This window comes from Balaenoptera physalus, assembly GCF_965194825.1.
Source record: "Balaenoptera physalus genome assembly, chromosome: 20".
Taxonomy (NCBI): Eukaryota; Metazoa; Chordata; class Mammalia; order Artiodactyla; family Balaenopteridae; genus Balaenoptera; species Balaenoptera physalus.
In genome coordinates, this window is record NC_138901.1 from 55046184 (window position 1) to 55600022 (window position 553839).

At 45.4% G+C, this 553839-nt stretch overlaps 20 protein-coding genes and 5 long non-coding RNA genes across 61 annotated transcripts; 11 read left to right on the plus strand and 14 right to left on the minus strand.

The window, feature by feature from the left end:
- Positions 1–3353: 3353 nt before the first annotated feature.
- PLD2 (phospholipase D2) lies at positions 3354–15758 on the minus strand. 4 transcript variants are annotated; one of them, XM_082440452.1, is made up of 25 exons: positions 15593–15720; positions 14928–15037; positions 14709–14839; positions 14461–14603; positions 13937–14042; positions 13779–13844; positions 13597–13655; positions 13357–13449; positions 13112–13264; positions 12348–12497; positions 9183–9266; positions 8962–9040; positions 8072–8182; positions 7721–7891; positions 7211–7337; positions 6900–7018; positions 6686–6799; positions 6441–6545; positions 6130–6218; positions 5910–6023; positions 5683–5732; positions 5283–5417; positions 4895–5048; positions 4397–4511; positions 3354–4147 (listed from the first exon to the last, which is right to left on the minus strand). In XM_082440452.1, the coding sequence occupies exons 2-25, from the start codon at positions 15034–15036 to the stop codon at positions 3923–3925; spliced, it is 2802 nt and encodes a 933-aa protein (XP_082296578.1). In that variant the 5' UTR covers position 15037; positions 15593–15720; the 3' UTR covers positions 3354–3922. The 4 variants fall into 4 exon arrangements, with proteins under 4 accessions (XP_082296578.1, XP_082296575.1, XP_082296576.1 ...); XM_082440449.1 differs by lacking the exon at positions 15593–15720 and adding an exon at positions 15736–15756 and having other exon boundaries at positions 3783–4147; XM_082440450.1 differs by lacking the exons at positions 5910–6023; positions 15593–15720 and adding an exon at positions 15736–15757 and having other exon boundaries at positions 3783–4147.
- Positions 15759–16029: 271 nt separating this feature from the next.
- Positions 16030–23634, plus strand: LOC309649896 (uncharacterized protein C17orf114). Of its 2 annotated transcripts, none has more exons than XR_014257346.1 (2): positions 16030–16160; positions 22027–22113. XR_014257346.1 is itself a non-coding variant. In XM_082440506.1 (2 exons), the coding sequence occupies exons 1-2, from the start codon at positions 21516–21518 to the stop codon at positions 22197–22199; spliced, it is 246 nt and encodes an 81-aa protein (XP_082296632.1). In that variant the 5' UTR covers positions 21507–21515; the 3' UTR covers positions 22200–23634. The 2 variants fall into 2 exon arrangements, 1 of the variants encoding a protein (XP_082296632.1); XM_082440506.1 differs by lacking the exon at positions 16030–16160 and adding an exon at positions 21507–21588 and having other exon boundaries at positions 22027–23634.
- Positions 23635–23784: 150 nt separating this feature from the next.
- PSMB6 (proteasome 20S subunit beta 6) lies at positions 23785–25825 on the minus strand. The gene is made up of 6 exons (XM_082440498.1): positions 25668–25825; positions 25177–25244; positions 24717–24848; positions 24472–24601; positions 24129–24273; positions 23785–24003 (listed from the first exon to the last, which is right to left on the minus strand). The coding sequence occupies exons 1-6, from the start codon at positions 25767–25769 to the stop codon at positions 23861–23863; spliced, it is 720 nt and encodes a 239-aa protein (XP_082296624.1). The 5' UTR covers positions 25770–25825; the 3' UTR covers positions 23785–23860.
- Positions 25826–30921: 5096 nt separating this feature from the next.
- Positions 30922–35510, minus strand: GLTPD2 (glycolipid transfer protein domain containing 2). Its single transcript, XM_082440494.1, has 4 exons — positions 33210–35510; positions 33039–33103; positions 32616–32782; positions 30922–32516 (listed from the first exon to the last, which is right to left on the minus strand). Exons 1-4 carry the CDS (start codon positions 33313–33315, stop codon positions 32000–32002), a joined length of 855 nt encoding a protein of 284 aa, XP_082296620.1. The 5' UTR covers positions 33316–35510; the 3' UTR covers positions 30922–31999.
- A 127-nt stretch (positions 35511–35637) lies between these two features.
- On the plus strand, positions 35638–36731 carry VMO1 (vitelline membrane outer layer 1 homolog). Its single transcript, XM_082440499.1, has 3 exons — positions 35638–35911; positions 35990–36105; positions 36366–36731. The coding sequence occupies exons 1-3, from the start codon at positions 35726–35728 to the stop codon at positions 36661–36663; spliced, it is 600 nt and encodes a 199-aa protein (XP_082296625.1). The 5' UTR covers positions 35638–35725; the 3' UTR covers positions 36664–36731.
- A 1149-nt stretch (positions 36732–37880) lies between these two features.
- TM4SF5 (transmembrane 4 L six family member 5) lies at positions 37881–44351 on the minus strand. The gene is made up of 5 exons (XM_082440500.1): positions 43987–44351; positions 38978–39058; positions 38465–38601; positions 38049–38232; positions 37881–37974 (listed from the first exon to the last, which is right to left on the minus strand). Exons 1-5 carry the CDS (start codon positions 44158–44160, stop codon positions 37960–37962), a joined length of 591 nt encoding a protein of 196 aa, XP_082296626.1. The 5' UTR covers positions 44161–44351; the 3' UTR covers positions 37881–37959.
- Positions 38486–72245, plus strand: LOC309649900. 2 transcript variants are annotated; one of them, XR_014257351.1, is made up of 6 exons: positions 38486–38624; positions 38985–39137; positions 47838–47948; positions 54805–54872; positions 68451–68573; positions 72158–72245. It is a non-coding gene; the product is annotated as an uncharacterized lncRNA (long non-coding RNA). The 2 variants fall into 2 exon arrangements; XR_014257352.1 differs by lacking the exon at positions 72158–72245 and adding an exon at positions 71788–71871.
- Positions 67152–72786, minus strand: ZMYND15 (zinc finger MYND-type containing 15). Of its 4 annotated transcripts, none has more exons than XM_082440454.1 (13): positions 71761–72786; positions 71087–71321; positions 70845–71000; positions 70415–70575; positions 69718–69870; positions 69317–69397; positions 69054–69170; positions 68861–68949; positions 68675–68773; positions 68358–68511; positions 68217–68275; positions 67820–67980; positions 67152–67448 (listed from the first exon to the last, which is right to left on the minus strand). In XM_082440454.1, exons 1-13 carry the CDS (start codon positions 72431–72433, stop codon positions 67277–67279), a joined length of 2310 nt encoding a protein of 769 aa, XP_082296580.1. In that variant the 5' UTR covers positions 72434–72786; the 3' UTR covers positions 67152–67276. The 4 variants fall into 4 exon arrangements, with proteins under 4 accessions (XP_082296580.1, XP_082296579.1, XP_082296581.1 ...); XM_082440453.1 differs by having other exon boundaries at positions 68861–68961; XM_082440455.1 differs by lacking the exon at positions 69054–69170.
- CXCL16 (C-X-C motif chemokine ligand 16) lies at positions 72780–76900 on the plus strand. Of its 2 annotated transcripts, XM_082440497.1 has the most exons (6): positions 72780–72864; positions 73466–73623; positions 73980–74118; positions 74425–74507; positions 75718–76137; positions 76588–76900. In XM_082440497.1, the coding sequence occupies exons 2-6, from the start codon at positions 73557–73559 to the stop codon at positions 76632–76634; spliced, it is 756 nt and encodes a 251-aa protein (XP_082296623.1). In that variant the 5' UTR covers positions 72780–72864; positions 73466–73556; the 3' UTR covers positions 76635–76900. The 2 variants fall into 2 exon arrangements, with proteins under 2 accessions (XP_082296623.1, XP_082296622.1); XM_082440496.1 differs by lacking the exon at positions 72780–72864 and having other exon boundaries at positions 72891–73623.
- A 311-nt stretch (positions 76901–77211) lies between these two features.
- On the minus strand, positions 77212–78994 carry MED11 (mediator complex subunit 11). The gene is made up of 3 exons (XM_082440507.1): positions 78735–78994; positions 78408–78538; positions 77212–77720 (listed from the first exon to the last, which is right to left on the minus strand). The coding sequence occupies exons 1-3, from the start codon at positions 78817–78819 to the stop codon at positions 77583–77585; spliced, it is 354 nt and encodes a 117-aa protein (XP_082296633.1). The 5' UTR covers positions 78820–78994; the 3' UTR covers positions 77212–77582.
- Positions 78995–79047: 53 nt separating this feature from the next.
- On the plus strand, positions 79048–124029 carry PELP1 (proline, glutamate and leucine rich protein 1). 3 transcript variants are annotated; one of them, XM_082440447.1, is made up of 17 exons: positions 79048–79260; positions 108361–108425; positions 108807–108912; positions 113538–113687; positions 113929–114000; positions 118642–118701; positions 119012–119162; positions 119348–119477; positions 119625–119712; positions 120174–120262; positions 120342–120458; positions 120578–120725; positions 120867–121026; positions 121735–121790; positions 121934–122140; positions 122278–123735; positions 123880–124029. In XM_082440447.1, exons 1-17 carry the CDS (start codon positions 79198–79200, stop codon positions 123970–123972), a joined length of 3213 nt encoding a protein of 1070 aa, XP_082296573.1. In that variant the 5' UTR covers positions 79048–79197; the 3' UTR covers positions 123973–124029. The 3 variants fall into 3 exon arrangements, with proteins under 3 accessions (XP_082296573.1, XP_082296572.1, XP_082296574.1); XM_082440446.1 differs by lacking the exon at positions 79048–79260 and adding an exon at positions 100814–101261; XM_082440448.1 differs by lacking the exons at positions 79048–79260; positions 108361–108425; positions 108807–108912; positions 113538–113687; positions 113929–114000 and adding an exon at positions 117694–118242.
- ARRB2 (arrestin beta 2) lies at positions 87370–95959 on the minus strand. Of its 2 annotated transcripts, none has more exons than XM_082440490.1 (15): positions 95814–95959; positions 92885–92915; positions 92181–92241; positions 92024–92068; positions 91598–91794; positions 91257–91316; positions 90818–90885; positions 90549–90684; positions 90171–90255; positions 89802–89874; positions 89369–89506; positions 88568–88651; positions 88386–88465; positions 88217–88307; positions 87370–87921 (listed from the first exon to the last, which is right to left on the minus strand). In XM_082440490.1, exons 1-15 carry the CDS (start codon positions 95834–95836, stop codon positions 87828–87830), a joined length of 1266 nt encoding a protein of 421 aa, XP_082296616.1. In that variant the 5' UTR covers positions 95837–95959; the 3' UTR covers positions 87370–87827. The 2 variants fall into 2 exon arrangements, with proteins under 2 accessions (XP_082296616.1, XP_082296617.1); XM_082440491.1 differs by having other exon boundaries at positions 88217–88271; positions 95814–95958.
- Positions 120328–121926, minus strand: LOC309649901. 2 transcript variants are annotated; one of them, XR_014257353.1, is made up of 3 exons: positions 121788–121926; positions 121243–121389; positions 120328–120466 (listed from the first exon to the last, which is right to left on the minus strand). It is a non-coding gene; the product is annotated as an uncharacterized lncRNA (long non-coding RNA). The 2 variants fall into 2 exon arrangements; XR_014257354.1 differs by having other exon boundaries at positions 121708–121926.
- Positions 121978–431464, minus strand: LOC309649899. 4 transcript variants are annotated; one of them, XR_014257348.1, is made up of 12 exons: positions 431144–431464; positions 429216–429296; positions 422940–423123; positions 392859–392940; positions 354342–354454; positions 318744–319339; positions 287220–287815; positions 255707–256302; positions 224435–225030; positions 193153–193748; positions 161633–162228; positions 121978–122113 (listed from the first exon to the last, which is right to left on the minus strand). It is a non-coding gene; the product is annotated as an uncharacterized lncRNA (long non-coding RNA). The 4 variants fall into 4 exon arrangements; XR_014257350.1 differs by having other exon boundaries at positions 430842–431464; XR_014257347.1 differs by lacking the exon at positions 422940–423123.
- Positions 321196–392842, plus strand: ALOX15 (arachidonate 15-lipoxygenase). The gene is made up of 15 exons (XM_082440508.1): positions 321196–327438; positions 329018–329222; positions 329494–329575; positions 329660–329782; positions 329942–330045; positions 330238–330398; positions 331281–331424; positions 331581–331790; positions 333102–333188; positions 333290–333459; positions 333633–333754; positions 334328–334428; positions 334541–334708; positions 334820–342258; positions 389910–392842. Exons 1-14 carry the CDS (start codon positions 327304–327306, stop codon positions 334997–334999), a joined length of 1992 nt encoding a protein of 663 aa, XP_082296634.1. The 5' UTR covers positions 321196–327303; the 3' UTR covers positions 335000–342258; positions 389910–392842.
- On the plus strand, positions 417576–429881 carry ALOX12 (arachidonate 12-lipoxygenase, 12S type). 6 transcript variants are annotated; one of them, XM_082440475.1, is made up of 14 exons: positions 417576–417774; positions 418670–418871; positions 420148–420229; positions 420316–420438; positions 420555–420658; positions 420912–421072; positions 421938–422081; positions 422875–423084; positions 425938–426024; positions 426246–426415; positions 426908–427029; positions 428890–428990; positions 429113–429283; positions 429399–429881. In XM_082440475.1, exons 4-14 carry the CDS (start codon positions 420350–420352, stop codon positions 429576–429578), a joined length of 1539 nt encoding a protein of 512 aa, XP_082296601.1. In that variant the 5' UTR covers positions 417576–417774; positions 418670–418871; positions 420148–420229; positions 420316–420349; the 3' UTR covers positions 429579–429881. The 6 variants fall into 6 exon arrangements, with proteins under 6 accessions (XP_082296601.1, XP_082296597.1, XP_082296596.1 ...); XM_082440471.1 differs by lacking the exon at positions 417576–417774 and adding an exon at positions 417814–418076; XM_082440470.1 differs by lacking the exon at positions 417576–417774 and adding an exon at positions 418250–418557.
- On the minus strand, positions 424574–425931 carry LOC309649903. Its single transcript, XR_014257356.1, has 2 exons — positions 425707–425931; positions 424574–424801 (listed from the first exon to the last, which is right to left on the minus strand). It is a non-coding gene; the product is annotated as an uncharacterized lncRNA (long non-coding RNA).
- A 109-nt stretch (positions 431465–431573) lies between the features above and the next one.
- RNASEK (ribonuclease K) lies at positions 431574–433313 on the plus strand. Its single transcript, XM_082440505.1, has 3 exons — positions 431574–431776; positions 432471–432547; positions 432925–433313. The coding sequence occupies exons 1-3, from the start codon at positions 431699–431701 to the stop codon at positions 433064–433066; spliced, it is 297 nt and encodes a 98-aa protein (XP_082296631.1). The 5' UTR covers positions 431574–431698; the 3' UTR covers positions 433067–433313.
- A 138-nt stretch (positions 433314–433451) lies between these two features.
- BACC1 (BPTF associated chromatin complex component 1) lies at positions 433452–436326 on the plus strand. 4 transcript variants are annotated; one of them, XM_082440501.1, is made up of 6 exons: positions 433452–433639; positions 433827–433921; positions 434558–434659; positions 435339–435529; positions 435758–435862; positions 436061–436326. In XM_082440501.1, the coding sequence occupies exons 1-6, from the start codon at positions 433619–433621 to the stop codon at positions 436123–436125; spliced, it is 579 nt and encodes a 192-aa protein (XP_082296627.1). In that variant the 5' UTR covers positions 433452–433618; the 3' UTR covers positions 436126–436326. The 4 variants fall into 4 exon arrangements, with proteins under 4 accessions (XP_082296627.1, XP_082296628.1, XP_082296630.1 ...); XM_082440502.1 differs by having other exon boundaries at positions 436065–436326; XM_082440504.1 differs by lacking the exon at positions 434558–434659.
- Positions 434602–435332, minus strand: LOC309649902. Its single transcript, XR_014257355.1, has 2 exons — positions 435058–435332; positions 434602–434805 (listed from the first exon to the last, which is right to left on the minus strand). It is a non-coding gene; the product is annotated as an uncharacterized lncRNA (long non-coding RNA).
- Positions 436327–441241: 4915 nt separating the features above from the next.
- Positions 441242–447802, plus strand: BCL6B (BCL6B transcription repressor). Of its 7 annotated transcripts, XM_082440483.1 has the most exons (9): positions 441945–442067; positions 442552–442742; positions 442984–443205; positions 443315–443668; positions 443989–444113; positions 444674–444838; positions 444929–445059; positions 445179–445316; positions 445708–445957. In XM_082440483.1, exons 1-9 carry the CDS (start codon positions 442065–442067, stop codon positions 445822–445824), a joined length of 1446 nt encoding a protein of 481 aa, XP_082296609.1. In that variant the 5' UTR covers positions 441945–442064; the 3' UTR covers positions 445825–445957. The 7 variants fall into 7 exon arrangements, with proteins under 7 accessions (XP_082296607.1, XP_082296611.1, XP_082296608.1 ...); XM_082440481.1 differs by having other exon boundaries at positions 441242–442067; positions 444674–445059; XM_082440482.1 differs by having other exon boundaries at positions 441808–442001; positions 444674–445059.
- A 1908-nt stretch (positions 447803–449710) lies between these two features.
- On the plus strand, positions 449711–453893 carry SLC16A13 (solute carrier family 16 member 13). 2 transcript variants are annotated; one of them, XM_082440488.1, is made up of 4 exons: positions 449711–450578; positions 450729–450872; positions 451868–452605; positions 453307–453893. In XM_082440488.1, the coding sequence occupies exons 1-4, from the start codon at positions 450380–450382 to the stop codon at positions 453504–453506; spliced, it is 1281 nt and encodes a 426-aa protein (XP_082296614.1). In that variant the 5' UTR covers positions 449711–450379; the 3' UTR covers positions 453507–453893. The 2 variants fall into 2 exon arrangements, with proteins under 2 accessions (XP_082296614.1, XP_082296615.1); XM_082440489.1 differs by having other exon boundaries at positions 450575–450648.
- A 607-nt stretch (positions 453894–454500) lies between these two features.
- Positions 454501–457282, minus strand: SLC16A11 (solute carrier family 16 member 11). 5 transcript variants are annotated; one of them, XM_082440476.1, is made up of 5 exons: positions 456983–457282; positions 456210–456417; positions 455798–455941; positions 454865–455632; positions 454501–454777 (listed from the first exon to the last, which is right to left on the minus strand). In XM_082440476.1, the coding sequence occupies exons 1-5, from the start codon at positions 457265–457267 to the stop codon at positions 454548–454550; spliced, it is 1635 nt and encodes a 544-aa protein (XP_082296602.1). In that variant the 5' UTR covers positions 457268–457282; the 3' UTR covers positions 454501–454547. The 5 variants fall into 5 exon arrangements, with proteins under 5 accessions (XP_082296602.1, XP_082296605.1, XP_082296604.1 ...); XM_082440479.1 differs by lacking the exon at positions 456983–457282 and adding an exon at positions 456665–456939; XM_082440478.1 differs by lacking the exon at positions 456983–457282 and adding an exon at positions 456660–456939 and having other exon boundaries at positions 456210–456435.
- A 33187-nt stretch (positions 457283–490469) lies between these two features.
- LOC309649887 (C-type lectin domain family 10 member A-like) lies at positions 490470–502369 on the minus strand. 2 transcript variants are annotated; one of them, XM_082440493.1, is made up of 10 exons: positions 495130–502369; positions 494120–494308; positions 492684–492800; positions 492277–492372; positions 492109–492180; positions 491921–491992; positions 491675–491761; positions 491434–491585; positions 491063–491169; positions 490470–490934 (listed from the first exon to the last, which is right to left on the minus strand). In XM_082440493.1, the coding sequence occupies exons 2-10, from the start codon at positions 494184–494186 to the stop codon at positions 490778–490780; spliced, it is 927 nt and encodes a 308-aa protein (XP_082296619.1). In that variant the 5' UTR covers positions 494187–494308; positions 495130–502369; the 3' UTR covers positions 490470–490777. The 2 variants fall into 2 exon arrangements, with proteins under 2 accessions (XP_082296619.1, XP_082296618.1); XM_082440492.1 differs by having other exon boundaries at positions 492268–492372.
- Positions 502370–513899: 11530 nt separating this feature from the next.
- Positions 513900–527561, minus strand: ASGR2 (asialoglycoprotein receptor 2). The gene is made up of 8 exons (XM_082440495.1): positions 527449–527561; positions 522762–522881; positions 522467–522562; positions 521723–521794; positions 521517–521603; positions 521276–521421; positions 514579–514685; positions 513900–514327 (listed from the first exon to the last, which is right to left on the minus strand). Exons 1-8 carry the CDS (start codon positions 527513–527515, stop codon positions 514171–514173), a joined length of 852 nt encoding a protein of 283 aa, XP_082296621.1. The 5' UTR covers positions 527516–527561; the 3' UTR covers positions 513900–514170.
- Between the last annotated feature and the right edge of the window lie 26278 nt (positions 527562–553839).

A 553839-nucleotide genomic window follows, 5' to 3' on the forward strand; every position in this document is an offset into this window, starting at 1 on the left:
GTATCTCCAAAAGACCCCACTGTCAGCCTTAATGTAAACATCGCTTAGAAGAGTTTGAATGAAAAGTCCTTGGAAAGAGGCAGACATCCTCCTTTCTGGACCCTTCTCCTTTGCACATTCCCACGCACATCCAGTCTTGCTCCTCTCCCACCCACCCCCGCCACGCCCAGTTTACCTTGCTATTGTCCTTGTCCAAGCCATAATCATCACCTACCTCCAATACTCTTATTAGCCTCCTACCTGGTCTTCTTGACTGACCTCCTTAGGTCAATTCTCTATACTCAGAGTGGGTGATTTTTCTAAAACTCAAATCTGATGTAACTCTTCTGTTTAAGATCCCTCACTAGCTCCCCACTGTCTTTGGAGCCTCAAGTGTGGCAACCATGACCCTTCAAGATTCTGCCTGCTTCTCCTGCCCTGTTTTTCAGTACTCCACCATTCAACCTCACATGTTCTAGCCATATGGAAATCCTCTACACGCAGTTCCCGGAACTCAAAAGACCCTCCTCAACCATTTCTTCTCCCCCAGAATATTCTGACCATGCCCATTCTCACTGACTTTTGCTTTGTCCTTCATGTCTAAATCACCTCCTCCATGAAGACTTCCTTGACCCCCTGAGACTGAGTTTGGCTCCTCTGTTTTAGCTACCTGGCTTAAACCCATGGTAACATTTAACACTTTGAATTGTAAATGTTGAATCTCCTTAAAGGCAAGAATTATGTCAGCCTTGTTCAACACAGGGCCTGGCACCCACTAGAGGTTCAGTAACATGCAAGTGAATGAAGGCCTCTGTGTCTGGGTAGGCACTGTGAAATATAGTAACTCAAGGACAAGAGCATGGGATAGTAGGAAAAAACACAGTGCTTTGTGCAAGTCATTAATCTCTCAGGCTCAATTCTATCATCTGTAAAACAGAGATAATAACAGGAAGGTTAGGATAAAATAAAATTAGGTATGTGAAGCACTTGGTATATTCAAGGTCCTCAGTAAATTTACTAATGCCTGACTCAGGCAGTGTTTAATAAAGACATATGGAATCAAAGAATGAGCAAATTAAGATCACAGAGGTAGGACAGATGGCCACCCAAACCTCAAGAGGCAGTCTAACCTGGGGGGTGGGGAGGATAGAGAAACAAGATTGGCCCTGTGCTGATAATTATTATTATTATTATTATTATTATTTATTTATTTATTTTTGGCTGTGTTGGGTCTTCGTTTCTGTGCGAGGGCTTTCTCCAGTTGCGGAGAGTGGGGGCCACTCTTCATCGCAGTGCGCGGGCCTCTCACTGTCGCGGCCTCTCCCGCTGCGGAGCACAGGCTCCAGACGCGCAGGCTCAGTAGTTGTGGCTCATGGGCTTAGTCACTCCGCGGCATGTGGGATCTTCCCAGACCAGGGCTTGAACCCGTGTCCCCTGCATTGGCAGGCAGATTCCCAACCACTGCACCACCAGGGAAGTCCTGCTGATAATTATTGAAGCTGGAGTATTGATGTGTGGGTATCTGAGGTTTCATCAGTCTATTCTCTACTTTTATGTATATATGAAATTGTCCATAATAACTTTAAAAGAGACAATGTGGTAGAGGAAGCCCTGGATCAGGCATCAAGAAAAGTTAAACTATTAAAAATAAGACAAATTTTGGATCCCTGGGGGTTGGACATTTTGCACAGACCCAATCACCCTCAGGGCCTCCCACCCACCTTGGGAGGCTGGATTCATTCTCTTCACCCTGGGTCTAGAGGCAACTCTTCTGATTGCAGGCCCACTGCTTTTTTTCCCTACACTGTGTGGGCCTCCATTCAAGAAACTCCAGGACCAATGAGTGGGGAGCAGATAGACCAGCAGACAGTATGAAGCAGAAGCCCACCTACCCCTGGCCTGGCCCTGGGGCAGCTGCTGCCTTCACTCCACTCCACAGTTAATGAGGTAATGGTCCCCTAGGGAAAGAGGCCCTTAGTGCTGACAATGAGGCTAATTAGCAGAATGCCAATTAGTACCTGGGGACTGGCTATACATGGGAGGGGGAATTTCTTGTGTGGAAGCGGCTTCTTCAGAGGAACGGAGGGCTGGACTCAAAAGAGAGGATGGGAGCAAGGCCACAGTATCCCCTCTCTCCACGTCATCATCCACAAGCACACCCCTCCTCCAGGAAGGCCTCCTAAACTGCTCACTCTATTCCCCTCTGTTTCTTCCTGCTCCTGTGGTCAACTCTGAGATTGGGGAGTGAGGCTGGGGGAACAAAGGGCAAGATCCAGGACTGTGCTAAACTTTTTTCTAATTGAAAAATATTTCAGATATACAAAAAGATATGGAAAAATATATATAAAGTTCATATCCCACCACCCAGCTTAAGAAATAAAAGTCACCAATTCACTCAAAGAGCTCTCTCTGTATACCCCTGTTATCTTATCCTTTTCTCTCCACCTGCCATGGGAGGTAACCCTCCTCAGTCCAGTGTGAACTACATTCTCTTGTAGACTACACCATCTATTTTCTCTCTTCCCTCTGGAGCACTGCCAACCAATAGAACTCTGTGCAATGATGGAAATGGTCTATACCTGCACCGTCCGATATGTTAGCCACTAGACACGAGTGGCTCCTGAGCACTTGAAATATGGCTGCTGCGAGTGAGGAACTAAATCTTTACCTATTTCTAATTGTAATTAATTTAAATGTAAATAGCCAAATGTGGCTGGTGGCTACTATACCGGACACTGAAGCTCCAGGACATACGTGCCTGTCCCACGAGGGTGGGGACTTTGTTGTACTCACTGCTGTGAGTTTAGAATGGTGTCTGGCAAAGAGCAGGTACTCAATAAATATCTAAGTCAATGACTGAATCTTTACAGCAAGCCAGTTATTAAGTATTATTCCCATTTCCCAGTTGGGACCACCGAGGCCCAGAGAAGTGATGTGACTTGACATGGTCACCAAGGTAGTAAGTGACAAGTCCAGGATTTGGGCCCAGTTCTTCCTGACCTATACCCTTATCCACTCCCAGGGGCTTCGCTAAGCCTCTCCCCTTGCAGTCACTTGAGGAACAAGAGGCAGCCCCTCTGGGCCCTTCTTTGGGCGCCTCCCTCACCTGAAGCTGCACCATCAGCTCCACTGTCCTCCAGGAGTCCTGGTTTGGCCCCGCCCTTCTTTTACCCAGGCATCCCTGTGTGAACACCTTGTCTTCCCAGCACCTGGTGACGGAGCTCCCGAAGCCACAGACAAGCGGAGCGGAGATGAAGTCACAGAAAGAAGAAACCAGTGGTGTGGAGAGAGGGTGAAGGGGCCTGTGCTGCTGTGTGTAGGCCTGGGGGGGCAGCTGAGACAAGCACTCAGTTCAGCCAAGGAAGAGGCAAGGACCTTTTCTAGGCTTTTATTTATGAAACGCTTATTGAACTGATACAGAGTTAGTGTCTGTCATCAGCTGGTGGAGGGGGTTAGTGAGCATCCCCCCAGCCCCCGTCCCCTCCCCACCATGGGCACTGAAGCCGGGAGTGGCTCCATCCTTCCCTCCACTTTGGCAGTAATGAACTGGGAAAGGCCCTAGGGCAGGGAGGGGGTTCCAGGGCAGGAAGATGAAGGGAGAGATGGGAAGGCCCAGGGCAGAATCTGGTCCTCCTGGAGTAGGAGGCTGGCCCCAGGCATCCTGGCAGGAGTTTTGCTTCTCCTTTGTAGTAGTGGTTTGAACTGGGCAGCGAGGAGGATGAACTTCTCTGGACCCTCTTCTGCCTCCCCAGCCCGGGCTTGAGAGTGTCCTCTTTCGCTGCTTCTCAAGAAAGGGTCCTCTGTGACTTCTCTAGTCCCCTCTGGGGATGCCTGCCTCCCCCAGGTCTCAGAGGCACTGCCCTCGGTCCTCAGGGTGAGGGGGCAGGGAGCCAGATGAGGTGGAGTCCAGCGGCTGGTGACCTCTCCCGGGCTGGAGCCGCAGCTATGTCCACACTTCTAGGGGTATCATGCCCTCCTTGCTACCCAGGGGGGGCAGCAAAGACTCATCCTCCAGGAACTTGAGGGGGAAGTGGACCAGGTGGCCCTGGACCTGGGTGAGTTCAGACCGGGCCAAGGGAGGGCTGACCGTGGCCAGCGGCTCCGCGGCCACATACTCCCGGAGTGCCCGCAGGGAGCGAGTGGCGTTGGACGGCAGGCAGCGGAAGATCTATGGGCGAGGGGCATGGAAACCAATAAGGCTTGGGGGACTGCCCAAGAGTCCAAGCCCAACTGGGCTAGACGCCCCCATGCCCACCATATCCCTCTACACTGACCCTGAGCCACTGAATCCCATGATGTCCCCAGACCCTCATCCCCTTATGAGGATGGCTGTGCGGGGCTCCTCTCTATCCCAGCCTAGACAGGATAATTCGTGAACTTCCCCCTGCCAGCACCCCTGCCCACCCCCCTTGCCCACCTGCTCATAGATATTGGCATTGCTCTCAGCTGTGTCTTGCCATGACTGGAAGAAGTCATCACAGACAGGGTCTCGGAGATCCAGGTCCGGCCGGGCATCTGCCCCGAGAATCACGCTGCGGGAGAAAGGGGTCCCAGCAGGGCCAGATTAAGATCCTTTGAAAGCCTGAATACCAGAAAATTATAATGTGCCTACCCAGGTATTTCAAAATAGAAGCAATGTTAAACAGTAAAATAAGTGTAAACGAGTCCAACAGAGCTTTAATTTGTCTCTACTTTGGCGACTACTTTAATGCTTTAAAAGATATACCAAGTCACTTTTGAAATATTTGTTTCTCATTTTTTTGGTATCCCTGCTTTGCCGGTACCTTAAACTGGATGAGTCTGCCTCTTGGGAAATCCAGTACTACCTCTAAGCAATCCTCACACTTGCTCAAAAGGCAGACCCTCCCCCTTTCCACCTCTCCCACTACGCTGTAGCACCCCACCCCGGCTCTACCTGAAGCAGTGTTTCCGCAAACTCAAGGCAAACCTGCCCGCCTGATATTCCACACCATTCATGAGGGATGCCTCCATCTCCGTGTCCTCGATCAGCACAGCCAGCTCACTGTCCCGCTTCCCCAGTAAACTCCGGTCATTGATGTTTGCGGAGCCTGGGCGGGGGTGGGGGGGGTGCAGGACACACTGTGTCCTCCTGAGCCCAGGAGACCCCGTCACCTCTACCCAAGAACCAGCCTGTGGGCAACACGCCTTCTTTGGCCTCCATCCCCAACTGGGCCTCAGCTGCAATCTCCATCACCCACCTCCATCCCCGTTGCCCCTGGCTGGGCCCTGCTCCACTTCTCCCCACCCTCCTCTCGTTGCCAGGGCCGAGATCCAGCACTGACCAATGATGACTGTCCGGTCATCTGCAATGAGCATCTTGCTGTGGATGTAGACGAGCTCTGAGACCGGGTGCCTACCCAGCTCTCCGTGTGTGCGAAGCCCACAGATGGAAATATAGTCCCGCCATGCTGTCCCCACTGTGAGTAAGAGATGGGGGGAAGGGGAGTGAGGTGAGAGGTACTCTCCATGTGCAGACAGAGCCCTGTCCCATCTACCTCCTCACTTCAGAAGCCCTGGTCTATATACTTCTCTCTGCAGTGTAAGGCCACCTGCGGGCTCAGGCAGAAGCCCCAGAAGCATGCAGGAGTGATAGCCTCCTTCCCTCCATCCCTGGGGATCCAGTCCCTCAATCGCCCCCTCCCCGGGGATCCAGGGCTTGAACCCCCAGCTCCCAGCACTCACTGGCTGCTTTGAGGCGATGTAGAATTGAATATTCCCCACGACACAGCGTCCTGAGGGAAGAGAATGGGTGAGGGAGGTGGAGACTGGGGAGGAGATGGGGGATGTCAGGAGAGAGGTGGACCTCAAAAGTCCAGCAAGAAGGGATCAGGACGGAGTCAGGATGGAGGCATAGGTAGGATGGGGCCATGGAGAGGCAGAGTCTGGCTGAGGGGGGCGCCGGGGGTCACCTGTAAGTGAAGTGCAGAATGGCCTGGATGGAGTTACCACCACCTGTGGAGATGTCGCCCTCGAACCCGGGGAGCAGGGGCAAAAGCATGTAGACTCGGAAGCACTGCCCCTGTCTGGGGAGGGGTGGAGTCAGAGGTGTGACCTCTCCCCCAAGCCCCACCCATCCAGTTGGGCTTAAACCACGCCCACAATCCTCACACTCTGGCTGGTCCATCTTACTTGTGGGCCTTCAGGATTCTGTCCACAATCTCATCGCCCACCTTGTTCAGCACCGTCCGCCCATCTGAGCAGCTAATGAAGAATTGATTCTGGGCCAGGGACCAATGACAGACATCAGCAGTCCGGCCCCAGCCCCTGCCCTCAGCTCCCCGCTGCCATCCCCACCCCCAGGCTCCAGGCCCTGGCCCCAGGCTTCTGCATTTCTCCAGGCCCAGTTACGCCAGTCCTCAATGACTGATGCCACTGACATCCTAAGTCTCTCCCCTGGGATGTCCCCTCCGTCCTCTGCCCCACCCTCCCCCCAGTCAGACCTCAATGTAGAGGAAGTGCTGGCTCTCCCTGATGGTGTGCAGGTAGGCATTGAGGATGGAGTTCTCCAAGGTCCCCGCTGACCAGCGGTCCACTGACCGCAAGACCTGGGGGAGACGGCGAATATGCTGTGGCTCCTGAGCCCGGGAGAGGAGGGGTCTGGCGGGGGCTCTCAGGTCAGGGAGAGTGGGCTGGGGCACTGGGCTGAAGGGAGGGAGGCGAGGGCAGGCTGAAGTCGGAGCCTCACCTGCACGGTGGCGCACTGCACTCCCGGGAGCATGAAAGGGAGCTGGTTTGCGGTGCTAGTGGACTTGGGCAGCAGGTAGGGGTACGTGGGTATCTTGTACTTGGCCTTGGTGTTCTGAGGAAGAGGGATGGCAGAGTCAGAGGGAGGTGACGAGCTGCCCCAGGCTCCCTCCCGCCCTCCAGCCTCACAGGAGGGAGCAGGAGGGATCCAGCACCTTGGTGAAATTCCAGCGCTGGATGAAGTGCCGGGCAAGGTCCCTGGCGGGTGAGCCATGGACCACCACCCCGACGTCCCGCCATGGCATCCGGGGGGTGGTCTCCCTGTCAATGAAATCTGGGGGTCCCAGGAGAGTCAGGGGAGAGGTCAGGGATGGTCTCTTGGGGACACTTGGGGCAGGGAGGAGGAGGAGCCAACCCGAGGGGAGGGTGCATTACCCTTGACCCAGTTCATCCCATCCTCAGTCCCAGCCCTGCCTTCTGCCCCTGCTCCCAGCTCTCACGGGCCTTGGAGGAAGGGGACCCCTACCCTCAAAAGGCCGATCCAACTGGACCCAGTCCTTAGCGATAAGATTGCTGTAGTCCTTGCCCAGCCAGAAGAGTTGGTTGTGAGAGAGGTCTGGTGTAGCTGGAGGGTCTGAGCATGAGGCGGGAGGCTGTAAGGGGAACACACCCAAGCCAGGGGCAAGGAGAGGTCATGGGGCCGTACAGAGCCAGGCCAAAGAGAAGAAAGGAGCACTGGAAGACTAGGAGACAGAGAGACACAAAGTAAGAATGAAGCAGAGAGAGTTTGATTCCCTGGTCCTCCCCTTCAGATGCATTTGAAATCCCTAGAGGAATGGGGGGGGAGGGGTGGGTAACGGACATGGGGAGGGGACTGGGTCATAGTATATTCAAAGCAGGTTCTTGGGGTCCCAGAAAGGCCAAGGAACCCTGAGTGTGGGCTTGGAATGACTGGAGGGGAAGGCTGGAGCTGGGAAGGGGTGAGGATTTAGGTTAGCTGAGTTTGGGGGAGCTCAGGAAGGCCTTGGGGGATTACCTGGGGGGCAGCTGACTCAGAGGAGTCCCCAAGGTCAGTCAGTCTGTAGTGCAGGTCATCCCAGCGGCCATAGGCGAGGTCCAGCCCCCCCAAGAAGGCCACTACTTGGTCCACCACCAGGAGCTTCTCATGATGGGCCCACAGAGTCACCTGGTCTGGGTGGCGCATCACCTGGAGCAGGTATGGGGGAGTTCATGAGAGTGAGCTTAGGTGGGAGAAGAAAGAGGAGGTGTTGGGGGAGAGAATGGAAAGACGGAAGGATGAGATGCTCAAGGAAAGGGAGGGTTGAGGGGATGGGAAAGTGTGGTGAGGAGGGCTGCAGGGAAGGGGTCTCTGAGGCCTGAGAGTCACCTTTACGTTGGGATGCAGTAGCATCAGAACCTTCTTGCTATAGTCACTGTTGATGGCCAAGGCCAACTCCACTTCCTTAAACAGCAGTACGGACACCCGGACACCCTCCTCCTGGTGGTCAGTGAGGAAATCAGATCCTAATGCATCTCTTGGAATGACCCCTTCCCACCCTCCCAAACCCTTCCCCATGCTCAGGATTCCTGTATATTCCTCCTCCCTGACTGGAGGTCCTCAATGCTCTGCCACTTACACCCTGCTTTGTTGCTTACAGCAAACCTAGATTGAATATCATCTATCTGCTCAACCATCCACACGTCTACCCGCCTACCCAGCATTATCTATCCACTCATTTTCCCCAAAATTTACTCATCCCCTTATCTACCATCTATCATTCATCCATCTACCTACCCACTCTCCTACTGATCCACCTTCCCAACCTCATATCCTTCTATCTATCTCCCTCTCCATCATCTACCCATCAATTCACCCACCCACTCTCCATCATCCACATATCTTTCCTCCCACCCATCAATATCTATGGATGCTCCCAACATAGCAGACACTATGCCTTGTATTGGAACTAGTGATATTAATCAGTCCAGGGAGAGAGACAGACATGTCCACCCTGCAGTAACACAACAGAGTGTAACGGATACTGGGAGGAAAGTCTGTACCAGACAGAGGAAGGGCAAGAACAGGGAGGTGTCAGTTCTCCTTAGGGAAGGGGAGGCGGTGATGTTTGCCAGACACTGAGCCAGGATGGGCATATTTCCTCCTCCTCAAGTTTCAGATTCCCTGCCTTCCCCCATGCTACAGTCCCTTCTAACCAATCTCCACCCACAGGCCACCCCGCCACCATACCTCCCCTCCAGCCCAACCACTCTCCTCACCGCCTTCTTCTTGAGCATAATGTCCAGTCTCCAGTCATCTGAATGGGCCGGACGCTTCAGGTAAATCTCAGGACTCAACCTGGGATTCAGGGCAGGGGGTAAGGGCAAGCTAAGCTCCCGACAACAGTCACTCCTCCCCTTCCACTCCTTTTCTGACCCATAAGCTGATCTGTTGCAGGCCCTATCCTACCGCTTCTTGCTCAGGCTTTTTCCCCACTTACCACCAGCCTGTGATGAAAATCTCTTCTTGAGCTCGCAGGATGGCATCAGCTGCAGCAGCAAAGTAACCTGCCCCATTCACAAACCTGGGGGAGGCCAAGCCAAGGAGGTCAGGGGAGTCAGAAGCCAGAAAGCTCTGGAGAGTGAAGACCGGAGGACAGTCATGGGTCAGAGGTGACAGCAGGGTCAAAGACCAAGAGTGATCAGAGAGGTCAGACAGTAGCAGGTAGATATATCAAAGTGGGATAAATTTGCCAGTATGAGCTAAATAAAATTACAAACTACAAAAGACACAACAAACCAAAGAAAATGACTAAAGATTGGGAAGATTAATACATCACATATAGGGCTTCCCTGGTGGTGCAGTGGTTGAGAGTCTGCCTGCCAATGCAGGGGACACGGGTTCGAGCCCTGGTCTGGGAAGATCCCACATGCCGCAGAGCAACTGGGCCCGTGAGCCACAATTACTGAGCCTGCGCGTCTGGAGCCTGTGCTCTGCAACAAGAGAGGCCGCGATAGTGAGAGGCACGCACACCGCAATGAAGAGGGGCCCCCACTTGCCGCAACTAGAAAAAGCCCTCACACAGAAACGAAGACCCAACACAGCCATAAATAAATAAATAAATAAATAAAATTAAACTGCAATGTGGAACAAAATGCTTGAAGGCTTACATGCAAATGTAAATTATTTTAAAAAAATACATCACATATAAAGAGTTCCAACATATCAATAACAAAAAGACGTGTAGGCCAACTGATCAAAGAATAAGAACTGATATGGGAATTCCCTGGCCATCCAGCAGTTAGGACTCTGTGCTTTCACTGCGGAGGGCACGGGTTTGGTCCCTGGTCGGGGAACAGGGTCCCACAAGCCGCACAGCACAGCCAAAAAAAAAAAAAAAAAAAAAGAGAACTGATAGTTCACAGGGGGAAAATGGCCAATCATAGATGAAAAGATGTTCAACTTCATCACTAAACAAGGAAATTGATATTAAAATGAATAACACTTTTTAAATTCACTAGATTGGCAAAAATTAAAATTGCAGGTTACAGTCAATATTAGCATATGGGGAAGTGAGTATTCTCATAGTTTGTGAGAATATACATTGGTTTTATAGCTTTTTTAGAGGACAGTTTGGTAGTATCTATCAGAATATTAAATCCACATACCCCCAATACCATTAAATGCACTTCGTAATTCTATATCTAGGAAGACATCCTATTATGTGCTTAACCAAAGATTATGTTCATTGCAGTATCGTTTATAAGACTGAAAGTGGGAAATAATGTAAATGCCCAATCTCTAACACATGTGTTAAGTGAAAAAGTAAAACAAAGAAGAGACTGCATGATCTCATTTACATTAAAACAAAAAGTAACATATATGCTAAGCACATGAAAATATGCAGGAAAAGATCTGGGAGGATAAATATCAAACTATCACCAGGATTACTTCTGGGGAGAAAAATGGGATTTTGGGGAGGGGGTGTAGAGAAGAACTAAGGGCCGGGGGGTAAAGCCTTGTGCAGAGAACTTTAATTTTTTACTTAGTATGTTTCCGTATTGTTAGACTTTTAATAACTAACAGTCCTGTTTGATGGTGAAGAGCAGGGTCTTGACCTAGACTACCTGGATTTGAATCCTGGTTCCACTGTTTACAAGGTGTGTGACCTTGACAAGTTACTTAACTTCTCCTTGCCTCAGTTTTCTCACCGGTAAAGTGGAAATAACAACTGTACCTGCTTCACGGGGTTGTTGTAAGTTCATAAACACAAAACACTCAGAACGGTTTCTGGCACACACTAAGTGCTACGTACGTATTAGCTATGATCAGTTCTTATGTTAAAAAATAAATCTCAGGCTTCCCTGGTGGCGCAGTGTTTGGGAATCCTCCTGCCTATTCAGGGGACACGGGTTCGAGCCCTGGTCCGGGAAGATCCCACGTGCCGCAGAGCAACTAAGCCCGTGCACCATAAGTACCGAGCCTGCGCTCTAGAGCCCGCGAGACACAACTACTGAGCCCGTGTGCCACAACTACTGAAGCCTGTGCGCCTAGAGCCCATGCTCCACAACAAGAGAAGCCATCGCAATGAGAAGCCCACGCACCGCAACGAAGAGTAGCCCCCGCTCGCCGCAACTAGAGAAAGTGCTAGCGCAGCAACGAAGACCCAATGCAGCCAAAAACAAATAAAAATAAAATAAATAAAATTTTAAAATAAATAAATAAATAAATCTCTATCCCACCCCTCTAGGTCGTCACAAAGCATCGAGCTGATCTCCCTGTAGGGAGGGTGGGAGGGAGGCTCAAGAGGGAGGGGATATGGGGATATATGTATACATACAGCTGATTCACTTTGTTGTACAGCAGAAACTAACACAACATTGTAAAGCAATTATACTCCAATAAAAAAAAACTCAACACCACCTCCAAGAAAAATTCTTTCCATGACTCCTCTCTGCCTATGATAAAGGTTAACCTCTTCAGCTTAGCGGGAGAGGCACCGATCAGACCCTGCGACCCCCAGACTCTTTACTGACCACTGCTCCTCACGCTGCAACAGTAGTCAGTCTTGTGGTTCCCAGACACATTGGGCTATTTCTAGCTTCTCTGCACAGACTGCCCTTCTCCATTTTCTTTATCTTGCTAAGGTTAACCTCAGGGTTACTGCCTTCTAGAAGCCAGTCCTGACATCCTACGCTGGGGCAGATGCCCCTCCTCTGTGCTTGGTACCCTATATCTACCACCAGCGTGGCAAACTCCCATTGTTTCGTGACTGAATCACCTACTGAGTCTTATCCCTGCCACTGGACCTGGCACATAGTGGGTGCTCAGAAAATGTTTATTAAATGGACAAATAAATCAGAGACATTTGAGACCACTGAGAACAGAGAGGGTCAGTGTGGTGAAAGGAGGTTAAAAAGGTCACAGGAGGTCGGAGAGGTCAGGGTCAGAGATTACCCAGTTTGGGGTTCAGAAAGATCAGAGGGGAATCAGAGGGATCAGCATGATTAAAGAGGTCAGGGGGTCAGGGAGATTTGAGAAGTCAAAGGAGGAGGTTATTGAGGTCAGAAGGGGTCAGAGGAGATAAAGAGGATCAAGGACTCAGAGAACACCAAGGAGGTCGAAAAGGCCACCGACAATTTCAGAAAGGACGTCAGTGTCTCACCACCGGGCCAGGGTCCCAGGCCGAGGTGGAGCGTAGCTTTCGTGCCGGTGCAGCTGTACAAAGTCTCTGCCCGGGCCCCGGGCCAGCTCAGTGATCTCCTGGGCCCACCACCGTGCCTGCCGGTAGCTGCTGCACTTGAGAATCAAGGACCTGGACGGAAACAATGGGTGGACCACAGTCCTCACCCCCAACACCTCTGGCCTGGCTCAGAAACCTCCCCTTTAGCTATCACCTCTTTCCTACCTCCTCCCTTAGTCCCTACTTGACTTCACAGGGACAGGGAGTGTATCTGCCTTATTCACAGTTGGGTCCTTGGCACCTAGTATTGTGCCAGCCACTTAAGTTTGTTTTTTTGGTTTTTTGGTGTTTTTTTTTGGCCATGCTGCACTGCATGTGGGATCTTAGTTCCACGACCAGGGATCAAACCTGCACCCCTTGCAGTGGAAGCACGGCGTCTTAACCACTGGACCACCAGGGAAGTCCCTTAAGTTTGTTGAATGAATAAATGAATGAATGGAGTGCCCTATCTTTTGCACCAAAAGTCCTTCCCCCAGGCTTATACTCAACTCTCTTTCTCTGGGCCCAGCCTCTAAGAGCAGCCCCAAGCATCTGACTAGAACAGTTCTCTGGTTCCAAATCATGGCCGGCTCCAGGGAGGTGGGAACGCCTTCCTTTCTTCCATGGTCTCTTCCACTTAACTCCCCTTAGGGCCCCAGGCTGGCTCTTCACTCACAAGGTGTCTGTCCACACCAGGGAGGCCTTACCTGTGGGAGGTGTCGATCCGGACCCCATACCGTGCCTCTGTGCTCCTTTTCCCCACCTGTACCTTGAAGCCAGGGTCGAAGAGCTGAACAAATGTGATGGTGCCGGTCTTGAGGCACATGTACAGCAGGAAGGAGTCCTTCACCACCAGCCACCTGGAGTGGAAGGGCTCTGACCATTCCTCCATGCCCCTGGGATCTCCTTCCTCACCCCCACCCACTGCCCAGCGGCTCTGCTCAGGCCTCACCGCTTGGACCAGCGATAACAAACTTGGTCTCGGCCACAGAAGGTGAGGCCAGGAACACGGTGGCCAACTGAGCGCTTCCGGATCACCCCCTCCCTGTGGGGAAAACCAGGAAGAGATGTTGGATGAGGCTGGATGAGGGATCCAGACCTCCACCTCACTGTGCACTGCTCTTTCCCTATTCTCATCCAGGGAGAGATCCAGATGTTGGCAGATGGCGGGTGAGGGGTGTCAGACACTCACAGTCCTTTGGATCCAAGGTCTGGTATAAAGGACAGCTGACTGACTTCCAGAAACTCTGTCTGCAGAGGAAGAAAAAGGCTCAGAGGAGAGACTCTTGTTTTCAGCCCCTCAGACTCCACCGACCCTGGTCCTCTGCCCCCTGCTCCATCTCAAGAGACCTGGCACCAGCCTCTTGACCTTACCATGGCGTGGTAGTTGCGGTAGAAAGACATGGTCAGGAGGCAGTTGAGGTAATTCTCCAGGTATTTCTGAAGTAGGGATGGGAAAGAGAGAGAGACAGATGGGACCAGAACCATTTGCACCCAAACACCTTCCCAGAGGACCTGGTGTCCGGTCCCACCTGTTTGCTGGATGCATGTCTGGCGGAGCCCTCAGGACCTGCTCGGCGTAGAGAGGGCATCTCTCTGTTGTTTGCCTCTTGGGCTGGAGAATAGGCAACAGCAAAGCTGTGGAAGGGATGGGGGAGGGTCAATAGGAGGATGGGAGGCTGGGTGCCTTGGTTCCTGAAGCACTGGAGGTAGGGTCTTGGAGGAGGCGAGGGGACCTAGAGGCTGGCAGAAGGAATGCCCCCTACCCTGAGGATGGAGACAGAAAAAGGTGGGAGGCTGCCAAGGGTACTTTGGGCATCCAGCCCTGCTGAGATACTGGCCCAGAACCATGGACAGAAAGAGCTGAGCAGGGAAGGTTTCCTGGTAACCGGGGTCAGAGGAGCAGGCCCAGTGGCCAGAGCTGGGGGAGGAAAGGCTGTGGTCTGGGGATGAGACAGATGGAAAGCAGCAATGGGGGCTGGGGCAGTGACATCCCATGCTGCCCCACCGTGAGGGGGCACCTGCCCTTCACAGGAGGCAGTTTTGTCCCCCTCACCGAGTCAGAGGGAGCAGACTCGTCAAGACTTTGTGTCTCAGGAGGTCCCGATGCAATTCCTGGAAATGACGGAACTTCTTCTTGGTTGTCCAGGTAAAGTCACCGTGAGTGAAGCGGACAGAATACAGAGTGCAGGTGCTCACCTGGGGGAGTGAGGAACTGACTGAATGGATGTTCCCTGGTTGGGTGGCAGCCCCCGCTCTGGCCAGCCCTCCCCTTAGCCCCCTCCCTGGTGCCAGCCCAGCCACCTTGGATCCACTGGTGTATCTTTCAGTGCCCACCACCTGGGCTATGACGGGAACCCCAGGGGCAAACACCAAGGGGTGAATTTTCAGAGGCTGGAGGTCGTAGATGGCCAGAAAGGGGTGCATCCGGTCAGCTGACAGGAGAGAAAGTGGAAGAATGTGGACTCCAGGAGGTCTCAGCCCCCTCCCCCTCCTCTCCCTGAGGGCGTCCTCCCTGTGTACCTGGGTCCTCTCCCTCCTTCAGAGTGTCCACCTCATCGGGCTCCATCTGTAACTGGCTGGAGTCCAGGTCACCCCCAGAGGGGAAGAGGCTCTCGGAGGTCGCCGCCATCCTAGGAATATGGGGAGGCCTCAGGAAGGTGACCTGCTTTGCAGAACCCTGCCCCCCATCGCATCCCCACGGTCTTCCATCTCCCACAGGTCCCCCGCTTCCCCCCACTTGGCTCCCGCTGACTCCCAATCTCTCTGATTATGGCGCATCGGTCTGCAACGCCCTGCCAACCCGCCTCTAATCTCCATCCCCAATCTCGATCCTTCCTGCATCCGGAATGCCTGAGTCCCGCCTCCCGTCCCGTAACCAGGGTGCCGAGGAACACCCGGCCAGGCCCGGATGGCCCCGAAGTGGGGCAGAGCAGAGCAGAAGCCAGGGGAGGGGCCCCGGGGGTTGCCAGGGGTCCCGAGCCACCGGGGCTCCAGCCAGGCCAAGCCAGCTGGAAGAAGGGGTCCAGGCGGGAATGAGGAAGTTACGCGTTCCCCGCCCGGGAGGGAAACCCCGAAATCTGAGCATGAGGCTGAGTCAGGAGGACCCGCAGCCCAAGCTCATTCCCGTCCCCGCTCGATTTCCTGGGCCCGGGATCTCAGCGGCGCCCCCTCCCCGGTCCCCTCACCCGGGCAGCCCGGGCCGGCGGCAGCGCGGCTTCGCGAGCAGAAGAAGCCAGCAGAGTCAGAGCGGGAGCCCACACCCCAGAGGGCCAGGGCGGGGCGGGCGCTCAGGGCCTGCCCTTGGGGGCGGGACGGCCCCCGGCCTCACCTCCTCGGGATTCTCGTCGGTCCTGTCCCGCCCCCGCCGCCCTCGGCCCGCCCTGCAGTCCTGCGTGCAGCCTGGGCGCTGGGGCCGCCCTCGGCTCTGCGGGACGGCGCTACCCTCTCCGTGCATCGGTGCGGCGCCGTCTGCCGGGCTGTCAGTCTGTCCCGCGCCGTCGGTCCGTGCAGGCCCGCTCCTCCCTGTGGGCGCTCGGCTCTGCGCACCCTCCTCCGCTCGGGCGCCGGCCCCCCCGGGTCCTCTCCGGCCACCGATCCCGCCAGGGACCCTGGCGGCACGCGCCTCCGCGGCAGGGACCTGGCTGTGTCCCCTTCCCGGGCCGGCTGAGAACCACATTGGGCCGGCCTAGCCAGCGTTTGTAGATGGAAGGAATGATGAAAGGCCCGAGGGCTGGTGGCCACAAATTCATTAACGTACGCAAGCTTGCATTCTTTCATTCATTCACTATTTACTGCGTACTTTCTCCGCGCCAGACTCTGACCATACAGTAGTGAACAAGACTATCACGGGACTTGCTCTTCTGGAACTAACAGGCTAAGGGGAAACAGGAAAAATTTCAGGTTCTAATAGACAAAATATTTCATTTTTTTAAAAAGTAGATTTCTTAATCTCTTCTATATGGAAGAGTGGGTTGATGGATATTTCTTCATGGACATTTGGGTTGTTTCTAGTTTTTGCCTGCTGCGAAGAAAGCTCCTATAAACATTCCTGGGTAAGTCTTTGTGTAGAAATATGTTTTCGTTTCTCTTGGGTAAATAGCTAGGAGTGGAGTTGCTCCATCATTTTAACTTTTTAATAAACTAGCCAGACTTGTTTGATCTCTAATTGCACACATTTATATAGAGGCAGGGTGAAGAAAGTGACAAATAAAGGCTATTTTTAAATGGTCATTAAAAATCACTTTTTAAAAAATAGATCTTCATTGAAGTATAATTGTTTCACAATACTGTGTTAGTTTCTGTTGCACAACAAAGTGAATCAGCCATGTGCATACACATGTCCCCACATCCCCTCCCTCTTGAGCCTCCCTCCCATCTTCCCTATCCCACCCCTCTTGGTCATCGCAAAGCACTGAGCCGATCTCCCTGTGCTAAGTGGGTGCTTCCCACTAGCTATCTATTTTACATTTGGTAGTGTATATATGTCCATGCCACTCTCTCACTTTGTCCCAGCTTACCCTTCCCCCTCCCTGTATCCTCAAGTCCATTCTCTAGTAGGTCTGCATCTTTATTCTTGTCTTGCCCCTAGGTTCTTCATGACCATTTTTGTTTGTTTGATTTTTAGATTCCATACATATGCGTTAGCATATGGTATTTGTTTTTCTCTTTCTGACTTACTTCACTCTGTATGACAGACGCTAGGTCTATCCACCTCACTACAAATAACTCAATTTCGTTCCTTTTTTTGGCTGAGTAATATTCCATTGAATATATGTGCCACATCTTCTTTATCCATTCATCTGTTGATGGACACTTAGGTTGCTTCCATGTCCTGGCTATTGTAAATAGCGCTGCAATGAACATTGTGGTACATGTCTCTTTTTGAATTATGGTTTTCTCAGGGTATATGCCCAGTAGTGGGATTGCTGGGTCATATCGTAGTTCTATTTTTAGTTTTTCAAGGAACCTCCATACTGTTTTCCATAGTGGTTGTATCAATTTACATTCCCACCAATAGTGCAGGAAGGTTCCCTTTTCACCACACCCTTTGCAGCATTTATCATTTCTAGATTTTTTGATAATGACCATTCTGACCAGTGTGAGGTGACACCTCATTGTAGTTTTGATTTACATTTCTCTAATAATTAGTGATGTTGAGCATCTTTTCATGTGCCTCTTGTCCATCTGTATGTCTTCTTTGGTGAAATGTCTATTTAGGTCTTACACCCATTTTTTAACTGGATTATTTGTTTTTTTGATATTGAGCCACATGAGCTGTTTGTATATTTTGGAGATTAATCCTTTGTCTGTTGTTTCATTTGCAAATATTTTCTCCCATTCTGAGGGTCGTCTTTTTGTCTTGTTTATGGTTTCCTTTGCTGTGCAAAAGCTTTGAAGTTGAATTAAGTCCCATTTGTTTATTTTATTTTATTTTTTTTATTTTTTTTTAAAGATTTATTTATTGATTGATTGATTGATTGTTATGTTGGGTCTTCGTTTCTGTGCTAGGGCTTTCTCTAGTTGCGGCAAGTGGGGGCCACTCTTCATCGCGGTGTGCGGGCCTCTCACTATCGTGGCCTCTCTTGTTGCGGAGCACAGGCTCCAGACGCGCAGGCTCAGTATTTGTGGCTCACGGGCCTAGTTGCTCCGCGGCATGTGGGATCTTCCCAGACCAGGGCTCGAACCCGTGTCCCCTGCATTGGCAGGCAGATTCTCAACCACTGCGCCACCAGGGAAGCCCCCATTTGTTTATTTTTGTTTTTATTTCCGTTACTCTAGGAGGTGGGTCAAAAATGATCTTGCTGTGGTTTATGTCAAAGAGTGTTTTTCTTATGTTTTCCTCTAAGAGTTTTATAGTGTCTGGTCTTACATTTAAGTCTTTAATCCATTTGCAGTTTATTTTTGTGTATGGTGTTAGGTAGTGTTCTAATTTCATTCTTTTACATGTAGCTGGCCAGTTTTCCCAGCACCACTTATTGAAAAGGCTGTCTTTTCTCCATTGTATGTTCTTGCCTCCTTTGTCGTAAATTAGGTGCCCATATGTGTGTGGGTTTATCTCTGGTCACTCTATCCTGTATCATTGGTCTATATTTCTGTTTTTGTGCCAGTACCATACTGTCTTGATTACTGTAGCTTTGTGGTATAGTTTTAAGTCAGGGAGCCTGATTCCTCCAGCTCCGAAAAAGCACTTTTTAAATAAGTGAAATATTTTAAGATAGGGGGTAAAAGGAACTGCCAAACTGTTTTCCAAAATGGTTGTTCTGTTTTACATTTCCAAAATCTATGTATGATAATTCCACTTGTTCTGCAGCATGGCCAACATTTGATATTGTCTATCTTTTTAGTGTTAGCCATGCTAATAAGTGTAAAATAGTACATCATCATAGTTTTATTTGCATTTCTCTGATGACTAATGATGTTGACCATGTTTCATGTGCTTATTGACCATTTTTATATCTCTTTTTAAGTGTTCAGTTCTTTCACTGATTTTTTAAAAAACCATGTTATTTGTCTTATTATTAATTTGTAAGAGTTCTTTATACAAATCCTTCATCAGATATATGTATTGCAAATATTTTCACCCAGAATGTGGCTTGTCTTTTTAAAATAATGGTGCCTTTTGGGAATTCCCTGTTGGTCCAGTAGGATTTGGCTCTTTCACTGCTGGGGCCCAGCCACTCAGCGTGGCCAAAATAAATAAATAAATAAAATAATGGTGCCTTTGGAAAAGCAGAGGTTTTTTATTTTGATTAATTTGTGGCCTATAGACTATTACTCAGCAATAAAAATGAATAAAGTGTAAAATGGTACAGCCACCTTGGAAACAGTTTCGAAATGTTAAGCGTAGAGTTACCACATGGCTCAGTGATTCCACTCCTAAGTATATTCCAAAAAGGATTGAAAATGTATGCCCTCACAAAACCTTGTACATGAATGTCCATAGTAGTATTATTCAAATAGCGAAAAAGTGACACAAACCAAAATGTCCATCAAGTAATGAATGGATAAACAAAATGTGGTGTATCCCTACCATGGAATATTATTCAGCCATAAAAAGGAATGATGTACTGATACATGCTACAACAGGGATGGACCTTGAAACATTATGCTAAGCGAAAGAAGCCAGACACAAAGGACCACGTATTATATGATTCCATTTCTATGAAATGTCCAGAATAAGTAAATCCAAAGAGACCATAGCTGGGACAGTAGCTGGGGAGAAGGACAGGAGAGTGACTGCTAATGGGTACAGGGTTTCTTTTGAGGGTGATGAGGTGGTTATAACATTAGTTGTGATGGTTGCACACCTCTGTGAATATAGTAAAAAACCACTGAATTGTAGACTTTAAAGGGTGAATTTTATGGAGCATGAATTATTTCTCAATAAAGTTGTTATTACAAAAAATACAAACTGTTAATACATACAACATGGGTGAATTTCAAAACCATTATGCTGAAAGAAGCATACACAAAAGAGTAGTACTATATGATTCCATTAATATAAAGTTCTGGAACGGAAAAACCAATCTATAGTGATGGAAATCAGATCAGTAGTTGCCTGTGGCAGGGAGTGGGGAAAACGAGGGACAGTAAAGGCCACACAGGGAACTTGGTGATGGAGATGTCCTATATCTTGATTCAGGTGGTGATTACATGGGTGTATGCACTTGTCAAAACTCACTAAAATGTGTGCATTAAATTGTATGTAAATTTTTACTTCCATAAAGTTAATTTAAAAAACAGATTTTCCAATATAAAATAAAAATTAAATTTAAAAAGAAATAAAATAAAATAGCAGATTTCAGTCAGGCAGCATAGTCAGCAGTGCTTTCCAACCTTTCCCACATCATGATACCCTTAGGGAATGATAATATAGCTCTTGGAGGGCATTTAGAGTCTTTGGTTAGCATACTGTGGACCTGAGGGTCCCAGCCCGGGCTCTGGCTGCCCTACACCTGGCTGAGGACATCAATACCTGCCAGGAACATGCTTGGGAAGCTCAGTGTGGCAGTTAACAGAGTGGACTCTGGGGTCAGAGTGAAGAGGGTGAGGGAAAGTACTGCTCTTCTGATAACTGCCTGTGTGACCTTGGGCAAGCTACCTAATCTCTCAGTGCCTCTGATTCCTCATCTCTGAAATCAGCATAATACTAACACTTACTTTAAAAACAAAAAGGGACTTCCCTGGTGGTCCAGTGGTTCAGACTCCCAATGCAGGGGGCATGGATTCGGTCCCTGGTCCGGGAACTAATATTCCACATGCTGCACGGCGTGGTCACAAAAAAAAAAAAAAAAAAATCATCGATACTATCAAGTGAGATAACATGTAAAAGTCCCTAGAATCTACCTGGCACAGCATAATTAATCAATTACAACTATTTTCATAAAAGGGGTTGAGAGCTACTGGACCATTTGAGAACATAACATTTCCCTAACTAGTAAAGTTTCTTGTTCTAAAAAAATAAACTATTCTTTCAATTTTTTACATCTTGGGCATTCTAAATACAAATGAATCTCATTCTAAAATACAAATGAGGGACTTCCCTGGTGGTCCAGTGGCTAAGACTCTGCGCTCCCAATGCAGGGGGCCCGGGTTCAATCCCTGGTCAGAGAACTAGATCCCACAGGCCGCAACTAAAAGATCCCGCACGTGGCAACGCAGAGCCCACGTGCCGCAACTAAGACCCGGCGCAGCCAAATAAATAAATATTAACAAAAAATAAAATAAAATACAAATGAATCCCCAGCAGGGTCCAGCCTGGCACCAAGTTGTCTGGCATTGCTGCGATGAATTTTCACTGCATCTGTCTGTGCCGGCACTTGTGTGTCTGTCTCCACCATGCCTCCCCTCCTAGTCTTTTCCTGCTTCTCCACGGGGATCAGAGACAACCCCAAAATTAAGGAGGCACAAAAGGATAGGTGTTTGAGTGGGGGATCCCCCACCCCTTCCCTCCTCCCTCTTCTCCCCCTTCCATCTCCTGGCACCTATAATCACCAGGCGGTCTGAGGCTGAGTGGTAGTTTTGCCCACAGTGGAGGGGCTTGGAAACCACACCCCTCCTAGGGCGCTCCTGGCCATTGTCAGCATCCCAGTCTCATCCATTATTGAGATGGGTCTGAAGGGGGCATGGTGTTTCCCATGGTGTGGGTGCTGGAGACAGCGGGGGACTGAAAGAGGAGCAGGTATGGGGGAGACAGAGGAAAAGGTGGGCTGCCAGGCAGACAGACAGACTGCATCAGGGAGAAAGGTAAATGCTCAAATCAGGGAAGGGAAAAGGATAATCTGCCCCCTGTGCGGGAGGTGGATCTATCACTTCGCCAAATGATTGGCTAAACACTTTGCAGGGCCCAGTGCGAAATGGAGAAGTGGGACCCCCTTATTAAAAAAATTATTAAGAATTTCAAGACAGTGACAGCAGAGCATTACACCAAGCATGGGGGCCCTTCTGAGTGTGGCCCCGTGTCCAGTGCATAGGTCACGGGCCAGGGAAGCCAGCCCTGCTGCCAACGTCCCCTCTCCTCTCCCTGCTGATGCTAGCGACACTCACCCCCTAGGTTCCCTGGCCTCTTTCCTCCTCCTGACCCACAACTCCCTTCTTCCCCCTCCAATCTCCCTTTTAGGCCTGGATCCAGCTGCCCCTCCAGATCCAGATCCCAGCCCAGCTGTAGCGCCCATCGTGGCTGAGGGAGGGATACTGTCCCTTGGGTCTGGCGCCTACTTCAGCAGGAAAGCCCGTCTCTCCTTCCGCCACCAGCTGCATGACATAGCATCGGCCAATGACTCCACCATTTGAAGGGGACAACCAGGGGCTGAACTTCCAGGAGGCCTTGGCAACCTTCCTTCCCCGGCCTTCTCAGTCATCCCAGTGTCTGGCTCCCTCAGATCCCTCATGACCTTCTTATTAAATACACTGAGAATTGCCAAGTGCTGTGTGTATGTGCATATGTTTTGGAGAGGAGATGGGGACCACGACACCAGGGCTGTTATGGGGCTGAGGTGGGAAGTGCAGCATGGGGTGGGAGTGAGGACGCAGGAGTGGGGAACAGGAGGCAGCTGATCTCATGCAGCGCCCAGGTGTGCCTAGCAGTAAGTAGGTTTGCTGAAATCAAGCTTCAGAGTTGAATGTGGCGAGAGCAGTTTGGAGCGGTTGCGGGGTAGGCAGGACAGCAAATGGGGCTAGGGAGCGTATTCGTTCCATGAATATCAAATGTCCAGTCCCTGCCAGGCATTGAAAATATATCAGTGAATCAAGCACAAGGAGTTCTCTCTTCTCACTGAATTTGCTTTCTGGTAGGGGAGGCAGACAATAAATAAATAAGCATGGTAATAGGAGATAGCAGTAAGTACTGCTATGAAGAAAATTAAACAGGTAATGTGAGAGCGGGGTGGAGGAGGGTGGTGTTTCTTAAAATTCAGGTGGTCAGGAAAGGCCTTTCTGTTGAGGGATGTAGAGTTCTCAGGACTGTGGAGTACAAGCGAAAGAGGAATCAAAGATGCCTTGAGACTGGGAGGACCGGGAGAACAGGTTTTGCAGAAAATCAAAAGCTCTGCACTGGTTCTTTTGAGATACACATGTTTGGGGTGAGAGATCCTTCTTCACTTAATTCAGGAACTCACCACCTCCTTAGGAAGCCTCCTCTGTACCCCCCAAAATCCCCCAAGGTAGGATTATATTCTAGAACCAGGTTTTCAAATGTGGCTTCCACAGTTCCCTTATCCATAGACTGGAGAAATGTAGATTAGGGCAAGACTGTCGGTCACTGTCAGTGAGCACTTGGCTGGAGTGGGGACCGTCCTGCAGGGGCCAGAGCCCGCTCTCATTTCCTATCCGTGGGGCTGAAAGGTCACTTCCTATCACCTCTCCATGGGAATGGTGGCTTCTGGAGCCGACCCACAGCACTCCCAGTGGCCGCCCTCTCCCACTCAAGGTCAAACTTAAACTCCATGTGCACCAAGGTCCAACTTCCTCCCAAAAGCCAAAGAAGTCACACTGCTGCTTCTGACAAGATGAGGTGACAGAGGTGACTGTGAAGAGAGGGGACTGTGAGCCTGGGCCGGACATGTGGAGTCCTTCTGACTTTAGGGCCAGTAGCCTGCCAGGAGGCAGGAGGCAGGCTGAGGGCAGGTGACTCCAGTCTCTATCAGTATTCTGAGTTCCCCCTTAGGCTTAAACAGGGAGGGGAGTGGGCCATTTGCTGGGAGCCTCCACACCAGGCACACTAGTGTCACAAAGACCTGGATATGCTAACGGAAGTGTGGGGCATGATGGCCTGGAGAAGGGTCCTCTCCGGCTCCCTCAGGGCAGTGGTTGATACAAACAGAAATGGGCCAGAGGAGTTCAGGTTTGAGGTTAAGAAAAGAACCCCAAAGCACACAGATTCTCACTGACAAACTGTTTATTGAATTTTGTCATCAGTATGGGGTGTCTCTTGTTGTATCTTAGAATCCTAGGATTCAGGGAGGTGGTAAAGTGGCAATGGTGAATTTGGGAATCTGGTCTCCCAAAAGTACCTGCCGCTCTACCCCTGATTCTGCAATGGCTGCCAGGCGAATCACCCCTCCGCTGGAGCCATCCCGCTCCATGGCCAAAGCAAGAGCTGTGGAGAAAAGAAGAAAGTTGGGATTGGAGTCAGATGCTGGGATCATGGCAAGGAAAGAGGAATGCTGACCTGGCTTGAGTATGGGGATTTATGCTCACAGACCCAGAAGCCGCAGTTCTCACCATTGGCAGTGAATTGCAGACATTCTTCCTTGGTCATGCCCTCCCGGTAGGTAGCATCGACATAGCCATAGATATAGGAACTCCCGGAGCCCCCGATGGCAAAGGACTGTCTTACCATCATACCCCCCATGGGTACCGAATACACCTGCCAGACGGAGGAAGAAGAGTGTCACCATTTGTACCCTCCCCACAACACACGTATGTTCGCCTGTCCACTGCGGAACTGGTCTGCGAAAAGTTAATAGTAAGTGATGTAGAGACTGGAAAGAGAAGTAAAAAATGCCTGCGGTGGGGAGAGAATGAAAGGCATGGTTCCAATGTTCTCGGGGTTGTGGTATCTGACCTGCCCCCCTTCTTGGGTGTCCCAGCCCGCAATGATGATTCCTGCCATCAGGTCCTCTCGGTATCGGTAACACATCTCCTTAAAGAGGCTGGCTGCCGTGTGTACCAGTGGAGGCTCATTCAGCTCAATGCTAGAAGGTGAAGGGAGTCATAGGGAAGGCAGTGTCAGGACCTGGGAGTCAGACTATTCAGCTCCTCAGGTCCCAACTCCTGTCAGATACTTGCTCCCCCCCTGCCCACAAGTACCTGTGGAAACCAAGCTGATAAGTGACTGCGTCAGCTACTGCCTGGGTATCAGCTGCTGAGCCTGAGCGGCAGCAAAAAATACGGTCGTGAATAGGGGTCAGCTTGTCAGTCACTCGATTGGCGATGTACGACCTGCAGGATAGCAGAATAGTGAGGGAAGGACCCCACCTGTCTCCCACTTTCATCTTTTACTATCCACTCCCTCAACAGGAATTCCAGTATTTCCTGTTAGTTCTCATCTAAACTGAAGCAGGCTGGAGAACAAACTTTTGCAAGAAGTTCACCAAAAGGTGAAGAGAACTACGAAGCAGTAGAAGCTGGAACAAATCCTTATCTCCTGGGAGGGGAGAAACCTCCCTTCCCACAGTAGTCTACGGAGGGTAAGGATGGGCTGGCAGGCAAGGAAGGAAGGAAGGGAAAGGTGGGGAGAAGACCTTTCACATATCTGTCCTGAGCTCACCCAGTGGTTGTTCTGGAGTCGGCTCCCAGAACCACGCCCCCATCAAATTGCACAGCCATGATAGTGGTCTGGAAAAAGAGGAGAAAGGGGTGAGTCTGGGCCTCTCCATATTCTCCAGCATACACAAACCTTAATGATCCGTCTATCCAGTCCCTAGAGTATGAGAAAGTCGTGCGCCACCAACACATCGTCAAATCTCATGGGGTTCTCAATAACCCGCAGAATACCAGAAATCCAATCTTCAAGTTCCCAAAGGTCCACCCTGACCTTAAGCTTTCGTCCTGCAAGATTCCAGAACTCCACGCTTCAGCCTACCTTCTACCTCCTCCCACACCACTCCAGCGTCCTTAGGATACCTCCTCCCCTGCCTGAGCGCATCACACAGACCACCTCTCTTCCCCGCCCCTCCAGTTCTCCCAACCCACTCCAGCCTTATCTTTCCATCGCTTCAATCCTTGTGCATATCTCGTGAACCCCGAGTCCTTCCTCACCCCTGTTGAGACTTCCCGGTTTTCCCAGTCGGGGGTAATGGCCTCAGGCCCCCAGGCTGGTGCTAGGCACGCTCCCCGAGCAGCTACTAAGGTGGCCGCCATCTTCCTCCTCCGGTACGGCCACAAAGCAACTGTCGTAAAGCGCTCCGTCACTCTCTTTAGTCGTGCTCTGAGGCCTTCTGGGGGCGAAGCTGCGCCACGGTTGACGGCAGAAAGGAAAAGAAATGTGTGGTGAACGTTCTTTGCGACCGTGAGAGCTTGATGGCAGCGTGGGTGGCAAACAAAGAAACAAAAAACAAAAAAGAAACAAACAGCTCCAAACCGTCTGGAAAAACTACTTTCCTATCGGTGTACGCGGGACTGATATATCCGATCGGAGTTGCGATTCAAAGAGGCTTCAGGATAGACTTGAGCGGCTCCGATTTAGAATGACCGCACTATGTTTTCATTTCTCTTAGGTATATACTTAGGCGTATATACTAGGAGTGAAATTGTTGGGTCATTTAGTAACTTTTTAACATTTTAAGGAACTGACAGCTTTTCCACAGCAGCTGCCTCGTTTTACATTCTCACCAGCCATGAATGAGGATTCCGATTTCTCCACTTCCTAATTTTTGTGGTGCATTTTTCATTTTACCCATCCTAGTGGGTGTGAAGTGATATCTTCTGGGGTCGTTGTTGTTGTTGTTTTTGCTTTTCTCTGTGATGAGTGACATTGAACATATTTTCATGCGCTGATTGACCATTTGCATATCTTCTTTTGAAAAATATCTATTTAAGTCCTTTGCCTGTTTTAAAATTGGGTTATCTTTTTATTGTTGAGTTATGAGTGGGTTTTTTTCCCTTCACGAGCAAAGCATCAAACTTTTTCTTTTCTTTTTTTTTCTTTTGCTGCACCGCGCGGTTTGTGGGATCCTAGTTCCCCCACCAGGGACTAAACCCCGGGCCCCGGCAGTGAAAGCCCAGAATCCTAACCACTCGGTCACTAGGGAACTCCCTACATCAAACTTTAAAAAATATTGAAGTATAGTTGATTTACAATATTGTGTATAGCAAAGTGATTAAGTTATATATATATATATATATATATATATATGTCCATTATAGGCTATTACAAGATATTGAGTATAGCTCCCTGTGCTATACAGTAAGTCATTGTTGCTTATCTATTTTATGTATAGTACTTTGCATCTGTTAATCCCATACTCCTAATTGTAAGAGTTCTTTTTATATTCTACATACTACACCTTTATCAGACATACAATTTGCAAATATGGACTGTCTTCTCACTTTCTTTTTAAATTAATTAATTTATTTATTTTCGGCTGCGTTGGGTCTTCATTGCTGCGTACGGGCTTTCTTTTTAGTGGCATCTTAGTTGCTCCCTGGCATGTGGGATTTTCCCAGACCAGGGCTCAAACCCGTGTCCCCTGCATTGGCAGGCCGATTCTTAACCACTGCGCAACCAGGGAAGTCCCTGGAAGGGAGATTCTTAACCACTGGATCACCAGGGAAGTCCCAGATTTTGTATTTATTCTTGAGTCAGGTTTGCTAGTGTATGTCTTTTTAGGAATTCGTCCATTTCATTTAGGTTATCTACTTTATTGGCCTACAATCGTTTATAGTATTTCCTTATAATACTTTTTATTTCTGTAAGATCGTTAGTAATGTTTCCTCTTCTTTTTTTTTTTTTTGCAGGATCTCAGTTCCTGACCAAGGATTGAACCCGGGCCACAGAAGTGAAAGCCTGGAATCCTAACCACTAGGCCATCAGGGAACTCCCCCTCTTTCTTTCTTCTTTTTTTTTTTTAAATTAATTAATTAATTTATTTATTTATTGGCTGCGTTGGGTCTTTGTTGCTGTGCGTGGGCTTTCTCTAGTTGTGGCGAGCGGGGGCTACTCTTTGTTGTGGTGTGCAGGCTTCTCATTGTGGCGGCTTCTCTTTGTTGCAGAGCACAGGCTCTAGACACGCAGGCTGCAGTAGTCGTGGCACGCGGGCTCAGTAGTTGTGGCTTGCAGGCTCAGTAGTTGTGGCTCGCGGGCTCTACAGCGCAGGCTCAGTAGTTGTGGCACTCGGGCCTAGTTGCTCTGCGGCATGTGGGATCTTCCTGGACCGGGGCTCAAACCTGTGTCCCCTGCATTGGCAAGCGGATTCTTAACCACTGAGCTACCAGGGAAGTCCCTCATTTTTTTTTTTAATACTCTTTTTTATTTTCTTCTATAAATACTTTTTTTTTTTTTTTTTGGCTGCATTGGGTCTTCATTGCTGTGTGCGTGCTTTCTCTAGTTGTGGCAAGCAGGGACTACTCTTCGTTGTGGTGTGCGGGCTTCTCACCGCGGTGGCTTCTCTTGTTGTGGAGCACAGGCTTTAGGCGCACAGGCTTCAGTAGTGGCAGCACACAGGCTCAGTAGTTGTGGCTCACAGGCTCTAGAGCGCAGGCTCAGTAGTTGTGGCGCACGGGCTCTAGAGCGCAGGCTCAGTAGTTGTGGCGCACGGGCTGTAGAGCGCAGGCTCAGTAGTTGTGGCGCACGGGCTGTAGAGCGCAGGCTCAGTAGTTGTGGCGCACGGGCTCTAGAGCGCAGGCTCAGTAGTTGTGGCGCACGGGCTCTAGAGCGCAGGCTCAGTAGTTGTGGCGCACGGGCTCTAGAGCGCAGGCTCAGTAGTTGTGGCGCACGGGCTGTAGAGCGCAGGCTCAGTAGTTGTGGCGCACGGGCTGTAGAGCGCAGGCTCAGTAGTTGTGGCGCACGGGCTGTAGAGCGCAGGCTCAGTAGTTGTGGCGCACGGGCTCTAGAGCGCAGGCTCAGTAGTTGTGGCGCACGGGCTGTAGAGCGCAGGCTCAGTAGTTGTGGCTCACGGGCTCTAGAGTGCAGGCTCAGTAGTTGTGGCGCACGGGCTTAGTTGCTCCACAGCATCCCCTCTTTCATTTTTGATTTTAATAATTTGAGTCTTCTCTCTTTTTTTCTTGGTCAGTCTAGCTAAAGGTTCATCAGTCTTAGTGGTCTTCTCAAAGAGCCAACTTTTGTTTTAGTTGATTCTATTGTTTTTCTGTTTTCTATTTCATTTATTTACACCCTAATCTTTATTATTTCCTTCCTTCTGCTTTCTTTAGATTTAGTTTGCTCTCCTTTTTCTTTTCTTTTCTTTTCTTTTCAGCTGTGACACGTGGCTTGCAGGATCTTAGTTCCCCAAGCAAGGATTGAACCCAGGCCCCATGCAGTGGAAGCAGGGAGTCCTAACCACTGAACTGCCAGGGCATTCCTTGCTTTTCTTTTTCTAGTTTATTAAGGTAGACGGTTAAGCTGTTGATTTGAGATCTTTCTTCATTTTTAATATAGGCATTCATAGCTACACATTTCCTTCTGAGCACTGCTTATGCTGCATCCCAAGTTTTGGTATATTTTGTTTTCATTTTCACTAACCTCAAAATATTTTCCCTGTGATTTCTTCTTTGACCCAGTGGTTGGTTAGGAGTGTGTTTTTTTACTTTCCACATACTTGTGAATTTCCCAAATTCCCTTTTGCTATTGATTTCTAATTTCACTCCAGTTTAGTTGGAGAATATTTTGTGACTTCAACCTTTTTAAATTAATTGAGACTTTTTTGTGGCCTACCCTATGGTCCATCCTGGAGAATGTTGCATGTGCACTTGAGAAGAATGTGTATTTTGCTGTTACTGTGTGGAGTAGTCCTCCTATGAACCTGCCATACTATTTCTACATACTGCAGCTGGAGCTGGTGCTTTTTTTTTTTTTAATATTTATTTATTTATTTATTCGCCATGTCGGGTCTTAGTTGTGGCACGTAGGATCTTTCATTGTGGTGCATGGTCTTCTCTCTAATTGTGGTGTGCAGGCTCCAGAATGCGTGGGTTCCAGAGCACGGGGGCTCCTTAGTTGTGGCGGGTGGGCTCTGTAGTTGCAGCACGTGGGCTTAGTTGCTCTGCAGCATGTGGGATCTTAGTTCGCTGACCAGGGGTTGAACCAGCGTCCCCTGCATTGCAAGATGGATTCTTAACTCACTGGACCACCAGAGAGTCCCTGGAGCTGGTGTTTTGAATTGAAAATATGATCCAGACAATCCCCCACTTAAAATTAACTCTCAAGATAAAGTCCTATCTCTATAACATAGTTTATAAGGCCCTTCATGTACTCGCTCCTGCCCACCTGTCTGGAATGGTGTACAATTCAGTAGCATGAAGTACATTTACTTTGTTGTGCAATCCCCTCTTTTCTTTTTGACACTCTTGTCTCCAGCCATGTGAACTATTTTTATTGCTCATACATTCATTCAACAAAAGCTGTTGAATGTCTACTAGGTGCCAGGCACAGTTTGAGGTACTGGAAGTACATCAGGGAACAAAGTAGACAGAAATTCCTAGCCCCATGGAACTTACATGTATTAAGGGAGACAAAAAAATAAGTACAATATACAGCATGTTAAATAGTGAATCATATTAAGAAGAAAAAGCAAGGAAGAGAGATAGGATGATATGTGTGTGTGTGTGTGTGTGTGTGTGTGTGTGTGTGTGTGTGTGTTGAAATTTTAGAAAGAATAATCAGGGAAGTTCTCACTGGAGAGACATTTAAATAAAGATCAGAAGGAAGGAGGGAAGTCATTTGTATATTTTGGGGTAAAGCATTCTGGACAGAGGGAAGAGCAAGTGCAAAGTCATGAGGCAGGATCATGCCTGACATATTCAATGAATACTGACGAGGCCAGTTTGGCTAGTGCAATCAGATCACATAGGGCCTTTGAGAAGCTTTTCATCATTCTCAACTGAAAATATGATCCAGAAAATTTCCTGCAATAGGAAGCCATTGGAAAGTTTTGAGCAGGGAAGTGACATGATATGCTTTACATTTTAAAGATCACTTTGGCTGCTCTATTGAAAATACACTGTAGGGACGCCAAGTATGGGAGAGAGAAACAATTAGGAGGCTATTGCAATAATCCAGGTGATAGATGAAGTTGACTTGACAAGGTTGGTAGCAGTGGAGATAGTGAGAAATAGATTCTGACTGCTTGGAGGTGGGTATGATGAAAGAGAAACCAAAGAGTCAGGATGACTGCAAGGGTTTTGGCTTAAGGACCTGGAAGAATGGAATTGTCGCTTACTGAGCTAGTGAGAACTGTGGAGTATTTTGGGAGGAGAGACTATTGGAAGCTCAGTTTTGGACTTGTTAAGTTTGCTATCTCTAGTTGAAATCCAAGTGGAGATGTGGAATAAGGAAGTGATATATAGTATTCTGGAGTCCAGGGGAAAGTGGGTTGGAGTTATAATTTGGGAATTATCAGTGTGTAACTTTGTTTACAATAGTGGGAGTGGAGTCATTTAATAAACATACATTACTGAGCTGAGCACCTGCTTGGCGTGAGGCAAGACGCACAGGTTTTAGCCTTGGGTAGTTGACAGGAAAGGGTGTCACTTACTGAGATAGGAAACACAAGAAGAGGTGCAGTTCTGGGAGGAGGTGACTGGATTCGCCTTGGATGCGTTGCATTTGTGTCTGTGGAGGTGTCCAGGAAAGACACCTGGGGCTGGAGCTTTCTGGGGGCTGGAGCTCAGGGGACAGGTCTGGTCTGGAGACTTGGCATGTAGTTGGCAACTGAAGCTGTAGGAGTGGTTGACATAGGCCAGGAGTAGCGTGAGTCTCTCGGCGGCCGGAAACAGGGATGACACATCTTCCCACGTCTATTTTTTCCTGTTTCCCTTAAGCACCTGCTGTCATCACACAAAACGCCCTAAATCGACGGCTACCAAAGAATACTTTTTTAAAAATAAATTTATTTATTTATTTATTTTAGGCTGCGTTGGGTCTTCGTTGCTGTGCACGGGCTTTTCTCTACTTGCGGCGAGCAGGGGCTACTCTTCCTTGCCGTGCAGGATTCTCACTGCGGTGGCTTCTCTTGTTGCCGAGCAAGGGCTCTAGGCCTGTGGGCTCAGTAGTTGTGGTTCGCTGCTCTAGAGCACAGTCTCAGTAGTTGTGACTCACGGGCTTAGTTGCTCCGCTGCATGTGGGATCTTCCCGGACCAGGGCTCAAACCCGGGTCCCCGGCATTGGCAGGCGGATTCTCAACCACTGCCACCAGGGAAGTCCCAAAGAATACTTTTTATTTCCCACAGCTCCTCCCTTTTCCCGGAGATTGCGGATAGAGGCAGGGTCTAAAAAACCCACCTCTATCGAGGTGAGCCTCCAGGGGTGGTGATGTCACCAAGCAGGCGGGGTATATGGCGACCACGCCCCCGGCACCAGGAGGCGGGGCCAAGGGCTCAACCTGGAGCTGCACCGACCCCTCCCCAGGGCGCTTCCTTCCTCCGGCCAGTAGGCGTCAGGCCAGCTCGAGCAGCCCGCCTTCGGCCAGCAAGCTCTGAGTACGGTTGTAGACGTCCTCTAGGGTGCCCGCGGCCCGGACCAGCGCGTTCCGCGCCTCCGCCTCTTTGGAACCCGGACACGCCAGCTCGAGCAAGCGGCCGCGACCCGGGAAGGCGAGGAATGCGAGGTGGGCGGCCTGACGGACGAACCAGGGGTGGTGCGGAGCCAGGGCCGTGCCGTAGGCGTCGCTGCACTGAGCGCCAGCGTCCGGGCCTCCGAGCATCCCGGTCGCCACCCGGTGGAGGCAGAGCTGGGACCAGCGTAGCGCACGGTGCAGCAAGAGCATCGTCAGTGAGCCCGGGCACCCGGCCGAGAGCCGTGGGGCGATTCCAGGCCGCTCCCACGCCACCATGGTCGCCAGCGACGTGTAGTGCGCGGCCTCTGGGCCGTGCACCAGAGCCTCGAGGGCTGTCACTTTGGCGGAGGCCTCGCTTGTGGCGAAGGCGAAGATGGAGCCGAGGGGAGCTAGGAACCTGTGTGTGTGATGGTGGGAAGGGTAGGAAGGTTTGAGAGAGGGCGATGGAGGCACAAAGAGGCGGGGACTGGATGGGGTCGGGGGAGAGACCACTCACCGGACTAGCTCCCTCCATCCTGCCAGGTACTGCGACAACTCCACATCCCTTTCCGGGTTCAGACTGGCGCGGAACGGCCTCATCATGCGGCCCAGCATCCCCTGAGGGCCCAGACACTGAGGCTGTTCCCGTTCCGGGGCCTCCAAGGGTCCCGACTGTTGCCGGACCTGGGGGTGAGATAGGAGGGGAAAGGAGTGGGAGCAGAACCCCTAGCTTGCTGGGTTCGCCAAGCAGCCCAGTTGGGCGCTGAATAAATTATTCCTAAGATCTAGATGGTGTCCCTCTTGCTGTATTCTCAGCTTCTGACGGGAGAAGGGAGAGGAGGAGGAGGGCCTGCCCTTCATCAGATCCTCAGCCTGGTCCACTTCCCCCTGCCCAGAGTCCTACCTGGAGCTCCCAGTCCCAGCCCTTCCGGGAGCATACCTGGAAAGAAGGCGGTTCCCTGGCAATGCAGGACTGGGCCCCAGGTCTGCAGCCTGAGAGGGCACCTGAGGGAAGTGAAACAGAGCAGCGAGGGCTTGAGGAGAGACCTTAGGTCTCAAGGGCCTGGATTCCCCGGTTCCTCCCAGAGCAGGTGAGGGAAGGGGTACTCACGGAGGCTCCGAGCCCAGAGATAAACAAGCAGTAGTGTGAAGATAGCAAGAGGAATCGCACTGCGCAACCAGCGCCAAGGGACCGGCTGAGGCAGTGGGACCCGCATGGCTGCTGCAGGGACCGCCGCCCCCTCACCAGCCCCTGCCAGGCCTTGTCCCTTCGCCTCTAGGAGGGGAGAGAAGCCGCAGTGCCTGAGGCGCAAAGGGTTAATAATTAACCTACTAAGTCCCCCTCCGCTGTGCCCTTTGCCCGAGAGGGCAGCATCTGAGGAGAGAGGGACTGGATGAAGAGGATTTGGGGGTTCGGTAGCAGTGACACGTCGCTACATTTCCCTTCCCTGTAAGGCCAGGTTGTAGTAAGAGGAAGCCTGGGTATTGTGAGGAGAGGCTGAGGTCAGAACCAGTTTCCCCACTGAGCAATGGTGGACCCTAAGTTGACTCTGGGCCTGAGTCCCCTCCACTGTACATTGAGGATGATAATATGTTCTTTTGCAGGCTTCATGTGAGGATTAAATGATATCACATGTGCAAACACTGTAAATGGAAAAGCTTACCACAATTGCTCCATAAATCTTACCTTTTAAGTTCAAGCATGGAGCACCTGGGATTCAGAGAACACCCACTTCTAAATTCTCTATCCTGTCCCCAGGGGACCTTATCTTATTATTATTATTTTTTTTATTTTATAAATTTATTTATTTATTTTTGGCTGCGTTGGGTCTTCGTTGCCGCGCGCGGGCTTTCTCTAGTTGCGGTGAGCCGGTGCTACTCTTCGTTGCGGCGCGCGGGCTTCTCATTGCGGTGACTTCTCGTTGCGGAGCACGGGCTCTAGGTGCACGGGCTTCAGTAGTTGTGGCTCTCGGGCTCTAGAGCGCAGGCTCAGTAGTTGTGGCGCACGGGCTTAGTTGCTCCGCGGCATGTGGGTTCTTCCCGGACCGGGGCTCAAACCCGTGTCCCCTGCATTGGCAGGCGGATTCTCAACCACTGCGCCACCAGGGAAGCCCAGGGGACCTTTTTTTAAAAAAAAATTTATTATTATTATTATTTTTAAAATTAATTTATTTTTGTCTGCGTTGGGTCTTCGTTTCTGTGCGAGGGCTTTCTCTAGTTGTGGCAAGCGGGGGCCACTCTTCATCGCGGTGCGCGCGCGGGCCTCTCACTATCACGGCCTCTCTTGTTGCGGAGCACAGGCTCCAGACGCGCAGGCTCAGTAGTTGTGGCTCACGGGCCTAGTCGCTCCGCGGCATGTGGGATCTTCCCAGACCAGGGCTCGAATCCGTGTCCCCTACATTAGCAGGCAGATTCTCAACCACTGTGCCACCAGGGAAGCCCCCCAGGGGACCTTATCTTAATCTGCATGCCTGAGGTCTCAATTATATAGTTTAGGCTGTCACCTTTTACATTTTTGTAGTTTACTTTTTTTAATCTCGAGATTGATTCCTCAATCATTCATCAAACCAACCTTTATTAACCACCTCCACATGCCAGGCCCTGTACTAGGCTCCATGAAGACAAATGTGCCTTCACAGAGCTCAGGGTCCATTGGAGAATTTATCATCTGTCTCCCCCACTGGAATGTGAGCTCTGATGAAGACAGGGGCCTTTTCTTGGTGGCTGCTCTATTTAGCGTTTAGAATATTGCCTGGGCCAAAACACATTATTTCTAAATAAGTATATATTGAATAGACAAAGGAATGTGTACGAAGGGCAGGCAAATCAGGGGTGGTACTCCCCATAGCAAATTTGTTTGTTGTTTTTTTTTTAAATTAGGAGTCCCCCTGGTGGTCACAGGGGGAAAAACATTGAGGGAAAGGCTACAGGAAGCAATGGAAGAAATAGCGTCTCCTGTTCTCAGTTCCCTGTCCATAAACTTTTTAAAACTGTTCCTGTCTCTGTGTACATTTTCTTTTGAGGGGAAGGGGTGTCCCAGATTCTCAAGGCGTCGGGTCCCCAATCACTCACAAGATGCTTCCCAGCTCCCACAGTTCATGGATTCTTGCCCTGTCTCACTCCGATGCTCCCTTACATCCTGGAGGTCCCTGGGGTCCCTGTCCAGTGGGATTCTGGAACCATCACTTCCATCCCTAGCCGTGGGTTCCCCATTTCCTAGTGTTGGAATGTTCCCTGGCTTGCTGACTGTGACCTTAGGCAAGTCGCTTGCAATTTCGCAGCCCTAGTTCCCTCACTGGCAGAATAGGAATGGTAATTCTCACCTCCTAAAATTGTTGTGTGGATTAAATAAAACATGCCAGCAAAACGCTAACCATGATTCGTGGCCTATAGTCTGTAAACGTTCGGTAGCTTGGTGGTTATTTAAACCCGTGGGTTCTTGCTGCCCCTCCTCCTCTGGCGCTGGGAGCGTCAGTCTCCCTGAGCTGAGAAACAAGTTTGTAGGCTTCCGGAACGGATTGGTTTTGAGTGTCACTTAATTCAGGTGGCCCTTCCGCAATCGGAGCCCTCTTAGGGCAAAGGTGGTATACACCTGCACAAAGGGCCCGGGCTCACAGAGTCTGCGGGATGGAGCAGGGCGCGGGAGCCAAGCTGCTTCTGCTGCTGTGGGCGACGTGCTTCGGGCGTGCAAGAGCAGATGCGTTGAGCGGCTACACATTGGTCATCGAGGTGACCAACGGGGGCCCCTGGGGCGACTGGGCCTGGCCAGAGATGTGTCCTGACGGATTCTTCGCCAGCGGGTTCTCGCTCAAGGTAGGGGCTCAGGCCTAGGTCTCGGTGGGGACCCCAAGCAGAGGATGGCAGTCTTCTGACTCGTCCTCCGCCGCCCAGGTGGAGCCCCCCCAAGGCATTCCTGGCGACGACACGGCTCTGAACGGAATCCGGCTGCACTGCGCGCGCGGGAATGCGGAGCTCAACACGCACGTGGTGGAGTCCCAGTCTGGAAGGTGGGGGGCAGGGGCCGAGGATCCCCTAGGGTCGGGGTATGCCCCTTGCTCTCCGTTACGCACATCCCGTACCGACAGGCAGGTTCCTCCAGAGCTGTGGGGAGGTTTAGACCTGGGAAGCGGGTGGGAGACTCCCAGCTCCGCACCTCGGTGGAGGTCAGGTGACTGTTGAACCTGGCTGGGAAGCCCCGAGGCCTGGGTCCGGCTGGACGTGGGTAGGGGGCGCCCGCGCAGACCGCGCGTCTCTGCTTCCCTCGCAGGTGGGGCGCGTGGAGCGAGCCGCTGTGGTGTCCCGGCAGCGGCTTCCTGGTGGCTTTCTCGCTTCGCGTGGAGGCACCCGTGACACCCGGGGACAGCACGGCTGCGAACAACGTGCGCTTCCGCTGCTCCGACAGCACGGAGTTGCAGGGGCCCGGTCTGTCCTGGGGAGACTTTGGAGACTGGAGTGAGCCTTGCCCTAAAGGAGTGTGCGGCTTGCAGACCAAGATCGAGCAGCCTAGAGGCCTCCGCGATGACACCGCTGTTAACGACGCGCGCTTTTTCTGCTGTCGCAGTTAACACCATCGCTGCCCTCTCCCAGCCCAAGCCTAGTCCCACCTCCGCTATTAAAGCTTCTCTGTCTTGGCTTTGGTCTCGCTTGTTTTAGGGGTGGGAAACTGCGTAGCCCCATCTTCCTCCTAACCTAGCATTGGGCCAGGCCCAATTAGGATTTGGTCTCAGGAGTCCATGGCAAGCTACTGAAAGTTACCGACCCATAGTTCAGAAAAGACACACTTAAACAGAATTTTGCGTGCAAGTTAAGGAAGTCCCTGCCTTTCTGTGAGCCTCTGCAGACACATCGTCCCCATTAAGAGACCAGGTTGTTTCCTTTCTGAACCACCAGTGACCCCAGATCAAGAAACTTCTACCAAATTAGGAGGTGACAATGCTATATCGTCTTAAGGTTTCATTTTCTAGAACTTAGGAGGCTAACATGTCTTTTCCATAGTTTTCCTCCCCGCCCTCCCCCCGCCAAAACTCAAACAGTGGCTTTTCTGTATGCTGAGTCCAATTGAGGACCTTTGTCCTTGCTGCCCTCTCTGCCTGGAATCTCCCAACTGTCCAGATGGTTAGCCCATCCACCAGATTTCAGCTCCAGTTTCTCTTTCTTGGACTTTATCTTATTAAAAAAGTCCATCCATCAGTCAATATCTATCCCACTACCTCCGTGTTTTAAAAAAGTACTTATCACCAATTAAAATAATCTATTGCCTCTTTTAAAAATTGCCCATCTTCTACCCCTGGAATGTTAAATTCTTTAAGAGCACAGAACTTGCCTGTCTTGTTTACACAGTATTTCCAGTGCACTAATAGTTCAATAACTTTTTTTTTTTTTTTAAATTTATGGCTGTGTTGGGTCTTCGTTTCTGTGCGAGGGCTTTTCTCTAGTTGCGGCAAGCGGGGGCCGCTCTTCATCGCGGTGCGCGGGCCTCTCACTATCGCGGCCTCTCTTGTTGCGGAGCACAGGCTCCAGACGCACAGGCTCAGCGATTGTGGCTCACGGGCGTAGTCGCTCCGCGGCATGTGGGATCTTCCCAGACCAGGGCTCGAACCCGTGTGCCCTGCATTGGCAGGCAGATTCTCAGCCACCTCGCCACCAGGGAAGCCCCTCAATAACTATTTATTAAGGAAATAACAAGCCGGGTGCAAGGGTCCCAAACACGAGAGCCCCAAGCCACGGTGTATCTGGAGACCTTCGGACACTCCTTGTATAGGGCACAATCTGAGACGCGGAAGAGAGCTCTAAATACTTTATTCCAGGGCGGGGGCGGGCCAGGCGGGTGTCCAGGAGCGACGGACCAGATCCGTGGAGCCTCAGTGAGGGGCGCCCTGCGAAAAAAAAGTGAGGACGCAGTCAGGGAGTAAATAGATTTCCTCGACAGCTCCATCCCACACCTTCCCACCTCCTTCTTCCGACAGTCGCCGCAGAAGACACCAATGGACGCGTTCACCAGCTGCACCCCACACAGCAAAATCTCCAGGCAGGAGGCGGCCACCAGCAGCGAGAAGAGCGTCACGTTCCAGGAGACCACACCAGGCGGCTCCACGCACGAGCTCCACTGAGTGCGGTTGAGCAGGTAGGAGCCTCTGCGGGCGGGGCAGGGTCACGTGAGAGAAGGAGGTCACGCGGAGCGCCCCCCCCTCGGGGCTCCCCGCCCCGCGCAGGCGCCGAGGGGCATATGCAAAGGACTCGTTCGGCCCACGTGGAGGAAGCTGTCTCGAAGCCGAGTCCCACCTAGGTTTCTCAGTCCACGTGGGAAAGACAGGTGGGCAGTAGCAGAGAATGGGGGCGGGGGCGCGAATACAGGCTGAGCCTTACGCGGTTTGTTGGAAGTGGTATGCCCAGGAGCCGTCCTTTAAGCACTGTGGTCCAATTCGGAGCCCGGCTCCTGATACCGAGAGGCAGTAGATGGCACCAAGCATCCCGAACGCCGAGCAGAAGACCGATCGCAGCATCTGGATACACAGTGCGAGGAGAGGTGAGTTGGGCCGTCCCCGCCCCACTCGTGGGCAAAGCGCGCCTAGCTCCCCCCGCCCTTTGTTACCGAGCTCTAGCCAGTCTCGTTAAAAATACATTTCCCGTCAAACTCCAGGGCTTGGAGTTCGGCTAATTCTAAGAGCCAGTGGCCGCGGAGGTTCATGGGGATTGTAGTTCCCTCCGGTCAGGCCCACTGAAGCCTAAGATTTGCGGGTGCGAGGGAGCGGTAAGATGGAGCCTAGGACTCTGCAGAGGAGCTCGTGAAGCTGGGAATTCTGTGGAGGGGTTTAGGTGTGATTCTTCGAAGACCGATTCAAAGACCTATGCTGAGTGCCGTCTTAATTTGCATCTTACCCTGCAGCGATTCCCACAGCAGCCTGCACCACAACAGCCTTTGCCCCCTGCCCGGACGGCGGAAATTCCTGGACACAGTACCTGTGGGATCAGAGTCGATGTGATAGCGAGTCACCCAGGTCCCCAACTTGGATCAGTGCTTACCCCGTAATGTGACGAGGTAAGCTTCCTGTGATGCCTTCAGTCATTTGGACTATAGGGAGACCTTATCTCTACTTCTCCTGGAGCAATGTGGGGCTCTGCTTTAAATTTATCTATATTTATGTGCCTACTTATCTCTGTCCAGATTGTAGCCTCCAGGAGGATAGAGCGCAATATCATTATATCCCCCATAAATCTCAGCATATAGTAGGTGCCCAACTGAATGGGAGTCAGGAGGCCTGGGTTTAATGCCAACCTTTTGATCACTTCACACTCCGTGAATTGATTCATCTCTCTGGATCTCAGTTTTGTCCTCTGTAAAATGGACTGTTCTCAGAATTTAATGAAATAACAGGTTGCCTTGATGTCAAGACTTGCTCAGAGTAAATGGTCAATAACTATAGAGTCCCTCAGCAGCAGGAAGGAATAGTGGTGTTGGAATGCCTGGCGAACTGGGATTATGGTGGAGGGTGGAGGAGCATGTAAGACTCTGATGGGAAGAGTGGGAATTCCCAAGATACAGCCCTGATCCTCTTTGTCTTTCTTTCTCCCATGGCCCTCCTCAGAGAGCCCATCCCCTTCCAGGGCATCAGCTGCTCCCTCTAACAATGGTTGTCTCCTAAATTGATGCCTCCAAATTCAAATCTAACTGCCTGAAGGGTATGTTCGTTTGAATGTCTTGGTTTTAGCTTAAGTTCATCCAGCCTCATACTAATCTCACAATTTGTTCCCCCCAATTCATCTCCCTTTGGCTTTCTTGTCTCCATCAGTGGAAATATCCTGCAGGTCACCCCGGCCTGAAAACTTGAATCCTTCACACCTAGCCAGACCTCAAGTCTTTGGAACTTTTCCTTCAATGGTTCTTGAATCTGTCAGTCCTTTTTTCTTCCCCACGTTCAATCCCCAATCACCTCCCATGAGAAGGATGTGCTCAGCCTCCCTACTAGATTTTTGTATCTCTTGCCCTGTGCCAACTCACATTCCATTCTACATTGCTACCACCAGATTAAATTTAGCTTTCAACTGGTCTTTTCCCTGATTCAATCCTTTAGGGTCTCCTCAAAGAGTAGCCCATCAAGACTGAACTCCAGGAAGGCGTTCGAGGCGTCTCACTTCTGGCTCCAGCCTTAACTTTGTTGCACCAGACCAGGTTCTTTGCCCGTCTCCCATCTCTGGAATTCCACAGCTGTCTGGATCTTTGCCTCCCTGTCTTCCTTGTCTGGCACACACCAACAAGGTGGCATTTTGATCTTCTCCAAGGGAGGGGCTGAGAGTTTTAGTTCCATTATATCATCCACAGCAACCTTACAGAAACACCTGCAGAGTTGAATGAACTTTCCACCAGACACTCTTCCCTCTTCCATGTCTCATGGCAGGTCTAGGGCCAGTGCTGGCCCCCTTGCTTGGCCTTTCTGGTTACATCACTTACTCAGAAGCTCCTGGATCCAAAGACACCTGGAATTTGGATTTACCAATTTCAAACGACCTCTCTGTTTGTGGTTTTTTTTTTATAAATTTATTTATTTATTTTTGGCTGTGTTGGGTCTTTGTTCCTGCGCACAGGGTTTCTCTCGTTGCCACAAGTGGAGGCTACTCTTTGTTGAGGTGCACGGGCTTCTTACTGCGGTGGCTTCTCTTGTTGTGGAGCCCGGGCTCTAGGCATGGGCTTCAGTAGTTGCAGCACGTGGGCTCAGTAGTTGTGGCTCACGGGCTCTAGAGCACAGGCTCAATAGTTGTAGCGCACAGGGCTTAGTTGTTCTGCAGCATGTGGGATCTTCCCGGACCAGGGATCGAACCCTGCATTGTGTCCCCTGCATTGGCAGGTGGATTCTCAACCACTGTGCCACCAGGGAAGCCCTGTTTGTGATTTTTTTAAAAATATTTACTTATTTATTTGGCTGTACCAGATCTTAGTTGCAGTACGCGGGATCTTTAGTTGCGGCATGTGGGATCTTAGTTCCCCGACCAGGGATGGAACCCAGGCCCCCTGCATTGGGAGCACGGAGTCTTAGCCACTGGACCACCAGGGAAGTCCCTGATTTTTACTTTTCTAGCCAAAGTGTTTCCTTTTGTTGTCTGAACTCGTCTGTCTTGCTCTCTGCTATCTCGTCTCATTGAAAAGGGAAGGGTAATTGAAAAGGCAGGAGGAAGCACTGAGTTTATAGCTCGAGTCTGTTTACTTTTCTCCATCTCCATGGCCACTGGCCTCATCTCAGCCACTATCATCTCCCCTGGACAACTGTAGTGACCTCAGTCTGGTCTTTCTGCATCCAGTGCTGACCTCCTACTGTTTACTCACCACCCAGCAGCCAGCTATATCCAGCGGGATATGGAGCAACTAGAACTCTCATCCTTTGCTGGTGGGAATACAATTGGCATAAGTACTTCAGACAACTCTTTGGTAATATCTGTTAGCACTGAACATTTGCATACCTTAAGAATCAGCAGTTTTACTCCTAGGTATCTATCCAACAGAAATGCAAACGTACATTCACCTAAAGACATTTACAGGAATGTTTATAGAGCATTATTTAGAATAAACCCAAGTTGGGAACTATCCAAATGTCCATCAACAGTAGAATGTTTAAATAAATTGTAGTAATCCTTACACAATGGAGATAATTGTGTAAATATTAGAAATAATAAACTACAGCACTGTGTAACAATATGGATGAAACTTACAAACATAATGTTGACCTCAAGAAGCCAGAACAAAAGTGTCCACTCTGTATGATTCCATTTATATAAAGTGCTAAACAGACAAAACTAACCTCTGGGATAGAAGTCAGGATAGTGGGGCCCTTGTTGGTGTGGGGTAGGGCCTGGTGGGAGGCACGTCTGGGGTTCTTGTAATGACCCACGTCTTGATCTGAGTGCCGAGAATATGGGTGTGTTCCCTTTATAAAAATTCACTGAGCTGTATATTAAGGATCTGGGCATTTGTCTGTATGACTTTTTAAAAAGGTAAAAAGTCCTTCAATAGTTTTCTGTGAACTTATAATAAAATTCAGATTCCTCACTGTGCCTTTCAAGGGTATAGGTGCTCTGGCCTCTGCCCTCCTCCGATTTCACTTCATCAAACCTCAGCTGCACTGGCGGCCTCTCCAGTCCTGAGATGTGCAGGCCTATTCCTGCCTTACACTTTGTACTCACCTGTCTGCCGTGCTGATTCCTTCTTTTTGTCTTTTGGGTCTCAGTTCAGAAGTCACCTCATCAAGGCCTTCCTTGAAAATGCTGTAAGAAGTGGCCCCCCACTTTGCCTCAGGAGCTCTTTACGACAGCATCCTGCTTTGTTTTCTTGATGGTCCCTACTTTTATCTGAGATCACCTCGCTCGTCTGTTTACTTTGTTCATTCACTATTAATCCAGTGCCTGTTAATCCAGGCCTAGGCACCTGGCACACAGCAGCCAATGAAACAGGCAGCCCTTCCTCCTGTGGGGCGTACACTTTTGCTTCGTTGATACTGTGTGTCTCCCCAGCAGAAACACTGGCTTCAGGGAGTGCAGGGCCCTTGCCTGTGTGCCTGTGGCATAGCATGAACTGTGAATACACTTGAGAACCTTCTCCAGGGTGGCTGAGAGCATGGAGGCCGGAGGGCAGCTGGGAATGAGCATGTTGGGGGGGGCATCCTTGGGGGTCTCCCCAGAAGCAGGCAGGTAAGATCGTGGGGAGGTGGTGGTGGTTTGGGCTGGAGGAGGGGTGTGATGTGACAGCGGCGGAGAGGGTGGGGCTGGGAGGAGTGTGACGTTTCAGAGAGGGTTGAGGTCAGAGGTATGATGTGGAGTCCAGCAGCCATAAATCCATGGGGGAGGGGGAGGGGGAGTAGGAGGACAGACCCGGATGGGTAAGAGGGGATTGCTGGGTAAAGGAGAAGAGGTGTCCCCATTAGCTAACAGACTTGTGGCCAGTGAAAGAGACAAAGGTGAGGCATCCCCCAGAGAATTTCATCAGTCAGCCATCCTGAGAAGTGGGGAACCGTGCAGGGTAGGTCTTTTGTCTTCATGCCATAAAGATGTTAAATTGGCTTGACCTTCCAAAAAGTTCCCCTAGGGACTTCCCTGGCGGTCCAGCGGTTAAGACAGTGGGCACGGTTTCAATCCCTGGTGGGAGAACTAAGAACCCGCATGCCACACGGTGCACAAACAAACAAAACAACAAAAAAGTTCCCTGAATGGGGAGGGGGGTGGCGAATGGGGGTTAGGAAGTCCAGGAAGTCTGTGTCTCCCCTTCCTCAATTTCTCCTGACAGATCCTAGTTTCCAGGGAGCCACGGGGACCCCTTCTCCACCATACTGACCCGGATTCTGAGTTTATCCTTAGTGCCCAGCGCACAGTGGGTATCCAGAAACCTGGGTGGAGAGTGAAGGGACATGGAAGTGGGGGAGGTGACACTGAGCTGATAGGTAGAAAGACTGACCTGCGACATCGCTCCCTGGCTCCAGATGCTGTCACTGTAAACCACACCCACACCAAGCCCATTATTATCTTAACCTGATAACCTCCCATGCAACCAGCTGTTCCTTCTGCCTCAACCCCTGTAGTAGGTGTTCCCAGCATCTGCTCAGCAGGGGGGATGGCGAGGGGCTGGTAGGACATACTCCGTACCCAGGAGGGAACAGTTTCGAGCAGTAAGGCTCCTTCCTTCTCATCCCCCTCAGACATTCAGTTCAGGACCCTGGGGCTGAGAACCTCCCCTACAGAGTGCTCAGTGTTTGGGGGCAGCCTGGGCGGGAGCCTGGTCCCCACCAAGCCACCGCCATCCCTTCCCGGGCAGCCATCCTTTTCCCTCACTCCCTCTCCCTCCTGTTCAGGACCCCGGAGAGTGGCGCCCAGCCCCCTGGCCCGTGTGCCCTGGCCAGCCCTCTCACCATCAGGCCCCCGCCGATGAAGCCAGCCATGAGCCAGACTTGCAAGCTGAGGTGGTCCTTGGTCCAGGTGGTCTGACCGTTGGGCACTAGCAGGAGGGCGTTGGCCACAATGCAGACCAGGGAGAGGAGGATGAGGGAGAGCCCCACGAAGCGGGCACACTTTCCTGTGCACATGGTGAGGCTCTTGGCAAGGACAGGCAGCAAGTGAAAGTGAGCCCGAGGTTCCCCGGTCCAGAGGGAAAAACAAGCCCGGAGCAAAGGTCGAGGAGGAGGTGTGGTGAAGCTGGCAGTAGCCGATGATAAGGGACAGAGGCAGGAGACACGGGGCTGCAGCAGAGACGCGGCAAAGGGGAGGATGTGGTGGAGGAGGTGGGGGAGCCTGACACGCAGAGGAAGTTGCCTGGGCTCAGTGTGTTCTTCCTCTTTTTCTGCACACACCTCTCCACAGAACCTTGGTCGATTCCTTACCTGCTTTGTGACTTAGCCAAGCCCCTTAATGTCTCTGTCTCAGTTGCCTCATCTGTACAAAGGGCATACAGCCAAGGTACGCCCTTGGCTCTCGGGCAGGTGGTGAGGATTAAATGGGTTAGGGAGTTCCCTGGCGGTCCAGTGATTAGGACTCGGCACCCTCACTGCCTGCGGCCTGGGTTCGATCCCTGGTTGGGGAACTAAGATCCTGCAAGCCGCGTGGGGTGGCCAAAAAAAAAAAAAAAAAAAAAGGGTCAAGGTGAGGGTGAGAAACATTTTATAACCAAGGACACGCTAAGCCAGTGTATGGTGCCCTATTAGTCCCATAGGGAGATTTTCTCCTGGAAAGAAACTAAAGATGGTGGTGGAGGTTCATTATCCTTTTGTTTCTTCTTGTTAATGTCTGTTTATTGAACCATCTTCCTGTTGAGACCACCACTGAGGTCTCATTGATTAAAGCATCCATCCCCCTGGCCTCCGTGTTTGATTCAGCAATGGCCACGTGATCCAAGCCAGCCCCATGGGAACCAATTTCTGGTTCTTGTTGTTGGCAATCTGAGGTCAAAGAATTCCTGTTTTTGTTGCGCTGCTGCAGTTGCTGGTGGCATATTGTCACCTGCCTGCTGGAGAGTGAAGAAAATCCAGAGGAAAGACCAGTCAAGAGATGGAGAGAGACTAAATCCGCCCCCGCACCACCCCCCGACTTGTGGGATCTTAGTTCCCTGACCAGGAATTGAAGCTGGGCCCTCGGCAGTGGAAGCGCAGAGTCCTAACCACTGGACCGCTAAGGAATTCACAAGACTAAGTCTTGATGACATCATGTGAACGTGTAGATCCAGCTATGCCTGAAGCCTGATCAGTCCTTGGAAACTTTTGATTATGTGAACCAGTTTGAGTTGTGTTTCTGTCAACTGCAGGGTAAAGAGTCTTTTTTTGTTGTTTTTTTTAAACCTCCCTCTGTTTTGAGCTGCACACGACAGCATTTTTTTTTTCCACATCTCTATTGGAGTATAAATGCTTTACAGTGTTGTGTTAGTTTCTGCTGTACAACAAAGTGAATCAGCTATATGTATACATATATCCCCATTATCCCCATATCCCCTCCCTCCCACCCTCCCTATCCCACCCCTCTAGGTTGTCACAAAGCATCGAGTTGATCTCCTTGCGCTATGCAGCAGCTTCCCACTAGCCGTCCATTTTACATTTGGTAGCGTATATATGTCAATGCTACTCTCACTTCATCCCAGCTTCCCCTTCCCCCACCCTGTGCCCTCAAGTCCGTTCTCTACATCTGCGTCTTTTTTCCTGCCCTGCCACTAGGTTCATCAGTACTGCTTTTTAAAATTCCATATATATGCGTTAGCATACGGTATTTGTTTTTCTCTTTCTGACTTACTTCACTCTGTATGACAGACTCTAGGTCCATCCACCTCACTACAAATAACTCAATTTCGTTCCTTTTTATGGCTCAGTAATATTCCATTGTATATATGTGCCACATCTTCTTTCTCCATTCATCTGTTGATGGGCATTTAGGTTACTTCCATGTCCTAGCTATTGTAAATAGTGCTGCAATGAATATCGTGGTACATGTAGCTTTTTTTTTTTTTTAAATTTATTTATTTATTTATTTATGGCTGTGTTGGGTCTTCGTTTCTGTGCGAGGGCTTTCTCTAGTTGTGGCAAGTGGGGGCCACTCTTCATCGCGGTGCGCGGGCCTCTCACTATCGCGGCCTCTCTTGTTGCGGAGCACAGGCTCCAGACGCGCAGGCTCAGTAGTTGTGGCTCACGGGCCTAGTTGCTCCGCGGCATGTGGGATCTTCCCAGACCAGGGCTCGAACCCGCGTCCCCTACATTGGCAGGCAGATTCTCAACCACTGCGCCACCAGGGAAGCCCAACATGTAGCTTTTTGAATTATGGTTTTCTCAGGGTATATGCCCAGTAGTGGGATTGCTGGGTCATATGGTAGTTCTATTTTTAGTTTTTTAAGGAACCTCCATACTATTCTCCATAGTGGCTGTATCAATTTACATTCCCACCAACAGTGCAGGAGGGTTCCCTTTTCTCCACACCCTTTCCAGCATTTATTGTTTCTAGATTTTTTGATGGTGGCCATTCTGACCAGTGTGAGGTGATACCTCATTGTGGTTTTGATTTTCATTTCTCTAATGATTAGTGATTTTGAGCACCTTTTCATGTATTTGTTTGCCATATGTATGTCTTCTTTGGTGAAATGTCTATTTAGGTCTTCTGCCCATTTTTGGATTGGGTTGTTTGTTTTTGTGATATTGAGCTGCATGAGCTGCTTGTATATTTTGGAGATTAATCCTTTGTCAGTTGCTTTGTTTGGAAATATTTTCTCCCATTCTGAGGGTTGTCTTTTCGTCTTGTTTATGATTTCCTTTGCTGTGCAGAAGCTTTTAAGTTTCATTGGGTCCCATTTGTTTATTTTTGTTTTTATTTCCCTTACTCTAGGAGGTGGGTCAAAAAGGATCTTGCTGTGATTTATGTCATAGAGTCTTCTGCCTATGTTTTCGTCTAAGAGTTTTATAGTGTCTGGCCTGACATTTAGGTCTTTAATCCATTTTGAGTTTATTTTTGTGTATAGCGTTAGGGTGTGTTCTAATTTCATCCTTTTACACGTATCTGTCCATTTTTCCCAGCACCACCTATTGAAGAGGCTGTCTTTTCTCCATTGTATATTCCTGCCTCCTTTGTCAAAGATAAGGTGACCAGATGTGTGTGGGTTTATCTCTGGGCTTTCTATTCTGTTCCATTGATCCATATTTCTGTTTTTGTGCCAGTACCATACCGTCTTGATTACTGTGGCTTTGGCTATCTGGAGTCTTTTGTCTCTCCATACAAAATTTAAGATTTTTTTTTTTGTTCTAGTTCTGTGAAAAGTGCCATTGGTAATTTGATAGGGATTGCATTGAATCTGTAGTTTTTTTTTTTTTCTTTTGGCCCTGCAGTGTGTCTTGTGGGATCTCAGTTCCCTGACCAGGGGTTGAACCCAGGCACTCGGCAGTGAAAGCACAGAGTCCTAACCATTGGACTGCCAGGGAATTTTCTAAAGAGTCTTTTTTGACACAGAGATGAATTCATTAAGCCGTTGCTGTGGACAGAGCCTTGTGCTGGAGAGTACAGGGATTCACAGTTGCATGCGTGAGACCCAGATATGGGCTTTAGGAGAACATGCCTGAGTTAGCTCACTGGTAAAAGGAAGGTGTAAGATACAAGATCCCAGCCTACATCAGCTGACCTCCAACCAATCCACACATTGGTTTCACTCAACCAATGTTGAGTGAAACCAATGTATGAGTGAAATAAATGCTGATATTTGTAGACCACTAAGACTTCGTGGGATTTTTTTGTTCCACAGCAATAGCTGACTGACACAGACCCCATTATCTAGGCCACAGCTGATTGATCCAAGAAGGAGTAGCCAACCCAAAAGCAGACATGAAACCAGAGACCTGTGTGGTTGCTTGAGGTAAGAACTCTGCCCAACAGAGAGAGGTACCCTCACTGAATGATGACTGATCAATGAATTGGATCTTCATTCTTGGGAAAGTTGACTGAAGACAACCTGAGAGTCATCAGAGAGAAGGATGGCCCCAACCTGAGAGTCATCAGAGGGAACTGAGAGAAGTATGAAAGCAGGGAGTGAGCAAAAGCCACAAGGCAACTGAATCCATAAATAAGCAGAAGCCATAGGAAGAGAATTGTGTAGAGAACAGGTATTCAGAAACAGTGCAGGAGGAAGAAGCACTGGGGAGTAGAGGTGGGGAGCCCGGGTCCGAGGTGAGGCAGAGGATGCGTGGTTCTGCTGAGTCACCGGAAGTGATGTTGAACCACTAGAGCAGCTGTGATACCCATGTCGCGGGTCTTCCCACTTAAGCCTGGAGCGGGGATTCAGCCATTGTCCTGATGGACAGGGAGTAGGGCCAAGAGAAGCTGCATATTCATTACAAGTTCATCAGTCCTGAGTCTGAGAGATGGTTCTGCTTTTCAGGGTAAGTAAAGAGAAAAAAAGAAAAGTTGTGTGTGGGGGGTGGTTGTGTATTCATTTCTATTACATTTTGTACAACTCCGTATGCACGGAATAATAATGTTAAAAACATTATAGGGATTCTGAAAAACTTCATCAAAACAAGGGAAAGGGCACATCGTCCTGAAGACTGAAAGAAAGAAACAGAACTCTTGAGAAATATTTACTGTAGGATTTGGAAGGAATTTTCAGGAAGGGTTTCACTAGAAGGAGGAGCAGAGTTCTTTAAGGAATGAAAGACTGAGATGAAAAGGCACCAGGGCGTGTTTGGGGAAGAAGGAGAAACTCAAAAAATGCACAAAGAGAGCTAAAGTCCACGTGAGAAGCACTGAAGAACAAGACTGAAAGTGGGGCAAAGCGGGAGAGGGATACCGAGGACAAACTTGAGCAAGATGCACAGGAAAAGGACCAAAAGATTAGAAAAAAAGGACCAGCGATCAAAACAGCACAAGGGAAGATAAGAGGGAGAATAGAGACGGAAGGTAAGGAAACCAGCTGCTCCCAAAGATAAGAACAGAGCTGGTGGGAGTGACGTCACAGGTGACAAATCTGTGCTCGGAGAAGGCTTCCCCAGGGCGCGGCTCCACTTGAGTTAGTGGGCTGGAGGGCGTACTGTATCCCAGGTGAAGTATTAAAAGTGAACTGAACCCAGATCCATCCTGACGAAATATGTGAATTAAAGAATACAGCTCAGGGGCTTCCCTGGTGGCGCAGTGGTTGAGAATCCGCCTGCCAATGCAGGGGACACGGGTTCGAGCCCTGGTCTGGGAAGATCCCACATGCCGCGGAGCAACTAGGCCCGTGAGCTGCAATAACTGAGCCTGCGCGTCTGGAGCTTGTGCTCCGCAACAAGAGAGGCCGCGATAGTGAGAGGCCTGCGCACCGTGATGAAGAGTGGTCCCCACTTGCCGCAACTAGAGAAAGCCCTCGCACAGAAACGAAGACCCAACACAGCCAAAAATAAATAAATAAATTAATTAAAAAAAAAAAAAAAAGAATACAGCTCAGCAAAGTTAAAAGGCTTCCTAGAAAGGAACAAAAGTCGTTCAGGCTTGAGCCGTCTCTGTAACACTAAATGCCCAGAAGACAAGGGAGCAACATATATAGTCATGACACAAGCTATGAGTCAGTTATTGTACGTGTATGCAAGTTTCCTCTTGCGTGTGAAGGGCAACAGAACTGCATTTCTGAGAATGTTTAGGTTTGGAAATACCACTATGTCTCCTTCTTCTCCTTTTTTTTTTTTTTTTTTAAGATATTTTAACTCACCAAGAGATGAAGTGAAATAAAAACTCCAAAAATGTGTAATCTTGGCATAACTGGAAATAATTTTTATAAACCCAGTTATGACACTGAATATAAGTTTCAAAAAATCCTTTTAAAGATAAAATATATAGTGTAAATTGTAAAAATTATATTAACAGTAGTAAAGATGTCAATCATTTATTGCCGGCCATGACTAGAGTCCATTTTAAGGAAACTTATCAGGTCACAGAAACTCAACTCTACTGAAACAAAAAGAGCATTTATTGGTTCAGGTAATTAAAATGTCCAAAGGCAGAACCAACTTCTGTGTGTGATCCACGAAAGAAATAATTGATAAGCTGGACTTCATTGATTTTAATTAATTTATTTTTATTTTTTGGCCACGCCACGTGGCATGTGGGATCCTAGTTCCCTGACCAGGGATCGAACCCATGCCTCCTGCAGTGGAAGCATGAAGTCTTAACCACTGGACCGCCAGGGAAGTCCTGGACTTCACTGAAATTAAAAACTTCTGCTCTGTGAAAGACACTGTCAAGAGAATAAGGAGACACGTTGCAGATTGGGAGAAAATATTTGTAAAAGACATATCTGATAAAGGATTGTTATTCAAAACATACAAAGAACTCTTAAAACTGAACAAGAAGAAAAAAGAGCCACCTGATGTAAAAATTGGGCAAAAGACTTGAATAGACACCTCATCAAAGAAGATATATAAATGGTAAATAAGCACAGGAAAAGATGCTCAACATCATATGTCATTTCCCTACAATAATGAGATACCACTACACACCTATTAGAATGGCCAAAATTCAAAACACTGACAACATCAAATGCTGATGAAGACGTGGAGCAACAGGAATTCTCATTGATTGCTAGTGGGGATGCAAAATGATACAGGCACTTTGGAAGAAAGTTTGGCAGTGTCATAAAACTAAACATACTTTTACCATAAGACCTAGGACTCATGCTTCTAGGTATTTACCCAAATGATTTGAAAAACTTATGTCCCCACAGAAACCTGCACATGGATGTTTATAGCAGCTTTATTCATGATTGCCAAAACTTGGAAGCAACCAAGATGTCCTTCAGTAGGTGAATGGCTAAATAAACTGTGGTACATGCAGACAATAGAATATTGTTCAACATTAAAAGAAATAAGCTCTCAAGTCATGAAAAACATAGAGGAAACTTAAATGCCTATTTCTAAGTGAAAGGAACAATCTGAAAAGGCTACACACTATGTGATTCCAACTATATGACACTCTGCAAAAGGCAAAACTCTGGAGACAGTAAAAAGGTCAGTGGTTGCCAAGGGTTGGGGGATGGGGAGAGATGAATAGGCAGAGCTCAGAGGATTTTTAGGACTGTGAAATTATCCTGTATGATATTATAATGGTGGATCCATGTCATTAGACACTTGTCAAAACCCATAGAATGTACAACACCAAGAGTGAACCCTATATAAACAATGTTGTTTTTTTAAAATTTATTTATTTATTTAAGCTATGGACTTTGGGTGGTAATGATATGTCAATGTAGGTTCATTGATTATAACAAATGTACCACTTTGATGGGGGATGTTGATATTGGGGGAGACTCTGCACGTGTGGGGGCAGTGGGTATGTGGAATGCTCTGTACTTTCTGTTCACTTTTGCTGTGACCCTAAAACTACTCTAAAAAAATATAGTCTATTTTTTAAAAAAGTGTCCAAGCTAAGACAGTAGATCTTTTTTTAGAAATTTTATTGAAGTATAATTGATTTACAATATTGTGTTGGGACTTCCCTGGTGGTGCAGTGGTTAGGAGTCTGCCTGCCAATGCAGGGGACATGGGTTCGAGCCCTGGTCTGGGAAGTTCCCACATGCCACAGAGCACCTAAGCCCGTGCTCCACAACTACCAAGCCTGCGCTCTAGAGCCCGCGAGCCATAACTACTGAGCCCGCGTGCCACAACTACCGAAGCCTGTGCTCCTAGAGCCCGTGCTCTGCAACAAAGAGAAGCCACAGCAATGAGAAGCCCGCGCACCACAATGAAGAGTAGCCCCTGCTCGACAGTACTAGAGAAAGCCTGTGTGTGTACGGCAGCGAAGACCCAACGCAACCAAAAATAAATAAATAAATTAAAAAAAATGTTACAATGTTGTGTTAATTTGTTCTGTACAGCAAAGTGACTCAGTTACACATACATATATATGTATATAAATGTATGTGTACAAATCATTATGTTGTACACTTAAAATATATACAATGTTATATGTCAGTTATATTTCAATTTTGAAAAGTCTCCCAAAAGATTACATTGTGTTTTAAAATTGAGACAAAAAAACTAATGATAGGGACTTCCCTGGTGGTACAGTGGTTAAGACTCTGCGCTTGCACTGCAAGGGGCACGGTTCGATCCCTGGCTGGGGAACTAAGGTTCTGCATGCCATGAGATGCAGCCAAAAGATAAATAAATTAATTAATTTTAAAAAAAACTAATGATATATTAAGAAAGTCATGGAAGCAAAGTAGTGGGGCAAAAATTGGACGTGAGTGAAGGTGTTAATTTACCACATGATTTACCATGAGGTAAAACAGGAAAGCACCAGCAGTTTGGAAGAAAATCTCGGTGACAGTAGGGGATCAGTCTTGAGAAGTGCTGCATCACCAGTGCCCTTAATGGCAGAGAGGTCAGTCAGAAAATGAATCAGAAGAGTTGGACTCGGAAGAAACTTTGTGAATATTTTAACCAATTTGTTTTACTTACAGTTTTCTTTTCATGTATGCACCAGAATGATTTTCTTTTTGAAGGGCCTAAAATAACTTTTAATTAGCATACAATACATATTTTAAGTGCTTAGAAAGCATTGTGTTATAATTTACCAGGCAGCATTTTTTTCTTAGTGGTACATAAAATAATAGCGTGTATTATAATTGAAGATGTCTTAGTGGAATTCTCTGTGTAGGCCCAGTTCTGGACCCAGTGAATCCAGCACTAAACACTTGACAGACAAGGTCCCTCCCTGTAGCTTATATTACACTTTGGGAGACAGGCAGTAAACTAGAAATTAGAGACTATACTAAGTTTTATGAAGGAAATCAACAATGTGATGTGATGGGGAGTGACTTGGGCCAGTGGCTACTCTAGCTCTTGTGGTTAGGGAACCAGAACCACACTGAGACCTGGGCAAGAGGGGCCCCTACCTGGCTCTCTGCTTAACTTTATGCAGGTCTCCAGGGGATCTTGTTAAAATGCAGATTTTGAGTTGGCAGGGCTAGGAGGGGACCAGAGAGTCTGCATTTCTAACACGCGCCCGGGTGATGCTGAGGCTTCTCTTCCCAAGGACCGCACTTTGGTGGCAAGGCTGCAGGGCGCCCGGTGTATCACAAATGCTGAAACACGAGGCCCCTTTCCCTCCCTTTTGGCCTGTGAGAAGGGTTTTGCAAGGGTGGTAAGCAACTGAGCAAATAGGAATTACGAGAGAGCAATGGGCCAATTGGAGTGGATGGGAGGCTGAGAGTCTGCTGTTGGGGGTGGTGGTGGGTCTCGGTCAACCATATAGGCATCTGGGCAGCTCTGTTCACTCTGCCCACCAGTTCTGGGCTAACCCTCAGGCTTGCAGGCAGCAGCCCTGGTCCGGGAAGAATTTGGTTCCTTTAGCCTCTGGATTACGAGGAGGTGAGCAGGCCAAGGGGGTGAATATGTATGGGCCTGGCCTTGAGCATAGCTTGATTTATACAATAAAATATTTATTTTTTGGTTTTGTTTGTTTTTGTTTTTGGGGGCCGCGTGGCATGTGGGGTCTTAGTTCTCCAGCCAGGGTTTGAACTCACGCCCCCTGCATTGGAAGTGCAGAGTCTTAACCACTGGACCGCCAGGGAAGTCCCATATACAATAAAATATTTAGACTTACAGTACGTGTGCCTTCATTTGTGCTGCTGTCCTAGGCCTTACAAATGTTAGCAGTGGGCCTGCAGGATATAATAATAATAACAACTGACATCATAATACTGTCTCACCTGTATGCCAGTCTAAGTATTTAACATGTATTAACTCCTGTAATTCTCATAACAAACCTATGAGGAAGCGGAATGGTTGTCCTCATCCCTGTTTTGCAGATCAGGAAACTGGAAGAGCCTGCACTAGAATCCTGGCAGTTTGGCTCCAGGGTCTGTGCTCTTGACCATGATGCTCTGTTGCTTCCACTCAGAGAGGGGAGCCTCTCAGAGGAGGCCTGAAGGACGGGAGGAGACAGCAATGTGATGAGCTGGAGGCAAAGCACATTCTGGTTGAGGGAACAGGCAAAGGCTCTGGGGGAGAAGAGTCGTATTAAGGAACCAGAAAGAGGTTAGTGATTAGGATGGGGCAGAGAGGTCCAAGAGGAGGAGACAGGCAAGATGAGAGAGGTAGGCAGGGGCTAGATCATGTAGGGCCTTCTGGGGAGTCTAGAAGGCTTTGGAGGGTTTTAAGCAAGGGAGTGACATGATTTTATTTAATTTTTAAAAGATCATTTTGGTGATGCCTGGCAAATGGATTGTATTGGCAGAGGTGGGGAAGAGTGGAAGCAGGGGGACCAATGTGAGGAGGCTATCACAGTAGCCCAGGTGAGAAATGACGTAGGTGTGGACCACGGGGATGCATAGGGAGAGAACTGGATCACGGGCGAGTTGAATGTGGAGGTGATGGAAAAAAAGAAGGAAATCAAAGATGGTTTCTAAATTTGGGGTTTGGGCAACTGAATGGGTAGTGTTTTTTTTCCCTGAAGTGGGGAAGTCAAAACCATGGAAGTGAGAGGTATGGAGGGAGACCCAGGCGTAAGAGTGACGCTGTTCAGAGGACCCTATGAATTTCGACTGCGGATGTTTTGTAATGTAACCTGGGTAGGGTGGAGGGTGAATGCTCTCTTAGCTTGGTGAAGCCAGTGTTATCAGCCAGATGAGGACCAGATGGAGTCTTCAGAAGGGAAATATTCATCAGATGGTGTGGAGTGTTTGAATTCAGGGTTGCAGATACAACCCTTCAGCATTTCTCTTCTCTTCCCTCTCCCAGCTGAGACCCCTGGAGACTGAGCTCGCTGCACCCACGCACCCACAGTCGCCCTCCACTGTATGTTTGTGGTGAGTAGGCACTGCATACCAGGAAAAATGCATTTGGCTATAATGTTTACAAGGCCCAAGAAGGTTTGGGGAATAGATTCTTTCCATAGGAAGGAAGGGGTGGTGTTTCCTGAGAAAAGGGCATCAACTCAGCAGGGATTGGGAGAGAATTGTGGAAAGAGGTGGAGCGTTGGAAATGAGTTATCTGCCAGTGAGACACAATCTCGGGTGTGGGGCAAGGGACAAGGTCACTAGAGCAGGAGTTCATGCCTGGTGTCTCTCTCCTCGTTCCCTCCAGGGGAAGATATCTAAATGTTGCAGTAAATATTGTTTACCTCCTTATAATGGGAAGCTAGCAAGGCAGAATCCTGAGCAGGGGAGGGTCACTTCCTGGTCAATGTCATCCAAGAGGCATCAGTCACTGCATCCTCATCAGGGACCACTGAGTGTCAAGGAAGAGATGCCCACAGAGGGCAGGGCAGGGCAGGCGGTAATACATCGTGCTCCGTCCCCCTCTATAGGTTCCTCTCTAGAGGGTCGTTAGAGACACTGTGTGGGACCATGAGAGGGGGCTTGCCCATGATCCCCTTTTTCCTTGAGTTATTTTGGGTGATGTATTCGTTCGCTAAGGCTGCCATAACAAAGTACCAGGGACTGGGTGACTTAAAGAGCAGACATTTATTTCTCACAGTTCAGGAGGTCAGAAGTCTGAGATCAAGGCATTAGTAGGATTGGTTTCTTCTGCGGCCCCTTTGTTTGGCTTGTAGGTGGCGGCCATCTCCCTGTGTCTTCACATGATCTTTCTTCTTTACACGTTGGTGTCCAGATATCCTCTTTTTATAAGGACATCCATCATATTGGATTAGGACCCACTGTAATGACCTCTTTTTGACTTTATTACCTCTTTAAAGACCCTGTCTCCAAATACAGTCACATTCTGAGGTACTGGGGGTTAATACTTCAACATATGAATTTTGGGGAGATACAATTGAACCCTTAACAGGTGGGTAAGTCTCCCTTACAACCACAGAGCAAGATTAGAACAATAATAACAATCTCTATCTGTAACTCCCAGTTTTATCAACATTATCTGAGGAGGGGAGGAAACAGATATGCTTAACTTCTTGATTTAACTGGGGAGACTCATAGCATGTTATTTTACTCTTTTTTTTTTTTGGCCATGCCACATGGCATACGGTATCTTAGTTCCCCAACCAGGGATCGAACCTGTGCACCTTTCAGTGGAAGCGCGGGGTCCTAGCCACTGGACCGCCAGGGAATTCCCATGTTATTTTATTCTTGACTTCAAGTCAAGAAATACAAGTTAAGAATACTTTTGGAAATGTTAAAGGAAAACATTAGAGAAATAAAAAATGAGATATATGCCTTGCAAACCTCCAGAGAAGATAAAAGCAAAGAAAATGTAATCCATATAGCAGAATATAAAGCATCAAGGAGGCATAAGAAAGAGAAAACATAAAATAAGATCACTAATTATACCAAATATATGGATCAAAACAATTCATGTAACTATTTTAAACTCTATGAAAAAAATTAATGTTTCCAAATTAGGCTAATCAGCAAAATTCTGTTAACAGTAGTTGCCTCAGGGGAGGGAAACAGGGCAATGGGAGACCAGAGGGAAAGGGAAATTACTTTTCACTTTTATGAAAAGGTACTATTGCACATTTTGAATTTTATTATTATGTTTTGCTTATTCCAAATAATAAATGCATAATAAAATTAAACCATATGGTATAGATAATGTTTTGTTAAGTGTTCATTTTATATTGATATAGGGTATATTTACAATGATTATATAACAGCCATAAACCTTTAGGCACGAAATCATATTGTATTGAAATATATAAAGTCCAAATACTTAGAAATACCCTGGGAAACTATATATATATCTATATAGCTATATAGACTAGAAAATATAATAGTGGTGAGAAACTGTGACGTAACTCAGCAGTCTTTGGCCGATGAAGTAAGAAAAAATACACAAAGGTACAAAGGTATTGAGAATCTAAATGATAATAAGGTGATTGATTAATTAGCCACTCATTCAGCAAATATTTACTGAATGTGTCTGATGTGCACCATGACCTTTGCTGGATACCAGGAATACAGCAATAGATAAAGTCTCCATCCTGGAGCTTGCCTTCAAATGATATTTCTTGAACTTTGTATCTCATAAATGGAGAACACACATTTTTCAATGTCAATGAAACATTTATAAATATTGATAAAATATGAAGTTCTGAAGGAAATACCAGATAACCCCAAACTTGAAATTGTACTGGCCACCTTCTCCAACCACAATGCAATAAACCAGAAATTTACAAATGTTTAAGTAAAAAAATCCAACCTTAAAAAACCCCCAAACAGTCCTGGGACTTCCCTGGTGGTCCAGTGGTTGACTCCACGCTTCTGGGCTTCCCTGATGGCACAGTGGTTAAGAATCCACCTGCCAATGCAGGGAACACGGGTTCAATCCCTGGTCTGGGAAGATTCCACATGCCTCGGAACAACTAAGCCCATGCGCCCCAACTACTGAGCCTGCGCTCTAGATCCCGTGAGCGACAACTACTGAGCCTGCATGCAGCAGCTACTGAAGCCTGCGGGCCTATAGCCCGTGGTCCGCAGCAAGAGAAGCCACCGCAATGAGAAGCCCAAACGCAGCAACGAAGAGGAAGCCCCCACGTAGCAACGAAGACCCAACACAGCCAAAAAAAAAAAAGAAAGACTCCACGCTTCCACTGCAGGGGGCACGGGTTCAATCCTTGGTCAGGGAACTAAGATCCGGCATGCTGTGTGGCATGGCCAAAAACAAAAAAAACAAAACAAAACCCACCAAAACAGTCCTAAATAATTCTTTGATCACTGGGAAAATCTGGATTGCAAACACAGATGATTATAAACAGATGAAAATGTATCATGGCAAAACTTGAAGAATGGTCATAAATGACACCAGATTACTGAGTACTTATGATTAGCACTTATGATTGGTATCAGAGACATTTCATAAATTATCTTATATAATCCTCACAACAGATATGGCGTAATGCCTCTGTTGTAAATAGGCACTCATAAAAATTTGCCGAAGGGGGGTATGTGGCTCAGAGAGATTAAGTAACTTGCTTAAAACCACACAGCTGACATCAGTCAAACTGGGACTTGTACTCATGCCTGGCAGACTCTTGTGCTTGTAATTGCTGTGCTACCATCAACATGATTGATGGACTATGCAGAGGGAAGGAGCTGGTGATTTAAGCTGGCTTTAACTGAAACCTGTTTTCTCAGGCTTTTTGCTTACCTGTTCTTTCTCTCTTTCTTCCCTCTCCTTTTCTTTTTTTCATATGACAAAGGTTTATTGAGTACTTACTGTGTACCAGATATTGTTCAATATGCCGGGGATTCAGTTGGGGAGAGGCAGACAATAAACAAGTCAACAATACATATACAACTTTAGGGAGAAATACGTGTTGTGAAGAAAAAGGAAACAAGGAGGTAGACTGACAGGCTATTTTAGTTAGTGAGGTCAGGGAAGGTCTCTCTGAGGCAGTGACCTTCAGGAAGGGAGTGGGATTTGGGAGGAAGAGTGTTCCAGCGAAGGCAACAGTAAGTGCAAAGGCCCTGGGGAAACGGGCTTGGCCTGCAAAGAATGGGCACAGCAGGCACTTCCCTGGCAGTCCAGTGTTTAAGACTCTGCACTTCCACTGCAGGGGGCATGGGTTCGATCCCTGGTCAGGGAACTAAAATCCCGCGTGCTGCACGGCATGGCCAAAAATAAATACTTAAAAAAAAAAAAAAGGGACTTCCCTGGCCGTCCAGTGGCTAAGACTCCACGTTCCCAATGCAGGGGGCCCAGGTTCAATCCCTGGTCAGGGAACTAGATCCCACATGCCGCAACTAAGAGTTTGTATGCCGCAACTAAAGATACCGCATGCCGCAACTAAGATCGGGCGCAGCTAAATAAATAAATAAATATTAGAAACAAAATAAACACGAGGAAGCACGGGGAAGACAGGTGTGGAGGGCGAGGGAGAAAGGAGAGTAGAGGATAGACAGAGAGGCAAGAGGAGGAGGAGACAGCAAAAGGATACCCTAGCAAAGGGGGAGGAAAACCAGGAGAATGTGCTGTCCCAGAGGCCAACACAGTGCTTCAAAGAGCGAGTGCATTTAACAACTCTGTTAAATTCTGCTAAGAGAGTGAATACTGACCATTGGGCTTGGCATTATCTCAACAGGGGTACTCTTCATCGGAGTGGTTGGGATGTGAATGGAGAAGAAAGGATGACCAGACATTTGAGGAATGCATTTAACATGAATGACCAAAAAACAAACAGAAAAACGGAAATTGCGGGGAATAGATATCATAAGAAGCGCTGGTGGAAAGATGAGGAAGTTCTGAGGATGGGGGCGTGCAGTGTTGCCATCCGAGGCAAGAAGGGGAATTTCAGAGGGCAGAAGAGAGTATTGAGCAGAGAAATCATAGGATGGTTGGGTGTGCTACGAGCCCACTTGTGATTTGTTGTTACACATTCAAAGTGAGATTTGTCAGCACACTTGTTTATCCCCAGCCGTGCTCAGTTGCTCAGGGAAAGTCTCATTGTTGGTGGAGTTTGGTTTGATCCTTCTTGCAGTTTTGCAAGGAAAATGGTGGGACAAGAGCATTAAGAGTGTGTGCGAAGGAATCATTATAGTCATGGACAATCGGACCTAAACTGGGTGAGGTGGGATGTGAAGATGTGAAGAGGGTGATGGACAGTGAAAATGTGGACTAAAGAACCTGAAAGGTTGAAGGATTGTTGAACTGAGGATATCAGAGAGGGGACTAGAAGGATGGATAGTAGTGGGGCGCTGGGAATCAGAAGGTTGGAAGAGGTGCCGTTACTGGTAATGACAGGGCTCTAGGGTTTGGCTATTGGAGCGTGTGGCTGAGGAGGGGGGGAAGAGAAGAGGACAGGGAGCTGAGAGGTTGGGCTGTTGGATGGATTATCTCAATGGATGTCTTAGTTACACAAATGAAGACATGATTAATGATGGAGAAGTAAACATAAGCCAAATGCTTCAGCCCTTGATGAAGCTGGTAGATGTTACAAGATGATTGCCACAGGAAGGGTAATGGCTGGTCTAGTCTCCTGGCATGTGCTTCAAAGAGGCTGGGGTTTTGGAGGGAGGAGAAATTTTCTGGAAGCAAAAACATACGGTAAGAAAGACAACTGCCTCATCTCAGAATTTGTGGAATGTGGGAGAAAAAATATTTCTTCAAAGGGTTGCAAGGGGGTAGTGGCTTTGGAGGAGCACCAAGTTTCTGAGAGCAAGAAGGCAAAGGGAAAACCAAGAGAAGAGGTGGATGATTTGGGGGATCTTGTTGATCTTAAATCCTAGAGGGTCCAATGAGAGGATCTGGGGCAGGAAAGGGAGGAGGTAGGAGATTGAACCCAAGAGGGGATGAACAGAGTCATGTGGGGATAAGTCAAGGTGAGAACAGGTATGTTGGCAAGTGTGGACTTCTGGCGTGTTGACAGTGGAAGCGTATGACTTTGCTTCCTGGGCTGTAGGTGCTGTGCTGTGCTCTTCATGCCCCTCGGCTTTACAGCAGCTCTTTGGCTTCTGTCTGTGGTTCCTGTCTTCTAGGCCTCAGATCTGTGTCCACGAGGCTGGGTTGGGACTAGCACCCCACACAGGCCCATGTTGTCTTCCTCATCCTACGCCTCTACCTCGGACCCTGCAAACTGCCTTCCTCCTTCCTTGGCCGGAAACTCCATGCGAAGTGTCTCAGGCATATCAACTCCCCGCCCACCACGGAGGCCCAGACAGTCTTGGGTCCCGCTTTCGTTCCCAGCTGGGACACTTTCTACTTCCTCCTTCCTTTATAATAGAGAAAAATTAGGAACTGCCTAAATGTCCCACTAGGCCATGTCACATTCATAAAGTAAACTAATATACAGCCATCTGTATAGACAGATGAGACAAAGAGACTGTCTAATGACATAAAAAGTTGTTCATAACATATTATACATTTATTTATTTATTTACTTTTTATTTTTGGCTGCGTTGGATTTTCGTTGCTGCGTGCGGGCTTTCTCTAGTTGCGGTGAGCGGGAACTACTCTTTGTTGCGGTGCACAGGCTTCTCATTGCGGTGGCTACTCTTGTTGCAGAGCATGGGCTCTAGGCACATGGGCTTCAGTAGTTGTGGCGCGAGGGCTCAGTAGTTGTGGCTCTTGGGTTCTAGAGTGCAGGCTCAGTAGTTGTGGCGCACAGGCTTAGTTGCTCCACGGCATGTGGGATCTTCCCGGACCAGGGCTCGAACCCGTGCCCCCTGCATTGGCAGGCGGATTCTTAACCACTGTGCCACCAGGGAAGTCCCCAAAAGCTGTTCATAACATATTGTTTTATTAAAAGAGCAAGCTAGTTAGCATGATGTACAATATGATTAAATTTTGTAAAAATATGTACATTTTGATAAAAGAGACTCTAAACACAGCAAAATGGCAACGGTGGTTATCTCTGGGTGTTGGGATTGAGGGCCATTTGAATTTTCCTTTTAGGGTCTTCTGTATTCTCTAAGTTGCCCAATTGTTGCCTCCAATTCGCCTCCCTCTCACTATCCACCCTCTCAAGGCTGCCATCACCACTCTGTTGAATACTCTCTTGTCTTTGTTGTGAAGTACAGGGGACATTTCTTCACCTTGATCTGACCTGGCCTAAGCAGCGTCTGGCACAGCTGACCACCCTTTCTTTGTTTCTGAACCCTCCTGGTTTTCCGCTGCTCTCAGCACTTCTCCCTCTCCTAGTTGGCTCCTCTTCCTCTGACCATCCTTACCTCCCCCAGGATTCTGTTTTGAAGGCCCCTTCTTCTTTCTAGGGCCCTCATTCACTCTCCTAGTTGTGTGAGTTCCATCTCACACGTCAATTGCCTACCAGAATCTCCACCGCGAGGTCCCATGAGCATTTCAAACTTAACAAGTCCCACCCTGAATTCATTACCTTTCTCTCCCACCCCTTCCAACCGCTCTAACTCCATCCCTCCTCTTCCTTTGTCCCCGCTGAGCACACGGCACTTCCTTCTTCGATCTGGTTGTCCTGGCTGGGAACGTTCAGCTCCTTCTCTGCCCTCCCCTTGTTCCAATATGATTGCTCACCACCTGTTATTTCTACCTCCTCATTAGCCCTAGGATTTAACCTGTTTCTCTCCAGCATCAAGGCACCATCAGCTCTTGCCTGTTTTGCTACCAAAAACTCCTAGCTGATCTGTCTCAAGTCTTACCCTCTCATAGTCTATTTTCCCTCCAGTATAGCAGGAATAGGTTTCTAAAAGTCCTTTAGGGAATTCCCTGGCTGTCCAGCGGTTAGGACTTGGTGCTTTCATTGCCGTGGGCCGGTGTTCAGTCTCTGGTCAGGGAACTAAGATCCCTCAAGCTGCGCAGCCAGGAAAAAAAAAAAATTCCTTTAGTAAATGCCGAGTGGCTATTACGTCCCAGGCACTGTGCTGGAGCATAGTTATAATCAGACAGACAAGGTCTCCCCTTTCATGAAATTCACTTTTTAGTGTGTATTGGAGGAGGAGGGGTAATAAACATAAATAAATGAATGACATAACAAAATAACTGTGATACATGCTCAAAGAAAATAAGAGAGTAATGTGATAGAGAGTGATGGGGGTAAGGGATCCTCGTAAATTTCATGGAAGCAGGGACCATTCTCTTGTTTTTTTTTCCCCACTGCATCTCTAACACAAAGCCGTGCGTGCATTCAATCAGTATTTAGTAAGTGAATTATTAAGGTGGGCAAATTTGTAAATTAAACGTCTTTATTACAAAAGTACTGTGTGTTCACGGAAGAAAAATGAGCAGGACAGCAAAACAACATGAATAAACAAATCCTTAGTAACCCCGCTGCTCGGAGATAACAATATGCTTTCATGTAGGAGATGGCAGGAACTTAGGGAGAGGTTATTTTTCTGGCCAAGGGAGTGGGGAAAAGTTCTCTTTCCCCTCAATCCACCAAGGACCTAGGCTGCCCTTTTATGGCTGTAGGGGATTTACAAGGTATTATCAGGGGGTGTCTACCCTCATCTGGGGTCAAGGAAGGCCTCCCTTCCTAAGGAAGTGAGCTTTAGGCTGAGAAGGAACTAATTGTGCAAGAAAACAGGGAAGTTCCACACTGAGAGAGTGTCGTGTCTTCATTTAGAGCCCCTGGCTCGAGGGTAGAGAGGGGGCAGGAAGCAGGATGAGATCAGCCTGTGGAGGTTGGCAGCGGCCACATTAAAAGGGCCTTGTCATCTAGATCTAACTGCCAGATTATAGAACTAAAGAATATAGATGAACAGATTAAAAAAACACCCAGAGGAAATAATCAGCCAGATCCAGAATGAGGAACATTCTACAGGACAAGTGATTTAGTTTCTCATTGAATCAGTGGACTGAAAATAAAAAAGGGAAGGAGTTCTGTTACAGAAAAAAACAAAAAAACTTAAGAGCGATAACAACCGAAAGCCATGTGTAGATCTTATTCATTTCTTGATTGTAACAAACCAACTGTAAAAGCCATTTCTGAGATAATTCAAGAAATTTGAATATGAACTGGGTATTATGATATTAAAGAATAATTGTTAAGTTTATTGGGTATGATAATGGCATGGTGGTTACATTTTTTTAAAAGCCTTTATTAGTTATAGATGCATATAAGGGAGATAACTGATGTCTGGGGTGTGCTTTAAAACACTCTGGGAAACAGCTGGGGGTGTGTGATATTGTGATGTAAGAAATACATATTTTGGTCTTCATCCCAGGTTCTTGGCTCAGAAGCGTGTAAAACCCTTGGAATTTCCTGAGTGATAAGAGGTGAGAGGAGTGTCTTTTGTTATACATAACAGGCCCCTTTGACTATACCTGAGTTTATGCTAATGAGGTGACTTTTGGTGGGTCCTGGATAGCTTTAGGATTATTCCTCAGGAATAACCTCCTGTGTGTCTGGTTGGCGTACAGCCATCTATGATTGTTTAATAGTGAACTGTGGGTCCTGTATCAACCCAAACATGCTGTTCTATCCTGCAGCACTTATAAACAAAGATACTGCCCCTAAATTAGTCACTCTCACAATCCATTTTAGTAAAGGTCCTTCAGGAAGCTGATGATACCAATCTACAAAATGAAGCAACTCCTTCACAACTATATTCCTGGTTTCAGTAGATCCTTGGTTTTTGCCTTCCCCCCATGCTGACTACCTTCTTGGTGAGCAGAGGCCTTAGAGGTACTTTCTGTTGTCCCAGGCTAATTATTTACTGGATAGCTTTGAGGCTAGTGGCCAAAACTCAGACTGACTCAAACCCAAGCTTAGTCTAGCACCAAAGTCCAAACCAGAACTCTTTTTAAATTTCATTTTAGCTATTACAAATAATCACCAAGGGATTGTATATTTCACTTTTTTTCTTTTTGGTTTGCATTTCCTTATGCATCTAGTGAAACAACTTCCTGGAGTTGAATCCAACTTTAAATTCCACTGGTTACTTTTACCTTTAGTAACTGAGTGCAGCACAGCTGCTGCTCCATACCATGGGTGACCACATGGCCACCCAGGAATCAAAGGTTCTGCATCTCCCATCTTTTTATCCTTTCTCCTCTCAAACCACATATTTCTGTGAGCTAGGGCCAGTCTAGCAAATCTCACTTCTGACACCAACTATTAGCTGTTTTTACTAATAGCACTTTTGACACCAAATAGGTGTTTCTTTTGTTTTTGTTTGTTCTCTCACACCAACCAATTCTCCAACTACCCTGACACCAACTGGGTGTCCTACAGTTCAATCAATTCTTTTTTTTTTTTTTAAACCGGGTATGTATTTATTTATTTTGGCTGCGTTGGGTCTCCATTGCTGCACACAGGCTTTCTCTAGTTGTGGCGAGCAGGGGCTACTCTTCGTTGCAGTGCGTGGGCTTCTCATTGCAGTGGCTTCTCTTGTTGCGTACCACGGGCTCTAGGCACGTGGGCTTCAACAGTTGCAGCACACGGGCTCAGTTGTTGCAGCATGTGGGCTCTAGAGCACAGACTCAGTAGTTGTGGCGCACAGGCTTAGTTGCTCCACGGCATGTGGGATCTTCCCAGACCAGGGATTGAACCTGTGTCCCCTGCGTTGGCAGGCAGATTCTTTACCACTGCACCACCTGGGAAGTCCCAATTCAATCACTTCTGACAGGAAATACCCAGAGTGAGCACAGACTGCCACAGGTTAAGGGCTCAGTCCTAAAAGACTGCCCCCACTTCAGATGCTAATTGCAAGCCCTGGGCCCTCTGACCAACTGACTATAAACTGAGGCTTCCTGTGATCTCCTTCTCAGGTTCAATAATTTGCTAAAATGGCTCACAGAACTCGGGAAAACAGTTTACTAATTATTACTGGTTTGTTATAAAGGAACTGCAAAATGGAAAAGAGGTATAGGGCAAGGTGTGGTGAGGGAAGAGGGGGTAGCCTGGAGCTTCCATGTTCTCTCCAGGTGTGCCAGCCTCAGTACCTCAGTGTGTTCATTAACCCAGAAGCTCTCTGAACCCCATCGTTTAGGGATTTTTATGCACGTTGCTTGGTGATTAACTTAATCTCCAGCCCTGCTCCTCTCCCTTGGAGAGCAAGGGGTGGGGCTGAACGTTTCAGCCCTCTAATCATACGGTTGGTTCCTCTAGTATCTAACTTCCATCCTGAAGTTAAATAAGGGCCCACCTAGAGTTACCTTATTAAACTCAGGTATGGTTGAAAGGGGCTTATTATGAATAACAAAAGATGCTCCTCTCACCTCTGTCACTCAGGTTATAGAAGCTCTTGTGCCAGAAATGGGGCACGCAGACCAAATATATATTTCTTATATTATCACATTATCACAGGGAGTAATAATAAAATTTGAAAAATGTTGATAATTGTTGAAGCTGGGTGATGGGCGCACAGAGATTCATTATGCTGAGTCTTCTGGGCTTTTGTGTATATTTGGAAACTTTGATAATAAGATAGTTATAATAAAAGAGGATGACAGAAAGAGAAGCACCTTATAAGCCATACTAAAGAGTCTGAAATTTTAAACTTTTTTTTTGAATAAGTTTTTTTTTTGAAAAAGATTTTTTTTGAAAAAATCTAAAAAATTTTAGATTTATAGGTGGGGTGCAAAGACAGTAGAGTGTTCCCAAATACTCCTCACACATCTTCCTTATTACTTCTTCTATAACCACAGCGTGTTTATCAAAACTAAGAAATTAGCATTGATACAATACCATTAGCTAAACTGAAAACTTTATTTGAATTTCTCCAGTTTTTCCATTAATTTTTTTTTTCTGTTCCAGGGATCAAACCAGGATACTGCATCGTATTTAGTTGTCATGTCTCCTTAGTCTCTTCCAATCTGTCACCGTTTCTTGGTCTTTCTTTGCTTTTCGTGACTTTGATACTTTTGAAGAATAGCAGTCAGGGGTTTTGTAGACTGTCCCACAGTTTGGTTTTGTCTGGTGTGTTCTCATGATTAGTCTAAAGTTATGGATTTGGGGGAAGAATACTACAGAGGGGATGCGGCCTTATTGCATCATGTCAGGGAGCATAACGTCAACATGACTTCTTATTTCTTGTAAACCTAGTCACTTGGTGCAGGTGGTGTCTGCCAGGTTTCTCCACTATTTTTCCCTTTCTATACTTTGTGATAAGAGTCATTAAGCCCGGCCCACACTCACGGGGACTTTAAAAGTAGAGGAAAGTCATTGAAGGGATTTAAGCAGAGAGTAATGTTTCGAATGTCTGTTTTGGAAGGAACACGAGATATGGTGGCATTTGCAGTGGGACTGGACCTAAACTGCTGGATGTTGAGTGACCAGCAGCCTGACTCAGCTGGAGCTGGTTCTTTATGGGACGTGAAGGATGAGAGAAGGTGGAGTCAAGGATGGCCATGAAGTTTCTAACTTGGACAGTTGGGTGGCTGGGGTCTTTCACTGACTCTAAACCAAGGTTGTGAGTGCCCCTAGGAGGTTGCATGCCTCCCCTGCCCCCGCCCCCTCTCCCCCCCAGAGAGAAGCCACTTTCTGTTTCTTGGTCTTGCTTGACTCGGATCCGGTCCCTCCCTGTTACTGGGGCCGGAAAATGCCTTATCAACACACACATTAGAAGAAGTTTGGGATTACCCAGGAGGGTCAGAATCCCAAGTAAGAGAGGGGACAGCTGTCGAGGAACTGAAGAAAGATGGAAGAAAATGTCATCCGTAAATCCTTTAATCCTCTTTCCATTTAAGGACCCAGTTATGAGCGTTTGACTCAGTGGTTTCAAACAAGTAACTTTATTTACCTTTTCGTGTTCCGCCAACCGGCCTCCCCCTCGGCCTCGCCTGTTTCGTGTTCCTTTCAGAGGCGTGTTAGGGGAGGGGGTGGACTGCTACCTCTCCGCCCTCACCTCCGCCGGCGGGCCCCCCGCCCAGGTTTCTTTTCTCCTCGGCGCCTACGGGCGGGGGCGGGAGGAGCGGTAGGAGTTGGGGCGGGGGGCGCGGGCCCTGGCGCAGGGCGCGCCCAGCTCCCTTGCGGAGGCTTGTAGATCAGGTGGAAGATGAAGGCGTTGCAGTACCTGAGGGGGGGCGTGGCGCCGTCAGGGGCGGGGCCAAGAGGCCGGGATTTTCCCAAGGGGCGGAGTTTGTGGGCTCCGAGTTTCAGGGGGTGGGGCTAAACTTAGGGCTCTGCCAGCCCGAGCGTAACCTGGCTTTTTTTTGCAGAGGGGTTGGGTGGGGGGAGGCTGGGAAACGAGGAGTTGGAGAGATTTTTGTGAGCTGCATCTAAAGAGGGGTGTGTGGGCGTTGTCGAGACCCTCCAGTGGGGGTGGTGGGAGTGCGGGCGGCGAAAGCAGGGTGTAGGGCTGGGCCAGGAGGGTCCCAGGACCGCAGAGACGAGGGTAGAGGTGGGCCTTTCAGGATGCGCGGCCAGAGAGTAAGAAGGCCTTACCAGGGCATACAGTTGTCCGCCGCTCTGAGGCGAAAGGGGGAGCGGAAAGGGTTGGACTGTGGAGGGCTGGTGCCCCCTCCCGTGGCCACCGCCATGGTCTGGTCGTCCATCACACAGCCGTACTCGCTGCTCTCGGTGAAGAAGGCCGGCACTCGGAGGGACTGGGGTGGGGGCGGGGCCTCAGACACTCTCAGAAAGGCTTCCAACCCCACATACCTCCCGAGGACCCAGACGGACCGGGATGGGGGGAGGCACGAGGCAGGCACAGAGGGGGGTAGGAGGACCCGCTGGCGCACCCCAGGTCTGTAGAGCAGATGATGGGGAAGAAGAGACTTTCAGAAAAGGAGGAGGGACCGGGCAGGAGGTGAGAGAAGGTCCCTTTTGTCCCATCCCCCACCTGTAACCGGGGCAGCGAGCTCAGCCAAGTGTCCTTTAGACCAAAGCCAGAGTTAAATCCTGCGGAGGGAAGGAGAGCAGGGAGAAGCTGGCTCCCATGGCCTCCTCCCACCTCCCCCATGCTCCTACCCCAGGCGCTTACCGATAACCAAGTCAGGCTTGGGCCCCTGGAGCAGGTGGTAGGGCCGTGCAGACACCTTGATCTGCAGGTCCCTGCGGCCCCCCTTCTCCTTAGTCCCAGAGCTGAGCCGTGCTGATACCCCGGAACCAGGACGGACAGACACTTCGAGGTCATCCTGGGGAGTTTGGAGTGGGGTGGAGAAGCCGGTGGAAGTTACGGTACTGGAAGATGCATCAGGTAAGACAGGGGAGAGGAGGCAGGGATCGGAAAGGCAGAGCCCAGCCAGGAGGACAGCAGGAGGGTTAGGGCTAAAGAGCAGGGCCCCCCTCAGCCCTCACCCTCTGCAGGGTAAAATGCTGCTGGTCACTCTCAGGGGGCAGGCTGTCACCCACAAACTGCAGCTCCAGGGCCACGTGGGGGAGCAAGACCAAGAGCTCCTAAAGGGCAAAGAGGACAGATCTGGGTCCCACCCTGTGTCCACCTCCACACCCAAATGCCCAGCCCTCAGGCCTGGAGGGACTTACCCAAAACACCATGATGAGGTCGAACTCCTTCCCAGCCTCCACCACATGGATTTTCAGTGACTGTTTGTTCTGGATGTTGAGCTCAGGGACTGGGTGATAAGCTAGCCATTTAAGAATACGGTCTCCTCCTCCCCTCCCATCCCCCTGGCCCCCCTGCTCCACGCACTCCTCCCCCCGCCTCCGCCCTCCTTACAGGACTGGGGCACCAGATGGGTGATGACGTAGTACACAGTCAGCGGGTAGGTGAGAAGCACAGCCATGGGGGAGTCCAAGCTGAGGCCCCGCCATGTGTAGTAATCCTGCCACGAGCCTGGGGAGAGTAGGTTACCGGGGACCTTGCCCCAGGCCTGGACCCCCACCTCTCCTGTCTAATAGCCCCTTTTCTCAGCCACCGAGACTGCTGGCCCTCCAGGCCCCGTCCCTACCCCTAGCTCCCTCAGGGCCCCTCCAGCTCACCAAAGAGGCCCCTGGGTGGATGTGGGGGCACAGGAGGCATCAGAGCAGGCCCATGCCCCTGAAGAAGCTGGTAGGGATCTCCTGAGAGGATGAAAGAAGAGGAGCCTGGTGTCAGGGAGGTCCCCACCTGGCCTCTTCCTTCTTCCAAAGGAGCTGTGTTCCCTGAGAGAGGGCCTGGAGCTGCAGCAGGAGGAATGGGGAGCTGCCTAGGGATGGGGCTTCTGGATGGGCTGGGCAGGGGTGACTTTTCTGAGGGTTGGGGAGAGGCATGAAATGCCCTGGTGGTGGTGGTGAGGTTTGGTGTGTATGTGGAGGGGTTATCTAGGATCCGGACAACTCTTTGCTCTCCCGTCCTTCCCTCTAGTCTGAGGGACTTATGCCTGGAGAGAGGCCCCACGCACCATTGAGAAGAACGCTGAGGGATGGCGTGCTGCCCCTTGGGTGCCCGGGGGTGCCAGGGCCTGGAATCAGCATGCTGAACTGGGTCCAGTAGCCACGAGTGAGGCCTCGTGAGGCCAGGAAGGCCTCCTTGTTAAAGGTTTCACTGGTCACCTCTGGAGAAGGATGAGGGGAGGGGTTGAGGGCCTGGTGGCCAGGATTCCAGACTTTGGCTCTCCTCAGTCTCTCCCCAGGACCCTGAGTCTGAGTCTGGTTCTAGTCAGACAGAGAACTATTAACATTTCTGAGTGTCTACAGCGTAGCCCACAGAACCCATATAACAATTCCATGGGTTTTAACATTTGTTAGTCTGCCCACTTCACAGGTGAGGAAATAGCTCTAAGAAGTAAAGCGATTTGTTTCAGGTCACCAGTTAGTGGTGAAGCTGCGAAGCAAGTATTTGAGTCCCTACTCCCGAATCCCATAAGTTCTCTCAGGGACCAAGGCACTTAGTCCTCAGCTCCAGAGATGCTGTGTCCAGCCCCAGGGGTCTAGCCCCCAGCCCCAAATACCCAGCACCCAGCTGTTATTCCAGGGATCTAGATTCCAGCCCCAGGCACTTAGCCTTCAAGCCCAGGACCCTGTTCCCAGGCACCTGGGGCCCCAGTTCCAAAGACCGGGTCCCACTTTCCCCCACCCATCCTGACCTCCTTAGGGTACCTGCGGTGTAGGTAAAAGGCAGAGTTGCCAGTTCTCCGGCCCGCTCCATGAAGGCTGCAAGCCTTGGGCACCAAAATCGGTGGCTCACATCATCTGGGCATCGCTTCCAGTCAGCCCGGAGACAAGCCTCTCCGCAGTACAAGACAGCGCCACACTGGGGGCTGGGGTCACAGGGGGTGGGGGGGGTGGGCACTCAGTGTTAGTGTATGTAGGTCCCCTGTCTGCTGTCCATCTGTCCTGCGGCTGCCCGTACGCACTCAGTCTGTTTGTACTCTCTCTGCCTATAACAGCTTTTTTGTGTGTGTCATCTTCTTGTTTCCCTGTCCCTCACTCTGTCTGTCTGCAGGGCCCCGCACCAGCCTGCTTCCTCTCTGTTTGCCTGACTGTTGGGGTCTTCCTTCCGCTCGCTCCATCTCTGCAGGCTGCTCACCAGGGGGTTAGCTTCACTTCAAAGCTATGCCTGTGACAAACATGGCAGGTTCGAGCCCGAAGGGAGGCAAAGGTGAAGCCGGGCCGGGGACCCCATGTCCGCATCGGGGTCTTGGCTAGCTTCACTCTCAGCCTTGGGACCAGATTCTCCAGCTCCCTGAATGGGGGTGGAGATGGCATCAGGCTGGGGGACTCAGGAGCCCAGGGCCCCAGGCTTCCCCACCCTCTACCAGGTTTCTGTACCGATGCAGCTGGGCGTCTCCTACAGTAAGCTTTCGGGGCTTTCGGGGGTCTCCAGAGCCCATGGGGCAGGCCATGCTGTGGCAGAGGAGAGCATAGGCCCGAGGAGCCAGGTTCTGTGTCCCTGAGCCCCTGCCTGCACTCCCCTGCCCTCCATCCATCAGCAGGTCAATGCCCAAGATGGTGCCATGTTCATCCGTCACCAGTAGGATGCAGGAAAGGTGCAGGGGGGCCGCCTCTGGGGAAAAAGGGAAAAGTCGGGGGCGGGGGGGCAAAGACTGTCAGGGACAGGGATACCAAACCAAATGCCCACGGGGACTAGGAGACTGAGCGAAGGGGACTAGGTAGAGAGGGCATGCCTCATCGGAAGGGGACTGCGGCTACACAAAACCAGCATTTGCTGCCAGGTGGAAACGTGGGCCTGCTGTGGGAACTTTACATTTTTCTTGAGAAGGGGTAACTCCAGACTTCTGGAATTTTTTTCTTTTAATGTTTAAATGTTGGCTCAAATTTAAAAAACAAAGAACATTGTGGATCAATGAAGACACCTTTTTAGGCCAGATTGGCCTGAGGGCCACCCATTTGTGACTCCTAACTGGATTCTGAGGGGCAGAGGAGGGCTTTGAAGGGGAGTATGCCTGGGCGGGGGCAGGGCAGGGCCAGCCCTGGGTTCTTACCACTTCTCTGTCCCTTCCTCCTCTCAGGCCCTGGTTCGTCCTCCGCCCTGTCCTCTTGGCAGCCAACCTTGCGACCTCCTGCCTCCTGCTCGGTCTCCTCTGCCTCCCCTGGGGGGTTTGCTTCCTGTGGGGAGTCCCTGCTGGTAGGGGCTGGCTCCCCATCCTCCTCTGTTTCTACTTTCTCGGTGCCTGCATCCTCCTCCTCTCCATTCTCTCCTTCTTCCTCTTCCTCCTCCTCCTCCTCCCCTTCCTCCAGGCTGACAAAGCTGACATAGGGGCTTAGGTCCCGCAGGTGGAGTGGGGGCTCGTCTCCCAGGAGCCGGGCAGCCCCCAGGCCTGGTACAGGGCCTGGCTCTGCCCCTTGCCCCAGGCTGATGCCCACGCTACGGTTGGGCAGGACGTGGAGCACCCAAAGGGCGCGGTCCTGGGGCAGCCTCCTGATCTGAGCCTCCAGCTCCCGCCAGCAGCCCTCAAGGCGGGTCCCCACGGCCCCGCGCTCCGCCACGAACTTGCGGAACCAGCCAAAGAGGAGGGCAGCGAAATCCAGGAACTCATCCCGGTATCCAGACACAAACTCCATGTCTTCAGGGGCACAAGGCCTGGGCCCAGACTGAGCAGAGGGAGGGATATATGGTGAGAGAGAGGTACTCGGGAGAGTTTGGGGCTGGGTCATAAAATGGGGGAGAGTGTGGGTCTGAGGGTCACTTAGGGTGGAATCTATGGATGAGTGTTAGGAGCGAGAAAGGAGTTTTCAGGGCTGAGGATGGGAATTCAGGGTGAGAATGGGGTCCAGACTTGAAAGTGGGTGATTAGGGTTAAGGATGGGTAGTCGGGAGGGAGGTGGTCTTTGGGGCTCAAAATTTGAGGCTCAAACCCTCAAAGGTAGGGTCTGAGTTGAGGATAGAAGTGGGAGAGCGCTAATCCTATGGGCAAGGGTGTGGTGAGGAGGGAAGTTTTGGATCCGTCTGTGGGGTGTGGGAGGAGGGGGACAGGAGCTAGGGCATCTCTTCGGCTTGAATAGGTTTGGCGGTGAGCCCCGGTACACCTAGCCCCTCCCGTCCGGTCCGCTACTCCGGTACCTGCAGCCGCCACCACTTTTCGAAGGTAAATACCTCGGGGTGGGGCGTGACGTCAGGCTGCCCGAGCCCCGCGCCGGCTCCTCGGGTTGCCACGCCCCCCGTGTCTTGCGCGGCGCAGAGGCGCTCAGGGCAGCGTCTGCGCTGCTGGGCGCGCGGACTCATCCGCCGCGGTCACTCCAGCCATGTGACTGGATCCCCGTGCGCCGGACCCGAGCCCGAAAAGTGAAAGCCTCTCGAAGGAGGAGGTCCAGCCGACTGACCTGCGGAGGGCGGGCGGGGCTGGCATCCCCGGGCCGAACCGGATAAGCCTAGTGGGCAGTGCCCGCCCGCCGCGCCTGGCCCTGCAGCCTGAACTTTCTTCCGCTTTCTTTCGCCTTCTTCAAACATTCCTGGCTGCCCCCTCGACTGGGCTCTGGGCTGGGTGCGGGGGCGCGGGCGGAGGAGCTCCGCCTCCCGGAGTTTCCCCGCCGCCCCAGGCCGGCGATCACGCGGTTAAAACGGTACTGACCGCACTTATCAGTTCGAGACGGTGAGGGCGCCCAGAGGGAGGCGCCGCCACCTCGCGCCCAGCCTCGGCCGAGCCTTGGTGCCGACGGCCGCCGCCTCCCGCAGAATCTCGGGCGTAGCGGGAGAAGGAAGCGAAAGCCATTGAGAAACCGGCTGGACGTCAGACTCCGGAGCACGTCTGGGAGTCAGACAGGGCGAGGCGGGCCCGAGATGATGCTGGGCTGGGAACTCCGGTTCCTCTTGCTCCTACTCTTTCTAGCGTGCCACACTCCTCCAGGTTCGTCAGGGGCCCGGCTGGTGCCCAGATCCCCGAATCCGGGGAAGGGGGTGGGGGACACGAGGGCCGCGGGGTTGAGTTGAATAAGTGGGGAGCCAGGGTCCCCACGGCAGCCGGGGCAGGGGGAGGGCCAGCTGCCTGGGGTTGGGGACGGGCTGGGGAACACCAGGGTCCAGGTGTGATTATGGACGTGTTTGGGGAGTGTAATGTGTGAGTTGAGCCCGGGGGGTGGGAGGGGCCCAGATCCCCGGGTCTAGGGGAGAGGCTGCAGTGGGGCTGTGGGTTGGAGGCTAAGTTTACCGCTGTGTGAGCCCCTGAACCGGGGAACCTGTGCTGACCACCTCGGTCCCGCTCAGGCGATGGCAATGAAGGTAGCATCGCTGGAAGTTGTCCCTGTGATAAAAGAATTCCTTCCCACTCCCCTCCTAACGATCAATACATGGGACGTCTCCGAAAATACCTGAAAGTCTATCAACGTTGCTCTTCCTACGTCAGGTAATCTCACCCACCCCTGGGAGCGCAGAGCCTCCTGGACCCTCCAGGACCCTCTCTGGTCAGACTTGAGCTCCTTCTGGGAGGACCCCTAGTCCCCTCTATAGTCCCCATAACATTAGGTTATGTTTGCCCTAATTCTCCACACCTTAGTTTCCCTGTCCCGCCTGGAATTTCCCAGTCCCAGCAGAAACTGCTGAATCTTGGCAGTGACCTCACTTCTTTGGAACGAGGAAAGAGCTGGGAAAGGTGGGGAGGGAAGGGGAGCGGAGATTGGAGACGCAGCTGATACCACGTCCGTCCTTACAGGTTCCAGCTACCCTTGGGAAGTGTGTGTGGAGGCAGCAGTGACCGGTGGGTCCAGGAACTGATGCGCTGCTTTGATCGTGAAGGTGAGCGCTTTCTCCCTCCTCCCCAGGCTCTGTCTCCAGGGCTCGGCCGCCTCCACCTTACACTTTTCTTTGCCTCAGCTCTTTCCCCTTTGACACCTCACATTCCTATTCCGTGTACTTTCACTTAAGTCCCTGTTTACCAGAAATCACTCACCATCACTTCCAGGATTTTTGCCAATTTATCCTATCACCTGTGCATTTACTTAATGTGTTCCTTGAAATCAAGGCACTATTTTTATTTTCCAGTAATTTATTATGGAAATTTAAAGACATAAATAAAAGTTGAAAGCTTTGTACAGTGAACATCCATATACCCACCACCTAGATTCTATAATATTTGATTTTTATATGTGTACATAATAAAGCAAATATATTTTATATTTTACAATATCGCGTTTACAGCATTTTAACTATATTTGCTTTATTGCACACCCATCTGTCTATCCATCCCTCTATTCCTCATCAACCTGCCTAATATTTTTTGGTGCACTTCCAAGTAAGTTGCAGGGTTGACTATACTTTATCCCCAGACATTTCATCATGTGTATTATTAAGGAGGGTTTTATATTTTATTGTTCCTTTTTTTTTTCTTTTGAGGTAAAATTTACAAACAATGAAACGAATAAATCTTAAGTGTACACAGCCACTTCTGAAAAACTTAATGGCAACTAGTCCTAAGCAGGAACATCTGTGAAGTCACAAATTTGATATGCTGGTTGTATTTTTCTCCTAAAATAAATACATAACCATTAAGACACAAAGTGTTCTTCCAGGTCCCAGCTAAAGTTGTCTTCTGTAGCATTGGTGGTACCCCTACTGCCCTTTGGCTACGTAGACCTACCTTATTCATTTACTCTTCCTGGCTACTCTGGCCTTTAGTACTAAAATTATCCCTGCTTTACAGCTGAAAGAAATGAATCCCAGAGAGGTTAAGAGACAAGGGGCAAGGTCACAGCTACTTTGTAGCAGAGCCCGGGTTCCAACCCAGGTCTCCTGACTTCCCAGTTCAGAATGCATGCTCGCCCCAGTGGCTCCATGTTGTGGTTTGCTCACTTCCATCTCCCCATGTTTTCCCTCTGCCCCTGCCTTTCTTTCCTGGCATTTAGCTGTTCCCTTGATGTTCTCCTTGACCCACTCACTACCCTTCCCTCTATCTAGTTCTTCACCTTATCCCCTCATAGCCCTGATTCCTCACTTCTTGCTTCTTCAGAATGTGGACGTGCTCACGCCAGGAGTGTGGCCCGCGAGGGACATGTACCTCCCCGCAGCACCCAGGTTCCTGAGCCCACAGAAAAGACACCTTCAGCCACGGGCACCCCTGCACAGAAGTACCTGCCATCCACCCTGCAGCCTTCCCAGCAGCCCACCCCTCCAGAAAGAGCACCTTCGTTGGACAAAAACCTCATCCACCCCAATGAGACTACCACTTACACTTCGGGCCACCGTCTGGAGGCAAGGCCTGGGGCCATGGGGAACCAGAAGCAGCTGGGAGAAAATGTGGGTCCTGCAGCTGGGACATCAGCCATGGTGCCGGTGCTGTCCCTCTTGGGCATCGTTTTCCTCCTCACTGGAGCCCTGCTCTACATGCTGTGCAAGAAGAGGAGGGAGCAGTCACTGCAGTGTCCTCCAGGTAAACTGGGCTTCTGAACCCCTCCTCCAGGGATCCAGAGCCTCCTTGGCAGGGATCCTGCCCACAGTAGCTCTCAGGCTGGCAAATGTGGAGGCTGCCTGCACCATGGACAACAGGCGATGAGGGAAGAGTCAGCCAGACTACAGAATGGGGAGGGAGGGAAGCCACCATAGGCCGAGGGACCAGTGCATGGCCTTCAAAGCCAGGCAGTGCTTGAGCAACATCAAGACTGCAGCTAGAGCAGACGAGTGGGACATGAAGCGATGGAGGAAGGTAGGAGCTATTCGTTCAATTCACACATCTTTACTGAGCACCTACTATGTACCTGATCTATAGTCAATGTTTTGGAATCTGATTCCCCAGTTCAAGCTATCACACCTTGCCCCCCACTCCCCCGCCCAACTTCCCTTTATCTCAGAGCTCATCTCTCAATTTCTTTATCTTTTCCAGATTTGCACCTTCATTATGTGCGTGTGGCAGCAGACGCCAATGCTTAAAGAATGGAAGCTTGTGAGGGCAGATTATGATTTATTCAGTATCAAATGCGGTTAATATACTAGAGCAATCCCTGGCACATGGTAGGCACTCTCTACATATTTGTCAATGTTTAATACACAACTAACCAGCCACTGCCCTCTCTTAAACCTTCCCTCCGTTTGTTTATTTTTTTTCTATGCTGTAATGTAAAATCACCTCTTATACTAGATATCTTGTACAAATTCTATACGTGGATTTTTTTAACTACTAAAACTTATTTTTATAATTATTGACTCTTCTTTCTGCAGACATTGGTCTCATGCCCTTGCCCCCTTACCATGATTCCTGGCTTCAGCTTCTCTGCTGATGGCCACCTGACACCTTCCCCCTCGGCGCATCCCCCAATCCCTGCCAACCTCCTTGTCCCAAGTCCCTTGTGTCTTGTACTTGTCTCTTCACACCACAGCAGTGTTCCTCCCCAACTTCAGCCCTCTCCCGCTTTCCCACCCCCCCTCCTCAGCAGCTGCCATACAGCCTGGTTTTACTTCCTCAACCCCTTACATCACCCATATATGCCCCAATGAGAGTCTGAGCTCCTTGTTTTTAGTGTTATTGTTTTTATTATCAAAACCCTTAGTTCTCATTTTATCTTTTCCAGTGAACAAAAATGTGTCTGCATTGGTCCAAGTCTGCCAGAAGCCTGGGGCAGGGACCTGAGGAAGTGGGTTGGGCGTCTTTAGTCTCTGTCTCCTGTTCTGAGCTTGTCAGCGCTCGGCGAAGTGCATGGCAGGAGGAGCCAGGGCACAGCCATGCATGGGCTTGGTCTTTAAGGTTCTCCATTCCCACCTTTTGTGCCTTTGTCCTCATGGCTTCTGACCAGCAGGGCATGTACGGGGCAGCCCATGCTCTCCAGGTTCTGTCCTGGGGTGTAGGTGGAGCTCTCCTTCCAAGCTTTTCACCTGCTTGGCCTAGTTTTCCAGCATCTGCTCACAGGTTCGAGCCACCTCACTGAGCTTGAGACGAGCATAGTCCACTCGCTTCAGGGCCATCTGACAGTCCTTCCTCGAAGAGTAGCTGGAGCCCTCATGGGGCTGCCCTGTGGCCACCTACAGGACATTTAGATTGATCAAAGAAGCACCCCTCCCCTTTCCCATCTCCCCAGCCAGGCATCAGGTCTCTTGCCCCATTTCTTCCCTGCGTCTGAATTTGCTGTGCCACGTGGTTAGCTGGATTACCTAGGGCATATCGCTGAATTTCTGTTAACCTCATCTGTAAAATGGGGATGACAGTAACTAACTACTTCCTAGAGTTGTTATAGGATTAGATAATGCAGAGTGTCTGGCACACTGTAAAAGTTTAGTAAAGGGTAGTTGCTGTTATAATGACCTCAGAACCCTTTCAATCCTGTTCCTTTCCTCAGGAGGTAGCCATCTGGGGCTCCATACCCTTGAGGTCAGGTCAAGTTTCTAAGAGCATATCCTGTGGCTTTCGTATTGTTCACACACCCTCTCCCAGGACTTCCCCATCCAGTGGCTCATGTGATGCAACTCAAGTGACATAGGAAACCTACCCTGGAAGGGAGGGGTCCTGCCAGGGTCAACAGGCCTGCTGGGTAGGGCTGGTCTTGCTTGGCTCCGGAGACCAAAGCTCTGCCCGGGACTCCTGAAGGCTAAGGCTAAGGCAGAGAGCTGGGGTGGGCGTGTTGCATGGTCCAAAACACACACACACACACACACACACACACACGCGCGTAGGACGTTCCAACACACACACACACACACACACATACCCACCTGAGTGAGATAGCGGATCTGAGCCGACAGCTCCGCCTCCACGTGCTGCACCGACGCGGTGAAGGCCGCTGCCTGTCGGTCTAGGAGCCGCTCATTGGTTTTTTCCTTGGAAAGTTCCAAGATCACTGTACCTGCCGGGGTGGAGAGTGGGCGGGGCTATCCGGAGACTGCCAGTATAGCCGCGCCCCAGAGCCAGCCCCACCCACCCCTGCACCCACTTAGGATCCCTCCCAACCCCACTCCCAGTCACCGGTCGGCGCATGTGCGCACGGTCGGTCTAGCTCTCGCTCTCGCTGCCGCTCTTCCTCTGGTCGTCGTATCCCGAACCTGCATTCTGAAGAATGGCTCCAATTTCCCGTTCGATGTCTTCCAGGGCGCGTAGTCGCTCGTTCGCCAAGCTGTAGGTAGCCATCGCTACTCCTGGATTCTCTCCTTTTGCGAAATGCTGCGGAAAAATGCCCGGAAATGGCTGTCCGTTTGCGCCCGCGCAGAGCGCGCCCCTTAGCTAACACTACAGCTCCCGGGATGCTCAGCGCGGTCTCGCCGTTCTCGGTTCATCTGGTGAACTACAACTCCCAGGGTCTCCTGCGCATGCCCAGGTCTGCGCCACCACCGCGTGACCACCTGTGGTAAGAGGCAGTATCGAAATATTCACGCCCTTCAAACCTGTTCACCTTCACGACACTGTCTTGTGGTCTGTGTTTAATTTCTTCTACAAGAATTTAGTGAGCGTCTGCTGGGTGCTAGGTGATGATGGTGGGAGCTCTGGGTGTTTACAGACTGGACAGCCATGGACCCTGTGTTTGCCTATCCCACTCCGCCACCTATCGGAGCCTGGGGAAAGCTGGACTTGGTGAGTGTGACCTTATTCGCCCTAGCGATTCCCCCTGAACGGGAGCCCTGAAACACGGACTGTCAGTATATTCTGAGAAGCTGGCTCCTATCAGCCTTTTCCCTCTCTGATCGCCTGTTAATGTGGTTGGCTCTGGGGATACAAATGTGAGTGAGGTGGACTCTCACGTGATAGAGGGATAAATGTTTCGTTAGGGATACGCCCAGGGTGTGTCTCTGGGAACACAGAGAAAGGATTCTGGGAGGAAATGCTGCGTGAACTGAATCTGAAGGGTTAACCAGGTGGATGAGAGCTTGGAGTGGAAAAGGGAAAGGCACAGGCAAGCGCATGGTGGTGTGAGGGGGCTGACACATTGGAAGTCCAGCAAGGGGTTCAGTTTGACTGGAGTGAACGCAGTGTGGTGGTGGATAGGTGTGACTGGGGAGACTGGAGTGGGGAGCCAGATCAGGAAATGGCTTGCAAGCTAAGGAATTTGGACTTTATTTTGAAAGCATTTGGGAGCCTTTGAAGGATTTTCAAGTGTATTCTGACCAGCTGTACCTTTTAGGAAAGATCAATCTTGACAGTTTATGGAAGATTGAGAATGAAGCCAGTTTGCACAGGGTTAGCAAACGAGTGGAGACTTTCAGTTAAACTTGAGGGATCTAGCGTTTAACTTCACTCCTTTACTAAATCCTAGGAAGATAGCAATAAGGGGATTTTAGAAAGGAGTCAAGGAGAAAGAGGAGTTAATAGCAAAACTTTAAATAGAAACTGCAAGACAGAAGCGTATGTGGTAACTGATTTAGCAGTGAAGTGGGAATTAAGCCAGCAGTGAAGAAAGTTAGAAGCAACTTTTTTTTTAAATTAAATTTAATTTTTTATTGAAATATAGTTGATTGGCTTAGAAGCAAGTTGATTTGCCCTTAAATCAGTGGCATCACAGTACAGCTGGGCTGTAGGTAGTACTAAAATTAGGAGGATTATTTGAAATAGTTAGACCCCCCCTATCTCCTCCTTTATATCCTCATATATCTTGGCAGCTGCTTACCCCCAGCTCATCAGATTGCTGGAGGTTTCTTGGTTGGAGATGGAAACCAGAGAGTCTTTGGCATGGAGGGCACCAGGGCATGACTGTATTTAAAACAGAGATTGAGTGAAAGTTTATTTACTGAGTGGTGGTTTCTAGAACTCTGGCAACCAGGCTTTTACCTTCCAGGTCAGAGACTGGAAGACTCTCATCTGGGGAATTTGACTATTCAGAGGAAAGATCTAAGGGTATTAACATCAGGGATTCTCCAACAAAGCAGTTAGCCGGATCACGCCATAGTGAAACCCACAGTTGGTAAGTCCCAACTGTGTCCGCAGATCTTCTAGTCAGCTTCTTAGCATGTCACCCTTAAAATGAGCAGACATAAGACAAAAGATTTCTAGATGTTTGCAGAAACTTTCTAACATGGAAGGCAGAGACCAAAATAAACAGAAAAAAAAACCCCAAACAAACAAACCAAAAAAACCCCAACTTTGATGACATAGAGTAAAACTTAAGGAAAAAAAAATATTGACTTGCTTGGGTCAGAGATACTATAATAAAGGATTGAATCCAAGAAAACACACTTGAAAAATAAAACCATGAGGGAAGGAATGAAAAATTGAGCAAAAGGGTTGAAAGAGAAATTGAAGCAGTCTCCCAGCAAGTAAAGCAAAAGAAAGGAGATGGCATATAGGAAAGACAACGTGAGAAAATTAGAGAATCAGTCCAGCGGGCTTAAATTCTCTGAGAACAGGGAAAACAAAGGGAAGAAAGGACTTGTGTTTCTAGATGAAAAGGGCCCATTAAGTGCCCAGCATCAAGGCACATCATGAAATATCAGAACACTAGTCTCACAGAAAAGGGTCTTGCAGAAGCTTCCAGAGAGAAAATAGACCACATGCTAAGGATCAGCAATCAGAATGGCCTTGATCCTCTGAATACTAACACTCCACACCAGTGGGGCAGCGCCTTCAACGTTTTGGGGGAAAGTGATTTCCAATGTGGAGTTCTGTACTCCAGCTGTAGTAGGGTGAAGGCTAAAAATGCAGTGGCTCAACCAAATAGAACTTAACTTTTTCTCAGAAAACAGTTTGGTGTGGGTAGTTAAGTGTGCTCCACAAATCAGACCGAGACCGAGGCTAGCAAGCAGTGCAGCTCTGCCATCCTTTAGGCTCTTATGTTCAAAAGTATGGTCTTCAGGCCGCAGCATTGGCATTACCTAGATGCTTTTTAGAAATGCAGGATCTCAGGCCCCACCACAGACCCACTGCATCAGTATCTGTGTTTGAAGATCCCAGGGGATCTGTATACACAGTATACTTTGAGAAACGCTGCTCTTCTCTTCCAGGTGATCTGTATGCACAGTAAACTTTGAGAAACGGTGCTTTGCTCTGGGACATTGCTGTGTGCAATGTCAAAACTGGGTTGCTGCCCTCCGTGGGTTGCAGCTGGCAGGAAGGCAGAAGAGAAAATATGGAGGAGGCACACCTGTCTCGGAGGTCTGGCTAGGGAGTGGCACATATAATTTCTACTCACATTCCTTTGAAGAAAACTCAGTCATGTGGTCCTACCAGCTCCGGGGTTCTGGGAAATCCAGTCCTTACCTAGGGGGCTAGCTATTGTTCTAGCACCATGGCAGAATAGGTTTTAGGGGATATCTAGACTCTCACAACAGCCCAACTATCAATAACGAAGATAGAATAAGGACATTTTGATATGTACAAGGTCTCAAGTTTCTCTTCCAAGTACCCTTCTCAAGAGGTGACTAGAGTTAGACCCAAGTCAGAAGGCTCCTGGAGAGAGATTTTTCAAGGAGATGGAAGAGATAACATCTGTTTTGTTTTGAATGAATTGAGAGGATACATAGATTTTTGGAGGAAAGTATAGAGCAGAATTAGTGATAAATCAGAGAATAAGCAAATTTTAAAAATGATAGTAATTCAGGGAAAACAGTTGTGCAAGAAGAGAAAGGTAATCATAATAGACCACATGACGCAGCTATGGATAACATTTGCAATAAATCCTGGATGTTGATCTGACCCCGATTGATAGAATTCCCTTGGGAGAGCTTCCCATGTTGGGGCAGGGGGGCGAAAGGGCTCTCAGGCTTCACCTTACATGGCAGGAAGCCTGTAGACAATGCTTAAAACAAAAATCAAGAAGTAGCAAAACAAGCATGTTGTTTAGAGATGGAGGTAAATGCCAAAAGAAACATCGAACGGAGGTGAAAGTAATTGCCTCTGAGGAGAAGGAAATTGCAGGGGGAAGGAGTTTACTTTTTCTTGTAATAGCCCTTGTAGTCGTATCTGACTCCTTCAACTATGTGGATATACAACTTTGGAAATAAAAATTAAACATGAAAAGCGAGAGAGGAGATAGACTTTACTGTGAAAGAGCCCTGAGTGTGGAGGAGTGTTTTCTTTGGCTTCCTTCCTTTATCCCTCCCTTTTCCCTCCTTCCCTCCCTGCCTTCCTTCCTCTCTCCCTTTCTTTCTTTAACGGAAGAGACTTGCACGGGTTTATTTACCATGGAGGAAGAACCAGTAGAGAGAGGCAGAGTTTGAAGAGATGGGGGCGGTTTGATGAATCAAGGTCTCAGAGGAGGTGGGAGGGGGAGCGATCTGAGCACAGGTGGAGGGATTAGCTCCGACCTGGAGGCGGCATCTTAACCTTGGTTGTGTAGGAGAAATGGTGTCGATGTCGGTGCTTGTCGGTAGGAGGTGGGAATTAAAATCATTCATCCCTCAGAGCCTAATCTCTGTGAAGAGCGGGAGAAGTCACTCTGAATGTGAGGAAGGTTTAGAAAATTAATGAGTTGGATGGGAGCAGGAGTAGGAGGTGACCAGGGTCGTGGAGGGGGACAGGGGGTTATCAGGGGTTGAGGGCCCAGCTGAGGTTAAAGGCCATAGGTTTGTAGTGGCCCAAATCCATACCCAGCACCGAGCATGGTGTTGGCACCTAGGATGCGTTAAAAATATTTGTTGGATGAATGAGTAAATGTGGTTGTGTGATTTTTCTCTGACAGTGCCTCAGCAGCCCCGTGTTGGAGGGGACTAAGGGCGGGGTGGTGGTTAGAGCCAAGAGTGGGGTTTGAGAGCAGGTTTTGTGAAAGGAGGAACAGTTGAGGGTGCTGATGAGATAGTGGTTGATGTGATGATCCTGAAGTTTAGCCTGGAAAGAAAAGGAAGTGTTAAATTGCGAGAAAACAGAAGGGCCAAGAGCTTTGTGACAAAAAACCAAGAAGTCATTAAAAAAAAGTGATTATAATTGACTACATATTAAATATAAAAATTATGAATTATTAAAAATACCAGAAGCAAAATACTTTGAAACTAGAAGTGATGGTTACACACATTGTGCATGAACTAAGTGCCACCCAATTTGACACTTTAAAATGGTTAACTTGGGACTTTCCTGGTGGCACAGTACTTAAGAATCCGCCTGCCAATGCAGGGGACACGGGTTTGATCCCTGGTCCGGGAAGATTCCACGTGCCGTGGAGCGACTAAGCACGTGTGCCACAACTACGGAGCCTGCACTCTAGAGCCCATAAGCCACAACTACTGAGCCCATGTGCCACAACTACTGAAGTCCGTGCACCTAGAGCCCGTGCTCCGCAACAAGAGAAGCCACCACGAGAAGCCCATGCACCTCAATGAAGAGTAGCCCCCGCTCGCCGCAACTAGAGAAAGCCCGCACATAGCAACGAAGACCCAACGCAGCAAAAATAAATAAATAAAATAAATAAAATGGTTAACTTTATGTTATATGAATTTTACCTCAGTAAAAAGAAAAGAAGAAAAAGCTAGGAACAAATTCAGAAGACAAAGTGGGAAAAATATGAGCAAAATAAATGACAAAGGGTTAATTGCTTTACTATATAAAGAGTTCTCAGGGTACTTTAAGAAAAACAACATCAACCCAGTAAATCAGGTTCATCCTCACTCATGATCAAAGAGATGCAAATTAAAACTAGGGTGATACCATATGTCATCTGCTTGATTGGCCGTAATCAAAAAGGCGCTCACCCTTTTTTTAATCTCATTTTTTAAAAAAGTTTTTATTGAAGTATAGTTGATTTATAATGTTGTGTTTTAGGTGTACAGTAAAGTGATTCAGTTATATGTATACTTTTTAATATATACATATACTTTTTTACATATATACTTTTTTTTTTTTTTTGGCCACACTGTGTGGGATCTTAGTTCCCCAACCAGGGATCAAACCCGTGCCCCCTGCAGTGGAAGCGTGGAGTCTTAACCACTGGACCACCAGGGAAGTCCTTGTATACTTTTATATTTATATGTTGGGTTGGCCAAAAAGGTTGTTCGGGCTTTTCCGTAAGATGTTACATAAGATGTTCTGTAACATCTTGCGGAAAAACCCGAACGACCTCCGTAACATCTTACAGAAAAACCCGAATGACCCTTTTGGCCAACCGTATACTTTTATATATATATACTTTCTCAGATTCTTTTCCATTATAGGTTATTACAAGATGTTGAGTGTAGTTCCCTGTGCTACACATTAGGTCCTGTTGGTTATCTATTTTATATACAGTAGTGATGCTTACCCTCTTTGACCCACCAATTCTACTTTTTTTTTTGACCACGTGGTGGCTCGTGGGATCTTAGTTCCCTGACCAGGGATTGAACCCGGGCCGTTGGCAGTGAAAACAGGGAGTCCTAACCACTGCCAGGGAATTCCCCCACCAATTCTACTTTTAAGAGTTTGTTCTACAGACGCACTTTGCATGTGCAAAAAGACATATCTTCAAGGATAATTATTGTAATACTGTTTGAATTAGCAAGAATGGACATCCTTCATGTCCATTGATAGAAAATTGGTAAAAGTAAATGACATCTAGGCAACTCTTTTTTTAAAATATATTTATTTTATTTATTTATTTTTGGCTGCATTGAGTCTTCGTTACTGCGTGCAGGCTTTCTCTAGTTGAGGCAAGTGGGGGCTACTCTTCGTTGCAGTGTGAGGGCTTCTCATTTGTGGTGGCTTCTCTTGTTGCGGAGCACGGGCTCTAGGCGCGTGGGCTTCAGTAGTTGTGGCACGCGGGCTCAGTAGTTGTGGCTCGCAAGCTCTAGAGCGCAGGCTCAGTAGTTGTGGTGCACGGGCTTAGCTGCTCCGCGGCATGTGGGATCTTCCCGGACCAGGGTTCGAACCTGTGACCCCTGCATTGGCAGGTGGATTCTTAACCACTGTGCCACCAGGGAAGCCCCTAGGCAACTCTTTAAAAGAATGAGGTAGATCTATGTGGATTGCTAAAGGAATGTTCTCCTAGCTGCATTATTAAGGGAAAAAAGCAAGGTGTAGAAGAGTGTGCATAGTATGCTACTATCTATATTTAAAATAAGGGGGAAATATGTTCATATGTGTATGACTGTGTCTGAAGAATGTCTTTGGAAGAGTAATCAAGGAACTGCTGATAGTGATCACCTCTGGGAATGAGAAACGGGAGGCTGGGGATCAGGGGCAGGAGGGAGCCTTCTGTTCACTCTTTACTGTTTGGATTTTTTTTTTTTTAAGCCGTGTGCTTGTTTTACTTAAAAACATTAAAAACGTGAAAAGCTAAAAGAAAAAAGGCATTGTTTCTCAAAGCATGTGCTAATTCAAAATCCCGATTCATGGATTCTTCCTGGGATCGACTGAATCAGAACTGGGGAAGGTAGAAGCCTGGGACTCTGTGTCTTTATCACGTACCCCAGAGGATTCTGATTCACCTGAAAAAGTTTGAGATCCATGGGCCAAGAGCTCAGAGGTCAAGGAGCGGGTTCGTAGTTGTCAGAGGGATGATGACGGCTCCTGCACATGAAGAAGACCAGGGCGTGCAGGGTAGGCTGCTACTATGGAGAGGTAAGCAAGGTCATTGGCATTTTGGCAGCACTTAAAGCCTGTGGGTAAATCATGATTTAATTAGATGTCATGAGCCATAACATAGACTAAAGGCCTGTATGAGCGGCTCCATTTGCCTCACCAGCCTCATCTGGAACTACTTTGCCACTGGCTGTCTCTGTCCCAGTCCCTCTGGCCTCTTTCAGTCTCTGAAATGTTCTGTGTTCCCTCCTGCCTTCACACGTGGTGTTACTTTTGCCTGGGATACTGGCACTCCTCCTCATCTTCCAGTACTCTGCTCAAAGGTCACCACCTCCAGTGAAATCTTCTTCCAGCCCTAGCCTAGATCAGAACTCCCTAGCTCCAGGGAAATCTTCCAGCCCTAGCCTAGGTCAGAACTCCCTAGCTCCTGCATTTCTCCTTTGGAGCACAGATACCGCAATGATTTAATGTTTGCTTCGGTCACTGCCAGCCCTATACTATGCCTGGCACATAATAGTGGTTTAAATCAAGATTGTTCATGGAATGAATGAATGAGCCTTAAGAGAAAAAGGAGAAGGCTTGGGCTACAGGAATGGGAGTGGGTGGTGGGGTGAGGGATGTCAGTGGAGTACTGCTAACTCCCTCCAGCCCAGCCTGGGGCTTCGGCCAAGCCTCTGGGAGTCCCTGATGGACGTCAGAGGAGCAGCAGTAGGATGTAGCTTCTTGGACTTGTCCACAGCGGCATGACTCCCTGTGGCTGCCCAAAGCCTCGGTGTCTGTGTTACAGTGTAAGGACCAGGCTCCACAGAGATGTGTGTCGTGTGGCTTCTGCCTGCAGCCGTGGTCCTGCTGAGCCCCAGGAGTGGACAGCTTGAGCAACCATAGGAGCAGTGGAAATGAACACACTCGGTCACAACACGTCACCATGCGGTCGTGTGTGTCAGCTGCAACAGGGAAGGGCCTGCCCTGCCCACCTCCCAAGAGCATCTAGTCTGCAGGGAAGTGAGTTATTATTCCCTCTGTAAATGAGTCAGTTTACTTTGTGGCTTTACCAAACTGTACCTTTGAGTTGGGACTGACCAAATCAAGTTTCCATGTTTACCTTGGAGCTCAGGTACAGCTCAGCCATTCAGTAAACGTTTACTGACAGCCTGTGGGCCAGGTGCCACGTGGGTGCAGAGAAGAGATTGCGTCCTCACTCACAGCTAAGAGTCATGGGTACGCACACTATGTGCTCCTTACACGCTGCATAGAAAACACACACGCTCATGCCTATTAAAAGGTTTATTTTCTTCTTTATGCTCAGAAGCAAAAAACTGGCCTTGCCCCCCAAAGGGTCTCATCCTGAAGGAATGGGAGGCAGAGATAGTGACAGGAGGGGGTGTTGGTGTGAGGTTGAATGTGGGAGCTCTTCCCCCCCCTTTCCCTACTATCCTCTTCAGTGTCCCCCTCCAAAAAATTTAGGTACGAACCCAGCTTGCCACCCACTGGGGGACTGGGGAAGCACAGCCGTCGTCAAAAAATTAATGCCCACGATCCACAAGAGATGGGTCCAGTGTGTATCTGGTGGGGGATGGGGGAGGGAGGGAGGGGAGGGGTTGGTTGAGGAAGCTGCTGGGTGGAGGGGAAAGGAAGAGAGGCTGGGATCCCCCCCAGTGACGGTGGGGGTCTTGGTCCTGCCCCTGCGTCTCCCAGCACCACCCACTCCCTTCTTCCAGCCCCGCTTCCTAGCAGAACTGGTCGTCGTAGTCCTCGTCCTTCATCCCCTTCAGCCGAAGCCGGGCAAAGTCCTCAAACACGATGTCGTCATCTGTGGCATAGCTTGGTGGTGGAGAGGAGGGGTGAGGCGAGGGCTCCAGCCCTCCCTCTCCACCTCCCACTCCCCTCCCGGAGACAGAGGTGCTGGGGCAGCCATGGGGCCGGAGGTATTTGCAAGAAGGGACAGAGAAGGGCAGGTAATCGGCAGCTCACAAGGCTAAGTCCTCTCGATTGGATGCTTCAACCATCCCTCCCCCAAAAGAGAAAAACAATGAGGGGCAGAGGGTAGGTTTGAATGTTACAGGGATCTCTGTCCAAAGAGAGTCAAAGCTCGGAAGGCAGGGGGTGAGTCTCTTACTTGGTATCAAATTCAATGAGGTTGGTGTCCACAGGGGCATCTGTTGCAGGAGCAGCTGAGGGGAGGAGGAGAGAGGGGGGGTGGGGGGTTGCTGAAAGGACCGGCTTTTTTCTCCACTGGCCTTGCTTCAGGCCTTCCCTTGCGGGGCTTGGGCGGGTGGCAAGCTCACCTGACTGGGGTCTGGGGAGGGTGATGTGGTCATGGGGTTTGGGGTGCATAAGAACAAAAGGCAGCTCCACAGAGACATCCCTGGGGAGAGAGAGAGGCACCGTGAAGAGATGACAGTGCAGAGCCAGAGGAAAGCCCTGCGCCATCGCCCCACCCCCAGGATTCCCCGACCCCAGCACTCACCCGCCTCGAGACACCACCAGCTTCACCTTGACCCTGTAGGACACCAGGATTCCCAGCACCTCCTTGTTGGCACCCTCCTTAACGCTGCAAGTGGGAGGAGGAGTTGGACCAGAGCCCGTTGCCCTGCACCCTAGGCTGGTCTCGTGTAAGGTACCCGGCCGCGTCCTTCCTCTCATCTTCTCAGTTCTCTCCAGTAAAAGCCCAAGTCCTTGTGACCCAGCAGCCCTGCAATGTCTTGCTCTCCATTAGCCCTCTGACCTCACTTCCTGCTCCCACGCTGGCCTCAAGGCCTGCTATGTGTGGTCGTGTACAGAGGCGCCAGTGTGGGTGAAATCCAGCCCCCACTTGCCGGAGCTGTTCCTAGAGGCACGGGGCCCGTAGAGGCCAGCAGTGGCTCTGCGGCCCCTCCTGCCGCCTCAGACACGCGGGGCCGCCTGCCTCTGCGTCTTGACGCCTGTAGGACCCTCTGCCCGGAGGGCTCTTCCCCTGCGCATCCACAGTACTTGCTTCCTTCACACCTTCCCTCAGAATTCACCTCTGGATTACCGCCCCCCCCCCCCCCCCCGCCCCGCACCACCGCAGCGGCTTTATATCTCCTTTCTCTGCCTTGCTTTTTGTCAACACCTGTGACTAAACATGCTCTGTATTTTGCCATTTATCTGATCTGTCTGGCCTCCGTCTCCGAGAACGTTGAGATGTTTTGGGTCTGTCCTGTTCGCCGATAGAGCCTGGCACACGCCTGGCGTGGAGCGAGTGTCTGTCTCCTGTGCTGCAGGACTCCCCTCCCTCAGCCCCCCTCACATGGTGCTGGACGCCAGGTTGGTGTCCTCGTGCTTGAGCTTCCCGTCCAGGGCGAGACCGCGCTTCTCCCGGTTGTTGCTGAGCAGGGGGGTTATGGTGTACACCTTACAGAACGTGGAACTGGGCGACACCTGGTCACTGGGGGGTGGGGGCAAGAGAGCGAGACTCTGGGGGCGCAGATGGGGTGAGGGGGCAGCTCCCCCGCCCCAGCAGCTTCTCCCCCGTCACTAGCCCCTGCCCTCTTTGGGCACAGGTCACAGGGAGTAGGTTTTGGCTCGACCTGCTCAATAAAATGAGCAGCTCAGAGCCACTCAGCTGGAGGAAATGCCCTTGTAAGTGGAGACAGTTCGGGAAGAAATGCCCCCCAACCTCACGTTCCCTGGGCCTACTCTTCTCCCCTGAGGTTGGGACCCAGGGCTGTTGTGCTACTCACTCTTGTTCGATCTGAGCCACAGGACACTTGTACTGGGCGGTGCTGAAGAGGCAGATGTCGGCGTACTGTCTCACTGTGGGGTGGGGTAGGGCCAAGCAGCTCCGCATGGAGTGCCGGCAGCCCTCCCCCCAACTCCAGACCCAGGCAAGGGCCCAGCCCCAGCGCATCACCGCCCCTGCCCCTCTGATGACCCGCACCCTCCCCCTAGCAGTAAACCCCACCCCCATCTCATCCTGGGACAGACAGCCTGAGTCCTTTGAGCCCCTCGGGTCTCCCCACTGGGCTATGTCCTGGGGCTGAGCTGATGCCTGAGGCCACATTTGCAGCAACTCCCTCCCCTAAGACCCTTTTCCAACCCCCATGTCCTACCAGAGACTTTGATCTTCTTGACAGTCTTGGTGGAGTTGTTGGTGACGTGGACATTGACATTGAGGGTCTCCCCATGGTAGTACAGCTTTTGGGGGGGGGTCAGGTTAATCGGATCTTTTTTCACTGGTCCCATTATTGGTGTGCCCCCTGACACACACACACACACACACACACACACACACACACACACACACACACACACACACACACACACACACACACACACACACACACACACACACACACGTTGCTGGGCCTCCTCCCTCTAAACCTAAGCCCACCCCCAGCTAAGGCGGCCTCCTTTAAAAACACCATCCTGACATGTGGCTTCACCCCTCCCCCCACCCCGGGTCTGCAGCACCTGGGTCCCCACCCCACCTCCTTGTCCAGGGAAGCCTCAAGGTGGAGGGACCGGTCAGACATGAGGAAGTGGCGTGTGGTTTCAGCCGAAGGCTGGGGGCCGGGTTTCTCTGGGGCAAACTGCACCTTTCGGATCACCAGACGCACGGAGTTCCTGGGGGCAGAGATGAGGGGTGAGAGGTTCAGTCCTCAGATGCCCAGACACTGGCTCCCGCCTCCCACAGGGGCCTGGGGCTCCTGGGACCCAGAGGGAATGGTCAGACCTGAGGGGAGGTTGCTTCTCTCACCTTTTGTGGCTTTTCTCTTCTAGTGATTTGGCACAGAAGGCTCGAATCTCAAAGTCTACCCCACAGGCCTTGGGAGGGGGAGAAAAGGTCACATCTTACACAAGGCCTCTGCCACTGTGGCCACTCCCTTCCTTCCCACTTCCCTGTCTTGGGCATGGACTCTTGCCCCATCATGGTCTGAGGAGCGTAGGGCCTGGGTCTTCCGCCTCTGCCTCCCCGAGGCCCGGCCCGGCAGAGGCTCGGTCCTCGCTGCACAAGGTGAGCCCCTCTACTCAGGGCCGTGCAGGTCAAGAGCAGGGGGTGTCGCAACTGAACAGGGACCATTCCATACACCCACTGCCATCGGGGACATCTCCCTATCCTTAGTCCCACCCTGACGTCTCCTCTCCCCCCCTCGGGTGTGTCCCCGGGCTCCTGCTGGACCCTGTTCCTCCCGTACCTTCCCTGTGTCCTCTGGGCCTGGCTGCAGGGTGACGGAGCAGGGCAGGTTCTGGGGTATCTGTGGCAGAAGAAAAGAGTTCAGTTCTTCCAGAAAGCCCCGGAATCTTCCTCCCAATCTCAAGAGGCTGGAGGACTCCTGGGGAAGAGAAAGGAAAAAGGAAGGGGCCCCAGGGGGGAGGCAGAGAGGCAAGGGCTTCCTGAGTGCAGGGTGACCCTGAAGGGGGGTGGTCTAGGGTCCCTCCTCACTGTTTCTCCCAGACCTGCCCGTAACAGGTGCCTCACCACCCCCCCAACACAGTCCCAGACGCCTTGCTCTGCAGAGGGTGGGGGCGTCCTCACTGTGAAAAAAAAGGGGTGGGCATGCTTGCCCAGCTTCCTCAGCAGCCGGTCCTGCAGGCGGGTGGGGGGCCGGGGCGGGTTGGGTGTTGGGGGGAAGGCCTGGTAGTTGGCGATGAACAGGTCCTTGCGGAAGGACAGGCCCAGCACATCCAGGTCTTCGCGGCCATAGCGGAAGGCACAGGTGAGGGTCACAAACACTGGCAAAGGTGGGCAAGGTAGGGTGGTCAGGAGCCCCCCTCCCGCAGTCCCCCCACTTCCTAGCAGCAGCTGCTCCTTCCTCAGCAGCATAACACCTGCCTGAATCCTACTCCTGGCTTCCGCCTTGGCCCTCTGTCTCCCCAGGGCCCCTCTCAGTGCCGCCCGTTTCATCTCCCCACGTCCCCCTTTCGCTGCCTCCCCTGGGGCCCCTGGACGCGGGGCCGGTACCTCTGCGGTCCTTCAGGTAGTCCGGGTCCACTAGCACCACGCCATCTGGGGAGGGGACACATGAGCTCAGTTCCTGTCAGCGCCGCTCCTCCACTCCTGGGCCCAGGAACTTCCTCCCCTCTTGGGGCACGTGATGCCACTTTCTGGGCACACTTACCTACAGGATCCACTTTGTCCAGGTGATCTACGAAGTCCCGCTTGCCCAGGTACACGGTGAGCTGAGGATGTAGAGGGGTCACAGGGAAGATTGGGTAGGCGGGTGGCAGGGCTTCAGAGCCCTCAGAAGTGGCTGCCCTGACCCTGGTCTTCCCAGGCTGGGGTATCTGAAGGAGTTTCTCCTGGTTTCCTCCCAGTAGGGTTGGAAGAGGAGAGTGGTGGGCTTTGCCGGACTAGCCAATCTTGAGGCTTTTTAACTGCTCCCTAATATCTTTTCGCACTTCTGAACACCAGTTGGGTGTGTGTATGTGTGTGCGTGGGTCCAGGAGGACCTGGCGCTAGGCAGGCAGGCAGAGAGCCTCACTGCATGTCCTCAAGGACCTCTGGGATAAATAGGCCATAGCCTGTGGGGATGTTATCTGTTCCCAGCCCCAGGCACCGTGGGTTAGCTCCTAAGAGGGCTCCAGGCATGAGCTTCTGGCCCCTCCCCCTTGGTCTCACTTAGGGACCTGAACTGAACTGAGCCTGTCCCCACCCAGCCCTGTTGCTGGCTCAGGCCTTTGCGGCAAGGGGCTTCAGGAGGGAAGGAAGTCGGCTCTTAGCTGTCACAGGAAGTGGGGAGCTTGGGGTTGGGGATTGTCTAGGGGCAGGCTGGGCCTTGTGAGGGCCCAGGGGGGGTTGGGAGAAGCACTGTGGGAGACTCACCTTGCAGTTGGGACTCGACTTCTTGAAGACCCTAACAAAACAGAAAGGGAAACCCCACTGCCTCCCTCAGACTCAGCAGGGACCCCGGTGCCAGGACCTTGTCCCTCCCAGCCTGAGAAGCAGAGCTCACCCGAGATTCCTGCCTGGAGGCTTTGGGGCCTTACCCAGCCCTACCTGTTCCCACTTCTTCCCAGAAGGAAAGGTAACCAGAGGTCCTTAATACTCCCAGCATGGCAGCCCCTCAAAGCTGGTTGCCATGGCAATGCCCCCCCCCCCCCGTAGTTCCCCTCCTTCCATGGCAATGGCCACTGGTTGCCAGAGGAACCGCTCAGGCTCTTCCCAGAGGACCTCCCCCAAGGGAACCTGAATGGGCAGGTTGCAGTAGTGTCTGTGTAAGGCCTAACTCTCTTTCCATCTCTGGTCTCCACCTCCCACAAGAGCTGGAGTACTTGAAAGGGCAATGGCTCTAAAATGGTTTCTATTATGGGCAGTACCTAAGTGTGACCCTACTCTCCATTAACCTCCAACTGTCCCCATCTCTGATCTCAGCAGCTTAAAAGCTTATTTGTCTTTCAAGGCCCAGCTCAGGTATCACCTCCTTTAGAAAGCAGATCCAGCCCAGACTCTGGTCACTCCCTTTTTTGGGATTCCTGTCACACATTGTTTATGCTTTACCTATGGTGTGATAGCGTGCAAAAGCAGTTAGCTGTGTATCATCTATCTCACTAGATAGACTGTGAGCAGCAGAGGCCTTATTAATTTGGGTGTCCCCAGCACAGCACCAGCCATGAGACAAAGATGATGATGCTGGCTAACATTTATTGGATGAATGGTCTATGCTCAGCACTGTTGCAAGTATTTCATGTGTGTTATCTCATTTAACACTCTTAGCAACCCAATGATGGAGGTCCTAATGTTCCCATTTTACAGGTGAGGAAACTGAGGCACAGGAGAGGTCAAATATTTTACCTAAGGTCACAGAGAGTGTAAATGGTGGAATTTGGGTGCAAACAGGTATTCTGGCTCTTCATCACTAAACTACTGTACTATCCTGCCTCTGTTATTGGCATTAGGTTTGTTGGAGTGAAGGAGATTCACTTTCCAGTTGCTGAAACAATCTAAGCCTGGACTCCACCCATTGCTGGGAGGGTAGGGAGGTGTCTGGCAACCCCTATGTCCTGGCCACTTGTGGGCCTATTCTTTGCTGCACCATCTTACTCCTCCCAATCCACTCTGCCTCCGCAGTGATATCTGTGAAGGGTCCCCAGGTAGTAGAAATTGAAATCCTGCCAACTGGCCCATCCCTCCTCCAACTCCACCACCCTAGTTTTTGCTATAACAACTTCACATGCCCCTTCTCCCCAGAAGGCCAAGCTATCCAAAGACTATTAGGCATAGGGTATGGAGGCCCCCAGGTATCCCCATCTAATAAAGAAGAGCAAACATTGGTAAGGTGGCAGCTAGGATAAGCACCCTATCTCCTGTCCCCACTTGGGGGCTGACTGCTGTGGCATCCTCCAGCTCTCCCTCCCCTTTGCTTCTGGTTTTCCTCTTTGTCCCAGTGTTTCTTCCTATTAGGAGTACTGGCAGAGGGTTGGGACAGCCACAATCCGTTGGACAACTGGAGTGTGGCTCTGGGGTAATTGCCCTGAAGCAGCTGCAGGGCACCTGCCCTTTGGATCCTAACCCAGCCAGCCTCCTGCGGGCTAGGGAGGAGCAATGTGTATACTGAGGTTGGCGTGACCAGAGAGGTACCCAGTGAGGTGGCTGGGGGCAGCAGAAGCAGATGCCCCTTCACACTTCCTGCTATTCTCTCCATTTCCTGTGGCCCAGAATTTGATGGGGGTGGGAGGAATTGTGCCAAGTCAGCAGTCCCCCTTTGGTCCATCCGTCCCCCTCCCTGAACCACGTAACGGAAATCTGGGGCCTCCCTCAAGTCAGCAACTTCCCCTTTCTCTGTGTTTAACCCCTAATCCAGGACACCAATCCTCCCTCTGATCATCTCTCCAATATCAGTTGACTTGGTGCTCAGAAACCTATGCTTTTCTACTCTACGGGTGGGGAGTGGTAGGGCTGGTAAAATTTTTTTGCAGAACAAGTGACAGATCAGAACCAGGCCCCCATTCCTGATCCTCTCTGGAGAGAAGCAAATAGCCCCAATCTTTTTCCTCTTTTGCTCCTGATCCCCAGGGACTCAGGCGTTCACCCACTGCCCCCTTGGGGGTGTTGGGTCACAACAGGAAGTGGATTTTGCTAGAGACCAAAAAAGAGAACTCGGGGTGTCAGTGGAAGGAAGGAGCCTCGATTGCACAGAAAACATCCGGGGAGTGGATGGCGTGCCCAGGGCAGATACAGCCTTCCCTCACCCCCGGCAAGAGGGGTCAGGCCCAGAATCGGGAAGGGTCGCCAAGCACTCTGCTCCACCAAGATGAAGCTGTTGCTCCTAGCAACCCGGGGGAAGGCAGAAGTTTGGAAGCGGAGCCACCCGGCCCTTGGGACAGGTTGGGGCAGCCCGACTGCCTGTGGGTTACTGGACAGGAGGCTTTCCAGTGGCTCGGCACGAGTCTAGGGGGGATCCCCTCCTGGCATCCAGCCTGCCCATACCCGTCCCCTCGGGGCCGGCCACCTGCTCCGCCCTCCTCCGCCCCTGCATCGCAGCCTGTACCGGAGTCGTCCGGCCCCCACATCTCTGCGAGAACCCAGATGCAGGTTTCCTGATCCCCTTCAGCCCTCGCTTTCTGCAGGGGCTGTGGCATGCGTTCCCCTCATCATCCCCGAGGACCTAGGCGTGCGGCCCCGGATGGCCGTCCCCTAGGGACCCAGGAGTCCGACCCCCGGATTCTCTCCCCCGGGTCCCTGTCTGGGGACCGTCCCGGCACCCGCCCCGAGCCGCCGCCCACGTCCCGCCGCGTGGCCCCACCTCTCTTACCTGGTCCCGGGTTTCTCCCCCATGGTGCGCGCGCCCGCCGCCCGCCCGGTTCGCGGCTAGCTCGCAGCCTCCTAGCCCGCTGCCAGGTCCCTGCTCCTCCCCGCGCCACTGCGCACGCGCGCCCCCACTCTTTCTCCACTCCCCCCTCCCCTCCTGTCCCCCCCGCCTCGGATCCTGGGGAACCGAGGCCAGATGCGTCAGCCCGGATCGCGCGCGCCACGGCGCTGCCCGCCCTCTCTTCACAGACACGCGCGGTGATTGGCTCCACCCGCTCCCCTCTGCGCTCCAGTCCCACCCTTGCCGAAGGATCCCTCGCCGGCGCGCGCTGTCCCTACACCCTGCTCTTCCCGCCCATCTCTCCGCCCCTCCGCACCCGCTTAGGAACTGATTGGGCCTCCTCAAACGAAGGCGCCCGCCTTCCAGGGGATTGAAGCCCTCTGATTGGCTCCCTGCATCCTGGACCCTGCAGGGGTCACCTCCCCTTTGTTTGCTTTCTCAGTGGCGGTGGAGGCGAAGGCGGTGGTGGGGGCGGTGGATGAGCTCAAGCACAGTCTAGGAAGGAGGATGAGGGGAGGCACACGTGGGTGAACGGTTCCAGTTGCGTGATACTCGCCTATTGCGCGTCGCTCACCCGCTCACCCCAGAGCTTGTAGCCGTCTTTGGCCCGCCCTCCCGCTTCTTTATTGTGGTGTGTCAGCTCCCCCTGGTGTCTGTCTTTGATCTTTGCAGGGTTACTTTTCCTAATCTCTCTTAACCACCCTTCTCCATCCGTTCATCAAAGCTAACATCCATTCGTGCACGCCTGCATCCATCCATGCCTATTTTGTGCTAATCACTATGCTAGGCGATGGGGACCCAGACATGAATTAACATGGCCCCTGCCTTCCTCGTATGGTTGAGGAGACAAATAAAGAGGTATTATGATTCCAGGAATGCTATAATAGAGGTATGACTCAGAAGACAAAGTGACTCCCAGCGCTTGACTGGGGGAGGGATGGAGGCAGTGCAGGCTGTCCAGAGGAGGGGACATTTGAGGACAATCTTTCTGAAGGGTGGGCAGAAGTTGAGAAAGGGTTTTCCAAAGAGAGAGAAAGGCAAGGGGCACATCCTGTTCTGAGGTGTTTGTGGGGTTAGAGGGCAGGAGAGATAAGGCTGAGGAGGATGGCTGGAACAGGAGTGTGAAGGATATTGTATAGCAGGTAAAGGAGTGAGACAGGGGCCTCCCGTGGAGGAGGACACATGGATCCAGCAGTGGTTTTTTTAAGCCAAGGGGTGGCTTAAAATCTTCCTAAAGGATGAGATTTCTCCTTTAGGAAGATAATTCTGGGCAGTGTGGAGGGTGGAGGGAGTGGGGCATGGCTGTTGTAGGTGAAAACTAGTCAAGGAGAGATGATGAACAGTAGAGTGGAAGGGAGAAAGGGGGCCAGGCTGAAGAGTCATTTTTAGGGCAAAATTGAGCGGACTTGGGGAGGATGATGGATGATGGACATTTCTGGACTTAAGGAGCTAACATATTCTCCTTCTCCCATCTCTTTCCCCATACTCCCCTATCTCCCCCAAATGAACTAACTTCACCCTTCTCCCTCCACTTTTCTGTGCAACAAAAAGTAATGTGCACAACAAGTTTCTGAAATCATCTTTAAGGTTCAAATACAGGCCTTACTAACCAGCTGCCACTTCCCCACCCCCAGTTCTCCCACCACCTTCTAAGCTCACTCTTCACACCTTTCGAGCTTTAGCTCACGCATTTCTTTTAAACTCATGAATCACTTTTGTCAAAGGGTCATGACCAGAAGGTAATGAGATCTATATTGCTACATATCTAAAGTGATTTTGGAGCTGAAAGGTAGTGGTCTGCATGGCATGAAAGCTACTGTATTAAAAAAAATACTAATATAAAGACAACTTTAGAATATTAAAGAAGGCTGGAAAGAATGAAAGAGATACACCATATAATCATAGTGGGAAAAACCATCATTATAAAGACATCATTTCTCATATTGCCTATAAATTGAATGCTGTATCAAAATAACAATGAGACTTTATTGGGGGGGAACCAGATTCTAAACATTATCAAAAGAATCAACTTTCACATATAGTCAGGAAAATTCTGAAAAATTGGAGTGAAGCAAGCATTTGTCTTACCAGATAATTTTTTATGTTATGATAATTAAAATAGTGTTATTGGTGCAATCATACTAAACGTGGCAATGAAACAGAATAGAGTGTCCAGATAAACACCCACATGGTAGTATTTCAAGTCCATGGAGAAATAATGGCAGATTCACTAGATAGGGTTGGGACAATTGGCTATCCATTTGGGAAAAAAGTTATATCTCTCACACCTTAAACAAAATGAATTTTAAATGGTTTAAGATCTAAATGCACAGAATAAAACTATAAAAGTATTAGGAGAAAAACATGAGAATATTTTTATAACCTTGGAGGTTAGGGAAAGCCTTGCAAGATATCAGACCCCAGGGCTTGAAATAACAACAGCTTACACTTTATGTACAGTACCATGTGCCAAACATTGTTCCAAGCATTTTACAAATATCAACTCATTTAATCCTCACAAGCCTATGAGTGAATGTTCTACAATATCCCCGCTTCATAGATAAAGAAGGGGAGGCACAGTTAAGTAACTTGCAGACTCACACAACTTGCAAGAAGCAAAGCTGGTGTTTAAACCCTGCAGTCTAGCTCCAGAGTCTGTGCCCTTAATCACAACACCTTACTTGAAAAAGGCTAAGAAATTTAAAAATAACAAAATAAAAAGGCAAATTGGAAAAAACCCCTTGCAACCTTGCAACACAGATAACAGTCAAGAATACATTCCCTCATCTACAAAGAGTTCCTACAAATTAATAAGATAAACAACCCAATAGAAAAAGGGGTAAAAGTTATGGAAAGATAATTAATAAAGAAGGAATACAAATGTCTACTAAACATATGAAGTTACTCCATTTCGCTAATGATCAGGGAAAACAAATTGAAAGAAGGAGATATTCTTTTTCATTATTCAGTTGACAAAATTAAAAAATAAACCTAGTTTTGGTATGATGTATAAACTATAGAACACTGTTCTACATGGTTGGCAGGGGTGTTAATCGATGCAAACTTTCTAGAGGGCATTTTGCTTAGTTCTTGTCAAAATTAAAAAAGGCATTTTCTTTCATCCAAAACTCATTCATTTATTCACTCAACAAATATTTATTGAGCACTTTTTATGTGCCAGGTACTACTGTTCTAGGGGATGAGGATAAAATATTGAAGATGACAAGACCCTTCTCATGGGGTCTGTATTTTAGACAGAAGAAACAGTCAGTGAGGACTTCCCTGGAGGCGCAGTGGTTAAGAATCCGCCTGCCAATGCAGGGGACATGGGTTCGAGCCATGGTCCGGGAAGATCCCACATGCCGCGGAGCAACTAGGCCCGTGCACCACAACTACTGAGCCTGCGCTCTAGAGCCCGCGAGCCAAAACTACTGAAGCCTGTGCGCCTAGAGCCCGTGCTCTGCAACAAGAGAAGCCACCGCAGTGAGAAGCACGTGCACTGCAACGAAGAGTAGCTCCCGCTCACCGCAATTAGAGAAAGCCCACGTGCAGCAATGAAGACCCAATGCAGCCAAAAAAAAAAAAAAAAAAAAACGAAAACACAACAGTGAATAAGTAAGAAAATAAATTTTGGATAGTGTGATGAATTGTAAAAAAAATTAAATAGGGTAATGTGATAGAGGGTGATGGGGGTGAGAGTGGGAACTTCTTATAAAGGAGTCCTTTCTGAGGATGGCCAGATGGCGTCAGTCATACAGAGTCAAAGGAACGTTTCTCCAGGCAGAAGCAGCAGCATGTGCCAAGGCACTGAGGTGGGAATGGGCTTGCCAGAGGATAGAAAGTAGGCTAGTTTGGCTCAAGGATAAGGAAAGAGAAGGAGAGTGACTTATGTGGTATGTGTTGAGGTCACAGGTGGGTATGGGTTGGATCGTGGGGATTCTAGTAGGCCAAGGTGAAAAGATGGGATTTCATTCACATGATATTTGGAAGCCACTGAAGGGCTTTAAGCAGGGAGTGACAAGAACTGACTTCCATCTGAAAAGACCACTCTGGTTGCTGCGTGGAGAAGGGAGTACAAAGGGCCAGAAGGGGAGCAGGGAGAGCAATGAAGAGGTCACTGCAGGAGGCTAGCATAAGAGGCCACGTGAGAGAGAATGGTTACTTGGCCCAGCGTGTCACTGGAGATGGAGAAGTAGAGAAAAATGAACCCTACTGGGTAGTATATTTTGGAGGCAGAATGCCAGGACTTGAAGAAGGATTAGATAAAGTGCGATAAAAGAGGAAAAAAAGATGACCCTTGCACTTGAATCTGGGATTTGAATTTTATTAGATTCAAATTATGAAGATTTTGTGTACAAAAAAATGCACAGAAGTATTAGGGTGTTCACTAAAGTGTTTGTATTTTTTTTTAAAAAAGTGTTTGTATTAGTTAAAAACCGGAGCAGCTGGAAGTACTCAGCAATAGAATTGTGAACTCGTGGTGCGCCCATTTCATTGTACCGCGCCGCTTAAAAAACGGCGTAAAGTTGCCCACAATATATATCGAGTGACAAAAGCCAAGTGCAGACCCCGCTCTTGTAAAATATACTCTGTATTTATGTGTTTGTGCATAGACTAATATTAGGAAAGTATACACATTACTGGGGGAAGGACTTGGGGGAGAGGGAGTTTCTTTTTTTACTTTATGCCCTCTTTATTGTTTGAATTTGTATTTGCAAGGCACGTGTATTGTATCATTTCTGTCGTTGTAAATGTAGTTAACAATATCTATGATTTCAGACAACGAGGCCAGTTCCTTAGGTATCAGTGATGCCTAGATCGAAAGTGTCCTGCGATTACGCTACGTTAAAGGCTAGCTTTTGGACTCCGTCGCCTGTAGTCCTGACCACGTGTTCTTTAACCGCCAGTGGTCCGCCCTCCCACCCTCGACCCAGCCCACCGACCAGGCCTTGACACCCCGGGAACTAAACACCCACAGCTGGGGCGTCCCGGCCCTTCCACGCCGCGCATGCTCCCTCCCAGCCGGCGAGCGGACTGCAAAGCGCAGGACCAAGGCCCCCTCCTCACGCCCCCTCCCCTCGAGGAGTCCGTCGCGGGGTATTTGCGTCATCGCGCCACGCCACCTCCAGAGCCCGGGTGAAGATGGCGGCAGCCGTTCTTAGCGGGCCGTCTGCGGGCTCCGCGGCTGGGGTTCCCGGCGGGACCGGGGGTCTCTCGGCGGTGAACTCGGGCCCGCGTCTTCGCCTGCTTCTGCTGGAGAGCGTGTCGGGGTTGCTACAGCCGCGAGCTGGGTCCACCGTTTCTCCTGTGCACCCCCCAGTCCGCTCGGTCCCACATTTGCCGGGGCTCATGTGCCTCTTGCGGCTACATGGGACGGTGGGCGGGGCCCAGGTGAGTCTGTAGCCCGCAGGCCCACGGCCCTGTTGGAAGGTTGGCGCAGCTTTTGTGCACCGGGGTCTTGGTGTACTGCAGCTGCTGTGGAGAGGTGGAGGGAAGGAAAGCTGGGGGCAGAAAGCGGATCCAGGTATCACTCTGGACGAGATTCACGCATATTTCCTTTATCAGCCGTGAGTCGAAGAAACTCGGAAGAGGAAGGGCCTCGTTTTCTCTACTGCTGGGCTATCGGTAGACACGCATGAATGGGTTCGATCCCAGGCCCCGTCATTCACTAGATGTATGATCTTTAGCTTCTTTTTCACCCGGAAGTATCTGTTTTGGGGCTTGTTTCGACTGAGTGAATGGATGTAGTCAACAAATATTTATTGAGCTCTTACTGAGGGCTAAATCCTGGGCGCTCCAGTTATAGATGCGATGGCGATGAACAAAATGTTACAAAACACTATGAGAATTGTATAGTAGGGACCTCTAACCTAATCTGGAAAATTGCAGAGATTTTCTTGAGGTACTGGAGTTTAAGTTGAGATCCCCAAAGATAATCATAGGAGTTGGGTAGGGGAAGAAAATAGGAGGGGCGGTTCAGTCATTGAAAAGCTCATGTGGCAAGGTCCTCTGGTAGGAACTGAAAAGAAGGGCATTGTGCTTGAGGTTCAGAGATGGAGGGGAAGAGAGTGGCCGCTATGAGGTGAGTAGGCAGTGAACAGATCATGCAGCGCTTTGTAGACTGGTTTAGAAGAGTCCTTTGGATTATACACAGAATAGAATCTAACTTCCATTCAGTCCTACAAGCTAGAAACCCAGATGTCATTCTAAACACTTTCTTTTTGCTCACACACCTCCGTATACAGTCTGTTAAGTCCTTTTGATTTTATTCTCTAAGTAGCTTTCAGATCTGTCCACTTCTTTCCATATCTTTCCCATTGCCCCCATCCTGGCTTTAACCCCCATCATCTTACCCAGATTCCAAGAAGACATAACTGTCTAACCTATGGTAGGTTCACCTTTAATATTATCTCCCGTGCTCCATCTTCTCCCCCTAACCCTCCCCCAAATTCTGTTCATCCTGCAAGACCCGTGTACATGAGTTCTTCCTTGTCCAGCATTTGTTACCGGGATCTTCCCAGCTCTATGCTTCCTTCCAGGAAGAGGGTTATCACAACCTGCTGGGTGGTTCAATAATCTTAGCCCCACATTTATTAGAGATGACCTCATTTATTTATTAGTCCTCATTGAGGGTGACAAAACTGTGCCTCTGGTATCTCAGCCCAGTTACCCTCCTGTGATTCATGTGGTTCCTAAGTATTTCTGAAATATTATCTATTCTGTTTATAAATGTGTGATTTCCGTCATCATCTCTTTCAAGTCTTCCCCTCCTCCCTCAAGGCGAGCTACATGAACTTAATGTCTTGCTTAATTTCTCTTAAGTGTCTAAAGTCTAGAAGCATTTTTTAAAAATTGAAGTATAATTGATTTACAGTGTTGTGTTAATTTCTGCTGTACAGCAAAGCGACTCAGTTACACACATATATACATTCTTTTTTATATTCTTTTCCATTATAGTTTATCCCAGGATATTCAATACAGTTCCCTGTGCCATACAGTAGGACCTTGTTTATCCATTCTATATGTTTTGATATAGCTTATATCTACTAACCCCAAACTCCCAGTTCATCCCTTGCCCACCCTCCCTTCCCCTAGAAGAATTTTGAGTAAAGAATCTAAGGGTGATGTGGGAAACACCTTTAAATTGCCTGTACTATATTTTTGGATATATCTTGCCTTGAATTTTTTTCTGCTTCTCTGTGTTGTATTGAGTTCTCATAACATGGAACTGTGTGGTGGGTTTCCTTCACTTCCTTGTAGATTTTCATTCAACAAAGATTTTTTGAGTATCTCTTATGTGTTACCTACTATTCCTCATCTCTAGGTAGATAAGTAAGACATCATCCTTTTCCTCGGAGAATTTCTAGCTTAGCTGAGATGAGAAATGAAGGTAAGTAAATAGGCCTGGAGCTTGACAGAAAAAGAGATCCATTGATTGGCCCATCCATCTGCGCTTAATCACCAACTTTGCTTTCCCACAGGTACTGCAAACTCAGTAGTTCCAAAATGGAACTACCTGAGCACAGTTCACAATTTCTGGCTTGCATTATGGCAACTGGTCTCCTTGCTGTCAGTCTTGCTCTTTTTAATTCATTTCCCACACAACAGCTGATCCTGTTTGTAAAATCCTTAACCTGTTTGCTGCCTTTTAAAATCCTTAAGCTCCTGAACTTTCCTGCCTCAGGGCCTTTGCACTTGTGCTTGGAATCTCTCCCTGTGCTGCCCCCACCCCCCGCCACTCCCCAGCCGCAATCCCCCAAATCTTTTCAACTCAATGTTTGTTTGTCACTGCCTTTGGGAAACCTTTCCAAACCACCTATGATTAGCTGTTCTTTATTACACCATATGGAAATTATTTATTCCTTGTACATATACACTCAACCTCCTTCCCCCATACCCACACAACTGGGCTTTGATTTGTTTTTGTGTGTAGTTTAAAAAAAAAAAAAACTTCTGGAAAATTTCAGATGACGCAAAAGTAGAGAAAATAGTATTTTTAACCACCCCCACCCCGGCCTGTGCTGTCTCTATCACCCAGATTTAACAGTGAACATTTTGCCGGTCTTGTTTCATTCCCACTTTCTCAACTCTGCCTCCAACCTCCCCTGCCCCCGGAGCATTTTATTTTTATTTATTTATTTATTTATTTATGGCTGCATCGGGTCTTAGTTGCGGCACAGGGGATCTTTCGTTGTGGTACGCAGGCTTCTCTCTAGTTGTGGCATGTGGGCTCAGTAGTTGCGGCACGTGGGCTATTTGTGGCACACGGGTTCCAGAGCGCATGGGCTCTGTAGTTGTGGCACGTGGGCTTAGTTGCCCCGCGGCGTGTGGGATCTTAGTTCCCCGACCAGGGATCGAATCTGTGTCCCCTGCATTGGAAGGCGGATTCTTAACCACTCGACCCAGGGAAGTCCCGCCCCTCCCCCCCCCCCCCCCCCCCCCCGAGCATTTTAAAACAAATCCTGTATCTCATTTCCCTTATAATTGCACATACTTTGAAGGACAGAGTGTCTTGTTCTGCCTTGTGTCCCTAGGGCTTTGTACTGTCCCATTCTCTGGCCAGTACCCAGTGATCTTCTTAAAAATATCAGTAAGATTAGAGCATTGTCCTGCTTAAAACCGTACACTAACTTATTGCACCAGGCCTTACATAGTGCGGCCTCTGCTGGCCTCTTGACCTCCCCTCACACGACTCCTGGCTTGTCTTCACTGTGCTCCAGCCACCCAGGCTGATCTCATTTCTGCAGCAGCTGAGGCCACTGCTCATGAGTTCCGTCACTCTTTGCTGGGAAACTCCTGGGGAGGTGAGCTGCTTGTTTAGATCCCAGCTTCCATGCCACCATTTAAGAGGAGCCTTTCCTGAGCACGCTGTTTTAAAATACAGTCGTCCTTCCCATTTCAGTCATTTTCTGTCAGATTATTCTGTTTTGGTTCTTTCCTAGCGTTCATCACTATTTGAAATAAATTAACTTATTTATTATCTGTCATGTTCTCTCTTCTCTTCTTACCTTGTTTAAATTCCATTATAATCACTTCCTCACCCTTCTGCCTTCATTGTACTTGCCCGGCAACACCCCGTCTGTGTTAAATCCAACTCTGTTTATTTGGTGCCTGTACCTGTACAGCTCAGTGTGGCTGGAGATACATGTATCCTGGCTGGCTGGTCTCACTTTAAATTCATGGCTATCGTCTTCTCAAGTGGACTCTTAGTGTTGCCTAGCAATCCTGTTACATTTCCACTTTCCTAGACAACCTCTGATTACTTCTCTCCATCCTCACTCTTAGCTGATGACCTCACTTCCCATTTCAGTGAGAAAATAGAAACGGGGATGGGAATTCCCATAGGCTGCCGCCAACACATCTGCCAGCTTACCTGTGTCTCTGCTCGTATGCTCTGCCTTCCCTCCCATTACTAGGGGTGAGCTGGTCCATGCCCCTACTCAGGCCAGCCCTCTACTTGTACATGACATCTATCCCCTCTGCATGTACACAAGTCCATTGCTTCTCCACTTGTTCATCATCAGCTTTTCCCGCTTTGTTAGGTCGTTTTCATCAGCATATAGCTCAAAACCGCTTTAAAAAAAGTCCCCCTTCCAGCTCCTGCCCCATTTCTCTGCTTCTCTTTATGGCAAAACTCTTTAAAAGAGTTGTTTGCACTTGTAGTCTCTCCCATTCTTCTTTTTAAAAAAATAATATTACTTTGAAATGATTTACAATTTATAGAAAATTTGAAAGAATATACCCTTCCCCCAGATTCCCCGAATGTCAACATTTTAAATGCATATTTGTTTTATCATTCTCTGGGCATATTTTTTCTGGGTCCATGAAGGAGGAAGTTGCAGACATGATGCCCTTTTGCCTGTAAATTCTTCAGCGTGCATTTCCTTAAAAACGACGTTCTGTTACATAACCGCATTCCATCATCAAACTCAAAATCAATATCAGTACCATAAGTGATTTAATCTATAGATCTTATTCCAGTTTTGTCAGTTGTGCTAAAAGTGTCCTTGATAGCAAAAGAAAAATTTCTTACGATCTTGACATTTTTGAAGAGTACAGTATAGTTATTTTATAGGATGTCCCTTAGCTTGGTTTGTCTGCTGTTTTCTGATGATTAGGTTCAGGTTGTGCAGTTTTGGCAGGAATACTGCAGAAATGATGTGTGACATTCTTGTCGCATCGTATCAGGAGGCACATAATGTCTCTTTGTCCCATTACTGGTGATGTTAACTTCTGATTCTCAGCCCCAGACCTGCTCCTCCTGCGGTATTCTGCCGCCTAGCAAGTGACAGCTCCAGCTTTCTAGTTGCTCGGGCAAAAAACTTTGGAATTAGCTTTGCCTCTTTTCTTTATCTCCCACCCATATCCAGTGTGTTATCAAATCCTGTGGGCTCTACCTTCAGAGTATAACCACAACTTGATGCTTGAATCCCCACTGTTACCACGCTCTTTACACTGCCTCATCTCTCTCCTGGATCCTTAAAATAGCCTCCTACTTCCGTCTGCTTCTGCCTTCTTGCAAGGCGACTCAGGTGTTGTGGATGTGTTTTAAAAAATAAATTATGTCAAGTAATATCCCTTCTCTGCCTAATTCTCCTCTACCCCGTGGCTTTTATCTTATTCAGAGTGAAAGTCAGCGGTTGCCTATATGACTCCAGAAGGCCCCACCCTGCTCCCGGGGCCTCGTCTCTCCCACGCAGTCTCCTCTAGTGACAGTTCACCTCCTTGCTGTTCCTCAGATACGCCTAGTGTGCTGTCATCTCACAACCTTTGCTCTTGGTCTCTGCTTTGCCTGGAACAACAAAAAGTTACCAGCATGCCTTTTTTTTTTTTAACAGTTTTATTGAGATGTAATTCACATACTTACAATTCACCCATTTAAATTGTACAATTCCATGGTTTTTAGTATTTGCAGAGTTGTGCAACCATCACCATGATCAATTTTAGAGCATTTTCATCACTCCCAAAGGAAGCCCTATACCCATTGGTAGTCACTCCCCATTTGCCCCCAACCCCTCTCTGCTCTTCAGCCCAAGGCAACCACTAATCTACTTTTTGTCTCCATAGGTTTGCCTGCTCTGATGATTTCATAGAAGCGAATCATACAATATGTGGCTTTGGGGGTCTGGCTTCTTTCCCTTAGCATAATGTTTTTAAGGTTCATCCATGTCTCAGAACTTCAGTCCTTTTTATGGCCAAGTAATATTCCATTGTGTAGATATACTACGTTTTGTTTATCCATTCATGGTTGATGGACATCTGGGTTGTTTCCAGTTTCTGGCTGTTATGAGTAATGTTGCTATGAATGTTCGTATACGATTTCTTATGAGAACACATGTTTTCATTTTTCTTGGGCATATGCTTAGGAGTGGTGTTGCTAGGTCATATGGTTAACTCTAACCTTTTGAGGAACTGCTGGGCTGTTTTCCAAAGTGGCTGCACCATTTTATATTCCTATCAGTGCGTGTGAGCGTATCAGTACACCTTGCTCTCACTTTCCTCTGCTCAACTAGCTTCTTAGAGAGGGCCCTGTGTCCACTCCACATAAAGTGCTGTCTCCCTTCCCTACTCCAGCCTCTCCTTTCCTTCCTCAGTTTATTTTTCCCCTTAGCACCTAGCACCTTCCAACATGCTATTTCTTATTTGGTCATTTGTTTATTTTCTGTCTCCTCTAACTAGAATATAAGCTCCCAGCACCTCAAACATATACGCTCCCTAGCACCTCAAACAGTGTCTCACGTAAAGTAGGTAAATAAATGTTTATTAAGTGAATCAACATTTCCCTTCATGAGAACAGGGACCATATTTATTTTATTCAGCTCTGTATTCCTTCATCTGATTCAGTGCATAAGATGTGTTTGTTGAAAGAATGAATGATGAGTACAGTTAGGGAGATACAGGGGCCACCGGAGGAGTCTGGCCATTTGAGCATGGAGAGTTTACTTGTGGGAGGGCTGAGGAGGAGACCTCTTTCAGGGCTGCCAGAATGTGCAGGAAGGAAGCTCTGGTTGACTTGGTTTATGTTGGCATTAGCAGCTCGAAGGAAGCCAGGAACAGGAGGAGGGGGATTTGGGGTGAAGGAAGAAGGGATCAGATGAGTTTAGTGTCCAGTCAGCAAGCATTTAGGGATGTCCCTCTGCGCTAGGGGCTGTCTAGGGAAACGGGAGGGAGCCTGTCCTTGAAGTCTGGTAGCTGGGATGAGTCGGGTGGTCTAGCCTTCTGGGTAACACTAGTTTGTTGGGTGGGAAGTGGGGGAGGGGACAGGTGAGACGTAACTTGAGGAAAGCCCACGGGACAGGACAGGCTGCTGTGTGTGTCACCTACTGAAAATAGGGAAAAGGTTGTAGGCCTCTAGAGGAATGGTCTTTTGGCCTCAAAGGAGGTGTTACTTCAGAAAAGGCTTCGGAAACACCGGGGCAGGGAAGCGCTTGGAGAAATCCTGTCTTTAGCATCCTATCCCCGACTCACTTTCTTGTCTTCTTTCCTCCAGAACCTTTCAGCTGTTGGCGCGTTGGTGGGTCTCAGTAATGCACGTCTTGGTTCTATCAAAACTCGGTAAGTCTTTAACCCTGTTTTTTCTCCAGGGGGATGTTTCTTTAGGAAGAGGGCTGTACATCTGTGCATCCACTGTCACCATCCCACGGGTTCCTGAGATTTCTCCATTCCCAAGAAGGTGGAGAGTTTGATTCTTTTCATGAGTTCACTTGGCTTTGAACCCCACCTATTCCAGCTTCCAGGTTTCCTGTGCCCCACCTTCTGTTCCCTTCTTTCCTTGCTGCCCGCACCTCACTCCAAGTCCTCCAAGTATTTCAGGAGTTAGAAGCCGCCTTGGATCTGGAGGTGATGTGTTTCTCTAGCCAGTGAGCGTAAAAGGGCGATGAATTGCTTTCTCTGCAGTCTAGCCACCACCCACTTGTCACTCACCTTTCTTACAAGGTTTGAGGGCCTGTGTCTGCTGTCCCTGCTGGTGGGGGAGAGCCCCACGGAGATGTTCCAGCAGCACTGTGTGTCCTGGCTTCGGAGCATTCAGCAGGTCTTGCAGGTAAGGATTCAGCCGCCGCCCTGCCTCCCTCCCTCCCCCAGCCATGCCATATTCTCCATCCTGGATGTGGTACATCTTTGTGGCTTAGACGTTTAGTTCTGAGGACAGAATAATTAGAAGCAGTTTTTTTCTAGCAGGGAGGATGAGCTTCAAATAGAAACATCCTTTTAAACGTTTTGATATTTTTATCTACTGGGTTATTTTAATTCATCTGACCTTTCATACTCTGTAACCGCTGTTTCACATCCTTGTTAGCTTTTCTAATGAGTGACATCTCTAAAGTTCCTTTTCCCAGATGTTTGATTTTTTTAAATAATTAGTTTACTAAATTTTTTTTTTTTTGGCTGCATTAGGTCTTCGTTGCTGTGCGTGGGCTTTTCTCTAGTTGAGGCGAGCGGGGGCTACTCTTAGTTGCGGTGCGCGTGCCTCTCACTGTGGTGGCTTCTCTTGTTGCGGAGCACGGGCTCCAGGGGCTTGGGCATCAGTAGTTGCAGCACATGGGCTCAGTAGTTGTGGCTCTCAGGCTCAGTAGTTGTGGTGCATGGGCCTAGTCGCTCCATGGCATGTGGGATCTTTCCAGACCAGGGCTTGAACCTGTGTCCCCTGCATTGGCAGGCGGATTCTTAACCACTGCGTCACCAGGGAAGTCCCCCCAAATTTTTTTTTAATTTTTATTTTTTTGGCCACACCATTTGGCTTGTGGGATCTTAGTTCCCCAACCGGGGATTGAACCCGTGCCTTCAGCAGTGAAAGTGCAGGATACTAACCACTGGACTGCCAGGGAATTCCCCAGGTTTTTTTTTTTTTTTTCCTAGTCCTCTCTTCCTCTTTTAACATTTAAATTTTTTCCTGCTTTTACATCCTTTGATGACATCCCCACTTAGTTCTTCCGCAAGCATGTTCTGGGCACACATGGCAGGTTGTGTGCTAAGCTCTGGTGGAGAGATGTACTTGGACCCTGCTTTCAGGTGTTTAGAGTCTCTTGCAGGGGTTGGGAAACTTTCTAGGTGTCTATAGATAGTAAAATGTTTCAGGTTTTACGAACCACATATGGTTTCTGTTTTTTTTGGCTGTGCCTCACACACATGGGGTCTTAGTTCCCCGACCAGGGATCGAACTCGTGCCCCCTGCTGGAAGCACGGAGTCCTCACCACTGGACCACAAGGGAATTCCCATGGTTTCTGTTGCGTAGTGTTTCTTTGTTGGTTTGTTTTCCAACCCTTTAAAAAAGTAAAAACCATTCTTAGCTTGTGGGCTGTGCAAAAACAGGCACCAACAGACCATGGTTTGCTGATCTGTGTTCTAGTGGAAGAGAAGAATATTTAATTTATTTTTTTAAGTGCTTTTTATTTTATTTTTAAAATCTGTTTATTTTAAGTATTAATTTATTTATTTGGTTGTGCCTGGTCTTAGTTGCAGCTTGCCAGCTCCTTAGTTGTGGCACGTGGGCTCCTTAGTTGCGGCAGGTGGGCTCCTTTAGTTGTGGCATGCGGGCTCCTTAGTTGCGGCATGCATGTGGGCTCTAGTTCCCTGACGAGGGATCGAACCCAGGCCCCCTGCGTTGGGAGCGCAGAGGCTTAACCAAGGAAGTCCTGGAAGAGGATAATTATACAATGAGTGTGAAAAGATAAACTTCGGTAGGTGCTCTGGAGGTAAAGAATGTAGTTCTCTGAGAGCATGTAACGAGAGAATCTGACCCAGACTGGGGTGGTGTGGGTGGTGGTGATCAGGGTCAGTGGTTCAGGGAGGGCTGTTCTGATGAGTAGGAGTGAACTGGGCTGAGAGTTTTCTAAGTGTTCTAAGCCTGCAAAAGTCGTGAGAGAAAAGGAGTTTGACTCATTTGAAGAATTATAAGCAGGCTGGTGTGGCTGAGGTTAATGAGATGCGACCGGGGAGGTAGGTGGATGGGGACCAGGCTGTGTGTGGCGTTGTAGGCATATTAGGGAGTTTGGCTTTTATTCTCAGAACAGTGGGAATTCATGGAAGGTTTTGAGTAGGGGGAAGGAGGTGGTGGTAGTGGTGACGTGATCAAACTTTCATTTGGAAATACCACTCTGGCTGCTGTGTGGAGACAGGATTAGAAAGGAGTCAGAATGGCAGCAGAAAGACCACGAGGAAGGTACTAAGGTAACCTAGGAGAGCATTCATGGTAGCCTGGACTAGGGCGGCAGCTGTAGACATGATGAGAAGTAGGTGAGAGATTTAGAGGCAAAGAGTGATTTCAAGAGAGATTTAGAGGCAGAATAGACAACAGGTCCTGATGATGGAATAGCGTCAGGGAAAGGATGTGTCCAGGATGACTCCTGGGTATCAGAACATTGGAAGACAGCCAGGTTCCAAGGGGAGTGGTGAAAATAACATGAGTATGGTCTTGGGCATTCAGTAGAGGCCCCCAGGAAGCATACCCTTGACCTAGCGTGCGTGGAAGTGACCAGATATCTCAGAGGGTAACCCTGAGGGTTCAGTGGGTGGGGGCTTCAGTCAATATGTTTTACAAAGAGGAAGAGTCCTCAGCGTTTAGATGGCAGCTGAAGCTGAGGATGAGGCTCAGATGATCAAGTTGAGTCCTTATACAGACTGGATCTTGAGGCGCTCCACAGTCAGTGGTCAGGTAGAGGAGGATGAGCTTACAAAGCAGACAAGACAGAGCAGCAGAAAGGAGGTAACCAGGATGGTGGGTTGGATGGAATTCAAATACTTCAGGGAAGACGGAGGAGTCATTTCTCTTTATGCCCTTTTTTTTTTTTTCAAGTTTATTTATGTATTTATTTATTTTTGGCTGCGTTGGGTCTTCGTTTCTGTGCGAGGGCTTTCTCTAGTTGCGGCAAGTGGGGGTCACTCTTCATCGCGGTGCACGGGCCTCTCACTATCGCGGCCTCTCGTTGCGGAGCACAGGCTCCAGACGCGCAGGCTCAGTAGTTGTGGCTTACGGGCCTAGTTGCTCCGTGGCATGTGGGATCTTCCCAGACCAGGGCTCGAACCCGTGTCCCCTGCATTGGCAGGCAGATTCTCAACCACTGCGCCACCAGGGAAGCCCTCTTTATGCCCTTCTGAGCTGGAATAAGACGAGGACTGAAAATTTTTTTATCGGATTTAGCAACTCAAGGGTAATGAGACTGTGAAAGTGTTTCTGGTGGAGCAGTGGACACTGAAGCCAGGTTGCCCTGGGATGAGCAGCGCGTGGGAGAAGGAGTGGAAATGGAGAAGGTAGGCAGTCCTGTCAAGACGTCTGGCTCTGCTGGTAAGAGAGAGAAACTGGGCAACAGCTGAGATTGGGCAAGTGGAGTACGGGCTCAGGAGAAGGACTTTTAGGATGGGAGAGACTGGAGCATGCACCAATGTCAGTAGGAAGAACCCTTTTGAGAGGGATTGGAGAGAGGGGGCCAGTTAACAGTGTAAGGTTCTGAGAAGAAGGGAGGGGGGACTATCTAAAGCACCGAGGAGGGATTGTCCTTGGATGGGAGGAGCATCTCCTCTAGTGGGACAGGAGGAAGGAGAGCGGGGATGAGGATGGAGATGGAGTTTTCAGTTTGGTGGTGGGAAGCTGAGGGAGTGCCTGTCTTTGGGCTCCAGCTTTCTCTGAAGTTGCAGGTTGGGTTATACAGAAGTGACGGTGGTGGGAGCGGGGCTGAGGAGCCGAGGGAGTTAACCAGCGAGAGGTGCAGGAGGATTGCTGGACAGTGTTGAGGCCCGCTTGTGGTTGGTAGGCCCACTGAGTCGGACTTTCTAACAAGCATTCTTGTTTGTTTCATTGACACGTGGCATCTGGTCTAGCAGGGGGTAATGTGCTGAAGGCTTTTCCCTTAGATACATGTTAATTTTCTAGAGAAGTCCTTCTAAATTCAAGCCGTTTTTCCTCCATGAGTTCCACAGTAGGTCTGAGACAGCCAGAAGCAAGCTTGGCGAGGTGGGGTGGTTTTGTTTTGGCTGAGACTTTTTTTGTGGTCTGAGAAGTGCTCCTCTCCATTCCTCGCAGGGAAATGTAGTATGGGAGCAGCAAGAAACTCTTGAGATGGTCTAGTCAGGCAGATCTTTAAAGTATGGCTTTGTTACCTTTTTTTTCCCCAAATTCCTCGGACCCTCAGACCCTCAGACACGCATAGTACTAAAATGTGAACACATGTCCTGTCTGTAGATAAATGTGTTACTTCGGATGCTCCATATCTCTAATACACTCTGTCCCCAGTGGATTTTTTTTTTTTTTTAATAAATCTATTTATTTTTGGCTGCGTTGGATCTTTGTTGCTGCGCGTGGGCTTTCTCTAGTTGCGGCGAGCGGAGGCTACTCTTAGTTGTGGTGCGCGGGCTTCTCATTGCGGTGGCTTCTCTTGTTGTGGAGCACGGGCTCTAGGCATGCGGGCTTCAGTAGTTGTGGCGCACGGGCTTAGTTGCTCCACGGCATGTGGGATCTTCCTGGACCAGAGCTCGAACCCGTGTCCCCTGCGTTGGCAGGCGGATTCTTAACCACTGTGCCACCAGGGAAGTCCCTGTCCCTAGTAGATTTGATGGTAATGCTGACGTTAACTGTGGTGTTTGTCAAAAGCCCCATGTTGTCATACCTCTCGTTCCTCCTTTTGGTGACCATGAAGGTGAGGTTGGGAGCATGGGGTGTTGTTGCTCTTTAGTCCCAGGACCCGCCCCCCACGATGGAACTGGCTGTGGCTGTGCTGAGGGACCTACTCCGCTATGCGGCCCAGCTTCCTACACTCTTCCGGGACATCTCCATGAACCACCTCCCTGGCCTTCTCACCTCCCTGCTGGGCCTCAGACCAGAGGTGAGACGCCTCCCCGGTTCCCCCTCCCCTTGGCCCCTCGCATTGCTTGCCCTCACTGACACCCATTAGGTTAAAGAATGTGATGGAAGTGATTGGGGAATAGGATTGAAGAAGTGAGAAGAGGTCGGGGCCAAGAAAAAGTATAAGGAGAAGGGACCCTGAGGGGCGGGTGGTGGGGTGGAGATGGGGTCGGGGGGCATTGGGCTCTCGGCCTCTTCCTTACTTTCTGTTTTTCCCCCAGAGTGAGCTCTCGGCACTGGAAGGAATGAAGGCTTGTATGACCTATTTTCCTCGGGCGTGTGGGTCTCTCAAAGTAAGTGTTCATGGGAATTCGTCTTCCCACCAACATAAACCTTGATAGCCGTCTTACCTCAGATTCCGGTGCTAAGATTTCTAAGCTCCTGTCTCCACAGCTCTAATTATGCCACCTCGTAGCTTTAAATGCGTTCTCATTTAATCCTCACAGATAAAGAAATAGAAATTAAGTAACTTGCCTAAGAACTGATGCCAAAGCTCGGGCTCTTACCCCTGGACTCTTTCCTTTCTCTGCCCTGCTTTCTCTGTACCTCTAGAATGCCCTGCCCATTTTTCTACCATCTTGTTTTACTTTGTTCCTAAAGCTCTTATGATTTCCTCTGGGAAGGCTTCCTGACTTATTACTTCCCTATATCAACTTCCCCAGCGCTTCTCTCTCCTGATTTTCCTGACGAATCTCCCACTCTGTCCCCCGAACTGTCATGGCTGCACAGCAGAGCCTTATTAGGGCAAACAGGCAGGGTGGCCGTGGGTCAGGTGAGGGAGGAAGGAGGTCAGTGAAAGAATTAGAGTTTTATTTTCAAGGAGATAAAATAACAAATATGAATGGTTATGAAATTCTGCCAAAGCAGTAACAGTTAAAGGGCCTTTGGAATTGGTACATTTATTGTTTGCAGAATAATTCGATGCCAACAAGTACCTAAGAACAAATAGGTGTTCTTCTGTCGATTAGATGTTCTCTCTTGTTTTGATACACTCATCATTGCTTGACAAACCGTTGGGCACCCCCTTTCTCAGATGGAAGCACAAACCTATGGAGAACTGGAATTAATGGCAAATTAATAATTTTTTTTGTATAACTCATGTGGTTAATCACAGTAATTGGTAATACTATACTCAGTATTACCAATTAAGGAGGAGTTTGCCATTCTAGTTATCTTGAAAGTAAGCTCACATGGTTCTATGACCAAGTTAAGAAAGTAAAAGGGAAAGGGAACTGGTACTTAGTAGAACTGGTACTCACTATGTGCCAGCCACTCTGCTGTGTGTTTTCTCATTTTACAGTAATTCTGTAGTGCTGGTGTCACCGAATTAAACAGGAGGAAACGGGTCCAGAAGGGTTTGACTAACACAAGCCTGTGTATCTGGTAGTTGTGGAACCAGGGTGCGAGTGAGAACTATTTGTCCTCATGCCCATGTTTTTCCCACCAAACCAAACTCCCCAGGCACTTTTAAGCACGTGGGCAGGATTGACAGACAGGCTTCCACACCGATGCCGGCTCTGATCAGTTGTTAGTGGCTTGGGAAGGATCGTGAGCCTGACGCGGAGCTCTGCGGGCATATGCGCTGTGGTCTGGGAGTGGTACTTGCGGAGACTTTGACACGGAGCTCTGCGGGCATATGCGCTGTGGTCTGGGAGTGGTACTTGCGGAGACTTTGGTAACTGGTTACTTGCAGTATTTGAAAAGCCCTGGAGCAGATGATATTTCTCAGTGAACATGGGTCACGTCCTTGCTGATGCTTTGTTTTCATATGACTGCCACTAATGGCAGGTAGTAGAATCTTTGGGTAGCAGGGCAGGACTTTGTCAAGAAGGCATTTGGAGTAACTTGGGGATTTTATTAAAGTTTTTTTTTTTTTTTAACTAAAGTTTACTAAGTTTAGTTTACTAAACTAAACTTTCTTCTAAAATGCTCTGTAAGTTAACTTCTCAAATTACACAGGCTAGATCTTTGTCTCTGACCCCTCATTGGTCAAAGTATGTGAGGTTTTACTGCATATGCCTGCTTTGATTCAGCTTGGTTTGGGGTTATCTATACCCACCTGCATCCCCCCAGGAAGTGCAGGGAGAACTGAGTGTTATCTGTGGGGTCAAGATTTGAGTAGTCAGACTAGCCTGCCCGTGAGTCCTCTGCTAGTGCCCCTTAATTTTTGTTGTGAGTGGTCAGGAGAATTCATCTATAACTCACAGCCTTTTGTCAGACGTGTAGTTTTTGAAGTTATGGCCTGCATTTTAAGTACCCTCTCCAAACCAAACAACAAAACTTTCATATGTTGTTATGGGGTGCATATGCCTTTATTTCTCTAAGAATACAGTGTCATCTGGAGAACTTCCCTCTGTTGAGGAGTTTGGCTTTGTCTATTGCCAACATGGCAGATAAGAATCTGTCTTGTGTGGAGGCCCCAGGGGCAGTTTGTACTTGAAATGTCTTGCAGACCAGTACTTAGGAAACTGATAATTGGAGTGTTTATCTGTTCTCTATTCCATCCCCCAGAAGCTCCCAGGGCAATTGCAGTCTCCAAGCTCAGGATTACCCCTCCCAAATGAGGTATCTCAAGCATTCTGAGTCCCTGAAGTCAGTCCTGTAGAGGCTTTACCTTTCCTCCTCGACAGATAATTTGTTCCCTGGAATGAGTGGGAAGACTCACCCCACTCTTAAGAGACACCCAGGACATACTGTGTGTGCACGCGGGCTTGCGTTTCAAGTGAAATGTTCCAAGTGAGCCATTACTTTGGTTTGCTTTGCAGGTCATGTGGGGTAGACCTGTGGCCAGAGCCATGTCCCTGTACTTTGCTTGACTGCAGTCACATAAGCAGACTTTTGGTGGCCTCAGCCCAGCTTTTTGACTCAGAGTCTCAGGGAAAGCGTGAGCAGTAAGTTGGCCAAAAGGGCTGAGTGCCACTGTAGATAAGGCTTTGGCGACTCTCTATCAATCATCCTTGGAGAAGCCGGTGAATCAGGAGACCTGTGGGCGGTTGCTGCTTTTGGTTTGAAGTGTTCAGAACCCTACCACACCAGACGTGAAAATGCTTTCCAAGTCCCAAGGGAAACGGTTCTAGGCCTTCTCATACCCTGGGGTCAGCTGTAACAGTGCTTGTCTCATGGTGAGAATCCTGCAATGGAACGTGGGAAACCAGATGTGGTTCCTGCCACAGGGCGATGGCAGGGAGCCCTTGGAGGGCTGCTTTCTGAACCCCACACTGCTAGACCTCCATGCCTGCTTCCTCCCATAAGTCCCCTGCTGCGTGCCTGGTGCCACTGTTGATTTGTCTTCCTTGTCTTCTGGAAGTTTACCTTTGTGCATGTGATGGCCCCATCCCCTGATGAAGTCCATACACCCTAGCCTGGGATTTAAGGCCCCGGCCTGCTTCTCCATGGGCCTCTTGTGAGCCTGTAGCTCTCCTCATGGTGTCCCTCCCTCCGTCTCCTTATCCGGGTCCTCCTTTTCTCCCAAGGCCAGCTCAGTCCTGCCTCCCAGCATCAGTCCCTCCTGACCCTCCCTCTTTGCTTCCAGGTTATTGTTTTCCACACATTTGTCTTCCCGACTGTTACACCCACTGAAGGTGGAAATCCTGTTATACTTCAGTGTTCTCACCCTTTCTGTGCCGGAGACCTCTTCTCCGAATGTTTTTTTTTTTTTTTTTTTAAAACAACAGTTGTAACTTTTTTTTTTATTTATTAATTAATTAATTTTTATGGCCGTGTTGGGTCTTTGTTTCTGCGCAAGGGCTTTCTCTAGTTGTGGCAAGCGGGGGCCACTCTTCATCGCAGTGCGCGGGCCTCTCACTGTCGCGGCCTCTCTCGTTGCGGAGCACAGGCTCCAGACGCACAGGCTCAGTAATAGTGGCTCACGGGCCTAGTTGCTCCGCGGCATGTGGGATCTTCCCAGACCAGGGCTCGAACCCGTGTCCCCTGCATTGGCAGGCAGATTCTCAACCACTGCGCCACCAGGGAAGCCCCTCCGAATGTTTTTAAATCCATAAACTACATGGAATTGCAAGGGACACTGATTCTGTTGAAATGTATACTTTAAAAAATTGTGATTGATAGAGTAGGATGTGCTTCTTTATTAACGCGTCAAATAACAGGATCCAGCAGCAGGTCTGGTAACTAAGTTTCAAATTAGTGATGCACGTGAATGATAATTCAAGATAACTGTTTACAACTATATGTAATGTGAAATGAAAATAAGTGATTTCTGATGGTGACAGTCAGAGGTATTGCTAATACTACTGTGGCTTTTTGTCTACATTTATAGTAAAAAAAAAAAAATTATACTTCATTTACAGGTTAGTGAAAATGATTAAAAAAATTTCCCTTCCATGTTCACAGGCCCCTTTGATTCTACCTCCAGATAGATGGGGCCCCAGTTAAACACTCCTGCGCCGGCGCCTTCACATGGCAGGCGGAGTCCTGTTGTTGGCTAACTGACAGGCCGCTGCTCTGAGATGTGCTACCTCAGTCCTGCCGGGCAGCCTTTCCTTCTCTCTCCACCTTGTCCTGCCCTCACACCTCTGGTTAGTGCCGCAGCTCCCAGCTTGGACCCTTGCTTCTTGTCTGAGCTGGCAGGGAGTTGGGGCGTGGAGGTAGCTGCTTTTCAGTGCTGTGTCTTTGGCTTGAGGGAGATGACTGTCATTTTGCAAAGACTGGCAGGAGGGGGCCCAGTCGTCTGTGGGACACAGGCCTCAAACAGGGAGGCTAAGGACAAGAGGCAACGTTCAGGGTGTCTTTCTACCATGAGAGCATGTCTGCACCCAGGCACGATGCCCCTTAGAGTGTGGTGCTTCCTTGTCTGCAGGAAAGAAAAAGGCCTTAGATCCTGGGCCTCGATTCTGCTGCTGGGAATGGGCAGGGTCTATGTCTCTGGCCCTTGAAGCTGACTCACCACCCTCTCCCTTTCTTTCCCTCTAATCCAGGGCAAGCTGGCCTCATTTTTCCTGTCTCGGGTGGATGCCTTGAGCCCTCAGCTCCAGCAGGTAAAGGGAAAGGAGGGAGATGGAGAGCCTGGGGTCTGAGCTGGAGCTTCTTTTATCTCTCTTTCTTTGTTTTTCTGTCTGTTACTGCTTTTCGACCACAGTCTCACTCCCCTCCCTGTTAAACATACACAGTAAACACAAGTCATGACTTCTGCCCCCGTGTTTCCACCTGTGTCTTTCTGCCCCGTCGTCCCTTCCATTTTCCCTCAGAGCTCTCTTTGATCTCCGTCTTCCTGGGCATTGGTGGGGCTGGGATTCCGTGGCCGGGCTGGATTCCCATCTGACCAGGGTTCCAACCTCTCTCCTGCAGTTGGCCTGTGAGTGTTACTCCCGGCTGCCCTCTCTAGGGGCTGGCTTCTCCCAGGGCCTGAAGCACACGGACAGCTGGGAGCACGAGCTGCACAGCCTGCTGGCCTCTCTGCACAGCCTGCTTGGGGCCCTGTATGAGGGAGCGGAAACGGGTAGGGACTGTGGCTGGTGTGGTCAGTGGCACAGCGGTGAGGGAAGCAGAGGGGTGGTCGGGACAGGCGGGGCCTTTGCGTTCTAGGCAAGAGGAATTAGAATATGGGTGGGTCCTCCACCAGAATGGAGGAGGAGGGGGTGGAAGACAGACCTGGCGTGCGAAGGTGGTTGTGTTTCTGTCCAGCTCCTGCGCAGTATGAAGGCCCTGGGGTGGAGACGCTGCTCTCCCCCTCAGAAGATGGCGATGCCCATGTCCTTCTCCGGCTTTGGCAGAGGTTTTCCGGGCTGGCCCGCTGCCTGGGGCTCATGCTCAGGTGTGTGAGTGTCGGAGGGAGCGAGGGCCTGGAGCAGGAGGGGCTGAGATGGGCGTCATCTTCATCACGAGGAGGGAGGTTGAGGGTGGGTGTGGAGTCCCCCTGGGGACCCTGCGCTGAGGATCTCCCTGCTCTGATTCTCTTTAGCTCCGAGTTCGGGGCTCCCGTGTCCGTCCCCGTGCAGGAAATCCTGGATCTTATCTGCCGGACCCTCAGCGTCAGTGCCAAGAACATCGTAAGTGGAGTTTGTCCCCTGTTCACAGCACTTGCCCAGGATCCAGGGCAGCCAGGCAAGCAGTGTGGGCTGTGGCTCCCAAAGTGATGTTGCCTGAGGTTGCCCCGGCCAGCTCCTTCCCTCTCCAGATGCCGTTATTCCCGTGCTCCCGGCACATGCACAGCAGTGCCGATTCGCTCCCGTGTTGCGGGCGCACTTGTAGCAGATGCTTCCTCAGGGGAGGGTGAGCTGGGGGTCAGCTGCGTCACTGCCGCGAGGTTCGGCCATCCCTCCCTTGTCCTCCTTCCAGGGTCTGTTGAGGAGGATGGCAATTGGATCTTGTTGGGGGAGTTGGGGTCGGGTGTGGGCTCCTTACCTGCGTGCACATGTGTATTTAGTCACATGCGTGTATCCTGTCTGCATTTCTCTTGCTCTGCCTCACTTTCTTTCCCCACTCCTTGCTCTGCTAATTTTTTCCGCAGAGTTTGCTTGGAGATGGTCCCCTGCGGTTGCTGCTGCTGCCCTCCCTCCACCTGGAAGCCTTGGACCTGCTCTCTGCGCTCGTCCTCGCGTGAGTGGGGTCGGGGGGATGCGGTGCAGGGGCTGGGATGTGCTGGGCGCGGGGCTCACTGCTCTGTCTTCGCCCCCAGGTGTGGAGGCCGGCTCTTGCGCTTTGGGGCCCTGATCAGCCGCCTGCTTCCCCAGGTTCTCAATGCCTGGAGCATTGGGAGGGACAGCCTCTCTCCAGGCCAGGAGAGGCCTTACAGGTGACCATCTAGGAATAGAATAAAGAGGAGAGGGTGGGTGAGGGGGTGCCGGTGGACCGGGGGTGCCGGCGGCTGGGACATGACTCCCTTTCACAAGCTGCCCTCTGCTCCTCCCACAGCACCATGCGGACCAAGGTGTACGCTATCCTGGAGCTGTGGGTGCAGGTGTGTGGGGCCTCGGCAGGAGTGCTTCAGGGGGGAGCCTCGGGTGAGGCCCTGCTCACCCACCTGCTCAGTGACATCTCCCCGCCGGCTGACGCCCTCAAAGTGAGTGAGGCCTCTGCCCCTGTCCCGGAACCCCCTCCTGCACCCCTTGTCCTCGCCAGCCTCGTCACCAGACACTGCCTTCTGACTGTCCTGCCTTCCTGTTGGCCTGTGTGTGTGATTTATGTTCCCCTCCCCCGCCAGCTGCGCAGTCCCCGGGGGAGCCCTGATGGGGGTTTGCAGACCGGGAAGCCCAGCGCCCCCAAGAAGCTAAAGCTGGATATGGGGGAGGCTATGGCCCCGCCCAGCCACCGGAAAGGGGACAGCAATGCCAACAGTGACGTGTGTGCAGCTGCGCTGAGAGGTGGGTGAGGCCTGGGCCCTGCACCTCGGCGCACCGGGATGGCCTGGGGTGGTAGCCCCGAGCCAGTCGTTGAGGTGGAGGGTACAGAAAACATGCACACCCAGCTACGAGCCTGTGGAGAAGCCATGCCACCCCCCAGGGCTGCAGGGGGAATCTTGGGTCCTGCTGTTAGAGGGAGTGCTGGTGTCGACACTGCCCCTCCAGGGTCTCAGTTACCTTTGTTCGTGCATCCCCTCTCCGTGCCAAGTGCTGTTCTAGTACAGGAGGGTGGGGCCAGGAACAGGACGAAATCCCTGGGCTGTGGAGCTTACACTCCCCAGGCGGGCTGCTCAGTGGGCTTCCTGCTCTGACACAGTCGCTAATCTGGACGCAGAAGTGACTTTCTTTTGGGTCCCGTGTATTTCACTGCCCTCCAACCCCACCCCCGTGTGAAGGAAAGTGCCAGCTCTCCCCAGATACATAAATGTACGTTTATAATGTACCTCCATCATCTATCTCATTTACATAATGTTGTCAACAGCCTTAGGTAGTAGGGGTACGTTTAGGATCCCCATTTTATAGCTGAGAAAACAAACTAAGAGGAGTTAGGTGACTTGCCCGAGGTGGGCGCGGCAGAGCGGGGCGCTCAGCTGGGGCCACGCGCTTCGGAAGCCCTGGCTCGTCATCGTGTTAGCCGCCCACCTCCAACGTACTGGCCTCCTTCCCCAGGCCTCAGCCGGACCATCCTCATGTGCGGGCCTCTCATCAAGGAGGAGACTCACAGGGTGAGTGGAGCCTGGTGCCCACGGAGGTGGGAGGGGCCGCTGCCCTGTGCCTGTGGGGGGCTCATCCACGCCGGGGAGTAGGCCCCGGAGAAGGGTTGGCTCGTCTCAGTGTCATCGCAAGGTGTGCTCTCTGTCCTTTTCAGAGACTGCATGATCTGGTCCTCCCACTGGTCATGGGCGTCCAGCAGGGCGAGGTCCTAGGCAACTCCCCGTATACCAGCTCGCGCTGCCGCCGGGAACTCTACCGCCTGCTGCTGGCTCTGCTGCTGGCGCCTTCTCCTCGCTGCCCGCCTCCGCTCGCCTGTGCCCTGCAGGCCTTCTCCCTGGGCCAGAGAGAAGACAGCCTTGAGGTAACTGCGGAGTGTGGCCAAATCCACCTCGTGGGTTCCTGGATTCTCTTGTTTCTGATGCTGGTCGGCATTCCCTCCCTGGTGCCATGAAGGCCTGTATCCCTGATGCTCGCTCTCGCCCTTTTTTCCCTCCTCAGGTCTCCACTTTCTGCTCAGAAGCACTGGTGACCTGTGCAGCTCTGACCCATCCCCGGGTTCCTCCCCTGCAGACCATGGGCCCTGCCTGCCCCACCCCTGCCCCAGTTCCCCCTCCTGAGGCTCCATCTCCATTCAGGGCTCCAGCTTTTCATCCCCCAGGCCCCATGCCCTCGGTGGGTCCCATGCCCTCGGTTGGTCCCATGCCCTCAGCGGGCCCCATGCCTTCCCCAGGCCCTGTACCCCCAGCGGGCCCCATGCCCTCAGCGGGCCCCATGCCCCCAGCACGCCCTGGACCTCCAGCCACAGCCAACCACTTAGGCCTCTCCGTCCCAGGCCTGGTGTCTGTATCCCCCCGGCTCCTTCCTGGCCCTGAGAACCACCGGGCAGGCTCAAATGAGGACGCCGTCCTTGCCCCTAGTGGCACTCCTCCACCTACTATACCCCCAGATGAAACTTTTGGGGGAAGGGTGCCCAGACCAGCCTTTGTCCACTATGACAAGGAGGAGGCATCCGATGTGGAGATTTCCTTGGAAAGCGACTCTGATGACAGTGTGGTGATCGTGCCTGAGGGGCTGCCACCCCTGCCACCCCCACCCCCCTCGGGTACCACACCCCCCCCTGCAGCCCCGGTCGGGCCACCAACAGCCTCCCCTCCTGTGCCAGCCAAGGAGGAGCCAGAAGAGCTGCCTGCAGCACCGGGGCCTCTCCCTCCGCCTCCTCCCCCTCCTGTTCCTGGCCCTGTGGCACTCCCACCACCCCAGCTGGTCCCTGAAGGGACTCCTAGTGGCGGAGGACCCCCAGCCCTGGAAGAAGATTTGACAGTTATTAATATCAACAGCAGTGATGAGGAGGAGGAGGAGGAGGAGGAAGAGGAGGAGGAGGAGGAAGAGGAGGAGGAGGATTTTGAGGAGGAGGAGGAGGATGAAGAAGAGTATTTTGAAGAGGAAGAAGAAGAGGAAGAAGAGTTTGAGGAGGAGTTTGAGGAAGAGGAAGGTGAGTTAGAGGAGGAAGAAGAGGACGAGGACGAGGAGGAAGAGGTGGAAGAGGTGGAGTTCGGCCCGGCGGGCGGGGAGGTGGAAGAAGGAGGGCCTGCACCCCCAAGCCTGCCTCCAGCTCTGCCCCCTGCCGCGTCCCCCAAGGTGCAGCCGCAGCCAGAACCGGAACCCGGGCTGCTGCTGGAAGTGGAGGAGCCAGGGGCTGAGGAGGGGCCTGGGGCCGAGACGGCCCCCACACTGGCCCCTGAGGTGCTCCCCTCCCAGGGGGAGGTGGAGAGGGAAGGGGGGAGCCCCCCTGCAGTGCCACCACCTCAGGAGCTTGTTGAAGAGGAGCCCTCTGTGCCCCCAACCCTGCTGGAAGAGGGGGCCGAGGGTGGGGGTGACAAGGTACCACCCCCACCAGAAGCATCTGCAGCAGAAGAGATGGAGACAGAGGTGGAGGCGGCAGCTCTCCAGGAAAAGGTGAGCGGGCTGGGTGGGGAGGGTGGCTAGGGTGGGAAGGCACAGCGGTGGGGAGAAGTGGTGCTAGCTGCTTGTGCAGCCTGACCCACTCTTCAGTGTATGTGTATGTGACTGTTTTGGATTTTGTGTCTTTGTCCCTTAAAGGAGCAGGATGACACAGCTGCCATGCTGGCTGACTTCATCGACTGCCCCCCTGATGATGAGAAGCCACCACCTGCCACAGAGCCTGATGCCTAGCCCTCTCCCACACCTCCCACTCTTCGTTTCCAATAAAGTTATGTCCTTGGATAGCAACTGCTGCTTCTGCCTTTTGCCACCACAGTGTCCCCAGCCAGAAGCCCAAATGTCTGCTGGGCTTGTCCTGTACCCATAGTGTTTCCCAAATGTGTCCATGGCTGTCCTGTTAGCTCCACTGTCCAGAAGAGGAGCCATTGACTTACAGGGGTAACGGCCTGTCCTGTTGCTCAGCAAGTCAGTGTCACAAGTTTCAAAGTTTTGCCTGGTGCTCTTGCTGATGCTAAGTGTGTGCTGGGTTGCCTGGAGAAGGAGAAGGAAGTAGCCCTGCTTCTGTTAGTAATCCAGCTGTGGGAGTATGTGGGAAATTTATGGGATTAAGTGTCCTAGTGAGTGAACCTGTGTAAACACACATACACAGCCCCTTGGTCTGAAAGAGCAGGCTAAGTGACTGTGATGGAACTTGAGAAAATTACGATAAAGTACAGAGGAGTTTAATCATTGACTTCTGTGAACTGGGAACTTGGGTGTCCCACATTATAGGGGCATCCATCGTGGATATGGGGGATGAGCTCTATTCTGGGACTGGTCCTTCCAGTGACAACATCCCTGCCCAACACCTCCCTGGCAGGAATTCGACAAGCTCACCCCTAGCCTTCCTACTCACTCTTGAGATTTGGACATTTCCCAGCCAGTCTCTGATCCCTTTAGGCATTTATAGACTATATGTATTCTAGGACTTGTTGGGGTGCACTTGTGCGCATCACCCAGAGTTGTGTATGTGAGAGGGTATTGAGGTTTATGGGCTTGAGGTAGATGCCTCGTGGTTTTTTCAGTCTGTGAACATGAGTAAAGTGCCTTGGAAATGCAGAAAGGGTAGTGACTTCCCAACTGCCTGTATCCTGAAGGGTCTCTTTGAGAAGTGACATTTGTGCTAATTTTTGGAAGATTAGTAGGGGTTTAAAAAAATTTTCCACCCCCTCGGAGGGAGGAGACAAAATGGCGGAGTAGGAACTTGAGTTCACCTCCTCACAGGAAAACACCAAAATCACAACTAACAGCTGAATAATCATCAACAAAAGACTGGAACCTACCAAAAAAGATAATCTACATCCAAAGACAAAGAAGAAGCCACAACAAGACGGTAGGAGGGGTGCTTTTGCGATACCAAATCCCATACCCACCAGGTGGGTGACCCACAAGCTGGAAAATAATTATATCGAAGAGGTTCTCTCACGAGTGAGCGTTCTGAGCCTCGTGTCAGGCTCCCCAGCCTGGGGGGTCTGGCCTCGGGAGGAGGAGCCACTAGAGCTATTTGGCTTTGAAGACCAGTGGGCCTTGAGTGCAGGAGCTACACAGGACTGGGGGAAACAGAGACTCCATTCTTGGAGGGCACACACAAGGTTTTGCATGCACTGGGACCCAGGGCAAGGCAGTGACCTCCTTAGAAGCCTGGGCCAGACCTACCTGTTTGTCGTGGAGGGTCTCCTGGGGAGGTGGGGGTTGGCTGTGGCTCACTGTGTGGGCAAGGACACTGGTGGCAGAGGCCCCAGGGAATATTCATTGATGTGAGCTCTCCCAGAGGTCGCCGTTTTGGCATGGAGACCTGGCCCCACTCAACAGCCTGCAGGCTCCCAGGCCAAACAACCAACAGTGTCGGAAGCCAGCCCCAGCCATCAGCAGACAGGCTGCCTAAAGATGTCCTGAGCACACAGCTGCCTCTAAACACACCCCTTGAAATGGCCCTGTCCACCAGAGGGCCGAGATCCAGGTCCACCCACCAGTGGGCAGGCACCAGTCCCTCCCACCAGGAAGCCTACACAAGCCCCTGGACCAACCTCGCCCACCAGGGGCAGACACCAGAAGGATAAGGAACTACAAGTCTGCAGCCTGAAACGGAAACCACAAACACAGAAGGTTAGACAAAATGAGACAGCAGAGAAATACGTTCCATAGGAAGGAACAAGATAAAACCCCAGAAGAACACCTAAGTGAAGTGGAGATAGGCAATCTGCCTGAAAAAGAATTCAGAGAATGAGAGTAAAGATGATGCAAGATCTCAGAAAAAGAATGGAAGCACAGACCAAGAAGATACAAGAAATGTTTAACAAGGAGCTAGAAGATTTAAAGAACAAGGAGACAGAAGATTTAAAGAACAGATGAACAATACAATAACTGAAATGAAAAATACACTAGAGGGAATCAATAGCAGAATAAATGAGGCAGAAGAATAAATAAGTGAGTTGGAAGACAGATTGGTGGAAATCACTGCTGCAGAACAGAATAAAGAAAAAAGAATGAAAAGAAACTAGGACAGTCTTAAGAGGCCTCTGGGACAACATTAAACGCACCAACATTTACATTATAGGGGTCCCAGAAGGAGAAGAGCGAGAGAAAGGGCCTGAGAAAATATTTGAAGAGAGAGCTGAAAACTTCCCTAACACAGGAAGGGAAACACTCATGTCCAGGAAGCGCAGAGAGTCCCATACAGAATAAACCTAAGGAGGAACATGCCAAGACACATATTAATCAAACTGATGAAAATTAAAGACAGAGAAAATATTAAAAGCAATAAAGAAAAAGCAGCAAATAACATACAAGGGAATCCCCATATGGTTATCAGCTGAATTTTCAGCACAACCCTGCAGGCCAGAAAGGAATAGCACAATATATTTAGCGATGAAAGGGAAAAACCTACAACCAAGAATACTTGACCCAGCAAGGCTCTCATTCAGATTCGACAGAGAAATCAAAAGCTTTACAGACAAGCAAACGCTAAGAGAATTCAGCACCACCAAACCAGCTTTACAACAAATGCTAAAGGAACTTCTCTAGGTGGAAAAGAAAAGGTCACAATCAGAAACAAGAAAATTACAAATCGTAAAGGCAAAAGTATAGTAAAGGTAGGAAATCATCCACACACAAATATGATATCAAAACCAGCAATTGTGAGAAGAGGAGAGCACAAATGCAGGATACTGGATATGCATTTGAAATTAAGAGACCGGTAACTTCAAATGATCCTGTATATATACAGACTGCTGTATCAAAACCTCATGGTAACTGTAGATAAAAAATCTACAATAGATACACACACAAAAAAGAAAAAGCAATCCAAACACAACTCTAAAGATAGTCATCAAATCCCCAGAGAAGAGAATGAAAGAGGAAGGGAAGAAAAAAGACTTACAAACCAAATCCTAACAATTAACAAAATGGCAACAACAACATACATATCGATAATTACCTCAAATGTAAATAGATTAAATGCTCCAACCAAAAGACATAGACTGGCTGAATGGATTAAGAAAAACAAGACCCGTATATGCTGTCTACAAGAGACCCACTTCAGATCTAGGGACACATATAGACTGAAAGTGAGGGGATAGAAAAAGATATTTCATGCAAATGGAAATTGAAAGCTGGAGCAGCAATACTCATATCAGACAAAATAGACTTTAAAATAAAGAATGTTACAAGAGACAAAGAAGGACACTACATAATGATCAAGGGATCCAAGAAGAAGATATAACAATCATAAATATATATGCACCCAATATAGCAGCACCTCAATATATAAGGCAAATGCTAACATCCATAAAAGGAGAAATTGACAGTAACAGTAATAGTGGGGGACTTTAACACCCCACTTACATCAATGGACAGACCATCCAGACAGAAAATCAATAAGGAAACACAGGTCTTAAATGACACATTAGACCCGATGGACTTAATTGATATTTATAGAACATGCCATCTGAAAGCAGCAGAATACATATTCTTCTCAACTGCACATGGAACATTCTCCAGGACTGATCACATGCTGGCCACAAAGCAAACTGCAGTAAATTTAAGAAAATTGAAATAGGACTTCCCTGGTGGCGTAGTGGTTAAGAATCCGCCTGCCAATGCAGGGGACACGGGTTTGCACCCTAGTTGGGGACGATCCCACATGCCACGGAGCAACTAAGCCCGTGCGCCACAACTACTGAGCCTGTGCTCTACAGCCCGTGTGCCACAACTACTGAGCCTGTGTGCCACAACTACTGAAGCCCACACGCCTAGAGCCTGTGCTCCGCAACAAGAGAAGCCACCGCAGTGAGAAGCCTGTGCACCACAACGAAGAGTAGCCCCCACTCGCCGCAACTAGAGAAAGCCTGCATGCAGCAACAAAGACCCAATGCAGCCAAAAATAAATAAATAAACTTATAAAAGAAAATTGAAATCGTATCAAGCATCTTTTCTGACCACAACGCTATGAGATTAGAAATCAACTATAAGAAAAAAACTGCAAAAAAACACAAACACGTGGAGGCTGAACAATATGTTACTAAACAACCAGTGGAACACCACAGAAATCAAAGAGGAAATAAAAAAATACCTAGAGACAAATGAAAACGAAAACACAATGATCCAAAACCTTTGGGACGTAGCAAAAGCAATTCTAAGAAGGAAGTTTATAGCAATACAATCTTACCTCAGGAAAAATGAAAAATCTCAAATAAACAACCTAACCTTACCCCTAAAGCAACTAGAGGAAGAAGAACAAACAAAACCCAAAGTTAGTAGAAGGAAAGAAATCATAAAGATCAGAGAAGAAATAAATGAAATATAAATGATCAGGTCTCTTTATGTGAGAATATAATACTAGGCTATACTGTTAAAAAAAAAAAAAAGAAATAAATGAAATAGAGATGAAGAAAACAATAGAAAAGATCAATGGAACTAAAAGCTGCTCTTTGAAAATATATACAAAATTAATAAACCTTCACCCAGACTCATCAAGAAAGAAAAGGGAAAGGGCTCAAATTGGTAAAATTAGAAATGAAAAAGAAATTACAACTGACACCACAGAAATGCAAAGGATCATAAGAGACTACTACAAGCAACTATATGCCAATAAAATGGACAACCTAGAAGAAATGGACAAATTCTTAGAAAGGTACAATCTTCCAAGACTGAACCAAGAAGAAATAGAAAATATGAACAGACCAATCACAAGTACTGAAATTGAAACTGTGATTAAAAAACTTCCAACAAGCAAAAGTCCAGGACCAGATGATTTCACAGGCGAATTCTATCAAACATTTAGAGAAGAGTGAACACCTACCCTTCTGAAACTATTCCAAAAAATTGCAGAGGAACACTCCCAAACTCATTCTCTGAGGCCACCATCATCAACCCTGATACCAAAACCAAAGATACCACAAAAAAAGAAAACTACAGGCCAATAACACTGATGAACATAGACGCAAAAATTCTCAACAAAATACTGGCAAACCGAATCCAACAATACATTAAAAGGATCATACACCACAATCAAGTGGCATTTATCCCAGGGATGCAATGATTTTTCAATATCCACAAATCAATCAGTGTGATACACCACATTAACAAATTAAAGAATAAAAACCATACGATCATCTCAGTAGATGCAGAAAGAGCTTTTGACAAAATTCAGTACCCATTTATGATAAAAAAAAAAACTCTCCAGAAAGTGTACATAGAGGGAACCTACCTCAACATAATAAATGCCATATATGACAAACTCACAGCTAACATCATACTCAATGGTGAAAAGCTGAAAGCATTTCCTCTAAGATCAGTAACAAGACAAGGATGTCCACTCTTGCCACTTTTATTCAGCATAGTTTTGGAAGTCCTAGCCATGGCAATCAGGGAGAAATAAAGAGATAAAAGGAATCCAAATTGGAAAAAAAGAAGTAAAACTGTCACTGTTTGCAGATGACATGATACTATCCATAGAAAATCCTAAAGATGCTACCAGAAAACTACTAGAGCTCATCAATGAATTTGGTAAGGTTACAGGATACAAAATTAATACACAGAAATCTGTTGCATTTCTATATACTAACAATGAAAGATCAGAAAGAGAAATTAAGGAAACAATCCCATTTACTATCACACCCAAAAGAATAAAATACCTAGGAATAAACCTACCTAAGGAGGCGAAATACCTGTACTCTGAAAACTATAAGATGCTGATGAAAGAAATCAAAGATGACACAAACAGATGGAAGGATATACTATGTTCTTGGATTGGAAGAATCAGTATTATCAAAATGATTATACCACCCAAGGCAATCTACAGATTCAATGCAATCCCTATCAAATTACCAATGGCATTTCCCACAGAACTAGAACAAAAATTTTTTAATTTGTATGGAAACACAAAAGACCCTGAATAGCCAAAGCAATTCTGAGACAGAAAAACGGAGCTGGAGAAATCAGACGCCCTGACTTCAAACTATACTACAAAACTACAGTAATCAAGACAGTATGATGCTGGCACAAAAACAGAAATATACATCAATGGAACAGGATAGAGAGCCCAGAAATAAACCCACACACCTATGGTCAATTAATCTATGACAAAAGAGGAAAGAATATACAATGGAGAAAAGATGGTCTCTTCAGTAAGTGGTGCTGGGAAAACTGGACAGGTACATGTAAAAGAATGAAATTAGAACCTTCTCTAACACCATATACAAAAATAAACTCAAAATGGATTAAAGACCTAAATGTAACACCAGATACTATAAAACCCTTAGAGGAAAACAGAGGCAGAACACTCTTTGACATGAATCACAGCAAGATCTTTTTGGATCTACCTCATAGAGTAATGAAAATAAAAACAAAAATAAACAAATGGGACCTAATGAAACTTAAAAGCTTTTGCTTAGCAAAGGAAAGCATAAACAAAATGAAAAGACAACCCACAGAATGGGAGAAAATATTTGCAAACAAAGCAACCAACAAAGGATTAATCTCCACAATATTCAAACAGCTCATGCAGCTCAATATCAGAAAAAATAAAAAAGAACAACAACAAAACAAACAACCCAATCAAAAAATGGGCAGAGGGCTTCCCTGGTGGTGCAGTGGTTGAGAATCTGCCTGCCAATGCAGGGGACACAGGTTCGAGCCCTGGTCTGGGAGGATCCCACATGCTGTGGAGCAACTGGGCCCGTGCACCACAACTACTGAGCCTGCGCGTCTGGAGCCTGTGCTCCGCAACAAGAGAGGCCGTGATAGTGAGAGGCCAGCACACCGTGATGAAGAGTGGCCCCCGCTTGCCACAACTAGAGGAAGCCCTCGCACTGAAACAAAGACCCAACACAGCCAATAAATAAATAAATAAATAAATAAAATTAAAGGTGCTAATAATTAAAAAAAAAAAAAAGGGCAGAGGATCTAAATAGACATTTTTCCAAAGAAGACATACAGATGGCCAAGAGGCACATGAAAAGATGCTCAACATCACTAATTATTAGAGAAATGCAAATCAAAACTACAATGAGGTATCACCTCACACCGGTCAGAATGGCCATCATCAAAAAATCCACAAACAGGGACTTCCCTGGTGGTCCAGTGGTTAAGAGTCCATGCTCCCAATGCAGGGGGGCCCGGGTTTGGGGAACTAGATCCCACATGATGCAACTAAGAGCCCGCATGCCACAACTAAGAGATCCTACATGCCACAACTAAAGATCTCATGTGTCACAAATAAAAAGATCCCGCATGCCACAATGAAGATCCTGCGTGCTGCAACTAAGACCTAGTGCAGCCAAATAAATAAATAAGCTTTTAAAAATCTACAAACAATAAATGCTGGAGAGGGTGTGGAGAAAAGGGAACCCTCCTACACTATTGGAGGGAATGTAAATTGGTACAACTACTATGGAGAACAGTATGGAGGTTCCTTAAAAAACTAAAAATAGAACTACAATATCATCCAGCAATCCCACTCTTGGGCATGTATCTGGAGAAAACCGTAATTCAAAAAGATACATGGAGCTCTACCCACCACCAGAGCCTCCCATCAAGCCTCTTAGATAGCGTCAACCACCAGAGGGCAGACAGCAGAAGCAAGAATAACTACAATCCTGCAGCCTGTGGAACAAAAACCACATTCACAGAAAGATAGACAAGATGAAAAGGCAGAGGGCTATATACCAAATGAAGGAACAAGATAAAACCCCAGAAAAACAACTAAATGAAGTGGAGATAGGCAGCCTTCCAGAAAATAAATTCAGAATAATGATAGTGAAGATGATCCAGGACCTCGGAATAAGAATGGAGGCAAAGGTTGAGAAGATGCAAGAAATGTTTAACAAAGACCTAGAAGAATTAAAGAACAAACAAACAGAGATGAACAATACAATAACTGAAATGAAAACTACACTAGAAGGAATCAATAGCAGAATAACTGAGGCAGAAGAACAGATAAGTGACCTGGAAGACAGAATGGTGGAATTCACTGCTGCAGAACAGACTAAAGAAAAAAGAATGAAAAGAAATGAAGACAGCCTAAGAGACCTCTGGAACAACATTAAACACAACAACATTCGCATTATAGGGGTCCCAGAAGGAGAAGAGAGAGAGAAAGAACCAGAGAAAATATTTGAAGAGATTATAGTTGAAAACTTCCCTAACATGGGAAAGGAAATAGCCACCCAAGTCCAGGAAGCACAGACAGTCCCATACAGGATAAACCCAAGGAGAAACATGCTCAGACACATAGTAATCAAATTGGCAAAAACTAAAGACAAAGAAAAATTATTGAAAACAGCAAGGGAAAAATGACAAATAACATACAAGGGAACTCCCATAAGGTTAACAGCTGATTTCTCAGCAGAAACTCTACAAGCCAGAAGGGAGTGGCATGACATACTTAAAGTGATGAAAGGGAAGAACCTACAACCAAGCTTACTCTACCCGGCAAGGATCTAATTTAGATTTGATGGAGAAATCAAAAGCTTTACAGACAAGCAAAAGCTAAAAGAATTCAGCACCACCAAACCAGCCCTACAACAAATGCTAAAGGAACTTCTCTAAGTGGGAAACACAAGAGAAGAAAAGGACCTACACAAACAAACCCAAAACAATTAAGAAAATGGTCATAGGAACATACATATTGATAATTACCTTAAAAGGGAATGGATTAAGTGCTCCAACCAAAAGACACAGGCTTGCTGAATGGATACAAAAACAAGACCCATATATATGCTGTCTACAAGAGACCCACTTCAGACCTAGGGACACATACAGACTGAAAGTGAGGGGATGGAAAAAGATATTCCATGCAAATGGAAATCAAAAGAAAGCTGGAGTAGCAATACTCATATCAGATAAAATAGACTTTAAAATAAAGAATGTTACAAGAGACAAGGAAGGACACTACATAATGATCAAGGGATCAAGCCAAGAAGAAGATATAACAATTATAAATATATATGCACCCAACATAGGAGCACCTCAATACATAAGGCAACTTGCTAACAGCTATAAAAGAGGACATCCACAGTAACACAATAATAGTGGGGGACTTTAACACCTCACTTACACCAATGGACAGATAATCCAAACAGAAAATTAATAAGGAAACCCAAGCTTTAAATGACACAATAGACCAGATAGATTTAATTGATATTTATAGGACATTCCATCCAAAAACAGCAGATAACACTTTCTTCTCAAGTGCGCACAGAACATTCTCCAGGATAGATCACATCTTGGGTCACAAATCAAGCCTCAGTAAATTTAAGAAAATTGAAATCATATCAAGCATCTTTTCTGACCACAATGCTATGAGATTAGAAATAAATTACAGGGAAAAAAACATAAAACACACAAACACATGGAGGCTAAACAATACATTACTAAATAACAAAGAGATCACTGAAGAAATCAAAGAGGAAGTAAAAAAATACCTAGAGACAAATGACAATGAAAACACGACGATTCAAAACCTATGGGATGCAGCAAAAGCAGTTCTAAGAGGGAAGTTATAGCTATACAAGCCTACCTAAAGAAACAAGAAAAATCTCAAGTAAACAATCTAACCTTACACCTAAAGGAACTAGAGAAAGAAGAACAAACAAAACCCAAAGTTAGCAGAAGGAAAGAAATCATAAAGATCAGAGCAGAAATAAATGAAATAGAAACAAAGCAAACAATAGCAAAGATCAATAAAACTAAAAGCTGGTTCTTTGAGAAGATAAACAAAATTGATAAACCATTAGCCAGACTCATCAAGAAAAAGAGGGAGAGGACTCAAATCAATAAAATTAGAAATGAAAAAGGAGAAGTTACAACAGACATAGCAGAAATACAAATCATCCTAAGAGACTACTACAAGCAACTCTATGCCAATAAAACGGACAATCTGGAAGAAATGGACAAATTCTCAGGAAGGTATAACCTTCCAAGACTGAACCAGGAAGAAATAGAAAATATGAACAGACCAATCACAAGTCATGAAATAGAAACTGTGATTAAAAATCTTCCAACAAACATAAGTCCAGGACCAGATGGCTTCACAGGTAAATTCTAACAAACATTTAGAGAAGAGCTAACACGCATCCTTCTCAAACTCTTCCAAAAAATTGCAGAGGAAGAAACACTCCCAAACTCATTTTACGAAGCCACCATCACCCTGATACCAAAACCAGACAAAGATACTACAAAAAAAGAAAATTACAGACCAATATCACTGATGAATATAGATGCAAAAATCCTCAACAAAATACTAGCAAACAGAATCCAACAACACATTAAAAGGATCATACACCACGATCAAGTGGGATTTATCTCAGGGATGCAAGGATTCTTCAGTATATGCAAATCAATCAATGTGATACACCATATTAACAAACTGAAGAATAAAAACCAGATGATCATCTCAATAGATGCAGAAAAAGCTTTTGACAAAATTCAACACCCATTTATGATAAAAACGCTCCAGAAAGTGGGCATAGAGGGAACCTACCTCAACATAATAAAGGCCACATACGACAAACCCACAGCAAACATCATTCTCAATGGTGAAAAACTGAGAGCATTTCCTCTAAGATCAGGAACGAGACAAGGATGTCCACTCTCACCACTATTATTCAACATAGTTTTGGAAGTCCTAGCCATGGCAATCAGAGAAGAAAAAGAAATAAAAGGAATCCAAATTGGAAAAGAAGAAGTAAAACTGTCACTGTTTGCAGATGACATGATACTATACATAGAGAATCCTAAAGAGACCACCAGAAAACTACTAGAGCTAATCAATGAATTTGGTAAAGTTGCAGGATACAAAATTAATGCACAGAAATCTCCTGCATTCCTATACACTAATGATGAAAAATCCGAAAGAGAAATTAAGGAAACACTCCCATTTACCATTGCAACAAAAAGAATAAAATACCTAGGAATAAACCTACCTAGGGAGACAAAAGACCTGTATGCAGAAAACTATAAGACACTGATGAAAGAAATTAAAGATGATAGCAACAGATGGAGAGATATACCATGTTCTTGGATTGGAAGAATCAATATTGTGAAAATGACTATACTACCCAAAGCAATCTACAGATTCAATGCAATCCCTATCAAATTACCAATGGCATTTTTTACAGAAGAAGAACAAAAAATCTTAAAATTTGTATGGAGACACAAAAACCCTGAGTAGCCAAAGCGGTATTGAGGGAAAAAAACGGAGCTGGAGGAATCAGACTCCCTGACTTCAGACTATACTACAAAGCTACAGTAATCAAGACAATATGGTACTGGCACAAAAACAGAAACATAGATCATTGGAACAAGATAGAAAGCCCAGAGATAAACCCACACACCTATGGTCAACTAATCTATGACAAAGGAGGCAAAGATATACAATGGAGAAAAGACAGTCTCTTCAATAAGTGGTGCTGGGAAAACTGGACAGCTACATGTAAAAGAATGAAATTAGAATATTCCCTAACAGCATACACAAAAATAAACTCAAAATGGATTCGAGACCTAAATGTAAGACCGGACACTATAAAACTCTTAGAGGAAAACATAGGAAGAACACTCTTTGACATAAATCACAGCAAGATCTTTGTTGATCCACCTCCTAGAGTAATGGAAATAAGAACAAAAAAATAAACACATGGGACCTAATGAAACTTAAAAGTTTTTGCACAGCAAAGGAAACCATAAACAAGATGAAAAGACAACCCTCAGAATGGGAGAAAATATTTGCAAACGAATCAACGGACAAAGGATTAATCTCCAAAATATATAAACAGCTCAGGCAGCTCAATATTAAAGAAACAAACAACCCAATCCAAAAATGGGCAGAGGACCTAAATAGACATTTCTCCAAAGAAGATATACAGATGGCCAAGAAGCACATGAAAAGCTGCTCAACATCACTAATTATTAGAGAAATGCAAATCAAAACTACAATGAGGTATCACCTCACACCAGTTAGAATGGGCATCATCATAAAATCTACAAACAACAAATGCTGGAAAGGGTATGGAGAAAAGGGAACCCTCTTGCACTGTTGGTGGGAATGTAAATTGAAACAGCCACTATGGAGAATAATATGGAGGTTCCTTAAAAAACTAAAAATAGAACTACCATAGGACCCAGCAATCCCACTACTGGGCATATACCCAGAGAAAACCGTAATTCAAAAAGACACATCCACCCCAATGTTCACTGCAGCACTATTTACAATAGCCAGGTCATGGAAGCAACCTAAATGCCCATCGACAGACGAATGGATAAAGAAGTTGCGGTACATATATACAATGGAATATTACTCAGCCATAAAAAGGAACGAAACTGAGTCATTTGTTGAGACGTGGATGGATCTAGAGACTGTCATACAGAGTGAAGTAAGTCAGAAAGAGAAAAACAAATATCGTATATTAACGCATGTATGTGGAACCTAGAAAAATGGTACAGATGAACCGGTTTGCAGGGCAGAAGTTGAGACACAGATGTAGAGAACAAACGTATGGACACCAAGGGGGGAAAACCGCGGTGGGGTGGGGGTGTGCTGAATTGGGCAATTGGGATTGACATGTATACACATGTGTATAAAATTGATGACTGATAAGAAAAAAAAATGGCATGTGATACTTAACAAAGGAAATAAACACACACACATACACACACACAAACACACACACACACACACGTAGAAAAAAACAAAAACAAGATACATGCACTCCAATGTTCACTGCAGCACTATTTACAACAGCCAGACATGGAAGCAACCTAAATGTCCATTGACAGAGGAATGGATAAAGAAGATGTGGTACATATATACAATGGAATATTACTCAGCCATAAAAAGAAATGAAATAATGCCATTTGCAGCAACATGGATGGACCTAGAGATTATCATTCTAAGTGAAGTCAGACAGAGAAAGACAAATATCATATATCACTTACATGTGGAATTTAGGAAGATGATACAAATGAACTTATTTACAAAAGAGAAACAGACTCACAGACTTCAAAACCAAGACTTTGGTTACCAAAGGGGAAAGTGGTGGCGGGGGGGGGGGGGGGGAGAATAAATTAGGACGTTGGGATTAACATACACACACTACTATATATAAAATAGATAACCAACAAGGACCTACTGTACAGCACAGGGAACTCTACTCAATATTCTGTAATAACCTATATGGGAAAAGAATCTGAAAAAGAATGGATACATGTATAACTGAACCACTCTGCTGTACACCTGAAACTAACACAACATTGTAAATCAACTATACCTCAATATAAAATAAAAATTAAATTTAAAAAGAGGTAATTATTATGGATGGTTATACCATTTATGCAAAAATAAAGTACAAATTTAAATTGTCAAAAAAATTTTCCCCTCAACTTGTTATTTTGAAAAATTTTAAACCTGCAGAAAAGCTGAAAGAACAGTACAGTATATAACCTTTCCATGGATTGACCAATTAACCTTTGCCATGTGAGTTTTTATCTCTGTAACTACGTCTGTATCTACGTGTAGACGTGTATTTACACATGCACGTATGTCTCTATAATCAATACATTTATATCTATACACATTTTTTTGTTGTTGGATCACATAAAAGTTGCAGACAGCATCGCCCCTCACCTCTAAACTCTTCAGCATTATCTCCTAAGATGAAGGACATTTTTCTACATAATCACAATACCACTAACAAACCTAAGAAAAGTAACAGTAATTCAATAGTACCAACTATATACAGTTGACCCTTGAACAACGTGGGGGGTTAGGGGTGCCAACCCTCTGAGCAGTCAAAACAGAGTTGGCCCTCTGCATCCGAAGTTCTGCATCTGAGGAGTCAACCAACCTCAGATCATGTATTACTGTAGTATTTACAAGTGGAAAAAAAAGTGTGTAAGTGGACCCATGCAGTTGAAATCCTCATTGTTCAAGGGTCAGCTGTAGTGTGGTATTCAAATTTCCTTATATTTTTAAAAAATGTCTTTTACAGCTGTTTGTTTTTTAGGTGGAGGGGGCTTAAGGATCACCACAAGGACAAAGGTGCATAGGTGTGAAAACTCCTGCAATAGTGATTTTTCAAAAATGCAAAGAACCTGAATCCTGGAAGCTGTAGATAGGTAAAGTTGACTGACATTGACCCTGAGGAAGACGCCAGAACAGAAAATTTTCTAATTTAAATTGTATTCTGAATGGATAATATATTCACTTGGTTCAAAACTCAAGAGGTACAAAACGTTTGTTGAAAAGTCTTCTTGCCCCTGTTCTCTAGTCACCCAGACTTTTTTACCTGAGCAGCCAGTATTAGCAGTTTTATATTTTCTTCCAGAGATAATGTATGCATACACAAGCAAATATGAAAATACTTCCCTTTTTCACACAAGTAGTAGTGTTTTATCACTTAATATAAATCATATAATTTCACTAAGTCATGGGGTTGATTCCTTTGACAAATACTGAGTACCAGTTATGTACTAGGTACTGCTCTCTCATTAATACATATATTTTGAAATAATTATAGATTCACAGGAGGTTGCAAAGTCTAGAGGGGGTGGGAGTGACAAAGCCCCCTTCGCCATTTTTCCCAGCTTTACATGTTTATAGTACAATATTAAAACCAGGAATTTAATGTTGGTATAGCAATAGGCACCTGTTTTACAAACTGGAGATGGAGCAGTGAACAGCCCTCAAGCAGGGCGGGGTAGATAAATACGTAAAATGTATGTTAGGTGGTGGTGACGTGTCCAGTGGGAAAACAAGGAAAGAGGAATAGGTTTGTGTGGGTGTTTTTCAATATTTTATTATGAAAATTTTCAGACGTTAAGAAAAGTTGAAAGAATTATACTGAGAATACCCATATATCTACATGTTACTGCATTTGTGTGTGTGTGTGTGCGCGCACATGCAAATTTTAAGTAGGGTGGTCAAGGAAGGTCTTGCTGAGAATGTGATAGTGAAATAAAGACCCAAAGGAGTCCAGTGGTTAGGACTTGGCGCTTTCACTGCTGAGGGCATGGGTTTGATCCCTGGTTGGGGAACTAAGATCCCTCAAGTCTTGTGGCCAAAAAAAGAAAAGAAAAAAAAAGATCCAAAGGAGTTGGGGGGGGGGGGGAAAGACCATGGGTTTCTGGGGGAAGAGTTTTCCAGGCCGAGGGCACAGCAATTAGAAGGTCCTGAAGTGGGAACATTCTTGGGGTGTTGAGGGAAAGCAGGGAGGCCAGGGAGCTTGAAAAAGAGGCGATGAAGTCAGAGGTAATAGGGTGTCTTTTGACTGCTTATAGTGGTTTTTGCCAGGTTGAACATTTTTATTTTTATTAATTGCATTTATCAATAAGTCTTTTAAAGCTCCTAGGTTTTGCGTCATACTTTTAAAAAGCCCTCACCATTCTGAGATTGTTAGAAGATTCTCACTTCCTTTTCTAGTATTTTTAAGATCCCATCCTTTCATAATATTAATTCTTTTATGACTTTAGTTTTTATATTTAAATCTTTCATCCATTTGGAATTTATCATAGTGTAAGGCATGAGGTACAGATCTGGCTTTACTGTTTTGTCCAAATGTCATTTATTAAACAACCCACCTTTCCCTGATTTGAAATGCCACCTTTGCTACACTCTAAATTCCTGTACGTGTGTATTTGGGTCTATTTCTTGACCTAGTGTTCTACTCCATTGATCTGCCTGTGCACACTTATTGATTGTGGCTTTATGATATGTTCCAATATCGGGTAGGAAGAGTAGGTTACTAAAGTGTGTTTAAGCTTGACCAAAATAACTGGTAGGAACCAGAATGGGTTCACAATTCAGAACAGGGCCTATCAGACTAGCCCTTCTGGGTTTCTGGATCGATAGCCCAGGAAATGGGGAGAGTGCTTGACTTCAGCAAGCTCTTCATCAGTCTCCCAATATGCTTGTGGCCAGTGTAGCGAATGGTGGCCACATATTAGGAGAGTTAAATTATTCAAGCAGTTAATAATCATACCCAAAGGACAATAGAGCAGGGTCATCCTGGAGATTTCTTGGGCTGTGTTCCAGACCTTGCTCAAAATTCCTCTAAGTAACGTGGATGGAGAGCTGTGTACTAAATTTTCGTGGGACACAAAGTCGGAAGGCTAGCATGTATTTGGAATTGTCTGACAAGGATTTTTTTTAAAGTTGCATGGTAGAATTTCATAGGGGTCAGAATATGGTTCTGTCTTTGGGCTTCTCAAGCAACTGCATAGTATAGGAAGTTGTGGTTTAGCAGAAAGAGGGGGATACAGAGATGGGTGGGGGCTTAGGAGAGCCTGGATCAGGTGACAAAAGGGGGGGTGGGGATGTGGGTGGATGGGTTAGTGGGGGGCCTTGAAAGATCTGCCCAGGAGTTTGGGCTTTTCTCTAGGTGGCAGGGATTCCTTTAACGTTTAACCTGGAGGAGGGAAGCGACAAGTTCTATCTTCCATCAGCTTTGGCAGCCCGTGGAGGAGAGCAGGAGCCTGAGGGGTCAGGGAGGAAATGAACACTGGTGTAGGTGGCGGATGTTGAAGCGTGACTTTGGGCCGTGGCCATGGGCAGGGACGCGCAGGGCGGGCTGTCGGCTGTCTAAGAGTGCCCTTTGGCCTGCTCTCTGGTATCCGTGAATGCTTCAGTTCTGGGGACTCTTGCCAAAGGCTGGCTGGGCCTTGCCTGGGGACAGTCTCGAAGTCTTTCCACTTTTTCCCAGGAAGCAGATTAGTCTTCTGCCATCTCTCAGTACCATGTGTCAGTGTCATTGCTTACAATCCCCCAGAGATGGGGCTTTGAGAGGATAGCTAGCTAGAAACTATAGATAATCCCCCAAACGGCAGGGCCTATGGCCAAGATTGAAGTAATTTGGGGGTTCTTGAGCGCTTATGGGGTACAAGCAGGGTAGCAGGCATTGCGGAAACAAATAATACATTATTTGAGATCCTTCTCTAAAGGGATTCACAACCTGGCAATAATTAGAACACTTTGAGCAGTTCCTCTAGGATAGCAAGCAGCTGGATATGTGGGGTTTGGAGCTCAGGAGAGGGATCGGGGCTGCAGAGAGATTTGGGAGGGGGTAAGTCACCCCAGGAATATGATTTGAGTGAAAAAAGTAGGCTGTGTATGGAACTCAGAAAACACCAACATTTTAAGGGCAAGAGGAGCCTGTAAAGAAGAGTGAAGGGAACTTGGAGAGGGTGATGTCCCAGAAAACGAGAGAAGAGCTTCAAACGGGAGAGGGAAAGCATCAGTGCTGCTGAGAAACGTCCATGGGATTTGTCAGTGATCAGTGGGTTTGGGCAGAGCAGTCTCAGAAGGGTGGTGGGGGCAGAACTCAGTGGGGGAGTTGGAAGGCGAGAAAAGGGGGAGAGCAAGATTCTGCACAGGAAGGAGAGGGGAGAAGATGGGGTAGTGAGGGCGTTGGCCACGGGCAGGCTCTGTACCACCCCGATCTCCACCCAGGCACTGTGGCCACTGTGCAGGCCACTGCCCACCCCGCTCTGCTCCTGGCGCGTTCTCTGCACGCTTTCTGTCTGCTGCGGAGGGCCAGCTCCTCAGCCTCGCGCATGATTCCTGTCACAACCTCCAGGGAGAGGCAGAGCTCCCCAGGCAGGTCTCAGGCTCTGGTCACCCCTAACAGAGGCAGAGAGCTGACGTTTTCACAGGGGCTTTGGACATCCCATCTAAAATCACCTCTCCTGGGACTTCTCTGGCGGTCCAGTGGGTAAGACTATGCACTTCCACTGTAGGGGGCAAGGGTTCGATCTGTGGTTGGGGAACTAAGATCCCACATGCCGCGTGGCACGGCCAAAAAATTAAAGAGAAAATAAAATCACCCCCTCCTGTCCCCACCTGCCATCATCAAGCCCTTCCCCTGCTTCCCCCCACGCTCCACTTTGTAGCACTTAGCACCACCTGACATACGCGATTTAGTATGAGTTTATTTGGAGCTGTCACCTCCCAGCAGAATGTAAAGCACCATCAGAGCAGAGACTCTTATGTTGTGGTTTGTCCACCGCAGTATTGCCAAGTCCCAGATTCCTGGTTTGAGGCGGGGGGCTCAGTCACCACCAAATGAATGAACAAGTGAATGAGTCACTGAGGAGGAATCCCTGAAGGGACCTGGGAGGTGTCACAAGCACAGATAACTGAGGTTCCCCTCAGTCCCTTCCGGAGCTGAAAGTGCGCGACAAGCAAGCCTCACCCACAACCTGATAAGCTTTGCAAGAGCCAGCTCTCCAACTGACGGGCGTGTTTGTAGAAGGTTCAGCAGAGTTTATCCTGTCAGGCTGAGGTCACCCAGCGTTCTTCTCACACAGCGCCTGTCCCAGCCCTCTCCCTCTGAAAAGGCTGAAGGCAACAACAGAGCACGGGCTGGGGCTGTAGGGCCCCTGGGACTGCGCTGCCCCTGCCCCCTGCAAGCCAAGGAGACCCTTCCAGGGGCAGCTCTCAGGGCACAGATCCTGTGGGGCCCACGGGGGCCACCTCCCGGGCCTCTGTCTCCCCAGGGTCACACTGATCTCCAGTCCACGTGCCTGGTTCACTCTCCCCCTTTCAGGTCTCTACCTGCCCCGGGCCCAGGTGGAGAGCTGCTTTCAGATGCCAAGGGTGCTGCAACCTGCCCAGCGGACTTCCCTAAACACTCTCTCATCTGTAGCACCTCCTGCATAAGGCTCGGGTGCTATGTATTCTTTTCTCCCTGTGATTCCTGGCAAACGCTGGGCCTGGAGGAGTCATTAGTAAACGGTAAGTAAACAGATCCTGTGTGTGATCCAGAGTTCAAGAGGAAGCTGCCCGCTTTCAGTCCTTTGTGATTATACTTGGTCTCCCTAATCTCATGCTGCTCTGATGTTTCCCAATTTGATAACTCAGTTTTGCCCCAGATTTCTTCACCTCTCTGACCCCTCTCAGTCTACCCTCTTCTTTGTTTCCCCAGCTCCCATGTGGTGGCACATCGCTTAAGCCACACTTTTTTTTTTTTTTTTGGCTGCACCCCGCGGTATGCAGGATCTTAGCTCCCCGACCAGGGATCGAACCTGTGCCCCCTGCAGTGGAAGCACAGGGTCTTAACCACTGGACCACCAGGGAAGTCCCTTAGGCCACTTTTTTGAGTCTTAAACACCAAGAATCTGCACCCATTTACATGTTGATCATTTCAGTCCCTGCCAACCAGCCTGGAGGTTACTTGCCTTCATTTATCACACTCCACGAACCATCTCTGTTTCTCTCTGCTTCCAGCGAGCCATTCACTCACTCACTGCTTCCGCAACACGCGCTACACCTGTAATGTACTTCCTGTAGGCCACACGTGATGCCGAATGCTAGAAGGAACACAAAGGAGAACTACCCAGTCACTGTCTCCAAGGACATCTCAGGCTCCTGGGGAAGAGGAAGCTAAATAGAAGAATGCCAGGAAGTGAATTTGTTCTGTAATCATAGAGCGCAGTGGGAGCCCTGGAAGAGAGCTGTTGGGTCCATGAGGGGGTAGGGATAGTGGGGAGATGTAAGGGCATAAGGGCTTTCGAGAGCAGTGTCTGTTGTCTGGGGGACAGACATTCTGGATAAAAGGTTGGGAAACTCCACCAACCCAAGTGACTGGAGCCAAGAAGAAAGGACATTTCACATTAAAAATTTTTTTCATATCCATAGAAAACTTAACAGAATAGCAGTACAACAGACACCCATATACCTTTCACTTAATCAAATATTGATATTTTGTCACATATGCTTTTTCTATACCTTGAACCATTTGGGAGTAAGTTGTATCATCATGATACTTTACACTTCAATACTCCCACATGCCTAAATATTTATATGGTATTTCCTAAGATTAAGGATGTTCTCTTACACAGTCATGATATGATTATCAGTCAAGAAATTTAACAATTGAGAGACTACTATTACCTAATATGTTGCCCATATTTGCAATTCCTCAATTGTCCCACTAGTTTCCATTACAGCTGTTTGTGAATTTCACATTTTTATGTCACTAAGTCATGGTATGTTGACGCATCTGTGACCTGAACTCTATCCCTTGTCCCATTCCTGAGTCTCCTCCCTTCCCTGACTTATATCCATATACATATAGGTCACCTATATCCATTCACGGCCCTTAGTAGGATCTCTGCAGCATGGGCCACCTCTGCTAACTCCTGCTTTGCTGTTAAAGCATTAGATTCTAGAATTAGTATTTACTTCTTCCTTTCTCTTCGATCAAAAGCAAAAATAATCCCAACTAACAAGAGGTTCATAACTTTTTACTAAAAAGATGCCTTTCAAACAACAATGCCATATATTTCAGACAAAGATAAGGTCCAGGTTGTGGGGAGGGCTGACACACTATCAAGCTCCCACCAAGCATCTCTCTCTTCTCATCTGGTCCCACAGTCATGAAGGGTGGGGCCCTTGACCACTGGAATGAGACACACACACAAACACCTAACCTAGATTCATCAACTGCATCACTTCCTCAGTTTTCCCAGAACACTGAGGTTGGCACTCAAAAAGACCTCTGAAAAAGACCTCAGGCTGATTAGGTGATACAACTGCTCTTGTAACAACACAGTAGGCATTCATATTTTTGTCGAATGAATGAAACATATAAAGGAATGGTTGGAGATGCCAGGAATTGACCGGACAGCAGGCAGTGGGAAAAGAAAGTTTGGGATTGGTTTGAGCCATTCTATATTTTTTTTCTTCCAGTTTTATTGAGATAAAACTGACATATAGAACTGGATAAATTTAAGGTGTACAGCATAATGATTTGACTTACATATATCATGAAATGATGATCACAATAAGTTTAGTGAACATCCATCATCTCGTATAGATACAAAATTAAAGAAATAAAAAGTATTTTTCCTTGTGATGAGAACGCAGGATTTACTTTCTTAACTTTCATATATAACTTACAGCAGTGTTATTTCTCATGTTGTACATTACATCCCTAGTACTTATTTATCTTATAACTGGAAGTTTGTACCCTTTGACTGCCTTCATCCAATTCCCACCTGCCCCAGTAACCACAAATCTGATCTCTTTTTCTATAAGAGAGTTTCTTTTTGAAGTACAGTTGACCTACGACACTATGCTAGTTCCTGTTACACAACATACTTATTCGATATTTCTATACATTTCAACATGATCACCATGATAAGACTAGTTATGATATCTTACCATACAAAGATATTACAGAGATATTGGGACTTCCCTCATGGCACACTGGTTAAGAATCTGCCTGCCAGTGCAGGGGACACGGGTTGAAGCCCTGGCCTAGGAAGATCTCTCATGCCACAGAGCAACTAAGCCCGTGCGCCACAACTACTGAGCCTGCGCTCTAGAGCCTGCAAGCCATAACTACCGAAGCCCCCGCGCCTAGAGCCCGTGCTCTGCAGCAAGAGGAGCCACCGCAATGAGAAGCCCGCGCACCACAACAAAGAGAAGCCCCCCGCTTGCTGCAACTAGAGAAAGCCTGCGCGCAGCAACGAAGACCCAACGCAGCCATTAAATAAATAAATAAATAAATACTCAAATCAAAATAAAACAACAAAAAAAGAAGGCGGTGGGCATTCCAAGAAGACTGCCCAGATTGTCTACATTGCTAGACATGCCCAGCCCTAACCACCATATGGATGGAACATTAACCCAAGGGTGACCAGAAGGGACCATAAAAGAAGCCCGGTTTCTTTCCCCCCTGTGCAGACCCTCTCTTGGTCTCACCCGCTGCTCCCTTGCAGTGTATCCGATAAATCTCGCTTTCTACCCTCACTTCTGACTCAATAAATTCTTTTACCACCCGCGTTGCCGGCCCCTTCACTGCACTCTGTGGCATTTTGGTGGCCCCTACGGGGAGTGCCTCTCTCTCCTCTCTGTGCCTTTTCTGATCGTCTTCCAACACGCAGTGATCGGCCTACTGGGCCTACTGACTTGGGGCAATTGAAGGTCCCCGGCAGGGGCTACTCCTCAGTGAGACCGGAAGCCCTCCGGGTCGGGACTCTGACCCGCTGGCACCCTAAGGGATACGGTCTCTTCTTCTCTTCAACACCGCGGATGGTCTGAGGTCCCTGGAGACCCGGGATGGCGCACCCTGGCCAAGGAGACTGTTCGGACGTAAAACCTGGCCCCATACGGATCGACAGTCCCTGCCCAATCAGGTGGAAGTGTCCTTTGGCCCTAGCCTTGGGACTCCTCACTTCCAACGCCTGGTGCAGTTGGCAGCGGCAGCTCGTCTGGGGCGAATCCAGGCACGCTGTGAGATCCCCTTTTCCTTTCCATTCTCCCTTGAGGACCATCCATCCTGATCCACCAACATCTCCAGGTACTTCAAACCAGTCGAGTCACCACAAAACCAGCGAGTTTCCCTTCTCGGCTGGCCCGAGACCACTTTCCACTCCCTCCTCTTGGGCTGTTCACCCTTAAGGCCCGACACCTGTTGGCTGGGTGTCAGGAGGCCTCTGTCAGACAGAGCATGCCTGCAGAGGTCCTCTATTCTGTGGGGGGAGGTGGCGCCCCAGTCTAGAGCGCAACCTCAGGTCCCTTGCGGACACTACAGAGGCCCATCTCCCTCTAGGGACAACTTTTGGGCAGATGCTGTGTTTGGTTACGATCCAATATGGGTCTAACACCCTCTATTCCTGCTGAGTCACCTTTGGGATGTATTTTTAAAAACTGGACTAAATTTGATCCCCAAACTCTCAAAAAGAAACGGCTAATATTCATTGCTAGATCAGGAGGTCTGGCCCCTCGATTGATCCCTAAACTATAACACTATCCTGCAGCTTTATCTCTTTTGTCGTAAACTTGGGAAGGACTCTGAGGTCCCCGACATTCAGGGCTTCATGGCCCTGTCACAAAACCCCAAAATATGACAAAGTGGTCTCATGTGTCTCTCCAAATTCTGCTCTTAGGCCTGACACCGATATTGTCCACGACCCCTCCTTCAATCTCTCCTGCACTCCTCTGCCACCTGTTCCCCTCCCACCACTCCTCCTCCCTACCCCGACGTCCTCTCGCCTCCCCACACCCATTCAGGACCATGTAAGCCCAGAGGGACTAGCTATTCTGGCCATTCACTTTATCAGCCAAGCTTCATCTGATATCAGACAAAAACTCCAAAAACTTGAACAGGGACCCCAAACTCCCTTTGCTGTCCTATTGGATACAGCCTTTAAGGTCTTTAATAACTGGGAGGAGGCCTTGAGAGCCCAGAGGGCTAAACAGGAAGATGAAAGATAAATGGCAGGCCCAATATATGCAGCCGCGATTGTTAGTTCCCTGTCCATTTTGGGCACTCCCGTGGCTCACCCCAGCCAATCAAAGGGGACAGCCGCCCCGGCCCGTTCCTGCTCCTGCTGCGGCCAACCAGAGCACTTCAGTCGGGAATGTTCTAGGCCTCAGGGCTACAAGCCCTAACGGCAAGCAAAGTGGCCACTGGAAACGGACTGTCCCCCTCTCCCTCAAGGGGGAGGGCCATCCTCCACCCAAAGGCCCCATGCACCACTGGGAGGCCCCCGAGCTCCAAGAGCCCCTCCCCAGGGACAAATGCCCTTGATGCTTTTCCTGGACCACAAAGAGCCATATGAGGAACCTCTCCTGTTGCAGGACTGACAGGGTCCAGGGGTTATATAGGCTCCCATGTTTTCCATCTCTATGGAAGAGCCCTGGGTGACCCTTGATGTGGCAGGGACCAAAATTACTTTCCTCATGGATACAGGGGCCACATATTCCGCGCTGACCCCTTTTTCTGGTCCAACCTCTCCGTCCTTGATCTCCCTCACCAGCACTGACGGCAAACCACAAGCGGCCCATTCTACACCTCCCTTGACTTGCATGATAGACACACACCTTTTTACTCATTCCTTTCTGGTCTTGCCTCCCTGCCCTATCCCCCTTCTGGGCCAAGACATTATGTCTAAACTACAGGCTCATTTGCGCTTTCTTGAGACCCACCGGCCCTCATGGCACTCTTCACACCAGATTCCTTTTCCCACATAAATCCCTCTTTATCCTTCTCCTGGCAGGGCCACCTTTGTTTAATTTACTTGTTCATTTTGTCTCCAATAGACTTCATTCCATCAAGGTACAAATGGTGATAAGACAAGGATTCCAACCTCTACAATCAATACAGTTGACTACTCTTGAACAGGACTCCCAGAATTTCTACTCACACAAAATCCCATAGCCCCATGGCCGATCAGCAAAGCCAACCGGGATCCCAAGTTGCCCCTTCTCAGCATGAAGTAGCCCGAGATGATGTCGTTGCCCAGATGTCAATGATCTGACTTTGCTGATCTGTCAGGGGGGAAATGTGGAGCTTAACAATAGAACAGTCACCTTAGGCAGGGGAGGTCATTTCAAGATAAGGCAATCGCATCATCCCCCAATGGAAAATTACCAGCAGCCACAAGCAGTGGGCATTCCAGGATGACTGAGTTACGACATACCCAGCCCTAATCACCATATGGGTGGAACATTAACCCAAGGTTGACCAGAAGGGACCATAAAAGAAGCCCAGTTTCTCTCCCCCCGTGCAGACCCTCTCTTGATCTTGCCTGCTGCTCCCTTGCAGTGTATCCGATAAATCTTGCTTCCTACCCTCGCTTTTTTAAAAAATTTTATTTATTTATTTATTTTTGGCTGTGTTGGGTCTTCGTTGCTGTGCATGGGCTTTCTCCAGTTGCAGCGAGTGGGGGTCTACTCTTCGTTGTGGTGTACAGGCTTCTCATTGCAGTGGCTTCTCTTGTTCCAGAGCATGAGCTCTAGGCACGTGAGTTTCAGTAGTTATGGCACGTGGGCTCAGTAATTGTGGCTCAAGGGCTCTAGAGCGCAGCCTCAGTAGTTGTGGTGCATGGGCTTAGTTGCTCCGCGGCATGTGGGATCTTCCTGGACCAGGGCTCGAACCCGTGTCCCCTGCATTGGCAGGCAGATTCTTAACCACTGTGCCACCAGGGAAGTCCAACCCTCGCTTCTTTTACCACCTGTGTTGCTGGCCCCATCACTGCACTCCATGGCAACGTCTTCAGCATTCATCTATTGCACATGTATATTAAAATTCAACAGTGACTTCTGGTAAGCACAAAACAGCCTATCTTTCCCACTGATTACAACTAAGAACTGTGAATAAAATACAAGATGCAACTAACTACTTGAGTCTGTAAAGTTAAGGCTGGCATGCAGATTGGGAGGAGAGCCAAAACTTGAAGAATCACATGTAACTGGGGTGAGTTACCATGATTATTTTATTCTTTTATCTCCTGGCTTTGACCTGAGAGTGACCTCAGTGGGGGATTGCACAGCAGGGAGCAGCAGTGAAAACACAGAGAGAAACCCTATCTTTCTGGCCAGAGAACTAAGAGAAGGGGCTCCTACAGCTTGGGAGTCTGGTGGTGACTCCCTCTTTTTCTCTCTTGGTTCTGGCTCAAGGGTGGCCCAAGTCACAGAGTGTACAGCAGTGGGGGCAGCATATAAAACTGAGAGAAAACTCACCTTGATGGCCAGAGGAACCAGAAAAAGGAGACCCTGTGGTCCAAGACTGTAGGGGTGAATCTCCATTATTTTTTCCTCTTTTTCTCTCACCACTTTGCACTGGGGGTAGCCCCAGCCATGAGGAACTGTGTGGCAGCACTGGTGACAAAAACTTGAAGAGAAACCCCTTCTTTCAAGCAGGAGGACTGGAAAAAATAGATCCCTGGAGGTTGGAGAGAGTAAGGAAAGTACTGGAGAGGCTATAGAAAGGAAATCCTAATTCTGTGTATGAATTTACACAAATCCTGGGTTAATCTCGGAGCTGTACATGCATGGAACAGACCTAAAGGAGCATAGCCAAGGCTGAGAACTGAGTTATGATATAAACTACCACCCAAGTCCCAGACTAAGAGACATTCATGTGTGGGACAGACCCAAGGCACCACAGCAAAGGTTTGGAAAACACTTAACACTGAAACCACAGGGCACAGAAGGTGAGACAGAGCTTGATGTCTGAATCTAACCAGGCCAATTATCTGCTAAATCAGAACAAACAAACATCAACATTTTCCAAAGGATTTTGACAGGACTTAGAGTCTCACAACATAAAATTCAAAATGTCCAGGATTCAATCCGAACTTGCTTGACATAAAAAGAATCTGGCAAATAGGACCAATTCTCAAGTGAAAGACAATCAACAGAAGCCAGCTCTAAGATGACTCAGATATTAGAATTATCAGACAAAGACTTGAGAGCAGCTGTTATAACCATGCTTTATGAGGAAAAGATGCTGAATGGAGAGGTTCTCAGAAGAAGAACAGAGATATAAATAAATAAATATTTCCGTTTAGTTCATTTATTTATTTATTTATTGTTGCACTGCATGGCATGCAGCATCTTATTTCTCCAACCAGGGATCGAACCCATGCCCCCTGCAGTGGAAGCGCAGAGTCTTAATCACTGGACTGCCAGGGAAGTCCCAAAATGGAAATTTTAGAATGGAAAGATTCAATATCTGAAATAAAAAATTCACTGGAGGAGCTCAACAGTGGAATGGAGGTGGCAGAAAAGAGTCAATGAACAGTCACACATTTTCCAATCTGATGAACATAAAGGAAAAAAGATTAAAAAAAAAAACCAATGAATAGAGCCTTAGTGAACTGTGGGACAATATCAACAGTTCTAACATTCATATCATTGAAGTCCCACAGACAGAGAAGAAAACATTTGATGCATAAAATATATCTCAAGAAATAATGGATGAAAACTCTCCAAATTTAATGAAAGACATAAATTTACAGATTCAAAGAGTTCAGCAAACCCTGAACGGAATGAACTCAATAAAACCATGCCCAGGCAAGAGTCAAATTACTGAAAATCAAAGATTAAAAACCAAAGCTTCTTTAAAGTAACCAGAGAACAAGGGCTCATTACATATAGAAGAGGAACAATACGCATGATTGTGAATTTCTCACTAGAAGCAAAGAAGCTAGAAGACAGCTGAATGACATCTTTAAAGAGTTTAAAGAAAAGAACTGTCTACCCAGAATTCTATTTCCAGTGAAAACATATGTCAGGAATGATGACAAAGTGAAGACATTTAGATGGAGGAAAACTATGAGAATTTGTTGTCATCAGACCTGTTCTATAAGAAACGGTAAAGGAAGTTTTAGGCTGAAGGAAAATGATACCAGAGGGAAACCTGTAACTTCAGGAATAAAGGAAAAGCAACAGAAATTGTATATATCTGGGTAATATATTTTTCTATTTTTCTCCTTTTAAGTTACTTAAAATACGTATTACCTGTTTATTTATTTTTAAATTTTCATTTATTTATTTTATTTATTTTGGCTGTGCCAGGTCTTAGTTGCAACACACGGGATCTTTTAGTTGCAGCATGTGGGATCTTTTTAGTTGCGGCACGCAGACTTCTTAGTTGCGGCATGCATGTGGGATCTAGTTCCCTGACTAGGGATTGAACCCGGGCCACCCTGCATTGAGAGCATGGAGTCTTACCCACTGGACCAACAGGGAAGATCCTGTATTAACTGTTTAAAGCAAAAATTAGTACATTTGTCTAGTGGGGTGTTCCATGTATGTAGATGTAATGTATATGACAAGTATAACATAAAAGTGGATGAAGGGACCTAACCTATATGGTTGTAAGGCTTCTATATTTTACTTCGGGTGGTAACAATATTAACTCTCAGTCTACTGTGAAAGGTTAAGTATGTATATCATAATTCCCAGAGCAACTCCTGAAAAACAAAGTCATATAGCCCCAAAGCCAATAGGTAAATTAAGATGCAATAATAAATACTCAAATAACCCAAAAGTAAACAGAAAAGGGGGAAGAAAACATAAAACACAGAAAATAAAATGGTAGACTTGAATTCAACCATATTAATAATTATATCAGATGTAAATTATATCAGCTGTAAATTATATCAGATATAATTAATAATTATATCAGATGTAAATAATTATATCAGATGTATATCCCTGGCAGTCCAGTGGTTGAGACTTCACGCTCTCACTGTGGAGGGCCTGGGTTCGATCCCTGGTCAGGGAGCTAAGATCCCACAAGCTGTGTGGTGGAAAAAAAAAAGTAAATGGTTAAACACTCCAATTAAAGACAGATGATCAGATTGGATGAATCAAGGTCCAAGTGTATTCTGCTTATAACAAATCCACTTTAAATATAATGATATAAATAGGTTAAAGATAAGAGTTGAAAAACATATGCAATGAAAATACCAGTAGAAGAAAGAATAGCAAAAGAAAAAAAACCAACACACACACACACACACACCCCCAAAAAAACTCAATCAAAAAATGGGCTGAAGACCTAAGCAGACATTTCTCCAAAGAAGAGATACAGATGGCCAACAGGCACATGAAAAGATGCTCAATGTCACTAATGATAAGAGAAATGCAAATCAAAACCACAATGAGGTATTACCTCATACTGGTCAGAATGGCCATCATCAAAAAGTCTACAAATATTAAATGCTGGAGAGGATGTGGAGAAAAGGGAACCCTCCTACACTGTTGGTGGGAATGTAAATTGGTGCACCCACTATGGAGAACACTATGGAGGTTCCTTAAACTAAAAATAGAGCCACCATATGATCCAGCAATCCCATTCCTGGGTATATATCCAGAAAAGACAAAAACTCTTAATTCGAAAGGATACATGCATCTCAATGTTCACAGCAGCACTATTTACAATAGCCAAGACATGGAAACAACCCAAGTGCCCAGATGATTGGCTTAAGAAGATGTGGTACATATACATACAATGGAATATTACTCAGCCACAAAAATGAATGAGATATTGCCATTAGCAGCAACATGGATGGACCTAGAGAAGGTTATACTTAGTGAAGCCAGACAGAGAAAGACAAATATTATATGATATCACTTATATGTGGAACCTAAAAATAATACAAATGAATCTATATACAAAACAAACAGACTCACAACATAGAAAACAAACTTACGGTTACCAAAGGGTAAAGGGAGGTGGGGAGGGATAAATTAGGAGTATGGGATTAACAGATCCAAACTACTATCCATAAAATAGATAAGCAACAAAAATTTACTGTATAGCACAGGGAATTATATTCAATATCTTGTCATAACCTATAATGGAAAATAATCTGAAAAAAAAACTGAATCACTTTGTTGTACACCTGAAACTAACACAACACCGTAAATCAACTATACTTCAATTGAAAAATGAATGGAATGGGTATATTAACATTAGACAAACTAGACTTCACATCAAGCAGTGTTATCAGGAATAAAAGAGAGACATTACAGAATGAAAAAAAAAGGTCATCCCAACAAGAATTCGTAACAATCCTAAATGTATATGCACCTAAGAACAAGGATGCAAAATACAGTGAAGAGAAAACTGATACAACTGAAAGGATAAATGGACAAATCGACAATTATACTTGGAAATTTCACCTACTCCCCTCTCCATAATCAACAGAACACGCAAATCAGGAGAACACAGAAAGTCAGCAAGGATATAGAAGACCTGAACAACACCATTAACCAACTTGACCTAATTGACATTTATAGAACACGCCAATTAGGTATCAGAACAGCATCAGAACAACACTTTCCATGTACACACTGAAAATTCACCAAGACGGATTATATTTTGGGCCATGCAAGAAACCTTAACAAATTTAAAATAATTGAAAATCATACAAAGCACGTCTCTGACCATAATGGAATTAAACTAGAAATCTGCAACAGAAAGATATCTGAAAAATCCCCCAAATATTTGGAAATTGAAACACACTTGTAAATTGTTCATGAGTCAGGAAAACTATCTCAATGGAAATTAGAAAATAAAAGAAACAAAAATACAACATATCAAAACCTCTATGAGGCATTAGAGCAGTGCTTAGCGGCATTGGTTGCTAGTAACTGTTTAATAATAGGCTCTCTGGAAGGGGGAAGACGCCCTAGTGCATAGTATTTCTGACTTCTGTGGTGTAAATACTCCCACTCCAGCTGATTTCAAGGTGACATCACTGAACACAAGGTTGGGAAGAGGTGGGCACAATTGAGTCTCACGGCTCCAGGTCACAAGTGCCTGAAGGGAAATTGTAGCATTAAATACTTATATTAGAAAAGATGAAAGCTCTCAAATTAAAAAAAAATCTAGCTTTGCATTTAGAAAATGAAAAAGAGCAAATTAAACCCAAAACAAGCAGAAGGAAGGAAATAATAAAGAGCAGAAATCAGTGAAATCAAAAATAGAAAAAAAAAATCAGTGAAACCAAGAGCTGGTTCTATGCAAAGATCAATAAATCAACAAACCTCTAGTCATGACCAAGAAAAAGAGACAAGTGACAAACTGCCAATATCAGAAATGGAAATGGAGAGATCACTATAGACTCTACTCACATTAAAAGGATAATAAAGGAATATTATGAACAATTATACCATGTATTTGACAACTCAGATGAAATGGACTAACTACTTGAAAGACTTGAACTACCAAAACTCAAGAAGAAATAGATAACTTGAATAGTTCTATATTAAAGAGGGTTCTGGACCCAATTCCAGCATGGGGGTGGGAGGGTTTTTCCATATCGACAATTCTCCGACACTAGCTGGGTGTCCTAAAATTCAATACAATTCTGACACTATCTACCTGGAGATAGCATCAGATCCCACATGTTAAGAGTTCAGTCTTTTTTTTTTTTTTTTTTTTGGCCACACTTGTGGGATCTTAGTTCCCTGACCAGGGATCAAACCCAGGCCTATGGCAGTGAAAGTGTGGAGTCCTAACCACTGGACCACTAAGGAACTCCCGAAAGTTCAGTCTTACAAGACTGCCTCTCCCCACGTACCCCCCTGCCCCCATGCACCCCACCCCCGCCCCCATGCACACATGTGTGCACACACTTACCCACCTACCCACACACACACACTTCAGATGCTAGTTGCAAGTCCAGGTTATCAATTGTGCTTCTAACCAACTGGCTATAGATGGGAGGTTCCAACGACGCCCTCCTTGGATTCAATTAACTTGCTAGAGAGGCTCATAGAACTCAGAGAAACATTTTACTTACTAGACCACTGGTTTATTGTAAAAGGACATTACTCAGGAACAGCCAGCTAGAAGAGATGCATAGGGGAAGGTATGGGGAAAGGGCTCAGAGCTTCCAGGCTCCCTCTGAATGTACCACTCTCCCCAAATCTCTATGTGTTCACTAACCCGGAAGCTCTCTCGATCCTTTTGGGTTTTTATGGAGGCTTCATTACATAGTCATGAAACTGAGTCCCCCTAAAACCAAGTTCCTCTGCCGAGTTTATGATTAGCCTCTCTATCCAAAACTTTATTCCTTTTCTTGTCCCACACATGTTCTCCCTCAAGATTGAGGAGGATCAAAGAAAAGGGGGGACTGTGACTGAGCAGGACCTTATGGGGTCTTCCCATGACAGATTCCGCACCCCACCCCCCGCCATGTCCTCCACCTGCCTCTTGTTTGTAGAAAATCTTTAGCTGCCTAGGCCTTCCCTGAGTTCCAAAGAACAAATTTAATCAGAAGTGAGAAAATGCAGAGACAGAGGAAAACAGTTAAGCAAGACAAAATAATAATAGTTTACCCATTAAACAAAGTCAAGGACCTTTAGTACCTCCTCAAGGGCTAGACAGTATTCTGAGGCATATCCTTGAGCCGTTTTGCAGATACTGAAACCCCCACCAGGTGGAAGAAGTTAACTGCACGCTGACCACAAGCACACAGACCTCAGACAGGTTGGAACCAGAAGCTTAATGATGCTGACTCCCAATTACCTCACCACCAACCAGTCAGAAGAGTGTCCACGAGTTGATCATGCATCTCACAACCCTCTCCTTTACCCTATCTTTAAAAACCCTTCCCTGAAATCCAACAGGGAGTTTGGGTCTTTTGAGAATTAGTGGCCTGGACTCCTTGTTTGGCCTTAACAATAAATGCTGCACTTTCCTTCACCACAACCTGGTGTCAGTGGACTGGCTTTATTGCACACAGGTGAGCAAAGTTTGGCTTGGTAACAGCCACAGTCGATTAAATCATTAGCGTTTGGTGATTGATCCAACCTCCAGCCCCTCTCCCCTCCCCAGAGGTCAGGTGAGTTGGATGGAAATTCCAACACTCTAATTACATAGTCAGCTTCTCCAGCGACCAGCTCCCATCCTTAGGTGCTATCCAAAAAAGTCACCTTATTAACATAGCAAAAAACACGTTATTGCTCTCATCACTTAGGAAATTCCAAGCGTTCTAGAAGCTCTGTGCCAGAAATGGGGATGAAGACCAAATACATATTTCTTATTAAAAATCACAATATTACATATATCAAAGAAATTGAATTTATAGTTAAAAACCTTCCAACAACAAAAACTCCAGGTACAGACAGTTCTGCTACCAAACATTTTGGGGGAGAAATAATACCAGTTCTACACAATATCTTTGGAAAACAGAAGAGGGGAGAATACTTCCCATTTCATTTGATGAGGCCAGCCTTACCGTATTACTGAAGCCAGGTAAAGATGTTGAACCAGGTTCGTTCTCCGACGCACAGCAAGCCAAACACTGAGATGCCGAGGTTTGCAGCAGAGGAAGGACTTATTCACAGGGCAGCCAAGCGAAGAGAACAAATCTCAAACCCGCCTCCCTGAATGCAAGAGGCTCAGGGTATTTATAGGATAAAGCTGGTGGGTGGGGAGCATGGGGAGCATGGAGAAAGGTGATTGGAGCTAACAAAAAGGTGAAACAATTGTTCTGCGCAGGTGCAATGAACCCACATGCTTCTTCATGGGACACATGTCCAGAAAGTGGCAGCGACAGCATGTTCTCAGGGTGGAGCTCCTGGCCCTCTGACTTCAAAAGGTTATCGGACATTCGCACATGCCCAGGTAGGGGATCGGTAGTTCCAATCAGTCTTAACTAGCTCAAGCTGGAACTGGACACAGCTGACTCCAAGTTTCTGAAAAAACAACTTGGGCAAACACCTTATTGTTTAGGCTACGTGATGCTTGGAGGACATGCAAATTTTTGCAAAAACAATTAAAGTGAGCCTGATCAGTGAAGGCAGTTTACAAGTTTAATGGATCTAACTGATGATTGCCCTCAGTTTCAAAGACATAACAAGAAAGAAAAACTGCAAACCAATGTCCTCCATGAACACAGAGGGGAAAATCTATAACAATACATTATCAAATCGAATTCAGCAGCATGTAAAAAATGTAATAATCACATCCAAGAGGAGTTCATCCTGGGAATGCAAGGCTGGTATATACAGTTGAAAATCAATCAATGAAATTTACCATCTTAAGAGTAAAGAAAAAAATTCATGTGATCATCTCAATACATGAAGAAAAGGCATGTGACGATATCCATTCATGATAACAATCAGCAAAATATGAATAGAAGGGAACTTCCTCAACCTGATGAAGTTGAAAACCTACAACTAACATCATATTTAATCATGAAATAATGAATGCTTTTCCCCAACATCAGGCACAAGTGAAAGTTGTCCATTCTCACTGCTCCTATTCAACATCACTGGAAGTTTTAGCCAGTGCAACAATGCAAGAAAATAAATAAAAGATACACTGATTGGAAAGGAAGAAATAAAATTGTCCTCATTTCCATTCGATATGATTATCTACATAGAAAATTCAAAGAATCTACAAAAAAGCTCCTGCAACTAATAAGTATGCCTTTCAAGACTGCACGATGCATGATCAATATACAAAAGTTAATTGTATGTCTATATAGTAGCAATGAACAATTGGAATGTGAAATAAGAAAGAACAATTTGCGGGCTTCCCAGGTGGCGCAGTGGTTGAGAATTTGCCTGCCAATGCAGGGGACACGGGTTCGAGCCCTGGTCTGGGAAGATCCCATATGCCACGGAGCGACTAGGCCTGTGAGCCACAATTGCTGAGCCTGTGCGTCTGGAGCCTGTGCTCCGCAACAAGAGAGGCCGCGACAGTGAGAGGCCCGCGCACCGCGATGAAGAGTGGCCCCCACTCGCCGCAACTAGAGAAAGCCCTCGCACAGAAACGAAGACCCAACACAGCCATAAATATAAAAATAAATAAATTTAAAAAAAAAAAAAAAAAAGCTCTCATCACAAGGAAAAAGAAATGTAGCTGTGTGGTGATGGATGTTAACTAGACTTATTAAAAAAAAAAAAAAAAAAAAAAAAGAACAATTTGCAACCACACCAGAAAAAAGAAATACTTAGTAGGTATAAATCTAACAAAATATGTACATGATCTGTATGCTGGAATCTATAGAATACTAATGAAAGAAATCAAAGCAGACCAAATAAATGGAGAGATATACTTTGTTCATGGATTGGAAGACTCAATAATGTTAAATATCAATTCTCCTCAATATATCTATAGATTCATGCAATCCCAATTTAAAAGAACAGCAGAAATTTTTGTTAGTAATTTTTGTCAGTATCAATAAGCAGATTCTAAAACGTATAGCAAAAGGAAAAAGGAAATAGAATAGCTAAAACAGTTTTGGGAATGAAGAACAAAGTTTCAAGACTCATGCTACTTGATTTCAAGACTTTCTATTAAGCTGCAGTAATCAAGTCAGTGTGGTATTGGCTGAAAGATAAGATCATAGAATAAAATAGGTTGTCCAAAAATAGACACAAATATGGTTAGCTGAGTTTTGGCAAAGATGCAAAGGCAATTCAATTGAGAAAAAAATACCTTTCAAGAAGAGGTGCTGGAACACCATTTCCATATGCAATCCACAGGTAAAAAAAAAAAAAAAAAAAATCAACCTTGGCCCATTCCTCACACTTCATACAAAAATTAACTTGGAATAGATCACAGACCTAAATATAAAATGTGAAAAAATAGGAATTCCCTGGTGGTCCAGTGCTTAGGACTTGGCACTTTCACTGCCATGGGCCCAGGTTCAATCCCTGGTCAGGGAACTAAGATCCTGCAAGCCACGTGGTGTGGCCAAAAAAAAAAAAAAAAAATGAAAGAGTAAAACTTCTAGAAGAAAACATAGGAGAGAATCTTTATGACCTTTTGTTAGGCACAGGCAAACACAATCTGTAAAAGAGAAAAATAAAGTTTACCTCCTCATAATTAAAAACTTCTTCTCTGCTGAAAACACTGTTAAGAGATGAAAAGACATCCTCACTTCCTGAGACCTTACTTGTTGGGAGAAAGTATTTGCAAATCACATACCTTAAAAGGCCTTATATCTAGAATACATAAATTACTCCCAAAACAACAATGAGAAAACAAGAAACTCAATAAAAAATGTTTGAAAAGATACTTCCCCAAAAAAGATATACAAGTGTCAAATAAGGACATGAACAGATGCTCATTATAATTAGTCATTAGCAAAATGTAAATTAAAAGCACAATGGCATACTTCTATACACCTACTAGAATGGCCAACACTCCCCCGCCACAAGTCACCCTGTCTCCCCTAAGCTGTACTGGCAAAGATGCACAGCAACTGGAACTCTCATACATTGCTAGTGAGAGGCTGAATCCACAAAAGGACAATGGCCAGAATCATATAAAGAAACAGAGCCATGACCTACAACCACTGGAGCAACCAGCCAGAGACCTTAAACCACACCTCTGAAGCAACCAGTCTAGAAAGCCAACCCACAACCTCTGCAGTAGTTGGCCCCAAACGGTCAGGACTTCGTCAATAACCGCCAGCTTCCCTAATTTTTGCCCCTGCTTCCAATTTAGGACCAACCAGAGAAAGATATACTACGGGCTCCCTTAACCAATCACATAGGATGCCCCACTTCTAGTTAGCTCGGGCCTACAGCCTTTGCAAGGCCAACAGCCTCCAATCAGGAAATACCTGAAGCCATCCCTTTTTTCCATTGTAAAGCTTTTGAGCTACCCCGCCTGCCAAACACAAGTGATACTGGCTGACTCCCTTGCCATATAGTAAGCTCTGAGTAAACAACCTCTGTTTGCTCTCATATGGGCGATCTTTGTTTATTTCCCCACTGGTGGGAATGCAAATTTTCATGGCCTAGAGAAATCCACAAGGTTCCACAAATTTCTGTGGAAGTCTTCAGACTAGTAGTCTCACTATAACTCTGGCCTCTAATCCCAGCTCCCAACATTGTGTCTCTGAATGGTCATTGAATAAACTTAGATGCAAAATTCGGTTCACATCAGATCACATCACATCAAATATTTCATAACATTTATGAAAGGTCCAGAAGGTTTAATGGAGGAAATACATCATGCAGCACAGAGCACTCAGCAATCTCTTTGCCCTCCCATATCCTGCTACATTTCTCCACGACAGTTAGGAGCAATATTTATAATGAATTAAATTACACAGCTGGGGGACTTCCCTGGTGGCTCAGTGGTTAAGAATCCTCCTGCAAATGCAGCGGCACAGGTTAGAGCCCTGGTCTGGGAAGATCGCACATGCCGCAGAGCAACTAAGCCCGTGCGCCACAGCTACTGAGCCTGCACTCTAGAGCCCGCAAGCCACAACTACTGAAGCCCACGTGCCACAACTACTGAAGCCCGTGAGCCGAGAGCCCATGCTCCGCAACAATAGAAGCCCCCAAAATGAGAAGCCTGCGTGCCGCAACGAAGAGTAGCCCCCGCTCGTCGCAACTAGAGAAAAGCCCGCATGCAGCAACAAAGACCCCATGCAGCTAAAAATAAATAAATAAATAATAAAATAAATAGATAAACAAAAACCTTGAGGATATTTTTTAAAAAATTACACAGCTGGGTCCCACTTTGATGGAATAACACTTGTAAAATACACTGTTAACATATGTTAAGGTCCTTATACTTCCTTCCACAATTTCAGCTGGCCCTACTATACTGGAGCCTCAGTTTTGGATTTTTGAGTTCCAAAAGCCTGGACGTAAAGGGATAGGGAATGACTCCTGTGCATAGATGATGGCTGTGGGAAAAGACAAGCCATGCCTGTACCTTTGATTGCAGCCAACGGGTCACCTACTGACTGTTTGCCCTAAAACTCTGCTTAGCCCCTGTCTGAAATATCTCACATGGGTGGCCCTTCTTACTACATCAATGTTATTTGTTAATTGCTTTGCTGATTGATCAGTTTTCTAATAGCACTTCCATGGACTTGGTTCAGTCTTCTATCTTTTTCAACACTTGGAGTTTCACTCTGCAGCCAACTAGATGGGCAAGGTTGGTAGCTGGTGCTAATAAGGGAGGAATGTATATGAGTAAGGACTAATTTTGTAAGTGGCCAGTTCATCATGAATACTTTCTGGCTTTACATAAGCTTATGAGTTTGGGGATTCAGAAAATAAGTATGTGGACCATATGAGTTATTTATTGCTACATTATCATTACCTCAGTGGCTTAGGGCAACAAACACTTATTACCTCATACAATTTCTGAGAGTCAGGTGGTTCTAGCTCAGGTCTCTCATGAGGTTTCAGTCAAGGTGTTGGCTGGGGCTGTAGTCATCTTAAGGCTTAACTGGGGCTGGAGGAACTCACTCACATGGCTGTTGGCTGGAGGTCTGTTTTTCACTGGCTTGTGGCAGGAGAGCTCAGTTTATTGCCATGTGGAGTGCTCCATAGAGTTTCTTTTCTTTTTTTTTTTTTAATAAATTTATTTATTTATTTATTTTTGGCTGCGTTGGGTCTTCAGGCTTCCTCTAGTTGCGGTGAGTGGGAGCTACTCTTCATTGTGGTGCGAGGGCTTCTCATTGCGGTGGCTTCTCTTGTTGCGGAGCACAGGCTCTAGGTGTGCGGGCTTCAGTAGTTGTGGCTCGTGGGCTCTAGAGCACAGGCTCAGCAGTTATGGCGTACAGGCTTAGCCGTTCTGTGGCATGTGGGATCTTCACAGACCAGGGCTCGAAACTGTGTGCCCTTCATTGGCAGGCGGATTCTTAACCACTGCGCCACCAGGGAAGTCCTACAGAGTTTCTTAATTGTCCTCATGACATAACAGCTGACTTCTCCCAGAAAAGCAGCTGAAGAGACACAGAGAGAAGGAGAGAAGGGGAGAGAGAGAGGGAGATGTCTTTTAGCTTCAGAAGTCATATACCATCACTTCTGCCATAGTCTATTGGTTACAAAGACCAACCTTGATACAGTTTGGGAGGAGACTATGCAAGGGCATGAATACCATGAGTTGTGGGTCCCTGGGGACTGTTTTGGAGACTGGCTACCACTGTATGCCCTCTGGCCCCCAACGATTCATATTCCTTCCACATGCCAAATACACTCATCCCCTGTCAGGGCACCCCAAAGTCTAATCCCATTATAGCATCAGCCTGAAGTCCAGAATTTCATCATCTAAATCAGGTCCAGGTATAGATGAGGTTTCTCAAGCATATATTCTATTTTATTTTTAATAAATTTATGTATTTATTTTTTAATTTTTGGCTGCGTTGGGTCTTCATTGCTGTGCATGGGCTTTCTCTAGTTGTGGCAAGCGGGGGCTACTCTTCATTGTGGTGCATGGGCTTCTCATTTTGGGGGTTTCTCTTGTTGCGGAGCACAGGCCCTAGGCGCAGGGGTTTCAGTAGTTGTGGCACACAGGCTCAGTAGTTGTGGCACACGGGCTGTAGAGCACAGGCTCAGTAGTTGTGGCGCACAGGCTTAGTTGCTCCGTGGCGTTTGGGATCTTCCTGGACCAGGGATCGAACCTGTGTCCCCTGCACTGGCAGGCAGATTCTTAACCACTGCGTCACCAGGGAAGTCCCTCAAGTATATATTCTTAAGTACAGTTTCTCCAGTGAAATGCCTCTTCTTCTGAAGACCTGTGGACTAAAGAGAAAGTCATCTGCCTCGCTCCCCCAACATACAGTGGTGGGCTAGGCATAGGATAACATACTCATTCCTATTCAAAAAGCAGGGAGAGGGCAGACAGCAGAAGCAAGAAGAACTACAATCCTGCAGCTTGTGGAACAAAAACCACATTCACAGAAAGATAGACAAGATGAAAAGGCAGAGGGCTATGTACCAGATGAAGGAACAAGATAAAACCCCAGAAAAACAACTAAATGAAGTGGAGATAGGCAGCCTTCCAGAAAATGAATTCAGAATAATGATAGTGAAGATGATCCAGGACCTCGGAATAAGAATGGAGGCAAAGATCGAGAAGATTCAAGAAGTGTTTAACAAAGACCTAGAAGAATTAAAGAACAAACAAACAGAGATGAACAATACAATAGCTGAAATGAAAAATACACTAGAAGGAGTCAATAGCAGAATAACTGAGGCAGAAGAACGGATAAGTGACCTGGAAGACAGAATGGTGGAATTCACTGTTGCAGAACAGACTAAAGAAAAAAGAATGAAAAGAAATGAAGACAGCCTAAGAGACCTCTGGGACAACATTAAATGCAACAACATTCGCATTATAGGGGTCCCAGAAGGAGAAGAGAGAGAGAAAGGACCAGAGAAAATATTTGAAGAGATTATAGTTGAAAACTTCCCTAACATGGGAAAGGAAATAGCCACCCAAGTCCAGGAAGCGCAGACAGTCCCATACAGGATAAACCCAAGGAGAAACACACCAAGACACATAGTAATCAAACTGGCAAAAATTAAAGACAAAGAAAAATTATTGAAAGCAGCAAGGGAAAAACGACAAATAACATACAAGGGAACTCCCATAAGGTTAACAGCTGATTTCTCAGCAGAAACTCTACAAGCCAGAAGGGAGTGGCATGACATACTTAAAATGATGAAAGGGAAGAACCTACAACCAAGATTACTCTACCCGGCAAGGATCTCATTCAGATTCGATGAAGAAATCAAAAGCTTTACAGACAAGCAAAAGCTAAAAGAATTCAGCACCAGCAAACCAGCCCTACAACAAATGCTAAAGGAACTTCTCTAAGTGGGAAACACAAGAGAAGAAAAGGACCTACACAAACAAACCCAAAACAATTAAGAAAATGGTCATAGGAACATACATATTGATAATTACCTTAAAAGGGAATGGATTAAGTGCTCCAACCAAAAGACACAGGCTTGCTGAATGGATACAAAAACAAGACCCATATATATGCTGTCTACAAGAGACCCACTTCAGACCTAGGGACACATACAGACTGAAAGTGAGGGGATGGAAAAAGATATTCCATGCAAATGGAAATCAAAAGAAAGCTGGAGTAGCAATACTCATATCAGATAAAATAGACTTTAAAATAAAGAATGTTACAAGAGACAAGGAAGGACACTACATAATGATCAAGGGATCAAGCCAAGAAGAAGATATAACAATTATAAATATATATGCACCCAACATAGGAGCACCTCAATACATAAGGCAACTTGCTAACAGCTATAAAAGAGGACATCCACAGTAACACAATAATAGTGGGGGACTTTAACACCTCACCTACACCAATGGACAGATAATCCAAACAGAAAATTAATAAGGAAACCCAAGCTTTAAAAGACACAATAGACCAGATAGATTTAATTGATATTTATAGGACATTCCATCCAAAAACAGCAGATTACACTTTCTTCTCAAGTGCGCACAGAACATTCTCCAGGAGAGATCACATCTTGGGTCACAAATCAAGCCTCAGTAAATTTAAGAAAATTGAAATCATATCAAGCATCTTTTCTGACCACAACGCTATGAGATTAAAAATCAATTACAGGGAAAAAAACGTAAAAAATACAAACACTTGGAGGCTAAACAACACGCTACTAAATAACCAAGAGATCACTGAAGATATCAAAGAGGAAATCAAAAAATACCTAGAGACAAATGACAATGAAAACACGACGATTCAAAACCTATGGGATGCAGCAAAAGCAGTTCTAAGAGGGAAGTTATAGCAATACAAGCCTACCTCAAGAAACAAGAAAAATCTCAAGTAAACAATCTAACCTTACACCTAAAGGAACTAGAGAAAGAAGAACAAACAAAGCCCAAAGTTAGCAGAAGGAATGAAATCATAAAGATCAGAGCAGAAATAAATGAAATAGAAACAAAGAAAACAATTGCAAAGATCAATAAAACTAAAAGCTGGTTCTTTGAGAAGATAAACAAAATTGATAAACCATTAGCCAGACTCATCAAGAAAAAGAGGGAGAGGACTCAAATCAATAAAATTAGAAATGAAAAAGGAGAAGTTACAATAGACATGGCAGAAATACAAATCATCCTAAGAGACTACTACAAGCAACGCTATGCCAATAAAACGGACAATCTGGAAGAAATGGACAAATTCTCAGGAAGGTATAACCTTCCAAGACTGAACCAGGAAGAAATAGAAAATATGAACAGACCAATCACAAGTCATGAAATAGAAACTGTGATTAAAAATCTTCCAACAAACATAAGTCCAGGACCAGATGGCTTCACAGGTAAATTCTAACAAACATTTAGAGAAGAGCTAACACGCATCCTTCTCAAACTCTTCCAAAAAATTGCAGAGGAAGAAACACTCCCAAACTCATTTTACGAAGCCACCATCACCCTGATACCAAAACCAGACAAAGATACTACAAAAAAAGAAAATTACAGACCAATATCACTGATGAATATAGATGCAAAAATCCTCAACAAAATACTAGCAAACAGAATCCAACAACACATTAAAAGGATCATACACCACGATCAAGTGGGATTTATCTCAGGGATGCAAGGATTCTTCAGTATATGCAAATCAATCAATGTGATACACCATATTAACAAACTGAAGAATAAAAACCAGATGATCATCTCAATAGATGCAGAAAAAGCTTTTGACAAAATTCAACACCCATTTATGATAAAAACGCTCCAGAAAGTGGGCATAGAGGGAACCTACCTCAACATAATAAAGGCCACATACGACAAACCCACAGCAAACATCATTCTCAATGGTGAAAAACTGAGAGCATTTCCTCTAAGATCAGGAACGAGACAAGGATGTCCACTCTCACCACTATTATTCAACATAGTTTTGGAAGTCCTAGCCATGGCAATCAGAGAAGAAAAAGAAATAAAAGGAATCCAAATTGGAAAAGAAGAAGTAAAACTGTCACTGTTTGCAGATGACATGATACTATACATAGAGAATCCTAAAGAGACCACCAGAAAACTACTAGAGCTAATCAATGAATTTGGTAAAGTTGCAGGATACAAAATTAATGCACAGAAATCTCCTGCATTCCTATACACTAATGATGAAAAATCCGAAAGAGAAATTAAGGAAACACTCCCATTTACCATTGCAACAAAAAGAATAAAATACCTAGGAATAAACCTACCTAGGGAGACAAAAGACCTGTATGCAGAAAACTATAAGACACTGATGAAAGAAATTAAAGATGATACCAACAGATGGAGAGATATACCATGTTCTTGGATTGGAAGAATCAATATTGTGAAAATGACTATACTACCCAAAGCAATCTACAGATTCAATGCAATCCCTATCAAATTACCAGTGGCATTTTTTACAGAAGAAGAACAAAAAATCTTAAAATTTGTATGGAGACACAAAAACCCTGAGTAGCCAAAGCGGTATTGAGGGAAAAAAACGGAGCTGGAGGAATCAGACTCCCTGACTTCAGACTATACTACAAAGCTACAGTAATCAAGACAATATGGTACTGGCACAAAAACAGAAACATAGATCATTGGAACAAGATAGAAAGCCCAGAGATAAACCCACACACCTATGGTCAACTAATCTATGACAAAGGAGGCAAAGATATACAATGGAGAAAAGACAGTCTCTTCAATAAGTGGTGCTGGGAAAACTGGACAGCTACATGTAAAAGAATGAAATTAGAATATTACCTAACAGCATACACAAAAATAAACTCAAAATGGATTCGAGACCTAAATGTAAGACCGGACACTATAAAACTCTTAGAGGAAAACATAGGAAGAACACTCTTTGACATAAATCACAGCAAGATCTTTTTTGATCCACCTCCTAGAGTAATGGAAATAAGAACAAAAAAATAAACACATGGGACCTAATGAAACTTAAAAGTTTTTGCACAGCAAAGGAAACCATAAACAAGATGAAAAGACAACCCTCAGAATGGGAGAAAATATTTGCAAACGAATCAACGGACAAAGGATTAATCTCCAAAATATATAAACAGCTCAGGCAGCTCAATATTAAAGAAACAAACAACCCAATCCAAAAATGGGCAGAGGACCTAAATAGACATTTCTCCAAAGAAGATATACAGATGGCCAAGAAGCACATGAAAAGCTGCTCAACATCACTAATTATTAGAGAAATGCAAATCAAAACTACAATGAGGTATCACCTCACACCAGTTAGAATGGGCATCATCATAAAATCTACAAACAACAAATGCTGGAAAGGGTATGGAGAAAAGGGAACCCTCTTGCACTGTTGGTGGGAATGTAAATTGAAACAGCCACTATGGAGAATAATATGGAGGTTCCTTAAAAAACTAAAAATAGAACTACCATAGGACCCAGCAATCCCACTACTGGGCATATACCCAGAGAAAACCGTAATTCAAAAAGACACATCCACCCCAATGTTCACTGCAGCACTATTTACAATAGCCAGGTCATGGAAGCAACCTAAATGCCCATCGACAGACGAATGGATAAAGAAGTTGCGGTACATATATACAATGGAATATTACTCAGCCATAAAAAGGAACGAAACTGAGTCATTTGTTGAGACGTGGATGGATCTAGAGACTGTCATACAGAGTGAAGTAAGTCAGAAAGAGAAAAACAAATATCGTATATTAACGCATGTATGTGGAACCTAGAAAAATGGTACAGATGAACCGGTTTGCAGGGCAGAAGTTGAGACACAGATGTAGAGAACAAACGTATGGACACCAAGGGGAAACCGCGGTGGGGTGGGGGTGTGCTGAATTGGGCAATTGGGATTGACATGTATACACTGATGTGTATAAAATTGATGACTGATAAGAAAAAAAAATGGCATGTGATACTTAACAAAGGAAATAAACACACACACATACACACACACAAACACACACACACACACACGTAGAAAAAAACAAAAACAAGATACATGCACTCCAATGTTCACTGCAGCACTATTTACAACAGCCAGACATGGAAGCAACCTAAATGTCCATTGACAGAGGAATGGATAAAGAAGATGTGGTACATATATACAATGGAATATTACTCAGCCATAAAAAGAAATGAAATAATGCCATTTGCAGCAACATGGATGGACCTAGAGATTATCATTCTAAGTGAAGTCAGACAGAGAAAGACAAATATCATATATCACTTACATGTGGAATTTAGGAAGATGATACAAATGAACTTATTTACAAAAGAGAAACAGACTCACAGACTTCAAAACCAAGACTTTGGTTACCAAAGGGGAAAGTGGTGGCGGGGGGGGGGGGGGGTGGAGAATAAATTAGGACGTTGGGATTAACATACACACACTACTATATATAAAATAGATAACCAACAAGGACCTACTGTACAGCACAGGGAACTCTACTCAATATTCTGTAATAACCTATATGGGAAAAGAATCTGAAAAAGAATGGATACATGTATAACTGAACCACTCTGCTGTACACCTGAAACTAACACAACATTGTAAATCAACTATACCTCAATATAAAATAAAAATTAAATTTAAAAAGAGGTAATTATTATGGATGGTTATACCATTTATGCAAAAATAAAGTACAAATTTAAATTGTCAAAAAAATTTTCCCCTCAACTTGTTATTTTGAAAAATTTTAAACCTGCAGAAAAGCTGAAAGAACAGTACAGTATATAACCTTTCCATGGATTGACCAATTAACCTTTGCCATGTGAGTTTTTATCTCTGTAACTACGTCTGTATCTACGTGTAGACGTGTATTTACACATGCACGTATGTCTCTATAATCAATACATTTATATCTATACACATTTTTTTGTTGTTGGATCACATAAAAGTTGCAGACAGCATCGCCCCTCACCTCTAAACTCTTCAGCATTATCTCCTAAGATGAAGGACATTTTTCTACATAATCACAATACCACTAACAAACCTAAGAAAAGTAACAGTAATTCAATAGTACCAACTATATACAGTTGACCCTTGAACAACGTGGGGGGTTAGGGGTGCCAACCCTCTGAGCAGTCAAAACAGAGTTGGCCCTCTGCATCCGAAGTTCTGCATCTGAGGAGTCAACCAACCTCAGATCATGTATTACTGTAGTATTTACAAGTGGAAAAAAAAGTGTGTAAGTGGACCCATGCAGTTGAAATCCTCATTGTTCAAGGGTCAGCTGTAGTGTGGTATTCAAATTTCCTTATATTTTTAAAAAATGTCTTTTACAGCTGTTTGTTTTTTAGGTGGAGGGGGCTTAAGGATCACCACAAGGACAAAGGTGCATAGGTGTGAAAACTCCTGCAATAGTGATTTTTCAAAAATGCAAAGAACCTGAATCCTGGAAGCTGTAGATAGGTAAAGTTGACTGACATTGACCCTGAGGAAGACGCCAGAACAGAAAATTTTCTAATTTAAATTGTATTCTGAATGGATAATATATTCACTTGGTTCAAAACTCAAGAGGTACAAAACGTTTGTTGAAAAGTCTTCTTGCCCCTGTTCTCTAGTCACCCAGACTTTTTTACCTGAGCAGCCAGTATTAGCAGTTTTATATTTTCTTCCAGAGATAATGTATGCATACACAAGCAAATATGAAAATACTTCCCTTTTTCACACAAGTAGTAGTGTTTTATCACTTAATATAAATCATATAATTTCACTAAGTCATGGGGTTGATTCCTTTGACAAATACTGAGTACCAGTTATGTACTAGGTACTGCTCTCTCATTAATACATATATTTTGAAATAATTATAGATTCACAGGAGGTTGCAAAGTCTAGAGGGGGTGGGAGTGACAAAGCCCCCTTCGCCATTTTTCCCAGCTTTACATGTTTATAGTACAATATTAAAACCAGGAATTTAATGTTGGTATAGCAATAGGCACCTGTTTTACCAACTGGAGATGGAGCAGTGAACAGCCCTCAAGCAGGGCGGGGTAGATAAATACGTAAAATGTATGTTAGGTGGTGGTGACGTGTCCAGTGGGAAAACAAGGAAAGAGGAATAGGTTTGTGTGGGTGTTTTTCAATATTTTATTATGAAAATTTTCAGACGTTAAGAAAAGTTGAAAGAATTATACTGAGAATACCCATATATCTACATGTTACTGCATTTGTGTGTGTGTGTGTGCGCGCACATGCAAATTTTAAGTAGGGTGGTCAAGGAAGGTCTTGCTGAGAATGTGATAGTGAAATAAAGACCCAAAGGAGTCCAGTGGTTAGGACTTGGCGCTTTCACTGCTGAGGGCATGGGTTTGATCCCTGGTTGGGGAACTAAGATCCCTCAAGTCTTGTGGCCAAAAAAAGAAAAGAAAAAAAAAGATCCAAAGGAGTTGGGGGGGTGGGGGGAAAGACCATGGGTTTCTGGGGGAAGAGTTTTCCAGGCCGAGGGCACAGCAATTAGAAGGTCCTGAAGTGGGAACATTCTTGGGGTGTTGAGGGAAAGCAGGGAGGCCAGGGAGCTTGAAAAAGAGGCGATGAAGTCAGAGGTAATAGGGTGTCTTTTGACTGCTTATAGTGGTTTTTGCCAGGTTGAACATTTTTATTTTTATTAATTGCATTTATCAATAAGTCTTTTAAAGCTCCTAGGTTTTGCGTCATACTTTTAAAAAGCCCTCACCATTCTGAGATTGTTAGAAGATTCTCACTTCCTTTTCTAGTATTTTTAAGATCCCATCCTTTCATAATATTAATTCTTTTATGACTTTAGTTTTTATATTTAAATCTTTCATCCATTTGGAATTTATCATAGTGTAAGGCATGAGGTACAGATCTGGCTTTACTGTTTTGTCCAAATGTCATTTATTAAACAACCCACCTTTCCCTGATTTGAAATGCCACCTTTGCTACACTCTAAATTCCTGTACGTGTGTATTTGGGTCTATTTCTTGACCTAGTGTTCTACTCCATTGATCTGCCTGTGCACACTTATTGATTGTGGCTTTATGATATGTTCCAATATCGGGTAGGAAGAGTAGGTTACTAAAGTGTGTTTAAGCTTGACCAAAATAACTGGTAGGAACCAGAATGGGTTCACAATTCAGAACAGGGCCTATCAGACTAGCCCTTCTGGGTTTCTGGATCGATAGCCCAGGAAATGGGGAGAGTGCTTGACTTCAGCAAGCTCTTCATCAGTCTCCCAATATGCTTGTGGCCAGTGTAGCGAATGGTGGCCACATATTAGGAGAGTTAAATTATTCAAGCAGTTAATAATCATACCCAAAGGACAATAGAGCAGGGTCATCCTGGAGATTTCTTGGGCTGTGTTCCAGACCTTGCTCAAAATTCCTCTAAGTAACGTGGATGGAGAGCTGTGTACTAAATTTTCGTGGGACACAAAGTCGGAAGGCTAGCATGTATTTGGAATTGTCTGACAAGGATTTTTTTTAAAGTTGCATGGTAGAATTTCATAGGGGTCAGAATATGGTTCTGTCTTTGGGCTTCTCAAGCAACTGCATAGTATAGGAAGTTGTGGTTTAGCAGAAAGAGGGGGATACAGAGATGGGTGGGGGCTTAGGAGAGCCTGGATCAGGTGACAAAAGGGGGGGTGGGGATGTGGGTGGATGGGTTAGTGGGGGGCCTTGAAAGATCTGCCCAGGAGTTTGGGCTTTTCTCTAGGTGGCAGGGATTCCTTTAACGTTTAACCTGGAGGAGGGAAGCGACAAGTTCTATCTTCCATCAGCTTTGGCAGCCCGTGGAGGAGAGCAGGAGCCTGAGGGGTCAGGGAGGAAATGAACACTGGTGTAGGTGGCGGATGTTGAAGCGTGACTTTGGGCCGTGGCCATGGGCAGGGACGCGCAGGGCGGGCTGTCGGCTGTCTAAGAGTGCCCTTTGGCCTGCTCTCTGGTATCCGTGAATGCTTCAGTTCTGGGGACTCTTGCCAAAGGCTGGCTGGGCCTTGCCTGGGGACAGTCTCGAAGTCTTTCCACTTTTTCCCAGGAAGCAGATTAGTCTTCTGCCATCTCTCAGTACCATGTGTCAGTGTCATTGCTTACAATCCCCCAGAGATGGGGCTTTGAGAGGATAGCTAGCTAGAAACTATAGATAATCCCCCAAACGGCAGGGCCTATGGCCAAGATTGAAGTAATTTGGGGGTTCTTGAGCGCTTATGGGGTACAAGCAGGGTAGCAGGCATTGCGGAAACAAATAATACATTATTTGAGATCCTTCTCTAAAGGGATTCACAACCTGGCAATAATTAGAACACTTTGAGCAGTTCCTCTAGGATAGCAAGCAGCTGGATATGTGGGGTTTGGAGCTCAGGAGAGGGATCGGGGCTGCAGAGAGATTTGGGAGGGGGTAAGTCACCCCAGGAATATGATTTGAGTGAAAAAAGTAGGCTGTGTATGGAACTCAGAAAACACCAACATTTTAAGGGCAAGAGGAGCCTGTAAAGAAGAGTGAAGGGAACTTGGAGAGGGTGATGTCCCAGAAAACGAGAGAAGAGCTTCAAACGGGAGAGGGAAAGCATCAGTGCTGCTGAGAAACGTCCATGGGATTTGTCAGTGATCAGTGGGTTTGGGCAGAGCAGTCTCAGAAGGGTGGTGGGGGCAGAACTCAGTGGGGGAGTTGGAAGGCGAGAAAAGGGGGAGAGCAAGATTCTGCACAGGAAGGAGAGGGGAGAAGATGGGGTAGTGAGGGCGTTGGCCACGGGCAGGCTCTGTACCACCCCGATCTCCACCCAGGCACTGTGGCCACTGTGCAGGCCACTGCCCACCCCGCTCTGCTCCTGGCGCGTTCTCTGCACGCTTTCTGTCTGCTGCGGAGGGCCAGCTCCTCAGCCTCGCGCATGATTCCTGTCACAACCTCCAGGGAGAGGCAGAGCTCCCCAGGCAGGTCTCAGGCTCTGGTCACCCCTAACAGAGGCAGAGAGCTGACGTTTTCACAGGGGCTTTGGACATCCCATCTAAAATCACCTCTCCTGGGACTTCTCTGGCGGTCCAGTGGGTAAGACTATGCACTTCCACTGTAGGGGGCAAGGGTTCGATCTGTGGTTGGGGAACTAAGATCCCACATGCCGCGTGGCACGGCCAAAAAATTAAAGAGAAAATAAAATCACCCCCTCCTGTCCCCACCTGCCATCATCAAGCCCTTCCCCTGCTTCCCCCCACGCTCCACTTTGTAGCACTTAGCACCACCTGACATACGCGATTTAGTATGAGTTTATTTGGAGCTGTCACCTCCCAGCAGAATGTAAAGCACCATCAGAGCAGAGACTCTTATGTTGTGGTTTGTCCACCGCAGTATTGCCAAGTCCCAGATTCCTGGTTTGAGGCGGGGGGCTCAGTCACCACCAAATGAATGAACAAGTGAATGAGTCACTGAGGAGGAATCCCTGAAGGGACCTGGGAGGTGTCACAAGCACAGATAACTGAGGTTCCCCTCAGTCCCTTCCGGAGCTGAAAGTGCGCGACAAGCAAGCCTCACCCACAACCTGATAAGCTTTGCAAGAGCCAGCTCTCCAACTGACGGGCGTGTTTGTAGAAGGTTCAGCAGAGTTTATCCTGTCAGGCTGAGGTCACCCAGCGTTCTTCTCACACAGCGCCTGTCCCAGCCCTCTCCCTCTGAAAAGGCTGAAGGCAACAACAGAGCACGGGCTGGGGCTGTAGGGCCCCTGGGACTGCGCTGCCCCTGCCCCCTGCAAGCCAAGGAGACCCTTCCAGGGGCAGCTCTCAGGGCACAGATCCTGTGGGGCCCACGGGGGCCACCTCCCGGGCCTCTGTCTCCCCAGGGTCACACTGATCTCCAGTCCACGTGCCTGGTTCACTCTCCCCCTTTCAGGTCTCTACCTGCCCCGGGCCCAGGTGGAGAGCTGCTTTCAGATGCCAAGGGTGCTGCAACCTGCCCAGCGGACTTCCCTAAACACTCTCTCATCTGTAGCACCTCCTGCATAAGGCTCGGGTGCTATGTATTCTTTTCTCCCTGTGATTCCTGGCAAACGCTGGGCCTGGAGGAGTCATTAGTAAACGGTAAGTAAACAGATCCTGTGTGTGATCCAGAGTTCAAGAGGAAGCTGCCCGCTTTCAGTCCTTTGTGATTATACTTGGTCTCCCTAATCTCATGCTGCTCTGATGTTTCCCAATTTGATAACTCAGTTTTGCCCCAGATTTCTTCACCTCTCTGACCCCTCTCAGTCTACCCTCTTCTTTGTTTCCCCAGCTCCCATGTGGTGGCACATCGCTTAAGCCACACTTTTTTTTTTTTTTTTGGCTGCACCCCGCGGTATGCAGGATCTTAGCTCCCCGACCAGGGATCGAACCTGTGCCCCCTGCAGTGGAAGCACAGGGTCTTAACCACTGGACCACCAGGGAAGTCCCTTAGGCCACTTTTTTGAGTCTTAAACACCAAGAATCTGCACCCATTTACATGTTGATCATTTCAGTCCCTGCCAACCAGCCTGGAGGTTACTTGCCTTCATTTATCACACTCCACGAACCATCTCTGTTTCTCTCTGCTTCCAGCGAGCCATTCACTCACTCACTGCTTCCGCAACACGCGCTACACCTGTAATGTACTTCCTGTAGGCCACACGTGATGCCGAATGCTAGAAGGAACACAAAGGAGAACTACCCAGTCACTGTCTCCAAGGACATCTCAGGCTCCTGGGGAAGAGGAAGCTAAATAGAAGAATGCCAGGAAGTGAATTTGTTCTGTAATCATAGAGCGCAGTGGGAGCCCTGGAAGAGAGCTGTTGGGTCCATGAGGGGGTAGGGATAGTGGGGAGATGTAAGGGCATAAGGGCTTTCGAGAGCAGTGTCTGTTGTCTGGGGGACAGACATTCTGGATAAAAGGTTGGGAAACTCCACCAACCCAAGTGACTGGAGCCAAGAAGAAAGGACATTTCACATTAAAAATTTTTTTCATATCCATAGAAAACTTAACAGAATAGCAGTACAACAGACACCCATATACCTTTCACTTAATCAAATATTGATATTTTGTCACATATGCTTTTTCTATACCTTGAACCATTTGGGAGTAAGTTGTATCATCATGATACTTTACACTTCAATACTCCCACATGCCTAAATATTTATATGGTATTTCCTAAGATTAAGGATGTTCTCTTACACAGTCATGATATGATTATCAGTCAAGAAATTTAACAATTGAGAGACTACTATTACCTAATATGTTGCCCATATTTGCAATTCCTCAATTGTCCCACTAGTTTCCATTACAGCTGTTTGTGAATTTCACATTTTTATGTCACTAAGTCATGGTATGTTGACGCATCTGTGACCTGAACTCTATCCCTTGTCCCATTCCTGAGTCTCCTCCCTTCCCTGACTTATATCCATATACATATAGGTCACCTATATCCATTCACGGCCCTTAGTAGGATCTCTGCAGCATGGGCCACCTCTGCTAACTCCTGCTTTGCTGTTAAAGCATTAGATTCTAGAATTAGTATTTACTTCTTCCTTTCTCTTCGATCAAAAGCAAAAATAATCCCAACTAACAAGAGGTTCATAACTTTTTACTAAAAAGATGCCTTTCAAACAACAATGCCATATATTTCAGACAAAGATAAGGTCCAGGTTGTGGGGAGGGCTGACACACTATCAAGCTCCCACCAAGCATCTCTCTCTTCTCATCTGGTCCCACAGTCATGAAGGGTGGGGCCCTTGACCACTGGAATGAGACACACACACAAACACCTAACCTAGATTCATCAACTGCATCACTTCCTCAGTTTTCCCAGAACACTGAGGTTGGCACTCAAAAAGACCTCTGAAAAAGACCTCAGGCTGATTAGGTGATACAACTGCTCTTGTAACAACACAGTAGGCATTCATATTTTTGTCGAATGAATGAAACATATAAAGGAATGGTTGGAGATGCCAGGAATTGACCGGACAGCAGGCAGTGGGAAAAGAAAGTTTGGGGTTGGTTTGAGCCATTCTATATTTTTTTTCTTCCAGTTTTATTGAGATAAAACTGACATATAGAACTGGATAAATTTAAGGTGTACAGCATAATGATTTGACTTACATATATCATGAAATGATGATCACAATAAGTTTAGTGAACATCCATCATCTCGTATAGATACAAAATTAAAGAAATAAAAAGTATTTTTCCTTGTGATGAGAACGCAGGATTTACTTTCTTAACTTTCATATATAACTTACAGCAGTGTTATTTCTCATGTTGTACATTACATCCCTAGTACTTATTTATCTTATAACTGGAAGTTTGTACCCTTTGACTGCCTTCATCCAATTCCCACCTGCCCCAGTAACCACAAATCTGATCTCTTTTTCTATAAGAGAGTTTCTTTTTGAAGTACAGTTGACCTACGACACTATGCTAGTTCCTGTTACACAACATACTTATTCGATATTTCTATACATTTCAACATGATCACCATGATAAGACTAGTTATGATATCTTACCATACAAAGATATTACAGAGATATTGGGACTTCCCTCATGGCACACTGGTTAAGAATCTGCCTGCCAGTGCAGGGGACACGGGTTGAAGCCCTGGCCTAGGAAGATCTCTCATGCCACAGAGCAACTAAGCCCGTGCGCCACAACTACTGAGCCTGCGCTCTAGAGCCTGCAAGCCATAACTACCGAAGCCCCCGCGCCTAGAGCCCGTGCTCTGCAGCAAGAGGAGCCACCGCAATGAGAAGCCCGCGCACCACAACAAAGAGAAGCCCCCCGCTTGCTGCAACTAGAGAAAGCCTGCGCGCAGCAACGAAGACCCAACGCAGCCATTAAATAAATAAATAAATAAATACTCAAATCAAAATAAAACAACAAAAAAAGAAGGCGGTGGGCATTCCAAGAAGACTGCCCAGATTGTCTACATTGCTAGACATGCCCAGCCCTAACCACCATATGGATGGAACATTAACCCAAGGGTGACCAGAAGGGACCATAAAAGAAGCCCGGTTTCTTTCCCCCCTGTGCAGACCCTCTCTTGGTCTCACCCGCTGCTCCCTTGCAGTGTATCCGATAAATCTCGCTTTCTACCCTCACTTCTGACTCAATAAATTCTTTTACCACCCGCGTTGCCGGCCCCTTCACTGCACTCTGTGGCATTTTGGTGGCCCCTACGGGGAGTGCCTCTCTCTCCTCTCTGTGCCTTTTCTGATCGTCTTCCAACACGCAGTGATCGGCCTACTGGGCCTACTGACTTGGGGCAATTGAAGGTCCCCGGCAGGGGCTACTCCTCAGTGAGACCGGAAGCCCTCCGGGTCGGGACTCTGACCCGCTGGCACCCTAAGGGATACGGTCTCTTCTTCTCTTCAACACCGCGGATGGTCTGAGGTCCCTGGAGACCCGGGATGGCGCACCCTGGCCAAGGAGACTGTTCGGACGTAAAACCTGGCCCCATACGGATCGACAGTCCCTGCCCAATCAGGTGGAAGTGTCCTTTGGCCCTAGCCTTGGGACTCCTCACTTCCAACGCCTGGTGCAGTTGGCAGCGGCAGCTCGTCTGGGGCGAATCCAGGCACGCTGTGAGATCCCCTTTTCCTTTCCATTCTCCCTTGAGGACCATCCATCCTGATCCACCAACATCTCCAGGTACTTCAAACCAGTCGAGTCACCACAAAACCAGCGAGTTTCCCTTCTCGGCTGGCCCGAGACCACTTTCCACTCCCTCCTCTTGGGCTGTTCACCCTTAAGGCCCGACACCTGTTGGCTGGGTGTCAGGAGGCCTCTGTCAGACAGAGCATGCCTGCAGAGGTCCTCTATTCTGTGGGGGGAGGTGGCGCCCCAGTCTAGAGCGCAACCTCAGGTCCCTTGCGGACACTACAGAGGCCCATCTCCCTCTAGGGACAACTTTTGGGCAGATGCTGTGTTTGGTTACGATCCAATATGGGTCTAACACCCTCTATTCCTGCTGAGTCACCTTTGGGATGTATTTTTAAAAACTGGACTAAATTTGATCCCCAAACTCTCAAAAAGAAACGGCTAATATTCATTGCTAGATCAGGAGGTCTGGCCCCTCGATTGATCCCTAAACTATAACACTATCCTGCAGCTTTATCTCTTTTGTCGTAAACTTGGGAAGGACTCTGAGGTCCCCGACATTCAGGGCTTCATGGCCCTGTCACAAAACCCCAAAATATGACAAAGTGGTCTCATGTGTCTCTCCAAATTCTGCTCTTAGGCCTGACACCGATATTGTCCACGACCCCTCCTTCAATCTCTCCTGCACTCCTCTGCCACCTGTTCCCCTCCCACCACTCCTCCTCCCTACCCCGACGTCCTCTCGCCTCCCCACACCCATTCAGGACCATGTAAGCCCAGAGGGACTAGCTATTCTGGCCATTCACTTTATCAGCCAAGCTTCATCTGATATCAGACAAAAACTCCAAAAACTTGAACAGGGACCCCAAACTCCCTTTGCTGTCCTATTGGATACAGCCTTTAAGGTCTTTAATAACTGGGAGGAGGCCTTGAGAGCCCAGAGGGCTAAACAGGAAGATGAAAGATAAATGGCAGGCCCAATATATGCAGCCGCGATTGTTAGTTCCCTGTCCATTTTGGGCACTCCCGTGGCTCACCCCAGCCAATCAAAGGGGACAGCCGCCCCGGCCCGTTCCTGCTCCTGCTGCGGCCAACCAGAGCACTTCAGTCGGGAATGTTCTAGGCCTCAGGGCTACAAGCCCTAACGGCAAGCAAAGTGGCCACTGGAAACGGACTGTCCCCCTCTCCCTCAAGGGGGAGGGCCATCCTCCACCCAAAGGCCCCATGCACCACTGGGAGGCCCCCGAGCTCCAAGAGCCCCTCCCCAGGGACAAATGCCCTTGATGCTTTTCCTGGACCACAAAGAGCCATATGAGGAACCTCTCCTGTTGCAGGACTGACAGGGTCCAGGGGTTATATAGGCTCCCATGTTTTCCATCTCTATGGAAGAGCCCCGGGTGACCCTTGATGTGGCAGGGACCAAAATTACTTTCCTCATGGATACAGGGGCCACATATTCCGCGCTGACCCCTTTTTCTGGTCCAACCTCTCCGTCCTTGATCTCCCTCACCAGCACTGACGGCAAACCACAAGCGGCCCATTCTACACCTCCCTTGACTTGCATGATAGACACACACCTTTTTACTCATTCCTTTCTGGTCTTGCCTCCCTGCCCTATCCCCCTTCTGGGCCAAGACATTATGTCTAAACTACAGGCTCATTTGCGCTTTCTTGAGACCCACCGGCCCTCATGGCACTCTTCACACCAGATTCCTTTTCCCACATAAATCCCTCTTTATCCTTCTCCTGGCAGGGCCACCTTTGTTTAATTTACTTGTTCATTTTGTCTCCAATAGACTTCATTCCATCAAGGTACAAATGGTGATAAGACAAGGATTCCAACCTCTACAATCAATACAGTTGACTACTCTTGAACAGGACTCCCAGAATTTCTACTCACACAAAATCCCATAGCCCCATGGCCGATCAGCAAAGCCAACCGGGATCCCAAGTTGCCCCTTCTCAGCATGAAGTAGCCCGAGATGATGTCGTTGCCCAGATGTCAATGATCTGACTTTGCTGATCTGTCAGGGGGGAAATGTGGAGCTTAACAATAGAACAGTCACCTTAGGCAGGGGAGGTCATTTCAAGATAAGGCAATCGCATCATCCCCCAATGGAAAATTACCAGCAGCCACAAGCAGTGGGCATTCCAGGATGACTGAGTTACGACATACCCAGCCCTAATCACCATATGGGTGGAACATTAACCCAAGGTTGACCAGAAGGGACCATAAAAGAAGCCCAGGACTTCCCTGGTGGTCCAGTGGGTAGGACTCTGTGCTCCCAATGCAGGGGGCCCGGGTTCGATCCCTGGTCAGGGAACTAGATCCCACATGCATGACGCAGCTAAGAGTTCGCATGCCACAACTAAGATGTCTGCATGCCGCAACTAAAGATCCTGCATGCCACAACTAAGACCCTGTGCAGCCAAAATAATAAATAAATAAATAAATATTTAAAAAAAAAAAAAAAAAAAAAGAAGCCCAGTTTCTCTCCCCCCGTGCAGACCCTCTCTTGATCTTGCCTGCTGCTCCCTTGCAGTGTATCCGATAAATCTTGCTTCCTACCCTCGCTTTTTTTAAAAATTTTATTTATTTATTTATTTTTGGCTGTGTTGGGTCTTCGTTGCTGTGCATGGGCTTTCTCCAGTTGCAGCGAGTGGGGGTCTACTCTTCGTTGTGGTGTACAGGCTTCTCATTGCAGTGGCTTCTCTTGTTCCAGAGCATGAGCTCTAGGCACGTGAGTTTCAGTAGTTATGGCACGTGGGCTCAGTAATTGTGGCTCAAGGGCTCTAGAGCGCAGCCTCAGTAGTTGTGGTGCATGGGCTTAGTTGCTCCGCGGCATGTGGGATCTTCCTGGACCAGGGCTCGAACCCGTGTCCCCTGCATTGGCAGGCAGATTCTTAACCACTGTGCCACCAGGGAAGTCCAACCCTCGCTTCTTTTACCACCTGTGTTGCTGGCCCCATCACTGCACTCCATGGCAACGTCTTCAGCATTCATCTATTGCACATGTATATTAAAATTCAACAGTGACTTCTGGTAAGCACAAAACAGCCTATCTTTCCCACTGATTACAACTAAGAACTGTGAATAAAATACAAGATGCAACTAACTACTTGAGTCTGTAAAGTTAAGGCTGGCATGCAGATTGGGAGGAGAGCCAAAACTTGAAGAATCACATGTAACTGGGGTGAGTTACCATGATTATTTTATTCTTTTATCTCCTGGCTTTGACCTGAGAGTGACCTCAGTGGGGGATTGCACAGCAGGGAGCAGCAGTGAAAACACAGAGAGAAACCCTATCTTTCTGGCCAGAGAACTAAGAGAAGGGGCTCCTACAGCTTGGGAGTCTGGTGGTGACTCCCTCTTTTTCTCTCTTGGTTCTGGCTCAAGGGTGGCCCAAGTCACAGAGTGTACAGCAGTGGGGGCAGCATATAAAACTGAGAGAAAACTCACCTTGATGGCCAGAGGAACCAGAAAAAGGAGACCCTGTGGTCCAAGACTGTAGGGGTGAATCTCCATTATTTTTTCCTCTTTTTCTCTCACCACTTTGCACTGGGGGTAGCCCCAGCCATGAGGAACTGTGTGGCAGCACTGGTGACAAAAACTTGAAGAGAAACCCCTTCTTTCAAGCAGGAGGACTGGAAAAAATAGATCCCTGGAGGTTGGAGAGAGTAAGGAAAGTACTGGAGAGGCTATAGAAAGGAAATCCTAATTCTGTGTATGAATTTACACAAATCCTGGGTTAATCTCGGAGCTGTACATGCATGGAACAGACCTAAAGGAGCATAGCCAAGGCTGAGAACTGAGTTATGATATAAACTACCACCCAAGTCCCAGACTAAGAGACATTCATGTGTGGGACAGACCCAAGGCACCACAGCAAAGGTTTGGAAAACACTTAACACTGAAACCACAGGGCACAGAAGGTGAGACAGAGCTTGATGTCTGAATCTAACCAGGCCAATTATCTGCTAAATCAGAACAAACAAACATCAACATTTTCCAAAGGATTTTGACAGGACTTAGAGTCTCACAACATAAAATTCAAAATGTCCAGGATTCAATCCGAACTTGCTTGACATAAAAAGAATCTGGCAAATAGGACCAATTCTCAAGTGAAAGACAATCAACAGAAGCCAGCTCTAAGATGACTCAGATATTAGAATTATCAGACAAAGACTTGAGAGCAGCTGTTATAACCATGCTTTATGAGGAAAAGATGCTGAATGGAGAGGTTCTCAGAAGAAGAACAGAGATATAAATAAATAAATATTTCCGTTTAGTTCATTTATTTATTTATTTATTGTTGCACTGCATGGCATGCAGCATCTTATTTCTCCAACCAGGGATCGAACCCATGCCCCCTGCAGTGGAAGCGCAGAGTCTTAATCACTGGACTGCCAGGGAAGTCCCAAAATGGAAATTTTAGAATGGAAAGATTCAATATCTGAAATAAAAAATTCACTGGAGGAGCTCAACAGTGGAATGGAGGTGGCAGAAAAGAGTCAATGAACAGTCACACATTTTCCAATCTGATGAACATAAAGGAAAAAAGATTAAAAAAAAAAACCAATGAATAGAGCCTTAGTGAACTGTGGGACAATATCAACAGTTCTAACATTCATATCATTGAAGTCCCACAGACAGAGAAGAAAACATTTGATGCATAAAATATATCTCAAGAAATAATGGATGAAAACTCTCCAAATTTAATGAAAGACATAAATTTACAGATTCAAAGAGTTCAGCAAACCCTGAACGGAATGAACTCAATAAAACCATGCCCAGGCAAGAGTCAAATTACTGAAAATCAAAGATTAAAAACCAAAGCTTCTTTAAAGTAACCAGAGAACAAGGGCTCATTACATATAGAAGAGGAACAATACGCATGATTGTGAATTTCTCACTAGAAGCAAAGAAGCTAGAAGACAGCTGAATGACATCTTTAAAGAGTTTAAAGAAAAGAACTGTCTACCCAGAATTCTATTTCCAGTGAAAACATATGTCAGGAATGATGACAAAGTGAAGACATTTAGATGGAGGAAAACTATGAGAATTTGTTGTCATCAGACCTGTTCTATAAGAAACGGTAAAGGAAGTTTTAGGCTGAAGGAAAATGATACCAGAGGGAAACCTGTAACTTCAGGAATAAAGGAAAAGCAACAGAAATTGTATATATCTGGGTAATATATTTTTCTATTTTTCTCCTTTTAAGTTACTTAAAATACGTATTACCTGTTTATTTATTTTTAAATTTTCATTTATTTATTTTATTTATTTTGGCTGTGCCAGGTCTTAGTTGCAACACACGGGATCTTTTAGTTGCAGCATGTGGGATCTTTTTAGTTGCGGCACGCAGACTTCTTAGTTGCGGCATGCATGTGGGATCTAGTTCCCTGACTAGGGATTGAACCCGGGCCACCCTGCATTGAGAGCATGGAGTCTTACCCACTGGACCAACAGGGAAGATCCTGTATTAACTGTTTAAAGCAAAAATTAGTACATTTGTCTAGTGGGGTGTTCCATGTATGTAGATGTAATGTATATGACAAGTATAACATAAAAGTGGATGAAGGGACCTAACCTATATGGTTGTAAGGCTTCTATATTTTACTTCGGGTGGTAACAATATTAACTCTCAGTCTACTGTGAAAGGTTAAGTATGTATATCATAATTCCCAGAGCAACTCCTGAAAAACAAAGTCATATAGCCCCAAAGCCAATAGGTAAATTAAGATGCAATAATAAATACTCAAATAACCCAAAAGTAAACAGAAAAGGGGGAAGAAAACATAAAACACAGAAAATAAAATGGTAGACTTGAATTCAACCATATTAATAATTATATCAGATGTAAATTATATCAGCTGTAAATTATATCAGATATAATTAATAATTATATCAGATGTAAATAATTATATCAGATGTATATCCCTGGCAGTCCAGTGGTTGAGACTTCACGCTCTCACTGTGGAGGGCCTGGGTTCGATCCCTGGTCAGGGAGCTAAGATCCCACAAGCTGTGTGGTGGAAAAAAAAAAGTAAATGGTTAAACACTCCAATTAAAGACAGATGATCAGATTGGATGAATCAAGGTCCAAGTGTATTCTGCTTATAACAAATCCACTTTAAATATAATGATATAAATAGGTTAAAGATAAGAGTTGAAAAACATATGCAATGAAAATACCAGTAGAAGAAAGAATAGCAAAAGAAAAAAAACCAACACACACACACACACACACCCCCAAAAAAACTCAATCAAAAAATGGGCTGAAGACCTAAGCAGACATTTCTCCAAAGAAGAGATACAGATGGCCAACAGGCACATGAAAAGATGCTCAATGTCACTAATGATAAGAGAAATGCAAATCAAAACCACAATGAGGTATTACCTCATACTGGTCAGAATGGCCATCATCAAAAAGTCTACAAATATTAAATGCTGGAGAGGATGTGGAGAAAAGGGAACCCTCCTACACTGTTGGTGGGAATGTAAATTGGTGCACCCACTATGGAGAACACTATGGAGGTTCCTTAAACTAAAAATAGAGCCACCATATGATCCAGCAATCCCATTCCTGGGTATATATCCAGAAAAGACAAAAACTCTTAATTCGAAAGGATACATGCATCTCAATGTTCACAGCAGCACTATTTACAATAGCCAAGACATGGAAACAACCCAAGTGCCCAGATGATTGGCTTAAGAAGATGTGGTACATATACATACAATGGAATATTACTCAGCCACAAAAATGAATGAGATATTGCCATTAGCAGCAACATGGATGGACCTAGAGAAGGTTATACTTAGTGAAGCCAGACAGAGAAAGACAAATATTATATGATATCACTTATATGTGGAACCTAAAAATAATACAAATGAATCTATATACAAAACAAACAGACTCACAACATAGAAAACAAACTTACGGTTACCAAAGGGTAAAGGGAGGTGGGGAGGGATAAATTAGGAGTATGGGATTAACAGATCCAAACTACTATCCATAAAATAGATAAGCAACAAAAATTTACTGTATAGCACAGGGAATTATATTCAATATCTTGTCATAACCTATAATGGAAAATAATCTGAAAAAAAAACTGAATCACTTTGTTGTACACCTGAAACTAACACAACACCGTAAATCAACTATACTTCAATTGAAAAATGAATGGAATGGGTATATTAACATTAGACAAACTAGACTTCACATCAAGCAGTGTTATCAGGAATAAAAGAGAGACATTACAGAATGAAAAAAAAAGGTCATCCCAACAAGAATTCGTAACAATCCTAAATGTATATGCACCTAAGAACAAGGATGCAAAATACAGTGAAGAGAAAACTGATACAACTGAAAGGATAAATGGACAAATCGACAATTATACTTGGAAATTTCACCTACTCCCCTCTCCATAATCAACAGAACACGCAAATCAGGAGAACACAGAAAGTCAGCAAGGATATAGAAGACCTGAACAACACCATTAACCAACTTGACCTAATTGACATTTATAGAACACGCCAATTAGGTATCAGAACAGCATCAGAACAACACTTTCCATGTACACACTGAAAATTCACCAAGACGGATTATATTTTGGGCCATGCAAGAAACCTTAACAAATTTAAAATAATTGAAAATCATACAAAGCACGTCTCTGACCATAATGGAATTAAACTAGAAATCTGCAACAGAAAGATATCTGAAAAATCCCCCAAATATTTGGAAATTGAAACACACTTGTAAATTGTTCATGAGTCAGGAAAACTATCTCAGTGGAAATTAGAAAATAAAAGAAACAAAAATACAACATATCAAAACCTCTATGAGGCATTAGAGCAGTGCTTAGCGGCATTGGTTGCTAGTAACTGTTTAATAATAGGCTCTCTGGAAGGGGGAAGACGCCCTAGTGCATAGTATTTCTGACTTCTGTGGTGTAAATACTCCCACTCCAGCTGATTTCAAGGTGACATCACTGAACACAAGGTTGGGAAGAGGTGGGCACAATTGAGTCTCACGGCTCCAGGTCACAAGTGCCTGAAGGGAAATTGTAGCATTAAATACTTATATTAGAAAAGATGAAAGCTCTCAAATTAAAAAAAAATCTAGCTTTGCATTTAGAAAATGAAAAAGAGCAAATTAAACCCAAAACAAGCAGAAGGAAGGAAATAATAAAGAGCAGAAATCAGTGAAATCAAAAATAGAAAAAAAAAATCAGTGAAACCAAGAGCTGGTTCTATGCAAAGATCAATAAATCAACAAACCTCTAGTCATGACCAAGAAAAAGAGACAAGTGACAAACTGCCAATATCAGAAATGGAAATGGAGAGATCACTATAGACTCTACTCACATTAGAAGGATAATAAAGGAATATTATGAACAACTATACCATGTATTTGACAACTCAGATGAAATGGACTAACTACTTGAAAGACTTGAACTACCAAAACTCAAGAAGAAATAGATAACTTGAATAGTTCTATATTAAAGAGGGTTCTGGACCCAATTCCAGCATGGGGGTGGGAGGGTTTTTCCATATCGACAATTCTCCGACACTAGCTGGGTGTCCTAAAATTCAATACAATTCTGACACTATCTACCTGGAGATAGCATCAGATCCCACATGTTAAGAGTTCAGTCTTTTTTTTTTTTTTTTTTTTGGCCACACTTGTGGGATCTTAGTTCCCTGACCAGGGATCAAACCCAGGCCTATGGCAGTGAAAGTGTGGAGTCCTAACCACTGGACCACTAAGGAACTCCCGAAAGTTCAGTCTTACAAGACTGCCTCTCCCCACGTACCCCCCTGCCCCCATGCACCCCACCCCCGCCCCCATGCACACATGTGTGCACACACTTACCCACCTACCCACACACACACACTTCAGATGCTAGTTGCAAGTCCAGGTTATCAATTGTGCTTCTAACCAACTGGCTATAGATGGGAGGTTCCAACGACGCCCTCCTTGGATTCAATTAACTTGCTAGAGAGGCTCATAGAACTCAGAGAAACATTTTACTTACTAGACCACTGGTTTATTGTAAAAGGACATTACTCAGGAACAGCCAGCTAGAAGAGATGCATAGGGGAAGGTATGGGGAAAGGGCTCAGAGCTTCCAGGCTCCCTCTGAATGTACCACTCTCCCCAAATCTCTATGTGTTCACTAACCCGGAAGCTCTCTCGATCCTTTTGGGTTTTTATGGAGGCTTCATTACATAGTCATGAAACTGAGTCCCCCTAAAACCAAGTTCCTCTGCCGAGTTTATGATTAGCCTCTCTATCCAAAACTTTATTCCTTTTCTTGTCCCACACATGTTCTCCCTCAAGATTGAGGAGGATCAAAGAAAAGGGGGGACTGTGACTGAGCAGGACCTTATGGGGTCTTCCCATGACAGATTCCGCACCCCACCCCCCGCCATGTCCTCCACCTGCCTCTTGTTTGTAGAAAATCTTTAGCTGCCTAGGCCTTCCCTGAGTTCCAAAGAACAAATTTAATCAGAAGTGAGAAAATGCAGAGACAGAGGAAAACAGTTAAGCAAGACAAAATAATAATAGTTTACCCATTAAACAAAGTCAAGGACCTTTAGTACCTCCTCAAGGGCTAGACAGTATTCTGAGGCATATCCTTGAGCCGTTTTGCAGATACTGAAACCCCCACCAGGTGGAAGAAGTTAACTGCACGCTGACCACAAGCACACAGACCTCAGACAGGTTGGAACCAGAAGCTTAATGATGCTGACTCCCAATTACCTCACCACCAACCAGTCAGAAGAGTGTCCACGAGTTGATCATGCATCTCACAACCCTCTCCTTTACCCTATCTTTAAAAACCCTTCCCTGAAATCCAACAGGGAGTTTGGGTCTTTTGAGAATTAGTGGCCTGGACTCCTTGTTTGGCCTTAACAATAAATGCTGCACTTTCCTTCACCACAACCTGGTGTCAGTGGACTGGCTTTATTGCACACAGGTGAGCAAAGTTTGGCCTGGTAACAGCCACAGTCGATTAAATCATTAGCGTTTGGTGATTGATCCAACCTCCAGCCCCTCTCCCCTCCCCAGAGGTCAGGTGAGTTGGATGGAAATTCCAACACTCTAATTACATAGTCAGCTTCTCCAGCGACCAGCTCCCATCCTTAGGTGCTATCCAAAAAAGTCACCTTATTAACATAGCAAAAAACACGTTATTGCTCTCATCACTTAGGAAATTCCAAGCGTTCTAGAAGCTCTGTGCCAGAAATGGGGATGAAGACCAAATACATATTTCTTATTAAAAATCACAATATTACATATATCAAAGAAATTGAATTTATAGTTAAAAACCTTCCAACAACAAAAACTCCAGGTACAGACAGTTCTGCTACCAAACATTTTGGGGGAGAAATAATACCAGTTCTACACAATATCTTTGGAAAACAGAAGAGGGGAGAATACTTCCCATTTCATTTGATGAGGCCAGCCTTACCGTATTACTGAAGCCAGGTAAAGATGTTGAACCAGGTTCGTTCTCCGACGCACAGCAAGCCAAACACTGAGATGCCGAGGTTTGCAGCAGAGGAAGGACTTATTCACAGGGCAGCCAAGCGAAGAGAACAAATCTCAAACCCGCCTCCCTGAATGCAAGAGGCTCAGGGTATTTATAGGATAAAGCTGGTGGGTGGGGAGCATGGGGAGCATGGAGAAAGGTGATTGGAGCTAACAAAAAGGTGAAACAATTGTTCTGCGCAGGTGCAATGAACCCACATGCTTCTTCATGGGACACATGTCCAGAAAGTGGCAGCGACAGCATGTTCTCAGGGTGGAGCTCCTGGCCCTCTGACTTCAAAAGGTTATCGGACATTCGCACATGCCCAGGTAGGGGATCGGTAGTTCCAATCAGTCTTAACTAGCTCAAGCTGGAACTGGACACAGCTGACTCCAAGTTTCTGAAAAAACAACTTGGGCAAACACCTTATTGTTTAGGCTACGTGATGCTTGGAGGCCATGCAAATTTTTGCAAAAACAATTAAAGTGAGCCTGATCAGTGAAGGCAGTTTACAAGTTTAATGGATCTAACTGATGATTGCCCTCAGTTTCAAAGACATAACAAGAAAGAAAAACTGCAAACCAATGTCCTCCATGAACACAGAGGGGAAAATCTATAACAATACATTATCAAATCGAATTCAGCAGCATGTAAAAAATGTAATAATCACATCCAAGAGGAGTTCATCCTGGGAATGCAAGGCTGGTATATACAGTTGAAAATCAATCAATGAAATTTACCATCTTAAGAGTAAAGAAAAAAATTCATGTGATCATCTCAATACATGAAGAAAAGGCATGTGACGATATCCATTCATGATAACAATCAGCAAAATATGAATAGAAGGGAACTTCCTCAACCTGATGAAGTTGAAAACCTACAACTAACATCGTATTTAATCATGAAATAATGAATGCTTTTCCCCAACATCAGGCACAAGTGAAAGTTGTCCATTCTCACTGCTCCTATTCAACATCACTGGAAGTTTTAGCCAGTGCAACAATGCAAGAAAATAAATAAAAGATACACTGATTGGAAAGGAAGAAATAAAATTGTCCTCATTTCCATTCGATATGATTATCTACATAGAAAATTCAAAGAATCTACAAAAAAGCTCCTGCAACTAATAAGTATGCCTTTCAAGACTGCACGATGCATGATCAATATACAAAAGTTAATTGTATGTCTATATAGTAGCAATGAACAATTGGAATGTGAAATAAGAAAGAACAATTTGCGGGCTTCCCAGGTGGCGCAGTGGTTGAGAATTTGCCTGCCAATGCAGGGGACACGGGTTCGAGCCCTGGTCTGGGAAGATCCCATATGCCACGGAGCGACTAGGCCTGTGAGCCACAATTGCTGAGCCTGTGCGTCTGGAGCCTGTGCTCCGCAACAAGAGAGGCCGCGACAGTGAGAGGCCCGCGCACCGCGATGAAGAGTGGCCCCCACTCGCCGCAACTAGAGAAAGCCCTCGCACAGAAACGAAGACCCAACACAGCCATAAATATAAAAATAAATAAATTTAAAAAAAAAAAAAAAAAAGCTCTCATCACAAGGAAAAAGAAATGTAGCTGTGTGGTGATGGATGTTAACTAGACTTATTAAAAAAAAAAAAAAAAAAAAAAAGAACAATTTGCAACCACACCAGAAAAAAGAAATACTTAGTAGGTATAAATCTAACAAAATATGTACATGATCTGTATGCTGGAATCTATAGAATACTAATGAAAGAAATCAAAGCAGACCAAATAAATGGAGAGATATACTTTGTTCATGGATTGGAAGACTCAATAATGTTAAATATCAATTCTCCTCAATATATCTATAGATTCATGCAATCCCAATTTAAAAGAACAGCAGAAATTTTTGTTAGTAATTTTTGTCAGTATCAATAAGCAGATTCTAAAACGTATAGCAAAAGGAAAAAGGAAATAGAATAGCTAAAACAGTTTTGGGAATGAAGAACAAAGTTTCAAGACTCATGCTACTTGATTTCAAGACTTTCTATTAAGCTGCAGTAATCAAGTCAGTGTGGTATTGGCTGAAAGATAAGATCATAGAATAAAATAGGTTGTCCAAAAATAGACACAAATATGGTTAGCTGAGTTTTGGCAAAGATGCAAAGGCAATTCAATTGAGAAAAAAATACCTTTCAAGAAGAGGTGCTGGAACACCATTTCCATATGCAATCCACAGGTAAAAAAAAAAAAAAAAAAAATCAACCTTGGCCCATTCCTCACACTTCATACAAAAATTAACTTGGAATAGATCACAGACCTAAATATAAAATGTGAAAAAATAGGAATTCCCTGGTGGTCCAGTGCTTAGGACTTGGCACTTTCACTGCCATGGGCCCAGGTTCAATCCCTGGTCAGGGAACTAAGATCCTGCAAGCCACGTGGTGTGGCCAAAAAAAAAAAAAAAAAATGAAAGAGTAAAACTTCTAGAAGAAAACATAGGAGAGAATCTTTATGACCTTTTGTTAGGCACAGGCAAACACAATCTGTAAAAGAGAAAAATAAAGTTTACCTCCTCATAATTAAAAACTTCTTCTCTGCTGAAAACACTGTTAAGAGATGAAAAGACATCCTCACTTCCTGAGACCTTACTTGTTGGGAGAAAGTATTTGCAAATCACATACCTTAAAAGGCCTTATATCTAGAATACATAAATTACTCCCAAAACAACAATGAGAAAACAAGAAACTCAATAAAAAATGTTTGAAAAGATACTTCCCCAAAAAAGATATACAAGTGTCAAATAAGGACATGAACAGATGCTCATTATAATTAGTCATTAGCAAAATGTAAATTAAAAGCACAATGGCATACTTCTATACACCTACTAGAATGGCCAACACTCCCCCGCCACAAGTCACCCTGTCTCCCCTAAGCTGTACTGGCAAAGATGCACAGCAACTGGAACTCTCATACATTGCTAGTGAGAGGCTGAATCCACAAAAGGACAATGGCCAGAATCATATAAAGAAACAGAGCCATGACCTACAACCACTGGAGCAACCAGCCAGAGACCTTAAACCACACCTCTGAAGCAACCAGTCTAGAAAGCCAACCCACAACCTCTGCAGTAGTTGGCCCCAAACGGTCAGGACTTCGTCAATAACCGCCAGCTTCCCTAATTTTTGCCCCTGCTTCCAATTTAGGACCAACCAGAGAAAGATATACTACGGGCTCCCTTAACCAATCACATAGGATGCCCCACTTCTAGTTAGCTCGGGCCTACAGCCTTTGCAAGGCCAACAGCCTCCAATCAGGAAATACCTGAAGCCATCCCTTTTTTCCATTGTAAAGCTTTTGAGCTACCCCGCCTGCCAAACACAAGTGATACTGGCTGACTCCCTTGCCATATAGTAAGCTCTGAGTAAACAACCTCTGTTTGCTCTCATATGGGCGATCTTTGTTTATTTCCCCACTGGTGGGAATGCAAATTTTCATGGCCTAGAGAAATCCACAAGGTTCCACAAATTTCTGTGGAAGTCTTCAGACTAGTAGTCTCACTATAACTCTGGCCTCTAATCCCAGCTCCCAACATTGTGTCTCTGAATGGTCATTGAATAAACTTAGATGCAAAATTCGGTTCACATCAGATCACATCACATCAAATATTTCATAACATTTATGAAAGGTCCAGAAGGTTTAATGGAGGAAATACATCATGCAGCACAGAGCACTCAGCAATCTCTTTGCCCTCCCATATCCTGCTACATTTCTCCACGACAGTTAGGAGCAATATTTATAATGAATTAAATTACACAGCTGGGGGACTTCCCTGGTGGCTCAGTGGTTAAGAATCCTCCTGCAAATGCAGCGGCACAGGTTAGAGCCCTGGTCTGGGAAGATCGCACATGCCGCAGAGCAACTAAGCCCGTGCGCCACAGCTACTGAGCCTGCACTCTAGAGCCCGCAAGCCACAACTACTGAAGCCCACGTGCCACAACTACTGAAGCCCGTGAGCCGAGAGCCCATGCTCCGCAACAATAGAAGCCCCCAAAATGAGAAGCCTGCGTGCCGCAACGAAGAGTAGCCCCCGCTCGTCGCAACTAGAGAAAAGCCCGCATGCAGCAACAAAGACCCCATGCAGCTAAAAATAAATAAATAAATAATAAAATAAATAGATAAACAAAAACCTTGAGGATATTTTTTAAAAAATTACACAGCTGGGTCCCACTTTGATGGAATAACACTTGTAAAATACACTGTTAACATATGTTAAGGTCCTTATACTTCCTTCCACAATTTCAGCTGGCCCTACTATACTGGAGCCTCAGTTTTGGATTTTTGAGTTCCAAAAGCCTGGACGTAAAGGGATAGGGAATGACTCCTGTGCATAGATGATGGCTGTGGGAAAAGACAAGCCATGCCTGTACCTTTGATTGCAGCCAACGGGTCACCTACTGACTGTTTGCCCTAAAACTCTGCTTAGCCCCTGTCTGAAATATCTCACATGGGTGGCCCTTCTTACTACATCAATGTTATTTGTTAATTGCTTTGCTGATTGATCAGTTTTCTAATAGCACTTCCATGGACTTGGTTCAGTCTTCTATCTTTTTCAACACTTGGAGTTTCACTCTGCAGCCAACTAGATGGGCAAGGTTGGTAGCTGGTGCTAATAAGGGAGGAATGTATATGAGTAAGGACTAATTTTGTAAGTGGCCAGTTCATCATGAATACTTTCTGGCTTTACATAAGCTTATGAGTTTGGGGATTCAGAAAATAAGTATGTGGACCATATGAGTTATTTATTGCTACATTATCATTACCTCAGTGGCTTAGGGCAACAAACACTTATTACCTCATACAATTTCTGAGAGTCAGGTGGTTCTAGCTCAGGTCTCTCATGAGGTTTCAGTCAAGGTGTTGGCTGGGGCTGTAGTCATCTTAAGGCTTAACTGGGGCTGGAGGAACTCACTCACATGGCTGTTGGCTGGAGGTCTGTTTTTCACTGGCTTGTGGCAGGAGAGCTCAGTTTATTGCCATGTGGAGTGCTCCATAGAGTTTCTTTTCTTTTTTTTTTTTTAATAAATTTATTTATTTATTTATTTTTGGCTGCGTTGGGTCTTCAGGCTTCCTCTAGTTGCGGTGAGTGGGAGCTACTCTTCATTGTGGTGCGAGGGCTTCTCATTGCGGTGGCTTCTCTTGTTGCGGAGCACAGGCTCTAGGTGTGCGGGCTTCAGTAGTTGTGGCTCGTGGGCTCTAGAGCACAGGCTCAGCAGTTATGGCGTACAGGCTTAGCCGTTCTGTGGCATGTGGGATCTTCACAGACCAGGGCTCGAAACTGTGTGCCCTTCATTGGCAGGCGGATTCTTAACCACTGCGCCACCAGGGAAGTCCTACAGAGTTTCTTAATTGTCCTCATGACATAACAGCTGACTTCTCCCAGAAAAGCAGCTGAAGAGACACAGAGAGAAGGAGAGAAGGGGAGAGAGAGAGGGAGATGTCTTTTAGCTTCAGAAGTCATATACCATCACTTCTGCCATAGTCTATTGGTTACAAAGACCAACCTTGATACAGTTTGGGAGGAGACTATGCAAGGGCATGAATACCATGAGTTGTGGGTCCCTGGGGACTGTTTTGGAGACTGGCTACCACTGTATGCCCTCTGGCCCCCAACGATTCATATTCCTTCCACATGCCAAATACACTCATCCCCTGTCAGGGCACCCCAAAGTCTAATCCCATTATAGCATCAGCCTGAAGTCCAGAATTTCATCATCTAAATCAGGTCCAGGTATAGATGAGGTTTCTCAAGCATATATTCTATTTTATTTTTAATAAATTTATGTATTTATTTTTTAATTTTTGGCTGCGTTGGGTCTTCATTGCTGTGCATGGGCTTTCTCTAGTTGTGGCAAGCGGGGGCTACTCTTCATTGTGGTGCATGGGCTTCTCATTTTGGGGGTTTCTCTTGTTGCGGAGCACAGGCCCTAGGCGCAGGGGTTTCAGTAGTTGTGGCACACAGGCTCAGTAGTTGTGGCACACGGGCTGTAGAGCACAGGCTCAGTAGTTGTGGCGCACAGGCTTAGTTGCTCCGTGGCGTTTGGGATCTTCCTGGACCAGGGATCGAACCTGTGTCCCCTGCACTGGCAGGCAGATTCTTAACCACTGCGTCACCAGGGAAGTCCCTCAAGTATATATTCTTAAGTACAGTTTCTCCAGTGAAATTCCTCTTCTTCTGAAGACCTGTGGACTAAAGAGAAAGTCATCTGCCTCGCTCCCCCAACATACAGTGGTGGGCTAGGCATAGGATAACATACTCATTCCTATTCAAAAAGCAGGGAGAGGGCAGACAGCAGAAGCAAGAAGAACTACAATCCTGCAGCTTGTGGAACAAAAACCACATTCACAGAAAGATAGACAAGATGAAAAGGCAGAGGGCTATGTACCAGATGAAGGAACAAGATAAAACCCCAGAAAAACAACTAAATGAAGTGGAGATAGGCAGCCTTCCAGAAAATGAATTCAGAATAATGATAGTGAAGATGATCCAGGACCTCGGAATAAGAATGGAGGCAAAGATCGAGAAGATTCAAGAAGTGTTTAACAAAGACCTAGAAGAATTAAAGAACAAACAAACAGAGATGACCAATACAATAGCTGAAATGAAAAATACACTAGAAGGAGTCAATAGCAGAATAACTGAGGCAGAAGAACGGATAAGTGACCTGGAAGACAGAATGGTGGAATTCACTGTTGCAGAACAGACTAAAGAAAAAAGAATGAAAAGAAATGAAGACAGCCTAAGAGACCTCTGGGACAACATTAAATGCAACAACATTCGCATTATAGGGGTCCCAGAAGGAGAAGAGAGAGAGAAAGGACCAGAGAAAATATTTGAAGAGATTATAGTTGAAAACTTCCCTAACATGGGAAAGGAAATAGCCACCCAAGTCCAGGAAGCGCAGACAGTCCCATACAAGATAAACCCAAGGAGAAACACACCAAGACACATAGTAATCAAACTGGCAAAAATTAAAGACAAAGAAAAATTATTGAAAGCAGCAAGGGAAAAACGACAAATAACATACAAGGGAACTCCCATAAGGTTAACAGCTGATTTCTCAGCAGAAACTCTACAAGCCAGAAGGGAGTGGCATGACATACTTAAAATGATGAAAGGGAAGAACCTACAACCAAGATTACTCTACCCGGCAAGGATCTCATTCAGATTCGATGAAGAAATCAAAAGCTTTACAGACAAGCAAAAGCTAAAAGAATTCAGCACCAGCAAACCAGCCCTACAACAAATGCTAAAGGAACTTCTCTAAGTGGGAAACACAAGAGAAGAAAAGGACCTACACAAACAAACCCAAAACAATTAAGAAAATGGTCATAGGAACATACATATTGATAATTACCTTAAAAGGGAATGGATTAAGTGCTCCAACCAAAAGACACAGGCTTGCTGAATGGATACAAAAACAAGACCCATATATATGCTGTCTACAAGAGACCCACTTCAGACCTAGGGACACATACAGACTGAAAGTGAGGGGATGGAAAAAGATATTCCATGCAAATGGAAATCAAAAGAAAGCTGGAGTAGCAATACTCATATCAGATAAAATAGACTTTAAAATAAAGAATGTTACAAGAGACAAGGAAGGACACTACATAATGATCAAGGGATCAAGCCAAGAAGAAGATATAACAATTATAAATATATATGCACCCAACATAGGAGCACCTCAATACATAAGGCAACTTGCTAACAGCTATAAAAGAGGACATCCACAGTAACACAATAATAGTGGGGGACTTTAACACCTCACCTACACCAATGGACAGATAATCCAAACAGAAAATTAATAAGGAAACCCAAGCTTTAAAAGACACAATAGACCAGATAGATTTAATTGATATTTATAGGACATTCCATCCAAAAACAGCAGATTACACTTTCTTCTCAAGTGCGCACAGAACATTCTCCAGGAGAGATCACATCTTGGGTCACAAATCAAGCCTCAGTAAATTTAAGAAAATTGAAATCATATCAAGCATCTTTTCTGACCACAACGCTATGAGATTAAAAATCAATTACAGGGAAAAAAACGTAAAAAATACAAACACTTGGAGGCTAAACAACACGCTACTAAATAACCAAGAGATCACTGAAGATATCAAAGAGGAAATCAAAAAATACCTAGAGACAAATGACAATGAAAACACGACGATTCAAAACCTATGGGATGCAGCAAAAGCAGTTCTAAGAGGGAAGTTATAGCAATACAAGCCTACCTCAAGAAACAAGAAAAATCTCAAGTAAACAATCTAACCTTACACCTAAAGGAACTAGAGAAAGAAGAACAAACAAAGCCCAAAGTTAGCAGAAGGAATGAAATCATAAAGATCAGAGCAGAAATAAATGAAATAGAAACAAAGAAAACAATTGCAAAGATCAATAAAACTAAAAGCTGGTTCTTTGAGAAGATAAACAAAATTGATAAACCATTAGCCAGACTCATCAAGAAAAAGAGGGAGAGGACTCAAATCAATAAAATTAGAAATGAAAAAGGAGAAGTTACAATAGACATGGCAGAAATACAAATCATCCTAAGAGACTACTACAAGCAACGCTATGCCAATAAAACGGACAATCTGGAAGAAATGGACAAATTCTCAGGAAGGTATAACCTTCCAAGACTGAACCAGGAAGAAATAGAAAATATGAACAGACCAATCACAAGTCATGAAATAGAAACTGTGATTAAAAATCTTCCAACAAACATAAGTCCAGGACCAGATGGCTTCACAGGTAAATTCTAACAAACATTTAGAGAAGAGCTAACACGCATCCTTCTCAAACTCTTCCAAAAAATTGCAGAGGAAGAAACACTCCCAAACTCATTTTACGAAGCCACCATCACCCTGATACCAAAACCAGACAAAGATACTACAAAAAAAGAAAATTACAGACCAATATCACTGATGAATATAGATGCAAAAATCCTCAACAAAATACTAGCAAACAGAATCCAACAACACATTAAAAGGATCATACACCACGATCAAGTGGGATTTATCTCAGGGATGCAAGGATTCTTCAGTATATGCAAATCAATCAATGTGATACACCATATTAACAAACTGAAGAATAAAAACCAGATGATCATCTCAATAGATGCAGAAAAAGCTTTTGACAAAATTCAACACCCATTTATGATAAAAACGCTCCAGAAAGTGGGCATAGAGGGAACCTACCTCAACATAATAAAGGCCACATACGACAAACCCACAGCAAACATCATTCTCAATGGTGAAAAACTGAGAGCATTTCCTCTAAGATCAGGAACGAGACAAGGATGTCCACTCTCACCACTATTATTCAACATAGTTTTGGAAGTCCTAGCCATGGCAATCAGAGAAGAAAAAGAAATAAAAGGAATCCAAATTGGAAAAGAAGAAGTAAAACTGTCACTGTTTGCAGATGACATGATACTATACATAGAGAATCCTAAAGAGACCACCAGAAAACTACTAGAGCTAATCAATGAATTTGGTAAAGTTGCAGGATACAAAATTAATGCACAGAAATCTCCTGCATTCCTATACACTAATGATGAAAAATCCGAAAGAGAAATTAAGGAAACACTCCCATTTACCATTGCAACAAAAAGAATAAAATACCTAGGAATAAACCTACCTAGGGAGACAAAAGACCTGTATGCAGAAAACTATAAGACACTGATGAAAGAAATTAAAGATGATACCAACAGATGGAGAGATATACCATGTTCTTGGATTGGAAGAATCAATATTGTGAAAATGACTATACTACCCAAAGCAATCTACAGATTCAATGCAATCCCTATCAAATTACCAATGGCATTTTTTACAGAAGAAGAACAAAAAATCTTAAAATTTGTATGGAGACACAAAAACCCTGAGTAGCCAAAGCGGTATTGAGGGAAAAAAACGGAGCTGGAGGAATCAGACTCCCTGACTTCAGACTATACTACAAAGCTACAGTAATCAAGACAATATGGTACTGGCACAAAAACAGAAACATAGATCATTGGAACAAGATAGAAAGCCCAGAGATAAACCCACACACCTATGGTCAACTAATCTATGACAAAGGAGGCAAAGATATACAATGGAGAAAAGACAGTCTCTTCAATAAGTGGTGCTGGGAAAACTGGACAGCTACATGTAAAAGAATGAAATTAGAATATTCCCTAACAGCATACACAAAAATAAACTCAAAATGGATTCGAGACCTAAATGTAAGACCGGACACTATAAAACTCTTAGAGGAAAACATAGGAAGAACACTCTTTGACATAAATCACAGCAAGATCTTTTTTGATCCACCTCCTAGAGTAATGGAAATAAGAACAAAAAAATAAACACATGGGACCTAATGAAACTTAAAAGTTTTTGCACAGCAAAGGAAACCATAAACAAGATGAAAAGACAACCCTCAGAATGGGAGAAAATATTTGCAAACGAATCAACGGACAAAGGATTAATCTCCAAAATATATAAACAGCTCAGGCAGCTCAATATTAAAGAAACAAACAACCCAATCCAAAAATGGGCAGAGGACCTAAATAGACATTTCTCCAAAGAAGATATACAGATGGCCAAGAAGCACATGAAAAGCTGCTCAACATCACTAATTATTAGAGAAATGCAAATCAAAACTACAATGAGGTATCACCTCACACCAGTTAGAATGGGCATCATCATAAAATCTACAAACAACAAATGCTGGAAAGGGTATGGAGAAAAGGGAACCCTCTTGCACTGTTGGTGGGAATGTAAATTGAAACAGCCACTATGGAGAATAATATGGAGGTTCCTTAAAAAACTAAAAATAGAACTACCATAGGACCCAGCAATCCCACTACTGGGCATATACCCAGAGAAAACCGTAATTCAAAAAGACACATCCACCCCAATGTTCACTGCAGCACTATTTACAATAGCCAGGTCATGGAAGCAACCTAAATGCCCATCGACAGACGAATGGATAAAGAAGTTGCGGTACATATATACAATGGAATATTACTCAGCCATAAAAAGGAACGAAACTGAGTCATTTGTTGAGACGTGGATGGATCTAGAGACTGTCATACAGAGTGAAGTAAGTCAGAAAGAGAAAAACAAATATCGTATATTAACGCATGTATGTGGAACCTAGAAAAATGGTACAGATGAACCGGTTTGCAGGGCAGAAGTTGAGACACAGATGTAGAGAACAAACGTATGGACACCAAGGGGGGAAAACCGCGGTGGGGTGGGGGTGTGCTGAATTGGGCAATTGGGATTGACATGTATACACTGATGTGTATAAAATTGATGACTGATAAGAAAAAAAAATGGCATGTGATACTTAACAAAGGAAATAAACACACACACATACACACACACAAACACACACACACACACACGTAGAAAAAAACAAAAACAAGATACATGCACTCCAATGTTCACTGCAGCACTATTTACAACAGCCAGACATGGAAGCAACCTAAATGTCCATTGACAGAGGAATGGATAAAGAAGATGTGGTACATATATACAATGGAATATTACTCAGCCATAAAAAGAAATGAAATAATGCCATTTGCAGCAACATGGATGGACCTAGAGATTATCATTCTAAGTGAAGTCAGACAGAGAAAGACAAATATCATATATCACTTACATGTGGAATTTAGGAAGATGATACAAATGAACTTATTTACAAAAGAGAAACAGACTCACAGACTTCAAAACCAAGACTTTGGTTACCAAAGGGGAAAGTGGTGGCGGGGGGGGGGGGGGGTGGAGAATAAATTAGGACGTTGGGATTAACATACACACACTACTATATATAAAATAGATAACCAACAAGGACCTACTGTACAGCACAGGGAACTCTACTCAATATTCTGTAATAACCTATATGGGAAAAGAATCTGAAAAAGAATGGATACATGTATAACTGAACCACTCTGCTGTACACCTGAAACTAACACAACATTGTAAATCAACTATACCTCAATATAAAATAAAAATTAAATTTAAAAAGAGGTAATTATTATGGATGGTTATACCATTTATGCAAAAATAAAGTACAAATTTAAATTGTCAAAAAAATTTTCCCCTCAACTTGTTATTTTGAAAAATTTTAAACCTGCAGAAAAGCTGAAAGAACAGTACAGTATATAACCTTTCCATGGATTGACCAATTAACCTTTGCCATGTGAGTTTTTATCTCTGTAACTACGTCTGTATCTACGTGTAGACGTGTATTTACACATGCACGTATGTCTCTATAATCAATACATTTATATCTATACACATTTTTTTGTTGTTGGATCACATAAAAGTTGCAGACAGCATCGCCCCTCACCTCTAAACTCTTCAGCATTATCTCCTAAGATGAAGGACATTTTTCTACATAATCACAATACCACTAACAAACCTAAGAAAAGTAACAGTAATTCAATAGTACCAACTATATACAGTTGACCCTTGAACAACGTGGGGGGTTAGGGGTGCCAACCCTCTGAGCAGTCAAAACAGAGTTGGCCCTCTGCATCCGAAGTTCTGCATCTGAGGAGTCAACCAACCTCAGATCATGTATTACTGTAGTATTTACAAGTGGAAAAAAAAGTGTGTAAGTGGACCCATGCAGTTGAAATCCTCATTGTTCAAGGGTCAGCTGTAGTGTGGTATTCAAATTTCCTTATATTTTTAAAAAATGTCTTTTACAGCTGTTTGTTTTTTAGGTGGAGGGGGCTTAAGGATCACCACAAGGACAAAGGTGCATAGGTGTGAAAACTCCTGCAATAGTGATTTTTCAAAAATGCAAAGAACCTGAATCCTGGAAGCTGTAGATAGGTAAAGTTGACTGACATTGACCCTGAGGAAGACGCCAGAACAGAAAATTTTCTAATTTAAATTGTATTCTGAATGGATAATATATTCACTTGGTTCAAAACTCAAGAGGTACAAAACGTTTGTTGAAAAGTCTTCTTGCCCCTGTTCTCTAGTCACCCAGACTTTTTTACCTGAGCAGCCAGTATTAGCAGTTTTATATTTTCTTCCAGAGATAATGTATGCATACACAAGCAAATATGAAAATACTTCCCTTTTTCACACAAGTAGTAGTGTTTTATCACTTAATATAAATCATATAATTTCACTAAGTCATGGGGTTGATTCCTTTGACAAATACTGAGTACCAGTTATGTACTAGGTACTGCTCTCTCATTAATACATATATTTTGAAATAATTATAGATTCACAGGAGGTTGCAAAGTCTAGAGGGGGTGGGAGTGACAAAGCCCCCTTCGCCATTTTTCCCAGCTTTACATGTTTATAGTACAATATTAAAACCAGGAATTTAATGTTGGTATAGCAATAGGCACCTGTTTTACCAACTGGAGATGGAGCAGTGAACAGCCCTCAAGCAGGGCGGGGTAGATAAATACGTAAAATGTATGTTAGGTGGTGGTGACGTGTCCAGTGGGAAAACAAGGAAAGAGGAATAGGTTTGTGTGGGTGTTTTTCAATATTTTATTATGAAAATTTTCAGACGTTAAGAAAAGTTGAAAGAATTATACTGAGAATACCCATATATCTACATGTTACTGCATTTGTGTGTGTGTGTGTGCGCGCACATGCAAATTTTAAGTAGGGTGGTCAAGGAAGGTCTTGCTGAGAATGTGATAGTGAAATAAAGACCCAAAGGAGTCCAGTGGTTAGGACTTGGCGCTTTCACTGCTGAGGGCATGGGTTTGATCCCTGGTTGGGGAACTAAGATCCCTCAAGTCTTGTGGCCAAAAAAAGAAAAGAAAAAAAAAGATCCAAAGGAGTTGGGGGGGTGGGGGGAAAGACCATGGGTTTCTGGGGGAAGAGTTTTCCAGGCCGAGGGCACAGCAATTAGAAGGTCCTGAAGTGGGAACATTCTTGGGGTGTTGAGGGAAAGCAGGGAGGCCAGGGAGCTTGAAAAAGAGGCGATGAAGTCAGAGGTAATAGGGTGTCTTTTGACTGCTTATAGTGGTTTTTGCCAGGTTGAACATTTTTATTTTTATTAATTGCATTTATCAATAAGTCTTTTAAAGCTCCTAGGTTTTGCGTCATACTTTTAAAAAGCCCTCACCATTCTGAGATTGTTAGAAGATTCTCACTTCCTTTTCTAGTATTTTTAAGATCCCATCCTTTCATAATATTAATTCTTTTATGACTTTAGTTTTTATATTTAAATCTTTCATCCATTTGGAATTTATCATAGTGTAAGGCATGAGGTACAGATCTGGCTTTACTGTTTTGTCCAAATGTCATTTATTAAACAACCCACCTTTCCCTGATTTGAAATGCCACCTTTGCTACACTCTAAATTCCTGTACGTGTGTATTTGGGTCTATTTCTTGACCTAGTGTTCTACTCCATTGATCTGCCTGTGCACACTTATTGATTGTGGCTTTATGATATGTTCCAATATCGGGTAGGAAGAGTAGGTTACTAAAGTGTGTTTAAGCTTGACCAAAATAACTGGTAGGAACCAGAATGGGTTCACAATTCAGAACAGGGCCTATCAGACTAGCCCTTCTGGGTTTCTGGATCGATAGCCCAGGAAATGGGGAGAGTGCTTGACTTCAGCAAGCTCTTCATCAGTCTCCCAATATGCTTGTGGCCAGTGTAGCGAATGGTGGCCACATATTAGGAGAGTTAAATTATTCAAGCAGTTAATAATCATACCCAAAGGACAATAGAGCAGGGTCATCCTGGAGATTTCTTGGGCTGTGTTCCAGACCTTGCTCAAAATTCCTCTAAGTAACGTGGATGGAGAGCTGTGTACTAAATTTTCGTGGGACACAAAGTCGGAAGGCTAGCATGTATTTGGAATTGTCTGACAAGGATTTTTTTTAAAGTTGCATGGTAGAATTTCATAGGGGTCAGAATATGGTTCTGTCTTTGGGCTTCTCAAGCAACTGCATAGTATAGGAAGTTGTGGTTTAGCAGAAAGAGGGGGATACAGAGATGGGTGGGGGCTTAGGAGAGCCTGGATCAGGTGACAAAAGGGGGGGTGGGGATGTGGGTGGATGGGTTAGTGGGGGGCCTTGAAAGATCTGCCCAGGAGTTTGGGCTTTTCTCTAGGTGGCAGGGATTCCTTTAACGTTTAACCTGGAGGAGGGAAGCGACAAGTTCTATCTTCCATCAGCTTTGGCAGCCCGTGGAGGAGAGCAGGAGCCTGAGGGGTCAGGGAGGAAATGAACACTGGTGTAGGTGGCGGATGTTGAAGCGTGACTTTGGGCCGTGGCCATGGGCAGGGACGCGCAGGGCGGGCTGTCGGCTGTCTAAGAGTGCCCTTTGGCCTGCTCTCTGGTATCCGTGAATGCTTCAGTTCTGGGGACTCTTGCCAAAGGCTGGCTGGGCCTTGCCTGGGGACAGTCTCGAAGTCTTTCCACTTTTTCCCAGGAAGCAGATTAGTCTTCTGCCATCTCTCAGTACCATGTGTCAGTGTCATTGCTTACAATCCCCCAGAGATGGGGCTTTGAGAGGATAGCTAGCTAGAAACTATAGATAATCCCCCAAACGGCAGGGCCTATGGCCAAGATTGAAGTAATTTGGGGGTTCTTGAGCGCTTATGGGGTACAAGCAGGGTAGCAGGCATTGCGGAAACAAATAATACATTATTTGAGATCCTTCTCTAAAGGGATTCACAACCTGGCAATAATTAGAACACTTTGAGCAGTTCCTCTAGGATAGCAAGCAGCTGGATATGTGGGGTTTGGAGCTCAGGAGAGGGATCGGGGCTGCAGAGAGATTTGGGAGGGGGTAAGTCACCCCAGGAATATGATTTGAGTGAAAAAAGTAGGCTGTGTATGGAACTCAGAAAACACCAACATTTTAAGGGCAAGAGGAGCCTGTAAAGAAGAGTGAAGGGAACTTGGAGAGGGTGATGTCCCAGAAAACGAGAGAAGAGCTTCAAACGGGAGAGGGAAAGCATCAGTGCTGCTGAGAAACGTCCATGGGATTTGTCAGTGATCAGTGGGTTTGGGCAGAGCAGTCTCAGAAGGGTGGTGGGGGCAGAACTCAGTGGGGGAGTTGGAAGGCGAGAAAAGGGGGAGAGCAAGATTCTGCACAGGAAGGAGAGGGGAGAAGATGGGGTAGTGAGGGCGTTGGCCACGGGCAGGCTCTGTACCACCCCGATCTCCACCCAGGCACTGTGGCCACTGTGCAGGCCACTGCCCACCCCGCTCTGCTCCTGGCGCGTTCTCTGCACGCTTTCTGTCTGCTGCGGAGGGCCAGCTCCTCAGCCTCGCGCATGATTCCTGTCACAACCTCCAGGGAGAGGCAGAGCTCCCCAGGCAGGTCTCAGGCTCTGGTCACCCCTAACAGAGGCAGAGAGCTGACGTTTTCACAGGGGCTTTGGACATCCCATCTAAAATCACCTCTCCTGGGACTTCTCTGGCGGTCCAGTGGGTAAGACTATGCACTTCCACTGTAGGGGGCAAGGGTTCGATCTGTGGTTGGGGAACTAAGATCCCACATGCCGCGTGGCACGGCCAAAAAATTAAAGAGAAAATAAAATCACCCCCTCCTGTCCCCACCTGCCATCATCAAGCCCTTCCCCTGCTTCCCCCCACGCTCCACTTTGTAGCACTTAGCACCACCTGACATACGCGATTTAGTATGAGTTTATTTGGAGCTGTCACCTCCCAGCAGAATGTAAAGCACCATCAGAGCAGAGACTCTTATGTTGTGGTTTGTCCACCGCAGTATTGCCAAGTCCCAGATTCCTGGTTTGAGGCGGGGGGCTCAGTCACCACCAAATGAATGAACAAGTGAATGAGTCACTGAGGAGGAATCCCTGAAGGGACCTGGGAGGTGTCACAAGCACAGATAACTGAGGTTCCCCTCAGTCCCTTCCGGAGCTGAAAGTGCGCGACAAGCAAGCCTCACCCACAACCTGATAAGCTTTGCAAGAGCCAGCTCTCCAACTGACGGGCGTGTTTGTAGAAGGTTCAGCAGAGTTTATCCTGTCAGGCTGAGGTCACCCAGCGTTCTTCTCACACAGCGCCTGTCCCAGCCCTCTCCCTCTGAAAAGGCTGAAGGCAACAACAGAGCACGGGCTGGGGCTGTAGGGCCCCTGGGACTGCGCTGCCCCTGCCCCCTGCAAGCCAAGGAGACCCTTCCAGGGGCAGCTCTCAGGGCACAGATCCTGTGGGGCCCACGGGGGCCACCTCCCGGGCCTCTGTCTCCCCAGGGTCACACTGATCTCCAGTCCACGTGCCTGGTTCACTCTCCCCCTTTCAGGTCTCTACCTGCCCCGGGCCCAGGTGGAGAGCTGCTTTCAGATGCCAAGGGTGCTGCAACCTGCCCAGCGGACTTCCCTAAACACTCTCTCATCTGTAGCACCTCCTGCATAAGGCTCGGGTGCTATGTATTCTTTTCTCCCTGTGATTCCTGGCAAACGCTGGGCCTGGAGGAGTCATTAGTAAACGGTAAGTAAACAGATCCTGTGTGTGATCCAGAGTTCAAGAGGAAGCTGCCCGCTTTCAGTCCTTTGTGATTATACTTGGTCTCCCTAATCTCATGCTGCTCTGATGTTTCCCAATTTGATAACTCAGTTTTGCCCCAGATTTCTTCACCTCTCTGACCCCTCTCAGTCTACCCTCTTCTTTGTTTCCCCAGCTCCCATGTGGTGGCACATCGCTTAAGCCACACTTTTTTTTTTTTTTTTGGCTGCACCCCGCGGTATGCAGGATCTTAGCTCCCCGACCAGGGATCGAACCTGTGCCCCCTGCAGTGGAAGCACAGGGTCTTAACCACTGGACCACCAGGGAAGTCCCTTAGGCCACTTTTTTGAGTCTTAAACACCAAGAATCTGCACCCATTTACATGTTGATCATTTCAGTCCCTGCCAACCAGCCTGGAGGTTACTTGCCTTCATTTATCACACTCCACGAACCATCTCTGTTTCTCTCTGCTTCCAGCGAGCCATTCACTCACTCACTGCTTCCGCAACACGCGCTACACCTGTAATGTACTTCCTGTAGGCCACACGTGATGCCGAATGCTAGAAGGAACACAAAGGAGAACTACCCAGTCACTGTCTCCAAGGACATCTCAGGCTCCTGGGGAAGAGGAAGCTAAATAGAAGAATGCCAGGAAGTGAATTTGTTCTGTAATCATAGAGCGCAGTGGGAGCCCTGGAAGAGAGCTGTTGGGTCCATGAGGGGGTAGGGATAGTGGGGAGATGTAAGGGCATAAGGGCTTTCGAGAGCAGTGTCTGTTGTCTGGGGGACAGACATTCTGGATAAAAGGTTGGGAAACTCCACCAACCCAAGTGACTGGAGCCAAGAAGAAAGGACATTTCACATTAAAAATTTTTTTCATATCCATAGAAAACTTAACAGAATAGCAGTACAACAGACACCCATATACCTTTCACTTAATCAAATATTGATATTTTGTCACATATGCTTTTTCTATACCTTGAACCATTTGGGAGTAAGTTGTATCATCATGATACTTTACACTTCAATACTCCCACATGCCTAAATATTTATATGGTATTTCCTAAGATTAAGGATGTTCTCTTACACAGTCATGATATGATTATCAGTCAAGAAATTTAACAATTGAGAGACTACTATTACCTAATATGTTGCCCATATTTGCAATTCCTCAATTGTCCCACTAGTTTCCATTACAGCTGTTTGTGAATTTCACATTTTTATGTCACTAAGTCATGGTATGTTGACGCATCTGTGACCTGAACTCTATCCCTTGTCCCATTCCTGAGTCTCCTCCCTTCCCTGACTTATATCCATATACATATAGGTCACCTATATCCATTCACGGCCCTTAGTAGGATCTCTGCAGCATGGGCCACCTCTGCTAACTCCTGCTTTGCTGTTAAAGCATTAGATTCTAGAATTAGTATTTACTTCTTCCTTTCTCTTCGATCAAAAGCAAAAATAATCCCAACTAACAAGAGGTTCATAACTTTTTACTAAAAAGATGCCTTTCAAACAACAATGCCATATATTTCAGACAAAGATAAGGTCCAGGTTGTGGGGAGGGCTGACACACTATCAAGCTCCCACCAAGCATCTCTCTCTTCTCATCTGGTCCCACAGTCATGAAGGGTGGGGCCCTTGACCACTGGAATGAGACACACACACAAACACCTAACCTAGATTCATCAACTGCATCACTTCCTCAGTTTTCCCAGAACACTGAGGTTGGCACTCAAAAAGACCTCTGAAAAAGACCTCAGGCTGATTAGGTGATACAACTGCTCTTGTAACAACACAGTAGGCATTCATATTTTTGTCGAATGAATGAAACATATAAAGGAATGGTTGGAGATGCCAGGAATTGACCGGACAGCAGGCAGTGGGAAAAGAAAGTTTGGGATTGGTTTGAGCCATTCTATATTTTTTTTCTTCCAGTTTTATTGAGATAAAACTGACATATAGAACTGGATAAATTTAAGGTGTACAGCATAATGATTTGACTTACATATATCATGAAATGATGATCACAATAAGTTTAGTGAACATCCATCATCTCGTATAGATACAAAATTAAAGAAATAAAAAGTATTTTTCCTTGTGATGAGAACGCAGGATTTACTTTCTTAACTTTCATATATAACTTACAGCAGTGTTATTTCTCATGTTGTACATTACATCCCTAGTACTTATTTATCTTATAACTGGAAGTTTGTACCCTTTGACTGCCTTCATCCAATTCCCACCTGCCCCAGTAACCACAAATCTGATCTCTTTTTCTATAAGAGAGTTTCTTTTTGAAGTACAGTTGACCTACGACACTATGCTAGTTCCTGTTACACAACATACTTATTCGATATTTCTATACATTTCAACATGATCACCATGATAAGACTAGTTATGATATCTTACCATACAAAGATATTACAGAGATATTGGGACTTCCCTCATGGCACACTGGTTAAGAATCTGCCTGCCAGTGCAGGGGACACGGGTTGAAGCCCTGGCCTAGGAAGATCTCTCATGCCACAGAGCAACTAAGCCCGTGCGCCACAACTACTGAGCCTGCGCTCTAGAGCCTGCAAGCCATAACTACCGAAGCCCCCGCGCCTAGAGCCCGTGCTCTGCAGCAAGAGGAGCCACCGCAATGAGAAGCCCGCGCACCACAACAAAGAGAAGCCCCCCGCTTGCTGCAACTAGAGAAAGCCTGCGCGCAGCAACGAAGACCCAACGCAGCCATTAAATAAATAAATAAATAAATACTCAAATCAAAATAAAACAACAAAAAAAGAAGGCGGTGGGCATTCCAAGAAGACTGCCCAGATTGTCTACATTGCTAGACATGCCCAGCCCTAACCACCATATGGATGGAACATTAACCCAAGGGTGACCAGAAGGGACCATAAAAGAAGCCCGGTTTCTTTCCCCCCTGTGCAGACCCTCTCTTGGTCTCACCCGCTGCTCCCTTGCAGTGTATCCGATAAATCTCGCTTTCTACCCTCACTTCTGACTCAATAAATTCTTTTACCACCCGCGTTGCCGGCCCCTTCACTGCACTCTGTGGCATTTTGGTGGCCCCTACGGGGAGTGCCTCTCTCTCCTCTCTGTGCCTTTTCTGATCGTCTTCCAACACGCAGTGATCGGCCTACTGGGCCTACTGACTTGGGGCAATTGAAGGTCCCCGGCAGGGGCTACTCCTCAGTGAGACCGGAAGCCCTCCGGGTCGGGACTCTGACCCGCTGGCACCCTAAGGGATACGGTCTCTTCTTCTCTTCAACACCGCGGATGGTCTGAGGTCCCTGGAGACCCGGGATGGCGCACCCTGGCCAAGGAGACTGTTCGGACGTAAAACCTGGCCCCATACGGATCGACAGTCCCTGCCCAATCAGGTGGAAGTGTCCTTTGGCCCTAGCCTTGGGACTCCTCACTTCCAACGCCTGGTGCAGTTGGCAGCGGCAGCTCGTCTGGGGCGAATCCAGGCACGCTGTGAGATCCCCTTTTCCTTTCCATTCTCCCTTGAGGACCATCCATCCTGATCCACCAACATCTCCAGGTACTTCAAACCAGTCGAGTCACCACAAAACCAGCGAGTTTCCCTTCTCGGCTGGCCCGAGACCACTTTCCACTCCCTCCTCTTGGGCTGTTCACCCTTAAGGCCCGACACCTGTTGGCTGGGTGTCAGGAGGCCTCTGTCAGACAGAGCATGCCTGCAGAGGTCCTCTATTCTGTGGGGGGAGGTGGCGCCCCAGTCTAGAGCGCAACCTCAGGTCCCTTGCGGACACTACAGAGGCCCATCTCCCTCTAGGGACAACTTTTGGGCAGATGCTGTGTTTGGTTACGATCCAATATGGGTCTAACACCCTCTATTCCTGCTGAGTCACCTTTGGGATGTATTTTTAAAAACTGGACTAAATTTGATCCCCAAACTCTCAAAAAGAAACGGCTAATATTCATTGCTAGATCAGGAGGTCTGGCCCCTCGATTGATCCCTAAACTATAACACTATCCTGCAGCTTTATCTCTTTTGTCGTAAACTTGGGAAGGACTCTGAGGTCCCCGACATTCAGGGCTTCATGGCCCTGTCACAAAACCCCAAAATATGACAAAGTGGTCTCATGTGTCTCTCCAAATTCTGCTCTTAGGCCTGACACCGATATTGTCCACGACCCCTCCTTCAATCTCTCCTGCACTCCTCTGCCACCTGTTCCCCTCCCACCACTCCTCCTCCCTACCCCGACGTCCTCTCGCCTCCCCACACCCATTCAGGACCATGTAAGCCCAGAGGGACTAGCTATTCTGGCCATTCACTTTATCAGCCAAGCTTCATCTGATATCAGACAAAAACTCCAAAAACTTGAACAGGGACCCCAAACTCCCTTTGCTGTCCTATTGGATACAGCCTTTAAGGTCTTTAATAACTGGGAGGAGGCCTTGAGAGCCCAGAGGGCTAAACAGGAAGATGAAAGATAAATGGCAGGCCCAATATATGCAGCCGCGATTGTTAGTTCCCTGTCCATTTTGGGCACTCCCGTGGCTCACCCCAGCCAATCAAAGGGGACAGCCGCCCCGGCCCGTTCCTGCTCCTGCTGCGGCCAACCAGAGCACTTCAGTCGGGAATGTTCTAGGCCTCAGGGCTACAAGCCCTAACGGCAAGCAAAGTGGCCACTGGAAACGGACTGTCCCCCTCTCCCTCAAGGGGGAGGGCCATCCTCCACCCAAAGGCCCCATGCACCACTGGGAGGCCCCCGAGCTCCAAGAGCCCCTCCCCAGGGACAAATGCCCTTGATGCTTTTCCTGGACCACAAAGAGCCATATGAGGAACCTCTCCTGTTGCAGGACTGACAGGGTCCAGGGGTTATATAGGCTCCCATGTTTTCCATCTCTATGGAAGAGCCCTGGGTGACCCTTGATGTGGCAGGGACCAAAATTACTTTCCTCATGGATACAGGGGCCACATATTCCGCGCTGACCCCTTTTTCTGGTCCAACCTCTCCGTCCTTGATCTCCCTCACCAGCACTGACGGCAAACCACAAGCGGCCCATTCTACACCTCCCTTGACTTGCATGATAGACACACACCTTTTTACTCATTCCTTTCTGGTCTTGCCTCCCTGCCCTATCCCCCTTCTGGGCCAAGACATTATGTCTAAACTACAGGCTCATTTGCGCTTTCTTGAGACCCACCGGCCCTCATGGCACTCTTCACACCAGATTCCTTTTCCCACATAAATCCCTCTTTATCCTTCTCCTGGCAGGGCCACCTTTGTTTAATTTACTTGTTCATTTTGTCTCCAATAGACTTCATTCCATCAAGGTACAAATGGTGATAAGACAAGGATTCCAACCTCTACAATCAATACAGTTGACTACTCTTGAACAGGACTCCCAGAATTTCTACTCACACAAAATCCCATAGCCCCATGGCCGATCAGCAAAGCCAACCGGGATCCCAAGTTGCCCCTTCTCAGCATGAAGTAGCCCGAGATGATGTCGTTGCCCAGATGTCAATGATCTGACTTTGCTGATCTGTCAGGGGGGAAATGTGGAGCTTAACAATAGAACAGTCACCTTAGGCAGGGGAGGTCATTTCAAGATAAGGCAATCGCATCATCCCCCAATGGAAAATTACCAGCAGCCACAAGCAGTGGGCATTCCAGGATGACTGAGTTACGACATACCCAGCCCTAATCACCATATGGGTGGAACATTAACCCAAGGTTGACCAGAAGGGACCATAAAAGAAGCCCAGTTTCTCTCCCCCCGTGCAGACCCTCTCTTGATCTTGCCTGCTGCTCCCTTGCAGTGTATCCGATAAATCTTGCTTCCTACCCTCGCTTTTTTAAAAAATTTTATTTATTTATTTATTTTTGGCTGTGTTGGGTCTTCGTTGCTGTGCATGGGCTTTCTCCAGTTGCAGCGAGTGGGGGTCTACTCTTCGTTGTGGTGTACAGGCTTCTCATTGCAGTGGCTTCTCTTGTTCCAGAGCATGAGCTCTAGGCACGTGAGTTTCAGTAGTTATGGCACGTGGGCTCAGTAATTGTGGCTCAAGGGCTCTAGAGCGCAGCCTCAGTAGTTGTGGTGCATGGGCTTAGTTGCTCCGCGGCATGTGGGATCTTCCTGGACCAGGGCTCGAACCCGTGTCCCCTGCATTGGCAGGCAGATTCTTAACCACTGTGCCACCAGGGAAGTCCAACCCTCGCTTCTTTTACCACCTGTGTTGCTGGCCCCATCACTGCACTCCATGGCAACGTCTTCAGCATTCATCTATTGCACATGTATATTAAAATTCAACAGTGACTTCTGGTAAGCACAAAACAGCCTATCTTTCCCACTGATTACAACTAAGAACTGTGAATAAAATACAAGATGCAACTAACTACTTGAGTCTGTAAAGTTAAGGCTGGCATGCAGATTGGGAGGAGAGCCAAAACTTGAAGAATCACATGTAACTGGGGTGAGTTACCATGATTATTTTATTCTTTTATCTCCTGGCTTTGACCTGAGAGTGACCTCAGTGGGGGATTGCACAGCAGGGAGCAGCAGTGAAAACACAGAGAGAAACCCTATCTTTCTGGCCAGAGAACTAAGAGAAGGGGCTCCTACAGCTTGGGAGTCTGGTGGTGACTCCCTCTTTTTCTCTCTTGGTTCTGGCTCAAGGGTGGCCCAAGTCACAGAGTGTACAGCAGTGGGGGCAGCATATAAAACTGAGAGAAAACTCACCTTGATGGCCAGAGGAACCAGAAAAAGGAGACCCTGTGGTCCAAGACTGTAGGGGTGAATCTCCATTATTTTTTCCTCTTTTTCTCTCACCACTTTGCACTGGGGGTAGCCCCAGCCATGAGGAACTGTGTGGCAGCACTGGTGACAAAAACTTGAAGAGAAACCCCTTCTTTCAAGCAGGAGGACTGGAAAAAATAGATCCCTGGAGGTTGGAGAGAGTAAGGAAAGTACTGGAGAGGCTATAGAAAGGAAATCCTAATTCTGTGTATGAATTTACACAAATCCTGGGTTAATCTCGGAGCTGTACATGCATGGAACAGACCTAAAGGAGCATAGCCAAGGCTGAGAACTGAGTTATGATATAAACTACCACCCAAGTCCCAGACTAAGAGACATTCATGTGTGGGACAGACCCAAGGCACCACAGCAAAGGTTTGGAAAACACTTAACACTGAAACCACAGGGCACAGAAGGTGAGACAGAGCTTGATGTCTGAATCTAACCAGGCCAATTATCTGCTAAATCAGAACAAACAAACATCAACATTTTCCAAAGGATTTTGACAGGACTTAGAGTCTCACAACATAAAATTCAAAATGTCCAGGATTCAATCCGAACTTGCTTGACATAAAAAGAATCTGGCAAATAGGACCAATTCTCAAGTGAAAGACAATCAACAGAAGCCAGCTCTAAGATGACTCAGATATTAGAATTATCAGACAAAGACTTGAGAGCAGCTGTTATAACCATGCTTTATGAGGAAAAGATGCTGAATGGAGAGGTTCTCAGAAGAAGAACAGAGATATAAATAAATAAATATTTCCGTTTAGTTCATTTATTTATTTATTTATTGTTGCACTGCATGGCATGCAGCATCTTATTTCTCCAACCAGGGATCGAACCCATGCCCCCTGCAGTGGAAGCGCAGAGTCTTAATCACTGGACTGCCAGGGAAGTCCCAAAATGGAAATTTTAGAATGGAAAGATTCAATATCTGAAATAAAAAATTCACTGGAGGAGCTCAACAGTGGAATGGAGGTGGCAGAAAAGAGTCAATGAACAGTCACACATTTTCCAATCTGATGAACATAAAGGAAAAAAGATTAAAAAAAAAAACCAATGAATAGAGCCTTAGTGAACTGTGGGACAATATCAACAGTTCTAACATTCATATCATTGAAGTCCCACAGACAGAGAAGAAAACATTTGATGCATAAAATATATCTCAAGAAATAATGGATGAAAACTCTCCAAATTTAATGAAAGACATAAATTTACAGATTCAAAGAGTTCAGCAAACCCTGAACGGAATGAACTCAATAAAACCATGCCCAGGCAAGAGTCAAATTACTGAAAATCAAAGATTAAAAACCAAAGCTTCTTTAAAGTAACCAGAGAACAAGGGCTCATTACATATAGAAGAGGAACAATACGCATGATTGTGAATTTCTCACTAGAAGCAAAGAAGCTAGAAGACAGCTGAATGACATCTTTAAAGAGTTTAAAGAAAAGAACTGTCTACCCAGAATTCTATTTCCAGTGAAAACATATGTCAGGAATGATGACAAAGTGAAGACATTTAGATGGAGGAAAACTATGAGAATTTGTTGTCATCAGACCTGTTCTATAAGAAACGGTAAAGGAAGTTTTAGGCTGAAGGAAAATGATACCAGAGGGAAACCTGTAACTTCAGGAATAAAGGAAAAGCAACAGAAATTGTATATATCTGGGTAATATATTTTTCTATTTTTCTCCTTTTAAGTTACTTAAAATACGTATTACCTGTTTATTTATTTTTAAATTTTCATTTATTTATTTTATTTATTTTGGCTGTGCCAGGTCTTAGTTGCAACACACGGGATCTTTTAGTTGCAGCATGTGGGATCTTTTTAGTTGCGGCACGCAGACTTCTTAGTTGCGGCATGCATGTGGGATCTAGTTCCCTGACTAGGGATTGAACCCGGGCCACCCTGCATTGAGAGCATGGAGTCTTACCCACTGGACCAACAGGGAAGATCCTGTATTAACTGTTTAAAGCAAAAATTAGTACATTTGTCTAGTGGGGTGTTCCATGTATGTAGATGTAATGTATATGACAAGTATAACATAAAAGTGGATGAAGGGACCTAACCTATATGGTTGTAAGGCTTCTATATTTTACTTCGGGTGGTAACAATATTAACTCTCAGTCTACTGTGAAAGGTTAAGTATGTATATCATAATTCCCAGAGCAACTCCTGAAAAACAAAGTCATATAGCCCCAAAGCCAATAGGTAAATTAAGATGCAATAATAAATACTCAAATAACCCAAAAGTAAACAGAAAAGGGGGAAGAAAACATAAAACACAGAAAATAAAATGGTAGACTTGAATTCAACCATATTAATAATTATATCAGATGTAAATTATATCAGCTGTAAATTATATCAGATATAATTAATAATTATATCAGATGTAAATAATTATATCAGATGTATATCCCTGGCAGTCCAGTGGTTGAGACTTCACGCTCTCACTGTGGAGGGCCTGGGTTCGATCCCTGGTCAGGGAGCTAAGATCCCACAAGCTGTGTGGTGGAAAAAAAAAAGTAAATGGTTAAACACTCCAATTAAAGACAGATGATCAGATTGGATGAATCAAGGTCCAAGTGTATTCTGCTTATAACAAATCCACTTTAAATATAATGATATAAATAGGTTAAAGATAAGAGTTGAAAAACATATGCAATGAAAATACCAGTAGAAGAAAGAATAGCAAAAGAAAAAAAACCAACACACACACACACACACACCCCCAAAAAAACTCAATCAAAAAATGGGCTGAAGACCTAAGCAGACATTTCTCCAAAGAAGAGATACAGATGGCCAACAGGCACATGAAAAGATGCTCAATGTCACTAATGATAAGAGAAATGCAAATCAAAACCACAATGAGGTATTACCTCATACTGGTCAGAATGGCCATCATCAAAAAGTCTACAAATATTAAATGCTGGAGAGGATGTGGAGAAAAGGGAACCCTCCTACACTGTTGGTGGGAATGTAAATTGGTGCACCCACTATGGAGAACACTATGGAGGTTCCTTAAACTAAAAATAGAGCCACCATATGATCCAGCAATCCCATTCCTGGGTATATATCCAGAAAAGACAAAAACTCTTAATTCGAAAGGATACATGCATCTCAATGTTCACAGCAGCACTATTTACAATAGCCAAGACATGGAAACAACCCAAGTGCCCAGATGATTGGCTTAAGAAGATGTGGTACATATACATACAATGGAATATTACTCAGCCACAAAAATGAATGAGATATTGCCATTAGCAGCAACATGGATGGACCTAGAGAAGGTTATACTTAGTGAAGCCAGACAGAGAAAGACAAATATTATATGATATCACTTATATGTGGAACCTAAAAATAATACAAATGAATCTATATACAAAACAAACAGACTCACAACATAGAAAACAAACTTACGGTTACCAAAGGGTAAAGGGAGGTGGGGAGGGATAAATTAGGAGTATGGGATTAACAGATCCAAACTACTATCCATAAAATAGATAAGCAACAAAAATTTACTGTATAGCACAGGGAATTATATTCAATATCTTGTCATAACCTATAATGGAAAATAATCTGAAAAAAAAACTGAATCACTTTGTTGTACACCTGAAACTAACACAACACCGTAAATCAACTATACTTCAATTGAAAAATGAATGGAATGGGTATATTAACATTAGACAAACTAGACTTCACATCAAGCAGTGTTATCAGGAATAAAAGAGAGACATTACAGAATGAAAAAAAAAGGTCATCCCAACAAGAATTCGTAACAATCCTAAATGTATATGCACCTAAGAACAAGGATGCAAAATACAGTGAAGAGAAAACTGATACAACTGAAAGGATAAATGGACAAATCGACAATTATACTTGGAAATTTCACCTACTCCCCTCTCCATAATCAACAGAACACGCAAATCAGGAGAACACAGAAAGTCAGCAAGGATATAGAAGACCTGAACAACACCATTAACCAACTTGACCTAATTGACATTTATAGAACACGCCAATTAGGTATCAGAACAGCATCAGAACAACACTTTCCATGTACACACTGAAAATTCACCAAGACGGATTATATTTTGGGCCATGCAAGAAACCTTAACAAATTTAAAATAATTGAAAATCATACAAAGCACGTCTCTGACCATAATGGAATTAAACTAGAAATCTGCAACAGAAAGATATCTGAAAAATCCCCCAAATATTTGGAAATTGAAACACACTTGTAAATTGTTCATGAGTCAGGAAAACTATCTCAATGGAAATTAGAAAATAAAAGAAACAAAAATACAACATATCAAAACCTCTATGAGGCATTAGAGCAGTGCTTAGCGGCATTGGTTGCTAGTAACTGTTTAATAATAGGCTCTCTGGAAGGGGGAAGACGCCCTAGTGCATAGTATTTCTGACTTCTGTGGTGTAAATACTCCCACTCCAGCTGATTTCAAGGTGACATCACTGAACACAAGGTTGGGAAGAGGTGGGCACAATTGAGTCTCACGGCTCCAGGTCACAAGTGCCTGAAGGGAAATTGTAGCATTAAATACTTATATTAGAAAAGATGAAAGCTCTCAAATTAAAAAAAAATCTAGCTTTGCATTTAGAAAATGAAAAAGAGCAAATTAAACCCAAAACAAGCAGAAGGAAGGAAATAATAAAGAGCAGAAATCAGTGAAATCAAAAATAGAAAAAAAAAATCAGTGAAACCAAGAGCTGGTTCTATGCAAAGATCAATAAATCAACAAACCTCTAGTCATGACCAAGAAAAAGAGACAAGTGACAAACTGCCAATATCAGAAATGGAAATGGAGAGATCACTATAGACTCTACTCACATTAAAAGGATAATAAAGGAATATTATGAACAATTATACCATGTATTTGACAACTCAGATGAAATGGACTAACTACTTGAAAGACTTGAACTACCAAAACTCAAGAAGAAATAGATAACTTGAATAGTTCTATATTAAAGAGGGTTCTGGACCCAATTCCAGCATGGGGGTGGGAGGGTTTTTCCATATCGACAATTCTCCGACACTAGCTGGGTGTCCTAAAATTCAATACAATTCTGACACTATCTACCTGGAGATAGCATCAGATCCCACATGTTAAGAGTTCAGTCTTTTTTTTTTTTTTTTTTTTGGCCACACTTGTGGGATCTTAGTTCCCTGACCAGGGATCAAACCCAGGCCTATGGCAGTGAAAGTGTGGAGTCCTAACCACTGGACCACTAAGGAACTCCCGAAAGTTCAGTCTTACAAGACTGCCTCTCCCCACGTACCCCCCTGCCCCCATGCACCCCACCCCCGCCCCCATGCACACATGTGTGCACACACTTACCCACCTACCCACACACACACACTTCAGATGCTAGTTGCAAGTCCAGGTTATCAATTGTGCTTCTAACCAACTGGCTATAGATGGGAGGTTCCAACGACGCCCTCCTTGGATTCAATTAACTTGCTAGAGAGGCTCATAGAACTCAGAGAAACATTTTACTTACTAGACCACTGGTTTATTGTAAAAGGACATTACTCAGGAACAGCCAGCTAGAAGAGATGCATAGGGGAAGGTATGGGGAAAGGGCTCAGAGCTTCCAGGCTCCCTCTGAATGTACCACTCTCCCCAAATCTCTATGTGTTCACTAACCCGGAAGCTCTCTCGATCCTTTTGGGTTTTTATGGAGGCTTCATTACATAGTCATGAAACTGAGTCCCCCTAAAACCAAGTTCCTCTGCCGAGTTTATGATTAGCCTCTCTATCCAAAACTTTATTCCTTTTCTTGTCCCACACATGTTCTCCCTCAAGATTGAGGAGGATCAAAGAAAAGGGGGGACTGTGACTGAGCAGGACCTTATGGGGTCTTCCCATGACAGATTCCGCACCCCACCCCCCGCCATGTCCTCCACCTGCCTCTTGTTTGTAGAAAATCTTTAGCTGCCTAGGCCTTCCCTGAGTTCCAAAGAACAAATTTAATCAGAAGTGAGAAAATGCAGAGACAGAGGAAAACAGTTAAGCAAGACAAAATAATAATAGTTTACCCATTAAACAAAGTCAAGGACCTTTAGTACCTCCTCAAGGGCTAGACAGTATTCTGAGGCATATCCTTGAGCCGTTTTGCAGATACTGAAACCCCCACCAGGTGGAAGAAGTTAACTGCACGCTGACCACAAGCACACAGACCTCAGACAGGTTGGAACCAGAAGCTTAATGATGCTGACTCCCAATTACCTCACCACCAACCAGTCAGAAGAGTGTCCACGAGTTGATCATGCATCTCACAACCCTCTCCTTTACCCTATCTTTAAAAACCCTTCCCTGAAATCCAACAGGGAGTTTGGGTCTTTTGAGAATTAGTGGCCTGGACTCCTTGTTTGGCCTTAACAATAAATGCTGCACTTTCCTTCACCACAACCTGGTGTCAGTGGACTGGCTTTATTGCACACAGGTGAGCAAAGTTTGGCTTGGTAACAGCCACAGTCGATTAAATCATTAGCGTTTGGTGATTGATCCAACCTCCAGCCCCTCTCCCCTCCCCAGAGGTCAGGTGAGTTGGATGGAAATTCCAACACTCTAATTACATAGTCAGCTTCTCCAGCGACCAGCTCCCATCCTTAGGTGCTATCCAAAAAAGTCACCTTATTAACATAGCAAAAAACACGTTATTGCTCTCATCACTTAGGAAATTCCAAGCGTTCTAGAAGCTCTGTGCCAGAAATGGGGATGAAGACCAAATACATATTTCTTATTAAAAATCACAATATTACATATATCAAAGAAATTGAATTTATAGTTAAAAACCTTCCAACAACAAAAACTCCAGGTACAGACAGTTCTGCTACCAAACATTTTGGGGGAGAAATAATACCAGTTCTACACAATATCTTTGGAAAACAGAAGAGGGGAGAATACTTCCCATTTCATTTGATGAGGCCAGCCTTACCGTATTACTGAAGCCAGGTAAAGATGTTGAACCAGGTTCGTTCTCCGACGCACAGCAAGCCAAACACTGAGATGCCGAGGTTTGCAGCAGAGGAAGGACTTATTCACAGGGCAGCCAAGCGAAGAGAACAAATCTCAAACCCGCCTCCCTGAATGCAAGAGGCTCAGGGTATTTATAGGATAAAGCTGGTGGGTGGGGAGCATGGGGAGCATGGAGAAAGGTGATTGGAGCTAACAAAAAGGTGAAACAATTGTTCTGCGCAGGTGCAATGAACCCACATGCTTCTTCATGGGACACATGTCCAGAAAGTGGCAGCGACAGCATGTTCTCAGGGTGGAGCTCCTGGCCCTCTGACTTCAAAAGGTTATCGGACATTCGCACATGCCCAGGTAGGGGATCGGTAGTTCCAATCAGTCTTAACTAGCTCAAGCTGGAACTGGACACAGCTGACTCCAAGTTTCTGAAAAAACAACTTGGGCAAACACCTTATTGTTTAGGCTACGTGATGCTTGGAGGACATGCAAATTTTTGCAAAAACAATTAAAGTGAGCCTGATCAGTGAAGGCAGTTTACAAGTTTAATGGATCTAACTGATGATTGCCCTCAGTTTCAAAGACATAACAAGAAAGAAAAACTGCAAACCAATGTCCTCCATGAACACAGAGGGGAAAATCTATAACAATACATTATCAAATCGAATTCAGCAGCATGTAAAAAATGTAATAATCACATCCAAGAGGAGTTCATCCTGGGAATGCAAGGCTGGTATATACAGTTGAAAATCAATCAATGAAATTTACCATCTTAAGAGTAAAGAAAAAAATTCATGTGATCATCTCAATACATGAAGAAAAGGCATGTGACGATATCCATTCATGATAACAATCAGCAAAATATGAATAGAAGGGAACTTCCTCAACCTGATGAAGTTGAAAACCTACAACTAACATCATATTTAATCATGAAATAATGAATGCTTTTCCCCAACATCAGGCACAAGTGAAAGTTGTCCATTCTCACTGCTCCTATTCAACATCACTGGAAGTTTTAGCCAGTGCAACAATGCAAGAAAATAAATAAAAGATACACTGATTGGAAAGGAAGAAATAAAATTGTCCTCATTTCCATTCGATATGATTATCTACATAGAAAATTCAAAGAATCTACAAAAAAGCTCCTGCAACTAATAAGTATGCCTTTCAAGACTGCACGATGCATGATCAATATACAAAAGTTAATTGTATGTCTATATAGTAGCAATGAACAATTGGAATGTGAAATAAGAAAGAACAATTTGCGGGCTTCCCAGGTGGCGCAGTGGTTGAGAATTTGCCTGCCAATGCAGGGGACACGGGTTCGAGCCCTGGTCTGGGAAGATCCCATATGCCACGGAGCGACTAGGCCTGTGAGCCACAATTGCTGAGCCTGTGCGTCTGGAGCCTGTGCTCCGCAACAAGAGAGGCCGCGACAGTGAGAGGCCCGCGCACCGCGATGAAGAGTGGCCCCCACTCGCCGCAACTAGAGAAAGCCCTCGCACAGAAACGAAGACCCAACACAGCCATAAATATAAAAATAAATAAATTTAAAAAAAAAAAAAAAAAAGCTCTCATCACAAGGAAAAAGAAATGTAGCTGTGTGGTGATGGATGTTAACTAGACTTATTAAAAAAAAAAAAAAAAAAAAAAAAGAACAATTTGCAACCACACCAGAAAAAAGAAATACTTAGTAGGTATAAATCTAACAAAATATGTACATGATCTGTATGCTGGAATCTATAGAATACTAATGAAAGAAATCAAAGCAGACCAAATAAATGGAGAGATATACTTTGTTCATGGATTGGAAGACTCAATAATGTTAAATATCAATTCTCCTCAATATATCTATAGATTCATGCAATCCCAATTTAAAAGAACAGCAGAAATTTTTGTTAGTAATTTTTGTCAGTATCAATAAGCAGATTCTAAAACGTATAGCAAAAGGAAAAAGGAAATAGAATAGCTAAAACAGTTTTGGGAATGAAGAACAAAGTTTCAAGACTCATGCTACTTGATTTCAAGACTTTCTATTAAGCTGCAGTAATCAAGTCAGTGTGGTATTGGCTGAAAGATAAGATCATAGAATAAAATAGGTTGTCCAAAAATAGACACAAATATGGTTAGCTGAGTTTTGGCAAAGATGCAAAGGCAATTCAATTGAGAAAAAAATACCTTTCAAGAAGAGGTGCTGGAACACCATTTCCATATGCAATCCACAGGTAAAAAAAAAAAAAAAAAAAATCAACCTTGGCCCATTCCTCACACTTCATACAAAAATTAACTTGGAATAGATCACAGACCTAAATATAAAATGTGAAAAAATAGGAATTCCCTGGTGGTCCAGTGCTTAGGACTTGGCACTTTCACTGCCATGGGCCCAGGTTCAATCCCTGGTCAGGGAACTAAGATCCTGCAAGCCACGTGGTGTGGCCAAAAAAAAAAAAAAAAAATGAAAGAGTAAAACTTCTAGAAGAAAACATAGGAGAGAATCTTTATGACCTTTTGTTAGGCACAGGCAAACACAATCTGTAAAAGAGAAAAATAAAGTTTACCTCCTCATAATTAAAAACTTCTTCTCTGCTGAAAACACTGTTAAGAGATGAAAAGACATCCTCACTTCCTGAGACCTTACTTGTTGGGAGAAAGTATTTGCAAATCACATACCTTAAAAGGCCTTATATCTAGAATACATAAATTACTCCCAAAACAACAATGAGAAAACAAGAAACTCAATAAAAAATGTTTGAAAAGATACTTCCCCAAAAAAGATATACAAGTGTCAAATAAGGACATGAACAGATGCTCATTATAATTAGTCATTAGCAAAATGTAAATTAAAAGCACAATGGCATACTTCTATACACCTACTAGAATGGCCAACACTCCCCCGCCACAAGTCACCCTGTCTCCCCTAAGCTGTACTGGCAAAGATGCACAGCAACTGGAACTCTCATACATTGCTAGTGAGAGGCTGAATCCACAAAAGGACAATGGCCAGAATCATATAAAGAAACAGAGCCATGACCTACAACCACTGGAGCAACCAGCCAGAGACCTTAAACCACACCTCTGAAGCAACCAGTCTAGAAAGCCAACCCACAACCTCTGCAGTAGTTGGCCCCAAACGGTCAGGACTTCGTCAATAACCGCCAGCTTCCCTAATTTTTGCCCCTGCTTCCAATTTAGGACCAACCAGAGAAAGATATACTACGGGCTCCCTTAACCAATCACATAGGATGCCCCACTTCTAGTTAGCTCGGGCCTACAGCCTTTGCAAGGCCAACAGCCTCCAATCAGGAAATACCTGAAGCCATCCCTTTTTTCCATTGTAAAGCTTTTGAGCTACCCCGCCTGCCAAACACAAGTGATACTGGCTGACTCCCTTGCCATATAGTAAGCTCTGAGTAAACAACCTCTGTTTGCTCTCATATGGGCGATCTTTGTTTATTTCCCCACTGGTGGGAATGCAAATTTTCATGGCCTAGAGAAATCCACAAGGTTCCACAAATTTCTGTGGAAGTCTTCAGACTAGTAGTCTCACTATAACTCTGGCCTCTAATCCCAGCTCCCAACATTGTGTCTCTGAATGGTCATTGAATAAACTTAGATGCAAAATTCGGTTCACATCAGATCACATCACATCAAATATTTCATAACATTTATGAAAGGTCCAGAAGGTTTAATGGAGGAAATACATCATGCAGCACAGAGCACTCAGCAATCTCTTTGCCCTCCCATATCCTGCTACATTTCTCCACGACAGTTAGGAGCAATATTTATAATGAATTAAATTACACAGCTGGGGGACTTCCCTGGTGGCTCAGTGGTTAAGAATCCTCCTGCAAATGCAGCGGCACAGGTTAGAGCCCTGGTCTGGGAAGATCGCACATGCCGCAGAGCAACTAAGCCCGTGCGCCACAGCTACTGAGCCTGCACTCTAGAGCCCGCAAGCCACAACTACTGAAGCCCACGTGCCACAACTACTGAAGCCCGTGAGCCGAGAGCCCATGCTCCGCAACAATAGAAGCCCCCAAAATGAGAAGCCTGCGTGCCGCAACGAAGAGTAGCCCCCGCTCGTCGCAACTAGAGAAAAGCCCGCATGCAGCAACAAAGACCCCATGCAGCTAAAAATAAATAAATAAATAATAAAATAAATAGATAAACAAAAACCTTGAGGATATTTTTTAAAAAATTACACAGCTGGGTCCCACTTTGATGGAATAACACTTGTAAAATACACTGTTAACATATGTTAAGGTCCTTATACTTCCTTCCACAATTTCAGCTGGCCCTACTATACTGGAGCCTCAGTTTTGGATTTTTGAGTTCCAAAAGCCTGGACGTAAAGGGATAGGGAATGACTCCTGTGCATAGATGATGGCTGTGGGAAAAGACAAGCCATGCCTGTACCTTTGATTGCAGCCAACGGGTCACCTACTGACTGTTTGCCCTAAAACTCTGCTTAGCCCCTGTCTGAAATATCTCACATGGGTGGCCCTTCTTACTACATCAATGTTATTTGTTAATTGCTTTGCTGATTGATCAGTTTTCTAATAGCACTTCCATGGACTTGGTTCAGTCTTCTATCTTTTTCAACACTTGGAGTTTCACTCTGCAGCCAACTAGATGGGCAAGGTTGGTAGCTGGTGCTAATAAGGGAGGAATGTATATGAGTAAGGACTAATTTTGTAAGTGGCCAGTTCATCATGAATACTTTCTGGCTTTACATAAGCTTATGAGTTTGGGGATTCAGAAAATAAGTATGTGGACCATATGAGTTATTTATTGCTACATTATCATTACCTCAGTGGCTTAGGGCAACAAACACTTATTACCTCATACAATTTCTGAGAGTCAGGTGGTTCTAGCTCAGGTCTCTCATGAGGTTTCAGTCAAGGTGTTGGCTGGGGCTGTAGTCATCTTAAGGCTTAACTGGGGCTGGAGGAACTCACTCACATGGCTGTTGGCTGGAGGTCTGTTTTTCACTGGCTTGTGGCAGGAGAGCTCAGTTTATTGCCATGTGGAGTGCTCCATAGAGTTTCTTTTCTTTTTTTTTTTTTAATAAATTTATTTATTTATTTATTTTTGGCTGCGTTGGGTCTTCAGGCTTCCTCTAGTTGCGGTGAGTGGGAGCTACTCTTCATTGTGGTGCGAGGGCTTCTCATTGCGGTGGCTTCTCTTGTTGCGGAGCACAGGCTCTAGGTGTGCGGGCTTCAGTAGTTGTGGCTCGTGGGCTCTAGAGCACAGGCTCAGCAGTTATGGCGTACAGGCTTAGCCGTTCTGTGGCATGTGGGATCTTCACAGACCAGGGCTCGAAACTGTGTGCCCTTCATTGGCAGGCGGATTCTTAACCACTGCGCCACCAGGGAAGTCCTACAGAGTTTCTTAATTGTCCTCATGACATAACAGCTGACTTCTCCCAGAAAAGCAGCTGAAGAGACACAGAGAGAAGGAGAGAAGGGGAGAGAGAGAGGGAGATGTCTTTTAGCTTCAGAAGTCATATACCATCACTTCTGCCATAGTCTATTGGTTACAAAGACCAACCTTGATACAGTTTGGGAGGAGACTATGCAAGGGCATGAATACCATGAGTTGTGGGTCCCTGGGGACTGTTTTGGAGACTGGCTACCACTGTATGCCCTCTGGCCCCCAACGATTCATATTCCTTCCACATGCCAAATACACTCATCCCCTGTCAGGGCACCCCAAAGTCTAATCCCATTATAGCATCAGCCTGAAGTCCAGAATTTCATCATCTAAATCAGGTCCAGGTATAGATGAGGTTTCTCAAGCATATATTCTATTTTATTTTTAATAAATTTATGTATTTATTTTTTAATTTTTGGCTGCGTTGGGTCTTCATTGCTGTGCATGGGCTTTCTCTAGTTGTGGCAAGCGGGGGCTACTCTTCATTGTGGTGCATGGGCTTCTCATTTTGGGGGTTTCTCTTGTTGCGGAGCACAGGCCCTAGGCGCAGGGGTTTCAGTAGTTGTGGCACACAGGCTCAGTAGTTGTGGCACACGGGCTGTAGAGCACAGGCTCAGTAGTTGTGGCGCACAGGCTTAGTTGCTCCGTGGCGTTTGGGATCTTCCTGGACCAGGGATCGAACCTGTGTCCCCTGCACTGGCAGGCAGATTCTTAACCACTGCGTCACCAGGGAAGTCCCTCAAGTATATATTCTTAAGTACAGTTTCTCCAGTGAAATGCCTCTTCTTCTGAAGACCTGTGGACTAAAGAGAAAGTCATCTGCCTCGCTCCCCCAACATACAGTGGTGGGCTAGGCATAGGATAACATACTCATTCCTATTCAAAAAGCAGGGAGAGGGCAGACAGCAGAAGCAAGAAGAACTACAATCCTGCAGCTTGTGGAACAAAAACCACATTCACAGAAAGATAGACAAGATGAAAAGGCAGAGGGCTATGTACCAGATGAAGGAACAAGATAAAACCCCAGAAAAACAACTAAATGAAGTGGAGATAGGCAGCCTTCCAGAAAATGAATTCAGAATAATGATAGTGAAGATGATCCAGGACCTCGGAATAAGAATGGAGGCAAAGATCGAGAAGATTCAAGAAGTGTTTAACAAAGACCTAGAAGAATTAAAGAACAAACAAACAGAGATGAACAATACAATAGCTGAAATGAAAAATACACTAGAAGGAGTCAATAGCAGAATAACTGAGGCAGAAGAACGGATAAGTGACCTGGAAGACAGAATGGTGGAATTCACTGTTGCAGAACAGACTAAAGAAAAAAGAATGAAAAGAAATGAAGACAGCCTAAGAGACCTCTGGGACAACATTAAATGCAACAACATTCGCATTATAGGGGTCCCAGAAGGAGAAGAGAGAGAGAAAGGACCAGAGAAAATATTTGAAGAGATTATAGTTGAAAACTTCCCTAACATGGGAAAGGAAATAGCCACCCAAGTCCAGGAAGCGCAGACAGTCCCATACAGGATAAACCCAAGGAGAAACACACCAAGACACATAGTAATCAAACTGGCAAAAATTAAAGACAAAGAAAAATTATTGAAAGCAGCAAGGGAAAAACGACAAATAACATACAAGGGAACTCCCATAAGGTTAACAGCTGATTTCTCAGCAGAAACTCTACAAGCCAGAAGGGAGTGGCATGACATACTTAAAATGATGAAAGGGAAGAACCTACAACCAAGATTACTCTACCCGGCAAGGATCTCATTCAGATTCGATGAAGAAATCAAAAGCTTTACAGACAAGCAAAAGCTAAAAGAATTCAGCACCAGCAAACCAGCCCTACAACAAATGCTAAAGGAACTTCTCTAAGTGGGAAACACAAGAGAAGAAAAGGACCTACACAAACAAACCCAAAACAATTAAGAAAATGGTCATAGGAACATACATATTGATAATTACCTTAAAAGGGAATGGATTAAGTGCTCCAACCAAAAGACACAGGCTTGCTGAATGGATACAAAAACAAGACCCATATATATGCTGTCTACAAGAGACCCACTTCAGACCTAGGGACACATACAGACTGAAAGTGAGGGGATGGAAAAAGATATTCCATGCAAATGGAAATCAAAAGAAAGCTGGAGTAGCAATACTCATATCAGATAAAATAGACTTTAAAATAAAGAATGTTACAAGAGACAAGGAAGGACACTACATAATGATCAAGGGATCAAGCCAAGAAGAAGATATAACAATTATAAATATATATGCACCCAACATAGGAGCACCTCAATACATAAGGCAACTTGCTAACAGCTATAAAAGAGGACATCCACAGTAACACAATAATAGTGGGGGACTTTAACACCTCACCTACACCAATGGACAGATAATCCAAACAGAAAATTAATAAGGAAACCCAAGCTTTAAAAGACACAATAGACCAGATAGATTTAATTGATATTTATAGGACATTCCATCCAAAAACAGCAGATTACACTTTCTTCTCAAGTGCGCACAGAACATTCTCCAGGAGAGATCACATCTTGGGTCACAAATCAAGCCTCAGTAAATTTAAGAAAATTGAAATCATATCAAGCATCTTTTCTGACCACAACGCTATGAGATTAAAAATCAATTACAGGGAAAAAAACGTAAAAAATACAAACACTTGGAGGCTAAACAACACGCTACTAAATAACCAAGAGATCACTGAAGATATCAAAGAGGAAATCAAAAAATACCTAGAGACAAATGACAATGAAAACACGACGATTCAAAACCTATGGGATGCAGCAAAAGCAGTTCTAAGAGGGAAGTTATAGCAATACAAGCCTACCTCAAGAAACAAGAAAAATCTCAAGTAAACAATCTAACCTTACACCTAAAGGAACTAGAGAAAGAAGAACAAACAAAGCCCAAAGTTAGCAGAAGGAATGAAATCATAAAGATCAGAGCAGAAATAAATGAAATAGAAACAAAGAAAACAATTGCAAAGATCAATAAAACTAAAAGCTGGTTCTTTGAGAAGATAAACAAAATTGATAAACCATTAGCCAGACTCATCAAGAAAAAGAGGGAGAGGACTCAAATCAATAAAATTAGAAATGAAAAAGGAGAAGTTACAATAGACATGGCAGAAATACAAATCATCCTAAGAGACTACTACAAGCAACGCTATGCCAATAAAACGGACAATCTGGAAGAAATGGACAAATTCTCAGGAAGGTATAACCTTCCAAGACTGAACCAGGAAGAAATAGAAAATATGAACAGACCAATCACAAGTCATGAAATAGAAACTGTGATTAAAAATCTTCCAACAAACATAAGTCCAGGACCAGATGGCTTCACAGGTAAATTCTAACAAACATTTAGAGAAGAGCTAACACGCATCCTTCTCAAACTCTTCCAAAAAATTGCAGAGGAAGAAACACTCCCAAACTCATTTTACGAAGCCACCATCACCCTGATACCAAAACCAGACAAAGATACTACAAAAAAAGAAAATTACAGACCAATATCACTGATGAATATAGATGCAAAAATCCTCAACAAAATACTAGCAAACAGAATCCAACAACACATTAAAAGGATCATACACCACGATCAAGTGGGATTTATCTCAGGGATGCAAGGATTCTTCAGTATATGCAAATCAATCAATGTGATACACCATATTAACAAACTGAAGAATAAAAACCAGATGATCATCTCAATAGATGCAGAAAAAGCTTTTGACAAAATTCAACACCCATTTATGATAAAAACGCTCCAGAAAGTGGGCATAGAGGGAACCTACCTCAACATAATAAAGGCCACATACGACAAACCCACAGCAAACATCATTCTCAATGGTGAAAAACTGAGAGCATTTCCTCTAAGATCAGGAACGAGACAAGGATGTCCACTCTCACCACTATTATTCAACATAGTTTTGGAAGTCCTAGCCATGGCAATCAGAGAAGAAAAAGAAATAAAAGGAATCCAAATTGGAAAAGAAGAAGTAAAACTGTCACTGTTTGCAGATGACATGATACTATACATAGAGAATCCTAAAGAGACCACCAGAAAACTACTAGAGCTAATCAATGAATTTGGTAAAGTTGCAGGATACAAAATTAATGCACAGAAATCTCCTGCATTCCTATACACTAATGATGAAAAATCCGAAAGAGAAATTAAGGAAACACTCCCATTTACCATTGCAACAAAAAGAATAAAATACCTAGGAATAAACCTACCTAGGGAGACAAAAGACCTGTATGCAGAAAACTATAAGACACTGATGAAAGAAATTAAAGATGATACCAACAGATGGAGAGATATACCATGTTCTTGGATTGGAAGAATCAATATTGTGAAAATGACTATACTACCCAAAGCAATCTACAGATTCAATGCAATCCCTATCAAATTACCAGTGGCATTTTTTACAGAAGAAGAACAAAAAATCTTAAAATTTGTATGGAGACACAAAAACCCTGAGTAGCCAAAGCGGTATTGAGGGAAAAAAACGGAGCTGGAGGAATCAGACTCCCTGACTTCAGACTATACTACAAAGCTACAGTAATCAAGACAATATGGTACTGGCACAAAAACAGAAACATAGATCATTGGAACAAGATAGAAAGCCCAGAGATAAACCCACACACCTATGGTCAACTAATCTATGACAAAGGAGGCAAAGATATACAATGGAGAAAAGACAGTCTCTTCAATAAGTGGTGCTGGGAAAACTGGACAGCTACATGTAAAAGAATGAAATTAGAATATTACCTAACAGCATACACAAAAATAAACTCAAAATGGATTCGAGACCTAAATGTAAGACCGGACACTATAAAACTCTTAGAGGAAAACATAGGAAGAACACTCTTTGACATAAATCACAGCAAGATCTTTTTTGATCCACCTCCTAGAGTAATGGAAATAAGAACAAAAAAATAAACACATGGGACCTAATGAAACTTAAAAGTTTTTGCACAGCAAAGGAAACCATAAACAAGATGAAAAGACAACCCTCAGAATGGGAGAAAATATTTGCAAACGAATCAACGGACAAAGGATTAATCTCCAAAATATATAAACAGCTCAGGCAGCTCAATATTAAAGAAACAAACAACCCAATCCAAAAATGGGCAGAGGACCTAAATAGACATTTCTCCAAAGAAGATATACAGATGGCCAAGAAGCACATGAAAAGCTGCTCAACATCACTAATTATTAGAGAAATGCAAATCAAAACTACAATGAGGTATCACCTCACACCAGTTAGAATGGGCATCATCATAAAATCTACAAACAACAAATGCTGGAAAGGGTATGGAGAAAAGGGAACCCTCTTGCACTGTTGGTGGGAATGTAAATTGAAACAGCCACTATGGAGAATAATATGGAGGTTCCTTAAAAAACTAAAAATAGAACTACCATAGGACCCAGCAATCCCACTACTGGGCATATACCCAGAGAAAACCGTAATTCAAAAAGACACATCCACCCCAATGTTCACTGCAGCACTATTTACAATAGCCAGGTCATGGAAGCAACCTAAATGCCCATCGACAGACGAATGGATAAAGAAGTTGCGGTACATATATACAATGGAATATTACTCAGCCATAAAAAGGAACGAAACTGAGTCATTTGTTGAGACGTGGATGGATCTAGAGACTGTCATACAGAGTGAAGTAAGTCAGAAAGAGAAAAACAAATATCGTATATTAACGCATGTATGTGGAACCTAGAAAAATGGTACAGATGAACCGGTTTGCAGGGCAGAAGTTGAGACACAGATGTAGAGAACAAACGTATGGACACCAAGGGGGGAAAACCGCGGTGGGGTGGGGGTGTGCTGAATTGGGCAATTGGGATTGACATGTATACACTGATGTGTATAAAATTGATGACTGATAAGAAAAAAAAATGGCATGTGATACTTAACAAAGGAAATAAACACACACACATACACACACACAAACACACACACACACACACGTAGAAAAAAACAAAAACAAGATACATGCACTCCAATGTTCACTGCAGCACTATTTACAACAGCCAGACATGGAAGCAACCTAAATGTCCATTGACAGAGGAATGGATAAAGAAGATGTGGTACATATATACAATGGAATATTACTCAGCCATAAAAAGAAATGAAATAATGCCATTTGCAGCAACATGGATGGACCTAGAGATTATCATTCTAAGTGAAGTCAGACAGAGAAAGACAAATATCATATATCACTTACATGTGGAATTTAGGAAGATGATACAAATGAACTTATTTACAAAAGAGAAACAGACTCACAGACTTCAAAACCAAGACTTTGGTTACCAAAGGGGAAAGTGGTGGCGGGGGGGTGGGGGGGAGAATAAATTAGGACGTTGGGATTAACATACACACACTACTATATATAAAATAGATAACCAACAAGGACCTACTGTACAGCACAGGGAACTCTACTCAATATTCTGTAATAACCTATATGGGAAAAGAATCTGAAAAAGAATGGATACATGTATAACTGAACCACTCTGCTGTACACCTGAAACTAACACAACATTGTAAATCAACTATACCTCAATATAAAATAAAAATTAAATTTAAAAAGAGGTAATTATTATGGATGGTTATACCATTTATGCAAAAATAAAGTACAAATTTAAATTGTCAAAAAAATTTTCCCCTCAACTTGTTATTTTGAAAAATTTTAAACCTGCAGAAAAGCTGAAAGAACAGTACAGTATATAACCTTTCCATGGATTGACCAATTAACCTTTGCCATGTGAGTTTTTATCTCTGTAACTACGTCTGTATCTACGTGTAGACGTGTATTTACACATGCACGTATGTCTCTATAATCAATACATTTATATCTATACACATTTTTTTGTTGTTGGATCACATAAAAGTTGCAGACAGCATCGCCCCTCACCTCTAAACTCTTCAGCATTATCTCCTAAGATGAAGGACATTTTTCTACATAATCACAATACCACTAACAAACCTAAGAAAAGTAACAGTAATTCAATAGTACCAACTATATACAGTTGACCCTTGAACAACGTGGGGGGTTAGGGGTGCCAACCCTCTGAGCAGTCAAAACAGAGTTGGCCCTCTGCATCCGAAGTTCTGCATCTGAGGAGTCAACCAACCTCAGATCATGTATTACTGTAGTATTTACAAGTGGAAAAAAAAGTGTGTAAGTGGACCCATGCAGTTGAAATCCTCATTGTTCAAGGGTCAGCTGTAGTGTGGTATTCAAATTTCCTTATATTTTTAAAAAATGTCTTTTACAGCTGTTTGTTTTTTAGGTGGAGGGGGCTTAAGGATCACCACAAGGACAAAGGTGCATAGGTGTGAAAACTCCTGCAATAGTGATTTTTCAAAAATGCAAAGAACCTGAATCCTGGAAGCTGTAGATAGGTAAAGTTGACTGACATTGACCCTGAGGAAGACGCCAGAACAGAAAATTTTCTAATTTAAATTGTATTCTGAATGGATAATATATTCACTTGGTTCAAAACTCAAGAGGTACAAAACGTTTGTTGAAAAGTCTTCTTGCCCCTGTTCTCTAGTCACCCAGACTTTTTTACCTGAGCAGCCAGTATTAGCAGTTTTATATTTTCTTCCAGAGATAATGTATGCATACACAAGCAAATATGAAAATACTTCCCTTTTTCACACAAGTAGTAGTGTTTTATCACTTAATATAAATCATATAATTTCACTAAGTCATGGGGTTGATTCCTTTGACAAATACTGAGTACCAGTTATGTACTAGGTACTGCTCTCTCATTAATACATATATTTTGAAATAATTATAGATTCACAGGAGGTTGCAAAGTCTAGAGGGGGTGGGAGTGACAAAGCCCCCTTCGCCATTTTTCCCAGCTTTACATGTTTATAGTACAATATTAAAACCAGGAATTTAATGTTGGTATAGCAATAGGCACCTGTTTTACAAACTGGAGATGGAGCAGTGAACAGCCCTCAAGCAGGGCGGGGTAGATAAATACGTAAAATGTATGTTAGGTGGTGGTGACGTGTCCAGTGGGAAAACAAGGAAAGAGGAATAGGTTTGTGTGGGTGTTTTTCAATATTTTATTATGAAAATTTTCAGACGTTAAGAAAAGTTGAAAGAATTATACTGAGAATACCCATATATCTACATGTTACTGCATTTGTGTGTGTGTGTGTGCGCGCACATGCAAATTTTAAGTAGGGTGGTCAAGGAAGGTCTTGCTGAGAATGTGATAGTGAAATAAAGACCCAAAGGAGTCCAGTGGTTAGGACTTGGCGCTTTCACTGCTGAGGGCATGGGTTTGATCCCTGGTTGGGGAACTAAGATCCCTCAAGTCTTGTGGCCAAAAAAAGAAAAGAAAAAAAAAGATCCAAAGGAGTTGGGGGGGGGGGGAAAGACCATGGGTTTCTGGGGGAAGAGTTTTCCAGGCCGAGGGCACAGCAATTAGAAGGTCCTGAAGTGGGAACATTCTTGGGGTGTTGAGGGAAAGCAGGGAGGCCAGGGAGCTTGAAAAAGAGGCGATGAAGTCAGAGGTAATAGGGTGTCTTTTGACTGCTTATAGTGGTTTTTGCCAGGTTGAACATTTTTATTTTTATTAATTGCATTTATCAATAAGTCTTTTAAAGCTCCTAGGTTTTGCGTCATACTTTTAAAAAGCCCTCACCATTCTGAGATTGTTAGAAGATTCTCACTTCCTTTTCTAGTATTTTTAAGATCCCATCCTTTCATAATATTAATTCTTTTATGACTTTAGTTTTTATATTTAAATCTTTCATCCATTTGGAATTTATCATAGTGTAAGGCATGAGGTACAGATCTGGCTTTACTGTTTTGTCCAAATGTCATTTATTAAACAACCCACCTTTCCCTGATTTGAAATGCCACCTTTGCTACACTCTAAATTCCTGTACGTGTGTATTTGGGTCTATTTCTTGACCTAGTGTTCTACTCCATTGATCTGCCTGTGCACACTTATTGATTGTGGCTTTATGATATGTTCCAATATCGGGTAGGAAGAGTAGGTTACTAAAGTGTGTTTAAGCTTGACCAAAATAACTGGTAGGAACCAGAATGGGTTCACAATTCAGAACAGGGCCTATCAGACTAGCCCTTCTGGGTTTCTGGATCGATAGCCCAGGAAATGGGGAGAGTGCTTGACTTCAGCAAGCTCTTCATCAGTCTCCCAATATGCTTGTGGCCAGTGTAGCGAATGGTGGCCACATATTAGGAGAGTTAAATTATTCAAGCAGTTAATAATCATACCCAAAGGACAATAGAGCAGGGTCATCCTGGAGATTTCTTGGGCTGTGTTCCAGACCTTGCTCAAAATTCCTCTAAGTAACGTGGATGGAGAGCTGTGTACTAAATTTTCGTGGGACACAAAGTCGGAAGGCTAGCATGTATTTGGAATTGTCTGACAAGGATTTTTTTTAAAGTTGCATGGTAGAATTTCATAGGGGTCAGAATATGGTTCTGTCTTTGGGCTTCTCAAGCAACTGCATAGTATAGGAAGTTGTGGTTTAGCAGAAAGAGGGGGATACAGAGATGGGTGGGGGCTTAGGAGAGCCTGGATCAGGTGACAAAAGGGGGGGTGGGGATGTGGGTGGATGGGTTAGTGGGGGGCCTTGAAAGATCTGCCCAGGAGTTTGGGCTTTTCTCTAGGTGGCAGGGATTCCTTTAACGTTTAACCTGGAGGAGGGAAGCGACAAGTTCTATCTTCCATCAGCTTTGGCAGCCCGTGGAGGAGAGCAGGAGCCTGAGGGGTCAGGGAGGAAATGAACACTGGTGTAGGTGGCGGATGTTGAAGCGTGACTTTGGGCCGTGGCCATGGGCAGGGACGCGCAGGGCGGGCTGTCGGCTGTCTAAGAGTGCCCTTTGGCCTGCTCTCTGGTATCCGTGAATGCTTCAGTTCTGGGGACTCTTGCCAAAGGCTGGCTGGGCCTTGCCTGGGGACAGTCTCGAAGTCTTTCCACTTTTTCCCAGGAAGCAGATTAGTCTTCTGCCATCTCTCAGTACCATGTGTCAGTGTCATTGCTTACAATCCCCCAGAGATGGGGCTTTGAGAGGATAGCTAGCTAGAAACTATAGATAATCCCCCAAACGGCAGGGCCTATGGCCAAGATTGAAGTAATTTGGGGGTTCTTGAGCGCTTATGGGGTACAAGCAGGGTAGCAGGCATTGCGGAAACAAATAATACATTATTTGAGATCCTTCTCTAAAGGGATTCACAACCTGGCAATAATTAGAACACTTTGAGCAGTTCCTCTAGGATAGCAAGCAGCTGGATATGTGGGGTTTGGAGCTCAGGAGAGGGATCGGGGCTGCAGAGAGATTTGGGAGGGGGTAAGTCACCCCAGGAATATGATTTGAGTGAAAAAAGTAGGCTGTGTATGGAACTCAGAAAACACCAACATTTTAAGGGCAAGAGGAGCCTGTAAAGAAGAGTGAAGGGAACTTGGAGAGGGTGATGTCCCAGAAAACGAGAGAAGAGCTTCAAACGGGAGAGGGAAAGCATCAGTGCTGCTGAGAAACGTCCATGGGATTTGTCAGTGATCAGTGGGTTTGGGCAGAGCAGTCTCAGAAGGGTGGTGGGGGCAGAACTCAGTGGGGGAGTTGGAAGGCGAGAAAAGGGGGAGAGCAAGATTCTGCACAGGAAGGAGAGGGGAGAAGATGGGGTAGTGAGGGCGTTGGCCACGCGCAGGCTCTGTACCACCCCGATCTCCACCCAGGCACTGTGGCCACTGTGCAGGCCACTGCCCACCCCGCTCTGCTCCTGGCGCGTTCTCTGCACGCTTTCTGTCTGCTGCGGAGGGCCAGCTCCTCAGCCTCGCGCATGATTCCTGTCACAACCTCCAGGGAGAGGCAGAGCTCCCCAGGCAGGTCTCAGGCTCTGGTCACCCCTAACAGAGGCAGAGAGCTGACGTTTTCACAGGGGCTTTGGACATCCCATCTAAAATCACCTCTCCTGGGACTTCTCTGGCGGTCCAGTGGGTAAGACTATGCACTTCCACTGTAGGGGGCAAGGGTTCGATCTGTGGTTGGGGAACTAAGATCCCACATGCCGCGTGGCACGGCCAAAAAATTAAAGAGAAAATAAAATCACCCCCTCCTGTCCCCACCTGCCATCATCAAGCCCTTCCCCTGCTTCCCCCCACGCTCCACTTTGTAGCACTTAGCACCACCTGACATACGCGATTTAGTATGAGTTTATTTGGAGCTGTCACCTCCCAGCAGAATGTAAAGCACCATCAGAGCAGAGACTCTTATGTTGTGGTTTGTCCACCGCAGTATTGCCAAGTCCCAGATTCCTGGTTTGAGGCGGGGGGCTCAGTCACCACCAAATGAATGAACAAGTGAATGAGTCACTGAGGAGGAATCCCTGAAGGGACCTGGGAGGTGTCACAAGCACAGATAACTGAGGTTCCCCTCAGTCCCTTCCGGAGCTGAAAGTGCGCGACAAGCAAGCCTCACCCACAACCTGATAAGCTTTGCAAGAGCCAGCTCTCCAACTGACGGGCGTGTTTGTAGAAGGTTCAGCAGAGTTTATCCTGTCAGGCTGAGGTCACCCAGCGTTCTTCTCACACAGCGCCTGTCCCAGCCCTCTCCCTCTGAAAAGGCTGAAGGCAACAACAGAGCACGGGCTGGGGCTGTAGGGCCCCTGGGACTGCGCTGCCCCTGCCCCCTGCAAGCCAAGGAGACCCTTCCAGGGGCAGCTCTCAGGGCACAGATCCTGTGGGGCCCACGGGGGCCACCTCCCGGGCCTCTGTCTCCCCAGGGTCACACTGATCTCCAGTCCACGTGCCTGGTTCACTCTCCCCCTTTCAGGTCTCTACCTGCCCCGGGCCCAGGTGGAGAGCTGCTTTCAGATGCCAAGGGTGCTGCAACCTGCCCAGCGGACTTCCCTAAACACTCTCTCATCTGTAGCACCTCCTGCATAAGGCTCGGGTGCTATGTATTCTTTTCTCCCTGTGATTCCTGGCAAACGCTGGGCCTGGAGGAGTCATTAGTAAACGGTAAGTAAACAGATCCTGTGTGTGATCCAGAGTTCAAGAGGAAGCTGCCCGCTTTCAGTCCTTTGTGATTATACTTGGTCTCCCTAATCTCATGCTGCTCTGATGTTTCCCAATTTGATAACTCAGTTTTGCCCCAGATTTCTTCACCTCTCTGACCCCTCTCAGTCTACCCTCTTCTTTGTTTCCCCAGCTCCCATGTGGTGGCACATCGCTTAAGCCACACTTTTTTTTTTTTTTTTGGCTGCACCCCGCGGTATGCAGGATCTTAGCTCCCCGACCAGGGATCGAACCTGTGCCCCCTGCAGTGGAAGCACAGGGTCTTAACCACTGGACCACCAGGGAAGTCCCTTAGGCCACTTTTTTGAGTCTTAAACACCAAGAATCTGCACCCATTTACATGTTGATCATTTCAGTCCCTGCCAACCAGCCTGGAGGTTACTTGCCTTCATTTATCACACTCCACGAACCATCTCTGTTTCTCTCTGCTTCCAGCGAGCCATTCACTCACTCACTGCTTCCGCAACACGCGCTACACCTGTAATGTACTTCCTGTAGGCCACACGTGATGCCGAATGCTAGAAGGAACACAAAGGAGAACTACCCAGTCACTGTCTCCAAGGACATCTCAGGCTCCTGGGGAAGAGGAAGCTAAATAGAAGAATGCCAGGAAGTGAATTTGTTCTGTAATCATAGAGCGCAGTGGGAGCCCTGGAAGAGAGCTGTTGGGTCCATGAGGGGGTAGGGATAGTGGGGAGATGTAAGGGCATAAGGGCTTTCGAGAGCAGTGTCTGTTATCTGGGGGACAGACATTCTGGATAAAAGGTTGGGAAACTCCACCAACCCAAGTGACTGGAGCCAAGAAGAAAGGACATTTCACATTAAAAATTTTTTTCATATCCATAGAAAACTTAACAGAATAGCAGTACAACAGACACCCATATACCTTTCACTTAATCAAATATTGATATTTTGTCACATATGCTTTTTCTATACCTTGAACCATTTGGGAGTAAGTTGTATCATCATGATACTTTACACTTCAATACTCCCACATGCCTAAATATTTATATGGTATTTCCTAAGATTAAGGATGTTCTCTTACACAGTCATGATATGATTATCAGTCAAGAAATTTAACAATTGAGAGACTACTATTACCTAATATGTTGCCCATATTTGCAATTCCTCAATTGTCCCACTAGTTTCCATTACAGCTGTTTGTGAATTTCACATTTTTATGTCACTAAGTCATGGTATGTTGACGCATCTGTGACCTGAACTCTATCCCTTGTCCCATTCCTGAGTCTCCTCCCTTCCCTGACTTATATCCATATACATATAGGTCACCTATATCCATTCACGGCCCTTAGTAGGATCTCTGCAGCATGGGCCACCTCTGCTAACTCCTGCTTTGCTGTTAAAGCATTAGATTCTAGAATTAGTATTTACTTCTTCCTTTCTCTTCGATCAAAAGCAAAAATAATCCCAACTAACAAGAGGTTCATAACTTTTTACTAAAAAGATGCCTTTCAAACAACAATGCCATATATTTCAGACAAAGATAAGGTCCAGGTTGTGGGGAGGGCTGACACACTATCAAGCTCCCACCAAGCATCTCTCTCTTCTCATCTGGTCCCACAGTCATGAAGGGTGGGGCCCTTGACCACTGGAATGAGACACACACACAAACACCTAACCTAGATTCATCAACTGCATCACTTCCTCAGTTTTCCCAGAACACTGAGGTTGGCACTCAAAAAGACCTCTGAAAAAGACCTCAGGCTGATTAGGTGATACAACTGCTCTTGTAACAACACAGTAGGCATTCATATTTTTGTCGAATGAATGAAACATATAAAGGAATGGTTGGAGATGCCAGGAATTGACCGGACAGCAGGCAGTGGGAAAAGAAAGTTTGGGATTGGCTTGAGCCATTCTATATTTTTTTTCTTCCAGTTTTATTGAGATAAAACTGACATATAGAACTGGATAAATTTAAGGTGTACAGCATAATGATTTGACTTACATATATCATGAAATGATGATCACAATAAGTTTAGTGAACATCCATCATCTCGTATAGATACAAAATTAAAGAAATAAAAAGTATTTTTCCTTGTGATGAGAACGCAGGATTTACTTTCTTAACTTTCATATATAACTTACAGCAGTGTTATTTCTCATGTTGTACATTACATCCCTAGTACTTATTTATCTTATAACTGGAAGTTTGTACCCTTTGACTGCCTTCATCCAATTCCCACCTGCCCCAGTAACCACAAATCTGATCTCTTTTTCTATAAGAGAGTTTCTTTTTGAAGTACAGTTGACCTACGACACTATGCTAGTTCCTGTTACACAACATACTTATTCGATATTTCTATACATTTCAACATGATCACCATGATAAGACTAGTTATGATATCTTACCATACAAAGATATTACAGAGATATTGGGACTTCCCTCATGGCACACTGGTTAAGAATCTGCCTGCCAGTGCAGGGGACACGGGTTGAAGCCCTGGCCTGGGAAGATCTCTCATGCCACAGAGCAACTAAGCCCGTGCGCCACAACTACTGAGCCTGCACTCTAGAGCCTGCAAGCCATAACTACCGAAGCCCCCGCGCCTAGAGCCCGTGCTCTGCAGCAAGAGGAGCCACCGCAATGAGAAGCCCGCGCACCACAACAAAGAGAAGCCCCCCGCTTGCTGCAACTAGAGAAAGCCTGCGCGCAGCAACGAAGACCCAACGCAGCCATTAAATAAATAAATAAATAAATACTCAAATCAAAATAAAACAACAAAAAAAGAAGGCGGTGGGCATTCCAAGAAGACTGCCCAGATTGTCTACATTGCTAGACATGCCCAGCCCTAACCACCATATGGATGGAACATTAACCCAAGGGTGACCAGAAGGGACCATAAAAGAAGCCCGGTTTCTTTCCCCCCTGTGCAGACCCTCTCTGGGTCTCACCCGCTGCTCCCTTGCAGTGTATCCGATAAATCTCGCTTTCTACCCTCACTTCTGACTCAATAAATTCTTTTACCACCCGCGTTGCCGGCCCCTTCACTGCACTCTGTGGCATTTTGGTGGCCCCTACGGGGAGTGCCTCTCTCTCCTCTCTGTGCCTTTTCTGATCGTCTTCCAACACGCAGTGATCGGCCTACTGGGCCTACTGACTTGGGGCAATTGAAGGTCCCCGGCAGGGGCTACTCCTCAGTGAGACCGGAAGCCCTCCGGGTCGGGACTCTGACCCGCTGGCACCCTAAGGGATACGGTCTCTTCTTCTCTTCAACACCGCGGATGGTCTGAGGTCCCTGGAGACCCGGGATGGCGCACCCTGGCCAAGGAGACTGTTCGGACGTAAAACCTGGCCCCATACGGATCGACAGTCCCTGCCCAATCAGGTGGAAGTGTCCTTTGGCCCTAGCCTTGGGACTCCTCACTTCCAACGCCTGGTGCAGTTGGCAGCGGCAGCTCGTCTGGGGCGAATCCAGGCACGCTGTGAGATCCCCTTTTCCTTTCCATTCTCCCTTGAGGACCATCCATCCTGATCCACCAACATCTCCAGGTACTTCAAACCAGTCGAGTCACCACAAAACCAGCGAGTTTCCCTTCTCGGCTGGCCCGAGACCACTTTCCACTCCCTCCTCTTGGGCTGTTCACCCTTAAGGCCCGACACCTGTTGGCTGGGTGTCAGGAGGCCTCTGTCAGACAGAGCATGCCTGCAGAGGTCCTCTATTCTGTGGGGGGAGGTGGCGCCCCAGTCTAGAGCGCAACCTCAGGTCCCTTGCGGACACTACAGAGGCCCATCTCCCTCTAGGGACAACTTTTGGGCAGATGCTGTGTTTGGTTACGATCCAATATGGGTCTAACACCCTCTATTCCTGCTGAGTCACCTTTGGGATGTATTTTTAAAAACTGGACTAAATTTGATCCCCAAACTCTCAAAAAGAAACGGCTAATATTCATTGCTAGATCAGGAGGTCTGGCCCCTCGATTGATCCCTAAACTATAACACTATCCTGCAGCTTTATCTCTTTTGTCGTAAACTTGGGAAGGACTCTGAGGTCCCCGACATTCAGGGCTTCATGGCCCTGTCACAAAACCCCAAAATATGACAAAGTGGTCTCATGTGTCTCTCCAAATTCTGCTCTTAGGCCTGACACCGATATTGTCCACGACCCCTCCTTCAATCTCTCCTGCACTCCTCTGCCACCTGTTCCCCTCCCACCACTCCTCCTCCCTACCCCGACGTCCTCTCGCCTCCCCACACCCATTCAGGACCATGTAAGCCCAGAGGGACTAGCTATTCTGGCCATTCACTTTATCAGCCAAGCTTCATCTGATATCAGACAAAAACTCCAAAAACTTGAACAGGGACCCCAAACTCCCTTTGCTGTCCTATTGGATACAGCCTTTAAGGTCTTTAATAACTGGGAGGAGGCCTTGAGAGCCCAGAGGGCTAAACAGGAAGATGAAAGATAAATGGCAGGCCCAATATATGCAGCCGCGATTGTTAGTTCCCTGTCCATTTTGGGCACTCCCGTGGCTCACCCCAGCCAATCAAAGGGGACAGCCGCCCCGGCCCGTTCCTGCTCCTGCTGCGGCCAACCAGAGCACTTCAGTCGGGAATGTTCTAGGCCTCAGGGCTACAAGCCCTAACGGCAAGCAAAGTGGCCACTGGAAACGGACTGTCCCCCTCTCCCTCAAGGGGGAGGGCCATCCTCCACCCAAAGGCCCCATGCACCACTGGGAGGCCCCCGAGCTCCAAGAGCCCCTCCCCAGGGACAAATGCCCTTGATGCTTTTCCTGGACCACAAAGAGCCATATGAGGAACCTCTCCTGTTGCAGGACTGACAGGGTCCAGGGGTTATATAGGCTCCCATGTTTTCCATCTCTATGGAAGAGCCCTGGGTGACCCTTGATGTGGCAGGGACCAAAATTACTTTCCTCATGGATACAGGGGCCACATATTCCGCGCTGACCCCTTTTTCTGGTCCAACCTCTCCGTCCTTGATCTCCCTCACCAGCACTGACGGCAAACCACAAGCGGCCCATTCTACACCTCCCTTGACTTGCATGATAGACACACACCTTTTTACTCATTCCTTTCTGGTCTTGCCTCCCTGCCCTATCCCCCTTCTGGGCCAAGACATTATGTCTAAACTACAGGCTCATTTGCGCTTTCTTGAGACCCACCGGCCCTCATGGCACTCTTCACACCAGATTCCTTTTCCCACATAAATCCCTCTTTATCCTTCTCCTGGCAGGGCCACCTTTGTTTAATTTACTTGTTCATTTTGTCTCCAATAGACTTCATTCCATCAAGGTACAAATGGTGATAAGACAAGGATTCCAACCTCTACAATCAATACAGTTGACTACTCTTGAACAGGCCTCCCAGAATTTCTACTCACACAAAATCCCATAGCCCCATGGCCGATCAGCAAAGCCAACCGGGATCCCAAGTTGCCCCTTCTCAGCATGAAGTAGCCCGAGATGATGTCGTTGCCCAGATGTCAATGATCTGACTTTGCTGATCTGTCAGGGGGGAAATGTGGAGCTTAACAATAGAACAGTCACCTTAGGCAGGGGAGGTCATTTCAAGATAAGGCAATCGCATCATCCCCCAATGGAAAATTACCAGCAGCCACAAGCAGTGGGCATTCCAGGATGACTGAGTTACGACATACCCAGCCCTAATCACCATATGGGTGGAACATTAACCCAAGGTTGACCAGAAGGGACCATAAAAGAAGCCCAGTTTCTCTCCCCCCGTGCAGACCCTCTCTTGATCTTGCCTGCTGCTCCCTTGCAGTGTATCCGATAAATCTTGCTTCCTACCCTCGCTTTTTTAAAAAATTTTATTTATTTATTTATTTTTGGCTGTGTTGGGTCTTCGTTGCTGTGCATGGGCTTTCTCCAGTTGCAGCGAGTGGGGGTCTACTCTTCGTTGTGGTGTACAGGCTTCTCATTGCAGTGGCTTCTCTTGTTCCAGAGCATGAGCTCTAGGCACGTGAGTTTCAGTAGTTATGGCACGTGGGCTCAGTAATTGTGGCTCAAGGGCTCTAGAGCGCAGCCTCAGTAGTTGTGGTGCATGGGCTTAGTTGCTCCGCGGCATGTGGGATCTTCCTGGACCAGGGCTCGAACCCGTGTCCCCTGCATTGGCAGGCAGATTCTTAACCACTGTGCCACCAGGGAAGTCCAACCCTCGCTTCTTTTACCACCTGTGTTGCTGGCCCCATCACTGCACTCCATGGCAACGTCTTCAGCATTCATCTATTGCACATGTATATTAAAATTCAACAGTGACTTCTGGTAAGCACAAAACAGCCTATCTTTCCCACTGATTACAACTAAGAACTGTGAATAAAATACAAGATGCAACTAACTACTTGAGTCTGTAAAGTTAAGGCTGGCATGCAGATTGGGAGGAGAGCCAAAACTTGAAGAATCACATGTAACTGGGGTGAGTTACCATGATTATTTTATTCTTTTATCTCCTGGCTTTGACCTGAGAGTGACCTCAGTGGGGGATTGCACAGCAGGGAGCAGCAGTGAAAACACAGAGAGAAACCCTATCTTTCTGGCCAGAGAACTAAGAGAAGGGGCTCCTACAGCTTGGGAGTCTGGTGGTGACTCCCTCTTTTTCTCTCTTGGTTCTGGCTCAAGGGTGGCCCAAGTCACAGAGTGTACAGCAGTGGGGGCAGCATATAAAACTGAGAGAAAACTCACCTTGATGGCCAGAGGAACCAGAAAAAGGAGACCCTGTGGTCCAAGACTGTAGGGGTGAATCTCCATTATTTTTTCCTCTTTTTCTCTCACCACTTTGCACTGGGGGTAGCCCCAGCCATGAGGAACTGTGTGGCAGCACTGGTGACAAAAACTTGAAGAGAAACCCCTTCTTTCAAGCAGGAGGACTGGAAAAAATAGATCCCTGGAGGTTGGAGAGAGTAAGGAAAGTACTGGAGAGGCTATAGAAAGGAAATCCTAATTCTGTGTATGAATTTACACAAATCCTGGGTTAATCTCGGAGCTGTACATGCATGGAACAGACCTAAAGGAGCATAGCCAAGGCTGAGAACTGAGTTATGATATAAACTACCACCCAAGTCCCAGACTAAGAGACATTCATGTGTGGGACAGACCCAAGGCACCACAGCAAAGGTTTGGAAAACACTTAACACTGAAACCACAGGGCACAGAAGGTGAGACAGAGCTTGATGTCTGAATCTAACCAGGCCAATTATCTGCTAAATCAGAACAAACAAACATCAACATTTTCCAAAGGATTTTGACAGGACTTAGAGTCTCACAACATAAAATTCAAAATGTCCAGGATTCAATCCGAACTTGCTTGACATAAAAAGAATCTGGCAAATAGGACCAATTCTCAAGTGAAAGACAATCAACAGAAGCCAGCTCTAAGATGACTCAGATATTAGAATTATCAGACAAAGACTTGAGAGCAGCTGTTATAACCATGCTTTATGAGGAAAAGATGCTGAATGGAGAGGTTCTCAGAAGAAGAACAGAGATATAAATAAATAAATATTTCCGTTTAGTTCATTTATTTATTTATTTATTGTTGCACTGCATGGCATGCAGCATCTTATTTCTCCAACCAGGGATCGAACCCATGCCCCCTGCAGTGGAAGCGCAGAGTCTTAATCACTGGACTGCCAGGGAAGTCCCAAAATGGAAATTTTAGAATGGAAAGATTCAATATCTGAAATAAAAAATTCACTGGAGGAGCTCAACAGTGGAATGGAGGTGGCAGAAAAGAGTCAATGAACAGTCACACATTTTCCAATCTGATGAACATAAAGGAAAAAAGATTAAAAAAAAAAACCAATGAATAGAGCCTTAGTGAACTGTGGGACAATATCAACAGTTCTAACATTCATATCATTGAAGTCCCACAGACAGAGAAGAAAACATTTGATGCATAAAATATATCTCAAGAAATAATGGATGAAAACTCTCCAAATTTAATGAAAGACATAAATTTACAGATTCAAAGAGTTCAGCAAACCCTGAACGGAATGAACTCAATAAAACCATGCCCAGGCAAGAGTCAAATTACTGAAAATCAAAGATTAAAAACCAAAGCTTCTTTAAAGTAACCAGAGAACAAGGGCTCATTACATATAGAAGAGGAACAATACGCATGATTGTGAATTTCTCACTAGAAGCAAAGAAGCTAGAAGACAGCTGAATGACATCTTTAAAGAGTTTAAAGAAAAGAACTGTCTACCCAGAATTCTATTTCCAGTGAAAACATATGTCAGGAATGATGACAAAGTGAAGACATTTAGATGGAGGAAAACTATGAGAATTTGTTGTCATCAGACCTGTTCTATAAGAAACGGTAAAGGAAGTTTTAGGCTGAAGGAAAATGATACCAGAGGGAAACCTGTAACTTCAGGAATAAAGGAAAAGCAACAGAAATTGTATATATCTGGGTAATATATTTTTCTATTTTTCTCCTTTTAAGTTACTTAAAATACGTATTACCTGTTTATTTATTTTTAAATTTTCATTTATTTATTTTATTTATTTTGGCTGTGCCAGGTCTTAGTTGCAACACACGGGATCTTTTAGTTGCAGCATGTGGGATCTTTTTAGTTGCGGCACGCAGACTTCTTAGTTGCGGCATGCATGTGGGATCTAGTTCCCTGACTAGGGATTGAACCCGGGCCACCCTGCATTGAGAGCATGGAGTCTTACCCACTGGACCAACAGGGAAGATCCTGTATTAACTGTTTAAAGCAAAAATTAGTACATTTGTCTAGTGGGGTGTTCCATGTATGTAGATGTAATGTATATGACAAGTATAACATAAAAGTGGATGAAGGGACCTAACCTATATGGTTGTAAGGCTTCTATATTTTACTTCGGGTGGTAACAATATTAACTCTCAGTCTACTGTGAAAGGTTAAGTATGTATATCATAATTCCCAGAGCAACTCCTGAAAAACAAAGTCATATAGCCCCAAAGCCAATAGGTAAATTAAGATGCAATAATAAATACTCAAATAACCCAAAAGTAAACAGAAAAGGGGGAAGAAAACATAAAACACAGAAAATAAAATGGTAGACTTGAATTCAACCATATTAATAATTATATCAGATGTAAATTATATCAGCTGTAAATTATATCAGATATAATTAATAATTATATCAGATGTAAATAATTATATCAGATGTATATCCCTGGCAGTCCAGTGGTTGAGACTTCACGCTCTCACTGTGGAGGGCCTGGGTTCGATCCCTGGTCAGGGAGCTAAGATCCCACAAGCTGTGTGGTGGAAAAAAAAAAGTAAATGGTTAAACACTCCAATTAAAGACAGATGATCAGATTGGATGAATCAAGGTCCAAGTGTATTCTGCTTATAACAAATCCACTTTAAATATAATGATATAAATAGGTTAAAGATAAGAGTTGAAAAACATATGCAATGAAAATACCAGTAGAAGAAAGAATAGCAAAAGAAAAAAAACCAACACACACACACACACACCCCCCCAAAAAAACTCAATCAAAAAATGGGCTGAAGACCTAAGCAGACATTTCTCCAAAGAAGAGATACAGATGGCCAACAGGCACATGAAAAGATGCTCAATGTCACTAATGATAAGAGAAATGCAAATCAAAACCACAATGAGGTATTACCTCATACTGGTCAGAATGGCCATCATCAAAAAGTCTACAAATATTAAATGCTGGAGAGGATGTGGAGAAAAGGGAACCCTCCTACACTGTTGGTGGGAATGTAAATTGGTGCACCCACTATGGAGAACACTATGGAGGTTCCTTAAACTAAAAATAGAGCCACCATATGATCCAGCAATCCCATTCCTGGGTATATATCCAGAAAAGACAAAAACTCTTAATTCGAAAGGATACATGCATCTCAATGTTCACAGCAGCACTATTTACAATAGCCAAGACATGGAAACAACCCAAGTGCCCAGATGATTGGCTTAAGAAGATGTGGTACATATACATACAATGGAATATTACTCAGCCACAAAAATGAATGAGATATTGCCATTAGCAGCAACATGGATGGACCTAGAGAAGGTTATACTTAGTGAAGTCAGACAGAGAAAGACAAATATTATATGATATCACTTATATGTGGAACCTAAAAATAATACAAATGAATCTATATACAAAACAAACAGACTCACAACATAGAAAACAAACTTACGGTTACCAAAGGGTAAAGGGAGGTGGGGAGGGATAAATTAGGAGTATGGGATTAACAGATCCAAACTACTATCCATAAAATAGATAAGCAACAAAAATTTACTGTATAGCACAGGGAATTATATTCAATATCTTGTCATAACCTATAATGGAAAATAATCTGAAAAAAAAACTGAATCACTTTGTTGTACACCTGAAACTAACACAACACCGTAAATCAACTATACTTCAATTGAAAAATGAATGGAATGGGTATATTAACATTAGACAAACTAGACTTCACATCAAGCAGTGTTATCAGGAATAAAAGAGAGACATTACAGAATGAAAAAAAAAGGTCATCCCAACAAGAATTCGTAACAATCCTAAATGTATATGCACCTAAGAACAAGGATGCAAAATACAGTGAAGAGAAAACTGATACAACTGAAAGGATAAATGGACAAATCGACAATTATACTTGGAAATTTCACCTACTCCCCTCTCCATAATCAACAGAACACGCAAATCAGGAGAACACAGAAAGTCAGCAAGGATATAGAAGACCTGAACAACACCATTAACCAACTTGACCTAATTGACATTTATAGAACACGCCAATTAGGTATCAGAACAGCATCAGAACAACACTTTCCATGTACACACTGAAAATTCACCAAGACGGATTATATTTTGGGCCATGCAAGAAACCTTAACAAATTTAAAATAATTGAAAATCATACAAAGCACGTCTCTGACCATAATGGAATTAAACTAGAAATCTGCAACAGAAAGATATCTGAAAAATCCCCCAAATATTTGGAAATTGAAACACACTTGTAAATTGTTCATGAGTCAGGAAAACTATCTCAATGGAAATTAGAAAATAAAAGAAACAAAAATACAACATATCAAAACCTCTATGAGGCATTAGAGCAGTGCTTAGCGGCATTGGTTGCTAGTAACTGTTTAATAATAGGCTCTCTGGAAGGGGGAAGACGCCCTAGTGCATAGTATTTCTGACTTCTGTGGTGTAAATACTCCCACTCCAGCTGATTTCAAGGTGACATCACTGAACACAAGGTTGGGAAGAGGTGGGCACAATTGAGTCTCACGGCTCCAGGTCACAAGTGCCTGAAGGGAAATTGTAGCATTAAATACTTATATTAGAAAAGATGAAAGCTCTCAAATTAAAAAAAAATCTAGCTTTGCATTTAGAAAATGAAAAAGAGCAAATTAAACCCAAAACAAGCAGAAGGAAGGAAATAATAAAGAGCAGAAATCAGTGAAATCAAAAATAGAAAAAAAAAATCAGTGAAACCAAGAGCTGGTTCTATGCAAAGATCAATAAATCAACAAACCTCTAGTCATGACCAAGAAAAAGAGACAAGTGACAAACTGCCAATATCAGAAATGGAAATGGAGAGATCACTATAGACTCTACTCACATTAAAAGGATAATAAAGGAATATTATGAACAATTATACCATGTATTTGACAACTCAGATGAAATGGACTAACTACTTGAAAGACTTGAACTACCAAAACTCAAGAAGAAATAGATAACTTGAATAGTTCTATATTAAAGAGGGTTCTGGACCCAATTCCAGCATGGGGGTGGGAGGGTTTTTCCATATCGACAATTCTCCGACACTAGCTGGGTGTCCTAAAATTCAATACAATTCTGACACTATCTACCTGGAGATAGCATCAGATCCCACATGTTAAGAGTTCAGTCTTTTTTTTTTTTTTTTTTTTGGCCACACTTGTGGGATCTTAGTTCCCTGACCAGGGATCAAACCCAGGCCTATGGCAGTGAAAGTGTGGAGTCCTAACCACTGGACCACTAAGGAACTCCCGAAAGTTCAGTCTTACAAGACTGCCTCTCCCCATGTACCCCCCTGCCCCCATGCACCCCACCCCCGCCCCCATGCACACATGTGTGCACACACTTACCCACCTACCCACACACACACACTTCAGATGCTAGTTGCAAGTCCAGGTTATCAATTGTGCTTCTAACCAACTGGCTATAGATGGGAGGTTCCAACGACGCCCTCCTTGGATTCAATTAACTTGCTAGAGAGGCTCATAGAACTCAGAGAAACATTTTACTTACTAGACCACTGGTTTATTGTAAAAGGACATTACTCAGGAACAGCCAGCTAGAAGAGATGCATAGGGGAAGGTATGGGGAAAGGGCTCAGAGCTTCCAGGCTCCCTCTGAATGTACCACTCTCCCCAAATCTCTATGTGTTCACTAACCCGGAAGCTCTCTCGATCCTTTTGGGTTTTTATGGAGGCTTCATTACATAGTCATGAAACTGAGTCCCCCTAAAACCAAGTTCCTCTGCCGAGTTTATGATTAGCCTCTCTATCCAAAACTTTATTCCTTTTCTTGTCCCACACATGTTCTCCCTCAAGATTGAGGAGGATCAAAGAAAAGGGGGGACTGTGACTGAGCAGGACCTTATGGGGTCTTCCCATGACAGATTCCGCACCCCACCCCCCGCCATGTCCTCCACCTGCCTCTTGTTTGTAGAAAATCTTTAGCTGCCTAGGCCTTCCCTGAGTTCCAAAGAACAAATTTAATCAGAAGTGAGAAAATGCAGAGACAGAGGAAAACAGTTAAGCAAGACAAAATAATAATAGTTTACCCATTAAACAAAGTCAAGGACCTTTAGTACCTCCTCAAGGGCTAGACAGTATTCTGAGGCATATCCTTGAGCCGTTTTGCAGATACTGAAACCCCCACCAGGTGGAAGAAGTTAACTGCACGCTGACCACAAGCACACAGACCTCAGACAGGTTGGAACCAGAAGCTTAATGATGCTGACTCCCAATTACCTCACCACCAACCAGTCAGAAGAGTGTCCACGAGTTGATCATGCATCTCACAACCCTCTCCTTTACCCTATCTTTAAAAACCCTTCCCTGAAATCCAACAGGGAGTTTGGGTCTTTTGAGAATTAGTGGCCTGGACTCCTTGTTTGGCCTTAACAATAAATGCTGCACTTTCCTTCACCACAACCTGGTGTCAGTGGACTGGCTTTATTGCACACAGGTGAGCAAAGTTTGGCTTGGTAACAGCCACAGTCGATTAAATCATTAGCGTTTGGTGATTGATCCAACCTCCAGCCCCTCTCCCCTCCCCAGAGGTCAGGTGAGTTGGATGGAAATTCCAACACTCTAATTACATAGTCAGCTTCTCCAGCGACCAGCTCCCATCCTTAGGTGCTATCCAAAAAAGTCACCTTATCAACATAGCAAAAAACACGTTATTGCTCTCATCACTTAGGAAATTCCAAGCGTTCTAGAAGCTCTGTGCCAGAAATGGGGATGAAGACCAAATACATATTTCTTATTAAAAATCACAATATTACATATATCAAAGAAATTGAATTTATAGTTAAAAACCTTCCAACAACAAAAACTCCAGGTACAGACAGTTCTGCTACCAAACATTTTGGGGGAGAAATAATACCAGTTCTACACAATATCTTTGGAAAACAGAAGAGGGGAGAATACTTCCCATTTCATTTGATGAGGCCAGCCTTACCGTATTACTGAAGCCAGGTAAAGATGTTGAACCAGGTTCGTTCTCCGACGCACAGCAAGCCAAACACTGAGATGCCGAGGTTTGCAGCAGAGGAAGGACTTATTCACAGGGCAGCCAAGCGAAGAGAACAAATCTCAAACCCGCCTCCCTGAATGCAAGAGGCTCAGGGTATTTATAGGATAAAGCTGGTGGGTGGGGAGCATGGGGAGCATGGAGAAAGGTGATTGGAGCTAACAAAAAGGTGAAACAATTGTTCTGCGCAGGTGCAATGAACCCACATGCTTCTTCATGGGACACATGTCCAGAAAGTGGCAGCGACAGCATGTTCTCAGGGTGGAGCTCCTGGCCCTCTGACTTCAAAAGGTTATCGGACATTCGCACATGCCCAGGTAGGGGATCGGTAGTTCCAATCAGTCTTAACTAGCTCAAGCTGGAACTGGACACAGCTGACTCCAAGTTTCTGAAAAAACAACTTGGGCAAACACCTTATTGTTTAGGCTACGTGATGCTTGGAGGACATGCAAATTTTTGCAAAAACAATTAAAGTGAGCCTGATCAGTGAAGGCAGTTTACAAGTTTAATGGATCTAACTGATGATTGCCCTCAGTTTCAAAGACATAACAAGAAAGAAAAACTGCAAACCAATGTCCTCCATGAACACAGAGGGGAAAATCTATAACAATACATTATCAAATCGAATTCAGCAGCATGTAAAAAATGTAATAATCACATCCAAGAGGAGTTCATCCTGGGAATGCAAGGCTGGTATATACAGTTGAAAATCAATCAATGAAATTTACCATCTTAAGAGTAAAGAAAAAAATTCATGTGATCATCTCAATACATGAAGAAAAGGCATGTGACGATATCCATTCATGATAACAATCAGCAAAATATGAATAGAAGGGAACTTCCTCAACCTGATGAAGTTGAAAACCTACAACTAACATCATATTTAATCATGAAATAATGAATGCTTTTCCCCAACATCAGGCACAAGTGAAAGTTGTCCATTCTCACTGCTCCTATTCAACATCACTGGAAGTTTTAGCCAGTGCAACAATGCAAGAAAATAAATAAAAGATACACTGATTGGAAAGGAAGAAATAAAATTGTCCTCATTTCCATTCGATATGATTATCTACATAGAAAATTCAAAGAATCTACAAAAAAGCTCCTGCAACTAATAAGTATGCCTTTCAAGACTGCACGATGCATGATCAATATACAAAAGTTAATTGTATGTCTATATAGTAGCAATGAACAATTGGAATGTGAAATAAGAAAGAACAATTTGCGGGCTTCCCAGGTGGCGCAGTGGTTGAGAATTTGCCTGCCAATGCAGGGGACACGGGTTCGAGCCCTGGTCTGGGAAGATCCCATATGCCACGGAGCGACTAGGCCTGTGAGCCACAATTGCTGAGCCTGTGCGTCTGGAGCCTGTGCTCCGCAACAAGAGAGGCCGCGACAGTGAGAGGCCCGCGCACCGCGATGAAGAGTGGCCCCCACTCGCCGCAACTAGAGAAAGCCCTCGCACAGAAACGAAGACCCAACACAGCCATAAATATAAAAATAAATAAATTTAAAAAAAAAAAAAAAAAAGCTCTCATCACAAGGAAAAAGAAATGTAGCTGTGTGGTGATGGATGTTAACTAGACTTATTAAAAAAAAAAAAAAAAAAAAAAAGAACAATTTGCAACCACACCAGAAAAAAGAAATACTTAGTAGGTATAAATCTAACAAAATATGTACATGATCTGTATGCTGGAATCTATAGAATACTAATGAAAGAAATCAAAGCAGACCAAATAAATGGAGAGATATACTTTGTTCATGGATTGGAAGACTCAATAATGTTAAATATCAATTCTCCTCAATATATCTATAGATTCATGCAATCCCAATTTAAAAGAACAGCAGAAATTTTTGTTAGTAATTTTTGTCAGTATCAATAAGCAGATTCTAAAACGTATAGCAAAAGGAAAAAGGAAATAGAATAGCTAAAACAGTTTTGGGAATGAAGAACAAAGTTTCAAGACTCATGCTACTTGATTTCAAGACTTTCTATTAAGCTGCAGTAATCAAGTCAGTGTGGTATTGGCTGAAAGATAAGATCATAGAATAAAATAGGTTGTCCAAAAATAGACACAAATATGGTTAGCTGAGTTTTGGCAAAGATGCAAAGGCAATTCAATTGAGAAAAAAATACCTTTCAAGAAGAGGTGCTGGAACACCATTTCCATATGCAATCCACAGGTAAAAAAAAAAAAAAAAAAAATCAACCTTGGCCCATTCCTCACACTTCATACAAAAATTAACTTGGAATAGATCACAGACCTAAATATAAAATGTGAAAAAATAGGAATTCCCTGGTGGTCCAGTGCTTAGGACTTGGCACTTTCACTGCCATGGGCCCAGGTTCAATCCCTGGTCAGGGAACTAAGATCCTGCAAGCCACGTGGTGTGGCCAAAAAAAAAAAAAAAAATGAAAGAGTAAAACTTCTAGAAGAAAACATAGGAGAGAATCTTTATGACCTTTTGTTAGGCACAGGCAAACACAATCTGTAAAAGAGAAAAATAAAGTTTACCTCCTCATAATTAAAAACTTCTTCTCTGCTGAAAACACTGTTAAGAGATGAAAAGACATCCTCACTTCCTGAGACCTTACTTGTTGGGAGAAAGTATTTGCAAATCACATACCTTAAAAGGCCTTATATCTAGAATACATAAATTACTCCCAAAACAACAATGAGAAAACAAGAAACTCAATAAAAAATGTTTGAGAAGATACTTCCCCAAAAAAGATATACAAGTGTCAAATAAGGACATGAACAGATGCTCATTATAATTAGTCATTAGCAAAATGTAAATTAAAAGCACAATGGCATACTTCTATACACCTACTAGAATGGCCAACACTCCCCCGCCACAAGTCACCCTGTCTCCCCTAAGCTGTACTGGCAAAGATGCACAGCAACTGGAACTCTCATACATTGCTAGTGAGAGGCTGAATCCACAAAAGGACAATGGCCAGAATCATATAAAGAAACAGAGCCATGACCTACAACCACTGGAGCAACCAGCCAGAGACCTTAAACCACACCTCTGAAGCAACCAGTCTAGAAAGCCAACCCACAACCTCTGCAGTAGTTGGCCCCAAACGGTCAGGACTTCGTCAATAACCGCCAGCTTCCCTAATTTTTGCCCCTGCTTCCAATTTAGGACCAACCAGAGAAAGATATACGGGCTCCCTTAACCAATCACATAGGATGCCCCACTTCTAGTTAGCTCGGGCCTACAGCCTTTGCAAGGCCAACAGCCTCCAATCAGGAAATACCTGAAGCCATCCCTTTTTTCCATTGTAAAGCTTTTGAGCTACCCCGCCTGCCAAACACAAGTGATACTGGCTGACTCCCTTGCCATATAGTAAGCTCTGAGTAAACAACCTCTGTTTGCTCTCATATGGGCGATCTTTGTTTATTTCCCCACTGGTGGGAATGCAAATTTTCATGGCCTAGAGAAATCCACAAGGTTCCACAAATTTCTGTGGAAGTCTTCAGACTAGTAGTCTCACTATAACTCTGGCCTCTAATCCCAGCTCCCAACATTGTGTCTCTGAATGGTCATTGAATAAACTTAGGTGCAAAATTCGGTTCACATCAGATCACATCACATCAAATATTTCATAACATTTATGAAAGGTCCAGAAGGTTTAATGGAGGAAATACATCATGCAGCACAGAGCACTCAGCAATCTCTTTGCCCTCCCATATCCTGCTACATTTCTCCACGACAGTTAGGAGCAATATTTATAATGAATTAAATTACACAGCTGGGGGACTTCCCTGGTGGCTCAGTGGTTAAGAATCCTCCTGCAAATGCAGCGGCACAGGTTAGAGCCCTGGTCTGGGAAGATCGCACATGCCGCAGAGCAACTAAGCCCGTGCGCCACAGCTACTGAGCCTGCACTCTAGAGCCCGCAAGCCACAACTACTGAAGCCCACGTGCCACAACTACTGAAGCCCGTGAGCCGAGAGCCCATGCTCCGCAACAATAGAAGCCCCCAAAATGAGAAGCCTGCGTGCCGCAACGAAGAGTAGCCCCCGCTCGTCGCAACTAGAGAAAAGCCCGCATGCAGCAACAAAGACCCCATGCAGCTAAAAATAAATAAATAAATAATAAAATAAATAGATAAACAAAAACCTTGAGGATATTTTTTTAAAAATTACACAGCTGGGTCCCACCTTGATGGAATAACACTTGTAAAATACACTGTTAACATATGTTAAGGTCCTTATACTTCCTTCCACAATTTCAGCTGGCCCTACTATACTGGAGCCTCAGTTTTGGATTTTTGAGTTCCAAAAGCCTGGACGTAAAGGGATAGGGAATGACTCCTGTGCATAGATGATGGCTGTGGGAAAAGACAAGCCATGCCTGTACCTTTGATTGCAGCCAACGGGTCACCTACTGACTGTTTGCCCTAAAACTCTGCTTAGCCCCTGTCTGAAATATCTCACATGGGTGGCCCTTCTTACTACATCAATGTTATTTGTTAATTGCTTTGCTGATTGATCAGTTTTCTAATAGCACTTCCATGGACTTGGTTCAGTCTTCTATCTTTTTCAACACTTGGAGTTTCACTCTGCAGCCAACTAGATGGGCAAGGTTGGTAGCTGGTGCTAATAAGGGAGGAATGTATATGAGTAAGGACTAATTTTGTAAGTGGCCAGTTCATCATGAATACTTTCTGGCTTTACATAAGCTTATGAGTTTGGGGATTCAGAAAATAAGTATGTGGACCATATGAGTTATTTATTGCTACATTATCATTACCTCAGTGGCTTAGGGCAACAAACACTTATTACCTCATACAATTTCTGAGAGTCAGGTGGTTCTAGCTCAGGTCTCTCATGAGGTTTCAGTCAAGGTGTTGGCTGGGGCTGTAGTCATCTTAAGGCTTAACTGGGGCTGGAGGAACTCACTCACATGGCTGTTGGCTGGAGGTCTGTTTTTCACTGGCTTGTGGCAGGAGAGCTCAGTTTATTGCCATGTGGAGTGCTCCATAGAGTTTCTTTTCTTTTTTTTTTTTTAATAAATTTATTTATTTATTTATTTTTGGCTGCGTTGGGTCTTCAGGCTTCCTCTAGTTGCGGTGAGTGGGAGCTACTCTTCATTGTGGTGCGAGGGCTTCTCATTGCGGTGGCTTCTCTTGTTGCGGAGCACAGGCTCTAGGTGTGCGGGCTTCAGTAGTTGTGGCTCGTGGGCTCTAGAGCACAGGCTCAGCAGTTATGGCGTACAGGCTTAGCCGTTCTGTGGCATGTGGGATCTTCACAGACCAGGGCTCGAAACTGTGTGCCCTTCATTGGCAGGCGGATTCTTAACCACTGCGCCACCAGGGAAGTCCTACAGAGTTTCTTAATTGTCCTCATGACATAACAGCTGACTTCTCCCAGAAAAGCAGCTGAAGAGACACAGAGAGAAGGAGAGAAGGGGAGAGAGAGAGGGAGATGTCTTTTAGCTTCAGAAGTCATATACCATCACTTCTGCCATAGTCTATTGGTTACAAAGACCAACCTTGATACAGTTTGGGAGGAGACTATGCAAGGGCATGAATACCATGAGTTGTGGGTCCCTGGGGACTGTTTTGGAGACTGGCTACCACTGTATGCCCTCTGGCCCCCAACGATTCATATTCCTTCCACATGCCAAATACACTCATCCCCTGTCAGGGCACCCCAAAGTCTAATCCCATTATAGCATCAGCCTGAAGTCCAGAATTTCATCATCTAAATCAGGTCCAGGTATAGATGAGGTTTCTCAAGCATATATTCTATTTTATTTTTAATAAATTTATGTATTTATTTTTTAATTTTTGGCTGCGTTGGGTCTTCATTGCTGTGCATGGGCTTTCTCTAGTTGTGGCAAGCGGGGGCTACTCTTCATTGTGGTGCATGGGCTTCTCATTTTGGGGGTTTCTCTTGTTGCGGAGCACAGGCCCTAGGCGCAGGGGTTTCAGTAGTTGTGGCACACAGGCTCAGTAGTTGTGGCACACGGGCTGTAGAGCACAGGCTCAGTAGTTGTGGCGCACAGGCTTAGTTGCTCCGTGGCGTTTGGGATCTTCCTGGACCAGGGATCGAACCTGTGTCCCCTGCACTGGCAGGCAGATTCTTAACCACTGCGTCACCAGGGAAGTCCCTCAAGTATATATTCTTAAGTACAGTTTCTCCAGTGAAATTCCTCTTCTTCTGAAGACCTGTGGACTAAAGAGAAAGTCATCTGCCTCGCTCCCCCAACATACAGTGGTGGGCTAGGCATAGGATAACATACTCATTCCTATTCAAAAAGCAGGGAGAGGGCAGACAGCAGAAGCAAGAAGAACTACAATCCTGCAGCTTGTGGAACAAAAACCACATTCACAGAAAGATAGACAAGATGAAAAGGCAGAGGGCTATGTACCAGATGAAGGAACAAGATAAAACCCCAGAAAAACAACTAAATGAAGTGGAGATAGGCAGCCTTCCAGAAAATGAATTCAGAATAATGATAGTGAAGATGATCCAGGACCTCGGAATAAGAATGGAGGCAAAGATCGAGAAGATTCAAGAAGTGTTTAACAAAGACCTAGAAGAATTAAAGAACAAACAAACAGAGATGACCAATACAATAGCTGAAATGAAAAATACACTAGAAGGAGTCAATAGCAGAATAACTGAGGCAGAAGAACGGATAAGTGACCTGGAAGACAGAATGGTGGAATTCACTGTTGCAGAACAGACTAAAGAAAAAAGAATGAAAAGAAATGAAGACAGCCTAAGAGACCTCTGGGACAACATTAAATGCAACAACATTCGCATTATAGGGGTCCCAGAAGGAGAAGAGAGAGAGAAAGGACCAGAGAAAATATTTGAAGAGATTATAGTTGAAAACTTCCCTAACATGGGAAAGGAAATAGCCACCCAAGTCCAGGAAGCGCAGACAGTCCCATACAAGATAAACCCAAGGAGAAACACACCAAGACACATAGTAATCAAACTGGCAAAAATTAAAGACAAAGAAAAATTATTGAAAGCAGCAAGGGAAAAACGACAAATAACATACAAGGGAACTCCCATAAGGTTAACAGCTGATTTCTCAGCAGAAACTCTACAAGCCAGAAGGGAGTGGCATGACATACTTAAAATGATGAAAGGGAAGAACCTACAACCAAGATTACTCTACCCGGCAAGGATCTCATTCAGATTCGATGAAGAAATCAAAAGCTTTACAGACAAGCAAAAGCTAAAAGAATTCAGCACCAGCAAACCAGCCCTACAACAAATGCTAAAGGAACTTCTCTAAGTGGGAAACACAAGAGAAGAAAAGGACCTACACAAACAAACCCAAAACAATTAAGAAAATGGTCATAGGAACATACATATTGATAATTACCTTAAAAGGGAATGGATTAAGTGCTCCAACCAAAAGACACAGGCTTGCTGAATGGATACAAAAACAAGACCCATATATATGCTGTCTACAAGAGACCCACTTCAGACCTAGGGACACATACAGACTGAAAGTGAGGGGATGGAAAAAGATATTCCATGCAAATGGAAATCAAAAGAAAGCTGGAGTAGCAATACTCATATCAGATAAAATAGACTTTAAAATAAAGAATGTTACAAGAGACAAGGAAGGACACTACATAATGATCAAGGGATCAAGCCAAGAAGAAGATATAACAATTATAAATATATATGCACCCAACATAGGAGCACCTCAATACATAAGGCAACTTGCTAACAGCTATAAAAGAGGACATCCACAGTAACACAATAATAGTGGGGGACTTTAACACCTCACCTACACCAATGGACAGATAATCCAAACAGAAAATTAATAAGGAAACCCAAGCTTTAAAAGACACAATAGACCAGATAGATTTAATTGATATTTATAGGACATTCCATCCAAAAACAGCAGATTACACTTTCTTCTCAAGTGCGCACAGAACATTCTCCAGGAGAGATCACATCTTGGGTCACAAATCAAGCCTCAGTAAATTTAAGAAAATTGAAATCATATCAAGCATCTTTTCTGACCACAACGCTATGAGATTAAAAATCAATTACAGGGAAAAAAACATAAAAAATACAAACACTTGGAGGCTAAACAACACGCTACTAAATAACCAAGAGATCACTGAAGATATCAAAGAGGAAATCAAAAAATACCTAGAGACAAATGACAATGAAAACACGACGATTCAAAACCTATGGGATGCAGCAAAAGCAGTTCTAAGAGGGAAGTTATAGCAATACAAGCCTACCTCAAGAAACAAGAAAAATCTCAAGTAAACAATCTAACCTTACACCTAAAGGAACTAGAGAAAGAAGAACAAACAAAGCCCAAAGTTAGCAGAAGGAATGAAATCATAAAGATCAGAGCAGAAATAAATGAAATAGAAACAAAGAAAACAATTGCAAAGATCAATAAAACTAAAAGCTGGTTCTTTGAGAAGATAAACAAAATTGATAAACCATTAGCCAGACTCATCAAGAAAAAGAGGGAGAGGACTCAAATCAATAAAATTAGAAATGAAAAAGGAGAAGTTACAATAGACATGGCAGAAATACAAATCATCCTAAGAGACTACTACAAGCAACGCTATGCCAATAAAACGGACAATCTGGAAGAAATGGACAAATTCTCAGGAAGGTATAACCTTCCAAGACTGAACCAGGAAGAAATAGAAAATATGAACAGACCAATCACAAGTCATGAAATAGAAACTGTGATTAAAAATCTTCCAACAAACATAAGTCCAGGACCAGATGGCTTCACAGGTAAATTCTAACAAACATTTAGAGAAGAGCTAACACGCATCCTTCTCAAACTCTTCCAAAAAATTGCAGAGGAAGAAACACTCCCAAACTCATTTTACGAAGCCACCATCACCCTGATACCAAAACCAGACAAAGATACTACAAAAAAAGAAAATTACAGACCAATATCACTGATGAATATAGATGCAAAAATCCTCAACAAAATACTAGCAAACAGAATCCAACAACACATTAAAAGGATCATACACCACGATCAAGTGGGATTTATCTCAGGGATGCAAGGATTCTTCAGTATATGCAAATCAATCAATGTGATACACCATATTAACAAACTGAAGAATAAAAACCAGATGATCATCTCAATAGATGCAGAAAAAGCTTTTGACAAAATTCAACACCCATTTATGATAAAAACGCTCCAGAAAGTGGGCATAGAGGGAACCTACCTCAACATAATAAAGGCCACATACGACAAACCCACAGCAAACATCATTCTCAATGGTGAAAAACTGAGAGCATTTCCTCTAAGATCAGGAACGAGACAAGGATGTCCACTCTCACCACTATTATTCAACATAGTTTTGGAAGTCCTAGCCATGGCAATCAGAGAAGAAAAAGAAATAAAAGGAATCCAAATTGGAAAAGAAGAAGTAAAACTGTCACTGTTTGCAGATGACATGATACTATACATAGAGAATCCTAAAGAGACCACCAGAAAACTACTAGAGCTAATCAATGAATTTGGTAAAGTTGCAGGATACAAAATTAATGCACAGAAATCTCCTGCATTCCTATACACTAATGATGAAAAATCCGAAAGAGAAATTAAGGAAACACTCCCATTTACCATTGCAACAAAAAGAATAAAATACCTAGGAATAAACCTACCTAGGGAGACAAAAGACCTGTATGCAGAAAACTATAAGACACTGATAAAAGAAATTAAAGATGATACCAACAGATGGAGAGATATACCATGTTCTTGGATTGGAAGAATCAATATTGTGAAAATGACTATACTACCCAAAGCAATCTACAGATTCAATGCAATCCCTATCAAATTACCAATGGCATTTTTTACAGAAGAAGAACAAAAAATCTTAAAATTTGTATGGAGACACAAAAACCCTGAGTAGCCAAAGCGGTATTGAGGGAAAAAAACGGAGCTGGAGGAATCAGACTCCCTGACTTCAGACTATACTACAAAGCTACAGTAATCAAGACAATATGGTACTGGCACAAAAACAGAAACATAGATCATTGGAACAAGATAGAAAGCCCAGAGATAAACCCACACACCTATGGTCAACTAATCTATGACAAAGGAGGCAAAGATATACAATGGAGAAAAGACAGTCTCTTCAATAAGTGGTGCTGGGAAAACTGGACAGCTACATGTAAAAGAATGAAATTAGAATATTCCCTAACAGCATACACAAAAATAAACTCAAAATGGATTCGAGACCTAAATGTAAGACCGGACACTATAAAACTCTTAGAGGAAAACATAGGAAGAACACTCTTTGACATAAATCACAGCAAGATCTTTTTTGATCCACCTCCTAGAGTAATGGAAATAAGAACAAAAAAATAAACACATGGGACCTAATGAAACTTAAAAGTTTTTGCACAGCAAAGGAAACCATAAACAAGATGAAAAGACAACCCTCAGAATGGGAGAAAATATTTGCAAACGAATCAACGGACAAAGGATTAATCTCCAAAATATATAAACAGCTCAGGCAGCTCAATATTAAAGAAACAAACAACCCAATCCAAAAATGGGCAGAGGACCTAAATAGACATTTCTCCAAAGAAGATATACAGATGGCCAAGAAGCACATGAAAAGCTGCTCAACATCACTAATTATTAGAGAAATGCAAATCAAAACTACAATGAGGTATCACCTCACACCAGTTAGAATGGGCATCATCATAAAATCTACAAACAACAAATGCTGGAAAGGGTATGGAGAAAAGGGAACCCTCTTGCACTGTTGGTGGGAATGTAAATTGAAACAGCCACTATGGAGAATAATATGGAGGTTCCTTAAAAAACTAAAAATAGAACTACCATAGGACCCAGCAATCCCACTACTGGGCATATACCCAGAGAAAACCGTAATTCAAAAAGACACATCCACCCCAATGTTCACTGCAGCACTATTTACAATAGCCAGGTCATGGAAGCAACCTAAATGCCCATCGACAGACGAATGGATAAAGAAGTTGCGGTACATATATACAATGGAATATTACTCAGCCATAAAAAGGAACGAAACTGAGTCATTTGTTGAGACGTGGATGGATCTAGAGACTGTCATACAGAGTGAAGTAAGTCAGAAAGAGAAAAACAAATATCGTATATTAACGCATGTATGTGGAACCTAGAAAAATGGTACAGATGAACCGGTTTGCAGGGCAGAAGTTGAGACACAGATGTAGAGAACAAACGTATGGACACCAAGGGGGGAAAACCGCGGTGGGGTGGGGGTGTGCTGAATTGGGCAATTGGGATTGACATGTATACACTGATGTGTATAAAATTGATGACTGATAAGAAAAAAAAATGGCATGTGATACTTAACAAAGGAAATAAACACACACACATACACACACACAAACACACACACACACACACGTAGAAAAAAACAAAAACAAGATACATGCACTCCAATGTTCACTGCAGCACTATTTACAACAGCCAGACATGGAAGCAACCTAAATGTCCATTGACAGAGGAATGGATAAAGAAGATGTGGTACATATATACAATGGAATATTACTCAGCCATAAAAAGAAATGAAATAATGCCATTTGCAGCAACATGGATGGACCTAGAGATTATCATTCTAAGTGAAGTCAGACAGAGAAAGACAAATATCATATATCACTTACATGTGGAATTTAGGAAGATGATACAAATGAACTTATTTACAAAAGAGAAACAGACTCACAGACTTCAAAACCAAGACTTTGGTTACCAAAGGGGAAAGTGGTGGCGGGGGGGGGGGGGGGTGGAGAATAAATTAGGACGTTGGGATTAACATACACACACTACTATATATAAAATAGATAACCAACAAGGACCTACTGTACAGCACAGGGAACTCTACTCAATATTCTGTAATAACCTATATGGGAAAAGAATCTGAAAAAGAATGGATACATGTATAACTGAACCACTCTGCTGTACACCTGAAACTAACACAACATTGTAAATCAACTATACCTCAATATAAAATAAAAATTAAATTTAAAAAGAGGTAATTATTATGGATGGTTATACCATTTATGCAAAAATAAAGTACAAATTTAAATTGTCAAAAAAATTTTCCCCTCAACTTGTTATTTTGAAAAATTTTAAACCTGCAGAAAAGCTGAAAGAACAGTACAGTATATAACCTTTCCATGGATTGACCAATTAACCTTTGCCATGTGAGTTTTTATCTCTGTAACTACGTCTGTATCTACGTGTAGACGTGTATTTACACATGCACGTATGTCTCTATAATCAATACATTTATATCTATACACATTTTTTTGTTGTTGGATCACATAAAAGTTGCAGACAGCATCGCCCCTCACCTCTAAACTCTTCAGCATTATCTCCTAAGATGAAGGACATTTTTCTACATAATCACAATACCACTAACAAACCTAAGAAAAGTAACAGTAATTCAATAGTACCAACTATATACAGTTGACCCTTGAACAACGTGGGGGGTTAGGGGTGCCAACCCTCTGAGCAGTCAAAACAGAGTTGGCCCTCTGCATCCGAAGTTCTGCATCTGAGGAGTCAACCAACCTCAGATCATGTATTACTGTAGTATTTACAAGTGGAAAAAAAAGTGTGTAAGTGGACCCATGCAGTTGAAATCCTCATTGTTCAAGGGTCAGCTGTAGTGTGGTATTCAAATTTCCTTATATTTTTAAAAAATGTCTTTTACAGCTGTTTGTTTTTTAGGTGGAGGGGGCTTAAGGATCACCACAAGGACAAAGGTGCATAGGTGTGAAAACTCCTGCAATAGTGATTTTTCAAAAATGCAAAGAACCTGAATCCTGGAAGCTGTAGATAGGTAAAGTTGACTGACATTGACCCTGAGGAAGACGCCAGAACAGAAAATTTTCTAATTTAAATTGTATTCTGAATGGATAATATATTCACTTGGTTCAAAACTCAAGAGGTACAAAACGTTTGTTGAAAAGTCTTCTTGCCCCTGTTCTCTAGTCACCCAGACTTTTTTACCTGAGCAGCCAGTATTAGCAGTTTTATATTTTCTTCCAGAGATAATGTATGCATACACAAGCAAATATGAAAATACTTCCCTTTTTCACACAAGTAGTAGTGTTTTATCACTTAATATAAATCATATAATTTCACTAAGTCATGGGGTTGATTCCTTTGACAAATACTGAGTACCAGTTATGTACTAGGTACTGCTCTCTCATTAATACATATATTTTGAAATAATTATAGATTCACAGGAGGTTGCAAAGTCTAGAGGGGGTGGGAGTGACAAAGCCCCCTTCGCCATTTTTCCCAGCTTTACATGTTTATAGTACAATATTAAAACCAGGAATTTAATGTTGGTATAGCAATAGGCACCTGTTTTACCAACTGGAGATGGAGCAGTGAACAGCCCTCAAGCAGGGCGGGGTAGATAAATACGTAAAATGTATGTTAGGTGGTGGTGACGTGTCCAGTGGGAAAACAAGGAAAGAGGAATAGGTTTGTGTGGGTGTTTTTCAATATTTTATTATGAAAATTTTCAGACGTTAAGAAAAGTTGAAAGAATTATACTGAGAATACCCATATATCTACATGTTACTGCATTTGTGTGTGTGTGTGTGCGCGCACATGCAAATTTTAAGTAGGGTGGTCAAGGAAGGTCTTGCTGAGAATGTGATAGTGAAATAAAGACCCAAAGGAGTCCAGTGGTTAGGACTTGGCGCTTTCACTGCTGAGGGCATGGGTTTGATCCCTGGTTGGGGAACTAAGATCCCTCAAGTCTTGTGGCCAAAAAAAGAAAAGAAAAAAAAAGATCCAAAGGAGTTGGGGGGGTGGGGGGAAAGACCATGGGTTTCTGGGGGAAGAGTTTTCCAGGCCGAGGGCACAGCAATTAGAAGGTCCTGAAGTGGGAACATTCTTGGGGTGTTGAGGGAAAGCAGGGAGGCCAGGGAGCTTGAAAAAGAGGCGATGAAGTCAGAGGTAATAGGGTGTCTTTTGACTGCTTATAGTGGTTTTTGCCAGGTTGAACATTTTTATTTTTATTAATTGCATTTATCAATAAGTCTTTTAAAGCTCCTAGGTTTTGCGTCATACTTTTAAAAAGCCCTCACCATTCTGAGATTGTTAGAAGATTCTCACTTCCTTTTCTAGTATTTTTAAGATCCCATCCTTTCATAATATTAATTCTTTTATGACTTTAGTTTTTATATTTAAATCTTTCATCCATTTGGAATTTATCATAGTGTAAGGCATGAGGTACAGATCTGGCTTTACTGTTTTGTCCAAATGTCATTTATTAAACAACCCACCTTTCCCTGATTTGAAATGCCACCTTTGCTACACTCTAAATTCCTGTACGTGTGTATTTGGGTCTATTTCTTGACCTAGTGTTCTACTCCATTGATCTGCCTGTGCACACTTATTGATTGTGGCTTTATGATATGTTCCAATATCGGGTAGGAAGAGTAGGTTACTAAAGTGTGTTTAAGCTTGACCAAAATAACTGGTAGGAACCAGAATGGGTTCACAATTCAGAACAGGGCCTATCAGACTAGCCCTTCTGGGTTTCTGGATCGATAGCCCAGGAAATGGGGAGAGTGCTTGACTTCAGCAAGCTCTTCATCAGTCTCCCAATATGCTTGTGGCCAGTGTAGCGAATGGTGGCCACATATTAGGAGAGTTAAATTATTCAAGCAGTTAATAATCATACCCAAAGGACAATAGAGCAGGGTCATCCTGGAGATTTCTTGGGCTGTGTTCCAGACCTTGCTCAAAATTCCTCTAAGTAACGTGGATGGAGAGCTGTGTACTAAATTTTCGTGGGACACAAAGTCGGAAGGCTAGCATGTATTTGGAATTGTCTGACAAGGATTTTTTTTAAAGTTGCATGGTAGAATTTCATAGGGGTCAGAATATGGTTCTGTCTTTGGGCTTCTCAAGCAACTGCATAGTATAGGAAGTTGTGGTTTAGCAGAAAGAGGGGGATACAGAGATGGGTGGGGGCTTAGGAGAGCCTGGATCAGGTGACAAAAGGGGGGGTGGGGATGTGGGTGGATGGGTTAGTGGGGGGCCTTGAAAGATCTGCCCAGGAGTTTGGGCTTTTCTCTAGGTGGCAGGGATTCCTTTAACGTTTAACCTGGAGGAGGGAAGCGACAAGTTCTATCTTCCATCAGCTTTGGCAGCCCGTGGAGGAGAGCAGGAGCCTGAGGGGTCAGGGAGGAAATGAACACTGGTGTAGGTGGCGGATGTTGAAGCGTGACTTTGGGCCGTGGCCATGGGCAGGGACGCGCAGGGCGGGCTGTCGGCTGTCTAAGAGTGCCCTTTGGCCTGCTCTCTGGTATCCGTGAATGCTTCAGTTCTGGGGACTCTTGCCAAAGGCTGGCTGGGCCTTGCCTGGGGACAGTCTCGAAGTCTTTCCACTTTTTCCCAGGAAGCAGATTAGTCTTCTGCCATCTCTCAGTACCATGTGTCAGTGTCATTGCTTACAATCCCCCAGAGATGGGGCTTTGAGAGGATAGCTAGCTAGAAACTATAGATAATCCCCCAAACGGCAGGGCCTATGGCCAAGATTGAAGTAATTTGGGGGTTCTTGAGCGCTTATGGGGTACAAGCAGGGTAGCAGGCATTGCGGAAACAAATAATACATTATTTGAGATCCTTCTCTAAAGGGATTCACAACCTGGCAATAATTAGAACACTTTGAGCAGTTCCTCTAGGATAGCAAGCAGCTGGATATGTGGGGTTTGGAGCTCAGGAGAGGGATCGGGGCTGCAGAGAGATTTGGGAGGGGGTAAGTCACCCCAGGAATATGATTTGAGTGAAAAAAGTAGGCTGTGTATGGAACTCAGAAAACACCAACATTTTAAGGGCAAGAGGAGCCTGTAAAGAAGAGTGAAGGGAACTTGGAGAGGGTGATGTCCCAGAAAACGAGAGAAGAGCTTCAAACGGGAGAGGGAAAGCATCAGTGCTGCTGAGAAACGTCCATGGGATTTGTCAGTGATCAGTGGGTTTGGGCAGAGCAGTCTCAGAAGGGTGGTGGGGGCAGAACTCAGTGGGGGAGTTGGAAGGCGAGAAAAGGGGGAGAGCAAGATTCTGCACAGGAAGGAGAGGGGAGAAGATGGGGTAGTGAGGGCGTTGGCCACGGGCAGGCTCTGTACCACCCCGATCTCCACCCAGGCACTGTGGCCACTGTGCAGGCCACTGCCCACCCCGCTCTGCTCCTGGCGCGTTCTCTGCACGCTTTCTGTCTGCTGCGGAGGGCCAGCTCCTCAGCCTCGCGCATGATTCCTGTCACAACCTCCAGGGAGAGGCAGAGCTCCCCAGGCAGGTCTCAGGCTCTGGTCACCCCTAACAGAGGCAGAGAGCTGACGTTTTCACAGGGGCTTTGGACATCCCATCTAAAATCACCTCTCCTGGGACTTCTCTGGCGGTCCAGTGGGTAAGACTATGCACTTCCACTGTAGGGGGCAAGGGTTCGATCTGTGGTTGGGGAACTAAGATCCCACATGCCGCGTGGCACGGCCAAAAAATTAAAGAGAAAATAAAATCACCCCCTCCTGTCCCCACCTGCCATCATCAAGCCCTTCCCCTGCTTCCCCCCACGCTCCACTTTGTAGCACTTAGCACCACCTGACATACGCGATTTAGTATGAGTTTATTTGGAGCTGTCACCTCCCAGCAGAATGTAAAGCACCATCAGAGCAGAGACTCTTATGTTGTGGTTTGTCCACCGCAGTATTGCCAAGTCCCAGATTCCTGGTTTGAGGCGGGGGGCTCAGTCACCACCAAATGAATGAACAAGTGAATGAGTCACTGAGGAGGAATCCCTGAAGGGACCTGGGAGGTGTCACAAGCACAGATAACTGAGGTTCCCCTCAGTCCCTTCCGGAGCTGAAAGTGCGCGACAAGCAAGCCTCACCCACAACCTGATAAGCTTTGCAAGAGCCAGCTCTCCAACTGACGGGCGTGTTTGTAGAAGGTTCAGCAGAGTTTATCCTGTCAGGCTGAGGTCACCCAGCGTTCTTCTCACACAGCGCCTGTCCCAGCCCTCTCCCTCTGAAAAGGCTGAAGGCAACAACAGAGCACGGGCTGGGGCTGTAGGGCCCCTGGGACTGCGCTGCCCCTGCCCCCTGCAAGCCAAGGAGACCCTTCCAGGGGCAGCTCTCAGGGCACAGATCCTGTGGGGCCCACGGGGGCCACCTCCCGGGCCTCTGTCTCCCCAGGGTCACACTGATCTCCAGTCCACGTGCCTGGTTCACTCTCCCCCTTTCAGGTCTCTACCTGCCCCGGGCCCAGGTGGAGAGCTGCTTTCAGATGCCAAGGGTGCTGCAACCTGCCCAGCGGACTTCCCTAAACACTCTCTCATCTGTAGCACCTCCTGCATAAGGCTCGGGTGCTATGTATTCTTTTCTCCCTGTGATTCCTGGCAAACGCTGGGCCTGGAGGAGTCATTAGTAAACGGTAAGTAAACAGATCCTGTGTGTGATCCAGAGTTCAAGAGGAAGCTGCCCGCTTTCAGTCCTTTGTGATTATACTTGGTCTCCCTAATCTCATGCTGCTCTGATGTTTCCCAATTTGATAACTCAGTTTTGCCCCAGATTTCTTCACCTCTCTGACCCCTCTCAGTCTACCCTCTTCTTTGTTTCCCCAGCTCCCATGTGGTGGCACATCGCTTAAGCCACACTTTTTTTTTTTTTTTTGGCTGCACCCCGCGGTATGCAGGATCTTAGCTCCCCGACCAGGGATCGAACCTGTGCCCCCTGCAGTGGAAGCACAGGGTCTTAACCACTGGACCACCAGGGAAGTCCCTTAGGCCACTTTTTTGAGTCTTAAACACCAAGAATCTGCACCCATTTACATGTTGATCATTTCAGTCCCTGCCAACCAGCCTGGAGGTTACTTGCCTTCATTTATCACACTCCACGAACCATCTCTGTTTCTCTCTGCTTCCAGCGAGCCATTCACTCACTCACTGCTTCCGCAACACGCGCTACACCTGTAATGTACTTCCTGTAGGCCACACGTGATGCCGAATGCTAGAAGGAACACAAAGGAGAACTACCCAGTCACTGTCTCCAAGGACATCTCAGGCTCCTGGGGAAGAGGAAGCTAAATAGAAGAATGCCAGGAAGTGAATTTGTTCTGTAATCATAGAGCGCAGTGGGAGCCCTGGAAGAGAGCTGTTGGGTCCATGAGGGGGTAGGGATAGTGGGGAGATGTAAGGGCATAAGGGCTTTCGAGAGCAGTGTCTGTTGTCTGGGGGACAGACATTCTGGATAAAAGGTTGGGAAACTCCACCAACCCAAGTGACTGGAGCCAAGAAGAAAGGACATTTCACATTAAAAATTTTTTTCATATCCATAGAAAACTTAACAGAATAGCAGTACAACAGACACCCATATACCTTTCACTTAATCAAATATTGATATTTTGTCACATATGCTTTTTCTATACCTTGAACCATTTGGGAGTAAGTTGTATCATCATGATACTTTACACTTCAATACTCCCACATGCCTAAATATTTATATGGTATTTCCTAAGATTAAGGATGTTCTCTTACACAGTCATGATATGATTATCAGTCAAGAAATTTAACAATTGAGAGACTACTATTACCTAATATGTTGCCCATATTTGCAATTCCTCAATTGTCCCACTAGTTTCCATTACAGCTGTTTGTGAATTTCACATTTTTATGTCACTAAGTCATGGTATGTTGACGCATCTGTGACCTGAACTCTATCCCTTGTCCCATTCCTGAGTCTCCTCCCTTCCCTGACTTATATCCATATACATATAGGTCACCTATATCCATTCACGGCCCTTAGTAGGATCTCTGCAGCATGGGCCACCTCTGCTAACTCCTGCTTTGCTGTTAAAGCATTAGATTCTAGAATTAGTATTTACTTCTTCCTTTCTCTTCGATCAAAAGCAAAAATAATCCCAACTAACAAGAGGTTCATAACTTTTTACTAAAAAGATGCCTTTCAAACAACAATGCCATATATTTCAGACAAAGATAAGGTCCAGGTTGTGGGGAGGGCTGACACACTATCAAGCTCCCACCAAGCATCTCTCTCTTCTCATCTGGTCCCACAGTCATGAAGGGTGGGGCCCTTGACCACTGGAATGAGACACACACACAAACACCTAACCTAGATTCATCAACTGCATCACTTCCTCAGTTTTCCCAGAACACTGAGGTTGGCACTCAAAAAGACCTCTGAAAAAGACCTCAGGCTGATTAGGTGATACAACTGCTCTTGTAACAACACAGTAGGCATTCATATTTTTGTCGAATGAATGAAACATATAAAGGAATGGTTGGAGATGCCAGGAATTGACCGGACAGCAGGCAGTGGGAAAAGAAAGTTTGGGGTTGGTTTGAGCCATTCTATATTTTTTTTCTTCCAGTTTTATTGAGATAAAACTGACATATAGAACTGGATAAATTTAAGGTGTACAGCATAATGATTTGACTTACATATATCATGAAATGATGATCACAATAAGTTTAGTGAACATCCATCATCTCGTATAGATACAAAATTAAAGAAATAAAAAGTATTTTTCCTTGTGATGAGAACGCAGGATTTACTTTCTTAACTTTCATATATAACTTACAGCAGTGTTATTTCTCATGTTGTACATTACATCCCTAGTACTTATTTATCTTATAACTGGAAGTTTGTACCCTTTGACTGCCTTCATCCAATTCCCACCTGCCCCAGTAACCACAAATCTGATCTCTTTTTCTATAAGAGAGTTTCTTTTTGAAGTACAGTTGACCTACGACACTATGCTAGTTCCTGTTACACAACATACTTATTCGATATTTCTATACATTTCAACATGATCACCATGATAAGACTAGTTATGATATCTTACCATACAAAGATATTACAGAGATATTGGGACTTCCCTCATGGCACACTGGTTAAGAATCTGCCTGCCAGTGCAGGGGACACGGGTTGAAGCCCTGGCCTAGGAAGATCTCTCATGCCACAGAGCAACTAAGCCCGTGCGCCACAACTACTGAGCCTGCGCTCTAGAGCCTGCAAGCCATAACTACCGAAGCCCCCGCGCCTAGAGCCCGTGCTCTGCAGCAAGAGGAGCCACCGCAATGAGAAGCCCGCGCACCACAACAAAGAGAAGCCCCCCGCTTGCTGCAACTAGAGAAAGCCTGCGCGCAGCAACGAAGACCCAACGCAGCCATTAAATAAATAAATAAATAAATACTCAAATCAAAATAAAACAACAAAAAAAGAAGGCGGTGGGCATTCCAAGAAGACTGCCCAGATTGTCTACATTGCTAGACATGCCCAGCCCTAACCACCATATGGATGGAACATTAACCCAAGGGTGACCAGAAGGGACCATAAAAGAAGCCCGGTTTCTTTCCCCCCTGTGCAGACCCTCTCTTGGTCTCACCCGCTGCTCCCTTGCAGTGTATCCGATAAATCTCGCTTTCTACCCTCACTTCTGACTCAATAAATTCTTTTACCACCCGCGTTGCCGGCCCCTTCACTGCACTCTGTGGCATTTTGGTGGCCCCTACGGGGAGTGCCTCTCTCTCCTCTCTGTGCCTTTTCTGATCGTCTTCCAACACGCAGTGATCGGCCTACTGGGCCTACTGACTTGGGGCAATTGAAGGTCCCCGGCAGGGGCTACTCCTCAGTGAGACCGGAAGCCCTCCGGGTCGGGACTCTGACCCGCTGGCACCCTAAGGGATACGGTCTCTTCTTCTCTTCAACACCGCGGATGGTCTGAGGTCCCTGGAGACCCGGGATGGCGCACCCTGGCCAAGGAGACTGTTCGGACGTAAAACCTGGCCCCATACGGATCGACAGTCCCTGCCCAATCAGGTGGAAGTGTCCTTTGGCCCTAGCCTTGGGACTCCTCACTTCCAACGCCTGGTGCAGTTGGCAGCGGCAGCTCGTCTGGGGCGAATCCAGGCACGCTGTGAGATCCCCTTTTCCTTTCCATTCTCCCTTGAGGACCATCCATCCTGATCCACCAACATCTCCAGGTACTTCAAACCAGTCGAGTCACCACAAAACCAGCGAGTTTCCCTTCTCGGCTGGCCCGAGACCACTTTCCACTCCCTCCTCTTGGGCTGTTCACCCTTAAGGCCCGACACCTGTTGGCTGGGTGTCAGGAGGCCTCTGTCAGACAGAGCATGCCTGCAGAGGTCCTCTATTCTGTGGGGGGAGGTGGCGCCCCAGTCTAGAGCGCAACCTCAGGTCCCTTGCGGACACTACAGAGGCCCATCTCCCTCTAGGGACAACTTTTGGGCAGATGCTGTGTTTGGTTACGATCCAATATGGGTCTAACACCCTCTATTCCTGCTGAGTCACCTTTGGGATGTATTTTTAAAAACTGGACTAAATTTGATCCCCAAACTCTCAAAAAGAAACGGCTAATATTCATTGCTAGATCAGGAGGTCTGGCCCCTCGATTGATCCCTAAACTATAACACTATCCTGCCGCTTTATCTCTTTTGTCGTAAACTTGGGAAGGACTCTGAGGTCCCCGACATTCAGGGCTTCATGGCCCTGTCACAAAACCCCAAAATATGACAAAGTGGTCTCATGTGTCTCTCCAAATTCTGCTCTTAGGCCTGACACCGATATTGTCCACGACCCCTCCTTCAATCTCTCCTGCACTCCTCTGCCACCTGTTCCCCTCCCACCACTCCTCCTCCCTACCCCGACGTCCTCTCGCCTCCCCACACCCATTCAGGACCATGTAAGCCCAGAGGGACTAGCTATTCTGGCCATTCACTTTATCAGCCAAGCTTCATCTGATATCAGACAAAAACTCCAAAAACTTGAACAGGGACCCCAAACTCCCTTTGCTGTCCTATTGGATACAGCCTTTAAGGTCTTTAATAACTGGGAGGAGGCCTTGAGAGCCCAGAGGGCTAAACAGGAAGATGAAAGATAAATGGCAGGCCCAATATATGCAGCCGCGATTGTTAGTTCCCTGTCCATTTTGGGCACTCCCGTGGCTCACCCCAGCCAATCAAAGGGGACAGCCGCCCCGGCCCGTTCCTGCTCCTGCTGCGGCCAACCAGAGCACTTCAGTCGGGAATGTTCTAGGCCTCAGGGCTACAAGCCCTAACGGCAAGCAAAGTGGCCACTGGAAACGGACTGTCCCCCTCTCCCTCAAGGGGGAGGGCCATCCTCCACCCAAAGGCCCCATGCACCACTGGGAGGCCCCCGAGCTCCAAGAGCCCCTCCCCAGGGACAAATGCCCTTGATGCTTTTCCTGGACCACAAAGAGCCATATGAGGAACCTCTCCTGTTGCAGGACTGACAGGGTCCAGGGGTTATATAGGCTCCCATGTTTTCCATCTCTATGGAAGAGCCCCGGGTGACCCTTGATGTGGCAGGGACCAAAATTACTTTCCTCATGGATACAGGGGCCACATATTCCGCGCTGACCCCTTTTTCTGGTCCAACCTCTCCGTCCTTGATCTCCCTCACCAGCACTGACGGCAAACCACAAGCGGCCCATTCTACACCTCCCTTGACTTGCATGATAGACACACACCTTTTTACTCATTCCTTTCTGGTCTTGCCTCCCTGCCCTATCCCCCTTCTGGGCCAAGACATTATGTCTAAACTACAGGCTCATTTGCGCTTTCTTGAGACCCACCGGCCCTCATGGCACTCTTCACACCAGATTCCTTTTCCCACATAAATCCCTCTTTATCCTTCTCCTGGCAGGGCCACCTTTGTTTAATTTACTTGTTCATTTTGTCTCCAATAGACTTCATTCCATCAAGGTACAAATGGTGATAAGACAAGGATTCCAACCTCTACAATCAATACAGTTGACTACTCTTGAACAGGACTCCCAGAATTTCTACTCACACAAAATCCCATAGCCCCATGGCCGATCAGCAAAGCCAACCGGGATCCCAAGTTGCCCCTTCTCAGCATGAAGTAGCCCGAGATGATGTCGTTGCCCAGATGTCAATGATCTGACTTTGCTGATCTGTCAGGGGGGAAATGTGGAGCTTAACAATAGAACAGTCACCTTAGGCAGGGGAGGTCATTTCAAGATAAGGCAATCGCATCATCCCCCAATGGAAAATTACCAGCAGCCACAAGCAGTGGGCATTCCAGGATGACTGAGTTACGACATACCCAGCCCTAATCACCATATGGGTGGAACATTAACCCAAGGTTGACCAGAAGGGACCATAAAAGAAGCCCAGGACTTCCCTGGTGGTCCAGTGGGTAGGACTCTGTGCTCCCAATGCAGGGGGCCCGGGTTCGATCCCTGGTCAGGGAACTAGATCCCACATGCATGACGCAGCTAAGAGTTCGCATGCCACAACTAAGATGTCTGCATGCCGCAACTAAAGATCCTGCATGCCACAACTAAGACCCTGTGCAGCCAAAATAATAAATAAATAAATAAATATTTAAAAAAAAAAAAAAAAAAAAGAAGCCCAGTTTCTCTCCCCCCGTGCAGACCCTCTCTTGATCTTGCCTGCTGCTCCCTTGCAGTGTATCCGATAAATCTTGCTTCCTACCCTCGCTTTTTTTAAAAATTTTATTTATTTATTTATTTTTGGCTGTGTTGGGTCTTCGTTGCTGTGCATGGGCTTTCTCCAGTTGCAGCGAGTGGGGGTCTACTCTTCGTTGTGGTGTACAGGCTTCTCATTGCAGTGGCTTCTCTTGTTCCAGAGCATGAGCTCTAGGCACGTGAGTTTCAGTAGTTATGGCACGTGGGCTCAGTAATTGTGGCTCAAGGGCTCTAGAGCGCAGCCTCAGTAGTTGTGGTGCATGGGCTTAGTTGCTCCGCGGCATGTGGGATCTTCCTGGACCAGGGCTCGAACCCGTGTCCCCTGCATTGGCAGGCAGATTCTTAACCACTGTGCCACCAGGGAAGTCCAACCCTCGCTTCTTTTACCACCTGTGTTGCTGGCCCCATCACTGCACTCCATGGCAACGTCTTCAGCATTCATCTATTGCACATGTATATTAAAATTCAACAGTGACTTCTGGTAAGCACAAAACAGCCTATCTTTCCCACTGATTACAACTAAGAACTGTGAATAAAATACAAGATGCAACTAACTACTTGAGTCTGTAAAGTTAAGGCTGGCATGCAGATTGGGAGGAGAGCCAAAACTTGAAGAATCACATGTAACTGGGGTGAGTTACCATGATTATTTTATTCTTTTATCTCCTGGCTTTGACCTGAGAGTGACCTCAGTGGGGGATTGCACAGCAGGGAGCAGCAGTGAAAACACAGAGAGAAACCCTATCTTTCTGGCCAGAGAACTAAGAGAAGGGGCTCCTACAGCTTGGGAGTCTGGTGGTGACTCCCTCTTTTTCTCTCTTGGTTCTGGCTCAAGGGTGGCCCAAGTCACAGAGTGTACAGCAGTGGGGGCAGCATATAAAACTGAGAGAAAACTCACCTTGATGGCCAGAGGAACCAGAAAAAGGAGACCCTGTGGTCCAAGACTGTAGGGGTGAATCTCCATTATTTTTTCCTCTTTTTCTCTCACCACTTTGCACTGGGGGTAGCCCCAGCCATGAGGAACTGTGTGGCAGCACTGGTGACAAAAACTTGAAGAGAAACCCCTTCTTTCAAGCAGGAGGACTGGAAAAAATAGATCCCTGGAGGTTGGAGAGAGTAAGGAAAGTACTGGAGAGGCTATAGAAAGGAAATCCTAATTCTGTGTATGAATTTACACAAATCCTGGGTTAATCTCGGAGCTGTACATGCATGGAACAGACCTAAAGGAGCATAGCCAAGGCTGAGAACTGAGTTATGATATAAACTACCACCCAAGTCCCAGACTAAGAGACATTCATGTGTGGGACAGACCCAAGGCACCACAGCAAAGGTTTGGAAAACACTTAACACTGAAACCACAGGGCACAGAAGGTGAGACAGAGCTTGATGTCTGAATCTAACCAGGCCAATTATCTGCTAAATCAGAACAAACAAACATCAACATTTTCCAAAGGATTTTGACAGGACTTAGAGTCTCACAACATAAAATTCAAAATGTCCAGGATTCAATCCGAACTTGCTTGACATAAAAAGAATCTGGCAAATAGGACCAATTCTCAAGTGAAAGACAATCAACAGAAGCCAGCTCTAAGATGACTCAGATATTAGAATTATCAGACAAAGACTTGAGAGCAGCTGTTATAACCATGCTTTATGAGGAAAAGATGCTGAATGGAGAGGTTCTCAGAAGAAGAACAGAGATATAAATAAATAAATATTTCCGTTTAGTTCATTTATTTATTTATTTATTGTTGCACTGCATGGCATGCAGCATCTTATTTCTCCAACCAGGGATCGAACCCATGCCCCCTGCAGTGGAAGCGCAGAGTCTTAATCACTGGACTGCCAGGGAAGTCCCAAAATGGAAATTTTAGAATGGAAAGATTCAATATCTGAAATAAAAAATTCACTGGAGGAGCTCAACAGTGGAATGGAGGTGGCAGAAAAGAGTCAATGAACAGTCACACATTTTCCAATCTGATGAACATAAAGGAAAAAAGATTAAAAAAAAAAACCAATGAATAGAGCCTTAGTGAACTGTGGGACAATATCAACAGTTCTAACATTCATATCATTGAAGTCCCACAGACAGAGAAGAAAACATTTGATGCATAAAATATATCTCAAGAAATAATGGATGAAAACTCTCCAAATTTAATGAAAGACATAAATTTACAGATTCAAAGAGTTCAGCAAACCCTGAACGGAATGAACTCAATAAAACCATGCCCAGGCAAGAGTCAAATTACTGAAAATCAAAGATTAAAAACCAAAGCTTCTTTAAAGTAACCAGAGAACAAGGGCTCATTACATATAGAAGAGGAACAATACGCATGATTGTGAATTTCTCACTAGAAGCAAAGAAGCTAGAAGACAGCTGAATGACATCTTTAAAGAGTTTAAAGAAAAGAACTGTCTACCCAGAATTCTATTTCCAGTGAAAACATATGTCAGGAATGATGACAAAGTGAAGACATTTAGATGGAGGAAAACTATGAGAATTTGTTGTCATCAGACCTGTTCTATAAGAAACGGTAAAGGAAGTTTTAGGCTGAAGGAAAATGATACCAGAGGGAAACCTGTAACTTCAGGAATAAAGGAAAAGCAACAGAAATTGTATATATCTGGGTAATATATTTTTCTATTTTTCTCCTTTTAAGTTACTTAAAATACGTATTACCTGTTTATTTATTTTTAAATTTTCATTTATTTATTTTATTTATTTTGGCTGTGCCAGGTCTTAGTTGCAACACACGGGATCTTTTAGTTGCAGCATGTGGGATCTTTTTAGTTGCGGCACGCAGACTTCTTAGTTGCGGCATGCATGTGGGATCTAGTTCCCTGACTAGGGATTGAACCCGGGCCACCCTGCATTGAGAGCATGGAGTCTTACCCACTGGACCAACAGGGAAGATCCTGTATTAACTGTTTAAAGCAAAAATTAGTACATTTGTCTAGTGGGGTGTTCCATGTATGTAGATGTAATGTATATGACAAGTATAACATAAAAGTGGATGAAGGGACCTAACCTATATGGTTGTAAGGCTTCTATATTTTACTTCGGGTGGTAACAATATTAACTCTCAGTCTACTGTGAAAGGTTAAGTATGTATATCATAATTCCCAGAGCAACTCCTGAAAAACAAAGTCATATAGCCCCAAAGCCAATAGGTAAATTAAGATGCAATAATAAATACTCAAATAACCCAAAAGTAAACAGAAAAGGGGGAAGAAAACATAAAACACAGAAAATAAAATGGTAGACTTGAATTCAACCATATTAATAATTATATCAGATGTAAATTATATCAGCTGTAAATTATATCAGATATAATTAATAATTATATCAGATGTAAATAATTATATCAGATGTATATCCCTGGCAGTCCAGTGGTTGAGACTTCACGCTCTCACTGTGGAGGGCCTGGGTTCGATCCCTGGTCAGGGAGCTAAGATCCCACAAGCTGTGTGGTGGAAAAAAAAAAGTAAATGGTTAAACACTCCAATTAAAGACAGATGATCAGATTGGATGAATCAAGGTCCAAGTGTATTCTGCTTATAACAAATCCACTTTAAATATAATGATATAAATAGGTTAAAGATAAGAGTTGAAAAACATATGCAATGAAAATACCAGTAGAAGAAAGAATAGCAAAAGAAAAAAAACCAACACACACACACACACACACCCCCAAAAAAACTCAATCAAAAAATGGGCTGAAGACCTAAGCAGACATTTCTCCAAAGAAGAGATACAGATGGCCAACAGGCACATGAAAAGATGCTCAATGTCACTAATGATAAGAGAAATGCAAATCAAAACCACAATGAGGTATTACCTCATACTGGTCAGAATGGCCATCATCAAAAAGTCTACAAATATTAAATGCTGGAGAGGATGTGGAGAAAAGGGAACCCTCCTACACTGTTGGTGGGAATGTAAATTGGTGCACCCACTATGGAGAACACTATGGAGGTTCCTTAAACTAAAAATAGAGCCACCATATGATCCAGCAATCCCATTCCTGGGTATATATCCAGAAAAGACAAAAACTCTTAATTCGAAAGGATACATGCATCTCAATGTTCACAGCAGCACTATTTACAATAGCCAAGACATGGAAACAACCCAAGTGCCCAGATGATTGGCTTAAGAAGATGTGGTACATATACATACAATGGAATATTACTCAGCCACAAAAATGAATGAGATATTGCCATTAGCAGCAACATGGATGGACCTAGAGAAGGTTATACTTAGTGAAGCCAGACAGAGAAAGACAAATATTATATGATATCACTTATATGTGGAACCTAAAAATAATACAAATGAATCTATATACAAAACAAACAGACTCACAACATAGAAAACAAACTTACAGTTACCAAAGGGTAAAGGGAGGTGGGGAGGGATAAATTAGGAGTATGGGATTAACAGATCCAAACTACTATCCATAAAATAGATAAGCAACAAAAATTTACTGTATAGCACAGGGAATTATATTCAATATCTTGTCATAACCTATAATGGAAAATAATCTGAAAAAAAAACTGAATCACTTTGTTGTACACCTGAAACTAACACAACACCGTAAATCAACTATACTTCAATTGAAAAATGAATGGAATGGGTATGTTAACATTAGACAAACTAGACTTCACATCAAGCAGTGTTATCAGGAATAAAAGAGAGACATTACAGAATGAAAAAAAAAGGTCATCCCAACAAGAATTCGTAACAATCCTAAATGTATATGCACCTAAGAACAAGGATGCAAAATACAGTGAAGAGAAAACTGATACAACTGAAAGGATAAATGGACAAATCGACAATTATACTTGGAAATTTCACCTACTCCCCTCTCCATAATCAACAGAACACGCAAATCAGGAGAACACAGAAAGTCAGCAAGGATATAGAAGACCTGAACAACACCATTAACCAACTTGACCTAATTGACATTTATAGAACACGCCAATTAGGTATCAGAACAGCATCAGAACAACACTTTCCATGTACACACTGAAAATTCACCAAGACGGATTATATTTTGGGCCATGCAAGAAACCTTAACAAATTTAAAATAATTGAAAATCATACAAAGCACGTCTCTGACCATAATGGAATTAAACTAGAAATCTGCAACAGAAAGATATCTGAAAAATCCCCCAAATATTTGGAAATTGAAACACACTTGTAAATTGTTCATGAGTCAGGAAAACTATCTCAGTGGAAATTAGAAAATAAAAGAAACAAAAATACAACATATCAAAACCTCTATGAGGCATTAGAGCAGTGCTTAGCGGCATTGGTTGCTAGTAACTGTTTAATAATAGGCTCTCTGGAAGGGGGAAGACGCCCTAGTGCATAGTATTTCTGACTTCTGTGGTGTAAATACTCCCACTCCAGCTGATTTCAAGGTGACATCACTGAACACAAGGTTGGGAAGAGGTGGGCACAATTGAGTCTCACGGCTCCAGGTCACAAGTGCCTGAAGGGAAATTGTAGCATTAAATACTTATATTAGAAAAGATGAAAGCTCTCAAATTAAAAAAAAATCTAGCTTTGCATTTAGAAAATGAAAAAGAGCAAATTAAACCCAAAACAAGCAGAAGGAAGGAAATAATAAAGAGCAGAAATCAGTGAAATCAAAAATAGAAAAAAAAAATCAGTGAAACCAAGAGCTGGTTCTATGCAAAGATCAATAAATCAACAAACCTCTAGTCATGACCAAGAAAAAGAGACAAGTGACAAACTGCCAATATCAGAAATGGAAATGGAGAGATCACTATAGACTCTACTCACATTAAAAGGATAATAAAGGAATATTATGAACAATTATACCATGTATTTGACAACTCAGATGAAATGGACTAACTACTTGAAAGACTTGAACTACCAAAACTCAAGAAGAAATAGATAACTTGAATAGTTCTATATTAAAGAGGGTTCTGGACCCAATTCCAGCATGGGGGTGGGAGGGTTTTTCCATATCGACAATTCTCCGACACTAGCTGGGTGTCCTAAAATTCAATACAATTCTGACACTATCTACCTGGAGATAGCATCAGATCCCACATGTTAAGAGTTCAGTCTTTTTTTTTTTTTTTTTTTTGGCCACACTTGTGGGATCTTAGTTCCCTGACCAGGGATCAAACCCAGGCCTATGGCAGTGAAAGTGTGGAGTCCTAACCACTGGACCACTAAGGAACTCCCGAAAGTTCAGTCTTACAAGACTGCCTCTCCCCACGTACCCCCCTGCCCCCATGCACCCCACCCCCGCCCCCATGCGTGCACACACTTACCCACCTACCCACACACACACACTTCAGATGCTAGTTGCAAGTCCAGGTTATCAATTGTGCTTCTAACCAACTGGCTATAGATGGGAGGTTCCAACGACGCCCTCCTTGGATTCAATTAACTTGCTAGAGAGGCTCATAGAACTCAGAGAAACATTTTACTTACTAGACCACTGGTTTATTGTAAAAGGACATTACTCAGGAACAGCCAGCTAGAAGAGATGCATAGGGGAAGGTATGGGGAAAGGGCTCAGAGCTTCCAGGCTCCCTCTGAATGTACCACTCTCCCCAAATCTCTATGTGTTCACTAACCCGGAAGCTCTCTCGATCCTTTTGGGTTTTTATGGAGGCTTCATTACATAGTCATGAAACTGAGTCCCCCTAAAACCAAGTTCCTCTGCCGAGTTTATGATTAGCCTCTCTATCCAAAACTTTATTCCTTTTCTTGTCCCACACATGTTCTCCCTCAAGATTGAGGAGGATCAAAGAAAAGGGGGGACTGTGACTGAGCAGGACCTTATGGGGTCTTCCCATGACAGATTCCGCACCCCACCCCCCGCCATGTCCTCCACCTGCCTCTTGTTTGTAGAAAATCTTTAGCTGCCTAGGCCTTCCCTGAGTTCCAAAGAACAAATTTAATCAGAAGTGAGAAAATGCAGAGACAGAGGAAAACAGTTAAGCAAGACAAAATAATAATAGTTTACCCATTAAACAAAGTCAAGGACCTTTAGTACCTCCTCAAGGGCTAGACAGTATTCTGAGGCATATCCTTGAGCCGTTTTGCAGATACTGAAACCCCCACCAGGTGGAAGAAGTTAACTGCACGCTGACCACAAGCACACAGACCTCAGACAGGTTGGAACCAGAAGCTTAATGATGCTGACTCCCAATTACCTCACCACCAACCAGTCAGAAGAGTGTCCACGAGTTGATCATGCATCTCACAACCCTCTCCTTTACCCTATCTTTAAAAACCCTTCCCTGAAATCCAACAGGGAGTTTGGGTCTTTTGAGAATTAGTGGCCTGGACTCCTTGTTTGGCCTTAACAATAAATGCTGCACTTTCCTTCACCACAACCTGGTGTCAGTGGACTGGCTTTATTGCACACAGGTGAGCAAAGTTTGGCTTGGTAACAGCCACAGTCGATTAAATCATTAGCGTTTGGTGATTGATCCAACCTCCAGCCCCTCTCCCCTCCCCAGAGGTCAGGTGAGTTGGATGGAAATTCCAACACTCTAATTACATAGTCAGCTTCTCCAGCGACCAGCTCCCATCCTTAGGTGCTATCCAAAAAAGTCACCTTATTAACATAGCAAAAAACACGTTATTGCTCTCATCACTTAGGAAATTCCAAGCGTTCTAGAAGCTCTGTGCCAGAAATGGGGATGAAGACCAAATACATATTTCTTATTAAAAATCACAATATTACATATATCAAAGAAATTGAATTTATAGTTAAAAACCTTCCAACAACAAAAACTCCAGGTACAGACAGTTCTGCTACCAAACATTTTGGGGGAGAAATAATACCAGTTCTACACAATATCTTTGGAAAACAGAAGAGGGGAGAATACTTCCCATTTCATTTGATGAGGCCAGCCTTACCGTATTACTGAAGCCAGGTAAAGATGTTGAACCAGGTTCGTTCTCCGACGCACAGCAAGCCAAACACTGAGATGCCGAGGTTTGCAGCAGAGGAAGGACTTATTCACAGGGCAGCCAAGCGAAGAGAACAAATCTCAAACCCGCCTCCCTGAATGCAAGAGGCTCAGGGTATTTATAGGATAAAGCTGGTGGGTGGGGAGCATGGGGAGCATGGAGAAAGGTGATTGGAGCTAACAAAAAGGTGAAACAATTGTTCTGCGCAGGTGCAATGAACCCACATGCTTCTTCATGGGACACATGTCCAGAAAGTGGCAGCGACAGCATGTTCTCAGGGTGGAGCTCCTGGCCCTCTGACTTCAAAAGGTTATCGGACATTCGCACATGCCCAGGTAGGGGATCGGTAGTTCCAATCAGTCTTAACTAGCTCAAGCTGGAACTGGACACAGCTGACTCCAAGTTTCTGAAAAAACAACTTGGGCAAACACCTTATTGTTTAGGCTACGTGATGCTTGGAGGACATGCAAATTTTTGCAAAAACAATTAAAGTGAGCCTGATCAGTGAAGGCAGTTTACAAGTTTAATGGATCTAACTGATGATTGCCCTCAGTTTCAAAGACATAACAAGAAAGAAAAACTGCAAACCAATGTCCTCCATGAACACAGAGGGGAAAATCTATAACAATACATTATCAAATCGAATTCAGCAGCATGTAAAAAATGTAATAATCACATCCAAGAGGAGTTCATCCTGGGAATGCAAGGCTGGTATATACAGTTGAAAATCAATCAATGAAATTTACCATCTTAAGAGTAAAGAAAAAAATTCATGTGATCATCTCAATACATGAAGAAAAGGCATGTGACGATATCCATTCATGATAACAATCAGCAAAATATGAATAGAAGGGAACTTCCTCAACCTGATGAAGTTGAAAACCTACAACTAACATCATATTTAATCATGAAATAATGAATGCTTTTCCCCAACATCAGGCACAAGTGAAAGTTGTCCATTCTCACTGCTCCTATTCAACATCACTGGAAGTTTTAGCCAGTGCAACAATGCAAGAAAATAAATAAAAGATACACTGATTGGAAAGGAAGAAATAAAATTGTCCTCATTTCCATTCGATATGATTATCTACATAGAAAATTCAAAGAATCTACAAAAAAGCTCCTGCAACTAATAAGTATGCCTTTCAAGACTGCACGATGCATGATCAATATACAAAAGTTAATTGTATGTCTATATAGTAGCAATGAACAATTGGAATGTGAAATAAGAAAGAACAATTTGCGGGCTTCCCAGGTGGCGCAGTGGTTGAGAATTTGCCTGCCAATGCAGGGGACACGGGTTCGAGCCCTGGTCTGGGAAGATCCCATATGCCACGGAGCGACTAGGCCTGTGAGCCACAATTGCTGAGCCTGTGCGTCTGGAGCCTGTGCTCCGCAACAAGAGAGGCCGCGACAGTGAGAGGCCCGCGCACCGCGATGAAGAGTGGCCCCCACTCGCCGCAACTAGAGAAAGCCCTCGCACAGAAACGAAGACCCAACACAGCCATAAATATAAAAATAAATAAATTTAAAAAAAAAAAAAAAAAGCTCTCATCACAAGGAAAAAGAAATGTAGCTGTGTGGTGATGGATGTTAACTAGACTTATTAAAAAAAAAAAAAAAAAAAAAAAGAACAATTTGCAACCACACCAGAAAAAAGAAATACTTAGTAGGTATAAATCTAACAAAATATGTACATGATCTGTATGCTGGAATCTATAGAATACTAATGAAAGAAATCAAAGCAGACCAAATAAATGGAGAGATATACTTTGTTCATGGATTGGAAGACTCAATAATGTTAAATATCAATTCTCCTCAATATATCTATAGATTCATGCAATCCCAATTTAAAAGAACAGCAGAAATTTTTGTTAGTAATTTTTGTCAGTATCAATAAGCAGATTCTAAAACGTATAGCAAAAGGAAAAAGGAAATAGAATAGCTAAAACAGTTTTGGGAATGAAGAACAAAGTTTCAAGACTCATGCTACTTGATTTCAAGACTTTCTATTAAGCTGCAGTAATCAAGTCAGTGTGGTATTGGCTGAAAGATAAGATCATAGAATAAAATAGGTTGTCCAAAAATAGACACAAATATGGTTAGCTGAGTTTTGGCAAAGATGCAAAGGCAATTCAATTGAGAAAAAAATACCTTTCAAGAAGAGGTGCTGGAACACCATTTCCATATGCAATCCACAGGTAAAAAAAAAAAAAAAAAAAATCAACCTTGGCCCATTCCTCACACTTCATACAAAAATTAACTTGGAATAGATCACAGACCTAAATATAAAATGTGAAAAAATAGGAATTCCCTGGTGGTCCAGTGCTTAGGACTTGGCACTTTCACTGCCATGGGCCCAGGTTCAATCCCTGGTCAGGGAACTAAGATCCTGCAAGCCACGTGGTGTGGCCAAAAAAAAAAAAAAAAAATGAAAGAGTAAAACTTCTAGAAGAAAACATAGGAGAGAATCTTTATGACCTTTTGTTAGGCACAGGCAAACACAATCTGTAAAAGAGAAAAATAAAGTTTACCTCCTCATAATTAAAAACTTCTTCTCTGCTGAAAACACTGTTAAGAGATGAAAAGACATCCTCACTTCCTGAGACCTTACTTGTTGGGAGAAAGTATTTGCAAATCACATACCTTAAAAGGCCTTATATCTAGAATACATAAATTACTCCCAAAACAACAATGAGAAAACAAGAAACTCAATAAAAAATGTTTGAAAAGATACTTCCCCAAAAAAGATATACAAGTGTCAAATAAGGACATGAACAGATGCTCATTATAATTAGTCATTAGCAAAATGTAAATTAAAAGCACAATGGCATACTTCTATACACCTACTAGAATGGCCAACACTCCCCCGCCACAAGTCACCCTGTCTCCCCTAAGCTGTACTGGCAAAGATGCACAGCAACTGGAACTCTCATACATTGCTAGTGAGAGGCTGAATCCACAAAAGGACAATGGCCAGAATCATATAAAGAAACAGAGCCATGACCTACAACCACTGGAGCAACCAGCCAGAGACCTTAAACCACACCTCTGAAGCAACCAGTCTAGAAAGCCAACCCACAACCTCTGCAGTAGTTGGCCCCAAACGGTCAGGACTTCGTCAATAACCGCCAGCTTCCCTAATTTTTGCCCCTGCTTCCAATTTAGGACCAACCAGAGAAAGATATACTACGGGCTCCCTTAACCAATCACATAGGATGCCCCACTTCTAGTTAGCTCGGGCCTACAGCCTTTGCAAGGCCAACAGCCTCCAATCAGGAAATACCTGAAGCCATCCCTTTTTTCCATTGTAAAGCTTTTGAGCTACCCCGCCTGCCAAACACAAGTGATACTGGCTGACTCCCTTGCCATATAGTAAGCTCTGAGTAAACAACCTCTGTTTGCTCTCATATGGGCGATCTTTGTTTATTTCCCCACTGGTGGGAATGCAAATTTTCATGGCCTAGAGAAATCCACAAGGTTCCACAAATTTCTGTGGAAGTCTTCAGACTAGTAGTCTCACTATAACTCTGGCCTCTAATCCCAGCTCCCAACATTGTGTCTCTGAATGGTCATTGAATAAACTTAGATGCAAAATTCGGTTCACATCAGATCACATCACATCAAATATTTCATAACATTTATGAAAGGTCCAGAAGGTTTAATGGAGGAAATACATCATGCAGCACAGAGCACTCAGCAATCTCTTTGCCCTCCCATATCCTGCTACATTTCTCCACGACAGTTAGGAGCAATATTTATAATGAATTAAATTACACAGCTGGGGGACTTCCCTGGTGGCTCAGTGGTTAAGAATCCTCCTGCAAATGCAGCGGCACAGGTTAGAGCCCTGGTCTGGGAAGATCGCACATGCCGCAGAGCAACTAAGCCCGTGCGCCACAGCTACTGAGCCTGCACTCTAGAGCCCGCAAGCCACAACTACTGAAGCCCACGTGCCACAACTACTGAAGCCCGTGAGCCGAGAGCCCATGCTCCGCAACAATAGAAGCCCCCAAAATGAGAAGCCTGCGTGCCGCAACGAAGAGTAGCCCCCGCTCGTCGCAACTAGAGAAAAGCCCGCATGCAGCAACAAAGACCCCATGCAGCTAAAAATAAATAAATAAATAATAAAATAAATAGATAAACAAAAACCTTGAGGATATTTTTTAAAAAATTACACAGCTGGGTCCCACTTTGATGGAATAACACTTGTAAAATACACTGTTAACATATGTTAAGGTCCTTATACTTCCTTCCACAATTTCAGCTGGCCCTACTATACTGGAGCCTCAGTTTTGGATTTTTGAGTTCCAAAAGCCTGGACGTAAAGGGATAGGGAATGACTCCTGTGCATAGATGATGGCTGTGGGAAAAGACAAGCCATGCCTGTACCTTTGATTGCAGCCAACGGGTCACCTACTGACTGTTTGCCCTAAAACTCTGCTTAGCCCCTGTCTGAAATATCTCACATGGGTGGCCCTTCTTACTACATCAATGTTATTTGTTAATTGCTTTGCTGATTGATCAGTTTTCTAATAGCACTTCCATGGACTTGGTTCAGTCTTCTATCTTTTTCAACACTTGGAGTTTCACTCTGCAGCCAACTAGATGGGCAAGGTTGGTAGCTGGTGCTAATAAGGGAGGAATGTATATGAGTAAGGACTAATTTTGTAAGTGGCCAGTTCATCATGAATACTTTCTGGCTTTACATAAGCTTATGAGTTTGGGGATTCAGAAAATAAGTATGTGGACCATATGAGTTATTTATTGCTACATTATCATTACCTCAGTGGCTTAGGGCAACAAACACTTATTACCTCATACAATTTCTGAGAGTCAGGTGGTTCTAGCTCAGGTCTCTCATGAGGTTTCAGTCAAGGTGTTGGCTGGGGCTGTAGTCATCTTAAGGCTTAACTGGGGCTGGAGGAACTCACTCACATGGCTGTTGGCTGGAGGTCTGTTTTTCACTGGCTTGTGGCAGGAGAGCTCAGTTTATTGCCATGTGGAGTGCTCCATAGAGTTTCTTTTCTTTTTTTTTTTTTAATAAATTTATTTATTTATTTATTTTTGGCTGCGTTGGGTCTTCAGGCTTCCTCTAGTTGCGGTGAGTGGGAGCTACTCTTCATTGTGGTGCGAGGGCTTCTCATTGCGGTGGCTTCTCTTGTTGCGGAGCACAGGCTCTAGGTGTGCGGGCTTCAGTAGTTGTGGCTCGTGGGCTCTAGAGCACAGGCTCAGCAGTTATGGCGTACAGGCTTAGCCGTTCTGTGGCATGTGGGATCTTCACAGACCAGGGCTCGAAACTGTGTGCCCTTCATTGGCAGGCGGATTCTTAACCACTGCGCCACCAGGGAAGTCCTACAGAGTTTCTTAATTGTCCTCATGACATAACAGCTGACTTCTCCCAGAAAAGCAGCTGAAGAGACACAGAGAGAAGGAGAGAAGGGGAGAGAGAGAGGGAGATGTCTTTTAGCTTCAGAAGTCATATACCATCACTTCTGCCATAGTCTATTGGTTACAAAGACCAACCTTGATACAGTTTGGGAGGAGACTATGCAAGGGCATGAATACCATGAGTTGTGGGTCCCTGGGGACTGTTTTGGAGACTGGCTACCACTGTATGCCCTCTGGCCCCCAACGATTCATATTCCTTCCACATGCCAAATACACTCATCCCCTGTCAGGGCACCCCAAAGTCTAATCCCATTATAGCATCAGCCTGAAGTCCAGAATTTCATCATCTAAATCAGGTCCAGGTATAGATGAGGTTTCTCAAGCATATATTCTATTTTATTTTTAATAAATTTATGTATTTATTTTTTAATTTTTGGCTGCGTTGGGTCTTCATTGCTGTGCATGGGCTTTCTCTAGTTGTGGCAAGCGGGGGCTACTCTTCATTGTGGTGCATGGGCTTCTCATTTTGGGGGTTTCTCTTGTTGCGGAGCACAGGCCCTAGGCGCAGGGGTTTCAGTAGTTGTGGCACACAGGCTCAGTAGTTGTGGCACACGGGCTGTAGAGCACAGGCTCAGTAGTTGTGGCGCACAGGCTTAGTTGCTCCGTGGCGTTTGGGATCTTCCTGGACCAGGGATCGAACCTGTGTCCCCTGCACTGGCAGGCAGATTCTTAACCACTGCGTCACCAGGGAAGTCCCTCAAGTATATATTCTTAAGTACAGTTTCTCCAGTGAAATTCCTCTTCTTCTGAAGACCTGTGGACTAAAGAGAAAGTCATCTGCCTCGCTCCCCCAACATACAGTGGTGGGCTAGGCATAGGATAACATACTCATTCCTATTCAAAAAGCAGGGAGAGGGCAGACAGCAGAAGCAAGAAGAACTACAATCCTGCAGCTTGTGGAACAAAAACCACATTCACAGAAAGATAGACAAGATGAAAAGGCAGAGGGCTATGTACCAGATGAAGGAACAAGATAAAACCCCAGAAAAACAACTAAATGAAGTGGAGATAGGCAGCCTTCCAGAAAATGAATTCAGAATAATGATAGTGAAGATGATCCAGGACCTCGGAATAAGAATGGAGGCAAAGATCGAGAAGATTCAAGAAGTGTTTAACAAAGACCTAGAAGAATTAAAGAACAAACAAACAGAGATGAACAATACAATAGCTGAAATGAAAAATACACTAGAAGGAGTCAATAGCAGAATAACTGAGGCAGAAGAACGGATAAGTGACCTGGAAGACAGAATGGTGGAATTCACTGTTGCAGAACAGACTAAAGAAAAAAGAATGAAAAGAAATGAAGACAGCCTAAGAGACCTCTGGGACAACATTAAATGCAACAACATTCGCATTATAGGGGTCCCAGAAGGAGAAGAGAGAGAGAAAGGACCAGAGAAAATATTTGAAGAGATTATAGTTGAAAACTTCCCTAACATGGGAAAGGAAATAGCCACCCAAGTCCAGGAAGCGCAGACAGTCCCATACAAGATAAACCCAAGGAGAAACACACCAAGACACATAGTAATCAAACTGGCAAAAATTAAAGACAAAGAAAAATTATTGAAAGCAGCAAGGGAAAAACGACAAATAACATACAAGGGAACTCCCATAAGGTTAACAGCTGATTTCTCAGCAGAAACTCTACAAGCCAGAAGGGAGTGGCATGACATACTTAAAATGATGAAAGGGAAGAACCTACAACCAAGATTACTCTACCCGGCAAGGATCTCATTCAGATTCGATGAAGAAATCAAAAGCTTTACAGACAAGCAAAAGCTAAAAGAATTCAGCACCAGCAAACCAGCCCTACAACAAATGCTAAAGGAACTTCTCTAAGTGGGAAACACAAGAGAAGAAAAGGACCTACACAAACAAACCCAAAACAATTAAGAAAATGGTCATAGGAACATACATATTGATAATTACCTTAAAAGGGAATGGATTAAGTGCTCCAACCAAAAGACACAGGCTTGCTGAATGGATACAAAAACAAGACCCATATATATGCTGTCTACAAGAGACCCACTTCAGACCTAGGGACACATACAGACTGAAAGTGAGGGGATGGAAAAAGATATTCCATGCAAATGGAAATCAAAAGAAAGCTGGAGTAGCAATACTCATATCAGATAAAATAGACTTTAAAATAAAGAATGTTACAAGAGACAAGGAAGGACACTACATAATGATCAAGGGATCAAGCCAAGAAGAAGATATAACAATTATAAATATATATGCACCCAACATAGGAGCACCTCAATACATAAGGCAACTTGCTAACAGCTATAAAAGAGGACATCCACAGTAACACAATAATAGTGGGGGACTTTAACACCTCACCTACACCAATGGACAGATAATCCAAACAGAAAATTAATAAGGAAACCCAAGCTTTAAAAGACACAATAGACCAGATAGATTTAATTGATATTTATAGGACATTCCATCCAAAAACAGCAGATTACACTTTCTTCTCAAGTGCGCACAGAACATTCTCCAGGAGAGATCACATCTTGGGTCACAAATCAAGCCTCAGTAAATTTAAGAAAATTGAAATCATATCAAGCATCTTTTCTGACCACAACGCTATGAGATTAAAAATCAATTACAGGGAAAAAAACGTAAAAAATACAAACACTTGGAGGCTAAACAACACGCTACTAAATAACCAAGAGATCACTGAAGATATCAAAGAGGAAATCAAAAAATACCTAGAGACAAATGACAATGAAAACACGACGATTCAAAACCTATGGGATGCAGCAAAAGCAGTTCTAAGAGGGAAGTTATAGCAATACAAGCCTACCTCAAGAAACAAGAAAAATCTCAAGTAAACAATCTAACCTTACACCTAAAGGAACTAGAGAAAGAAGAACAAACAAAGCCCAAAGTTAGCAGAAGGAATGAAATCATAAAGATCAGAGCAGAAATAAATGAAATAGAAACAAAGAAAACAATTGCAAAGATCAATAAAACTAAAAGCTGGTTCTTTGAGAAGATAAACAAAATTGATAAACCATTAGCCAGACTCATCAAGAAAAAGAGGGAGAGGACTCAAATCAATAAAATTAGAAATGAAAAAGGAGAAGTTACAATAGACATGGCAGAAATACAAATCATCCTAAGAGACTACTACAAGCAACGCTATGCCAATAAAACGGACAATCTGGAAGAAATGGACAAATTCTCAGGAAGGTATAACCTTCCAAGACTGAACCAGGAAGAAATAGAAAATATGAACAGACCAATCACAAGTCATGAAATAGAAACTGTGATTAAAAATCTTCCAACAAACATAAGTCCAGGACCAGATGGCTTCACAGGTAAATTCTAACAAACATTTAGAGAAGAGCTAACACGCATCCTTCTCAAACTCTTCCAAAAAATTGCAGAGGAAGAAACACTCCCAAACTCATTTTACGAAGCCACCATCACCCTGATACCAAAACCAGACAAAGATACTACAAAAAAAGAAAATTACAGACCAATATCACTGATGAATATAGATGCAAAAATCCTCAACAAAATACTAGCAAACAGAATCCAACAACACATTAAAAGGATCATACACCACGATCAAGTGGGATTTATCTCAGGGATGCAAGGATTCTTCAGTATATGCAAATCAATCAATGTGATACACCATATTAACAAACTGAAGAATAAAAACCAGATGATCATCTCAATAGATGCAGAAAAAGCTTTTGACAAAATTCAACACCCATTTATGATAAAAACGCTCCAGAAAGTGGGCATAGAGGGAACCTACCTCAACATAATAAAGGCCACATACGACAAACCCACAGCAAACATCATTCTCAATGGTGAAAAACTGAGAGCATTTCCTCTAAGATCAGGAACGAGACAAGGATGTCCACTCTCACCACTATTATTCAACATAGTTTTGGAAGTCCTAGCCATGGCAATCAGAGAAGAAAAAGAAATAAAAGGAATCCAAATTGGAAAAGAAGAAGTAAAACTGTCACTGTTTGCAGATGACATGATACTATACATAGAGAATCCTAAAGAGACCACCAGAAAACTACTAGAGCTAATCAATGAATTTGGTAAAGTTGCAGGATACAAAATTAATGCACAGAAATCTCCTGCATTCCTATACACTAATGATGAAAAATCCGAAAGAGAAATTAAGGAAACACTCCCATTTACCATTGCAACAAAAAGAATAAAATACCTAGGAATAAACCTACCTAGGGAGACAAAAGACCTGTATGCAGAAAACTATAAGACACTGATGAAAGAAATTAAAGATGATACCAACAGATGGAGAGATATACCATGTTCTTGGATTGGAAGAATCAATATTGTGAAAATGACTATACTACCCAAAGCAATCTACAGATTCAATGCAATCCCTATCAAATTACCAATGGCATTTTTTACAGAAGAAGAACAAAAAATCTTAAAATTTGTATGGAGACACAAAAACCCTGAGTAGCCAAAGCGGTATTGAGGGAAAAAAACGGAGCTGGAGGAATCAGACTCCCTGACTTCAGACTATACTACAAAGCTACAGTAATCAAGACAATATGGTACTGGCACAAAAACAGAAACATAGATCATTGGAACAAGATAGAAAGCCCAGAGATAAACCCACACACCTATGGTCAACTAATCTATGACAAAGGAGGCAAAGATATACAATGGAGAAAAGACAGTCTCTTCAATAAGTGGTGCTGGGAAAACTGGACAGCTACATGTAAAAGAATGAAATTAGAATATTCCCTAACAGCATACACAAAAATAAACTCAAAATGGATTCGAGACCTAAATGTAAGACCGGACACTATAAAACTCTTAGAGGAAAACATAGGAAGAACACTCTTTGACATAAATCACAGCAAGATCTTTTTTGATCCACCTCCTAGAGTAATGGAAATAAGAACAAAAAAATAAACACATGGGACCTAATGAAACTTAAAAGTTTTTGCACAGCAAAGGAAACCATAAACAAGATGAAAAGACAACCCTCAGAATGGGAGAAAATATTTGCAAACGAATCAACGGACAAAGGATTAATCTCCAAAATATATAAACAGCTCAGGCAGCTCAATATTAAAGAAACAAACAACCCAATCCAAAAATGGGCAGAGGACCTAAATAGACATTTCTCCAAAGAAGATATACAGATGGCCAAGAAGCACATGAAAAGCTGCTCAACATCACTAATTATTAGAGAAATGCAAATCAAAACTACAATGAGGTATCACCTCACACCAGTTAGAATGGGCATCATCATAAAATCTACAAACAACAAATGCTGGAAAGGGTATGGAGAAAAGGGAACCCTCTTGCACTGTTGGTGGGAATGTAAATTGAAACAGCCACTATGGAGAATAATATGGAGGTTCCTTAAAAAACTAAAAATAGAACTACCATAGGACCCAGCAATCCCACTACTGGGCATATACCCAGAGAAAACCGTAATTCAAAAAGACACATCCACCCCAATGTTCACTGCAGCACTATTTACAATAGCCAGGTCATGGAAGCAACCTAAATGCCCATCGACAGACGAATGGATAAAGAAGTTGCGGTACATATATACAATGGAATATTACTCAGCCATAAAAAGGAACGAAACTGAGTCATTTGTTGAGACGTGGATGGATCTAGAGACTGTCATACAGAGTGAAGTAAGTCAGAAAGAGAAAAACAAATATCGTATATTAACGCATGTATGTGGAACCTAGAAAAATGGTACAGATGAACCGGTTTGCAGGGCAGAAGTTGAGACACAGATGTAGAGAACAAACGTATGGACACCAAGGGGGGAAAACCGCGGTGGGGTGGGGGTGTGCTGAATTGGGCAATTGGGATTGACATGTATACACTGATGTGTATAAAATTGATGACTGATAAGAAAAAAAAATGGCATGTGATACTTAACAAAGGAAATAAACACACACACATACACACACACAAACACACACACACACACACGTAGAAAAAAACAAAAACAAGATACATGCACTCCAATGTTCACTGCAGCACTATTTACAACAGCCAGACATGGAAGCAACCTAAATGTCCATTGACAGAGGAATGGATAAAGAAGATGTGGTACATATATACAATGGAATATTACTCAGCCATAAAAAGAAATGAAATAATGCCATTTGCAGCAACATGGATGGACCTAGAGATTATCATTCTAAGTGAAGTCAGACAGAGAAAGACAAATATCATATATCACTTACATGTGGAATTTAGGAAGATGATACAAATGAACTTATTTACAAAAGAGAAACAGACTCACAGACTTCAAAACCAAGACTTTGGTTACCAAAGGGGAAAGTGGTGGCGGGGGGAGGGGGGGGGGAGAATAAATTAGGACGTTGGGATTAACATACACACACTACTATATATAAAATAGATAACCAACAAGGACCTACTGTACAGCACAGGGAACTCTACTCAATATTCTGTAATAACCTATATGGGAAAAGAATCTGAAAAAGAATGGATACATGTATAACTGAACCACTCTGCTGTACACCTGAAACTAACACAACATTGTAAATCAACTATACCTCAATATAAAATAAAAATTAAATTTAAAAAGAGGTAATTATTATGGATGGTTATACCATTTATGCAAAAATAAAGTACAAATTTAAATTGTCAAAAAAATTTTCCCCTCAACTTGTTATTTTGAAAAATTTTAAACCTGCAGAAAAGCTGAAAGAACAGTACAGTATATAACCTTTCCATGGATTGACCAATTAACCTTTGCCATGTGAGTTTTTATCTCTGTAACTACGTCTGTATCTACGTGTAGACGTGTATTTACACATGCACGTATGTCTCTATAATCAATACATTTATATCTATACACATTTTTTTGTTGTTGGATCACATAAAAGTTGCAGACAGCATCGCCCCTCACCTCTAAACTCTTCAGCATTATCTCCTAAGATGAAGGACATTTTTCTACATAATCACAATACCACTAACAAACCTAAGAAAAGTAACAGTAATTCAATAGTACCAACTATATACAGTTGACCCTTGAACAACGTGGGGGGTTAGGGGTGCCAACCCTCTGAGCAGTCAAAACAGAGTTGGCCCTCTGCATCCGAAGTTCTGCATCTGAGGAGTCAACCAACCTCAGATCATGTATTACTGTAGTATTTACAAGTGGAAAAAAAAGTGTGTAAGTGGACCCATGCAGTTGAAATCCTCATTGTTCAAGGGTCAGCTGTAGTGTGGTATTCAAATTTCCTTATATTTTTAAAAAATGTCTTTTACAGCTGTTTGTTTTTTAGGTGGAGGGGGCTTAAGGATCACCACAAGGACAAAGGTGCATAGGTGTGAAAACTCCTGCAATAGTGATTTTTCAAAAATGCAAAGAACCTGAATCCTGGAAGCTGTAGATAGGTAAAGTTGACTGACATTGACCCTGAGGAAGACGCCAGAACAGAAAATTTTCTAATTTAAATTGTATTCTGAATGGATAATATATTCACTTGGTTCAAAACTCAAGAGGTACAAAACGTTTGTTGAAAAGTCTTCTTGCCCCTGTTCTCTAGTCACCCAGACTTTTTTACCTGAGCAGCCAGTATTAGCAGTTTTATATTTTCTTCCAGAGATAATGTATGCATACACAAGCAAATATGAAAATACTTCCCTTTTTCACACAAGTAGTAGTGTTTTATCACTTAATATAAATCATATAATTTCACTAAGTCATGGGGTTGATTCCTTTGACAAATACTGAGTACCAGTTATGTACTAGGTACTGCTCTCTCATTAATACATATATTTTGAAATAATTATAGATTCACAGGAGGTTGCAAAGTCTAGAGGGGGTGGGAGTGACAAAGCCCCCTTCGCCATTTTTCCCAGCTTTACATGTTTATAGTACAATATTAAAACCAGGAATTTAATGTTGGTATAGCAACAGGCACCTGTTTTACAAACTGGAGATGGAGCAGTGAACAGCCCTCAAGCAGGGCGGGGTAGATAAATACGTAAAATGTATGTTAGGTGGTGGTGACGTGTCCAGTGGGAAAACAAGGAAAGAGGAATAGGTTTGTGTGGGTGTTTTTCAATATTTTATTATGAAAATTTTCAGACGTTAAGAAAAGTTGAAAGAATTATACTGAGAATACCCATATATCTACATGTTACTGCATTTGTGTGTGTGTGTGTGCGCGCACATGCAAATTTTAAGTAGGGTGGTCAAGGAAGGTCTTGCTGAGAATGTGATAGTGAAATAAAGACCCAAAGGAGTCCAGTGGTTAGGACTTGGCGCTTTCACTGCTGAGGGCATGGGTTTGATCCCTGGTTGGGGAACTAAGATCCCTCAAGTCTTGTGGCCAAAAAAAGAAAAGAAAAAAAAAGATCCAAAGGAGTTGGGGGGGGGGGGGAAAGACCATGGGTTTCTGGGGGAAGAGTTTTCCAGGCCGAGGGCACAGCAATTAGAAGGTCCTGAAGTGGGAACATTCTTGGGGTGTTGAGGGAAAGCAGGGAGGCCAGGGAGCTTGAAAAAGAGGCGATGAAGTCAGAGGTAATAGGGTGTCTTTTGACTGCTTATAGTGGTTTTTGCCAGGTTGAACATTTTTATTTTTATTAATTGCATTTATCAATAAGTCTTTTAAAGCTCCTAGGTTTTGCGTCATACTTTTAAAAAGCCCTCACCATTCTGAGATTGTTAGAAGATTCTCACTTCCTTTTCTAGTATTTTTAAGATCCCATCCTTTCATAATATTAATTCTTTTATGACTTTAGTTTTTATATTTAAATCTTTCATCCATTTGGAATTTATCATAGTGTAAGGCATGAGGTACAGATCTGGCTTTACTGTTTTGTCCAAATGTCATTTATTAAACAACCCACCTTTCCCTGATTTGAAATGCCACCTTTGCTACACTCTAAATTCCTGTACGTGTGTATTTGGGTCTATTTCTTGACCTAGTGTTCTACTCCATTGATCTGCCTGTGCACACTTATTGATTGTGGCTTTATGATATGTTCCAATATCGGGTAGGAAGAGTAGGTTACTAAAGTGTGTTTAAGCTTGACCAAAATAACTGGTAGGAACCAGAATGGGTTCACAATTCAGAACAGGGCCTATCAGACTAGCCCTTCTGGGTTTCTGGATCGATAGCCCAGGAAATGGGGAGAGTGCTTGACTTCAGCAAGCTCTTCATCAGTCTCCCAATATGCTTGTGGCCAGTGTAGCGAATGGTGGCCACATATTAGGAGAGTTAAATTATTCAAGCAGTTAATAATCATACCCAAAGGACAATAGAGCAGGGTCATCCTGGAGATTTCTTGGGCTGTGTTCCAGACCTTGCTCAAAATTCCTCTAAGTAACGTGGATGGAGAGCTGTGTACTAAATTTTCGTGGGACACAAAGTCGGAAGGCTAGCATGTATTTGGAATTGTCTGACAAGGATTTTTTTTAAAGTTGCATGGTAGAATTTCATAGGGGTCAGAATATGGTTCTGTCTTTGGGCTTCTCAAGCAACTGCATAGTATAGGAAGTTGTGGTTTAGCAGAAAGAGGGGGATACAGAGATGGGTGGGGGCTTAGGAGAGCCTGGATCAGGTGACAAAAGGGGGGGTGGGGATGTGGGTGGATGGGTTAGTGGGGGGCCTTGAAAGATCTGCCCAGGAGTTTGGGCTTTTCTCTAGGTGGCAGGGATTCCTTTAACGTTTAACCTGGAGGAGGGAAGCGACAAGTTCTATCTTCCATCAGCTTTGGCAGCCCGTGGAGGAGAGCAGGAGCCTGAGGGGTCAGGGAGGAAATGAACACTGGTGTAGGTGGCGGATGTTGAAGCGTGACTTTGGGCCGTGGCCATGGGCAGGGACGCGCAGGGCGGGCTGTCGGCTGTCTAAGAGTGCCCTTTGGCCTGCTCTCTGGTATCCGTGAATGCTTCAGTTCTGGGGACTCTTGCCAAAGGCTGGCTGGGCCTTGCCTGGGGACAGTCTCGAAGTCTTTCCACTTTTTCCCAGGAAGCAGATTAGTCTTCTGCCATCTCTCAGTACCATGTGTCAGTGTCATTGCTTACAATCCCCCAGAGATGGGGCTTTGAGAGGATAGCTAGCTAGAAACTATAGATAATCCCCCAAACGGCAGGGCCTATGGCCAAGATTGAAGTAATTTGGGGGTTCTTGAGCGCTTATGGGGTACAAGCAGGGTAGCAGGCATTGCGGAAACAAATAATACATTATTTGAGATCCTTCTCTAAAGGGATTCACAACCTGGCAATAATTAGAACACTTTGAGCAGTTCCTCTAGGATAGCAAGCAGCTGGATATGTGGGGTTTGGAGCTCAGGAGAGGGATCGGGGCTGCAGAGAGATTTGGGAGGGGGTAAGTCACCCCAGGAATATGATTTGAGTGAAAAAAGTAGGCTGTGTATGGAACTCAGAAAACACCAACATTTTAAGGGCAAGAGGAGCCTGTAAAGAAGAGTGAAGGGAACTTGGAGAGGGTGATGTCCCAGAAAACGAGAGAAGAGCTTCAAACGGGAGAGGGAAAGCATCAGTGCTGCTGAGAAACGTCCATGGGATTTGTCAGTGATCAGTGGGTTTGGGCAGAGCAGTCTCAGAAGGGTGGTGGGGGCAGAACTCAGTGGGGGAGTTGGAAGGCGAGAAAAGGGGGAGAGCAAGATTCTGCACAGGAAGGAGAGGGGAGAAGATGGGGTAGTGAGGGCGTTGGCCACGGGCAGGCTCTGTACCACCCCGATCTCCACCCAGGCACTGTGGCCACTGTGCAGGCCACTGCCCACCCCGCTCTGCTCCTGGCGCGTTCTCTGCACGCTTTCTGTCTGCTGCGGAGGGCCAGCTCCTCAGCCTCGCGCATGATTCCTGTCACAACCTCCAGGGAGAGGCAGAGCTCCCCAGGCAGGTCTCAGGCTCTGGTCACCCCTAACAGAGGCAGAGAGCTGACGTTTTCACAGGGGCTTTGGACATCCCATCTAAAATCACCTCTCCTGGGACTTCTCTGGCGGTCCAGTGGGTAAGACTATGCACTTCCACTGTAGGGGGCAAGGGTTCGATCTGTGGTTGGGGAACTAAGATCCCACATGCCGCGTGGCACGGCCAAAAAATTAAAGAGAAAATAAAATCACCCCCTCCTGTCCCCACCTGCCATCATCAAGCCCTTCCCCTGCTTCCCCCCACGCTCCACTTTGTAGCACTTAGCACCACCTGACATACGCGATTTAGTATGAGTTTATTTGGAGCTGTCACCTCCCAGCAGAATGTAAAGCACCATCAGAGCAGAGACTCTTATGTTGTGGTTTGTCCACCGCAGTATTGCCAAGTCCCAGATTCCTGGTTTGAGGCGGGGGGCTCAGTCACCACCAAATGAATGAACAAGTGAATGAGTCACTGAGGAGGAATCCCTGAAGGGACCTGGGAGGTGTCACAAGCACAGATAACTGAGGTTCCCCTCAGTCCCTTCCGGAGCTGAAAGTGCGCGACAAGCAAGCCTCACCCACAACCTGATAAGCTTTGCAAGAGCCAGCTCTCCAACTGACGGGCGTGTTTGTAGAAGGTTCAGCAGAGTTTATCCTGTCAGGCTGAGGTCACCCAGCGTTCTTCTCACACAGCGCCTGTCCCAGCCCTCTCCCTCTGAAAAGGCTGAAGGCAACAACAGAGCACGGGCTGGGGCTGTAGGGCCCCTGGGACTGCGCTGCCCCTGCCCCCTGCAAGCCAAGGAGACCCTTCCAGGGGCAGCTCTCAGGGCACAGATCCTGTGGGGCCCACGGGGGCCACCTCCCGGGCCTCTGTCTCCCCAGGGTCACACTGATCTCCAGTCCACGTGCCTGGTTCACTCTCCCCCTTTCAGGTCTCTACCTGCCCCGGGCCCAGGTGGAGAGCTGCTTTCAGATGCCAAGGGTGCTGCAACCTGCCCAGCGGACTTCCCTAAACACTCTCTCATCTGTAGCACCTCCTGCATAAGGCTCGGGTGCTATGTATTCTTTTCTCCCTGTGATTCCTGGCAAACGCTGGGCCTGGAGGAGTCATTAGTAAACGGTAAGTAAACAGATCCTGTGTGTGATCCAGAGTTCAAGAGGAAGCTGCCCGCTTTCAGTCCTTTGTGATTATACTTGGTCTCCCTAATCTCATGCTGCTCTGATGTTTCCCAATTTGATAACTCAGTTTTGCCCCAGATTTCTTCACCTCTCTGACCCCTCTCAGTCTACCCTCTTCTTTGTTTCCCCAGCTCCCATGTGGTGGCACATCGCTTAAGCCACACTTTTTTTTTTTTTTTTGGCTGCACCCCGCGGTATGCAGGATCTTAGCTCCCCGACCAGGGATCGAACCTGTGCCCCCTGCAGTGGAAGCACAGGGTCTTAACCACTGGACCACCAGGGAAGTCCCTTAGGCCACTTTTTTGAGTCTTAAACACCAAGAATCTGCACCCATTTACATGTTGATCATTTCAGTCCCTGCCAACCAGCCTGGAGGTTACTTGCCTTCATTTATCACACTCCACGAACCATCTCTGTTTCTCTCTGCTTCCAGCGAGCCATTCACTCACTCACTGCTTCCGCAACACGCGCTACACCTGTAATGTACTTCCTGTAGGCCACACGTGATGCCGAATGCTAGAAGGAACACAAAGGAGAACTACCCAGTCACTGTCTCCAAGGACATCTCAGGCTCCTGGGGAAGAGGAAGCTAAATAGAAGAATGCCAGGAAGTGAATTTGTTCTGTAATCATAGAGCGCAGTGGGAGCCCTGGAAGAGAGCTGTTGGGTCCATGAGGGGGTAGGGATAGTGGGGAGATGTAAGGGCATAAGGGCTTTCGAGAGCAGTGTCTGTTGTCTGGGGGACAGACATTCTGGATAAAAGGTTGGGAAACTCCACCAACCCAAGTGACTGGAGCCAAGAAGAAAGGACATTTCACATTAAAAATTTTTTTCATATCCATAGAAAACTTAACAGAATAGCAGTACAACAGACACCCATATACCTTTCACTTAATCAAATATTGATATTTTGTCACATATGCTTTTTCTATACCTTGAATCATTTGGGAGTAAGTTGTATCATCATGATACTTTACACTTCAATACTCCCACATGCCTAAATATTTATATGGTATTTCCTAAGATTAAGGATGTTCTCTTACACAGTCATGATATGATTATCAGTCAAGAAATTTAACAATTGAGAGACTACTATTACCTAATATGTTGCCCATATTTGCAATTCCTCAATTGTCCCACTAGTTTCCATTACAGCTGTTTGTGAATTTCACATTTTTATGTCACTAAGTCATGGTATGTTGACGCATCTGTGACCTGAACTCTATCCCTTGTCCCATTCCTGAGTCTCCTCCCTTCCCTGACTTATATCCATATACATATAGGTCACCTATATCCATTCACGGCCCTTAGTAGGATCTCTGCAGCATGGGCCACCTCTGCTAACTCCTGCTTTGCTGTTAAAGCATTAGATTCTAGAATTAGTATTTACTTCTTCCTTTCTCTTCGATCAAAAGCAAAAATAATCCCAACTAACAAGAGGTTCATAACTTTTTACTAAAAAGATGCCTTTCAAACAACAATGCCATATATTTCAGACAAAGATAAGGTCCAGGTTGTGGGGAGGGCTGACACACTATCAAGCTCCCACCAAGCATCTCTCTCTTCTCATCTGGTCCCACAGTCATGAAGGGTGGGGCCCTTGACCACTGGAATGAGACACACACACAAACACCTAACCTAGATTCATCAACTGCATCACTTCCTCAGTTTTCCCAGAACACTGAGGTTGGCACTCAAAAAGACCTCTGAAAAAGACCTCAGGCTGATTAGGTGATACAACTGCTCTTGTAACAACACAGTAGGCATTCATATTTTTGTCGAATGAATGAAACATATAAAGGAATGGTTGGAGATGCCAGGAATTGACCGGACAGCAGGCAGTGGGAAAAGAAAGTTTGGGGTTGGTTTGAGCCATTCTATATTTTTTTTCTTCCAGTTTTATTGAGATAAAACTGACATATAGAACTGGATAAATTTAAGGTGTACAGCATAATGATTTGACTTACATATATCATGAAATGATGATCACAATAAGTTTAGTGAACATCCATCATCTCGTATAGATACAAAATTAAAGAAATAAAAAGTATTTTTCCTTGTGATGAGAACGCAGGATTTACTTTCTTAACTTTCATATATAACTTACAGCAGTGTTATTTCTCATGTTGTACATTACATCCCTAGTACTTATTTATCTTATAACTGGAAGTTTGTACCCTTTGACTGCCTTCATCCAATTCCCACCTGCCCCAGTAACCACAAATCTGATCTCTTTTTCTATAAGAGAGTTTCTTTTTGAAGTACAGTTGACCTACGACACTATGCTAGTTCCTGTTACACAACATACTTATTCGATATTTCTATACATTTCAACATGATCACCATGATAAGACTAGTTATGATATCTTACCATACAAAGATATTACAGAGATATTGGGACTTCCCTCATGGCACACTGGTTAAGAATCTGCCTGCCAGTGCAGGGGACACGGGTTGAAGCCCTGGCCTAGGAAGATCTCTCATGCCACAGAGCAACTAAGCCCGTGCGCCACAACTACTGAGCCTGCGCTCTAGAGCCTGCAAGCCATAACTACCGAAGCCCCCGCGCCTAGAGCCCGTGCTCTGCAGCAAGAGGAGCCACCGCAATGAGAAGCCCGCGCACCACAACAAAGAGAAGCCCCCCGCTTGCTGCAACTAGAGAAAGCCTGCGCGCAGCAACGAAGACCCAACGCAGCCATTAAATAAATAAATAAATAAATACTCAAATCAAAATAAAACAACAAAAAAAGAAGGCGGTGGGCATTCCAAGAAGACTGCCCAGATTGTCTACATTGCTAGACATGCCCAGCCCTAACCACCATATGGATGGAACATTAACCCAAGGGTGACCAGAAGGGACCATAAAAGAAGCCCGGTTTCTTTCCCCCCTGTGCAGACCCTCTCTTGGTCTCACCCGCTGCTCCCTTGCAGTGTATCCGATAAATCTCGCTTTCTACCCTCACTTCTGACTCAATAAATTCTTTTACCACCCGCGTTGCCGGCCCCTTCACTGCACTCTGTGGCATTTTGGTGGCCCCTACGGGGAGTGCCTCTCTCTCCTCTCTGTGCCTTTTCTGATCGTCTTCCAACACGCAGTGATCGGCCTACTGGGCCTACTGACTTGGGGCAATTGAAGGTCCCCGGCAGGGGCTACTCCTCAGTGAGACCGGAAGCCCTCCGGGTCGGGACTCTGACCCGCTGGCACCCTAAGGGATACGGTCTCTTCTTCTCTTCAACACCGCGGATGGTCTGAGGTCCCTGGAGACCCGGGATGGCGCACCCTGGCCAAGGAGACTGTTCGGACGTAAAACCTGGCCCCATACGGATCGACAGTCCCTGCCCAATCAGGTGGAAGTGTCCTTTGGCCCTAGCCTTGGGACTCCTCACTTCCAACGCCTGGTGCAGTTGGCAGCGGCAGCTCGTCTGGGGCGAATCCAGGCACGCTGTGAGATCCCCTTTTCCTTTCCATTCTCCCTTGAGGACCATCCATCCTGATCCACCAACATCTCCAGGTACTTCAAACCAGTCGAGTCACCACAAAACCAGCGAGTTTCCCTTCTCGGCTGGCCCGAGACCACTTTCCACTCCCTCCTCTTGGGCTGTTCACCCTTAAGGCCCGACACCTGTTGGCTGGGTGTCAGGAGGCCTCTGTCAGACAGAGCATGCCTGCAGAGGTCCTCTATTCTGTGGGGGGAGGTGGCGCCCCAGTCTAGAGCGCAACCTCAGGTCCCTTGCGGACACTACAGAGGCCCATCTCCCTCTAGGGACAACTTTTGGGCAGATGCTGTGTTTGGTTACGATCCAATATGGGTCTAACACCCTCTATTCCTGCTGAGTCACCTTTGGGATGTATTTTTAAAAACTGGACTAAATTTGATCCCCAAACTCTCAAAAAGAAACGGCTAATATTCATTGCTAGATCAGGAGGTCTGGCCCCTCGATTGATCCCTAAACTATAACACTATCCTGCCGCTTTATCTCTTTTGTCGTAAACTTGGGAAGGACTCTGAGGTCCCCGACATTCAGGGCTTCATGGCCCTGTCACAAAACCCCAAAATATGACAAAGTGGTCTCATGTGTCTCTCCAAATTCTGCTCTTAGGCCTGACACCGATATTGTCCACGACCCCTCCTTCAATCTCTCCTGCACTCCTCTGCCACCTGTTCCCCTCCCACCACTCCTCCTCCCTACCCCGACGTCCTCTCGCCTCCCCACACCCATTCAGGACCATGTAAGCCCAGAGGGACTAGCTATTCTGGCCATTCACTTTATCAGCCAAGCTTCATCTGATATCAGACAAAAACTCCAAAAACTTGAACAGGGACCCCAAACTCCCTTTGCTGTCCTATTGGATACAGCCTTTAAGGTCTTTAATAACTGGGAGGAGGCCTTGAGAGCCCAGAGGGCTAAACAGGAAGATGAAAGATAAATGGCAGGCCCAATATATGCAGCCGCGATTGTTAGTTCCCTGTCCATTTTGGGCACTCCCGTGGCTCACCCCAGCCAATCAAAGGGGACAGCCGCCCCGGCCCGTTCCTGCTCCTGCTGCGGCCAACCAGAGCACTTCAGTCGGGAATGTTCTAGGCCTCAGGGCTACAAGCCCTAACGGCAAGCAAAGTGGCCACTGGAAACGGACTGTCCCCCTCTCCCTCAAGGGGGAGGGCCATCCTCCACCCAAAGGCCCCATGCACCACTGGGAGGCCCCCGAGCTCCAAGAGCCCCTCCCCAGGGACAAATGCCCTTGATGCTTTTCCTGGACCACAAAGAGCCATATGAGGAACCTCTCCTGTTGCAGGACTGACAGGGTCCAGGGGTTATATAGGCTCCCATGTTTTCCATCTCTATGGAAGAGCCCCGGGTGACCCTTGATGTGGCAGGGACCAAAATTACTTTCCTCATGGATACAGGGGCCACATATTCCGCGCTGACCCCTTTTTCTGGTCCAACCTCTCCGTCCTTGATCTCCCTCACCAGCACTGACGGCAAACCACAAGCGGCCCATTCTACACCTCCCTTGACTTGCATGATAGACACACACCTTTTTACTCATTCCTTTCTGGTCTTGCCTCCCTGCCCTATCCCCCTTCTGGGCCAAGACATTATGTCTAAACTACAGGCTCATTTGCGCTTTCTTGAGACCCACCGGCCCTCATGGCACTCTTCACACCAGATTCCTTTTCCCACATAAATCCCTCTTTATCCTTCTCCTGGCAGGGCCACCTTTGTTTAATTTACTTGTTCATTTTGTCTCCAATAGACTTCATTCCATCAAGGTACAAATGGTGATAAGACAAGGATTCCAACCTCTACAATCAATACAGTTGACTACTCTTGAACAGGACTCCCAGAATTTCTACTCACACAAAATCCCATAGCCCCATGGCCGATCAGCAAAGCCAACCGGGATCCCAAGTTGCCCCTTCTCAGCATGAAGTAGCCCGAGATGATGTCGTTGCCCAGATGTCAATGATCTGACTTTGCTGATCTGTCAGGGGGGAAATGTGGAGCTTAACAATAGAACAGTCACCTTAGGCAGGGGAGGTCATTTCAAGATAAGGCAATCGCATCATCCCCCAATGGAAAATTACCAGCAGCCACAAGCAGTGGGCATTCCAGGATGACTGAGTTACGACATACCCAGCCCTAATCACCATATGGGTGGAACATTAACCCAAGGTTGACCAGAAGGGACCATAAAAGAAGCCCAGGACTTCCCTGGTGGTCCAGTGGGTAGGACTCTGTGCTCCCAATGCAGGGGGCCCGGGTTCGATCCCTGGTCAGGGAACTAGATCCCACATGCATGACGCAGCTAAGAGTTCGCATGCCACAACTAAGATGTCTGCATGCCGCAACTAAAGATCCTGCATGCCACAACTAAGACCCTGTGCAGCCAAAATAATAAATAAATAAATAAATATTTAAAAAAAAAAAAAAAAAAAAAGAAGCCCAGTTTCTCTCCCCCCGTGCAGACCCTCTCTTGATCTTGCCTGCTGCTCCCTTGCAGTGTATCCGATAAATCTTGCTTCCTACCCTCGCTTTTTTTAAAAATTTTATTTATTTATTTATTTTTGGCTGTGTTGGGTCTTCGTTGCTGTGCATGGGCTTTCTCCAGTTGCAGCGAGTGGGGGTCTACTCTTCGTTGTGGTGTACAGGCTTCTCATTGCAGTGGCTTCTCTTGTTCCAGAGCATGAGCTCTAGGCACGTGAGTTTCAGTAGTTATGGCACGTGGGCTCAGTAATTGTGGCTCAAGGGCTCTAGAGCGCAGCCTCAGTAGTTGTGGTGCATGGGCTTAGTTGCTCCGCGGCATGTGGGATCTTCCTGGACCAGGGCTCGAACCCGTGTCCCCTGCATTGGCAGGCAGATTCTTAACCACTGTGCCACCAGGGAAGTCCAACCCTCGCTTCTTTTACCACCTGTGTTGCTGGCCCCATCACTGCACTCCATGGCAACGTCTTCAGCATTCATCTATTGCACATGTATATTAAAATTCAACAGTGACTTCTGGTAAGCACAAAACAGCCTATCTTTCCCACTGATTACAACTAAGAACTGTGAATAAAATACAAGATGCAACTAACTACTTGAGTCTGTAAAGTTAAGGCTGGCATGCAGATTGGGAGGAGAGCCAAAACTTGAAGAATCACATGTAACTGGGGTGAGTTACCATGATTATTTTATTCTTTTATCTCCTGGCTTTGACCTGAGAGTGACCTCAGTGGGGGATTGCACAGCAGGGAGCAGCAGTGAAAACACAGAGAGAAACCCTATCTTTCTGGCCAGAGAACTAAGAGAAGGGGCTCCTACAGCTTGGGAGTCTGGTGGTGACTCCCTCTTTTTCTCTCTTGGTTCTGGCTCAAGGGTGGCCCAAGTCACAGAGTGTACAGCAGTGGGGGCAGCATATAAAACTGAGAGAAAACTCACCTTGATGGCCAGAGGAACCAGAAAAAGGAGACCCTGTGGTCCAAGACTGTAGGGGTGAATCTCCATTATTTTTTCCTCTTTTTCTCTCACCACTTTGCACTGGGGGTAGCCCCAGCCATGAGGAACTGTGTGGCAGCACTGGTGACAAAAACTTGAAGAGAAACCCCTTCTTTCAAGCAGGAGGACTGGAAAAAATAGATCCCTGGAGGTTGGAGAGAGTAAGGAAAGTACTGGAGAGGCTATAGAAAGGAAATCCTAATTCTGTGTATGAATTTACACAAATCCTGGGTTAATCTCGGAGCTGTACATGCATGGAACAGACCTAAAGGAGCATAGCCAAGGCTGAGAACTGAGTTATGATATAAACTACCACCCAAGTCCCAGACTAAGAGACATTCATGTGTGGGACAGACCCAAGGCACCACAGCAAAGGTTTGGAAAACACTTAACACTGAAACCACAGGGCACAGAAGGTGAGACAGAGCTTGATGTCTGAATCTAACCAGGCCAATTATCTGCTAAATCAGAACAAACAAACATCAACATTTTCCAAAGGATTTTGACAGGACTTAGAGTCTCACAACATAAAATTCAAAATGTCCAGGATTCAATCCGAACTTGCTTGACATAAAAAGAATCTGGCAAATAGGACCAATTCTCAAGTGAAAGACAATCAACAGAAGCCAGCTCTAAGATGACTCAGATATTAGAATTATCAGACAAAGACTTGAGAGCAGCTGTTATAACCATGCTTTATGAGGAAAAGATGCTGAATGGAGAGGTTCTCAGAAGAAGAACAGAGATATAAATAAATAAATATTTCCGTTTAGTTCATTTATTTATTTATTTATTGTTGCACTGCATGGCATGCAGCATCTTATTTCTCCAACCAGGGATCGAACCCATGCCCCCTGCAGTGGAAGCGCAGAGTCTTAATCACTGGACTGCCAGGGAAGTCCCAAAATGGAAATTTTAGAATGGAAAGATTCAATATCTGAAATAAAAAATTCACTGGAGGAGCTCAACAGTGGAATGGAGGTGGCAGAAAAGAGTCAATGAACAGTCACACATTTTCCAATCTGATGAACATAAAGGAAAAAAGATTAAAAAAAAAAAACCAATGAATAGAGCCTTAGTGAACTGTGGGACAATATCAACAGTTCTAACATTCATATCATTGAAGTCCCACAGACAGAGAAGAAAACATTTGATGCATAAAATATATCTCAAGAAATAATGGATGAAAACTCTCCAAATTTAATGAAAGACATAAATTTACAGATTCAAAGAGTTCAGCAAACCCTGAACGGAATGAACTCAATAAAACCATGCCCAGGCAAGAGTCAAATTACTGAAAATCAAAGATTAAAAACCAAAGCTTCTTTAAAGTAACCAGAGAACAAGGGCTCATTACATATAGAAGAGGAACAATACGCATGATTGTGAATTTCTCACTAGAAGCAAAGAAGCTAGAAGACAGCTGAATGACATCTTTAAAGAGTTTAAAGAAAAGAACTGTCTACCCAGAATTCTATTTCCAGTGAAAACATATGTCAGGAATGATGACAAAGTGAAGACATTTAGATGGAGGAAAACTATGAGAATTTGTTGTCATCAGACCTGTTCTATAAGAAACGGTAAAGGAAGTTTTAGGCTGAAGGAAAATGATACCAGAGGGAAACCTGTAACTTCAGGAATAAAGGAAAAGCAACAGAAATTGTATATATCTGGGTAATATATTTTTCTATTTTTCTCCTTTTAAGTTACTTAAAATACGTATTACCTGTTTATTTATTTTTAAATTTTCATTTATTTATTTTATTTATTTTGGCTGTGCCAGGTCTTAGTTGCAACACACGGGATCTTTTAGTTGCAGCATGTGGGATCTTTTTAGTTGCGGCACGCAGACTTCTTAGTTGCGGCATGCATGTGGGATCTAGTTCCCTGACTAGGGATTGAACCCGGGCCACCCTGCATTGAGAGCATGGAGTCTTACCCACTGGACCAACAGGGAAGATCCTGTATTAACTGTTTAAAGCAAAAATTAGTACATTTGTCTAGTGGGGTGTTCCATGTATGTAGATGTAATGTATATGACAAGTATAACATAAAAGTGGATGAAGGGACCTAACCTATATGGTTGTAAGGCTTCTATATTTTACTTCGGGTGGTAACAATATTAACTCTCAGTCTACTGTGAAAGGTTAAGTATGTATATCATAATTCCCAGAGCAACTCCTGAAAAACAAAGTCATATAGCCCCAAAGCCAATAGGTAAATTAAGATGCAATAATAAATACTCAAATAACCCAAAAGTAAACAGAAAAGGGGGAAGAAAACATAAAACACAGAAAATAAAATGGTAGACTTGAATTCAACCATATTAATAATTATATCAGCTGTAAATTATATCAGCTGTAAATTATATCAGATATAATTAATAATTATATCAGATGTAAATAATTATATCAGATGTATATCCCTGGCAGTCCAGTGGTTGAGACTTCACGCTCTCACTGTGGAGGGCCTGGGTTCGATCCCTGGTCAGGGAGCTAAGATCCCACAAGCTGTGTGGTGGAAAAAAAAAAGTAAATGGTTAAACACTCCAATTAAAGACAGATGATCAGATTGGATGAATCAAGGTCCAAGTGTATTCTGCTTATAACAAATCCACTTTAAATATAATGATATAAATAGGTTAAAGATAAGAGTTGAAAAACATATGCAATGAAAATACCAGTAGAAGAAAGAATAGCAAAAGAAAAAAAACCAACACACACACACACACACACACCCCCAAAAAAACTCAATCAAAAAATGGGCTGAAGACCTAAGCAGACATTTCTCCAAAGAAGAGATACAGATGGCCAACAGGCACATGAAAAGATGCTCAATGTCACTAATGATAAGAGAAATGCAAATCAAAACCACAATGAGGTATTACCTCATACTGGTCAGAATGGCCATCATCAAAAAGTCTACAAATATTAAATGCTGGAGAGGATGTGGAGAAAAGGGAACCCTCCTACACTGTTGGTGGGAATGTAAATTGGTGCACCCACTATGGAGAACACTATGGAGGTTCCTTAAACTAAAAATAGAGCCACCATATGATCCAGCAATCCCATTCCTGGGTATATATCCAGAAAAGACAAAAACTCTTAATTCGAAAGGATACATGCATCTCAATGTTCACAGCAGCACTATTTACAATAGCCAAGACATGGAAACAACCCAAGTGCCCAGATGATTGGCTTAAGAAGATGTGGTACATATACATACAATGGAATATTACTCAGCCACAAAAATGAATGAGATATTGCCATTAGCAGCAACATGGATGGACCTAGAGAAGGTTATACTTAGTGAAGCCAGACAGAGAAAGACAAATATTATATGATATCACTTATATGTGGAACCTAAAAATAATACAAGTGAATCTATATACAAAACAAACAGACTCACAACATAGAAAACAAACTTACGGTTACCAAAGGGTAAAGGGAGGTGGGGAGGGATAAATTAGGAGTATGGGATTAACAGATCCAAACTACTATCCATAAAATAGATAAGCAACAAAAATTTACTGTATAGCACAGGGAATTATATTCAATATCTTGTCATAACCTATAATGGAAAATAATCTGAAAAAAAAACTGAATCACTTTGTTGTACACCTGAAACTAACACAACACCGTAAATCAACTATACTTCAATTGAAAAATGAATGGAATGGGTATATTAACATTAGACAAACTAGACTTCACATCAAGCAGTGTTATCAGGAATAAAAGAGAGACATTACAGAATGAAAAAAAAAGGTCATCCCAACAAGAATTCGTAACAATCCTAAATGTATATGCACCTAAGAACAAGGATGCAAAATACAGTGAAGAGAAAACTGATACAACTGAAAGGATAAATGGACAAATCGACAATTATACTTGGAAATTTCACCTACTCCCCTCTCCATAATCAACAGAACACGCAAATCAGGAGAACACAGAAAGTCAGCAAGGATATAGAAGACCTGAACAACACCATTAACCAACTTGACCTAATTGACATTTATAGAACACGCCAATTAGGTATCAGAACAGCATCAGAACAACACTTTCCATGTACACACTGAAAATTCACCAAGACGGATTATATTTTGGGCCATGCAAGAAACCTTAACAAATTTAAAATAATTGAAAATCATACAAAGCACGTCTCTGACCATAATGGAATTAAACTAGAAATCTGCAACAGAAAGATATCTGAAAAATCCCCCAAATATTTGGAAATTGAAACACACTTGTAAATTGTTCATGAGTCAGGAAAACTATCTCAGTGGAAATTAGAAAATAAAAGAAACAAAAATACAACATATCAAAACCTCTATGAGGCATTAGAGCAGTGCTTAGCGGCATTGGTTGCTAGTAACTGTTTAATAATAGGCTCTCTGGAAGGGGGAAGACGCCCTAGTGCATAGTATTTCTGACTTCTGTGGTGTAAATACTCCCACTCCAGCTGATTTCAAGGTGACATCACTGAACACAAGGTTGGGAAGAGGTGGGCACAATTGAGTCTCACGGCTCCAGGTCACAAGTGCCTGAAGGGAAATTGTAGCATTAAATACTTATATTAGAAAAGATGAAAGCTCTCAAATTAAAAAAAAATCTAGCTTTGCATTTAGAAAATGAAAAAGAGCAAATTAAACCCAAAACAAGCAGAAGGAAGGAAATAATAAAGAGCAGAAATCAGTGAAATCAAAAATAGAAAAAAAAAATCAGTGAAACCAAGAGCTGGTTCTATGCAAAGATCAATAAATCAACAAACCTCTAGTCATGACCAAGAAAAAGAGACAAGTGACAAACTGCCAATATCAGAAATGGAAATGGAGAGATCACTATAGACTCTACTCACATTAGAAGGATAATAAAGGAATATTATGAACAACTATACCATGTATTTGACAACTCAGATGAAATGGACTAACTACTTGAAAGACTTGAACTACCAAAACTCAAGAAGAAATAGATAACTTGAATAGTTCTATATTAAAGAGGGTTCTGGACCCAATTCCAGCATGGGGGTGGGAGGGTTTTTCCATATCGACAATTCTCCGACACTAGCTGGGTGTCCTAAAATTCAATACAATTCTGACACTATCTACCTGGAGATAGCATCAGATCCCACATGTTAAGAGTTCAGTCTTTTTTTTTTTTTTTTTTTGGCCACACTTGTGGGATCTTAGTTCCCTGACCAGGGATCAAACCCAGGCCTATGGCAGTGAAAGTGTGGAGTCCTAACCACTGGACCACTAAGGAACTCCCGAAAGTTCAGTCTTACAAGACTGCCTCTCCCCACGTACCCCCCTGCCCCCATGCACCCCACCCCCGCCCCCATGCACACATGTGTGCACACACTTACCCACCTACCCACACACACACACTTCAGATGCTAGTTGCAAGTCCAGGTTATCAATTGTGCTTCTAACCAACTGGCTATAGATGGGAGGTTCCAACGACGCCCTCCTTGGATTCAATTAACTTGCTAGAGAGGCTCATAGAACTCAGAGAAACATTTTACTTACTAGACCACTGGTTTATTGTAAAAGGACATTACTCAGGAACAGCCAGCTAGAAGAGATGCATAGGGGAAGGTATGGGGAAAGGGCTCAGAGCTTCCAGGCTCCCTCTGAATGTACCACTCTCCCCAAATCTCTATGTGTTCACTAACCCGGAAGCTCTCTCGATCCTTTTGGGTTTTTATGGAGGCTTCATTACATAGTCATGAAACTGAGTCCCCCTAAAACCAAGTTCCTCTGCCGAGTTTATGATTAGCCTCTCTATCCAAAACTTTATTCCTTTTCTTGTCCCACACATGTTCTCCCTCAAGATTGAGGAGGATCAAAGAAAAGGGGGGACTGTGACTGAGCAGGACCTTATGGGGTCTTCCCATGACAGATTCCGCACCCCACCCCCCGCCATGTCCTCCACCTGCCTCTTGTTTGTAGAAAATCTTTAGCTGCCTAGGCCTTCCCTGAGTTCCAAAGAACAAATTTAATCAGAAGTGAGAAAATGCAGAGACAGAGGAAAACAGTTAAGCAAGACAAAATAATAATAGTTTACCCATTAAACAAAGTCAAGGACCTTTAGTACCTCCTCAAGGGCTAGACAGTATTCTGAGGCATATCCTTGAGCCGTTTTGCAGATACTGAAACCCCCACCAGGTGGAAGAAGTTAACTGCACGCTGACCACAAGCACACAGACCTCAGACAGGTTGGAACCAGAAGCTTAATGATGCTGACTCCCAATTACCTCACCACCAACCAGTCAGAAGAGTGTCCACGAGTTGATCATGCATCTCACAACCCTCTCCTTTACCCTATCTTTAAAAACCCTTCCCTGAAATCCAACAGGGAGTTTGGGTCTTTTGAGAATTAGTGGCCTGGACTCCTTGTTTGGCCTTAACAATAAATGCTGCACTTTCCTTCACCACAACCTGGTGTCAGTGGACTGGCTTTATTGCACACAGGTGAGCAAAGTTTGGCCTGGTAACAGCCACAGTCGATTAAATCATTAGCGTTTGGTGATTGATCCAACCTCCAGCCCCTCTCCCCTCCCCAGAGGTCAGGTGAGTTGGATGGAAATTCCAACACTCTAATTACATAGTCAGCTTCTCCAGCGACCAGCTCCCATCCTTAGGTGCTATCCAAAAAAGTCACCTTATTAACATAGCAAAAAACACGTTATTGCTCTCATCACTTAGGAAATTCCAAGCGTTCTAGAAGCTCTGTGCCAGAAATGGGGATGAAGACCAAATACATATTTCTTATTAAAAATCACAATATTACATATATCAAAGAAATTGAATTTATAGTTAAAAACCTTCCAACAACAAAAACTCCAGGTACAGACAGTTCTGCTACCAAACATTTTGGGGGAGAAATAATACCAGTTCTACACAATATCTTTGGAAAACAGAAGAGGGGAGAATACTTCCCATTTCATTTGATGAGGCCAGCCTTACCGTATTACTGAAGCCAGGTAAAGATGTTGAACCAGGTTCGTTCTCCGACGCACAGCAAGCCAAACACTGAGATGCCGAGGTTTGCAGCAGAGGAAGGACTTATTCACAGGGCAGCCAAGCGAAGAGAACAAATCTCAAACCCGCCTCCCTGAATGCAAGAGGCTCAGGGTATTTATAGGATAAAGCTGGTGGGTGGGGAGCATGGGGAGCATGGAGAAAGGTGATTGGAGCTAACAAAAAGGTGAAACAATTGTTCTGCGCAGGTGCAATGAACCCACATGCTTCTTCATGGGACACATGTCCAGAAAGTGGCAGCGACAGCATGTTCTCAGGGTGGAGCTCCTGGCCCTCTGACTTCAAAAGGTTATCGGACATTCGCACATGCCCAGGTAGGGGATCGGTAGTTCCAATCAGTCTTAACTAGCTCAAGCTGGAACTGGACACAGCTGACTCCAAGTTTCTGAAAAAACAACTTGGGCAAACACCTTATTGTTTAGGCTACGTGATGCTTGGAGGCCATGCAAATTTTTGCAAAAACAATTAAAGTGAGCCTGATCAGTGAAGGCAGTTTACAAGTTTAATGGATCTAACTGATGATTGCCCTCAGTTTCAAAGACATAACAAGAAAGAAAAACTGCAAACCAATGTCCTCCATGAACACAGAGGGGAAAATCTATAACAATACATTATCAAATCGAATTCAGCAGCATGTAAAAAATGTAATAATCACATCCAAGAGGAGTTCATCCTGGGAATGCAAGGCTGGTATATACAGTTGAAAATCAATCAATGAAATTTACCATCTTAAGAGTAAAGAAAAAAATTCATGTGATCATCTCAATACATGAAGAAAAGGCCTGTGACGATATCCATTCATGATAACAATCAGCAAAATATGAATAGAAGGGAACTTCCTCAACCTGATGAAGTTGAAAACCTACAACTAACATCGTATTTAATCATGAAATAATGAATGCTTTTCCCCAACATCAGGCACAAGTGAAAGTTGTCCATTCTCACTGCTCCTATTCAACATCACTGGAAGTTTTAGCCAGTGCAACAATGCAAGAAAATAAATAAAAGATACACTGATTGGAAAGGAAGAAATAAAATTGTCCTCATTTCCATTCGATATGATTATCTACATAGAAAATTCAAAGAATCTACAAAAAAGCTCCTGCAACTAATAAGTATGCCTTTCAAGACTGCACGATGCATGATCAATATACAAAAGTTAATTGTATGTCTATATAGTAGCAATGAACAATTGGAATGTGAAATAAGAAAGAACAATTTGCGGGCTTCCCAGGTGGCGCAGTGGTTGAGAATTTGCCTGCCAATGCAGGGGACACGGGTTCGAGCCCTGGTCTGGGAAGATCCCATATGCCACGGAGCGACTAGGCCTGTGAGCCACAATTGCTGAGCCTGTGCGTCTGGAGCCTGTGCTCCGCAACAAGAGAGGCCGCGACAGTGAGAGGCCCGCGCACCGCGATGAAGAGTGGCCCCCACTCGCCGCAACTAGAGAAAGCCCTCGCACAGAAACGAAGACCCAACACAGCCATAAATATAAAAATAAATAAATTTAAAAAAAAAAAAAAAAAAGCTCTCATCACAAGGAAAAAGAAATGTAGCTGTGTGGTGATGGATGTTAACTAGACTTATTAAAAAAAAAAAAAAAAAAAAAAAAGAACAATTTGCAACCACACCAGAAAAAAGAAATACTTAGTAGGTATAAATCTAACAAAATATGTACATGATCTGTATGCTGGAATCTATAGAATACTAATGAAAGAAATCAAAGCAGACCAAATAAATGGAGAGATATACTTTGTTCATGGATTGGAAGACTCAATAATGTTAAATATCAATTCTCCTCAATATATCTATAGATTCATGCAATCCCAATTTAAAAGAACAGCAGAAATTTTTGTTAGTAATTTTTGTCAGTATCAATAAGCAGATTCTAAAACGTATAGCAAAAGGAAAAAGGAAATAGAATAGCTAAAACAGTTTTGGGAATGAAGAACAAAGTTTCAAGACTCATGCTACTTGATTTCAAGACTTTCTATTAAGCTGCAGTAATCAAGTCAGTGTGGTATTGGCTGAAAGATAAGATCATAGAATAAAATAGGTTGTCCAAAAATAGACACAAATATGGTTAGCTGAGTTTTGGCAAAGATGCAAAGGCAATTCAATTGAGAAAAAAATACCTTTCAAGAAGAGGTGCTGGAACACCATTTCCATATGCAATCCACAGGTAAAAAAAAAAAAAAAAAAAATCAACCTTGGCCCATTCCTCACACTTCATACAAAAATTAACTTGGAATAGATCACAGACCTAAATATAAAATGTGAAAAAATAGGAATTCCCTGGTGGTCCAGTGCTTAGGACTTGGCACTTTCACTGCCATGGGCCCAGGTTCAATCCCTGGTCAGGGAACTAAGATCCTGCAAGCCACGTGGTGTGGCCAAAAAAAAAAAAAAAAAATGAAAGAGTAAAACTTCTAGAAGAAAACATAGGAGAGAATCTTTATGACCTTTTGTTAGGCACAGGCAAACACAATCTGTAAAAGAGAAAAATAAAGTTTACCTCCTCATAATTAAAAACTTCTTCTCTGCTGAAAACACTGTTAAGAGATGAAAAGACATCCTCACTTCCTGAGACCTTACTTGTTGGGAGAAAGTATTTGCAAATCACATACCTTAAAAGGCCTTATATCTAGAATACATAAATTACTCCCAAAACAACAATGAGAAAACAAGAAACTCAATAAAAAATGTTTGAAAAGATACTTCCCCAAAAAAGATATACAAGTGTCAAATAAGGACATGAACAGATGCTCATTATAATTAGTCATTAGCAAAATGTAAATTAAAAGCACAATGGCATACTTCTATACACCTACTAGAATGGCCAACACTCCCCCGCCACAAGTCACCCTGTCTCCCCTAAGCTGTACTGGCAAAGATGCACAGCAACTGGAACTCTCATACATTGCTAGTGAGAGGCTGAATCCACAAAAGGACAATGGCCAGAATCATATAAAGAAACAGAGCCATGACCTACAACCACTGGAGCAACCAGCCAGAGACCTTAAACCACACCTCTGAAGCAACCAGTCTAGAAAGCCAACCCACAACCTCTGCAGTAGTTGGCCCCAAACGGTCAGGACTTCGTCAATAACCGCCAGCTTCCCTAATTTTTGCCCCTGCTTCCAATTTAGGACCAACCAGAGAAAGATATACTACGGGCTCCCTTAACCAATCACATAGGATGCCCCACTTCTAGTTAGCTCGGGCCTACAGCCTTTGCAAGGCCAACAGCCTCCAATCAGGAAATACCTGAAGCCATCCCTTTTTTCCATTGTAAAGCTTTTGAGCTACCCCGCCTGCCAAACACAAGTGATACTGGCTGACTCCCTTGCCATATAGTAAGCTCTGAGTAAACAACCTCTGTTTGCTCTCATATGGGCGATCTTTGTTTATTTCCCCACTGGTGGGAATGCAAATTTTCATGGCCTAGAGAAATCCACAAGGTTCCACAAATTTCTGTGGAAGTCTTCAGACTAGTAGTCTCACTATAACTCTGGCCTCTAATCCCAGCTCCCAACATTGTGTCTCTGAATGGTCATTGAATAAACTTAGATGCAAAATTCGGTTCACATCAGATCACATCACATCAAATATTTCATAACATTTATGAAAGGTCCAGAAGGTTTAATGGAGGAAATACATCATGCAGCACAGAGCACTCAGCAATCTCTTTGCCCTCCCATATCCTGCTACATTTCTCCACGACAGTTAGGAGCAATATTTATAATGAATTAAATTACACAGCTGGGGGACTTCCCTGGTGGCTCAGTGGTTAAGAATCCTCCTGCAAATGCAGCGGCACAGGTTAGAGCCCTGGTCTGGGAAGATCGCACATGCCGCAGAGCAACTAAGCCCGTGCGCCACAGCTACTGAGCCTGCACTCTAGAGCCCGCAAGCCACAACTACTGAAGCCCACGTGCCACAACTACTGAAGCCCGTGAGCCGAGAGCCCATGCTCCGCAACAATAGAAGCCCCCAAAATGAGAAGCCTGCGTGCCGCAACGAAGAGTAGCCCCCGCTCGTCGCAACTAGAGAAAAGCCCGCATGCAGCAACAAAGACCCCATGCAGCTAAAAATAAATAAATAAATAATAAAATAAATAGATAAACAAAAACCTTGAGGATATTTTTTAAAAAATTACACAGCTGGGTCCCACTTTGATGGAATAACACTTGTAAAATACACTGTTAACATATGTTAAGGTCCTTATACTTCCTTCCACAATTTCAGCTGGCCCTACTATACTGGAGCCTCAGTTTTGGATTTTTGAGTTCCAAAAGCCTGGACGTAAAGGGATAGGGAATGACTCCTGTGCATAGATGATGGCTGTGGGAAAAGACAAGCCATGCCTGTACCTTTGATTGCAGCCAACGGGTCACCTACTGACTGTTTGCCCTAAAACTCTGCTTAGCCCCTGTCTGAAATATCTCACATGGGTGGCCCTTCTTACTACATCAATGTTATTTGTTAATTGCTTTGCTGATTGATCAGTTTTCTAATAGCACTTCCATGGACTTGGTTCAGTCTTCTATCTTTTTCAACACTTGGAGTTTCACTCTGCAGCCAACTAGATGGGCAAGGTTGGTAGCTGGTGCTAATAAGGGAGGAATGTATACGAGTAAGGACTAATTTTGTAAGTGGCCAGTTCATCATGAATACTTTCTGGCTTTACATAAGCTTATGAGTTTGGGGATTCAGAAAATAAGTATGTGGACCATATGAGTTATTTATTGCTACATTATCATTACCTCAGTGGCTTAGGGCAACAAACACTTATTACCTCATACAATTTCTGAGAGTCAGGTGGTTCTAGCTCAGGTCTCTCATGAGGTTTCAGTCAAGGTGTTGGCTGGGGCTGTAGTCATCTTAAGGCTTAACTGGGGCTGGAGGAACTCACTCACATGGCTGTTGGCTGGAGGTCTGTTTTTCACTGGCTTGTGGCAGGAGAGCTCAGTTTATTGCCATGTGGAGTGCTCCATAGAGTTTCTTTTCTTTTTTTTTTTTTAATAAATTTATTTATTTATTTATTTTTGGCTGCGTTGGGTCTTCAGGCTTCCTCTAGTTGCGGTGAGTGGGAGCTACTCTTCATTGTGGTGCGAGGGCTTCTCATTGCGGTGGCTTCTCTTGTTGTGGAGCACAGGCTCTAGGTGTGCGGGCTTCAGTAGTTGTGGCTCGTGGGCTCTAGAGCACAGGCTCAGCAGTTATGGCGTACAGGCTTAGCCGTTCTGTGGCATGTGGGATCTTCACAGACCAGGGCTCGAAACTGTGTGCCCTTCATTGGCAGGCGGATTCTTAACCACTGCGCCACCAGGGAAGTCCTACAGAGTTTCTTAATTGTCCTCATGACATAACAGCTGACTTCTCCCAGAAAAGCAGCTGAAGAGACACAGAGAGAAGGAGAGAAGGGGAGAGAGAGAGGGAGATGTCTTTTAGCTTCAGAAGTCATATACCATCACTTCTGCCATAGTCTATTGGTTACAAAGACCAACCTTGATACAGTTTGGGAGGAGACTATGCAAGGGCATGAATACCATGAGTTGTGGGTCCCTGGGGACTGTTTTGGAGACTGGCTACCACTGTATGCCCTCTGGCCCCCAACGATTCATATTCCTTCCACATGCCAAATACACTCATCCCCTGTCAGGGCACCCCAAAGTCTAATCCCATTATAGCATCAGCCTGAAGTCCAGAATTTCATCATCTAAATCAGGTCCAGGTATAGATGAGGTTTCTCAAGCATATATTCTATTTTATTTTTAATAAATTTATGTATTTATTTTTTAATTTTTGGCTGCGTTGGGTCTTCATTGCTGTGCATGGGCTTTCTCTAGTTGTGGCAAGCGGGGGCTACTCTTCATTGTGGTGCATGGGCTTCTCATTTTGGGGGTTTCTCTTGTTGCGGAGCACAGGCCCTAGGCGCAGGGGTTTCAGTAGTTGTGGCACACAGGCTCAGTAGTTGTGGCACACGGGCTGTAGAGCACAGGCTCAGTAGTTGTGGCGCACAGGCTTAGTTGCTCCGTGGCGTTTGGGATCTTCCTGGACCAGGGATCGAACCTGTGTCCCCTGCACTGGCAGGCAGATTCTTAACCACTGCGTCACCAGGGAAGTCCCTCAAGTATATATTCTTAAGTACAGTTTCTCCAGTGAAATTCCTCTTCTTCTGAAGACCTGTGGACTAAAGAGAAAGTCATCTGCCTCGCTCCCCCAACATACAGTGGTGGGCTAGGCATAGGATAACATACTCATTCCTATTCAAAAAGCAGGGAGAGGGCAGACAGCAGAAGCAAGAAGAACTACAATCCTGCAGCTTGTGGAACAAAAACCACATTCACAGAAAGATAGACAAGATGAAAAGGCAGAGGGCTATGTACCAGATGAAGGAACAAGATAAAACCCCAGAAAAACAACTAAATGAAGTGGAGATAGGCAGCCTTCCAGAAAATGAATTCAGAATAATGATAGTGAAGATGATCCAGGACCTCGGAATAAGAATGGAGGCAAAGATCGAGAAGATTCAAGAAGTGTTTAACAAAGACCTAGAAGAATTAAAGAACAAACAAACAGAGATGACCAATACAATAGCTGAAATGAAAAATACACTAGAAGGAGTCAATAGCAGAATAACTGAGGCAGAAGAACGGATAAGTGACCTGGAAGACAGAATGGTGGAATTCACTGTTGCAGAACAGACTAAAGAAAAAAGAATGAAAAGAAATGAAGACAGCCTAAGAGACCTCTGGGACAACATTAAATGCAACAACATTCGCATTATAGGGGTCCCAGAAGGAGAAGAGAGAGAGAAAGGACCAGAGAAAATATTTGAAGAGATTATAGTTGAAAACTTCCCTAACATGGGAAAGGAAATAGCCACCCAAGTCCAGGAAGCGCAGACAGTCCCATACAAGATAAACCCAAGGAGAAACACACCAAGACACATAGTAATCAAACTGGCAAAAATTAAAGACAAAGAAAAATTATTGAAAGCAGCAAGGGAAAAACGACAAATAACATACAAGGGAACTCCCATAAGGTTAACAGCTGATTTCTCAGCAGAAACTCTACAAGCCAGAAGGGAGTGGCATGACATACTTAAAATGATGAAAGGGAAGAACCTACAACCAAGATTACTCTACCCGGCAAGGATCTCATTCAGATTCGATGAAGAAATCAAAAGCTTTACAGACAAGCAAAAGCTAAAAGAATTCAGCACCAGCAAACCAGCCCTACAACAAATGCTAAAGGAACTTCTCTAAGTGGGAAACACAAGAGAAGAAAAGGACCTACACAAACAAACCCAAAACAATTAAGAAAATGGTCATAGGAACATACATATTGATAATTACCTTAAAAGGGAATGGATTAAGTGCTCCAACCAAAAGACACAGGCTTGCTGAATGGATACAAAAACAAGACCCATATATATGCTGTCTACAAGAGACCCACTTCAGACCTAGGGACACATACAGACTGAAAGTGAGGGGATGGAAAAAGATATTCCATGCAAATGGAAATCAAAAGAAAGCTGGAGTAGCAATACTCATATCAGATAAAATAGACTTTAAAATAAAGAATGTTACAAGAGACAAGGAAGGACACTACATAATGATCAAGGGATCAAGCCAAGAAGAAGATATAACAATTATAAATATATATGCACCCAACATAGGAGCACCTCAATACATAAGGCAACTTGCTAACAGCTATAAAAGAGGACATCCACAGTAACACAATAATAGTGGGGGACTTTAACACCTCACCTACACCAATGGACAGATAATCCAAACAGAAAATTAATAAGGAAACCCAAGCTTTAAAAGACACAATAGACCAGATAGATTTAATTGATATTTATAGGACATTCCATCCAAAAACAGCAGATTACACTTTCTTCTCAAGTGCGCACAGAACATTCTCCAGGAGAGATCACATCTTGGGTCACAAATCAAGCCTCAGTAAATTTAAGAAAATTGAAATCATATCAAGCATCTTTTCTGACCACAACGCTATGAGATTAAAAATCAATTACAGGGAAAAAAACGTAAAAAATACAAACACTTGGAGGCTAAACAACACGCTACTAAATAACCAAGAGATCACTGAAGATATCAAAGAGGAAATCAAAAAATACCTAGAGACAAATGACAATGAAAACACGACGATTCAAAACCTATGGGATGCAGCAAAAGCAGTTCTAAGAGGGAAGTTATAGCAATACAAGCCTACCTCAAGAAACAAGAAAAATCTCAAGTAAACAATCTAACCTTACACCTAAAGGAACTAGAGAAAGAAGAACAAACAAAGCCCAAAGTTAGCAGAAGGAATGAAATCATAAAGATCAGAGCAGAAATAAATGAAATAGAAACAAAGAAAACAATTGCAAAGATCAATAAAACTAAAAGCTGGTTCTTTGAGAAGATAAACAAAATTGATAAACCATTAGCCAGACTCATCAAGAAAAAGAGGGAGAGGACTCAAATCAATAAAATTAGAAATGAAAAAGGAGAAGTTACAATAGACATGGCAGAAATACAAATCATCCTAAGAGACTACTACAAGCAACGCTATGCCAATAAAACGGACAATCTGGAAGAAATGGACAAATTCTCAGGAAGGTATAACCTTCCAAGACTGAACCAGGAAGAAATAGAAAATATGAACAGACCAATCACAAGTCATGAAATAGAAACTGTGATTAAAAATCTTCCAACAAACATAAGTCCAGGACCAGATGGCTTCACAGGTAAATTCTAACAAACATTTAGAGAAGAGCTAACACGCATCCTTCTCAAACTCTTCCAAAAAATTGCAGAGGAAGAAACACTCCCAAACTCATTTTACGAAGCCACCATCACCCTGATACCAAAACCAGACAAAGATACTACAAAAAAAGAAAATTACAGACCAATATCACTGATGAATATAGATGCAAAAATCCTCAACAAAATACTAGCAAACAGAATCCAACAACACATTAAAAGGATCATACACCACGATCAAGTGGGATTTATCTCAGGGATGCAAGGATTCTTCAGTATATGCAAATCAATCAATGTGATACACCATATTAACAAACTGAAGAATAAAAACCAGATGATCATCTCAATAGATGCAGAAAAAGCTTTTGACAAAATTCAACACCCATTTATGATAAAAACTCTCCAGAAAGTGGGCATAGAGGGAACCTACATCAACATAATAAAGGCCACATACGACAAACCCACAGCAAACATCATTCTCAATGGTGAAAAACTGAGAGCATTTCCTCTAAGATCAGGAACGAGACAAGGATGTCCACTCTCACCACTATTACTCAACATAGTTCTGGAAGTCCTAGCCATGGCAATCAGAGAAGAAAAAGAAATAAAAGGAATCCAAATTGGAAAAGAAGAAGTAAAACTGTCACTGTTTGCAGATGACATGATACTATACATAGAGAATCCTAAAGATACCACCAGAAAACTACTAGAGCTAATCAATGAATTTGGTAAAGTTGCAGGATACAAAATTAATGCACAGAAATCTCCTGCATTCCTATACACTAATGATGAAAAATCCGAAAGAGAAATTAAGGAAACACTCCCATTTACCATTGCAACAAAAAGAATAAAATACCTAGGAATAAACCTACCTAGGGAGACAAAAGACCTGTATGCAGAAAACTATAAGACACTGATGAAAGAAATTAAAGATGATACCAACAGATGGAGAGATATACCATGTTCTTGGATTGGAAGAATCAATATTGTGAAAATGACTATACTACCCAAAGCAACATATAGATTCAATGCAATCCCTATCAAATTATCAATGGCATTTTTTACAGAAGAAGAACAAAAAATCTTAAAATTTGTATGGAGACACAAAAACCCTGAGTAGCCAAAGCGGTATTGAGGGAAAAAAACGGAGCTGGAGGAATCAGACTCCCTGACTTCAGACTATACTACAAAGCTACAGTAATCAAGACAATATGGTACTGGCACAAAAACAGAAATATAGATCAATGGAACAGGATAGAAAGCCCAGAGATAAACCCAGGCAGCTGTGGTCAGCTAATCTATGACAAAGGAGGCAAGGATATACAATAGAGAAAAGACAGTCTCTTCAATAAGTGGTGCTGGGAAAACTGGACAGCTACATGTAAAAGAATGAAATTAGAATATTCCCTAACAGCATACACAAAAATAAACTCAAAATGGATTCGAGACCTAAATGTAAGGCCAGACACTATAAAACTCTTAGAGGAAAACATAGGAAAACACTCTTAATCACAGCAAGATCTTTTTTGATCCACCTCCTAGAGTAATGGAAATAAGAACAAAAATAAACACATGGGACCTAATGAAACTTAAAAGTTTTTGCACAGCAAAGGAAACCATAAACAAGATGAAAAGACAACCCTCAGAATGGGAGAAAATATTTGCAAACGAATCAACGGACAAAGGATTAATCTCCAAAATATATTAACAGCTCATGCAGCTCAATATTAAAAAAACAAACTAACCCAATCAAAAAATGGGCAGAAGACCTAAATAGACACTTCTCCAAAGAAGACATACAGATGGCCAAGAAGCACATGAAAAGCTGCTCAACATCACTAATTATTAGAGAAATGCAAATCAAAACTACAATGAGGTATCACCTCACACCAGTTAGAATGGGCATCTTCAGAAAATCTACAAACAACAAATGCTGGAGAGGGTGTGGTGAAAAGGGAACCCTCTTGCACTGTTGGTGGGCATGTAAATTGATACAGCAACTACGGAGAACAGTATGGAGGTTCCTTAAAAAACTAAAAATCGAATTACCATATGACCCAGCAATCCCACTACTAGGCATATACCCAGAGAAAACCGTAATTCAAAAAGACACATGCATCCCAATGTTCACTGCAGTACTATTTACAATAGCCAGGTCATGGAAGCAACCTAAATGCCCATCGACAGATGAATGGATAAAGAAGATGTGGTACATATATATAATGGAATATTATTCAGCCATAAAAAGGAACGAAATTGGGTCATTTGTAGAGACGTGGATGGATCTAGAGACTGTCATACAGAGTGAAGTAAGTCAGAAAGAGAAAAACAAATATCGTATATTAACGCATGTATGTGGAACCTAGGAAAATGGTACAGATGAACCGGTTTGCTGGGCAGAAATTGAGACACAGATGTAGAGAACAAATGTATGGACACCAAGGGGGGAAAGTGGTGGTGGGGTGGTGGTGGTGGTGGTGGTGTGATGAATTGGGAGACTGGGATTGACATATATACACTAATATGTATTAAATGGAAAACTAATAAGAACCTGTTGTATAAAAAAATAAATAAAATAAAATTCAAAAATTCAAGAAAATAAAAGGGGGGGGGGGAAATAGCCCGGGTTGCTTTATGTTTTACCTCTCAAAGTTAAAACGGCATCTAATCTACCTGCAAGTTACTGTGAATGACTTTTGGGTGTCTTCCTAACTCGTCAATCACACTTTTAACCTGTAAGAAAATTATTAGGTTTGTGCTATTTCTACAGATGATGACTTTTATCCACTATATTTTGATTTTTCTGAATTTCATTTAGAAAAGAAAGTTTGAACTTCGGTTTCAGGGCTTCCATTATAGCCACACTCGATCACAGTTAAGGCTTTTATGATAGCATTTATAGTCTTGAATTTTTTTCAAGATTAAATTTTTGAGATTACAAAAATAACTCATGCTTCTGTAAAATATTTTAAAAATTCTAAAGTATGTAAAAAATGAAAGTCCATTCTCCACCTTTTCCCACTCCCTAGAAATAATCCTTGCTAATACTTTGATGTCCACTCTTTCAGCTATTTTTCTATGTTTATTGTGGACACAGTTTATGCTCATTGTTGACGGAGTTTTTAAAGTTTGAGGATAACTTTTGTCCATGGAGAGAACACTCCACAAATATTGGTATTTTATTTAATACTCGATTTATTAAACATTTATCTATAAACAGAACTTTGAAAAATAAATTTTAATATTTAAACATTGCTTGCATACTTCATTAAATTTCCTTAAATAATCTAAACTGCAATTACAAATTTAATATGATGATTCTTTTGAATACAATTTAAACAGTACACAAAAGGAACACAAATACAATGATTACAAGACTTACTGTCATTATACGTAAATCTGTTTTAACATACCAGCACCATGGATTTAATTACTTTGTTGGTTTCTACTTGTTCTGGTTTTTCTCTAGGAATAAGATATTTTCTCAAGGTTGCTAAAATACTTCTTTTGATGTTTTCTTGGTGTTACCAAAATCTTGCCAGATTCCCTCATATCCCGCAGAGAATATTGTCTCAGATCCTTGAATGCACTGAGGCTACAGAATAGGGCTTCTCAGCAGATTGATTCACACTTGGGGCTCTGAAGCTTGTTGTTTCTTCCAAGGAGCTATCTTTGCTCCAGTAAAACTTCTCCTGTTACCCCAAATAGTCTTTTAATGTTTGCATCTTCTACATAAGTTTTTAATTTCTGCAATCTCTTTCTCCTCTGAAATGATGGATTCCTTTAGTTTCACTTGGCTAGAGTTATGGAACTTCTGGTTTTGTCATTATGATAAATTGACTTGCTTTGTTAGTATTATTAAAAAATTATGCGTGCATTCTTAATGTCTTATGGTTAAGGTGGCGTCTAGTGGATTTTGCTTCTCTTTAGGACATTTGGTTAATTCAGCATCTCAGGACTCCCTTTCTCCTTGGTCACAGAGTGTGAGTAGCAGTGTTGGTTAAGGGGTTGGATCTCCTTTCTACCTGGTTATCATGTGCAGCACATGGCGCTGATCAGTCCTTCCTGTTCTTGGAAGTTATTTTTTCCTGGGACTACTTGGCTCCCAAATGCTGCTGGGTCCCGTCTCCTTGCCGTCTTCATCCTCCCTTGCAGCCTTGAGCACGACCCTTGGCAGTGGTGAACCAACTTGTGAGGCGCGCGCGTGTGTGTGTGTGTGTTCGCGCGCGCGCTTAGATGGAGGGGGGCACCAGCCACTCCCACCATCTGTCTTCCGGGCCAGGCGTCGATTCCTTCTTCCTGCATGTTTTCTGCCCAAATCCGCATCTGCTTCCCCCTACCACCCTCCTCCCACCTCTGCGCCCCCTGCCCCCACCCCGGGAGCCCCGCCTTCTTGGGATCAGGGCTGAGCTCTGGGCTGCGCGGAGCTGAGGACCCCAGAGCGCGGCCAGGCGGGGTTGGTTGGAGACCTGCCACCCACACCCCGAACTCCGCAAGGCTTCGGAGGGGCGCGGTCTCGGGCCCACTTATTTAGCGCATCCACTCTTCTTCCCGCTCAGAAGGGGTGAAACTTCTTTGGGCAAGATGGGTCTCTACCGCGTCCGCGTGTCCACCGGGTCCTCGTTCCGCGCGGGTTCCAACAACAAGGTGCAGCTGTGGCTGGTCGGCCAGCACGGGGAGGCGGCGCTCGGGTGGCGCCTGCGGCCGACGAAGGGCAAGGTGAGCTGGCCGGAGCCGAACGGGGTGGGCTGCGCCCCTGGCCCCAAGACCCGCAAGTCCCCGGGAAGAGACGCGCCGCAGCCGGCCTCCAGCTCCTCCCGGCGGCTCCGCGAGCACGCCCCCGCGCGGAGAGGGCTAGGAGACCGCGGGAGTAAAGCTCTTTAGGGCGGGACGCGGCACACGGTAACTGCTCAATAAATGTTCCCGCCGCCCACCCTCCTTGGAATTGGGATAGTCTTGCGCGCCCGTCGTTCCACAGAGGTCTTTTTTTGGAAACTCAGGGGTCCTTAGAGCGGCCGTCCGTCTCCTGTCTCCTCTTCTTAAAAGCTACTATTTCAGATCTTCACAGATCTTCTCCGACCTTGCGGGCTTTATCTCCGGGATGTGGCGGGGATGGGGACGCAGGAAGAGGGGGGAGAAGAAGCCGAGTGATGAGAGCACTCGATTTCCCCACCCACCCCCTCTCCCCTCTCCCATCACATCTACCTGGTATTCGCTCCCGGCTCCTGTTACTTTTTGCCTCCGCCGAACCCCAGATTCCCATCTCCCGTCCAGCTCTCTCCAAGATCCCCAGATCTGATGTCTGGCCCATGGACGCTTCAAAGGACCATGCTCAAGTGAGGTCCTCCCCTCTCCCCACGTCCCAGACCGCTCCCCTTGTATCCCCCAGGTGCACTCCCACCTCCGCCTCTCTTCGTCTCCGTCCAACCAAGAATCGATCGCTGTCCAGCCCATCTCTTAGATATCTCCGGCATCCATACCCTGATGTCCATCCCACTCTGACCACCAATGTCCCCTCGAACCTACGCCACCTTCATTCTCTTCACCCGCCTCATCGCTTGCGCCCCTGCCCTTCCAAGCCCTTCTGCAGTCAGAGCGATTTCTTCCCAATACATTCCCATCCTTAAAACATTCCCCCGACTGAAAACATTTGAATGGCTTCCGCTTACTCTCAGCACCAATCCAGAGCTCTTGGCTTAACCTTCCAGACTTTACGATCTGGTCCTGCTCATCTTCCCACACCTCGCGCTCAGCGCTCCAGCTCCGCGACGCCGCTCGCCCAGCGTTGGCCTCGGCTCTCCCCGCTTCCCCTCCCTGGCCTGCCTTTCCGCCCCCCCCACCCCTTTTCCTCTTTCTCATTCTCCCCGGCTAAGCCCTTTCCACCTGTGCGTCTCCGCTTAGACGGGGTGTCCTCGGGGAAGCTTGCCCCGGGCTGGGTAGGGCCTCTGTCGGCGCTCGGCCTTGGTGACGGGGTAGAGGGGACACTGTAACTGCCTGGTCACCAGTGCGCTCGCCCACGGCGCGGTGCGGGTGCCCAGTGCCCAGCCCAACGCTCGGCACAATCAGTGACTACAGGGAGGAGTGCCCCTCTCCATCTTCCGTCTCCCGCCTCACCCGGGGCTGAGGAACTCACGACCGAGAATGGGGTCGTGGAGCCACCTGCTTGGTGCGCGCCCCCTTCCTCTCTGGCTCCTTTTGCGCCGCTTTCCCAGAGGCCCAGAGAGAAGGGCGTCCAGAGCTCAGTCTGAGGATCCCTTCCAGAGAGGCCCTCTTGTTGACCCTCTTCTGTCGCGGGCAGGAGGAGGAATTCGAGGTGGACGTGCCAGAGTACCTGGGGCCGCTGCTGTTCGTGAAGCTGAGCAAATGGCACCTCCTTCAGGATGACGCGTGGTTCTGCAACTGGATCTCCGTGCAGGGCCCCGGGGCCAGTGGGGACGAGTTCAGGTTCCCATGCTACCGCTGGCTGGAGGGCAAAGGCATCCTGAGCCTACCCGAGGGCACTGGTGAGCAGCAGGGGGGCTTGGGGGTGTGAGAGGCCTCCGGGGCACGAGAGAAGTTGGGGGTGGGGGAGCGAAGAAGGGGGCGTGGTCTTTGGGGGTCACGGAAGAGGCGGGATGCTGGAACTGGCACAGAGCAGCGTGGAGACTGGGGGTGTGCAGTGATGCTGAAGGGTCAGGGGCCAGCCGCAAGGGCGGGCTGAGGGGCCCTTGGCAGGGACAGGGGAGAGGCTCTCAGGAGGAGCCTCATGGCCCATGCCGTCCTCCCCACTTCTAGGTCGCACAGTGGTTGACGACCCTCAAGGCCTGTTCAAGAAACACAGGGAAGAGGAGCTGGAAGAGAGAAGGAAGCTGTACCGGTCTGCCCCACTCCCACTTCCTGACCCCCCAGGGAGCCACTGACCCTTCCCCAGTACCAATGCCTGGTTTCATTTCCACCGCAGGTGGGGTAACTGGAAGGAGGGGTTAATCCTGAATATGGCCGGAGCCAAACTACGTGACCTCCCCAGAGATGAGAGATTTCTGGAGGACAAAAGAATTGAATTTGAGGCTTCACTGGCCAAGGGGTAAGAACAAGGGAGGCTGGGTGACAGGGAGCTGTCCTGGTTCAGTGGAGGCCAGTGGGTTTACGGACTTCACAGGGCTGGACCAGCCCAAGGTGGATGCGTGGGGTTGTAATGTTTGATTCTGAGAATAACAAACTCTTCGCCCATCCTTCCCTGAAGGCTGGCAGACCTAGCCATCAAAGACTCTTTAAATATTCTGACCAGCTGGAACAGTCTGGATGACTTCAACAGGATTTTCTGGTGTGGCCAGAGCAAGTTGGCTGGTTAGTGCCCCTACCCCAGTATTTCTCTCGGGACCCTTACCCCCAGGTCCTACCCAGTCTAGGGAACCATGGTTGGGAGACCAGAGGCCTGGGCCCCTCCAATAGGCTGGGGTCAAGTGGGGATGGTTTGGTGGGGGTTGGAAAGACCAGGAGCTCAGATCCCACAGCAAACTGCACAAATGCCATCCCCAGAGCGGGTGCGGGACTCCTGGAAGGAGGATGCCTTATTTGGGTACCAGTTTCTCAATGGCTCCAACCCCATGTTGCTGAGACGCTCCAATCACCTTCCTGCCCGCCTAGAGTTTCCTCCAGGGATGGAGGAGCTGCAGGCCCAGTTGGAGAAGGAGCTCCAGGTATGGACGTAAGAGCCCTAAGGAGACCACACAGTGAAATGGGGGTGGGGTCAGTGTTTGCGCTGCTGTGGGGTCTACCGTGGGCCCAGCTTGCTGCCAAATGGCAAGACGGGATTCTACAGCAGAAATCTTTTTTTTTTTTTTTTTAATATTTATGTATGTATGTAAGTATTTATTTAGCTGTGCTGGGTCTTAGTTGTGGCATGTGGGATCTTCGTTGCAGCATGTGGGATCTTTAGTTGTGGCATGCAGGCTCCTTTAGTTGCAGCATACGGGATCTAGTCCCTTGAGCAGGGATCGAACCTGGGCCCCCTGCATTGGGAGCGCAGAGTCTTAACCACTGGACCACCAGGGAAGTCCCTACAGCAGAAATCTTGAGTGATCCTGGAGGGGTGCCCCTCCATGGCTTTCCTCCCCTAAGGAGAATAGCATGCTGTGGAGGAAGAGTATGTGATGAGTGACAGAGACAGAGTCAAAATGAAGAGCTGTAACTGGGTGCTAGGGACTTAGGGAGAGTGTGGAGTAAGAGAATCAGGGTCAGGGCTGGGGCTGTTCATAGGGAGTCAGCATGGAACCAATAAGAGAGAAAACTCATGGGATTTAGGGTGAGACAGACTTGAGCTTGAATCCTGGCTCTGCTGTTTATAAGCTGTGTGACTTCAGGCAAGATATCTATCCTCTCTGATCATCTGTTTCCTCTTTTATAGAACTGGGGCTAATTCAAGTGTATCTAAGAATTATATGAGGCAATAAGCACATGATCCATTACCTGGTAGGAAGTAGGTGATGGAGACAAATTAGTTTCCTTCTTCCTTCGGGGAATCAGAGTGGGAAGAAGATGTCTTATGCTGATAGCAGCCCTTGCCCTCTGCCCCCATCCAGGGAGGCACACTGTTTGAAGCTGACTTCTCCTTGCTGCATGGGATCAAGGCCAACGTCATCCTGTGTAGCCAGCAGTACCTGGCTGCTCCTCTGGTTATGCTGAAACTGCAGCCCGATGGGAAACTCTTACCCATGGTCATCCAGGTGAGAGGACCCAGGCTGTAGGGGTGCGGCAGCAGTCAGATGGAGAACGCTAAGCAACTTTGGAGGAAGAGGAAGAGCTTAAGCATGCAAGGGAAGGGGAGGCTGTTGTGCACTGGCCCTCACCCCTCCCAAATCCCACTTCTGTCCCTGTTCCAGCTCCAACTGCCATGCAAGGGGTTTACCCCACCACTGCTTTTCCTGCCCACGGATCCCCCGATGGCCTGGCTCCTGGCCAAATGCTGGGTCCGCAGCTCTGACTTCCAGCTTCATGAGCTGCTGTCTCATCTCCTAAGGGGACACTTGATGGCTGAGGTCATTGCTGTGGCCACCATGAGGTGCCTTCCATCGATACACCCTATGTTCAAGGTAACACTTTATCCACCCCTTCTCCCCCGCTCTCTGCCCCACAGAGTGGTCCCACCTCTGGAGGCACCTCCTCTGTGGAATCTCAGCTTTTGGGAAGAAGCAACCAATAAAAGACAAATGAACAATGGCGCGAGAGCATGGCTTGCTCTGCATTTCTAACAGGGTGATATCACTTCCCGAGGAGGTGAAAATGATTCATTGATGGGGTGGGGAGTGGTGGGAGGGTGAGGGAGTGGGGGGCAAGAAGTCTTACTCTTTTTATGTATAAAGCACAGATACACATACAGTATATGAACAGAATACACAAATGACTGGGGAGTCCATCAGGGAGAGGGGACCATGCAAATAATACAAAAGATTTTCCCAGCCAGTTTTAAAGGGTTCTCAGATAGTAACACAGGCCAGTTAGAGGGGCTCAGGTCAGCGACAGTAGTCTGGTTCCTTACAGTTAGAACAGAGTGTTCGTCCATTAACGTTTTTCTTGGGTGTCTCCATCTCCGATGGGGCAAATAACCATTCTAGATGCTAGTGCTAAGCAAGACAGGCAAGGTCCTAGTCTCTGGGGATTTTCCTATCCATTAAGGGCTGACAGACGGTGAAGATTGTATTGTAATAGATCAGCTGTGGTGAGTACACTGCAGAGAATCAGAGCAGGGTGATGTGATAGTGAGTTTAGATTGGGTGGTCGGGAAAGGCTCCTTTCAGGAGGTGACAGAGAGAACGAAATTACATGGAGCCAGCCATGAGCAGAGCAAGGGGCACATTGCTCTAGGCAGAGGGAACAGCTTAGTGCCAAGGTCCCGAGTCAGGAACAAGCTTGGAGTGTTTGAAGGACAGAAAGAAGGTCAGTATAATGGACAAAGCGGAGGGTAGGAAATGAAGTTCTGGAGGTAGCAGATTAGACCATGTTCTGGAGGACAAAAAATCTTTAAAATCTTATTATTTTTATGTATAAAGCACATATATATTTACAGGACGTAACAGATATATAGTATATCTGTAGCACTAAAATTTCATGGGGCAGGTAAGAGTGCAAAAAATATCAAAAAAGCCTCCTTTGAGAAGTGATAATGAAAAAAAGGTGGAGAAACATTGAGCTAGACCTTGAACAGTCTTACATGAAGAGAAAAGGAGAATGATTTCTTTCAATTATCAAAGAACATTAAGTCAGTGGTGTCGAGGGGCCACTGGACTTCAGTCCCTGCTTTTCCTGAAGACCTGGTACCTTTCCCGCTTTTCAGCCCCTATTTCCTGCAGGGACGGGCCGCAGCTGTCTTCTGACCCTGCCCTTCCCTGCTCCTCTCCCTCCAGCTTCTCATTCCACACATGCGATACACCATGGAAATTAACCTCAGAGCCAGGACTGGGCTGGTGGCTGATTCGGGAATTTTCGACCAGGTATGAGGAGAGAAAGGGGGCGGTTCCGGACTTCACACTCCCTCCGGCTCTGGCCTCGGGGCAGGTGGACTGCCCTGACCCCGCCTGTCCTTGCTCCTCAGGTGGTGAGCACGGGTGGGGGCGGCCACGTGGAGCTGCTCAAGAGAGCAGGAGCCTTTCTAACCTATAGCTCCTTCTGCCCCCCTGATGACCTGGCTGAGCGGGGGCTCTTGGGAGTCAAGTCTTCTTTCTATGCGCAAGATGCCCTTCGGCTCTGGGAAATCATCTCTCGGTGAGGTGGCAGGGGGCGGTAACGCCGGGGAGGAAGCTGGGAAAACAGGATGGTTTCCCATGCTGTTTTCAGGATGGCCCCCCAGCTGGGGGGCCTCGCGGGCAAGGAGCAGAGGGCCTGGGGGCTCCCTGTCGTCAGCCTCAGCTCCCCCGCCCTGACCCCTCCACTGGCAGCTACGTGGAGGGCATTGTGAGTCTCCACTATAAGACGGACGAGTCTGTGAAAGAGGATCTTGAGCTGCAGGCCTGGTGTCGAGAGATCACTGAGATTGGGCTGCTAGGGGCCCAGGACCGAGGTAGGATGAGCCCCGAGACTCCAGCACATGATTCCTCCTTAGAACTTCCCCAGAATCCTCTCTACTTCTATGGAACCTTCCAGAAGCATTCCCAACCCCTGTGAAAACACCCAAAGCCTTCCCGGATTCCTTTTCCTCTCAGCTAGAAGCAGGTCTCCATCCCGTGCACTGAGAGCCCCTCTAGGTTCCAGATGCAGTGGGACCAGTGGTTGCTCATAAATGTTTAACAACTGGCTCCCTGGGGAAAAAAAAATGCCCCGATTTGTAGCATTTGCCCATTTCCATGGTGTAAATATTGCACTGTGGCTACCAAGGTGATGTCAACCAGCTTGCTAAATACTTGAACATTTGACATCATTGACTCTTGTGAGCCACACCAGCACCCCACTGAGTGGGACCCTCCCAAAAGATCTCCCTGCTTCCGCCACTGCAACCCACGCTCATGTCACTTCCCATAGTAGTTACTGAGAGTTCTTGGTCCTCTTCTTACCTCTCTTGCTCTCCTCCTCAGTCCCTCTGAACTCTGCCTCTATCCTTGGCCTCACAGCTTCTAACTTTCCTAACCCCTTGCAGGGTTTCCCATCGCCCTACAGTCCAAGGACCAGCTCTGCCACTTTGTGACCATGTGCATCTTCACCTGCACTGGCCAGCACAGCTCCAACCACCTGGGCCAGGTACTTATCATAGGGGGGAAGCTGGGCATTTGTGCCTGGAGGGGGAATGGGGCTGTGTGCAGGTGGTCTTAGGGGTTTTCATGTTTAGTAGACATTGACTGCCCCTCCTTAGCTCGACTGGTATGCTTGGGTCCCTAATGCACCCTGCACGATGCGGCTGCCCCCGCCAACCACCAAGGATGTGACACTGGAGACAGTGATGGCAACACTGCCCAACTTTCATCAGGCTTCTCTCCAGATGTCCATCACTTGGCAACTGGGCAGACACCAGTCCATCATGGTGAGAGCCAGGTGCCCGGGTCCCCGAGGAAGGGGGCAGGTACTGGGAGCTGTGGCACTCCAAACTGAGGGTCAGTGAAGCTCTCAGCTGCCTTTTTCCTCTCTGTCCCAGGTGGCTCTGGGTCAACATGAGGAGGAGTATTTTTCGGGCCCTGAGCCCAAGGCTGTGCTGAAGAAGTTCAGGGAGGAGCTGGCTGCCCTGGAAAAAGACATTGAGATCCGGAATGCCAAGCTGGACTTGCCCTACGAATACCTGCGGCCCAGCCTGGTGGAAAACAGTGTGGCCATATGAGTGTCCCTAGCCTTGGGTTGTTTCGGCCCCCTTCCACCCAAGCCACACCCATCCCTTAGTACTCTCAGTCTTGCCCTCCCCAAACCCCATTCTCTTCCCAACTCCCATCCTCCCCAAAGTCACCTTTTCATTGTCTGCGCCCACCGGGAACAAATTTTACTCCAGATGCAGGACCTAGGGACCTTGCCCCTATTTCTTCCGTCCCACCCCCACCCCTTCTTCCTTGATCTTTCAGATCGCCCATAGGGCAGGTTAACAGCCACATTTATACAAACAGTTTCAAGAATAGAATAGGGTGATAATGAATGAATGAATGAACCTTTTATGAATCAAATATGATTTTGAACCTAAACTGAGTTAATGACAGGAAAAAGATATTTTAGACTAATGAAAGAAAAGAATTTAGTCCAAACTATACTAAATCAAATATTGGCAAAAGAATATATAGCACATCTTTCTAACTGGATGGGATTCACTGCTTGTCCTGAGACCAGACACAACACAAAGCAAACCATTAACACAGCAATTCTCAAGATTTTCATTTCATGACTCACTCAGAAAGTGATAAATGGAAGTAAACTGGTTAAACTGCAGAAGCTGCTCTCAGCTGGAGGTATTTGGCCTCAGGGTTTTGCCCAAGGGATCTATATCGATAATCCATTTGCACTTCATCAGTTGGGAAGCTCCAAGTAAAAATGATTAACTGGAAAAGTACTAAAAATCTCATTATTTTAACGGGGGACAACAAAGGAGTCAATAAAATCCAACTTCTGTATCTGATTAAAATGTTGGAAAAATAAACTTGCAAGTTTGATTTCTTAATATGATCATCTGTGGATATTGTAAAACAGAAACTAACAGTAAACACAAACCAGAATTGTTTCCTTTACAGTACGATCAAAGTTGCTTCCTGCCTCTGATTCTATTTAATTTGGCAGAAGACTTATGGGTGATGCTTGGTCTGATTCTTGAAGGAAGAATAGGAAATAAAGAGTTGAGCGGTTGGCGTAGAGTTTAATGCTGGGATCCAGGAGAACCCACAAGGAGGTAAGAGAGAGCATGGCACAGCTTCACACCAGAAATAATGCAGTCTAGCGAGTGCTGCAGTGCAGGGAGGAGCGAGGGGCTAGGAGAGAAGCGGTGGGAAGGAGCGATCTCGTGAAGAACATGTTTCACGCCAGGAAATTAGGCTTGACCTTTAGGAAACAGCCATTGAAGGATTATAAGTAAGGGTATGACAGGGTCCTGGAAGTCACACTCACAGAGGCACCCCCTTCTCCTTGGAGGCCATACCCCGCCACACCCCCTTCTCCTTGGAGGTCACATTCTCTTCTCCTTGGAGGCCACACCCTCTTCTCATTGGAGACCACACCCTCTTCTCATTGGAGACCACACCCCTTCTTGGAGGCCACACCCTCTTCTCATTGGAGGCCACACCCCCTTCTCCTTGGAGGTCACGTTCTCTTCTCATTGGAGGCCACAAGAATGCACAGTGACCAAGTGAACAAGGGCTGAATCTCGGGCAGACAGGCCCTGGGCAGGAGTACGCAGCAGTTTGTTTCCCAGTGAGAGGGCCTGGGCTCTGGCGACTCCACACCGCAGCTTAGTGCTAGGTCTGGGGCAGACAGGCCCAGGAGAAGTCTGTCACAGCGGCAGCCCAGATCTCAGGCAGCAGCACAGCTACCTCAATTCCTGCAGCCACAACACCCTTGACCCCCCAAGCCCCAGCCCACTCCACACCACAGCCTTGTACTAGATCAGGCAGGAGCACAACAGAGAAAGGGGTGCGACCCTGGGCTGCTTCTGAGTGGAACCACGGATGCCTACACAGGTGGCGCAGAGCTTCTCTGTGACTACACGGGCCTCACTTGCTTCAAAAACCGCCACCTGGGAGACAGAGCCTGACTGAACCTGACTCTCAGGGCCTCTACTCCAGCAGCTGGGGAGCAGACCCCACCCTGACAGGATGTTGACAGCCATGGAGCAAAGAGGAAGCCCCGCCCAATATCCAGCACAGGGTCTGGACACCACAACACCAACCACAACCCCTGTACCAAGGGGTTAGCTGCCAGCACGCTCTGAGGAAAGACATGGCTGGCATCCATACCAAAACCAGCCCTTGGGACTTTCCTGGCAGCTTTCACCGCCATGGCCTGGGTTCAATCCCTGGTTAGGGAACTAAGATCCTGCAAGCCACGCAGCACAGCAAAACAACAACAACAACAAAAGCCAGCCCTCGCACCAAAAATAACGGACCCACACGGTCTACACAGGGATACTCTCACATAAAAACAGCCTGCAAGACCACAGTAGATAACTGTTTCTCCTGAATTCCTAGAGACAGAAAAAGTTAAGTAAAATGAAAAAGCAGAGGAACTACTCCCAATTAAAAGAACAAAAGAAATCCCCTGAAAGAACAAATAATGAAACAGACCTCACCAGTCCACCAGACCCCGAGTTAAAAAAGGAGGCAATAAAAATGCTAAAGGAGTAGAGCAGAGATTGGCAAAACATTGTAAATCAACTATACTTCAATTAAAAAATGTTTAAAAATGCTAAGGGAATTAAGAAAGATTATCAACAGAAATGCAGATCACTGTAACAAGGAACTAGAAAACTATAAAGATGAACCAAAGTTAGACAATTAAATTGCCTAGATAAAAACCAATCTAGAAGCAAGGAATAGCAGACTAAATGACACAGAAGAACGAATAAGTGATCTAGAAGATAGACTAATGGAAATTACCCAAATAGAATGACAGGAAGACAAATAAAAAAAAAAAAAGAAAAAGAAAGCAATATATGAGATCTATGGGGTAATACAAAGCGTGCCAACCTACGCATAATAGGGGTTACAGAAGGAAATGAGAGAGAGAGAAGGGGATGGAAAATGTATTTGAATAATATCCAGTCATGATAAAAACTCACCAAAGTGTGGGCATAGAGGGAACATATCTCAATGTAATAAAAGCCACTTAGGACAAACCCACAGCTGACACAATATTCAACAGTGAAAAGCTGAAAGTCTTCCCTCTAAATTCAGAAACAAGACAAGGATGCCCACTCTTACCACTTCTATTCTTTTTCTTTTTTTTTGGCCACACTGCACAGTTTGTGGGATCTTAGTTCACCGACCAGGGACTGAACCTGGGCCACAGCAGTGAAAGCACTGAGTCCTAACCACTGGACTGCCAGGGAACTCCCTCACCACTTCTATTCAACATAGTACTGGAAGTCCTAGCCACAGCAATCAGACAAGAAAAAGAAAGAAAAGGTACACAAATTGGAAGGGAAGAGGTAAAACTGTCACTATTTGCAGATGACATGATAGTCTATAAAGAGGACCCTAAAGTCTCCACACAAAAACTATTAGAATTAATAAATGAATTTAGCAAGGTAGCAGGATACAAGATTAATATACATAAATCTGTTGCATTTCCTTACACTAATAATGAAATATCATAAAGAGCAAGCAAAAAACAATCCCATTTAAAATCATGTCAGAAAAATAAAATACCTAGGAATCAACTTAACCAAGGAGGTGAAATACCTATATGCTGAAAACTATAAAACACTGATAAAGGAAACTGAATATTATTCAAAGAAATGGAAAGATATCCCATTGAATATTCTCTTGAATTGAAAGAATTAATATTGTTAAAATGGCCATACTACCCAAAGCAATCTACAGATTTAATGTAATCCCTTTCAAAATATAAATGACATTTTTCACGGAACTACAACAAATAATCCTAAAATTTACATGGAACCACAAAAGGCCCAGAATTGCCAAAGCAATCCTGAGGAAAAAGAACAAAGCTGGAGACATAACCCTTCCAGACCTCAGACTATACTACAAAGCTTCAGTAATCAAAACAGTGTGGTTTTGGCACAAAAACAGACATATAGGTCAATGGAACAGAGTAGAGAGCCCAGAAATAAACCCACACACCTATGGTTAATTAATCTATGACAAAGGAAGCAAGCCTATACAATGGCGAAAAGATAGTCCCTTCAACAAGTGGTGTTGGGAAAGCTGGATAGCTATATGTAAATCAATGAAACTAGAACACTTCCTCACCCCATATATAAAAATAAACTAAAAATTGTTTAAAGACCTAAATATAAGACATGACACTTTAAAACTCCCAAAAGAGAGCATAGGTAAAACATTCTCAGACGTAAATCACAGCAATATTTCCTTAGATCAGTCTCCCAAGGCAAAAGAAATAAAACGAAAAATAAACACATGGGACCTAATCAAACTTCAAAGCTTCTGCACAGCAAAGAAAACCATCAACAAAATGAAAAGACAACATAAGGAATGAGAGAAAATATATGCAAACAATGTGGCCAACAAGGGGTTAATATCCAAAATATAAAAACAGCTCATACAACTCAATATCAGAAAAACAAACAACCCAATTTAAAAAATCGACCAAAGGGACTTCCCTGGAGGGCCAGTGGTTAAGACTTCGCCTTCCAGTGCAGGGGGTGCGGGTTTGATCCCTAGTCAGGGAGCTAGGATCCCACATGCCTCGCGGCCAAAAAACCAAAACATAAAATAGAAGCAATATTGTAACAAATTCAATAAAGACTTTAGAAAACAATGGACTGAAGACCTAAATAAATATTTCTCCAAAGAAGACACACAAATGACCAACAGGCACATGAAAAGATGCTCAACATTGCTAATTATTCAAGAAATGAAAATCAAAAGCACAATGAGGTATTACATCACACCAGTCAGAATGGATGTCATCAAAAAGTCTACAAATAATAAATGCTGGAGAGGGTGTGGAGAAAAGGGAACCCTCTAGCACTGTTGGTGGGAATGTAAATTGGTGCAGCCACTATGGAGAACAGTATGGACATTCCTTAAACAACTAAAAATAGAGCTACCATATGGTGCAGCAATTCCACTCCTGGGTATATACCTGGAAAAAATGAAAACTCTAATTCAAAAGGATACATGCACCCCAATGTACATAGCAGTACTATTTATAATAGCCAAGACAGGAAACAACCCAAGTGCCCAACAACAGATGATTGGCGTAAGACATACACACACACACAGTGGAATATTACTCAGCCAGAGGCAGCTGGGGAGGGACAAATTAGGAGTATGGGATTAAAAGGCAGAAAATAATATACATAAAATAGATAAGCAACAAGGATTTACTGTATAGCACAGGGAATTATACCAAATATCTTGTAACAACCTATAATGGAATATAATCAGCAAAAAAAAAAAAAACCTGAATCACTATGCTGCACAGCTGAAACTAACACAATATTGTAAATCAACTATACTTCAATTACAAAAAAAACCCAGTATGTTTGCCAAAGTTGGCAGTCCCTCAAAGATTGGTACTATATTACTCCAAGGATAACAAAGAAAAATAATTTCCTTCAGAAAGCATCTTTGAATCAGAGATATTATAAAGGTCATGAGGGCTTCCCTGGTGGTGCAGTAGTTAAGAATCCACCTCCCAATGCAAGGGACACGGGTTTGAGCCCTGGTCCGGGAAGATCCCACATGCCACAGAGCAACTAAGCCCATGTGCCACAACTACTGAGCCTGCGCTCTAGAGCCCGTGAGCCACAACTACTGAAGCCTGTGCGCCTAGAGCTGCTCTGCAACAGAGAAGCCACCACAATGAGAAGCCCGCGCACCACAGCAAGGAGTGGCACCTCATTCGCCGCAACTAGAGAAAGCCTGCGCACAGCAACGAAGACCCAACACAGCCAAAAATAAAAATATATATATATATATAAAGGTCATGAAATCTTCCAAATTAAAAGAGTTTCTATTTTGTTTAATTATAAGAAATTAGTAAGTGCTTTGTAAAAACCCAAGATAAGAAAGTGCAAAGACTAGCTGGGCCAGGGCTAGGTAGAGCTAATACCAAAATTGATGGTGCTTTAGATACAACAGTCTTTAGGAAAGATTCTCTTTAGGTTGGAAGAAAAGGAAATAACTGTCAGAAGAAAATGACATCTTAAAACTTCACAGTCTTTGAAAAGAGAATCAAGTCATTAATTATACTTATTACCTTCCACAAATATATTACATCTGTAATTACATTGGCCTCAAAGGGACAGAGTCTTATTATGGTTTTCATGTTTAAAAGGGTATTTTTAAGTAAAAAAATATATTACTCAATTAAGTTATAGAAATTTAGTTAAATGATAAATATTACATACTGGACGTTCCTCAAAAAACTAAAAATGGAACTACCATATGATCCAGCAATTCCACTCCTGAGTATATATCCAAAGAAAATGAAAACACTAATTTGAGAAGATACATGCACCCCAATGTTCACAGCAGCATTATTTACAATAACCAAGATATGGACGCAACCTAAGTGCCCATCAACAGACGAACAGATAAAGAAGATGTGGTATATATACACAATGGAATATTACTCAGCCATAAAAAAGAATGAAATTTTGCCATTTGCAACAACATGGATGGGCCTGGAGGGTATTAGGCTTAGTGAAATGTCAGGGAAACACAAATATATCACCTATATGTTGAATCTAAAAAATAAAGCAAACTAGTGAATATAACAAAAAAGAAACAGATTCACAGATATAGAGAACAAACAGTGGCTATCAGTAGGGAGAGGGAAGGTGGGAGGGGCAAGATAGAGGTAGGGATTTAAGAGGTACAAACTACTATGTATAAAATAAATGAGCTACAAGGATATATTGTACAGCACAGAGAATAAAGCCAATATTCTATAGTAACTATAAATGGAATTATAATCTATAAACATTTTGAATCACTATGTTGTATATATACCGAAAACTAATATAATATTGTAAATCAACTATACCTCAATTTAAGAAGATAAATATTATATATGGATGAGAAAAATAAAACTCATATAAGTTAACCGTGCAAAACAACTGTTATTCATTAAAAATTTACTCAGTATTCTTTTTTATTTTTTTTGGCTGCGTTGGGTCTTCATTGCTGTGCGTGCGGGCTTTCTCTAGCGGTGGCGAGTGGGGGCTACTCTTTGTTACGGTGCGCGGGCTTCTCATTGTGGTGGCTTCTCTTGTTGCAGAGCATGGGCTCTAGGCGCACGGGCTTCAGTAGCTGTGGCACACGGCTCAGCAGTTGTGGCACACGGGTTTAGTTGCTCCACAGCATGTGGGATCTTCCCGGACCAGGGCTCGAACCTGTGTCCCCTGCATTGGCAGGCGGATTCTTAACCACTGCGCCACCAGGGAAGTCCCTTTACTCAGTATTCTTACTTCAAAATACATTCTTTCTATCTCTCCAAAGTTTTTGGATGACTAAAAGGGAAATTTTTACTCAGCCTTGCTAAGTTATAAGCTAAAGAAAAAATATGTGAATTTACATCAGGCCAACTATTAGTGGTCATAAGAAGCCTTAAACACTTGATACTGAGACTTTTAATTAAGACATAGAAGAACTTACTATTAATCAGTAAAAGAAAAATGAGAGAATCATATTTTAATCACACTAAATTTCAAATCAAGGCAAATCCTCTGATAGATTAAATTGCTTTGTAAATTTTGGGTAGAAGGTAGCTCTACATTATGTCCTGGAATTTTCCAAGTGTGAAATAAAAATACAAAATGATGTTTAAGTTTATGCAAGAATTTACATATGTCTTTTTAAAAGGCTAAAATAAATGTAACTTTCTAAATTCCCTACACTTGCTTTATAGGTCAGATAAGTTACATTACACTGTTATTTAAGAATATATAGGGACTTCTCTGGTGGCGCAGTGGATGGACTCCGCACTCCCAGTGCAGGGGGCCCGGATTCAACCCCTGGTCAGGGAACTAGGTCCCACATGCATGCCACAACTAAGAGTTCACATGCCACAACTAAGGAGCCCGCATGCCACAACTAAGGAGCTGGCGAGCCGCAACTAAAAAAGAGCCCTGGAGCTGCAACTAAGGAGCCCACATACTGCAACTAAGAAGCTGGCGAGCCGCAACTAAGGAGCCCACGAGCTGCAATTAACACCCAGCACAACCAAATAAATAAATAAAAGAATATATAAAAGTATACATGTGTATTCAACTAAATTGGTATGATTTAAATAAAAAATCTTTATAAACTAGTTCTTACAAGTCAGATAAAATTGAAAAATATGTGTAGCTATGAGTTATTCCACTATACTATCTGGGTAGAAGGTTTTAAGATGGCATATTTTTCTGACAAATGCTTATTTTCAATAATGATTATGTTTCATGGTATTAGTTTAAATGTATTTTGTAAAATTCTTAATTGCTTATGAGACCTTAATCTAAATCAAAGTTGAGGTAATTGAGTGAGTAATTTTACTTTATATGGAGGCTACTATTGAAATTAAAAATCACAGAGCAGAGTAAATAAAGCACATGGTTATTGTACAGCCTCCAGATGTCTTCTTGAGTAACATGTTTTTTTTTTTTTTAGGAGAGCCAGTAAAACTCATTTAAAAGAACTAACGCTTCCCATACCGATGTGTTTCTCAGTTTCAGGGAGGGGAGAAAATTTTGGGTCCTATAAAGGGACATGGCGTGTGAACGAATGGGATATATATAATGGAACTAATTCAGCATTCCTATGTCTCCAGGTCTTAAGTTTCTTCCTGTGCAAAATGCCAACGGTTTTATGGCATCTAAGCTTCCTTTATATCATCCAGAACTGTATCTGGCAATTTACTGCCCAATGTAGCAAGCTGTTAGAATCACACCCAGATGTGTCAAAAAACATACCGAACTCAGAATCTCTGTTAAATCCATCTACATCGACAATTTCAGCCTGATGTAAAATAATGCTCCTCTTCCCTTGGCTGGTCGTCCTCAAAATCCACTTCCCAGAAAAGTCCTTGGATTTGTGTTGACATTAACAAACAAAATATCTCTAATCTTCTTCATATGCAAACTTTCTCTTTCAGAATCTGCTGTCACATGTACATGTGTTTTACATTTACATGTCGCTGAATGCTGGGATCCCATTCTGATTACTGGCTCTTGTTGAGGAGTGGGTCCTGAGGGGAATTATTGTCTGTTTTCTTGCATGGGTCTTCCTCTAGTGAGGCGGTTACATCGTGTCTAAGCCAGGGAAGAGCAGCTTCTTCAGGAAAGGAGGGAAAGGGAGGTTCATCTCTATTGGGACGGATACCAGGCACGTGACTCCCTTTCTTGGATATCCACTCAACTACGGAATTTCACCTAATGGGGAGAGTCAGAAGATAAAGTTCCTCTGAACTTTCTTTCCAGGCAACAACCCAACTGTCTAAATAACTTAAGATACGTGCAATGATACATAACTGTTTTTGATACAAATAAACATTCTATTACGTAAGAGTCTTTGAAGCAAAGCATTTGGAGCTTGGCTAGCAGCTTTTTAAATGCAATATTAGGCAGTAGTCAACTCTTAACTCTAAAAAAGCAGGAGAATGACAGTAGTGACTCTCCACATTCAGTGAGACTCCCTGATTCCTAGTCTATCATATGATGGGGAGTAGGTCTGAGGGAGAATTATTATCGTTTTGCATGGGGTCTTCTCTAGTGAGGGGGTAACACCATGTCTAAGCCAGGGAGAGGGAGCTTCTTCAGGAAAAGGGGTGCAAGGGAGGTTTATCTCTAATGAGATGGATGCCAGGAGCATGACTCCCTTTCTCGGATGCCCACTTAACTGTGGAATTTCACCTAATGGAGATAATCAGAAATGAAGATACTCAGTGAGATGTTCAGTGAGACCCACCTGTAGAGTCTACTCCATAAGTTCACTACTGAATGCCTTTGCTAACATTCCATTGGTCACTTCATTGTCAAAACAATAAATCTCTATATTTCTATCATTTGGTAAATATTTATCCTCCCTCCCTTCCTTCCTCCCTCCCTCTCTCCCTTCCTTTCTTTCTTCTGCTAGTCCCATTATACATGCACAGTATTGACAGGTTGTATGATTCTTTAAGTACACATGATGCTTCATCAGTAAGTTTTGTGTATACCATGCTCCAATTTTCTCACTTGTTTATTGACATGAAAGGAAAGAGAGATTGGGAGAGGAAGAGAGAAAGCAATTCAGCTGTACAACTGTCATTATCTCCAACTCATGTCGTTGGTACCTTTCTTAGTCTTTCGCGAGGGAAACAAATATTTTCCTTTTCCTTAGTTTTTAGTCATTCTTATTTCTCTAATAAAATGAGTGGATTTTTTTGCATTTCATTAGAACTTTTTTTGTTGTTCCTAAGATTAAAGTTTATTCTATATAATTTAAAATGTGTTCCCCTCCCCCCTTATTATTAGGACTGTAAGCTTCTGATCATTGGGACCTCTAATCACAAAGATGTCCTTCAGAGATGAAAATACTTAATTCTTTCAGCATCTTCATTCAATCTGCCTCAGGAACACAACTGATGCTGGTTTTGGAAATGAAAATGTCTTGGTCTGTTCAGGCTGCTATAACAAATAACACCAGTAGCGTTAGCTGACACCTCCACCACGTCACATCATTATCATTTCTTTTACGTGGTGAGAACATTTAAGACCTACTCACTTACCAGCTTTCACGTATATATATAGTACAGTATGATTATCTATAATCACAGTGCTGTGCATTACGTTCCCAGAACCTATTCATCTTCTAACTAGAAGTTTGTACGTTTGACCAACATCTCCCCACCCCCCCACCTTTGGTAACCACCATTCTACTCTTTGTTTCTACAAGTTCAGCTTTTTTAGATTTCACATATAAGTGAAATCATACAGCATTTGTCTTTCTCTGACTTATTTCACTTAGCATAATGCCCTCTAGGACCATCCATGTTGTCACAAATGGCAGAATTTCATCCTTTCTCATGGCTGAATAATATTCCAGTGTGTGTGTGTGTGTGTGTGTGTGTGTGTGCTCTTCTTATATTTTTGTGTTCCTATTTGGAACCATTCCTTTCTGCTTAAAAAACTCCTTTTAGTATTTGTTTTTGAGCAGATATGATAGTGATGAATTCTCTGTTTTTTGTTTGTCTAAAAATATCTTTACTTTGTATTTTTGAAGGATATTTTCACTGAGTATAGACTTAGAGGTGAAAGTTATTTTCTCCTAGCACTTTAAAAATATCATTCTGTTGTCTTCTGGTTCCCTCGTTTTTGTTGGGAAATGGAGATGACACCTCAGCTATTGTTCCTTTAGTTATCTTTTTCCCCCCTCTGGCTGCATTTATAGTTTTCTGTTTTTTGTTGTTGTGGTTGTTTGTTTGTTTTAGCACTTTTGCTATTATAAGCCTGGGAGTAGTTTTCTTTGTACTTATTCTGCTTGGGGGCTTGGGGTTCACAGAGATTCTTGAATCTCTGGGTTGATATCTTTACTCAGTTTTGAGAAATTTTTGGCCATTATCTCTTCAAATTGCTTTTGCCTAATTCTCTTTTCTTCTAGAATTCCACATGTTAGAACATGTGTTCTAATTGTGTTCAACATACCTATGCTCTTTATTTTCTATTTTTCCTTCTTTCTCTACTATGTTATTTTCTATTGACCTGTTTTCTGGTTTATTAATCCAGTTTTTTTAACATCTTTATTGGAGTATAATTGCTTTACATATTAATCCAATTTTATGCTGGGTTTATTTGCTGTAAATCTACCTAATTGAAATCGTTATCTCAGCTGTTGCATCATTCAGCTCTAGAGTTGCCATTTGATTCATTTTTATTGATTACAGTTCTCTGGTGAAATTTTTTATCATTTCACCTATTTTCTTCAACACATGAATCCCATTATTTTACAGTCTTTGTTTTGCTAACTCTAATGTCTGCGATTCTCTTTCTTTGACTTCTTCCTCTTGTACTTTTGAATCGAGTCCCGTCTCTTGGCTTGACTAGTACTTTTTTTAAAAAAATTATTTAGTTTTGGCTGCATTGGGTCTTCATTGCTGCACGCGGGCTTTCTCTACTTGCAGCGAGTGGGGGCTACTCTTTGTTGTGGTGCACGGGCTTCTCATCGCGGTGGCTTCCCTTGTTGTGGAGCATGGGCTTTAGGTGCGCGGTCTTCAGTAGTTGTGGCACGCAGGCTCAGTAGTTGTGGAGTAAGGGCTCAGTAGTTGTGGCACACGGGTTTAGTTGCTCCACGGCATGTGGGATCTTCCCGGACCAGGGATCGAACAAGTGTCCCATGCATTGGCAGGCGGATTCTTAACCACTGCACCACCAGGGAGGTCCCACCCTGGGAGCCTTATCTGTTGCTCTGACAAGCATTTGGTCGACCCTGGATGTTGAATTGTCACCTGCTTGCTATGACTTAGATATTTAAATTTTAGTGCTTTTTGTGTTTGTGTTAATAAAGCAATTCTTTGTTTAAAAAAAAACAAAAACAAAAAACAAAACCCAAGTCTCCTACCTTTTAACCTAAGGAGGAACACGATCTAAAATTATAAGTGTTTCTTTTAAGAATGTTGCAAAACTTGTATCTTGCTTCCTGGCAAGATTACATATTAAAGGAAAAAAATTAATTTCAAAGCAAATATATTTCTCAGTTCCTCGGTATAAAAAGTATTTTTTTTCCTTTAGGAAGAGAATACTTTTTCTAATATCAGAATAATATTAAAAAAGTAATAGTTTACTCTTTTCTTCATGGACATTAAGGAGCCTCTGTCTTGAAGGTTTAAGATAACAGTTTAAGATTCAGCTTCCTCTTTCAGGAGAAATAAAAAGTGATTCTGATGGTGTTGAAAATATTAAATACAGTGCATAAGCTTGTTTGCTTAGCTGATAACTCTGCCAGAGGTATCCCTCCGCCCTTTTCCCTTTCCCAGTCCCAGTGTATCCTTAGGGTTTTCCCTTCAGGCTGGGAGTAGAGCTCCCTGGGCAATGCTCAGCCTCTCAATGCTTCCCTGGCACTGGGCAGGTTTCGCTTACCGTTAGCATCAGGGACTGCTAAAGGCAACACCTGGGGGAATTGGAGCAATGGCTATAGCACACCTGGATCAGCACACTTGGGTTCCCTGGCTATACTTCAATCCACTTCCTCTTGGCAATTCAGAGGAGGAGGCGGAGGGTCACTCAAAATTCGCAGGACTCACTGGGGAAGCAGGGTGCTTAGAGATAAAGCTGGACCATTCTGAAGCACCAGTGCTTCCACGAGGGTGAGAAGTAGTCCAGGCTGGTGGAAAGCATTCAGACATTCCTTCTTCCACCCAGGATCTGACCTCCTGACCTAAACTGTTAGAACCTATGTCAAAGAACCAAGCCAAGATACTCATCCACTGGCCACGGTGGTCCAATTCCAGCTGTGGCCCCAGAATGGATGCTGGTGCTCTGGGCACCCAGCTTGGCTCTGGTAGGCATGATCTCTTGGTAATAGTGGTAGAAACACAGCTATCTGGGGACCACGCTCAGAGCAAAGCCAAGAAGCGGAGGCCGGGAGCCAGAGAAATATGGCATTGCTCCAGCGCCAGGATCTGAGAAGGAGAGAGGAAGCCATTGGGCATCGCTGATCAGAGACACGTCATCCAAGTGTACAATGCTGGTCTCTGCAGAGGCAGATCCACCCTTAACTACTGAGCTGAAGAGAGACATCTGTGACTGGGGAGGAATAATAAAGGCAAGAAAAAGGGCAAAGACCTCTCTACCCAATCTATCCTGCTCATCCTGACCTTGGGCCATAGACACACACACTCCTGATGCCTGAATTTCCACCATTACTTGGACTTGAGCTGCTTTCTTCTCAGTTAAGAAACAATTCCTCCGAGACCGATGGACATTGTGCCTCATCTGTGAGGAGTGAACCGCTGGAGTAGGGCACTTAACCATCCTGGAATTATTTGCCCTGTATCACCCTGTCCCCACCTCGCACCCTCCAGCAAACATTCTCAGGCTTCTTTGTCTTTGTACTTGCTGTTCCCTCCGTCCCTGGGAACAAAACCAGGTTGTGGGTCTCCTCCATGTGCAACACTCCCCAGACATGACAAACAGAAGCAACCTGAGTATTCCATACCTCGAGCCCTCCTATGTCAGTACCTGAGGCTGACTTTTCCCCACACATGATAGTTCAGAAGGCATGTCTTAATTCACTTTTTTTGCTCCCTCCCCATTCCTCCACCCCCATGATGTAAGGCTTAGAGAAGGGCCAGGCATGTGATTGGTACTCAGTAAATTTTTTAAAAAATATTTATTTATTTATCTGGCTGCACCGAGTCTTAGTTGCAGCACGCGGGGTCTTCATTGCCCTGTGCAGGATCTTTAGTTGCGGCATGCATGTGGGATCTAGTTCCCTGACAAGGGATCAAACCCGGGCCCCCTGCATTGGGAGTGCAGAGTCTTAACCGCTGGACCACCACGGAAGTCCCGGTACTCAGTAAATATTAAATGAGTGAGGGAAGGAAGGAAAGGATGTCTTTTTCTCCGTGCATCTGGATGATCTCCAGCCGGCCCCTTAACTCTGCTCCCGAGGTCTCTGGGCAGGCATCTGTAGGTTGCAGCCCATACACAGGGAAAGGCCCCTCTGAGTCTAGGCTCTCTAGGGAGCAAAAGGCCTGGCAAACTCTGGGCAGAACGTGAGAGGAAGGGAGGGATGCCAGGTGTCGCTGGGAGCTTCTCACCTGGGCTGTGGTCGCTGCCCTAGCAGGGTTCATTTATAACCCAGCTGCTGGCCCTGCCCTCCAAACAGTCCTGCTCTTGGCTGCACCCTTCCTCTTTCCCTTCTCCCCCCACCCCTCTGAGTCCACCATCTATCCTGTTTGCCCATCCAGGGTGGCTGGCAGCACTTAGAATGGACAGAAGGAGAGTGCTGGCTGCAAGGGCACAGGCATTTAGGGCTCAGCGGGGCTTTAGCAGAGCACCCTCTCTGGGTGTATTCTGGCCTTGGACACTGGAGGCCACCCTAAAGGCGCCCTCTTCCTCTCCCTGCAGCCTTGGGATGGGCTCTGGGGTCAGCAGTCCTGACACTGGGTCAAGGCTTGCCTCAACCTAACCTATTTACATAGTAGCAATTCTTTCATCAGCTCAAAAGTATTTGTACTCCAAGATTCCAACTCAATAGCCTGGTTATATTTACACGGACTGACCCTCTGTACCTAGCGATGGGGGTTGGGGAAGGGGAGGGAGATGGAGCAGGGAGGGGCAGGAATGGAACCGACCTCTTCTTGGTTATTTGTTCTCTATCTTCATAAGATAACTGGCAAATCCAGGAAGGCTCTTTAGCCTACTTTGAGCTTTGAGCGCCACCTGCTGGCTACCAAGCAGTACTAGATGGAGGAGCCTCCCGGTGCTCATAAAGCCAAGAGAAACAGGCAAGCTGTGGAAACCTCAGAGCTGGCGGAAGAACTCTGGAACACTTTGTCTCCCTGTGACTAAAACGAGAGTGTCCAGAAGGGCCTGTATTTTCCTTCTGCTGGTTATAGATGGGCTGCACATGGTGTCTTACGTATGATGAGAGGTCCATGAATACTTAATTTCTCTTTTTCCCAGATCCAGCCTCCCAGTCCCAGCTCCCAGACCCCACGACTGTTCCTGCCCTCAGATCCTCCACTTGCCTGGCTCCTGGCAAAGTCCTGGGTCCAAAATTCAGATTTCCAACTGCACCAGCTCCGATGTCATCTGCCGAACACCCATCTACTGGCTGAGGTCACCGCTGAGGCCACCATGAGGTGCTTCCCAGGGCTGCACCCTGTCTTCAAAGTACAACCTCTACCCTCCACGTCCCCCTTCACTCGGACCCCAGAGAAAAGAAACAGCCCAACAGTTGTTTAGGATTTTAAAAGCCTAAGCCATCTGGCTGGAACGATGTAAACAAAAATGCTTCAAATTCAACAAGCATTCATATGTTATTGTAGCAAAGAATCTTTACAGCAATTTGTGAATGGAGGAGAAGAAGTGTGACGGATGATTGTGTCAAAATCTTGAGCCTTGCGTTTTTATTTTCAATGTTAAACTCTTTTTATGTTGAGCTAATTACAGATTCACACGCAGCTTTAAGAAATAAGACAGAGAGGTCCCATCTGTCCTATTAAGTCAAGTTACTTAGCATTTATTCAGTACATATTGCAGGGCAGCTCTCCAGAATTCTCTAGCAATCAGTATGAAGTAGAGTAGGAATATAATTTGTTAAACAAAAGTGTTGGTTCTGCTTTTGGAGAGCTACCATTTTGCTGGGAAGAAATGTGGTACATATGGGGGGGAAGAAAACAACCAACAACAGCAAGCAGAGAACAATATCTGGAAATAGAGTTGAAATCAAGAGAGATCACCATAAACACTATAGGATCACTGGAGAATGTTCCACAACAACTGAGAAATCTTTAAGAAAGTAGATCAAAGGGCAAACAGAACAGCCCAGATTATTCGTGCCTGCCCAAGGAGAGAGGTGGCTAAAGTCCTGCATGAGGGTGACAGGAGTGGAAGAGAGAAATCAAAAGTCTGGCAATGGAGGAAAATCACTGCAGCATGCCTGAGTGCAAGAATGAGAAAGCTAGGACAGAGGTCTAAGCTTCTGCAACATACAGGAGCACACAGGAATGGGTACTGTTGTCCTGACATAGAAATACTAAAATTTTCTAAAAGTGAGTCCAGTATGTATTGCTAGGTGGAAGGTAGCAAAATAAAACTTACTCTTGTCTAGAAAATATTCTCAAAATCTTGAGACTTTAGATATAGAAGAGAAGGGGGAAAAAAGGATACAAGCTGATGAACCGGAGCAACTGTCAGCAACAGTAATGTCAGGAGAAGAAGCCAGTTTGGGAACAAAGATGAGGTGTTCAGTTTTAGATACAAGGAGTTTAAAGTGTTGGTAGGACGTGCAAGTTAATGTTTGGCAGGCAGAACAACTGAGTTGCATTTCTTCTGGGGGTTCCCACCTCCACTCCCAAACCTGGCCGTGAGTAGCAGTGGCCCCTCCGGGGCCATAGTTCCATAGTTCCTACAGGGTTGCAAAACGTTCCTTAGTACCTCAGAGTTCCAAGATTCATTCCGTGTTGACAAACATTCAAATACCTGCTATGAATGAGCCACATAATCCAAAGGCCAGGACCCCCAGGACTCCACTCCCTCTGTGTATATACACATTTCTGGTCTTTGTATCCCTTTTACTGTCTAACCTCTGGTCTCTCAGCCTCTAAGTCTTCTGATTTCCCCACATCCTTAGAGGGCCCTAGCTTAGCCATGTTGCCTCCATGTACATCTTGATATGCACTAGTTAGTGTGTTTCTGCCAACCTGGGCCAGGTAACCTGTAATAGGGCATCCCTCAGAACACAGAAGAGGAGAATCAAATGCAAAGGTCAGCAGCCTGAATCCCTAAGTGGGTGCAGTTGGACTAGCACTCCTGGAACCCATGTACCATGTGGAAGCTCCCATTTTTCTCCAAGAACACAACAAAAAGGGATATTGTAGATTCACTGCTGTTTCCACCAGGCCCATGTGCTTAAAAGGGTTAAAAAAAAAAAAAAAGCATGACATATAACCAAATCTAACAAGATCAAGGGCCAGTTGAGAGGAAGAATCAAAGCTAGGATTAAGAGCATGAGCAAAACAGTGTATAAAAAGATAACTCTTGGGACTTCCTTGGTGGTCCAGTGGCAAAGAATCTGCCTTACAATGCAGGGGACGCTGGTTCGATCCCTGGTCAGGGAACTAAGATCCCACATGCCGCGTGGCAACTAAGCCCACGCGCCGCAACTAGAGCCCGCGTGCTGCCAACTACAGAGCCCATGCGCTCTGGAACCCGTGCACCACAACTACAGAGGCCATGTGCCCTGGAGCCTGCGCACCACAACTAGAGAAGAGAAAACTCGCACGCCACAACTAGAGAGAAGCCCACACACCACAACAGAGAGCCTGTATGCCGCAACTAAGACCCGACACAGCCAAAAATAAATTAAATAAATAAATAATAAAAAATTAATCTTTAAAAAAAAAAAAGATAACTCTTAAAATGTAGAGACCAAAGGACCAGTCTGGAAATTATTGGTGTCATCTCAATATGAGGAGCCTACCCTGGCCTGGGGTAAGGGCTGTGGGATGGCAAGGACATGACAGATACAGAGAGTCTGAATCCTTGAAACATCTTACACATTCAGTTTATCTATGCCCCACAGCTTTCCACAAATATTTGCGGCAATTTAAATAAGGTTAACATAATACAGTTAATAAGGCAGAAACAGACACGTATGATCCATTAAAAATCACCTCCTGCCGCCAACCTTTCAGCAACCCACTCACTATCTCACCAAGCAAGAGGTGGAGTTTTAGCTTAGAACTTGCCTTCTCAGACGGGTAATAAAAGACAGTCTCAAGAAATCATAAATTCTCAGAATTTTTGCATTGGCCACTTCGAAGTTTTTCCGGAGAAACTTTGTGAGGTACAGATTGAAAGAACCTGAAGACTGACTGAGTTTCAGAAGAGGAGTGAATGAGGGAGATTAAAAGATTGAGCCTGAGGTTATGAGTATTGGCATTGACTGGGCTAGAGAGAAGAAAAATTGTTTAAGTTAGAGTAACAGTGGGACACGTATGGGAAGAAATTAAGCAGACAGTTGGAAAAGGGGTCACTGACATCCAAATTAAACTATCAAGACTGAATGTGGGGGACTTCCCTTGTGGCGCAGTGGTTAAGAATCCGCCTGCCAATGCAGGGGACACGGGTTCCAGCCCTGGTCCGGGAAGATCCCACATGCTGCGGAGCAACTAAGCCCGTGCGCCACAACTACTGAGCCTGTGCTCTAGAGCCCATACTCAGCAATAAGAGAAGCCCCCGCGATGAGAAGCCCACACACCGCAACGAAGAGTAGCCCCCACTCACCGCAACTAGAGAAAGCACGCATGCAGCAACGAAGACCCAATGCAGCCAAAAATAATAAATAAATAAATAATAAATTAAAAAAAAAAAAAGACTGAATGTGGGTGGGCCAAGGACTCACTCCGGTCTTCAAATCATTCCACCATAATAAACAACAAGGTTCCACTGTATACCACAGAGAACTATATTCAGTATCCTATTATAAACCATAATGAAAAAGAATATATTAAAAAAAAGAATATATATATGTATAACTGAAGCACTTTGCTGTACAGCGGAAATTAACACAACATTATAAATCAACTATATTTCAATAAAAAAAAAAATTCCACCCTAATCTACCAGGAGAGGCTGGTGCAATGATTCTTCTTTTACTGAGACAATCTGCCCAGGAATCACTGCACATAAGAGGCTTACTATTGCCTCTAAATCTTTGTTAATGGTGATTCCCATTTGGACTACACACCCCTAATTTTCCCATCAATCCTCTCTCTCCCTTCCTTTTACACCAGGCTCAAAACACCTTTGGGAATCTCGATCACATTCCTTTGATCTGACTTTGATCAGTTCTTACCTCTCACTCCATCTGTACTCCTGTAGGGCTGCACTGCTGCACAACTCCAGGTGGGCACTCACATTGGATCCTCTGTCAATGGTTTCCACTGCAGTGTGTGACATGGTGGCCATCTGTAAACAGTAAGAGAAAGGATCAAGAGTTCTAACGCCAAGTCTTCTCTTTTACCTAGAAGCTCTGGTCTAGAGGTCACCATTTTGTCTCTCCCTCTTCTCCACAATATCCAAACAGCAGCTCCTGTTATTCCACTGCTGCCCCCTAGAGGGCTCTCTATTTAAACCATGAGCAATAAACTGAGGAATTAAAATGTGTGGTTTTAGTGTCTCATCTTCAGACCAGGTGGGTTATATTTTCTACTTTGTGGACTGGCTGAAATCAAAGCAACAATAATTACTTAAAAAGAGGACCGTTGACACTTTTAACTGGATAAAATGTTATCCATGTTATGCATGGAGAATTCCCTGGTGGTCCAGTGTTTAGGGCTTGGCAGTTTCACTGCAGGGGCCCGGGTTCGATCCCTGGTCAGGGAACTAAGATCCCGCAAGCCACGGCATGGCCAAAAAAACCAAACCAAACCAAACAAACAAAAGAAACCTAGGTGTGTCAGGTAATGATGAGGTTCAAACAACAGGCTTTGTAAATTACCAGGGAATCCTAGAGTACTCCCTCCTGTCTATCCCTGCTGCAGTTACTACATTTTTTTTTTTAAGCCTGTACTGTATAAGTGGTGTTTCTTTCATTCCTTCTCATGGTTTATTCCTACTCTCTCACTTTGTGAAAAAAATAAAGCTCGTTTGAGATTTGCTTATTTTACTAGTTTATTTTTAAATGTTTTATGTGTATTCTTGTTTCTCCACTTACTACATTATCAATTTGTGTTATTTGCTTCCTCCCACTCTCTTCATGTTTAAAGCCTTGTACTAACCTAAGATGTTAACAATAGAGGAAACTAGGTGTGGAGTATATGAAAACTCTCAGTACAACCTTCAATTTTGTACAATTTTTATGTAAATCTCAGTACAATTTTTCTGTAAATCTAGAACCAATCTTAAAAATAAAGTTTATTTTAAAGATTAAAACACGGGCAATGGTATACAACAAGTTTTTTAAAGCAGAAGTCATGATTTTAATAATCGACAAGGTGGAATTTGAGCCAAGAAAGCAAGGTTACTTTATAAAGCTAAAGGGTACAATTGGCAAAAATCAATTACAGGAAAAAAACTGTAAAAAACACAAATACATGGAGGCTAAACAGTGTGCTACTAAATAACCAAGAGATCACTGAAGAAATCAAAGAAGAAATCAAAACATACATAGAAACAAATGACAATGAAAACACGATGACCCAAAACCTATGGGAAGCAGCAAAAGCAGTTCTAAACAAAAAATCTTAAAATCTGTATGGAGACACAAAAGACCCGGAATAGCCAAAGCAGTCTTGAGGGAAAAAAACGGAGCTAGAGGAATCAGACTCCCTGACTTCAGACTATACTACAAAGCTACAGTAATCAAAACAATATGGTACTGGCACAAAAACAGAAATATAGATCAATGGAACAGGATAGAAAGCCCAGAGATAAACCCACGCACCTATGGTCAACTAATCTATGACAAAGGAGGCAAGGATATACAGTGGAGAAAAGACAATCTCTTCAATAAATGGTGCTGGGAAAACTGGACAGCTACATGTAAAAGAATGAAATTAGAATATTCCCTAACACCATACACAAAAATAAACTCAAAATGGATTAGAGACCTAAATGTAAGACTGGACACTATAAAGCTCTTAGAGGAAAACATAGGAAGAACACTCTTCGACATAAATCACAGCAAGATCTTTTTTAATCCACCTCCTAGAGTAATGGAAATAAAAACAAAATAAACAAATGGGACCTAATGAAACTTAAAAGCTTTTGCAAAGCAAAGGAAACTACAAACAAGACAAAAAGACAACCCTCAGAATGGGAGAAAATATTTGTAAACGAATAAATGGACAAAGGATTAACCTCCAAAATATATAAACAGCTCATGCAGCTCAATATTAAAAAAACAAACAACCCAATCAAAAAATGAGCAGGGGGCTTCCCTGGTGGCGCAGTGGTTGAGAGTCTGCCTGCCAATGCGGAGGACGCGGGTTCGGGCCCTGGTCTGGGAAGATCCCACATGCCGCGGAGCGGCTGGGCCCGTGAGCCATAGTTGCTGAGCCTGCGCGTCTGGAGCCTGTGCTCCGCAACGGGAGAGGCCGTGATAGTGGGAAGGCCCGCACACCGCGATGAAGAGTGGCCCCCACTTGCCGCAGCTAGAGAAAGCCCTCGCACAGAGGCGAAGACCCAACACAACCATAAAATAAAATAAATTTTACAAGAAATGCAAACCTTTTTAAAAAAAAAAATGGGCAGAAGACCTAAATAGACATTTCTCCAAAGAAGACATACAGATGGCCAAGAAGCACATGAAAAGCTGCTCAACATCACTAATTATTAGAGAAATGCAAATCAAAACTACAATGAGGTATCACTGCACACCAATTAGAATGGGCATCATCAGAAAATCTACAAACAGCAAATGCTGGAGAGGGTGTGGAGAAAAGGAAACCCTCTTGCACTGTTGGTGGGCATGTAAATTGATACAGCCACTATGCAGAGCAGTATGGAAGTTCCTTAAAAAACTAAAAATCGAATTACCATATGACCCAGCAATCCCACTACTGGGTATATACCCAGAGAAAACCATAATTCAAAAAGACACATGCACCCCAATATTCACTGCAGCACTATTTACAATAGCCAGGTCATGGAAGCAACCTAAATGCCCATCAACAGACGAATGGATAAAGAAGATGTGATACATACATACAATGGAATATTACTCAGCCATAAAAATGAACGAAATTTGGTCATTTGTAGAGACGTGGATGGATCTAGAGACTGTCATACAGAGTGAAGTAAGTCAGAAAGAGAAAAACAAATATCGTATATTAACGCATATATGGAGAACCTAGAAAAATGGTACAGATGAACCAGTGTGCAGGGCAGAAATAGAGATATAGATGTAGAGAACAAACGTACGGACACCAAGGGGGGAAAGTGGCTGGGGGGTGGTGGTGGTGGTGGAATGAATTGGGAGATTGGGATTGACACGTATACACTAATACGTATAAAATAGATAACTAATAAGAACCTGCTGTATAAAAATAAAATAAAATAAAATTCAAAAAAAAAAAGCAGTTCTAAGAGGGAAGTTTATAGCAATTCAATCTCACCTCAAGAAACAAGAAAAATCTCAAATAAACAATCTAACCCTACACCTAAAGCAACTAGAGAAAGAAGAACAAAGAAAACCCAAAGTCAGTAGAAGGAAAGAAATCATAAAGATCAGAGCAGAAATAAATGAAACAGAAACAAAGAAAACAATAGCAAAGATCAATAAACTAAAAGCTGGTTCTTTGAGAAGATAAACAAAATTGATAAACCCTTAGCCAGACTCATCAAGAAAAAAAGGGAGAGGATGCAAATCAGTAAAATTAGAAATGAAAAAGGAGAAATCACAACTGACACTGCAGAAATACAAAGGATTATAAGAGAGTACTACCAACAACTATATGCCAATAAAATGGAAAACCATGAAGAAATGGACAAATTCTTGGAAAAATACAATTTTCCAAGACTGAACCAGGAAGAATTAGAAAATATAAACAGACCTATCACAAGTAATGAAATTGAAACTGCAATTAAAATCTTCCAACAAACAAAAGTCCAGGACCAGATGGCTTCACAGGCGAATTCTATCAAACATTTAGAGAAGAGTTAACACTGATCCTTCTCAAACTCTTCCAAAAAATTGCAGAGGGAGGAACACTCCCAAATTCATTCTATGAAGCCACCATCACCCTGATACCAAAACCAGAAAAAGATATCACAAAAAAAGAAAATTACAGACCAACATCACTGATGAACACAGGTGCAAAAATCCTGAACAAAATACTAGCAAACAGAATCCAACAACACATTAAAAGGATCATAAACCATGATCAGTGGGATTTATCCCAGGGATGCAAGGATTCTTCAGTATACGCAAATCAATCAATGTGATACGCCATGTTAACAAATTAAGGAATAAAAACCATATGATCGGGCTTCCCTGGTGGCGCAGTGGTTGAGAATCTGCCTGCTAATGCAGGGGACATGGGTTCGAGCCCTGGTCTGGGAAGATCCCACATGCCGCGGAGCAACTGGGCCCGTGAGCCACAACTGCTGAGCCTGCGCGTCTGGAGCCTGTGCCCCGCAACGGGAGGGGCCACAATAGTGAGAGGCCCGCGCACCGCGATGAAGAGTGGCCCCCGCTTGCCGCAGCTAGAGAAAGCCCTTGCATGAAACGAAGACCCAACACAGCTAAAAATAAATAAATAAATAAATAGAGTAGCTATTTAAAAAAAAAAAAAACCACATGATCATCTCAATAGATGCAGAAAAAGCTTTTGACAAAATTCAACACCCATTTATGATAAAAGCTCTCCAGAAAATGGGCATAGAGGGAACCTACCTCAACATAATAAAGGCCATATATGACAAACCCACAGCAAGCATCATACTCAATGGTGAAAAACTGAAAGCATTTCCTCTAAGATCAGGAAAAAGACAAGGATGTCCACTCTCACCACTATTATTCAACATAGTTTTGGAAGGCCACGTCAATCAGAGAAGAAAAAGAAATAAAAGGAATACAAATTGGAAAAGAAGAAGTGCTAATAAAAAATAGGCTTTAATTTACTTGCTTCATCCAATCAAAAACAAATAATAATTTTTTAAAAAACTAAAAATAGGGAAATTCCCTGGCGGTCTAGTGGTTAGGACTCGGCGCTTTCACTGCTGGTGCCCAGGTTCAATCCCTGGTTGGGTAACTAAGATCCTGCAAGCCATGCAGTGAGGCCAAAAAAAAAAAAACAAAGTTAAAATAAAAACCCTAAAAATAGAGTTGACCTAAACAATATAATTAACAAAGTAGACCTTACTGATATATATCAAACTTTGCATCCTGAAAGTAGAGGATACTTCATCCTTTCAAGTGGCCAATAATATTTATGAAAATTAATCATATTTAAGACTTTACAAAATATTTCAAACCCCCCAAAACAGAAATAATGCAGAAAATATCCTATAATCATATTGCAACAAATGAATTTAATAAGAAAATCAAAGAGTCCTCTCTGTTCTGGAAGTTAAAAATAAAGCTCTCTTTCATATAATTGGGTCAAAAGGGAAACATAACCCAAAACAAAAGAATTAATGGAAATGATAAAATAATAATGTAAAGAATATATACCAGAATCTATGAAATGTGGCTCAAGTAGTACTCAGAGGAATACTTAATCACCTTAAATACATATTTCAAAACAAAATGGAGAAATAAGCATCTTTTTTAAAAGACAGAAAATAATAACAAAATAAACCAAAGGAAAGCTGCAGAAAGGAACAAACGAAGAAAACCAAATTATAATAAATTAGAAAACAAGAAAAACAGAACTACTATATAAATCTAAAATACTTTTTTTAAAGGTAAATAACTCATCAGCCCAATCAAAAATGAGGAAGTGAGAAAGTGCAAATATACAAAAGAACAAATAATGGAAGGAAATAAAGAGATAGAGAACACTTAAAATACCATAAATGACTTTGCTCAACGCCATGCAAATAAATTTGAAAACTTGAATTGAATGATAATGTTTTAAATAAAATAGACTGTTTTCAGTCTAGAACTTATCCTATATACTGTTGTGGTTTTCACTGATTATATAAGTTTCCTTTCCAGTAATTCTAAATTGTTCTTTTACGTGTTTCGGTTAGCAGAGGGCTAGAGTGATGAGGAGAAAGAGAGGCAGGTTTCCAGCTTGTATGGACAGGCATCCAGGAGAGGCAGGGATGCACAGAGTCCCGATTTCTAGAGGGATAATGTTGCAGGGGGCATTTAACCTTGAAACAACAGCAGGCAACTCCTAATCCGAGCCAATACCTTCAAAGGAAGGATAAAGTGGTCTTACATTGCAGCACTCCCTGACTACTCCAGAAGCCAAAGCAAACACTCTCTGGAAGAAAGCTTCTCCCACATATTAAGGTTAAGCAATCAATTCACAAAGATTATCAAACACACAAGGAAGCCAGCCACTATGAGTAAAATCTGAAGCAGCAAGAAAAAAACAGAGTTAGAGCCCAAGGGAATAAAGCTACTAGAAGTGACAAATACAGTGACAAATATATATGAAACGCTTAAACAGTAAAAAGAGTTGTATTTACAAATGAAAGCATATAAAAAAAGTGACCCAGATTGAATGGATGGATCAGGAAAAAACATATTCTAGAAACAAGAAAAAATAGGATTGTTGAAATTAAAGTCTTAAAGGATGGCTTAAAAAGAACATTTGGAACAATTAAAGAAACAATGAAAGAATTGGAAGATTTGTCAAAAGGATGTATCCAGAATATGAGAAAAACAGATACAGAAATGAAAAAATATAAAAGAAAGATTTAGGGGCTTCCCTGGTGGCGCAGTGGTTGAGAATCTGCCTGCTAACGCAGGGGACACGGGTTCGCGCCCTGGTCTGGGAAGATCCCACATGCCGCGGAGCAGCTGGGCCCGTGAGCCACAACTACTGAGCCTGCGCGCCTGGAGCCTGTACTCCGCAACAAGAAAGGCCACGATAGTGAGAGGCCCGCGCACTGCGATGAAGAGTGGCCCCCACTCGCCGCAACTGGAGAAAGCCCTCGCACAGAAACGAAGACCCGACATAGCAATCAATCAATCAATCAATAAATCTTTAAAAAAAAAAAAAGAAAGAAAGATTTAGAGACATGGAGGATAAAATGAGAAGGTATAATATAGAAATAACTAGAGTTTTAGAAGGAAAGTATGGTCATAAGAGACAAAAGGAAATATTTTAACCAATATTGGTTAATGGTATTCTAGAACAAATGAAGCATTAACACTCACAGATCAGCGCTTCTCAAGCAGAAAAAATGAACATAAATTCATAACCAGAAACTCAAGAGTAAAACTTCAGAATACCATAGATGAAAAGGCCCTGTAAATAGCCAGAAAGAAAGGAAAGATCACCAGCAAAGGCAAGAGTTAGCATGACAACAAAAGTCTCAGTAGCAACAATGGAAGACAGAAAACAATGGAATCAGGTATTTGTCATACTGAAAGAAAGCATTGGTGAACCAAGAAATGTGAGCCCAGCAAAACTCAAATAAAGGTGTTTTCAAATTAAAAAATAATAATGAGGAAATTTACTTCTAAAGGTATGCTTTAAAAAAAACTTCTGAGAGGGACTTCCCTGGTGGTCCAGTGGCTAAGACTCCACGCTCCCAATGCAGGAGGCCTGGTTTGATCCCTGGTCAGGGAACTAGATTCCACTGCCACAACTAAGAGTTCGCATGCCGCAACGCAGATCCTGCGTGCCGCAATGAAGATCGTGCATGCCGTAACTAAGACTTGGCGCAGCCAAATAAATAAATTAAATAAATAAATAATAATAATAATAAAAACCTTCAGAGAATGTGCTCCCAAGAAGAAGGAAAATAACCCCATAAGAGTTATTTGAGACGCAAGAATGCAGTGTCACATAAGGAAATCAAAACAAACACTACAAGGTTAAAATGATCATACTTTTGGACTTCCCTGGTGGCACAGTAGTTAAGAATCTGCCTGCCAATGCAGGGGACACGAGTTTGATCCCTGGTCTGGGAAGATCCCACATGCCGCGGAGCAACTAAGCCTGTGCGCCACAACTACTGAGCCTGTGCTCTAGAGCCCGCGAGCCACAACCACTGAGCCCGTGCGCCACAACTACTGAAGCCTGGTGCCCTAGAGCCCGCATGCCACAACTACTGAGCCCATGCGCTCTAGGGTCCACGTGCCACAACAAGAGAAGCCACCGCAATAAGTCTGTGCACCACAATGAGGGAAGATCTTAGGAAAGGAACCCCAAAATGTTGTATATGAACTCCTGGGCTCACTCCTGAACTGCACAAGTAAAGATCAGATCACAAACAGACAGGAGAACTGAACAAAGTCAACAGACTTTGAGAACTGAATTAAGTGACAGGCTACCACTGGCCACTGGGTGGCACAAAAGTGGGACAGATCCAAATAGCATTGAAAAGGCCTGGAAAATAGAACTGGCACTGAAACCACAACCACAGAACACTGATTGGAATTTGTGAACTGAATCCAACCAGCTCAATTGCCTGAGAAAACAAAAATACCAGCATGCCTCTATAGGACTTAAACAAGATTGAGTCTCATAACATAATATTCAAAATATCCAGATTACACTCCAAAATTACTCATACCAGGAATATCTCAACTCACATGAGAAGAGACAATAGATATCAATGTGAAAGATATTGGGACAGATGTTGGGATTATTTGACAAAGACTTTGAAGGAGTGATTATAAAATACTCCAACAAGTAAGGGCAAACACTGTTGAAATGAATGAAGAGATGGAAAATCTCAGGAAATAAATAGAAAATATAAAGAAGAACCAAATGAATATTCTAGAACTGAAAATTAAAATAAGTAAAATTTTTTAAAAACTTCACTGAATGAACTCAATGACAGAAAGGAACTGATGAAAGAAAGATTCAGTGAACTTGAATACAGGTAATAGGGACTTCCCTGGTGGTCCAGCGGTTGAGAATCTGCCTTCCAATGCAGGGGAAGTGAGTTTGATCCCTGATCGGAGAACTAAGATCCCACATGCTGCAGGGCAACTAGGCTGAGCCTGTGCGCCACAACTAAAGAGCTTGAGTGACACAACTACTGAGCCCACATGCTCACGCAACTATTGAGCCTGCATGCCACAACTAGAGAGCCTGCACACTGAAACTAAGACCTGATGCAACCAAAAATAAATAAATAAAATAAAAAGTATACATATATTTATAGAAACTATGCAATTTGAATAACATAGAGGAAAAGAGATTGAAAAAAGTAAACAGTGCCTCAAGGACATGTAGGACAAAACCAAAAGGTCTAACATTCATGTCATCAGAGTCAAAGAAGCACAGGAAAGAGAGTGTGGTATAGGAAAAAACTTCTTAAAAAGAAATAATGGCTTAACAAAGCTTCTCAAATTTTATAGAAGACATAGACCTATAGATTCAAAAAGTTCACCAAATTACCAACAGGATAAAAAACCAACCAAACAAAAAATCGTCACCCAGGCATATCACAATCAAACCACTGAAAACTAAAAACAAAGAAAAAATCTTGAAAGCAGCCAGAGAAAAGAAACACACTTCTATAGAGAAACAATGATTCAAATGAGTGTGGAGTTCTCATTTGAAACAATGGAGGCCAGAATAAAGTAGAATAATATTTTTTAAGTGCTGAGAGGAAAAAAAACTGTTAACTCAGAATTCTATATCCAGCAAAAATATCCTGGAGAAATGATGATGAAATAAAGACATTCTCAGATGAAGAAAAACTAAGAATTGCTAAAAGAAGTTTTCAAACAGAAATGATATGAGCAGGAAACTTGGGTCACTGGGAATAAAGGAAGAACAACAGAAATTTCAAATATCCTCTCCTAATGAATTATTAAATATGTTTGATGGTTGACAGCAAGTATTCTAACATTACTAATGGGTTTTAATATATGTAGATGGTGATATAACTGGATGACCTCTGATTCCATCTGCTTCTCCCTCTGAAAACAACTGCTGCTTCTCCCTCTGCTCAGCATGTCTTTTTTCTGCCACATGGCGTCTACTTTTTTTGTAACTTCTGTTTCCTATGGCCAGCTTGGCCTCTCTGGTTTCTCTCCATCTTTGATACTATGGCTAACTGCCCGATTCTCTCTGGTTTTCCATACCACCACCATCACCACCACCACACACAAAGACATACTCACATCACAGTGAGCGACTGGCCCTGGTCCTTCTGGTTTTGACAGTGGTTCCGCTCAAGTATACCTCTTAGGCTGCTAGACAGCTTATGATTTGTCTGTTTTGGGGTGAGTGGTCACCTGTGGCTGAACAGCAGTTTCATTTTGTGTAAAGCAAGAACACTCAGAGCTTTCCCTCAGCAAGGGATGTGGATGGGGAATATTTCCTTATAAGGGGATGGCAGGCATGATGATTGCCATGTGGAGTACAGCTGCACTAAACTGTTAGTCTGAGAACCATGTCAGACACTTTCACCCTTCTAGGCCTTTATATGGTCTGTTCCTTCCTCCTGGAATGTCTTTTCCTCTTCTCTGCCTAGAAAACTGTAAAACCCAGCACAAGGACTGAGTAAGTCACTCCCTCTCCCCCGAGTCCTTATTGCCCTTACATCCAACTTCTATTCAAGCATTAATATGCTGTTTGACACTGTTTGTGCATGCATTTGTCTCCCCAACCAGACAGTAAGTTCCAAAGGGAGGGATTCAGGAGCTATTCATTGCTGTATTCTCATTACCGAACATGTTCATTCATACATTCAGTTATTCATTCAACAAATATTAATTAAATGTCCACTGTGTATCAGTCACTGTACCAGGCACTGGGATGCAAATGTGAACAAGGCAGAGAGAGTCCCCTTGGAGATTAGTGTGTGTTGCACAGTGTGGCACATAGTAAACGTTCAAGAACTTATTTTGAATTGGATTGCACTTGCTTACAGTCACTCTACCAAGGATTCTTTTGACCTTTCTCAGACATCAAAGCTTTACATATGAAAAGCAGTGGACAGTGAAGTGGGCCATGAGGTACTCTTCTACAACTCCAAGAGGTGCTTCAAACTTGATTTGCCAAAAACCAAGTTTATTGTATTTCCCAATCCTTCCACTCCTTATGTGTCCCACATCTCAGTAAATGATACCATCATACACCTACTTGGCTCAGCCAGGAACCAGGAAGTCTTACTGGATCAACCTCTCTTGCCTTCTCTCCCCCTTTTCCACCCTCTCTCTGATAGTCTTCTCCCCATTCTCTCCCTACCATCACCAATGGAAGAAGTCTTGACAATTCCACTTCCTTAGCATCTCTTTCACCCTCCCCCACATCTATTCCTGCTAATCCTGCCTTGTTGCTGGCCCTTATCATCTCTCACCAGCACTCCAAAGAACTCTTCTCGTGAGTCTCCTGTTTCTTTTCCAACCACATCACTTATCTCTTCCTGGCCCCAACATCATGAATTTCCCTGAAATTTCACCAGCTCCCTGGAACTCTTGCTGCCTATTTGCCCAGAATGCCTCCCCTCTCCCCAACTCTCCTCTGTTCCCACCAACCTGGCAGATGCCTACTCAGATTTCAAGGCTCAGTTCAAGTTGTTCCCCTGAGAAATCTTTTCTGTCTCCCCAAGGTAAACTGACCCATCCCTGCTTTGTGCTCCACATCCTGTATAGAATTCATTCTTATAGTAACATACAGTTGCATTTTTTTAATCATTTTGTTTCCCCCACCAGACTAGGAACTCCTTGAGGACAAAAATCTCTGTATTCTTGGTGCCTGGTATATAATAGGTGCTCAACAAACATTTTGTGAATGAATCCAGTAAACAAAATACTTTCCTATCTTTACCCTTCCTTTTCTGTGAAACAAGCAACCAGGCCTTCTAGCAGGTGCTTCTTTGAGTCTCTGTAAGAGTTAAATTAAATAATTCATTGGCTGCCTGCTGCAGTAGAGCTGAGAGAGCCAACTCCAGCTAATTCTCCCTAGCCCGAGGCCTGTCACACAACCACCTCATGACCACATCTTGATAGGGCCTCTATTCCTGGGCCTACCAAAGACAGGTGGGAGCATGATCTTCACTCAATCTCATGTTTATGTCCTTCATTCCCAGATACCCATTTCTGCCCCTCCTTTGACCTTTTCTCTTTGTCCTCTGCCACAATTTTATTCCTCAGCTCTTCTCATAATATCCCTCTTCTTTATCCCCCAAACTTTATCTGCTTTGTCTCTACACCATCAACATTCTATCCCCAAGCATAATCATTTCATAAAAGCTATTGAACATCTGTGATGCCCAGGCCCTGTGCCAGGCACTGAAGGTAAACAGAGGAATGAAGTATAGTCACTATACATGGGAAACTCAAAGAGGCCAAACAAGTATCTAAAGAGATAATATAGAAAGACCAATCTAGTCTATCAATAATCAGTGTCCTCAGGTTCTGGAAGGGACGGTACCACTGACAGTGGAGATGGTCAGAAAATTCTTCTTGGAGGAGACAAGGCTTGACTTGGTTTTGAACTAGGGTTCTTGGACAAGTTCAGAAAAATGGAATCAGAATTTAAGCTGAGTTAGCAGTTTGAACAAAGATCCAGGAGTCAACAGGTAAAAGGCGTTTTCAGAGAACAATGATTAAATTATTTGGGTTGGAATGGAAAGGAGGTATAGAAAAGTCACGGTGATGAGATTGGAAAGATAATGTGGTGCTAGACTGTGAGAGGTATCATTGCCAGGTTGAGGAATTGGGACAGTGGCAGCTAAGCAAGAAGGTGAGGAATTCCATGCTGAGGAGGAATAGAAGATTAAGATGTAAACAGTGTTTTATAAAGGTTGGTGTGACAGCTATGAGGACATGGATAAGGGCAGGGAGAGATCTGTGGCAGGATGACTGTCATAGTGTAGGTGGTGAAAAGAGGGAATGAAAAGATGATATGGGGACTTCCCTTGTGGCACAGTGGTTAAGAATCCGCCTGCCAATGCAGGGGACATGGGTTCAAGCCCTGGTCAGGGAAGATCCCACATGCCGCGGAGCAACTAAGCCCATGCGCCACAACTACTGAGCCTGCGCTCTAGAGCCCACGAGCCACAACTACTGAAGCCCATGTGCCACAACTACTGAAGCCTGTGTGCCTAGAGCCTGTGCTCCGCAAGAAGAGAAGCCACTGCAATGAGAAGCCCTCGGCAACTAGAGAAAGCCTGTGCACAGCGACGGAAAACCCAACACAATAAATAAATAAATAAATAAATAAAATCTATTTTAAAAAAAAAGATGATATGGAGGAGAAAGATATTGAGAGAAGAAACAATTGGACCAAAGCCAGGGTTCTGAGCACATGAATTTAGGGGAATATAAATGACAAAAACAGGAAATCTGGAAGAAGGAGCCCTTTTGAGACAAATGGCTGACCTTGGCTGTAGACAAGGTCCAAGTGAGAGGGGTGGGTAAGAGATCAAGGAAGAGATATCCAGCAGGTTGTAGGAGATATAGACTCGAAACTCTTGAGATAAGTCAGGTATTGAAGAGGAAACTGGGGAGTCATCTGCTTGGAAGTGATCTTCAAGAGCAAAGACTGTAGAGGGAAGAGCGGGAAGCCAAGGACTGAGTCTTGAGGTTCATTTCCTGTTAGGGGTGAGGAAGAAAAAGCAAGAAAGCTAATGTGGGGGTCAGGAAGAGAATTAGCACAGGGACTAAGAAGGCAATGTCACAGAAGGATTCTAGGTTTAGGGAGGTAACTGTTGTTTGGTGTGAATTTAAGTTTGTATTATATGTGTTATGTATGCATTGGGAAAAGTGTGAAAGGACATACACCAAATTATTAGGATCAGTCACCTCTCCAAAGTGAAAAAGAGTTGAGGGCTTTCCCTTCTGTTATGCATGAATTTCTACAATTAGTTGACATTACTTTTGTAATTACCATTCACTCCCACTCTAGCCAAATAGTGAGAAAACCACTTTTCTCTCCAACATCTTTCTCTCTTTCCAGCCATCCCTCTTAGCTGCTTCTCAGCCAGTGTCCTCACCTCTCCCCCAGCATCCCCACTCCAGCCTTTAAACTCTCCGCTCTAATTTCCTCAAAGTGTTGATCACCTATTCTTTGCAGGGGGAGGGTAAACTGTCCCAGGTGGTAACATAAAAAGAGAGCTTGTTTCTGCCTCTGAAGTCTTGTTTATGGTGGTTCCCATGCCAGTTCCTTCCCACCTAGCTATTGTTTCTATCTTTAATGACAACTTCTACAGGAAACACTCCAAGATTACAACTATCTGGCTTTGACTGAAGCTTTACTCTGATCTTCCACATCTTGATACTTACTAGGCAAAACAGTAACAATCATACAGTGATATCTTACCTGTGGATGATGTAAGTGATTTACAAAGCACTCTCACTTGCATTATTTCATTTGAGCCTCACCTGGGAGGTAAGCATGACATGTTTTTCCCATGGAACAAACAAAGAAACTAAGGCTCAGATGACTACAGGCTACAGAGCCTGTAAATGATAGAATGGGAACTAAAATGCAGAATTTCTGACTCACAGTTTAGTGCTTTTTATATAACATCTCATTGTTTATATAGTGTGACTTCTTTAATATTGTCATGTCTTCTTTGGATACGTACCTTCATCTTCTTACTCAAGTTGCAAAAAATAATAAGTGACATTACCTCAGGATGAGGACATGTTCTCATTTGACTGAAGCTTTATTTTCAGACTGAAGCAATACCATTTTTATCATAACTTTAGGTCATCTTTAATGTCTTGCTATTTTTACACACCACACCCCCATGTGTAATGACCAGATCCTAACATTTGTTCCTATTACAGTATCTCTTAAATTCACTCTTCCATCCTCACTACTAAACCCACCTCTTCTTTCTCTGAAAGAAGGGTTTATTCAAAGGTGGGTTTATTATATTTCTAAGAGGATAGTTATTTTCTCAGATTTGTACAATAGAAAGAATCACAAAGAAAATAACATGTAAAAAGCTGAAAACTTGGTAACCACTATGGGACTTGCCTTCTTGACATTAAAAAAACCCAGAATTTATGCAAAAACAAACATTTTCAAACATAGAAAAACAGGTAGTATGGGACTGTGAAGGGAAACTAATGAGACGAAACCTATAATTGCCCAGGCTTTCTGCCTGCAGGAAATTTCTGGACTGCAACATAGGAGGGGAATCTCAAAAGAACTTCACTGACCTGAGGAAATGGAGATCAGAGTTCAGGGAGGTCCAGGCAGAATTAGGGGGCAAAACACCACAGAGGAGGAATATACACAGAGAAAGAGCTTCAGAAATCTGCACGGGGGTCTCCTTGAGTGTTGGGCTCAAAACCAATCTGACCAAGGGTGCAATTCCATGAGGCTAGGCAAACAATTGCCAGAAAGAGAACAATTACTTGCAGATTTGTAAGTCAAAATTTCTGTGGGCTCACACAGGCTGGAAATTCTTCAACCACCCACCAGCCAGCATGGAGAGACCTCATTACATTAAATACATGGGGCCCAGGTGAGTCTCCTACAGTAGTGGGGCTAAATTAGCCTTGAGTACAGGCTACTCTAGATTCTCAAGTAAATTAACCATCTGACAAAATAAAGTCCATCACTCTTTAAAGGGATACAACTGTTAAAAATAAGACAACAGGCCCCAAATGGAATTGCTTATGCGAAGTCCCATGTCACCAGACCGAGACTTGATTATAGTTTCAGCTTTCTCAGAAATGGAATTAAAGCAGTCAATCCAAGATCACTTGATCAGCATTAGTTCGATAACCTGCCTGATAGACCCCTGCCATCCCTTAAAGGAAAGTAACTGCAATAACCAACCCGATATTTCGCCTAGTCTAGTTTCCTTGTTCCCACTCCTTTCTGCCTACAAACGTCCTTCATTTTGTACAGCTCCTCAGAGCGCCTTTCTTTCTGCTAGATTGGATGCTACCTGATTTGAATAGATTTTTGCCCAAATAAACTTTAAAAAATTTAATATGTATCAGTTTATCTTTTAACACAACAAAATCAAGCATTCAACAGCATAAAATTCACAATATCTGGCATCCAGTCAAAAATTACTAGCAATGCATGGGACTTCCCTGGTGGTCCAGTGGGTAAGACTCTGCGCTACCAATGTAGGGGACTCGGGTTTGATCCCTGGTCAGGGAACTAGATCCTGCGTGCTGCAACTAAGAAACCACATGCTGCAACTAAGAAGTCTGCATGCCACAACAAAGTTCCTGCGTGCCACAACTAAGACCTGGTGCAGCCTAAATAAATAAATACGTAAATATTAAAAAAAAAAAAAGTAAGAGACAACCTAATAATAACTAGGCAAAACACTTGGACAGGCAATTCACAAAAGAAGAGATCCAGGGACTTCCCTGGTGGCACAGTGGTTAAGAATCTGCCTACCAATGCAGGGGACACGGGTTCGAGCCCTGGTCTGGGAAGATCCCACATGCCGCAGAGCAACAAAGCCTGTGAGCCACAACTACTGAGCCTGTGCTCTACAGACTGCGAGCCACAACTACTGAGCCTGTGCGTCACAACTACTGAAGACCGTGCATCCTAGAGCCCACGCGCCACAGCTACTGAGCCCACATGCTCTAGGGCCCGTGTGCTGCAACAAGAGAAGCCACCGCAAAGAGAAGCCCGCTCACTGCAACAAAGAGTAGCCCCCGCTCGCTGCAACTAGAGAAAGCCTGCGCGCAGCAACGAAGACCCAACGCAGCCAAAAAGAAATAATAATAAAAAAAAGAAGAGTTCCAAATAGTAATAAGTATATTTTTAAATTCCCAACCTCATTAATAATCAGAAAAATACAAATTAAAACTTCAACGAGATACAACTACATGCTTCTGGAATAGCTAAAATAAAAACACTCATAACACCAACAATTACTGAGGATGTGGAACAATTCTCATTCACTGCTCATGAGAACTTAAATTCCTAGAGCCACTTTGGAAAATCATTGGCATTTTCTAAATAAAGTTGAATTTGCTCATATCCTACAAACTAGCAATTCCAATTCTAGGTACACACCCATGAGAAAATCTTGCCCATACACACCACATACATGAAAAAGATGACATTATTCTTTCTTTTCTTTTAAATTAATTTATTTTTTATTTATTTATTTTTGGCTGTGTTGGGTCTTCGTTGCTGCGCGCAGGCTTTCTCTAGTTGCAGCAAGCGGGGGCTACTCTTTGCGGTGCACATGCTTCTCATCATGGTGGTTTCTCTTGTTGCGGAGCACGGGCTCTAGGTGCGCAGGCTTCAGTAGTTGTGGCACGCTGGCTCTAGAGTGCAGGTTCAGTAGTTGTGGTGCACGGGCTTAGCTGCTCCACAGCATGTGGGATCTTCCCGGACCAGGGATCGAACCCGTGTCCACTGCATTGGCAGGCGGATTCTTAACCACTGTGCCACCAGGGAAGTCCAAGATGACGTTATTCTTAACAGCTATTAATAGGTAACCATCCACTGTCTAACAACAGTGAAATACATATATTAATTGTGGTATATTCATACAAAAGATACTGCAAAGCAATAAAAATGAATGAACTACAGCTATATGCAGCAACATGAATTAATATTACAAATACTGAGCTAAGAAAGCAAGATAAAAATAATTTAGTATGATTCCATTTATATAAAGTTCAGAAACAGTCAAAACTAAATAATGCATATCTACATGGAAAAGCTATAAAGATAGGCAAGGAAATGGTTATCACAAGGTTAGAAGAGTGGTTATTTCTGGGAGAGGTTTTCTTTGGGGGGATGGTGGTATAGATAATAGGATACTGGCAATATTATAATTCTTGAACTGGGTTATGGTGACCTGGTGCTTTTTTAAAATTTTTATTTATTTATTTTTAGCTGCATTGGGTCTTCGTTGCTGTGCATGGACTTTCTCTAGTTGCAGTGAGCAGGGGCTACTCTTCATTGTGGTGCGTAGGCTTCTCATCGTGGTGGCTTCTCTTGTTGTGGAGCATGGGCTCTAGGTGCGCGGGTTTCAGTAGTTGTGGCACGCAGGCTCAGTAGTTGTGGCTTGCGGGCTCTAGAGCACAGGCTCAGTAGTTGTGGCTCACGGGCTTTGTTGCTCTGCGGCATGTGGGATCTTCCCAGACCAGGGCTCGAACCCGTGTCCCCTGTATTGGCAGGCAGATTCCCAACCACTGCACCACCAGGGAAGTCCCCCCCCTGGTGCTTTTTAATTGCTTTAATTTTCTTTAAATTTCACATGTGCTCTTTTGGATTTTTAAAAAATATTTATTTATTTATTTATTTATTTTGGCTGCACAGGTCTTAGTTGCAGCACGCAAGATCTTTGTTGCGGCATGCGGGCTTCTTAGTTGCAGCATGCATGCAGGACCTAGTTCCCCGACCAGGGATCAAACTGGGCCCCTTGCATTGGAAGCACAGAGTCTTACCCACTGGACCACCAGGGAAGTCCCTCTTTTGGATGTTTATACAGTCCATACTAAAATAGTTTAAGAAAAGAAAAAGTCACAGCATATTTAAGGATCACCAACATAAGTTAAATCATTGAGGAACTTAAAGCTCACAAGAAAGATTTAAAAGAATACCGAGAAATCGGTTGTCCAACCAGAAAAATGTGTAATCAAAAAGAACAAAAGTAAGAGAGAGACACACAGAATGGTAGGAAATGTTAAGGCCTTGGCAAAATCAATTCATACTCTACTGGTTAGAAATACAAACAAGGAACCGTGTGTATCAAGTTAGATCAAGGTCATAGACAGGACAGACCAGTGGCTCTTAGCCTTTTAGGGACACCAATTTCTGAAGAATCTGATGAAAGTTAAGAACTCTTTCTCCAGAAAAATCACATTTATGGAAATTTATTTGCAATTTCAAGGGATTCACAGACACACTAAAACTCAACCATGAACAGGAGGGTGTTTGGACCCCAGGTTAAAAACCTTTGCTGTGGGCTTCCCTGGTGGCGCAGTGGTTGAGAATCTGCCTGCCAATGCAGGGGACACGGGTTCGAGCCCTGGTCTGGGAAGATCCCACATGCCACGGAGCAACCAGGCCCATGAGCCACAACTACTGAGCCTGCGCATCTGGAGCCTGTGCTCCGCAACAAGAGAGGCCGCGATAGTGAGAGGCCCACGCACCGCGATGAAGAGTGGCCCCCGCTTGCCACAACTAGAGAAAGCCCTCGCACAGAAACGAAGACCCAACACAGCCAAAAATATAAATAAATTAATTAATTAATTTAAAAAAAAGTATATTATCAATTATTTAAAAAAAAAAAAAACCTTTGCTGTAAAGGATTAATCTCCAAAATTTACAAGCAGCTCATGCAGCTCAATATCAAAAAAACAAACAACCCAATCCAAAAATGGGCAGAAGACCTAAACAGACATTTCTCCAAAGAAGATATACAGATTGCCAACAAACACATGAAAGAATGCTCAACATCATTAATCATTAGAGAAATGCAAATCAAAACTACAATGAGATATCACCTCACACCGGTCAGAATGGCCATCATCAAAAAATCTAGAAACAATAAATGCTGGAGAGGGTGTGGAGAAAAGGGAACCCTCTTGCACTGTTGGTGGGAATGTAAATTGATACAGCCACTATGGAGAACAGTATGGAGGTTCCTTAAAAAACTAAAAATAGAACTGTCATACGACCCAGCAATCCCACTACTGGGCATATAACCTGAGAAAACCATAATTCAAAAAGAGTCATGTACCAAAATGTTCATTGCAGCTCTATTTACAATAGCCAGGACACGGAAGCAACCTAAGTGTCCATCAACGGATGAATGGATAAAGAAGATGTGGCACATATATACAATGGAATACTACTCAGCCATAAAAAGAAACTAAATTGAGTTATTTGTAGTGAGGTGGATGGACCTAGAGTCTGTCATACAGAGTGAAGTAAGTCAGAAAGAGAAAAACAAATACCGTATGCTAACACATATATATGGAATCTAAAAAAAATGTTCATGAAGAACCTAGGGGCAAGAAGGGAATAAAGACACAGACCTACTAGAGAATGGACTTGAGGATACAGGGAGGGGGAAGGGTAAGCTGGGACAAAGTGAGAGAGTGGCATGGACATATATACACTACCAAACGTAAAATAGATAGCTAGTGGGAAGCAGCCACAAAGCACAGGGAGATCAGCTCGGTGCTTTGTGATTACCTAGCGGGGTGGGATAGGGAGGGTGGGAGGGAGGGAGATGCAAGAGGGAAGAGATATGGGGACATATGTATATGTATAACTGATTCACTTTGTTATAAAGCAGAAACTAACACACCATTGTAAAGCAATTATACTCCAATAAAGATGTTCAAAAAATAAATTAAATAAATAAATAAATAAATAAAATGATATCATGGAGATAAGTAATTTAAAAAAAAAAACCTTTGCTGTAGAATCTAAGTTTAAAGTCCCCATTCTAAGGGAACACTTCACAAGAACATGGTCCTGGAAACCAACAGTTTCTCTCAGGCCCACAGTGGTAATATAGTAGCCTCCTGGGCCACAGAATAAGTCATTTGGATCAGCCCACCTCCATGAGGGACACAGTCACCCAAAACCAGTCTTCTGAAACCAGAAATAGGATAGATAAGACTAGGGGCTACCTCAGAAACCTTCCTGTAAGTGATGGACTGACAGGTACTCACACCATTTTAGGGAAACTTGGTAGTAAAGAAATTCTGCTTGTGAATTTGGAAAGAATGAAATCCTTTGGTCAGACACTGAGGATGGCTGCCAAGCCATTCAGTAGCTCATCAATGAAATCCAAGGGGCTGTCAAGTCCTGATGATTTCGAAGGGCACCGATTGTGTCACTTTGGTTTGCACTGTCCTTAAAGAGAAGAAGTGATGGTGAGCTCAGTGTGAACAGTTCCTAAGTCATGCTTTAAGGATGCCAAAAGTAATATGGACATTTTTAGAGACACTGTATTGAAAATAACAGCAACTGTGGTGTGGAAATGGCAGAGTAAAAGATACAGGTATATGAAACCTGTAATTTACAGCCTTATGATTTAAAGCAAAATATATCACTCATGGACTTCTGATGGATACTAATTTACACTTGGTTAGAGGCTACTGGCTTACTGGTTATATTGAACTTATTACCACAAGTTCATTGGAACAGGAGCCCAACTACCGTGAAGCCCTGGAACTTCGTGAGCTCTTAAGAATTTCTGTTCAAAAAACAGATTCCTACTTTCCACTCAATGTGGAAATCTACAGATTTAATGCAATCCCTATCAAACTACCCATGACATTTTTCACAGAACTAGAACAAATAATCCTAACATTTATATGGAACCACAAAAGGCCCAGAATTGCCAAAGCAAATCCTGAGGGAAAAGAACAAAGCTGGAAGCATAACCCTTCCAGACTTCAGACAAAACTACAAAGCTACACTAATCAAAACAGTGTGGTATTGGCACAAACACAGACATATAGGTCAATGGAACAGAATAGAGAACCCAGAAATAAACTCAAACACCTATGGTCAATTAATCTCTGAGAAAGAAGTTAAGAATATACAATGGAGAAAAGACAGTTTCTTCAACAAGTGGTGTTGGGAAAGCTGGAGAGCCACGTGTAAATCAATGAAATTAGACCACTTCCTCACACCATATACAAAAATAAACTCAAAATGGTTTATTTTGACCTAAATATATGACATGACATCACAAAACTTCTAAAAGAGAACACAGACAAAACATTCTTGGATATAAATCATAGCAATATTTTCTTAGATCAGTCTCCTAAGGCAGAAGAAGTAAAACCAAAAATGAACAAATGGGATTGAAGCAAACTTAAAAGCTTTTGCACAGCAAAGGAAATCATCAACAAAATGAAAAGACAACCTACAGGATGGGAGAAAATATTTGCAAATCATGTGACCAACAAGGGGTTAATATCCAAAATATACAAACAGCTCATACAACTCAATACCAAAAAACCGAATAACACAATTGGAAAGTGGGCAGAGGACCTAAACAGACATTTTTCCAAGGAAGAACTACAGATGGCCAACAGGCACATGAAAAGATGCTCAACATTGCTAATGATTAGAGAAATGCAAATCAAAACCACAATGAGGTATCGCCTCACACTGGTCAGAATGGCTATCTTCAAAAAGTCTACAAATAATAAATGCTGGAGAAGGTGTGGACAAAAGGAACCCTCCTACACTGTTGGTGGGAATGCAAATTGGTGTAGCCACTATGGAAAAAGGTGTAGAAGTTCCTTAAAAAACTAAAAATAGAGCTACCATATGATCCAGCAATCCTACTCCTGGGTATATACCCAGAAAAAACAAAATCTCTAATTCAAAAATATAGATGTGGGCTTCCCTGGTGGTGCAGTGGTTGAGAATCCGCCTGCTAGTGCAGGGGACACGGGTTTGAGCCCTGGTCCGAGAAGATCCCACATGCCGCGGAGAAACTAAGCCCATGCGCCATGACTACTGAGCCTGCGCTCTGGAGCCCATGAGCCACAACTACTGAGCCCACATGCCACAACTGCTGAAGCCCACACGCCTAGAGCCCATGCTCCACAAGAGAAGCCATCACAATGAGAGGCCCGCGCACTGCAACGAGGAGTAGCCCCCGCTCGAGGGAACTAGGGAAAGTCCGCATGCAGCAACGAAGACCCAATGCAGCCAAAAATACATAAATAAATATATAAAACTTCTAAAAAAACCAAACAAACAAAAATATAGATGCAACCCAATGTTCATAGCAGCACTATTTACAATAGCCAAGACATGGAAACAACCCACGTGCCCAACGACAGATGATGGGCTTAAGAAGATGTAGTATATACATACAATGCAATACTATTCAGCCAATAAAAGGAATGAAATATTGCCATTTGCAGGAACATGGATGGACCTCGAGAATATTTTACTTAGTGAAATAAGTCAGAAAGAGAAAGACAAATACTATATGATATCACTCATATGTGGAATCTAAAAAATAATACAAATGAATCCCTATACACAGCAGAAACAGACCTATGGATATAGAAAACAAACTGATGGTTACCAAAGGGGAAAGGGAGGGAAGGAGGGACAAATTAGGAGCATGGAATTAACAGATACAAACTATTATACATAAAATAGATAAGCAACAGGGATTTACTGTAAAGCATAGGGAATTATATTCAATATCTTGTAACATTCTATAATGGAATAGAACCCTTAAAAAATAGATATAGATATAGATATATCTGAGTCACTTTGCTGTACACCTAAAACTAACACAATATTGTAAATCAACTATACTTTAATTAAAAAAAAAGTTGAACTCATAGAAACAAAGAATAGAATGGTGTTTGCTAGGGGCTGGGGGTTGCAACAAAAGGGGAGAGGTTAGTAAAAGGGTGCACACTTTCAGTTATACGGTGAATAAGGTCTGAAGATCTAATGTATAACATGGTGACTACAGTTGATAACGCTGCACTGTATAATTGAAATTTACTAAGAGAATAGAACTTAAGTGTTTGCACCAAAATAAATAAATAAATGGTAAATATGTGAGATGATGGAAGTGTTAACTCAATGGTGGGAATCATTTCACAATGTACATGCATAGTCAAATCATCACAGTGTACACTTTAAATCTATTACAATTTTATTTATCAATTATACTTCAATAAAGCTGAAAAAAATATTTGGGAGCCAAAGTACTCTTATGGGGGTTAGCCACTTCCATATCCTCTGATATATCTTATTGGGCACAACATCCTCTCATTTGTTTACTAAATATGGCATGCTAGATTTTTTTTCTTCATGCCAAAACAATCCATGTCCATTGCAGAAAACATAAGTAATGTGGATAAACAAAAAAGAAGAAAAAAATAATATGAAAATATGAAAAAAAAAAAAGAAACAATAGTGCAGCCTTGGGGCAGGGTCCTGGTTCCGCCTCAAGGGATATACATAACAATATCCTTAAACCCTTTATAGACTTAAACTCAACAAATGGAAGATGTCAGCATTCTTCGTACCAGAGAAGCTTATCAAGAAGATTACCTGAGATCAGATTAGAGGAGTGCAGGCCCTTCGCACACTCTAATCTTATCAGCAGCCCCACCCTTGAACCATTGCTATAAAACTCCTCATCAAATCCTCCTGGGTTGGGACAGTTTTTTGAGGTGCCTGCTGTGTTCCCCTTTGCCTGGCAAACCAATAAAATATTCTTTTCTACTTCACCCAAAAAAAAATAATAATAATAATAATAATAATATGAAAATCTCCCAAAATTCTACCACCCAGAGATGTTACCTTTTTGTATGTTTCCTTTCCGTGTAACCAGGGAGGAGACCTACAGTGCGTACTCCTCCTTCTAAAGGAATTTCTCCTCTTATAGCCCCTGTTGCTAATGCTGCCTTAGTTTATACCATGTAACCCCATCCCATAGGTCACTGGGATTAGACACCCTGCCTGTATTAGTCAGGGTTTAGTCAGGAAAGCAAACGCCAGCCTGGGTTTTTCAAACCAAATAAAGGAAATTGGTTCCACAGGAAATGGAAAAGCTGAGAAGCTAAACACAGGATGGTAAGGCAACTGGAGGTTAGCAACAGCCAGAAGTTAAGTGCTGCCCTAGGGCTGAAGGGATGGCAGGAGAAGGAGGTTTTATCAGAGCACAGAGGTTGGGGCCAGTGAGAAGGAGCCAGAACAAAGGAAGGGGATTTCCAGGGAGCTGGAACCACAGAGGCAGGGTCTGTCTGGGGGGGGGAACAAGAGACTTCATAGGAGAGAAGCAGCCACAGTCAAGGACCTCACAGGAAAAGAGAAAGAGAGGGAAATATCCCAGCCCTTCCACTTCTCCTCTTCTCCAATCATCTGTCACTGTCTCCCCTTGGCCAAACTTACACAGAAGGTTCTGGGCTAAGGAGACTGGGGAATGATGGGGGACAGGAAAAGAGAAGGGGGATGGGAGTGAGCACAAATAGGCAACTGGCCAGCAATTGTCTAAGAGCAACTAATCAACTGGCTAGCCACACTACATCACCTATGTAGTATTCTCACCAAAAAGGTTTAAGCTGAATCTGATCATGAGGAAATAATCAGGCAAATCCAAATTGAAAGACATTGTGCAAAACAACTGGCCTAGACTCTCCAAAAAGTCAATGTCATAAAGATGAAATACAGGGACTTCCCTGGTGGTCTAGTGGGTAAGAATCCATGCTCCCAATGCAGGGGGCTGGGGTTTGATCCCTAGTTGGGGAACTAGATCTCGCATGCCGCAACTAAGAGTTCACATGCCACAACTAAGAGTCTGCATGCTGCAACTAAAAGATCCCACGTGCTGCAACGAAGAGCTGGTGCAGCAAAAATAAATACATAAACATTTTTTTTTAAAATATGAAAAACAGCCAGAGAACTTGTCTAAATTAAAGGACACCAGGGAGACATGACAACTAATTTCTATGAGTGATCATAATTTGAATATTGGATCCAAAAAAATCATATATAAAGGACAATATTGGGGCAATCGTGGAAATATTAATACGGACAGTACATTAGATTATAGTTGTATATAATTGTTCAATATCTTGAGTATGCTCATTTGATTGTGGTTATGTAAGAGAATGCCCTTGTTCTCAGGAGATATATACCAAAGTATTTAAAGACAAAATGCCATGACGTCTTCAACTAACTGCATACATTCATGCATAGAGAGAGAAAGTGTGATCCAGCAAATGTGGCAAATGTTAAAATTGGTGACTCTACGTGAAGGGTATATAGGCATTCAGTGTATTAGTCATGCAACTATTCTGAAAGCTTAACGTTTTTCAAACTAAAAACTTGAGAAAAAAAATAGGCTTTGACCACTGGCATGAGGTGAAAAGATGAACTGAACCAAACAGTTCTTATGAATTTGAACTTAAAAACACAAAACGAGTTTGCTAGTTGGCAATAAAGTTGTAGGTGACAGAAAAACATGGGTGGAGTTAAGGCAACAACAAACTAAAATTATATGCAAATCAAAATTATGTGGTGGGAGGAAAGCTATTGTTTGCAAAAATAGCTGCCAAGTATTCTTCCCACCTCTGTAAGCAGGCCACTTCCCCCATCAGGAGGTGAAGTCTATTTCTCCTCCCCATGATATGAACTTGCTTTGACCAACAAAATGTAGCAGAAGTGACATGGTGCCAGTTCTGGACCTAGTGCTTAAGGGGCCTGACAGCTTCTGCTTTACTCCTCTTGGAGCCTTAAGTCTCCTGTAAAGAAGCCCTGCTGGAGAGACTGGTCCAGCCAGCCCCTCGCTGTTCTGGACATGTTAGCTGAGAAGCCACACATGTGAGTGAAGCCATCAGCACCCTCCAGCCCCAGTCAAGCTGACCCAGCCAACACTTGATGGAGCAGGGGTGAGCTGTTCCTGCCAATCCCTTCCCAAATCACAGCATCATGAGCCAATAAATAAATGGCAATTGTTGTTTTAAGCCAAAGAATTTGGGGGAGGTTTACTGTACAGCCAATAGGGAGCAGAGCAGACAGACAGGGACACAGAGATGCCTGTAGAGAGAGTGAAAAACTACCTGAGTTTTATCATTCCAGTTCATTCCACACGTAGACTCAAAACAACCCCAACTCCTTTCTTGAGTTAAATTAAGCAGGGGTGGGGGAGAGATGGATTGGGAGTTTGGGATTAGCAGATGCAAACTGTTATATAGAGAATGGTCCTACTGTATAGCACAGGGAACTATATTCAATATCCTGTGATAAACCATAATGAAAAAGAATGTATATATACATATAACTGAATCATTTTGCTGTACAGCAGAAATTAACACAACAATATAAATCAACTGTACTTCAAATAAAATAAAATATTTTTTAAAAAAATGAATAAATTGGGCTTCCCTGGTGGCACAGTGGTTGAGTATCCACCTGCCAATGCAGGGGACACGGGTTCGAGCCCTGGTCAGGGAAGATCCCACATGCCGCAGAGCAACTGGGCCCGTGAGCCACAACTACTGAGCCTACGCGTCTGGAGCCTGTGCTCTGCAACAAGAAAGGCCGCGACAGTGAGAGGCCCGCGCACTGCGATGAAGAGTGGCCCCCGCTCGCTGCAACTAGAGAAAGCCCTCGCACAGAAACGAAGACCCAACACAGCCAAATAAATAAATAAATAAAATGAATTTTTAAAAAAATGAATAAATTAAGCAGGTCTCTGTTCCCTGTAACAGAAAAAGCCAGACACAAGTGTCCCCTCCTGTTTTCTCTCTTTGCAGGTGTTTTCATTTTTCAAAGATTCTGGAAGAACATTTCTTAGTTCTGCTTGTCCTCATTCATTTCCTTATTTATTGAGTAACAGCACCTGATTCTTTTCAATGGTTTGCTGTGAAATGCATCATACAAACAAAAAGGGGAATAAAATCATTCGTGCAACTTAAATGTAATAATAGGGTAAACAATCACCCACTGTACCATTTTTCTAGATTCCACATATATGCGTTAATATATGATATTTGTTTTTCTCTTTCTGACTTAACTTCACTCTGTACAGATCAACCGGTTTGCAAGGCAGAAACAGAGACATAGATGTAGAGAACAAACGTGTGGACACCAACGGGGGAAGGAGGGGTGGGATGAATTGGGAGACTGGGATTGACATACATACACTAATATGTATAAAATAGATAACTAATAAGAACCTGCTGTATAAAAAAAAATACAATAAAATTCAAAAACAAAAAAACAAAAAAGCAACCATCCACTAAGTTTGAGATATAAAACATAGCCAGTCCTTCCAAGACCTCTGTTTACTCCTCAGCTGCAGCCTCTTCTCTACCCGCCAGCGCTAACCACTGTGATGACTTTCGTGTTGATCATTCTCACTTTTCCTTTTTAGTTTTCCACCTAGATATGCCTCCCTAAATATTACTGAGTTTTGAAAATCTGAGTAGTAAGCACCAAACAAGGAGGGTAAGGAAAGGGTGACGCTGGCACTGTTGAAGGAGAAGATAAGCTGAACTGTCTCTGGGTCATTGCCTGGTTTCAGCTTCCCTGAGCATTTATAAGAGCCTTTTATGGGAAAATCACTGAGTGACATGATGAGTAACACTGGGCATCGGGCTCAGCACAGTTGAGACATGTGGCAGCACCACAGCATGGGTCAGGTTTTAGGTGTTTGGCCAGGATACAGTCAGAGGGAGAGGCTGTTCCGTATTTTCTGTTCACCAAGACTTGCCCTCCAACTCCTAGAAGAGGTCTAAGCAGAGCATTTCGAGACACTATCCACAGATATCCAGATCAGGCAGCAGGGCATGCAGGAGTGATTAGCATGTTGACGAAGTTCAGAGGAAAATGTGGGTCAGACTCTCTGGACATTTTATCCTTGATTTAAAAGTCCGCATGATGGTGGTGGGGCGAATGGTGGTGGCAGCCCTCAACTCATCTCTCTCTCAGGTCGCATTGCTTCAATCTGAGTTTGTTTCCTTCTGCATCCAGTGCACAGCTGTCATCCTGGTATCTCCCATTACCCTCGCCCTGAGGATTCCCTTCACCTTTCTCCTGTGTCAGATTCCTATTTATTGTATGTCATGCCTTCCTCTTGGTTTATTCTCTTGTTCAGAAAGCACAGTAAGGGGCTTCCCTGGTGGCGCAGTGGTTAAGAATCCGCCTGCCAATGCAGGAGACATGGGTTCGAGCCCTGGTCCGGGAAGATCCCACATGCCACGGAGCAACTAAGCCTGTGCACCACAACTACGGAGCCTGTGCTCTAGAGCCCGCGAGCCACAACTACTGAGCCCACGCGCCACAACTACTGAAGCCCGTGCACCTAGAGCCCATGGTCCGCAACAAGAGAAGCCACTGCAATGAGAAGCCCATGCACCGCAACAAAGAGTAGCCCCCGCTTGCCACAACTAGAGAAAGCCCGTGCGCAGCAACGAAGACCTAATGCAGTCAAAAATAAATTAATTAATTAATTTTTTTAAAAAAGGTACAGTAAGGACTTCCCTGGTGGTGCAGTGGTTAAGAATACCCCTGCCAATGCAGAGGACACAGGTTTGATTCCTGGTCCAGGAAGATCCCACATGCCGCAGAGCAACTAAGCCCGTGAGCCACAACTACTGAGCCCATGTGCTACAACTACTGAAGCCCGCGCATCTAGAGACCATGCTCCACAATAAGAAAAGCCACCGCAATGAGAAGCCCACGCACCACAACGAAAAGCAGCCCCCGCTCACCACAACTAGAGGAAACCCACGGGCAGCAACGAAGACCCAACGTAGCCAAAAATTAATTAATTAATTTAAAAAAAATCAGTAGCTTCTTCAGAAAGGATGCATAGGAGGGAAATGCTTTGAAATCTTGCATACTTGAAAATGTCTTTATTTACCCTCATAGTTGATTGATAACTTAGCTGGATGGAGAATCCTAGGTTGGAAATCATTCTGCTTCAGAATTTTGAGGGCATTGCTCTGTTGTCTTCTTGCTTCCAGTGTTATTCACTGAAGATTGAAAAGTCAAATCTGATTCCTAATCTCCATCTCTCTTTTTCTCTCTCAAAGATTTTTTAAATCTCTTTGCCCCCATGTTCTGAAATTTCATGATGATGTGTCTTGGTGGGTCTCTTTTCATCCTTTTTTCTGGGCATTTGAAGGACCCCTCAATCTGGAAACTCATGTCCTTGAGCTTGGTAAATTTTTCTCTATTGTTTTACTGATGACTGCTTCCCCTAAATCTTCTCTGTTCTCTCTGTCTGGAACTCCTATTATTCAGATATTGAACCTCTCAGACTTATTGTTTTAATCTTCTCATCTTTTCTCTCCTATTTTCCATCTCTTCACCTTCTTCAGGATTTCCTCAAGTTTACCTTCCAACTCTTCTATTACATTTTTTGGGTCTACTATCCTGCTTTAACTTTTAAGGGCTTTTTTTTTCCTCTTAATATTTATAATTATATCATCCTGTTCTTATAACACAAGTGCAATATATTCTCTTACCTTTATGAGTATATTAGTGATAGATTTTTAAAGTCGTCACATCCCTGTATCCTGAGTGGTTGTTTGTTTTGTTTCATTTTGTTTTTCTTTGGTTTGGGGCTCTATCTTCAATGTCAGAAGCAGCATCTGATTCTTTTGGGAGGAAACTGCCTCCACCCATATTTTCAATCCATGCAAGTGGACTCAACATTTGCTAATTCTTTTGTCATGCATAATATACTTAACCTGCCTGGGCTTCAGTTTCTTCATCGTTAAATGATAGAATCTATTTTATTGGAGTTGTCAAGAGGATTAAGTGAAATAATACAGAGGACACTGATTTTGAGTTCTTTTCAGGCTTGGGGAGGCTAAATTGCCCAAGGTTACACATCTAATCACAGAAAATTTAGACTCAGATTCATGATTTACACATAATTAGTACTCAATAAATTTTAGCTATCTAAACTACTATTAAGGTGGCACTCACACCACCTCTCAGCTGAAGAAGAGGAGTACGTGGCCCAAGCCTGGCCAAAGAGATTCAGCATTGGGATTTTTGCTGGAATGATTTGAAAGGAAAGACTCTATTTTTGTTAGACTTTCACGTTGGTAAAACATCATCCCAGAGCTGCTTCTAGCCCTCTGTGATGGTTAGTTTTATATGTCAACTTGACCGGGCCACAGGATGCCCAGATAGCTGGTTGACCCTTATTTCTGGGTAGTCTGTGAAAGTGTTTCCAGAAGAGACTAACATTTGAATCAGCGGGCTGAGTAAAGCAGATGGCCCTCCCCACTGTGGGTGGGCCTTACCCAATCTGTTGAGGGCTGAATAGAACAAAAAGGTGCAAAGAGGTTGAATTTGCTCTCTGCCCATTTAAAGTCCTGTCCTCAAGCACTCCTAGTTCTCAAGCCTTCAGACTCAGACTAGAATCTACGCCATCTGCTCTCCAGCTCTCAGGCCTCTGATACACCAGAAGAACAGTTCTCTTTGGTCTCCAGCTTACAGATGGCAGATCATGGGACTTCTCAGCCTCAATAATCATAGGAGCCAATACCTTATAATAAATCTCTTTTTAGTATTTATATTCATATATAATTTATAACAATATATAACTTAAGGTTTCCTAATTTACACAGACAGAGATCTGGGGAACGTGGAGGAATGGACACTAAGAGTGTGGGGTAATGGTGGAAGGAACATAAAATTGGATCAGGCCAAATTTACTGATATGGACTCACTAAGCAGAGATTCTGCATTTAGTTTGCAGCTTGGGAAGTCAGAACAGTTTGGTTGGTTGGTTGGCTGAAACATGGGCCAAAAGGGGGCCCACAGTGAGTGAACTGGAAATGATGAACCTGCCTTGGTTTAATGTCAAGGAAAGGATTCAAAGGATTAGGGAGATTGGAACGTTACAGGAGATTTGTCATTTAAGGCCTACTCACCCACTCTGGGAGGGTCTGGAAGACAGTGAGAAGGAAATTTGTGAGGGGAGCCCCAGCAGCCTGGAGGAGCTCCGAGATTGCTCTTCTCTGTAGGCCAGACCTCCCAGTGGCAACTGCAGCCACTGAATTGGGAACCCTAAATGCGATGGGAGTAACTGGATCCCAGGATGGTGGAGGCCAAGTGGTAGCACTCAACCACCCAAAGGCGAGATGGGCTTGGTTACCATAATGGATAGCAGAGTCAAAGTATTAATAGAACAGTCTGACTCTCATAGACCTAGTTGGCTAGTTGATGGTGGTGTTCGAGAAGTGAAATAGATAGGAAGCCTACTAAATTCTTACTTGATCTATATGAGCAAAAAAATTCCAGGTCTGGTGAACAAAAGTCTAACTGGAATAATGGTCCCACAGTCAATTCCCAGACTTGAGCCAGTTTACAGACCCAGAACCCGTTGAATGAAGGGGAGGCCAGTCCCCTTGAGGAAGGACCCTCGTATGCTACCAAGAATTTATGCTGTTGATCTTTCTCTCAGCCTTCCCCCAAAGGGAACTTCAGCCTTTGCCAGAGTAATTGTGCATTGGTGGAAAGGAAATAATCAGACCTTTCAGGGGCTTCTGGACACTGGCTCTGAACTGAAATTAATGCCAGGAGACCCAAAATGTCACTGTGACCCACCAGTCAGAGGACAGCCTGATATAAGTCAGGAGATCAATGGAGTTTTAGCTCAGGTCTGTCTCATAGAGGGCCCAGTGGGTCCTTGAACCCACCTTGTAGTTATTTCCTCAGTTCCAGAATGTGTAATTGGAATAAATATACTCAGCAGCTAGCAGAATCCCCCCATCAGTTCCCTGACTTGTGGAGTGAGAGCTATTAGGGTGGGAAAGGCCAAGTGGAAGCCACTAGAGCTGCCTCTACGTAGGAAAATAGTAAACCAAAAGCAGTACTGCATTCCTGGAGGTATCGCAGAGATTAGTGCCACCATCAAGGACATCAAGGATAAAGGGGTGTTAATTCCCACCATATTGCCGTTCAACTTGCCTTTCTGGTCTGTGCAGAAGATAGATGGGTCTTAAAGAATAATAATGGATTATCACAAGCTTAACCAGGTGGTGTTTCCAATAGCAGTTATTGTACCAGATGTGGTTTCATTGCTTGAGCAAAGTACTGTGTTGGCCAAAAAGTTCCTTCAGTTTTTAAGTAAGAATAAAAGACATTTTTCATTTTCACCAAGAGCTGTATTGAACAATGTATTCACCATTTTGTTCCACTACCTTCTGCCATTTTTCAGGCAACTTTATAATTCCATCTTCCTAAAACTTTTTATTTCTTTGAGCAAAGAACTGTCCAGGTGCCTTTTATAGTCTTCCAGGGAATTGAAATTTTTTCCATGAAGAGAATTTTGTAAAGACCAAAATAAATGGAAATCTGAAGGTGCAATGTCTGGTGAATATGGCGGATGAATCAGAACTTACCAGCCAAGCTGTAACAGTTTTTGTTTTGTTTTTCTTAATAATTCTTTATTTATTTATCTTATTTTTGGCTGTGTTGGGTCTTCGTTTCTGTGCGAGGGCTTTCTCTAGTTGTGGCAAGCGGGGGCCACTCTTCATCGCGGTGCGCGGGCCTCTCACTATCGCGGCCTCTCTTGTTGCGGAGCACAGGCTCCAGACGCGCAGGCTCAGTAATTGTGGCTCACAGGCCCAGCTGCTCCGCGGCATGTGGGATCTTCCCAGACCAGGGGTCGAACCCGTGTCCCCTGCATTGGCAGGCAGATTCTCAACCACTGCGCCACCAGGGAAGCCCCTTTAACAGTTTTTGTCTGGTCATCAAAGAAACACGTGGTCTTGCGTTATCCTGATGGAAGATTATGCGTTTTCTGTTGACTAATTCCGGACGCTTTTCATCAAGTGCTGCTTTCAGTCAGTCTAATTGGGAGCAGTACTTGTTGGAATTAATCGTTTCGTTTTCTGGAAGAAGCTCATAATAGAGGACTCCCTTCCAATCCCACCATATACACAACATCACCTTCTTTGGATGAAGACCAGCCTCTGGTGTGGTTAGTGGTGGTTCATTTCGCTTGCCCCACTATCTCTTCCATTCCACATTATTGTACAGTATCCACTTTTCATCACTCATCACAATTTGTTTTCATTATGTGTAAGGAGAGAATCACATGCAGAAATACAGTCAAGGAGGTTTTTTTCGCTTAACTTATGTGGAACCCAAACATCAAAGCAACGAACATAACCAAGCTGGTGCAAATGATTTTCATTGCTTGATTTGGATATTTTGAGCATGTCAGCTATCTTCCGTGTGGTATAACGTTGATTATTCTCAATTAATGTCTCAATTTGATTGCTATCAACTTCAACTGGTCTACCCGACCATGGAGCATTGCCCAGAGAGAAATCTCCAGCACGAGACTTTGCAAACCACTTTTGACAAGTTCGATCAGTCACAGCACCCTCCCCATACACTGCACAAATCTTTTTTTGCGTTTCAGTTGCGTTTTTACCTTTCTTGAAATAATAAAGCATAATATGCTGAAAATGTTGTTTTTCTTCCATCTTCAATATTAAAATGGCTACACAAAAATTCACCAATTTTAATAAGTTTCTTTTAAAAAATGCATGCTGATATGATAGCTGTCATAATACAATCTAACAACATTGTTTCAAATGAAGTTAAAGACAACTAAGTGCTACTAAAGCCATCTTACGGAAAAAACCGAATGAACCTTTTGGCCAATCCAATAACACATCTCCTGGCACCTCGCATGCAGCTACTGATCTGGCAAATGCCTTTTCTCCACCCTGTCAAGCAGTCTGCTTTCAGCTGTCAAAGCCAACAACAGACCTTTACGATGCTACCTCAGGGATACACCAATTCTCCAGCCCAATGTCATAATTTAGTTCTCAGGAATCTTGATCACCTTTCTCTCCCACAAAGCTATCACTATGGTCCACTGCATTGATGACATTAATCTAATTAGACCTAGTGAGCAAGAAGTAGCAACTACTCTAGATTTGGTAAGACATTTGCATGCCAGAAGGTGGGAAATAAATCCAACAAAAATTCAGGGACCTTCCACCTCAGTGAAATTTCGAGGGGTCCAGGGGTAAGGGGCGTGTCAAGATATTCCTTCTTGACATGCGATGCTGTTTGGAGCATTTGACAGGCCCCTATAGGTGAACTGCAGTGCAGGCCCTTAGGATTTTGGAGCAAAGCCCTGCCATCCCCTCCAGATAACTACTCTCCTTTTGAGAAACAGCTCTTGGCCTGCTACTGGGCCTTTGCAGAGACTGAACGCTTGACCATGGACTCCCAAGTTACCATGTGACCTGAACTGCCCACCATGAACTGGGCGTTACCTGACCCACCAAGGCACACAGTGCACGGCAGCGCGCCATCATCAAATGGAAGTGACATATACGTGATCAGGCCTGAGCAGGCCCTGAAAGCACAAGTAAATTACATGAAGACGTGGCCCAAAGGTCCATGGTCCCCACTCCTGCTGCCCCTTCTCTCTCCCATCCTGCACTTATGGCCTCATGGTGAGTTCTCCATGGCAGCTGACAGAGAAAGAGAAGACTCTGGTCTGGTTTACAGATGGTTCTGCACAATATGCAGGCACCACCCAAAACTGGACGGCTGTAGCACCATAGGCCCTTTGGGGACATCCCTGAAGGACAGTGGTGTGGGCAGAACTTCAGACAGTGCACCTGGGTGTTCACTTTGCTTGGAAGGAGAAATGGCCAGACACGTGATTATATACTGATTTATGTGTCCAATGGTTTGGCTGGATGGTTAGGGACTCAGAAGGAACATGATTGGAAAACTGGTGATGAGGAAATTTGGTGAAGAGATATGTGGGCAAAAAAACATGAAGGTATTTGTGTCCCACGTGAATGCTCACCGAAGGGTAAGCTCAGCAGAGGAAGATTTTAATAATGAAGCGGAAAGGATGACCCATCCTGTGGATGCCAGTGTCCTTCCACAGCCAGCCCAGTCATCATCCACTTGGCTCATGAATGAAGCAGCCATGGTGGCAGGGGTGAAGGCAATGCACAGGCTCAGCAACATGCACTTCCACTCCCCAAGGCCAACCTGGCTGTGGCCACTGCTGAGTGCCCGACCTGCCAGCAGCAGAGACCAACACCTAGTAGTCGATACAGCACCATCCCGAGGTGATCTGCTAGCTACTTTGTGGCATGTTGACTACACTGGACAACTTCCATCACGGAAGGGGTACCATTTTGTTCTTCCTAGAATAGACACTTACTCTGGATACAGATTTGCCTTCCTTGCACACAGTGCTTCTGCAAGAACTACCATCTGTGGACTCGCAGAATGCCTTATCCTGAAATGCCTCTGACCAAGAACTCACTTCACACATTAAAAAAAAAAAAAAAAAAAAGAACTTCACAGCAAAAGAAGTGCAGCAATGAGCCCACACTCTTGGAATGTACTAGTCTTAACATGCTCCCCAACATCCTGAGGCAGCTGGTTGGATAGAACAGTGGAACGGCCCTGTGAAGACTCAGTTACAGTGCCAGCTAGGTGGCAACACCTCTCAGGGCTGCGGCCAGGTTCTCCAGGAGGCTGTATATGCTCTGAATCAGTGTCCAATATACAGTGCTGTTTCTCCCATAGCCAGGACTCACGGATCCAGGAATTGGGGTAGAAATGGGAGTGGTACCACTCACTCTAACCCTTAGTGACCCACTAGCAAAGTTTTAGCTTCCTGTTCCTGTGACCTTATGCTCTGCTGGCCTACAGGTCTTAGTTCCAGAAGGAGGAATGCTTCCACTAAGAGATATAACAATGATTCCAATGAGCTGGAAGTTAAGAGAGCCACCTGGCCACTTTGGGCATCTCATGACTCTGAATCAACAGGCAAAGAAGGGAGTTACTATGCTGGCTGGGGAGATTGATCCTGGCTGCCAAGAGGAAATTGGACTATCCACGATGGAGGTAAGGAAGAATATGTGTGGAATACAGGAGATCCCTTAGACATCTCTTAGTATTACTGTGTCCTATGATTAAGGTCAATGGAAAAGTACAATCCAACCCAGGCATGACTACTAATGGTGCAGACCCTTCAGGAATGAAGGTTTGGTCATCCTACAAGTAAAGAATGATGATGACCATCTGAGGTGCTTGCTGAAGGCAAAGGGAATACAGAATGGGTAGTAGGAGAAAGTAGGTATAAGTACCAGCCACATGGCCAGTTAGAGAAATGAGGGTTGTAACTGTCATAGAGGATTTCCTCCTTATTTTGTTATGATTGTGTGGGAGTATCTATGTTTTCTTTCCTCTCTTATTTCCTTATCATGCAACATAAGATGTATTGACTTTAAATCATAGTATTTAAGTATTGTTAATTCTACATCATACTGTTTAAGTTAGAGGATAACAAGGAGAGTAAACATCACTCAAGGACTTTACCTCCTCTTCTGAGGAAGGCGCTAGTGCATTTTCAGTTGTATGGACAGTTGTATTGTGTCAGGTGGAATTAAGCCTCTGTTATCCTTTACTTGGAGATTAGTATGGTTTAAGGAGATATGTATGAGTGTCAACTTGACAGGGGGTGGACTTGTGATGGTTAATTTTATGTGTCAACTTGACTGGGCCACAAGGGTGCCCAGATAACTGGCTAAAAATTATTCCTGGGTGTGCCTGAAGGTGTTCCAAGAAGAGATTAATATTTGAATTAGTAGACTGAGTAAAGAAGACAGCCCTCCCCAGCGTGGGTGGGCCTATCAAATCCATTGAGAGCTGAATAGAACAAAAAGGTGGAGGAAGGCCGAGTCCACTCTCTACCTGACAACTTGAGTTGGGATATCAATCTTTTACTCTCAGCACTCCTGGTTCTCAGGCCTTCAGACTCAGCCTAGAATCTACACCATCAGCTTTCCGGGTCCCCTTGGCTCTGTTTCTCTGGAAGACACTGACTAATACACCCTCTTTAACAGCTCTCATGGAGAGTCTGTGTGAAAGTAAAACCAACACAAAATACAAATTAAGAGATGGAAATAGATTTCTCATGATGATCCACGAGTGCCTGGATCCAACTTGCCTGAGGAGTTATGCGCCCTGACTTTCTAGTACTATGAATCAGTACATTCCTTTCCTTTCTCTTAAGCCACTTTTAGTTCAGTTTTCATCACTTGCACAGACAAATTGCAATACAATGAGAACATACCATTCTGAACCTATGTATTTCACTTAATGTATCGTTATCATATTTTCCTATTATTAAAACTATTCTCCAACATTATTTTGTTTGGTATTATAGTTTATTTTATCAAGCCCATAGTGGTGAACAGATAAATTGTTATTAATTTTTCAATATTATAGATAACATTGATATTACTATCCTCATAGCTAAATGTTTGTGCCTATCATGATTGTTTCCTGAAAATAAATTCCTAGAACTGGAACTTCTGGGCCAAAAGTTATGGAGGATATTAAGACTTTGTTACATATAGTAAAAGTGACCCCTTGAAAGGTGATGCCAATTTATTCTCACACCAAAAACATATGGGAATGCCTATTTCCTCCAACCACTGCCTACAATGGGTAGGATCTTTCTTAAAATCTCTGCTAAGTTAATCACATACACACAAAAGTAATATCTCATTTTACTCTGCATTTCTTTACTGAGTTGCCTGCCTTGTATAGATTTTTCAATATTGTGCTAGATTCAGTTTGTTAACATTTAGGAATCCTGCATCTATATTCTGAAATTGGTTCTTCTGGTATTCTATTTTCTCAGGATTATCAGGCTTTTTTCTAGCTTTATAAAATAAGAAATACAGAGGTCTGAAGACGGACAAACCTGAGGTGGAGTCTAAATTCCATGATTAGATGTATAACTTTGGGCAATTTAATCTTCCTAACCCTGAATAGGGGTGCCCACTGGGAAAGGAGCCAATTAAACCTCACAGAACCTGGAAAGGCTCAGCCCTTGGAGATTCTAGGTACCACAAAAACCACAGGTGAGACATGAGGCTAAGATGAGGAGGTGCTTGGACATGTGTTACTGAGGGATCAGACCACTACCTTCCCTCATGTTCCATATTTGCAGGCTGGCACCTTCTGTACAAGAGACGGGAAGTTTATCTTATGAAGAAATGAGATGCTCCGGACTTGGGGAGACCAGGTAGAGTAGAGGAAGTGGGGTGAGAGTAGAGGAAGTGGGGTGAGGCATGGGACTGAACATAGGGAGATTAAGTGAAACTTAACACTGAACGGTGGGGACCCCAGTCTTTCCCCAACCAGCTCCTCAATTTGTGAGCAGCTCATAACAAAGCAGGAGACGGGGCAGTTCTTTTCTGCGGAATGAAACTGCTCCGGAGGAAAGCCCTCCCTGCTCTAACACTTGAGGGTATTCCCAATAACAGAGCCCCTTCACTTACCAGTTTCCCTGTGTGAGGTCCGTGTGTCCACAAACCTGCCCACGTACTCAGAGCTTCCACTCAGAGTTGTAATGCTGCACACCTGTGTGAGGAGATAGCCAAGGAACATAAGACATTTGAAGAGAAAACAAATAAGAGAATTTTTATTTTTTATTATAACATTTTTGTTATAATTTCTTAATTATATATATTGTATATAATTATATAACATAAATGTATTATAACTCATTCTTTTAACTTTACTATAATTTATATTACAACACTATAACAAAAAGAAATAAAGAGTCAACTGAAATAATTTAGGGGGAGAGGAGATGCAGAATAAACCCTTTAAAACTCCCTTCTTGACAGAGGTGAACACTTGTCCCCTTCTCCTGATATTTCTTTGATGAGGAAGGAGCTTAATCCATGCAAAAATGACATATCTCATTGGTAATTATGGGAAGATCAAAAGGGAACCCTTGACTCAGCTCCATCATTTTTTTCTTCTTGGGAGCCAGTGGGCCTACAGGGACCATGAGTTCTCTATCACTGCCCTCCAAACTTTTAGTTGTACAGAGAAGGGTGGAAGACTCAGTTTAGGACTGTGTTCTGATTACTATTGCTTTATAACAAGTTAACCTAAGGGAACTATACTCAGTCTTTTTTTTTTTTTTTTTTTTTGGCCACACCACGTGGCTTGTGAGATCTTTGACCAGGGATTGAACCTGGGCCCTCGGCAGGGAGATTACAGGGTCCTAAACACTGGACCGCCAGGGAGTTCCCTATATTCAATATCTTATAATAACTTACAATGAAAAAGAACCTGAAAAAGAATATATATATAACTGAATCACTTTGCTGTATACTTGAAACTAACACAAAATTGTAAATTTACTATACTTCAATAAAAATAAATAAATAAATCTAATAAATATGAATATAAAGATGTGTATATGTATGTATGTATATATATAACAAGTTAACCCAAAACGTAAAGGCTTAAAACAAACATTTTCTTTTGCTCCCAGATTCTGTGGGTCAGAGATCCAGACGGGGCCAGCAGAAAAGGCCCGTTTCCGCTGCATGACCCCTGGGGCCTCAGCTGGGAAGGCTCCAGGGCTGGAAGGCCCGACTGCTGGAGGCTGGATTCACATGGAGGCGCCTTCACTTCCATGTCTGGCGTTTAAGGCTGACTGTCTGCTGAGACCTCCGCTTGGAGCTATTGATCGTAGCACCTACACGTGACCTCTCCCTAGGGCCTCGGCTTAGACTTCTTACCTTACAGCTCAGGGCTCCAAAAACAAGTGCTTGGCAAACAAGAAGAAGCTGCAAGCATTTATTCCTGGCCTCAGGATTCACACATCCGTCGTTTCCATCACACTCTATTGATTACAAGGGAGTTACAAACCCGCCCAGGTTTGGGGCGAGGGAAAGACATAGACCCGCAACTTTCAAAGGATAGAGTCTCACAGAATTTCTGGGTATCTTCTAAAACTGCCTCAGGGCATAATCTTAAAGACCCTAACATCTGATGCAAGGGACAAAAACATTAAAGAAATAAATGAGGAGGGGCTTCCCTGGTGGCACAGTGGTTAAGAATCCGCCTGCCAATACAGGGGACACGGGTTCGAGCCCTGGTCTGAGAAGATCCCACATGCCGCGGAGCAACTAAGCCCGTGCACCACAACTACTGAGCCTGAGCTCTAGAGCCCGAGAGCCACAACTACTGAGCCCGCGTGCCACAACTACTGAAGCCCGTGCGCCTAGAGCCCATGCTCCGCAGCAAGAGAAGCCACTGCAATGAGAAGCCCGCGCACCACAACAAAGACCCAACGCAGCCAAAAATAAGTAAATAAATATTTTAAAGAAAGAAAGAAATGAGGAGTAAAACCGAAGCGCTAACAAACTTCTCCCAGCTGTACTTCCAAGCAACTGTGGGCTGCAAGGAAAGGGAACTCAGCCTACTCCCACAGCAGAAAGACAAAGGAGGGAGACACGGGGGAGACGGGCAGATGCTCCCAGCGCTCCTCCCCCCATCCCTCTGAGACCACCTTCTCAGCCCCAGCAAGCCCCCCAGGAGAGCGAGTCCCACAACCAGTCCCAACCCCTAGTTTCTTTTAGGTCTTTGCCGAAAACAAGAAACTCTCTCTCCCTAAGCTGGGCTTAAATTCAGGACAAAAAGGAGCAGACACAAGTCAAAGGCTTTTCTCTCTAATATTCTCTCCCTTACCAAGTAAATCAGAACTAAGAAATATTCAACAACTTCCACACAAGTTGTAACCCTCCGCTGTGGAGATAAGATTTTTTTTTTTTTTAAACCCTTCGAGTATTTTTGATGCTCCACCTTCCTAAAGATTGCCCTCAGGCTCCGGAGGAACAAGCAGGTAAATCCTTCAAAGGGACAGACATAATAGCAGTGACAGCCACCTGACTCCATGTGTGAACATCTATCCATCACTCTATAATTGGAGACACTGGGAGGGCAGGTTCAAGGTCAACTCCCTCTTATTCTTGAATAGCAACAACAAAGTTTAAGTAAGCAAAGCTGAGTAGGATTTATAGTCAAAGAGCTGAAGTAGGAATTCTGCAAACAATGAAGTTCTTCCTTTGTTGCGACATTTATCTTTTGCAAGGAGGGTAGAACTTTGCAGTTATTTGTTTAATATGTTGTCTGTCACCGCCATCTTTTTCTCCAGAAAGAAAAAAACAATTTTATGACTAATGTCAGGCAGTCTTTACACTTATAAAAAGGAATTTAGGGCTTCCCTGGTGGCGCAGTGGTTGAGGATCTGCCTGCCAATGCAGGGGACACGGGTTCGAGCCCTGGTCCGGGAAGATCCCACATGCCGCGGAGCAACTAGGCCCGTGAGCCACAATTACTGAGCCTGCGCGTCTGGAGCCTGTGCTCCGCAACAAGAGAGGCCGCGATAGCGAGAGGCCCGCGCACCGCGATGAGGAGTGACCCCCGCTTGCCGCAGCTAGAGGAAGCCCTCGCACAGAAACGAAGACCCAACACAGCCCAATCAATCAATCAATCAATCAATCAATAAATAAAAGGGAAAAAAAAAAAAAAGGAATTTAAACAGTGTTCCCGGAGAGTCATTGAGTAGGAGTATTTTGAGTCCCAGTAACAGAAACCCACTTAAGCCAGCTTACATTTGTGAAGGAAACTGTATTTTAAGGAACCTGGGGTTACTCACAGAACTCAAGGGCAGAGATCTGGCTGAACCTCAAAAACAGGCTCAGCAAAGCCTGGAACCAAGGACTAGAGCGCTTCCGGGACACAGGAGGTCCTCTTTATCTCATCAGTCTGAGCTGAAGTCTCAGCCTTACTTCCAAATTCCTGGGAATGACTGGCCAGCCTCAGTCAGGTGCTTATCTCTGAAGCAATCAACAACACCCAGGAAAAGCGTGTGAAGCTGGCTCGTCACCTTGTGAACCTGTGGACGGAGGGAGGTCAAATTCCCAGAAACCTGGGGATGGGAGCAGAGCATAAATGCGTTTGTCCTTTGGGTGACTCAGAGCCCCTAAGCCTCCCAGAAAAGAAGCTTAGAGAAGGGAGGAAAAAAAACACTGGGGGAAGGGGCAGACTTCCTGATTTGGCCAAATATTCTGGACACTCCCTTTTGGGTGGATGAGGCTGGATTGGGTCCTAGGAGCAACAAGCATCCTGGCTATTTCCACATCTAGCAACCAGGTGCAGGCAGTGCCCCCAGGGTTCTGACCGTGGTCATCTTCTCTTCACACAACCATCCCTGGCAAAGCTCATCTATTCCAATGCCTTCAAACACCATCTATATGTTGACAGTGGGGTCACTCATCTAGCAGGGTGTACGCCTAGAGGCACCGGGGCCAACACATATGAAAACCTTGAGAATGGATCCAGCCATGAGAATCCTGAATAATTCAGATCAGTTGGCTTTAGCGTGGTGAGTGAACCAGATGCAGGTCAGAGGGGGTGGGCAAAGGTGGGCAAATTAGGATCCTGCTGCAATAGCCCAGACAGCTTCAACAGAGGTAAAGATCGTGGAGATGCAGAGAAACTAAAGAATTCAAGAGACATTTAAGAGATAAAATCAACAAGGCTTGGGGAAGGGGAGGAGGAGGCAAGAGTGACTTCTAGATTTTGACTTGCATAAACTAATATATGATGAAAATGACTCACAGAGATTGGGAACACTGGAATAGGAACAGGTTTTGGGAGGAAGATCATGAGTTCAGGTTGAATGTGTTGAAACTGGTGAGTCTTTTAATATCTAAAACCTGATCCATAGCAGGCAACTGTGTACAGGGATCCTCGGTGGAGAGGTATGGGCCAGAGGTGTAAATGTAATCTTAATCCCCGTCCCCATGCAGTGCTCTAATCCAACCTGAACTTCCATCACAGCCTCTTGACTTCCCTGCCTAATCCACCGGTCTCCTCCAATCGACTGACACAGAAACTACACTGAATGTTTCAGAATGTCATTCCCCAGTTTGAAATCCTTTCCTTTAATTTCATGATAAAATTTCCCAAAAAGGCACATATTCCTGGTGTTTGTCTGGCTATGTGAGACTGGATACAATAGAAGGTCAGATAACAATCAACCTGTCACTGGTATAAAAGGGCATGACTCAGTAGGGCACAATCATAAAATCTCTTTATTCTTAACTCTCCACTGTTCTCAGACCTGCTGTGTAATACCACCCTTCTGTACCTCTGGATTATATTACAACCTGTAGCTTTCTTTTAAATTGTTATCAAAATATAAGATACATATAGAAAAGTATATACGTATCATGTGTATACAGTCCAGTGAATTTTCACAAACTGAACAGACCTGCAAAATTAGCATCTAAGATCCTATAGATTTTTATGTCACTTTGGCTGTTGGAATTAAGATAATTTCAGATATTAAAAGGTCTAGTCTAATCTATTATCAAATGTGCATTTCTCATCCAATTCAAAGCTTCTTCACTTCCCCCCAGCTCAGGCTCGAGACTCAGAAACCCTGCAAAAAGGAAAACGGAGGGAGTAGTCTGCATCTTTAAATATTTTCTTTCTTGTTTTTTCCCTCCTTCCTCTCCCCTGCTTATTATACTGCTCTGGCTCCTTCAGAATCAGGATGAGAGAAAGGATGAGAGGTGAAAGAGCAAAGATCAGGTACCCCTCTGTGTACCTCCCCAATCGCCAGATGGCATAGCTCAAGTTATCCCAAGAAGTCTTTCACCATACTTTCCTCATACCCAGGAAGCAGCACAGGGCAGGCTCCTTTCTGCAGTTCAACCAGCATCCACCTGGGAAGGAGAGGGTGGACCCTCCCTCTGGAAAGCACCCCAAGTCTTTTACAAATGGTTCTTTCAATACCACCTAACTTGGCTCCACTGGGCCACCAACTCCTCAGAAAAATGACTGCACACTCTCTTCCTGATTAATCCCTTTCTTCTGTTAGAAGAAATGACAGAATTAGAAAATCACCATTTTGTAATCCCTAGAAACAACAGATCTAGGTAATGGCCATGAACAGCTAGTAAAATCATTAGGTGAATGGTTGACAGGGCACTCTGCAGGGGATGGATCAAGCTGATAACCACTGAACGCCATGATGAATCTTAGCGTCACTAAAAGTGATTCTTCCCGATATGATGCAATGGGAAAATCACAGCACCATCTGTAAGTATCCTTGCAAAAGCAACAACTACAAAAAGTACCTGAATCTAATCAAACCTCTAGATCTATCTACCACTTTACAGAAAACAGAGGAAAGAGAGAAGTTCACTAAACCACACTGTAAGAAAGCTATCAGCCAAATTCGGATTGTGAGAAATTCTACAGAACAAATGATTCAATTCTCCAACAAATAAGATCACACAAAAGGTGTGACTTAAAAGCGATGGTGTCAGGGAGCTTCTGGGGGGATAAAAGAATTGTTCTGTATCCTGATCGTGGTGATAGTTACATGAATTTATACATGTGTTAAAATTCACAGAACTGTACACCAAGAATCCATTTTACTGTATGTTAATTTAAAAATTGAAAAAAAATTTAAGTGGCATGGAAGGACACAAAAGGGAATATGAAGAACTGTTAGAAATTAATAGAATAGACATGTCAACCAAATCTGGATTCAGAGAAACAAACTTTTAAAAAGACAATAATCTTTTGATGTTCCTACTACTTGGCTTCTTTTATAAATTTATTTATTTATTTATTTTTGGCTGCATTGGGTCTTCGTTGCTGCGCGCGGGCTTTCTCTAGTTCCGGCGAGCAGGGGCTACTCTTTGTTGCGGTGCATGGGCTTCTCATTGCGGTGGCTTCTCTTGTTGCAGAGCACGGGCTCTAGGCTCATGGGCTTCAGTAGTTGTGGCATGCGGGCTTCAGTAGTTGTGGCTCAAAGGCTCTAGAGTGCAGGCTCAGTAGTTGTGGCGCACGGGCTTAATTGCTCCACGGCATGTGGGATCTTCCCGGACCAGGGCTCGAACCCGTGTCTCCTGCATTGGCAGGCAGATTCTCAACCACTGCGCCACCAGGGAAGCCCCATGGTTTCTTGCAGAAACTCCTATATATCCTGGCTCCTCCCTTACCTCTTCAGAGCAGTCCCTCAGAGTCATCTGAGAGGCTGTGTTCCAGACTTAAGTCCTCAGCAAGTCCGTCAAATAAAAAGTAATTCTCAAAAAGAAAAAAAAATCAGGGAAAATATAAATGTGTACTGACTATTAAACTGTATGATGCTATTATATGGCATGGTAAGATAAATGACATGGTGATAAAAATATGGTGGTTATGGAGTTTTGGGGGGTTTGGGTTTTTTTGGTGGTGGTGGTTATGTTTTTTAAAGTCCTTATCAGCAAGAGATACATACTAAAATATTTAAAGGTGAAATGGTATAATGTCTGGGATTTGCTTTAAAATACTCCAGAAAAAATATACATATAATATAGTAAATACACAGTAGATGACAGAATAAGAGTGGGATTTTATCTCTTTGTTCACTGCTGTGTCCTCAATTATCTACAAGTATTAGGGTATGCGGCACATGGTAGATACTTAGCAAAAATTAGTTGAATGAATGAATGAATGAAGAGGCCCATTTAACACTGTTACTCCTGTTACCGCCTGTCTCACAAACAGCCACCATATATTCCTTTACTGATGACTCTACCTCTTAGTTCTTCTATCACTCCTAACTTCTCTGGTATATAGTTCTGCCCCTGCTTGTTGATGAACCCATGTCTAAAGTCATGCTCAGATAGAAAAAAAAAGAAAAAAACCTCATTGTCATCACTGGTACCATTTCCTCCCAAAGTTCAATGTGCAAGTTCAACACAAGTTTTGCATTTTCCTTCACAGCTTTCATTACACACATGAGCCCATGGTGATCTGGTCCCTGCCTACCTTCCCAACTGCACCCTCCTACTGTCTTCTTCCATGAATCCTATACTCCAGCCCCGCAAACTACTTGCTGCCCACCACAAGCACTTTGATGTATCAGACTTCTCTGCCTTTGTACCTGGACTTCCCTCTGCCTTGGGTGTTCCTCTCTCCTTATACATCCAGTGAGCTGTGTTCATTCTTCAAGAGCTGGTCCAAATATCAACTCCCCATTGAAGACTTCCCTGACCCTTCCAATCTCTGTGCTCCTAGGCCTCAATTAAAATTCTTACCATTTTTTTTTTTTTGGCCATGCTGCACGGCATGCGGAATCTTAGTTCCCCGACCAGGGATCAAACCCGTGCCCCCTGCAGTGGAAGCACAGAGCCCTAACCACTGGACCGCCAGGGAATTCCCTCTTATGCATTTTATTTTTGTTGTCACTACAGGGCTGTCACTTATGCATTTTATTTTCGTTGTCACTAATAATAATAGTATTATTATTACTATAATAATAGTAATAGTATCATCATACATTAATCCAGGGCTTGTCACTATTTTAATCACTTCATATATACTGACCTTTAATCTTCAAAAAAAAAATCATAGTATATGTACTATTATTTTTGCAATTTTACAAATGAAGAAGTTGAAATAACTTTCCTAAGGTCACACATCTAGTAAGATGAAGCCAGGATTGCAAACACAGGTGGTCTGGATCCACAGTCCGTACTTCTAATGACTGTCCTATGCTGCTTCTACACACAGCAGTGCTGTGTGCTTGGCTGCAACTTCTGGCTAACTCTGTTTTAGGCTTCCCAATTTTATTTGTCTACAGAACACATTTGAAGTTTTAATAAACTTCATGGAATGACCACAGGATTCAAGATATGTACCATATGGCTGAATTTAAAAAGGAAAAAAGAACATAAGACTAAAAGGAAGGAAGGGATGAATGAACAAACAAAGGGAGGAAAGAAGGGAAGGAGGGAAAACTGGTCTCAAAATCACAAGAGATGACCAAAACTGAACATTTAAATCTACAAACATTGTGAGCACATTAAAGAACGCCTAAATAAATGAAGAGGTATACCGTGTTTAGAGATCAGACGACTCAGTATAGTTAAGATGTCAATTCGGGACTTCCCTGGTGGCGCAGTGGTTAAGAATCCACCTGCCAATGCAGGGGACATGGGTTTGAGCCCTGGTCTGGGAAGATCCCACATGTCACGGAGCAACCAAGCCCACGTGCCACAATTACTGAGCCTGCGCTCTAGAGCCCGTGAGCCACAACTACTGAAGCCCACGCGCCTAGAGCCCATGTTCCACAGCAAGAGAAAACACTGAAATGAGAAGCCCGCGCACGGCGACGAAGAGTAGCGCCCGCTCGCTCCAACTAGAGAAAGTCCACGCACACCAACGAAGACCCAACGCAGCCAAAAATAAATTAATTAAAAACAAAAAAGATGTCAGTTCTCCCTAAATTGATCTATAGATTAACACAATACCAATAAAAATACCAGACAGATATTTTGTAGAAATGGACAGGCTGAATCTCAAATTTAAATAGAAATGCAACGGATCTAGACTACCCAAACCAATCGGGAAAAATAAGAACAAAGTTGAAGGACTTATAATACTTGACTTTTAAGACTTACTATAGAACTAACTAACTATGAAGTCTGCCTATTCTATTATTACATATTAATATATATTAATTTATGAAATAGTAATATATATTATTAGCAGTATGATATTGGCATAAGGATAGACATATAAATCAATGGAATAGAGTACAGATATAGACCCACACATATATAGTCAATTGATCATGAACAATGATTCTGAGGTAATTTAGGATAGTCTTTTCAACAAAAGATTAGTCTTCTCAACAAAAGGTCCTGGAGTAATTGTATATCCATATGCAAAAGAATGGATCTCAACCCTTACCTCATACCATACACAAAAATAACTCAAAATAAATTATAAACTTCAATATAAGAATTGAAACTATAATACTTTTGGACAAAAACACAGGAGAATTTTTTTCTTTATTTTGGTTTGGGTAAAGTTTTCTTAGGTAAGACATAAAAAATATCAAATGAAAAAACTGATAAATCAGACTTCATCAAAATTAAAAACTTCAAAAGACACTGTTAAGACAATGAAGAACAGAGTGAAGTAAGTCAGAAAGAGAAAAACAAATACCATATGCTAACACATATATATGGAATCTAAAAAAAAAAAAAAAAAAAGGTCATGAAGAACCTAGGGGCAAGACGGCAATAAAGACACAGACCTACAAGGGAATGGACTTGAGGACACGGAGAGGGGGAAGGGTAAGCTGGGACAAAGTGAGAGAGTGGTAGTGTATATATGGACATATATAGACTACCAAATGTAAAATAGATAGCTAGTGGGAAGCAGTCGCACAGCACAGGGAGATCAGCTCGGTGCTTTGCGACCACCTAGAGGGGTGGGAAAGGGAGGGTGGGAGGGAGGGAGACGCAAGAGGGAAGAGATATGGGGATGTATGTATATGTATAACTGATTCACTTTGTTATAAAGCAGAAACTAACACACCACTGTAAAGCAATTATACTCCAATAAAAACGTTAAATAAATAAATAAATAAATAAAAATCCTCAAATTCTATATATATAAAAAAAAAGGACAATGAAGAGACACACCACAGACTAGGAGAAATATATGTAAAATGTATATCAAACAAAAGAATTGTATCCAGAATGTATAAAGAACTTTTACAACTCCATAATAAGAAGACCAACAACCCAATAAAATAAAATAGGCCAAATATTTTAACAGACACATTACCAAAGAAGACATATGAATGGCAAATAAGCACATGAAAGGATGTTCAAGATCATCAGTCACCAGGGAAATGCAAATTAAAACTAGAATGACTAAAACTTAAAAGACTGTCAATACCGAACTGGAACATTGCTGGTGGGAAAGTAAAATGGTACAACTACTTTGGAAAACAGTTTCACAGTTTCTTATAAAGTTAAACATATAATTACCATATGACTCAGCAATTTCACCCCTAGGTGTTTATCCAAGAGAAATGAAAACATGTATCCACACAGAGACTTGATGATGTATATTCATAGAAGCAGTAAATCATGTTCAAAGCAGGATTATTCATAAAGCCAAAAACAGGAAACAATTCAAATGTACATCAACAGGTAACTGGATAAACAAACTGTGGTATTTCTATACCACAGAATATTACTCAGCAAAAAATTAAAAAAAGGGAATGAACTGAAGATGAAATAGATACACTTCCTCCTCTACTCCCCACTAGGTACAGCTAAAAACTATGGACATTATACATAAAACAAACGTAAGAAGACTCTAAAAGGTAGACATAAGAAGATAGACCAGCTAGGGACCTTGGGACCTCAGAAACAAGGCAGTGAGTTCCCTGGGTTTTCTTTTTTTTTTTTTTTAATATTTATTTATTTATTTGGCTGCACTGGGTCTTAGTTGCAGCATGTAGGATCTTCATGCAGGATCTTTAGTTGCGGCACAAAGGATCGTTAGTCGCGGCATGTGGGATCTAGTTTCCTGACTGGGGATCGAACCTGGGCCCCCTGCATTGGGGGCACAGAGTCTTAGCCACTGGGCCACCAGGGAAGTCCCTTCCCTGGGTTTTCCTTAAATTTATTTATTTATTTATGGCTGCGTTGGGTCTTTGTTGCTGCAGGTGGGCTTTCTCTAGTTGTGGTGAGCAGGGGCTACTCTTTATTGTGGTACGTGGGTTTCTCATTGCGGTGGCTTCTCTTGTTGTGGAGCACGGGCTCTAGGCGTGCGGGCTTCAGTAGTTGTGGCACGTGGGCTCAGTAGTTGTGGCTCCCGTGTTCTAGAGCGCAGGCTCAGTAGTTGCGGTGCACAGGCTTAGTTGCTCTGCGGCATGTGGGATCTTCCCGGACCAGGTCTCGAACCCGTGTCCCCTGCACTGGCAGGCGGATTCTTAACCACTGCGTCACCAGGGAATTCCCCTGGGTTTTCTTTTGACCTCATATATCTGAACAGTACAGAAGCTGCCAACCTGGGAACACCAATGGACACAAACAAAATAATCCCCAAGAAATCTCTCTGGCCAAAGGCAGAGGAAAGGGGCTAGCCAGCAAGACAGAAAACTTTTAATCATAATCACTCTATCCCACCAAACACCATGGAAAGAGCCATAGCCCCATCACCAACCCCATCAGCAAATGCTGAATGGGGAGCCTGGACTTCCATTCTTGCCTGGCTGTAACAAGGCACCTCTAACAGCCGCTGCTGGGCTGGTATCAGAGAAGATTGAGTGGAGACCAAGGACTTTCATCCCTACTTGGCGTTGATGAAGCCTCCCTTCCAAAACGTCAGGGGAGATCACATGGGGATCATAGACTTCCATCCCCACCCAGCGATAACACGGTGCCACTCTCCCTCCCCACCAGAGTCAGAGGAGGCTAAGTGCTTTGGCAGAGTGGATTAAGAAACATGACTCAACTATATGCAAGAACACTATGCTGAGTGAAAAAAAAAGCCAATCTCAAAAGGCCATATACTGTTTGATTCCATTTATATAACATTCTAGAAATGACAAAATTACAGAGATGGAGAACAGATTAGTTGGTTGGCAAGGGTCAGAGATGTTGAGGGGAGGAAGGAGAACGTGAAACCAGGGAGATCTTTGGGCTAATAGAATAGTTCTGTATCTCACTTGCAATGGTGGTTACACAAAACTACACATGATAAAATGGCAGAAAACTATACACACCCATTGTATTAGTGTCAATTTCTGGGTTTTGATTTTGTACTATAGTTAACATTAAGATTGGAGCTCTCTGTCCTATCTTTGCAGTTTCCTGTGAATCTATAAATATTTCAAAATAAAAAGCTTTTTTAAAGGAATGAACTAATAATACCTATAATAAAGTAGATAAATCACAAAGACATTATGCTGAGTGGATAAAGCCACATATACAAAAGAGTATATGATATATGATTCCACTTATATAACTCTAGAAAAGACAAATCTAATCTATGGTGACAGAAAGCAAACCAGTGGTTTCCTGGGGCTAAGGAGGTTGACTGGTGTGGGACACAAAAGAACATTTTTGGGTAATAAAAATGTTCCATATGTTTATGTGGTCATAGATATAAGGTCAAAACTCATGGCAATGTATGTTTAGAATTAATGTTTTTTATTGTACATAAACTATATCTCACTAAAGTTGATTTAAGATCACTTCACAATAAAATGATAAAAGATCATCAAATCATATAACTTTATGAATAAGAAAAGAAGAAAACATTTTAATGTACAGTAAGATATTCAATTGTATGTTCTTGTTATAAAATATGGCATTCTTGCCCATTTGAGTATAAGATGGCTGAGAAAGTCAGATCCAATTGTAATACCCATATGTATACAAAAGTCCTGCTAACATCGACACTTTGCCTGTATATATCCTCCAAAGTAATATTCATACATTGTATACCTTCATATTATCCTCAAAGACTGAGGGCTGGAACCTTAAAGGCCCATTTGTGTTGATCAATTACTTCACTAACTGTGTAGAGGTGTATCCCACCTGAAACCAGAAAGTGACCACAGCTGCACAAATATAATGGAGGGGAAATGATGCTTCAATAGAAGGATTTCTTGATATAATCCACCCTGATTATGAGAGAGAGGGTGAGATCTAGCCACCTCCTGAAACAGTCAGTTTAGTCAGTACACAAAAGTACGGAGTCACCACCAAATAACCCCAGACAGAACCCCCAATTTAAAACTTTTCAAATTTCAAAATACTGACGACAAAATCTCTATACTATCTTCACAATTTTCCTGTAAATCTAAAACTAGTATTCTAAAATTAAAAGTTTATCTTTTAAAAATGACTTACTCCTTTATAAAATAAATCACTGAATATATATATAGTGTTGACGCTGTGGCCTGAGCAGGAGTTGTGACATTTTTGGAACATGAATCGGTGAAACCTTCATGATGTTACCGGCTTTACATGCCACTTCTTGATGTTGGGTGGAGAACACAAAACTGCTCACAGATTAGTGCTTTAGAGTGGGTTTGCGGAAGAGAGATTTAGAAAACCGCACTCAAAATACACCCCCCAAAACATACTGGTTAACTATTGTCACTGCCCACAAAAATGTTTCCAGATGCCAGGAACTATGGAAAAGATAACAAATATTACTATGAAATTAACATAAACTAGTTGGCCAGTGGACAGGTGCTCTCTACCTAGTGATGAAAAGATTTGGAATATTATCTGTGAACAAATACAACTGGAATGGGAGAGGCCACATCCCAAAAAAGGAGACCTACTTTTTTTTTATTGAAGTATGGTTGATTTACAATGTTGTGCTAATTTCTGCTGTACAGCAAAGTGATTCAGTTATACATACATATATTCTTTTTTATATTCTTTTCCATTACGGTTTAATCACAGGATATTGAATATAGTTCCCTGTGCTATGCAGTAGGGCCTTGTTGTTTATCCATCCTATATATACTAGTTTGCATCTGTTAACCCCAAACTCCTAATCCTTCCCTCCCCCAACCCCCTCCCCCTTGGCAACCACAAGTCTGTTCTCTATGTCTGTAGTCCATTTCTGTTTCGTAGATATGTTTATTTGTAAGAAGACCTACTTTAAAGTAGTTCCTCTAGGACAGCTGGTGGACAGAACTGCCTTGCCACCCCTCCTAAGCTTAGCAGGCGGGCACCAGGATAAAACCTCACCACCGCCACATCCCCGCCAAAAACAAAAATCAAACAAACAAAAAACCCACCACAGGGCTTCCCTGGTGGCGCAGTGGTTGAGAATCTGCCTGCTAGTGCAGGGGACACGGGTTCGAGCCCTGGTCTGGGAGGGTCCCGCATGCCGCGGAGCGACTGGGCCCATGGGCCACAACTGCTGAGCCTGTGCGTCTGGAGCCTGTGCCCCGCAACGGGAGGGGCCGCGGTAGTGAGAGGCCCGCGCACCGCGATGAAGAGTGGCCCCCGCACCACGATGAAGAGTGGCCCCCGCTTGCCGCAACTGGAGAAGGCCCTCGCACGAAACGAGGACCCAACACAGCTATAAATAAATAAATAAATAAATAAATAAATAAATAAATAAAGTAGCTATTAATTAAAAAAAAAAAAACCCACCACAGTTGTCCAGAAAAAAAAAAAACCAGAAAATTTCTACTTCCAGTTATATATAAGGGGGAAAAAAGAAATATTAACTAGTGAGTCAAAGTGAAAATATAAGGCCAGTCACTGGGCAGCCTTCCCATACCCAAATGCAGTGGCTTTTAAACTAACAGACTCACCCAGAGAGATTCTAGGAATAGGGAAAAAGCCAGGAGATGCCAGGCTCCCACCCCTGAGAGGAGAAGGTCCCAGCAATTAAGAAAAGAGTACCATTTGGAAACGGACCCTAGGAAGATAGTGAGAAATCCACATCCAAACTCACACAGATCCTGGGCTGCCTGGGGAGAACACCGCTCACAGGCTGGCACATTGTTTTAAGTCACTGTCTCTTAGACCCAGGTCACAGGCACCCAGGTGCTCCAGCCTACAGACTGTGTCACTGCCTTACCCCTTGCATTTTTCAGGATTCTTTGTATCCATGTAACAGAAAGTCAGTTCAAAGTGGTTTTTAAAAAAGAAAAAGATGTGACTTCCCTGGTGGCACAGTGGTTATGAATCCGCCTGCCAGTGCAGGGGACACGGGTTCGAGCCCTGGTCCGAGAAGATCCCACATGCCACGGAGCAACTAAGCCCGTGCGCCACAACTACTGAAGCCCACGCCCTAGAGCCCATGCACCACAACAAAGAGTAGCCAGCCCCTAGTCGCCACAAGTAGAGAAAGCCCGCGTGCAGCAACAAAGACCCAATGCAGCCAAAAAAAAAGGAAATGACAGGACTTCCCTGGTGGTCCAGTGTTTAGGACTCCATGCTTCCACTGCAGGGGACATGGGTTTGATCCATGGTTGGGGAACTAAGATCCCGCATGCTGCGCGGTGCGGCAAAAAAGATAAAAAAGGAAAAGACATTGATGACATTGATTCGTTCCTGTAATTTGAAAAGTCAGGAGCAGTCATGTGGCTGGATCAAGGGGTTCAAACAATATCATCAGGTCTCAGTCTCTCTCTCTCCCTCCACGATGCAGCTTTGCTCTCCTCTATGTTGGCTTTATTCTCTGTTAGGCTTTCTCTAAGTGGAGCGCACTGCAGTCAACAGGCCTATAGTCTACAAGCTTGGGAGCCATGGTGGAAACACAGAGACTTCATTCTCTGCATTTCCATCCAAGTCCCAGAAGTAAGCATCTTTGGCTCTGATTGGCCCAGCTTGGGCCATGTGTCCACCTCTTAACCAATCACTGTCCAAGAGGATATGATACTCTCCTTGACTGGTGTTCAATGGGTCACTTATCAGTAGACAAGGATCAAAATCATTAGGCAACCTGAGATTCACCAGCAATCCATAGTTGATTAAGAGCAACAACAGTCAACACACACACACACACACACACACACACACACACACACAAAACACACACCCAGGAATCTCTGGCAGACTGAGCAGACTTTCAGATTTTGCTCTCTTCAAGATAATAATAACAAGTACTAACCCATTACACTTAAAAAGCTTCCCTGAGGAGTCTGGAGTTATTATGAGCTAATATATGTAAAAAAGCACTTAGAAGAATGTCTGGCCCAAAGTAAATACTACAGAACTGTTAACTGTCATCTTGGAAGAAGGATCCTGGAGATGGAAAAACATCCTAATAGGCAGGGTGGAGGTAAAGAATAGTTTAATCTAAATATTGAAAGGAGGGACTTCGCTGGTGGTCCAGTGGTTGAGACTCCACACTTCCACCACAGGGGGCACAGGTTCGATCCCTGGTCTGGGAATAGGATTCCCTGGTCCAGGAATAGGATCCTGCATGCCATGCAGTGGCGTGGCCAAAAAAAAAAAAAAAAAAAAAAATGAAAGGGGTGTAACCTAATTTTGTAACAAACTGGTAAAGCAGGATATATTGGTTAAACTACTTTTTGCTTCTTTGATCAGAGTTTAAGAATCACAAGACTGTTTTAAAATATCTTTTTGGTCATCGCTACTGGAGGATTTGGTAGAGAATAAATACCCAATACTGATTACAAGATGATGGACTGAGAGATACTGGAGTCCACCCTCCTATAGCAAACTCAACCCATAATGGAAATGAATCTGGAAAAGAATACACACACACACCCCTGAATCACTTTGCTGTATACCTGAAACTAACACAACATTGTAAATCAACTATAGTCCAATTTTTTAAAAAAAGAATAAATAAGATAATGGATGATTAAGAAAAAAAGTCAAATGGCTCCAGGGTATGTATGAGGCAATCAGCACAGATCCCCAGAAAGGCTCAGAAATTAGAGTACCAATGATCCCTGAAGACAGGGGTGTAGGTAAGACTGAACACAATAAGACTGATTGAAAATCTGTATGAGAATCAAGCAAACTGCCCCCATTAATCCTGGGTTGGGTATGAGGGTACTGGGGGGTCAAGTTAGCCAGAGAGAAATTTCTGGTGGCAGAAACAATTGCAAAAAATTTTCAGGAGACTTCCCTGTTGGCGCAATGGTTAAGAGTCCGCCTGCCAATGCAGGGGACATGGGTTCGAGCCCTGGTCCAGGAAGATCCCACATGCCATGGAGCAACTAAGCCCGTGCGTCACAACTACTTAACCTGTGCTCTAGAGCCCGTGAGCCACAACTACTGAGCTCATGTGCCACAACTACTGAAGCCCATGCCTAGAGCATGTGCTCCACAACAAGAGAAACCACCGCAATGAGAAGCCTGCGCGCCACAACGAAGAGTAGCCCCCGCTCCCCACAACTAGAGAAAGCCGGTGCTCAGCAACAAAGACCCAACGCAGCCAAAAATAATAAATAAATAAATAAATTTATTTAAAAAATTTTTTTCGGAATATACGTAGATGCCTAATATTAAGTCTTACAACTGATCCTGTCTTTATTTAAAATTTTAATATTTTGTTGATTGTGGATTTTTTGCATTAATTTTGATTTTTTCAAATATTTCATTAAAATACTATTTACCTTGATTACCGGGTTTTGGAGTACACCTTAAATGTTGCACCCGAGGTACATGCCTCACTCACCTCACCCTAGTCCCTGCCCTGGCTATTGCCTTTTCAAACCCTCAGTACAAATCTGTTACATGGAACAGCTTTGGGTTAGTGATCACTTTATTTATTTATTTGTGTGTTTATGTATTTGGCTGCACCGTGTCTTAATTGCGGCATGCAGGATCTTTTAGTTAGGGCATGTGGGGTCTATTCCCTGACCAGGTATGGTACCCAGGCCCCCTGCACTGGGAGAGCAGAGTCTTAAGCACTGGACCACCGGGGAAGTCCCTAGTGATTGCTTTTAAATATGGTTCAGCACAGGGTAGAGCAAAGAGCTTCATCAGCAGTAGATAAGACATGAAAATTATCTGGAAATCAGTGTGATTAAGAGATCTGAATACTACAGGATTATAAGGTAAACATTAGAACAAAGAGTTTAGGCTGGTTTAGGGGTGTTGGCAGGGATCCCACAGAAGGAGTAGAATTTGTGTATCCCTTGTACCCTCTGATGAACCCCACAACTCATTTGTCCCTTAACCTTTGTTTCTCCAAGATGGAGTGAGAAGTCCGAGACTCCATGGGTCTGGCCTTGCAGTTCAGTCCTGAAAAGAGAGGCCAGGGATTGGAGATTGGATCCCTGAGAAACAGAGATTAGCAGTGGGGTCTGGAGGAACGCCCAGGATTAACCTCTCAACCTCTTTACAGAAATGTTGAGAAAAGCCAGCTTCAGAACAAGTAAATCCAAGTAGTTTCAAGATGTCAATCTCATGGAAAGGGAATCTAGGAGGGCTTTCTTAACACCATGTTTACGTAAAATGCTAATTGGTAACATACAAGTGTGGGTCCATACCTGTTCTACCACTGATGTTGGGGAGATAAGAACGAGAGAAGGGCTCACGTCAGCCTCTGCCAGACGGAGCCTCAGAATAATGTTCTGGATCATTCCAAGCTTTGATTTTTCTTGTGTCAGCAACCAAGCAGAGTACTGCTAGGGAAATCACACCCCAAGTCATGTCTCTGTACCTTTTTTTCTATGATTGTCCCTTTACAAAGCCTTTAAGACACCTTTTTTTCCTAATTGCTTTCTGCCCCTACTACATGAGATTTTAATACCTTAGTGTATCTGTTTATGTATGTGGCTCTGCGAAGGGCCACACGCCATTGTAATGTCTACAGTGTTGTGGCTCCACCCCCTGCGAGCATGCATGATCGACAGCCAGTTCCTCCCCACGTTTTCTGGATTTTATTTCCTCCCTCGGGGTCTTCCCCTCATCACTTAACAACCCCATTCTCTGGCATCTCAACTTCTACCTCTCACGGTCCCTACTGGTGACCCATCTCCAGCCATGGCCCCCTCTCTGTTCCCTTCCCGGCCTTATTTCTCGAAGGGCACGCCACACTGTGATCTGCATTCTGCCTCTGTCTCTACCGAATCTGTTCTCCATAATATCATAAATGAACTCTGCGCCCCTCCCACACACATACTCTTCCACCCAGCAATCCCATGTAAAAGAAATCTTACCAGCACGTGCCTAGGAAATACCAAAACTGAATGCTGTGTTTCACCACAGCTCTTTCTAACCAGCCAAAGATTTTAAATGGTTATGAATATTGAGTAACACTGCTATGCCCAATCCTTAGTGAACCTAACTTAAGACTCCCTTGGAACGATGGGACTTGTCTTCAACAACCGTGTACAAACCTGTGGACTCTCTCCAGGCTCTCCAGGGTACAAGCTTGCAACTTTTAAACAGCATAAACATTATGAACAGCCCCTTTCTAGCAGTTAGAAATCCCTGACTTATGCCCCTCCGTGAACGAGTCAGTCAGTGTCTCCCCTGGTGGGTTCTTCTGCCTGACAAGAAAAGACACTCAGCTCTGTGGACTGCTTTTATCTATTCGTTTTATTTTGTTCTTGTTTTTTTTTTTTTATTTGGTGGTATTTTATCCTTTGTACCTTTTCTTAGACTCTAACCCATAGAAATAAAACCACCAAGTAGGGCTTCCCTGGTGGCGCAATGGTTGAGAATCTGCCTGCCAATGCAAGGGACATGGGTTCGAGCCCTGGTCTGGGAAGATCCCACATGCCGCGGAGCAACTGGGCCCGTGAGCCACAACTACTGAGCCTGCGCGTCTGGAGCCTGTGCTCCGCAACAAGAGAGGCCACGATAGTGAGAGGCCCGTGCACCGCGATGAAGAGTGGCCCCCGCTCGCCGCAACTAGAGAAAGCCCTTGCACAGAAACGAAGACCCAAAACAGCCAAAAATAAATAAATAAATAAATGTAAAATGTCAAACTATACAACTTTAAAAAAAAAAAAAAACCACCAAGTACATAAGGATATAAGTACAAACATGCCCTCTGTAGCATGTATCATATGTCAAAAAAAGTGGAAACTGAATGATCATCAGCAGAGGAGTGGTTAAAACCACTGTGGAGCACCATGCAGCTGTTAAAAGAACGAGTCCAAGGAATTCCCTCCCTGGCGATCCAGTAGTTAGGACTCCGAGCTTCCACTGCAGGGGGCACAGGTTTGATCCCTGATCGGGGAACTAAGATCCCACGTGCTGCACAGCACAGCAAAAAAAAAAAAGAATGAGTCCAAGGTATAACTACTGAATTACAGAAATGTCCATGAAACAGGTCTCTTAAGTGAGAAATGCAAGCTGCAGGGCAAAGTGTACAGTATGGCACAAATTTTTTTAAACAACCAGAGCCAGCCACTCCTAGAAGTGTATTCATGATTGAAGATGATTCCATGAACCCACAGAAACTTGAGCAGACTCTTTGGGCTTGACTTGAGATTGGGGCGGCAGAGGTGGGAGGGAGAGGGGGACAGACAGCAAGGGGGCAAGGCTCTGCCAGTTTTCTTCTCTCTGTAGGTACATAGCTCCCTGGGAGCAAACCTTCTTTGACTCTCCTCTGAGCCTTAAGTGTCCCCTCTCCAGCACACTTTGAGGTCCCACAAAGGCTCTCTCCTCCCCATCACACCCTCCCCATCTCCCACCCCTACCCCAATACTCCCTTGGTCGGCAGAGCTGGTGGATGAGGAGGAGGGGGCAAATGGACCTCAAGGGTCCAAGACAATACCTGGTAGGAAGGAGACTGAGACTGGAATTCTTTTTCACACTGTTTAATATTAAGTAAGTTCTCTCTGAAAGACTGAGAAGGTTCTAACAGAGATCCAACAGGAGGGAAGAACCCTAAAGTTCCCGAAAGGGAAGCCTCTGTGAGCAAAGTCATCTGGTCAAATGACCAGGCTCAATACCAGTGCCTAAAGGTTTAAGGGGCTGAGGCTGGACATGGCCCTAACCCAGGCCCCTGGCACCACAGTCACACTGGAGGACCTTGCCCAAACCTGTGTGAACTAGGACACGGGTCCCCAACTCCTAGGCCATGGACCAGTACCTGTCCGTGGCCTGTTAGGAACCAGCCCGCACAGTAGGAGGTGAGCGGCGGGCGGGCAAGCGAGCGAAGCTTCATCTGTATTTAGAGCCGCTCCCCATCGCTCGCATTACCGCTTGAGCTCCGCCTCCTGTCAGATCAGCAGCGGCATTAGATTCTCATAGGAGCGCAAACCCTACTGTGAACTGTGCACACGAGGGATCTAGGTTGTGCGCTCCTTATGAGAATCTAATGCCTGATGATCTGAGGTGGAGCTGAGGTGGTGATGCTGGCGCTGGGGAGTGGCTGCAAATACAGATTATCATTAGCAGAGAGGTCTGACTGCACAGAGACCATAATAAATCAACTGCTTGCAGACTCCTATCAAAACCCTATCAGTGAGTGGCAAATGAAAACAAGCTCAGGGCTCCCACTGATTCTGCATTATGATGAGTGTATAATTATTTCATTATATATTACAATGTAATAATAATCGAAATAAAGTGCACAATAAATGTAATGTGCTTGAATCATCCCGAAACCATCTCCCCACCCCGCCACCCCGGTCCGTGGAAAAATTGTCTTCCACAAAACCGGTCCCTGGTGCCAAAAAGGTTGGGGACCGCTGAACTAAGAGTTGGGAAGCCCGACTGTGCACCACTGTTGTGGCCTAGGCAGTGGTCCCCATGGCATTAGAAAATGACCCATCAGATTGTGTAGGAACAATGTTTCCCTAGTTCCACCAGTGAACAAGAACAGAAGCAAGTAACAGCAGTCAGAGCGGAGGGGGGTGGGGTGAGGAGTGCTGGGCTTCCTGCACATAGGGGCAGGGGGTACTCAAATTACTAAGTGGAAAAACATGTGATATGTCTACCCTGAAATCAGAGCCTATGTTTAGTTTAAAGTTACACAGTTTATAATGCCGTGTTTGTATGTCCAATTTGTCCTCAAGGAACAAACACAAATTTCTCTAGCCCCGTGCCAAATATGGGCTCCAAACACTCATATAGCGGGGACAGTGGAGTTATCCTCGAGCCGACCGAAGTCTGAGCCGCACTGGCACAGGAGGAAGGAAGGGGGTGAAATTATTCTTGTGTTTAGAAGAACACTTTAACAAGACTTTGCGGCTATGAAATGCAAGGTCCGTCCCCCTCACCCACAGCCCCTGGGGAATAACCTAGTGAGAGGTTGAATCTGGGACTTCCCTGGTGGTGCAGTGGTTAAGACTCCATGCTTCCACTGTAGGGGGCACGGGTTCGATCCCTGGTTGGGGAACTAAGATCCTGCATACTGCAGGGCACGGCCAAAAAAAAAAAAGGTATTAAATCGTTCTGCAAAGAGAGGTCATGGGAATGTGGGATGAAAAACAGGGCCTTGGAAGTCTAGAAGAAGAGGAAAGTCTAGCTTTGGGGTGCACACACGGGCTTCCCTACTGCAAAGGGTCCAGCAAAACCCAGCCCCTAGTCCTTCCTGTGGTAAACAGAAGAACAAAATGGTAATTGTACGGACCAATAAACATTTTAAAATAAGAGGCTTAATTCTCCCTGTTGAAAATAAGAGACTTCTCCCCCCACCCCTCTCTTAGAGCACTAACTTTAGAAAACTTGTAAGCTCTTTCTCTGCCTCTTTGAAATGTAAGTCTTTTTAGAAGCTAAACCAGCCTCTTGCAGCTTTAGGACCCGGGGACGTCTCTCCCAAGGCCCTGGGAGCCATCTCTTCGAAATGGAAATATCAGGAGAGAGAGCGCCCTTATCTCCCAGCTTCTATGGGAGGGTGGGACCCTAACTGAGGCGGGCTCCTTGTTCCAAGCTGCAAAACACCTCCTGTCATAAAGATACTTTGTTTTTCCTGCAATTAAGCCTTTAATAATACAAAGGATCACCAATCACCATAAAGTTAGGATGAACGGTGTGTGACAAATGGTGCTCTCAAGCCTCTTACTTGAGGACTAGTTACTGTTTATCTTGAGAACATGTGTGTAATGGCTGTATCTGTTTGGCTCTATAACAGGGTGAGATACTTTATCTTTACAACCTCTTAGCAGATGGCCTGTGATGCACATCACATTCTGGTAATGCTTATTCAAATATAAAACTGTTTTCTTTCCTCCACTACCTTTGTGGAGAGGTTTTCCTGGGTTGGGAAATTTTGTTTTTAATTATATTCCCCAACATAATGCATGTGCTTAAAACGGAAAAAAAAAAAAAGTGGGAAGGTCTTGAGATGTAAGACCCCTAAATGGGACAGACATGGAAAAGCAGTGGGGAGAGACAGAGGAATTTCTAAGAGTGATGCTGACACTCCACTGAAAATTGTTTCCAAAATGTAAATAATAGCATAATAGCAGCAAATACATACAGAGACTACTGTCAGGCATCGTTCTAAGTGCTTTACACATTAACTTAATTAGCTATGTAGTAGCTTGGATTATTGTTCTTAATTATTCACCCCCCACCCTGCCTCTGAGTACTCTCCAGTGGGCAGAAAAGGTATCACGGAACAGCAGAAAAGCAGGCTGAAGTTTGGACTGGTTTTGGAAGTAGGTATGATGCAAACTCTCTTTTCTAGCTAAAAGTGACCCTTGAAGGGCGTGTGTGGAAAGGCCAGATTCAGCTACTACATAAGATGGGAATGTGAGCCACTCTATTTGGATATTACAGGATATCTAAAACTGGAGGAAATTGGGGGCCAGCATATGGCAGACACCAGCCCTGAGCACTGAGGATGTAGTAAGCAGGAGTGGGCCCAGAAGATAAGAAGGGGAAGGGCACTCAGTAAGGATCAGACACTTGCGTAAGGTTTGGAGGCTGGGAGGCAGGACTGGAATCCCTCATTCCCACCAATGACCAACATGTCATTTTTGAGGGTCTGGCTCAAGAAAGCAGATTTCCCTTGCCCTGGCCTAGCCCAGCTGCCAAACACATCCACTGTGAGCCAGATGCTTAGAATGACTTGGGTCAAGAAGACCTGGAGAGGGACCTGCAAGAGGCTTCCTGGGTGGGTGGTAAAGCCTGAGCTCTGAATCATCCTTCTGACATTTACAAAGTCCCTAACCAGCACTGGCCCCACCGCTGCTCCCTGGTTTCCTGCCCTGAGGGCCACAAAGGACCAGGAAATAGCAGGGGTGGGGTGGCGGGGGCAGTGAGCAGTATAAAGACAAGAGGGAAGATGAAACAAGTAGAACTTCATGACTAATAAAATCTTTACACCTAATTTTTTAGAAGGAAATTGAATTCTGGTGGAGAAAGCAGGCACCACGGTCGGTGAGGCCGGAATAAAAATTTACCTGGAACATACAGAAGGGAAAGAGGCTGCATTCATTTGGAAGGGACAAAGTCCATGGGAATTGCCCACAGATGCTGGGTCCCCTAAGTGACTCTATACTGCAGCCTAACACCTGGTCCCTAACATTCTCATAAGCCACTATGAAGGTTGGACAAAAGGAGGCTTTCACTGCCCTGCCTCAGTTAGGCCTCCCTCAGTATCTGGTGTGCCCAGGGTCCTAATCCAGCCATGTTTGATATGAGGTTGGGGGTGGAGCTGAGGGGGCAAGTCTTTCAGCTGTTACTTTTCCAGGTTTTAGGCAGCCTGGGGCACCTCTGGTGATTTATTGAAGGACTGGGCTCAAATGAGGTATAAATCAGGAACTGAAGACTTACTGGGCTGCACTGGGTCCAGAGCAGGACATTCCGCATGGGCCCAGCACAGCCTAGCAGGCCGGCCTTCCAGGGCTCAGCCCACGGTCTTTCCCAGGTCCCAGCCCAGAAAAGCGGAGGCTTTCTCCTGCGTTTGGAAGACTGACTCACCCCCTCTTCCTCCTAGTTCTCCAAAAGGCCGGGAGACCTCAGGAAGTGTCCTCATCCTGCTCCCTTCAACCCCGAGGCGCCTGGCCCCAGGCCTCCCCCAGAGGTCCAGAGAAACCCCGGCGCTTCCAGGCTCTCGGCCTCCCCCAGGCGGGGGCCCCTTCATCGCCCCGCAGCTCCGCTCGGCCCGGGAGGGACGGCCCTTCCCCACAACCGGCTCTGCAGCTCGCAGGTTCGGGCTAGTCTGGGGCGGGGACTGGAAGCGTCTGAAAGTGGTGAGGAGGGCGGGGACGCGGGCCCCTCTTTAAAGGCCCGGGACCTGAGGCGCCTCGATACCGGCCGGCGACCCGGAGAAGCGCGCCCCATCCGGCTCCCTTAGCCTAAGCCGCCGGGGCTGCCATGGGCCGCTACCGCATCCGCGTGGCCACCGGGGCCGCACTCTTCGCCGGGTCGCACGACCGCGTGCAGCTGTGGCTGGTCGGGGCGCGCGGGGAGACGGAGCTGGAGCTGCAGCTGTTGCCGGCGCGGGGCCAGGTCAGCGGGCGGAGCGGGGACAGACCCCGGCCGGGACGCGGGAGGCCGGCGAGGGGCGGGATCCGAGGGCGAAACGACTGCGGAACCGTGCCTGCTGGGACTTCCAGGTGTTGGGACGCCCGGGCGGCTGGGCCAGGAGGATCGGGGGCCAGGACCCGGGCTGAGCGCACACCCCTTCTCCCTTCCCGCCGGCCCTGGTCCTCGCAGCCTCCAACTCCTTCTCCAAATGACCCCAGGCCAGTGTCAATATAGGATCAGAAGTCAAGTGGGACGCTCGTAGGAATGAGGGAGCGGGGAGAGCTCAGTTAAAGGACCGATGAAGGTGCTGAGACTCAGACATCAATTCAAGACACTGCGGGCCACGCGCCGCGCTCCCTCTTCCTCCCGGTGCGATGGGGCGTCAGACACACCGCGCAAATGTCCGGAGGAGGGAACGAGGGAGGCTGTCTTTGGAGGCCTTGTCAACGGAGGCTCCACAAAGGTCCCCTCCTCTCCTGTCCCCACCGCACCTCTGACCCCCAACCCCACCCGCGGCAGGCAAAACGGCCTCTCCTGGGACCCTGCTACTAACTCTCCGGGTTCTGGTCCCACAGGAGGAGGAGTTTGAGCATGACATTCCCGAGGACTTGGGGCCACTGCAGTTCGTGAAGCTGCGCAAACACCACTCCCTGGTGGACAACGCGTGGTTCTGCGACCACATCACGGTGCAGGGCCCTGTAGCCTTCGAGGAGGCTGCCTTCCCGTGCTACTGCTGGGTGCAGGCCGGCAGCGTGCTGTGCCTGCCCGAGGGCACCGGTGAGGGGCAGTGTCGGGAGAGGGGATGCAGGGCCTGGGGAACTGCTGGGGAAGGGGCGGGGGAGGGCTGCGGAGGGTCAGAGGGCCTTGAAGAAAGTGAGTGTTCAGCAGGTTAAGTGTGGAGAAGACAGGACATGGGAAAGAGTTATAAAGTACCAAATTTATACACAGAATAAAAAAGCCTGCAAGTGGGGCTGGACAGGGACATAAGTGATGTGCAGATCCCACCCTCCAAGAAGATGAGGACACGGGATGGGAGCCGCAGCAATGATGGGAAACAGAAGTATGGGATGAGGAACAAGTTAGGGCAGGGCAGGTAAGGGTAGCACATGGAATAGGGGATGGGGGTGACCCCTAAGAGGAGACAGCTAAGGGAAACAATAAGCAATATGACTTGGAGAGCTGGTTTGGTTGGGAAAACACGGAAGAAAACCACGAGGGACAGGGTGCACACTGACAGTGGGTAGGGATGAATGAGGACAGCAAATACAGAATTTGTTACCATGGGAAATAAGTAAGAAAGACGATTACAGAGGCAAACGAGGGCAAGGGCAAGTAAGGATGGAAACATGAAATACATCACTTTGAGACAGGTGAGTAGAAATGCGGATAAGAACAGGAACAAGTTGATAATATAGACTCTGATGGTAAATCTCAGAAGAGTGAAGTCAGGGAAAGAAAGCAAACAGCTGTTCCTAAAGCCTTCTGAGGATGGTTGAGGTGTGGTAGGTGAGGTTCAGATGTGAAATTAACCAAAGCAATATATAGTAGAAAATAGATACCGGCATATGAGTGATTGAGATTTTATCACCTTTTTTTCTGGCCACGCCGCATGGCTTGCGGGATCTTAGTTCCCTGACCAGGGATTGAACCTGTGCCCCCCGGCACAGTGGAAGCACAGAGTCTTAACCACTGGACCACCAGAGAATTCCCAAGATTTTATCACCTTAATTAAGGTGATTTTTTCCAACCATAGATACTGATGAAATAGGATCAGGTGGCGAAAGACGAGTTAAGGGACAAGAAAGGGTGTCAAACATGAGACTGTTGTCTCGAGACAAGAGACAGGGTTGAGATTAGCAAAACCCAGAGTGCAAACTTGGCAATGATAAGATAAATGTGTCTCAGTAATCAATGGAGTGAGGCAAGGCCAGAGATAAAAGCAACAGAGCGTGACTGAACACATGGCCTATGACGGCAAAAAGGAAGACGAGGACAAGCAGAGGAGAGCACAGGACCACACAAACCATGGCCAATTGTCTTAATGTCTCCCCAGCCTGCCTGGCAGGAAACAACGCATTGGACGTGTTCCAGAAACATCGAGAGCAGGAACTCAAAGAAAGACGTCAGATATACTGGTGACCACCCACCTACAGGGCCTCTCAGTGGTACCCCCCATCACTGACCTGGACACCCTCCCTGAAGCCTTGTCCCCATCTCCTAGCTGGGCCACATGGAAGGAAGGGTTACCCCTGACAATGGCTGCGGGCTGTGAGGACGATCTACCTGCAAATATGAGATTCCACGAGGAGAAGAGGCTGGACTTTGAGTGGACACTGAAGGCAGGGTGAGAACAGGCCTGGAGCTCAGAGTGGGGAAAGGGCTGGGAGATCCAAAAATGGTGGTCAATGGTGAGCAGCTGAGGGATTGGCAAATGGGTTCATGGCTCGATTCCTGTCCTAGGGCTCTGGGGATGGTCCTCAAACGCGTTTACACCCTCCTGAGATCCTGGAACCGCGTGGAGGATTTTGATCACATCTTCTGGGGCCAGAAGAGTATCCTGGCTGGTCAGTGGTTCCCCAGGTCTCCATAACTCCTTGATGGCCCCTTTTGATGACCCAACCTTCACACTCCACAGCCCCTCACGAGACTTCACAGATGAGAATATATTGTGCTGGGTCATTTCTCAGAGGCCCCAGACGAAAAGGCAGGGGCTAGATATGGGATGGTCACGTGCCTGGATCACTGGGGTAGGGCCTGGAGGAGGGACATCCCGGCTGTGTAAACAACCTCCTCCTACACTCCACCCCGACCCCACAGAGAAGGTTCGCCAACGCTGGCAGGACGATGAATTGTTTGGCTACCAGTTCCTCAATGGCGCCAATCCCATGCTGCTGAGACGCTGCACCTCTCTGCCCTCCCGGCTAGTGCTGCCCTCGGGGATGGAGGAGCTACAGGCCCAGCTGGAGAAAGAACTCCAGGTACCCCTCCCACCCTGTGCTGTTCTCTCCTTGGCGGTGTGGCCAGAAGTAGTGAAGGGCAGGGATCAAAGATGAGTCAAGGAAGGGAGGCTGCGGTAACCTACAGCCCCTTGGTCCAGACTCCAGTGCTAGAAAAACCTAGAGGTGATAAAGTATGTAGGGAAAACTATGAGGAGCTCCCAGTGTGGAGGGGAAACAGGATGGATTCCCAGGGTGCAGATGGGGCCAGAGGTGTTAGCAGGGACAATGACATTCCCTGGCTGACGTCAGTGCTCTGGACACCAGTGTTCACGGGCAGGGAGAAGGGTAGAAAATGTGCCATCAGGGGGGGAGAACTGCGGGGGTTACTTGGGTTTGGAAGAGGTGAGCTGCATGTGAGGAGGACGAGCAAGGCGGGATGTGAGCGTGCCCTGTGCATGTGTGTGCTAGACTCGGCGGCAGGGCTGGGCAGGGGAACCTCCGTGGATTACTTGGCAGAGAAGGTGAGTTTTAGGGAGTGAAAGAGTGTTTGCTGAGCTGGTGACAGCTGAACACAAGGTGTTCAGATCATCGAGGGATAGGGGGGAAGGGGCCTGGCCATCTCGACAAGGGGACAGCTTGCACACTGGACTGAGCAGGCCTGGTTCTAAAATCGGATCTGCCACCACACATCCCTGGGCAAGATGTCTACCCTCACTAGGCTGTTTCTTCACTTAAAATGAGAGGAATCGGGCCAGATGCTCTGGTTCTGCCGATAGGACTCTGCAACCGACGTAGGATGATGGCAAGAATTCAGATAAAGGTCTTGAATGTCTTCCGCCTTTGCCCTGGCCCTCTCGGGTTAGACTTTGAACTCTAACGATGGATACATTCCTCCTTTCCCCAGAACAGTTCCCTGTTTGAGGCTGATTTCATTCTCCTGGATGGAATTCCAGCCAATGTGATCCAAGGAGAGAAGCAGTACCTGGCTGCCCCCCTCGTCATGCTGAAGATGGACACCAGTGGGAAGCTGCTACCCATGGTCATCCAGGTGGGGCGCCCTGGGCATCCGCCTCCCAACACTGCTTTCTGTTCACCTCCGCCTCTGCTCCCAAGGAACCAGCGCCCTGGTTCTTGACTCCCAAACTCCATCCTCACACAGTGAGACCTGTTCTCGTGTCACTCCGCTTACAGCCTGGTTTCTCCTGACTCACCCAACTGGCAGGACTTGTTCAAGAGTCATAATGGCCTTTTGGAGTTCTCATCCTACACCCGATGGTTCTCGAACTTTAGTGCGTATCAGAATCACCTAGACAGCTTGTTAAAACACAGCTTGCTGGGTCCCAGCATTAGACTTTCCAATTCAGTAGGTCCGGGATGGGGACTGAGAATTTGCAGTTCTAACAAGTTCCAAAGTGATGCGGATGCCGCTAGCTTGGGAACACACTCTGAGAATCACTATTTAATCTCTCAGTCCCCTCTATCTTTTCTCCCACTGGTCTCAATAGTTAGTTAACAAATACTGTCAATTATCTCACACACCCAGCTTCCCCTTCCATCCCCCACCATAACGCAGACCCCCATCACGTTTCTCCCAAACCACTGTCAGATCTCCTCCCTGGACTCCCTGCTTCAGACTCCCCTGCATTCAACCCGACGATCATGGTGCTCGCACAGTGCCACAGCTAGTGAGAGGCACGGTGGGAGGGGCCTCATTCCTCCTCCTAGATGATACCTCCTGGATGCGATAATCGTACTTACTCATCTGTTTCCCCAAGATTGCTGGCCATAATGTCACACATAAAGTGGGAGTTCAATGAAGGCTTAACTTCTCTTTTTCCCAGATCCAGCCTCCCAGCCCCAGCTCCCCGACCCCACCACTGTTCCTGCCCTCAGATCCTCCACTTGCCTGGCTCCTGGCAAAGTCCTGGGTCCGAAATTCAGATTTCCAACTGCACCAGCTCCAATATCATCTGCTGAACACCCACATGCTGGCTGAGGTCATTGCTGTGGCCACCATGAGGTGCCTCCCGGGGCTGCACCCTGTCTTCAAGGTACAACCTCTACCCTCCATGTCCCCCTTCACTCAGACCCTAGAGAAAGGAAACAGCCCAGTATCAAATGATATTGCAGCACCAAGAAAAAATTTTTATCACTGTGAAAGAAAGAGGTGAGAACAGAAGGAAGACTGCATCAATATTTTGAGACTTGTGTTTCAATTAAGTCAAGTCACTTAAGGTTTCTTCAGGACATATTACTAAGGAAACCCTCTGAAATTCTCAGAGATCTGACAATCTAGCAATGGGCCTAGAGTACAGCTGGAATATTGCTAGTAAAACAAAAGCCTTGTTCCTGCCTTAGGAGATTTACGATTTAGCCAGAATGACAAGTGGTGCCCATAAGAACTACCCAGAGAACAACAGCTGGATCTAGAATCTGAAACCACAAGAGACAGCCGATAAACACTAGAGTATTGATGGAGTACGTTCCACCCCAACTGAGTTTGCTAAGTAGGAGCAGGTCAAGAGGCAAGGAGAGCGGCCCAGCAGGCTGCTTACACCCGCCCAGGAGAGAGGTGGAGAGAGACATGCGTTTGCCAAGGTGGTGACGGGAACGAAAAGGAAAAAATCAGAATTGGGGAAGGGATGGAATAGTAGCTGCGGCAAGCCTGTATATCAGAAAGGTCAGAGGTCTAAGCTCCTGCAACACCCAGAAGCCCAAGGGTGGGTATTGCAGACTGACCTAGAAATCCTGTAATTTTATGAAAGAGTGAGCTCAGCATCTATTGCTCGGCAGAAGGCAGCGACATAAGGCTTGTGCTTGAGTAAAAATGTCCTCAAAATCTTGATGACACTTTAGATATAGGGAACAAGACAGAGAAGGGATGAAACTGATACAAGTTTATGAACCAGACCAATTGTCAGAAACAGGGAAGCCAGGAGAGAAGCCAGTTGGGAAGCAAAGATGAGGTTCAGTTTGAGGTATAGGGAGTCGGAAACGTTGGTAGGACATGCAGGTGAGCACCTGGCAAGGAGAACGACTGAACTGTGTTTCAGCCGGGGGCCCCGCCCGACCCCCAAGCCTGGCCAGCAGTAGCTGTGGCCTCTCGGAGTCTGGGGTGACACAGACAAGATGGAGACCAGTGTGATGAGCAGAATCTTGGATTTTACTGATCTCAGGGCGCTCCTGCACCACCGTCTCCTGCTCACCTTGAAGAGGCTAAGCCTCTAGGCACACTGAAAATCCCCCTTTACGAGTTCAGCCCTCTGCCCAACTATCTCCATTCCCACAGCGACGTCATGGCAAACAGCTGTACTGTTATCAGTACACGCAGGAGAGCCAGGCCAGCAATGTCCCAGAGGTGACCTGCACAGGCTCTGGATTCGGACTGCCGGAGTCTGAATCCTGAATCCTAACCTCTGTACTTCCCAGATGTGAGCTCAGGGTCCTCAGGTCTAAATGGGGATGACGGGAGGCCCATCGTGGGGTTGCTGAAGGCTGACACAACCTAATAGTGTGACACAGGCTAAAAGCTAGAAAAAATTAGTTCCTGCAATGATTTATTAAGAGTTGTTTGTCCCAAGGTATCTCTGCTCCTCATGTGGACTTTGGGCTTTCCATGACACTCAGCACCTTTCATGAACTTTCTGAAAAGTTTCAGTCCAATGTGAGCTGCTTTGACCTCTTGGCACCAGAGTTATCTCTGCCTCATGCCCTGTGTCCAGCAACAATTCAGATAAATACCAACGCTACGTGAAACCTGTAAATAAACTGGGTGGAAATGACAAAATAGTCTGAGATAAAAAGAAACGCATGTGAGGATGAGATGGCCTTTTTTAATAGCTAAGGAAAAGCTATTTCTTGAAAAGCTATAAAAATAGAGGGGACCTAACTGCCTAATTGGGGGTGGGGGGAGATTTGACGACAGCCCCTCTGCTGCTTACGTACATAGCTCAGTATGGCTCCTCTATCTCACTAAAGGTACCCACCCCCCAAAAAACCAACAGTGAAGCGACCAGGGGATGGAGGTGTGGCTTTGGTAACGAGTAGAGAGGCTAATTTAAGCTGTGAGGTTGTAAATGACAGAGTATAAAAGCAAATCAAAAGGGGCTGATTCTCAAAGGCCACCTACACCCCAGGTGGAAATCATAAAGATAAGCGATAGGTCTTCCCTGGTGGCGCGGTGGTTGACAGTCTGCCTGCCAATGCAGGGGACACGGGTTCGAGCCCTGGTCTGGGAGGATCCCACATGCCACGGAGCAACTAGACCCGTGAGCCACAATTACTGAGCCTGCGCGTCTGGAGCCTGTGCTCCGCAACAAGAGAGGCCGCGATAGTGAGAGGCCCGCGCACCGCGATGAAGAGTGGCCCCCGCTCGCCACAACTAGAGAAAGCCCTCGCACAGAAGCGAAGACCCAACACAGCCAAAAATAAATTAATTAATTAATTAATTTTTTATAAAATGGAGCAACTCTATATGATTGCAATTTAAAAAAAAAAGATAAGCGATAACAGCTAGTATTCAAGGACTTCTGTGTGGACTAAAAACTCTTCATACATCACTCACATAAGCATCACTGCAGCCTCCTGAGACAAAAGACCCTATTATCACCCGCTGTTGACAGACGAGGGGTTGGACAGGAGATAGACAGATCAACACTTAGAAGGTCTGGTACCTTGGATGAGTATCAAAGTGAGTGCTGAAGTGTAGAGTGAAACCCAGGTCAGTCTGGCTCCAGAGCCTGACTCACAGGGGCGAAAAGATCACGAGAGTGAGTGATCACAGAAGCAGGAAGAGATCAGCCTGTCAAGGGAGGAAAGCATCAAGAGTAGACACCATGCTGCCTACAAGGAAGGACCCAAGCATGTCCTCCATAAACGACCCCCTCTAATCTCCCCCATCCCAGCTCCTGATCCCACACATCCGCTACACGATAGAAATCAACACCCGGGCACGGACCCAACTCATCTCAGACGGAGGTGTATTTGATAAGGTAAGGAGGGGATGGGGCATGGGGCTGCCTCACCGTCTGACTCTCTATGATTTCCTGCCACTTTCAAGATCCCAGATCCACCTGGGTGAATGTCCTGACCCTTAAACCCATGAGCCCGTCCCTTTATATCTATGTCTCTAAATGTGAAAATGCCACATCTGAACCCCTTATATAGTGTGTGCTGGCTTCTTCCTCAAGGCCTCACATCTCTCTTGTCCCAGGCAGTGAGCACCGGTGGAGGGGGCCACGTGCACTTGCTCCACCGGGCCCTGGCTCAGCTGACCTACTGCTCCCTCTGTCCTCCCAACAATCTGGCTGACCGCGGCCTGCTGGGAGCCCCGGGTGCTCTCTATGCCCACGACGCTTTACAACTCTGGGAGATCACTGCCCGGTGGGTGAGACGGGGAGCCGAGAAATGGGGCAGGGGAGAGGGCGAGTGGGGCTCTGGCCTGAGGTCAGCATGGGGCAAAAGGAACCTGAAAACAATAAGGTTCAGACAAGAGGAGCAAAGGACTGGATCCTGGGGAGAGACGAGGAAGCGTGAGTCAGTGTGTAGGGCCTGAGAAGGAGGAGGCTGGGGACAGAGAACCTACGTTGGGAAAGCTGTGGACTGGGAGGCTGAGGGATCTGGAAAAATCAGGGATTTTGTCAGGGAGAATGGCTGTCAACCATGTATGGGGATTCCTAGAACTAATGACCCACGTGTCCTTCCTCTCTAGACTAGTTTGTAGAAAGAGTTGGGAATGACCCAAAAGGCAGGCCTTGAAGAATCTATACTCAGACACATTGAGAGTCAGCTGGGCAGAGACCATGGAAAAGTGCAGGGGTCAAAGGCCGAAGCTTTCTCCTCTCAAGGAGCTCACCTCCCTTCTCCCCTGGGCAGGTACGTGGAGGGGATCATCCACCTTTTCTACCGCGGGGATGACGTCGTGAGAGGGGACCCTGAGCTGCAGGCCTGGTGTCGGGAGATCACTGAGGTGGGGCTGTGCCAGGCCCAGGACCGAGGTGAGAGCCCTCCCCAGGGACAGGAGCTCCTTGGACACTCTGCCCAAGTAGAGTCTGGGTTCAGGACCCCAACCCCTCATCCCACCCCCTCTCCCTCCACACGTCAAACATCTGAATCCCATTCCCACCTCCTAAGACTCAGGACAATTCTAGATACCCCAGGGTCATCCTCCTCAGAGACCCTGGCCATCAACCTTTACTTCCACCCCATCCCCTAACCTGCCACAGCATGGGACCCCACAGGGCCAGAACCCCAGCCAGCAAGGGATCTGCCCAGGCCCTGCTGGGGCTCACGTTCTCTCCTCATGGTTGTCTATTCCTACTTGAGGATATAAATGGGAAGATTTTTCCACCAAAGCCCGTAATGACCCCTTCTGTTCTCCCTCTTCTCCTCCTGCCTGCTACTGTCCAGCACACGCATAGAAAGTCCAGGCCTACTGCACACTGACCACAGTGCGAGGTCATTTCCAGATGCAAACGCAATGCTCTACGTGCTTTGGCTCAACCCTGAACTCGGTGCCCTGCCCCTTGGGGCTCACATTTCTTTGGCCAGTCCAGCCTATCCCCACCGCTGCTAGGATCCAGCCACCGTCTTTAGCACCCCACCCGCATTCTAACCTCTGGGGAAGAAAAGCCTTTCTTGAGCTCTTCCTAGATTCCTCCTCCTCCTTCTCTCACACATGGGCCAGACTGGACTTTGCTCCAAATTGTCCTTCCGTCCCTGCCCCTCACACTTTGCACCAACATCTCTGCCTCTGTGGGACAACTACAAACATTGACTGGGGAGCCGCTATGGCCGGCCTCTGAGGGTGCCGTGAGCACTAACGCAACACCCGCCCTCTGGAGGGAGCGTCTCCCTAGGGAATCTGTGGCTGCACCACCCCGCTTCCAGGACCAAACTTTCTCTAGTATATCTCGGTATGTCCCTTGGGCTCCACGTGCTCCCGGGAGACCCCTCCTCTCCCTGGCCATCTTTTCCCCAACCAGTATCTACATTTGGAAAATGAAAATAAACATCCACACGTGAACTTGAACCTCCACTAAGTGCCTCTCATTCTCTCTTCCTCCACTCTCCTTCAGTTCTCATAGCTCACCTTCGCCTCACTTTCCCAACAGACTTTTTGGAGAAAGCGTGCTAAAATAAAAAACGGCCTGAGATTGGCAGTCAGGAACCCGAGTTCAAGATCAGCCTCTGCCTTTTCCCAATTATGCAGTCCTGACAAGCACTTTAATCTCTCTGGTCTTTGTTTCTTTTGTTTTTTTTAAATCTACAAAAGGGAAGTGATTATATTTGTTCCACTTAACTGACAGGATTAGTGGGTCTCTGAACCCCCCACCTCCACTGTGAATTGAGTGGCGTGACATAATCTTTGCGGAAAGCCTCTCTTGGCTATGACCCTATAAATCTATGACTTCTCTTATCCGTCACGTTACAATTCAGACACTTGTAATTCCCTACCTGGGAATAGGAGGAAGCATCCCTAAATTCTCAACCACTTTTTGAGGCAGAGGATTTTTGATCACTCAGAACTTTTCAGCCCCCAACCCTTCCAAAATAACAATACTTATTATTTATTGAGAACTTGTTCCACACCAGGTGATTACCTCATTTATAAAATAGGTATCATCTACACTTTACAGGTCAAGAGATTGAGGTTCAGAGAGGTTAAGTAATTGGCCTAAGGTAACCCAACTATATTATTTGAATCTGAAGTGAAATCCATGTCTGATGCAAATATATTTGAATAAATGAACTAAACAAACAACCATCAATTCCAAAATGTAGACATCCCAAGTCTTCAGCCTTTATTTCTCTCCTCTCAGACTGTAGCCTCTAAATCCTGTTTCCTTCCTGCCCAGGTTTCCCCATCTCCTTCCAGTCCCAGAATCAACTCTGCCATTTCCTTACCATGTGTGTCTTCACGTGCACTGCTCAGCATGGGGCCATCAACCAGGGCCAGGTATGGAGAGCTGAAAGCCCAGGTCCCTGAAGGCAAGTGTCTGGACCTTGGGATGCCCAAGGGAGAGATGGGGGTTCAAACCCTAAGTACCAGGATCCTAGGGTTGCAGTTTCTTCCCCCAGCTGGACTGGTATGCCTGGGTCCCTAATGCCCCATGCACAATGCGGATGCCCCCACCTACCACCAAGGAAGATGTGACAATGGCCACGGTGATGGGCTCACTACCTGATGTCCGACAGGCCTGTCTTCAAATGGTCATCACATGGCATCTGGGGCGCCGCCAGCCAGACATGGTAAGAGAGGACCCTGGGGAAAGGGAAATGACAGTTGGAAGGGAAACATAAGAGTGAAGGGCTAGGCTCTAGATGTGTCTGACTCAAAACTGACTGATCCTTTGTTCTTTCTTAGGTGCCTCTGGGGCATCACAGAGAAAAGTATTTCTCAGACCCCAAGGCCAAGTCTGTACTAAACCAATTCCAAACAGATCTGGAAAACTTGGAAAGGGAGATTACAGCCCGGAATGAGCAACTTGACCTGCCCTATGAATACCTAAAGCCCAGCCACATAGAGAACAGCATCACTATCTGAGCTCTGGGATGCCCCCACCGGGAAGACTGCAGATCAGCTCTGGGACTGACAGTTCCATATTGAGTTTCATGGTTTCCTAGTCTCTGCTGCAGAGGCTCTATTTCCTCCCCCAATTAAACCCCCTACATCTGCATCCCATGAGCCCAAGGGCCTTTACTTTTCTGTAAAGGGCCTGATAATATGTTAGGCTTTGTAGGCCACACAGTCTGTCACAGCTACTCAACTCTCTTGTTGTAGCACAGAAGCAGCCACAGGCAACGTGTAAATGAATGCTGTGTTCCAATAAAACTTTATTTACGGAGAGTGAAATATGAACTTCCTGTGTCACAAAATATCCTCCTTTTGGTTTAGTCAACCATTTTAAAATGCAAAAACACACAACAAAACCCTGTGCTTCGCTACAGGGATGTGCACAGACTGCAGGCTGGATTTGGCCCTGGATTTGGGGCAGTACCTGTACAACGGTACCCTGCGGTAGCCTGAGGCACGGACCTTACTTGCAAAACATCCAGAGAATGGTGGGGTGGGTGGGGAGGGTGAGGAAGATTTCTTGGAGAAATCGACTACCTCAACTAATTCTCCTTTCCCAGGAGCTTGACTTCATGCTTGGCCAACTTAAAAATTCCTGACTCTTCTTTGGCAACTTTCCCTCCACCCCTATGTCTCCTATTCACACACCTACCCTAAAAGTCCCTGAATGAGAATGGTGCCCCTAAGGCAAAATAAAAACTTTCACCCCAAAATGGCTTCCTTCCAGACAGTCTCAAACAAAAGAGACACGAAATAATGTCTCAAGGCCACTATCCCAGGCTCTTCAGTACCCTGGGGTCTCTAAGTGTTTCCCAGGTTCCAAGTTCTCTTTCACGACCCTTTTAAGAACAATCTGCACAAAATAAATGGAAAAATACCACCAAGTTATGCTAACCACTGACAGTGTCTGGTTCTGGGGTCTTGGGATCAAAATGACCCCTCTCAATTATGCTATGACCGCTGTCCTCACGAGAATGGGTACAACATACTCAGTGCAAAATTGTGTTCTTCAAACACCACTATTTCCCTGAATAATTATTACAAATCTGTTTTTCACCAGTCAGGTATACAAACTTTTTCTTTGGAGGGTATGATCCATTCATATTTTTTAAATCTTGTACTCTACCTTGTTCAAAGGACCTATGATCAGTTTCCTTGGTTTACAGTAGGGAAGAAAAGTGACATTTGTGTGTACTTATTCCTTTCCCCAGAACATTTGGCAGGGCCACTCACCTTAACAGCTTGTTCATTGAGTCCGCTTTCCCTGGACTTTTCCTAACGCCCGTATTTTTCCTGGATTTGGCAACCACGACTCTTCAGTATTCCGTGTTTGGTTAACAAAACGTTACTTAAGTATTTCCAATGCCAAGAACCCTCAGCAATTTTAAAGCGTTCTAGCCAGAACAGCACCCTTGGGCTCGGGAAGGGGCTCCACGTCTTCTTTTACTGTGTCAGTGTCTATTTTAAAGGGTAGGGATGAGTAGAGAGGAGATAGAGGCGTTCTCTCTCGGTGTAAATCTCTCTGTCTCACTTACCACACCTCCATCACAGGATACCGCCCGAGACTAAGGTATCTGAGGGAAAAATGACATAATTTCAATCCTCGGCTGCTGAGAGCGCATCGCCAAGGTTACCAGGAGCTCCGCCAGAGATAAAAGCTTTCCTGAGGCCGGGCTACCGTTTCTTCCTCGTCACGTGACTTGACAGACTTGGTCACATGACATACTGGCTCCTCCCATTCCAATCTGGAGAGGGGGGGAAAGCCAAGAAACCGGAGAACTTTGCTCCTGCAATACTCGCACCCCAGCTACATATGGGTCAATAAGGGATTCCCGAAGGGCTGCTACGGTTTCAGAAACACCGCTCTTTCCCGCCGAAGTCCGAGAGGACGCGGAGGCGCCAGCGTTCTCCGCCTGGCGCTCCCCAGCCCGATGGTTGGGCCCGGAAGCCACGCCCCCTCGGTCGCTCTCCCTGCTCTCGGTCCTCCGCGAGTCCCCAAGTCCAGCTCTCTTTCCCCCCCGCTCATCGGGGGTTCCTCTCACCGCCTTCCTATCTGGCCCACATCTAGGCGATCCCCGACTCCTTTCTTCATGGCGTCGCTTCTGTGCTGTGGGCCTAAGCTGGCCGCCTGCGGCATCGTCCTCAGCGCCTGGGGAGTGATCATGTTGGTGAGGGGACTGCCCGGCGACAACCGGAGAGGAGAGGGCCTGAGGGGCCCGGGTGTTGGCGGGCTGGAAGGCTAGGAGACACCAGGCGTTTGAAAGCAACAGACAGGCCGGAGGGGGTGGTTGATTAGCCGCTGGAGAACGAGACAGAACTGAATTGAGAAATGGGGAATTGGAAGGGAGAGGGGGAGCTGAAGCTTGGAATGGGCCCCGGGGCTGGTGGATTTGGAGTACCCTCAAGGTAAGAGGAAGAAGAGCTACGTTCTTGAGAGATCCTTGAGCTGAATGGAGGGCAGTGGGGAAAGGGAGTGCTTGTTCCCGAAATGGATAGCTGGGCGTTGTTTCCCGAGGACTCTACCCGACCCACTTCAGGAAGAAGTAATATGGAGAAGTGCCGATTCCCTCTGACCCCCTCCTCCCTGTCCCGTGATAATGACGCCTCCGGAGAGGATGATAATCTGGTTCCTGGGTTGCTCATTATTCCTAACCCTTGCCCCAGCCAAGTCTTCTCTATGTCACCATTCATGCCCTGTTCCGGGTGACTGGAGTCCAAATCCGGCAACAACCAACCCTAATCCCAGCTCATTCTGGTGATTCCCAAACCCAGATGTTGTGGCAACATTCGAAGTGGGAGGAGTTCAGGCAGTGACCAGGTCAGGTGCCTGAGTTCAACAACCTACCCCTTCCCTTTTTGCAGATAATGCTCGGAATCTTTTTCAATGTCCATTCCGCTGTGCTAATTGAAGACGTTCCCTTCACGGAGAAAGATTTTGAGTAAGTGGAGAGGCGGGGGAAGTGGTCAGAATCATGGGCGGGGAATTGCAGGAGGCTGGATGCTTGGGGCCCAGAGGCTAGGGAACTGGCTGCTCTGTTTAGCACACAGGAGCAGTCTTGGGAGTCAGACCTCAGCGGCCATCCTAAACCCACCTCTTTAGGTGTGGCTTCTTTAGGTATTTTCCTTGACTTCTCTGTGCCTCCTCCACCTATGCAAAGTGGATGCTATAACAGAACTCACCCCATAGGGTTATGAAGATTAAGATAATACACGTAAAAGCGTTTAGAACGGTACCCGGCACACAGTAAGTGCTGTGTAAATGTTGGCTGCTGTTAATAATGTTTCCGATATTTCTCTGCCTAATCCCCACCCCTAGGAATGGCCCCCAGAACATATACAACCTTTATGAGCAAGTCAGCTACAACTGTTTCATCGCCGCGGGCCTTTACCTCCTCCTCGGAGGCTTCTCTTTCTGCCAAGTTCGGCTCAATAAGCGCAAGGAATACATGGTGCGCTAGAGCACAGTCGCGTTCCCCCTCTCCAGCCCCCTCCTCTATTTAAAGACTCTCCCCACCCAGTCACACCCGCCCCACCCCCAGTCTGGCGCCCTCTGCGGACTGGGTTTCCCTGGCGAGAGACTGAATCCCTTGTTCTTCAACCTCTGGCGCCCGGCTCCAGTGGAGGGAGGTCGGGGCTGGCCGTTCCCTGTCCCTCCGGCCCCCTCGCCTTGTCCCGTTCCACAATAAAGAGAAACTGCTCTCTTAAGCCTCGTGTGTGTGCATGGGTTGCGGGGCAGGCATCCGGGCTGAAGATCGGACTCCAAATACGGAGTCCCGATCCCTCGACGGAAGTGGAGTGAAGCCGTGCCGGAAGCGAGGCGGTGTCTTCCACTCTCCTTCCCGCGCGCCGAGGCGGTGAGGCGGTGAGCGGCCGAGCTGGAGCCAATCAGCTGCGGGAAGGGGCGGGACTTCCTGCGCGGGGGCCGGAGCCGTTCGATCGCACTGCTCTCCGTGGTCCCGGCTCCGAGGTAGCGGCGGCGGTAACGTCTCCGTGAGGAGGCGCGCGGGGCCATGACGTCAGCGTCTACAAAGGTTCGACCTCCCTCGCGGACAGCGCTCCCTGGCGGCCACGGGAGGGCGGGCCCCCCAAGTTGGCTCCCGGCTCTTCCATCCCGGGCGAGGGGCGGGCGGGAGTCCAGCCTGGGGTGGGGCTAGGGGCTCCGGGCGGTCCGGCGCGGCGCTGTGCGCCGGCCCCCCGTAATGCTGCCCCGCCCCCCAGGTCGGAGAGATCTTCTCCGCGGCGGGCGCCGCCTTCACGAAGCTCGGGGAGCTGACCATGCAGCTGCATCCCGTGGCCGACTCTTCCCCCGCGGGGTACGTGAGCCCGGGCTGGAAGATGGACGCTGAGAGCGGACGCTGGGTCTCGATCACAGACACCGACACTCTCTAGGGCAGGGACAGATGTTAGTTTCCCTTTGTGCCTGGCACAGCGCAGAGTAGGTGTTAATAAATGATTGTTGAATGAATGAATGACAGATAAACCGCAGACCGAGGCTCATAATCCGGACTCATTTCACAGCTCTACCCTGCTGCGAACTGGTAGACCATAGACCGCCACCACTACCCACACCACCCCACCCCCCAAATCATGTGGAATTCCGTCAGACTGCAGCAGACTGTGTTTAGAGGCTCTGTTTGTAAGACCCCCACTTGTTGGATGGGTTTCAGTGGGCTGTTTACAGCAGCTGTTTCACGTTGATGGGGGAGAAGTTTTCTTCTAAGGTGGCGGTTGTTACAATATCGTGTGGTTGGGGGTCCTCAGGGTTCCCACGGCGCCTTAAGAATTTTGTTTTTTGCTTTTGTTTTTGTTTTTTTAAGGAAGACCTCTTTATGGAAGGGGCCCCAGGCCTTGCGGGGAGGAGGCTGGTTGCTGTGGAATGCGTAGCCTGTGGGCTGGCTCCACACCCCTCTTCCTCCCACTTTCGCTATTCCCTTCTCCCCTTCTGACAGTGCCAAGTGGACGGAGACGGAGATAGAGATGCTGAGGGCTGCTGTGAAGCGATTTGGGGACGATCTTAATCACATCAGCTGTGTCATCAAGGAACGGACAGTGTGAGGGAGGGTTGGCTGGCAGAGAAAGGGCGGGTGGGCAGCTTTCTTCCTCCATACCCATTGTTCCATCTTCCTCAAACTCCCTTCCAGCTCAACATCTTTCCTACTTTGTTGCTAGTTTTGTTAGCAACAAAGTCCCTCGAGAACTGAAAGAATAAAAGAATTGTCACAATTGGTCAGAAGTTACTAAAATGCTGTGGTAATCAGGACCTTACAAGAATTTGATTTTAGGTTGCCAAAGACACCCAATAATTGAATTTGGTAATAGGAAGTCCCTGGTTATTTATACAGATCTTTTGAGACTCTACTGTGGTGTTTCCAGGGATATTATGATTCTGAGCTAGTGGATCAGGATCTATTAATAAGTCTCAATCTCCCGGTAGGTCACCCAGGCTTACCTGGTAGCCTTCCACATTCATACATCTCTCCCAGAAGAGAAGTAGAAGACGGGCCTTTCCCACTCTCAGTTGGACTCCACTCTTCAGGCTCCATTTGCCCTAAGTGGCTGCAAGGCTTCAGGAAAACGAGAACCCTAGCAGAGTCGGGGCCCTCACCTGGATTCTTATGAAGGGGCTACCCCGTGTTCTGTCAGAGAGGCCCATTGCCCCTGCCCTCCCCTCCCTTCTTCCCTTAGCCTCTCTGATGACTCCCTTCCTAGCTTGCTCTCTCTTCTCTTCAGGGCTCAGATAAAGGCCACCGTGAAACGCAAGGTATATGAAGACTCCGGCATCCCCCTTCCAGCCGATTCACCCAAGAAAGGGCCCAAGAAGGTGGCATCTGGTGTCTTGTCGCCTCCTCCAGCTGCCCCTCCACCAAGCAGCTCCAGTGCCCCTGAGGCCGGCGGTCCCCCCATAAAGAAACAGAAGGCTGGTAAGGGCTGTGGAGTTGCTGCCTGGGGATTAAAGGTGCCATCTGAGGTTCAGTGAGAGTTGGGCTTGGGTCAAAGGACAGATCTTTTTTCGTCTCCCAATGAAGGTTCCCAGAGAGTGGCTGGGGTAGGGGAGGGAGGGAGGGAGAGCTTGAAACTTGGGGAAGTGGGCGGGGTGGGGGGGGGGTACCATCAGGGAACCTAGAACCTAGGTTGTGCCCCCCTCCCAGATGTGACACTCAGTGCTCTGAATGACTCGGACGCCAACAGTGACCTGGTGGATATCGAAGGGCTAGGAGAAACTCCTCCAGCCAAGAAACTCAACTTCGACCAGGGTAGGAGTCCTCCTCCTCCCACAACGGCTGAAGGGGTGGGGGAGGGTCTCAGCAGGATCCCCCTCCCAGGGGCTGTGGAAGAGAAGGTTCCCTCCTGTGCATGCAGGGGATTGGGTCTGCAAAGAGCTGGTGCTCTAGGGAGGTGGGAGTCATACTTGGGGCTCGCCCCATCTCGGCCCATTTTACTTCCTGTTCCAGACAGCCTGACCCTGGATTCTGGCCTTCTCTTGACCTCCGCTGATCCTCCTCTGCTCTCTTGCTGAGCCTTCCACCTCTCACCCCTCTCACTGTTCACCCTGGACCTGTGGACCGGTTGGGACTCTGAGCAAGACCTGCATGAGAGAGGGTGGAAAGGCTGCCGGGTGGCCCACCTTGCTGTTGCTGTATGAGCATCTTCCTCCAACCTCTTTGACCCCCAACTGATGGACATTTTTATACCGAAAACAATAAAGATCTCCCTCTCAGCTTGGTGCCTTCAGCCTGACATTACTGGAGTGCAAGGGACCCCTCCCTCTCTCCTTAGCCCCCGGGGCTCAGCCCCTGCTCAGCGGCTCTCACCACCCTGCCTGGAGCAGCACAGCCAATATTGGCAGGCTTTCTTCCCAGTGCCAATATTTCTGTGCTGCTAGAGCCAGGGGAGCTGGGCGTGGGCAACAAAGGCTCCACTTTGCTCTCTGGAGGCAGCACTTACTCCGGGGTCTCTGGCAGGCAGTACTCCTGAGACTACCCTGGGGATTTCAGAAGGGCAGCTTCCAGTGATTTCACACCTCCATTTCCACCCTCACCGCCCCCCCACCCCCGCCGCCACCTCACCAGAAGGCCCCAGATGTTTTTCGTGTCGCTTCTCCAGGGTGGCCTCCCCGGCCAAGCCTCAGCGGTGCCTCCCCCACCCTCGCTCTAACACCACAGTGTGGTTTGGACGTGGCCACAGTGCCGTACAAACCACAGTGTGCTGCTGGGGCGGGAGCAGGACTGGGGTGGGTTGAGAAGAAGGGAGCACGAGGCAGTGCTGTGAAGACCCCTACCACCAAGGGCGGGAAGGCTTAAAAGGCAAACATGGCCCCAAGAAGCGTTGGGGAAAGCAAGAAACCAGAGCTAGGAGCTGAGCAGGCAACTGGAGGGAGAGGGGCCTAAGGGGTGAGCTCGCAGTGTAATAAGACTGGAACCATCTTCCTTGTAGGAACTCTGCTCAGGGGATCCCTAGGGTGGGGTCAGAGGCAGAGGAAGCAGGGAATGACTGGGGGGGACCAACAGACTGCCTCTCGACTCAGCAAGGGCAGGGACCCAAGGCTTCCTGTGTCCGTTCCTCCCCTCCCTGGGTCAGAACCCAAGAGAAAGCAAGGAGAGACAGAAGGCCAAGGACAGCAGGGTTGGGAGTTGGCAGTCCAGAGGTGGTGGGGCCGGAACATGGTCGGGAGAGGGGGGCCGGAAGTCGCCCTGGGCCCTGGGCCTGCCACAAGATGGAGGCCAAAGGCAGGAAATGGAGGCCAGGGGGAAAGGGGAGCAGCAGGGCACAGGAAGAGGGCCATCTGGACCTGGGGGCCAGGTAGTCAACCCCCAGCACTGTCCCCACTCCCCGTGGACCCCCAGGACCCAAGTCCCACCCCCCGCAACAACCCCCCCCAGCCCCTTCACCAGGCCCAGGAAGGCGGGCCCACCCCAGAAAGCCACGTTTAAGCTGAGACAAACATGCCTCTCCCCACCCCCACCCTAGGCCTTCCCTCAGCCTTTTTCTCCTGTCCAGGACTTGATTTTTAAAAAACACCCCCCAGAAAGCAAAATCCAAGGGCCAAGATCCCTTCCGCAAATCAAAATAATATCCCCTAAAACCCAAAAGTTATCCTCCCACCTCCCATCCCACCCTTTACCACCCCCACCTTCCGACACACCCCCCAAAACTCTTAGCAATCAAAAAGATCTAAGATGGTGGTGTAAGCAGAGTTTTTAGGCCCCGGGGGATGCCGGACCCCCTCGGTCGAGACCCCTATCTGTCCAGCATCAAATCCTGCCAAGGCGTCCTGCGCCTCACGCCACCCTCCGTACCCCCCAAACCGAACAGCTGCCCCCAACTCCCATCCTCGGCAGAGCCTTTGTGGGGATGAAACAGAAATCAAACACTATACTAACGGCTGGGGATGTTGGGGGGCCCTCTGGTCTGTCTTTGGTTTCCATCTGGGGGACTCCAGTTTCGGGGTGTAAGAGAAAGCCTCTCCAATCATCCCCCCAGTTTCAAGACTGACAAAGCCCAACCCCACCCCAGCACGCACCTCCAAACCTCCCCCCCAACCGCCACGTCTCTCCTGAAAACAGGGGACACTTTCCTCCCCACTTACCTCAGCTACTCTCCCCTGAGATCCTGGTCCCCTATTTTGAAGGGAACAAAATTTGGGGTGCATCCCTCACATTTGGGGTGCAGGAGAAAGGAGCCGCCCCAGTCGCATCGCTGGCCTCCTTCCTCTCGGCTGGCTCAGGGAGTGGGGAGTGCCCTAGGGAGGGGGGACCCCCACAAGAGAGCACATGAGGGGGCTCCTCCACTCCCAGTCAGAATTGGGGACACCCCCCCCCAAACCCGTCCCAGCCCATCCGTCTCCAACTCGGCGGGAGAGGCAGCTGCAATGCCCCAGTCAGATTCCCCCAACACTACATTCCTCACCCCATCTAGAGGGGTCCCGGGGGCCCCAAAAAATCCCCAAAAAATCTAGGATGTTGGCTGGACGGTTCTGGACTAGCTCCCCAAATTTGGGGTCCTCAGATCCCCCCGTTTTTTCAGGAAAATTCCGTCTTTCACCTGCCTCCCGCCAGCCCTGCTCTGTCCCGATGCCAATTTTGGAAGTCACTCCCTCCTTCCTCCTCCCCGTCTCTCCAGGCCCCCCCCCACCCCCCCGCTCGGGGGCTAGGGTCCAGGACACCTGGCTTCCAGGCCGGGGGAGGGGGGCACTCCTCGAAGGGCTAGGGGCCAGGAGGTCAAGCTCATAGCCCCAGTCTTAGGGAAGCAGGAAAGCCCGATCCTCCCTTCCCCTCCCCCCTGGCTGGTCTCCGTGGTGGTTTAGGAAAGCCTGGAGGATTGGAATCTGCCATTGCTGTTGCACAGGCAGTTTTTTTCCTTGGGTTGGGGGGGTGGGCGGTGGGAGGGAGAGAGGGGAGGAGAGCCAAAGAGAGCAGGGACCGGGGTGTGCAGAGCTGGCCTGGATTACCCCCCAGCCCCTGCTGCCGTGGGGAACCCCCCCCCCATCTCACCCACACTCCCAGTCCTCTGTCTGCTTTCTGTTTGGGGCTCTTATCCTAGAAAATCAGGGTACAAGATTCCCCTCCTAGAAAATCAGGGTACAAGATATCTCACTACCACCTCTCCTTGCACAGTTCCAACAGACTGCCCTAGTCAGGGGTGTCCACTTTACCACAAGACACCCCATTTCCCCCCCATCTGCCCCCAAGCCGAGGTATGTGCCCTTAAGAAATTGGGGTTCAGAGTCTGAAACCACCTTTCCTCCCTCAGATCTATCCAGGCCACATAGAAATAAGGGGAGATACACTCCCTTTCCAAATTTCATCCTTCAAATCCTGGGAATATTTGGAGGTTCACTAAAGAAAGAGACTTCTAGAATCTGGGGTTAGCAGGAGCTATAAGCAAAGGACATCCCTAAGCAGCATCGTGCTCCAAATTAAGTGAACCCTAAAATCAATCTCACCTCATGATCCATCACTCAGTTACACCAAATGCACCCAAAGAGTGGCAAAACACCCCAAAATAAGGACACCCCAAAACTTTAGTCTCCTACCCTGGGCCCTCACCTTGTTTCTCCCCCTGGAAAAAGCCTCCTGGCTCTCAGTGCATACACAGAAATATCCCCCTCCTCAAAGTAAGTTTGCACAACATTCAAATATAAAGCTTTGCTCCCCGGCAAGGACCCACAATCACAGAAGGCCTTCAAACTTGCTCCCAGGTTCCTATTACGTTCCACCTCAAGCTAATAAAAACCCCAAATTGAATTTCATGTCCCCTCAAATACAATCTGAACCTCAAAACTTATCTGGCACCCCAAAACAGACTGCACCCCAAAACCAGCATGATTACTCCACTTGAAATCAGATTGTCCACATACACCGATGACTATGAATCCCCAAAACAAAATCCTCATCCACCTCTGAAAAACACCTAGCAGGTCCCCCTGATATTCCAAGATGACAAACTCCAAATTGTGGGTGTCAGAATCCCTAGAACTAATGTAGCTTCAAAATCAGCTCCATACCTCAGACTTACTACTGGCCCTCAACCCTGAATGCAGCCTTCAGGACCCAGCACAATCAAACTAACTCAACACCCCATAGTAAACATGCACCCCACAATTGACAAATTGACCAGACAACACAAAAGTAACTCCATCCTGATACCAAAGGGAGCCCCCAGTCTAACTCCCACCTCCAACTGGGCAGAGACCAAAGTAACCCTCATTTGCAAAAGCCACCTCACCACCGTGAATCCCCAGTGGTTCCCCATTCCCAGTTTCTCAGCAGTTCTTTCGTGCATCCAAATAAAGACACCCTCACATCTGAAGGGGAGGGCCCCAGGCCTCGATATGCAGCTCCACGGATAATGGTCAATCATTACTGGGCAACGGTAGACTCTCCTGAGCCCAAATGCAAGTCCTGCTTTGCAGCTGAACTCAGCTCTTGCCCCCCTTCTCCAAATGAACCTTGCCCCACCAACGTCTCCCCAAACAAAATACGAGGGTGTGACCCGTGCTTATCTTCCAGATCAAGGACTTAAATTGGGGTTATCAGCCCCTCCTGCCCTCTCTCCCTTCTTTTACCCTGAGACCCTCCCTGTTTCCCTTCTGTCCACTGCACCCAACTTTCATATTAATGTTCACTAAAAATTCACCTCTAAAGACGGATAATAGTATCTAGCTTAATAAGAAAAGAAACCCTGGGCTCCCAGGACTCAGATCCCGCTCCTTGTCCCACTCATTTCCCTTGTTCCCAAAGCCCGCGGATTTCTCACCCCAGATAGGAAACCCATCCTCGGAGGAAAGTCCCCTCTGTCGCCTAACTCTCCCTCCCTCCGCCCAACCCTAGTCCCCTGGACAAAATAAACCAGAGCAAAGAGGGGGAGAACGAAGGTTTCAGCCGCTCAGACCTAATCGATCCTGCGCCCCCGTTTGAGTGGACCCCCAGCCGGGTGGAGAAGACGGGCGAGGCGAGGCTAGTGCTCGTCCGCCCCCTCGTGGAAGGAGCCAAACATTGCCGAGCTTTGCCTACTTGCCGCGCTGGACCCCGGCGTCCCGCCAGCCTCCAAGCGTAGCCGACGGGCGGATGCCCGAGGCCCTAAAGATCTGGGACTGGGGGAGGGCGAAAGGGCTTTGGGCGGGAGTCTGTCTCGCTGGATCCCTAAAAGGATTCAAAAGAGAGTCGGGAGCGAAAGACCGGACCCTAGGTCTCCTGAGCCTCTCTCTCGGCCCCCACCAGGGGCTTTCCCCACCTCCTCGAGGGGAAGCAGCTGGCGGAGCCGTCCGGTCGCAGGACAATGGAAGGAAACGAACTAGAAATCATATCCGCCCCCTCCCTACCGCGCCCGGTCAGAGCCCCTCTTTTGCAGGCCCCGCTAGAGAAGCCTGTTGAATGACCACACCCTCCCGCTGTCTGAGACCCCACGGGAGCCCACTATCACCTCCCCAAACCTAGTTCCTCTTTGGGCTCCCCTTTATCTCCCTTAATACCGTACACTGGAAGGGGGAGTTTTGCTGTATTCACTCTCCCGTAACAGGCTCCTTCCTAAAGCCAACACACCAATTGTCGCTGTCCCAGGCCCCCCGACGACCCAGGTCACCCATATTTCCAATCTCAATATCCCCAACCTCCTCCCCAATTCCAATGTCCCATCCTCAGTTCCACTTTCAGTGGCCCAAGACCCCTTACGTTACGACCACCCAGTGTTTCTGAGGTCCCGCCCTGGAGCCGGAGACCCCGCCCCGGGTTCGCCATCTGGAGAGCGAGGGAGGAAGGAAGGATACAGACCCAGGCGTTCACCCCACCTCCACCCCCGCCCCCGACATCCCGGCCAGATAAAGGAGCCGAGGCCAAGAGGGGAGAGAGACCCCGCCCCCCTTGAGAAGAAAGCTGAAGCCCCTGCAGGACGGGGGTAAGAACCAGAGACTGAGGGAGCCAGACTCCTGGGTCCCCCTAAGAGGGTTGGGGCTTGTTGATGGTAAGAAGACCGAGGCCCAGAAATTGAGCTAAACTAGGGATCCGGGACTAGAGAATGGAATTTCGTGATTCGGGGAAGGGAGCTTCGATTGGGATTTGGAGGGGTGTGGACCACGGGTCATCTGGGGTCTCCAGGCAGGATCGGACTCCTGAGACCAGGAGCGCGGTGGGGCAGAGGGGGAATGGGGGTGCTGGAAGGGCACTGGGAGTCTAAGTAAAGGCGCTGCGGGCCGGATTCCTCACACTTGCCATCGACGCCGCGGTGTGGGAACCTTCAGCTCGCTCCAAGCGCTGTGGAATCTAGAGGAGGAAAGCGAGCGATGCCGTGGTTGAGGGTAGAAAGAACAAGATGAATTAAGTGAGGCTGCGTGAGCCGGGGCCGGGGTCTTGGCTCTAGCTGCACCTCAGCAGGAAGAGGCAAACTGCGGAAGGACAGGCGTCTTAGGACGGCCTGGATCCCTGAGCCCTCTCCTTGGCACCCGCAGGCCTGCGTCGCTATGGGTTCCACCGCTGCCCCGGAGGGAACGCTGGGCTACGTCCGCGAGTTCACTCGCCACTCCTCCGACGTGCTCGGCAACCTGAATGAGCTGCGCCTGCGCGGGATCCTCACTGACGTCACGCTGCTGGTTGGCGGGCAACCCCTTCGAGCTCACAAGGCAGTTCTTATCGCCTGCAGGTTCGAGGGGTGGCTCAGGGGGTGGGGTGGGACCAAATGGAAAAGGGGCGGAGTCCGAAGGTCTTTGGGAGGGAACCCGAAGCCAAGCCTTCCAGAAGCAGGAGGCGGGGCGTCCGCGAATTGGGGGCGGGGTGAGAGTGGGGGGGGCGGGGTGAGAGTGGGGGAGGCGGGGCTTTGTACAGGGGCGCGTGTCTCCCTTGGCTCCCCAGCCCTTAATATGACCTATCTTCCCTCTCTCCAGTGGCTTCTTCTATTCAATTTTCCGAGGCCGTGCAGGAGTGGGGGTAGACGTGCTCTCCCTGCCCGGGGGCCCCGAAGCCGGAGGCTTCGCTCCTCTTCTGGACTTCATGTACACTTCGCGCCTACGCCTCTCTCCGGCCACTGCACCAGCCGTCCTTGCGGCCGCCACCTACTTGCAGATGGAACACGTGGTCCAGGCATGCCACCGCTTCATCCAGGCCAGGTGAGGGAGCCCCATCTCGGTGTTCCTCATGGGTGAAGTGGCATCCCAGTTGTCAAGGGCAAAGGCCAAGATTAGGAAATAGCACTAATGTCCATCGCACTTTTCTCAGCTATGAACCTCTGGGCATCTCCCTGCGGCCCCTGGAGGCAGAACCCCCCACGCCCCCAACGGCCCCTCCGCCAGGCAGTCCCAGGCGCTCCGAAGGGCACCCAGACCCACCTACTGAGTCTCGCAGCTGCAGTCAAGGGCCCCCCAGTCCAGGCAGCCCAGACCCCAAGGCCTGCAACTGGAAAAAGTACAAGTTCATCGTGCTAAACTCTCAGGCCTCCCAAGCAGGGAGCCTGGCAGGGGAGAGGAGTTCTGGTCAACTTTGCTCCCAGGCCCGGCTCCCCAGTGGGGATGAGGCTTCCAGCAGCAGCAGCAGCAGCAGTGAAGAAGGACCCATTTCCGGTCCACAGAGCAGGTACAGAAACTGGAACCCCCCAGAATTTGTAGAGGCAGCCTCAGCTCAGAGGCACAGCCATTGGGCCTGGGTGGTCAGGAACAGGGAGTGAAGGAGTGGGCTTCAGAGACACCAGCTCACCATAGGGAGTTGGCCAGAGATCAGGCTTACTCTGTAGGGTGGGACTTGGGCAGTGAAATTGGATATGGCACATTGGTCCATAGTGGCTCACCTCCAGAGGGTAGGCCTATGGCAACAAGTCTTCCAGGGGAGAACCCCACCACCACCGCCGCCATATAATCTCTCCTAACCCTTTTCTCTGGGCCTTGACATCTGCCTAGGCTCTCTCCAACTGCTGCCACCGCACAGTTCAAATGTGGGGCTCCAGTCCATACCCCCCATCTCCTCACACCCCGGGCTCCAGAGACCACTGGGTCACCCTCTGGGCGGGCTCATCCACCACCAGGTAAGAGCCCCTCCTTCTATCCCCTTCTTGGATTTTCTCCCATGGCTGCTCAAGGCCAGTTTAAAGGCCCAGTCCATTTCCTACAAATTAGAATCACCTAGGGAGCTTTTAAAAATCCCATTGCCCAGGTCACACCCCATAGATCAGAAAGTCTGCAAGTGGGAGCCTGGCATCAGTACTTTTTAAAGCTTCCAGTGAGCAGCACTGTTTGGGAACTTCTGGCCTATTTCCATCCAGGGCTGAGTGGTCAGCCCAGGGCTTGGCAAGGCCTCTCTGGCAAGCTGTCATCCAGAGTGGTGCGAGAGAGGAGAGAGAAACAGAAACTTCCACCCACGAGTAGGGGCCTCCACCTACCACCACCGCTATTGGAGTGATTAGCAGAGTACTCTGGAATCAGACAGACATGGAGTCAGATCTTGGCTTGTCCTCTCAATAACCATGTGACCCCAAGCAAGTCAAATGAGCCCCAGAAGCCTTGACAGTAAATTGGGAAAAAGAGAACCCGCTACCGTGTGGTTTGAGGATTCACTGGTATTGTCATTACCCACCACCCTTCCCAGGAGGTGAATTTTTCAGCTGCCAGAGCTGTGAGGCTGTGGCTGGGCGCTCATCGGGGCTGGACCCCTTGGCTCCTGGGGATGAGGATAAGCCCTACAAGTGTCAGCTCTGCCGGTCTGCCTTCCGCTATAAGGGCAACCTGGCCAGTCACCGCACGGTGCACACAGGTAGGGGAGGAGCAGGGAGAGGGCCCTGGCCTTGGTGCCCACAGCTGTCCTCTGGTAGAGTCCCTGACCTCCCTCCCTCCCTGCCTCCAGGGGAAAAGCCCTACCACTGCTCCGTCTGCGGAGCCCGCTTTAACCGGCCGGCTAACCTGAAAACGCATAGCCGCATTCATTCGGGAGAGAAGCCCTATAAGTGTGAGACGTGCGGCTCGCGCTTTGTACAGGTACGGCGCCAGTTTCAGAGACGGCTCGCAGGCCAATTTCCAAGAGGGCGAGGTGGGCCGAAAATGGGGAGGGCTCTGTCCCTCCCATTGGCGCGGTCTGAGGTCCCCTCCTCTCCCAGGTGGCGCATCTGCGCGCGCACGTGCTGATCCACACCGGGGAGAAGCCCTATCCTTGCCCCACCTGCGGGACTCGCTTCCGCCACCTACAGACCCTCAAGAGCCACGTTCGCATCCACACGGGAGAGAAGCCTTACCACGTGAGTACCCGACCTGGCTTGGCCCAAAGCCTTGGAATTACCTTCCGTTTACCGAGGGGCGGAGCTCTGAAAGGAGCTGGCCCGGCGGTTCTAGACCTCTTCGAGGTGGGCGGTGTCCTTGTGAGTAAGGGGCGGGGGCCGAGGGTAGGGGTGGCAGGTATAGAAGTTAGTCTCCTGGACGGAGCGCTACCCCCCTGGAGAGGAGCTGAAGGATGGAAAAAGCTTTGCTGAAGAGGGCGGGGCGTAGCTCCTAGGCCTTCCCCTGAGGATTTGGGAGCATGTAGGGACTAAAGAGCTTCTCTAAGGTAGAGTGCTGGGCGGTTCTCCCTTGCTCAACACCTAAAAGGTGGTCGTGGTTGGGGAGGGACCTGACTCAGCTGTCCTCCGACAGTGCGACCCCTGCAGTCTGCATTTCCGGCACAAGAGTCAACTTCGGCTGCATCTGCGCCAGAAACACGGAGCTGCTACCAACACCAAAGTGCACTACCACATTCTGGGGGGGCCCTAGCTGAGCGCCTGCCCAGGCCCCACTCCCTTCCTGGAAGACAGGAAAGCTGCGGCTCACGCCTGGGTTCGCTGTCAGGCTTGGGCATAGGGGTGTGCAAGGCCCCTCGATGTCAGCGACTGCCACCACCTTAATTTCTCACTGGGGAGAGCAGGGGTGGCAGATCCCGGCTTGATCTGCCTTTGTTTTGCTGGTCAAAACCTCTTCCCCACGATCAAAATTGTTTCTGAGGAGAGAGCAAGCTAGGAGCTGGAGGATGGGAGAGACTGGAGGCCTGGTTTCCACCTGCAGCCCCCATCTCATTCGGTTTATCTGTAAATATAATTTATTGAGGCCTTTGGGTGGCACCAGGGCCTTCATTCTATTGCATTTCCCATGTCCCTCTTCCACAAGTGTGATCAAAAGTGACCTGAAACACAGAATGTGAGGTCATGGCTCTGCTGGCAGAGATTAGCACTTGGCCGCCTCCTTTGGCATGAGTGTTTTATATTATTATTGTCATAACTTTTATCTTTAGAGTTGTTCTTTTCCTATTTGCTTGTTGGTTTGTTTCAAATGGAGAAAGGGGTTCTCTGTGTCCTACCCCTCCAATTCTAGGTCTGGAACCTTTCTTTGTTCTAGGGCAGCTCTGGGAATATGTGGGTTTAAGGAATTGGGTCAGGAACCCTCTCTGGTATTCTGGATGTTGTAGGTTTTCTAGCAGGCCAGAACTGGATATAGACTTTTTCTGTTCTTCAAGGGTTACAGGAACCTATGGTGAGCCTGAAGTGGAGGTAATAAGTACCTCCTAGAGGCAGTGGCTGTGGGGCCTTTGTCAGTCTTGGAACTGGGGGGGTGATTACAGAGGCTTTCTCTTATGTTCCTAACTGTCCCATTCGTCTGGTCACCTAGGTCTGGCTCCACTGTGTCTGTTTGATAGAACTCACCCAGGAGCTTGAGTTGGGCCCACAATCCTCCCACTAGGGCCCGTTCTTAGCACTGAGTTGATCCCTCCACGCAGGAGAGATCTGAAATTCCTCACCAGAGATGATGCAATCTTTTCTGATTCTGCCCAGTCTCTAAGAATGTTATGACCTAGGGGAGAATTATGAAACCCTTTATCTTGACTAAACAGTAAAGAGTATGACTCATCCTTTACTACAGAGGTGTCTGGGTTTGAATGTTCCTTGGGGTTCTACCTGAGATGAACCTCTTCTTCCTTTAGTAGGTTTTCGGACATCTTCTGGCAAGTGTCCAGATTCCAGAAACTTCTTTGCCTCTAGAAGTCACAGCTGCTTGGTAACTTTCTTACCTTAGAAAAGCTGGGTCTGTGACCTGGTCTTCCTGTCACTGCATTCCTGTCTGGAACCAGTGAAAGCACTAGAACCTTCCACAGGGAGAGAAAAGGGGCTGAGTTCCACTATGGATTTTCTGTATTTTGGGATTATGATTGGGATTACTGTTGGGATTAAAGATTTAGAAGATTTAAAAGACTGACTGATGGACCCTCTATTTGACCAAGTATCCAGGTAGGATTAAGAGGTTGGTTGAGGGGCAAAGTCTCTGGTGTAGGCCAAGTAGGTAGAAGGTTAGGAATGGGTTGCTTCTTAACTGTGTGGAATGTCTGGAATGTTAGATGATACTCTGAAGCCTTGATTTACAGTCCTGCCCCTGTTGCCCTGGGGGATTAGGGACAGGGGGTGGAAGGTAAAAAGCACTTTGAATTTGCAGGGTGGAGGTTCCTCAAGACAGGTCAGTACTAGTGGCTGTCACTTGGGGACTGGTGAGACAGCTACTCTTCTCCCTCTTTGCCTCTTACTCCCCACTGCAGAATTGAAGGAGGTAGGGAAAGCAGAGGAGAGAGCTGAGAAGGAACCATGATTTTTTTTTTTTTTTTTTTTTTTACACCATATGGGATGCGCAGGTGGAGAGTGCCAAGGGGTGGAGATGTTAGATCTTGCAAGATCAGAATCATGGAATAAAGAAGCCTCTCTGTGCTGCCTGTTGTGTCCTGGGTTCTTGCCTGTGGGGATCTGGGGACTGAGGGTTCTGAAGCTGGGGAAAGAGGGTATCCTATCCTTCCTGGATACCATCTTGGATTCTGTGCCCATCCCACTGTCCCATCCCACCAGATATTTTAAGTGGCCCTTGTTCTCCCCTTCCCTGCCCTTGCCTTCCGGCTCATTGTGTAGGAACCAGTGACTTCATGAAGTTTCTCCGGAGCCACCTGCATCCTACTCCTCTGAAGTCACTTCCTGCCTGAGGTGTGGAGGCAGCAGGGAGAAACCAGGAAGCCACTAATAATACCAACATGTTGGGGGATGCATCTGTGCAGGGGAACTTAATGCCTGGACACCCTCTACCACCACCACCACCACCACAGAAAATGGATAGGACTTGGGTGCCATAAGGACAATAGGAGCTGGAGGTGGCAGTGAGAAGGCGGTGTGGTTAGAGCCAGCATGCCGGCTCTACCCCTCCCCCAGCAGTGGTGTCTTGGAATCCATCCAGTGCCTAGTACACGCTTCTTTCCCACCCTTTCCCCTGTCCTGTGTGTGTCATGGGTGCACAGCTTTGTTCTGCCCAGAGGTTAAGGGGTCACTAATTCTGATAAGTGGACTTAAATTTTGGACTTAAATTCCTTTTGGACTTAAATTCCTCATCCATGAAATAAGTCCATTAGCATGGAAGGAATAAGTTCCTTCCAACATTTACAGTTTGTGGTTGTGCTTCTTAATCTTTTAAAACCCATGACCTGGGTTAGATTTTTTTTTTAAGCACAAAACAAAGAAACTAAACTAAAACCTTCCTTCCCCTCCCACTGCAGCTTATCCCCTGTTGAAAATAAGATCAGCTTAAAATAAAATAAAATAAGACCAGCTAATATTACTTAACTCCTGCTACATGTCAGGCCCTAAACTAAACATTTTAGTGTATAGATTTTCTAATTCAACTCCCCTGACAACCCTTAAAGTAGGTACTATTATAAGCCCCAGTTTACAAGTAGGGAAACCAGCTGAGAGGTTCAATGTCTTGGCCAAGTTAAGAAGTGATGAAGCCAGCATTGGAACTATGATTTGATTCTAAAGACTGCGCTCTTAACCACTCTGTTATACAGCCACACCAATTTCTACATCTTTGGTATAGTCCCCACCAGCCAAAGTTCTGACTCCACTTAAAAAAAAAAAAAAAAAAAAAGCTTCTTGGGTATGATTACTTTTATTTCCCACGTATAAAAGTATACGGCTCAATATGCTTTTTTAAATTACACAGCCTCCCTCCCCACCCCAGCCCCACTTGTCTGGGTATGACCCCTTGAGTTCAAATTTCAAGGTCAGTGTCCTAAGGATCTTGAAGCCAAGTCATTAGTGCTCTATAAGGCTGGAGGAACTGGGTACTGGTTGGGTAGGAGGGGCTGATTGCGCCAGTGGTCATGGCTTGTCTCTAGTCTATACCATCATGAGATCAAAAGCTGTGATTAGGAAGTGGTGGTTACTAGAGGGCAGAGGAAAATGTTCCAGCCCCACTGAAGACGAGGGCTGGTGGGGCTCTGAGTGAGCTCAGAGCTGCACTTCCTCTCCCCAGTTATTTTTGGTCTCTGTGACCCGTAGGTTTCCTGTTAGTGGGAACAGAAGGGACAAGAACGAGTTCCCAATACAGAAATCAACGCCAAGAGTCCAACAGCCCAGTCCCCTCTCTCTTTCCTTGGCCTTTGAACCCACTCAGGAATCCAGGCATCTAGATTCTAGTGGCCTCAGGCGCTTGGCCAGGTATTTTACCTTATCATCCCTCCGCACGCCCCACCCCACCCCCGCCCCGCTTTTCAGCTCCTGGGCCCTTAATCAAGCAAGTATGTGTTTTCCTCTCCTGAACCAGTTAACCCACTACCAACGCCCACGGACTCCTTACGTGCGCATCTCCGTGCTGAAATCTGGTCGAATTGGCCCGCTAGTTGGACAGGAGAACGAAGCTGCCTCCTGGTTGGTTCCTGGGTCACCTAGGGCCCGTCTATTTAGCCTCCTAAAGTCCCCTCCTCACGCCTGCGCCCCACTCACTGCCCCAGAACAGGTTCTAAACCCCGCCCTGCCATTCTGGCTCCGCCCCCGTCTGAGGAGTCCCGCGTTCTCATTGGTGAGCTACAGACAGGGATGTTGGCCGGGCTGGCCAGGTGCAGACACTTCCAGTGATAAGATAGATAATCCACCCGGAGACCTCAGGGATGGGGCCCAAATTCAGTGCTGCCCCCTGGCTCCTAGACCGAAAGTCAGCCCTCTCCTCCGTCTGTCCCGCCCAGGCCTCGACTCCCGACTCACGGCCGGCGGAGCCACGCCCCCCGGCGCTGAGCGCAGGGGCAAGCGCCCGCCTGGTCTCTCCACCTATATCGCCCCCGCTAGGGGAAAGGCGCAGGCGCCTCACGCAGCCTCTCTGCAGCTTTCAAGCCCTCGTTGGTACTTTCCTCTCTACCATCCTCTCCTCCCCGCTCGGCTGCGAGTGGTCCGGCTGGGTGGGTGGGCAGAGGTGGAACGTCCTGAGCCCTGCTCCGGAAGGGGCTTAAGGCGGCAGCCCTGTTACCTCCCAGATGGCACTTAGGGCCGAGCCCCCCGACGGGGGCTGGGGGTGGATGGTGGTGCTCTCAGCGTTCTTCCAGTCGGCGCTGGTGTTCGGAGTGCTCCGCTCCTTCGGCGTCTTCTTTGTGGAGTTTGTGGCTGCGTTTGAGGAGCCGGCAGCGCGAGTCTCCTGGATCGCCTCCATAGGAATCGCGGTGCAGCAGTTCGGGAGTGAGTGCTGCGCCTGGGTCCAGAGTCCTGTGACCCTCGACCCTCAGAAGGGAGAGGAGATGCGGGGACGGTAAAGGAGATGGTGGGGGTGGGGTCAGTGCTGGGGAAGGACGCCTGAGATCTTCTCTCAGAACGCTTCCTCTTCTCCAGGTCCAGTGGGCAGTGCGCTGAGCACCAAGTTCGGGCCCAGGCCTGTGGTGATGGCTGGGGGCATCTTGGCTGCGTTGGGGATGCTGCTCGCCGCCTTTGCTACCTCCTTGACCCACCTGTACCTGAGTATTGGGCTGCTCTCAGGTGAGACCCTGGGCAAGGGCGGGCAAGTCAAAAGCCTGAGTCTTTTTGGCCTCTGGACTTTTACCTTCTTCCTGCTCCTTCCAAAAGGCTTAGGGAGACGCTGAGAGAAAGTTTTGGCTGGCACCTGTGCCCAGAAGACAATTCTTTTTTTTTTTTTAAATTACATCGGTTTATTTATTTATGGCTGCGTTGGGTCTTCGTTGCTGCGCGTGGGCTTTCTCTAGTTGCAGCGAGCAGGGGCTACTCTTCGTTGCGGTGCAACGGGCTTCTCTTGGCGGTGACTTCTCTTGTTGCAGAGCACGGGCTCTAGGCGCGCGGGCTTCAGTATTTGTGGCATGTGGGATCTGTAGTTGTGGCTCACGGGCTCTAGAGCGCAGGCTCAGTAGTTGTGGCGCACGGGCTCATTTGCTCCGTGGCCCTTGCTCCTTCCCAGACCAGGGCTCGAACCCGTGTCCCTTGCATTGGCAGGCAGATTTTTAACCACTGCACCACCAGCGAAGTCCCCCAGAAGGGAATTCTTAAAAGAGGTGACTAAAGTGATAAACAGGTTAGGGGAAATCAGGAAATTCAAAGATGCAAGCCCAGGGCTAATGGGACTGGAGTGTAAAAGGAAGAATTACTGTAAAATTGTGTCAGATGTGAAAGCTGTGAAATAGATATCATTATCCTATTTACAGATGAGGAGAGGCTTTAAGCTTATGCAACTTGGCAAGTGAAGTTCACACAGCCAGAAATGGTAGAGCCCAGGTCTAACTCCAGAGTTCTATGGTAGTTACTTTGCAAACATTCCAGAGTCCCATAAAGTATATTACCCCCATTTTGCAGATGAGATTGAGGCTAGGAGATTAAATAGACAAGGTCATACAGCTAGAAAGTATCAAGCTAGGATTGTAATTTATGCCTGTGCTACATTCTGCTGCTGGGCAGTGTTGGGATGATTGTGTGCCCTGAGCTCCTTAAGGGTCCCTCAACCCCCATTTCTTCCTTTTTGACAGGATCTGGCTGGGCCTTGACCTTCACTCCCACCCTGGCCTGCCTGTCCCGTTACTTCTCTCGTCGGCGATCCCTGGCCACCGGGCTGGCACTGACAGGCGTGGGCCTCTCCTCCTTTGCTTTTGCTCCGCTCTTCCAATGGCTGCTCAGCCAGTACGCCTGGCGGGGGGCCCTGCTGCTGGTGTCTGCCCTCTCCCTCCACTTGGTGGCCTGTGGTGCTCTTCTCCGCCCACTCTCCCTGGCTGAGGACCCTGTCGTGGGTGGCCCTGGGGCCCAACTTGCCAACCTTCTCCATCGTGGCCCCTTCCTCCGTTACACCGTTGCCCTCACCCTGATCAACACTGGCTACTTCATTCCCTACGTGCACCTGGTGGCCCATCTTCGGGACCTAGATTGGGACCCACTGCCTGCTGCCTTCCTCCTCTCAGTGGCGGCTATTTCTGACCCTGTGGGGCGTGTGGCTTCTGGGTGGCTAGGGGATGCAGTCCCAGGGCCTGTGGCAAGACTCCTGATGCTCTGGACCACCCTGACTGGGGTGATACTGGCCCTGTACCCTGTGGCTCAGGCTCCCACAGCCCTGGTGGCTCTGACTGTGGCCTATGGCTTCACATCAGGGGCCCTGACCCCAGTGGCCTTCTCCGTGCTGCCTGAACTGGTGGGAACTGGAAAGATATACTGTGGCCTGGGACTGGTGCAGATGGTAGAAAGCATCGGGGGGCTGCTGGGGGCTCCTCTATCAGGTAAGGGGACTGGGATTTCCAGGTGGGTGCGGGCTGCCACGTCATACCATTCAGGGAGGGAACTGACATTATAGTGTATGTGAATACTGCCCTCTGGTATGGTACATACACAGCCTGCATGGTCAATCACAGCAGCCCTGAAATGGGTCCAAAGTGCAAAGGAATTGGGGCTGTGGAAAGATTAAGAGGACCTATGTGGCACCCTTGGCAGGGTACCTACAGTTGGGGTTTTCAGAGGACCTGGTCAGACCCGGCCAGACATAACATGCCAGCGTCTGCCTTTTCCCTTGGCCCACTGGGCCCCAGGCCAGGGGTCTGAGCCATCTGGTCAAAGTTCTCCAGGCTCCTGATGCCAGAACCTTCAGACCCTTAACATTTTGCTCTTAACTATTAACCGAAGGCATGAAAGGGAAGGCCACAGCTACTGGAAAGAAAGGCACAAGTGTGCCTGACTCCATCTGGATCCCCAAATCCCCACTGGCTGGTTCAGAGGTACTTTCTGAAAGCAGGAAGGTGGTTGAAATGGCCTTTTGAGGCCCCTAGGGAAGCCTGAGTTCTCAAGCTCATCCAGTCCTACCTTGAGAGTTCTAACTCTTCCAAGATGATGGGTTAAGGATTATTTTCTTCCCTCCACCCCAAAATGTGTCTGAGTCCCAGGAAACAGATCACCCATGTGTATTCTTTTTCTCTCTTGAATCTAGGCTACCTCCGGGATGTGACAGGCACCTACACAGCTTCTTTTGTGGTGGCTGGGGCCTTCCTTCTTGCAGGGAGTGGAGTTCTCATCACTCTGCCCCACTTCTTCTGCTTCTCAGCTCCTACCTCCAAGCCCCAGGACCCTGTAACAGAGGCACTGGATACCAAAGTCCCCCTGCCCAGGGAGGGGCTGGGAGAGGATTGAACTCCAAGAAGGGGCAGTCAGACCCAGAAACCCAGGGGTTGTTGGCTCCAGGTCTTCTCCTGCCCCATCTTGGCACCCACAGAACCACAGTGCCTTAAGCATCGTTATCTGCCTCCCCCCCGCCCAGAGCAGGCCTGGGGCTCCTGCGATGTGTGTGCCAACCCTTTGTATTTTGTCTTATCTCTTCTTTGCTCTCACAACCTTTTCTGAAGGATCCAGGAGTTCAGCCTGCTCCACTGAGCTGTGAATCGACTGTGGAAACTCAAAGGCCAAGAGACTTACCATGTTTTACATGTGATCTCTAGTGTTGCCTCCTACATTTCTTCCCTGAAGACAGACCTTTGGGAAAGAGGGATGCCCCTTTGAGATAAAACTGAATAAGAAAACTGGACAATAATCAGAACCTCAAAAAGAATTGGGGACCATATGCCTGGGTTGGCTGAATGGGGTCATGCTGGGGACTGGAGGGGAGGTATCCAGCAGCTCTGGTGACCCAGAGCATTTAACCGTGGACTCTGCTCTCTGGACCACAGTTCCTCCTACTTGCCCACTGACCTCTTTCCCACTATCCCCTGTAACTTAGAAAAGAAATTAAGAAAATGGTGAGGGACATGTTGGGGGTGCTAGCTGGGGAGGGGGAGATAAAGCTAAGACAGCTGAAGTCTGGGTCTGGGATTCTTATGTTTTCATCAGGCCAGTAGAAGGAGACTGAAATGCAGGAAAGACTTATCTGGGAAATGAGGATGGGGCAGCTAGCACCCATGAGCACGCCCCTCCTCCAACAAACTGAAGCTGATAGACAGACAGTTTCTCCAAGATTTCCTGTTATAATGGCAAGAACTTGGGCAAAGAGAAATGGACTGACTGGACAAACACCCTTCCTGCCTTGCGTGGCTGAGGGGGATCCTGTTCCTATCAACCAGCCTTTTTGGATGTTTTAAGTAGAATGTTTGCAGCATCCTAGATTGCCTAACAATTGGAGCTTGCAGGAAAAGCAGATAGAAAGTCTTTATTGGGGGCGAGGCTCAAACAAGAAAATGGTCAACAAGTGGTGTCCAGAGTGGAGTGAGGGCCTCCTGGGGGGAGCAGGGCAACCTGAGGGTCGGGGAGCAGCTCCCCCCTCTCAGGGGGTGCGGTGCCTGGATGTGAGGCTGGACGGCAGGAGGGCAGCGCACTGGGCAGCCCCACGTAGATGAAGCTGCCAGAGAGGATGAAAGAGCCGCACACGAGGAAGGAGGCGGTGAAGTCTCCCGTCTCATCCCTTAGGAAGCCTGAGAGGAGAGGGAAAGGAACTCAGAGGCCTCCGAGCCCAGGTGCAGAGGAGGGTTGCGAGCGGATCTGCCGGCTCAGGCCCTTACCTGACAGGGGAGGGCCCAGAAGCCCCCCGAGGCTCATCAGCATCATCACCAGCCCGGTGGCCTGTACCACACCTCCGATGCCCACCAGCCCCGGGAGCACGCCGAAAACCAACGGGGCGTAACTTCCGGCGCTCAGCCCGTAGGCCCCAGCCGCGGCCAGCAGGGGGCCCCCCCAGCTCTCCTCGTTCCCCACCACCGGCACCAGACCCACCGCCAGCAGCCCTAGCCCTGTCAGGGCCCCGAACATCGCCAGCAACCGCGGGAGGGGCACCCAACCCTGGTCCGCCAGCCACCCGCAGAGCAGCCGGGCGCCCGCGTCCCCCACGGCAGCCACCGCCACCACCAGCACCGCCCCATACCCTCCCAGGCCCCGATCTAAAGCGTGAGGGGCCAGGTGCACGTAGGGGACGAAGTACCCGCCCCCCACCAAGGCCGTGCCTAGAGCAAAAACTAAGAAGGCCCGGCGTGTGAAGAGACCTAGGCCGAGGGCAGCTAGGGGGCTTCGGGGTGGGCCCAGGGGGTCTCCAGGTAGCGCCAGGGGTCGCAGCAGGGCGCCACAGGGGGTGAGGTGGAGGGTAATGGCGCCAAGGAGGAGCAGGGCGCCCCGCCAGCCGAAATTATCGAGGAGGAGCTGCAAGGCGGGCGCCAGAAGCAGCGAGGAGGCCCCGTTGCCCGTGAGTGCCAGCCCCACGGCCAAGACTCGACGGCGGGAGAAGTAACGGGAGAGGGTCCCGAGGGCAGGGGCGAACACCAGGGCCCAGCCGGAGCCTGCGAATGGATAGGACCGGGTGAGGACAGGAGCCGGGGATGCCTGCCCCCACCATCCCAGCTCGGCTGCTCGCAGGAGGCCCTCGCGCCCTCGGCCTCCAGCTCCCGACACGCTCCTATCTCCACCATCACCCCTGAAGAACCCGGGAATCCCTCTCTCCTCACCAGCAAGGACGCCCAGGCCAAGGTAGAGGTGCAGCAGACTGCGGGCGAAAGCCGAGAAGACGAAGCCGAGCGAGGTGAGGACGCCCCCAACCATCACCACGGGGCGCGCCCCCCAGCGAGTGCTCAGGGCGCTGCCCAGTGGGCCTGGAAGGAGGCGGAGTCAACGGAAGGCACGCTCCTGGACCCCCAAACTCGCTCCAACACTTCTCATTGGCTGTTTGCCTGGCCTAAACTTCTCCCCCTGCCTAATAGCCCCTCCGCCTTGACCTCAAGACCCACTATATTCTAGAACTTAGGTACACTGGTCGACCTTTCTTAGGTTGTCTGGTAATCAACCAGGTGTGTCCCCCACCACTGCACTCATGGCCCCTCCACCCCGGTTCCCGCCTCCCACCTCGGGGGCCCCCCTCACTGGCTGCCTGCTGCACGGCCAGGGCCAGGGCGCTGACCCACGCAGTGTCCTGAGCGCTTCGGTCAAAATGCTCCGCGAGGTCAGGGAGGGCGAGGCCCAGGGAGCGTAACAGTCCGTAGGAGAGCCCATTCACCGCGAAGGCTGCGGCCGCCACCACCCAGCCCCAGCCCCCGTCCGGGGGTCCGGCTGGCTTGGGGGTCATCACCGCCTGGAGGAGGGGGAACACCTGTGAGAGAAGTCTCCAGGTCTGTGCCTCCTTTAGGGACCTGGGCATCCCTGAGATCCAGCTTCTGACTCTTTGCCCAGGGGGGGCACGTCACCCTGAGCACGACAGGACGGAGGCGGAGGAGCCTAGGGACAGAACTCCCGGGTTCGCGCGATCCCGGGACGGGATGACAGCCGGATCCCCCAGGCCTGAGACTCCCCTTCCCACACACCCGCTTCCCTTACCCGACCTCTCCGGGCAGTGCGGGGAGAGGAAGGGCTCGGCCCGCTTTTCTCCCTGCTTCCGGGGCGGGCGGGGCCCCAGAGGGAGCAAATGTAGAGATGCAGCCCAACTTGGATGGGCTCTCAAGGTAAACAGAGAGCGCCACAGGGGTGCTGAGCCACCTGGGACGCGTGGGGTACGGAGGGCGGGGGCGAGCTAAGACAGCCAATCCGTCGAGCCGCGGGTGAGGCCAGACGCCGCGTCCCACGGGGATTGAATTATCCACTTACACTCCCAACCCCGGGGAAGGGAGGGGCGAGTAATGAATGCCGCCACGCCCACGCACCTGCCGCCGGCTGCGCACCCAGGAGACGCGTGGATTGCAATCTCCAGCCTGCCCAACGTCGGTAGGCAACGCACGGAAATAGGGGTGGTCCTCCCAAAGCCTGAGGGGATGAGTAGTTTCGTTCCCAGGGAACGTTGCTGGAGAACCTGGTAAAACCTCGGATGTTAAATCACCTCCACGGAGTGTATGCTGCGTGCTCAACAATAATATGCCCTCAAGGACGGAGGGGAAGGAAGAGGACTTCCTTATGATGGGCCAGGGACATGTACACATGTCATCTTTCATCTTCACAATCACCCTGTGAAAAAGGTGTTCTCCCCATTTTACAGACGAAGTAACTGAAATTTAGGGAGGTTAGGTGACTTGCCCAAATCATTCAGATTTAAAAAAAAAAAATGGTGGAAATATTTGAATTTCGGTCTGTCCAACTGCGGAACCATACAAGAAGAACAGACCTAGGACTGAAATAGAATCTCCCACCATGGAGGGAAATGGCCTGGAGACAGTTTGATGCCAAACTGACCTGGAAATGGTAGAGCCTTTGCAGAGCCAGAGAGTTTATGATTCTGAGATAGGGGTTACTGGGAATAGAAAGGATTCTTGAGGTCAGAATCGCTGAAGATTTAGATTAGAATTTTAAAAACAAAGTTAAGAAATCCGATAATTGAACCCAGGTATTGATTTCTTGAAAAAGCTTTCCTCTTTACATTAGGATTAAGTTTACCATTAATTTACTTCAGCTGTTTGATCAAGGTTTGGTTTAATTTTTCAACAGTATCAGAGAAATCGGCAGTTTACAGTTTGGCGTATGCAACATCCAAAAGCCACATGGTGGCAGTGTTTCCTAATGGTTGAGAACGCTTCTACAAATAAAGAAAAAAACAGCTTCTTAATCAGTGAAATTATAAACCTAACAACATGATCTTCGAGGGCTCTCCACTGCCTATAGGAGGAGAAAAGCAACAACAAAATTCTCTACTTTGGGCATAAGGCCTTTCACAATCAAGGTAGACTATCTTTCCATCCCATCTCCCTCCCCTCTCTCCTACACCCTTCCATCAGCCACCTCTATGGACATTCCTAGCTTTTTCTCACTCCTAAATTTTTGAATATGTCATGCCCTCTGCTTGAAATGGCCTGGATGGGGTACAGGAGCCCTGCCACACACACCTTAGGAAAGTGGTCTCACCGGTTTCCCTAGCTGGGTGTGCTGTTGTGAAAGGCACCTGGGAGACAGAGGCAGCATATCCTCAGCCAAGGGGAAGGCAGGGAGCCCACTTCCCGACATGGCCGGTGAGGATTCTGCTCCAAGCTGAATGAGGCCAAGTGAAACAAATCACTCCCTCTCCATGGTGAAGTAGAAATGCAGGGCAGTCAAAGAGGAGACTGGGTCCTCGGGGTCTGGGAGTGACACTTGCACGTTTACAGGATACTTATGAACCAAGAGGACATCCCAGAGCCTGGGGCTAGGGTGATTGGTTGCGAAAGGGCACATTCATCTTCTACTTCATGTTCCCTGTATTCTTAGCCAAACTTACTATCACTACACACATGTGTTGCTTATGGAGCTGTGAATGAAAAATATTGCCTGCCATAGAGTAAACAAAGGATATTGCAGCCATCAAGCCATCACATTACAGCCACCCCAACAGTGAGCCCTGAGGGAACTCACAATGGAAACAGGATGCCCCTTATCAAACCATCAGACACTGCAGCCCTCCACCCCCAACAGTACACCCTGAGGAGACTCAGGATGAGAAAGCCCAGGATACTGGCCTCAGATGGCTGAGGTGCGTATCAAAGGAATGATTTCAGTGAGCCCAGACTCTTGCATCTTCCCATACATGGAAAAGTGCTAAACTCCTTAAGATATCTGGTTTTCTTTAATTAACAGTAATCTTTTGATGTTCCGACTACCTGGTCTTTGTTGCAAAAACTCCTGGATATCCTGGCTCCGCCCCTTGCCTCTTGGGAGCAATCTCTGAGTTATCTGCCATACTGTGTCCCGGGCTTAAGTCCTCAGTTTCGTCTGCTGAATAAAACATAACTCTCAACTTTTAGGTTGTGCATTTTTCTCAGTCAACAAGCAAATATAGCGGTGAGGTTGGGAGAATGAATTCCCAAGCTAGACTTCCTGGGTTTGAAGCCCATCTTTGCCACTTATTAGCTGTATTACTGTAAGCAAGTTATTCAACCTCTCTGTGCCTCGATTTCTTCATCTCTAAAATGGGGATAATAATAGTAGCTACCTGATAGGATTGTTATGGGAATAAAATGAGACACTGTGTATACATGTATGAATAAGGGACTTAGAACAGTGCCTGGAACGTGATATATGTCAGCCCCTCTTACACCCCTGCCCCTTCCCCACTGGCTACACCTACTGATGCCTCAAGGTTAAAGAACCACATTGGTCTGGTGAGTTCTCAGTAGAACTACACAGCTTTATAAGTAAGACGTGAATGGCTACAAAGAGAGATTAAATGGATTTTTTTCTCTTAGTGGTGAGTGGTTTTCTTAGCATTTTCCAAAGTTTATGAGAAAATGCTGGTCTCCCTGTCTCAACTCTAAAAACAAATGAGAAGAAAAGGAGTCAAAATAAGTTTTGTTCATTCGCTTCCTCATACAAAATATTTATAGACACCTACCATGCCAGATGCTCTGCTTAGGGCTAGGGATACAACTATGAATGCTACAGTCTCTCCCCTCCAAGCCCCCACAATCAAATTAGAGAAAAAGTGAAATAAAGACATCTCAACACAACGAAAGGGACGCAGACACCATAGAGTGGTGCATGGGAGGAATTGACTCATTCTGCTTGGGCCTGCTGGGAAGGCTTCACAGAAGAGGAGCTCTTTGAGCTGGGTCTTGAAGGATGAGTAGGAGTTTGCCAGATGGCTGTGTGGGCAGGGGCATTCCAGGCAAAGGGAACTGCCTGTGGAAAATCACAAAGGCATGAACCAGCTTGGCACATTGTTTACTGTTTGGGGAGCTGTAGATAGCCGCTGTGTGGAGAACAGGGAGTGTGTAGGAGAATAATGTAGGATGAAGCTGCTGGGGCAGAGGGTCCCATCATGAAAGGCCAGGCCAAGGAATTTAGATGTTTTCCTGGAGACTGATTCTTCTCAAAATTTCCCCTGATGCAGCAGTCACTAATATTCACTAATACTGGAAGCTGATCACAGAGGGCAGAGGACTCAGGCCAGAGTCAGAAGGGTCAGGAGAGTCTGGGGTGTAGACCTTTTGTGTGGGGGACATTTCTTTGAACTATCTTGTTTTACATTGAAAATTTTGCATCCTGCTTCATAATCATTGATGCATATTTTCATAGGAAAATTATGCTTTAAATGACTAGATAAATTATTTAACTTTTTCTTCCCAAGTCCTCCTCTGGGCAGAAGCCACCTCTGGGAAGTCATCCCAACCACTGATCTGCGTTAGGTGCCTCCCCCTCTGCCTACTCACCCCATCTGACCACTTCTCAGCCTGCAGTGACATCATCCATTTTGCCCTCCACCCCTCACCCCTACATTGCCCCTACGCCCTGAGGCCCGGGAGGTGGGACCTTGCATTACTGATCTCTGGATCTTTGACACCCAAAGGTGCCAAAGGTGAATACAACTCACTGCATGAGAGAAACACTGAACACGGGACTCATTGAATGTGTGGACTCGGGGCCTCGCACTCCATCAGATGTGGCGAGATCACAAGTGGTTGCTGATGGACCAAACTGGCAATGTCTGCTCATGCAGAGAAAGCTCCAGAAGCAGATGGTGATCCAGGTCAGGTCTAGGGAGATCAGACAAGAGGGGCAAGGTCTGTCCATAATTTGCTTTGGGGACCACGAGATCAGGGAGTGTGTCTGTGTCTGTGAACTCTAAAACTGCTCTGGGGCTTTCTCCTGGGAGCCCCTGTGAGAGGTTCTTAGGTCCTCTGGGGCCTGCAACCTCTGGGTAGCCCTGAGCTGAGCCCAGCCATTGCCTGAGGACACCCACTGGCGGCTCCCTCTGCAGAAGATGGATGGGAGGGAAGGGGCAGACAAGGATGGAGGGCATCAACCACAGGAAATATGGCTCTATTTGAGGTACACAAAAATATGAGGCTTTCCTGTGTTTGGCCCAGCTGATCTTGGGCTTCTAAGTGCCTAATACAGCTGCCTCTCACCCCTCGCCTCCCAGAATCTTCTCCTATCCCAGCTCACCCAAGACCAAGCCATGGGAAGTCAGCATAGACCTCAAAGTGGAAGAAGACCATGACCCAGGAAGGGGCCAAGGACACAAAGTTCAGGGCTTGTGGTTCAGGCCAGGGGAGCACATCTGCTGAGATACTCTGTAATGGGGGTGGGTCATGAAACAGGAAGATGAAGGCGCCCACTCAGGACAGTGGGGCTTATGATGTGCAGGGAACAAATTTGCTTGGATGAGCACACCTGAATGGGGAACTGGACCAGGTCCCCTGAACCTTGTGCTGGGGCTGGGACTGGGTAAGTGGTTGCTGAGTCTGAGGCCAGGGGAGGCTGGTGGTGGGCTTGAAGTTGGCACAGATGAGACAGAGCTGAGGCTGGAGCTAGGTTGGGGCCAAGACCTAGGATGGGACGGGAGTCCCAACCCCACATTACTCCTCTCTTAGCCCCTCTACCAAGTTTGTCTCTGGTGCTTCTTCAATCCAGTCCCCAATCCCTTCCCTCTGTCACCGTCCTGCCCCCCACCTCCCCAGCCCTACTACCTGCTGAAGATCTGGAGCCTCTGGCTTTTGGATCTCTCTGGACAGCCCAGCCTCCAGGACAGGAGATCAGGATGGTGGGGGAAGCACCTAGCTAAAGTCTTTGAGCCTGGTCTGTGTGTTTAAATATCCAAATATGTCTTATTCCAGCATTTCCTGCTTCTGGGACTTTGCCCAACATGTGTGTCAGAGTCCTTAGTTGTAAGCCACAGGCACCGACTCTGACTTACATAAGGAGAGAAACGATCGATTACAGGATAGTGGGTAACACTCAGAATTACCAAGAAGACTCCAGAACTAGGTTTGGCAGGAACACAGACGGCCACAAGTCTAAATGAGGGGCCAAGGCCACTGCTGTCGCCAATGGACACTAGATGTCGCTGCCGGTGTTTTGCGGCCACTGGACCTAGACACTGCGGCTGCTGCTCAGAAACATTCTCTGCCTCATTCACCTCTAGCTCCAAACTCGAGTCCAGGGCCGTGCTTCTGACCACCTGGGCCTCGGTCATGTGCTCTCATCGTAGCTGGAAGGGACACCAGGAGAGCGAGTACCTGGCGTTCTCAGTGTTGACAGGTACATGGGTTCTGCCCCCCATCCGAAATAATCAGGTGGGACATGTCCATCACACCTCGGTAGAGTGGAATCATCATCATCATCACAGGAATTCCTCAAACAAGGGAAGGGTTTCAGATGCGAGACAGCCCAAAATGTCCACTAAAAACTGGTCATCAGGATGGGAATGGGATTCGAATTGAGGCAGCAGGGTGTGTGCATCCTGCAAAAACAACCTGGACACGGTGAATTGTTGAAAACATGGTTCTTGATTCCCAAATCCAACATTTTCTAGGTATCTATTAAAAGGTGGTAATACTTCAAAGCATTGTTGGTGAGACTTCAAAGAAATAAAGCTTGGAAAGGACCAGTACAACCCCAGGCAGGCACATGGTAGGCACTCTACAAATGCAGGTTCCCATCCATTTCATTTCCTCCCATTTTCTGGCCACAGACAGTCACCCCTTCATCTCTACTCCCGTCCAGTCTCTACTCTAGTTCCCTGTGCTCCCCATGTCTTGATCTGAGAGGGGGAGTCACACCAGAAGGGGCCAGTGATGACATCTGTCTTTTCCCCTCTGTGGTACTATATATATATACCTGTACACCTGTACACATATATATATGTGTGTGTGTTTCAGGTTTACAGGTATACTATATATATATATGAATGTTTCCGATGTACAGCATTATGATTCAACATCTGTATACACTACAAAGTGATCCCCACCACAAGTCTAATTACCATCCAGCACCATACAGTTGGCCCCCTGCACCCACCCCCTAACCCCCTTTCCCTCTGGTAACTGCTAATCTTGTTCTCTGTATCTATGAATTTGTTTCTGTTTTTTCATTTTGTTTATTCATTTGCTTTGCTTTATTTTTATTTTTACTTATGGCTGCGTTGGGTCTTTGTTGCTGCACGTGGGCATTCTCTATTTGTGGAGAGCAGGGGCTACTCTTCATTACAGTGCAGAGGCTTCTCATTGCAGTGGCTTCTGTTGTTGAGGAGCATGGGCTCTAGGCATGTGGGCTTCAGTAGTTGTGGCACGTGGGTTCAGTAGTTGTGGCTTGCGGGCTCTAGAGTGCAGCCTCAGTAGTTGTGGCGCACGGGCTTAGTTGCTCTGCAGCATGTGGGATCTTCCCCAACCAGGGATGGAACCCGTGTCCCCTGCATTGGCAGGCGGATTCTTAAGCACTTTGTCATGCTTTGCTTTTTTAGATTACACATATGCTATCATATGGTATTTGTCTTTCTCAGTCTGACTTATTTCACTTCCATGTTGTCCCAAATGGCAAGATTTCATTCTTTTTTTATGGCTGAGTAATATTCTATTGTGTGTATACCACATGTTCTTTATGCATTCATCCATCGATGGACACATAGGTTGTTTCCATATCTTGGCTATTGTAAATAACACTACAGTGAATATAGGGGTGCATGTATCTTTTTGAATTAGTGTTTTCATGTTCTTCAGATAAATACCAGAAGTGGAATAGCTGGATCATATGGTAGTTCTATACTTAATTTTTTGAGGAATCTCCATACTATTTTCTATAGTGGTTGCACCAATTTACAGTCCCACCAATAATATATGAGGGTTCCCTTTTCTCCATATCCTCGCCAACACTTATTATTTCTTGTCTTTTTGATAACAGCCATTCTAACAGTGTGAGGTGATATCTCATTGTGGTTTTGATTTGCACTTCCCTAATAATTAGTGATGTTGAACATCTTTTCATGTGACTGTTGGCCATCTGCATGTCTATTCAGGTCCTCTGCCCATTTTTTAATTGGGTTGTTTGTTTTTTTGTTGTTGAGTGTATGAGTTATTTATATATTTGGGGTATTAACCCTTTATTGGATATATGATTTGCAAATACTTTTTCCCATTCAGTAGGTTGCCTTTTCGTTTTGCTGATGGTTTCCTTTGCTGTGCAGGAACTTTTTAGTTTGATGTAGTCCCATTTGTTTATTTTTGCTTTTGTTTCCCTTGCCTTTGGAGTCAGATCCCCAAAAACATTGCTAAGACCGATGTCAATAGGTTACTGCCTATGTGTTCTTCTAGGAATTTTATGGTTTCATGTTTTACATTCAAGTCTTTAATCCATTTTGAGTTAATTTTTGTGCATGGTGTAAGATAGTAGTCTAGTTTCATTCTTTTGCATGTGGCTATCCAGTTTTCCTAATGCCATTTATTGTCCTGTCCTTTCTCCGTTGTATGATCTTTGCTCCTTCGAGGGTTTGTGAGCTAAAGACGCTGTGACTGGCTCCTGTTACCACAGACCTCTTCTTGTCTGTGCACAGGATGGGTCTTTCCCCTTTCAGTTCCCTTGCTTTTGAATGGAGTTCTGCTTGTCTGCCTTGAATCTCCTTTGCCCCTGCTTGCACTTCAATGTCATTTCCTCTGCAAAGCCTTCTCCCCTACTTTCAAAGCATTTTAAATCATGCTTAAAGGCTACATGCTAGGTAGCCTTTCTTCCTAAGGGTTCCTTTCCTCTATCTCATTCAGACAAATAGCTTTACCCAGCTTTACCCACCTTTGTCTCAAACTCTGATCATATCTCTTTCTTGATTCACAACCAGGAGTCTCTCACAGTGGGACTGATCCTGGTTTAAAGCAAGTTTGTGAGTCTGATGCCTACTGTGTAGTTTGAAGACTGTGGTGGCAGGGTCTGGCCTGGAGGGAAGTCACATCTGAGTAGGCCTAAAGAAAGGTGAGGGCAGCTGGTTGACCAGCTGCCTTGGAGGAGCGTCTTTTTTTAAAATTTATTTTATTTATTAATTTATCTTTGGCTGCATTGGGTCTTTGATGCTGCGCGCGGGCTTTCTCTAGTTGCGGCGAGCGGGGGCTACTCTTTGTTGCGGTACGCGGGCTTCTCATTGCGGGGGCTTCTCTTGTTGCGGAGCACGGGCTCTAGGCACGTGGGCTTCAGTAGTTGTGGCTCGCAGGCTCTAGAGCACAGGCTCAGTAGTTGTGGCGCTCGGGTTTAGTTGCTCCTTGGCATGTGGGATCTTCACAGACCAGGGCTCGAACCCGTGTCCCCCGCATTGGCAGGCGGATTCTTAACCACTGCGCCACCAGGGAAGCCCTGTAGGAGAGCTTTTGATCCCTGAGGGTTTGCTTAAGTCTTTAGGAAAGTTCCATGCCAGTTCACCTGGGCTGGTGAACCAAAGGAGAGTGTTGTGTGCAGCCTTAGGCCACAACAATGAGAGGAACCATGTACACCTGGGCTTTCAGGATGGAGGCAGAGCTAAAGGAGCCCCAAGGAGAAGGGAAAACTTGGACCAGAGAATTGCTGCCCAGTTTTAGTGCTTCTCCTACCTGGGCTAATCCATGGAGTTTCGAACTTGGTTTTATTAAGGAAGCTGTCTTCCTAGTCCCTCCCAAAGCTAATTAACCATTTTGGCACTGACTTGCTGGACCCTTGAGCAGCCTGTGGCTCCGCTGACCATCCCTACCCTACACAATACGTACACCTCCTTGACACTCTACCTGTTACCCCTCCAGTCTCTGATGGTCTCTCTCACTTTCACCTTAGGCTTTGTCTCCAGTTAGGGGTCCAACTTCCCATAATGCCATTTGGTATTGGGGATGCTGATGAGAAGTGGCAGTGCCAAGAAAGCTCAGTGGATAGCAGTTCCTGGTAGTACTGTAACGGAGAAGAGCTAAATCGGATTCCACGCTGGATCTCTTTCTTTGACTTTAACCTTTGCTTTTCGTTGCTTTTGTTATTATAATCATACATAACCGCTTGCCTCAGGGAACCCTGCCCACCTGTGAGTGGCTGCAAGAAAAAAGAAACTAACACATACCCTCACCGAGGCTGGTCATTCTAGGAGATGTTTTGCAAGACTGATGGCCCTTTTACTTTACTTCTTCACCACCTCTCCCTCTCTGACTCTATAAAAGAAACTGGCATGCAGACCCCGGTAAGATGGTCTTTCAGAGGCACTAGTCTGCCGTCTTCTCGGTCTGCAGGCTTTCCGAATAAAGTCATCTTCCTTGCCTCAACACCTCATCTCTGATTCATTGACCTGTCATGCGGCGAGCAGAGTGAGCTTGGGCTTGGTAACAATACCAGCGCCAGAGGGAAGGGAAGATCATTGCTGGCTGCGCGTCATGAGCCCTCCTGGCGAGAATATGCAATGTGCTCACTGGCAGCACAAACCATCTCTACTAGTTATGTTTCTGGCCACAAGTAACAAGAGTTCAACTCAACTTGGCTTGAATAATAACAAAGTATATTATCTCATGTATCAATAAAACTAGAGGTAGGAATACCCAAGCCTAGCTAATCGTCATCGAGGAATCAGGTTCTTCCTATGTTTTCAGTCTGTCACCCTCAGGGTTTTCGTTTTTTCCTCTTACGGTTGCAACATGGTTTCACCAGTTTGAGATATGGCATCCAGCCATAACCATGTTGCGGAGAAAAATGAGCACAACTTTTCCAGTGCGTCCCCCTTAGCAGTAAAGAAATCTTCCCCTACAGCCCCCAGCAGATAGCTCCTCATCTGTGGCCAGATTTGTATCCCATGCCCATGATTCAACCAGCCATTGGCAAGGGGGATGGGACCACCACAACTGACTTATTCTCATCCTGGAGCTGGATTCACCTGAAGCACATGACTGTACGGAGTAGGGTGGATTCCTAAACACCATTTAGGGTCAGTTAGGAAGGAGAAAAAAGAATCACTGTTGCATAGGAAACCAAGAGTGTTGGCTAAACCATCTATGAGCTCCCTGTTGGTGCCTGAAGGGACTTGGGCAGGTTGGAAAGCCAAAGATTACTCTGGAGGGGCTATTCCTCTGGAGGAGTAATTCCTATTACTATTCCTGGGACTCTAATGGGGATTTTTTGTTTGTTATTATTAATGTGATTTGTTCCCTCTGATGATTACCACAAACTCCTCCCTCCACCACACATATACACAAGGAGCAGGAAAAAACACCTATACTCCCTGTAAAGGATCTGACATAATGGCTGTCATGAAGTGGGCATCGATACAGCATGTCTCGCCTCCCCCAGTCTCAATGATGGAACCCACATCCTAACCTAACTGGTCTTCCAGCCACCAGCAATTCATTCTCTTCACTGCAGCAGTGATTTTTTTCAAAATTCAAATCTGACCTACCCACAAAGGCTCCTACTGCCCTCAGGACAAACTCAAGACTCCTTAGCCAGAAGCACAAGGGCCATTATCATTTGAATCCAGCCTGAAAATCGTATCTTCAGAGCTCTCTCTCTCTCTCTCTCTCTCTTTCTCTTTGTATCCTCAGCTTCAGCCTGCTAGAGGGGTGAATGAGTGAAGCATGAATAGGCACAGCATGGTTACAAATTGGATGTAGCGTCACACCAATAAATTCTAAGAAGACATTGGATGTGCTTCAGCAGCCATTTTCTTTTCTTTTTAAACTCTCAGTAAAATAGAAATATAAGGAAACTTCTTAAATTTAATAAAGGCCATTTCTCCAAAACTAAGCAGTTATTCTAAAGAGGAAATCATTAAATCTATTTCATTAAAAAGCATTATCACCATTATTACCCAACAAAGCTTTTACAAAGGTTTTAGCGGGCACAAAAAAGAAAGTAAATACTGATAAGACTGAGTACCTAGAAGACACAACAGGCTCTTGCATAAAAAATTTTCAGAATTAATAAGAAAATTTGGCAAGGTGGCTGGATACAAGATGTATAAATGTAAAACAGTAGCTTTAAGTTCTTTTTTTAGCAATAGGGCAGCTAAACTCCTACTACACAATACCTAAAAGTGCTAGATAAAAAAATCTTTTAATTCCTTTTAAATTAGTGTCTTAGCTAGAAAGAAAATAAGAGATTCTTACAGCTGAGCATAATAAATCCAGAGATGTAAGCAACGGTTAAGCAGATAACAACCCTAAAGCTGAATGTAATGTGGAGTTTCAAACTGAACACCCGTGTGAGTGGCAAGTGTCGAAGACTTGGGCCCACATGAGCTGGGGAGTCAGATCATAATAGCAGCCTCAGGAAGGACCACAAAAAAGATGTGAGTGAAAAATATCGCCTGCCATATCAGTAAACAAAGGATGTTGCAGCCCTCAAGCCATCACTTTACAGTTGCCCCCAGCAGTGAGCCCTGAGGGCACTCAGGATGGAAACAGGACGCCTGCCATCAAGCCATCGGCCATTGCAGCGCCCCCCCCCCCCCACCGCAACGGTGCACCCTGAGGAGTCTCAGGATGGGAAAACACAGGATACTGGCCCCAGACAGCTGAGGTACATATCAAAGGAATGATTTCAATGAGCCCAGACTCTTCCATCTTCTCATACATAGAAAAGTGCTAAATTCATTAACTTGAGATGTCTGGTTTTCTTTCATTAACAGTAATCTTCTGATATTCTGACTACTGGGTTTTGTTATGAAACTTCTGTATATCCTCGCTCCTCCCTTACCTCTTCAGAGTAGCCCCTCAGAGCTATCTGAGAGGCTGTCTCCCAGGCTTGAAGTCCTCAGAAAGCCTGCCAAATAAAACATAATTCTCAACTTTTAGGTTGTGATTTTTTTTTTTTTTTTTTTTTGGGCCACACCACCCCACTGGTGGGACCTTAGTTCCCCAACCAGGGATTGAACCAGCACCCTCAGCAGTGAAAGTGAGGAGCCCTAACCACTGGACCACCAGGGAATTCCCCAGGTTGTGCTTTTTTTTTTTTTTTTTTTCCAGTTGACAAAGAAGAAAGCTGGTCTTCCAGAGAATGAAAGAAGACTCTCATAAAAATTCATAACCACAAGCCTGTCCTCAAGCAGGATCAGGGCACAAATACACACGGCATTTGAGTTTCAAGAAACATCCAGCTGAGTGATTTATTTAAAGTAGTCTCAGCTTGGAAGGACTTTAGGCACCTGGCAGAAGCAAACACAAATCCTCTCTGGAGGAATATACCACCAGACCAGACCCGAAAGACTCTTGAGAGACAAAGTCTCAAAAACTAAGAGCTTATAGTGTAAAAAACAAAACACAAAAGAAAATAGGGCATCAGGAATGAGAGTCAGTGGAAATAGCAAATAGCAGAATAGAACTTTATGTTTAGATGTTGGAATGTTGAAAAAATACAAAATGAATATATCTAATATGTTTAAATACGTAGAAGAGAGTTTGAAAATATGAATATGAAAAAAATTATGAAAAAAAATGATCAAATGACTAGAGAGACTTCCAGTGGCGAGTGCTCACAGCTGCTACTGCCATTTCAGGCACAGCAGTGAGGCTGAGACACCAGCTGGTCCACTGTGGTGTCGATGCTGGGGCTGGTGGGGATGCACATGGCTACTGAGTCCCAGCACGTGGGTGCAGAGATGGCCAAGGCAGGCGACTTCCACGTGGAGGAGCCGAGTAACTGAGCTGAGTCACCTCAGATTCCAAACAGAAGATCAGAAGTTTGATTCATTGCCTACTTTACTGGAATTCTACAAAATGTACTATTTAGACACTACAACATCGATAAAACCAGTTCCCAAGGCCAGGCAGGGAAGTGGAGTGATTCTCAGGCAGGAAGAGCCAGAGGATGTGTTACCCAAACTCTCTTTGACTTTAAGAAAAGAGACATCCTGAAAATCCAAGAAAAGCCTGAAGAGCAGTGGTGGAATGAGGACAGCAAAGGCAAGAGGGCGTTAATTCCAGTCCCTTATGTTGAGAAGTACAGACCTGCCTCCATCTCAGGACTGGCTGTGATTGGTGGTCAGTGAACTGGTCAAGGTCTCAGGGTTAATGTGAGTGGTCAGGGGAGTATAACGCAAAGGACTTCACTTCCCGTTCAGTCCTCTCCATCTGCTGCTTCCATAGAACCCGATGAGGACTTCAGCAGAGTAGAGCTCAACAGTTTTGCTGACAGAAGGGAACAATATTTTTCAGTTTTTTGCAACTGCTGTCCATATAATTTCTTACAGAGGTCTAAGGCAGTTTAGTTTATATAAGCATTCTGTTCCTTATGATCTTCTGGGACAGAATGACTCCATTCCTAGCCACAGTTCACCACGGTCAAGATATGAAACTGGAGAGTTTATGTGTTAACTTCTGATTGGCTAATTTTAGGCGGTAGTGGCTATGCCTCTGGGTACAGCAGGGAGAGGTGTCTGCCCCTTATTCTCAGGTAGTGCAAAGCGATCTATGGAAAAGTGGTGTAATTAGGAGCGTCGTGCGCTGCTTATCCTGATTTACTTAATGGTTTTCTTTTCTCATTCTGAAACCATTCTACTAAAGGGCAATAGACTGTTCCCATCCACCTCCATGAAGTAATCATGCACCACGTGAAAAATACACAATGGGATTGCTTTTTTCACTTACAAAACATGACCAGTTATGACTCATTCTGACATTTCAAATCCTAACAATTCTGGGAGTACAACTAGAGGCATTTATCTTCCTTTCTATCCAATGAGTCATACATTTTCTTCAGATTCTGTTCAGATTCTTGTCCTTTTCCCCCAAACCTACAAGTAGGTTAACTCTAAGAGAAGTATATGTTTTCATTCCAGATGAGAAGCAGGATGTGGAGAGCACCTTAGTGCACAACATTAAGCCAGTATTGGATCCACTAATCACCCAGCTCTCTGCCTTCCCCCAAAGAGTCATTGTAGGTTCACGCTGCTCCGGCAGTTAAGTAACTCCTTACTCCTGACTTTCCCTTCATAGTCATGTGACTGCTGCCACTGCTCCAAACATCACGTCCTCAACAAGGAACCATCCACAGCAGGAAGGCAACAAGCAGGGTTCCTCCCTAGACAACTTTCTTTCTTTCTTTTTTTTTTTTACCAGGGAAGAAAATCTTTCACAGAAGCCCCAGAAGGTTTCCAGATCCTCAAATGTCATTGGCCAAAACTGAGTCACATGTCTATCCCTAAACCAATCACAGACAAAAGAGTGAGCATGCCCTAATAAGCTTAAACCAGTCATAACTCAGCCCTTAGTAGTGAAGAAGGGAAGGGCTACCCCAGCTGGTTTCTGCCCCACACCTGTATACCTGAACAAAGGAAGAAGCAAGAAATGATCACGGGAAGTGTTGGCTGAAGAACAGAGAATTATAGTCTGCAGTGAGAAAGAGGACTGAGGTGGATGGTGGAAAGGAAAGAGTCTCTCAGGGTTCCAGTTCCCCTTTCCAGTCTATCTCAGGGCTTCAGCCACTTCCCTGCCCTAGAGTCACCTGTTGGTTTCCTAGGTATGGCTGCCTTAACAGAGTGCTGCAAAAACAACAGAAATGCATTGTCTCACAGTTCTGGAGGCTAGAAGTCTGAAATGAAGGCGCCAGCAACGTTATGCTCCCTCTGAAACCCTTAGGGGATGACTCTTCCTTGCATCTGCCTAACTTCTCATGGTTTGCCTCAATCCTTGACCTTCCCTGGCTTGCAGTTGCCACCCTTTAATCGGCTTCCGTGATCACATGGTTTTCTCCCCTGTGTGTGTCTCTTCTCTCCTTATAAGGACACTCATCATACTGAATTAAAGACCCGCCTTACTCTAATATGACCTCATTTCAACTAATTACATCTGCAACCATCTTATTTCTGAATAAGGTCACAGTCACAGGTACTGGGGGTTAGGACTTCAATGCATCTTTTTGGAGGACACAATTCAACCCATAACAGGCTGTGTGAGACACCCTTGTACAATGTATGGTCTTTTGGCATTACCTAAACCCAGAGATATTCTGTAGTTTATAACCAGAGTCCTTTTAATATAGGACTCCAATAGGGATTCAAACAAGTCCAGACAAACGCGTGCCATACAAGCCCTTCCTCAGTCTCGTCCTCTCCTTACTTAAGACTCTGTTTCCAGAATCCACTTAGAAAAGCTTACATGATCACCCAAGAGCACTTTTATCTCCTTTGGACCAAAGTCCTTTTTCAGAAGAGGGTCTTGTATAACTTTGAATAACAGAGGGTTTGTTTGCATAATTAGAGAGCCAGCCTGGGAAGTTTCCTAAAATTAGGGAACAGTCTTCTTTTAAAATATATTCATGCCAGACAGAAGAAAATTCAGGTTGTTATTGCTGTTGTTGTTTTAATTTGTGAAAATGTAGCTTTTATATAACACTTTTTGTTCAATTTGCAAGCCTCAGCTTACAAATTCAATTTGCGATGCGTCGGCTATGCCAGATTCATTGTGCTTCCTCCCAACCCCTGCACCCTTTCTGGATATGGATATTCTTTTTTTTTATTTTTTAAATAAACTTATTTATTTATTTATTATTTTTTGGCTGCATTGGGTATTCGTTGGCATGTGGGCTTTCTCTAGTTGCAGCGAGCAGGGGCTACTCTTCGTTGCGGTGCGCGGGCTTCTCATTGCGGTGGCTTCTCTTGTTGTGGAGCTCGGGCTCTAGGTGCGTGGGCTTCAGTAGTTGTGGCTCGCAAGCTCTAGAGTGCAGGCTCGTAGTTGTGGCACATGGGCTTAGATGCTCCGCGGCATGTGGGATCTTCCCGGAGCAGGGCTCGAACCCGTGTCCCCTGCACTGGCAGGCGGATTCCTAACCACTGCGTCACCAGGGAAGTCCCTGGATATTGATATTCTTAATATTCAGAACCTGTCACAAATTGCCCACCCTCATCTAAGTCAACCCCACCCCAAGCATTCTGACTTTTCAGAGCTGGGACAGTCTCTCCTTTGTGGCACCTGTGACCCCATCACACCCCAGTCCTCTCCCAACCAGGCTGGAATTGTTTGATTTTGTCTTTGCTGTGGGGGGTGACCATTACAAGGTGACTTTGACTCACTTATTCCAAACTTGGAGAGCTTGTGCAAGTTGGGAGAATTTCTTTCTTTTTTTTTAGGTTATAAAGTGCTTTATTAATTAACACAGATCATGACTTCCTTTGTTAATCATTAAATATGCATTCATGGCATGATTTTCATTCCCAACCCAAAATGTTAATCCACTCTCCATTGCTGCCTTTCGTTTGTTTTCAAACAAATCTGTGATGTAAATAACTTTATGCTCTAGATCTCTGGAAATTTCTAATTAGATATTTTTCAGTGTCATTTATTTGTCGATTTTTTTTTAATTTAAAAAAAAAAACACCACTTTATGCAGTTAAAAACTCCAAGCAGTGCAGAACGATTAAATGAAAAGCATGCAATAATCATATTTGGAGCAGTAGATGAGGCTCCTTTGTTCCCAGTGCCAAATCTCTGTGCCACCACCGTTCTGCCAACCACTCAGGCAGCAGTGGCAGCTCTCCGCAGTCTCTGCCCTGAGTTGGCCCAGGTGTACACAGAAACCAAGACAAAAGAGTCAGCTGGATTTCTGAAAGGATTTTCAAACTCATGACAGAAGCAACATTCTGAAAGCCACAGTGATTTGCAAGAGCCAGGCTGTGGAGAAGAGAAAAGATTTTTCAGGGACTTCCCTGATGGCGCAGTGGTTAAGAAACCACCTGCCAAAGCAGGGGACATGGGCTCGAGCCCTGGTCCGAGAAAATCCCACATGCCGCGGAGCAACTAAGCCCCTGCGCCACAACTACAAAGCCTGCGCTCTAGAGCCCGCAAGCCACAACTCTGAGCCCGCGTGGCCACAACTACTGAAGCCCGTACACCTAGAGCCTGTGCTCCGCAACAAGAGAAGCCACCACAATGAGAAGCCCACGTACCACAATAAAGAGTAGCCCCCGCTCACCACAACCAGAGAAAGCTCACGCGCAGCAACGAAGACCCAAGGCAGCCAAATAAATAAATTTATTTTAAAAAAAGGTCTTTAGGGGCTTCCCTGGTGGCGCAGTGGTTGAGAATCCGCCTGCCAATGCAGCGGACACGGGTTCGAGCCCTGGTCTGGGAAGATCCCACATGCCGCAGAGCAACTAAGCCCGTGAGCCACAATTACTGAGCCTGCGCGTCTGGAGTCTGTGCTCCGCAACAAGAGAGGCCGCGACAGTGAGAGGCCCGCGCACCACGATGAAGAGTGGCCCCCACTTGCCACAACTAGAGAAAGCCCTCGCACAGAAACGAAGACCCAACACAGCCAAAAATAAATAAATAAATTAAATAAATAAATAAATAAATAATTAAAAAAAAAAAAAGGTCTTTAAAAAAAAAGATTTTTCAGATTCCAGAAGTTTTGCTTTCAATATCAACAGCAATATGATTGCATAAAACCGAATCCAGAGATGAGACAGTGGCAGGGGCGGGGTGGGGGTGGGGGTGTGAAGGAGGGGGAGGGGCAGCCTCCCTGCCTTTGCCAGGAGAGATTCGGTTCCACTGGGGCAGGAGGGGAACTAGAAAAAAAGAGGAGCACACCATATGCAAAAATGAACTCAAAATGGTATAAAAACCTAAATATAAGACATGACACCATAAAACTCCTAGACGAGAACATAGGCAAAACATTCTTGGACATAAATCGTAGCACTGTTTTCTTAGATCAGTCTTCCAAGGCAAAAGAAATAAAAGCAAAAATAAACAAATGGGACCTAATCAAACTTAAAAGCTTTTGCACAACAAAGGAAACCATCAACAAATGAAAAGCCAACTTATGGAATGGGAGAAAATATTTGCAAACAATGCAACCAACAAGGGGTTAATATCCAAAATACACAAACAGCTCATACAACTCAATACTGAAAAAACAAACAACCCAAACAAAAAATAGGCAGAGGATCTAAACAGACATTTTTCCAAACAAGACATACAGATGGCCAACAGGCACATGAAAAGGTGCTCTACATTGCTAATTATTAGAGAAATGCAAATCAAAACCACAATGAGGTATCACCTCACACCAATCAGAATGGCCATCATCAAAGGCTACAAATAATAAATGCTGGAGAGGGTGTGGAGAAAAGGGAACTTACTTATGCTGTTGGTGGGAATGTAAACTGGTGCAGCCACTATGGAAAAGAGCATGGAGGTTCCTCAGAAAACTAAAAATAGAGCTACCATATGATCGAGCAATCCCACCCTGGGGTATATGTCTGGAAAAGATGAAAACTCTAATCTGAAAAGATACATGCACCCCAATGTTCATAGCAGCACTATTTATAATAGCCAAGACATGGAAACAACCAAAGTGCCCATCAGTAGATGACTGGCCTAGAAGATGTTGTGTGTGTGTGTATATATATATATACATATATATATATATCTCATGTGTGTATGTATATATATGTATATATAATGGAATATTACTCAGCCATAAAAAGAATGAAATATTGCCATTTGCAGCAACATGGATGGACCTAGAGATTATCATCTAAGTGAAGTAAGTCAGACAGAGAAAGACAAATACCATATGATATCACTTATACATGGAATCTAAAAAATAATACAAATGAATCTATATACAAAACAGAAACAGACTCACAGACATAGAAAACAAATGTATGGTTACCAAAGGGGAAAGCGAGGTGGGGAGGGATAAATAGGAATATAGGATCAATAGATACAAACTACTATACGTTAAATAAATAAGCAATAAGGATTTACTGTATAGTACAGGGAATTATACTCAATATCTTATAATAACCTACAATAGAAAATAATCCGAAAAATACATATATATAACTGAATCACTTTGCTACACACCTGAAACTAACATAATATTGTAAATCAACTATAATTCAACTTTAAAAAACAAGAAAGAGCGAGTGAGTCCTTGGTTTGGTTCCTATAAAAGGGATTGGCGCTTGGACTATTGGTGGGGTCAGATTTCTGGGGACAAGGAAGATTGAATGTACACTGGGTCGGGTTCAACAGAGCAGAGAAGATCTGTGCTTTGCTTCTCAGGTGAAGGGCTGGCAAAAGACCTCAGGGAGAAGCCCTCACACCAGTAGGCCCACTGACAGGAAGTAGAAATGGCACCTGTGAGGAAAACGTGACCCCCTGCTCCATCAAGAATGATCATCCCGGGACTTCCCTGGTGGCGCAGTGGTTGAGAATCCGCCTGCCAAAGCAGGGGACCGGGGTTCGAGCCCTGGTCTGGGAAGATCCCACATGCTGCGGAGCAACTAAGCCTGTGCACCACAACTACTGAGCATTTGCTCTAGAGCCCGCAAGCCACAACTACTGAGCCCGAGTGGCCACAACTACTGAAGCCGGTGCGCCTACAGCCCGTGCTCCACAACAAGAGAAGCCACCGCAGTGAGAAGCCCGCGCACCACAACGAAGAGTAGTCCCCGCTCGCCGCAACTAGAGAAAGCCCGCGCGCAGCAACGAAGACCCAACGCAGCCAAAAAAATATAAATAAATAAATAAATTTATGAAAAAAGAAAAAAAGAATTATCATCCCCAGGACTAATAGGGGGAGAAGAGGGAAGGGAGAGGATCCAGAATTGACCCGAGCCTGAAAAGGACAGAAAATCCAGAAGTGACTAGATTCTTCCGAATTGACAAGGTGATTTTCTGCCATTAGCGATAACGTGTGCTCCAGAGCAATGCCAGGATCGGTTATACAGAACTAAGTAAAATTCCATTTCAGATGTCTGATTCCTGTGACTGTGAAATACTGTGTCTGCTCCTTGGGAAAGCTCCTTCCTCCACCCTCCACCCCATCCCAGGAGCTGAGACCATGTCAGGGAAGGGGCAGGTGTGGCTCTCCCTCCTAGGACTCCATCCTTGAGGCTGGACAGACATCTGAACTAGTAACTGCAAGTGACTGACAGCCCAAAGCAGGAAACCCAGAGTTATAGAGGGATTTATAACTCGGGAGGATTCTTTATTCAACAGAGGACAGGGGAACCTATCCTGAAGACGTGTCTAACCCAATCCTGAGGTCAGTGGAGAGACAGAGTCTCAATCTCCTCCAATTAATTCAATCTGTGATCCAAACTCCCATTTATTTCCACGAAAAACACAAAGTCACCCTCCCCTATCTTCCTTCCTACTCTCCCTGCCTCCTCAGTCCTGTTATCTGCAGAAAGTTGGAGAATGTGATTCCTGGTCTCCTCAGGCAGCCCAGGTACCAGGGTCTGGAAATTCTGAATGAAGGGCCATAAAGTGGAGAGATTCCACATAAGTGACCGAATCCTTCCTGAATCTGTGTGAAGGGCCCAGCATTCTGTACCCTGAGATCCCCTAGCTCCTGACTGTGGACCATAAATGAGAAACAGGTTGGAATACAGGCAAAGGGTTTATTTGGGTAGCAGTGGGGGATGAGCCCCGCCTGGCACCCTTTTCTCAGGGAGCATTTCCTCTCCTTTCCCCTTCTTTCCAGCTCCCTGACTTCCTCATTTTTATCATTTGGGAGGGAGAGCAGGGCAGGAAGGAGCCAGGGGTGCAGTTTATTGTTTCTCCTCTGCCTCATCTTATTTCACTTCCTGCCTCTAAATTCCCCAGAACTGCTGATGTCTCCAGATATCATGGACTCTGGTCTAGAGGAACCCATTTCTCTTCTCTTGCCCAATTCAGACCTGGCCTGCTAGAATCTGAACCCCTGACCCAGCTTCATCAGGCAGCTCAACCACTAGGCTTGCCCAGCTCTGGGCTTCCCTGCACTCAGAAGTAAAAGTCAACCAAGGATTCAAGACCATGGTGGGAAGGAGGAGAGAGGGTGATGGAGAATAAGATTTCCTGACTGGAACAGGAGGGGAGGAGCAGGGGACAGTAGCAAATTTTTGCTGAGCATCAAATCTGTGATGGAGATTGTGTCAGACCACCCCACCCCTACCCCCAGCAACCATCAATCTGTTCTCTGTATCTATGAGTTCAGGTTTTTTCAGATTCCACATATATGTGAGGTAAGACTGTATTTGTTTTCTCTGTCCGATTTATTTCAAGTAGCCTAATGCCCTCAAGGCCCATCTGTTACCACAAATGGCAGGATTTCTTTCTTTCTCATGGCTGAATAATATTCCATTATAGATAGATAGATAGATAGATAGATAGATAGATAGATAGATAGATAGATAGATAGACAGACAGACAGACAGGCAGATCTTCTTTATCCATTCATCCATCAATGGAAACTTAGGTTGTTTTCATGTCTTGGCTATTGTAAATAATGTTGCAATGAACATTGAAGTGTGGAAATTTCTTCAATATAGTGATTTTGTTTCTGCTAGATAAATACCTAAAAGTAGAATCGCTGGATCTTATGGTAGTTCTACTTTTAATTTTTTGAGGAGGCTCCATACTCTTTTCCATAGTGACTGCACTAATTTACATTCCCATCAACAGAGCATAAGGTTTCCCTTTTCTCCACGTCCTCACCAACACTTGCTATTTCTTGTCTTTTAGATAATAGCTATTCTAATAGGTGTAAGGCAATATCTCATTGTGGTTTTGATTTGCGTCTCCCTGATTATTAGTGATGCTGAACACACTTTTATGTACCTGTTGGCCATTTGTTGTCTCCTTTGGGAAAATGTCTATTCAGATCCTCTGCTCATTTTTAAATTGGATTGTTTGTTGCTGTTGTTTCTATTTAGTTGTATGAGTTCTTCATATATTTTGGATATTAATCCCTCATAGAATATAGAATTTGCAAATATCTTCTCTCCATTCAGTAGGCTGCCTTCTCATTTTGATGGTTGCCTTTACTGTGCAGAAGCTGTTTAGTTTGTTGTAGCCCCATTTATTTATTTTTGCTTTTGTTTACCTGGACTTTGGAGTCAGATCCACAAAAACATTGCTAAGACCAATGTCAATGACATTACTGCCTATGTTTTTTTCTAGGAGTTTTATGGTTTCAGGTCTTGACATTCAAGTCTTTAATCCATATTGAATTAATTTTTGTGTATGGTGTAAGATAGTGGTCCAGTTTCATTCTTTTGCATGTGGCTGTTCAGTTTTCCCAACATCATATATTGAAGGAGCTGTCCTTTCCCCATTGTATATTATTGGCTTCTCTGTCATAAATTAATTGACTATATATGTGTGGGTTTATTTCTGGGCTCTCTGTTCCATTGATCTCTGTGTCTGTTTTTATGCCAATACCCTCTGTTTTGATTACTATAGCTCTGTAATATTGAAATCAGGAAGTGTGATGCCTCCAGCTTTGTTCTTCTTTTTCAAGGTTGCTTTGGCTATTCGGGGCCTTTTGTGGTTCCCAAGTCTTTTAATATTATTAATTTCTCCAGGGATGTAGTATTGCTCTGGTCTAATACCTTGGTATTACCAATGGCTTGCACTTGGTTCCTTCTCCCACAGTGTGAAGCAGACTTAACCGAGCTATCATTTCAGCTGCTGTGCTGGGTGTGCACTATTGTCAAAGCATATTTGTAAGCTCTCAGGTACATGGTATATGGCTATTGACTTGACTAATGAATTCTTTTCCATTCCAATTAGAAAAGAGATCAAAAAATAGTTCATAATATTAATCAGCCATTAAAAAGAATGAAATAATACCATTTTCAGCAACATAGATGGACCTGGAGATTATCATTCTAAGTTAAGTAGGTCAGACAGAGAAAGACAAATATCGTGATATCGCTTATATGCAGAATCTTAAAAAAAATGATATAAACGAACTTATTTACAAAACAGAAACAGACTCACAGACTTAGAGAACGAACTTATGGTTACCTGGGGGAAGGGTGTGGGGGAGGAACAGATTGGGAGTTTGGCACTGACGTGTACACACTGCTATATTTAAAATAGATAACCAAAGAATCCGCCTGCCAATGCAGGGGATACAGGTTTCATCCCTGGTCCACGAAGATCCCACATGCCATGGAGCAACTAAGCCCATGTACCACAGCTACTGAGCCTGCACTCTAGAGCCCACGAGCCACAACTACTGAGCCCACATGCCACAACTACTGAGGCCCACACGCCTAGAGCCCCTGCTCCGCAACAAGAGAAGCCACCGCAACGAGAAGCCTGTGCACCACAACAAAGAGTAGCCCCCTCTTGCCGCAACTAAAGAAAGCCTGCATGCAACAACGAGGACCCAATGCAGCCATAAATAAATAAATAAATAGATTTATTTTTTTAAATAATAAATAAATAGATAAATAGATAACCAACAAGGACGTACTGTATAGCACAGGAAACTCTGCTCAATACTCTGTAATAACCTAAATGGGAAAAGACTTTGAAAAAGAATAGATACATGTATAACTGAACCACTCTGCTGTACACTTGAAACTAACATGACATTGTTAATCAACTATACTCCAATATAAAATTTAAAAAATTTTTTTAATTCATATTCACCTACAGTTTTGCCTCAGGGCTATTTAACTCTCTCCTCCTCTATCTTAATCTAGTCCTGAAAGATCTGGATATCTGGACATCCCACAGATGTCACACTGATCCGTTACACTGATGACTTCATGCTGATTGGACAGGAAGAGCAAGAGGTAGCTAGTACACTGGAGGCCTTGGTAGGGCACATACACTCTACAGGACGTAGGGAGATAAACTCTATACAAATTCAGGGATAAGCCACTTCAATAAAGCTGTTACAGTTTTGTTTTGTTTTTTTTAACATCTTTGTTGGAGTATAATTGCTTCAGGGTTCTTGTGGTTAGGGGATTTCTGGGATATCCCCTCCAAAGTAAAAGATAAATTGCTGCTGTTTGCATTCCCCACCACCACCACAAAGAAGAAAGCACAGTGTCCCGTGGGTTTCTTTGGGTTCTGAAGGCAGTACATTCCACATCTAGAAATACTGCTCTGGTCCATATACCAGGTGATGCAGAAGGCTGCCAGTTTTAAATGGGATCCAGTGCAGGAACAGGCACTACAGCAGGTTAAGTCTGCAATGCAACCAACCTTGCTGTTTGGGCCATATGACCCACAGACTTTAAGTTTTGGAGGTGTCAGATGCAGAATGGAGCTTATGGAAAGCTCCAGTAGAAGAATCACAACACAAGCCTCTGAGATTCTGGAATAAAACCATGATATCTGCAGCAGAGAATTAGATGCACTTTGAGAAATAGTTTTTGACACATTACTGGACCCTGGAAGAGATGGAACGTTTAACCATAGGATACAATGTGACCATGTATCTGAAACTTCTCATTATGAACTGGGTTTTGTCAGACCTACCAAGTCATAAGGTCAGACATATACAGCAACGGTTCATGGTCAGATGGAAATTGAATCAAGCCTAAGCAGGACCAGATCAAAGGGCACAAGTGAGCTACATGAGCAAGTAACACCCCTTGCCCCTCTCACCCACCACATTTGCATCAGTTCTCTTCCCTGGTTTTCATTTGAGGGGGAGAAAAAGCCCAAGCTTGGTTTATGTATGGATCAGTTGAGAACATGGGTACAAGCTGAAAATGGACAGTGGCTGTGTTACAGCCACATTAAGAAATGGTTCTGTATATCTCAACATAATAAAAGCTATTTATGACAAACCCATGGCCAACATAATACTCAATGATGAAACACTGAAAACCTTCCCACTAAAATCTGGAACAAGACAGGGATGTCTCTCACCACTTCTATTCAACATAGCACTGGAAGTCTTAGCCACAGCAATTAGACAAGAAAAAGAAATAAAACATATCCAAATTGGAAGGGAAGAGGTAAAATTGTCATTATATGCAGATGACATGATACTATATATTGAAAACCATAAAAATTCCACACAAAAACTACTAGAACTGATAAACAAAATCAGCAAGGTAGCAGGATACAAAATTAACACACAGAAATCTGTTGCATTTCTTTACATTAACAGTGAAGTATCAGAAAGGGAAAGTAAAAAGACAATCCTATTTAAAATTGCATCACGAAAAAACACTTAGGAATAAACCTGACCAAGGAGGTGAAAGACTTACATGCTGAGAACTATAAAACATTGATAAAGGAAACTGAAGATGATTCAAAGAAATGGAAAGATACCCCATGCTCTTGGATTGGAAGAATTAATATTGTTAAAATGGCCATACTACCCAAAGCAATCTACAGATTTAATGTGATCTCTGTCAAATCACCCATGACATTTTTCACAGAACTAGAACACATAATTCTAAAATTTATATGGGACCATAAAAGACCCAGAATTGCCAAAGAAATCCTGAGGAAAAAGAACAAAGCTGGAGGCATAACCCTCCCAGACTTCAGACAATACTACAAAGCTACAGTAATCAAAATAGCATGGCACTGACACACAAAAAAGACATATGGATCAATGGAACAGAATAGAGAGCCCAGAAATAAACCAACACACCTATGGTCAATCTATGACAAAGGAGGCAAGAATATAAAATGGGGAAAAGACAGTCTCTTCAACAAGTGGTGTTGGGAAAGCTGGACAGCTACATGTAAATCAGTGAAGTTAGAACACTCCCCTACACCATATACAAAAATAAACTCAAAATGGTTTAAAAACCTAAATATAAGACATGACACCATAAAATTCCTAGAATAGAACATAGGCAAAACATTCTCAGACATAAATCATAGCAATATTCTCTTAGGTCAGTCTCCCAAGGCAGAAGAAATAAAAGCAGAAATAAACAAATGGGACCTACTCAAACTTAAAAGATTTTGCACAGCAAAGGAAACCATCAACAAAACAAAAAGACAACTTACGGAATGGGAGAAAATATTTGCAAATCATGTGATCAACAAGGGGTTAATATCCAAAATATACAAACTGCTCATACAACTCAATATCAAAAAATCAACTGAATCAAAAAATGGGCAGAAGACGTAAATAGACATTTCTCTAAAGAAGACATACAGATGGCCAAAAAGCACATGAAAAGACGCTCAACATCACTAATTATTAGAGAACTGCAAATCAAAACCACAATGAGGTATTACCTCATACTGGTCAGAACGGCTATCATTGAAAATTCTGCAAATAACAAACGTTGGAGAGGGTATGGAGAAAAGGGAATCCTTGTACACTGTTGGTGGGAATGTAAATTTGTGTAGCCACTGTGGAAAACAGCAAGGACGTTCCTTAAAAAACTAAAAATAGAGCTACCATATGATCAAGCAATCCCACTCTTAGGTATATATCTGGAAAAGACGAAAACTCTAATTTGAAAAGATACATGCAGTATTACTTCCAATAGCCAAGATATGGAAACAACCCAAGTGCCCCTCAACAGTCAATTGGCTTAAGAAGATGTAGTATATACCCAATGGAATAGAAAAGGAATGAAATATTGCCATTTGCAGGAACATGGATGGAGCTAGAGAATATCATACTATAAGTGAAGTGTCAGAGAAAGACAAATATTATATGATATCACTTATATGTGGAATCTAAAAAATAATACAAATGAGTCTATATACAAAACAGAAACAGACTAACAGACATAGAAAACAAATCTACGTTTGCCAAAAGGGAAAGGGAGTGGGGTAAGGATAAATTAGGAGTATGGGATCAAGAGATACAAACTACTATACATAAAATGGATAAGCAACAAAGATTTACTGTATAGTGCAGTGAACTATATTCAATATCTTGTAACAACCTTCAATGGAAAATAATCTGAAAAAAAAATATATATATATAACGGAATGACTTTGCTATACACCTGAAACTAACACAATATTGTAAATCAACTATAGTTCAATTAGAAAAAAAAGATTTGTGTACCTCTGCTGTGATGCAAACTCACTGCATCTGCAGCATTCACTGGGGTCCCTCTGAGTCACCCCCTTGGGCTTGGAAGACAAGGGAACTGAAACAAACATGAGGCTCATGCTGTTTGCTGTACTGTGAATAATAAAGTCTTTTATGTCTGACCGAGGGGTGTCAGATCTTCTGCTCCTACCTATAAAGTGATGGCAGACTAGCTCATTAGCTTACAAGTAGGACAAAAATTCAGACACTTCAAGGAAATCTCACACTCTTCATATTTCTTGACTTGGGTTATGTTAAAACAATCATTTTGCCACTTTAAAAAGTGTAAAAGGAATGCGTGTGGCTATAGGGGGTTGTAGTTGTGTGATCATGAGTCTTGTTGGATTTTTAGACCTGGTATATAACACACAGTTCTCAATCACCTGCCTCCCAGCTTTGTCTGTGAAATTTATTACCTTGACAGTTATAATTAATCAAAGTGGTGGAGACTATCTGAAACAATGATGGCAAAGAAATAGGGGTGTGTATGCAAAAACACGTGATTTTTTTAAAATCAAGGAATAAAAAGAGTAGTTTTTTCCCTAAAGTGTTTAGTTGTTCTAGAATGTGCAAGATGATAATGAAGGGTAAAACCTGGGTGGATAAAAAGTTGTAGAAGGTTTGTGAAATGAAATTTATTTTTCTTGGACTTTATATAATACCTATAAATAATGGCACTAAAAAGAAGGAATGGAATGTATTAAAACTGGCAAGATTGGTTTTATTTTGATGAGTTTATTAATAACATTTTTTAAAGTATGAGAATACTTTCCTGCCAAATATTATATTAATGCAAGGCTAAAAATTATTTTTTCTCTATTAAAATAACAAATTGGTCTGCTCTAAACAAGAAATAGTAAAAGTCATCATCATCTATTTGGTCTGTTGAGAGAGCAGAGACTATATATCTCATCACAATAACTTTTTGTGCTTTATACTGAATTTATTACATCCTTGCTTATTAAAACCAGCAAGCAAAAGTTCCTCACTGCTGAATGTGTTAAGGTTTCTTACAATTGTGTTACTTCCTGCTATTTTTATTTTTTAAATATTTCACTGTCACCCTTGCAGAAATCTCAACCATTCTTTATTTCAGCATTCATGTTACAACCCTAATCAAGTAATCAACTTATCTGATAACTTTCATTTATTTATTTTTATTTTATTTTATTTTTTTGGCTGCATTGGGTCTTCATTGCTGCGTGCAGCCTTTTCTCTAGTTGCAACAAGCAGGGGGTGCTACTCTTCATTGGGGTGCTACTCTTCATTCTAGTGCATGGGCTTCTCATTGCAGTGGCTTCTCTTGTTGCAGAGCACGGGCTCTAGGCACACGGGCTTCAGTAGTTGCAGCACGTGGGCCCAGTAGTTGCAGCATGTGGGCTCAATAGTTGTGGCACGTGGGCCCTAGAGCATGCAGGCTTCAGTGGCTGTGGCATGTGGGCAGAGTAGTTGTGGCGTGCAGGCTCTAGGGCACACAGGCTCAGTAGTTGTGGCGCACGGGCTTAGTTGCTCTGCGGCATGTGGGGTCTTCCCGGACCAGGGCTCGAACCTGTGTCCCCTGCATTGGCAGGCGGATTCTTAAACCACTGTGCCACCAGGGAAGTCCCAACTTATTTGATAAATTTTAATTTTGCCTTCTCAAGATCAGACCTTAAATTCAGAAAAATAAAATTCTGCGGCTTCCCTGGTGGTGCAGCAGTTAAGAATCTGCCTGCCAATGCAGGGGACACGGGTTCGAGCCCTGGTCCGGGAAGACCCCACATGCCGCAGAGCAACTAAGCCCATGCGCCACTACTACTGAGCCTGTGCTCTAGAGCCCCCGAGCCACAACTACTGAGTCCCGTGTGCCACAACTACTGAAGCCCACGCACCTAGAGCCCGTGCTCCGCAACAAGAGAAGCCACTGCAGTGAGAAGCCCACGCACCGCAATGAAGAGTAGCCCCCGCACGCAGCAATGAAGACCCAACACAGCCAAAAATAAATAATAAATAAATAATTAAATACATCAATTCTTTAAAAAATAAATAAATAAATAAAAATAAAATAAAATTCTGAAGGTGTCTTTTACCCTAAACGATTTCAGGGGTTCCCCAGAAGGTCACTGGATCACTACAAAGATTTTTTTCTTTTCCTTTAGAGAAAGAGAGATGTTAACAAACAAACAAACAAAAAAGGTTCATTTGGTGTGCAGCATATTCTTAACTATCTCACCACTATTTTAAGAGCTATATGGGAAGAGCTGTTCAATCAAAAGGGAATCCAGCCATCCCTAGGTTAATATGCACTGGCAAAATGTTAATGGTAATATAAATGTTTCAGAGATTGTACACTCTACAGATTGGAAGGTGCTGGAGATTTGTCAGTGCCCTCATTGACCTCAAAGTGTTCTTCCTCTTTGGGAAACATACATCAAATCCTCATAAAATAGTTCTGTATTATGTTCAATAGATAACATTATTCTCCATTATGATATTGGTGGTTATTATAATAAATTAACTGTAGCCATTCAAGCTTATCAATCTGTAAGCTTTCTGTTTCCTTCTGCTCTGGCCTGAAGACCCTGTTAGTAGCTATGTGGTTTAAAAAAATGTCTTCAACAAAGAAGGGTAGTCTGAAAGCCTCAGGAAAGGCATGGTACCAAGTATTTTTAAATACTATTATTTCAAGGGACACACTCAGGAGTATGGGCTTCTGAGCGGATGTTGCTTAGATAACTGTCAGTTCCATCATTAGGCTGAGTCAGGATTTCCAGGACTATTCTAGTCTAGACACAGAGAACTTCATGAGACTTGAATGCTGACCCAACATCCAGCAGAACAAGAATTAATTAAGTAGGACTGCATAAAGTGATGAGGGAGATGACCTGGCAGTTACTGGTTTGGAATATTACTGGTATGGTTTTAATGTTCTGTGCCCTTGGCTACACTGGGTTCCAATATTTTGTGCCCACAGAACTCACTGGGTACTGCTGCTCCTTATGGAATCTCTTGCATATTGGTCAGTGTCTTCTGGACCCATCAGTTCCAGGTCCTCTCAGAGCGCTTTCCATCAAGACCTCTCTCTGCTCCATCCTGATGATTTTCATGTGATGCTGGTGGGCAGGGTAAAGTGAAAGGGTGCTGCTTCCTGGGAGCTAAATTTTGTTTTTCCCATACCTTCCCTCTGACATCACCCTCTTTATTTTTAATTAACATTAACTGAGACACTCCTATATGCCAGGCAGTTTTCTTGGTACCAGTACAGTAATGAATGGGTCCTGTCCTCTCTTAATGGGAACCTTTAGCTTTGAGCTGTTTCTCCATGACTGACATGCTTCCCCTGGTATGCTAGATTGTTTGAAAAATAGCAATTTCCACCCCTCCCTATACCTATTCTCTCCACAATATGGCTTTGTAGTTCCTCCCATCAAAAGGTGGAGTCTATTTCCCAACTCTCTGAATCTGGGCTGCCTTGTGATCTACTTTGGCCAATAGGATGCAGCAGAAGTGATGCTTCAGTTCCAAACCTAAGGCTCCAGAGTCCCTGCAACTCTTCAAATTACTCTCTTGGAACCCTGCCCAAACACTATGCAAACAAGCCCAGGCTAGCCTAACATGGTCCAGTCATCCCCATTACCCCAGCCCATAGCCAGCCAAATGTCAGACACGGCAGAGAGGCTATCCTAGACCAGCCAGCTCCCAGCCAACCCACCACAAATGCATGAACCAGTCCAGCTAAGAAGAGCCACGCCTGGCCAGACCAAAAAACCACCCAGCTGATCTACAGACTTGTGAGGTATAATAAATGCTTGTTGTTTTAAGCCACTGAGCATTGGGGTGGTTTGTTACATAGTAATAGCTAGCCAATACACCTGGGATCTTACCTACTTTTCCCAACAACTCTGGGATCTTCAAAGAAATGAAAGAATTACCTTTCCTTATTACCCTAAGTTTACCTGACTTTTAACTGACAGAAAAAGAATTGAACTCAAATCTATATGAAAGGAAAATGCTCTTCTCACAATAACATAGGACTTTCCAAGACCTCACCTAGTTTCTCCATTCTGCCATTTTAAGGTTGTTAAAAATCAGGTGACATGAAATACATCAGATTTCACAAAAGAGTATATACTGTGTAATTTCATTTATAAGAAATTCTAGAGTAGGCAAAACCAATTAGCTGTGAAAGAAAGCAGATCATTACCTGCCTGGGGACAAATAAGTGGGTTAGACTGCAAAGGGGTATAAGGGAACTTTGGGGGGTGATGGAAAATGTTCTATCTTGATTGGAGTGGTAGTTACCTAGGTATTCATATTTGTCAAGAGTCATCTCTACTCTTTAAGTGGGTGCATTTTATTGGGTAAGAATTACACCTCAATAAAGCTGATTTTTAAGGTTAAAAAGAAACAGAAGTTGGTGAGGATGTAGAGAAAAAGAAACCCTTAGGCACTGTTGGTGGGAATGTAAATTGGTGCAGCCAGTATGGAAAGCAATATGGAAGTTCCTCAAAAAATTAAAAATAGAAGTACCATATGATCCAGCAATTCTACTTCTGGGTTTATATCCAAAGGAAATGAAAACAGGATATCAAAGAGATATCTGCAGTCCCATGTTCATTGGAGCATTATTCACAATAGTCAAGATATGGAAACAACCTAAGTGTCTATCAGTGGATGAATGGATAAAGAATAATATAATATTCTACCATATATCCATTATATATATGTATATATAAAATGATGGAATATTACTCAGCCACGATAAAGAAGGAAATCCTGCCATTTGCAACAGTATGGTTGGAACTTGAGGGCATTTATACCAAGTAATATAAGCCAGATAGAGAAAGACAATACTGCATGGTATCACTTACATGTAGACTGTTCAAAAAAAAAAAAAAAGTCACATTCACAGATAGAAAGTAAAAGGGTAGTTGCCAGGGGCCGGGAGTTGGGGGGAACAGGGAGAGGTTGGTAAACGGGTAGAAACTTTCAGCTATAAGATGAATAAGTTCTGGGCTTCCCTGGTGGCACAGTGGTTGAGAGTCTGCCTGCTAATGCAGGGGACACGGGTTCGAGCCCTGGTCTGGGAAGATCCCACATGCCGCAGAGCAGCTAGACCCGTGAGCCACAATTACTGAGCCTGCGTGTCTGCAGCCTGTGCTCTGCAACAAGAGAGGCCGCGACAGTGAGAGGCCCGCGCACCGTGATGAAGAGTGGCCCCCGCTTGCCACAACTAGAGAAAGCCCTCGCACAGAAACGAAGATCCAACACAACCATAAATGATAAATAAATAAATAAATAAAAATTAAAGTAACTTGTTAAAAGACACAGACACACCTTCCTTTGAAAAAAAGAAAAAAGATGAATAAGTTCTGAGAACCTAATGTAACACACGGTGACCATGTGACCAACAGGGGATTAATTTCCGAAATTTACAAACAGCTCATGCAGGTCAATATCAAAAAAAAAAAAAAAAAACAACCCAATCAAAAAATTGGGCAGAAGACCTAAATAGACATTTCTCTAAAGAAGACATACAGATGGCCAAGAGGCACATGAAAAGATATTCAACATCACTAATTATTAGAGAAATGCAAATCAAAACTACAATGAAATACCACCTCACACCAGTCAGAATGGGCATCATCAGAAAGTCTATAAACAATAAGTGCTGGAGAGGGTGTGGAGAAAAGGGAACCCTCCTACACTGTTGGTGGGAATGTAAATTGGTACAGCCACTATGGAGAACAGTATGGAGTTACCTTAAAAAACTAAAAATAGGGAATTCCCTGGTGGTCCAGTGGTTAGGACTCCACATTGTCACTGCCAAGGGCCCAGGTTCGATCCCTGGTGGGGGAACTAAGATCCCACAAGCTGCGTGGCACAGCCAAAAAAAAAAAGAGAGAGAGAGAGAGAGAAAGAAACTAAAAATAGAGCAAGGATAAGATCCAGCAATCCCACACCTGGGCATATATCTGGAGAAGAACATTGTTCAAAAGGATACATGCACCCCAATGTTCATTGCAGCGCTGTTTACAATAGGCAAGACATGGAAGCAACCTAAACGTCCATCGACAGATGAATGGATAAAGAAGATGTAGTACATATATACCATGGGTATTACTTAGCCATTAAAAAGAATGAAATAATGTCATTCACAGCAACATGGATGGGCCTAGAGATTATCATACTAAGTGAAGTAAGTCAGACAAAGACAAATATCATATGATATTGCTTATATACAGAATCTTTAAAAAATTATAGAAATGAACTTATTTACAAAACAGAAACAGACTCACAAACTTAGAGAACAAACTTATGGTACCAGGAGGGAAGGGTTGGGGGGAGAGATAGATTGGGAGTTTGGGATTGACGTGTACACACTACTGTATTTAAAATAGATAAATAATAATAATAAAATAAAATAGATAACCAACAAGGACCTACTGTATAGCACAGGGAACTCTGCTCAATACTCTGTAATAACTTAAATGGGAAAAGAATTTGAAAAAGAATAGATATGTGTATATGTATAACTGAATCACTTTGTTGTACACCTGAAACCAACACAACGTTGTTAATCAACTATACTCCAATATAAGATAAAAAATTTTTTTAATAAAAAAATAAAAAAACCCACAGTGGCCATAGTTGATAACACTGTATTGTATAATTGAAATTTGCTAAGAGAGTAGAACTTAAGTGTTCTCACCTAAAAAAAAATAGATAAATATGTGAGGTCATGGATACATTCATTAACTAGATGGGGGAATCCTTTCACAACGTATACATGTATCAAATCACGATGTACACTTTAAATATCTTACAATTTTGTACGTCAATTATACCACAATAAAGCAGAAAATTTTTTTAAAAATACCTTAGGAACTCTAGATAATCTTTTAAAAGTTAAGGGGGGAAAAAAAAAAAACCAACTCAAAACAATGGCAGTGCTCCAATCTCCCAGGGCTTATTCCTCTCCCACAAGGACAAGGTCCCCCTCCCCCAGCCCCGCCATTTCCTCGGCCAGGTGGTCCACTCCCCTAGCTGCCCTTGCTCAGCCCAGCCTCGCAGATCCAGTGGTAGGGTCTCTGGCACGCGTCGTCATTCCACTTGCCATCGGGGTGGAAGTGGGCACAGTCCTCGCCCCCACCCAGCCCGTGCCCTTGCCAGTCGTCCGGCTGGCCTGGCTTCCAGTTCCTGAGGGGAGAGGACAACAGCCAGCTAGGGAGGCACAGAATCCAGGTCAGGGAGACGGGGCTGAGGGTCAGACCCTGGAGGAGCCGAGCTGAACGAGGAAGAGGGGCACAGAAACCCGGGGCACTCACTTGAAGTTGGTCTCATAGTCCGTCCCATCCGCCCATTTCCAGACTCCATCCAGATCACTGAGGCCCATCCAGGTGTAGGAGGAGCCTATATGGGCCTGGACAAAATCCTGGGACAACAGAAGGGCAGCTGTGACTTCTCCCCACCCTGCCAACTCCTTGGACTAGCAGTTCTGAACTTCCTTTGTTCATTAAACCCGTCGAGGAGATTCGGGGTGTTTATCCCAACGCCCGGGGCCAATTAAACCTCTGAGGGTCCGGCTCAGATGGCAGTCGTTGTTAAAAGCTCCCCAGGTGATGCCGCTATGTAGTCAAGGCTGAGAACCATTCTCTTCAATGGGACGTGTCTTGGACCTGCGCTCTAGGGGCCTCACCTGTTCCTCTCTGGAGTTGATGACCACCAGGTAGGCGTCCTCCAGCTGGCAGTACTTCTCAGCCTCGGGCCAGGGCTTCCCCGAGGAAGAGACCCAGTAGCATTTGCCTTCATGCTCCAGCCAACTGGTAGGACAGCAGTTGTTTTGCGAGGCTAAGGGGCCAGGGCAGGGGAGGGTCTGAGATGCTGTCCAGGGGGTAGTGGGCAGACACTGGGGCCGGCCCACCCCGTGCAGCCCTCACCATTGCTCTTGAGAGCAGCCATCTTGCAGGTCAGGGAGTGCAGGTTCTTGACCAGCTGTTGGACTCGCAGGAGCATTTCGGAATAACCTGGGCCGCACACGGATGGGCAGTGGGGACAGTGCCCTGGGTGTGGCTTCTGCTCCTTGAGTCCCTGGAGACCAGAGGTCCACGCCCGGGGCCCCGCCTAGGAACCCCCTTGCCCTCCCACGCGCCTCATGCCCAGGTGGAGGGGAGCAGGGGCCTGACCTGCTTTGAGTTCCTGCAGCTGGTTCTCCAGGCTGCTCTCCAGAGAAAGCACCTTGTCATTCAAGCTACGGGCTGGAGGGGAGGGCACTCAGCACCATGTGACTGCTCCCATTTCCCCCCACACACACACCCCCGCCCTGAGTGCCTGGCACTCACCCCTCCACACACTCTCCCGGAGGGTCTCTCACCTGCTTGCAGCTCCTGCTTGTGACTTTCCACCTCAGCTTTCAGAGATGTTATCATTTCTTGCAAACTTCCACCTGGAGAACACAGGGACTCAGGGCTCAGGAGTCAGCTCCTCCCCCTCTCCCTCCGCACCCCACCCCAGTCCAGAGCCCCTTCCATACCAGGCTCACCCTGGGATTTCAGTGCCTGGACCTCAGCCATAGCGTTTGAAGTGAAGTTGCTGAAAGTTGTTCTCAGGGTTGCCAGGTCCCTCTGAAACTTGGAATCTGATCAGGCGGATGAGACAATCAGTGCTAAGGGTTATCAGGCCCTCTGTGCCAGCACTGGGCAGGGCACTTGACATGCATTGTGTCATTGGGTCCCTACAGCGTGACCCCACCCAAAGGGATGGGCACTATTGTTATACAATATTGCAGGTGAGGAAACTAAGGCTTAGAGAGGGGATGTAATTGGACCTCATTCCCCAACTGATAAGTGACAGGGCCAGCAGTCATCCTCATTTATCACTCTCGCCACCAGTGCCCCGCCCACCACACCCCATTATTTCTCTCTTCCCTGCCCACCCTGTGCCCCTCACTTTGGGATCCGATCACACAAATGCCGACCAGCAGGAGGAGGCTGAGGCCCAGGGAGAGCAGGAAGGAGCGGGTGCTGGAGAGGAGCCGCTGCAGGAAGTTCTCCAGGGCAGGCAGCCCTGCAAGAGGAGAGGGTGTCAGGACGAGGAGGGTCCAGGACGTGAGAGAGACGGGGAGGAGGATAGGGCCACGGGGACCTGCAGGGAGGAGGCTGGACAAGGAGAATTGTGGGCGGGGGGACATCCAGGCCACTGACCCCTCATGGACCAGCACAAGTGCTCAGTCACACGGGCCCCTCACACCCCTGGGGACACATGTACACAAAGACACACAGACAGGGGATGATGGCGATGTATAAGGTCCTATCATCAGAGCTGGGACATGAGGCAGGAGGACCCAGGGAGAGAGACGGCGACTACCTTAGCAGGCTCACACTCATCAGTGAAAACAAGTTAGAAAATGGGTTTACTAATGTGGGGCACATTGCACTTGCCCATAAGGAACACACACTGCTGACCTCTGGATTAATAAGCAGAAGTACAAGTAGGGCATATCTATAGGAGACAAGAGATTTACTGTTGGCCATTAAGGTAAAGGCTCTATGAAGAAGTTATTCCTCAAGACTTTGGAAACAAGGGCTTCCCTGGTGGCGCAGTGGTTAAGAATCTGGCTGCCAATGCATGGGACACAGGTTCGAGCCCTGCTCCGGGAAGATCCCACATGCCGCAGAACAACTAAGTTGTTGTGTGCGCCACAACTACTGAGCCTGTGCTCTAGAGCCCGCGAGCCACAACTACTGAGCCAACGTGCCACAACTACTGAAGCCCGCATGCCTAGAGCCCGTGGTCTGTAACGAGAAGCCACCGCAACGAGAAGCCTGCACACCACAACAGAGAGTAGCCCACACGCAGCAACGAAGATCCAACGCAGCCAAAAATAAACTAATTAATTAATTTTAAAAAAAGACTTTGGAAATAAAAGAAGGAATAATAAAATTCTGGAAAATGTACACTAGGTGCTTTTTAACATGCCCAGGGTGGGAGGCAACAATCATTATGGCTGCAATGGTTTTAAAAGACAATATTAGCAATTTCCTTCAGTGTAATTAATCCGGGTCTATGTTTTTGTTATTCCTGGATTTGTCCATAATAGCTACAATAAATAGCCAGTAAATCTTTTAAGTGGCAAAATTTAAAAAAAAAAAGACAGAGAGAGAAAGAAAATGGGTTTACTCTCATGCCCTTCCCCAGAGCACAGAAAGCCAGGACCGCTGTGGACCTTGAATCGTGTTTATATTGGGGTCCCCAGGGCCTCCCCTTCAGAGTGAGAGACCCCACCAGTACATGTGGTAGAGGTGCAGACACGACACGACAGCAGAAATCCTTCTAAACATATTCAGAGGAGATTTTAGGAAAGACCGTTTCCCCATTCATCTTACCATCTGTAAACCCCTGGCTTTTCTTCTCACTCTCCAAGTACTGGAGGTCTTCATACTTCACTGACATGTTTGGACCAACACGGCCTCTGAGGCTGTCGGAGCTGAAGTAGAGGCAGGGCCAGCGGCCAGGCTGGGGAAGGAGCTGGGATAAAGACGGAGGCTGGGACCAGGTAGGACCCGCGGGCAGGGCTGGAGATAAGGGAAGAAATGAGGGTTGAGAAGAAGCCCGGGGTCAAGGCTAGCAATAGGGATGGGCTTGGCTTTGCAGCTGAGGTCAGAAGTGGGGTCAGGATTGGGCTTTGAGCTAGCGTCAGGTTGAGTTTGGGGTTGACAATGCAGGTAAAGTTGGAGCTAAACGTATTGCTAGGACTGGGTCTAACACTGGGAGCTGGAATCGAGGTTGCGTCTCCTGCTAGGACTGGGGTCAGTACTCCTGTTGAAGCCATGGATGGAGTTGGACCTAAGCTTGGTGCTGAAGTTGGAAACAGGAGAGAGTTGAGGTTCAAGCTTGGGTGGGGGCTGGTGTTAAGATTCAGGCTGACTTGGGACTTCCCTGGTGGTCCAGTTGTTGGGACTCCCCATCCACTGCAGGGGGCACAGGTTCGATTCCTAGTTGGGGAACTAGGATTCCGCATGCCGCACTGCACAGCAAAAAACCCCACAAAGGTTCAAGCTGACTCTGGGGGTGAAGATGCCATTGCGGTTAAAGGAGGAACTGGGGTTGGTATGGGGTTCGGCTGGAGTGGGGGCTGAAGACAGGGCTGGAACTGGGCTAGAGAAGGGGTTGAGTGTGAGTCTCAGTTTGTGACTGAGGTTGTGGCTGCCATAATTCAATCTGCATCCAGTGAAAGGAAAAGAGTCTAAAATCTCCACTCGGTCATTAAATCCCCAAGCTGCCCCCTTATATATCTTCCCATTCAGTCTCACTTAAGACCCACAGTCCCCTCTCCCTGCTTTCTCTGACATCCTCCCTAACCCCTTAGTCTCACCTGCATCCCCAACCTGGTTACCTGTGAAAAGTCCAGAGGCTATGATTCTTGAGTTCTTTGTGCAGCAATGACCAGAGCTGGAAAAAACTAAATCCTGGAGAGTTGGGATGGGGGTGACTGAAGGAGGAGCCACCTAAGTGACTGGAGACCTGCTGGTCTTTGTGTCTGAAAGACCAGGAGTCTATAATCTGGGAATCTCCCGTTTCCCTGATTGGGGCAGTAAATAACAAGAAGGAATTGAAATCAAAACGCAGGCAGACGTGGTGTGCACGGGGCAGCTGGATATGCGGCCAGCTCTGCTTTCCTCTTGCAGGGAGTGTCTACTCCCTTTCCGCTTCTTTTGAGCTCCCATGACTTCCTCAATTTTACCATTTGGGAGAGAAGCATTGGACCAGAAGGAACCAGAGGTGCAGTCTGCCCCACACCTCCTTTCACTTCCTGCATCTGAAGACCTCAGAATTGTTGGTGTCTCCATCACTGCAAACCCAGGTCCAGAGGAGCCCATTGCTCTGCTCTTGCTCAATCCTGACCCGGGGTCCCTGGCATCTGAGCTTCCTCTGGGGCCTCAGCCATCATGCTCCCCCAGCTCTGGCCAGCTCTCTTCACTCCGCTCGGAAGGAGGGAAGGGGGTGGTGGAGAGTAGGATTTCCTGGCCGGAATGGGAGGGGAGAAGCCAGGGGAAAGAACAGAATTTATTGAGCATGCAGATCTGATGAGGACTGTGCCAGACACTTGCATTAACCATTCAATTTCCACAAGAACCTTGGGAGGAATTTTGGATGATGGACTTAGGCTCAGAGCCATTGTGTGACTTGCCCAAGATCTCACACCTGGTAAGCAAAAGAGCCAGATTTCCAGCCCAGTGCCGCCGGACACCCTAGCCTGGGCTCTCTCCACATACACTGTCCTCACGAAAGGGATTCAAGTTAATCCTGTCAACTCCGTAAATCCCTCTAAGGGGGCTGCTCTGAATTCACACACACAATCTTTTCACAGTAAGAAGGATTCTTAGTGTCTTAAAAGGGGAGGAAGGAAAGCAAATACATTTCAGTTTCTATTTTCTAATTAAATGGGATTGTGTTCTGCTACTTGCTTTTTAAAATTCATTTAACAATGTATCAGGAACACTTTATCATATCAGTTCATAAATGTCCTTTATTCATTTTTCATCTTCATCTCATTTCATAATCTGTGCCATAATTTATTGACTAAGCTTTTCCCTATTGATAAACATTTAGGTCGTTTCCAGTTTCGTTTTGTTTTCTTGCTTTGCTTGTATTTGGTATTTGGTATTTTAATTAGTATTCGTTACAGGTTGGGGTTTTGGAAGCCAGTTTGGGGTGCAGTCTATTTATTAGGGATCAACATCTGTGAAAGGATGGGGAAAGAAGAAGGAGGGGGCAGAGGAAGAAGTTAAACAGATGCAAAGACCCCACAAAGCTTTAGCCAACCCAACCGCACTGCCTGTCAGAGCTGCCCATCACTGGGCTGAACCAGGGCCTTTATTACCTGACGTTGCTCAGTCACCAGATGCTGCCACCGCAGCAGGGGCGAGACCTCAGGGGAGGTGCCTGTGTGCACAAGTTACACTCCCCACAGCTGGGCAGCAAGTCCTTCCTGGGAGTGGGGTCTGGGTCTCTCATGTCTGTGTCGACCCCAGTACTGTATTAGGTTCACGCCTTAATTGGGGATAATCAACATTTTTGCATTATTGAATCTTTCCCACAAAGAACATAGTATGTTTCTCCATTCACTCATCCGAGCATTTACCCATCCGTTCAACAAGTATTTACTGGGTGTTGATAAAAGAAATTTTCACATATTGAGGTATGGGGAAGTCATTCTGGCTTTTTCATGAGTTAACTTGAATTTTATGCTAACTAAAACAGCCTGTTTGTGGCCTGTCAAATACACATTGTGGGCTTCCCTGGTGGCACAGTGGTTAAGAATCCGCCTGCCAATGCAGGGGACACGGGTTCAAGCCCTGGTCCGGGAAGATCCCACATGCTGCGGAGCAACTAAGCCTGTGCACCACAACTACTGAGCCTGCGCTCTAGAGCCCGAGAGCCACAACTATTGAAGCCCGTGCCTAGAGCCTGTGCTCCGCAACAAGAGAAGCCCCTGCTCGCCACAACTAGAGAAAGCCTGCGCACAGCGACAAAGACCCAATGCAGCCAAAAATAAAAATAAAAATAAATAAATGACCCTTAAACACACACACACACACACACACATTGTACATCTGCTTTAATTAGTAAAGGAAAGCGTACACTGACCAGAAGTAAAGAATGTCCATGTTAAAAATAAAGATTAAATGCCCCTCTTCTTGGGATGCCAATGCTGGTCCTCCTTTGATGATAAGACTCCCTTCCCAGGTGCCAAGGCCATACTGACTTGCTGTGTACCTTCTGGTCTGGCTTTTTTGAAACCTTGAAGAAACGTATCCCTGACTTATTTAATGTTCTCTGTTCTGACAAAATATAAAACTGTGCTGAAAACTGTGTTTCTCCGGAGCAGTTTCTCAGAGTAATCTAGGAAGCTGGCTTCCGGGCTATAGTCCTCAGTTTGGCTCAAATAAAACTCTTTTCTATTTTTATTATTGATTGTTCATTGATTATTTTCATCGACAGTGTCTACAATATGGCACCCTCCTTCAGAAGAGGTATCCTTCAGAAGTAAACAAACAGGTAAAAAAGGCCCTGGTCACAGAGCTTATATTCTAGTGGGTGACAGATAAACAGAATAAATGAGTAAAATATAGGGACATCCCTGGTGGCACAGTGGTTAAGAATCCCGCCTGTCAGTGCAGGGGACACGGGTTCGATCCCTGGTCTGGGAAGATCCCACACGCCACGGAGCAACTAAGCCTGTGCGCCACAACTACTGAGCCTGCGCTCTAGAGCCCGCGAGCCACAACTACTGAGCCCATATGCCACAACTACTGAAGCCCACAAGCCTAGAGCCCGCGCTCCACAACAAGAGAAGCCACCACAATGCGAAGCCCTCACACTGCAATGAAGAGTAGCCCCCACTCGCTGCAACTAGAGAAAGCCCGCGCACAGCAACGAAGACCCAATGCAGCCAAAAATAAATAAATAAATAATAAAAATATATTGAGTAAAATATATATAATGTCACACAGTGATAAGTGCTGTGGAAGAAAATATAGCAAGGAAGTGGGTAAAATAAGGTCAATTTTTAACAGGCTGTCAAGACTAGGATGTCAAGAACAGCCTAGACTGGGAAGATGATTATCTGAGCAAAAGTCTGAAGGAGGTGAGGCAGAAGTAGATGAATCATAGTGGGAAAACCTGGAGCTCCAATTCTTCAGGGCCTGTAGGCTATTGTCACGGATTTGTTTTTACTCTTAAGAGGGGCAGGCTTTGGAGGAAGGGTCAGAGCAGAGGAGTGAGTGAACTGATTTACATTTTAACTGTAACAATGTGACTACTGTGTTGTGAATTTCATGAAAGGGGACCAGAGTGGCAACCCAGAGTGGGGGGGAGGGACAAATTAGGAGGTTGGGATGAACAAACACACACTACTATATACAAAATAGATAACCAACAAGGACCTGCTGTATGGCACAGGGAACTCTACTCAACATTCTGTAATAACCCATATGGGTAAAGAATCTGAAAGAGAATGAATATATATATATACGTATAACTGAATCACTTTGCTGTACACCTGAAACTAACACAACATTGTAAATCAACTATACTCCAAGAAAATTTTAAAATATTGTAAGCCATTGTAATAGCTGGGTGAGAGATGATGGTGGTTTGTGCTTGGTGGTGGTGAGAAATGTTTTGATTCTGAAATACTGTGAAGGTAGAATTGACAGGATTTCTGCTGATAAATTGCATGTGGATTTTACATACACACACAAAACAGTTCTCCTTCTAGTCCCAAAAATAAATGAAACTTTGAGCATTTCCCATAAATTGCTGACTCCCTAGGAAAAACAACTTTCTCCCTGCCTTTGCAATGCTGATGCCTTAAGATCTGTCATGACCTTTTGTGCACAGGCTAATCATGTGAGAGGAGTTCTGTTTTGCCATCAGGAGCAGACTGATGAAAACTTGTTAAAACTGGATATTGTGCAGTATTTTCCTTTGAATACCTGGTGTGGTTTTCTTTGGTAAGCCTGTCCTCCCAAAGTCTGATTCCCTTACAACTTTTTTTTTTTTAGTTTCAGCTAAGCAGTTACATTTATATCCCTCGTACTCATTCCTTGTGAATATATTTATTATCCATATTGTTATTCAATCTTTCTCAAAAATTGTAACACACAGGCTCTTACTGTTTACATTATCAATCATGATATGTACATGTTAAACAGATCTGAAACAGACATTTGTCTTTATCTTCCTAGGAACCCACGCACAAAAGAGCACAACAAATGAGAATTTAGTTAAATATACATTCAGCGATGATTCCAGAGAAAGTTCTTTCTTTGATCTGAGGTGGGATTTAAATTTTTATAGTAAGAAAAGATTAAATATAAATATTAAGGATTAGTCATGCCCTTACAACTTCTTTGCAAGTAACCTTTTTTTTTTCCTTTTGTCTCTGAGACTTCTTTCATGGTTGACAATCATAGCTTCCTTCTTCCACTACCTTTTCCATGATCCCTTACCCTCTCCCAGCACCTCAGCTGGTCAGGATTCTTCTACCGAGTGGGGTGACCCCAAACTTCATTTCTACAGCATCCAAGTACTTATGGTCCCATCTATCTTGGGTCACCACAATGCACCATTGACCATTATATTATTGGACATGTGAGTGCTATCTGGCACCCCAGAGTCTCATGAATTCCAGGCTCAGTCTTCCTTTTCCCCATCGTGAAGCAACAGACCTATTTCCCTTCTTAATAAGAATCAGTCACCCCCAAAAGTACAATTACCCACATCCCCTACCTAGTGGTATAATGAGGAGCCCAAATCAGCCAGGATTCAATCTCATCTTCAAACTGAAACAGAACCAAAACTGTCTTCCCTGGTGGGTGGGTTCTTTCCTCGGGCACTAGCGCTTCCAAAATCCAATGATCCCAGATTGTGCAGATGAAAAGGAAAAAGTCCTTACGTGGATTATTAGGTGCCAGGTAAGAGACACTACCCTCCTCTGTCCCTTAGTCGTGCACATGGCTGTGGGGGAGAGGGCACCATATTGGTCACTGATTTAAGGTGTATCCTCACCTATAGCTCAGGCATGATAGGTCAGGGAAAGGTAGTAAAATAAGAAATTTATCCAATTTCCAGCCCCCGAGCCCAGAAATAGAAATTTGATGTGTCTTTTCAGATATATTTATAAACCTATAAGAATACACACACATAAGTAGAGAAGTTTTTTTTTTTTTTTAAACACAGCATTTTCTCTGTAACATGCTTCTGCCTAAAAATGGGTCTTGAGGCTGCCCACCTCCCATTTAACGGCTGCATGGTGTTCCGGAGTACAGATTTCCACACTTTATTTAATGATTCCCTTGGTGATGCATTTTGAGATGTTTATACGTATCTTTGGCTTTTATAAATAATGCTGATGTGAATAGGCTTATATATACTTGTTTGTGCTAAGAAGCAAATATTTCTCTTGGTTAAATATCTAGAAGTAGAATTGCTGAGTAGACACAACTATCTTAAATTTTTTAATTGTACAGATACTGTCAAACTGCTCTGAAAAGACATCACCAATTTATTTTCTCCCCGACCATGTATAAGGATTTTCATTTATTCCCACCTTCACCAACAAACCTTTAAATGGTGGCAGGCTGACTTAGAGGAATCCGCTCCTCCTGGGGAACCTTCCCTCTGCTCCTCTGCACCTCAACCTGAAGCCAAAGGCAGAGGCAACCCTAGGGCCTTTTGGATTTATTCCTACCATATAATCTTATGTTTTCAATCTACCATATTATCTTGTCTTTTTTCTTTCCTGACTTTGACAGATTTATTATTTCTTCTTGCATTTTCTTTCTTCTAATGGTTTAGAAATTATGCATCTTGTTTCTATTCTTTCAGTGATTACCTTCAAAAGTTCTTATCTGGAAAGCTTTTATTATCTTATTGTTCTACATGATACTCTGAAATTCATAGTAATGGGACTAGGTATGGGCTTTTTTGACCCATTGTGTAGAGAATTTGAGATCCATTTCCATTTGAGATCTATGTCATTCAGCTCTGGGGAAGGTTCTGTTATTTCTTTTTTAATTGTTTTATATTATCAAAGTATATACACATAAGTACACTAGGGGAAAGTAAAAAATATTATAATCTAATTGAAAGACTTAGTAGAAGAACTGGAAGATAAAAGTTGAGGAAATTTCCCAGAAGTAGAGCAAAAAGAAGCATTTCTTTAAAGCTAGATAAAGGATGCTCACTCTCCCCAGTTCTTTGCGAGATTGTCCCAGACAGTGAAGAAAGACAAGACAAATCAAACACGTGAGGACTGAAAGAAAGCTGTCATAACTGATGAATGATATGATCATCTACTTTTAAAATCCCAGAGAATCAGCACACAAATGATTAAATCTTAAAGATGCTAAATTTATATCTTTTGTTTTGAGATTTCCAGTTTGCAAAGTTGATGTCAGATGTTTGAAAACTTCTCACGTTTGGATATTGCTGGAGTAACTTTGGTCGTTTGTAAAGGTGGTAAATGGTGGTAACTTTGCTCATTTTGTCGCATATTAGAAAAGATAGATTGTGGAATTGTGCCTCATTTCACCTTATTGTCCAGGATGTCTCAGTGGGATATTAAAAGCATAATGCCTTTTGGCATGCTGTTTCCCCCCAATTCTTACGTAATCAAAAAGGATTGCCATTTCTTTTTTTTTTTTTTTTTCTTTTTTTTGCCATTTCTTTTATGGCTTCTGGATTTCTAGCCTTGCTTAGAAAGAGCTCCCTATCCCAATTTTATACATTTTCCCAAATTTCTTTCTAATATTTGTAATGATTAATGTTTGCATTTAAATAATTGATCCATCTAGGGTTTATTATTCCTGTATAGGGTTTGAGACAACAGTCTGGCTTTGTTTTATCCCAAATGAATAACTGATTTATAAACTATATTATATTTTATATTTTCCCCCAATGAATTAAAATAAGACTTTTGTCACATATTAAATTCCTAACTATATTTGTATATATTTCTGGACTTGTAGTCTGTTCCACTGATTTAATTTCTTTTCTTGTGCTAAGATCGTACTGATTTGATTTCAGCAGATTAAAGTTAAGTGACCTCTCACAATTTCTTAGCCATAAATCTTTTTTTTGGTTTGGGCAGATCATAAATCTTATATATACTTAGACTTTTGTTCTTCTGTATGAACATTAAAGTTATTTTGTCCTGTTCCAAAAAAAAGTTTACTGGCATTCAGATCAAAATTGCATTATGTTTACATATAATTTCCGGAAGGATTGACATATTTATAGTATTATACTTTTCTATCCAGGAACACAATGCAGCTTACCATGTTATCAGGTCTAGCTGGTGTTTCCAAATGTCTGATGGATAGTAATCTTCAGGATTCAGGAGCAAGAAATCAGAATTCCAGGAAATTCTCAGGAATTACTGAAATCATGTAATTCAAAAAATTTTACAATGCTTTATTTACGTTATTGAAGTGATAATGAGTTACTCTGCTAATACTTGGAGAATCTTCTTTATCGATAAGGCAATACTAAACATTTCAGAAATTTAATAAAACAAAACATACATAATAACAGATGCATGGTTTGTTATTATTACGAGCCAATATATTGTGACAGGATTATATATTTCAAAAACATGTAAATATGCCCTCCAAACACCACTGTTGAAAATAAAAGACAAGTAAAAGATCTTAAAAGCATCCCCCTACAGGGGAAGAAGGATTCTGATGACAGCTGAAACTAGTTTCATTAGAAATTGAGGCCCGAAGGAAATGGCACATTTTTCAAATGGTGAAAGGAAAGAACTATCAACTGGAATACTATGTCCAGTGAAAATATCCTTCAGAAATTAAGGTAAAGACATTCTCAGATGAAAGAAAACTAAGAAAATTTAATGTTAGCAGATCTACTCTAAAAGAATGACTAAAGGAAGCTATTCAGACTGGAAGGAAATGACACCAGAAGAAAACACGGATGAAGAGTAACAGAAGTGGTAAATGTCTTGGTAAAATAATAGATTCTTGATCTCTTCTTGAGACATTTAAATATGCTTGCACAACACTGTAAATCAACTATATTTCAATAAAATTTTTAAAAATAAAATAAAATATGCTTGATGGTTAAAAACAAAGAAAAAAAGTAACATTGCCTACTGGGGTTTTCAAGGTATGTAGATTTAAAATATAAGACAATTGTAGCATAAAGAGGGTGTTTTAGTTTTCTAGGGCTACCATAACAAACTACTACAGATTGAGTACCTTAAACAATAGAAATTTATTTTCTCACAGTTCTGGAGGCTAGAAGTTCATGATCAAGGTGTCAGTAGGTTTGGTTCCATCTGAGGTCTCCCTCTTTGGCTTGCAGATGACCATCTTCTCACTGTGTCCTCATATGATCTTTCTTCTGTGCATGCACATCCCTGGTGCCTCTTTTTGTATGTCCAATTTTCTTCTTCTTATAAGGACACCAGTCAGATTGGATTAGGGCCCACCCAAACAGCCTAATTTTAACTTAATCACCTCCTTAAAGGCCCTGTCCCCTTAAACAGTCACATTCTAAGGTACTAGGGGTTAGGGCTTCAACATATGAATTTTAGGGGAGACACAATTCAGCCTATAACAGAGAATAAAAAAAGTATCTTTACAGTGGTAAAGTTTCTGTATTCCATTAAAGTAACAAAGCATTGATTCTAGGTAGGCTGTAAAAAGTTAAGTATGTATTTTGTGATTCCTAGAGCAACCAATTTTTTTAGACTACACAAAGACATACGGTCAAAGACTTCCCTGGTGGGGCAGTGGTTAAGAATCCACCTGCCAATGCAGGGGACACAGGTTTGAGCCCTGGTCCAGGAAGATCCCACATGCCGCGGAGCAACTAAGCCTGTGCGCCACAACTACGGAGCCCATGTGCCACAACTATTGAAGCCCACGTGCCTAGAGCCCGTGCTCTGCAACAAGAGAAGCCACCGCAATGAGAAGCCCGTGCACCACAACAAGGAGTAGCCCCCGCTCGCCACAACTAGAGAAAGCCCGCGTGCAGCAACAAAGACCCAACATAGCCAAAAATAAAATTAATTAATTAATTATTATTAATTTTTTTTAAAGAGATATAGTCAAAATCACAATAGAAAAATTAAAATGGAGAATTAAAAATGTTTAAATAACCCAAAAGTAGGCAGGAAATTGGAAACAGAGGAATTTAAAACAGAAGGAAGAAACAGAAAACAAATCATGGTAGATCTAAATGCAAAAATATCAATAATGACATTAAATGTAAATGGTCTCAACACATCAATGAAAAGGCAGGGAATGGATTTTTTAAATTACCCAACTATATGCTGTCTACAAGAAACTCACTTCAAATATAATGATATAAATTGGCTAAAATTAAAATATGGGTAAAGATAACTAGGCAAACCCTAATCAAAAGAAAGCTGGAGTGGCTATATTAACACCAAAGTAAAATTCAGAGCAAATCTAATTACTAGGGATAAAGATGAACATTACGAGATAAAAGGGTTACTTTGCCAATAAGGCATAACAATCCTAAATGTATATGCACTTAACAACAGTATTTCAAAATACATGATACAAAAACTGAAGGAAATGAAAAGAGAAAGAGACGCATCCACCATTATGGTTGAAAACTTCAGCACTCCTTTCTGAGTAATAGATAGAATATGTAGACATAAAAATACAGAAGAACTTAATACCATCAACAAACTAGACCTAATTGACATTTATAGACCACTCCACCCAACAACAGTGGAAACACATTATTTTCAAGTTCACATGGCACTTTCACCAAGATACACCATATCATGGATCATAAAACAAACTTTAACAAATTGGTACAAGTTAAAATTTTATAACATATGGCCTCAGATCAAAATGGAATTAAACTAGAAATCAATAACAAAAAGATAGTTTAAAAATCTCCAAATCCCCAAAATTAAACCACACATTTCTATATAATCCATGGATCAAAGAGAAAGTCTCAAGAGAAATCACTACAATTAAAATATAAGCATATCAAAATTTGTGGGATGCAGCTAAAGAAATGCTTAGACAGAAATTTACAACATTAAATGCTTAACCTAAATAGAAGAAAGATCTTAAGTCAACAACCTAAGTTCCCATTTTAAGAAATTAGAAAAAGAACAAAACAAACCCAAAGCAAGCAGAAGAAAGGAAATAATAAAGATAAGAACAGAAATCAATGAAATTGAAAACAGAAAAAGAGAAAAATCAGTGAAACCAAAAGTTAATTCTTTGAAAAGATCAATACAATTGATAAACCTTTAGCAAGACTGACCAAAAAAAAAAAAGGGAACAAATTAATTTGATATTAATTTACTAATATCAGGAATAAAAGAGGGGATATTACTATACACTCCGAAGAGATTAAAAGGATAATAAAGGAACATTATGAATAATTCTATGCATAAAATTTTAACAACTTAAATGAAATTAATCAATTCTCCAAAACCCACAAACTACCACAACTTACCTAAGATGAAATAAATTAACTGAAGTGTTCCATAACACTTAAAGAAATTGAATTCGTAGTTTAAAACTTTCCAAAAAAGAAATCTCCAGGCCTAAATGGTGTAACTAGAGAATTCTACCAAACACTTAAAGAAGAACTAACACCAATTCTATGTAATCCTTTCTAGAAAAATAGAAAAGGAGGGAACACTTCCCAACTCATTTTATTAAGCTAGCATTTTCCCTGCTACTAAGTGAGACAAAGATAATACAAGAGAAGAAAACTACAGACCAACATATCTCATGACCATGGATATAAAAATCCTCAACAAAATACTAGCAATTTGAATCTCGCAATAAACAAAAAGTATAACACACTATGACCAAATGAGGTTTGTTGCAGGACTGCAAGGTTGGCTCAATATTCAAAAATCAATGTAATCCACTATGTTAACAATATAAGAAGAAAATCCATGTAATCATATCAATCATTCAGAATAGCATTAGATGAAATTCAATACCCATCCATGATTTTTTTTATATTTATTTGGTTGCCCCTGGTCTTAGTTGCAGCAGGCAGACTCCTTAGTTGCAGCATGCATGTGGGATCTAGTTTCCTGACCAGGGATCCAACCCAGGCCCCCTGCATTGGGAGCACGGAGTCTTATCCACTGCGCCACCAGGGAAGTCCCCAACCATGATTTTTAAAAAAACTCTCAGCAATGGGGCTCTGCAGGGTGCCGGGCCGCGCCACCATATAATGGGGAGCGTCCACGCACACACACCCCGTGCTTCTGGATAGTGGAGCGGCTGCCTTTGGTTTCCTGCGCAGATGGGCTACGTGGCCTAGCACCCCGGTCCCCACTGTCTGCGATAGCTCACCGAGGCCCGCGAGGGGTCGCCGCCAAGGTTTCCACCAGCCCACAAGCAAAAGCATCTCAGTCATCCCCTCCAGTGGCTCTCTGGTGGCCATCCATGACTAATACCAGCGCCACCTGGGTTCCACTTCCAGTAACAGATCCTGCGGAAGTGCCAAGTACCCTGGGGAAGCCATCTCTCACCACCCCAGTCTCCCCAGAGCCGACCCGGGACACTGGTGGGCTAGCTTCTTTTTCGGGAAGTCCACTCTCCCATTCATGGCCACAGAGCACTTGGAATCTGCCCAGGCCTCCACAGGTATGATCAGCTGTGACCTGGCTCGGGAACCCATGCGGAAGCAGCAGCCTGGTGGCCAGCCTGGCAAAACCAACTGCTGCCCCCCTCGTCCTGAGTGGCCACCACCAGCTGCCAGGCTCCCTTCCAAGGCACTAGGCTCATCAGAGCTAACCCCACCCCCACCCCCTGCCCCTCCCTGAGCTAAGCAGGCTGCAGCCAGTGGAAGCAGTTGGGTTTTTAATATCAAAACAGCAAAACACTAAAAAGGAAGTTGAGAGAATCCCACTCTTTACTATCCAAGCCACACGAGAGCCTTCCTGACACCCCATAACCCTGTGCCTTGCACCAAGTGGAAAATAAACTCCAAGCAGCCGTCACTCAATCAGTCAATCAAATAAATAAATAAAATAGAAAACTAGAAATAAAAGGGAACTTCCTCAACCTGATTAAGGGCATCCTATACTAATATGTCATTCCACTGTTACTAAATAGACTTTCTCGGATTTTTTCTTTCCTACATATTCAGCTATAAGATCAGTCTTAATCTCAGGTCTCTAAAGTGCAGTCTAAAATAAAACTAAGCTTTAAACTTGCATCCAATTAAAGCTTTATACAGCACCAACTCAGGATCTGCAGTGGCCTCGCTGTAGCAGACACTATCCGGATTTTGCTCAGATTCCTTCACTCTTTTCAAGCACATTGGTTTCCAATGTGACTTTGTTCTTAACAAGCAGCACCTGTGTCTCTTTGTCAGCGGACTGCCCTCAAGCTGCTAGAACATGCTCCATCTGGGCACAAAGAAAGCAGGAAATATCTTGGAATTTACATTCTCGCCAACCACAGGTCACCCTTAACCAATGACTGTGGATGCAAGGGTTCAAATACTCCAGATCCCTTGTTTCTGATTGAGAGAACTCTGAGATGTGACCAGCGTTGTCCCGATTCTTCCCCTGTGGGATTGAGCCTGTTACACCACCACCACCACAGGACTTTGCTTAATATTGCCTAAAGCCACTTCCTCATGAATCATTTTTACAAGAACCCTCATCTTACGGTCAACTTCTATTATACTCCTGCTAGAAGTCCTTATCTTCCTCATTCTGTTCCCCCATATCCTTAATTTTCCTAAAAACACTTTCTAATGAATTACTTTCACAGGGTTCCTCATTTCAGATCTGCTTCTGGAGAACCTAGGACAGGAGTCATGGACTGTTTGGTTCCTCCTTTCTCTTTCTTTCCTCTTCTCTTCATTGATCCTTGAGGGTTGGGGCAAGGCAGAGGAGAATTCAAGGAAAAGAGCTCTGTGATCTGGTGTTACTGTGGTGGTCAAGTTGCTCTTCATGGCAGGCCTCCAACACTGGCCTTACTTGTGTGGTACTTCAGAGACTCCTATGGGACCCTCTGCACCATAACAGCTCTTCATGAGGATGGTGAGCTCTCTCGCTACCCTCTGTGATGGTCACCATTGGTTCCTGCCCCAGATTGCAGCTGTATACCCACATCCTCTTTCAGCCCCACTGCCATGCAGTCCTCTTGGGCAGGGTCCTCTCTAGGTGGTTCAAGCTTGACATCCATGGGGTCCAGTCGGCTCACAGGTTCCCTGACAGACAACCAAGTGTAGCCCAATCAACTGATGAATGCGGCAGCTCCAGCCCAGGTTTATGTCTTCAGACTTCTCCTGTCAAGGACGAGTCTATTTCTCCACAGTTACTCCAAAACTCCTCAGCACACATCCACAGCCTCCCCGCAAACTCTTCTTGCCCCTCTCAAATAGCAGTCCAATAGAGTGTGCAGCTTAACTACTATCTGGCCTGGTAGTGACATGCCTGTCTTACCCCCTTGAAGACAACTCCAGTCTCTACATTGGTTCCCTTTGGACTCCATCATCTGGCCAATGGGGCATGGAGAAGCATTCCTCTCCCCGATATGGAGAGAAAAAAAGAGTTGAATCTCTCACTGCATCTAAGAATTCCCTTGAAATAATCTTAACTCCCTACTCTTCACTTACAGCGGCTGGGAAGAAGAATGGTTTCTTTTTTTATCATCTCTTAGTAAGTTCTGACTAGTTATGTTCAGCTCCTCTCTGGGTTTCTTTTCCAGTTTTGTTTAATAAATTTATTTATTTATTTATTTTTATTTTTGGCTGTGTCGGGTCTTTGTGGCTGCACGTGGGCTTTCTCTAGTTGCAGCGAGCGGGGGCTACTTTGTTGTGGTGCACGGGCTTCTCATTGCGGTGGCTTCTCTTGTTGCGGAGCACAGGCTCTAGGCGCATGGGCTTTAGTAGTTGTGACACGTGGGCTCAGTAGTTGTGGCTCACAGGCTCTAGAGCATAGGCTCAGTAGTTGTGGCACATGGGCTTGGTTGCTCCACGGCATGTGGGATTTACCCGGACCAGGGCTCGAACCTGTGTCCCCGCATTGGCAGGTGGATTCTTAACTACTTTGCCACCAGCGAAGTCCCTCTTTTCCAGCTTTATTGAGATATAATTGACACATAACACTGTGCAAGTTTAATGTATACAATGTGTTGATTTGATACATTTATAAATTGCAAAATGATTAGCACCATAGTATTAGTTACCACTTCCAACCTACCTCATATTTACCATTTCTTTTTTGTGGTGAGAACATCTCAGATCTGCTCTCTTAGCAACATTCAAGTATATGATACAGGGGCTTCCCTGGTGGCACAGTGGTTAAGAATCTGCCTGCCAATGCAGGAGACACGGGTTCGAGCCCTGGTCCGGGAAGATCCCACATGCCGTGGAGCAACTAAGCCTGTGAGCCACAACTACTGAGCCTGCGCGTCTGGAGCCTGTGCTCCGCAACGCGAGAGGCCGCGACAGTGAGAGGCCCGCGCACCACGATGAAGAGTGGCCCCCGCTCGCCACAACTGGAGAAAGCCCTCGCACAGAAACGAAGACCCAACACAGCCAAAAATAAATAAATTAATTAATTAATTTTTTTAAAAAAAGTATATGATACAGTATTATTAGCTATAATCACCATGCTGTACCTTAGATCCCCAAACTTGTTAATCTTATAACTGGAAATCTGTGCCCTTTGACCTATATCTCCCCATTTCCCCCAACCCCCAGTTCTTCTCTGCTTTAAATGTATAAGCACTTGTCAACAATCATTCTCAGTTTTGGGAATTCAGCCAAATTTCTATAAAAACAGGAAAAGTGTCATTTAACCTCCTATCTCAAGTAGTCATGTCACTTTTCTCAGTTCCTTAATTGGGCTTGCCAACATTTTATTTATCACAGTCTTTTTAGAAATGAGTTTTTGTTAAAAGGATAGACAAGCTACAGATTTGGAGAAAATGTTTGCAAACCACATCTCCAACCAAAGGCTAGTATCTAGGATATATAAAGAATTCTTAAAACTCAACAGTAAAAAATGAAAAAGAAAATCCAATTAGAAAATGGGCAAAGGACATAAAGAGACATTGTGTCAAAGAGGATATATGGATGGAAAATAAGCACATAAAAAGATGCACAACATTAGCCATCAGGGAAATGCAAATTAAAACCACAATAACATATCACCACATACCTATTAGAATGGCGCTTAAAAAAAAAAAAAAAATAGTGACAGCAACCAAATGCAGGTGAGGATGTGGACAAACCTCTCCAGAGGTTTTCCATACAAACCCAAGGGACACTGGGCAGGGAGGAACGCAGCGCAGCACACCAGAAGCAGAATTCAAGCAAGTAGCACCAGAATCCTCTTGATGGCCCCAAAGACCAACCACTGGGCCCCCAACCACATCTGTTACACCGTCTCCTTCCGCTCTCCCAGATGAAAGAAGCCTGTAAGAGCTGGGTATAGTGACTGCGACACCTGCACCAAAGGCGCGTCAGTGGTGATTTTCAGACCTCAGGGTTAAAGGAAACATCCTAAAGAGGGGGAAAGTTCCCATCCAAGGGATCAGGCCTAGAATAGGGTCAGCTCTCTCCACAGCACATCGCAAATGGAAAACACGGGGTGAGGCATATGAAATGGTGAAGTGAGATCATTTTCAACCTAGAATTCCATATTTCCACAAACGACCAATCAAGCTATCCAAAAAAGTCCCTTCCTTTTCCAGGAAGCTACTGGAGGGGATGCTTCAATAAAACAAGGGGATAAACCAAGAAAGAACACACGGATCCAGGGAAGAGAGGATCCAGCCCAGGAGAGAGAGGTGGTCCAGGGGTTTCCCAGGACTATAGGGAAGTCCCAAGAAAACTGCTGGCAGGGGAAGGTGTGTGTGGGGGGGGAATGGGGGAGGGGAAGGTACAAAAGTGGATCAACAGGAAGCCTAAGGGAGCTTGAGCTCGAGGCCCGATCGTGGGCCCCTTACATGGTACCCGAGGCCATGATCAGAAGTTTCTGTCAATTATAAAAACAAATAACTGACTATAACCAGTTAAGATGACCACGTCACTTTTCACTCCGACTTCTCCTTCACATTTCCCTCTGTGTCAGGTGGCCTTTTTTTTTAATCCAACTAAGAAGTTGGGTTGGAAATACGGGTTTGGCTGGAGTGGAGAGGGACCCTGCTATGTGCTTTGCAGTCACATCATTCATCCTTAGGGCTGGCTCACCTTCCCAGGCATGGCTTTCACGGGCACTGTTGGCATCCACTGTGTAGACTCACTTGGGGGTGACATGAAGGTGGGCCATGAGCTTCCCTGAAGCACTGACATCAGTAGTAAAGAAGAAACATGCTAGAGGAAACCCTCAATTATCCTTCTCTTCTCTCTGTGGAAAGTCACCTTACAACACCTTTGTCACATGCAGAAGTAAACAATAAGTATGCAGCCCAAAAGTGTGGGGGAAAATGGATTTCACAGGTGTGTTGGAAGATTATTAAAAATATTATATCAGTTTTCTGTATTTTGTGATGTTTATGGTAGCTTTCAGCTTTTTTTTTCTAACTTAAGTAAATAGTCATTTTTATACTTAATTTTGTATTCATAATTTTGTATTTTTTCCTAAGGAGGCCTCTCCAAAATTGTGTACATTTCAGGCCCCATAAAACTTGGAATCACCCTGGTGGCTCTAGGAAAAAACTAAAACTGAAGTGTTGGCTATGTGACCAGTTTGCACGTGCAGAAAATTATGTTGTCAGCCTTTTTACAGTTAAGGAAGACTCTGCAATTGGTTCAAAGAATATGAAGCAAATTTTTCAACTATTAACTTCAGAAGAAACAAAAGTTGTGCAAGAAAGGAAATGTAATCAGATTATACTACTTGGTTCAGCAGTTAACAATATTGACACAGCCATAACCGACACAGATTCTGAATTAGGATTTAAGCAAAAATTGTTATAGACTAAATTGGAAAACTGTGCCCATCTACGTGATAAAAAGTGACTAAATAATGTCTACAACTGATAAAGAGATATCAGTTTGTGCATATTATTTAGAAGTACAAATGTCAACATTAAGGGAAACAGCTAAAACACTAAAAGTGGTTTCTCTAAGCAGCAGGAGTGGCTGAAGGAAACAGTTCCTGTAACTGCTTCTATCCCTACAAGACTTTAAATTGTATGTATTATTTGTCATAATTTTTTAATTTAATGCCAATTACATACATTTTGAAGGAAAAGTCCTAGAAAAATTTGCAGCTAAAAACTGGGAAGTCTTGACCCAGCACAAGCTTAGAAGCAAAAATTGCTTGAAACAGTATATGTGAAAACAAACAAAAATAGCAATTACTCACCCACCACAGAGAATGATTAAATAATATATGGCACATCCATACTTTGGAATTCTCTACCCCTGCTAAATTCAGTGAAGTAAAACCTCTCAGGAAATAGCATAGATTGGATCAATGAGACACTGGAGAGTGAAAAAACAAGCTACTTAATGACATGTAGTATCACATATATGCACATACACAGGAAACATCCTGACAGGAACCCTGTAATGGTTCATTTTTATGTGTCAACTTGACTGGGGCACAGGGTGCCCAGATAGTTGGTCCAACATTATTCTGAGTGTGTCTGTGAGAGTGTTTTGGATGAGACGAACATTTGAATTGGGAAAGCAGATTGCCCTCCCTAATGCGGGTGGGCCTCACCCCATCAGTTGAAGCCAAGAATAGAACAAGAAGGCTGAGTCCTCTCATGAGTAAGAGAGAGTTCTTCCTGCCTGACCCTCTCCAAACTGGCACATGGAAACATTGGCTCTTCCTGGGTCTTGAGCCTTCAGACTCAGACGGGAACCTTGGGGCTCTTCAGCTCACCTGCAGAACTCGGGAGTTGTCAGCCTACATAATCACATGAGCCAATATATCTCCTATTGGTACATATACATCCTATTGGTTCTGTTTCTTTGGAGACCCTTGTCTAATACAATATCGATGAAATTGTTAACTCTGCGGAGAAGTGGGAAGGGTGAGGGGAGGAGACTCCCTGTGTGTGTGTGTGTGTGTGTGTGTGTGTGTGTGTGTGTGTGTGTGAAACATTTTTAACTACTAGTATATATTACTTTTGTAATAAAAATAAAACCAAAAAATCTAATTGACTACAGACTCTTAAGGTCAGTTTCAGAATGATCTTGGAAGGTGCAGTTTACCCACTGTGTAGACTGTTGGAGACACCGTGTGCTGGAGACACGTCTAGGTCTGTCTGGGGTCATACCAATCCTCCTTCTCTTAGCACACCTTTGTCACTGACCTTCGCCAGCCCAGTTCACAGTTCCCAGGCTGACAGTGGAGCAGGGGTGTTTCCTGGAACCTCTTCTGGAGGGGATCCCAACTGCAGGGAACCACTCAGGGTGTGGGCAGACCCTCCAGCCCCAGCCCATCCAGTTCCCGGCCCCCACCAGTGCCTTCCACGGGGCCTTCCTCTGTTTCAATCCTCTTCCCTCCCTTCCCTGACCCGTGTCTTCAAGATTAGGTGTCAAGCACAGCCGTCTAGCACTTAAGCTTTCTCTCCTCCAGACCCTCTCCCTCCGTCTTCTTTGTATCCTACACTTCCCAGTTCCAAATAACCAATCCACGCAGAGTTTCAAGTATCTGTCTTTTTCCTACTCCATTGAGGAGGCCGAAAATTATAATAGTAATTACAGTGACTTTCAGAAGGAGGCGGGATCTCAGTCTCCCCAGGGTCTAAGCTTCTTCAACCACCCCCTTCTATGTCTCCTCAACCCCTCCCCACGCCTCTGAGGACTCTCTTCTTCCTTTCTTCAAAATGCCCAGTGGACGACTTGGAGGCAGGTGGGGTGCAGGTCAGAGGTCTGCTGGAGGTCAGAGGTCTGCTGGAGGTCAGGACACCTAGATGGTGATGTTCCGTTTTATCTCACACACCCAGCGTTTCACTTGCTGGCAGAAATCGTCGTTCCAGCGGCCGTCCCCCCGGATCTCAGCACAGTCCTCGCTGCCCCCCAGCTCGTGCCCCTGCCAGTCATCTGGCTGAGTGGCAGCCCAGTTCCTAGGAAGGCGGGACAGAGCTCAGCTCTGGACGCCCCCTCATCCCAGCAACCCTCATCCCCACCTCAGAAACGCGTGGCCTTGGGGGGCTCGGGGAGCAGCAGCTGCAGCCTTGGGGTCTGGGAGTCTGGGGGGCGGGGAATGGCTGGAGAATCTGGTCCCTGAGGGACGAGTGGGAGTGTACTGGGGGAAGAGACCAGATGGCCGTCCCCAGGCCAAACTAACAGGGAGAGAGGAGGAGAAGCCACTTACTTATAATTGTGCCTATAGTCTGTACCATCCACCCATCTCCAGGAGCCATCACTGTCAGTGAGGCCTATCCAGGTTTGAAAGGGGTTCGTGTGTTGTGCAATGAATTTCTGGAAAACAGGCAGAGGGAAGTTTCTAGTCCCTTGTACTTCCAGGCAGGCATCAGCGACGGTTCCCTCAGCCCTCCCCAGCCTGATCTGCTGCCACCTTGAAGCATCCACTCCCAACACTAGTTCCTTGCTTTTACTTCTGCAACCATAGCTAGCATTTAGTGAATATTTACTGGGCTAAACCTCGCACTAAGTGCTTTACAAGGATTATTTTATTTAAATCTCATAAAGCCCTCTAACTTGGGCGCCCTAATGATTCACACTTTACACGTGAGGTCAAGGAACTCACGGTAGTCGTGGAGCCCAGAGCATCAGTCCAGTGCCTGAGTTCGTGACCCCTGCCCCCTGACCTGGCCTCCCGTTTTATTCCTAACGCACGGCTGCTAGACTCAGATTCTAGGCTTCTCCTTGTCTTCTGCCCACAGCCTCAAACTCTTGGATCCTGACCCCGGTCCCTGCTGCCCCCATGGGCCCCAGTGACCCATTAAGGATCTCGGTTTCACTCGCCTCTCACGTACACTTATCTGCTCCTGCTTCTATGTATAGCTGTCATTTCTGTTGTTTTCCAGGCCCCAGAGCTTCCAAGCTTGGACCCACTGCCCAGAGCCCTGTTATGACTTGGCTACATGGAGTCTGGCAGTCTGGCTGAAAATACGAAGATGCCCTGTGTGCGGGCGGCGGCCCAGTCATCCAGCTGGCAAGGGCTGGGACAAAAGTGGTCTTTGAGATAGCTTGCCAGGGTTCATGCACACCTCCTAGGACAACAGACATCCGAGCAGCTTTCTCTTATAGATATGGCTCTTTCTGGGAACTTAAGTCCCCTGGTTTGGGAGGGCAGCAGAGGGAGGGTGTGATCACCTTGTTTTATGAAGGGAACAGAAGGATGGGTGACCAACATGCACGTGTAGCAGTTCCCTTGGACAGCATATGAAAGGTCTCCAACTGCATTTGGAGGAAAATTTCCTAATTCCACTCTCATGTCCTAGAGACCCAACTAAGATTGCAGTTAGTCACCTCATCTAAAGGCAGGTACAGTAGCACCTTTGAATTCTAGAATCCTGCAAATAGGTCAACATCCTGCACATGAAGGGACAGCCCTCAGAGGCTGGTAGGGCTGCTCCCCAAAATCAAGGGAGTCAACAGAGCTGGAGGGAAAGTGACTGGAGACAAGATATTCTATTCGCTGCTGCCCCCTGCCCCAGTCCCCTCTTCCCATCACCACAAGAAGCTGAATAACTGAACAAAGAATACAAATCATCAGTATCCAGCCCTCTGTGTTGAAGACTGAGGGGAGGAAAGAAATAGTGCCAGATGATCGAAGAAGACAGTCCAGAAGAACGCATCTGCCCTGTTCACGAGTAAATAACAGGCAAGAAAGAATTCAGCCCGTTCAAAGAAGTTGCACAGGGGAGTATTATCATGGAACTTGTACAAAAATAAAGAGGATGGAAAGGAAGAGGAGGAAGAAAAAAGCACTGTGATATCAAAAGAGAGGTGAAAAATATACTTTGTAAAGAAGGCATGTTTCAAAACATAAGAGGATATTGGAGAACAACTTACATCCTCAAAAACATTAAAGAGGAGATGAACGACATAAAAATATGAAACAATATATCAAAGAAGAAAGATAACAATGAAAAGTAAAGGGAAGAAATTGAAGAGAAAATTCTGAAGTACATTAAAAACAAAAAAACCCAGCAATTCAGCAAAAAACCAAGCCTGAGATACAAAAGATAGGCTTGAGAAAAGAACCCAGAATACAGAGGAAAAGACAGAAAGATAGAAGTAAATAGCAACAAGATGATGGCTATGGGGGCAGACAATGGAGATCATTTTGGATGATGTGCTCCAGAGGAAAAGAGAACAAATGGTCAAGAAAAAATTTTCAAACACAGGGCTTAAGAAAATCTTCCAAAATGTTAGAAAACCTAACTTTATGTGTTAAAAGGACTCTCCTGGCCTCAGAGTAAAAATACAGAGAGAATGAGCAATACTGAGATATATCTGGACGAGGTTAATGAAATTCAAAGATAGAAAAGACTCCAACTATTCGTGCAAACATTTAAGGAATGTGGGAGAGAAACGAACAAGGCATTATAAACTTCAAAGTTGCTAAGAGACTAGATCTTGATTGTTCTCAACAAAAAAAGAAATGATAATTATGTGACATGATAAAGGTGAGAGCTAACACTACTGTATTAATCATATTGCAATATGTAAATGTATCAAACCAGCATGCTGTACACCTCAAACTTACACAGTGTTAAATGTCAATGATATCTCAATTTTAAAAATGAGAAAAGAGTGAGGCATGTGAAGGTGTGCTGGTTTCCTCATCTTTCATACGGAAAGTTATATAAACTCTTTTATTGTTTGAAGCCAATAAGTTTCAGCCCATCATTTAAAGTTATGACAGTAATTACTAGTATAATGAAAAACAGGCTACAACTAGTCCAAAATAACACAGAGGAAAAAACAAAAAGAATACATCTCTGATAGCAAATGGCAGAAAACAAAAGCAGCACATAAAACGGAAAAGAAAAAGACTGGATTAAAGATATCTATCTTAAAATAAATGTAAGTGAGAGAGCCCAAAGATAAACCCACACACCTACGGCCAATTAATCTACAACAAAGGAGGCAAGAATATACAATGGAGAAAAGACAGTCTCTTCAACAAGTGGTGCTGGGAAAACTGGACAGCTACATGTAAATCAATGAAATTAGAACACTCCCCCACACCGTATACAAAAATAAACTCAAAATGGTTTAAAAACCTATATATATTGGGACTTCCTTGGTGGCACAGTGGTTAAGAATCCACCTGCCAATGCAGGGGACATGGGTTTGATCCCTGGTCTGGGAAGACCCCACATGCCGCAGAGCAACTAAGCCCGTGTGCCACATCTACTGAGCCTGTGCTCTGGAGCCCGTGAGCCACAACTACTGAAGCCGGCGCACCTAGAGCCCATGCTCTGCAACAAGAGAAGCCACTGCAATGAGAAGCCCGCACACTGCAACGAAGAGTAGCCCTCGCTTGCGGCAGCTAGAGAAAGCCCACGCACAGCAACAAAGACCCAACGCAGTCAAAAATAAATAAATAAATAAATAAACTTATTTAAAAAAAAGAACCTATGTATGACATGTCACCATAAAACTCCTAGAAGAGAACACAGACAAAATATTCTTGGACATAAATTATAGCAATATTTTCTTAGATCAGTCTCTCAAGGCAAAAGAAATAAAAGCAAAAATAAATGGGATCTAATCAAACAAAAGCTTTTGCACAGCAAAGGAAACCCTTAACAAAACAAAAAGACAGCCTATGGAAAGGGAGAAAATGTTAGCAAATGATGCAACTGACAAGGGGTTAATATCCCCAATATAAAAACAGCTCATACTGCTCAATATCGAAAAAGCAAACAACTCAATAAAAAAAATGGGCAGAAGACCTAAATAGACATTTCTCCAAAGAAGACATACAGATGGCCAACAGGCACATGAAAAGATGCTCAGTATGGCTAATTATTAGAGGAATGCAAAACAAAACCGCAATGTGGTATTACTTCACACTGGTCAGAATGGCCATCATCAAAAAGTCTACAAATAATAAGTGCTGGAGAAGGTGTGGAGAAAAGGGAACCCTCGTACCCTGTTGGTGGGAATGTAAGTTGGTGCAGCCACTATGGAAAACACTATGGAGGTTCCTTAAGAAACTAAAAATAGAGTTACCATATGATCGAGCAATCCCACCCGTGGGTATGTATCTGGAAAAGACAAAAGCTCTAATTCGAAAAGATACCTGCACCCCAATGTTCACAGCAGCACTATTTACAATAGCCAAGACATGGAAGTGACCTAAGTGCCCACTGACACTGGCTTAAGATGACTGGCTTAAGAAGCTGTGGTATATATATATATATAAAAATATTACTCAGCCATAAAAAGAATGAAATATGCCATTTGCAGCAACATGGATGGACCTAGAGATTATCATACTAAGTCAGACAAAAACAAATATTATATAATATCACTTATATGTGAATAGAAAAAATAATACAAAGGAATCTATATACAAAACAGAAACAGACTCACAAACATAGAAGACATAGAAAACAAACCTACAGTTACCAAAGGGGAAAGGGGGGCAGGGAGGGATAAATTAAGAGTATGGGGTTAACAGATACACACTACTATCCATAAAATAGATAAGCAATGAGGATTTACTGTAGAGCATAGGGAACTATGTTCAATATCTTGTAATAACCTAAAATGGAAAATAATCTGAAAAAAATATATAACTGAATCACTTTGCTATACACCTCAAACTAACCCAATATTGTGAATCATACTTCAATTAAAAAAAGAAAAAAGGGCCTTCCCTGGTGGCACAGTGGTTAAGAATCCTCCTGCCAATGCAGGGGACATGGGTTCGAGCCCTGGTCCAAGAAGATCCCACATGCCACAGAGCAACTAAGCCCGTGTGCCACAAGTACTGAGCCTGAGCTCAGAGTCCGTGAGCCACAACCACTGAGCCCGCGTGCCACAACTACTGAAGCCCAGGCACCTAGAGCCCGTGCTCCACAGCAGGAGAAGCCACCGCAATGAGAAGCCCGCTCACCGCAACAAAGAGTAGACCCCGCTCGCCGCAACTAAAGAAAGCCTGCACGCAGCAACGAAGACCCAACACAGCTAAAAATAAATAAAATAAATAATTTTTTTTTAAAAAGAAAAATAAATGTAAATGAGATACACTCACCTCTTAAAGGCAAAAAGTCTCTTACATATTCAGTTTTTAAAAACCAAAAACAGGGCTTCCCAGGTGGCGCAGTGGTTGAGAGTCTGCCTGCCGATGCAGGGGACATGGGTTCAAGCCCTGGTCTGGGAAGATCCCACATGCCGCAGAGCAACTAGGCCCGTGAGCCACGAACTACTGAGCCTGCGCGTCTGGAGCCTGTGCTCCGCAACGAGAGAGGCCGCGATAGTGAGAGGCCCGCGCACCGCGATGAGGAGTGGCCCCCGCTCTCCGCAACTAGAGAAAGCCCTTGCACAGAAACGAAGACCCAACACAGCCAAAACTAAATAAATAAATAAATTTATTTATTTAAAAAAAAAAAAAACCAAAAACAACTACACACAACCTGCAGGAGAAATACCTTAAGCTTAGCTGAACAGTAGAGTAGCATCACACGGGTGGGGCAGGGGGGAGACCTTAAAAAATCTCAGTGCCCAGGACGAATCCAAGATTAATTAAATCAGAATCTTTGAGTGTGAGACCAGGTGTCCATATGTTTTAAATTCCTCAAGAGCTTACAATATACTGCAAAGGCTGAGAATCACTCATCTATAAGAGACTCAGAAAGGTTGGAAATAAAAGGATGGGCAGAGATACATGAAGTAAATGCACACGAAAAGAAATCAAGGACCAGTCTATTCATATCACATGAAGACAAATTCAAGGCAAAAAGCATTAAACAGGACACTGACGTTCACTTCAAAATGATGAAGGTGGGGACTTCCTTGGTGGCACAGTGGATAGGACTCTGCGCTCCCAATGCCGGGAGCCCGGGTTCGATCCCTGGTCAGGGATCCCACATGCATGCCGCAACTAGGAGCCCGCCTGCCGCAACTAAGGAGCCCGAGAGCCACAACTAAGACCTGGTGCAACCAACCAAATAAAGAAATAATTTTTTTTTTTAAATGATGAACGTACAGTCCCATCCACCATGAAGTTGTAGCCGGCATGAAATTTTGTGGACCAAATCACAGACTGCTGAAATCTTAGGTTGACCCACATGAAATTGATATTTTATATGCCAATACTGATAGAATATTGGCAATTTCAACCTGATTGGTAAAGCAAGGTATGTTTGGAATCATTCTACCATGCAGAATGTGTGGCAAGTTACTTAACCTCTCTGCTCTTTAGTTCCCTCATCTCCATGCCCCGCAAAGTGGGGATAACAAGAATGCCTACCCCATAGGGTTGTGAGGATTAAAGTGGATATATAAAAGTGCCTGGCACATAGTAAGGACTCAGTAAATATAACCATTTACTTTTCCCAAAAATGCCCCACCTGTTCTAATGGGTTGGTTCTTCCCTGTGAACTTGCCATTTGGGGTTGCGGTCTGGTGATAGCATCAGGAAGGGAGACCTGGGGTGCTCTGGAGAAACCCAGTAACCCACAGCAGGTGAGTCTCTGGGAATCCCGCCCACTCTGTTCCTTTCACCCAAGGGACCATCACATGCCAAGGCCAGCACACAGCAACCAAGGACTCTCAGCGGCTCCACTGTGTTCTCCACCCAAGTCCCGGCCCTTTAGTTCATCCTGCCACATATTCTGTCTCCTGACCTGCTCCTCATCACCTGGTCACCTGGCTCCTGTCCTTTGCCCCAACTCCGGGCTGTAATCTCCCACCTCTTCGAATCAATGGCTTAGATTCCATCATGGATCTCCCAGAGCTGGGCCAGACTTCTGCTTCTGGATTCTTCCTCAGGTTAGAAAAAATAACAAAACAAGCCTGACCCAGCCTCCCAGAGTTTGCATTCACAAGGTTTCCTCCTGCCTTTGGGAAAGGTATGGTTTCACCTGTTCCTCTCTGGAGTTGATGACCACCAGGTGGGCGTCCTCCAGCTGGCAGTACTTCTCAGCCTCGGGCCAGGGCTTCCCGGAGCGAGAGAACCAGTAGCAGCTGCCTTCATAGTCCACCCAGCTCACCGGGCAGCATTCTGTGCCTGAAGGCATCGGGGGTTAGAGGGAGATGAGATCCAGCTGGACGGGACAGGCAGGGGGGACTGGAGACCCCCCCCACAGCCCGCCCGGTCCCTACCGTTGCTCTGGAGGAACGCCAGCTGACAAGCCAGCGTGCGCATATCCACCGGGAAGTGCTTCAGATGAAGCAGCAAAGTGGCATGATCTAGGGGCCAGAGTGATGACAATGGTGTGGGCAGTGGGTGTGCCCACCTACCAGGACTCCAGCATTTGGCTGGGGAAACACAACAAACACACACACACACTCAAGGGAGAGTCTCTGACCTGCTTTCAGGTCTTGCTGCTGTTTTTCCAGCTTGGCTTCCAGAGATGTCACCTTGTCACCGGCGCTGCCTCCTGAAAAAGAGGAAAGCTAAACTGTTTTCCCTCCGTTCCGCATCCCCTACATCCCTCTATCCTCACACCACTGGAGCACCAGTCTGGGCCACCATTACCTTGACGTAGGACGTTGCACGCCCCACCCACTGGTCTCCCCGACTCCGCCCACTCTTCCCGACGCTGCGCAGTGATTTTCTGAAGCGTAAACTGCGCAGGCCTGTCCACTGCTAGATCCTTCCGACGGAACCCCACTTTCTCAAAATAAAGTCTCACGAGTTAGCACGGCTTGCCTGCATGGCCCAGCCCCTACCCACCTCTCTGGCCCACACCTCCTGCCACACTGGACGCGTTTAGAGTCCCAGAATGGGCAGTGGTATTCCTCATGCCCCGGTCATCACAGACTCTGCTCTCTACCTGGCTCTAACCTCCATCCTCCACTCTAACACCTACTCATCCTTCAGGGACCCTTGGCTCAGGAATCAGCATCCTTGGAAGCCTTGCCCAGCTTCTCCGGTTGGGTTATCTGCCCCCATGTGTGCACACCCTGCCCCCAGCACCCCCCCAAACGCTCCCCTATTGCAGATCCAGCACTGGGCACGCAGAACGGAGTCCAGCAAACCCATGCTGATAAACCAACTCCTTGACCATCCAGCCCATCCCAGTCCCTCCCCTAGGGGCGTGCCCACTCACCATGGGAGCTTAGAGCCAGGATCTCCATCAAGGTGCTCGAGGAGAAGTTGCTGAAAGTTTCCTTTAGGGTCTGCAGCTCCACTTGCAGCTGTGCTCCTTGTCAGACGGAACAGGATGAAGTGGGTTGCGCTGTGTTCCATATCACCGTCCATCTGACTGTCCCCTTCCCCACCCCAGCACTGCCCCCATATTTGCCCCAGCACTGCCCCCATCTCTTCCCCTATCGTGGCTCTCATTGCCCCCAGCACTGCCCGTATCTCCTCCCCCACTGCTGCCCCACCCCTGTGACCCTTACTTTGGGACCCCATCACACAGACAGCCACCAGCAGCAGGATGTTGAAGCCCAGGACAAGCAGACTGAGGCGGAGCTTGGAGCAGAGACGCTGCAGGACAAAGGGCTGGGGAGGAGGCATCCCTGCAAGAGAAGGGGTGTCAGGACGAGGGGCATCGGAGGCAGGGGAGCTGGAGAGCCAGCGTCATGGAGCATCAGGGGAACAGAGCCTGAGGACGTACAGCCTTGTGGGGGGGGTGGCGGGAGGAAAGTAGAAGGGGGTGCTATTGGGGGAGTCAATGGGCTTTACCCCAGCGTTCATACACACACATTTGCACACTCGCACCCACAGGAACTCATGCAAACATGCACACACACACAGGTGCATATGACGCACATGCATGTGATAGTCACATCATCTGCGTGCAGAGACTTGATCTTGGACCTGGGGGTCCTAGAGGCTAGACCCTGCCTTAAAATTTGTCTGGGCCCCTCAGACAAATCCAAAACTGGGACAACCGTCCCCAATTCCACTGGGATCCTTAAGTCAGGGTCATTCCACCATGGACCACTCCCCAGGGCCCGCCCCCCAAGCCCATCCTCCCATCTCCCACCACTCAGGGGCTCCTTGCCCTCTTCCCTCCGCGCTTGCCCCCCAGAAACCTCTGTTCCACCATAAACCTTCTCCCCTTAGCACTCTATCATCTCACAGAAACCCCTCCGTCCCCCCCGACCAAGCTGAGCCCTGACCCCCCCACACACACACAATCACACACACTTTTTTCATTTCACACTCATGAGTGCACTCTCCTTAACACATTCTCACACATGCACTAAGATGCCCGTCCTCTCACACACTCTCGCACATACTACAGCACACATAACACACTCACACACATTCTCACACACCCACACGCTCTCACACTCGTGCACCCACATCTTCGCACACGCAGAGCTGGCCTCTCCCCTCCTGCCAACTCTGCAGGCTTGGCGGTGGCTGTCCCCCCCAGCCCTGGGCTCCTGCTTTTGTGTCTTCCTCCTGCGAACAGAACGCTTCCTCTTCTCCGCCTTGGACCCTGAGCCCCCTCTCTCCACACCCAAGCACCCCCTCATCCACCCAGAACTCTTGACCCCTCACACCAAGGACTGTCACCTTCTTCCATGTCAGCCACACCCAGCCTTCCTCTTGACCCAGACAGGCATGTCTCTGACAGCCCACTGCCCACTCCCCCCTCTCAGCATATCCTCCCCTTTTCCTCTCACCCCCCACAAGTCTTCCTCAATCCCCTGGGAGAGAAGCTCTCCCAGACCACAGTCTTCCCCACCCAGAGGGGACCCCATGGCTGAGCCCTGACTGCTCTCTCCAGCACCATCCACTCAGTGGGCCCTTGTCCTGCTTCCCACCCTGACCTATGACCTATAAACCCCTGACTCTGGGTCAGCTCAGCATTTATCTCTGCACCTCTACCCTGAAACCAGACCCTCCACGGCTCATCAGTTGTGCCACCAACTGGCTCTGAGGTCACAGACAAGTCATTGAACCTCTGGGCGCCTCCATTTTCTCATGTCCACTTAAATGAGGAATCTAAAAGAGTCAAACTCATAGGAATTGAGGGTAGAATGGTGGTTGCCAGGGGCTGGGGAAATGAGGAATTGCTGTTCAAGGGGTATAAAGTTTGTCATGTAAGTTGAATAAGTTCCAGAGATCTGCCGTACAACATGGTGCCCGAGCTCACAATGGGCTGCTGGGCACTTAAAAATGTGTCAAGTGGGTACATCTCATATTAGGTGTTCTTACTGCGATTTTTAAAAATTGGGATAAGAACAGTAGCTACCTGAATGGATTATTCCGAGAATGAAATTAAACATAGAAAGTGCTGCATAGGCAAGTTTGAAAGTAAAAAAAACGGGTCTAAACATGGACTCAGAGGGGCTAGATTTACCCTCCTCCCAGGAACAACCACAACAAAAGACAGATAGCTGTAAGACACAATATTTTTCGAGACACTGGGATTCAGGAAACAAAGGGCAATGATCCCTGTGGAGACAGGAAACAAACAAGGTGAGCTGTCTGATTGCCCCAGCCTCCTGCTGGGAGAAAGTTTTCAGGCCACAGGGCAGGGAGGGGAAATCCAATCAGAGCCCAGCAGACTCCCCTCCCCGAGTCAAAGAGACAGAGCTGGGAGTCTGTCTGTGGAGACCAAAGGGGTCAGAATTCACAGGACAGAGGATCAGAGAAGAGAGCTGCAGAGAGAATCCCAGAGATCTGAGGAGGGTTCCCCTCAAGCAAGCAGCTGAGTACTGATCAACACATGAGTGTAAGGAAAACTACCCAAGGCCAGGAGAAAAACAATCCAAAAGCATTAGGGAACATTGCCTGGCAGGAATAGGGCCAAGAAGAGTGCCTATTCCCACCAGCCAGACTGGAAATCTCATAACCCACAGGGCACTGGGTAGAGTACCCAAGAAGTTCCCAACCCATCTAACAAATTATGAAAGCGAACCCAAAAGGATCAAATTGACTCCAAGTTACTTAACTGCATCCCAGAACAAAGCTCATGAATATTTAGAAGAATACAAATATATCCAGTACACAACGAGGTAAAATTCACAATGTCTGGCATCCAATCAAAGATTACCAGGCATACAAAGAAGCAGGAAAACAAAACTCATAATGAGGAGGTTAATAAATCTACCAAAACTGATCCAGAACTGACACAGATGTTAGAATTAACAGACAACGACATTAAAAGTTATTGTAAAATATTCAAAAATTAAGTTGGCTATCAAAGAAGATATTTAAAAGTCCCAAGTTGAACTTCTAGACATGAAAACTACAATGTCTGGAATGAAAAATACACTAGATAGAATTAACAGACGATTAGACATGCATAAGGAAAGACCAGTGAACTTAGAGACACAGCAATAATAACTATATAAAAAGAAACACCAAGAGAAAAAAGAATCCCACCCCTCCTTCCAAAATAGAAAGACCACCAGTGAGCTGTGGGATCACTAATACATGTGTAATTGGAGTCTTGATGGAAAGGGGAGATGGGGATGCAGAAAAATTTTTTGAGGAAATAATGGCCAATATATTTCTAAGTCTTCGGAAAACTATAGGTACATAAAAGGCTGGGAAGAATGGAATGTGGTCCCTGGTAAGCAGGTGGCAGTTGTCAGCTGTTGACTTAAAAAAAATGTTCGAGTTCAGTTTTATTTGGGGCAACATGAGGACTGCAGCCCGGGAGACAGATAACTCTGAGAAACTGCCCCGAGGAGGTGAGGGGAGGAGCCAGGATATATAGGGGTTTTGCAACAAAGGGCAGGTAATTGGGAACATCAAAAGATTATTGTTAATTAAAGAAAACCAGATATCTCAAGGTAAGGAATTTAGTGCTTTTCTATCTATGGGAAGATGCAAGACTCTGGGCTCACTGAAATCATTCCTTTGATATGCACCTCAGCCATCTGGGGCCAGTGTCATGTATTTTCACATCCTGAGTTTCCTCAGGGCTCACCGCAGGGAGTGGCTGCGGTCTGATGGCTGCTAGATGGCAGGTATTCTTTTCAGCCCCGAGTTTCCTCAGGGCTCACCGGCTCACGTTGGAGGGTTGCAATCACTGATGACTGTGACATCCTTTGTTTATTGATATGGCAGGAAATATTCCATTTATAAATATTCCATTTATCACAGCCCACATGAAGGCAGCAGAGGCTGCTGGAGAGAAACGTACTGATGGTTGCACCTGCTCGGTCTCACCCTGCAATGCTGTCCACCAGGCCTTTTTTGGGTGAGCCCCCTCTCCCACGAAATCCAAAACCTCTGGACTCTCTCCAAGCCTCCTGTTTAAACACTGAATCCTCTTGTCTTCAGAAGATTCAACAATATCCAAAATCATTTTTGAGTGTTCACTACCTACCAGGCAGCACGTGGGCCCCGGGGGTGCAGAGAGGAGTAGACAGATATGGCCTCTCCGCGTGCAGCCTACTGCCTGGTGGAAAGGTCTGCCAGCCCGCTACCCCAGGAAAGAAGTGTGGTGGAAATACTTGTCCTTCCTGCTATTCCTGCCCTGCCCAGCTCCCACCCTCACCTGCAAGAGCACCTGCCCTCCCTTGGCCTGCCAGCCTCAGGACTGAGGGGTCCCTCCTCCCAGCCCAGGCTAACCAATCCTCCTCCCTGAGCTTCGAGTCCCAACCCCTCCTGGTCTCCACAGAGCTTCACTCCATCACCAGCACGCACACCTGACGCCCCTCCCCCACCCCAGCTCCAGCCCTGCAGCCTAGAATTGCTCAGATCTTTCTCACCCGAAAACCTTCTCGCAGACATTTGGAGCCTTCGGTCAAGATTTGCTAGAGAAGGATCCAGGCAGGGGGCTTGGGGTAAGTGGGAATCTTCCAGAATCTGTGTGCTCTTTCCCTCCAACACACACCTACCCACCCCACACACACACAGACACACACACGGCACACGCTACTTAGGTTGGAAGGAAGAGGGGAGACCCCTTTCTTGGGGTCCTGGGGGGTGGAGAAGGAGGGGAGGTCAGGGGACAGTCCCTGGTCACAGAGTGAATGTGACAGAGACCTCGGAGGGACAGAGGGCGACCAGGAGCTAGACCAAGGTGGAGCGAAGCCCCAGACACCAGACACTTGCCTTTCCAGAATGGATCTTCTCTCCTGGGACTGTGCCCGCGAGTGCCTGGGCCCTCACCTCTGCAAAGCTGGTGGTCGTTCTCCTCAGAGTCCAGCTGCTGGATGTCCTGAAAGTCCCTCGCCATGCTGGGTCCTGGGCTGTGGCTGGACCCGGGCTGAGGTTGGGGCTGGGGCTGAGCTCGGGGTTGATGCTGTGCTAAGATGCTAATTCAGGCGGAGGCTGATAGTAGGTCGAGGCAGCGGTTTGGGTTGGATCTGAGGTTGGCGGGAAGCGTGGGGCTGAAATACAGCTGGGTCCCATCCTTCCTCAGGAGATGCCTGGGCCTTGACATGGCCGGGAGCCTCCCCTCCATACGTTCCAAATCACCCTGCATCTTCCCATCAGCCCCCCCACTCTCTCTGAACCAGGGTCTCTTTAATCCCAGACATCCCCGGTCCTGCCTGCCTCCCGACCTCGGTTACCTGCTACAGGTTTGGAGGGCTGACTCTCCCGTCTCCCAGGCAGCCCAGGCCCCAGGGTGAAGGAGGGGCTTGAGCCTGGAGAAGTGGAGCAGGTGGTGTTCACAGAGGAAAGGAGGGAAGGGGAGGGGGCCAGTCCAGGCGAGGGCCCTGAACCCGTGTGTCTGAGTGTCCAAGTGCTTCTAACCTGGCATCTCCTGCCCCTGGGACTTTGGACGGTAAACAGAAGTGGCTGGAACTCAGGCAGAGCGTGATGGGGGCGGGGGGCAGGACTATCTCTGTCCCTCACAGAGAAGGGGTCTCTTTGGTCTGTCCGCTTTCCCCCCACAAGCAAGTCACCTCACTCCCTCATGGCACATTTGGGAGGGGGCCAGGCCAGAAGGGGCCGGGGTGCAGTTGGCTCTTCCCCCTCTGCCCCTCCCCCCTTTCACTTCCCGCCTCTGCATTTCCCAGAATTGTTGGGCAGATATCCCTGACCAGGATCAGAGGGGTCGCTTCTGTGCTCTTGCCCAATCCGGCATCTGAGCCTAGGCGCACCGCGCCGCGTCCTGCTGGGTCAGCCACCGGGCTCCCCGGCTCCGGGCCAGATGGCCTCACTCTCCAGGAGGGGAGTAAAGCCCCTCAGGGACCCAAAGTTCGAAGGAAGGAGAGAAGAGCATCCCTTCAGCAGGCAGTGGGCAGGAGGGGTTCAACCTCATAAATAAGCCCCTTCTGTGGCCCTGGCAACACAAACCTCGGTCCTCACACCCAGCCATGGGGCTGAATGATCCACAGACCTTTTCTCAGGTAACTCTCACCCCAGAAGGTGGGTCTTCTGCTGTTCCCACTTCACGGAGGAGGAAGTAGAGCCTTGGGGAGATTAAGTGACTTGACCCCGGTGGAGGTGGGTAGGGAAACTGGGAGGCAAAACCCGATAAAGAAGAAAAAAGTCATACCATCAGAGGGGGGTCTTCACAGTCCTGTGAGGAAGACGGAGCTTCCATGACCTGAGAAGCGTGATTAACTCGCCGTCTATTCTCGCGCGAACAAGAGCACCTGCGAACGATAGCTTGGGAAAGAAAACCCGGTTTTCTCGCGCGAACAATAGCTTGGGGAAGCAAACCCGGTTTTCTCGCGCGAACAACAGCTTGGGAAAGAAAACCCGGTTTTCGTCCCTGAATTTCTGACCCTCACCGAACTTAGCGGCTGGCTACGGGCAGAGTTTCTTTTTTAAAGCTGCCTGTGTTTCCCCTTGTGCTGAAAAGGGTTTGGGACAGAGGCCTGTGCTTTCCTTGGGGTAACTTTCTGACACACAGGAAGTAGCCACACAGTCCAGTAGCCTGGCGTTCCTGCGAAGCCACAGAAGCAGTGGTGGCTGCTTTGCTCTTTGACTGTAACTCGCAGTAAGAGATACGTTTTACAGTGTGATCCAGAGCACGCACGCAGGCGCCCGCACCCACGCATATTTGTATGTTTTACTTTCTCCTGAATCCCCAGTGCCCAGAGAATCCTGAGAAACAATAAATACAATTGACCCTTGAATGATGCAGGGGTTAGGGGCACCGACCCTCCCCTGCAGTTGAAAATTCCAGTATAATTTCACCCCCTGTATCCCCGGTTCAGCATCTGCAGATGGTGTAACACATTTTTAGTGAAAAAAATCTGCATATAAGTGGAACCACGCAGTCCAAACCCGTCTTGTTCAAGGGTCAACTGTAGTTGTTTGTTTTAAGCCACTGAAGCTTTGGGTTGGTCTGTTATGTATCAATAGATAACTGAAATAATATATATTCTTAAATATGTATCCTTATCAAATACGTGGTATAGTTTGTGTGCCTGTCTGTTTTTTAAAGTAGATAAATGGAACTTTTATACATCTCACTTGTTCCTGACCTTTTTCACCCAAGAATAAATGTTTAAGATCTAACAGTGTTGCTATTTGTACATCTGGTTTGTTGCTATGAACCGCTGCACAATATTCAATGGAGTGTATCCATCATAGTATATTTACCCGGTCCCCTAATGATGAACCCTAGATTGTCACCAACAGCCAACACCCAACTACCACAATGAACACATCACGTCCCCATGTGGACCTAGGTGAGACTGTCTCTAGGGACTATATCCAAGAATGAAATTGCCAGGTCACAGAATATTCTCACACTTAATTTCATGCACACACGCACACATTTTTTTTTTTTTTTGCATCAATGAGATCCTATCCGCAATACTCTTTTTCAGTACAGTTTTTCTTCCTTTTCTTTCCTCGATTGCCTTATGCTTCTCTACTCTGTCCCCTCACTGCATCCTCCATCCTTGCCTCTCCTGCGATAATATTAATCACCTAGAAATAGTCTTACTGTTTTATCTCTGCTATTAATGCTTCGTCAAGTTCCCATGTGGACCTAGGTGAGAATTTCCCTGTGAAATATACCCAGGAGTGAAAGTGGGAGGTCACAAGGGATTCTCTTGCTTAATTTCACTGAGTCCTGGCAGGCTCTACATTTTCCAGAACTGTTGTGCCCATTGACACTCCCACCACCAGGACATGAGGACTCCCTTTTTTGAGTCATCCTTCTCAACACTTGATATTATCCAGTTTCTCAGTAGCTGCCAGCCTGATGCCATCTCGTTGTTCTGGGTTGCATTTAGGGTTAATAGTGGGTCTGAACATTTCTTCATCCATTTTCTAGTCTTTCGGATTTCCCCTTGCACAGACTGCTTTTTTACATCCTTTATCCATTTTTCTATTGGGTTTCCTGAATTCACTTTGCTGATTTGCAGAATTTCTTGTATACTCTTTCGGAAAACAAGAAAGGTCTTTTGAAAATAAAAAATATTATTGTTAAAGCCAAAACAATTAACAGAAGTTTTGGAAGATAAAAATTAGGAAATCTTTCAAAAAAAAGAACAAAAGGACAAAGTTTATTTTAATTTTTAATGAGAAAACAGCTAAATTGGGGTATTTTTTTCCCCTGGCATCATGTTTCCATGTACATTTCCCAGTAGGGAAACTCTCTGGGCCTCCCTCCACACATCCCTGCCCTCACTCACTCCTCCCCAGGGGAGAAAGCCTGACGTACTGAGAACGCCTGGCTCAGCCCCATGGGGCTCTCTTTGGTGTCTCCCTGCTCAGTTTGTGATCTACTTTCTGCCAGGACACTGACCCTGCCCCTGCAGAGAAAGCCTGCTTTGCCCAGCTCTGCCTGTGACTAGGTAAATATGTCTGCCTAATTCCTGGATGAAATATTAACAAGTCCTTTTGATTTAAGGTTCTGAGTCAAATCCACCTTCACTGCTTATCAGCAATAAAGCTATTATTGTATATTTATTATATAATAATAATAATAAAGAATTAGAATGGATTCCACTTTTCAGCTGTTACATTCAACATTGGGAGATAGGATGATGCCTTCAGACTTCCAAGGGAAATTTTTTTCAACCTGGAATTGTAGGTGCAAATGATCATTGGCATGAGAAAGTAGAATAAAGAGCTTTCAGACGTGCCATGGCTCAGAATATTTATTTCCTATTTCTACTATGTTTGGAAGTACCATAGAAAGTGAGGAAATAATCCAAAAACAAGACACGTAAAAGAATATCTCAATATGGGACTTTTTGTTATTATTAAATAAAATCTTATTCAACTCTTTCTGTATTTCTGCCTACAGGTTGGTTTTTTTTTCGTATAATGCTAACTAATGAAATTCGAGAGCCTGGCCTTAAAAATGCAAGTCATTTTATAATAAATAATAAACTTAAGAGATATAAGGAAGAGATGGAGACTAATTTTTCTCTCTTTTTTTTTTTTGACTGCATTGAGTCTTTGTTGCTGCCCGCCGGCTTTCTCTAGTTGTGGTGAGCCAGGGCTACTCTTCGTTGTGGTGCATGGGCTTCTCATTGCAGTGGCTTCTCTTGTTGCGGAGCACAGTCTCTAGGCGCACGGGCTTCAGCAGTTGCAGCATGTGGGCTCAGTAGTTGTGGCGCAGGCTTAGTTGCTCCGTGGCATATGGGATCTTCCCAGACCAGGGCTTGAACCCATGTCCCCTGCATTGGCAGGCGGATTCTTAACAACTGCGCCACCAGGGAAGTCCTCTCATTTGATAGGCTGTACAGTGAGAATGATCACAAGCCTACCCATCTTGTTCTCCTATGAACTATGGAGACCAAGGTGGACTTTCATAATTCTTGTGGATGTATTCTATTCTCTGCAACATTAACTCTCTCTTTGGAAGGCTTAGGATTCCCAAAACTTTCAAAGAAATTGTTGCCATCACTGGTAAAAATAATTTCCCAAAAATGTCTGTGATCCTGATTGGCTGTCTTTCTTGGTCACTTGTTGCACTGGGAATTTCTAAGCAAGGATATAATTCTTATTTCAAATCAGAAATAGTGGCTCAGTGGCCCTTTCCTCTTTTCTCATGGGCATGATGGAAAAACCAAGAGCTGGGACTCTGCTAGATTGATACTTAGCAAATAATTTGAATTAACACTCAAGACAGTGGCTAAGAAGACTATAAAGGAAGTCCTCCTGAGAAAAGTGAATTCAATTTTATGGAGCTTTAATTTTAAGAAATAGAAAATTATTATATGGAAAACATTGCAAGATGAATAATTATTATATCTCCAGTAAAAGCAAAAGAAACTGTACAAGAAAGAAAATGTTATAATAGTAGAGTAATAGGTCCTACAGGACATAATATTTACATAGACATATAATGTGAGTGCTTTCTTTTTATTTTTTATTTTTTTGAACACTTTATTTTTAAACTAAAGATGCCACTATTACTATATTTGGAAGATAGCAGTGGCATAAGAGAGCTAATCCTCATCTCTCATAGGAAATAAATGGTCTAACATTTATAAATCCCCTCCTCTACTTTGTCCAGTGGGCACATTGCAGGGGTGGGGAAGGGAGGGTGCAATAGAATGAGTTGGAGGAAACCTGACAAGTAATTGTCCTTTTGCTTTATGAAAAGGTTGGCCCTGGGCCTTGACATGACTTGTGCCCTGGTAGGAAACCATTTGGAGAGCACAGTATCTTAATACATTGTGGACCCAGGTCTCTACTTCCTGTATCTTAAAGGATGTTAGCTAGAATTCTAGGAATCACCTAGAATTTTAACCACTGGATGTGGGGAGCACATGAGAGCCAGGCTTCTGGCTGAGACAAGCATGTGACTAGTGGTGCCACTCATTAGTCGAGGAGCACATGGGGAGATCTGGTGTGGCAGCAGGGGCAAGGAGGCTGAGTTTCACTGGGGACATGGGTTTATCACACTGGTGGCCCATTCAGATGGAGCTATCTAGGGGGCAGTTGGACACAGATGAATCTAAAGCTCAGTAGAGGGACTTCCCTGGTGGTGCAGTGGTTAAGAATCCACCTGCCAATGCAAGGGACACGGGTTCGAGCCCTGGTCCGGGAAGATCCCACATGCCGCAGAGCAGCTAAGCCCGTGCGCCACAACTACTGAGCCTGCGTGCCACAACTACTGAAGCCCGAGCTCCTAGAGCCCGTGCTCCACAACAAGAGAAGCCACCGCAATGAGAAGACGGCGCACCACAACGAAGAGTAGCTCCCGCTCGCCGCAACTAGAGAAAGCCCGCACGCAGCAACAAAGACCCAACGCAGCCAAAACTAAATTAAAACAAAATAAAAATAAATAAATTAAAAGAAAAAAAGAAGGAAATTCTCACACATAATCCAACATGGATGAACCTGGAGGACATTATGCTAAGTGAAATAAGACAGCCACAAAAAGACTAATACTGTATGATTTAGAGTGGCCAAATTCATAGAGACAGAAAGTAGAATAGTAGTTGCCAGAGGTTGGGGGAGGTGCGTATGGGGAGTTATTATTTAATGGGTACAAAGTTTCAGGTTCTCAAGATGAAAAAGTTCTGGAGATGGATGGTAGTGACGATGGCACAACAATATGTACTTAATGCCATTAAACTCTACACAAAAATGACTAAAATAGTAAATTTAATGTTATGTATATGTTACCACAACAAAAAAGGGGAGAAAATGGAGAAACGAAAAGAGATTTAAATTGCTATATCTCATCAAATATAAGATGCCATCAATTGTAAGATACTTCATTATTTATGTGCCACATAATTTTTTTTTTTTTTTTTTTTTTTTTGGCCATGCCATGAGGCTTGTGGGATCTTAACTCCCTGACCAGGGATTGGACCCAGGCCCTCAGCAGTGAAATCACAGAGTCCTAACCACTGGACCGCCAGGGAGTTCCCACCACATAATTTCTTATCACTTAGAATTTCTATGGTATATTCACTACACGAGCTTTTTTAGACTTATTTGGACATGTATTTTATCCTATATCACTCCTGTGCATACCTAAATATAAGTAAAGTAAAATAGTTTAAACATTCCTTAAACTTCTTCATCTTCAGAATACAATTCTTTTGAATCGTTTTTGACTGAGAATCGTCAGTGCCCGTGTTTTCCCACCCAATGTCGTCCTCTGTGCCATCAAGAGTGTTACTGATGCAGCTTTTCTTAAAAGAGTGCTCCATTGTTATCTCCAGGATTTTCTTCCAAACAGCTGATCTCCATTCTACAAGCTTTCTTTATTGTTCCAGAATATGTCAATGGAAGGTTCTCAGACAAGATTCAGAACTCATATTCTTTCCACAAATGATGCTTAAATGGTTAGTTGTCTGAAACACGGAGGCACTGCAATGACTCGTCAAGCCTTCGGGAACAACAACCACATTTGGACATGCACAGGTAATGACATCTATGTCACAACTATCACCTGGATGGAAGCAACTGTGAGATGTCATCAACTATAATATATCCCAGTTTCAGAGACATTAATGTGAAAAAATGTACATGATAACAACTATAAAGTACAGTGTAAGTAAAATTATGGGGCAGTAAGGTAGAACCACTATATCCAAAATGTAAGAACTGTAGAAAAAGAGTAGAAAACAACAGAGAAGAAATAACCTAAGAAATAAGAGAAAACACTTCTTCAAGCTGTATAAAGCCTTCATCTCTTGCTCCAATGGATTCATCTAGAAATTGATCCCTAGTGTCTGAAGCAAATGCAACCCCATTCATTTATTAATTTGCTTGTGTATTCAGTTAACAAATATTAGGAGCTTGCTGTGCTTCATGTATTATGAACAACTCAGAACACTTGCACTCCATACCTTATTAGTGCCTCAAAAAAAAGCCAGTATATTTCTTTCTCTCTGATAATAAATACTATGTAACCGTGTCTCCCTTTTCACTTCAGTTTCCAGGAGTCTCAGAGTGAAACCAGAGACTAAACATTAACTACTTTACAAAGTAGTAGTCCTGGTAGCCTGTATTACTTCTGTTTATCTTTTTCTCCCTATCTTGACTTTCTACTTTTATTTTCAGTTTCCCCGATCCATATTCTTTATTTTCAGATATATTTTGCCGTCTCTCTACTATGTATTTTTATTGTAAATCCTTCAGATACTTTCAGAACTTATGTATCCCCTACGACCAGCAGCCAACCTGCTTCTCCATGGGCTCTCCATGGAAAGCCCCAGAACCAGCCTTGACCCTTCTCTCTCCTGTCACACTGGTGAATTACACATCCTGCCCATCCAACCTTCTAAACATTTCCACAAGCCTTATTACAGCAGCCACTTGAGCCCCACCTCAAGGTCCAAAAATGTCACTTTATTTTTCCATAACTGAATTTGAATAGTATATCAAGCCTTCCTTCTGCTTCATAGCAGAAATTTTATTAGAACAGGATAAGGGATGTAGTCTTTACTTCTAACAATAACTTGAGACGTGGTGAAAGAAATCTGTTCACTTTCCTTTTGTGCCACTTACATCCCACCACACACACGCACGTGCACACACACACACACACACACATACACACACGAAAAGAGAAGATCACAAGCTGCCAGTTTCAACGAAGGTCAACTGTAAACAGAAACAAGTGGGTTTTGTGAACCAGAAGAAGTGGATGTTCTTTTTTATAACAAGAGGATGAGATTTTTAAACAAATACAAAGAGTGGGCTGGAAGGAAGAGGGGATGAGATTTGGAGAAGGGAGTTTCTGCAGGTAAGGGGTGCCTTATTCCCCCACCCTGGAGGCGAGGAGCCTGCATGCCTCCCAGGATGTATGGGCTTCCAGAACTCTCTCAGAAGCTTAGCGATAGTTTCACAAATAGGGCAGTAGGGATGATGCTTCTGAGGGCCAGGGACCAGAGAATTAATTTACTCAAGCTAAGCCTGAAAGAACCATCCCTAGCAAGGTGAGGGAAGTCCCCTCTCAGCAACCCCACAGCTCTTGGAAGACTAGACTTTTAAGAGTTCCTGTAACCCTGCAAGGTGAAGGCAAAGCATGGGTGATCCTGGGGGAAGTGTCATGGAAGTCATCTGGCTGGGCCAAAGGAACCTGCCAGAAGGCGACAGAGTGTGGACCACCATGGGGGCTAAAATGGAATGTTCCCCTATGGGGTCAGCACATGGCAAGTCAATCAGACATCACATAGAGGCCCAGTAGAGTTGGATCCTGCCCAGCTTGAATAAATGTTAAAGAATTCAGTATTCACCCCAGCAGTAAAGTGAAGGAAGGCATTGCAACCTTAGTGGTTGTGTATTGTTCCATCTATTCAATCTGACCAAACAAAGTTATGGAATAGATTCAATGGAACCCAGGGGATGTGAGTTGAGAGTTCAATCCCATCTTAGCAACTAGAAAAGGGCTTAGAAATTCTCCCTGTGGCTCCAGGAGAATCATTCAAATCACAAGCAGCCCCAGGTCCCATATCCCAGTCTCAGAACTCTGACCAGAGAGAAGCCTCAGCCCCAGGTGACATAGGATGGTAATGCTTTTCCTCTAGGGAAGTGTATTCTAAACCCAGGAAGGTTTGAAACTAAATACATAAATGACAAAGTAAATCAAATACATGGTATTAGTACTTCTATGTTAAATTTAAGAGCAATCTAATATATTGGGTATTGAGATGTGTAAGGAGATTTAGTATACTAAAGAATTTGAAGTTAGCCTTGGGATATCAAGTTCAAATATAAAATCAAGTACTTGATTTTAGACTTGTGGTTTCAATTGGAAAGTATAAAATAATTTGATGATGTCTGTAAACAGTACGGAATGTTTAAGAGGGCTTGAGATTCATTATGAATATTAATTTATAATAAATTAATAATAAACAAGCTTAGTTTTTGCTTGTTAGATCAGGCTTTTTTTTTGGCCATGCCACACAGCTTGTGGGACCTTAGTTCCCCAACCAGGGATTGAACGCGGGCCCTCAGCAGTTGAAAGCGCAGAGTCCTAACCACTGGACCGCCAGGGAATTCCCAGGTCAGACATTTTTAAATATGTAAAATAAAATACATTGAATGTGTAAATTCAGTTTAAAATGTTTCCAGGCATTTAACTGCACTGTGAATGGGACGGATTATTTTAGAGAGTTTTGTGTCTTCAACTTACATCGTTCTACAATAATTAATGAGAAAATGAAGTTGGTGGCTCTTGTTTTGCTCAATTTATAAAGAGAATAATCACACTTAGAAGCTGAACTTATAAGAAGCTTAAGGAAAGTGAGTTTTTAAATCTATTTGCACGAATTGATTATTAATTTTTTTAAACCAAATAAGAGTAAATAGTCCTTTCTGTAAACAAATACCACCACAATAATCAAAAATTTACCTTGACATTAGGGTCCATGTGCCAGGGGGCTGGGGTCCAGGGCAAGCTGTCTAGAAGGCACTCACCATGCCAAGAACATCCACAGTAGAGCCCATTCTGACTGCCCTCTGGCCAAGCAAATAGACTGAGCAGAACATCCACTGAGCTCCACCATCACCAGCCTCAGAAGCCAAGAAGGTGGACATCCCACTCTGGCCACCATGTTCCCACATCAGGAGGCTCTGTATCCATCACCACCAACCCTCCCCTTCCCTCTTCCCTGCTCTCTTTTTCTCCATAGCACTTGTCACCATTTAATATATTACACATTGGGGGTACATAGATTATTATATTTCTGCACATACTGGAACACAGACACCATGAGAAGAGGGACTTGGTCTCACTCAGTCCTAAACCCCCAGGCCTAGAATGGTACCTGCCCGTGGTCTGCTCCCAATAGTATATGGCGCGTGAGTGAATGGATAGCTTTTGTTTCTTACTGTCTGTTTACACGTCTCCCTCCCTGTCTGGATTCCAGCTCCTGGAGCTCAGGAGCTACCTTATTACCACTCAATATTCATGCCAAGTATTCTGGCACCATGCCCAGAAAAAAAGCGTGGGCCCAACATATGCAAAAGTGGCCCCTGTCTGAATGCAGTGTGGAGAAGACCAAGGCCTTTGGAGTCAAAAAAAACACAAGTTTGAGTTCTGGTTCTGCTACTTACCAGCCAGAAGTGAGCCCTGGACAAGTAACTTAAGATCTCTGAACTTCAGCTTCTTCAGATGGAAATGGATATTATAATAATACCTACCTCTTGCTGTTCTTGGGAGAATTAAATAGGTTCATGGCAGGGGAAATATCTAACACTGAGCCTTTACACAAAGTTCCTTTCATAGGAGATGCTCAATAAAAATCCATCCGCTTACTCCTTTTCACCTCCTCCACTTGCTACAGAGAAAGTCTCCTCCCCGACCACGCACCCTCCCCCCAGCTTCAGGTGCTCAATCTGCATTTACTCTCTGGGGAAGTGACAGGAATTGGAGAGACTGGCAGCATCTGAGCCCCAGAGGGAGGCCCCTGCTTCCTGTGGCTCAGGCGGGGGCATGGGAGCAGAAGAATAGGTCCCTGGCTGGGGATTTGGAGACACCAGTAATTTGGGGAACTTCAAGGGCAGGAAGTGAAAGAAGTGCGGGGCAGAGGGGAACCAGCAACCCGCACCCGGTGCCTTCTAGACACACCCACGCATGCACTCCTGAGACACAAGAATGAGGAACCCAGGAGAGCAGACAGGAAGGGTCAAGGGGTAAAGACTTGGCCTGGAGGAGAGTCAAGATGGCTCCATCCCCATTCCAACCCCAGGCCCAGACCCTGGCCTGATCCAAACCTCCGTCCTAGCCCTGATCTCAGGCCCAATTCCAAAGACACGAAGAGCTGGGAGCCCCGTAGGAACTGAGTGCCCCCAAATCATGATAGGATTTCCCTGGTCTCTGCCACCTGTGCTCCTTCTCCTCCTGGTCTCTGTCTTCCTCCATATCTGCCTTCGCCTCTCTCTCTGCCACCGGCTCCCCTTCTGCCCCCTGGCTTGTTCGCTCATATATTTCACAGCAGATATTTGTTAAGCATCCATTTGGGAGGAGGTCTGGAACCCCTGTTAGAGTCCTCTGGGGAGAGACAAGAGATGTGAGTCATAGAATCCTACAGTATCCCAGCTGGCAGGGACCTTAGGCCAGCCCCAGGCTGCCTGCCTCCATCCAAGGAGAGGAAGTTGATGCCCCAAGAGGAGCCGGTGTATCCAGGGACCCACAGCCCATCTAGGACAATAATCCTGGATAGATGAGATCCTGAGGATGAAAGTGTGTATTCATTAGCTAGGCCTGCCATAACAATACCACAGACAGGCTTAAACAACAGAAATTTACCTTCTCACAGCCTGGGGGCTAGAAGTCCAAGATCAAGGTGTCAGCATGTTTGGTATCTCCTGAAGTCTCTCTCCTCAGTTGGCAGATGGCCACCTTCTTGCTGTGTCCTCACATGCATGGCCTTTCCTCTCTGTGTGTCTGTGTCCTAATCTCCTCTTCTTATAAGGACGCCAGTCATGTTGAATTAGGGCCTGCCCTAGTGACCTCATTTTTTTCCAGCTTAATTACCTCTTTAAAGACCCTATCTTCAAATACTGTCACATTCCAAGGGACTGGGGGCTTCAGGCTTCAACGTATGAATTTGGGGAAAACACAGTTCAGCTCATAACAGCATGGAACAGAGGAATCTTTTCTGGGAGTGTGTGTGTTTTCACAGGTGTGGGTCACATGCACTGAGGAAGGAGGGGTCAGAGGAGAGTTACTCTCCCCAAATCCAGCTCAGCCCCAAGCCCCAGAGGAAACGGTTAGGACAGCCCTTCCATCCATGCAATTACTTTATTCAAAAATATTTCCTGGAATTCCCTGGTGGTCCAGTTAGGTTAGGACTCGGCACCGCTTTCACTGCCAAGGACTCGGGTTCGATCCCTGGTTGGAGAACTAAGATCCCGCAAGCCGTGCAGCACAGCCAAAAAAACGAATATTTCCTTAGTGCCTTCTCTCTGCCAGACAGTGCTGTAGGCAGCTCTGCCCTTAGCCCTAGGCTATCGAGCCCACACTTGAGAAGACCCCTCTGTGACTCTCCTTAAGCCACACTCCCCCACTAAGGAATCCATCAGGTCAGGAGACAAGCCCGCCTGCACCTGCTAGACAAGCTTCAGGACACAGGGACACCCTGCCCACATTCAGGGCCTCACAGCTCTCTTTGCCGGGGGGGGGTTCCTCCCGAGGGCAGAATTCCCCTCCGGGAGCATAGCCCTCGGCCTGGGGTGGCCAGGGGCCTCTGTTTTCAGTGGACCCAGAGGCGGTGTGGCAGGGCAGGCTGCACTGGCTACACCTTTGTGTGTGAAGTTCCTCCGTGAGGACGAACCAGGGGTGAGAAGGGAAGGGAGGGGTGGCCCCAGGGCCTCCATGTGGACCCTTGGCCTGGGCTGCACATTAGTGTGGACCTGGATTTAGTGTGGGAATAGTGACAAACAAAAGAGACATGGCTCCTGTCCCCTGCAAACCTCCTCTCTAAAAGGGAGACAAATAATAGACAAGCATTAAGTGGAAAATAAACTAATTTCAGGGAGTGAGGGAGTGCTTGAAGAAAACAGGAGTGATGGCAGGGGGGAATCTCTGGAGGGAACAATGTGTGCAAAGGCCCTGGGGCAACAAAGAGCTGGGTGTGGTTGAGAAACAGCCAGAAGGCTGATGTGTGAAAGAAGGCGGGTTGGAGGAGCAGAAGTTGGAGAAAAAGTCAGGGGCTAGATCATGTGGGGATCTCAGGGAAGTGGAAGGAGTTTGGTTTATCCTCCTCTGTGAAATGGGGACCCATTGATGAGTGACTTGGTCTGATTTCCATTTTCAAAGGCTGCCGTTTGAGGATGGACCTTTAGGGGCAAGGGTGGAAGCTGGGGGTGGGGGCGGGGTTGGTCCAGAAGTCCAAGGAGAGAGATGGTGGTGGTTGGGACTAGGACATGGCAGTGACGACAGCAAGAAGAGGCCAGATTAAAAGTAGATCTTGGAGGAAGAACCGTCATCTCAGCACTGGTTGGGGAGCAACCGTGCGTGGGCAGGGATGGTGAAGCGTCACGAATGATCCCTCAGATGTGGCTGAGAAAGCGGGCAGATTTAAGTGAGTCGGGAAGGTGGGGAGAGGGGGTGTGGATTTGCAAGTCGAGTGGAAACAGGAATAAAAGAAGCCTGATTTGGGACATAGTCAGTGTGAGCTGCTTGTTGGACCCGGAGATGTAGATATCAGAGGGAAATCAAGTATATAATCTGGGCAGGGTCACACACACACACACACACACACACACTCACCCCATCCCAGGAGCCCCTTTGTCCTCCTCCTGCCAGGCTGGTCCCTGGCCACTGGCTATGCTGGCCTCCGGTCTGTGTCTCCTCCCAAGCCAGGATCCCTGGGGGGCTGTGTGTGGGAAGGCCCTGTCCTTGGACCTCCCATGGGAGGACTGGGAAAGGGAGTGTGGGGACAGGAAACCCCATTAAAAACACCAAAACCAGAAAGTCCCCAGTTGTTGGACTGATGTTTCCTGCAAATAGTCACATCCCTGCCCGACCCACCATCTCCATTGAGGGACCTGTGCTGGAGGGCTAGCAGGGCTGCAAAGTCTGTGCTCTTCCCTCTTTTTCTGTAAAGCAGGGTTCTGTCACTCCCGGAAAGCCCCTGTGGAAGTCACGCCGCCCTCAGTCACCGTCGATGCACTTACCCATATCTGCCCGGCTGTGGCCCTATTGATGGAGGCCTCGTTCTCCTTTCCTGGTTTACAAAATCCATGTCACCTGGGACTTTTTGTGGGCACGCGTGTCACAAGGGCACTGGGAGGCTGGAATGGTTGAGGATATTAGAGACGTGAAACGTAAAAGAGGACGTGAGAAACGCAGCCGTCGGGAACCTTCCTCAGATTCCTTGAGCCGCAATCCTTTCTGCCTTCTCGACGTGATCACAAGATCCTATGAGGCCAAATACAAGCAGAGGGGCCTGGTAATGGCAGAAGACGCCCACTGTGTGAAACTCAGGACTTACACGAGCTCAGAATCAAGAAAGGAATCCAGAAGGGACTTCCCTGGTGGCACAGTGGGTAAGACTCTGCGCTCCCAATGCAGGGGACCTGGGTTCGATCCCTGGTCAGGGAACTAGATCCCACATACATGCTACAACTAAGGAGCCTGCCTGCGGCAACCTGGAGCAACCAAATAAATAAAATAAAATAAATATATACTAAAAGAAAACAGAAAGGAGGGCTTTCTGGAGAAGATGGTGGCTCAGCTGCCCTCAGGGGAACCTCAGCCTCCAGACTTTTCCACCTACGGTCCCCTTATATCAGAGGAGAGTAAACTTTGAGAGATCCACTTGCCAAACCACTTTTTAATATAAAAATAATTTTAAATTAAATATCACTGGGACTTCCCTGGTGGTCCAGTGGCTAAGGCTCTGTGATCCCAGCGCAGAGGGCATGGGTTCGATCCCTGGTCAGGGAACTAGATCCCACATGCATGCCGCAACTAAGAGTTCGTATGCCACAACTAAAGATCCGCATGCCACAACTGAGACCCAGAGCAGCCAAATAAATAACTAACTAACTAAATAAATATTTTTATAAATAAATATTACGGAGTCGGGAATTCCCTGGCAGTCCAGTAGTTAGGACTCCACGTTTTCACTGCTGATGGCATGGGTTCAATCCCTGGTCAGGAAACTAAGATTCCACAAGCTGCATGGCACAGCCAAAAAAAATAGAAAAGAATTTAAAACAAAAATTTTTTTAATATTAATGAGTCAAAATAGACTCTCCGGGGGGGGGGGGAATGCACCTGACACCTTACCAAGTAATAATCTAATAATACTAGGTTGACATTTATTGAGAGCTTATTAAGTGCCAGGCTTTGTACGACGTGCTCTACATCCACCATCTCAGTTAAGCCCAATGACAGCCTATGGCAAAGGTACTGCTATGATCCCCATTTTACAGATGAGCAAACTAAGGCTTAGAGAAATTAAATAACATCCCTAACGTCAGTCACAAACAAGTGGCTGAGCCAGGAGGCACACCCAGGTCCGTCTGACTCCAGAGCCAATGCTCTTGCTATCGTGCACCCCTGGGTGCATCCCTTGGGTCACAGACTTGCATCAGTTTGAGAAGCACAAGTTAAGAAAGGTCCAAGCTCCTTGCCCCCGCCCTCACACATGCTCATCTTGTCTCCCACACGCTGACCTCTTAGAAGCTGCAGGAAACTACTTGGAGCCACCAGAACATGACAAGCTGTTCTGTCTCTTTGTTCCTTATCACAGGCTTCTCGCTTTCCTGGAATCCCAGCCCAGGCATCCATCTGGTGATCTCCCATTCATCCTCCAGGATATGACTTAAGAGTCCTCTCTTCCAGGAGGCCTTCCCTGATTCACAGAACGGAGCTCACCACGCCCTCCTCAGCGCCACCTCCACACTGGGCAGATTCCCCTGTCGTGGCTCTGGAGCACCATCTGTCTCCCCTGCTGCACCCTGACACCCTCCAGGCAGGAACCCTGGCTTTTCCACCTCTGTGTCCCTAACACCCTGCACAGAACCTGGCACACAGCTCGCCTGGATTCCCCTCCTCCATTTTGCTGTTTAAGATAGAGGAAGGCTAGCATTTTAGTACAAACATTGGGAGAGACTGAGGAAAGAGTTTATCAAAAAGTATGGGAACAGGGGACTTCCCTAGTGGTCCAGTGGGTAAGACTCCACGCTCCCAATGCGGGGGACGCGGGTTTGATCCCTGATTGGGGAACTAGATCCCGCATGCATGCCGCAACTAAGAGTCCACATACCACAACTAAGAAGTCTGCATGCCGCAGCTAAGATCCCTCATGCCACAACTAAGACCCAGTACAGCCAAAATAAAAATAAAAAAATAATTTTTTTTTAAGATGTAGGGGAATAATGGGATTTTGTCTACCAGCTTTACAATCATTTGCATCTTATAACTCACTGGGTCCTGCTGGTACTAAGTAGAAGTTGCTGGTGGAGAAGAGGAGGCAGAATTTCAGCCAGAGACCCCCAAGAGCCTCACCTCCCCTGCCTCTCTCTTGCCCTCAGCATCTGCCAAATACATTCTGTTTATTGGATGACCCCGTAGGGTCCTTGAGATCCCAGGCTACAGGCAAGTCAACCTTTGACAACCTTGCTCAGTGCTGTGTCCCCACCACTTAGAAGAGCACTTGGCACATAGTTGGCACTCAAGAAATGTTGATTTAATGACTTTCTAATTGGGTTATCATTAACATAGAATATTATATTCATTTCAGGTGTACAACTTAGTGATTCGATATTTTTATACATTATGAAATGATCACTGCAGTAAGTAGCTATCATCCATCATCACATAAAGTTGTTACAATATTATTGACTATATTCCCCATGTGTAACCCAGTGACTTATTTATCTCATAGCTGGAAGTTTGTACCTCTTAAACCCCTTCATCTATTGGGATTTAACGACTTTTTTTGACAAAATAACATTTTAAAATTATTGTGGTAGGAAAAATGTTGATGAGGATGTGGAGCAACTGGAACTCACATACACCACTGGTGGGAGCTTAAAATGATGTGATCACTTTGGAAATCTGTTCGGCAGCATGTACTAAATCTGGACACATGACCCAGGAATGCCAGTCTTAGGGGTATACCCAACAGAAGTACACCCATATTTCACTAACACAGCCCCAAGACCTTGCCACAATCCAGATGAATCTCACAATTAATAAGTGAAAGAAGCCAGACCCAAAACAGTGTGTAGGGCCTGGTTCCATTTACTTAAGTACAAAAACAAGCATAACTAACCTGTGCTATTAGAAGTCAGAGAGGCAGCCGGGACTGGAAGGGGACACAGGGGCTCTGGGGCGCTGATAATGTTCTTTCGAAATCTGGTTTCTGGTAGCATATGTGTGTTCAATTTGTGAGATCTGACCAATGCATGTTTCTGGAAAACTTCTTTAAATTACTGTAATAGGGGCTTCCCTGGTGGCGCAGTGGTTGAGAATCTGCCTGCCAATGCAGGGGACACGGGGTCGAGCCCTGGTCTGGGAAGATCCCACATGCCGCAGAGCAGCTGGGCCCGTGAGCCACAACTACTGAGCCTGTGCGTCTGGAGCCTGTGCTCCGCAACAAGAGAGGCCGCGATAGTGAGAGGCCCGTGCACCGCGATGAAGAGTGGTCCCTGCTTGCCACAACTAGAGAAAGCCCTCGCACAGAAACGAAGACCCAACACAGCCATAAATAAATAAATAAATAAATAAATAAATAATTTTTTAAAAAAGCAAAAAGAAAACCCATTCATTAAAAAAAAAAATTACTGTAATAGGCGTTCAAAGTCACTCCATGTTTTGGGGGGGTTACTCTTTCACCATTTAAGAAGCTGGGTTTTTCTTTCCTTTTTCGCTTACCTTCCCAACATCCAGGATGGCAGCGCCACCGCGTGGTCACACCTGCATGATGCGCCAGTCTGCGAGGACCTAGGCTCTCCCGCTCACCCGCCCCCTAACATTTTAACTTCTTGCCTCTCTCCAAATAGCTGAAGCGAAACATTAAATAGCAAAGGGATCATTCTGATAGCTAAAAGTTTTCCACAAATCAACTCCTGGGGGCAATTTGGCAACTTTTTCCTCTGATCATTTCTCTTTTATTAACTTTTATTACCTTATTCCAGCTTAAATCCTCTACACTTACTGGTTACTCTGACTTCTTAGAGTCAGCAAAGTCTTGCAAAGACCCTGAAGGTGTCACGGTGGCATCAGAAGGTGGTAGTTTCTCTGTGTAATGCCCAGGTTTCAAGTTCAGAAACCAGGATGACTGAGTTTATAAGCCCCAGGTTTTATAAGAGCTGGGGCGGGGCGGGGAGGCGGGGGAGGGCCTCTTGAATTTTACTTTCCACGAAAGTGCTTAACTGAAAGAAAGTGCACTCTCCTATCAGATCTTTGCTTCCCTTCTCTCTCTTAGTCAACTTGGGAGAGGGGGTGGGGGGATCTACACAGAGCAATGCCATTCTCACCCTATCTGGTTCTTCCCCCAAGAAGGAGAGAGCGTCCCCTTGGCTCCCTCGGAAGAAAGGCAGCCCCTCCCGCCAGGCAGGATCACCCCCCGCCTCCACGGCCAAGGCGCCTCTGCCAGCATCACCCTGCCGATGTCTCGGCAGCCCGCCTGCTTGACAACCGGCCTCAACGAACCCTCAAACTCTTGCCTTCAAGGTTAGATGCAAGCATATCTTCACCGATCATGTTTTTAGCATCCCCTTTAGCAAGTTTCTGACACGGAAGTTCCAGCTGGTTTTGCGGTGTGCAAATGGTCCTGAGAGCGCCGGGGAGCCGAGGCCGGGGAGGCCCCAGAGCTGGGAGGCCAGCGGGACCCAGCGGCCTCCGCACACGTCGGGCTCTCCGGCGCTTTCCCAGAGTCTGTGCTCGGCGGGAGATGCCCTTCTCGACAGCTCCGCCCGGAAAGTGTGATGAACGGCATCTGCCAGGCCGCCGGGCGACCTGCGGCCCACTCCCTCCCCCACTGCCCTCGGCCTCCGCTGGGGACCCTCTGTCACCCCCACCCCCGAGTAAGCCCCGCCCTCTCCAGACTCAGGCTCAGTCCTGGACCTCCGGTCAGGCCCGAGTGACTCTTCCTCCTGGGCCGGTTCTGAAGGTAATCCGCACTCTGGGTCTTAAACTGTTCGGTCTGCAGTTGACGACAGGTGAGCTCTACCTCCTGGTTCCGTCTTGGATTCACCCCCCAGGTTGTTCCCACCCCCTCACAGCACACATACCTCTGGTCTCCAACTCCTGACACTCCCAGCCCAGCCTCCTGCCTCCGGACCGGCTCAGGGCCAACTGGCTGCCTGTGACCCATCCAGGCAATAGCTTTTCTTCTAATTAACTTTTAATGATGAAACACTGTGCCTGGTTAAAGGAACATAAGCTTGTTTTGTTTTCCCAAGCTGACAGGTAAAACCTGCTAACAAATTCTCTGTCTGCAAGTGACCTTGCAAGAGAGGATTGCTCTGCTAGAAGCCCTTCAGCCTCTCCTCAGCTGTTTAAGTCGGGAGCCCAGCTGCCCACAGCGGAGGGGGGACACAGGTCCTGTCCCCTGGCTTGGACAAGACTGCTCTTCTCCATAGGTCTTGGTGGGAACTTTTCACAGGGGCCAGAGAACTTCTCATTTCACTCATCCCTACTTATACACCACCTCTGGCAACCACCATTGTGTTCTCTGTATTTATGATTTTAGTTTTTTGTTTGGGGAATTTTTCTTTTTTCTTTTTTTGGTAAGATTCCACATATAAGTGAGATCATACAATATTTGTCTTTCTCTGTCTTATTTCACTCAGCGAAATGCCCTCCATGTTGTCAAAAATGGCAAGATCGGGCTTCCCTGGTGGTGCATCGGTTAAGAATCCGCCTGACAACGCAGGAGACACGGGTTGAGCCCTGGTCTGGGAAGATCCCACATGCCGGGGAGCAACTAAGCCCGTGCGCCACAACTACCGAGCCTGCGCTCTAGAGCCCACGAGCCACAACTACTAAAGCCCGCGCGCCTAGAGCCCGTGCTCCGCAACAAGAGAAGCCACCGCAATAAGAAGCCCGTGCACCGCAGCGAAGAGTAGCCCCTGCTTGCGGCAACTAGAGAAAGCCCGCGCGCAGCAACGAAGACCCAAACGCAGCCAAAAATAAATTATTTTTTTTTAAAAAAGAGAGAGGTTTAATAAAAAAAAAAAAGGCAAGATCAAAAGTCTTGCTTTATTTGAGGAAATGACTTTTTTTCTTAAACACACAGCTAAATTACTGAACAAAAAATACAATTTCTGCATTGGAAACCACGGTAGATTTGTTTTTAATGTCTGTTTGTGTAGGTTGTACCTCCGGTGTGGAATTCATGTTTTAAGTGTTTCTAACAGGTTAACTTACTTTTTAAACGGGCTCCCCACATCCCCAAGCCCAGAAAGGGCTGATAACAAAAGAGTTCATTTGTTCCTAAAACAAACCTAAGTTTTTATTTCCCCAGTGGGAACATGACCCTCTGTTTTTGGAGGTCCTTAAATGTTTGCAATAAAAATACAATTCGTCAGGGTACCTAAATGACACGTTCGTTTAAGGATTGAGCCCCTCCCTTGAACCACAAACCTTATTGTTTGAGAACCGTCCTCCTCTTGTTAAGGGAGGTTGGAATATCTTTATTATGTTTCTAAACAGTATCCAAGACAAAGAACAACAGTTGGACTGTTGTTGTTGAACTGTAGTTGTTAGATCAAAAAATGTTATTATACATTGGATTGAACTTGAAAGAACTAATTTTGTATTTTAGGTTTGTGAGTTGTTCTCTTTTCCTCCCTAAGAGCAGAAAACACAGCCCTGCTGTGGGAGCTGGTGGGAGGGCAGAATGGTCTCCCTAGGCGATAAAGCCACCAACCTCAGGGGGGGACAAGGAGCTGGGAGAGAATAACTACAAAATCCAAACCAAATTTAAAAGCTTCCTGTTGAACTTTTGCTCCTTTCACCCCAGGAATTTCTCCACAGCAAAACAAACTACTAAAACTACAAGGCAGGCTTGTTTGATAGCAAAGCCCCTCCTCTGCCTTCTGGATGATGGAATGCAGGTCGCTAGGATGATGGGGGTTTAGATTGGAGGAAAGAAGGCATTTCCTCTGCTGTGTGGCCTAGAAACTGCAGGGGTGGCCAGAGGGGACCCTAAAAGGACACAGGGGGCCAACCTCATTGTCAACGCTCCCAGCGGGTATCTCTGTTCAAAGCAGTGCTATCCTTTTACACCGGCCTTCTTTGCCCACACTGACATCATGCAAAGGAGGAATTTTGGGATTCCAAAACAAGAATTCATTAGTACAAATCTTGCTGGATGCCTTCCTCACTTGTAGGGTTTAATTTCTTAATAATCCTAACTGCTCTGGAGAGAGATTTTTATTGGTGGATTTGGCTCTTTTGTAGCATCACAGATTTTCAGAGGTGGCTCTGAATTTTACATCCATCCACGCAGGAAGGGAGCTGTCTTCGTTTGCTAGGGCTGCTGTGACAAAGTACCGCAGACTGGAGGGCTTAAACAAAAGAAATTCATTTTCTTGTAGTCCTGGAGTTTGGAAGTCGGAGATCAAGGTGTGGGCAGGTTTGGTTCCTTCTGAGGGTCGTGAGGGAAGGATCTGTTCAGGGCCTCTCTCCCTGGTTTGTAGACAGCCGTCTTCTCCTTGTGTCTTCACTATACGTGTCTGTGTCCAAATTTCCCCTTCCCAGTCATATGGATTAGTGCCCACTCTAATTACCTCTCTTTAACTTAATTATCTATTTAAAGTCCCTGTCTCCCAATACAGTCACATTGTGAGGTACCGGAGGTTAGGACTTCAACGTATGAATATTGGGGGGATGCAGTGCAGCCCTTAACAAGAGTATAATACAAAGTTTATGCACCTAGGCTCTGATGGCCAACTTGAAGATATGCTTTTTGGACAAAGCCTGCATTTGGGGACTGCTTCTGTATTTGTACACAGGTATAGGCTGCCCTCTCTGAATATATGTCCTTTCTGTGGCTTTACCCCCCACCAAAGAAATTTCCCCCCACAAAAAAAACAGTTGCACTCTGACTGATTGTTGTAACATTGGCACTTGGTCTCTTGGGTTCAGGGAGGCCAGTCCTAATGTCTCTGGTCATAAATGTCCAGAGTGAGACAGGAGAACTCTTGCAGTCCACATCTCTTCCAGAAAGATGCATGCCTGCCTTTCCCCTACCCGTCCAGGTCTCTCTTGGTATCCATGCTCTACTCCTCCCACTGTGGACGTCTGCCTGTGACCATCTTGAGGCACCCGGGGGTGACCCACAGCCAATGCAGGTCTGACTAGGAAGCAGGACCTGGTCTGATCAAGCTTGAGCTTCCATGGTCATGATCTGACTAGGCTGACCTTGGCAACGCACTTGAGCCTTTAACCATTGCCCATTTTGAGCCGTCGGATTAAAGAGACAGGTCTGTGTGACACCTAGTTATTTTATTAATAGGAATGCACTTCCAAGAGATTCTGGATTCACTGAGTTAGTCAAAGGAGCTGAGAGCAGCTCTAACAATTTTGTTGATCGATTGAAATCTGCTCTGTACTGGTAGAGATTGAGATGATACCAAAATGTCCCTGGTATCATGCAGACAAAAGAATACAAAAGCTGGACCTCATGATGGGGGTGGGGGAGGGGAGGTTGGAGACCAGCCAGTCACCCACCTAGTAGCACTTTATTGGTTAATGGTATTGGATGTCATAGAGGTGGCAGCATATATATCTAGTCATTATTCAGCCTATAGATTTGCCTTCACTGCCTGCAGTGCTTCTGCCAGCACCACCACTCATGCCTGGACTTTCAGAAAGCCTTACTCACTTTTGCGGTGTACACAACGTACTCCTGAGCCAGCAACTCATTTTACAACAAAGGAAGTACAGCACTGGGCTCAAGCCCATGGGATTCACTGGTCCTTCCTTGTACCTCATCGCCCAGAAGCAGCTTATCTGACTTCTGGTGGGATGATTTAGTCAACACTCCATAACTGTGCCAGCTGGGCGACAACACCCTGTAAGACTGGGGTGCTGTCCTACAGGATGCTCTATAGACTCTGAATGGTTCCTCCCATAGCTTGGATTCACAGGTCCAGAAATCAAAGGGTTCTTCTCCCTATTCCATTTAATAACTAACTCATATTTAGCTTCTGTTCTACCAATTTAGAGGCATTAATTCCCAAGGGTGAAATGCTTCCATGAGGAAACATGATTGGTTGAACTGAACTGGAAATGGTATCGTCCCCATGACCATTTTGGGCCCCTCCTGCCACTGAACCACAGAGAGGTTACTATACTGTCTGGAATGATTGATCATGGTTATCAAGATGGAATGGGGTTGCTGCTACACAACAGGGGCAGGGAGGAGTATATCTAGAATTCGGGGGATTCACGGGCAGCCCTTGGTCCACCCATGCCTTATAGTAAAACTTAATGGAAGGGCTTCCCTGGTGGCACAACAGTTAAGAACCTGCCTGCCAATGCAGGGGACACGGGTTTGTGCCCGGGTCCGGGAAGATCCCATATGCCGCGGAGCAACTAATTCCGTGTGCCACAACTACTGAGCCTGCGTTCTAGAGCCCACAAGCCACAACTACTGAAGCCCTCGTGCCACAACTACTGAAGCTCATGCGCCTAGAGCCCATGCTCCGCAACAAGAGAAGCCACCACAATGAGAAGCCCATGCACCGCAACGAAGAGTAGCGCCCACTCACTGCAACTAGAGAGAGCCCGCGCGCAGCAAAGAAGACCCAAAGCAGCCAAGAATAAAAATAAATAAATAGATAAATAAATAAATTTTAAAAAAAAACTTAATGGAAGACTACAACAACCTAATAAAGGCAGAAAAACCAGCGACTCTTCAGGAACGAAGGTTTGTGTTTCCCACCAGGAAAAGGCACCCTGTCTGCCTACTTTAGTGCATGCTGAGGGCAGAGGGAACAGGGGATGGGTAGTGGAAGAATGACATCATAAAGATGAACTACAGCGCTGTACCCATAACAGAAAGAAGGACTGTAGCAGATATGTATTTCTTCTTCCTTGCTTGTTACAGATTTGAATCCATTAACCAGTTATTTCCTTTTTCCCCTTTTCCTTTCTTCTCCCATATCATATAAAGAGTGGTGGTGGTGGTGGTTAACTTTAAATTTTATTTTTCAGGTCACATAATATCCAGGAGTGGTTGTGACAGAGCTAGAGGAGAAATTAAAATCACCCAGAGATGGATAAGGGGAATGATAGGACTTTCTGTCTCCCCTTTTTTGGGCGTCTTTACTGGAATGAAAAACAGTTGCCCCATGTTGGGTAGAAGTGTGATATTGTTATGATTATATGAAAATTAAGCATGGGTAGAAGGGTGATAATATTGAACCATCCTTGCATTTCCTAAATAAAGTCCATTTTGTCATAATGGTACCAATTCTTTTTTTAAAACAGTTTTTTAAATTGAAGTATAGCTAATTTACAATGTTGTGTTAGTTTCAGGTATACCGCAAAGTGATTCAGTTATATATATATTCTTTTTCAGGTTCTTTTCCATCATAAGTTACTACAAAATAATGAATATAGTTCCCTGTGCTATACAGTAGGTCCTTGTAGTTTATCTATTTTGTATATAGATATTGGGTCCCAATTCTTTTAATGTGTTGCTGGATTCCATTTGCTAATATATTATTTAGTATTTTTGTATCAATATTTATAACTAAAATAGGTAAATTATTTTTTTGTGTAATTTTTATTAAGCTTTGGAATTAATGATGTATTGCCTTAATTAAAATAATTTGGAGATTTCTTTCCCTCTTTTTCTGTGCCCTGGAACAGTATCCACATAATCTCTAAAGGTTTGTTAGAATTTTTTGCAAAGCCATCTGAGTCTGATCCTTTAGGGGAAGCTATTGGCTCTTTGAAAACTACTTCTTTTATTAGAAATGTCTATTAGAAATCCCTATCCCTAATGTCAATTAGAAATGTCTATGTTTATTAGAAATCCCTATCTCTTCTGGGATATTTTTGATGAATAATATTTTTTTACCCAGAGAAAACCGTAATTCAAAAAGACACATGCACCTGAATGTTCATTGCAGCACTATTTACAATAGCCAGGTCATGGAAGCAACCTAAATGCCCATCAACAGACGAATGGATAAAGAAGTTGTGGTACATATATACAATGGAATATTACTCAGCCATAAAAAGGAACGAAATTGAGTCATTTGTAGAGACGTGGATGGATCTAGAGACTGTCATACAGAGTGAAGTAAGTCAGAAAGAGAAAAACAAATATCATATATTAATGCATGTATGTGGAACCTAGAAAAATGGTACAGATGAGCCAGTTTGCAGGGCAGAAGTTGAGACACAGATGTAGAGAATGGACATATGGACACCAAGGGGGGAAAACTGTGGTGAGGTGGGGATGGTGGTGTGCTGAATTGGGCGATTGGGATTGACATGTATACACTGATGTGTATAAAATTGATGCCTAATAAGAACCTGCACTATAAAAAAGCAAACAAAACAACTAAAAAAAAAAAAAAAAAAAGAAAATGATGCAGCTTTTCAAATTTGTTTTTTATGAACAACAAATGAATTAACGTGTATTTTCATCTTCCCTCCTTCCTTCCCTCAACTCTACCACCGAATTTCTGTTTCAGTCTTATTTCTACGCTAAATATATTCAACATTCACTACCTTCCTCTCACTAAAATTTACTCAGTTATCCCTTGGTTGACTCAAGTTCATCCTCTAGTAACTTCTTTAAGAAGAGCTCATGATGGGAATTCCCTGGTGGTCCAGTGGTTAGGACTATACACTCTCACTACTGAGGGCCCGGGTTCAATCCCTGGTCAGGGAACTGGAATCCCACACACACACACAAAAAGAGCTCGTGAGAACAATATTTCCTGAGATCATACATGTTCAAAACTGTCTATGGTTTAGAGAATAAAAAGACAAGCCACAGTCTGGGAAAAAAATATTTGTAAAACATATATCTGATAAAGGACTGTGTCCAAAATTTACAAAGAACTCTTAAAACTCAACAATAAGGGACTTCCCTGGCAGTCCAGTGTTTAAGACTCTGTGATTCCACTGCAGGTCGGGGAACTGAGATTCCACATGCCACATGGTGTGGCAAAAAAAACAAAACAAAACAACACCTCAACAATAAGAAAACAAACAACCCAAATGAAAAATGGAGAAAA

Excerpts from the sequence above, each read along its gene's own strand:
- LOC309649887 (XM_082440492.1), bottom strand. The coding sequence starts at position 494,186 with ATGTCAGTGAAGTATGAAGACCTCCAGTACTTGGAGAGTGAGAAGAAA. Across the intron at positions 492,181-492,267 it reads GAAATCCCAGGGTGAGCCTG|GTGGAAGTTTGCAAGAAATG; the intron begins GTATGGAAGGGG and ends TGTGTTCTCCAG. Across the intron at positions 491,170-491,433 it reads TCAACTCCAGAGAGGAACAG|GATTTTGTCCAGGCCCATAT; the intron begins GTGAGGCCCCTA and ends CTGTTGTCCCAG.
- BACC1 (XM_082440501.1), top strand. The coding sequence starts at position 433,619 with ATGACGTCAGCGTCTACAAAG. Across the intron at positions 433,640-433,826 it reads TGACGTCAGCGTCTACAAAG|GTCGGAGAGATCTTCTCCGC; the intron begins GTTCGACCTCCC and ends CCCGCCCCCCAG. Across the intron at positions 435,530-435,757 it reads CATAAAGAAACAGAAGGCTG|ATGTGACACTCAGTGCTCTG; the intron begins GTAAGGGCTGTG and ends CCCCCCTCCCAG.
- ZMYND15 (XM_082440453.1), bottom strand. The coding sequence starts at position 72,433 with ATGACCCAGCCCCAAACTCTCCCGAGTACCTCTCTCTCACCATATATC. Across the intron at positions 69,871-70,414 it reads GCCTTTTACCTACACCGCAG|AGGTGACCAGTGAAACCTTT; the intron begins GTACCCTAAGGA and ends ATCCTTCTCCAG. Across the intron at positions 67,981-68,216 it reads GCTCGCTGCCCCGGTTACAG|TCCCTCCGAGTGCCGGCCTT; the intron begins GTGGGGGATGGG and ends CCCCCACCCCAG.
- RNASEK (XM_082440505.1), top strand. The coding sequence starts at position 431,699 with ATGGCGTCGCTTCTGTGCTGTGGGCCTAAGCTGGCCGCCTGCGGCATC. Across the intron at positions 431,777-432,470 it reads CCTGGGGAGTGATCATGTTG|ATAATGCTCGGAATCTTTTT; the intron begins GTGAGGGGACTG and ends CCCTTTTTGCAG. Across the intron at positions 432,548-432,924 it reads TTCACGGAGAAAGATTTTGA|GAATGGCCCCCAGAACATAT; the intron begins GTAAGTGGAGAG and ends CCCCACCCCTAG.
- SLC16A11 (XM_082440476.1), bottom strand. The coding sequence starts at position 457,267 with ATGAAAGATGACATGTGTACATGTCCCTGGCCCATCATAAGGAAGTCC. Across the intron at positions 455,942-456,209 it reads GGCCGTGCAGCAGGCAGCCA|GCCCACTGGGCAGCGCCCTG; the intron begins GTGAGGGGGGCC and ends GCCTCCTTCCAG. Across the intron at positions 455,633-455,797 it reads TGGCCTGGGCGTCCTTGCTG|GCTCCGGCTGGGCCCTGGTG; the intron begins GTGAGGAGAGAG and ends ATCCATTCGCAG.
- SLC16A13 (XM_082440488.1), top strand. The coding sequence starts at position 450,380 with ATGGCACTTAGGGCCGAGCCCCCCGACGGGGGCTGGGGGTGGATGGTG. Across the intron at positions 450,579-450,728 it reads CGCGGTGCAGCAGTTCGGGA|GTCCAGTGGGCAGTGCGCTG; the intron begins GTGAGTGCTGCG and ends CCTCTTCTCCAG. Across the intron at positions 450,873-451,867 it reads GAGTATTGGGCTGCTCTCAG|GATCTGGCTGGGCCTTGACC; the intron begins GTGAGACCCTGG and ends CCTTTTTGACAG.
- PSMB6 (XM_082440498.1), bottom strand. The coding sequence starts at position 25,769 with ATGGCGGCCACCTTAGTAGCTGCTCGGGGAGCGTGCCTAGCACCAGCC. Across the intron at positions 25,245-25,667 it reads ACCGGGAAGTCTCAACAGGG|ACCACTATCATGGCTGTGCA; the intron begins GTGAGGAAGGAC and ends CTCTTTTTCCAG. Across the intron at positions 24,274-24,471 it reads ACACCCAAGAAGGGGGGCAG|GTGTATTCGGTACCCATGGG; the intron begins GTCAGATACCAC and ends TCCGTCTGGCAG.
- ALOX15 (XM_082440508.1), top strand. The coding sequence starts at position 327,304 with ATGGGTCTCTACCGCGTCCGCGTGTCCACCGGGTCCTCGTTCCGCGCG. Across the intron at positions 329,783-329,941 it reads GAGGCTTCACTGGCCAAGGG|GCTGGCAGACCTAGCCATCA; the intron begins GTAAGAACAAGG and ends CCTTCCCTGAAG. Across the intron at positions 334,429-334,540 it reads GCTCCAACCACCTGGGCCAG|CTCGACTGGTATGCTTGGGT; the intron begins GTACTTATCATA and ends GCCCCTCCTTAG.
- BCL6B (XM_082440481.1), top strand. Across the intron at positions 443,206-443,314 it reads CACCGCTTCATCCAGGCCAG|CTATGAACCTCTGGGCATCT; the intron begins GTGAGGGAGCCC and ends CACTTTTCTCAG. Across the intron at positions 445,317-445,707 it reads CGGGAGAGAAGCCTTACCAC|TGCGACCCCTGCAGTCTGCA; the intron begins GTGAGTACCCGA and ends GTCCTCCGACAG.
- ASGR2 (XM_082440495.1), bottom strand. The coding sequence starts at position 527,515 with ATGGCGAGGGACTTTCAGGACATCCAGCAGCTGGACTCTGAGGAGAAC. Across the intron at positions 522,563-522,761 it reads CTGTGTGATGGGGTCCCAAA|GAGCACAGCTGCAAGTGGAG; the intron begins GTAAGGGTCACA and ends CCGTCTGACAAG. Across the intron at positions 514,328-514,578 it reads GACTATAGGCACAATTATAA|GAACTGGGCTGCCACTCAGC; the intron begins GTAAGTGGCTTC and ends CCGCCTTCCTAG.
- LOC309649896 (XM_082440506.1), top strand. The coding sequence starts at position 21,516 with ATGGGTCTGAAGGGGGCATGGTGTTTCCCATGGTGTGGGTGCTGGAGA. Across the intron at positions 21,589-22,026 it reads GGGGACTGAAAGAGGAGCAG|GCCTGGATCCAGCTGCCCCT; the intron begins GTATGGGGGAGA and ends TCTCCCTTTTAG.
- GLTPD2 (XM_082440494.1), bottom strand. The coding sequence starts at position 33,315 with ATGCGGGTCCCACTGCCTCAGCCGGTCCCTTGGCGCTGGTTGCGCAGT. Across the intron at positions 33,104-33,209 it reads TCTCTGGGCTCGGAGCCTCC|GTGCCCTCTCAGGCTGCAGA; the intron begins GTGAGTACCCCT and ends CACTTCCCTCAG. Across the intron at positions 32,783-33,038 it reads GGGAACCGCCTTCTTTCCAG|GTCCGGCAACAGTCGGGACC; the intron begins GTATGCTCCCGG and ends TCTCACCCCCAG.
- MED11 (XM_082440507.1), bottom strand. The coding sequence starts at position 78,819 with ATGGCTACCTACAGCTTGGCGAACGAGCGACTACGCGCCCTGGAAGAC. Across the intron at positions 78,539-78,734 it reads AGCCATTCTTCAGAATGCAG|GTACAGTGATCTTGGAACTT; the intron begins GTTCGGGATACG and ends CCACCCCGGCAG. Across the intron at positions 77,721-78,407 it reads AGATCCGCTATCTCACTCAG|GTGGCCACAGGGCAGCCCCA; the intron begins GTGGGTATGTGT and ends AATGTCCTGTAG.
- PELP1 (XM_082440446.1), top strand. The coding sequence starts at position 101,013 with ATGGCGGCAGCCGTTCTTAGCGGGCCGTCTGCGGGCTCCGCGGCTGGG. Across the intron at positions 108,426-108,806 it reads CTTGGTTCTATCAAAACTCG|GTTTGAGGGCCTGTGTCTGC; the intron begins GTAAGTCTTTAA and ends CTTTCTTACAAG. Across the intron at positions 121,791-121,933 it reads TCAAGGAGGAGACTCACAGG|AGACTGCATGATCTGGTCCT; the intron begins GTGAGTGGAGCC and ends TGTCCTTTTCAG.
- ARRB2 (XM_082440490.1), bottom strand. The coding sequence starts at position 95,836 with ATGGGGGAGAAACCCGGGACCAG. Across the intron at positions 92,069-92,180 it reads GGACAAAGTGGATCCTGTAG|ATGGCGTGGTGCTAGTGGAC; the intron begins GTAAGTGTGCCC and ends TCCCCTCCCCAG. Across the intron at positions 89,507-89,801 it reads GTGGCTCAGATCGAACAAGA|TGACCAGGTGTCGCCCAGTT; the intron begins GTGAGTAGCACA and ends CCCACCCCCCAG.
- VMO1 (XM_082440499.1), top strand. The coding sequence starts at position 35,726 with ATGGAGCAGGGCGCGGGAGCCAAGCTGCTTCTGCTGCTGTGGGCGACG. Across the intron at positions 35,912-35,989 it reads CCAGCGGGTTCTCGCTCAAG|GTGGAGCCCCCCCAAGGCAT; the intron begins GTAGGGGCTCAG and ends TCCGCCGCCCAG. Across the intron at positions 36,106-36,365 it reads GTGGAGTCCCAGTCTGGAAG|GTGGGGCGCGTGGAGCGAGC; the intron begins GTGGGGGGCAGG and ends CTTCCCTCGCAG.
- PLD2 (XM_082440452.1), bottom strand. The coding sequence starts at position 15,036 with ATGGCGGCGACCTCCGAGAGCCTCTTCCCCTCTGGGGGTGACCTGGAC. Across the intron at positions 9,267-12,347 it reads CCTGGGACCCTGGCCCGGTG|GTTTGTGAATGGGGCAGGTT; the intron begins GTGAGACACTGA and ends GGCCTCCCCCAG. Across the intron at positions 7,892-8,071 it reads TACTGCATCCCAACGTAAAG|GTGATGCGCCACCCAGACCA; the intron begins GTGACTCTCAGG and ends TACCTGCTCCAG.
- TM4SF5 (XM_082440500.1), bottom strand. The coding sequence starts at position 44,160 with ATGTGCACAGGAAAGTGTGCCCGCTTCGTGGGGCTCTCCCTCATCCTC. Across the intron at positions 39,059-43,986 it reads TCATCGGCGGGGGCCTGATG|GTACTGTGTCCAGGAATTTC; the intron begins GTGAGAGGGCTG and ends CTGATCCCACAG. Across the intron at positions 38,233-38,464 it reads TACCACTTCCAACAAACCGC|AGGCTCCTACCTGCTCAACC; the intron begins GTAAGGCTCAGC and ends CCCCGCCCGCAG.
- ALOX12 (XM_082440470.1), top strand. The coding sequence starts at position 418,393 with ATGAAGGTGCTGAGACTCAGACATCAATTCAAGACACTGCGGGCCACG. Across the intron at positions 418,558-418,669 it reads TCAACGGAGGCTCCACAAAG|GAGGAGGAGTTTGAGCATGA; the intron begins GTCCCCTCCTCT and ends CTGGTCCCACAG. Across the intron at positions 428,991-429,112 it reads GGGCCATCAACCAGGGCCAG|CTGGACTGGTATGCCTGGGT; the intron begins GTATGGAGAGCT and ends TTCTTCCCCCAG.
- CXCL16 (XM_082440497.1), top strand. The coding sequence starts at position 73,557 with ATGATGCTGGGCTGGGAACTCCGGTTCCTCTTGCTCCTACTCTTTCTA. Across the intron at positions 73,624-73,979 it reads AGCGTGCCACACTCCTCCAG|GCGATGGCAATGAAGGTAGC; the intron begins GTTCGTCAGGGG and ends GGTCCCGCTCAG. Across the intron at positions 76,138-76,587 it reads GTCACTGCAGTGTCCTCCAG|ATTTGCACCTTCATTATGTG; the intron begins GTAAACTGGGCT and ends TATCTTTTCCAG.